At 43.0% G+C, this 434,786-nt stretch overlaps 11 protein-coding genes across 60 annotated transcripts; 5 read left to right on the plus strand and 6 right to left on the minus strand.

The window, feature by feature from the left end:
• Positions 1-10,409: 10,409 nt before the first annotated feature.
• SLC39A13 (solute carrier family 39 member 13) lies at positions 10,410-31,428 on the minus strand. 5 transcript variants are annotated; one of them, XM_055716371.1, is made up of 11 exons: positions 31,274-31,428; positions 26,111-26,220; positions 24,631-24,930; positions 24,077-24,190; positions 22,231-22,349; positions 20,795-20,947; positions 15,417-15,506; positions 14,998-15,048; positions 14,641-14,773; positions 14,409-14,508; positions 10,410-12,904 (listed from the first exon to the last, which is right to left on the minus strand). In XM_055716371.1, the coding sequence occupies exons 3-11, from the start codon at positions 24,896-24,898 to the stop codon at positions 12,829-12,831; spliced, it is 1,104 nt and encodes a 367-aa protein (XP_055572346.1). In that variant the 5' UTR covers positions 24,899-24,930; positions 26,111-26,220; positions 31,274-31,428; the 3' UTR covers positions 10,410-12,828. The 5 variants fall into 5 exon arrangements, with proteins under 5 accessions (XP_055572346.1, XP_055572344.1, XP_055572345.1 ...); XM_055716369.1 differs by lacking the exon at positions 26,111-26,220 and adding an exon at positions 29,732-29,912 and having other exon boundaries at positions 31,274-31,427; XM_055716370.1 differs by lacking the exon at positions 31,274-31,428 and adding an exon at positions 29,732-30,477.
• Positions 31,429-64,168: 32,740 nt separating this feature from the next.
• On the plus strand, positions 64,169-84,586 carry SPI1 (Spi-1 proto-oncogene). Of its 3 annotated transcripts, XM_055716970.1 has the most exons (7): positions 64,169-64,542; positions 65,543-65,670; positions 71,061-71,154; positions 78,292-78,479; positions 79,487-79,582; positions 82,872-83,028; positions 83,735-84,586. In XM_055716970.1, the coding sequence occupies exons 3-7, from the start codon at positions 71,073-71,075 to the stop codon at positions 84,049-84,051; spliced, it is 840 nt and encodes a 279-aa protein (XP_055572945.1). In that variant the 5' UTR covers positions 64,169-64,542; positions 65,543-65,670; positions 71,061-71,072; the 3' UTR covers positions 84,052-84,586. The 3 variants fall into 3 exon arrangements, with proteins under 3 accessions (XP_055572945.1, XP_027660586.1, XP_005438798.1); XM_027804785.2 differs by lacking the exon at positions 65,543-65,670 and having other exon boundaries at positions 64,172-64,542; XM_005438741.3 differs by lacking the exons at positions 65,543-65,670; positions 79,487-79,582 and having other exon boundaries at positions 64,182-64,542.
• A 10,948-nt stretch (positions 84,587-95,534) lies between these two features.
• On the plus strand, positions 95,535-159,950 carry MYBPC3 (myosin binding protein C3). The gene is made up of 34 exons (XM_055716971.1): positions 95,535-95,684; positions 104,756-105,022; positions 107,580-107,675; positions 107,941-108,027; positions 108,174-108,322; positions 109,295-109,412; positions 110,838-110,886; positions 112,152-112,196; positions 114,542-114,598; positions 119,518-119,541; positions 120,324-120,490; positions 121,276-121,408; positions 121,642-121,644; positions 122,091-122,215; positions 122,816-122,921; positions 126,889-127,055; positions 127,437-127,602; positions 128,513-128,619; positions 128,940-128,969; positions 129,126-129,262; positions 130,701-130,778; positions 132,042-132,201; positions 133,264-133,368; positions 136,900-137,088; positions 139,199-139,333; positions 140,508-140,675; positions 141,963-142,051; positions 147,106-147,301; positions 152,598-152,737; positions 153,469-153,628; positions 154,189-154,325; positions 156,828-157,014; positions 158,068-158,110; positions 158,626-159,950. The coding sequence occupies exons 1-33, from the start codon at positions 95,660-95,662 to the stop codon at positions 158,076-158,078; spliced, it is 3,813 nt and encodes a 1,270-aa protein (XP_055572946.1). The 5' UTR covers positions 95,535-95,659; the 3' UTR covers positions 158,079-158,110; positions 158,626-159,950.
• A 9,930-nt stretch (positions 159,951-169,880) lies between these two features.
• On the minus strand, positions 169,881-246,797 carry MADD (MAP kinase activating death domain). Of its 28 annotated transcripts, none has more exons than XM_055716946.1 (38): positions 246,768-246,797; positions 233,040-233,232; positions 229,627-230,241; positions 226,403-226,706; positions 225,923-226,054; positions 224,565-224,678; positions 223,676-223,756; positions 221,834-221,890; positions 220,900-221,078; positions 220,077-220,312; positions 219,549-219,705; positions 218,455-218,558; positions 217,380-217,573; positions 216,377-216,657; positions 215,570-215,709; positions 214,223-214,324; positions 213,327-213,365; positions 212,242-212,301; positions 211,681-211,783; positions 210,452-210,638; positions 210,127-210,277; positions 207,484-207,690; positions 202,503-202,556; positions 199,365-199,462; positions 198,957-199,040; positions 196,254-196,412; positions 194,435-194,543; positions 193,811-193,873; positions 193,295-193,415; positions 191,986-192,091; positions 189,413-189,523; positions 188,336-188,443; positions 188,088-188,252; positions 186,749-186,821; positions 184,993-185,099; positions 178,378-178,447; positions 173,409-173,455; positions 169,881-171,402 (listed from the first exon to the last, which is right to left on the minus strand). In XM_055716946.1, exons 2-38 carry the CDS (start codon positions 233,099-233,101, stop codon positions 171,295-171,297), a joined length of 5,088 nt encoding a protein of 1,695 aa, XP_055572921.1. In that variant the 5' UTR covers positions 233,102-233,232; positions 246,768-246,797; the 3' UTR covers positions 169,881-171,294. The 28 variants fall into 28 exon arrangements, with proteins under 28 accessions (XP_055572921.1, XP_055572918.1, XP_055572920.1 ...); XM_055716943.1 differs by having other exon boundaries at positions 216,377-216,708; XM_055716945.1 differs by having other exon boundaries at positions 218,455-218,561.
• A 2,401-nt stretch (positions 246,798-249,198) lies between these two features.
• On the minus strand, positions 249,199-281,093 carry NR1H3 (nuclear receptor subfamily 1 group H member 3). Of its 6 annotated transcripts, XM_055715374.1 has the most exons (10): positions 279,956-280,104; positions 263,391-263,578; positions 261,861-262,108; positions 258,821-259,087; positions 255,114-255,322; positions 254,670-254,849; positions 254,160-254,259; positions 252,496-252,609; positions 251,563-251,657; positions 249,199-251,146 (listed from the first exon to the last, which is right to left on the minus strand). In XM_055715374.1, exons 3-10 carry the CDS (start codon positions 261,976-261,978, stop codon positions 251,000-251,002), a joined length of 1,230 nt encoding a protein of 409 aa, XP_055571349.1. In that variant the 5' UTR covers positions 261,979-262,108; positions 263,391-263,578; positions 279,956-280,104; the 3' UTR covers positions 249,199-250,999. The 6 variants fall into 6 exon arrangements, with proteins under 6 accessions (XP_055571349.1, XP_055571350.1, XP_055571351.1 ...); XM_055715375.1 differs by lacking the exons at positions 263,391-263,578; positions 279,956-280,104 and adding an exon at positions 280,869-281,093; XM_055715376.1 differs by lacking the exons at positions 263,391-263,578; positions 279,956-280,104 and adding an exon at positions 280,258-280,378.
• Positions 280,414-289,907, plus strand: ACP2 (acid phosphatase 2, lysosomal). 2 transcript variants are annotated; one of them, XM_055715371.1, is made up of 11 exons: positions 280,414-280,546; positions 280,626-280,721; positions 280,794-280,880; positions 283,356-283,508; positions 283,861-283,959; positions 284,122-284,211; positions 286,506-286,638; positions 286,712-286,800; positions 287,393-287,499; positions 287,723-287,898; positions 287,981-289,907. In XM_055715371.1, exons 1-11 carry the CDS (start codon positions 280,436-280,438, stop codon positions 288,115-288,117), a joined length of 1,278 nt encoding a protein of 425 aa, XP_055571346.1. In that variant the 5' UTR covers positions 280,414-280,435; the 3' UTR covers positions 288,118-289,907. The 2 variants fall into 2 exon arrangements, with proteins under 2 accessions (XP_055571346.1, XP_055571345.1); XM_055715370.1 differs by having other exon boundaries at positions 288,064-289,907.
• A 347-nt stretch (positions 289,908-290,254) lies between these two features.
• DDB2 (damage specific DNA binding protein 2) lies at positions 290,255-339,201 on the minus strand. 6 transcript variants are annotated; one of them, XM_027804774.2, is made up of 11 exons: positions 338,941-339,201; positions 303,429-303,612; positions 300,475-300,605; positions 299,232-299,423; positions 296,396-296,562; positions 295,211-295,310; positions 293,673-293,850; positions 292,869-293,014; positions 292,433-292,597; positions 292,077-292,122; positions 290,255-291,442 (listed from the first exon to the last, which is right to left on the minus strand). In XM_027804774.2, exons 2-11 carry the CDS (start codon positions 303,598-303,600, stop codon positions 291,192-291,194), a joined length of 1,548 nt encoding a protein of 515 aa, XP_027660575.1. In that variant the 5' UTR covers positions 303,601-303,612; positions 338,941-339,201; the 3' UTR covers positions 290,255-291,191. The 6 variants fall into 6 exon arrangements, with proteins under 6 accessions (XP_027660575.1, XP_055571339.1, XP_027660574.1 ...); XM_055715364.1 differs by lacking the exon at positions 338,941-339,201 and adding an exon at positions 308,468-308,596; XM_027804773.2 differs by lacking the exon at positions 338,941-339,201 and adding an exon at positions 305,636-308,223.
• On the plus strand, positions 308,564-329,335 carry PACSIN3 (protein kinase C and casein kinase substrate in neurons 3). 5 transcript variants are annotated; one of them, XM_055715366.1, is made up of 12 exons: positions 308,564-308,706; positions 319,976-320,045; positions 321,522-321,622; positions 322,059-322,215; positions 323,002-323,237; positions 323,640-323,795; positions 324,328-324,503; positions 325,315-325,435; positions 325,894-326,030; positions 326,665-326,730; positions 327,241-327,401; positions 329,020-329,335. In XM_055715366.1, the coding sequence occupies exons 3-12, from the start codon at positions 321,569-321,571 to the stop codon at positions 329,133-329,135; spliced, it is 1,380 nt and encodes a 459-aa protein (XP_055571341.1). In that variant the 5' UTR covers positions 308,564-308,706; positions 319,976-320,045; positions 321,522-321,568; the 3' UTR covers positions 329,136-329,335. The 5 variants fall into 5 exon arrangements, with proteins under 5 accessions (XP_055571341.1, XP_055571344.1, XP_055571342.1 ...); XM_055715367.1 differs by lacking the exon at positions 308,564-308,706 and adding an exon at positions 308,859-308,941; XM_027804778.2 differs by lacking the exon at positions 308,564-308,706 and adding an exon at positions 309,627-309,994.
• LOC129736539 (basic proline-rich protein-like) lies at positions 308,720-311,545 on the minus strand. The gene is made up of 2 exons (XM_055717029.1): positions 311,536-311,545; positions 308,720-309,621 (listed from the first exon to the last, which is right to left on the minus strand). Exons 1-2 carry the CDS (start codon positions 311,543-311,545, stop codon positions 308,720-308,722), a joined length of 912 nt encoding a protein of 303 aa, XP_055573004.1.
• A 141-nt stretch (positions 339,202-339,342) lies between the features above and the next one.
• ARFGAP2 (ADP ribosylation factor GTPase activating protein 2) lies at positions 339,343-348,395 on the plus strand. Of its 2 annotated transcripts, XM_055715360.1 has the most exons (17): positions 339,343-339,491; positions 339,780-339,898; positions 340,625-340,697; positions 341,164-341,295; positions 341,409-341,489; positions 342,323-342,425; positions 343,074-343,130; positions 343,580-343,624; positions 344,737-344,789; positions 345,219-345,355; positions 345,647-345,778; positions 346,259-346,387; positions 346,467-346,595; positions 346,975-347,101; positions 347,219-347,309; positions 347,421-347,539; positions 347,970-348,395. In XM_055715360.1, exons 1-17 carry the CDS (start codon positions 339,420-339,422, stop codon positions 347,988-347,990), a joined length of 1,620 nt encoding a protein of 539 aa, XP_055571335.1. In that variant the 5' UTR covers positions 339,343-339,419; the 3' UTR covers positions 347,991-348,395. The 2 variants fall into 2 exon arrangements, with proteins under 2 accessions (XP_055571335.1, XP_055571336.1); XM_055715361.1 differs by lacking the exon at positions 343,580-343,624.
• Positions 348,396-349,236: 841 nt separating this feature from the next.
• On the minus strand, positions 349,237-434,452 carry CSTPP1 (centriolar satellite-associated tubulin polyglutamylase complex regulator 1). Its single transcript, XM_055715379.1, has 9 exons — positions 434,212-434,452; positions 423,740-423,842; positions 406,053-406,183; positions 365,004-365,088; positions 359,476-359,561; positions 356,779-356,974; positions 355,093-355,202; positions 351,278-351,341; positions 349,237-350,781 (listed from the first exon to the last, which is right to left on the minus strand). Exons 1-9 carry the CDS (start codon positions 434,255-434,257, stop codon positions 350,601-350,603), a joined length of 1,002 nt encoding a protein of 333 aa, XP_055571354.1. The 5' UTR covers positions 434,258-434,452; the 3' UTR covers positions 349,237-350,600.
• Positions 434,453-434,786: the final 334 nt, after the last annotated feature.

Raw genomic sequence — 434,786 nt, forward strand, 5'->3', positions numbered from 1 at the left:
GGGGGGCAGCGCCGGCACCCCGAGGGCCGGGGACCCCCCGCTCCCAGTTCGGGCCCTGCGGACGCGGCCAGCCACCCGGCACCGAGGCAAGGGCCGGCGCGGCGGAGCAGAACGGGGAGGGCCAGGCTGGGGCGGCGGGGCTGAAGGGCTGGGAGGGAACCTGGGGGCCTCGCGAAGCCCCCCGGGGCGGGGGGGGGGCTTTGGGGAAATGGAGGACCCTTGGGTTCACCTTGTGCAATTCCCAGACACCCGCTGCTTGCCAAGTCTGCATTCTCCCTCCCCTCCCTCCCGCTCCAGGCTTTCCCTCGAACCCAGCGCAGGCTGGGAACAGCAGAAAGGTCCCCAGTTCCGGGGACAATAAAGCCCCAGTTCCCCTCCCTCAGCCAGGGTAACGAAACCCCAGCCCCCCGGGGCCCGAAGGGCTGTGCCGGGTTAACCCTGTCCTGCCTCCTCCCTTCCCCGGTGGCAACCAACTCCCGGGTGAGGAGCATTCCCTCGCCGGCCGTGGTTTGGGGAGAGAGCTGCAAATTCGCAGGGGTCACGGGTCAGAGACCGAGATCAGGATCAGTCCCGAGGTCCGTAGCCTGGACCTCCTGAATTTTCAGGAAACATGGTTGCACTCTAAACCTGGCACCTGGGATGACTTGTCCCCTGCTTTTTGCTCTGTACTTCTTTTTGCTCAACTGCCCACTCCATCTTGCTCTCCTATCTGTTGCTCAGCTGGGAGCTAACCTTGTAAGACAAAAGGGAGAAATCTCTGCTGGCAAAAGGGAAGGAGGAAAAAAAAAAAAACCAACAGTGTGAAATGTGTGGCTCTCCTCAGGAAACTCACTGTGGAGGCTGGCACGCTCTTTTCATATCCACATTCAGAAGCTAAATAAATCCATGCATCCATGCCTGTCCCCCAGTCTTTGTTCAACCCAAAAGAGGATGGGGAACCAGTATCTGTGAATCCACACCTTCAGCTGGTGGTGCTGTGCAAGCTCCTGCAAAGCAGTGTGTGTCCTTGGAAGAAACTCGGTGGAAGTAATGCAGCAAGTTTTCCTGGGGGGAGGTGGTGGGTGCCTCTCCTTTCCCTAATCCCAGCACCCCTGCGGCTCCTGTTTTGTGCTGTACAGGAGGAGGCGGGAGAGGCTGCTCTGAGGGAGGACATGGTGAGAATGATAATGAGCCTGCTTAGACTTGGAGTTGAGATCATTGCAATGATGATGTCGGGAGCACAAGGTATTTCCTTTACAAGCAACCCATGATGCATTCTGAACAGGCCCTGGGATTCCTGTTGACATTACTTCTGCACATTGAAAGAAAACAAAAGTGAGGGCCGGCTGTGTTAATTGTGCTGTGTGATCACTTGAATCATGGTTGGGAAATCTCTAATGGTTCCAATAATCAAAAAGGCTTCAAAGGTGGCTTCTGAGCCCCCAGTTAGCAAACATGTTTCAATAAAGAACTAATAATGTATTCATACACACAGAGATATATAACAAATATATGCATGTATATAACTTTTCCTCAGCATTCGAAACAGTTTCCAGTTTACTGGCATCTTCCTTGTATATTACTAGGGAAAATAACATATAGACATATATTACTCAGTTGTGTTACCCTAACCCAAGCACTACTTGGTCTTTGTGGCATAACTATCAGCAGTTAACTGATGAGGTGGGTGTTGTGCCACAGACATCTGTCCACAGAGAACTTGCCTAAGATCACTAAACTCCAACAGGCCACTGAAAGGCCAGCAGCATTAAATTCCTGCTAACGTACACAGGAGGTCTATAGTCTAGGGGTGAAATCTTCAGGTAATTCATTACCAGAAACACATCCCAGTTCTTTCTGTCTAAAGAAGAAGAGTTTTCAGGTGGCCATATGAATCCTTTATTATTAAACTGACCTTAAAGATACATCTCATATTTGTTTGACTTACAGTAACATTAAGCTGATAATAATGACACAATACCATATTCCTGTTTCTTGTATCCTCTTAATGTTCCCACGTTCCCACAGTGTCTGTAAGCTTTACATAAACATTTGCTCTAGCTATATGGTTTAAAAACTTTGTGGCAGATCAATTGTGATCTGTCAGGTACATAAACACATGACATCATGTAATTGTTTTGCAATTCCTTACCACGTTACGATCATGGAAATCTTGCTCAATTATTTTGATGCCTCAGACCTGCAGTTTTATCTAGTGGGTCAATTTATTCCCAAAGTAACTCATTTAAAATCAATGGGGTTACTCCAGAGATGGATTTGGCACAACGAGTGCATCTTTCACTGACAGCACAGCTGTTGCATGGAAACATAATTATTATCTTATGCAAATAAAAGGCCTTTCACCCCTCAGTGATGTCGAATTCTCATGATAGGGAGAACTGGTGCCTTGAAGCTATAGTGTTTCAAGCTGTTACTCTGTCAACTTTTATAAGCTAAGTGGATTCAGTGATGTTTAATATTTAAATGAAAGAAAGACCACCAAGAAAAGAAACCTAAATATAGCATGATCAATCTATTTTACTACCTGCATAATAATTTTCAGGACTCAACTTTATATCAGTAGTTTATCAAACTGGTCTGCCTAAATTCTTCCTTTTCATTTAAGGCTCATTGTTCAGACTTCATGTCCTCAGAGCTGATGTTAGTTGAAAATCTGTGCCTTACAGGACTGGGCCTGTGACAGTCACAACACGGTAGACAAGAGACTTTCTATTACAAGCAATCTCACTGAAAGAAAAATTAAAATGCTAAGTGCCCTTTTACTGTTTATTAGGAATACGGTATGAGTGATTTAGAAGCTGTTCTGATGTAACTCAGAGAAAGCCCTATCAGAACAGATGCATAAGTAGCTTTTACACCTACTTAAATCCAGGGAGCAGGAATGAAAAATGCATTGATAGTAGATAGAAATCATCTTTAACTTGTATGTTCCATTTCTTGGATGCGTGGAAGAGATGAGATGTGGTTAGATGGAAATCCAGACAGCCTTTGTGTCATCACTTGGCAATATGATCGTTTCTGTATATAACTATTCAGTTTATGGTTAACTATATGGTTATTTGAAATCTGGTATTTCTGATTGTGAAGATTATTCTTCGTTCAGTTTATTGCCACAGGAGTGCTGTTACTTACACTCAGACCAAGAGAGCCAGAGAATAACCCCAGTGAAGTGCATCCTGCTCTTTATATGCCATTGACCTATCCTTTAGTAATATGAATTTGGATAGGATCCAGTGCAGAATCCTTTCATAACTTCTTTATTCTCTAGGAATCCTTCTGTCTAGGAGGATGTTTAAAGTCTTTTCTCTAGGATAACCTGAAGACCTTCTTTTCAGATGGTTTTCAGAAGCTTTAGTGTAGTTAGGAATCAAGAAATTAACTAAGCATCAGGCCTACTCTGTACTGTGCAAGGAAAAGGAACCTACCGTTTTCATTGCCTTCTACGGCATGTGGTTTCTTTACCACTTTTTAAGTCATAGCATGCAGTGCTGTGTCTTCATTCATTCAGGGATGAATCCACAGAATGTAAATTTACTTATTGTCAGAAATGGTTTCAATGAAATCAGTGAGTTTACCTGAGGCAACTACACCTCAGCAATAACCTTTGCCAGGATGGCATCTTCTCAGATCTGACCCGTTTGAGCTACCACAGCCTGTCTGCAGGGTCCTGTGGCCAGTGACGCTAAACAGAACACACTATGGATCCTGCCTCTCCTGTCCTAATGTGAGAGGACCCGCTTTAAGTATCCACCGCTTTAAATATCACTTTAAGACCCGCTTTAAGTATCCACCCTCTAAACACCAGAAGAGGAGAGGGAGTTACCTGGTTCACAGTTTGTAATCATCTTCTTCATCCTGAGTTCTTTCCTAGTAACCGTTCCTCATTAGCCAGGCTCTGTCTTTCAGGCACCTGTTGTATCAGCCCCTTTGTACAGCCAGCAAGGACTACAGTGGAGTAGTTACCTCACTTTTTTATTCTATCTGCAAAAGTACATGCATATTATTAGTGTAATAGTATATTGTAGCTGGGGGAGGGGGGTGTGTCAGCAAAAGACCTGCCATGTAAAAAAGTATTAACTCAAGCTGCACAGTATTGAGTCTCTGTCTGAACCCACTTACATCTGGTTCACATCAGTTTGATTTGACTTCAGTACAATTACTCCTGAATCATAGTCATGGGAGAATTACAATCTGACTCTCAGTTTTTCCAGGATGTCCCTGAAGAATTCTCATAAGATCAAAAGCTGATATCTGACAAAAATAGCAAGCGTGATTAATAAAAACAAGCCACCACATTCATTTTATAGCAGCACTGTTCTCTTCGCTCACATTTTTTTTTTAAGATTTCTTGCTAGATAGACACACGACGCTTTGCCTTAGCAGGTTGATATCTTTCCTCTATATTAAACAGGAAATTTGGGGGGTAGCTGTGGCGTTCGCACGGGTAGCGGAGGCAGGAGGCAGGGCCGGTGCCGAGGGGAGGCCGGGCTGCGCACCGCGTTCAGCACCCTGGGCAGCGTTCAGCACCCTGGAGAGGGGCCGGGACCCCGCCGGGTGGCGGGGACGGGGCGGCGGGGGAGCGCGGGGCTGAGCTCCCCGGGGTGCCAGGCCGGCCTGCCGGGCACTGCCGGGGCCGTGCAGCGAGAATGCAGGCTGCGGAAGCACGCAGCAGAAAAACAGCGCATAAGCTATCCAGAGAGGGAAAACGAGGGGCAGTGGATGCAAGGCAGTCAGCATCAGGGACCTGCTGACAGATGTATGGGCAGTCATGCTAGTGACAAGGTAAAGAGGGAACAGGAAAACCCCAAAGCCTGTGATACAAATGAAGGACTAGAGAATAGACAGTGTCACATCCCACCAAGAAGGCAGGAGGAATAACTCAGATTCACCAGTTCTCTTGGTTGGAATAGCGTGTACACAACATTTGAGGTCCATAGGCAAATAAAGTCAGGTAAATAGTTGGGCAGAAGAAATGCTTATCATTTGCCATGGCTATAAAGTTGCATTACTTACTAGAAAAAGGCAAGAGAAGAAGAGAAGGTGGGGGAGCGGTTTGTGGAGGGAGAGATCACCAGTCCTAAGTCCAGCATCAGGCCTACCAGCATGGGGTACTTCCCGTAGGAGCGCTCATCCACAAGTCCCTTCTTCCTTTATTCCTATCCCCAAAATGGCACTGGCCTTCCTCTTTTATTCTTACCCTCCAATGTGGACCACCTCGTACTTCAATCAGCCTCACTTGCCATGTAAATAAGCACACATGTGCCTTACAGGCGGCAGGGGGACAAGTCTGGTCTTGAACCGAGTTTGTGGTCGTGATCTCTCCCTGCATATTTACCTTTCCCCCAGCTGTCGCAAAGATCTGCTGATGCTCCTGGGGCCATTATTCACCCTTCGGCAGGCTGCTCCCTCTTACCAGTCTTTAGCTTCTCTTCAGGGTTATACAAAGTAAACGTTCACTTGATTTTATGAGTGTCTGAGATATTCCTCAAGTGTTTGAGACCTTACTTGGACAGGCTCAGAGGATCTCCACCCCCTATTCCCTAAACGAATTTCATCTCCTGCTGTTGCTCGCCCCCTTCTGAGCTTTCCTTGGTGTTGGAGTGTTTGTTTTTCCAGTTGATCTCCTACACCACCCCGTGGCTCAAACACTCCAAGATCGTCTTCGACTGTTGTGATCTGTACATAGCGGACAGAAGGAGAAAAGCAGGATAGAAGGAGAGTGATCACACATCCAACTATTGCAAGGCCTATCATAAGTGATAAAAATGCGCATAATATACTAAGGGCAATGTTTACAAGCCATTTTCCCCACCTGGTGAGTCTGAGAGATTCCAGCAGGGAGGTGGTAATCCATGACCTGGGGCCAAGTCCATCAAACCAATCTGCTGGCTGTGTTGCTTGGAACATTTCTCCGGTCTTATCAGTGACTTTGTCTTTGCATATGCTTCTTCTGCAGAGGTGAAGGCATTATGGATACAGCATTCCCCTTCTGTTAAATTTAACATTCCACATATCCCATGTTCTTTCAGCGGTAATGTACCTAAAGGTAATATATTTTGCAAAGTCATCTTAGACATCTGTTGAACCTGTCAATTAATTTCTCCAAAAGCATATCACATATACACCAATCTGCGTCCCAATGCATGTTATATTCATGTTCAAAATAACCACTTTCAGAGGGGGAATCCCACCACGGTACTATGGGACAAGGCACAGTATAAGGGTGATCAGAGGGCGGATCCTGTACCTGAAGCAGCTCGCGTGTCCCTTCCTCTGTCTGGCGGGCATGGCAGTAGGGGTCCAACTGTGCATATTGCTTTCTCACCATCTCTTGCTGTGCCACCCCCACAGGAGGAGATGTTCCAGCTAAACTTGAAGGGTCCTCTTAAAATGGTCATTTGTTGCTGTATGATTTTCTTCTCCCAAATCAAGTAATGTTTCCTGGCATCTTTAAAACTGCACAAGTGAAATCCTATGGGAAAAGTCGGGCCTCGTATGTTGCCACATATGTATACATGGTCCATGAATCGCAAAACCCCATATGACACGGAGTGAATTGGGTGGCTGTATTGGCCCTAAAGCCTGATACACCGCAGCCTCCAAAATTAGCAACTTCAAGGCTTCCTCATGAATGGGGGTCCAGTCCCAGGTGGCTCTTTTGTGTGTCAGATTACATAAAGCATGAGCTATGATGGAAAACTCTGGAATGTGTTTGTTCCAAAATACCAGCAGGCCTAGGGCATGTTGAAACTCCTTTTTATTTCCAGGCATTTTTACTTGTTCAAGGGCAGTTAAGGTCTCCAGGGGCATACATACTGTTCCTCCCCACCACGAAATGCCCAGGCAATGCCCCAGAAGAGGGAAGCTGTACCTTTTCTGCTTGGTCTTGGAGCTCTAAATTTTCCAAATGATCAATTATTTCAGTTTGGGTTTGTCCTACTACTGTGGCATCAGGGCCACCAATCAATATATCATCCATGTGTTGCTATACCTTCACCCCCTCAGCAGGGGAAACTCGGGTAAGCTCTTGTGCCAACACACAGTGAGAAAGGGTTGGAGAGTGGCGGTATCCCTGGGGGAGACTTGGAAAAGTAAATTGCACACCCTCCCGGGGAAAGGCAAAGCAATCTGTCTGCTCTCTGTAAAGGAACCATAAAAAAACATACCTTTTATGTCAAATGTTGCCAAAATCTGATGGGCTTGCTCCTGTGTGGTCACAACCAATTCAGCTATGTTAGGCACTGCAGCTGTCAAAGGGCTGTGCTGGCATTTAAGCATCGATAGTCAATCGTCAGTCGCCATTTTCCATTGGGTTTATGGACCAGCCACACTGGGGAGTTGTAAGGTGAATGAGTTGTGATAATTATCCCTTGTTCCCACAGCTCAGCTGTTACAGGAGTGACTGACTCCCTCTTGAGCCCCTAAGGGAAGAGGGCAGGTTTTGACATTTACAGCCTTTGAAGGGGGCAGCTCTGGTGCAGGTTGGAGCAGTCATACCAAGGTAGCCAGGTGGCCGAACACCCACCCTTTGCCCCCCGAGTCCACCCAAGCGCACCCTTTAAGCAAATCATGCCCCAGAATATTCATTGGCAACCAGTTTTCCATACAACAACCATATTCTCCAGGCAACCAGAGCTTAACATGAGCCGTCAGTTGGGGCCGGGAGTTGCCAAACACGTTCGTGACCCAAATTGGCTTTTTATCTGTGACTACTCCATTGTGATGAGCAACATCTGTTCGGTGCTGACATTTGAGTGCCCCTGTCAACTAAGAAAGTAACTGAGGCTTTAAGGGGGCCCAGAGGAAAGGCAGTAAGTAAATCCCCTTTAACACTTTCCGTGAGCCTCCTTAAGTGAACCCACTGGCCATCCCCAGCTCACTTACTGCGGACTGCACTACGCATTTCCCATTCTCAAGTCAATCAAATCCGCACACACACACACCCCGCCCCGAGCAGTAGGTGCCTTAGGAGTAATTTCCATCATATCAGATCAAGAGTCCACCCTCATGATTCACTCTCGCAGTGTGCCTTCCCCTGTCCCTCCACACACCGATTTTTCTAGGGCCACGTTAAGCATTCCATTTGTGAAATCTCAGAGATTTCCCTTCTCAATTCCTTCAGCCCACAATAACTTTCGCTTAGCCCCCAGAGCCCACTGGGGGTGGGGTGGTCAATCTTCCCGTTGCTCCACTCTCCGTACAGCAGTTTGTCATTTTATAGCCCCCACAATGAGACCCGCTCTCCTACCATAATTTATCAGCTCCTGAGATACCTCCCCACAAGTCATGGCCCCTCCTTGGTCCCACCTGCCACCCTTGGGGCTAGCACATCCCTTCAGCAGTCCTGAAGCTGTACCACGTACAGCCTCAGCAGATCAGGGGAGTCATTTTATCAGGGTTTGCATTTAACATTGAGGAAAGTTGTTGGGGAACTAGGCACCTGTTGTGCATCAGCTGGAGGCAGGCAGCCTTTCGTAAACTCCTGGTTAAATCATTTATACTGGGGGAGTTCAACATACACCAGGTCTCCTTTCCAAGAGGTCTAAGCCTCCTGCCCAATGCACAGCCCGCTGGGTTAGCGACCGTGGATCTCTTTGATCACGACTAGTTAAAAATACACCAGATCCCAAATACCATTGTGCTTCATCTTCTGAGAGCAGGACTTATCTCCACCTGTTAACAAAACTCTCCATACACATGCTGTCTCTGTCTCCTGAGCTAGCCTGCTCTCTCTCTCCTGAATCTGTGATAACTCACCCACCACCGAGCATGGTACTGTTCGGGTGCCAACTTGTGGAGCTGTCCCCACTTGGCCATTATCATAGTTTTGGTTTTAACTAGGCATCTCATTGTCACCTCTCTACCCCTGGAATAAAAAGATGCTCTACTATCCTCTAACTCTTTGGTTGGATATAGAGGTTTTAAGTCAGGCACTTGCTTTTTGGTTAGTTCTGCCAAACTCAAAAACCCCTGTTCATGACCCAGCTCCAAGTCAAAATCTGCTGGTAATCAGACACACCCCCACTCCCCCACACACACACACACTCATTTTCCTCCAATTCAAACCTTAAGATTTCCTCTTGGTCCAGCGCATCCGAAAGAGCCGCTGAGTGGTGTTACACTCCGCAGTTAGTTGGCTCTGCAGGGTTTCTATTTGTTCTTGCCAGGATTCGACAGTTTCATCATTTCATCAGGTGCCTCTCCTGAGCTGCCACTAGTGCTGCTCCCAGTAACAGCACACACCATGGCTATTCCTTTTCCTTATCACACCTTTTCTTCTCTTTCCTAACTTGTAATTCTTAAATGAGGCCAATTATCATGAGCCAGGTCATTCCCAGCCAGGAGATGCACGCATTATGCTCCTTCAGTTTTTCCCTAACGGTGGAGCAGCCAAGCACTGGCATTTCCCGGGCAGCCATGGCTCGCCACTGCTCAGATCTCTCCTGGCTCATCAATGAGATCGCTCCCTGGCTCTCCCTGCCTGCTTTCACGAGGTGGAGAGATGGTGCCCCTGCTACAGACCTTCCAACACAGGGGAATCCCATCCACCACGCCAACTTAAATGTCATGTCCCAGAAGGAAGGAGGAGTAAAAGAGGAGTGACTCAGATTCGCTGATTCTCCTGGTTGGAATAGGGTGTACACAACACTTGAGGTCCACAGGCAAACAAAGGCTTTTATTCCATAGTTAGGCTCATTGGTAAGCAACTGGGCAGCAAGCGCTTATCACTTGCGACGTGTATGAAGTTTTACACCTTGCATTACGAGAGAGAGAAAGAGAACACCAGTCCTAGGTCAGGCATCAGGCCTGCCAGCATGGGGTACTTCTCGTAGGAGCGCTCATCCACAAGTCCCTTCTTCCTTTATTCCTATCCCCAAAATGGCACTGGCCTTCCTCTTATTCTTATCCTCCAATGTGGACCACCTCGTACTTCAATCAGCCTCACTTGCCATGTAAATAAGCACACATGTGCCTTACAGGCGGCAGGGGGACAAGTCCTTCTGGTCTTGAACAGAGTTGGTGGTCACGATCTCTCCCTGCACATTTACCTTCCCCCCAGTTGTCACAGAGATCTGCTGATGCTGATGCTCCTGGGGCCATTACTCACCCTTCGGCAGGCTGCTCCCTCTTACCAGTCTTTAGCTCCTCTTCCAGGTCATACGAAGTAAATGTTCACTTGATCTTGTGAGTGTTTGAGATATTCCTCAAGTGTTTGAGACCTTACTTGGACAGGCTCAGAGGATCTCCACCCCCTATTCCCTAAACGAATTTCATCTGCTGTTGTTCGCCCCCTTCTGAGCTTTCCTTGGTGTCAAGGTTATTTTTCCAGCTGGTCCCCTACAGATGGCCTTGACATGAGAAGGGTATGGGTAAATGGGTGGGATACAGACTCTAGCTTGAAGGCAGAATGGGGGATAAATGAATGGAAGTGTTTAATGCACTACAGAAATATATTAATATTAAATCACACATGCACATACAGGAGTCGTTCAAGGAGTAGTATAAAATTGCACCACTTGAGTTGATCGAGGAAAACAGAGCCAAATAACATAGTTTTATGTATACACTTGTTGTTCTAACACTTTTTGTTTAACGCCTCCAGGTGTAAGAAATACACTTACAAAGTTTTGTACTTAGAACAAGCAGGGATCTTGGACAAGACTTCAGTTTATTTTCCCTGTTGCTGCATAGCCTATTTCCTTCTTAATCTGCAGGACTAGAACTAATTCAGCTACATGGAAGAATGCTTATCCTGTACTGTGACCTTACTCCCCGCAGCCACGACAGCAGACTGGGCAGGGGCCATACACACCGAGGATGTTAATGCTGCTCTCAGCAGCACTGTCTTACCACCCATTTTACTAAAAGCTTCCATCATTTCTTAGAATCAAGCATGCCTCTAACTGCAGCTGTTCCTTTCAGTGTTTTTCAATGCCATATATCATCTCAGCAGCCTGCTAAAGGTGGGGATTAACGCAGCTATAGAATAGTTACAGGAGGGAGGAGCAGCCTGCACGGACACCGTTCACTGTGACCAGCCCTCCTACGGCTCTCAGTCCTGCCGACTTCTTTTCTACTCTGAACAGCAGGGGAAGAAAGAAGCTTTACTGAGCATTGAAAAGGCTGGCTACAACTATTGCATTAATCATCACTTTCACAGTACTTAGAAGAGCTTTACTACTTTCTAAATTAGGTAACATATTTCTCACATGGCTCATGTAGTAAGAAGCTGTTCCTAAAATGTGAAAGCAGTGCTATTTAGTATGGAGCTGTGAAATAAGGAATGAGATGAGGCTTCCTATTCGGTTTCACTCCCAGCACTCTCCTGCATCTTCCCTCAGCTTTGCAGCCCAGGACATGCCACACACACAGATGTAGAACTTTTTACAACCAGTAGTTTAGCCATTGCTCAAACAGCTAACACACTGAAATGCCTGGGTCTCTGTGTCTGCACACCACCACACACCTGGATCTCTCAGGGAAAAATGACTTTGAAATAGGATGGTATTTCAAGCAAAATCAAATCAATAAATTATTATTCTGTTGCAGGAAAAGCGGAGGCTATGTTCTGACTGTAAATTAGGAATCATTAATATTAATTATAGGAACAGTGTGCCAGGCACTGTAATAACAATCAAGAAAACAGCTCATGACTGTACGTCTTAATATACTAGCACGGAAAAAACTATTCCTGCATTTCTGAAGATGAGCAGCCTAACAGTAGGTGCATCCCAGTTTGAGTTTCTACACAAATTGTACATGCACACATGTATAGTCATGAAAAAGAAATAAATACACAAACCCCTGAGTGGAACCTAGTGGATTTGGTAAAAAAGAAAGCAATGAAAAGCCTAGGTTCATCCTAGTATATAAGGTCACCTTCCATGACGACTACCATTCTCCATTTCATTAACTGTTTCATAGTATTTTCTGGGAGAAGATGTAGTGGAATTGCAACAGTTTAGATGCAACATGGCAAGAGACTGCAGTGTTATTCACACGTGGCGTACTCTCAGCGAAGTGAGAAGCTCACTGTGAAACAACCCATAGGCAGTGGCTTCTCAGTTAACAGATCTGCTACAGCCTACAGACCAACAGGTGAGATGCATTTCACTCTGCTACCCATGAAAAGAAATATGTCACCGTATATAATTACGGTAAGGTTCTGGAGTATATGTATTCTGGGAATATAACGGCAATAAAGGGGTTACGCGAGTTGGGAACTGTACTAAGAGAACATACCTTTCTGCTGAGGAACAGAAAAACGTAATGTACGTTAACTTCCTAAGGTAACGGTTGCAGGTTGTCTACAGGCAGCCTCCTTTATAAATTTACATTTTGAGAGCACACATTCTTTCAGCCTTTTACGGAGTAATTCAGGAATGCATCCCTACAGCTCTAAAACAGCTGCAGTTACTTCTGCATGTAGTACACAGAAAAGCCTTGAGATCTTCTGTTTGAAAGGAACAATATAAATCACTATATATTTTTTCATATATAGTTTTTCATTTTTTTACATCTTTACATTGTATTGATCTATAAAAGATCCCATTTAGTAGTTCTACTCTGCTTCCTTACTATACAAAACAATGCGACGCAGGTCATCTCTAGGTCCCAGAGACGTAACGTGGTTGTTGAACAGCCAGGGATAGGAGAGCCAGGGAATGAAGTCCTGCACACCCAGATCTCTTTCTCACCTGCTTCTCACACTAGCAGCCAGGTCTGCACGCACACACATAGGAAGTAACATTAGTGTTCCTTATTGCTTTGTAACAGCTTAGAATCACTGGGGAGGCTCTGGGAGGCATCCTGAGGTCTGCGCAGAGGTCACTCCGTTGTGAGCGAGAGTAGCACCATGACTGTAATGCCTGTGCACAGGAGCAGAATCTGCTGCAGGGAGTTCCTGGGAAAGAAACAGCAAAATTAGGAGGAGCCCCAGACCAATCCCAACAGGCAGCAGTGTAGAGGCTCACACATGGTTTGTTCTCTGCCCTTCCAAATCTACCACAAGGAGAACACAACAGCGGTATGAAGTCACTAACACAGCTAAGACGACTCCTTCCCAGCACCCCAAGCAAAGAAGTTGTCTATCATCTGGCATGTTATTTGTTTCCACTCAGCTGCAAGGCCCAACCTCAGGTTTCAAACTCAATGTAAAGCTGACTCAGTCACGCAGCTACCCCGGCGTCTCCTGTCCCTTCTCTCACCAGGGACCAGCACCTCTGCAGCACGTTCACAGATACTTTTGGGATCTCATCCAGCTAACAACTACAGTTACAAAAATAGAAGAAAAAAAAAACCCGCTTAATTTTGCTATTCTTTTAGCACCATCTCAGGTTTATGCTGGACTGAAGTAGCCACGTACCCAGCGCCTCTGCATACTTTGCCAGCACAAGAGGTGACCAACCCAAAAGCCAGCTCCCAACTGGTCACTAACATTTCTCCACCAGAAGTTCCTGCCTCTCAGATATAACTGTGGAGCTGGTTTTTGAGCGCTTAACCGTTACCATCAAAATGAACTAGGTGAGCCAAGGCTTCTTATTTAAACTATTGATGTCACTTGTCTCATTACAACTGAAATTGGAGGGAATGTTCAGGGGCAGCTCTGCCAGCCAGGTCTGAGAGGGCCTTTACTGTGGTACAGCTGGATTTGGACCTGCTACAGCCTTAATCAGGCTGCAAGAAACTAGAATAACACAGCTGAGGGGAGGCCAAATAGACCAGAATACATATACCAGTGTATACGATGACCGAGATGGGAGAGATGACTGAGGTGGGATGCAATAACAGACTATGAAATGCAGAATGATACAGAAAATAAAACTATTATTTTCTACTCAGACAGCAACACAGCAACAGTTAATCAAAATTAATAAGCAAGAGGCTAAAAAACAAATAGTAAGAAGCATCATTTCACACGGTGCAGTCAAACTATGCAAACTAGCTGCCAAAGGGAGATGGCAGAAGCCCAAGTAATGGACAGGGTCAACAAAAGATGAGAGAAGGATGTGAAGGAAGGTTCACGTGTAGTTATCAGACACACACAACCCTCACCCTGGTTCAGACAGCCCCTAGACCAGTAATGGCCCCTAGACCAGTATCCACCAGAAGCTGACAAGACAGCCTGGGGAGCGAGTCACCCCATGGGCCACGTTTCTGAGCAACCTGTTCCTGCTGGTCACGCCACACGCTGCGCCAGCCCAACCTCTGTGACTGACCCAGCTGAAGGTTCTTCTGTTTCACGGGGTCTTTCTCATCCCCCCAACGCAACAGCTAACGCAGCAGCCCACCTAGGTTCCAGCCTTGCCCACGGGATCTGGAAAGCTGGCACTCTCGTCCTTCCAGAACGGGCAGGGGGAAGGGCTCTATCCCTGCTCCCTGGCAGTAAGAATTGCTGCAGAACTTACCAAGGATTCTTTTCCTCCAGGAGATCAGGCACAACATTTACCAAGGCAATATACAGAAATCCTCCAGAAGTGAAAGGGAGGATCCAGGCTACTGTTTCCCCTGCACAAACACAAAAAGCTTTTCTTATTACCGAGACAAAGCCACGGGAGAGAACAGAGAAGGGAAAGAAGATATGCACACAAGAACAATAACCCCCTCCCCTATTCCGACGGGGGTCCCAGGAAGCCTTACCTGCTCCTTTTGGTGATTGAGCACATATTGCAAAGCAGGCTCCTAGAATCCCCCCCAGAGCTGTGGAAAGCTGCATCTTGGCCGCACTCCAGCGGTCAAAGCCAGCCCGAAGTAGGATTGCAAAGTCTCCAACCTAAGAAAACCAAGAGCTGACAGTTAATGAACATGAACGTTCCCAGTCACAAAGGCTTTCCATAACAAGACCAGTGCTTCAAGACTCTTTCTAGCTTTCCATGTTGTCAGACTCCCGGAGGGAGCAGCTTCTAAAGGGACAGGAAAATGTTAATCGGACCCAGCCCTCCTCTTAGCAGATGAAGCTGTAATCCCTCAGGATGGCAGGATACAAAGCCCTCTCACCTCATGTGGGATTTCGTGCAGGAGAATGGCCATTGTGGTTAGGAAACCAACCTGCAGTGGAAGAGAGAAGGCGATTAGGAACCAGTCCTCCAGCTCTGAGAGACAAGACTTCCATCAGCGTGTCAAGGCCCCTTTCTCCCAGTTAAAACTTGTTACTCAAGAGTTTAGAACTATTCAACAAAAGTGTAGATGAGCTAACCCTCCCCCTAACACTGTACAAATGATTAACATGTCCCAAGTTTGAAGAAGCTCTGAATCAGAGTCAGGAGAGGGTTGCCTTTGACTGTAGTCTCCATTTTCTCAGAAGCTTCCCAAGAACAGGAAGGAACTCCTCACATCTTTGGCTTTTTTTGCACGTGGCATCATCCTTAAGAGCAGGGCTCTCCATTTCAGTGCACAGCTGGTGACAGAAACCGTACCTTTCTGCTAACCAGGAAGCTGGCTGCTACTGCCAGGCCGTGCGTGAAGTTATCAATGGTGTTGGCCAGCAGATTGAGGTATCCGCTAATCTGCAAAGAGAAGGAAGAGCCCCTGATAAAGGAGGAGCTCTAACAAGATAAAAGAAAACACACAGCTTAGACACAGGTTACTAAGGAGTCACAACCAGATGGGAAAGGTCAGGACATGGCACTTCTGGTAAAGATCTTAAACTATGTCAGTGCTCAGCTACAAATTAAAATGTTCAGTTTTAGAGTAAAGTAAGTTTTAGGGTAGACACGTATTGCCCGAGGTTAGGATAATAGCCTTACCCAAGTGACAAAGAGCTCTAGAAACACAAAAAGAGAAAAGGAAAAAGAGGAAAGCCAAAATGCAAGAATATATCTGATTCTAAATCAAACCAATTTTAGGTAACACTGACTAATTTACACAGGTGACTGGCTTCAAACATGACCTGACCTTGTTTCCCAGCCATGTACTTCAATATCCAACTGTTAAATATCTCCTCTTCAAAAGCTGGCAAAAACAACGCAACAAAACAAATGTTGCTGAAATCGCTTTTTATAACTAAAAAAATCTTCAAGCATTGTACTAAAAGTGCTTGTGTGTTTGCTTTCCCTTAAAGAATAAAAAGAGAAGATAGTAACAACAGTCACCAAAAACCCACCCACTAGAAGGTTATACAGCACGCATACGCCTTTGCACATAAACACACTTCTTAAAATTATAAGCATAAAGCAGCTTCCTTCCTCACAAGTCCATCTCCACATAACACTTCCCTAATTATGCTAACCACGGTCATTTCCAGACAAATTCTAAGTATTTGACCAAAAGCAATTTATGAGGGTACCACTCCAGCTCTTTTGCTCACAGGTTTTTTGGTTTGGGTTTGTTGGGGTTTTTCCATCATATTTAACCAACTACTGCATGTGAGTCCTGAGATACTGCACTGCAGTGTAAATTATTATCAAACCAGGTGTTAGCCAATACATCAGGCTGTCTCTGAGTTGGCATACATTAACTCCAGATATTGGGCAGCATCCAGTGAGCGGAGAGGCTGTCTATAAAGTGTGAGGTATTAACCCTTCACTCACCATAGCATCAGATGCCAAAGTTCAGCTGGAAAAACACAAGCGCTGATGGGTTTCATGACCCCTTTTTGGTTTTCTGCTCTTCCCTGTTCCTATCAAACTCCACTTGGGGCATCTCTCCTTTCTTCCTGCCATCTGTAAGCCACAGCTCAGGTGGGGCTTTCTGTCAAGCCTCTCTCTCTCCTACTGCACAATTTCAGGACATCTTTATGGGCTCTAAACTTTCTAAATTGCATTAGTGATTAAAAACGAAAATAAAGAATTAAGCAAAGCCTAACTACAGATCATGTCTAAGTAATAATCTGGGTAACATGTCTACAATGAATGCAGAAGTTCCCTGCATGGTGCTGTAAGGGGAACACAAAGGGATGCGCACCGGCAGACCCACAAACGCAGCAGTTTTACTTCTCATTCCTCATCTTCAGCCAAATATGACTGTCTAAAATTTCTCCTTTTCATGTTGGGATTTTATGTGATTGTCTTTTCCCCACAGGCTAGTAATAATTATTCACTGAAGTTTTACACAAAAATGCTTTCCCATGCCACCATATAGGGAAAAAATAGACTTCATGATTAAAACATTAGGAGGGTTTTTTTTTTGTTGGTGGCTTGGGCAAAAGCTGTCACTGAAAGAAGGAAAACCTTGGAGTGCGCAGAAATAAATTGGGTTGGTTTGACAGTTATGAGCCTCTGACATTCACATTCTGTGAATTCCTAATAGGATGTTCTCATTGCTCATAAAGAGCACAGCCAGATGAAGTGTTTATGTTCATGCTTCAGAATTAATGTCACTGTGCAATGAAACATACTTCTACAAAGCAGCAAGGACCCCATGTGCCACAGGGGAAAATAAAAAAAAAAAGAATAAGCAAGGCAAAAGTACTCTACAATGTTTCTACTTGTTGAGGGAATAAAGGCTGCAATGCAGGAGAGAACCACGTTCAGGTGCAAAGGAAGCCTCCCACCTGCAGTTTTCAAGCTAGGACAAATTATTACAGCAGCAGCCAAAGAGTAAAGTTCTAATATATATGTACAAAGGACGACTGATTACAGCTTACTAATTAAGCCCTGAAGGGTGGCTTTGTTTATTGAAATAGTATCTTTTCCTTTTTGTTTTCTGGGAAAAAAAAAAAGGGGGTTACTGAGTGAACAGGGGAACCAAAGCAGACTGGCTCGCTATGGCTTTCTCTTTCTTTTGTGAGCACCTACTTCGCTTGCTTGCAGCGGTGCCGTTTCCCTGCACACCCCTTCCCCACCCGACAGCCCCCTCCCCAGCAGGCACAGCCCCCTCCCCAGCAGGCACGGGCAGCGAGACCACCCGCCGACCTGCCAGCCAGGCGGATGCCAAGCAGCATCTAAGTTCTGCCCGAGTTTTTCAACAAGGCATTAGTTTGCATTCCTCCTCCGCCACCATGCTGATTTTTATGGAACTTGCAGAAATGTGACTACCCTCAAGACGTCTACCCTCTCTTAACTCCAGTAAAATTAATTATGGGTTCAAAAATTACTGAAAATGAAGGATGAAGGGCAGAACAGGTGGACAGGCAAATGGAATGACTGCTTATGTTGCTGCTGAAGGAAACAGGCTAACAACACAGGAATATCTTGGTAGCTTTGGTAATTTCCCCCCTACCAGAAAGACTATAAAAATATGCTCGTAAGGTAGAAAGTTACAACTACACCCATTAACTCAGTAATTTCTATTTCATACATATTGACAACACCCTTACTACAAGACTGAACAGACGTGTTAGGATTTTAAAGCTAGAAGGGCTCTTCATGGTTGTCTAGACCTTCTACAGAATGCAACTGAAAGAATCTCCTTCCATTTCTGCACAAAGCCTACTGTTTCTTAACCTACAGTGCACTTTGTAGAGAGCAGCTTAAGCCACAGCTTAAAGCCCACAAGTGACGAAGACTCTGGTATGTCTAAGGCAAGTCGATCCACTGGCAAGTTACCCTCCGTTACAGAGTTGTCTTTGATTTCTACTCTGCTACCGTTTAGTACAGCTTTAACTATTCAGATTTGGTCACGCCTCTTGCCTGGCTATTTGTGTACTCTAAGTCACCCCTGATCCATCACATCTACAGAGCTAAAGACCAAAGAAAACCACTTCTTATGTACTGCAAACCTAAAATAATTCTTTCAGCTCTTTTCTGAGCCCTTTACAAATGATCAGTAGTATTTGGGGTATTGTGAATAACACTACTGGAAAGAGTCAGCCAGCCATGCCATTACTGCTATACAGAAAGAGGAACACCTGCCTCTTCTCTTACACACTATTTCCTACTCACCCACCCGCCTGCCTGCAGCATCGTGATGGAAGAATGTGTTCAAACAATTTCCTGCTGTGACTCTCATCCTTTTTCCAAGGCACTGACTTCCAAAAAACTGTCCCTATCTAGTACATATAATCTGCATTCTTTCTTCATCTATTCCTTATTAATTGCACTTATCAAAACATGTTAAAAATTCAGCTCTTTTGATCAAGTTACTCAGTTCAGCTGGTATCACTGACCTCATGTAGTCACGATGTGCCATTTAAGTAACATAGTAGTATCTGGAAGTGTGAAGATATACTGGTTTTATAAATAATCACTCAGAAAAATCATAAACCGCCAGTGAACAGAATTGAGGGGAGCTGCATTAACCCAGTCCTTGCTGATAACATAGAATACCTGATTTTTAAGACAGCTAATATTAGCAAAGCTGTTTTCATACAGTACTAGTTTTATCTGAATGTGGAGAAAGTTATGTTGTATATACATCTGTCAGTGTCGTTACCTTTACCAAACAATCATGACCAAATAAAAGGCAGGGAAAAAATGTCTGGATGATGAGAATTTATCTTCCTTAAGATCACATCAACTAGCACTAATTACATTATTATTTTCTACATTAGGATCAGACCCTGTGCAATGGCGTCCCCCATCAGCGTTACATTTCTAATTGAAATCAGTGGTAGACTAACCATTCCGTAAGTCCGCAGTTCATTGTATAAACCTTTCTGAAATAATGGCACAATGTTTCATAACCCAGTAATATTGGTTTCTTCACCACTATCACCTCTAGAAACATCACTGCAGCACCTTGCAGTTTGTGCAGTGTTCTGCACACATTACACGAGTGTGACGTACGAAAAATACCCAGTGACCTCAGCATATCTTTCACGTTGCGTGGTAAGAGCTATAAACTTACAGCCAAACAGATCTAAAACAGAAAGACTGAAGAGCCTCTGACTGACCACATAGCCACGTGTGGGCTAGTTCACGCAACCACACGTTCTGTTCATAGTTACTCTCCTACAATCTCGCACATTTCAAACTCAAATTACAGGTCCTCCTTCGCCAAAGTGGTCGTTTACTCTCTTGCTTGTAAAGTCCACCCAGACGAGGGTTTCCGCAGTGCAGAGACAAGAACACAAAACTGAAAGCAAAGCCAATTTAAAGGTTAGCCACTGCCCAGCGCCACAGCACTCCTTTCCCCTCCTCCACCTCCAGTCCTATGGGCTGGCTGATCTCCCTTACCCCAGCACTACAGGCTGCCTGCCTACACACCAAGCCGATTCAAGAAGTTAGGAGAGAAATGAACCTACGGGTGGAAAAAAAAAATTCTTTGCCTGTTTAGCTCCTTGAATAGGCTCACTGCAGGGTCAGATGAGGTCCAGTGCAAAGGAAGTGATGGGAAACACAGGTTTGGAGGCAGAAGTAGACAAGAAGCCCTTTCTGGCAGCAGATAAACTGCTCATTTGAGAAAAACCTAACTTCTAAGTTTTAGAGGGGACCGCTTCAACACTCAAAATACTTCCAAAAGGTGCCTTAAAAGGAAACGCACAGCTCACAGTTGGTACAAAGCAAGGAAACCCACAGCTCACACTTGGTACAAAACAGACACCAGAGAACAGAGAAATCACGGCACAACAATTTCAGCAAATGACAACATAATAACTGTAAGAGAAGTGTAACAAAATGTAAAAGTACTGTACTCTGGTCTCACAAGTCAGCCAAAACACACATCATCAGACTTAAGCCTTCACAATAGTGACTTTGCCTCTTTTGCATAAGCTGCAGTGCAGATTTTCTCCAAGTCTGCTGCGTCCTCCCTGCTGTGACCTGGGCAGACACTTTGACAGAGCAAGATTAAGCACAACTCACTCAGACACCGGGTTCCCCACTCAGGCACAGTTCTTTCCACAGACAACTCCTGACTGAATTTTAGATGTGTCCCGAAAACATAAGATGTGAAGGTCAGTTTGTGGGTCTCTTACCTTGATTCTGTTGTCTGTTGGACAAGAGTGGAGAGAAGAGCCATTACACTGAGTTGAATTTGTTCCTGCTTTTTGGGACTGGCCTGCCACCTTCCGCAGGGGATAGCCACTTCCATTGGGAATCTTTCCAGCTGGTGCTTTGGCATCACAGCCCTAAATTTGGGGAAAACAACTTGTTACTGCCTTTTTTGTCAGTGATGAATGAGCATGAATCATGGTCAGAAATCCAGTCCTCACCCTGAATCCTTTTGTCTTTACAAATCAGCAGCTTTGGTACACCAGTTTAATAACCAACTGCCAGAAACGAGACCAATTTCAGAGAGCATTCTGATATCTGCACTGTGAGGAACATGAACAAAGACTTCCCCAATCACCAAGAGAAGGAAAGTAGAAAGACAGAGGAGGAAATGGAGTCATGTGCCCTTGGCATGAGCCAGGTCCCACTGGAAAGACGTGGGACTGAGCCTGCCACTCCTGCTGGCAGCTGCTGCCCAGAGAAATACAACTCACCTGGGCAGGGGATGGGGGAACAAGGAGGCTTGCTCTCCCCAGTGCATCGGAATAACTAAGTCTAGAGAACTATTCAATAGCTGGGATTGTCAGCTTCCAAACAACAAAACGTTTATGTCTGACTTCATTCTCTCTGTAAATGAAAAGATTAAGTTCCTTTCAGACTTTAAAGTCTCACATTGAGTCGAAGTAACAGCTAATTGCTCTTAGGCAGTGCCTGAACTGCAGTTTCACCTCTCAAAAGCCATGGCACAGCAAGAACTGAAGGGTGTACAGGAGCTGCTGCCAGGAGCTGTGCAGATGTCCGAGGACCAGTTGCTCTCCTCTGCCTTGGGGAACCTACCTTCTGGTACCTGCCTGCATTGCCCCTTTGCAGCTGGGTGACTCCTCTGAACCAATGCTTACCATTCCCTGGCCAGCCATAAACCCCTTCGCAAAACCCCCACAAAGCTACCCAAAGACATGCCTGGTGCAGGTCGTACCCAGGAAGGGTGGGCAGTGAGGAACACCTTCCAGAGAAGGCTGCTCTTTGTCCTGGCTGAGGACTCAGAAGGGGAATGACTTATGACGGCTCAGCAGAACGTGCATCAGCAAGCTGCCATCCCTCCAAGCTTACCTGAGCAAAAGCCCCAGCTGCAGAGCGCTCCAGCGCCCAGTCCCCAGAAAAGGGGAGCTCTCTTCTACACATCAAGAACAAAAGCAGCTCAGAGGTGAGAAATCTCAGTTAACACCACAAACCCAAAGCCTGGAGATGAAACACCTTCTACAGCCGGTGTCAAAGAAGTGGCAAAAAGCTCCCAAAGGGCACTGACAAGCTACTCACAGCTCCAGGATCACTTGCTGAGCCTATCAGGTAGGGCAGATGAGGCATTTAGCACAGTGCTGCAAACACAACAGCACTCCCTCCCCTCTGGCTGCTAACTTACCACCCTGGGGCACTCCTCCTCTTTCTCCAGGAAGATCTTCTCTAGCACCAGGAAGGTCAGGAAACCAATGATCACCCAGAGGCCCAGAAGCTTCTGCTGCTGAAAGCTCTGCCCTTCTCCTAAGGGATGAAAGAATAATTGTCACGTCGCTATCAAGTGTTTCCCACATGTGAACCCACCCTGCTCCAGACAGTTTAACCAGCAGTTCCAAGAAAAAAAAAAAAAAAAAAAGGCAAGAAACGAGACAATGGGGAAACCTCCTACAAGGAATATGGAGCAAACACATCTCAAGGCAAATTAGTTTAACTCGCTCATTCTTGATCTAACTGATATCCTCATTTCAGGGTACTCACAGAGCGAGGGCCCCCACTGTTTTTGCTTCAGTAGTGCAATCCAGCATATTTCCTGACAATACTGGGATTTTCCCTGAGCTCCAGAGGCAAGCAAGAGATTACATCAACAAAAATCCTGCAGCTGCATCTACTGAGCAGCAAGCCCTGACATGAAATCTGCCATTAGCAGAGCTACAGACTCACCTTCCCCCTTCTGCCACACCTGGGCAAGTTATTAAGCCCACAGCTATAAACTTTCTTTTCAATTACAGCCAAGCTTGTGAGATAATCATCCATTCAGCCTGGCTGCAGAAATGAAGATTGCATTGCAGCAGCAGAACAGAATGACTCTAATGGGGCTTACGCGGGTCAAGGAAACCTTTACGCTCCAGGACAGCCTGGCAGAAGCAAACAAGCTAGAGCAAGAAGGCAAGTCAGTTGGGAACCACTGTAGAAAGGAGGGGGGGGGGGGGGGGGGGGGGGGGGGGCAGGGAAGGACAGCAGGTTTTGCTGGCAGTGCTAGAGTCGTGAGGAAGAAGAAAACCAAAGGCCCAGCAGATCTGAAATCCCAGGACATGGGTGCAAGGAAGCCTGGGAAACCCAGGGCATCCTTTTTGCTCCCTCACATTTTCAGCAGGGAAATGATTTCCTGGTTTCTCAACAGGTGGGATGCAGTAGCACTTGCCTCCTACGCTATCAGCTTGCTGAAGCAGAGAGATACATACAATCATTACAGATTTCAACAACCCTGGCTGTCAGAGGGGTGAGGGAGGTACCACAAACTCCATCCCGACTTTAGCTCACTGGCAAACACAGATTTCTCCCACCTGCATTTTCTTTTGCTCCCCATCCCCCTACCGCCACCTTGGTCACGGCTCTATGGACAATTTTCCATGACTTCTCCTCGAGCAAAGACTGAGAGGGCAAGACATTTGGCCTCCCACAAATCAATGTACCCAGCAGAAGGGCCCCAGTTAGTTCCAAGAAAGAGACTCAAGAGGTAACACTGTTATAGGGACAGATTCATAGACAAAATATGTCTGATGGGGCAGAACCCCCACCTGAGACGGTGCATACATCCATGTACCAGACCACAAACACATTCCTAACTTCCCACCAGGTTGAAGAAGCATTCCCTTTCCTTACAGAAAGGACAAAGGAAAATCAACAGAAATTTACAGGAGTCCAAGGCAAGACAGGAAAAGTTGATAGACAAAAAATCCACTGCAAGTTACTAAATGTAAAGAAACCATGGCCAACTCAGGAAGCCTCCAACCCCAAAATCTTTGGAGGACTGCAAGGAACAAAGATGAAGCATTACATGTGTTTTTATTGTTCTTACGTCCTTCCTTAGGCATTTGCTTTTACACATTCTTTGAAAGAGAATACCACCCTAGACCAGTTTTGGGGATGACCCAGCCTGGCTGGTCTTTTGTGTTTTCAAGACGGAACGGGCTCAAACCCTGTAGCAGCAGGGACAGCACAAACTGCTCCAGGCAGAGGGGCCTCCATACCTGTTGTTGCGCTGCATGTGTAGGCCCAGGCTTCGGGAAGCAGGTGCAGGAACACGTTCCCCAGCAGTCCACCAATTGCAAAACTCAGCAACTGCTTCAAACGGCGTGATCCAGCTTAAAAAAAAAAAAAAAAAAAAAAAACACAAAACCTGATCACAGCTCAGTTGGGAGCCAAAACATCTCCAGCTGAGATTTTGCACAGAGAGATCTGAACTGGAAGCATCTGCAAAGCAAGCTTTCAAAGGAGAGAGCACAAAACAAATAGCCAGAGTGCAAAATAAAGCCCTTGCACCACTTGGCTGGGACAGGCGAGTGTGGGAGGGTCCTAGACCAAGGAGGATGCTAAACAAACAACATCCTTTGTACACGCTCCATGCAGGGCTTGCATTTGTCCGAAGGCTCCCTACCACATCAGCAGGTACAGCCTAAAGCACCAGAAATGGACTGGTTTAGAGGCCGGTATTTCCATGACAAGGCACAGCTCATCCCTGTGCCGTTCAGTCACAACCCAGGACTTCTGGCCTCAGAAGGGCCAACGCGGGTAGCAGGCTTACCTTCTGATCGCAGAGCGGCTCCCGTCTCAAATGGGATCACCAGCAAGGGGAAGACCCCACTCAGCCCCACCATGAGCGAACCGATGAGGGAACAGACCCAGGCATCCAGCCGCTCGCTGCTGAAAAGGCTTCCCCAGGACTCGGGCTCCTTCTCGCACAGAGGACCAGAGCTAGCAGCGACATGACTCCTCGGGAGCTGCTGAGCCTCACAGGCCACGATCAGAAACAAGGAAAGCGTCCCATCAAGCAGAAGCTTTTGTTTTGTCATCGCTAAGTGGTCTCAGCCAGGCTGGCCAACCTCTGAAAAGAGCAGGGAGAGCGGTTCTGAGAGTGTGCCCAAGAGCCCCTCCCACCACCGCGGGGGAAGGGCTTTGGGGACACCATCCCCTCCCTCAGCACCACAGCACAGGTATGTACCCCTCTAAGGAACACCTGAAACTCTCTCTGATTTCAACAGAGCACTAAAGGACAGAGAGGCTGTTTAGCATCGAGTGTATGAAACTGCACGAGACATCTTGTGAAAGAGCCTGGCTTTCAGCATCTCCCCTCAGGTGGGCTGGACAAGGACTCCGAGCACCCTTGTCCTTGCCCTTCACTGTCCCGAGGCTTCAGAGAAAAGTACTGACCAGAGATGCTTCCCAGGTAAGTCTTCTCTTCACCATGGAACAGCATCCATGTCACAAATCAGGATGCTAGACAGGCAACCAAACCATGAAATCATGAGTGGTGTAAGGATGGTGAATAGGGTAGATTGTTCACCAGTTCTAATGACAGAAGTGCTAATACAGCCATCACATGAAGCCCGAGAGGGTCAGCTTCCAAACAAACTGACGTGACTCTTCATCAGCAGGTAACCTGTGTGGCTGTACTCCTCCGAAAACAATCGAAAATTTGATATGGATTCAACAAAAGACAGGACAAGTACTACAAGGACAAACCTACTGACTGTTCACGGTCAGACAGCTCCCATCAGACTCAGGAAACCCACTTATGGGAAAGGAGCTGGAGGCTGGAAGAAGTTGGAAAATATATATACTTGTCCTATTTTTATTTTTTCCTAGAAGGATACTGGGTTAGATGGTCTCTTAGTCAAAATCAGCACCACCGTTACTAAGAACTCTTCAGTCACAAGAAAACCAGAGAGAAGCAGATGTGTTAGAAGAGGAAAAGAAAGAATTACGCTCTCGTTGGCAAACAGGAAAGGAAAGCAAATGATGCAAAGGCTGAAGTAATCCAGAAGAAAAAGTGAAATACGACAAGCAAAATTAATTTGGAAATGGGAGGAAAGAGCGGGTTAGAAAAGAACGGCTTAAGAAATGTTCACAGAGCAGCTGTAGATTGAAAGGGAATAGCAGCATTCCCCTGAAAGCACATAAGAAACCAGTCAAAGTCATCTCTGAAGCGTTAGGGACCATCTTTGAAAATTTACAGGAATACGGGAAGGCCACAGAAGGCTGGAGAAGCATCATGCTTCACCTACCTTGATAAAAAGGAAAAAAAAAGGTGGCAGAAGACTTAAGAAGTTACAGACCAGTAACTTCAATCCTCTGAAAGACTCTTGATCAAGTTAAATGATCAGTTTGTAGTGACCTATAAGATAAGAAAGTGATAAAGATAGCAAAGCATTAAGTAACAGCCAGACAGAAAGGAGCCTGAAATTACCAAAACAAAATTCTGGGTGTCAGAACCAATCTAAGGGCTCACTGCAGCTGGAAAGGACGCTGCTGCCCCTTGTCCCCCACCCCCCCATGAAGCACCCCCTCCCCATGCTTAAACCTGACTCCATGACTGAGCCGGGTCAGAACAAACTAGCAGGGAAAACAATTTTTTTTTAAAGGTTTGGCCCTTTTCCAATTTCAGTCCCTGAACTAAATCACTGCAGGAGGAAGGCCCAGCTGCAGTGAGCAATCAACGAAAATTAAAGGACAGGATCCCATGGCTCCCATGAAGGAGAGCACAGTGACCATGGAGATCAGGAGCAGGGGGATGCAAGAAGGAACTGATGAAGACACTGGCTGGGCAAGCTGTGCAAGAACCACTAAAACTTTCTGTAGCAAGGTAACATTTGATCAAGTGTAAACTCTACTGACCTATACAAAACCCATCACTTTTTTTTTTTCCTAAAAAAAAAACAAAACAAAAAAAACCTTCAACATAGCAAGTTCAAACCAGCTCAGGATTTTGTGGCATCTTATTGCAGGATTTTGATCTGGCTGCAGGAACCCTTGACCTACCTATAGCATACTATCAAACCAATTTCAGTAAAGATCAGTATGAAACAGTATACTACAGGGTAAAAGAAAAAAAAAAAAAAAAAAAAGGCACATGGACATGACAAAACAGTAACTCCAATGTGCCACAAAAAAAAAAGTATACGTGCGTTACATTGATTCAGAAATTAATTCCAAGCCAGCAGGCTTCTGTCACTATAAAGTAAACAACTGACAGCCTGGGACGTATTAGTAGCTCCGTTGTAGGTGCGACACAGCAGCAGTGATTCTACTCCACTCCACACAGATGAGACTTCAGCCAACAGACCGCACCCAGCCAACATACTCTTCTTCATAAAACAGATGCAAAAATCAGAGACATGGCCGGGGAAAGAAACAGAGACAGTGTAGAAAGCATGACCTGGAAAAAACGACTGAAGGGCCTGGGTGTGTATCATAAAAAGATAACCCTAGAGGGAACAGAACAGTCTGCGTATGTTGAAAGTCACAAGAAAAGGGGAAAGTGCTGAACTCTTCTTCCACGCTGTAGCATCAGCTCAAACGGTAAACAAGATTCAGCCTGGATATGAAGAAACAAATTTACACGGTGCCAAAGCAGGGGCAGCAGCAAGGGACACTCATCTCTCACAGCACTCCACGCACCAGCTCAACTCAGGCACTGAGCTGATGCTCTGGAGAGCCAGTAACAAGCGCGAGGAGAGCCTGATGGGGCAGAGATGCTGCCCCCAGCCCAGCTCCACCAGGTGAACGTGCCTGCAACGCTGCCAGACCTCCTGGCTCCCCCCACAGCTATGCAAACAGCCACCCACAGCTATGGTACAACTGTGCCACAGAATCCCCCCAAATTTCTCCTTGAGAAGAAAAAACAAACCAAACCACAAAACCACAAAAAAGACAGGAAGCTCTTAAAGTGTCAGCTGTCCCCTAACTGACCAAATTCTTCTGTCCCAAGCACCCATGCAGGCTGAAGCCACCAGCCACACAGGCATCGGCACAGGTTGGTGACAGGACTCTTCAGGCAGGCGACACCAGCCGCAGCCCTCCCTCTGCTCGCTGGCTGCTGCACAACAACCTGCACTTACATAATTCCCTGCTTCAAAAAAGACGGGCACCCCTTCCAACCCTAGAGGGCCTGACGGACATCCTCTCCTGTTATGACAAAATTAGACCTAGAAAATGACTGAGAACAGCTTCTTCGCAAAGAACGGAGAGGGGAAAGAAAAAAAAAAAAAAAAAAAGGGATTTATACAACCACCACATGCCTATGAAGAGGCAACACAGTGAAATAAAACAAGGTCTTAAAAAAAAAATTAGTAAGGTTAGTAAGGATGAGTTTGGTACAATGCTCTGGGTGATGCTGTTTGTGTTGAGAAAGGCATGTACTCTGAATAATTAGAAAGGATAAGGTGGGTACCTGAAGGAGATAAGGAGAACATCAAGTCAGGAAATCACTGAACAAAGAAAATTAAAAGGTCTATTCCACCTAGATCCCACCTATTACGAATGGAATGATTGGGTGTCAAAATCAAATGAATATGCATGTGAAGATGGTGTAACCTCTCACAAAAACCGTATAAATCACCTAACTTTTCACTGAAAACTTGGGAGCTAGCTTGTCCGGTGCAAATCAGCTAGCTCCCCAGCGTCACACGAAAAATATACCTTTGCTGCTTAAAGACAAAATTCGTCTCCGAGCAGTTAACTCTGTGCCGGTTTGGCATCAACAGGCAGCAAAACGACTGCTCTCTGCAGCTCAGCAATGAGGGACGTGGCACAGACTGGCCTCTTCTGCCACACGGGCATCACAGCTTCTGAGAATCAGTCTGGAAAAGTAATCACTGCAACGGATCCAGCAGGTCCGTTTCTTCCATCTCGCCCTCCACGCTCACAGCCCACATCTGCCCTAAGGCGCCCCAGAAAGGGCCCTCAGAATAAAGTGACAGAAATCCAGGAGAAAGCCAGTAGCAGACAGGGCAAAGGGCATGTCCAGGGCTCTGAGAACAGGCTGCACACCCGGTTTCAAGTCCTTCCAGCAGCAAGAGACAGCCCAGGTTCCTCCAAAAAAGGCACACTGGTGGACAATAACTGGGCAGAAAAACAATTCCCCTAACACACCAGTGTCCGTCAGCTTTCGGTGGCCCACAGGTCTGTCTCTTCTTGTTAATCCCACCAGGGAAAGCCACTGCATTTCGTTACAGCAGTGCTGCCTGAACATTACTACCTTGTGGCTCAAGAACATCCCCATACCTCACGCAACCAATGCCTGATGCTCATAAAACATCTACGAGGAACTCAGTGCATCACGCAGGACACACCTGAACCGATCTTTGTGCCCAGCTAATCACCTAGAGCATATTCCCAGCATTTGCTGCCTCTTGACATATCACAACCACTTGCTCAAAGAAATGCCCTTTTAATCTCTACAGCCCCTTTGCTTCTCTGTCTCGTTAGTACATGCTCCTCATGAGACACTGAGTTTACTTAATGTTTCTAAAGTCTGCAAATTCAAACCAGCTGCTCCTAAGAGAAATATTGAAGGGGAAGAAGCAGTCAAGATGTAGTCCTAGGGAAAAGAAAAAAAAAAAAAAGTGCTCAAGAGAGAAAATAGTACCTTGCGACTACAGCTGCAGATGAGTCTTTACCTACCCCTAATTTTAGACACCAGCATCTGTTTTAGGAACCCTGGCAGAGAAGGTCTTGAGAAAGTCCTAGAGAAAGCTAGAGAAAGCACCGCCAGGTTTCTCAGAGAAGTCTGTGGTCACTACGAGGCAGAAGCATAACCAGATTTAGAGAGAGCTGTTTTTCCCAGGAAGGGTACATGACCTATTTAAGAACATGCATGAGAGAGGAACAGGCAGCGCATCATTTACTCATCAGTTCTGACGATGAGGACACTTTGGGACCACAGCTCCCGGCCATGCGGCACCGTCACCACTGGCAGCACCCTCCAGAGCCCCGCTGTCCCGCGCAGGTCAGGGAGCCGAGCATTCAGGAGACAGGTCTGCCGGTCTGCTCAGCTCCTTCTGCCACGGCCTCAGGACCCTTCCCAGGCTCAGGAAGAACAAACAAGTGAGAATTTGCCATTAAGCCCCCCCTGAGCAGGGGCAGGGGGAGGCTGCCCACCGACCAGAAGAGCTCCTGCCCTCCGCCGGGGGAGCCCCCAGGCTACCTCGCTGGGCGCCTCAGTAGCAGGCAGTGCCTGAGAAAACATGGACAAAACTTAAAATGCCAAGGCAAAAACGTATTGGAAAAGAAAAAAATAAAATATTGACACGACGAGGATTCCTGTAGCAACCCGCCTCCTCCCCTCCCAGACCACACAGCTTCATCCCCGTCGCAGCACAATTGCTCATTGCAATGACATTTCAGATGTTGTTGGGGGAAAAAGAAAAAAAAAAAAAAAGAAAAGGCTTTTAAAAAAAGTGTTCTCCCTGGAAGCCAGCTGCCTGGTCTTACAGTTGCAAAAGAGTACTGCATGGAATGGAAAAAAGTTATTTTCCAGAGAGGAAGCGTATTTCCAGCCAGAAAATTCTCCACGAGCCACCTCCCTCCATTAGCCCCGTGGCGAGCGCCGAGTTCCTGCGGGAAGCCCTGGCCCGGGCAGGGCACAGAAGGTCCCCGACACCCCCGGCCCCCTCCCCTGTCCCCCCGTGCCCCCCCTTCGGGCACGCGCTGCCCGGCGGGCCCCGACCCCGGCGCTCCCCGCTCCGCAGGGGGAGGGGCGGCTCCGCGCAGCGCGGGGGGGGGGGGGGGGGGGCGCAGCCCCCGGCGGAGCCCGGGCATCACCGGAGCTGCCGGGGGGGCGGTCACAGCCCTGACCCGCTGCACGCTGCCGCCGTTGGGCAGCCCGTGACCGCCCCCCCGTCCCAGCCGGGAGGGAGAGGCCGGTGTGCGGCGCGGGCAATGGCGCACCCCCCCCGGGCTACCAGCCCACTCGCCGCGGCAGCCCCCCCCAGCCCCCCCCGGCCCCCCCGGCCATTTTCCCATTGTTTCTGCCACCGCGGCGGCCGGCGGGACGGCCCGGGCAATGCTGAGCGAAGCAAACGCAGATCTGCGGAGCCGGGGGGCGAGGGGGTGACGACCCCCCTTCGCGCACCCCCCGGGCCGGTAGAGCCCCCGGGCCGGTTCCCGGGGGGGGACACAGGGAGCGGGGCAGCCCCCGCCGCCCAGACCCTCCCGCAGCACCGTCCCGCCGGCGGAACCGCTTCCGAAACTCTCGGTGCCGCGTCCCGCCGGGCCGGGCTCCCAGCCCCGGGCACGGCCCCCCGCTAACCGGGGCCGCGCCGCGGGCAGCCGGGACCCCGGCACCACCGGCCCGAACCCGCCCCGCGGCCGGCCCGAACCCGCCCCCCCGCTCCAGCGGCTCCCGAGCCGCGGCAGCCCAGCGACCCCCGCCCGCGGACCACCGTTACCGTGCCCCGGGCCGCCGCTGCCATCCAGCCGCCGCTCGGCGCGGGCCTGCCCCGCCCGCGGCCCCTCGGCTCCGCCTCCCCCGGCCGGCCACGTCGGTCCCGGCCTCCCCGGCACCAGCGTCGCCGCCCCGGCGGGGACCCGCCGCCGCACGCGCTTCCGGCCGCCGCCGCGGGGGGGGCGGGCACCGGCCCCGCTTCCTGCTGCCCCCCCCCAGCGCCGGGCCGCCCCCCGCCAGCACCGGCCCCGGCCCCGCTGCGGGCAGCCTCGGGGTGCTCGTCCCGCCCAGCGGACACAGGGCAGCGGGGGGCGTCTCAGGTGTCCCCCGCACCCGGGCAGCGGGGCGCAGGACGCGTGCGGTGGGACCGCTCTGCGACGTGCTCGCGGGGGTCTTTTTACTTTTTTTTTTTTTTTTTTTTTTTTAAACCCCTCTGCCTGATTGGACCATAAGTTTTTCGGGCTGCGGATGCGTAAAAACGAGCAGGGTGGAAACAAGTTTTTGAGCAGGATTCTGGAATGGTTGGAGCAGATGGCAGCGTGGCAGCCTCTGGCACTTGGCCTCCGCGTGTTTTTAAAAGATACCTTGACTTTTGCAGGTGCTTGCTGCCGCCTTATGGGTTCCTTCCAACCTGCGTGATGGTGCTTCGGAAGCCCAGAGCTCCGTGTCCTCACGGTGAGCTGTGAGGGCATCCACGCTAGCGCCACGGAGTCATTTAGGTTGGGAAAGACCTTTGAGATCACCAGGTCCAACCGTTAAATTCTTACGAATTTCTTCAGTGTTCTTACAGAGGTCTGCAGAAACTGCATATGCCTAAGCCGCTGGGTCAGCCAAGAACAAAGATTGACCTTTACAGGAGCCGAGCGGGCCGGGAGCTGTATGGTTTCCCATACAGACTCTCCACGCGTTCCCATGTACCTGCGAGTTCCATCTCTCACCATTTTGCCCGAGACACAGAATTTGTTTCTCACTCCAGTTTTCATAAGGAATCCCACTCCCCAAGGAGACAGCGCTGATGCTCTCGAGAGTCTGGCCCTGGCCTCGCTGCGTCACACCATCTTGCCCCGCAGCAGCAGTCAGGAATTAAGCCAGCCACGGGCCCGCACTGCTTTACCTGTCCTTTCTGCGTTCATCTAACAGGAACGCAACCCTGCGTTCAGCTGCAGGTGCACTTCAAGAAAAGTTGTATTTTTCTCACTTGCAAACAGAACGCTTATCTAGAAAGCTGAATTCTGAATTTTCAAAGAAAAAGTATTTTGTTCTCAAGTTGTACGGTTCTTGTGTTCCACAGACACCTTCCTATTGCCTGCCTGCCTATCCTCAGCCTTCCCAAGCCCTGCTCCAGTGGCACGGTCCCCTGTGCTGATGATCATATCTGTGATCATCACACTTAGACCAGGCACCTCTGCGGGTAAACCAAGCCACGCTGGGAATTTCGGACTGCTGCAATCCATAGTGGTATCGTGGTCACACAGAAATGAGTGGCAGTTTGCTTTTGACCTCAGGGATGCAGGATTTCACTCCAAGCCTTGCAGGTTTTATGACATCCTGCTGTAAGCCAGCACAGGAGGAATTCTGGATGAAATGTGCACTCGTGTCATCAGGTGGCAGCTGCTAATACACCGTGCACCGAAGGAAGCTTTTTCACAGTTCATGGCTGCGGAGTGAATTTTTCAGTGACAGTCTAGTCCAAAATCTTCTATTTTGTATAGCAAACATATATATGTGTTGCTATGTGTACATAGCAACTAGACAACTGGAGTGGGGATCTAGGATCTTCTCCTGCCTCCTGCCTCCCCCAAGCCACAGAGCCACTTCAACCTGATTTCTCTGAAAATGACTTTGAGTTTTCTGTATTCTTTACTGAATTGTTTCCTCAGCTGAGGAGAAAAAAAAAAAAAAGATCACTTTTAAAGGCAGACTTACAAAACCGGTCATTATATCTCCACTGCTCTTTGACTTGTATCTGATGTTCTTGCCCCTCTCAACATCTTTATTTGCGTGTCTCCAGTGCTTACCCTTGCTTACCATCTCTGTGATCTCATGTCTTTCTCGCCCGTGTGGGGCAATAATGGAACTTAAGCAACTTTCCAGAAAAAAAAAAGTAAATCCATTATAACTATTATAACTCGCTGGCACTGAGGGCAGAGGCGTGGGGTACACCCAGTGCCAGCCCCCAGAGGCTGGTGTGTTGTGCTTCCACAAGAGCCAAGCCATACCAGTGGAGCTTGGCACATCTTTTGGGAAAATAATTTGTTTACTGAAAAATTAAGTCACTCAAAAATATGAGTCAATCTGCAAGCAGATTTTGAAAGCACTACTTTTGAGGGTTTTATTGCTAGTATTTTTTAAAGTCCTGCTTTCTTGTCTGGGTCACCAGTCTGAACAAAGCGTTTGGAGCATCCAGGCTGGGAAAAAAAAAATGGAATAAACGTAAAAGGAAAAACGGAAAATCAGTTACTCTCTCACGCTAATTGGGTCTGGAGGCCTCTGGGGTCTGTACCGCAGCTGCCCGGGAGCGGCTCACGGCAGGCTGGGGGCAGCGGCGGCCCCGCTAAGGCTGCGTTTCCGCGGCGGGGCCGCACGGCGGCGCTAGCGGCCCGCAAAACGGCAGTCCCGGGCCCGCACCGACTGCCCCTTCCCGCCGGGGCTCCGGCGCTGCGGCTGTCGGGGGGGAACTGCGCATCCCACCGGCGGCAGGACAGGGCAGGGCAGGGCAGGAGGAGGGACCCGGCAGGTTAGATCTGATGCTCACAGCTGCTGGGCACAAGCAGTTAAACCCAAGGGCCATGGAATCGAGGAGTCACTCAGGTTGGCAAAGACCTGTAAGATCGTCGAGTCCCACCGTTACCCCAGCAGTGCCCAGCCCACCCCTGACCAGTGTCCCCAAGTGCCACATCTGCGTGAGTGGCCTTTGCACAATACCCAGACACTGCGGGAGCTACAGGACCTTACACCAGAGCCTGGTAATGGCTGGGCTTGCCGTCGCGGTTCAGCTCAGCGCGGTACCTGGGCTTGGGCTGTGCTCAGGGTCAGGGAATGCGGCTGGTACAGACGTACCACTGGAGACCTCTCCCACTGGGGACCTCTCCCCACGAAGATGAGGTGATGTGCTGACAAGACAGGAACACCCCAAGCCCAGGGATGGTGCTAAACCTTCTTCTAGTCACTCCAGCGCTGCGGGACACTCGCCTTTAGCTGTCACAACCTCAGTGGGGTCTAGGCCCTGGGTGTCCCATGAAAGCCTGGCAAGGGTCGGCTTTGGTTGAAGGAGGGGACCCTCCAGAGGAGTTTGGCTTCCTAGCCACCACGAGGGAGGGGTGTTCTTCCCTAGGAAAACGTATTGGCAGCTGAATTTCCACCATAAATCTTGCTAATAAAGGGATCAGAGTTGCCTAGTAAATTCATGCTTACTCACACCGAACAGTGCCCTCTGTCCCCAGGATGTTCTTAAACATATTTTTTCTTTTTGTACAGTCAGAAGCTCGCTTTTGAAAAAGGGCAGGACATGAATGGTGCCCTGAAAGTTCACTATCTGCAAAGAGAAGGGTACCAGAGCCTCAGCAAAATCTCTGGAGAGGGCATATAAAAACATCTCTGGAGAGCCCACGTGTAAGACAGACGCTAAGCATTGGCAGATGTGGCACAGGCAAGGAGAGAAACAGGGACAGACCATGCGTGTGGATAGGGCAGGAATTTAAAGAGATCTTCCCAATAAAGGTGGTCAGGCACTGCAAGAGATTTTCAAGGTTGCTGTGGTATCTCTTGGAGATTTTCAGAAGTTCAGCTGGCCTTGACCTTGAGCAACCTGATCTAACGGTGAAGCTCTGAGCAGGAGACCGGACTACGTGACCTCCAGAGGTCCCTTCCAACCTAACGTTTTCTGTGATCCTACAATTCAGGAAGGAAAAGTATCAAGGGGCAACAAGCAAATCAGAGGGAGAGAGCCCTCTAAGTCATGAAAGGAGCTGCCAGGCCCCAGCAGCAGGCAGTTTTGCCTGCTGTTTGGTGGGAGCCCAAGGCAGTAACACTGCTGCCTGGAAGTCCTGCTCTGACTCATCCCAGGACACATTTCTGCAAGGCACAGCAGAAAAGGAGAAGTGACTGCTGAGCCCTGAATGGGGGGGAGGGGAGCTGACCCCATGGAAGCTCAAAACAGGGAATTTTAGTCTTACTCATCATATTATTTTTATATTTGGTTTTTCAGATGTAAACCTCAGTGTTTCTGTCAGCATATTAACTCTGTGTGCACCACAAGTTTGTCCAGCAGCCCTGGTGACTCCCTTTCATGCTTACCTCCAAGCACAGATGCAAAACTTCCAGCTGGGACATCAGCCTGACCCGCTGCGCTTTACCAGTGTGACCAGTGCGTGTAAGGAATAAATGGACTGCCTGCTGAGTGCTATTTAATCTGGGCAGCTTTCAGTGTCAAGCTGGAGAAAGAAGAAAAAAGGACAGGCCTGGTCTGGGAAAGATATAGCCAAAGAGCAGGTTAGGGCAGATGAGTGAAACGTGGCAGATGAGCCACAGAGGATTTACAGAAGTTAGGACTGAGATTCATCCTGAAAAGGTGCTCTACTTAGTCTTAAGAAATGTAAGCAAGAAAAGGAAGGGAAATCTAGATGACCGTGAAAAAACAAATTGCGCTGGAAGGTCTAGCACAATCTAGACATCTAGCAGAAGGCCAGCATGAGTGTGTTCTTTGCTGAGGTTTCAGACTTAAACAATGAAGCCACATATTTTCCTTGCCAAGCTGGGTATCAGCGTGTGTTATGTGTTTGATACCCGATCTTTATCTAAATGTAGTTAATGCTGGGTTCTGACCATGAAAGAGGGTTTTCTTATGACCTTCAGTGCTCAGTACCCGATTTCTATAACCTAACACATCTTCTTTGTGTCTCCAGGGTACAGCCCAAACAATGGTTCCTGCCCTTCAGGTGACAGAGGACAGGCTGCGGTTCAGCATGGATGTTTCAGTATCGGGGCTGCAGGCATACAAACACACTATAACCAACATTCACACTTTCATTCTCTGCACAGAGTGAGATCTACATCCCTCCCTAGTGAGGTCCCTGTTCTGAACGCTACTGCCAAGACTTACATGCTCAGCTACTGTGAGTAGTGAGACCTGTGCTGTCACTCACCCTGAGTGCCACAAGCTCCAGACTGTACAGTGTTACATATCCTGTAAGTAGCCATCACATGGCAGAGTTGTAGGATTAGTGTTTGCACTCTAAGGTGTGGTGTGCAGAAAGGGTTAAATATCAGGCTGCTGTAATGCAGGGGTTTGTGGAGTGCAAATGTATCTCCAAAGCAGTAATACCTTGACTCAGAACAATGCCCACCTCCAGCCAGCAGAGAGAGAATTAAATCCTCCAAGCTTCTTGAATGCAGGAGGATCCATTATTAGTATTCACCACACAAATTCTAAGTCCAGGTATTACAGCCTAGTCCCATTTTCTCCTAATGAGGAGGCCACAACAGCGTAGACGTCAGTGGTTCACAGTCTCCTTCCAGACTCTTGAGGAATCTATGTGGTCTTCATTTGGGTAACATACAAAACTACTCAGTAGGTTGGTACAAACGGTTCTGTAAGATGATCTAGGACAACATCTGCAATGTTTCAATCTGCCATGCCGCATTATGGAATACGTTCTAAAAGACGGAAGAAAACTATGAGTTCAGGGGTTTTCCGTTTCTGTTTGTCTAAGGTGACAGAAGTTGTATAAAGCTGGCACTAAAAAAAATGCAATTGATAGCAAAGTTCATCTGAGGTACTTCAAAGTAGGTGGGGGAAGCCCTTTTTTTTCTGTCTTTTTAGTTGGCAAAGAATCCCAGGACTGGAGCAATAGTGGAAGCGTACAGACAACACTGAAACTCAGTGGCAGACATTATTATGGAGGAGGATTCAGAACAAGAATAGCAAAGAGAATTGCCACTGAAGCTCAACTTCACTGTTACCAGTAATCTGAGAAACCTGAAGTTTTGGTTAAACAGAACAATTCACACACAGCACCCAAGGTGAGCAATCCAGCACAAAGCAACCGTTTCCTGATGCTATGATCAGGGATGGAAAGGTGTGGGCAGAATTTAGCAGAGATGTCAAAGGAATGATGAGAAGAAGGAAACAAGCAGCCGGAGGGCAAGAAAGATTGTGTAAAGGCAAACTCAAAGTAAGTCTCAGGAGGAGAAAATTGGGATGCAGGCATCGTATCTCAAAGATGAGGTCTAGAAAACTGACCTTAGTGTAGTTGGATATGGACGGTATCAGATACAATAGTGACAGAGAAAAGATAGCTGAGAAAAGTTGTGAGATACAGTACTGCCAAATCCTTTTTTTCATCCACAACTTCACACTCCCTGCATACTGAGAGATCCTGCAGAACCTCAGTTACTCTTTCTTTCAGAAGTTTTTGATCAGGCAGCTTGAAAAATTTGAAAACATAAACCTGACAAAACTGAAAAATCTGAACACACAAAAAAAGAGACCCCCAAATTAATATTGCAAGGATCTAAAAATGTTTTAACCAACCATGACATTGTTAGGTTCATCCTGTACTTCTGAGCTTCACCATCACCAGTTTTGCACTGTCAGATATGAGACACGCTCTGAACAGTGCACAACACCGTTTTTTCCAGCGCTGGCATTTACTTACACTGAGCAAATGCATCTGCTGGTCAGCAACACCAGTGGCTCCACACAGTTCACAGATCCTGAGTTTGAAAGCTTATCTACCACCCTCATTTCTTGCTGTTGCCACAGACCTCTTCTCAGCAGTCTGGGGCTTTGCTCCCCTGAAGCTGGGCTTGTCCTGCACAGCTGCCCACCCCTGATAACACAGCTGAGGAGCCCAGGGGAAGTTGTACAAGATGCTTTTGTCGACACTCCTTCCCACACAGACCATCTCTCGTCTCCTTTGTTACTGTAAATTGACATCAGAGCTGCTGAATCATGATACGGGAGTCACAAAAGTGTTATTTATGCTGTAGAAACAAGGCCCCCTCCCTCCCGATGTTTCCTGCCTGTGTCAAAATGGAGTCACTGATTTTTGCCTTCGCTCCTCCTGCAGCGGCACTTCAGGTGAAGCAAGCTGAGTTCTCCTCATTCGGGCTAGGATAAAACACATGTACAGACACAACCAAGATTAGATTCTGGCCTGCTAAAAGACAGCCTTGCTGAGCAGATGCTGTCTGGACAGTTCACCATGAAAAGCCATTTGGAACCGGTTTCTAAGAGATTTGCCTAACAGGTCAGAGCCCCAAGGGAATTTTTCAGATGATACACTGCACATTTGAAAAGTTGGCCTCCCACACAGAGGGCTTATTTGCACTGCAAAAATATTTTGTTAGGGTGCTTAGTTACAACAGGCTTTATTCCTAAGCCTGTAGATGGAGCTGAACCAGGGTTTGCCTTTTCAGCACTGTAACTGGATTCCTAACAAACCAGAGCGCTGAGGGAAGAAAGTGGTGCGGTACCTGGAAAGGGATGCACGGGACAGAACGACTCAGAAATCATTAGATAACAGAAAGACACAAGAAGGACTCAGGGAAGAGAAGAAAGAGGCAGAGGGAGCCACGTTTGTAGTCAGGGAGACACTGATGCACAGAGACAAGAAGCTAGAGAGACATGAAATATTAAAAATATACAGGGAACGAGGGTAAGTTATGTCAAAGAGGAAGTCTGACAGACCTGGCAAAACACAAAGAAATGAAGAGTTTATTATCAAGACATCCAAAAAAACTTTATAATGATCAAAATTTTCCGTATATAAATTCATAATAATTTTAAATTTTTATGTGCAGATAAATGCTTTTCATAGCCCAGTGAAATTTAACTTTCATACTTTAAACTAATAGATAGACTTCGTATAGATTTGCTAAAGTAGGCAGGGGAAATCTCCAGACTTTGAACAAATTTATCAGGAAAAGATACCTATAGATCTCTTGCAGAAATTAAATTTAAAACTGTGACATCAGTTAGAAAAATCTGGAAAATTCACAAATGAAAAGAACTCACTTCATTCACAAATGAGAAGAAAGCTGTAATTTCTTTCACTGGAATACCGTTCCTCTGCGGTTTTCTTCCAAATTCTTACTTTACAACCAGCTAACAAACAGCCAAAGCTGTACTCAAAAAGAAAATATGGAAAAGCAATAAAGACTTCAGTTCTTCATTTACTGACAGTCTTCCCCACTATGACTCACCCTAAGATTATCAAAATACATAATAAATTCAAAATAACAAACTACTCGAAAATTATGAAATATGAGCTATGAAATACTGTAGCCCAGGCAAATCATTGATTTTCAACACATTACAAAATTGTTAGTGTTGCTATTATTATTGTAGCAGTTAAGTAACAACATTTGGATGAAATTATACATACGCAAGAAAAATCTTGTAACTTGACTTGAAATCAAATGCAACAAGTGAATGACAGAACCTATGCGAGAAATTATTGGAGAGAAAGGAGGATAAATTAAAATGACTAGTGGCTAGTGACTTACATTAACTGTGTGACTTAGGTCATGTGAAAATTTTCTTTTTTAACAACAAATGAAATAATCTCCCTTGCTCAGTTCAACTACCATTGCTTGGCTCATAGCACACTAAGACACAGTACAAAATTAAAAAGACATAGTCATTACTAAGTAGTTCTTTAAAAACAGACTTCAAAACTCTGCATAAACTTCCCTGTCATGTGCTTGATGTTTCTCACAGTTTCAAACATATTCATACCAATTCTACTGAGAAAACATCCTGCTGTACCACCATTAGATGAAGGCTGTTAGAACTGCCCTATCATGTCATAGGCTGTTGAACTATTCTCCCTTTGGAATTGCTAGTAAATGCTTAGTAAAGACAATGCCACTTCTGGCACCACATTTCCATTATATGTAGGGCAGATTCAAGACCTAGTGGGTGATTTATGCCTCGTAACTAATAAATGGTGAGTGACAGGAGGAGGAAATCCTTCCCTGTATGTCTTTTTCCCAGACCTGTAAGGATATTAAGCTTTGTAGCAGTTTCAGCTGACTTTGTGGTAGTAGCATTTAGTGCTCATATCACCTTTTATTTATGTGGTTTTTTCAATCAACAGATCTCAAAAACATTTTACTCCTCTTTAGACACCGTATTTTACTTCAAACAAGGCACCGAACATGTATTGCCCTGTGACTGACAGGGAAAGTAAAGGCATAGAGACTGCAAGTGGCCAGCTAAGGAGTCACGGAGCCAGAGAGTTAACCCAATATCCTAGATTACAAGCCAGACCCCAAACAGTGGATCATACTCTTGCTGTGTTAGAATTTGAAATTCCATTTTCTTTTATGAAATTTACCTTTCCACAAATGTAATTTGGAGGTCACAGGTAGTTAAAGTGCCATTTTTGCAAGTATTTGAGGATGGGAAGAGAACAAGTGTAGTAAGATGAGATTTCAAGAAAGAGTTTGTCAGGAAAAGAGCACGGGAATGTGGCTTTAATACAAAGGTAATGGCAAAGGAAAATTTTTGGTGCTTGGAGGGTGATATTATTGGAAGCAGCAGATTAGTCACCTTGCATGTTGGGGAGGAGTTATTTATAGCTCTTTGTTTTCCACATGGTTTGCTGTAGGACTTTGACAGAAAACACATGGTTTTCTATGTTTGGCAAGAAGGGGAAGATGATAAACTGGGCTTAAGAGCCAGACAAGACTTCAGAGCTCTTATTTTGCTAATGCAATTAGTAGCTTTCCAGCTGTGGGTCTTCAAAAAACTTCTGTTGAGTTTCTTCAGTAGTTTGTAATAGGATAAAACAAGGGGGTTTAATTTTGGATAGAATAATCTCAGATGCTGAATTGCCATGAAGTTTATGCAGTTACGTGTGAAACATTTACTTTGGTTTTTTTCCTCAGAATTAATTTGAAATTGGTTGGATTATCAGCAGGAAATCAGGATGACCCAAGTACAGACTCATCAAAAAACCTCCAAAATCTGAACTTGTGTTTATCAACCGTTTAATACTCTCCATTCCTCAGGGACTGAAGATAAGCAAATGGTCTGCAAAGCAAAACTACCATTTGAGGCTGGATGGGAGATGTGTATGTTGGACAAGAGGAATGTATAGTCTTGCCTGCTATTTATTTCCTCTTACATTTAAGAGTCACATCCATCACTCAACAAACTGGCTGTGAAATAGCTGTTTCTAGTCGTGGTATGCCTATGGTAGGGTGGGCTTTGTCAGGTACCTGGCTGAAGAACAACAAAGGAACAGTCATTATTTAGATAATACAGAGCAAAATGGTAGTTTGACAGGTCTTTCAAATACACAGGATAGGCCTATTTCTGCTGCAGGATGGACACAGGTTCAAATTAGAAAAGGTGGAGCAGAGACTGATATCTGAAGAGGCTTTTTCCCAGAGAGGTTATTTAAGCAGCACAAAATCTTAAAGTCACCCCCATCTGTCATGAAGAAGGAGCTGCTTTCTCAAAGTCTGCTAAAAGGGGGCTGGCCCTGCTAACAGGCGAGGAGATGGTCTCAATGCACTAATGGTTCTTTCCATCCAAATTTCCTGTGTGTGTCACAGCTGCTGGTCTGTGCAGCTGCCTCTGGTGGTTTTCTTTTTTGGTTTTTATGTGTGTGTGTGTTTTTTTTTTTTGCTTACCCCATCTCATGTTTATAAATGGCTTATCATTTAATGTTGCAGATCAGGGAGATGAAGAGTAAGAAACACTACTCTGATTTCTGCAACGTATTGATTGCAAAAACCCCAACAACCAAATATCTGTCCTGTTTGTTAGCAGTTAAGTAGTAAATACCAACACATTCTTACTCAGACTCTTGGGCTTTAGATGTTCCTTTTGGGTTGGAGTTTTTGGGGGTTTTGTTTTGGTTTTGTTGTTGTTGTTTTTCTCCAGGTACGTATGCTCAAGGATTTATCCCCTGCCAAAGGCTTTAGAAAGCCTGACTCCTTGTGAACTCCAGTAAGCACCACTCTTCTCCCTGTAGAGATGACTTACAGGAAATACATAAGAGAGTACAGTTTCCCTACTTATTCGGGGGGGTTCAACAAATTTCATATCAGATGCGAGGTGATGTGACCTTTTAGCGATGGAACCTTATGGGAGCTTCAACCAGCCTCTGGGTATAGTGAATATATCCCCCTGGGGCACGGCGGGGCACTGCTTTTAGTCATGGGTGCCTTCCGGCAGACTGAAGCAGGTGCTATCAGCCCCGATTCCTTCAGCTTTCTCTCATTTCATTCAGCAGCTGTCAGCCAAAATCACTTCTCGTCACCTAGAGGTGAAGGCAAATGCTTGAGACAAAAAGAAACGACTGATGAAAAGCCCATCCTGACTACTCCAAAGCTCACATGCCGTGGCAGGTAGTGGATTGGCACTGGTTCTGGAAGAGCATTGCTCTGTAATCGTTATTCCTCTTGCTGCCCACCCATCTTGTGTTCATCTCATCCTCTTTTTCCCTTTCCTTTCTTTGGGCAGATAGACCTCTGTTACTGAGTGTTACTTCAGTGTAAAATAACACTTGGTGCTTGTGGTGCGGGAAGGAAGCTGGCTGTGAGAGATAAAGGTTGAGGTTAAGAGCAGACCGACTGTTATGCTCCTGGGGCTTTGCTGCTCTTTGTATAACCTTGGTGTGGCTGAGTGATACAAATCAGCACTACCTTTTCTGATAAAATCCATCCACCAGAGGCAAACAGCAGCCATACCTCCACAGCTTTTTGTAGATAATTACAGCCCTGGCATTCCAAAGGGTCTGGATGGGTCAAAGGCTAGTTTTCCATTATATAAAGGAAAGAGGGCGACCAAGTTTTGTTGGGGCTCAGAAACTTGGGAAGGAAACTGAAGAAAAGAATATATCAGAGGACCTGCAAGAAACAAAAGTCTTCAGGGAAATTCCAAGATTGCCAAAGAAAAGAACAGTCACTGAGAATGTTTGTGCAAAACCACCATCTTCTTCTTCCTTCCCACAAGGACTACTGCAACTCACTTTGAAAGAGAAAGAAAGAATCAAGAGAGCAAGAAGCATTTCACCCAGTTGTCCCACTCTGCAAAGCCCCACTGCTTTACTTCACCCAAACCAGCAGGCAGGCAGAAATGCAAAATCATGCCATTTGTGACCTCCAGAAACAAAGCTCAATGTTTGCGTGGGTGGGGGAGAGATACATTCAAGCTTATCATCAACTGGAAAAAATGCAGAGCAGAAATGTTCTGGTTGTTTTAGCTCCCCCCTACCCCACCCCATGCAAGCCTTAATTATTTTTCTTCCCAGGAAATGCAAATCCTAAATGAAGCCCAGCTTCATTGCACATAATCATGGAGACCAAGATTGATGGTTTTGAAGGCTAGAGACTGAAACTAATGGTTCTGGAAGGCGCTGCACCAAAATAATTTTTTAACTCTTTAGTGTAAAACAATAATTAAGACAGAAAGCATTGAAAAACCAGAGATCTGAGCTGATCTCCACAAAGTAGTCCTTAACCTGTCTTAAACAGAATCATCTACCTGATCTTCTGAAGTTTTTTGCAGTAAAAGAGTTCTTACATTTTTGAGGGCTATAGAATAAGCAAGTATGGATTTACTAGGCAGGTCTATGGCAGCTGCAGTCTCTCCCTTTGCAATGTTCAGAGCAGAACAAACATAGTCCTTGGACAACCTTGTCCAACCATTTTGTCATCTGATTCAGACTCAAGCTGTCTGCTCCAAGGGAAGAAGTACTGTGAGCATCTGCATAACTGAAACCTGGGACGAGCATAATGTTAAATAAGGCTAAGCTGCTAAAAATTTTCACAAAGAAGGGGAACAAAAATCTGCTCTTTCTCTTAAGGTCAACTGTATTCTGAACATAGCTCTAGTTCTGTCACATAATCCTGGCATAAAGAAGTTACTTCCTCTAAGAAAATTTGGCAGAACCAGAATGGAATTGGCACACAGAGACCCTCTGTCCTTCAAAATATACAATTTACATGTTTTAGATACTGATTTTTATTAAAGCAAAGCTAAAGCATTTGCTTTAAGCAATAAAGCTAATGATGCTTTTTCCCTGAAGGTCTGATTACATCAAGAAAATCTGAAAGTATTTTTCTGCAGTGGTTTAGCTTCAGAAGTACTACTGATCCTATAAAATATTTCCTAGATCATATGCAGCTCTGAAGAGGATTAGCTTATTTATTGGTAAAATATCTAGTCATTTAAATGTTCCAACAACTGCAGTTGAAACCAAGAGAGCTCAGGACCTATGAAAATCAAATCTTAAGTGTGTAAGAGGAGAACAAACTGTTTCACTTTCACACTGCAGAAATCTGAATTTAAAGTGTAGAGTTTGAATTAAAATTATGCTTCAATTAATATAATAAAAAGTACATTCTGACCTAAGGTTGAATTGAGAAATTGATGAGCTAAAATATATGTTAGCCTCAAAGTGATGAAACTGTGTTTTGAGCTTTCAGCCTTCCTTTTATTTTTCTCTTCTTCCATTGCTCCAATTCTTTTTTGGTCTGTCAGTTTTGTCAGGTAATACAAACAACAAAGCAACAAAACAAGCAAATAAATCTGAACCATATTTCACAAAAATGAATTCTAAAGAGTTCCAGACTAGCAAAATTAGGTTACGAGGGGTTAAAAGAAGTTGTCAACTGCCGAAAATACAGTATAGATACAGAACAACCAGAGCGATTACCTTGCCAGTGAATTTAAGGGAACAAGTGAAGGCACAGAGTGAAGTGTGCAGAATAATTTTCAAATAAAAAAACCAAAACAGATGAAGTACGAAATGTGTGTTAGAGAATGCTACTGGAGAAATGATGCTTCCTCTTGCTCTCAGTGAAGGCCTATACAGCTACGCATTAATGGTCCTTACCTGAGGCCACCTATAACCTTGGTCACAACAGCTGACAGGAGAACCAGCGGAGCCAGCTCAGAGGCTGCCCAGTCAGAGTCATAGGCAGGGGGGATGCTAGCAGCTTAGAATTCTGAAAAAGTTCTCTCTGAAAAAATAGCAAGAAATAATTGATTGAAATATAATCAAACATAACTGACTTAGCCTCCTGTACGACAGATTTTGTTCTTCAAAACACTGATCTTGTCCACATTTTAAAGATTGTTTTCCATTTTCCACTCTGCACCCACATGATACAGTTTAATACAAGTTATACCTTTGTTCACAGTGTTTTTTCTAGCTTTAAGTGCAATTTTGTACCTACTTGACTTGCAAAGGGACATGTCAACTACAACCCATCAATGCTTTCTCCACTGAGAGGCACAGAAAAAGCCTTTCTGACTACAAGAATCTCTCAGCTTCCTAAGCACTTAGAAGTCACCAGTCCTGAACACTTTCTGAGTTCATTTGCATAAAATGCACCCCTTTCCTTCTATTTCTTGCCTCGCACATTAGATTATTTCCATACTGCATATTAGACCACTAATAAGGTACACATTTCAGAGAGCATGATCTAATAAGCACACAAAGTTAGAAAGGACTGAAACCTCTGGTTTCCCTGATCATCTACATTGGCTCTGTGTTTTAGTGCAATGAAAATTAATGATAATGTGTGATTTTTCCTCTCAGAACTTGAATTTTTATCTGCAGAAGTTAATACTACTCACTTTGGATAGCTCACAAGAGAAAAATCAGTCTCAATAAGTGTTAAGATAGAAACAGGTTGAGGTGAATCATCAGGTCTCTGGAAAAGATCTGGAAGCAAATTGTGAGTTGGAGTCAAAGTAGAGTAAAGTAAATGAGGAAGAACTGGTAGAATAGTTTGTTTCTGAATGTTTGGTTTCCAAGACAGATTTTTGCACTAGCAGGCATGATAAGGATCTCTTCCGTGCTCAGGACAGGCTGTTTTTCACATTTACATGGCCAGGAGATGGAGTCCGAGAAGTCCAATCTGAAGTACATGCACAGAATTCCCAAAGGTACAGAATTCAGTGCAGACCTCCAATGTAAGTGAGCTAGTGATTTTTTTGTGTGTGTGGATGCAGAGAGGTAAGACATATCTTGGAGTTTTAAGGATATGCTGATTTGTCAAAAAAAAAAAACCACCAAAAACCCCAAAAAAACAAAACTTCATTAAGCCCTCCATGGAAAATCTGTGACAAGCGTGTGAACTGGGACATTTTACTATAAACAAACAGGATCAGCCATATATTTTGCCTAGTTTGCCACCAAGAAAAAAAGATAAGTCTCACCAGAGAAACAACATGAACAGCACAGCATTATTCTGTCCAGTAAACTTCATGGTTTTATTAATGTTTTTAGAACTTTGAAAATAGTCAAGATACAGAATAACCAGCAGGAAGACAGAGATGTTAGATCAAAATGAAGAGAATATGAATGCCTTAATCTTGGAACTAGTCACGTTGCTAATATCTGTGCAGACTTGAAATGAAAATGTATTTAATGGCAGGAAAAAAACCACAGCTATGAGCTTTAGAAAAATTCCAAAGTGTGTGCTGTTAAGAGAGTTAACGTAATGAGGGGAGTTACAAGACAAACTGAAGTTGCCTGCTGAATGACTGTGCAAAACAGAAACAATCTGTATAGAATAAGTTATTTCAAAAGGAAGTATTATGAAGTTTTCACCTCAGATTAAGAGTTTTCAAAAGTAAGATGTGCTGAAAGTGTTATATACTCCATTCTAAAACAATCTGGATAACAGAAATCTGGACAGAAGACTCCCCATAGTAACAGTAGCAGCTAAAATATTCAATTTATTTTGGTAAAACTGCATTTCCACCCACCACAGAGTAAGATCAATTGAACTGTGACAGAGAAAGAAGCTTCTCAGGAGCTAGTCCTGAGAGACAAAGAAATAAAGCATTTATCCACTCTGCTGAATGAGTTATTTGTCTGTAATCCACATCCAGGCAAGATGGCTTAAAGATTCTATGTACAACTTTCCTGCTTTAGTAAAACTAAGACAAATTCCTAGGGGTATTTGTCTAATGTTCTGATGACATTGTTTTCAAGTCTACATTTAATCTCTGTGTAGGACTTTCAGCACTCTTGCAATATACCTCTTAATACTCTCCGTTTTCCAGTAACGCTGAAGACCGGATTTCAGGAATCCGACTGCTTTTCTCAGTTTGGCTGGATCTGTGGCAATGATTGACTTTTACTGGCTGAATCAGAAAAAGGAAAAGGGGGGGGGGGGGGGAGAAAAAAAAGGAAAGCTAGGGAATTTGTTTTCACTCTAAATAATGTTTACAGTTTTCTTATGAAAATGGGAATCCCCCCAGATTTAATTATGAGCTGAATGAACATTTGTTTGAAACCAAAATTATATACTTTTCCATTTCAATTTTTTTTTAATTTTGAAACAAGAAGAAATTTCCTGCTTTCAAAAGCTTCAACTGTTGACAAAACAATTCAGAATATTTACAAGAATTTACAAATTGTTTGGTTTCTAGGACCAGATTCACAAATCTGGATTTATTGCACAAATGAAACATCTAGCAGAAAAAATAATGCCTAGATCTAGTCTCAGTAGCTGAGATCATCTTCCTTTCCTGATCCTCTCTTGCCTTCTTATTATTGCGCTTCTTTTGCAGCAGCTTCTCTAATTCTCAAATCCTGCTTTTTTAATTTAAAAATCCCTTGTAAAATTTTGCTTGCCCAGCGTATAAACTTGCATTTTCCCCTCTTTGATTTTGCAGAACAAATTTTCAAGACGATTGTAGTATCCAAACACCACAAAAAGCCTTCTCAAATGCCAAATATTTGTGAGTGTTATATCTCTTTTGTCTTTTTTGCTTGTTGTGGAACATCCTGTTCCCTTTCAGCCATTCCTAACTCTACTCCATGCCCCACAGCATCCCCAACGAATGGTGTTTCCTACTTAGACCAGTTTATCGTGCTTCTCCTTTTATATGCAGAAGGCACCTCTGTTCTCTGGAATGTTATTGTACGGTCCATTCTCTGTAACCATGAGAGTGAGGAATACTTTTTACTGTTTAATAAGAAAAACATCCACATCACAAGATATACATATAAATCTCCACCCTAAGAACACCCATTTCTTCCATGTTGCCAAGGAAATGAGTGCACAGTTAATCACGGATGAACCAAACACAGCCCTCTCCACCTTCTCTATTTCTGTCTTTCAGTCTGTCAGCCCTGTAGACAAGAAGCTTCTTACTGCATTTCTGTACACATTTTGGGGATGAAACAAAACAATTTCGAAAAAGTCTTCACATTCTGGGGAAGAGCATCCTACTGTAGGGGATTTAAGTTGCAGTAACTGAGAAACAGAGGACACGTTGGTGACAGAGTTAGGCTATGGGCCTGAGAAACCGAAGCCAGGAATTGCACAGGCACCCAAAGGTCAGCAGATTTCTCATCTCTTTCTCTGTGTACCCTGCAGTGTTCTGTTAACATTTTGCAATAGGTTCAGCAGCAAAGTTTTTGGGGTGGGTGTAAGAACGCACCGCTTCCTGTGGTGGCCGTTGTGCTTCCTGTTTTCTCAAGGCTGATGGAGACGAGCTGGCGGGGCTGCTGATTTTGAAACAGGGGCAGCTGCATGATTGTCTTGTGAGAGCTCAGAATGAATCACCATCCCATCCTTACAGAAAAATCCCGAATCTTTCCAGAGTTGGAACGCTGGTGGCATTGGGCTACCTGCTCATGCATTGAAAAGAGAGTGGGGAATGCCCAGAACACCAAACGGTGAAAAATCAAGAGTCAGACCACAGCGGATCATGAGATTAGTTCAAAAATCATACAAGTTATGGAAAAGATTTTTTTCTGTTCAACTAATTTCCATTTTTTGAGATACACCCCATTCTCTGCAATAGCAGCAAGAAATATTTTCTTTTTTAATATGAAAAACACAAAGTATCACGACACTTTTAATAAAACCACAAGTCAGTAGCAGCAGATGGACACTGAACTACATTTACACAGATTTTGACCAATAAATATTCAAAAAATTGGGGAGTTCAAGGATACACTAAATATAGTTTGCTGTTAAAAGAAAGTAACTTTTTGGTAAAAGACAGGAAAGGAAGGGAAAAAAATTGACAGAAAACAACAGTCCACTGATGTAGGATAAAAGATGCAGAACAAACCTATCCTGTTAGAAGGTTATCCAGTTATTATTACTAAGACTTTCATATCAATATGACACAATCTCCATACTAGTTTTCAAATAACTACAATATAACCAGGATTACAGAAGATGCTTCCCTGAGCAGGACACTCTCAAAACTAAAATTAATATTTGAAGCACTTGCTTGCAAGAACCAAAAAAATATGCAAAAACTCCCCAAAACACCAAACCCACAAACAAAAAAGCAGTTAAATTAATACTGTACTTTGAGCTCCAGACTCACATTGGCCCTGATTGTCTAGAAATTTGAGGCTGACACCTGTTAGCTAACATATGCTAATAAATATGCTTGAGAAATCTTGCATAGATAAGGTATGCCTTACCATGCCCTAAGCTCACTCAAATATTAGGCTCCCCTCTATGCTTTAAGTTACCCATGCTTACGCTTTAAGTTAGTTTTTTGGCAAACTAACATCATTTTTTATAAACCTGTTTCAGTTCAGATCCAAGCTCCACAGCCTGCTCCTGATAGTTTCACGACTAAAGCCTTAATTCATTGCTGTTGTCTTCAGTGCCGTGCCCAAAAGCAGCCCAGGTCTATATTGTCAAAATAAGACCTACACAAAATGAAAAGGAGACAGCGAGAAAATAAAAGCCTAGAAAATCTCTTTTAAGGCTGAAAGGAGCCGAGGTAAAAGGAAGGACTGGTGAGACCCTCCTGGGGCGATATGTGTGGTCACTCCTGACATTTGGAGCCAGCCCAGAGAGGAACAGAGACTACTATTTAAACCAAATAGCTGTTACTCCTTATCTTACTGTAAGTCTCATGCCTCAAAGTGATCGGATGTTCAACCCAACTGATTGTCAAATATTTATATTGTGCTGGATGCATTTAACACATGCTTTTGCAGTCTATTACATGTATGCTAACACCTCTGCTTTTAACCATCTATTTGAACCACATGCTACATTGTCTAAAATACTCCCAAATATTTGCACATCATTTTCCTTTTCCTGGACCTTCACACCCTCCTACCCTTGTCTGGTCCCCCATAATCTTAGGCTTATATAAATACTTTTTTTTATATAAATATTCAATATGGATGAATGTTCCTTTGCTTTCTGAATTTTTGTCATGGGCCTGCCTTGAGTTTTCACAGAGAAGTGAATATGAAAGAGCTTGAGTTCCTCTCCCCACATTGCATTTGTTTCACTTTCTCCTCTTTTCACTCACTGATTTAACCTGAAGTTCTCTGAGTTAAGTGCAGGGTTCCTGAATTCTTCCTGAGGATGAAGACATTAGTGCTACTGGAGGATGCAAGAAATGAGGACACACCATTAGATATCTTCCTGATCTGGTTCACTGGTTCTACCTTGGAGCATCCATTTCTTTACTCACCTTCTTTTCTGAAAATCTCATTGGACCTGCTTGGCGGTCTCTACACAGGGTTTTGCATATAAAACACATATGGAATAAGAAAGGACACATCCCAGTTTCCCTACCATACCACTGGGCAAAACTCTTCTGAGAGTCAGAATAAGTGCATTATAAAATAACTAACTTATTTTTCCTTCATGGCTTTAAAAACAGAATTTACTTCAATCCCCATACATCCTTGATGGTCTCGCACGCAGCTCAGTTTGCAGCAATACAGCGCTAGCATGGTTCTTGCGGAGCAATTCCTTATAACCTCAGCTGAGGCATTCACAAACCAGAGCTGCAGTGTGGAGGTGCAGACAGGTCTTGGAACTTGAAAGGAAATGCAATGCTAAAAGATGTGGAGGGTGGTAAGAAAGACAAAATCTAGAGATAAGTCATGTGTGGATTTATTAGTGTCCATCAGTTTGGATGACACGATGAATGATAACCTTCCCCACTTTCCTAACTTTCCCAAAATGTGCAACGGTGTTTTCTGGAACCGAACTAACTCAGAGAATCAAGTCCCATCACTTTGCAGTTACTAATGTACAACAACAGCTCCAAAACATGTGCATGAGGAAGCAGGCCTTCACAGATCTGTGTGACAAGCCTTCCCAGTCCTTTGGAACCACACACCATGAGTGACAGAGCCCATCCTGACCAGAACGGCAAGCTGCTGTCTGGAAACTGGCTACCCAAGACTGCTACAAGTCCGTGGCTAACCGTCAACTGTCAGACTGCTAGGTGGGGGGGGGGTGGGGGGGGGGGTTGCAGTGTTGTTATGAAAGTTGTTTATCCACTGATTATCAGCAGCAAGAACGTACATGAAATAACAGAAAGAGCCTCTAAATTGTGTTATGGTAATAGATGATGCGCTGTGTCCATGGTTTGTGCTCCAGCAGATGCCTGTCAATAAGTTAACTCAAAAGAATCCTACTCCTCTCTTCTTCACGGTAAACAGAGACTAATCAACACCAACGTGGACAGCACTAGCAAAGTGTGGGATGTGGGGGTTCGAGGGAAATCATGCATACGCACTGTTGGGCAGGCTGGAACCTTACTCTTCCCATAGAGATAATCATCAGCGGAGTCCACTTGTCTGCAGCAGACTCTGCTTGTATGCAGCCCTGGCATTTCACATAACATTGGTGTTTCCACTTCAGATGGTCAAGTGGTTCAGGCATGAATACAAGCTTGAGCTTGTAGCTATCTGTCAGATAAATCTTGAGTCTGTTAGAAAGGAAAAGTTGCAGTGACAGAATTTCCCAGAATTTAACAAATTCATATCACTGCATAAAAGAACACATTTATGAGAAGTTGCAGGGGTGGGCTGGATGACAATTTAAAAAGTAGTTAGGAATTCAGGGCCCAATTCTAACTTACCAGGTAACCTCTTTTTTCTGCTCAGGACCAAGACCATGTGTGTATATCAAACCTACAACTTCTTTTTAATTTGGATAAAATTATACGGAATACAGAAGAAGAACAAGAGCTTCTGTTCTTATGTAAGAGGCCTGTAAAAACATACTACTACTTTTAAAAAGAAAAGTCCTTTTCTTCACCATGTTTTCACTTATGTTCTTCAGGCTCATTTCCCAATCAAACTGGGAGAACAAGCAGTATGGGCTCAATACTGTAATAAGAAACTAGCAAACAAAAAAAACCCAAAGCCTTTCTAGCCTAGGTGAAACCTCTTTGACTCCCTTCTGTGTACGAGCATAAGCATATGCTGGAGACAGATACAACCAAAGCCACAACAAAACATGAAAGAAGTAGCAAAGCTCAGCAACAAACTGCTCCGAGGTATGTTTTCTGATTGTTTTATGAACAGCTTTATATGTAATTTGAAGAAACTAGACCCAGGGGAAAAATGACTAAAGAAATACCTTGTGGAAATTCCTTGCATTTCCAGTCCAGTCAAACACAATTAACTTGCTCGCCTGAAATATATACACAAAATCTAGAGATAAGTCATGTACGGATTTACCAATATCCAAAGGAGGAGAGGCTCTGCTGTAAGAAAGAAAGAAAATTCTTCACCTGTGCAAGGCTGGTGAATGTAGATCATACTTGTGGTGCAAGTGTATGCGTGAAGGGCATTACAGCTTTTGTCCAAGAATTGGTAATGAAGACAATGTGTGCCTGTTATCCTTATACAACTGGAAGAAAAATACAGAAAAGTAGTACCTTGTCCTAGTAACCATATGTTCCACAACAAATCCCAACATCTCATTGGTAAGAGGCTTATAACAAATGTGAAGGAAGAAAGTGCACTGGGGATCCGTGCGCACAAAAATAGAAGAACCACAAACTGCAGAAGTACATAATCACTTTAAAACCACCAGAGATATTTCATTCTTATTGATTCCAAGTGGATTCCCTAATGACAACTTAGCAATTTCTGACTGCTAGGAAGACAACCACTGGAGTCCTCACTACAGAGATCCTGGAAGAGCTCTCCCACAAATCTAACATCTAATCTCTCAGTCAGGTCACAGAGTAACGTAATACAAATGCAATACATCTAAGACAGGCTGAGAAAACAGTTTTAGCCTCAGTGGAGTGTGCTAAAATGCTAAAAAAAAAGAGGAAGGTCCTGCTGGCTGAGAGCATTTGTGAGAAAATTGTCCTAAGATTGAGACAAATTCTCTGGGGGAGATTTTTTTTCAATGTGCGATAAACTGTCACAAAGCATGTCTGTCCTGAATAACGTATTCTTGTGCGGAGATCTTCAAAGTGCTGCCTGAAGGAGGTATATGACATGCAGAGGCACGGCGAGACCCGTGGCTCAGCTGAAGGTTCTTCTGTAGGAATAGCAGTTTGTCTGGAGGACCTTGAAGATGCTGCTGCACTCTGGCATGTGGATTATCCTCCCGTGGCCCACCAAACTAGTGTTATTCTGTGAAGAGAAGGCCCTCTTTGTCTAAGATGTGTGTTTAGCATTGTAACACCGGAATAAAGCTTAGGGAAAAATCCCTGAGAGATTGTAAACTCACTGACATTTAAGTTAGCAGCTATTCTAGTTACTCTTGTATGAGGCTTTACTGTGACAGGATCACCCTGTAAGGATGATCTGCCCAGAGAGCTTGTTTTTGGAAAACTTGCCTTTCCTGAAGTGATAGCAATGCTAAATAGCTTTTGATTAAAAGGCAGTAAATAAACAAACTATCACAGATTTGACAAAATTTGACTCAGCAGATCTTTGGGTTTCCAAAATTGAGGTTGTTCTCTATAGGAAAATAAACGTGAATCACACTTAAGAAGAATATAATGTCTTTGAAATTTACAAAGACGACAGGCTAACATATTCAGTTTCAAAAGTGAAGTCTTGATTGTTTCAAGGATGTTAAGACTTCACTTGAAAAAAACATTGAAAATTGTTTACACTTAATTTTGTTGAAACAGCATGATAATGACTTCCCGATTCGGGTTACTTTTTATATTTCAGGCAAGCGCCTGTCATCAGTGATGTTCCCAACACCAAGTCAGATGTAGTCCTTTGGGGTCAAGGTGAAAAATTAGCCCTTGTTTCTTTGAAAGCACACCTAGACCATTTGGTGATGTCTGACCATGAAGGTGTTGAGGATCTGTTCACTATTATTGTCTCAGGAATCATGGTTTTATGAGTAATTAAAATTGCTGCCTCCAGTTCTGATTTTTCTAAGAACTGATTGGATCAGAAGAATAAACAGAGAAATATTCAGGAAAATTTCCTTCCATGATAGCAGAAAGGCAGCTGGGAGTGATCCCAGGCTTGCGCACACTGCAAAAGACCTACATGTATTTGTTGGACGGGAAGGAAGCTACACAATGCCTCTCTCCAAGCCTACACACACTGGCCATAAAGAAAAGCCAGTCTCTTTTGACCTCACACAAAACAGGAATGGAAAGAAACGGGCAGTGTTCTCTGAAGAAGATTCTGAGGAGGAATACATATCCATTAGGCCATCCTTCCATCACCAAGAGGTACCTTGTGAAAGGAAGAAATTTTAGCATTGTCTGTCTTGAAGGTTTAATGTTAATGTTTCAGCAAGAAAAAAAAAAGAAAAAAAAAAAAAACCACAACCAAAAAGCACTGCAGATCTCACTATCAACTCATAGCTGTTTGCTAAATATAAAGGTCTCGCACCAGAGCTGAAAACACCTTGGTGTATACTGGTATCTCAGGCACTACAAGCAAATGTGCTAATATGTTTGGTGCCAAAAATGTGAAAAATAAAGGGAAAGAAATCAGTATTATAAAGTCTGGGTGCTTAAACAACCCTTTGCAACTACAATCAGCATTCTAGCTGCCGGGAAGTCATGGGATTCACGTGTTCTGATACTGCCTTTTGCCTCCCACTTACAGAGGAGCGTTGGCTAGTGTTGTGACCCATACTGCAACAATATCGGCTGATTGCAGATTAAACGTTTCCTCAGTCTAACTGCAGGGATCACGCCCAATTCTTCTAGGGCATGCCAATGGCAGCCCTCACCCTACAAGTAGCACAGCTACTAAACCAGATTATGACATCTTTGTGTGGTTTTTTTTTGATTCTTTGTTTTCTGATTCAGAGCAATGAACAGGCAGAAAGACTCTGCCAGGTCCTTCTTTCAGGGAGCTAATTATCCAGTGTAATGCAAAATGCAGTTAACCTGCAGGTCCCCTAAGGTCTTTCCCTCTCCGATATTTTCTTCTTCCTGAAGTCTTCTGACCAGCTCTGCAAAAAGTTAATCCCATCTCAACTAAAATACACAGAAGCAAAGCTGTGATCCCAGAGTGACACAAAAAGCAGACTCTAATGCAACTAATTTTAGTCATCTACCTTTCTCACATTATTCCTCTGCTTTCTGGGTTTGAGCTTTCCAGTTACACTCTGCATCTTCCAGATATGCAGTGTCTCTTCCATCGCCTGGCATAGCACTGCATGGTAAGACCCGAGATGTAACCTCACAGGAGGCTTGCCTTCTGGCTAGAGAACCTCCGATCAGCTAGACTTCCTTCCCAAAGTGAATGTGGTCAGTCTGTGCTCCAGTCCCCAACAGAGCTCTTCAAGGGCACCTTCCCATAGCCCTAACACCCAGCACAAGCTAATACAGTCAATAATGCCTTAGATGATTTCCTGCTACTGGTGGTTTAGGGACGAGAAGCAGTCTTCCACTCCTCATAGGACAAGAAGAATAATCAAGTGAAATCCACAGCCTGAAGTGGATGGGGACAACATCAGGAAACAAATTTCCCAAGAACAGCTCAGCATGTCGTGCAAAAGGAGGAGTAAAATGGTAAAAGCTGTTCTAGTAAATTTCTATTTACTGGCATACTATTGAGCAATAGTTTTAGCAATATGGTGCATATTCATACTTACATACACAGATTCTCACATGTGTGCACAAAAACATAAAGAAGTCCCTTAGAATTGGGGTGTGATTTGCAGGTGGTGTTCAGAAAGGGGTAAATATTGTGGGGTGCTCAGCTTGTGAGGGTACCACAGTTCTTCACAGCACCCTCAACAGCAACTTAGAGCCAAATCTATTTAAAAACAGTAAAGGCAGAGAAGTGAAGTTGCCTTTGGTTGTGCTGTTTTTCTCTTTCCCGTTGCAGCTTCCTCTTTCTCTTCACCAGCTCAGCACTGCTGGCAGCTTTTTATAAACCACGATTCCTACTGCTGTCAGCTTGTTTGGAAACTAAATGGTGAGCTCAGTCCAGCAGCTACTGCTGTGGGTTTGTGTTTAATTGCAGACCGGATTTGCTTTAAATTCTGTACCCACCACCATAATTTTCATTTCAAAACACTCGAAGAGCTCTGCATATTCAAAAATATTCAGTACAAAGCAGAATTTTACACTGAATGTATACAGTTATGTAGCATAAACTAAAAGTGGAAATGCATTCCCATAAATAAATAGTGAAGACCTTCTGCATAACGCATATGGGAGTGATGGCCTCTGGAAGGTTAAACTGTGGCAGGGCAGTCAGCAACACTGGGTTGTTCTAGGCTGACAGTAATCTGCACTGAACATGCATAGTGGTATCATGACCAGAACAATAGCTGTGAGACAAAAAGCAGTATTGAGAAGATCTTCATTTGTAAAGGAATCTTCTACAATGCTTCAGACACCTTTAACACCAGAGACAAGGTGGACAGCTGAGCAGAGTGCTGTCCAGAAAGATTATGATTACATGAATGATTGCAAATAAAACAGTTAAAAAGCTTCACATAGCCATAGCATCAAGGAGAGATTGCTAGGAAAGTAGGCAGAAGCAACAACGGGGAGGAGCAGGAGCGGGACTGAGGAAACACTTGGTTGGGATAGTGAGATAAACAGCACCAGCACCCCTGAAGCTTTTGTCCTCTGCCTGGTGCTCCACAGGAAAACTTTGCCATTGGTTTGGTGGAGAAACTAACTTGGGACAGACACTTTATACTTCTCACCATAGCAGAAAACCTACAGCCAGTAACGGACTGGGGGATGATAGCAAGATCTTGGCTGAAGGTAAATGGTACTCAGAAGAAAAGTTATACAAAGAAAATAAAATCAGAGTTTCTTCTAGGTTAAAAAATAGAAGTTCTTCTAAGTTAAAAAAACTTTTTTTACTTGCAGATGTTTAAAATGCTTTCATGTAGGTGCAAACAAACATGCAATTTATATGGTCAGTTTAAGGCCACTGATAACAGGGTTACTTTTTGATATTTTTCTTAGAACCCTCAGAAATACTCCATGGACTTGCACAAGCCTACAAACCATGAGTTGAGAAGTCACTAAATCACATCTGGGAAGTAAAGGTCTAAACATAGCATTTTTACTAGTTAAATTTAATTTCTGTATTGCTGATTTAAATGAAAAAAAACCAACATCAGTAATAGCATGCTGCAACTGTAAATGTTAAATTTAGTCACTCTTTAAAATACACAATCCAGTACTTGAATTAAATTTGAAGTAAATAGTTACGGCTTTGTACATAGGTGAGGTCTGTGACTGAAGAGACAAAAAACTTGAGTAAGGTCAGGGGCACTGAAGTGGGAATGAGGTGAATGCAGAAGAGTTGCAGCTCCATTTATCAGCAGGGCACATTTTATCAGCAGCTTTCCTCATATTTGCCCATGCTATACGTAACCACATGTAGTATTCCTAATAGAACTGTGAGTATCTCAGCCCTTTGTGTTATCAGTCACAATGAGTTGCAATGGTTACAAGACCCCCCTCAACAGACAAAGCCATTGGGAAAGTCTGTCCCCTTCTCAGCTGGCAGGAATCCTGCAATCTGGGGACAGAGTCAGCTGAGTTATAAATACTCAGCCGTGGCTCTGTTTTGGTGTCTACTCCTCTGTCTCCTACCATCTCCTACTCAGAAAAGAACCATTTCCCTTTTCTTAATGACCACTGAAATCATTTAGGGAATTTCCAGCACACGGTAGACAGATTCTGATTCACTTTAACCCCAGAAAATGTTTAACTCCTTCTGGGAATTATTGTGAATTGATCCAGCCCTACAGAGTAGGATACCCCAAGTTCCTCTTTCCCTTTTTCCCTTTCAGCCATATACCAGCACTTAGCATGCAAAGCACCCTGCTCCTCTGCACCCCTCTGTCACTGCAGTGAAATCTTCTTAGTCACAAGAGCTTAGGCTCTCCACACTGTTAATTGGGTCAGATCTGTGGAGGTCTCTTCTCCTAAAATGGGAAGATAATTTCATTCTTCTTATTTTCTGAGATACATACATACCTCTTAGCTTATTCTCCTGTAACACTCCTTAAAATGTTTCACTGCTACCACTAATACAACACAGCCAAAACAAAACCTTTCTGGTTTCCTTCCCTTCTACCTCCTTCTTTTAGCAAAGTTACTCTTCTGACTCTCACTGTCACTTGGGTGTTCTCTCTGACACTACGACAACCTACATGAGCAGGCTTTATCAAGGATGTGCAGCTTCCTCTTGCAAGGACACCTGTAAGATCAACTTTTTTTTCACTTTCATTGCCTAAACTTTCACCCACCAATGGCCTGAACCATAGCAGTCTCCTTCTCTTAGGCCCTCCTCGATTCCCTTTTCCCTGTCTTAAGTGCAAGAGCGGATCAAAATACTGTTCAAACGCTCCCTTTTGTATTTCTCCTCCACTGTATTCTCTCAATTATCGCAACAAAAACAGATTTTTAAGTCCTTTTAAGAGCCTTCACACAACTGGTCCTCCTTAGTCTTTGTTAAATGTATAGTATAACACACTAATGTAATTGTTTGATGTTGATGTAAAACTTCTGGCACAACAAGAAGAGTTAAATACAGTTCAGTACAGTCAAATATTGGACTGTAGGTACAGAAAATTGCTTGCTTGTATGAAAAAAAGACTGAAAAATTAGAAGACAAATAACCACAGCTGCGAGAACAACAGGAGGGAGGAAATAAAGTATCAACCCCTATCTTGTTAGCAGAACAACTTTACAAAACATACAGTGCCAAAATACAGAGCAAAATGACTGCAACCAAATGAAAAAATCAGCAACTCCTTCAACGGGCCTGCGGTCTTTACATGGCTGATGTAGCACTTGTGAAAGCAGTCAGCAGACTGTGCTTCTAAAAACCTGAACAGCTTAAGATGGAGCTTCTTACCTCTAGACAATTTTTTTCTACCAGATTAGTGAAAGATGTCAGCTTTTTACCAGACCCTGCAGATTTCAAGGCATCTGAAAAAACCTACAGGCAAGAAAGCAAAACTGAAGACTAAAGAATGTAACTGCATGTGAATTACATAGTAAAGATGACCTTTACAGTTACAAAAGAATGAAACATAATTATATCAAACACAATTTTTCTTATCAGTAATTACTTCTGCAAGAAAAATTTTTCTATAGATAATATACTACATCATACGTACCTGTCTGTCCTAGTCATACACACAAAGCTGGGACATGAGGCTTGCACGCATGCTTCACCTCTTCTACAGCCAAATGTCTGGCTGTGAGGATGTGTGAAAAGCACTCGAGGACTTTGGGCTTTTAGGACTTCAGTTCCTCTGTTAATGCAAAATTCCAGACACAAAGTCGGTGGCCAAGAACAGGAAGCACAGTTGTAAACCCATGGGCTACCTAAAGACCTGGTTATTTGTGAAGAGCGTTTTTCTCTTTAGAATTTTGAGAGATTACTAAGAGATATAATCCTAAAAAGACGCAAGTCTGGAAAGCATTGTTTACATTAGGAGAGCAAGACTTCTGCCTAGACACAGCTGCACTCTCAAGAAAAAACTGCTGCCTAAATATCCACATCAAACTCCATACAGCAGAACTATTTCTGAGACAACTTGACAGTGGTAACTACAGACCCAGAAAAAGAAATCCTCTGTAATGGTGGGTGTAGATCAGCAATTCAGTTCAGATCATAAGTGCACTTCTAAAATTAATCTCCTGATCCTCCCTGCTTACTGTACTTTAATTTGCACTAGATAGCAGTTTTAAGGCACATAAACTGGATTCTTTTCAAATTGAAGATGTGGCTCAGGACTCCAGCTACAAACGGGAATTCAGTCCATAGCATCAGATTAGAGCCAGTCTGAACTGACAGCCCACAAAAGAAATACCAGGTGGTTGTTGAACCTTCATCAGCAACAGCTTTTTCCTCCACATATATGCTCTTAGTGAGCCAGATCTCAGATGCACCTAAACCTCACAGTCCAGTTTTGGCTATTAAAGTATCTGATTTTGTGGGGGGAACCTCAGTTGGATTATAGGTTCAAGGCACAACTGTATGAAGGGATGTCAGACAACACTGCTTGCGTCTTACTGCTGCTACTGACTGTACGTAGTGTGTAGGCTGTACGTAGACTTCAAGAGTAGATGGTATTATAGCACTCTTCCATGTTAATTGCTTGAAATGATGCTAAAGTTTTGAGAGATTGGATGACTATAAATGAGCAGGAATGTGCAAATTGAAAATCTGTTGCTCGCAGAATTCAGATTATTAAAAACTGACACCAAATCTTACAGATATTTGAGCACACCTTAAAGCCAAAACAGATTTTTTTCCAAATACAGTAAATAAAAAAATGTAGCTGAGATGGAAACAGATCTTGAAGCCATATAAATTGTCAAAGGGAGATTTTCTTCTTTGCTGAATTCTGCTTTATGGACAGTTTTACTAATAAAATGGGAAATGAAGTGCTTTTCATTTCTGTAAGTGATTGCATATCATAATGGTTCGGAAAAAAATCCACGAGTCTTTCTGGATTAGTACTGACTCAAATTATTCCTCCTTCTCCTCCCAAAGAAAATTATTATCTTCATTCTGGTATGGATTTAGTCTAGCCTATGCTTGAAAATCTTTGCCAATTTAGTGCAGTTAGTTAAGACTGTAATATTTTAATGACATTTTTATGACACTTTTATTCCCACTGGCAATTTAATGACATTTTTATTCCCACTGGCAAAAGTCCTTGTTCAGATGCCATTACATAAAACTCAGGAACTCATGAAAACCGGACTGTCAAAAGCACTTTTTTGCCACTGAGAACTGCATCAACTGTAGGAGGGGATGCCCACGTAGTGAGAAAAAGACTTTCCTCAAATGTAGCTGTGGTAATAAACCTGTGGTTATCACAAGGGAACGTCAGTGAGCTCCTGTCACAGTGGAAGGGAGAGCACATATTTCAGTGGAGCACATTCAGAGTGTTAAGGATGCTAAGGTGAAGCACTACACAAGGAAAAGTGGTAACAAATTCTTCTCAGCCAGTAACCCGCAGCAGCCAGTTTCTGGCTCCTACTCTCCTGTTATGGAAAAATGCAACAAAGATATTTCAACTTGTATCTTCAACTCAGTAGCAGTAACAAAGAGTTAAATGCAGAAGATTGTGTTCTAGAGCTCCAGACCTCATAGGGTGTCTTAAGAGAAGTGGGCAGCCCCCCCCCCAGCCCATGTTGTCTGAATGGATATTTGGCGTTAAAGGATGGTGTACAAGACCCACAAGCCATACTACCACTAGATAGAACAAATTCAATGGAAAACATGGCTCTGGGAAAATATGGAACATACAAGGGAATTCCTTGCTTAGAGGTCTTGTCTTACTCTTACAAGAAAACTCAGTAGCAGAATCTATATGAACACCTGTTTCTGATAAAAAGACTTCAGGATGAGTGATGTCGTATGTGGTTTTAGTAGGGGGAAAAATTATCTTTCAAGCACCAAACAAGGTTTGAGGTAACGGGACCTCTCTGTGATGTGGCTGTGAATTGAAACCCTTTTGCTATGGTAGCTTGTGGTTAGAAGTAGCTTGAAGAATAAATGAGTAGAGGTAGGGGAAGAACTGTTTCAAAAAAATGCACCCAGTGAGGTGCTGCTTAGAGGGAAAATCTCTCAGATTAATATGAATGTTGAATGTTTTCAGAAATAATCTTTCAGAAACTTAATCTTTCAACTCAGCAGGTTTTTCTCTAGTCCTCACAATTCCTGTCATGGAGAAGGATCCCTACCCTACTTCAAAAGCCTTTCTGAAGGACAGATTACACTCTCTGAGTAGCAGTTCACATCCATAGGCCTCTGGAAACCAGTTCTGTAGTATTGTTCAGTAACTTCATCTGTTTTCTGCATGTAAGTACCATCTGACCGGGTACTGCACGGATCCGGGCCAGAAGCATCACCTCTATCAGGCCTTCCTTCGGGAGTGAGGGTTCTGTGATCACACAGGATAGAACACCAGTGATATGTAACAGCAAGAAGCTAACCAAAGTTGAATATTGTTACTAGTGGTAATCTAGCATTCCCTGAGCGCAGCGGCGGGTGCAAGACATCTGTCCTTATTAGGTCATTTCCTGTGCTAAGAGACAGGGCAGAAATATCCTCCAGCGTATGAAATACAGTTGCATTCCACTTTAATAGAAGCCTCTCTGTGTAAAGCACTACGTTTTGAAACCTTCCAGTAGCTGCTTAAGGTATCTTTCAGTGTACAATGAATCAGCGTACCTTCTTTGTTCTGAAGAGCCTTTTAAACAGATGCACTATTTGCACAACTACTTTTATTGCCTGCTATCCAATTACCCACCTTAAGATTTGTATATGCTATTGTTCACTCCCTTCTCCTCTGTTTGCACTGAATTTTATCATCAGGACCGTACTGCACTTCTCTCCTTTCCCCCCAGGTGGTTCTGATCACTTCCAGGCTGGTATGCAAGGGGAGACTCCAGAACCATCTTAGAGACAAAAGCAAACTGTTCAGCAGCTTGCTTATTTCTAGGTTAAAATCAAGAGTTCATGGGATGAATAAGAAGGAAATGCCTACATATCAACTGATGTTGGTGAAATTCAGTTTGGGGCTTCAAGAGTTAATCCCCCATCATGTTCTTGATTTTATCCCATTGCTAATATGGTATGCTTGTTGAGTTCCTTAGGGTGGGGAATGAGAGGAACTTGTAAGTGGGCTCTGGTTTTACCAGTGTACGAGGGAGGAAGCCTGTAGTGGCTGAAATTCCCCCTCACACATAGACCCAGGTGAGTGGTGAACAGGCTACTTTCAAAAGCAGAACCTGTGGCACATGGGCATAGATTGAAGGGGAACAGCCAGACAAAGAAACTTCACTTTTCCAAGACATTAGTAACTGACTGCAAAGCAAGAAGCATTTTGCAGAATGAAAACATTCTCCCCTTGCAGCAAAGCCCCATCCTCTATATGCTGCCCCATGGCCAACTCACCCCTTCCACTGCCAGAACTTCAGTATGAAGGGCATTTGTCCAGTCCAGCCAAATGCAAGCAAAACAATGGGATAAAGAGAAGGGAGAACGCAAAACATCTACAAGAAATTTTGGCATCTGACTGTTTAGATGCAACTCCACAAATCTTGCACTCTACTCACTGTTAAAAGGCAGTCAGGATCTGAGAGAAGTCAAGTCATTACATGGGACATGTAACCATTTCTCTTTTTCCAAACTTGCTTTCTCCTTGCAGGAGCTAGAAAATAAGAAATCATAAGAAACAAATATGAGGGCCAAGTGTCTTTCACTGAATCGTTTTGCTCTATTGCGAAGTTTATGAAGAAAGTCTCATAGGCTTAACTTCAGTGTTTTGTAGAAACCTAAGACTGTGTATTTGAAATACTTTTTTTTTCAAATTTTGAAATTTGAAGTACTTTTTTTTTTTTCCACATTTCTGCTAAGTATTGCCACTTAATTCCAACATACGACTATTGTTAAAACAAGTCTCTGCCACTGAACTGTCCACACAGTTATCAGGACTGCATCTTTATGAGAAATCATTAAACCAGAGAGCAGCAGCATCGTTATGGTTGATCTACAGTGGGAAACACATAGTCTTCCACCGAGCACTGCACCCATGTGCTTGTTTATTGGTAGAGGCCGGGGCTCTGGGGTGCTGGCTGCACAGCGAGCACCTGCCCATGGCAGATCTGGCTGGGGCAGGCTTCCTGTTGCAGCGCAGCAGCTCCCTGCCGACGAGATTTATGCAAACGGGCTAAAAGCTGTGATGTCACAGCGCACTAATAGACCAAGGGCTATCTCCCCTCTACAGACATTTGATAAAATCAGGAACTTCACACACGACTCGGGAAGAAGTTCACCTCAGAACCTGTTAGAACAAACTATGAAAACTTGTTAGGGTGCTTCGATCCTGAGATCCATCACTGCAAAGGGACTTCACGGAGTCCAAGGATCTCACTTTTCCCCCTTTTTTTTTAAATCTTTCTTGCACTTTTTTTTTTTTTTTTTTTGTTTCATGAGATTTTTTCAAGTCAGTTATTCTGGATGTTCAAAAACTGAATTAAGAAAAATTCACTGAGAAGTTGGCTGAATGTTGCAAGCTTGCAAAATGGAAGGATTTCCCCTCATTCCCCCTGTAAGTATATGGGATTTATATTCCTAATATGGATCATTTGGCTTAGCAGCGAAAGACAAAGTAAACCAGGTTTTATTACTTGAGAATATCTCTGTTTTGGTCTGTATTTGTAATGCCAGGAAGTTGGGCTTAGGTCAATATATAAAGCTAGTGACAACATTGCAATGAATGGGAAATTAACATTTCCTCCCTAAACTTGTATCTGATTTTGATCTCCATTTGTTTTCACAGATTAAATGTATGGTATTTCTGCACAGGGTGCGTATAGCAACTCCGTAAATTTTTTTCTTCAGTGCTGTCTTCATAATGTAAGGCCGAGTCTTTCTTCAGGTTGTAATTCTTAATAGTCTGGAGCCTCTGACACAGTTTATGTATTTAACTACCTACCAGTCTGAGAGAGAAGAGTTGCTGAATGCTGATTTTACATGCTGCAGATTTTAGGACTCTGTGCTTTTTGAAATGATGGCATTTTAGAATCTAACTTCAGCTTCTCTTGAACTGAATTCACTTGCTCTGAAAAAGCAATTGGCGAATGAGGGCGGAAACAACACAGCCTTTAATTTGGTCTTTCAGTGTTTTCTCTAAGATCAAACTTTTCTGTATTTCTATCCTTTCTTTAACTCTGAAGCATTGTTACACCGCTGTAATTTATCACACGGTGAGTTTGGAAATTATTCTTTATGAAGAATGTAATGTCACTAACCTGTTGTTCAGAAACAAACCTTAATGGGAAATATCTAAGTGGAATGAGTAAAAATGGGTAAATGAGGCCCTCACTAGATTTTTTTTTTGTTTGTAGAAGCTGAAGAGATGTCTGACAAGGTGTTTTCCTTGGCTTTTTATGTAGTAGTTGACTTACAGTAATTACTATATATGTTCAGAAAACAGAAGAAGACAATGCAGATCCAAGAGCCCTTGTAACAGAACTTGTATTAAGTTTTCTTTTTGTCTTGTCCCATCTAATGAAGCCTAAAGACATGTTTCCTTATGTTCCACCCAGAAAGATGGCCCCTTGAATTCCTTTCACGTTTGGTATCCATGTTGACTGAAAATGTATGTCTTCTTTTTGAGAGACCCTTTATGGTAGCAGTTCATCAGTATTGCTGAAAGCCTGCATCTACCCAAAGGGTGAGAAGATCCTAAAAACCTGTTTTCTTTTTCTTAAATACACTGAGTTGCCCAGTGGATGTACTGTAAATGCGTCAGGATAGAAATCTGAAAAGAAACTGAGAATATGAAAAAAGTAGACGGAGATTTCTCAATATGTTACTTATTGGGCTTAAAAAAAATTTAAAAGAAACCCAAACCTTGTCCTCAACTACCCCAGAAACCAGCATCTCCATTAAATAAAAATATACATTTTTAATTTTCTGTCTACTTATTCACTCATAGCCAACTTTTTTGGACCCTTTTGTTTTTCCAGTATTGAATTCCAGTGCATACACTGAATAAGTGGAGCGAAAAATCTAACACAGTCTGGCCCATATTCTGATTTGTGTTGCAGTTAATATTCTGACTGAACTCTATACAGATGAATGATACAATAGGCAGTGAGAATACAATTGTCTTACAGAAGCTTTTGACAGGGCAATTTGGTTTTTATTTTTGTCATTAAAATGTCCAATAATAAGTAATTTTGTGGTTTGTACTTTCAAAATTGTTTTAAGCGTACTTGCAGCACTGCCACTTGCAGCCCCACATGGCATTGTTACAAATGTCTGTGCCTCCTGGGACTTTTTCAGGGGGGTGACATTTTTCTGCACAGGGGTTTCTGTGCAGCAATACTTCCCTCGCCTGCTCCTCCCCTTTCAGTTGAGGGTGGGTCAGCAACTGCCTTCCTCTTGACTACACTAGGGAACGCTTACCCTTCACTTGGGCAACGCTGCTGAAATGGTTTAGGAGCATCGCATCTTTTTCTGAAGATGAGGAATTTTGTAGGGAAAAGTTCCGCACGCTGGGCCCCTGTCTTCCAGTGTACAACAGAATCTAGCTGTGCTATGGGCTGAGAAATAACGGAGTCGAACACCTTTGGCCCCAGTTCTGTGTGAATCCCTCAGCAGCCACCTGCAGAAATCCCAGCTTTGAATGGAAGTTTGGTTGTAGGACAGGGAGAATGCCCCACAGCAGCACTCCATTCCACATAACCCTGCTGCCAGCGTGGTCCAGCGAGGCTGGCCCAACGAGTGATCATGCTAATATTTTTACTCACCTTTTCTAAAATAGTTATAGTGTAATTTTTTTCCAAGGAAATACAGTCAATCTTAGCCTTAAAACTTGCCTCAGCAGCACACCATCGGAAATTGTGTGGAGTATTTCTGAATCACATGCCAGTGAAGAGTTATGTCAGGATAACAAAAAGAGATCTGCATTCAGCGAATTTACAATCACCTGAAATCATCTGACAAAGTCTTGGTGATTAACAAGAATTTTCAGATTGCTATTCAGTTGAGTCCCCTTAAGTCTCTTAACCCATGCCAACCAAGCTTCCTCCAGGTAGTTTTGTGGCTTTTCCCGTGATTTTCAGGGCAAACAAGGAAGATCCTTTGATCAAACTCTGTGACAGATAAAGTATTGTTTGTTGACCTCTTGCCTGAGGTTGGAATACGGTTCATACTGTATTCCATGGCACATATGAAAGGAGATACCAACTTCAGGTGACAGGTGTGAGTTTCTTACAAAGCTTTCTGTCACTATTTGACATGAAAACAATTGCTAGAAAAATAGCCATTGACACCAGTTAAATATTAATTGCAACATAAGCCATCCTTTGCTTTTTGTCAGGGGAAACAACAGTTCTGTGTCATGGAAGCGCTGTTAGTAAGATGATGAAATGGGTGTGTGGGTGGGGAGGTTCCAGAGGAGGATGGGACAAGTGGGTAAAGACTGGTACAAGAGGCAACAGCAGCACATGGTGAAAACTCTTCTCTCTAACTAGAGAAAAAGCTTTTAATAAAACTAAAAAAAAAAAAACCACCAGAGGGACTGAAAACAGGTTCTTCAATGAATGTAATGAATACAGGAAAATATCCCACCTTCCCATAGGATAATCAGAGAGAATCCATGCTGTACTGTCTCCTTTGACCACCATCTAACAAAGTTTATGATACATACGCTTTTAAATATTTAATATATGTCTTTGCATGTTAATTACCGTCCCCTTGAAGATCAGACACCAAGATGGAAAGTGGTACCAGTTCAAGTCCTTTGTGGGGATAGATTGGTCCAGGTTGCAGGAGCTAACGAGAACATACGCATACATATTTTTTCAAACGGATCACCAAGCAGAAAACAAATTCAAGGAAGAAAATTCCCACAATCCATAGTAAAGAGATTTTAAGTCCCAGACTTTCAAAACAGAGTATGCAAACCCACTATGATCTACGTAAAAGCAGGCTGGTTTATAGATATTGAGTATCTGCAACTCACTCTGCAGTCAGCCAGAACTGTAAATATTAAGGGAATCACTTTATTTAGAGTCTGTTTAACACACCTTCCTTTAGCTCTCGCCATTGAATACACATCTGACCTAGGAAAACTGGGTTTTGAACAGCAGAAATCATTCTCAGCTCTCAGACTGTGGGACACTATTGCCTGTTACAGTGTATTAGACTGAAATGGGGGAGTTTGGAAAATCTTCATCTTACAGAAGAAGAGACAACAAAGGAGGAGCACAATTAGGAAAAGTCAAATGTTCTCTCCCTTGCCTAAAATATGTGTTGTTTATCTACTTTTGGACTGACGCTTGGCCTTCCTGCCAAGCTATACTTCTGTAAAGATAGGAGTGATAGAGCTTTTGTTGTAGCAGTGGGAATTTTATACACAGCAAATGAAGCCTAGGTTGACAGGAGGCTGGTTTCTTTGGAAATTTGTTTACTTTTGGCTAAATATTTACTGGAGCTACAAATTCTGGTGCATTTAGATAAGAAAATTTTCAGATTTTCAGTCAGTTTCTAGTATTTTAGTTGAAAAGAAACAAAGATTTTTCTTTTAAACTATATACATTTATATGACTTTTTAAATTTCTGTTTCTGCCAACTAGTATGATGTGCATTTTCCATTTCAATGTTGAGGTCTCTCTTTTCACAGAATATAAGTGCTTTCCTTTGATTTATGACAAATTAATAATCCTGAAAAACTTCATACATCCTTCAAGTTGATATGATTTAACAGGAACCATGTATTTATGGAAAGGAAATGGGGGATGGGGTGAATTAATTTGCAAAGATAATGAAAAGTAGAAATTCCATTCATAACTTTATCCTGAAGAAAGCAAAACACAGTCTCATTACTTTTCCTTGTCAGAGATCAGACTGTAGCACAGGTCTAAGGAATGTGGCGGACTGAATGCATATATAACAGTCACAGTTAGAGAAAACACAAAGAAAATATGTAGAGGAAAACCAGAAGAATCAGAGACAATCCATGCTGTACTGTCCCCTTTAACCACCCCTCTGAAATCTGAAAAATACATCCCATTAAATCTCTGTGTAGATGAAGGGCAATTCTATTGGAATCGTATTGATTTGAAAAGGGAGACTGCACCTATGTCCTCTGGAGACCAGAAATAAGAGGAGTCCCTTCACTAGCATCCCTGCTATGGATACAATTAGATGATGATTTCCTCCTTAATCTTTCCCTTTGATTGTCTTTATGGTGAGTTATCATCTTCTTAAGATTTCCCCGAAACAATTATCCCCCCCCACAGATTACATTGGGAGCTGACAGCCAGCCAATGGGTTTGCTCCTGAGGCTTTGAATATTCCATGGATGTGATGCCCAATTAATGTGTGTTCTGGAAGTTACAGCATTTTAGGAAGTCTTACCAGTGCATTTTAATATGATACGCTAATACAGCATGCAGCTGCTACTAAGGATCTACTGAGGTCCAAAGTAATTTCTAAAAGGATTTTCTATTTTTTTGTGGTCTAACATCTTAAACCTCTGGGAATAAGTCTCTCTTTTTCTTGCCCTAATTTCTTCAATGTCATCATAGAAATCACATCCCTAGAAAAGGACAATCTTTAAATCTCCAGATTCCAACAGAATAAACGGAAGGAGTTAACTAGAAGAATTAAAGAGTAGAGGTAATGAGCAATGGCAACTCTGATGGAGTTTTCACCAGAAGTCTTTTCCTTTTGCCAGCTGCTTATCTACCACCTCCATCTGGATTTTAACGGGAGCTGCTACCTTAGGTGGCATGTTCTCCATTAGTCTGGAGGAGGAAGAAAAAGAGAAACTTGCCTGCATTTCTGGCACGCTGTCACCACAGTCTCAGCTTACAAAATGCTGGTGGTCCAAAAATGAGACAGATTTATGAAGGGAGATAAGGATTTGGGACATACAGCTGGGCATATGAACATATAAACATGAACATAAAAAATATGTCCACCATCTAAGTTATAATATTGTTTTAAATATTTGTCCTTTAAAGTTAGTTATGCTGAAGTCACTGAAAGAAGAATAATGTTTCTATTAGTACCTACTAGAAATAATTTCCTTTCAGAACAAAAAGCAAGAAGGTATTTGAGTTTTACATTGCTGTTGAGACTGTAAGAATTTTTTCAGATTGGGAGAAAATACTGTAACAAACTTAATCCAACAAAAGTTTAGCAAAGCCCTGCTCTAACTCTTCCTTCTGGAAAAAGACAAAACCAAACATTAAATGAAGCCACAGAATTGTGCACAGCTAATAAGAAACAGACCACCTTTACCAAAACAACAGAAGTTGTTAACAGTTGTTAAACAGTATTAACATTGGAGAACTAGGTGCGGGGAGGAAGACAAGTGGGAAAGTTACCCTATGTCACCCGTTTTAAGAAGATTGATAGGACTTTAATTCTACAGCTAAGCAACCAGTAGGTCACAACTCAGTATCTGCCCTACATTTGGATTTTTTAAGTCTTCTCTGTGCATATCTAACAGCCCTGCACAGCTAACTGAAGCCGCAAGCATTTACAGTCCATCCTGGACAAAAAAACAAGAAAGAAAATATTTTTATGCCTTCTGTCAACATCATTACCCTCCTACAAACTGTCACCATTTAGTGAGACCTCCTAGAAACACTCAGCATAACATGCTTAGGCAGGACAAATGTCTGCTTTGTCTTGTGTACAGGAGGAATAATACTAATAATAAATGTCTGTCACTACCAAGGAAAAGGTCTCCCTGCTGTGCCAGTGTGGTGGCATCTTGGCTTGGGCCTGATGCCCAAGACAGCTCTCTAAGTAGCATCTGCAGAAGGCTGGAGGGCAGGATATGAAGAACTTGTGTAATACCACAGGACAAGTTCTGCTATGCAGGATTGCTTTGTTGGTTTGTTGGGTTTTTGGGTTTTTTTGCAAGCTGGTGTTTGGTGTCCAGAATTTTATTCCTGCTGATTCAAAAAGAACTTGAAGCCTCCCCCTTCTTTCCCTAGGCAATACAAAATGTGTTGGCATCTCCCCTTCACTAACTATATGAATAATTTTGAAGGGATTTGTGTAAACTTACCTTTCTAAAATTTCCTGTCCTCTTTACAGCCCTCTGAAGATATGGTACCCTATGAGTCAGACCTCTACCGACAGCCCCATGACTACTACCAATATCTCAACAGTGATGGAGAGAGTCATGGTGGTAAGTTAAAAAATATCTCCTTGGAGCATAAAGTCCCATGGGATATCACAAGAAAGATTTAGGACATTAGGAAAAGAACAAACATGTTGTGATCTATAAGGTATAGGCACATACTTTCAAATCAGAAAGCAACAATATTTTATTCTGCTTAATGGCACCGTTCCAACCTAGCAACTGCCACAAAGTTTCTCTGAAAGAGTTTTAGAAAGCACTGAATGGTGCAAGTTGTTTCCAGGACATTCACTGCATTCCCAGGAAGAAGGGATCTCATGATCTCTACCCTCCATTATCCTCACTGTGGTTTTACTTTCCTCTGCAGATCAAAAGCGTTCTGCTTGTTCCAGAACTCTCTAAGGCCATGAATTTGCAATAGTGTATTTCTTTTCTTGTGTTCCCATCTCCAATTCCTGTTTGACTTAGGTCTAGATACTCTGCTTGTGCATTCATTTTAATTGTTTCTTTGGTATTTGGCCTTTTTCAACTCCATAGATTTCTCTCTCTTTTGCGTGCTGCCACACCTAGCTTTAACTTTCACTCTTCCTCCAGTACACCCAAGTACTTCCTCTCTCTAAATCTATGTAAAACTTCCTTGTAGCTGTTTGTAAGTAAACTTAGCTAAATATTAAAATACCATGTGATTATTTATTGCTTCAATTTATATACGTGAATTCAAAGCTTTGGTGTCTTTGTATTTTCACATCATCTGGGCACTGGACTCTAAATCAATACAGAGGGGAAAGTCTTGCTTCGTCAGCTTTGTCTGCTGTGCAATACAATGGTCCAGCAACACCACCCTGGAAATATCGGAGTCAATATTGACTCAGGAAGGAAAAGCACCGTTCTACTGTATCACTTGTGGCAGTCCCTTCAGATCCTGGAGTTTCCCTAAAAGACTCCCACTGATATAGCAACTAGACCATCACTGCTTAATTTAAGACATCTAACAACTTCACAGCAAAGCGCTGTTTTATCTGTGGCAACAGAATCTCCCTTAAGTGGCAGCAAGTTGCAGAGTAGGATTGATCTGAGCATTTAACTGAAAGAGTTTTCTATCTAAATTTGTTCTCTATGTTGCATTCAGGAAACACCTATGATATTCTTAATGCCTGGAGACAAAGAATTAATTCAGTTTTTATAAGCTATCTCATGGCATCTGTCAAGTCACATTAATCAAACCCAGCAAATTCCAGATGGAAATTCAGGGTTTTTACATTATAACCTGTACCTGTTTACACACCCATAAAATGAGGATAACATTTATTATCTCAAAAGGCAATTGTGACAAGCAATAACTATAAAAGATGCCACGTAGGAAAAAGCACTGGGAAATAGCTTTTCTGGCATTAAATCTAGGCTACCTCAAGCAAAAATATCCTTTATCTTTCATAATCTCATCATCCCATCTGGTTTACTGCCCATTTTTCTGTTGGGAGGCTGTTCCTCAGCTACACTGCTCAGATCATTAACCTGTTTTTACTCATCATAATGAACACAACAAAAACTCAAAAGTCACATGTGTGGGTTATGGCCTCAGTAGTACCTAAACACCCACTCTGAACAGAAATATGTCTCTTCCTAAACTTGTGCTGTGCTTGTCCTTAAGACCCTAAAAAACATGGCTTGATGTTTTCACTCCTTCATTTGGTTATGGAAGAGGCAACTTAATCCCAGCCTGCACATTTCAATCAACTATTTATGAAAGCACCTGTAAAGTAGTTGGTTGTGTCTAATAACTAATATGCCCTATGCTTTCCTGAATTGCTCACAGTCCAAAAGAGGAATGAACAACTAAAGAATACAAGGTGGAGTGAAAAAAACAAATTAACACATTTTGCTTCTTTCCTGTAAACATTGAAAAACCCAACTTTGGCTTTCATTTTAACAGGACAGAAGTAGTGGGTCTTGAGAAGATCTGTGCAGAAAGGGACGTCACAAACTACTTTTAGAAATATGTACTAAGTGTTCAGAACAACGTGGATAAAAGCATAATGATTGAAAAATGACAGGGATAAAGAATAAATAAGGTGCTGCAGTGATAGCAGCGAAGTGAAAGAGCTGAGAACATGATTAGATAGGAAAAAAGAAGAAATAAGTAGGACAGAATTGTAAGAGGGGAGTTCAGCTTGGGGTACTGGCAATACATAAAAAATATTTTTGCAGGTCTACTCAATACCACTATTGACCTCAGAGAGGGGGTATCTATTTACTGTATCTTTACCAGATAAAGTAAATAGATACAAGACAGAGTAATACTCTGACTTTGCTGATAAGGGACTGCTAAAGAAATAGAAGGTCTTGCTCAAGTGTCAGACTACCTCTCTCTCACTGCCAGCAAATTAATTTTGTGAAAGGTAGATGTCAATATCTTAATCTGTAGATCTGTGCTACATACATCACTGTCACTTTTCCAGAACATAATGCTGAAGGCAACAATGTTTACGCGAGTAGGCAGTGAAGTACACACACATGTGCCACTAATTCAATATGTAGGAGATAGTTGCCAATAAGTGAACACTAAATTTAACAAGCAAAAACACAACATAAAAGCATTCATATGTTCATCACAACATGCATTATTTGCATTTATTTTGTATACTGTAGTCTAACTATTTTGTAAATACTGTAATAAACACAGAGACACAGTTGTGCAGGACAGAAGCTATCTCAAGTGATCATGCATTAGTCCATCACTCTACCCTGCGCTTGTATGCTAGTAAGTCTGTAAATGTAACACAGCGTATTTTGTAACACTAACGCAACCTTAGTAATTACAAAATTCCACTGCAGCTTTGTCTCCTTATTACTAAACATCATTGGTTTAGTAAAAATCACTTTTTGTATGAAGCTAAATGCTCACCCTTGTTCACTTTGTTGCTAGCCTCATGGAACTTACTAGATTGCATTATTTTGGATTTTATTGTTATGCCACCTCCTGGAGCAATATGATCATTTAAGAATTTCAGCTTTGATTTTGTTAGGATTTTAGCCCACAGAGAAGTGGAGGGAAGTCCAAATGTGTGTACCTTAGTCTTAAAGGCTACATGGAAAACAGAAAGAACTCCAAACTTCATTAAAAAATTCCCTTGCTGCAAAGCTGTTCTCATGATTCACTGGGGACTGACTCAGAGATTTTCAAACATTTGGCATTATTAAACTCATGAAGTTTGTAAAGTGAGAGCTAATGAAGTCCTACTGTTGTTATAGGCAAGATTGCTGCACGGCCTATAAGCAGAGCATTTCACTCAACAGAGCGCAGTTCTGTAGGGAATCAAGACATTCATTTTCCAGTGTCCTTCGACATTTTACTCATTTCCTCTGTGGGTTTTTTCTTGCCTTGTTTTTTCGGATGAGCAAAACACAGTGGGAACATCTATGCTGTGCAATGTGGCGCTGCGTGAGAAACCCTCTCCTGGTCCAAAATGAGTTGGAAAATCCATGCAGCACAGAGCAGAAGCCCTCAGAGACACTAGCTCAGCCCTCACGAGCACAGCCACGTCACCACGCCGTCCCCGAGCAGGCAGAGCGCCGTGCTGACAGGGCTGTCATGTTTCCGGTTCAAGAGCTGGCTCATGCATTTCTGCATGATTTCTTGCACTGCATGATGCAGATTTAGCCTGCTATTCCACTTTATAATAAATACCTTAAGCCTATTTCATTTGCTAACCGCTGGTTCTAACATTATTCATCTATCAAAGGAGGAGCAAAGTAATTTACGTTGGTCAGAAGATGACTCAGAGTTTAGTTATGTTTTCCCACTGGCAGAGTAAGAATCTACCTCCATGGTGAAAATTAACACAATGCCTCTAGGTCCGCTATTGCTTCCCAACAGGCCAACATCCTCTCTGTCATGGGAGGGAGTTCAGAATTCATGATTGTCCTTCCTCTAACCTTTCACTCTATAGAAGACCAAAACAAACATGATCTCCATGTCTCTATAAGAGAGAATTTTTTTCACATCCTCTTTCACTTCACATGAAATTTCTCATAATGACTGCACTGTGTAGCTACAGCTTAGGTTTTAATGATATTTTCTTTTACCCAAAGAATAGACACTTTCCATTTCTAGAATTCTTCTCTCCTTTCTTTCCTCTCCCTTCCACCTCTATGTTTTTGAGAAACAAACAGATTTACTATGCATTACTGACATAACACTAACAAAGAAGTAAATAGCTGCTGCTAACTCTAATAACTGCAGACAGAGATATTTAGAATTTATTTATTTTATTTTGGTTTTTATGTGCAGCAACTTAGCCAGGATGGTTAACTGCAGAGGGACTTGTGGAGATGGAATTCAGAATTTCTCTAAACCAATATTGGTTTTTCTAAGCATCACTGTGAAATTATAGATAATTGAGAAAGAAATATGGACTTTTCCTCCTGTCACAACTTGAGTATTTGGACATAAGCTCGTGTTGAAATAATTTCTGACATAGATGTGTTTTGTATTTTATCAGTATTACATGGTCACTGTAAGTCCCTGAATGCTGTGCTATTAGTAGTATTCTGTTACAGTATTTCTACAACAGCACCTAATCCATAAAAAAAGGAATTCAGTAATGACTAGGCTAAATATTACATAACGATTAACACAAGTATGTATAAATAGTGGCCTACAGTTTAATTTCTTTCCCAAGGAAGGGTTTAAAAGAACAGTTCTGGAGGCAGCAGGAACCTTGTCACAGGCTCCAAAAAACTAAGAGGTATCTTGAAGTATAAAAACATGGCTGCCAATAAAAATATATTTAAGAAGAATCAAAAGTAGCTCTCAGAGCATGCACAAATACTCACGGCTGTGCATGTTGGAAACGTACTGTGTTCCGTCTTGACCACCAGTTAGTACCAGTGAGACATTCTACAGCTGAAGACCTGCCATTGACTACCTCAGAGACTTTTGCCTGGGCTTTGTCATCCTCACAGTTATGCATTGACCTCATTTGCTGTAGTAGATTGTCAAAGACAAGAGGTCTTTGAGACTGTACATTGCCACCTGACAGAGGACTTTCTCCACAAGGAGCAGAGCCAGATCGTTCTAAGGAACGAGAGTGCAGATTACTCCTGCAATGCATTCTCAACAGTTTATTATACGGGGCTGCCCGCGGTGCACAGGGCCTCAGTGGTTGGCTCTCTGTAGAGAAATCTACAGTAATTTAACCCAGAAAAGGCATGAGTTACTGTGGCTTAGTCTTCCAACTATACAAAAAAGTTTCATATTGAAAGTGCCCAAAGCCTCCTACCAGGACACAGCCTTCGGTGACCTGTGGATTCAAACCCACACACATGCTGCCGTTTCCTGGGTCGGAGCAGATGTGAATGTAAAAGTACCTGGGTACTCTGCACCCATAAAACCCGCTTTTTTAACCAGAGAAAACAAAATCTTTCTCTAGCACTACAACATGAAGAAGTGCTACTGTGCATTGTAGCTGTAACTCTCAGCTATAAAATCCATGCATAGCCCACAGAAAGCGCTATTACAACGAAGCAATGAAATTACAAAGTAATGCAGCAAGTGCTGGGTCCGTATTGCTGAGTTCCCTCTAAAAGCAGCCACGTTCAAAGTCACTATCCCGGATTTCAAATCCTCAGTGAGATTAGACCTCATTTTTAGAAATAAGTGGGGAAGGAGGAGGAGATAGAAGCTGAGAGAAGGAATGAAACTAGTATTTTAGTAAACATATTCACAGCACATTAGTATCCAGATAATGTCATACACAATAACATCATATTGCCGAACAAGACAATTACTTCTCTATAAATTCAGTGCAACTACACTGGGAACAGCATGTTCAGTTCTGTCCACCGCATTATCAGTGTCAACAGCTGGGGGGGGAGGTTGGAGAAGTGCACAAGTATGATTAGAGGGGTGAATATACTGATTTAAATTGAAAGACCAAGAGTTAAATACATGCAGCTGGGTTAAGTGATAATTAGGAGTAGAACTGCAAGGGTACATGATAGCAACCTGAGAACATGTGAAGGGTAGGACAGAAATGATTTATAATAATACAAGGGCAGAAAACTCAGAATAGTAAAGATATAATTTTAAACTGTTACACTGCATATCAGAAAGAAAATTTGACCATGCATAAAATGGTGCATGAAAAGTTAAACTATGGACAATTAGTTCCTATTTCAGTCAGAGCAGAGGATGTGATGTTGACTTTGATTTTTTAAGAAGAGTGCACACAAATATGTGCATAATTATGCATGTAGCTACCGTATGTAAGAGAGAAATGTAATTTGCAATACTTCATGTTTCCTCTAGTAGATTTTAAATTTTCAGCAGCAAATATGAAATTCTAAAAATTTTGGAGGCTTGTATTGAACTAAAAAACCAGAAATCTAAAACTGAGCATGATACGGAGTTTAATTGCAAAAGCAAATAAATCAAGAAACAGGATAGTGGTTATCTGAGTACTTTTTTATGATTTTGAAAAAAATCTGAATTGTCACAGAAATTTCAAATATACTAAAGAGATTAAAAAGGTAGAGAAAGAGTCTGCATCAGGATTTAGCCTCACTGTAAACAGTGTACACCAGACTGCCACAACAGTTTATCTTTTATTCTCTGGTATTGGTACTGAAAAATGTGTGACATGCCAACACATGTTTATCTAGCATGAAATATCTAGCAAAGTGCCACGACTTTTCTGCAGCATTCCTGCAATTTGTTAGCAGACTAAAATAAAGAGTGAAAATAACTGCAGAATAATCTGTAAATTTTCTCTGTCTCCTCTTTTCCATGCCATGAGGAAGAGCATAATAAGAGCATGACAATATGTAAACCAGTAGAATTTGTTGCCTCAGGAATGAAATTGTAAGATTGTTATGGTCTCTTCTTGAGAAAGGTGCCAGTGTTACTGCCTTTTGTGTTAAATTATCAGTGAAATCCGTCTCTCCATCTAAGACTATTCTCCTAATTAAAGTGGCCTAAGTATTACTTTCCAGCCACAGGCATTTATGAGATTAGGAAAAGAAACTTTACAGGGATCTATATAAATTGTCACCAGAGGCAGTCAGGTCAACAGGGATGGTGTGGAGAGGGCGGAAAGGACAGTGACAGGAGTAGGAACCAGTGAAGGACAGGTAAATGTCATGTTTCTTAATCTTGTAAAGACAAACTATTTTTATTTTCTTTAGATCATTACTGGGACTATCATCCACACCACATGCACAGTGAGTTTGAGACCTTTGGAGACAATCACTTCACGGAACTGCAGAGCGTACAGCCTCCCCAGCTGCAGCAGCTGTACAGGCACATGGAAATTGAACAAATGCATGTCTTGGACTCTGCAATCCCAACCACACACATCGGACTCAACCATCAGGTATGGTTACCACCCCTTACTCAGAATTTAGGATGATAGTTATGGTAAGGAAAATAATGCATCAGAGAATGCACACTCTTACGTGAAAAAGATTGCTGAAATGAATTACACAAGTTCCTACTGCACAAGCACTTGATTTAAAACTCTTCATTCTCAGGACAAATGTGGTTTAAGCATTCTTTTTATCTGGATAATGAGGAGACATGTTCCTCGAACTGTGCCTAAAAAGATAACTGCAGTGTGGAGGGTTTTGAAATCTCAAAATTTTGTTTAATTTGGAATGAGTCGAGTGTTTTGAAATTCTGCAGAGGAACTGTCTAGCAAGGGTATACACGACTACTGGGAAATATTCTGAGTCTCAAAGTAATCGGGAAATTTTAAATATTTCCAAGCAACCCTGACAATCTCACATAACCTGTACAAGAAACACTAACAAAGACACATCAGTGGTAACTTTACCACAATGAAGCAGGTTGAGGACAATCTGCTTGTCTTTTTACCTGAAAGTAAATAAGTCACAAGCCAAATCACGCTGTCTTGTCTCTGCTCAGATGTTGCATGAAGCCAGTAAAAAGAGACACTCCATTGTGCTGTAAAGACAGTCACCAAAGTGCCAGTGAATTCTCACTAAAGCAGAAATTAGAATCACGGAATGGTTCGGGTTGGAAGGGACCTTAAAGGTCACCTAGCTCCCACCCCCTGCCACGGGCAGGGACACCTCCCACCAGCCCAGGTTGCCCCCAGCCCGTCCAGCCTGGCCTGGGACACCGCCAGGGATGGGGCACCCACAGCTGCTCTGGGCAGCCTCTGCCAGTGCCTCGCCACCCTCACAGGGAAGAATTTCTTCCTAATGTCTAATCTAAACGTACCCTCTTTCAGTTTAAAACCATTCCCCTTTGTTCTGTCACTACATGCTCTTGTAAAAGTTCCCTCTCCAGCTTTCCTGTTGGCCTTTTTACGTACTGGAAGGCTGCTGTAAGGTCTCACCAGAGCCTTCTCTTCCCCAGGCTGAACAACCCCAACTCTCTCAGCCTGTCTGCATAGGAGAGGTGCTCCAGCCCCCTGACCATCTTTGTGGCCCTCCTCTGGACTCGCTCCAACAGGTCCATGTCCTTCTTATCTTGGGGGGCCCCAAATAAGGGGTTCCATCCTACTGCAAAGATACTAAGCAAAGGGGGTGTGGAGATCACTTTTAACTCTTGGTCTTACAAGGATATGACCAAAGTCATTGTTGGGAGCAGTAAGAAAGGTGGGTGGATCTTGTGCTAAGGAGTTTCCCAAGGCAGGCAAGCTACACACAGTGTGCTGAATACAAGATAGAGTAGGACTGAGGTCAGAGAAAAGTGTTTGCTGAATACAGTGCTAGATATAATGGTGCCATTGCTCAAGTTTTGTGAGAGAAACTGCATGCATGGAATTGTCGTTTTGGTCTTCTTTTTTGAAAGCAAACCAAAACTGTATACAAATACTGTATTAATCAAAAACAAAGAAGGAAAAAAATGGAGTGAATAAGTTAACATTGCCAACAGGAACCTGACTGACTACAAGCCATCAAACTTCTCACCTGCTACTCAGAAAAAAAGTGAGGAACAGAATACAAGATGTATCTATAAACAAAGAATTAAGAACAGAAAGTGACAAATATGAAAAATGTTCGTGGAAAAGCAGTCTGTGGGAAGGTTCAAGTAATTTCAATTGCTCACTGCAACTATTAATAGACAATGACTGACCGCTACCTCCAACCAGAGGCAAAGAATAAAGATTATCCCCTTTATGGATGTCTTTGGAAGCACCACCAAAAACCAAGAGAGCGTGCTTCTGCTTATCCCACTTCATTCTACTTAGTTATCATCTTTCATTTCAGGACAATAGGCAGAGAATTAATTTGGTTACAGCTTCTGATAAAGAGCACTGTGCTCTCTCCGCCCCACCCCGTACCAAGCTGCAGAAGACAGTAGCAGGCAGAATTCACCATTGCCCTCCTTTTCCTTACCAGCTGAGGATCTTTGGCTTTTTACTTTAACCTACAGTAGCTCATGCAAGCGGTACTTGGCATGCTCTGAGGTTCGGGCTCTGTGTGTCTCGGCCACAGTCCTAGGCAACACATACAATTTAAGGCATTTTCAAAGACACAGAAGCAGGAAGCAAGCTTTAATCCTCCACTGAATTTGCCAGTTACTAACCTCACCCACGCTTGTCATGCAATATCAGAGCTACAGTTTGCAAATGCAGAATATGCAAAGATATTTCTCTAATTTTCTATTGATATCACATTATTTTGTGGAATCAAGTTTGAGGGTCGAACTATTGTTGGACAAGATTTCTTTTGATACTTTTGTTAGCCTGCCAACAGGTGGTCTCACAAATAATAAATTAAGAAAAGACCAGTTATTCCAAAGGGAGAATGAAAGAAAGGGGTGGAAAGCTGTGAACAGCTTTAGAAAGAGGAAAATCACAAATGGATGGCATCGATCCTGAGCTAACACCAGAATATGGAAAGCAGCTAGCAGTTTCTTAAGCTTTCTCTCTCCAGAACTGTATTAGTAACCTGGGTCTTTCAAACCCAGCAGCAGGTCCTCTGCATAACATAAGTCTGTGAGTCTCTACGTATTAACTTCTGCTGAGTTTCAGGAGCAAAGTAAGTGTAAGCAAAACTACAGCAGACAGGGAAAGTGGGGACAGCGTGGGGGAAGCTTACTCAACCCCTCAGGTTGGCCTCTGCAACTCCTTTTGCTTGCGAGACACCATTCCCCTGCTCCTCCACAGCACCCTCCCGCCGGCCCCTCCAGTCCCAGAGGAGTGGTTTCCTTACTCCACACACACAGTCACAATGCACTCCAGGTTTCCAAAACCTTTTTCTCTGCAGGGGCACCAGTCCCTGTTCCCTTCCCCTGTAAGACATTGTCCTACCTCCTCATTCCCCTTCCCCCATGGCACTACTGTCTCTCCCTTCCTTCCTACCCCTGAGGCCGCAGCTTTCTTAACTGTAAAACACTGAAGGTGACTGTGGTGAGGCTGAAGTTTCGCTCTCAGGGATCCGGCAGGAAGCTTACACACACTCTTACTCAATCCTGGCCTTCCTGCCAGATCGGCTCCAGCCTATCTGCCAACTCACTAACCGCCAGCTGCTGCACCCCAAAACCAGCCCCGTGCACGCTCCTTATTGGGACATTTCAAGCTGGTGCAAACCTCGCCTGAGAAGCACCACTCATGGAGTGGGTGGTGTGACTCATGAAGGTAACACCCACTGCCTGCCCCAGCGCCTACGGTCCCCTGGGAAAGGGATCTGGCTCAGGATGCCCTTTCTTGGTAGAGGGAAGGAAGAGCAGTTCAAAAGCAGCTCACCTTCCAGGACTATCAACCTGGCCCATTTCACGAAAAACACATTCTATATGCTGCTGGGTTTGGGGGATGTTGGTTGCGTTTGTGGGTTTTTTTAAGGTAGGAATCGGGTTCATACTCCCTGCTCCTCAGACTGATCTGTTTCTCAATCTTAAATAAGCTGCAATAATTCATGGCAACTAGTCATGATCCCCAAGGAACCAGACTGCAACTGAGAATTCACAGAGCTAAGGTATATTCCACACTGCTCCTGATGAGACCTCTATATAAGGGCAAGAGAATTTAGCACAAAAATTGGCTTGCTAGTGTGCCGATGAGAAATCCCCATTAGTGGGGAATTTTCAGATAGCGACTTAGGAAAAGAGAATGTGAGCCGATATGACATATCCTTTACCTTAGGGCTGAGGCTATTCCCCTCCTCACGAGGGAAATTCAGGACAGGAAGCTGACAGATCCATGTAAGCCCATCTCCAGAGTCGGATGCAGTCCTCAGGGGTTCAGTGCTCTCAGAAGGTACTATGCCTGAGAAAGGAAGAGGACAACAGAGCCAAAGCCAGTCAAAGCAGCCATGCTAGGGCAGAACTGTTCAGCTCTTTCAAATTTAAAAGAGTAGTTCCAGAAGGCCTGTGCTAGAAAAATAGCTGTTCTCAAGAGCAGGTTTACATCGGGGATAGGCAAGAGGGATGAGAAACTCATTAGGAAGAATGCTAGCTTTGGGGAGGTATGGGGGGAAAGGGGCAATATCACTTGCATAGGATATAAGAGGTGGGAAAGTTTGGACTTTCACAACTTTAGTCCTCCTTCCCTCTTGTAAAGATGCATCTTTGTACATGTGTAAGCATTGACTGTTAGCTGGAAGTGTTTCTTAATTGCATAGTATTTATTATAAATGTCAACAACTAAATCTCTTAATATTACCCTGAACAATCTCATATCCCTCTTACTTTCTCCCCCTTTCCTCTGTAACTCTCTCCATGCCATTACCTTTTTTATCTCAATGCCCCACTCGCTATCACTACCACCTCCCTCTACTCCTCTTTTCTCCCAAAGGTGTCCTATTTGCCCCGGATGTGCCTACAGTACTCCTCTCCACCGCAGCCCAGTTCTGATGAGGAGGACATAGAGAGGCAGAGCCCCCCACTGGAGGTGTCAGATGGGGAAACTGATGGTGTGGACCCTGGGCCTGGAATTATGCATGGAGAAACAGGTGAGTGAAGACAGAGGGACTTTGTCAAGCTATGTGCTGAGCAGCTGTTAAATTACTATGATGATAATGAGTAAAACTGTACAACTGCTGTGCTAGTATTTTATCCCAACATCAAAGCTTCACTTTTCCTGATTCCTTGAGCTCTCCTGTTCTCCAAATCTTTTATGACCATAACTGTGTCTATATCCCAAATCTCATTTCTTCATGTACTCCCAGCTTCCTCCTTCTGCCCTGCCTATTCAGGCTTCCTGAATGGAAATGGGTTTTGCCATTTCTACTCCAATTTCCATTAACAGATGGGAAAACCAAGGCAAGAAGGCCAAGGAACTGATTTTTAAAAATATTTAGTTCTGTTTGCTCAGTACTCAAAAGTCAGGTTCTGTATCACCTGCCCAAATTAGCTTCAGATTGGTTTCAAATTAGCAATGTTTTTCATGTAGCTTCAAATTAGCAAATTAATTTCAAAACAAGAGGTTAGCCTTTGGAATTCCTTATTCTTGTTTTTTCTTCTTGGTACATCAATCCACTTTGTGTCCTCATAGTGTAACACTGTCTGTTGTTATAAATGTTGCAAACCGAACAAGTTACGTGACTGAAAAGCTAGCTATAAGATAAGTTATATGAATTATATACATTCTGCTGTTTCAGCAGAAACTACACACTAATACTAGTGCTCCACTGCCTTTCTTCTCTGACTCTCATGCAGGCAGCAAGAAAAAGATACGTCTGTATCAGTTCCTTCTGGACCTTCTTCGCAGTGGAGACATGAAGGACAGCATCTGGTGGGTGGACAAGGAAAAAGGTACTTTCCAGTTCTCCTCCAAACACAAAGAGGCACTGGCGCATCGCTGGGGCATCCAGAAGGGCAATCGCAAGAAAATGACCTACCAGAAGATGGCACGGGCTTTGAGAAACTATGGCAAGACAGGGGAAGTCAAGAAAGTCAAGAAGAAGCTGACCTACCAGTTTAGTGGAGAGGTGATGGGAAGAGGGGTCACTGATAGGAAGCATTATCCTCACTGAGGCTATGGGACCCTAAGCAAGAAAAATATTAAGACCTCCTGGCTGGATACCAGCAGAGGAGATGGACGCATCTTTCTCTTTGCTTCCTGTGCCCCTTCTCTGCCTTTAAACAGCCTTTACCGTCAGATGTTTCTGGTACGAATTCCCTTCTTCAGCATCTGAGAATCCTAAACGTGACAGAATTCTTTGCTTCCATCCTACAAGTTGGACAGAGTTGGGAAATTTAAACAATGTACAAATATATTAATGTCAGGAAAGATTTTTTTTTTTGATTGTATTGTAACTAAAGAATACAGCTGATGAAGTTTTGCCTTCAAAGGCGGTGCTGTGTCATTCACAGTGACACTGCATTAGCTTACAGCTTTCAAACTAGCATTAATACAGGCTCTGCCACAGCTCTCAAAGCTAGAGAGAAGTTTGCAGATCTTGGAATGATACTCATTCTTTTAAATAGTAATAACATGTACATATTTAATAAAATTTGAAATAATGAAGTTCTGGTGTTTGCATAATAAATGATTACTTCACAAACAAATCTGTTGTGCATTCAGTTAAGCAGATACAGCTCATGTGTGGTACCTGAACCAAAAGCAGACTGGGTTATAGGGCTTTATCCATCTGTCACTACTTCTTAATTTACCTAGAAACATCACCAACAGTGTCAAGCTAAGTAACAGAGATAAAAGGAGAGATACATTACTGTGAAAGAGACTACAGCACTGAACTCAGTTTTAAAATACATATATATATATATGCATCGCTACTTTTTCCTGTTCAAATGCAGCTTTGCCAGTTGAATAATTTCTATTAACTTATACCAAGAATGGCATTTATAGCTCTATCCGGTTTAGAACATAACAATTAACCATGTTCTTCTGTGGTTTCATTCATTTTCCTGCTCGTGTTCTTTCCTCTTGCTTGCCTACCTCCACAGTGCTGGAGATAACCTCTTGATTTTAGCTTATGAACCTTTCTGGGAAATAAGTTGTATTTAATCATGTGTTTTCAGGACTCTACTACAAAAGATTTTCAAGCTTTTAACTGTGAATTTTAGTCCCTACTGTAAAACAATTAATAGTAACTAATAACAACTGCATTACATAAATTACACTAAAAATGCAAAATAAAAGATAATTTTGCACCTGAGATATCACACTACAGTTACCCAGTACATCGAAACACAGAAAAGAAAACCAAAGTAACTGAGAAAGGATTCTATGAATATTAGCATTTTAACTTTAAAGTTTATTTAACATATCTCAACTGTGTTCCAGCTTTCAGAAATCAGGAAATACCATCACGACTGTTGCAAAATAGAGGAGGTAAAATGAAATAGGTCTAGAATGAAGAGAATGGTTTTCTTTAACAATATTAATATGTAGTAGAAGATGCCAAATAGGACAATTTGGGAGTCATAATTAAGTAACATAACTAACTAACTTGAAACTTTTCAGAACTTCAAGTGATGAGCTGCTTACAGACCTGAGTTCTAAACATTATATCTAAACATAGTCAGTTTTATATACATTATCAGTCTCACTGTGGAAGTGACAAGTCTGGTGACATCACAGGGCTACAGTGTCTCCTTCAAGCCAGAAAGAAGCGCCTGCTTAAAGAACATCACAGTATAGTTAGTACTTCCCAGTTCTTCTTCCCAGTTCAAGAAGACGATAAATACATCAATCAGTGCCAGAAATCAACTGAGAGTTAAAAGCGAGTGAGGGCTTCAGCACTTTCTCTATCCAAGACAAGAATAACAAATAGAAACTATCTATCAGTCTTATAAAAAAAATCTTGAAACCCAACTTTTAGTTACTATTCTTTGAGGATCATGTATATTCTCCTAGTCAATTTTTTTTTTTTTTTGTTCAGTTAGGGTTAGGATATGTCAAAGCCATAAAACAATTTAAGAAGATATTTTGTTTCTAAAATTGTACTGTAACAATTTACTTCCTATAGTACACAATGTAATACTCACTATAAACTCCGTCAGTATTCACATTGCAATTGTAGCATGGAAGGTGAAGACACTGAAGGTAGCTTTCAGAAGATTCAACACTCAACACTGACACAATGAAGGTTTCTTCCATGCTGAGATAGAAAATCTGGACTTTTCTGCTTGGTACTGATGATAACTCTCCACCACTGACTTGCTGCTAGAAAGAGATAAAACACATTTGCCCTCATCAGACTTGCAGACTTGATACTCAAGAAAACCAGAGGATTAACTCCTTTCTTAATAAAAATATCTTTGTTACAAACACAGCTTGAAAAGCAGAACTGATCATTCTCTGACAATATATAATTTGGAGGAGAAAGATCATTTCCTCTTGCAGGAAAACTATGACTGAAAAGAGCTACTGGTGAGCTAACTGTGGGGATGTTCAGGGTATCACAAAAAACATTTCAAGCTTGTCAAAAAGCCTGCTTAGATCTCAGAGACTTAGTTTCCCATTTTCCTAGCAAGTCTTGCATAGGAGACTGTTAGATGCCAGAGAAATAATACAAAATTAAACATTTAGAAACAACTAGAACCTTTAAATGAGTGATTTGAGCACTGTGTTTTATTATAAAATACTATTTCAGAGTGGCTACTTGTACTTGAATCGAAGGATTTTCATTTTACACTGGTTTTGGCCACAAGCAACATGGAAATGGAAAAGGAAGACTCTTAGGAAAAATATTTCTGGGGACACTATTATTTAACAATTAAATAGAACCTTATCTTTTAAGTTCTCTTTTTTAGGTTATTATCTTTTCTTACGGTGTATTACACATAAATGGTATGAAAACAGTCAGTTCCTTTCAACTATTGTGTGTCTCCCCACACAATAGATTTATATTCCAAAAACATTTTTTTAAATACTGTTGAATACAATTTAACAAGCAGGTTTAAAATTTTCTTTATCTCCAAAGTTGAAATCTCTTTCTCTTCCTCTTGTTAATGCTTTGAAATACTGTTTCTAAAAATATTCACTCCCCATCTGTTTCTGGTTAGGTTTTTCATTTGTGGCATAAAGAGTCTGAATAATGGTGTGGCAGCTGTGAAGGAGACCAAATGCTGATGCTCCTCCACCACAGCACCGGTTGCATTGCATCCAATCAAAGCGGTCAGGACAGGAGGCTGTCTAATCAAGCTGAATTATCGCCATTCAGTTGCACATGCAAGCAGAAGCTCTTTGGCAGTTTTAGAGAAAAGCACTAAAATGAATGTGACAAAATCACTGGCTCAGGAAAATTACAGAGAAGCGAGCATTCCATTTTCTATGAAAGTGGCCAAGTACTAGGCAGGCAGATGTGCTGGAAAAAGGTCGGTCAGGTCATTAGCTGGAGAGATGACCCAGGATTAGCACAAGTTTATTGGAACATTTTGCAGTCCACTGCTGCTACAGATCGTCAATCCGCTCTCAAAGCAAACATTCATACTACAGTTGGATACTCACCTCACCTATGACCTTTGCAGCTTGCTTTAAAAAAAACCAAAACACCTTTATTAGCTACTAACTAGTTCCTAATCAAATCTTGTGGAAAGATATTATTCAGAAAACTATTGCTGAGCTAAATCCAAAATACTGAACTTTCCACAATATTTTAGGCTCCCTCCAGCCGTAAATCGGAGATGTAGAAGGTAGCAAAATTGTACTGGCTGTACTGAGGGATAATGTGCTTATAATAATTTACAGAGATAGCATCTATTTTTCAGTTCCACTCAGTCAAAGAGAGTTTTAGACATTTTTTATATCTGAGCTGTTACTCACCTACATCAAACAGAACTGCAGTTAAAGGTGCTATCAGTCGGTTTTGCCTGACAGCCCACATTTATCAAATCCCTCAGACTTTCTGGAAAATACATACATACATACATATCCTAATGTATTTACTGCACTTTTTGTCTCCACCTTCATTAAATTTTCTTTCCATGGCCTCATTTCAAGATCCATACACTGCCAGAATCTTATAATCTGTATTTGTCTTCATTTTTTATTACGACAGGGCTTATGCTCTGTACTTTGCCAGGATTTTTGCTTCAGTAAACCCTCTGCCCCAGTTTACTTTTCCTGTTTGTATGCCTTAATCTCTTTTTCTTTCTTGCATTTCTTTCTAGTGTTTTTCTCCCTCATTCAAATCTCTGCACAAGCGTCACTTCATAATCATCAATTCAAACTATCATACAAACTTCCTAACAAGTACCTATATGACACGACAGTTCATTTACTCTGTTGCTCTAATTTTGCTTATACTCTAACTGCATATTTTAAATTCATAGCAAAGACTTTACCACTGATGACAATACAAGAAGTATTTTTTTCTTTGACAAAGCCCAGAATAGGATCTTCTCCATGGGAATCCCATTTTTGTGTATTTGAAACGTATGGATTACTGGTAGAAAAGACTATGATAGGACGCAGACTATTATTGGTACTCTATGGGTACCAATTCCAAGAATAAATTGCATTTATTTCTAATTTCTTTTGTGTGTTAACTTGCTGTCTCACCACCTTTCCTTGTTCTAAGCAATACTCAAAACAGTTTTACATACTTTCACATACCCATATACCTAACAGTAGAAATTTAAAGCTTGTAATACAGCTACTGTCATGAACCCACTAATCTCACATTACAGTCAATCAGACAGCTTTGCTCCTTGAAGCAACTGTAACATAGCTAAAACTTCACCAAGTTTCACCTTTCCTCTTTAACAAATTTGCATGTTGCAATTCAGTTGGCTTAGTTGAGCCTGTGGTAATAGGGAGGCCTGTACGTAACCCAAGTCATCAGAGTCCTTGTCCAAGAGCTGGGGAATGTGAACTTCTTCCAAAGAACATGAAAACAGCAGTAGGCTGCAGATACTCTTGCTCATATTCTCACTCCTAACTCATCTGTCTGCTTCAGCGCCATTTATTTCTCCCGCAAGACTTCACATCACCACACGGGATCACAGAGCAACTGGGGTAGGAAGATTGGAAGGGACCTTCGGAGGCCACCTCATCCAACCCCCTACTCAAAACAGGCCAATTAGATCAGGTTTCTCAGGGCAACTTTCTTTCCATTCTCTCTTTCTTTCCATTCTCTGCGCTCATACAGCCACATCCTCCTTCTTCATGCCTTCAGTTCCCCGCGGTGTTACTTTTTACTATTGGGAAGCCAAAGCAGTACGTGAGAATGAGCAGAGCAGTCTATGGACAGGAGGAGAATGAGGATGTGGTAGCGCAGATAAGGTTTAGCAGGAGGTGGTGTGGAGGAGAAGGAAGGGTGGGAGGAGGTGTTGAGGAGACCAAGGTTATGCAAAGGATTGGGGAAGCGGCTTTGTGGTAGGAAGGAATGCAGTTTCTGTGCTTTAAGGGCTCCCTCTGAGCTTTTGCTTTAACTCCTCAGCAGCAGAGCAGCAGTGCTTTTCATACGACAAGCGCTGTGACCACGGATGTCTTTGTGCAGAATGCTCTGGTGCCTCTGCCTTATGCAAAGTGAAGGATGTTGAGTGCTGAGCCAGGTGTTTGCATATACAAATCAGTTTGGGTTTCTTTTAGATTTCCTAATTTTCTGAGTTTTGAGTGTTAAAAACATAATTCTAGAAGTCTTCCTTAGACATTCCTTCTTCCACTTCTTCCCACCCACCAGCACTCTATATGTACTCTGTTCCTTTCTCAGCTAGTCACAGCTCTCCACTCTTTGTTCAGCTTTTCTCCATTTTTAGACCCAGCCACTAGACACCTACAGATTTATTAGAGCCCAGTTGCTTTATTCCCAATGTCAGGTTTCAACTTTTGCCCGGGTTCTTATTTCTTCCTCTCAGACCAACTTTTCTCACATGTGCCTCAAGTCAGCTTCTCTTTATGTGAATGGTTCTCAGTTCCAATATATTTTTTCAGCCATTTATAGTTTTCCCATCCCACATCCTCTTACAGTTTCAGTCTTATCACCTACTGACTCCTGGTTCTCTTCCCCTCCTCCCATTTGTACCCCAGCTCTCCATTCAATACTCTTTGAGGATCTATTTCTAACCCCTCCCACAACCTCTAGCCTCAGTTTTCTTCTCCCCATCCATACCCTTCAATCACATATTTTTATCTCCTCGTCCCACTCTACTTGGTGCATTCCCTTCTCTCTCTGAAGGTCCAGTTCTTTGCCTCCCCCCCGCCCCCCCAGCTCTGTCCTCTGTGTCCTATGTGCCTGAGGAAGATGCTTTGGAGTACAGGACATACATGCTGTTTGCTCTTAGTTCAAGTGTGCAGATACAGCCCAAGCCCCATTGTAGCCCAGAAATAAATACCGAGAAAATTCTACTGACCCCTACACTGGACCAAACTGACACAGTCAAAACTTCTTTAGAGGATAAAATCTAGAAAGTCCTCACTGAGCATATGTAGACTGCATTTTTTTCTATAAGCTAGAATATGGAGCAATTCAGGTTGGTTATCATGAAGCCAGTTAAAAGTACATCCCTGAAATAAAAGCGATTCACTGTCAAATGTCGAGAAAGATCTGAAATATAGGGTGTAAAGTGTAGGAATACAAGGAAAAGGTAGGAACACAAGAAAAGCTCAGATAAGCAGAGCCAGCGTTACACAGGTCTTGTAAGCCCTTGTAAACTCAAGTTCTGTCCGTGAGGCCAAGTGCCTTTGCCCTGTACAGCCCCGTGCTCTGTTTCAAAATGCACAAAGGGAACATTCTGCCTGCTTCCATGGGGTGCAGCACGTCGGTGAACGACCCTGCTGGACCCGTGCTCCACACTGAGCCAGCTCCGCCATCCCACCATTCACACCAGTAAACCTGCAGCCCCTGGAACCGAGTTAGCTATACTAATTTGCCCTCAGAAACTGCTGAATCACGGGGGGGGGGTGTGTGTGGGGGATATTTTCACAAAACAAAGCTGGTAGGCAGAGAGACAAATAAAGAGAGACAAGCAATCAGATGGCATGACAGAAACTAAAAGTAAAAAAGACCGAAGTATAAAAGCAATATATAGATTTTTTCCACCTGAATAGCTACATTTGGGCAAATTCGTAAGCATTTAAAAACACAGCCTTTTACCAGGAAGTTGGACAGTCTTATTAGAAGGAGGTTCTGCTACATTTCTCTATAAATAACAAATCCTCGGGTGTCTCTGCATAAGCCACACTGCAACAACCCAAAATCAGGGAGACACCTCACACGGCCTGTCACGACAGGCCACCCATGACTGTCATTTTTTAACTTGACTTTGACCTACATGATGAAAGCCACCGTCTGAAGCACAAAACAGTATTTTCAGACTTGCAAGATAATTCCTCTGACAAGGAAAGACAACCTTTTCTCTCTCATTCACTTTTTTAGGAAAGCTCCAGAGGCTTTTATTACATATTGCTTCACTATGCTTGTACATTCATTTCATTTGAATATAGGATGAAACTTCACACACTTTCTAAAAAATTTCTAGTGTTGCAGTGCACTGGTAAGTAGTTAGCACAATCCACTACACAGCTATTTTGGGCCAGTGTAGCCATCGCTATCATGTATTTCATTTGCATAGCAGTTTTGTTATTAAAAGTGGCTACATAAGTAAGTAAATAAATAAATATAATGTAGAAAATGCTAGAAAAAAGTTCACTATTACAACAACGCTGCCACCTGGTAACCAGAAGTGTAATAGCAGAAAAAATACTCATTTTGCTCTGCCTTGAACATGCTGACACTATTTTAAATAACATTTTAAAAGCACAAAAGCTGCAAAGTTACAACTGGAATAGGATCATTTCCCTGCATCAGATTAAATCGTTCTCGTGGCTCTGTTTCATTGTGGGGAAGAAATAATTCACACCCTCCCAGGTTAAACCTGATTCTGAATCCTGGAAAGTATCTATGGAGAATAACCAGCTAAGGGACTGACTCACCACAAGACTTGAATTAAAAATGCCTGATTTTGATCACTCAAGTAGTGAGAATTAAGTCCATGCTTAAAGTAACTTCATGTCCTCCATTAGCTTGCTGAATTAAAACCGTATCACTAGATGTTTATAAAAATAATCAAATCTACAATGAGAAAGATACAGAATAGATAAAATAAAATCCTGAGAAAAAAGATCCAAAGAAAACAAGATGTCAGGTGTTGTCGTAGGTGAAAATCCATTCATGAAAAGGAAAATACTACAAACACATTAAATAAAAAATGTTTATTTAAACAGATAAAAAATCCATATAAAGTTTGGGAAACATGAAATGCACAGGGAAGGGACTCCCAGGCACTTAGAAGAGTCCATAACTCTTCAAGTCTAAAATAGTTTCTAAGTGTCTGTGATAAACAAGCATGAGAGAGCGCAAAATGGAATAATCTTATTTACATGATCCCAGCAAGCATCATTGGGATGAACTCCTGCATGCTGTACTCCCAACGTTGCTAAAGAAATGCAGTGTATTGTCTAGCTTTCCTTTCTAATACACAGTGTGAATGCTTCATCATCTTATTAAATACTTTCAGCCACCTATTATCCGAGCATATCAGATTTTTTAGAGTAGCACAAATTTGTTTCAAATGCCCTAAGATATAGTGGCTCATAGACAGTTAATAGGATACTACCCTCAAAAAACATACCCTTAGAATTCAATCAAATGAATGACTGTATCTCCTTTGAATGGCAACACTGTTTAGAGCATCCCATAAATTTCCAGAGAAACATATGAATGTAATTATTCTGCAAGCCATGCAATGGCAGGATGAACTCCCTATTTGCCCTGGAGGAAGCAGAACCCCTCCATCACCATCAGAGGGATGGAAGTGACCTCTTACAGACATGTCACTGTCAGACATATGCCTGACAATTTTCAGACAAATACCTGACAATAAGAAAGCATCAAATAAAGGAAAATGGTTCTGTATGTAACATCAGGTTTAAAAGTGTTTTAAAGTAGACTTACACAGCTCTACTTTTTGTCCTAAAAAACTGGAGGTGTTGTCACAAAACTATAGAGAACAACCAACATTCAGACACTGAATGGCAATTTCCGTTCTCCCAGAACAAGAGGACATTCAAATTATATGAATGGAAATTTCAAAATCAATAATAGAATTCCTATTTTTTACAGTGTGTTATTTCAACAGTGGAATCACCACTATTGGAAAGTATTGAGTCCAAGGAGTTATTGTCATTTCAGAATGAAATGAGTATTTAGGTGAATCAATAAAACTGAGAGTTCCAAGAACTTAAAAGAAATGTTTAAGATGAACTTAAGCCAGTATCTATTAGCATTCAGTGTGAGTTCTGTGCTAGATATGCATTATCCCATATTTAATTATTCCAAGGTTCTCCAATTCTTGCTTTGAAGCTTCTCCTTCTGGACACTCGCAGAGAACAAATACAGGCTTGGAGTAGATGATAAATACTACATGCCTGCACTTTAAAAAGCCTGTATGTAAGTATATATATACAAATAGGTTTATTTCCACTTATACTATTTGAGTTAATGTTAATAAAGACCTATGGCACTAACTGTAAATAAAACTTTAGAGCTGAACAATCTTTTGAATCCAAATCTAACATAACATGTCAGTATACTATGTATTTTATCAAAACGAGAACCTCAGCATTTAGCATATAGGCTTTCAGTAAAAATAATTATTCTCTTATAGGTGAGGGAGAAAAGATAAAGTAGCAAAACTAAATTCTCTGGGCAAAATGATTCCTGAGCAAGATTAGTATATTCTGATGGCAAGTACAAGAAGTTCGTGTTTTAAATACCGTAGAAGTGACTTCTAGTCAGCTAATTTTCTTTCTTTTTTTTTTTTTTTTATTTCTTAATTCTTCTTATTTCAAGGGCAAATACTAGAGAGGCAACTAAGTTGAGAAGTTGCGTGGCTCTAATCACAGTCCACCTCTGGATAAAGAGCACAGATTTCTTTCTTCCTCTGGTAGCTTTGCCTCCTGTGGCCTCGGTGGTCTAAGGTGGCAGGGAGACAAGTCTTCCTGGAAGGGATCTGAATGCAGTTCCAATGCTGTGTCAGAGGCCAGCTCTGGAGAAAAGAGGGAGTTAATAGTAGCTCTCTAACAGGGAGAAATATTTAAAAAAGGAATAATGATCTTCACTAGTTGAGTGATAGATTTTTCATACCGTGGGACCCCAAGCCCTTCGAAAGGGTTCCAGCCAAAGCAAACAGCTGAGATTTCCTGCCTCCAGGGCAGGATCATAGGTCCAAAACATATCACACTAACTTGTGTCCCCCTTGGAAGACAGGCAATGGAAAATGTACGTAGGTCACATACTGCCCATCTTCCTCACTCATATGTAAAAAATTCCTTCAGGAGAAGGGAAGGAAGTGTTTGGCCCCAGATCAGGAGAGGTAGCAGCAGTCATTCTTGCAGGCTCACATCTGTCCTATCAGTCTACCCAGAGTCAGATGTGAAAGGCAGACACAAAGCACAGGAACTGATGGGCTGTGCACACTTGTCTGTTCTGAGCTCCCTGCCAAAGGCAGAAATCCTTCAGACTGAGGTTTTTACAGGCTAGTAAAACTGGAAAAACTGAAAACTATTTTTTTTTATTATTCTTTTTTTTCAATACCAGTGGTAGCTGAAATGTGTTAAATGCTTGGCCTACAGACTTTCTCTGATAAAGCTCAAAACTCAAAATGCGACAGGCAGAAGTAACAGGAATTGGATATACCACCCAGTCAATAAAAGGATGATTGTTCACAGTTACTATTTTGACATATGCTAAATGTATGAATAAATAAGAAGCAGTGACTGGAGCATGAAATTGTAATACCAGAATAATTTTCTACTGAGATTTCCCCCAGATCTTTTCTATATAATTAAACAAAATTTAAACTTCTAGAGGTATCAAATAGGTCCTTGGAACTATTTTTTAAATGGTACTTAAAAGGAAAAAAAAAAAAAAAAGACTTGCTAGTTTTCAAGAAATATATGCTGCAGACCAAGTGGGTGGATGGGGAGGGAGGAGTGAAACTATTCAATTAGTGTCATGCTTTCTGGTTGTGACTGCAAATGTCAGTAATGTGTAAATGTCTCTGAAAAAGAAAGTTCTTTCTTGACGGTTCACATTTAGTTCTACAAACACAGCCTTTGGTAGAAAAGTAAAAAAAAAGAAACAAGAAAAAAGACCTCTGCAGGGCTGTTCAGTTTTGACCTAATTAAAATAATAACAAAGACTGAAATAGGTAGCAAGAACGCAAGCAGATGCATAGAGTACAGAACCAGCATACGGGAGATGTGACTACTAGGTCTAGTTTGCTGAATGTGCTATAAACATAGCAGTGTAGGAATTCTTAATGCAACACATCTGTGAATCTGGAAAATGTACCGTATGCATGTGCAACATCAGATGGTGCTCTAGTTTGTACCAACAGATCAGCGGTAGCCAGTCTTGGGTGGTTTGAGCTCTCTGGCTCCTGGAACTTGGCTATATTTATCCCAGCTGATGTAGCCTGTCAAGTGTGCCCTGCTGTTGATAAGGTGCCGTAGTTGACAACAGTGGGGGATCAAGGGGGAGGAGCAGGATAGGGGCTTCCACCGAGTGTTTCTTTAGGGGGTCTCAAAAGCCCTGGAGTCTCATTCCTTTTTAATTTGCACCCGGCTTTCTAGACACAACTGGGAGCTTCATCAGAAACAAAGTGAAAATGCCAGAGCCTGTAAAGAAAACAGGTAAGGATGATAACTGACAGACAAAATTTAAGAACAGCTTGAAAGAGAAAAATGCGAGTAGCTTTTGTATGCTGGAGAAATGAGATGCCTCAGTGAAAAAAAAAAAAAAAAAGGGAAAAAATTGTATTTTATGAAGTTATAAGAGATGTTGAGTGATCTTGCATCTTGCAGAGAAATCAGTAAGTAATTTGGCAACCCTCAGCCACAGAATTTTCTGAAGAGACTTTGGATGATGAAAGAATAGAGGTGAAATGCATTTCATTCTCAGATTCTTTTAATTTCTTGTTTTCTTTCCCAGTCACCTTTAGGACTCTGAAAAAAGCTTGTAGTCTGTCTCTTGGGCAGTTAGGCAGTATAAACTTCGCCTGCTTTTGTTCTGGCTTTTTTCTCTGATAATTTTGAGGAAGTGTTATCAGCAATATTTGATGGTATTTGTTGTTATGAGATCTCCGAAAATTAATCAAATGGCACCTGGTTCAGAGCTTATTCTTTCTAGTTCTTCCAGCCAGTGACAGTAGAGGTCTAGGAAAAAAGAAGACACTGTACTATAAAGAACCTATGTGTATTTCTTTTCACTTAGGCTTCTCCATCATTTCCCCTCTAGCCAGAAGATAACTTGCCATTTTCAGAAAGCCAGGGCCACAGGGCCCAGTGCAAGTCCTGCCCCACTAGAAAAACATCAAAGATTTCAAACTGAGGAAAGTTCTAATTTAAAACTGAGAAATAAGGAATGACTCAGAGGCTGCCCACAGAAAAGAAGAGGAGGCCTAGGGTGGGGTGTAAGGTTCAGTGAATCTGTTTGTCTGAGAAAGAAGAGAGCCCGGGAAGCAGAGGCAGGGTGAGTTTAGCTTCAGGACACCTGTGTGTGGGTAGAGAAAGATGTCTCAGGAGCACTTTGTGTCTGCAGTTAAGTTTGGGAGAAAAGTTGTCAAAAGCTAAAGTTACGATTGTTTAAAAAGTGTGCACATAACCAATACCCAGGGCTGGAGAAAAGGGTACTAAATCCAGGATTCTTCACTTTTAGAGTTCTCAGTTCACTGATTCCAGAATCTGATACCCAGAATCACTACTACCTGGCTGTACCGTACAAGGTGCAGGCTTTTTTAATAACGTGCAGTATCCTGCTGTTGATACTTATTAATGTAGGCCTTTGTGCTTTGCAAAGAACTGAACAGACATTGGTCTCCTGTTAGGCTGGTTGATGGAAAAGTCTCCTGTGGTCACCAGAAGAAAAGAACAAGAACTTGTTAAAAACTGTCAATTTGGCCAAAATATTTGGAATTAACCACCACCAGAGGCAGACTACTAATGCAGCCCGTATCTCCCATTAAGAACTGCAAAGCACTAAAGCATGATTAACTCCCAGAAAGATTCTTTATGTTCCTTCTATATAACTCTGAAGCAACAGTGGTATCACCAATCCTTCAGTTTTATCACAACTATAACATCATTTCATGTTCTTAAAGCCGCAATTTCTGCAATCAGATAGTAGAATGGTATATCAAAAAGATGTATATACCAGACCTTCTGATTGTAGTGAAACTTTGAAAATATAAGCTGTAAACGTCCATCAATCACCCCAAAAATAAGACATTCATAATCATATTCTATATTTAAAGTCACTCAATTTTTTAGATTTACTGAAATGTCTAACTCTTCTGATTGACAATGCTAGCAAAAAGAAATATGACAGAGTAGGTGAAATTTGACAGCGTGATCACCTAGGCATTGTGCCTTTTGATTTCTAATGGTTTAACTGCCTTTACATTAACATTTTCAGTCTCTGTGGATGACAGGCAACTCTGTTTGTGAAGACGCCCACCTTTGCTAGGTAACAGTGAAGAGAAATTCTATTCCGGCTTCTTTCTCCAGAGTAACGTAACAGGTGTCCAGCATGACTAGTCTTACACAATCCTTGCAGACAAACCAGCCCAAACACTGTGATTATCACAGCAGGGGGAGGAAAAGCTCTTATTACCCACTCTGACGGAGACAGCGCAGTCACATGCCCCGTAACTTCTAGAGGGGATCTTCTCATTCTCCCCAGAGAGACGTTAATATATTTGGGTTTCTGTTTCATGTTGTTTATATAGTTCAAGCCATTTCAAGATGAGATAATGTTCAGCACAATCTCAGGAGGGCTGAATAATTATCTAGCTATTCATACTTGGACAAATCATGATTCCTGCCTTTCACAAACATTACCATTAAAACACTCAAGAACCCTTTATTATTTAGAGATCTTTAGCCTATATTACTGAAATTTGGGCATATGGTGTATAATAGGTAAAGGAATATGCTTCATGCCAGAGAATCATCAGAGATCTTCTGCTTATATCTGCTGTTTTAACAAACCTTTTAACATGTTTTTTTTAAAAAAAAAAGAACAGACACCAAAAAAAAACCAACCACCACAACAAACCACAAAAACTAAAACAGTGAAGTAGATTTCCCAAGCAACACTCTTGCACTCTAAGTTGTCCAACTAAAATACTTCAGGATAAGGCACAGCCTTATTTATTTAAAAGATACCAAGAGAACCGTCTTAGCTTTCCAGAAAATCTATTCACTCCCCAAGAGCAACAGGATTTAGAACATCTGTAGTAATTTAGTGTCAGAACAATCAAACATTGAAAAGCATCACTTTTTGCAGGCTTCTGTTGCAGAATCTTTATGTTGTTCTCCTTTGATTTAAATGTTTCATAGTTAATACTTGTTCGAAGGCTCACTTTTTGGAATGATTGGATCACATTTTTTGATGTAAAAATTCAGAAAGGTTAAAAAAACCCCAAGCATTTCCCTAACAATATTTTGTGACATTTTGAGGAAACAGCTGACCTTCTAAACACCAAATTTAGCAGATAAATGGGACTCAATGGGAAACATGTGCATTATTATATCTGGAAAAGAAGTCTGATACTACTTTCTCTGAAAATCAGTCAATTTTTACTCACTTATTTTATAGATTGAGTTTAAATTTTGCAGTTCAGGTTAGGAAATTTCACCAAGGGTTTATAAATAACCTGGCCTGTAAGTCCACAGAGGCTTTTGGTGTTAATATTAATAATCAATGTTGCATAATGAAGAGTAAACTGTAGAATTTTAGTCTGAATATAAGCTCATCGGTTTACATTTGCAAGCACCTAGCACTGTAAAGTACTGCTCCATGATAATGAACTTTTGCATTAAACTACAGTAATGCAAAAATAAATAATAATAAATCATATAGATATATCTTCCTCTTTTGTAAGTTAAGATTCAAAGAATTCAGAATAATCTGAACATTATTATCCCCATTTCACAGAAAGTATGATGAATGCATAGAGAGAGAGGTGACTCTGCTCAGTGAAACTATTTCTCGCCTGTTGCTCATGTTACAGGAATTTACAATCTCAGCTGCTGAAGTAGGCAAGGGAATGATAAGATTGAGTAGTTCAATAGCTTTTGGATCACGGAATGATTAAGCTTGTAATTGCAAGAAGCCACTTAGGTCCTGACCGAGGAATGCAGAGCATCTTTATATAGTTCCTCAGCAAGGAATTTAGAAGCTCTGTGACTGAAGTTGCTTATCCACAGTTTGGCTTTTAACTCCATGGAAGAGCAAATGGTATAAACAGAAAAGTAGATGCCAAGTGTAACTACTAAAGCAAAGATAAATTTTCAACATGAAGTCTTAACAAATTAAGGAATTCCAAAAGTTAATATTACTTTTGCAATATTAATTAAATACATTGGCCAGATATGTATTTTAATACCAAATACACAGAATATGCAGTAAGATAACTCAGCTTTGTGGGCAAAAAAACTGTGACTTTTTTTTTTTCTCATTATGCTCATCACAGATTTCTGCTGGAGTTTGTTGCATGTGCATTCAACCAGATACATTTGATTCTCCTGAAACATTTATATCTTTAACAGTTTTTATTTCAGAAAAGCAGAAATATAATTTGAAAGCCTTATCTAACACACATTCTTCTCAAGTACTTATCGCCCTCTCCTCCGTGTACATATCACAAATAATGAACGATGAAGAGCTGAAGTCAGAGGCACCACTCTGAAGAGCATGATGAAATGAAAATCAGGAGAATGGCTCTCCTCTGTCACTCTATCTAGTTAAAATCACTTTTGTGGAATCCACACTTCTTCCTCACTCTCATTTCACATCAAACATACTTCAAAATTCAGTGATTTGAGGAAAAGTTTTCCACCTAATGCTTGTGATTCTTAGCAAGCCAAATTATTTAAAGAATACGATTAGGAATTGAAATTATTCCAGTTATTTAAACATTATTTTAACATACATCTCACCTCCATTTTTTCTGGCAATAATCAAATTGGAATGTCTCTTTTAGCTTCTAATACTAACTTTTTTTTTTTAATTAGGGATACAATAGTACTTGGTAGCTGCTTACTAACAATTTGATGCTGTACAGAGACAAGAGAAAAACAGTCTCTGCCTCAAAACACTTACAAAATGAAAGCCCAGTAAACACATACATTGTTCAACAAAAGAAAAAAAGGAAATCATGATGATTAGTACAATAGATAGTGACCTGGGTATTAGTTTAGCCATTTTCTAGGTTTTTGTACAGGAGAGTGTGAAAAAGCTTTGAAGCAGAATAGCAAACTAGCTTGACAGTGGATGTGAGAAGGACATTGCTTCAAAGCAGGTCAGCAAGTGAGGGAGAAAGCAAGAAGGTGCTAGTATGAAGATTTAATAAATGGCAGCAGTAAGAAGGCAGAACACCAGTTTTATTACTTTATTTAGGTGAACAGTGAAGGAAATAATTTTTGGAACTTAAATTATTTCATTCTAGTTTAGTTTGGCTAAAAGCAAATACATTTTATATTTATTTAGCCTCCTGATTGAAAAAGTTATTAATAAATTATGATCAAAAGGCAATCTGATCATGGACCTCCAAATAGAGCTTTTTATTACTATTGAAGCTGTTAAGTCATGTAGCATGCACAACTGTACGGCTGATGTGTACATCTCCAGGTGTTATAAGACTTAAAGGATGGGTGCTGCCTGCAGCTTCAGGTAGCAGCAGTAATTAGCCACCAAGAAGTTTTTTCACAAGACTTATTGCAGACCATGTGCAGCCTGCTTCCTCTTCTGCCAGGGCTAGAAATTTGCTGGTTTACATTACTCGGATGTTTTATGAAGTTCTTTGCATTATGGAAGCTAGAAGTGATTAGGAAGGTCTGGGATATGAGAAGTGCTGAGAAATGGGTTAGTACACAGTGGCTCTAGCCTCGTTTTCTTTCATTAGCTCCATGTCTCTCTTACCTCCCCGTGTTAACAAAAGCAATTCCAATTCCAACCCCACAAAACACACACAGAGCACCTATCGCCCTCCTTCCCTTCAGTAACTCCTGTCATCATCAGCACTGGTAACTCATGTGCATCTCTGCCCTCTCTCCAGAATCACTATAGCACATTAGTACCAACGTCACCTTTCTCTCGCTTTGTGCAGGGTGGGTTAGAATCTGTTGGGAAGCAGAGAGTTAACAAAGTGAGTGGCAGAGGACATGGGCTACTTGGTCATCAGGTGCCCCAGCCCGATGGCTCCTAAGTGCATGTTCAACTGGAGTCTGGATAAACATGCGATAGTGCCTGAGATCTATCTGTCAGTGTCTGACAGGCACAAGAGCTGCAAGACATTCCACAGCATCACATGAGAGGTGGCACAGTCATCGTGTTTTCCACAGCCTGATGGTGGTGGTCGTATCCAAGCGTGTTTTGAGTATGGGATGGATATATGGAACTCAGAGGGGCGTATCTGGGTGGAAGCCAAGTTTGAAAGTGAGAGAGATTGCCAACTTGGGAATGTGTTTCTGATGAAAGCAAGCAAAAGCCTGATTCTCAGGACCGACAAGAAGTTTTGATTGGTGGCGTTTAGGAACATTCCTAATGAGGAAATAGCTAGATTAGATTGGTATAACCACACATGAAAAAAACATCTGCTGGTGAATTTGGATTTAAGTGGTACTTGAAGTAGCAGCCACAGAGAGGGAGACCAGGAATAGCTGATTACTCAATTATGTTTAAGCAGCCCATTTCTCCTCCAGAAGGAAAAATGATGGCATTCTCTTCACATGCTTGTTGAGCAATCTCTTCTGCAACAAAGTAATATCCTGTAAAATCTCCAGCCATACTTCACTACTTTTCTTTTGCAAACATGAGCCAAGAAAGATGGAAGGGAATACAGACTGATACAGAGACACTACTTTGGACACTGTCGCCCACTGACTCTGCTTCTCAAGTGCAGGAAAATGACCCATAAGAGTCTCCTTTACCTGTGAAAAAGTAGGTCCTCAACAACTGTTCTTGCAGGCCTTTATTCTAATGGGAGATTTTTGGCTTTTCCAATATTATGCTTTAGTGAAAGTACTCACAATCCTTTTCAGTTGGGTCTGAAATGAATCTTTTGGCAGGAAAGGGGGAGAGAGAGAGAGAGAGAGAGAGTAGGGGGAAAAAAAAAGACAAGGAGACTTACTTGTAAACTTCTACATACGTATCTAGATTTCCCAAAAGCCAGAAATATGTGGTCATGTAGATTACTCACTGTGCATGTAGTTCTGGCTAACAATCTGTTTTTGTTGAGTCATCTAAAGTAAATGTAAGAAACCTAATCACTTTGCAGGGTGTGCAGCAGATCGGAGTTACTTCCAAGTACGTATGTCTTGAAACCCTGCCATTTGTAGGCTGGAACCTTTACAGATCACATTGCTGTTAAGTAATTAATATATTTATAGATTTTTTTGTGCTTAAATAGGAGAGTGATGATGATAGCACTCAGAAACAAAAAAACATGCCTTTTTGCTGCTATATCTCTGGCATCACAGGGAAAGAAGCCAGCTAGTAGGTATTTCAGGAGTGGGTTCCAGAACTGGCCTAGCTCCCCACCGTGCAGTAGCCTGGCCACCTTTATGTCTTTTGAATTCTGTCCATCAAACCTGCTGCCTACAGTAACTCTTCTGCAATTATTCACAATACACTGCAACAAATCATACCCTGCTGCGTTATTTACTGAAGTGCAATACTGTATCAAAAGAAGTGCAACTGATAACAGGTATTTGAGTATTAACGCTGTAGTAGAGCACCCTATATTCTACACAGCACTATATTCTGTTTAAAAACAATTACCCCACTTACAGGACTGAGGTTAGAAAAAAATCAAATGAAAGCACACAGGGACATCCACTCCCAGAAGAAACTTAACGCACTTACATCTTAACATGGAAGAAAAGCAAGCAGAAGAGTACAACAGGAGCTTATTCCAGGCTGCTATAGGCTCAGTGCAAACCAAAACAGTTTTTTTCATCAAACACATAAAATGTGGGGAAAAAAGAAAAAAGAAAGAGAAAAATGTACTTCAGGTTTTTCATATAACAGAAGCAGGCAAAATACAACAGGTAATAAATTCTCAAGGTATTTGTAATTGATAATTTAATTTGTTTAAGCAGCTTTGAATCCTTTGCAAAACAATGCAAGAAACATGAACTGTGAGATGACTAAAGTCCAAAAGCCATCAGATGAAATCTTTGCAGATGTAACTCCACTGAGGTCAATTAATTTATTCAGTCTGAGGACATGCTACAGAAATAGAGATTTTGTGCAATGAACAGATGGTATTATTAGTCATATAACATTTATATTAGCTAAAGCACCTGTTTGAACATGAACATAAACTGTTTATTTTAAAATATTTCCATGCCATATTCCTTTCATTTTTATAAAGCAGAATCAAGAGTCTAAAGCTAATTATAACCACTGTTGTGGTATTTGGAGGAGTTCTTGTTGCTGCCCAGTAGGAAAGCCATAGACAATTTGCCACAGAGGTGACAGATGCAATTAAATGTGATGGAATTACTAATATTTTATAAAAGCTTGGTTATGCAGGGCTAAGTCAGTAAAAAGATGACATAATGATGCACAAAAGACATTCAGTGTATGAATCAATGTTAATTACTGGTATTTTTATACATTAACATAGCTTATTGCAATTAGCAAAAAGATAACAGATTTCATTAAGACCAAAACATGAGCATAAAATGAAAAACTTATTTCAAAATAAAGTTGAATAAATCTAAATAAATAAATCAGGACAAAGAAATTACTAAAATAAGTTACCTTATTAAATTCTAATCTTGAGAAAGTTTAGGATACTTATGGACTGAAATCATGATAAATTGCTTGCTTTCCAAATTCCTGTTTGTTGTGCTACTTTGATTACATATGAACCAAAACATAATTTGATTTATGCCTGTTCACCCCATATATTATTAATTTCATTAATTCTCTTTATAAGCATCATAAGTGCTCCTTGGCACACAGAGGAAATATTTTGATCCACTTTGTAATTAATTATAAAACTATTTGCTGTAGACTGCTACGTAGGCAAGTATTTTAACTTTTAATGCTGAATAAATATTTGAATGCAAACAACAACTCTTATTTTAGCTGGGATAAAATTACAAGGGCCATCATAGGAGAATGCATCTCTTTCCACTAAAGCCCTGATCAGTCAAAACAGAAGGTCTAAAGATGAACCACCCATTCATTGTGGTATATTAGGATGCAGGTTACTGCACAAACTGCACTTTTGTTGAAGGATCAGATCCTGATCCTATTTAACAACTGTATTAAGCAACTGTTATGACAGAATTAATATTTCTAAATAAAACTGCATGGCAAATTATTGTAGAGAGCTTGATATGTAAGCATACATATCGTGCCATCTTGTCATAAATCAAAACATTCACTTATGAAAAATCAGAGCTCATTACGGGGGGAAAGAAAGACGAAGATGGACAGTGAGATGAGTTTGCTAACCATTCCATTTTATTTCACGACAATATGGAGAAGATATGACACCTCAGTCAGAGATAAACTTTGTAAACTCAAAAGACAATTCCACAACTTCTCGGTGGAAAGTGTTGTAATTTATATCTTGCATGGGCAGATGGGACAGAAAGGAGACAGCTGTTGCAGCCACAACAGCTGACTACACCAGATATGCCGCAATTGCAAAACAGATTTTAGCGAGCCCTCTCTCTTTTTTTAGTTTCTGCATTTACCAAGAAGCCGAAGACAACAGAGGTGACAGCCGGAAGCACAGCTGTGTTTGAAGCAGAAACAGAAAAAGCTGGCATCAAGGTGAAGTGGCAGCGAGCTGGCACAGAAATTACTGAAAGTGAGAAATATGTCATCAAGGCAGAAGGAAACAAGCATTCACTGACGATCAATAACGTAGGAAAAGAAGATGATGTGATATATGCTGTAATAGCTGGAAGTTCCAAGGTCAAATTTGAACTCAAGGTCAAGGAACCAGGTACAGCGTTCCCTAAGCAATTGGCAGTTTATCAGTATTTGCAGCCCAACATACAACCTTCATGAAAGGCCCATGGAAATCAGCCTACCTTTAGCCCTGTAAAACCTCCCTACCAGCAATACATCCATTTTGCCCAATTATTTGAAGCTGCTCATTAATATTAAGCTGAGGAATACATTTCCTGTGGCTAAGGCACCAATTTCCAGATGTCAGAAATCCACACAGCAGAGATCACAGAGGAAATCCCAATGCATGACTTCAGAATTCTCTGTCAAGCTCTTCAGCTTAACTATTGAAGAGCAAAGCAAAGCCAGTTTTACCTAACCTGACCTAAACCAAGGGGCCTGCATCTTAGGCCTGGTATTTTAATTCTTTTAGATTATTTTATTTAAATACAAAATTGTTACAATTTGCAAAAAACATGCTGTAATGTTTTTAGGAACTCATAGGTTCCTTGAAATTGTCTCAAAATCACCTGCCAATAAAAATGCAGGTTTCAAGAGGGACTTAAATACAAAAAGTAACCTTTGTATTGTTACCTTGTGTTATTTGCATATCACCTATACTGCCTCCGTATGCATTAAAAGATCAGTTACATGGGAAATTGAAAAACTTCCCCAGGCCTTTCCTGGGAAAAATCTATAAAGACCCCAATTGTCTGGATTTTTCTCATGAAAAATGCCTGAAGATGCTGAGGATAGATGAAATCACTCATTTTTTGGAACATGTTGACCTTCCTGATCCCTTTTTTCCCCCCTCCAAAATGGTCCCCACTTACCTCTTCTGGTACTTTAATTTTCCCTATTTATTTTGGTGAAAAGCCTTAAACCCCAATTGTTTATCTTGCCTCCTCTCCTTTGCTACCACTTGTTTATTCTAGCAACATGCTGGTAGTGAGATCTTCTGGTCAGCTGAAAAGATACTGGTGAATATTTAACAGGGGACAAGACATCCTGTTCCAGATAAAAAGACAGTGTGTGACAGGTTATGAGGAAAGGAAAATCCTACAATTTAACAGCTGTCAGAGCATATGAAAGTATAATCCTGCTGACTATCTCATCCTGAAAGTAAACAGGTACATATTATACTAGTTATATCTTCCTCATTTTCTTTCAGGTTAGTTCCAGGTAGACCCTGCTACAGGCAGACAGTCTACAAATAACAGAGTTACTGAATTTGGAGGTGTAATCATCACCTAAAAGCAAGACACCTCTGACAAGCTCACATCAGGGATGGAGATATCATGATGGCAAAGGAGAGATAATTTTCCTTATACATTATATATTGGCCTTATATATATATATATATATATATATAGCCTCATAATAAGCCTCTTCTAAACAGCTACACAACCAAGTTGTGAGAGCATCTACACTGCATTAGGTAGAATAATGTTTAGTTCTTTCCAGTAAAAATTAAGTTGAAATTTATTTGGACAAGATCCAACGGGATACCTTCTAACAATAAAAGTGGTAGAATTTGATACTTAAGTATTAAAATAATATCAATTTTAAATCACACTGTTTTCTTTCAAGACACAAATACAGTTTAGGGAAAAAAGTATAAATTTTCTGAGAGCGGGGTTGGCTCATGTTCATATGTTTGCAGACACTGTCTTGCTTTTCAGACCTTACTAAGATGAGATTGTTAAAGAGTAACTGGATTACCCATTATTATTTTAACAAACAATAATATTTCTGGCTCTTCATTATCAAAGGAAAGGAAAATGGCCCCTAACATGCCCAGACAGAGCCCCCTCCCTTTGTGGCAGAGGAGCCACTCAAATTATTCATCACAAAGCACAACAGGGCCAGAAATCCCTGGTGTTAAAAACCGTGCAAAGAGCCAGGAAACTGCATGCAGGACTTGTGTGAGAGGTAGGCGAGACCCTTTGGAAGTGGCTCTACCACCTATGGAAAAAAAACCCCAACAAATCTTGCTGCAACTGATCTGTTTCAAGAAATTCTACCTCCCTCCATCTGTCCCAGTTGCTCACTCCTACTCCCTTTTCGTACATTTCTATCTTCTCTATTGTGCCAAATGCATTTGCCTGAATTTGTCTGTGAGGTCATTGTTTAACTGAGAGGCCATAAAATACCATGAGCCAGGGGAAGAAACGATAGACGGATTTTTTAAATACTTTCTCCATATCAATTACTGGCAGTGTCTAGAGCTTTACTCAAGCTGCACACAGCAGTAGCATTTGGAACATTACATTCCAACAGCAGTTAAACAAAATCTCATGAATAAGCAAATTGTTTACAAAAATAATAGCTGTGTCATTTTTTATTACCTTTCCTATTTAGACCACTGATGTTAACATCAAACAACAGTGTTATTCATCAGCTGACAACTTTTTACACATCAAGACTATACAATTTAAAAATCCAGCTTCAGTAGGCCCCTTCTGCTTCCAGCACATCCTCAAAGTGCTAGAAAATGACAGCTAATCCCTCTGCATGTCCTAACATATGTTAAAAGCTGTTCTTTTAAAAAATTTCTTCGGAAAGGAAGTAAAACATGACTTTCTCTAACCTTGGCTTACATTCATTTCCAGAAAAGAGTGAGACAGTCACTCCTGCTGAAGCTGCTCCAGCCCCAGCTGCCCCAGAGCCACCTGCTCCACCAGTAGAAAGCAGCCAAAACACAGAAGGTAATAGAGAATTAACACTCTTAACCAAGTCTGGTTCATTAACAGAAGGGAAGAACGGGAACATGGACTCCTTAGAGTCAGTGAGGTAGGGACGGGAGCTGAAAGCAGACCACTAGTGATAATGATAGACAATAAAGAAGAAGGAATCTCAGAGACTGAAGAAACACATTGAGATATTTTGAAATGACTTAACAAATTCACTACACAGGCTGTAACAGAAGCTGATGCAGAAAGTTCTAAGCAGTAATTCTGATGTTTATTTCAGTTGCACCTGCTGGGACTCACCCAGAAGAGCCTCTAGACCCTATTGGGCTCTTTGTGACACGACCCCAGGATGGAGAAGTTACTGTTGGTGAGTACAAAGTGTGAGTCAAGTGATGTTTGTAAACTGCACCTGTTGCTTAGACTATTTAGCTCTCAGTGTACAGGATGACAGCAGTGATATAACAGATAAATTAAACACTTCATAATCTTATTTTAACCTACTTCCCTTACAAGGTGGAAACATCACATTCACTGCCAAAGTGGCAGGTGAGAGCCTGCTGAAGAAACCATCAGTGAAGTGGTTCAAAGGAAAGTGGATGGACCTGGGAAGCAAAGTGGGGCAACACCTCCAGCTACATGACAATTATGATCGAAATAACAAGGTACAATAGGCAGAGTAAGGTTCTCCATCTTCTGGATACTAATCTTTAATCTGAGGAAAAGACAGGAATATTTCGATATTAAGGTACCCAAAGCTACACACAATGCTATACTTATGCATAGAGGTCTTGTTTTGACCATGCAGGCAAGAGACAAGCACTACATAGAGACTCTTGTACACATTATCTACAATGAAATGAGATTTTCTCATTCCTGTAGGACTAGGGGAGTAGTTTTTGCATCTACTGCAGAATTCCCTCCATCTTCCTCTCAAGTAATAGATACCTGTTATGTTTAAGAGAAAACAATAGATCAGACAAATCTTTGAGTATGGTCTATCCTGGGTTTAGTACATCAAGCATTCAGCTACTAGTGTTGGAATTTATTCTTGTCTTGCATTGTCTACACTACTTTAAATACCTGAGTAAGATCCAACTGTACCACAAATACATTTGAAAATAACATAAATCAGGAATACAAGATAGTCTGTACCATGACTTCTCAAGCCTGTGTGGTATGTGAAACACTACTACCCTCTCCTGGATGGAACAGAACAGACTTGCTCACATTAGCCACTCCTTTTGCTCAATTTTTAAATGTATCGTATACATTCTGGGTAGAGGCTGTATTTGTTTAATGAAAGCTCTGCCCTGGTTTCCAGTGTACATACAATTACTGTATATGATGACTGCACACACCAGTACACCAGCAGAGTTTGCTAATATAACGTCGTATCCTCTGGAAGACCTGTTCTGATAATACTCTTTAGCTGTCCCTACTGAATCGGGTGGCTCCATGCAATTTTTGTGACAGCAATGAGTTACACGCTCAGGAGGTTCTTAATTCTAAAAGGACACAGAGGCACATTTCATCCCCTGCCTATGCCTTTCCATGCCTTACTATGCTGTATTCTCTCTCTCCATTTCACTGTTCATTCCCTAACTTAGAAATTGTGTCGCTGGTGTCTGTTCTAGGTGTACACCTTTGAATTGGAAATCATCGAGGCAAATATGACTTTTGCAGGAGGGTACAGATGTGAGGTGTCTACCAAGGACAAGTTTGATAGTTCTAATTTCAACCTGACAGTCAATGGTAAGATGAATTCCTGCCAACTTGTTATTTTTTTCTTCCTGTATGTCTACCAACAATTCTTTCTGGTATAAGTGGCTACCAGACAAGCATAGATCTGAAGTGTAGACCTGGAGAGCTACAGGTACACTTACAGAGGCCCACAGATGAGGATTGGCCTGGGTTGGCAGAGGTACAGAGCATTAGAAGACTTGAACATCACTGAAGTCAGAACTGTGATGCTCTTAAAGAAAGCACACAGAAAGATGCAAATCAACTTTTCTCTGGCTTTATTCAGAGTTCAGATCCGTTCTTTCATGACATAAAATTTCACTAGAATCAAAGAGAGGTCCTTTCTTACTTTGGCAAAAGTTCAGACTAAAATTAGTACTAAAAATGGATACTTGAAAAGAAAAAAGGGGGGAAATGGAAAAATTTAGACACGTAACACTATTATCAATTCCTTTTTTCCTCGATAAAGTCATGCAGAAGCACCTTGTTATATAAAATTGCTTTAAGGTTAGATGACTTATATTACATAATACATGGTGTCACCCTCAACTGCTATACTGCAGATCTTATCAGCAATTTAAAAGGAAGTACATTTTAGCATCCATTTCCCCCTAGTGTGGAAGGGTTTAGGTAAAACAGCGTAAGCACAGATCACCTGAATTATCTGAACGTTTGGGCTGTTTCCTCTTTCAGCAGTTCTGTTGAAGGGACTGTAACATTAACTTGCACCCAGTGACTAATGAGACTAATATGCAAAGACAAAAGCTTACTCATGTTATTCAATTAGTAGTGTTCATTTTTGAAGTTTCCCTAGTTGGCTGTAGGACTTACAAGACTTTGGAGCTATGACTGTGAACAGTTTTTCTCCCAGTAGTAGCAGTATACCTATTTATACCAACAAAGCTTAGAACACAGTGACGTTCTCTCTGAGCATCATCGTTGATGGAGTTTCTGTACATCTCTACATATTTCCAGGAATTTACCTTTCATTCAGAGGATATATTGAGTTTCTGTACATCTCTACATATTTCCAGGAATTTACCTTTCATTCAGAGGATATATTACAATTTATTAGTAGTAATAATATTTAGTTGCTATCCAGTGGTTTTCTTAAGAGTGTGAAGCTAGTATTGAAACTAAAGCTTACCAGCAGGAGAACTGACAAACAAGAGAAGACTGTTCATCATGCTGCAGGTTATGAAGAAGCATGAGAAAGAATTAAGTTATACATGAAACACTGGATGTTGAAAGCTAAGTAGTGAAGACTGCATGTTTAAAGATGATGCTTCAATTTTGCAAGATGTAATTGATCACAATTTATAATGTAAGAACTTTAGGAAAAAAGTCTGCAAAGGAAAAGCTTTAGAAATAGCACTGTATTTTTGCGTTATTCTCACTTACTCTCCCATTCTTGTTTGTCACTTTTTGTCACATCAGAAGCACCAATAACTGGAGACTTAGATATTCGCACTGCCTTCCGACGCACGTGAGTATGTACAGTAGACACTTATGTAGATCAGATTATACTTCCATGTGGGATTCATTACTTTCCTAGACAAAACTAACTAAAAGCAAAGCTTTTGTAAAAACAAGCACAAAGATAGGGATGTCTACTAAGAAAATGTTCCTATTAAAATATTTCTATTAAAATACTGTGCAACTAGAAATCATCTAAGAGAGTTTAGACTGTACTAGCATAACAATCATGCTTGTCTTCAGTTATGCAATTGATAATGTGCATAATTCTACCAAGAACTTCAGAACTTTTTTTCTAAACTTGTAAAGAGCACTCTAGATGTAGACCAACAGAAAAGGAAAAGATTCTGTGTAGTGCCTAGTCTTGATTTGGTCTGGCTTAAAGAAATACATGTACCTTAATACAAACATTTGCTAAACAAAGTGGAGGTTGACGTGAGCTCTGTAAGCATCATATCACTGATAACATTAATACAACCATTTTGATTGTATTTGTTTTCATGTTGTATAGTTAATTGAATGAAGACAATGATACTGTGTCTGTGTAAAAACTCAGATATATGTAGGTCTCTAGATATTAAAGACTGCAAGGTATTGTGCACTGGTGTGGAAAAGGCTTTTTTCCCCCACATCTGTAATACTGTCTGAATTGATACACGACTTAATGGAATAATGTTCCCTTCTTTAGTAAAATTTGCAAAATCAGTTGTGGGTTTTTTTTAATTATTTAGGCATTATCAATGTGTTTTTTCACGGATGAATATTTCTTCTCCCTTTCTGTAACTCAGTTTCTGTTTTAGCGTTTATATATTTTTGCAAAGTTACCAGACCAAGAATATTCCAACATCTATTTCCCTAACATAGGACACGAATCATCTGTGGCAATTCCTTGAGTTTTTCCCTATAATGATAAGATGCTATTTTTATGGGGGGTGGGGGGTGAGGTGGTGTAACATTCTATCAGAAAGAACTAAAAAAGGCTTGCAGAATTTATCTACAGTGCAATCCATGGGTAGCAAAGCAGCCTCGCTGCGATGCCTATTATACAGTACACTCAGTGCATAGCTGCATTGTATTATTTCACTGTGGTGAAATTAAGCCTCAAGAATTTCTTTCCTTGCTAGCCCAATTAAAAGCATTCAGAACCACTTCAGCCTGAGTGCACTGTGAGCAGCTTCAGGCTGTTCAGCTTTTCAGTTTTGTCTGGAAGAATGGAGGCAGATTTTGAACTGAACTGTTTAAATCTGAAACTTTGTCTTTGATACCCTCACTCAGGAGCCTAGCAGGAGGGGGCAGACGGATGACTTCAGCCTTTCTCAGGTAGCCACTCTCTGTGTTCAGCAGACGAATTAATTTTTAACAATGAACTGTCTCTCTCTGCTTAGGAAAAGGAAAAAAAAAAAAGCCACGGAACTAGCTGCAGCTTAAATTTCCAATAAATCATGGTTTATAGTAGGTAGTATTTATATAAGATGAATGCATACAAGTAAATTAATGTAAGATGAGTATAAATAATGAGTAGTTTGATAGCTCTGTGAGAGGCAGATTCATCTACAGAAAATGCATGTTTGCTAAGTAGCATCTCACCACCGTTAGAAGAAAAAAAAGTAACTTATATGCATGTCTGCTCCCTCTGTTTTGTGGTTTGCTCTCTGATGAGCGCATCCTGACTAAAACTGCTATTGCTCACAGAAACGTACCAACACATTTGTACACGAAAATCTGTTGTATCCTGGCATATTCTTTATGCTAGTATCATTAAATTTCCCACCCTATCCCTTTTGGTCCCAGTGTCCTCTACCATAACAAAAATAGGAACTCTGAGATTAGACTTAACTCTATGCATGTTAAAGCAATTATTAGGGTCTTATTCTTCAGAAAAGCGAAACACTGATTGCTGGGCTTTCCTGAAAATCTGATTTAACTACCACCTGGGAAGCAATAAGGTGACTAATTATTCTCTCAACTGTATATTCTGATTTACTGAATCTTTGGTCACAAGAAGCCCATTTCAAATTTGGGATTACACCTGTGATTTTTATGTAGATTTTATGCCTGCAAACAGTAAAAGTCTTCTGAAAGTAGGGAACAAAGTGACCAAAAATACACTTTTCTGTTTGAGCGTTATACCCAGAAAATGATCCCTTTCACCAGTACAGTACTATTTTGAAAGTAATTACAGAAGTAAAACCAGTATTTTCTTAATAAGATCTCTTCTCACAACATATTCAAAATTACACTGATTTGAAATTGTTACTTATTCTCGCTAACCTTGCATTGTCAAGCAGCACAAGAAGTTTGGTACTCATTTCTCTTCTATTTTATGAACAGTACTGTTAGAATTCCCATCATTTACATGTTGAGGCTGTTTTCTTCCTTCTAAAAATATTTACTCCTGCAATATTGAGTTTTCCTGACATTATGGTTTACACTTCTACAGACAGACTGATTTTCTCTGAAGGAACTGTGCATTAACAGAAACAACATTATGGGCTACCACTAGCACGATCACTTTTCAGTACAACTGAGAAGAACAACTTCCATGTATAAAACAATAATTAAATATAAGGTGTTGTTGCTGGAAGAATCTGAATGCTGTGAGATAGCATCACATTATTCTTATCCTCAAGACAACAAGAGATGTCAAGGAGCAGCTGGACATTGATGATGAGAGACTGAATGAGATAAAGAAAATCCATTTTGACTTTCTAAATCCTGACAGAATGGGAGTTTTCCAGTGTAACTCCCAATACTTTTAGATCAAATCCCTGAAGCATTATTTTATTTTTTTTTTAGGAATTAAACCCAAAGAAGTGATTTTAGTGACTTTACAATAAGTTTTCACAGTAGGTCTGTACTTCAAATATTAAAAAGCACAGCTAAAACACATTTGATTCACAACACCAAAAATAACTGCATTCCATCTGAGTTCACCATATGTAACAGACAGATTTACACCTCAAAAAACTGCTTGTTGCTTCTCGTTCTCATCAATCAATTTATTCACAACATTGCTTGCCATGATATTTGTTGAACAACAGCACAATGAACCTCAGAATGAAAGTCAGGTCACAGAAATTCTCCTTTCACTCTCCCAAGCACCAATGATGTGACACCTTTTTCGTGTATATGAATTTCAGTACAATGAATTCTGGAGTCTGAAGAGCCCTAAGAAACAATTACAGCTGGGATTATACTAGGAAAAAAATGTGATTTTAGATTGCAAGAAGTCCCACAAAAAGGTTGGTTAAATACCGTTCCCCATGGCAAACAATATCCACATTCCAGAAACTACAGCTTTCCAAAAGCACTAATGATTCTAAAGGAAAGCTTCTGCTACATCTCTATGATAATGAATACATTCCAGATCAATATGACCACCAAATTAATACCTGTACAACTTCATCCATTGGTATTTTTCAATATCATTCATTGATATTTTTCAATAAAGAAAAAATACAAGTTTATTATATTTCTTAAACCTATATGAAGACCAATACAGACAAAGAGTCTAACTAAGTCACCTTCCACGCCAATGCAAATTCTGTCATACCAAACCCATCTACTACTCCCCTGCAAAAATATATCACCTACATAATGATATAGTCTCACAAGTTATTCCCATTTCCTTCCAAAACTAATTATCATTTTCTGTTACTATACAGTGCCGAGGGACATGAAGAAGGTGGAGAGTTTAATTTTAGTGCCCTGCTGAAAAAGAGGTGAGTAAAAATCCATAGACTGAGAAAGAAAGTAACCAGCTTCTGTTGAACAACTATGAAAACACTAAAATTCAAATAAGTGAAAGTTCCGTAAATTCAGAATCATTATAGTTTTCCTAAAGCAGCTGTAACTGGAAAAAGGATAATAGGTAATTATGGAAAATTCCCCAAATACTCAGTATTTGATGCATTTCTGCTAGGTTTATTCTGGAGAAAGAAAACAAAAATTGATATTTCCCAAGATAGAAATGGCAGGGACTAGGGTAAGCGCTGGTGGAAGCACGTCATTTTCATTAGAAACAACCTAAAACACAACAATTTACTTGTCTATAACACTGCCTTACTAAGAATTTACTGTCCTAAGTTTTTACAAGACAGCATCAGAGAGCTCGGAGGACTAGCCGTTATGTATTTTATAGCTGTTTATCTTATATATGAAAAGACATTCGATGTTGTGTAAATATATATAAAAAAATTTACTCTTCTGATTCTAATTCTTACTTCTTGCTTTTACTTTCACTTTTTTGGTGGAATTTCCTCTCCCATTCTTATCCTTCCTTGCCACATTTGTTTTCATAACCTGTTTACTTATCTTTTTCTCTTTTTACCACATTCTTAATCTGGATGTTTTGGATTCCACTGTTGCCAACAGAGAGTAAGATTTCTATTTAATTTTATTATAAATGCATGGGTCACTCTGAACACAAGGACCATTTGTTTTAAACTACTGCATGCATTGTTATCTTGCTTACATGTAGTGTGTGACAAAAATTAGGTAGTATGAAAGAAAATTATCAGCCACCAATTTCTGAGACAGAAATGCTTTTAAAAAATTAGAATTAAGGGCGGGCCATTTAATACAAATAAATGTATTCCTCCAAATGTCCTTTGGTTTTCACCACCACTTTTTTTTATAAGCAGTTTTAAATTGTCCTTGAATTTCCAGCTTTTCTCCATAACCTGCTGCTTTAAATTCCTATTGTCATAAAAATTAGAATCAGAAAAATAATTTGCATAATATGCTTGCTGGTGCCTATAAAATATGTGCTGAAGTTTTGTTCCATTCTCCTTAAACGTGTTAAGTGAATGTATTACTGAAGTCACTTACCCCATAAAATGTACAGGATTGTCTGTTACAAAACATTTCTTTTTATTCCACGTAAAGTTTCTATTGCTATTTATCATCCCATTACTCCAAGCATGCTTCTTGCTGTTCACTGCCCCTGGCCACTCTGTCTTTTCAGCTCCTGGAGTTACTATAAACATTTGACACTAGACTCTTGTTTCACAAACCTAAACTTACTCAGTTTAAGTTTTCACAATCAACTACTTGGATGAATGTTGTTGTGCACCTGTGTTCAGTCTCTGCTCAGGTATTGGTATCACTATTTACAAAAAATGTTTTGTCTTCACAAGGAGTACAGGATCATGTAGACATCTGAACTAACTTGTTACAGCAGGCAATAAAGCCACAGCAGCCCCACGTTTCACCCAGGTTAACTCACCCAAATTTCAGTGGAGCAAAGGTCACACAGGTATACAAAGCCCTGCTAAGCCACACGCAATGTATCCAGCTAGAAGTGGATTCTGGCTTTGCAGTAACCCTACAGCCAGAGCTCTCAAGGGGGGGGCAACTAGACAAGACAGAACATGCACCTAACAAACCTTCCATAGCTGGCATTGATAACAAAGTTTCTTGTTTCAAGTTGGAAAAAAAATAAGTGCCTCAGAAATTTTTTATAATTCCCAAGTAGGGAAAAGATGCTTTCTGAATAATGGCAGTAATCAAAATTCTACAGATTTGAGAGTAGTTGTACACAAGCTCTAATTTCTATAGCAAATATAAGGCAAAAAAAGAATTGATTTCTTTTTAAAATTTTCAAATAAGCAGAGGCCAACGTGAAAATCTTTGCGTAATTTCATACAGTGACTCCAGCTGGAATGAAGTGCTAAGTATTATGAGCCCCTCTTCTAGTGCCATTCCCTTCTGCTTTCATTATTAGTTTTGAGCAGTGATAGAACTCTAAAAGGTAGTAAAAATCTCCAGTATTTCCAGAAATGTTGTTTGTGGATTTAGCTATTCATTATTTGTTAGAGTAGAAATACAATTTGTTAAAAGAAGCTTACAATTTCACTGCATTTTATCAGTGGCTTTGACCTTTCTTGACTTACAAATCTCCATTTAGTGACTTAAAGCATACTGATAAATTCACTGCTCCTAGTTGTTTTTCACAGCCACTTTAGAAGTAATTTGTGGATCCTTCAGGCTTTGCACACCACAGGTTGAAGACCACTCCCACATTAACAAGAACTGATAGGCATAAAAGCTCACCATGGAATGAAATTATTCTTCATTAAAATAGAATAGAAAAAGGAACTCTTAAGAGCTATGCAGATTCAAAGAGAATTGAAGACTATTCTTTCACCACTTCTGCTTTGTCCCACCTAATTTACAAGCGCCTCTCAATCCAGAGGTAATGAACATTCCTGCTATAATAAAGAGAGCTTCATTTAATACTCTATCTCCTATCGCTGTAATTTAATTAACTGGTGTTGACATACAGATGTCATGGGCCAAGGAGAGGTCATTGGGAAGAGGAAGCAAACAGCTGTCACAGAACTATTAAATGGGACAGTGAGCAGAGACCTTGAAGGAGGTGACAGCTGACAGGGTCCAATCAGTTGACAGTAATGAGATAGGAAGAAACCATCTCTGGGATGTACAAAACTATTTTTAACCCCTCTACACATGTTTAAAACATATCAGCTGTGTATTCCATTTACAGCAGATTCACTAAGCTGCATCTTAATGCCCCCGAGTGCATAGTTAACCTATGAGGTGGTCACTCTGAATAAGGATCCCCAACATCAGGGAGAGTAACGTAGCGGTGGGAGAAACTGCAGGAGTCCAAGTGCTCTGTTACTTTTCGTACACTGCTCAGCTCTTGTTGGTAGTGTAAGAGTACAGCCTAACTGTGCAAACTCTGTGTCTTTATGGGATCAAAGAGAACGTTTTAACAAACATAAGATGGTGAAAAGGAGTACTGGGACGGGAAAACCTTTGCTCAGAGGCAGAGACATTTTTTTTCTTTTTCAGAACTCAATTAAACAATATACAAATTCCCTTTAGCTTTTAGTACCATTTTGCATGCAACTTACAAGCCTTCCCCTGTACTTAGAAAATGTTAGTATTTCCAAGGAAGAGACTATGCTCTTGCTTATGATCAAATTCCTTGTATTTCAGCTTGCATACACCAAAACAGCATTGCCAGATATAACAATGGGATGACACTGAGTAATGGAAAAGCTGAAGCAAAAAATTAAGGAAGTCTTCTCAACAGTGAGATATCCTAGACTGTGGAATTGCTTCCAAATTGGAAGATTTTTCTCATGATGTATTTAAAAATAACTCACACAAAATATATTTGAAAACTCCACGAATAAGCCTACCTGCAAATTTTCAGGTAAAGAGGTGCATACAGATAAGCATAAATAGGCAGATAGAGAGGGAGACCACCAATATTTACATAATACCTAAGGGAAAATAATAACATTTGAACCTGTTAAGACTTCCTTATTTCCTGGGATTTTTTATTTCCTTTCGAAATAGTTTGCTCCACAGAACTTTAATTGTACTAGTACAAAGAAATCTGCACATATTAAAAAGTCCTGGGTTTATGTACTTATATGTCTATTCCAATTTACATGTATTTAGAAATATTTTAAAGTTGTTCACTGGTATGACCAGGGCAACTAGCCCAAGAACTGTTTATATTAAAAAAGTTCAGTCTATTTGGCAAATCAGTTAAATGGTCCTGCCTTCTGCTAGGCAAAAATACAAACCATTTGTAGTTGCCTCAAACTAGAAGGTAGGTAGATAGAGGAATCCTAAAAAAAATTGTGGATGATGTTGATGTGCTGTTAAGACAGAGCAAATACACGGTAGGCTGCACTTACTGTAAGGAGTCCAAAATTCAGATACACCTATCCATTCGTAAGTGCTAGCGAGGGCTTAGAGCTTAGTGAATGCTAAACCACTCCAAAGAGATATTACATGCCATATTTCAGCTCAAACTCACTGCGCTGAACTCCTCTTCTCTTGCTTCCTTTCTGCTCAAGAGCTACAAGGGTGCTGGAAATTGCAAGCCTGGACTGAAGCACTTTAATAAACATAGGGCTCTCCTTACAAGCCAGACTTTTTGGGGCAAATAAGGAATACCAGAAAAGTTTGGTTATACCTGCTGACTAGACTGACTACAGTCATGCTTTTTAAGTAGCAATGTTTCCAACAGACTAATGGGACTGTTCTTTTACTGGGGGGGGGGGGTGGGGGGGGCAATGCAACCAATAATCTTCCACTTTTCTCCACATTACCTGCTGCATAACTTGTCTTCTTGCTGGGGTTTACTACTGAATATGGCTTCATTACAAGGGTGTGCTCTACTGCACTGGAATGTGCTTGGTCCTGGTGAGATCAGAAACCACAGCCACGGGAAGTTCCTTTTCCTAAAGAAAGTTTTAAGAAAATGTTACTTCTTTGGTCTCTTCTCTGTTTACCAAAATGCAAACCATGACAGGCAACAGTTCCATGATGACAGGGCAAAGCAGAGCTATTTGTTTCCCTGTAAGGCAATCAGCCATAATTAGGAATAAGCAGAAGCGCTTACACTTTTAAATTGCAGATTGGAACTGTACAAAGTGTGGGAGTGAGTTTGGTTTCAATAGAGAGCAGCATTTTTCTTAAGGCTGTTTCACAGTTTTTGCATGAGCGCCTTCATCTCCCCACTACTGAAGTGTTGTTCTGCTAGAGGTGAAGATGACATTCATGGGTCTTTTGTATTAACACGATGCCCTCTTTCTTGCCCATTGGGATGCTGCATGTTTTTCCGAACGGTTCTCTGCATCATTCTGGAGTACAGCAGCTTCTTGCGCTCGGTAAATCGGTAAGGTTACACCAATTTCTTTTTCTATTTATGATCTATTAAATAAAAAACATGATGACAGAAAAAGAATGTCTTACCCAAAACCAGACAACCGAATTTCTACTTGGTTTTGCTAAACCAAACATTAATTCTTCCATAAACACTAGCTTTGTGGTTAAAATATAAAATAAGTATTCCATCATAAATACTGTCATTTGCCACCACTCACCTGTCTATGTGTCTTTATGTTTTATAGATTACTATCACCTGTATATATATACACACATACATATGCCTATACCCTAACAATTGTCTTTGCAATATCTAATAAATATTTTAATAATCTGTTATTCATTCATTTTAGTGAAGAGAAAAACGTCCTGAGTAGAAAAGGATTTGTTTCTAATTAACGCAAACCAACTGCCTTGTTTCTAAGGCGTTCTCAGGATATCAGTCCAGTTCCTTGCTTTGCCACATGTTTTGTGTATGACCATGACAGGAAAATAAGTTTTCTTGTGTTTCCATTACTCATCGTTAAAGGGAAGTTAATATTTATTTGCTTTGGCTATTAGAAAGTAAACCCTTCAGGAGCACTTTTATTTTGATCGCTGTATAGATAAATATAAGTAACACTTATCAAAAGTTTTATTTCATTATTTTAGGTAATAATATAATAAAAACTAGACTGCTAAATTTTTTATTAAGAAATGGCTTCATCAAACTGATATGTAGCTTGTCAAGCCTATGGCTGTTCTTAAATCCTCTCAGTAGTGGCATTCAGGCACTCTGATCCCTTTCTGCAGAGGTGAAGCAAAATCTGAATCACAATCTGATGTTGATGTCTGGGAAATCCTGAGGAAAGCTCCTCCTTCTGAATATGAGAAAATTGCTTTTCAGTATGGTATCACAGATTTGCGTGGGATGCTGAAACGCCTCAAACGCATAAAAAAGGAAGAGAAAAAAAGTACAGGTTGGTAAGCTGTATTTATTCCAAACATACCTGTTCATATCTGCTTTGGAAGCCGTTTAAATATTAACAGCAGCCCAAAACAAGAGCATGAGAAATAGGAGTTTCCTATTACAGTCTGTAAATGTGAAATGTCGATTACCAAAGATTAAAGCTCTGCCTGAAGCTCTGAGCTACCTTGCTCTGAAACTCTGGATGTTCTGAACCAGCTCATTTTACTCATTTCTTCTGCTCTGCCCTTTATCTTTCCCTCAACATAAAGCACCACCACACCCCACTCCTCCCACCCCCAAAACTGGTCAGTATGGCAGGCATCAGTGAATGTGGAAAGAATTTCATTGGGATGATACATTTGGATTCTTGAGTCTTTTCTAGCCTTATGAAGTATTGATCACCTAATTTTAACTAATTTGTTTTAAAAGTCTGAAACAGAGAAGGCAAACCGACATTCACCACTACTGAGGTCAGTATCATTTTCTTACATGGGCAGATGTAGCTGTAACTATTTAGGATGTGTTGAAGTACATATTCAAATGTGATCTATAATATTCTACCTCACTTATTTTAGTTTATATCACCCACTTTCCATCCGATGTTAAGGAAAACCAGAACAGGATGAAGACCAGACAGAAATGGTAAAAATGCAAACAGGGATGCAGAAAGTGGGACAGGTCTAAAATGATGGTAAACAACAGGAAAGGGAATAAAGACTTGCTCTACTGGTAGAAAATGTTAAAAAAAAATACGTTAAGTATAAACTTTTTAAAAAAATTCATTCTTCATCATAGCATTTCTCAAGAAACTGGATCCAGCTTACCAAGTGGACAAAGGACAAAAGATTAAATTAATGGTTGAAGTTGCCAATCCAGATGCTGATGTGAAATGGCTGAAGAACGGACAGGAGATCCAAGTGAGCGGCAGGTAAACTAGAAATACAGGAAATCCAAAAAGGAACGAGCTACAGCTTAGACAAAGTGGAAAACCTAGGTTTTCTTAGAAAGAAAGGAATAAAATAGGGAGAAATAGGAGCTGAGAAAGAATCTACCTAGTTCTTTGGCTCTGGATCGTTTTGCTGTTCTCATGAATTTCTCTTTTTCTTCCCTCTGCTCTGTGTATCTACATGTGGAACTGGATGCTTACATCTACCTACTTAGCAAGTAAGTTCTCAGATTATATTCTGATCTTTATGCGTATATCCAGGGTTCAAAATTACTTTCTCATGATACGGGATATACTTCAGTGTAGCTTGTTTGTAAAACAAATTTTAAGTGATTTTACAGTGAGGCCATGACAAAGCATTTTTAATGGTAGTCAGGTTTGTTGTATGGCTACATGTTAGAAAAGCATCTAAAACCAGTCACAGGAGTTTGTACATCTCACACGTGTATCAAGATTTCACCCTAATTTCCTACGCTAGTTTTTCAAACACTACTGCTGCCCACCGCACTGGGTCAGGGATATATGGCTGGAGTCACAAAAAAAACCCTTGTCACTGAAGTCAGATAAAAAAAGTAGGAACCTTTTTCTCTGCCAGGCAGGGGAAGAGTGTGACTGGGTCCAAAAGAGTTGCTGCCTGATAATTACATTTATATTCTCTTTTCAGATATATTTTTGAGGCAGTTGGGAATAAGAGAATACTGACCATAAACCACTGCTCCCTGGCCGACGATGCAGCCTACGAATGTGTGGTGGGGGAGGAGAAGAGCTTCACAGAATTATTCGTAAAAGGTGAGCAATGAAGATCTCCCCTAGCATTTAGCTTTAAATTACTGTCATCTCTGCTCTCAGATTAGTTAATCTCATAGGAAAGGAAATTCTCAAACATATGAACAAATTCTGACTTTCAAGTACATCTTTTTTTTTTACAGTTAAATGAAGGAAAATTTTCCTATAGCTGCAGCTAAGAAAGCACAGGAAAACAGCACAGTGAGAACTACCGTTAATTCTCATTTAGAAAGTGATCTAAGTCTTCCCAATAATGGGGCTAGAAACTTTCAAAGTTTGATTCCACTCAAGATAAACATGTGCCTCAAACTCTACAAGCAGATCAAGTAGTACAGAGAACTAATGCCTCCAGTTTAGAATTTCAGAATAGATATGAGAACTGATTAATCCTGTGTTTCTATTCTGTCTCATGAAGCAAAACCCAAAAGGTCATTTGATAACATTGATAATGTGATGTGGCACAGTAAATGTTAGGATCCAACACAGAGAGCATCACTGTGTATTTGGCCAGGGGTTCTTCCTGTGGAGTGCAGAGCGGTGAAATATACCTCTGGTATTCGGTCTTTCAGAATGTTGTTTTAATGAAGGTCTCTTCATTTCCAGAGCCTCCGATCCTGATCACCCACCCACTGGAGGACCAGATGGTGATGGTTGGAGAGAGGGTGGAGTTTGAGTGTGAAGTGTCTGAGGAAGGAGCTACTGTGAAATGGTAAGGTAATAGAAAGGGGGGGGGGGGGGGGGGGGGGGAGGGGCAGGGAACCCACAACACAACAACATGAAAGCATCTCTCTTCACTGGACAATCTAAGACCATAGTTTGTGGACAAAAGCTGTGGAATAAAAAGGAAAGTGGCATTCTACGTAACTGTTTTCAGGAAAAGATTGATTCTCCTCCTATAAGTATAGATATTTTATAATGTCTCTAGAATCTCTTGTTCAGTGCTTACAGGATGCTACTGACTGTATTGAGCTGTTAAGTTTTCTGAACAGGTGACAGCAATATCTAACTATTGCCCAGACTAAACAGATCTGTATTGAGAGGAGTTTGCTGTACTTCTGGGCTTCTCAACTACAGTGAGGTGTGCATTTCTTTTTTTAAAGTGTTTTTTCTTAGGTAAAACGTAAGTGTCTCTTGAAACAGAGAGGGAAGGTCATTGACTTATTTTAACATATCTGTTGTGGCGATCCTGCAAAGTCAGTCATTATGCATACGCAGCGAGCAGGATTACGATGATAAACATTTAGACCATAGAGACCTTTTTGTTGGGCATTCCAGCTGAGCGGAAGCTGGAAGGTTCACGCTACCCGGGCAGGCACAGCAGGCAGTGCTCACATACCAGGTCTTACACACACTGTTCTCACTTCATTTCTCTACCAGATGAAATTCTCTTGTGCTTGTTAACAGCTTCAGGCACATGGTTATCAACTGTTCCCACAATGCCCATTACATTCCTGGAAAGTGCCAACCACTCATCTGCTCTCCCAAAGGAAGGAACTGAGAATTTAAATAGAGCCCAAGAGCTAGTTCAGCATATGCATTACACTGTTGAAGCCACATGTACAGACACACACATGCTATTGTTCAGGAACTGCTTACAGACGCCTGGTCACAAGAGATGGTGACAACCAGATCTGTCCCTCTCAGAGCACAGTGCAGCTGCCGCACTTTGATCCTATGCCTTTGAACAACTCCCATACATCTTGCAGAGCTGGTATATGTGGGATGAGCATTTGGTGTGACAAGGGCAAACCTGCAGCTGTCTCAGCCTGAAATGCAGCAAGTGGTCAGAGAAACTCTTCAAAACATAGCAACAGAAAACTGAGCAGTTAGACATTTACACCGTATTTTACTGCTTTTATCACGTGAGACTCAGTCAATGCTCTTTGGCAACAGAGGGAGTCTTTTGGACAATGGAGAGATGAGTCCAGAGAAAACATGAAACACAATATGGAGAAAGAAATCCAGTTTTATGGCTCATTAGGGAAATAATCAACAGTTTAAGGCAAGTAACAGGCACTAACAGGGCACCTGTTATAGCTCTTGTACCCTTTAAACCTGGCACATAAAATCACAAGCACATGAACAAAAGCCATTACGTGACTTGCACAAGACAGAAATAAGGCCTAGAGCCTCTTAGGCATGGCCATCAGACTAGGGCTTGCAGAAGGGTCTCTTCATAGTAATCAGGAAACAATGTTTGCCTGAACACCCAGAAAGGTCTTACGTTATTATTATGAAGTACTAGAGAATAGTTATTTCTGAACTTCAGATGGTCTTGGAAATAATGTAATTCTTGAAGACAAAGATTTAATAAAATACATAGTTTTGACCTGATATTTCCATCTCTGAATGCTGGATGTGTCATCTTATCAGCTCCTAATGAAAGCAAAGTATTGTAACATAATAACAACAATAAATCTATGTGTCCCCATTATCACATAGTGCCTACATCAGTGATATCTCAGAACACATTAACAAATTTATCCTTAGAACTGAAACAGGAAAGCATTTCCAGAGAAAAGAGGTGTTTCATGGCAAAGTTGAGAGCAGATATTTGATCTTGCAAATGTTCAGGACTGATAGAATAAACCATGGCTGACCTACATATTATTGCACTAGTTCTGCTTCAAGTGTGAGGCTGGACCAGATGACCTACAGTGGTCTTTAAACCAACACTTCTACGGTTCTATAAAATCCTCCACTTACATTTCATTATAAGTAGATTCCCCTACCTCATTGTCCTCGTTACCAAAGGAAGTGTCTGTAACATTACCTTCTATGAAATTTTTCACTTTTCACTGCAGCAGAGTATTATTTTAAGCCAAATGGTATCTGGCAGTTCTTTTTTGAGGTTTACAGTTTTATCATTCCACTATTTGTCAGTACCCCCCTCTGCAAACTTTCTACTCACATACAGCATTCAGCAATGTGCTAGTCAGTAAAACAAAGTGAAATGCACTATTCCCTTCCCAGGGATTTAAGACACTGGTCATTGCAAAAGTCCGTTTTCATTATTTAGACAAGATTTCAAGAAATCTCTCTCTTACCAATAGCTGAATATAACACTCAGATATCTTTCATGAGCCACATGGCAAAATAAATCACCAAAAAATAGATTTAAAAGTTCAACTTTAGAACACTAGCCACAGTGCACGTGCCTGGTTTTGCCACAGCAGCATGCTGCACTTCGGGATTACAGTCCATTCTCAGCAGCTCAGCAAATGTTCACACATTGCATTGTAGCACTTGTTCCAGAACTAATCTGCATGAATGAGAATATCAGCCTCAGGAGAGCATCTTGCACATGGCCTCAGACCCCTTGTCACTCAGCAAACAGAGGAAACATCATCCTGACATAACACTACGCACTGTGTTTCACATGGTTGTTACAGGCATCCTCTGTTTCCTCCCTTACTAGTAGTGTAGTTCTGTGGTCTGGTAGGGAGGCCTGTGTTTTTCTAAACCACTTGTTGATTCCAATATGCTGTGCTGTAAAGGACAGTTAGGGGGGATGCAGCTGCAGCAGGTACGTACATCTAAATCACAAGTTTTAAGATTCCTGTCTCTGCTGTGAAGTTTTGATCGTGTGACTCACTTCAGCAGACTAAGAGGCAAAAGGTTTTCTTGCATACATCTACCCAGAAATTTGAGCTATAGTATTTTAATTAGTCCCAAAGTGGCATTTCAGTTTGCTATCCTGTAAGATCATTTGTTATTGGTTACCAGTGGATATTCAGCTTAAGGGAAGTAATACAAGATAGAAAGAAAATTCTTACTTCGTTAAAAGCAGATCATCTTTTCTATTTCTTTTTCCACATAAGTAAATATCAAAGAGAAAACTTTTTTCATTTACAAACTGCAGCAGTATTCAAGTAACATAATATAAATATATTAAAATAATAATGAAAAAAATTATATCAAAGGAGTAAGTCAACGAAATTGCAACTTATTTTCTTATAGCTTGTTGAAGTTATTTAGGATAAGGATCAGGAAATCTTTAAAACATTTTATGTATTTTTGTGTGACCTTGACTGAACAGCATGAATCCTCTCTGCTCGTTTCCCTTTATGACAATTGAAAATTACAATAATTAAATTTCCTGCAAGGCTGAAAAGTGAAGCTTAATTTAGTAATGTCTTAAATGTACCACAGCATCTTTGAATGGAAAGGGTAACAAAATCCAAAATACATCTTCATTTAAATCCATCCTAAAATTTTCTTCTTTCACTGATGCCCACAAACCATGAATTTGTAACAATTATAATTCACATCAGGAAAATTAAGACTTTTAAGTCATTTCCCAGAAAGTCCCTTTTACTTTATGTCAGCTTTTAAGATAGTAAATTCCCTGCTGGTGAAGTGTGTCTTCATCCCTGTATCTTCTACAGAAAGGAATATATTTTCATGTTTACCTGTAGCATAGAAATAATAATAATAAAGTACTTCCTTGTGAGTGAACTCTCTTGAACCAGAGGTTCAAGCGAAGATTAACGGTCAAACTAGAAGCGTTCCAGGCGTGCTTCCAATAACGTTTGTGCAATGGTCTCTTTTGCTAACCTGAAATGCTACAAAGATTGGATTTATCTTGTGTCTTCCAATCTCTAGTAACATCGAGCTGAGTCTTACTCTCCTCTCCCAACCACAGAAAAATGACTCAACGCTATTTGGCATTGCAGGGAAAAGGACGGGATTGAGCTGACACGGGAAGAGACATTCAAATACCGATTCAAGAAAGATGGAAAGAAGCAATATCTGATTATTAATGAGACATCCAAGGAGGACAGTGGACACTACACGGTGAAGACCAATGGTGGGGTATCAGTCGCTGAACTAATCGTACAAGGTAGGCACAGGTAATATTACAGAACCAGAGAAGCTGAGAAATGAAAACAGGCCGAAGGTAACCTTCTCTAGGATAGGGCACAGGAGTAGCATAATCCCCATGCCAGGGGAAACAGCAACTTAATAAGGGGCATAAGGTTTGATAATAAAGGCCTCAAGAACTCAGACCTGCGTGCTGGATGTAATAGATACTCTGATAACAACAGGTGCTTAGCTATCAATCCTGTTAAAGCCCTGCACGCTGTGGATTTCCCTTCATATTTCACTCTTCCACAAACAGCTTGCTCAGCCCTAGCCCTTTCTATTCAGTAAATCCACACCATTTACTTACAGAGCTATTCCGATTTTTTGATGTGTGTATCGATTATTCTCACAATATCAGAGAAAAAGCTGGAAGTTTATCAGAGCATCGCAGACCTGACAGTGAAGGCACGCGACCAGGCAGTCTTCAAGTGTGAAGTTTCTGATGAAAACGTGAAAGGAATCTGGTTGAAAAATGGGAAGGAGGTGGTCCCAGATGAAAGGATAAAGATCTCTCATATCGGCAGGTAAATCTTGTTTCAGAAATCAGGTACAGTCTTGGGTACTGCATTACAATCCACAGGAACTAGTATCTCAGGGGATAGGAATATAAAATAAGACTTCATCCTGGCTCCAGCTAGAAGGAAAATAAGTTTAAAGCCTTCTCATATGCAATCGACATAGTCACAGACTTGCTTTGGTATGCATGCAGTCTTTCAGTGTTGGTACGTTTTGCATGTATGGCAGCAGAATGGCATATCAGCAGAATTCATTCTTTCCTTGGTATTCAATCTAGAAAACACCTTGTTGATAACTTTAAAATTAGAAGTAGTATTTAGACAGATTAAGATAGCACATATGCAGAAACCCCTTCACGAAAACGAGCGTTTATATTAACGCATACAGTTGTGCAATTCTGTGCTCAGGTTTCTTCGCAGTTTAACTACTACTGAAAATGGAGACCAAGGAAATTCAAAAGATACATAAACATTACATGTTAGGTAAAGCTGTCCTTGGTATTCCTTTTCTGTATTGTTTTGAATTTACAGTACTACAGGGATGGAGCATTAATTTTTAGCTTATTTTTCCAGAATTTATTGCAGTCACAATCTGATGAAATGAAACCAGTCAGCAGCGTTACAACTGCCCTTGTAAGGGGAAAGGACTGGACTAAAGCAGAGAAATTGCTTCCTCTGTTCACACTAGAGGATGCATTTACCTTGATAAGAAAAATCCATTCATATGCTGACATGGATTTGCTTCAATACTGAAAGTACAGCAGTCTACAGTCCTGGTGGTTGTTGACTTGATGGTAGGGCAAGGGGAGAAGAAACAGCAGTGTCTGTTAATATCCTATAGCCTGCATCTTGTCTTGTGAGATAGTACGGTTTCTCCTGGAGAGGTAAGGGAGTGGACTATATTTGTTCACGTTTCCAGAATCCATAAGCTAACTATTGAGGACGTAACACCAGATGACGAGGCTGATTATTCCTTCATCCCTCAGGGATTTGCTTACAACCTTTCAGCCAAGCTCCAGTTTTTGGGTAAGTTATCTTCAGAATAAGTCATGGGAATTCCAGAGATATAAAATTATGGCATTAATCATAGTCATACCAGGAAAAAGCACACAATCTCTTTCCTGATACTTCAACATAAGCAACATTGCTTTTCCCTGTTATGTTGTGTTATCATTATCACGTTGTTTTACAGAGCTTAGTTTCCAGTTTGAGTTAATCTGTTGATGTTTATGCCTTATGAGGTTTTAATGATGAACAGTTTTAACATTACTTTGTGGGTGTAGATGCTATGTAAATTCTGTTTTCTGATCTGTTTCTCCTATTCCTTCCCCCACTTTCTTCCCCAGAGGTCAAGATTGATTTTGTACCAAGAGAAGGTAAGAACAGTGGTCATTATTTATATGCAAGTAAACATGCTTTCAACAGCAAAGCAAGCAAAGTATTTTCATTTTTAATGTATGACTCTTCACCTTTTTTTCCATACAGAATACTCAAACTATATTTAAAACTTATTTTCTCTGCCTTTTCTATAGAACCTCCCAAAATCCACCTTGACTGTCTGGGCCAGTCCCCTGACACTATTGTCGTGGTGGCTGGGAACAAATTGAGACTGGATGTTCCCATATCAGGAGATCCAACACCCACTGTCATCTGGCAGAAAGTAAACAAGGTAATGCATAACCCAGCACAACAACTGAGGCAAGGAAGGCACAATTAATTTACAATTCTTAGTTAAAAGTATTTTCATCTTGCTTCTATTTTTCTTAAAATCCCCAGGAAAAAAAATATGTATCTGCAATGCAGCTGTTTGGGATTTAGCTCTTTTTGTGAGAGCCGTCCTGAACTGTTCTTTTCCTGAACCGTTCCAAAAGAAGGGGCTGAGTACATATGAGTAGACATTTGTATATGCAGACAGTAAGATACCATACACATTTATTCACTTCCTACCTCAGAGAAAAAGAAATAAGTGATGAGTCATCTCCATCACCTTCACCTGACAGGATGGACATGTTCTGGAGATGGCAGCTTCTTTTTTAATCTTTCTCAAGAATTCTACAGTCAGAAGAAAATATCTTCTTAGCAGACCACTGGGGTAAAACTATTTGGGATAGTGAAAATAGATAACACTTGGTATTTACCTTATCACGAAAAGAATTTAGAAGCTAGACACAAACTGTGAGCTTCCTTTCTGGCTATATCAGAACATCCCCACCCCCACCATCTGCAGGCTCATGAGCTATAACTAGCACAAAGCACAGAAATACTTTGCATAATATTGTACAGCATCATTACACTTCCCATAGGTGTGGATATAGACAATATACCATTGCAAATTAATTTCCCCAATCTCATTTCTTCGTAATCCTGTTGCATTCTTTGTTCAGGTTAGCATATTTAACAACAGTTAGGACTTTTTTTTCTGCAATGCAGAATTAGTATGGGAACAAAAAAGCCATTTGTCTCTTTTGGGAACCAAGAGAAATTGACTTTTCTCATACACAAGCTTCTCTGACAAAATTATATCAGTGGTGACGGGATATCAGACAACCTCTATACAGTGGTATTTCTGAGGTATGAGGTCTCTATGTGTTAAAGAAGCCAGTCTTGATTTGAAAGATGTATAACATATACTTACTAATGAAATCCTAAACAAACAGTAGCACAGCTTCAGAATATACTGTTTGATGTTACAGACCTGACTATATTTCTGCGTGCTAAAACATCTAAATCAACTTACTATCCCGTTGTTACAAAAAGAAGTAATCCTTATTTTCATAGTTAGACAAGATGAGTAACTAGTACCACATCCCGTTACAATTCTACTGCAGGAATGTCATGTATCTTTAAGCTGTAAATTTGGTTTTGCTGACTTATCCTCCCCTTAACTCACTGCAATCTGATACATCTGTTTCCTTTTCTGCTTTTTACATTTGCATAGTTTATTTCCTTTCCAGGTTAGCTTGCCGCCTCACTTTGCTCTTTGCTTTCATCACACCTCCATACTGAACCCCCTGCTTACAAACCTATGGACCGCTCTGTCTTACAGAAACAGCTTTACTGTTCTGCTCAGACTTCGCTTACTTTCTGGCATTTCTTTGCTTATCTAGAAAAGCAACCTTGTTCGAAGCAATGATGATTCCATGACTCCCTCAGAAAACAGCAGTGATACAAATACTGATAGTAAGGTAAGTTGCTTATGATTTATGCAGACACACAAATATGCATAGCATCTTCCAGATAAAAGGTCACATTCAGAACGAAATAAAATTGAAGTCAATAGATATTAAAACTGGTGGAGCAAATAGCACATCAGGCCCAGCATCCTGCCTCACAAAGGTAATTACCAAACACTTTGAATGGGCACAAGAGATCTGGTGAATAATTTTGGAGTAAGATGCTGATCAAGGAAATATTTTTAATCACTGCCACGTGGTAGATTGATTAAGAGGAATCAAAGCAGTTATTTGAAAACTCTTCTAAATGTACTTACAAATATTTATCTCTTTTTTTTCCTCCCCTCACTAACCTGTAAGCTTCAATAATAACTAGAGGGAAAAAAAACCTAGGGCAAAATCTTACAGGACACTGGAAAAGATGACAATGGATCAAGAGAGTGACTATATGCACAACACAGTGAAAGAGGATTTTCCACAAGTTTCTATTTTTTCCAGAAGTCTCCATTTTTTTCATAAATACTCTTTATTTTAATAGTCAAAAATACATTTATTACGCAGCAATAAACCTTTCTCAGGGATAGGGTTCTGCTGTATTCATCACTCTTCAGGCGCATATGCTTTCTAATAGTTCCTCTTCTAACTCTAAGATAAGCAGACACATGAAGGAAGAAATGTGTTATAAGTGTACAGCAAAGTTGTGTTCATTATGTTTAGACCTCAGCTCAGCGAAGAGTAAGAAGTAACCTATATGACACTGAGTGACAGAAATCACAGGGATGCCATTAAAAGTTACAAGAAACATGGTAATTATTTTAGAGGGAAATTGTTCAAGTCTATGCTATCTGATGCCAAATGTAGATACTGTTGATCAGGAAGGTTTGCTCAATCATTTAAATTTGCAAAACTTCTTGAATTTACATAGCACCCAACTGTTATCCATGAAACTCTTTACATCGGTACTAGCAGCTATCCCAAGCAGGAATTTGTGGAAGTACTGATTAATGTCATTGAAACATAACTGGGCATGTGTAACTAGCAATGAATCTTAACAAGCTACAGACTTTCAGAGCCAATTTCCCCAAATGTTTTTTATGTCAGCCACTTAGTCTATATTTTCTCTTCTGCATACAAGTAGAACTTGAAAAACCTTGTAACTTTTCAATAATTTTTATAATGTTCAATGACTTGAAGATTTTCACCAGCTTACACACTAGGCTCATCAGACTATCCCAGCAAAACTTACAGTGACTTTGTTACTTTCACCGCCCACAGCTTCTGTTTGAGTCTGAAGGCAGAGTTCGTGTGGAGATGCATGAAGATCACTGTGTTTTCATCATTGAAGGAGCAGAAAAGGAGGATGAGGGTGTATACAGAGTTATAGTTAAGAATCCAGTGGGAGAGGATAAGGCTGATATCACAGTCAAAGTTATCGGTAAGTGAAGGAAGGAAACAACCAGAGTATGAGAGCATCTTGAGTTCACTGAAACCCACCCTCCTCAGACTGAGGCAGCTTCTGATTTTCAGTTTAGAAAAACTGAAAAGGGTCATAAAGGCAGGAATACTAGCAATCACAAAGTTTAGCAGAAGGCAACTACCTGTGAAAAACACTTCTGTCAAGAGGTAAGAGAACAACTCCCAGCTGAAATCTATGTACTCCCTTATGTATTTCCAATTTCAAGTGATCCTATCATTTTATAAATGACATTCCATTCTGAGGTATATGATTCATGCTTGTCTGAGATAAAAAAAATTCTTGCCATTTTGTTGTGGTTTATGTTTTCAAGCAAAGATCACCTTATTCTATAAGCAGTAAATGGTTAATAGAATAGAGACATCATGATTCTGATATAAACAGATTGCCACTACAAATCACAGAACAGCAGGTGGAATATGATTTAGAGTTATTAATTTTTATAACATTTTTCATATTTAACTGTTTATACCCTGCCACACATGTGACAAAGGGTCAGCTTATAAGCAAACTCGGAAATAATAAAAGAAAGTTACTTTCAGCTACAGTATTAAAATTCAGAATTCACTGCTTAGGTGAATAATAAGTTTCTTTTCATCTTTTATAAATCCTAAATCAGGACATTTGCCACTAATATCTCCAAATAAAATATGAGACATGTCACCATTATATTCTATATAAAGTTAATTCTAGAGAAAATAGGAAACCCTGGAGCAAGCCTTTTCTTACAGAACAGTGTCACCTTGTTACCATACATTTTTTTGTGCAAAAAGCTGATTATTCAGCTCCCTTGTCCTTTCCAGACACGATCAATGGTGTTTAAAGGAAAACCAACCTAACACAGAAGCACCAAAGAGCAAGATTCACTTTAGAATAAGATAATACATCCTCAGTTGTACCCACTATTGCCGACAGAGCTGTATCAATATGATAAAGAAAAAGCATTAAAGAAACCTATTTAATTGACTTGTATACAGAAACTGAAACAGTAACAACTCTCATTCATTCTCACACTTTCTTCAGATGTTCCTGACCCTCCAGAAGCTCCCAAGATCAGCAACATTGGAGAAGATTACTGTACTGTGCAGTGGCAACCCCCCAAGTACGATGGTGGGCAACCAGTACTTGGTAAGAAGTACCAAAATACAGTCCCCAGCAACCTTGCCTGTATTTTTTTGTTGGTTCTTTACAACGGCACAGGATTCTCCGTTTACTCTAGGGAAGGCTGACCCTCCACAGCTAACACAGCAAACATTCCAACTAGGTTCTGGCCCTGCAATTTTAGGGAGAGGGTGCCCCCTACCAGCACAATCTGAATCAGACAAACGCTTCCAAAAAAAGCACAAGAAGGTGATACCAAAAATAGTTTATGCTAAACATTTTCATTCAAGACTGAAATTGTAGATCAACCTTTGGACCTACCTAGGGATACCAGCACAGATCTGTGGCCACCTCAGTCAGCAACTCCAGTCGTTTGCAACCTCAACCGCTTACACATTACATCTATTTTCTTTTAGAAAGCGACTTCATAATTCTGCTCCACATACAACCACACACCACTGCTCACAAAACACTTTTCAATCATTTTAATGACCTTAAAATCTGTAGTAAAAACCTAGAGGCCATAGTTACCATGCAATACAGGAAATAAGCAGAAGTAATCAAGAATATCTCTGATACCAATTTAAGTTCTCTGCAGAGCATGGTGGTTTCTAGATAAAACTCCCTAGGATCCTAGGAAAAAAGTCAAAATAATGTAGGGTCTTGGCCAATTTTAGGGAGAAATTTCTCTGGACTCCAAATCTAGCCATTCGTTTAATGAAGATCACCAGAATTTGAGTTTCTTTTCAAAGAAATACAATGAAAGCTATATGGGATGCCAGGGCTAGAAGTGTTCTAAAACTCTTTTAACCCCCTGCATAGTATCTGGAAGAGAGAAGTTTGTATTTGCTTTTGGATACTTGGGGTTTATTCACTTCCACAAGAATAAAGTAACCTCATTTACTTCAACAGAAGTTATCTGTGGAGGAATAAACAAGATACTACTGGGCCAGCCCTTTGTGGTTTCATCTGTTCTGGCAGGAAGCAAGCAAGTCAACAATTCAAACTTATGTGCAAAGATATGTACCAATAGCTGTCCCATCACCACAGCCCACCCACACACACCCCATTTACTAGGCAAAGCACATGATTTTGTTTTGTATAGTTTTCAGGACACATACTTTGAAAGTTCTTTATTTTGTTTTCACAGAATGACACTGTTAACGTTCCACTAACTCTTCGCACTACATGAGGAGGTTTCTTCAGTTAGCACAAGGACTGTACTACTAGTAGAGCTAGAACAAAACATCTGGAGGAAAAAAAGCCCAGATGCAGCACTATCCATTCAAACTTTTAAAAGCAAGTTAAAAAGGCAGGGGAAAGAGACATACGCATTCTTATGTCTTCATATTGTTACAGATGGCATTGTAGGCAGTCTGCTACAGTCTTTATTAGCTATATCCAATATAGAAAAGAAATTCACACTCCATCTTCACTGTTACACAAATGGGGTCTCATATACTTTTTGTATTACTAAAGCAGTATCTTTATCTATCATACATCTGTGCATTTGGGGAAATAATCTGCTTTACCAAATGTCACCAATAGTCCCAGTATGGTCTTTTTTTAAAAAATTCCAATTCTGATCTGCCACAATGAAGAAGCATCTCAGTTCTGACAGGAAACTATGGTTATCTAAAATTGCAGAAAACCAGAAACTGAGTTGCTGAAACCCCTCCCAGTCTCACAGACCCTGGTGGAGAAAAAAAAAAAAAAGAAAAAAAAAAAAAAAAGAGGAACATGTCAAAGGAACCATAGGTTCTTTGCTTACAGCATTAACCCTGCTTAAAAGCTACTGAAAACAAGCATGCCAGGAGTAACTTTATACATTAGAAGTAATGATACAACCTTTCAGCTCACCACCACTTGTTTCCCAAAACATTCTATAGACTCCCATACTCTTTTTGAAGTTCAGTGTAGGCAGGAAAGGCTGCTGATGCATGGTGTCTGTGCTATAGCATGTCAACAAACATGCCTGTCATGCTCCATCCCCCATTAGACACTGTGAATCAACTTCCCAGGTACACCAAAGGGACACCTGCAAGTTGATAGCCACGACCTTTGTGAGCAGCAGGGATTGAATCACCAGCACACACTGCTCGATTCATAAATCTTTACAATGTATTTGTTATAGACTTACATTATTGTAGCTGACCACTGTTACAGATTTATCCTCTGTAGACTATGGTAGAAACAGACATACATTACATAAAAATACACTGAATAGTGATTAACACATACCATGTATTTTCTGATTATTCACTCCCTAGTTCAAGATTAACAGCTTTGAGAACAAGTTCTGTTTAAAAGAAGTCTTTGAGAACAAGTTCTGTTTAAAAAAAGTCTTTGAGAACAAGTTCTGTTTAAAAAAAGTCTATATGCATCACATCCAGGCGTACTATCTGCAACACAGAAGCAGCAGAAATTTAACATAGCTAGATGGAAAGAAAGCATCGATAACTTGTAGCATGTCACTGGAAAATAATGTATACAAACATTTCCAATGGGATATACAGCCATTCTCCGTATTAAGGACCAAGAATCACAGATTCCACTCCCAGTTTTGGGAAATCAGAGTTTAAAAGATGAACTGATAACCCAGCCTGACTTAGTCATTCTGAAAAACAGCACAATAGTTTGGGAAAGGCTGTGGATATTGAGGGGGTGAGGGAGGTGCATTAAAGACCTGGATTCTGGGCTGGGCATACAGACTACATCTAAGCTATAATACAGATTTGTTCTGCAGTGCATCCAGCTCTCTTGGTTCTCTGTAATCATACAGAGCATCTGTATTCACTTTCCTTCCCAAGGGAATCTAAGCAAGAAAAACTGTGTGTGGCCAGGACTTGCTCCACTCCACCATGGGACTGAAGCAGAGGTGGGATCTTCGCTGTCTGGGAAGCACGCCACAATTCCACCACTTGGCAATAGACACAGAGATCTAACTTCAGTTCTTTAATAAATCATATATAAATAATAAAAAAGAAAAAAACCACACACACAAAAATAAGTGTTCTTCCAACTAATTTTTTTGCTTTGGGAATTATGCTGTTAGTGAAGATCAGTGAATTGCAGCAGAATATAAACTCTGTCTCATCTTACACATTTCAAGGCAATTTCTCTTTCACTGTGGAATTTCTGTGGAAATGCTCTGTCTTGTTTCTTTGCTGTTAGGAGTGAATGCTCCACCATTCTCACCAGAGAGGAATTACTATTTAAACCAGATCTGTTGTATCTATTTTGCATACATCTAAATGCCTTGATAGTAGCGTACAGCATGCAAAATGTGCTTAAAGCCTAATACCAGACATAGAAAATTCTAAATAACTTCTACTCTGAAAAGTATAATTGTTCAGGTAAGAACGTCAGATAGAAGGAAAGTAATGCAAAAGGAAACTGTAGGAAAATACCAAAGCTTCAAACAGTTCAGTTATACACAATAATTCTGAATCACATTTGGCTCTTTCATGCCATTGGGTGGAAAAAAATAGGTGATTTTATTTTTTCCTGTGATAATAATTTGCAGTTCTATTACATCATAAGAGCTATCCTTTTCAGGCTATATTTTGGAGAGAAAGAAGAAGAAGAGCTATCGATGGATGAGACTGAACTTTGACCTTTTAAAAGAGCTAACCTACGAAGCCAAGCGAATGATTGAAGGAGTAGTTTATGAGATGCGGGTTTATGCTGTGAATTCTATTGGTATGTCCCGGCCAAGTCCTGCATCACAACCCTTCATGCCAATTGGTAAGTTTTACCACACTCTATGTTATTTTAGGACAAAACCAAGACAGGACAATTTTTACCTCTTCTCTTCAACTGCCCTTATACCTAAAAAAGAATGTCTTAGGAAAGAGGCCATCAACAGACGGTCTCTATGTTCTACAACTGGCAACTCTATATTCTGTATTTATTCAACATTCTATAATTATTCTACAAGATGGCTACTCTCTATTTAATCAACCTTTTCCTTTGCAATCTTCCTCTTCTCTGTCTCTATTCCCCTTCCTGAGAAGCACAGAGGTTCCAGTTTCATGAAATTGCTGATGAATTTTTAGCTGTTATAATTAGAAGTGTGAGAGGCAAGCTGGATCTGGAAAGGAGGAGAGCTAATTGACAGAAATTTCCCTGTCCCTCTCAGCTTCTGCCATTCCCTTATGGGTGCAAATATCACAGTATCCCACCCAAGTACTCCCTTAATCCTGGCCCTCTCCACAGCTAAAAGGATAGCTGATTAAGAAAATATTTGAGGAATGATTTTCTATAAATAATCCTTCCCAACACAGCAGTGCAGTGTCTCCTGCAGTTCCTGAGCAAGGAGCAAGCTAAAGGAGTCCTCAGGAAGCCTGCCTGCTAAGAGCTTTAGGAAGAAGACCCAAAAAAATACAAACAGCTGGAGACTGAAATGACTAGAGTTGCTGAATCTACAAGTATCAGTGATGGGGGACAGTCTGCTGAAGGAAATAATATGAAAGCAGATGATGCAGTGAAGGGGTCAGAAGGAAAGGATGAACTGCAAGAAGGGTCTCTTAACTCTGGATTTCACACACACAACGGCTGGTCTGCAACAAAAGAGGACAAACAAAAGCCATCAAGCGGAGCTACTGAAAATAAAGGTCCACAGTTTTCATGGGATAGGCAGAGTTTTACTTGATTAAGGACAAAGTTCACACTTACTGCTTCAGAGAACAGGTTTGGGGTTTTGACTGTGTACTGTGTGGCTGTGTATGCTCCCAAATGCCTTCGCCTCCTGGGTGCTGTTCACAGTCCTTGCTGCCATTTCAATATGAAAATTTTTGACACAGCTACAGGAAGGAAACTGGGTGATATTTTTTTCATATTTTTTTTTTTATAACAACTTTGGGAACTAAGATCAATTTCCACCAGTTGCACAGTTTATAAACCTGTACTTAACTTACTTTATTAAATATTTCTAATACATAAAATCTGTTATGTGCATTCAAAAGATATTCAGCTTATAATGCATATACACAGAGTATGCCAAACATACATTTATTTAACATGATTGCCATGTATACTAACTTTTACATTCAGCACTCTAAGTGTTATCTTGAAAAAGTTACCATTGTTTGCTTTTTAGAATCTATGATTTCACAGTAGCATTTGTATCTGTTTGGAATTCTCCAGTAAGGGCTTTTCTTGATGGTTTTTTAATTAGTAGACAACAGTCATGCTTCAGAAGACCAAATTTAGCTAGTGTTCTTTCTGAACTATGGATTTCAAAAGAGCCATGACACGTTCTGAAAAGATATAAAATAGCTGTATCTAACTGAAACAAAAACTTTTCAGCCCCAAAATATTTTTCTCAGGCATGTCTCTATTGCAAATGTGCAAATCAGAACTAGTGTTTCTGTAAACACATAAACCTAACTTTTGGTCATTTTTCTGCACAGTTAGAGGGAAGTGAGTGAAATGAAATTTTGCCACCGATTAATTTGGTCCTCTGATACTGTACATTTTGTCTAATTACAATCAGGGTGTAAGAACAGCATAAAAATTTTACATATTTTTATTCCTAGACTTTTTTGCAGACTCCTACTGATAATTTCACTCCCTTCTACAACTCTTCTTTTTTCATTGGCTTTTACTTATAAGGGAGCATATGTAACTAGGAACTACTTTAACTTCCTATTCCCCTCCCCATTGTAAGAACCTTATACTGCACTTCTATTAAATGAAGTATTAGGCGTTACATTTTACAATCGAGCTTCAGCTAATTTTTATTAAAACAGACAGTGGTAGATAATTCAGCTGTTAATCACTTGTTCTATTGCCTTTGAATTCTCACAGTTATATTGCTATTTCTCAGAATTTACTTCTATGTATTTCCTTATAGCTCCTCCAAGTGAACCAACCCACTTTACAGTAGAAGATGTTTCTGACAGCACTGTTGCCTTGAAGTGGAGACCCCCTGAGCGTATTGGAGCTGGGGGATTAGATGGTTATATCGTGGAATACTGCAAAGATGGATGTAAGTAAGCATGAGGACTCAGCAGCAGCAAGTGAACGTTATCAAAATACTGTTTCAATAGCTCCACTGCAATATCTCAGTAAATTAACCATATCCAGTATCACTAAATTTGAACTCTAATCTATGACTAACAACCATCACCAGATTACTATGACGTGACTGTAAAACCACAAGTCACATCAACCATAACACAACCCTCACAATCATCATAAACTTTAGTGTAGAAAAATACTAGTGCTGTTCCACAGTCTCTACTATACTTTATAGAGCATTCACAAACCGCATATTTCTTAAAGCCAATAAAACAACATGACCGTAACAACATCAGTCAATCTTTCAAGTAACTTACCTTAGCTCATTTAGTACTTGTGGTCTGGGAAGAGTGTAACTGTACCATATCCACAACATTCAACTTACTGTGATGCTACAATATAACATTTGTGTCAAAAACCCAACAAATGTATCACTTCAGTCATGAAATCTTCTCTGACACTAAGTTCAATTGCCACATAACCTAAACTAGGGGGTTTACAGGGTATGATTTATCCAGAATTAGTTTATAGTCTTTAATGAGATATCATCACAGAATTACCAGAATCCCTATGTCATCATCATAGAGTAATGATGTTATCAGTCATACTTCCGTGTCATTAGAATAACTAAGGAAGCCCTAGAATTCTGTTCTACAGTCTCAATTAAGAAGTTAATAAATCCCAACAGTTGTGTGCTCTATTATTGTTTTCAGCATATGTGGCTCTCACCCATCTGTTTGGACACCCACAGGAGACACGCTTATTCCAAGAAAAATTAAATTAAGGCCTCACTTTCTTGCTAAAAATAGTTCCAAAATTCCCCCTACCCCCCACTAATGAAAATAAATTTAGAGAAGCCATGCAGCTCTAAGCTCCATAAAATGGGACATCAGAGGAACTACCCAAAGATGTCTCACTTGACCTTAGCTGTTTTGAATAACAAAGTGTACATATTCCTTAACTCCATGTGTAAACACACCTTCTAGATCCAGAGTTCTTTCTCCACGTTAGTTTATGCCCTTTTAAGTGTAGTATTGCATGTTAAATTCATTTTACCCTAACACAAATTTACTTTCAATTATAGAAAAGGCATCAGTTTGGAAAAAAAATATTATTACAATAAGCAAATCCTGTACTTGCAGCTACAGAATGGATTCCAGCTCTTCCTGGCCTAACTGAGCGCACATCTGCACTGATCAAAGACCTGGTGACAGGAGACAAACTTCACTTCCGTATAAAGGCTATAAACGTGGCTGGTGAAAGCGGGGCAGCAATCATCAAAGAGCCTGTTACCGTTCAAGAGATCCTGCGTGAGTATCTAGACTGAATAAATCTTACTTGTCTATTTCTTCTGGTCAAAATTTTGCTTTCTGAGTATAACACCCAACTTTGACTAGGTGCCTGATACATTCCGGTTCTAAGAACATTACTATACTGCCCGGGTCTTGCATTTCTAAAGCATAGCTCTTAAAACAAAATCCTACTTGTTACTTTCAAAATATGGGTATTTTACCTCTTGTAAATAGCACTGTCACCCTTTATGAGACACTTTTTTTAGTTTTAGCTCTGTGCTGGAAAAGCTGTTAAATTACAGCAAAATGACCGCAGTGGCTATGGCAAGAGATCACTTTAAATAAAAGCCAGTTATCTATACTTGATTATCCTAGGTTATTAATTAACATCCTGTGTATCACCTAACAGCAGTAGATTATAAGTCATTTGACTGGAGTCCAAAAGATCTTTAGCTGCTAACAGTGGATTCCTCAGCCTTGACTCACACAACACGTCTGCCAGCCTCTCACTGACAGTAAAATGACTGTGTAAATGAAACAAAGCTGTAATGTATCTCCAAACCAAATGGACATTAAGACAGATACTCCAACTGTATTGTTAAGAAATACTTTCTGTAAATGACTAGGAAAAGAATAAAGAACACATGGAGAACATAAAAAGCTTTCCAATGAGGTAAAGCAGGGACTAGATGAAAAAACATGCACTAAAGTCCTCATTTTGTTGGTGAAGAGTAAACTGCTACAATGAGACTCCACTCCTTCCACCTCATAGAAAGAATTATAATTGAATGATTGTAAAAAAAGTAAAGGAAATCCATTGATCAATCTGCTTTCAAAGTCCGTAAGTATCTCCAAATGGCAATTTACAAGGAGCTGCAGTAGCAACAGATTAATCAGTCTATAACCACTCTTTTACTCCAATACACTGTTGTCTCATCCTTTCTATAGAACTGATAAAGTTCTCCAAAGAAACAAAGTCCACACAGAAGGCTCACATCCAAGGGAAGTCACCCAGATCTGGCAGTTCAGATGCAACAGTTTCATAAATCCTGCTGTCATTGAAACCTGCTCAGTTGTAAATACGTAACTGAGATTTGCAACTAAATTTGTATCTAACAGTCAAATATATTTGAAATTACTTAGAGAATTAGTTACTCCCCACCTATATAAACAGTGTTTGCACAATTTTCTTATGCTTACAAGTATCCAAGCCTCTCCTCTTTGGTGTTTTGTCTTATTCGACCTATAAGTAATATTACAAATTATCTAAAACTTTCTATTTAATGTACTAATGCTTAACTGCAGAGCGTCCCAAAATCTGGTTGCCACGCCATCTCAGACAGACTCTGGTGAAGAAAGTAGGAGAGACAATCAATATTGTGATCCCTTTTCAGGTATGTATCAGTTTCTACTGTGTCACGGTTATTTGTCATTACTTACCTAGAGTAGTTTCCCCTTATGTGAGTTCCCATTCCTTCACTGCTTAAGTAGTATTACATAATGTGTAGCTGATGATTTAAAAAAAAAAAAAAAACACACAAAAAACACACCACGCTCAAACATTAAAGGAAGGAGGAAAAAAAATCGTCACTCTTTCAGTCACAATTTTATTTTTTTTTTTTTTTTTACAATCAAAGTTTCTTACATAAATCCTCCTTTTGGGGAAAAAGTACTGTAAGTAAACACAAGCCTGTTCTTACTTATTGACCACAGGATGCATCTTAAAGAAAGCAGTACACGTAAGCATAAAAACTCAACCAACTACTTTTCTGGAGCCAAGGTACATGATGTTACCAGGCAACTTCTTTGTCAGAAGTGGTATGTTCATTTCTAAAAGGCTGACTACAAAAAAGAGTTTGTACATAAACAATCAGCCCTATATACAGAATCTCTGCATATAGAAAGAATAGCTTGGGTATTACTGTATGTGAGCTCAAGGTGTAAAAACACACAGCATTCCAAGGATTATCAAAAGTGTATGCATGTAACTACACATGCTGCTATGGCATGTGCAAAACTGCTAAAATATACACACAGGCTGACCTAACCAGTTACCCCGTCTTTGCATTTTCTACAGCTGTGTAAGCAACTATAATGACCTTCTGTAAAACACCACATGTATTTTCTCAGATGCAAGACTATAATATTAATGCAGTGCAAGTATTAGTGTGTGAAAGGAAAAGGCTTTCTGAGTGAGACACAGGAAAAATTGTAAATTAAGATTCTGGTTCTGACAGAGATATCCTCAGTAATAATAAATATATCATTTAATCTAATCCTCATTCATAATTTGAATAAACTAAAATCTCTTTGCTGTCCAGGGTAGACACTTATGAAAATGTAATCACTTCTATTAGTGAAAAGCTTTGAAATTGTCATGTAAAAGATGGTGGAGATAGGCAAAACATTTTTTCAGCAAGGGAGACATATGCACACATGGCCTATATTCTTTTTTGGTTTGGGTAATACCAACGAGGGGATCTACATAAGAGCAAAACCTATGTAAAATACAATATACATGTCTTTTGCCCTGTGGTTACTGGGTTACATGAAAAGTTGGGTGGTTTTTTTTTTCACAAAGATGTATCTAACCAGTAAACAGTTGCAAACCAATACATGGAGGAACTGCCTTGAATTGCATGCTTGTACTGCTTGGACACCACATGCTTATTTTTTTCTTTCATGTTTCTTATCTCCAAAATTGCTAAAATGGCCCCTTCACTGAGGTCTAGCCACATGCAAAGTTCAAGATTTTACACCTGATATTTCTGAGTTCTGTAAGTCTTTAAAAACATTATGTAAACAGATACTTTTACTGCTTTTATGTCCGAGTTGAAGAAAGTTTGCAGAAAATTGACAAGCTGTCCCACAAGCAGAGGAACAGATAAAGTTAAAACATTTTATAGGTATGTGTCTTATGTCCCCTATATCACTATCTTCCCAGCATAATAACCCCCCTCTTTTGCTTAGAGCAGCCTCATGGTGATATTCCCAGAGATTTGCCTGTTCCTTGCCCTACTCCCCTCCGTAGTCCTAGCTGACATCTCCTCCGCTCCCCAGGCCAGGGAAAGTACATGTAGCAACTAATCCTGAGCTTCACTTATCCTGCCTGATCATTCAGCCGTTGCCAAACAAAAGAGATAAGGACCAAGTCTTCCCCGACTTTTCCTCAAGTAGAGGCACTAACTGAGGTTTTGGTATCTCACCCTGTCATTATTCATAAAACTGTACTAAGCTCATCTTAGAGATTTCCAGTACACTGCCAGATTTAGCCAAAATGAACTAACTGATTCAAAAGTTGAGCAGCTGACTGACAGTTGAAATCATGTGCTGGTATAAACTCTTGCATTCTAAGAGGTAAGGCTAATAAAAAAAAAAATCCACCAAACTTTAGCCTGAGAACAAAACCAGGGGATTTTAATTAAGAGGTATTTGAGTGAATTATGTTCATAATAGTGTTGAATTGCAGCTATAGCTGTAATTCTTAATACTGCAAAAGCTATTTGGAATGCACAAAACTGAGGATCTTTCAAAAAAAGCAAAGCAAAAAGAACATTTCACTTCACATTTTGAAAAGGTTTAAATCACTGACAATTTCTATCGAAGGAAATAATCTAAGTAGGTATGATTGCAATCTTCAAGTTACAAAAATGATATAAGAGAAAATACATAAATACTGGAATTATGTGAACCCTGAGCTAGGGAACACAAGCAGGTAGAATACTAACTAAACTAATTAAAGTGTCAGTCAATGTCTTACACTATTTACAGTTTCTGTGCAACCCTGCCAGTGACCTCTGTGGTGACTACTATATCATTTAACACTGAAATTCTATTAAATACCTTGTCAAGGTATCCTGGGCTAAATGCTATTTTCAAGCCTATTCAAATCTGTACATTAAAATGCACAGAAAAGAACAAGTACAACGTTACTACTAACTCCTTCTGTTAAGTGCACTAAGCAGGTGGGACATTCTGCCGAAAGGAAGGGAGTGAACACATTCTTGTTTTAAAATAAACTACATGGGCACATGATTGAAGGGATATTATGTGCTATTAGTGGATTAAATTCACATAATTACTAAGCAGTTTTCTTGCCCATCATATATGTGTGAACATCTAAAAGCACTTAAATCAGGTCTCCCCTGGCAGTAAACTCCCTGAAGTTTCTCTGATGTGTTATTTACACGTTGTCAGTCACTGTTCTCTCTCAGATTACCTATTACACATTGCAGAAATCCAATCCTCTGAGAGATGTATTAGGAACATGCTTTCTATCTGTTTATGCTTTTCACAGTCTATAAATATAAGTAGTATATGAAAACCAATCCTTGGAACACTTGCAATCTTCCACTGGCACTCATAACACCTCAAAAAAGGAGGTGCTGTGAGTGCACATATCTGATCAACCACACTAGCACAGCAGCAGCAAAGCTTGATTTACAGTCAAGATACTTCTTACGATAAAGATGATGTGAGAAACCATAGCATTCATTTTTGCCAAAATACTTAGAGCCAGATCCTCAATTCCCCTCATTCCTCAATCCATCAAGAACTATTAAATCTTGTAATCAGTCTGAAAACCTAGCCAAGTATTTGTCCTGACACATTATTAGAAATTTAAATAAGATTTCCATATAATTATACCATATTAAGTAGATTATTTTCAGTTTGAAAGCATTCCCCTAGCCAAAACTTTCAAGCAAAATCCTTCTATCATTTTGAAAGAGACACACTAGTGGAAAGTAAAATAGAGTGAATTCTTGTAAAGTTCACCAGTAATTAGACAGGATATAGAAAAAAAACCCAAAACAACCACACAACAACAAAACCCACATCCTTTTACTTGTTCAAGTATTCCTACTATACCTTCCAGCTGAAGAAGAGAAGCTATGTCTTCCTTTAACAGGTTTTTGTAAAGGTTCTATGAAATGAGACCAGAGTAAAGGTACATTAGAACTGAACAAAATAATCTTGCATCTAATATTTCAGAGCTACAGGCCTGAGGTGACTATACCCTTGGCAGAAAGCAGTAAGAAAATCAGTTACAAGATGGGGAAAACGGAAGATCCAAAAACATTGCTCATTCAGAGTTTATTGTTAGGCCCGATGTAAAATCAGTTACAATACATCTGACTATTCAGATGTCAGAGAAAAGAACAAGTACTAAAGAACAGTGATTTCTAGGTGTTTTAGAAGTCCTTTAAGCGTAATCTTGGCCTGACTCTTATAAAACAATTTTTTTTCTAATACCACAGAAAAATTATGCTGCACAGAGTTTCTGATCAAATACCAGAAAAAACCTGAAACAAAGGTGTAGCAAAGCACAAAGATTTTTTTTCTGCCTACCTTTAGGCACCTAACCCAGGAGTATCTTAATCTCCTGTAGCCTAAGGAAAAGATGCAGTCTTAAAGAGCTATTCCAGCCACCCAGTGAATCGAGGAGCCTTCCAGAGGTGCTCTCTCTGCTGTTTACTAGAGGCGCAGGGCAGTATGTGTCCTAATTTCACTGCCTTGGCTTCAGTTCCAGAGCAGCCTAAGCTGACCTGCCTGCTGGCTTGGATGATCTCAGTTTCCCTCCCCACCCATTTGAGCTACTCCTGGCATTCATCTAGCCCCGTGCTGCACCGTTTCACCACGTTAACTGGCAGAAACTTCCTTTTTAAAAAAAAACAACAAAACACCAAGTTATTTTCTGCTAGATTAACTATACAGTTAATAAATATGATATGATCTTTTCCTGTTTTCTTGGGATTCTTGGTTTGGAGTGAAACACTTTAAAAGAACTAAATATAATCTACCAGTTTTCCTGGAAATGGCCAAATGACAGTGATGTAAACCACAGATATCTTACTGATTCCACAACGTCATCTTCCATGGGTGTAGCAACACTGACTACTTAGGTTGACAGTCACCAAAAAAAATTTTACAATGCAGAAATAATTTTACAGTAAGATTCACATCCCAAGACTTCAAGATAAAAACAATTTTTCAGAAGCTCTTAGAAGTGTCCGGGGATAGAAAATCAAATGTTTTAAGAAAGGGAGAAGAGGGGAAAAAAGCTAATAAACTGCTCTAATATTAAAGGCTTGTGTTACTTAGCAATAATCAGAGCAAGCCAGATCCACTGATGGCTTCACAGATGCCTGGGAAAGAGTACAAGAGCAGCACAAGTATATTTTTTCTGGATTTGTTCTCAACATAAATTCAGTCTCTTTTCTAACTATAACTAAACAGCATCTTTAGGGCATGGTGCCACTAAACTACACAGATGGGAGCAAATATTTGTCTGCAAGAAAACACAAATTGCAAAGTATTTAAACTTTACTATCTCAACCCTGCCTATTAAAGTAGGCTTTCTAGATCACAAAGAAAAAAGCCCAGAAAAATGAAAAATTGAAATCTATTATAGCCTAAAAAAAAAAAATAATCCTTTTTTCCTCTTCAGGGTAAACCAAGACCCAAAATCATTTGGATGAAAGATGGTCAAACCCTAGACTCCAAAGATGTGGGAATTCGGAACAGCAACACAGACACAATCCTTTTCATCAGAAAGGCAGAGCTTCATCACTCAGGAGCATATGAAGTAATTCTTCAGATAGAAACCATGACTGATAAAGTTGCAATAACAATACAAATCATAGGTAAGAACCTGACAACATCAAAAGTAAGCATATCATACAAAATAAAATAGTGGCCATACTGAGGCAATCCAAAGATCCAGCTACCCTCCAGATCCCTTCTCTGACACTGGTTGGTAGCAGGTGACTAGAATAAAGCTCAGAGCAGGGCTACCATGTCACTTTGTCTTCCTGGCATATTATCCCAGCTTGAAATGATGTTTCCTAGAGACTTTTGTGAAGGGAGAGGGATTATCTCTGTGTCACACAGCTCTCGAGGGATTTTTCTTGCATGATTTATCCAGTCAGTCTTTTAATCCATGTCTAATTTCAGAATCAAAACATGCTTTCATAAGGAATTTTAGTTTAAGCGCATGTACAACTGCCTATTTGGGGTGGTGGGGTGAGGTGGTGGTGTTAAGTCTCTCTCCCGATAGTCTCATTTGATGTCTATAAAATTTTGTATCAGAAAAAACATGATTAATTATTCACCGTTTCCATACTATAGCCTTCAGTCACACTCTCCTCAGTTAACTTCCTCAAGTTTTAGGCTCTTGATTTATTTTCAAAAAAGATGCCATTCCATATCTTTGATCATCTTTTATCATCCTTCTTTTTACCACTTCAAGTGCGATAGAAAGAATTTAAAAGTTCTGGTGTTCTTGGGAATAGCCATATTGTCCTCAAGAAAGGAAATATGAATCCTGGAATGTATATACTCTTACTGGGTTTTTTCACCAGATGAGGACAGTGAGGATAAAATCATTCACTAATATACCATATTAGTGTTCCAAGAACTAGAAATGACAACCAGATACAGTCCTGTGAATTTGGAAAATTCACATTTAATGCCTTATTCTGTTAACAGCATCTAGTTAGCTTGAGGCTTGGTGGAAGCTTATTCTCTGCTATACAATTTCTATTCTCTTCTCTATTTTCTATATATAGTTATATATATTATTTATTTTCATTATATATTCTATAGCATATTATTATATATATAATTATATATTCTATAGCATATTATTATATATATAAAATTATATATTCTATTTTCATTTTAAAGAATGCATTGCCAAAGTTTCAACAACTTCACTTAGGATTTTGAGAGATATATTCAGAGATCTTGCCTACTCAGATAATTCATTTCAGCCAGAGCTCTTCTATTTCTCATTAGAGCTTTACATAACATTCTTGATAATTGTTTTTACTTCTCCTTCCCCACACTTTCACACTGTCATCCAAAATTTCCTCCAATGTATCAATACATTTTAGACTATGTATCTTGGAACAAAAAGAGTATATAAACATAACTTCAGAATTAAAGATATAATGCTGGCTGTATTCTGCCTAAAATTTTATAAAATGACGTTGGCAGAATAGGTATGCAGTGGTGCCAACAGCAAACAAGAAAGGCATAAAAAATTGGAGGAAGTATGTTTTAATAGGACCAGCTGCTTCTGCTAAAAATGGCTGCAGTTCTGCCACAGCAAAATAAGTAAACAGCAGCTAAACCAAAGTAACGCAAACAAACTCGGGTAAAGGGGAAGAGTGCACCCTAGACACCAAAACACCTTTCTATAACTGGTTAGTGACTCCAGATTCCAGCACATAGCTCTTACAGCACAATTCCAAGTATCTTCCACCCATTCTCTGGTACTGTAGAAAGGCATAAAAACACATACATATGCCATTGTCAAAGAGTTATTTTATATAGAAAATGAATGGCTGGAAAAAAGCAACTGATCTTATCACACAGATTACTACGTGTCAGAATTGGAGGACAGGCTGTGAGCTTTTTACCTCTTGGGCAGCTTGCACAACTGAAAGGGAATAAAAAAATTTCACTTCATTCCTGGCCAATAAGAGACAGGGCTTGTAAAATACAGAGATACTTCTGCAACCAAGGCATCTACTCAGATTCTCGATTCTGAAACTCTCATCAGAACTACCTCTTGTTAATTCTATCAACAGCACTTTTTGCTCTTCAGATCATATATTCTCTTGGTAGGAGAAATGTGGGTGATTCAGGCGCTCTTTCTATACTACTAGTAATGCTTTAGGTGCTTTAGAATGGCATGCTGAAAAGCCAAGTCAGGCTTTCAGAGAGATAATAAATCAGTCAGTGACCTTTTGAGGTGTCTGTTCACCAGCTAACTTCCTTTGGCAAATGTCTACTTGATGAAGGAGTAATGCTTGTAGCTTCAGCCCTTATTGGTTTTGGAGTAAGGCAAGAATGCAGATAGCCAAAAGCTCTGCTGCGACAACAAGGTCAGTTCTAAACAGGAGCAAACACTTCTATTACTGCCATCACCTTCCCATACAGCCAAAATAATTGCTGCGGTTTACTCAAGGCCTATGAAATACAGACTTTTACTACAGAAATACAGTATATTTCAAATACTTATAGAAAAGGCGTCAAATGATGAAAATATCTCCAATCTCTGAAAAATACAGTTCCCTCAGCTTTTCCCTCCTCTACATGAATCAATAAATCATACCTTCTCTTGACCAAAGCAAACCTCAGTTTTTTGGGTTTTGGTGTTTGCTTTTTTTTTTTTAAAGTGGAATTATATATCATTCTCATTATGTGTTATATTTGAAAAGGTAAGTTATCATTTCTTTTTGAAAGATGATTGGCACTATCTCTTCTCCCCATTCTATTGGATTCATTAGTATGCAAAAATCCTCAGACATGCTTGTGCTGAAGGTAGCAGAATATTTCCCCAGAACATAAATAGCCACTCCAACAGTGTCCTACATAGGAAAATAATTTGTTACAGGTGCATCACTAGGATTAATTCTCCCATCCTTTGTTCACCAGCTAGAGATGTACTGGTGAGTACTGAGAAAGGAATATTCTACAATTCTACAATGGAATTTTGAATAGATATTCTTGCATATTGCATTATCTCATCAAACCACAAAGATGAAAAATATAAAAATCCATTTAGCAAATTTATCCATCTCTACCTTTTCTAAGACTGTCCTTTGTAAAGCCTTACAAGTCTTGAGGCTTTCAGGACTCTTTTTCTTTATTCTATCTATACCACCATGGGTAGAAGTAATAATTTATTAAAAATGAAAAAGGGATTATTTAATACATCACTGAGTTCTTATCACATAGTAATCTAATAGCAGGTTAAGGCTTAAAGTCTTCTTCTGTTGTTAATGTAGTCATACTCTGAAATCGTTCCCCCCAAAATCATATCTGTATCTATGTACACATAGATAAGAATGCCTTACAGATATTACACACACACATTCTGAAGTCTAACTCTTCCAGTAATTACTGAATTAATGAATGACCTGCCATCCTGTTATTTTCAGTTTTCAAGGGAGGTTCGCAGATAATTGCTTTTAGGTAGTTAGGAGCAGTAAGGCACAGGCTTCAAAATTACCTGTCCAGTGAGGCCTCCCCAAAAAGTGTTCTTTTGCCTTCCGTTTCACCTAGGACTGTGGTTTTCTTCCATTTATCAATCTCTTCCTATAGGATTTAAACCAACTACCATCACCAGGATCTCCACAGTTTTTGACAAAACATTGTGTAGGGACCTGTTAAAACAAAACAAAAACCCAAAAATCCAACAAACCAACCCTGTTGTGTAGATATATCTGTAGGTAAAAACACAGGAAAAATACTTGTAAAACTAGACAGATACTGTGGAGGGTTATAACAGCAGGTAGACTTGAAAATAAATAATGAATTGCTAAATGTCACAATATCTGCCTACTATGAGATTATAATACACTTAATTCAGGGCTTGTAGAGCTTTGTCCACTGAAACTGTTGCAGTTTTCATATGTAGCATGCAAAATTCTTCTCTTCAAATCTATTCTGATTGATTGGCTTCTGTCTAACAAAGAGACGCACCTAGAATATATCTAGATTTTTGAAGTTGCAATTCAAGGTAACAACATATACATTTCCACATCTTCATAAGCAACGTTGTGCTTTTGGCATTACCATTCCCTATTTGAGAAACAGGGAAGAAAAAGAAAGGAGGCTTTACCTGAGGTTGGTAGCTGTTGAAAAACACAGAAGACTGCAGCTTTTTCTCTGAAATGTTAGTGTAAGAGAGGAAGGAAGAGAACAATAAATGGAATGAAAACAATGCATTCCATATTCCTTATTGAACTTCATGCAGTGTTCTAGTTGGTCCCAGCATTTTGCAATTTGAAGGACAAAAAAGGGTTAAAGATAGTTATAAAACAGTCTTTGATTCCCAAGTATGTCAGTGAAAAGAGAATTAAAGCGTGTTATGCTTTGACATCGAAAGTCACAGTTCCTCTAATAACAATCAAAGGCTGGTTTATTATTGGTTTACATATCCCTCTTTAAGGAAATACATGACAAACAACCTGTAGTTACATTCCTTTGTGCCTTGCTCATCTCAAACCTACATCTGTCAGATTATTACTATTTTCTTCATTTTTCCAGCTTAGCTCGAAACAGGAAGACAGTTTCCATTCAAATATCTGGAATGAACCCAAACTATCCTTCACTTAATCACAAGACCATCTACCCAGACCTAATTATCATCTCCCCAATAGGACCTGTAACTGTGAAAAACAGCCCAACATATTAGAAAGGGGAACTAGAATCTTCAAATTAAAACAGACAGGAATTATTACTTAATAAAGCCAATTTAAATGTTACATTTGATTAAAAATATGAATGAATGATCCTTAAAAGAAGGAAAATTATTATAATTTTATAACATATATTCTTCTACATATTTCCACATATCTTACAATGGACATAGACTTCTGTACCTCTTTGAGAGTTCACTCTTTTTCTAGTTTTTACAGAGAAATGTCACTGGTGGGCAAACTAACAAGGACTGAGGCAACAGGAAAAAAAGTGTCAGCCAGTTCCCAAATGGCTGGCCTCCCTTACCTGAATATATACCCAGTTGCCTTTGTTGTTTGTATTACTCTCAGCGTACCTAAATAGCTGAGAAATTGCACTGAGGTAACAAAGTAAAAACTGTAGTAAAAGAATTAATCACACACAGCCAAACACAAACTTCTTACTCCATTTTAAGTAAGAGTTTGTCTGGTTCCAGCATTACTAAGTCTACTGCGTCATCCATTTCTCTGTAGGTTTCAGGCCTCTCAGAGGAATATTAGGAGGGTATTTGAAAATTTCCCAACTTTCCTGTTTACAGTTTCAACTTCATATAAATGAAGTGTATTGCTACGGAACAATTATAGAAGGCTATCAAGTTCTATTTTTTCCCTGCATGGAAGGAAGTGACAAAGCTCTTAGATCTTCAACCAAAAGCTATGGGTTGTTTTTTTCATGTCTTCTCTGCAGACAAGCCTGGTCCTCCCCAGAACATAAAGCTTGTAGATGTTTGGGGATTTAATGCAGCGCTGGAGTGGACACCTCCACAAGATGATGGCAATGCACAGATCTTGGGCTACACAGTCCAGAAAGCTGACAAAAAGACAATGGTAAGAAATTGCACTGAGTCAGTGACTTTGTATGGAGTTTAACCTACTACTTGCTCTGGGAACAGAGACTTGAGAAAAACAGTTGAATACTTGATTCTCAGTTGTGTGTCCAAGACATCCTATGGCATATCAGAGGCAGCTAAACATCGAAGAACAGAATCTAAAAAGAACCAAAAGGCTAAGTATAGAACTGTGTAAAACGTCTGGTAGAAAATGTAGAGAGAGACACCTAGCCTGCCCCATCTCTGGTGGATGGATAGCTCTTCTCAGAAGGTGGAATTATTTTTCATAAATGCCAGGATAAACTGAAGGGGAGGGAGGAAGAGCTAAGACCTGAGGTCCAATGCTAAGCACACTAGGGTATACACTGGGGGAGGTATGTATGATAATCAAACTGGAAAATGTGCTCTCATGGAAGGCCCCATAAAGTAGTCATGTTCCAACGACACATCCTGGATCACGTTTCCCAGATATGAGTCGGGGCAGTGTAAAGAGTTTGAGTTTTTTCCTCCAAATGCAAGTATTCATCTATCATACCAGCCAGAAAACAAAAGTAAGAAAATGTATCAGTTGATCTCCACAGGAAGCAACATAATATTCATTTCACAGGCTACTGTTAAATACTTGTCTACCTGTCTTCTCCTTGTAGCAAGAAGGATCTCTCCATACCAAAACTAGCACCATGTCTGACCTCTCATAGCATCTTTCTAAACAGTATAGTCTTGTTACAGGAATGGTATACTGTTTTTGATCACTATCGTCGCACAAACTGTATAGTGTCAGACCTGATTATGGGAAATGAGTATTTTTTTCGAATCTTCAGTGAAAATTTGTGTGGATTGAGTGAAACTGCTGCAACCACCAAAAACCCTGCCTATATCCAAAAAACAGGTAACATATTCTTCAAAACAAAGATCACAAAAGCTGCTAAGTACCAGAAGTAATACACTGGCAAATGAAAAATACAGTATTACTAGATGCACCACTAGAGATATTTTCATTACTTAGTAACCAGCACTTGTATTTTAGTATCAAGAGCCCTTATCTAGGCAGATCTCCTTTACTAACACAAACACCTGTTCAAAAATATTTAGTCACAGTGTCTTCTTAAACTGTATTATTTTAAGAAAATAATACAGCTGGGTTTTATTCTTATATTCTGGGGTTAAAAGTTTAAGATGTCTGTGGCGAAGACTTCCCCTGCAGACACACGGCTTTCATATTTTTAACAGAAGCTGAAAACCCATGATTGCCAGGACCTTTTACATTATCTAAAGCATTAAATGAGAGATGTTTTAGACTGAAGTGAATGTGAAGATTTCTTATCTCATAAATGCCATAGTGTTGAAGCTTCTTTAAATCATACAGGCAAATTAAATAAGAAATAGATTGTATACAAGTCAACAGGATTGAAAACACAGTTCTTACTATTTTGTTTCTTTTAATTGCAGGCACCACTTACAAGCCACCTACTTACAAAGAACATGACTTCTCTGAGCCTCCTAAATTCACTCACCCTTTAGTAAACCGTTCCGTGATTGCAGGATACAACACCACACTCAGCTGTGCTGTAAGAGGAATCCCCAAGGTACAGATTACATCAACTGTCATTGATAGCACAATAAGCCAAGATACCACCTTAGAATTCATGCCAGTTCAGCGTGACTGGAGTGTAACACAACTTGATTTAAAAAAAAAGTAAGAGTCATCCAATAATCTCCCACTGCACTGATGCTTCACCAGAATGCATAGTGCAAGCATGTGCGTGGCTACACATAGAACCAGGTGGGCAACACAGTAAAGGAGATAGAGGAAAGGACAGTCATTGCTTATGGTAACACCATACCATTGAAAATGTACCATGTATCCATAAAATCTAGTCAATGAAGACGGTAAAAAACAAAAAAGTACCTTCCCACAATGTGTATTTTTTTCTCTTCAGCCTTTCAAGAGCAGCTAATATAATATACTGTTCCATCAACCTAAACAATACATAGAAACACCAGTTCTTCTATTACATCAACAATTTTGAGAGTCAAGAGTTATTTTGCAAAACTAACTAGAATAAGACTGCTGTCATGTGTGAAGTTTTGGGGCTTTTTATTTTTTTGAAATCTCACCGGAATATTTTCTCAGTTTAAATATATTTGTTGAAGTCTTGTCAAAAAGATGTACTTTTTTGTTAGTCAGGAACAAGCAGTAAAAACTGTTTCAGCTAGGAGCTAAATTTAGGTTTCTCAAAAAAGGGAAATAGGCTTTTTGTCTGCAGTGAAGGAATTTACCATATTATGACATAATCTTGTCATAATATTAAATTAGTACAATCACCGAAAAAATGCAGTACCTTTTTCCCTTGCCCTTATAGCTGCTTATTTCCAGCTCCTCTCCCTTCCTCCTACCTACACAAGGATCTAATAGCTACACAGCAAAACATGTAAGATAATTGCTCAAAGTTCAAATTAACTAAAAAAAAAAAAAAGTCTTAATGTAATCATTTGCTGCAATTCATTGGATGAAGGAGTGTTAAACACAACTCAAATATAAGAAGGAAGCATACCCATGCAAGGAGCTGCAAAAGAACATGAACATTATAGAATACCAGCAACTGTAGGCAAAATCCATCCCCCAGTAGCTTCCTCGGATTCATCAGGAAATGACAGTAACGATATTCCCTCTCGGTTAACCAACTTTTTCTGCATCTGTATCCACTTAATTTGGTTTCCATGGTTTTAAGAAGATTCTGTTAAGTACAGTAATCACAGGTTTTTAGGTCTGAGCATGCTTGCTCTTCCTTCCACATTAGCCTGAAGGATACAAATAGTCCTCATCCTTCAGTACATCTAATACTCTTAAAGCAACTTTTCCAGATACATTTGTGTACTTGCATTGCCCAAATTAACCTTAGCAAAAAGCTTCTGTACCTACTGCAGAGCTCTGCAACAGGTATTCTCTGTGAAAACAACCTTCTATTAACAGAGCTTTCCAATTCTGAATAACTGTAGATTATCAAGTAGACCTCAGATATGACCCGTATGGCACGAAAAAGTTACCACTTCTAGCAGAGCCAATATTTGTGCCCTGGTGGAAGTGTTGAAGTAAAAGACACACCCAGAAAGATAGAGGCCATAGGAAAAGAAGCAAAAAAAAGTTTGAGGCAGGAAAAAATCCAGCTAGTATCTTTAAAGAAAATTAAGCATGCTAACTGGGATGCACTGAATTGTCTATCACAGGTCAGAGACAAAAGCAATTCAGTAGATTTGAAAGCACTCTATAACTATAAAACAGTGCAGCAGTTTGGTGGTTTGTTTGGTTTTTTTTTTTTTTTTGGGGGGGGGGGGTGGTGGATGAAAAAATGGAAAACAACAACTCTGAAAGTAAAATAGATGAATACAAATCTTGGTCTCCTACTCTTTAAAGCTTATTTCTTCACTGTATGTACTAACAAGGCTGAAATAAACAAAACCAGTTGGCTTTCTATCAGATTTTTCATTTTCAAAATCTCATTTATAAAAATTAATGGCACATTTCAGGTACCAGAAACAAACAAAATGACTTGAATAAGTACAGAGCCAACTACTTTATTACTCAGCTGAAGCCAACAGGAACTTTATTTTGAAATTCCTGAAGGTGCTAAAGATATGCTGAATCCTTTCCCAGCCCAACACCAAGTTGGCCACCTAACATCTGTGGACATTTATGATACTTCTGCTCTAATAATCTGTGCATTTTAATCCCCCTTCTGTAAAAATAGTTGAAGGATTCAAATATATTTTAATAAGCACAATTAAATAACTCCTGAAGGAATGAATTTGCTACTGGTTCATAGGGTGGAGTTTTTTAAATTGTAGTAAAAAAGGGTACAGATCTATATTCTCTACATGCTATGAGAGCTAAATACTGAACATTTGAATTATTAGTTTCATGTGTTTGTACCAAATAAGATGTTCCTTGAAAAATTATTAACGCTGCTGTGCAATATGTAGCTCTCATAATGCACAAGCCTTTGATGGCTAAATTAAAGCTGCAAGATCAGCTGTAAGTCTTCCACTTTCTGCATTTTATTTTAAATTTCTTCCTTTGTGTTCTTCAGCCAAAGATATTCTGGTACAAAAACAAAATGGATCTCTCTGGGGATGCCAAATACCGCATGTTCAGCAAACAGGGCGTGTTGACCCTGGAGATCCGGAAACCCACTCCATTTGATGGTGGCTGTTATACCTGTAAAGCTGTTAACGAGTGCGGTGAAGCTGAAATAGAGTGCAGACTGGACGTCAGAGGTAATCTAATGAACCTTATGGATAACTAGTACTGCAATGAAGAAAGATTAACAGAGATCTTAAACATATATTTCTCTTTTATCTTACTCTGACTTCTCCTGTGATATAAGAAGTTTGGTAATTACGTACACCAGCAAGATGGTGTTTTTCATTCTGAACTGTTACAAAGTTAGGTTACTTGCTAGGTAATACAGGTCTGAAGGTGGACCTTATTATGCTTCTAACTTCTAGAGAAGCTACTTAGCACTGGAATGGAAGTCTACCTACCAACACTGCAGCGTGGATGATTTTATTAGCCTTTCTGCCATACTCTAACTGAAAGTTTTAAATTAAGTCATTAGCCACATGTAAAAGGTAACACATGCTACATCACAAACATCTTTCAAACACTGCTAATTTATTTTGTTTATCAAAAGAGCCAGGAAAAAGAAGTCACAATAAAAAATATTGACTAAATATTTTGGTAAAGTTCCTACTAATGTATCTATTTGCCAATACAAACATAAATAACACCACTTCAAGTGCTCTTCAAAAGCTGAACGAGCTGTGAAACTGATGCACGTAATGGGCATTGGCAGAGCTCAGCCTGCAGCGCAGCAAGCCTGAAGGCAGCTCTGTGCAGCAGTTCAGTGTTTTATTCTGCACTAAGTCAGGACTGCGTGCATATAGTGCACCTTGGAGTGCAGCCACAGGTATCCTCACGGGGTCTTGGCAGCAAGCAATTTCACTGCATTAGTACAACGATGAACCCAGACTAAGAACTCTGAGATGTTTAGCTAATTGATGCAGCAGCTTATTAAGACGTGCTACTTTCAGTTCAATGGCTAGCTCAAGTATTTCTGTTCAGTGCTATACTGTACAGCATAGATATGGCTCAAAGCTTAACATAATCATCCTCTAAAGCTTGTTTTCAGAACATTAAATCTCCTTGGAATCATCAGATAAAAGCAACTGCTATAAAGCTTCCATATTTCACCTTCAGCACCAAGCCTCAATTTAAAATTAGCAACCTTTAATGTCTGACAGATTTTTATATTTTTTTTAATTCTCCAGCACCTCAGTAATACTCTGCATCTCATTGCATCTGCAAGTCAAGGTACGAATCAAAATAATTCAGCTGGATAAAGAAGCAATGGCTGTTTGGTTAGATATAAAATTAAACAGTCATTAGAAATTCATTTTAGAGTCTTTATGGAATTTTTATAGTGTTGGCAGGGGGTGTGTATGCTTGTTTTGATTTCTGTTTATTTTTTCAATAATCATACTAAAATCACATTCCTGTAAGATAAATTATCTTGTTTATTTTAAAGGCAGGATTTCAGGCCTCAACCTTTAATATGTGCCAGTGTAAAAGTATGTAAGCATAACAGAATACTTTGTTGACTTTTTTCTTAACTCACTACAAGCACTCCCTCTAGACTTCTTTATTAATATAGAGCTAATTATTATCAATAATCTGTGTACATTGCTTTAACCAAACAAGCAGAGTTAAAGTTACAATGCATCTAAAAAGTTTAATACACATTTTAGACTTCAAAAAAATAAAATGCTATAATAAACAATCAAGTAATGTATTTGACAATAAATTCTTCTCCTCATTCTCTGTCTCAGCATTGGAATAGAATTTGAAAAGAAGAAAACTGAAGAAATTAATGAAGGATGTCTCAGCTACATTTATGAGTCCTGTTCACCTTAAAAGTCGTTTAATATACGTGTACTAGGAGGCGGCAGTATCTTGTGTCCTGCTTACTCCGCATATTTTCAGACAGTATTTCCTCTTTTCATACATCTGTTTTAGTTACATTGCCCCCATCTCCATGTGAAGAAATTCAGAGAAAAAGATAAAACTTTCTCCCATTACATGCATATGTCTAAAAAGCCCCAAGTATTAGTTACATGCAAACTCAGTCCACTTAGTAATGTCTGAACCTAACAAATTCCCCACTTCTACAGTTGACTCCATTCTCTCTTCTCAGAATTCTGACATTCTTTGTAAGAAGTAGCTCAGAATAATGAAACAGTAACAAATTACTTGTAATATTTAATCACCTTTCATTATACTTTCTTTGCACAATAGAAAGTAAGTTTTGTTCCTGCTGCTTTTACTGCCGGTGCTTGAAATTGCCACTTCTGTGCTCTTGAGCAGATCTTTGTAGAAACACATCTGAAACACACCATTTAGGCATCTCTGGCTAAATCCACTGTTCTGCTTTACATAGAAAATATTTCTTTGACAATTACTCACTACTGGTTTTCTAGCTTTTAAAAAGACACCAGCATAGAATTCCAGTTACTAGATGTTTCTGCCACCAATCATAGGCATCACACAGAGATAGTTTTGTATCATCACACAAAACAGTGAAAGACTTAGCAAGAAAGATTATTTGCACGTCAACAAAAGATTTGAAAACAAAAATTTGTGATAAGTGCAATAAACTTACTGTCATCAAGTATTACTGAAAGCTTTTGAATGTCTATGAATGGTATGTATGTATTTTTGCAGATAATTTTGTCTAATCAAATGACACAATAGCATTTTTGGCTACTCAGTAGTTTGAATAGAATTTTGGTTGGGGGTTTTTGGTTTTGGTTTTGGTTTGGTTTGGGGTTTTTTTGACCTGCAGTAGCTGTTAGTTTCTGACTGGAGAGTACTTTTTCACAATCACAGTACAAAAGAAGGTGGAAAGATCAAATTAATCCAGGAAACATTGCCTTTCAAAAGAACCAACACAAAGGAACTGAAGTAATACTGCTGCCCTGCCTCCAACATGCCAGTTGAGATGGGAAAGCACGTCTGACACAGTGTTAAGTTGTACTAAACAAGCAAATACGTCTTCATAATAAAAACACTGATGAAAAGGAGATGTGCATTTTGATTATTCTATTTTGGTATCAGAACAAAGAAGGGTACTCCTCTAAAAGCAAAGTCAGCTTATTCAAGGCTAACATTTGTCTGTTGTATGTTGTTATTACACAACAAATAATTAAAAAACAATGGAAAAAACCACAAACAAGTTTACATTCTTTTGTACTTCAGTGTTCTGAGCAACACTCTTATTTAAAAAATAATGCACATACACGACATAAAACTCAGGTTCTATATTATAAAGAATCTATGACCAGAAACCAGCGAACTGAGAGGATGATCCCAGCATCTGTAGGCCAACGCCTATGGAAAAGCAGACTGAATTGCAAAAGCTTAGATTACAAAGGACAGTTTACCCTATAGAATGAGGTGCTACACCAAACACATTCTATTATCAGAAAAGTGTTTCATGAGGAGATTAGAATTTGATGCTGTAATAGCATACAATACTGAAAGAATACAAAAAATACATCAAGAATTACTAGGGAAATGGCATTTTCTCCTCAATTCTTAGCTATTCCACACAAGTACAATGGTTTTGGGAAGAGCAGTGCTTGTATAAGCGAACATTTATTTCACCTCAGCTTTGAAAAGCAGTATACTGCAACCTGATGCTTTCACTAGATGTTAGTCCATTTTTTCAAGTATGAAATTCTACCATATATAGAAATATATAATAGATTTCCCGTGCTCACAAGTTTACTTTACTATTGTTTTGAAGTGCTCAAACTAACGACAATCAAAGAAATGCTTCCTCAGAAAAACTTGCTGAGAAGTAGGGTAGAGCCAAATAGTTAGAATTCAATTATATACAGTTAGAATCTAATTCTATACAGCCTTTTAAGATAATGCTGTGCTTCTACATGAAAAAAACCACAAACTAGTTTTAACTCCCAAAACCTAGAGACAAGGAGTGAATCAAATCCAGATCTGAATGGTTTCAAAAAAAGAAGCACACTCTATTTAGGTTTCTAGAAGTTATTCCTAAAAAATTCTGAAAATTCAAACTGCTAACCACTCCTTACACACTGAAGAGAGGAAAAGGGGCAAGGTGCACCTTCAAGATGTGAACTTTCTGTGATTAGCTCTAGAAGAGTCTTTAGAAAATGGTAGGTGTTTATTGATACCTTGCAAGCATATAGTATTGCCATTTATCTGTTCCATGGCTGATGTTGATCCTGAATTTATAGCTTACCAATTGCCCATTAATCCTATGTTGTTAATCCGATTAGAACTACATAAACCGAGCAGTTTCTCCCAAACCTAGCTGGCTAAGAACAACAAAGTATCTCACAATTTTTCCTCATCACACCTAGAAGACTAACTTACTTTGTAGGATCTCCTCTAATGCAAAAATCAGACTTACCTCTAAACGGCAAGTATTCTTGTAGTTAAGTACTGCTATAAAGAATTATGCAAGGTAAAATCAAGAGCAAAAGATTTATTAACATAGACCATAAAGTTTAAAAGTTCTTATATACTAGCATTTTCTTTCAGCATATTATATCCCTTTAACACTGACAGCAACTGCTTTCAAAAACAAGTCTTACTGAAGTCCTTTCAGCAGTTTTCCTGAGGCAAAAAACTGTTACTGCTCAAGTAAAAGTATACGTAACTTAGACAAACATAATCTCTTCAGGCCTGCTATTTCCATCCAGTTGGATATGAGATTGACTTTAACTTCTAACACCACCACAATTTCAATTTAAAACTTACCAATTCAAACTACTTGCTGCCAGTGCGGTGTACATACCTTTTCTTCAGGGAAATTACTGCTAAGTATATGCCAGGAATGGACATACTAAGATGCTTTGAAACAACATACGTAAGACTTAGCTGAAGCTCAGGGCTTTTGCCCAGCACTGTTTCAAAAAGTACAAAACCACAGCAGCATGCAGCACAGAACTTGTCAGGCTGGCCCAGGGCTTCACTGGAGCCGAGATGCCTGTTACAAGAAGCATCAGCTAATCCCCAAAAATAAGACAACAAAACTCAAACCGATGCTCCTGTTAGCTCAGCTCTGGGTGCTGCATTGCCTGCTAGCCAAATAAACCCCAGGGGACACTTCAGCCTAGGATAACATGCATTTCACACTGCAGCATCAATTCTTTCTTGTTTCACCCTGTGTATCAGCAGTGTTGTGTACATAAATAATGTTTACTCACTCCTGGCAATGGGAAGCTTCACTTTACACTCTATAAAAGCTACAAGACAGAAGCAAGCTGCCAAACGCAGGCAAGCCTTCCCTGGTTTCCTGCAGTTACTTGAGGCTGCCTTGGTGCTCAAATCCTGAGCATTACTCTAGAAGCACACAAAAAAAGTAAAATTAATCATTGGTTAACCAATACTCCATAAAATAATAGAAGAAAAAAATAGTATATGAAACTGAGGCAAAATTCAAAAGCAAAAGCATACTATAAAGAAAACTATCTTTTCCCTCAAGTGTAATTCTAAAATTGAGTAGACTTCTCGAAGATTAGCTCCTTCAAGCCTGTACCTTCCCTTCCTTACTAATCTGATTTTAAAGCATAACCCAAATATAAATTAAAAAACACAAAACTGAGTTTCTTTTCAGAGTACTCACAAGCAACTTCAAAGCAGCAGCGGGGATTGGGGCACGGGGCTTTTTGCCTTAAATACCAACACCTGAATTTTGGGTAGTGTCAGTTGCGGGATTTGAGGAGGGTAATTAAAATTCGCCTCCAGGACCGCAGGTGGGAGCTGATTTGGGCACCTCGGCACCCCCGCCGCGCCGGGCAGCGCCCGCATTCCCGGGGCCGCCCGGTTTGTCGCGGTTAGGGGCGCGCAGCTGTCCTGGCGCAGCCCCCGCGGGCCGCCATGGCGACGCCTCAGCGCGGCGTTTCCCGCCCGAGGCGGCCGTTGGGGCGTTCCCGCCGCTGCCTCCCTGAGGGGATACTGTCCGCGGCTGCGAAACCTGAAGAAAATCACTTCAGATTGTGCTGTGAGCATAGAGGATAAAGTAAAGCGTGCTGGGCTTCACCCTGTTCCTCTTCTAGTGTTAACTCAGCAGGTTTATACAGCAGCGGTCAGAGGCAGTGTGGGAATTAACTGATGGTCCCCCATGGAAATAGTTAATTTCTTCTTTTAACAAAGTGGATCAGCTGGAGCTAAACAAGGGAATATAGCCATGCTGAAGTCATGACACTGACTACGTTTGGTGGAGTTTGCCACGTTGCAGTGTATTTTGTGTTCTGCTACCATACATACACAACTATTAGTTTAAAACTAGCAGGCATATCCATAGTAGTATCTGCAGAATAATCATGCTCATTGTTTCTTTCCTGAGCATTAGATTTCTGGCTGGTTAATAAAAACGCGCGTGTGTAGTGTTTCATCCCCAAGCTGCTGTCAATCCAGGTGTGTGCTCTAGGACTAGAGCTATTCATGGAGAAAGGGTGCCAGTTACTAAATATATAACATCCTCAATGCAGTGGCTCCTCGTGTGACCAAGGAAGGGTAACCTGTGTAATAAGAAGCTATGTTTCCCTCAGTATGAGTATGTTGTTGTAACTTAGGTACTGATGCATTTTATTTAGATATTCAAGTGAGAATTACACCAATCAATGCTCATTGGTGTAACTGAAGGTGCCCTGGCATGTTGGGGTCTGCAGCGGGCCTGCAGACAAGTTAGTTGACCTCAAAGCCTTAGCCGTGTACCTTTAAGACAGCCACAGATTGTCAGGTATGTGAACAGGATGGGAAGAATCGGAACTTAGAACCGCAGCATACGGGCACCTACAGCAACAGCAAATAGCAAGAAGAAGAAGGACACAAACACCTATCAGGGTCTAACACCTGCACTGTCTAAGATATATAAATAGTTTGTATAAACAATAAAGGCCATTTTGTCCGAAGCCAGCCACGCAGACATAGTGTTTCTTTTAAGTCCGCCTCGACTTGCGTCACCACACTGGCATAGTTATGCTGATACAAATACTGTAAAATGAAAAAGTCCTACATTTTCACATGTTCACGTTTGCTAATAAATCACTGCTTGGCAGATCATTCTCATTTTAGGCAGAAGTTAAACACAAAGAAAATACTTGCGTTCACTAACATGTTTAGAAAAATCTCGCCTTCCTTAGTAGCTTGTAAAGTCTAAACGTTGTCCTTGATGGATTGTTTCGGTTTAGGATATCACTTTGGTCAACGCATGACCTGATTTTAGCACAAGCTGATGATCTGTGCCCCTGCTTTGCTGCTGAGGTTACAATACTTGTGATACAGTGGGGTGAAATGCAAATTAAATGGAGTGAGGTCAAATTGTTCCAACAGAATGTTTAATGTGATATAAAGTGCCTTACCTGTCATGAGCTTAGCTTCCTTTCCCTCTACAAGAGGGAAGTTACCTTTCAGGACTTTTTCAAATTTGTCTAAGTTTCTTATATAAGATTATACACAAAAATTAAATTCTACTTGTTGAAAATTACAGTAAGAGGTCAAGAAGTTCCCATGTATTATTGTAACAAAGCTTTCCAATGCACGGCAAGACAGATAGTAAAGATAACTTCAGCATTCCTCACTAGCAGGTTTCCTCCTTTCTAAGAAAGGGTTACTGTGTTAGCTATTCCAAGGGAGATCTATAGTTCCACAGGATGAATAAAATCCCAATAAAATACTAATTGATAGCATTTTTGCCTTAATTTAATCATACAATGGCTATTCAAATGAGGGCAGCAAGTGACAAGACATTGCTGGAAATCAGAGAAGCCATTTATGTTGCTTTTATCAGATTTTTTTTTGAAATTAAGTCCTGGTATGTGTTGAGGAGAGAACTTTGTCACTAACATATTGTCTTGGATTTAGAACTACAAGCCATTCCTGTCTCCTTACGAATGAATTTTGTAAGAACAGTCTGCTGAGATTAAAAATAGCCCCACTGATACCTTTCAAGTGCTTCCCAACCACAGAACTCTATTTTAGGGAAACAAAAGCTGTCAGTGAGATAGCCTTTACTTGTCTTTGGCCAGGGTCCCCACCACAGTCTGCATAAGCAACACTTCTTAAAACAGGTTGAACTGGTGAAAGTTTAAAAGAAACAGATAAGAACAGCTTCATTTAGGTCCTGATATGGAAAAAAATAGTCTAGCATCTACTTTCTGTGCCAGACAGAAATGTTGATAATAAGCAGCCCTAAAACCATAGGTAACTGTCATAGCTATGAACACATTTCAGTCATAATTCTGAATACCTTTACAAAAGGCAATCCAAAAAACTGACTAATCCAATATATATAAAATATCCATGGATTGAAAATGTGGAAATCAATATTAGGTGGAAAAAAGTGTTAAGTGTGCCCACTTTTTCAAGATGGATAATCATCTGAACTTTATTTTATATTCCTTATGGTTTATTTAGCAAACATAAAGAGTATCATACATAGTTTCCATTGTGCTCTTGAAAATATAAATTGTGGGACCCAAATACATGAACCCAGATTGTGGATGAATCTGGTGGTAATTTATGTGGTAGTTTAACCTTCAGTAAGGTTTGCATTTGCTTGGTATCTGTCATGATGCTAGTAATTAACCCAGTAATCCAGATCTATTCCAGGAAAGCATGACCATGAAAAGACTAATATAACTCTCAAATACGGTTTTGTTGTTTACTGCTGGTTTTCATATACCAAACCCAGAAAAAAAAAAAAGCCAAAAAAATCCAAGTTTTTCTTCTGCTTTGGAGGTCAGTTCATGTATATGTTGCCTTAAAAAAACCCAAGTATATAGATTTTGATCATGGGGAAGTCCTCAAAAATTTCTACCTGGAAATGGGATTTATTCTTCCTCACTGGTATAAGGGGGGAGGGGGGGCTAACAGTACTATGTATTTACAAAGCATGATATTTCCTCTTATGCTTTTTTATTTCCTACAGCACTGGAAAACTTTATCTATTTAAAAAGTGTTAGGTTACATGTCTGTTTTAGACAAAGTTATTTATTTGGAGTATCAGATTAAACAATTGAGCCATTTCTAACAAGAAGTGTAGGGAAGGGCTGCTGCTGGCAGCTATTGCAGGACAGCAGAACTAAGGCTGGAAATCTTTTCTGTTCTCTCTATAGCACTCTTCAGCACTCCATCAAAAATAATTATATTTAAATGCAAAGGGAGTAAGAGTGGAATGAGGCAGAGGGATGAAAGATGACCGAGAGCTTGCTAAGAACAAGAACTATGACTGGAATCTGGAAAGGAGCAGGGAGTGGCTGAGCAGGAGACCAGGGAAGAGCATAGGTCTGAACTGTTTGGGCAAAGAGGCTGGAAGATGATGATGGTCAGAGAGGTGAGAAGAATGGATGAAAAAACACCAAGAGAAACACATGGAGACATCTGATGAGAAATTGAGGTTCAGAACTGAGCCTGAGTGCCTGAAGAGAGTGTAGGCCAAGAAAATGTGAGCAGAAACCGTGAGAAATCCAAGCAGGGAGACAGGTAAAAAAAGAAGAAGAAAGCACTTTGATTCTCAGAGCACTGTGGATAGACTGGCACTCAGTGGAGTTGTTAAGAGAAACTGAAAAGGCAAAAAAGACTGGAAGGAATGGAAATACAGAACCAGAGTTTTTGTATACTTGAAGGAAGCAACTGTTTATAGAGTTTCACTGGTGTTTTTCCTGCCACTGTTTGTTCCTTTTTATGTATAGCTATTCTGGAGGAAGGGGATTTCTATTTCTATGTAGGTTCCTAAACCACGTTTATCACTATAGTAACTCTTGCAAATAGAAGCAGGACTGTTTGCCCGTGGCTGTTGTATATGTGATTCTTTGCTGGACTGATACTTTAAAATATAAATACTCAGTGCTAGAACTACTATGCTGCAAAAATTTCAGGATATTTTACACCCATAAAGAGAAAATTAACTTACAATTATACTAAGCACATATGAACAGAAAATTATATTACAATTTTGCAAACCTTCGTATAAATGTTGAACTGATTTTTAGCATATCTGAGCAGAGAATCTGCCTGAAAGAGGTCCTCTCTGAGGCTGGTTTGTACTCGACTGCACTCAAACTTCACTTGTCACCAACATCAAGCTCTTAAACCTTCAGATACAGTGCTGGAAAGAGGGCTCATATATCTGCTATTATTTAAAGCATCATCACATTACTGTTTTAGTGAAACAGCCACAATGGGAACGCCTGAAGGAATTCAAACCTGTTGCTCACACTGGACATCTCACAAGAGCATTACAGGGAAGGGCAGCGTACATGAAGCCATTGCTGCTGGCAGAGGCAAATACCACTCAGCTATTCGGAAATCTCTCACCCTTCTGAGAGGCAGACGCTTCTGGCTGAATTGCACCTTCTGGAAGAACAAGAGGCCGTTTGGCATTGCCTCTTGTGTGACAAGGTCCTTTGCACAAAGCTGCTGCTGCTTCTTGGTCTTAATTCCCACTTCCTCAGGAGATAGGAGATGCCTTTCACCAAAACTTGGCTGGTCTAAGAGCAGTGACTTGGAGTTCCTAAATACAACTGGCAACAAAGTTGAGCATAAGTAATTTTTCTCACAGAAGGAAGATCTTGCCTCAGAGGCAACACCTGACTTTCATCCATTTGGCAGTCAAGGGGAACTGGGATGTAAATACCGCTTTTTGTGAGAAGCTTAGCTTCTATTTTCTGTCTAGTTCTGAATTCAGTGGTAGCAGGAGCATAGGCCTGACAGAGGGGCAAGCAACTGGTTTGTTCCCATTCGAGGCAACTGCTTCCTTATTACAAATACCCTCAGCGGGAACCAAAAGCCTTCCTCTGGTATAAGCAGCATGATTCTAGAAACGTCTTTGATATCTTTGCAACATAAAGATTCCTAAGTTGTCTTAGAATCATAGCCATGTTTCCATCCACTTTGATCAATATGATATAACTTTAGTTTGAATCAAAATTATTCATGATATATCTTTACTAGCAATTCAGCTTCTGAATATCCAGCTGAACATTTTATCTTACAAACTTGGCTATCCTGAAGAGTCAGAGTAGGAGGGTAGGAATTATCTGAAGCTAGGAATCAGGGTGTAGGAAATTTTTACAGTGGTTTTCTTAAAGTAATGGACTTTTCCCTTCCACAGACATCTTGAAAGTTTTTCCCAGAGATATCTTTAATATATAATTACTTACTAAGTACCATTGTTGTGACACTCGCTGATATTAAAACCTTTAACCTTAAAAATGTGGGTCCACTCCTATTAGAAACTAACACCACATTCACGAACAAAGCAAGGGCATTTTTTCGGAACATCACAATGAAGACCTGCAATCTAAAAAACACAAATTAGTAACCTTGGTTCCATTTTGACAACTGCCAGGAGGACTAGGCACAAACCCCAGTGTTTGCAGAGAACATTTAATGGTCATTGTGAAAACCAGCTTCCACAAACAAGAAATTGTAGCAGAAAAAGAAACTTGTTGAGGCTAAGCAAGTATTTTAAGGCAAGTTCATGAATTTGTCACATTTGTGTAAATGCCTTAGAAGTATCACAAGTGTCAAAATAAAAAGGTTGTCATCTTGAATACTTAAAAACTAAGACACAGGCTCCTCCTAGTGGTAACACCGGAAGATTCTAAGAATCTTCTAGCACTATTTATTATTATCACTTATGGCCAGTTAGTCTTCCATTTGGTTCTGGAAGGTTTAGAAGCCTCTGAGTTCTAACTGCTGCTAAGGAATTCTTACCTAAAGATCAAAGTAAGTGGGATGTGAAAAAACACATGCAAATCACTGTAACGATATTTTTTTTTCCTCCTCGTTCAAGTTTATGTACCTCTCAGTGCTTAGGTGTGAAGTGAAGGTGGAAACTCTGCATTCCAAAAGATTTACACTTTTATACCAATTTTACATCTGACTTGTATACCACTTGGTATCCAGAGAACAGCGCTGTATTTAGCAGTGGAAACACCACATGGCATGCCTGCGTCTCAGATGAATACACTGCATTTCCACAGTTAGCAGAATACCTGTCAAGTCACCATCACTGAGTACAAAAAAGATTTTATATATTTGAAAAAGTCTTCCGTTTTGAAGCCAAGTCAGTTGCTCTCACTTAAAGAGCAAAAGCCCTGTGTCAGTCCACTTGCTGAGGTTCTTACTGATCCTTCCTTGCCACTGAACAGCAAGTGCTAGAACTATTTAGCCACACCTGTTCTTTAAAAAAATTTGTCAAAAGGGACAGAGGGCCATTTTTATTATCAGGCCCTTTAAGTCTTATTCTGGACTGAAGCTTCTCAGCAGTCTAAAGCATACAGCAGTTTTATGTAATTTATGATTTTAAGTCACAGAAAAAAAAAAACATTTTTAAAAACACAGCTTCTAAGGGGGGGAAAACGAGCTGTATATAGTATGTGATGCTGTGCAGATAATTATTTTAAACTCTGCTCTTCCCCTTAAAAGTTTAAGTTAATGGTTTGAATATGTTAGTAGGCCTGCTAGCCTAATTTAAATAGTAAAATTGCCCGCCTAAGCCCAGTATTGCAGTAAATGGAATATCTATTGTAGATCAAAGTGATTTCAGTCTTAACTGTACCTGTAATATAGTACTATCAAGACTACTACGATTGCTAAAAGCTCAGATACTGCTAGAAGAAAATTTAGTCTCCAAAGGCAAAAGAAAGAAAATAAATTAAATCCAAAACAGGCTGATTTCAGCGTCTGCCAATTTCAGTTTTGCCTTTATATTAGGAAAGGATGAAAACTCCTTTACATGTTGCTTCTACTTGTACCTGTGCAAAGAAAATTCAGTGTTTCAGATGTATCTGTTCTCCCTATTCATGCTTTTCAGACACTTGGGTTTTTTGAAGACAAATTACATGGAAGTTATGCTAGGAGAAAAAACCACAAACCAACTTTCAACTGCTTATGTGGAAAGCAGTGCAGTTTTTCCATTTATAGGCTTTTTTTCACTGTTTCATATATTTGTATGATGTATTTTGCATATAATTATATTAATTTCAGAACAAGTCGCATCAATAGAAAAGCACAGGAGGATGAAAACCAGTTGCTGGTTGAATGACATTTTATTTTCACATTCAGAGCGCTGTACAGTTTCTATAAATAGATGTGGTACTGTAATATTTACATAATTTCCTCCCCCATTACTAGTGTATTCCATTCAAAACGGTAGGTACCCTGACCAAGCCAAAACAGGGTTATTTCTGGGTGCATTTACTCAGAATTCTATGTCAAAACATACAATACATCAGTATGCATCAGAGCATTTTTTCCAGGTATTTTACATGTAACATTATTTTCTCTAGACAGTCTCTCCTTCCAGCATCCCAAGAGCTTTCCAGACAAGTGCAGTACAGTTCAAGAACAAAAACAGGATGCAAAAAACATTCATATCCAGCCTACTTAAAATAAGGAACGTGATGGATAGTTTTAAGTGTGGGAGTTTCATTGTATATTAACATGGTATTTGCAAGATTCCTTGATATACAGGTACAGATTGAGAAAAAGCAATAGCTTAAACAATTTAGAGACAGCATAATCCTTTGGGCTTCTGAACACGTTCTGCAGACTGCTATAGGAATACCTTGTGTAGAGTATAGTTAACAAACCCAAAAAGACATGGGTCTGCCCTGTGCTTCTGCCAATTATATTTCCAAAGTTTACATTTCCTTACGCATTTTCCAATGCCTGTAGTTAACCACTTTCAGCAGTGCTTATATGTATCTACAGCTGCGATATCTACAAATGTTACCTGAACTCCCATTTGAAAATCTACACAACCCATGAGGTGTCAGGGTTCTTCACAATACACTGCCTTCAGAGTTTCTCTCTCCACTTCTTTTCCCACTCGAGAAGCAGTCATCTCCACAGATGGTCCAATTTAACAGCCAAACTTCAATCGTCACATGATATTTTAAGACTACAGTAGCTAAATTGTTGATCTCTACCAAAAGGGTCTGAAGAACTACGTGACAAGAACTCCAAGTTGGTGGGTAAAAATGAACGAGACAGAAGGAAAACAAAACACTAGATTTGAACAACATGCAGGACCAGACTGCTTCCACTGTGCACATACCAGAGGATCTCAAAGCAGATGCCTGCAGTTGTAAAGTGATTAATCTGTAACAAGTACCACTAGAAACAAAAACCCAACTGAACTCAAGCTGTTAGTCATCTTAAGAAAAAAGGAATTCCAAAGGAATGGCCAGAGGAGGTCACAGCTGGACGCAGATGCTCAAAACTGTCTGATTAACACCTCATATAAAAACTCCATTAAGGATGAATTCAGGAGGAGACTGAGTAGCGAAGTCTTAGGATTTTCTATGGGGAAAGACTTGCAGGGTCATACATAAATAATCAAGTTCTCATAGAAGACAGCAAAGTCAGCTCCAGTAACTGCCGTAAAAATGGGAGTACTGCATGTGAACGTGCCAAAGGGTAGGTATTTCCCAATATCATGATCAACTGGAAACTGGTCGAGGTGGTTTGCTTTTGTTTTCTGCCTCTTTTCCACGAATGGCAGCCACATAAGAGAAGAGACACAGCACGGAGTAGCAGATCTCATGAGCCTGTAAGTATTTAGAAAAGACGACAATAAAATTCAGAGAATTTAGCGCTTTACAAAATCCACTGCACATTTCATATTTTGCTGCCTGTCTTCCTTCATGGGACAACTACTCTGGCTACAGACAAAATCAGGAAAAAGTGTCCCATACTACCTTCTAGCTGAGGTGGATATAGAAGAAAAACCTTATAACAAAAAAAACCTCCTCTGGGATAAAAATATTAGTTGCTTGATAGTACGATTCAAATAATTTTTAAGAACAGTATGCTAAGCTACAAAAATAGTAGCTGGCTTTAGAAAAAAAAATCCTACTTTTTTGCTTTTGGTCTGTTGTCTGAAGTTACAAGAAACTTTCTGGGAAGGGTTGAAGGAGCTAACTAAAAAGACTAAAACTAAACATCCAGTACTGTAACTTGACTCATAAGACAGTTGTGAATAAGGAAGAATCCCACCATCTTTTTATGCTCAAAAGTACCAGGACGGATAATCCTTGTAATTTTTAACCAATGCTAGGGAATCCACGGATAATACAGGGGTGTGGGGTTTTTTTGTTTTTAATTAAAAAACCCCACAACCCAACGTTGCATGTTACATGTGAAGAATACCAAACAACTTTGTCACTACCTTAAAGCAGAGGGTTCCACATAGCATTAGCAAGATTTACAGTTATTACTTTTAACTGACTAAGTGAGCTATTATTTAAAAGAAAATCCTCTTCTAGCATGTGGCTGGCAGCACAATTCAGTGAAGGTAAGAGACAAGTTTATATCCTAGTTCTAATACTGGCTGTTCTGGTGATCTTAAAAGTTCTTGTCCTGTAAATTGACATTTATAATCTCTATAAAGGTAATAAGCATAACAATGTGTTTTGCTGTATTATAGTACAAGCTAAAACACTTGTGTAAAATATAATTACTTTTCATTAAACTGGCTTTTCTTATTAAAAGACCATGGAATCACAGAACGGTTTGGGTTGGAAGGAAACCTTAAAGACCATCCAGTTCCCACCCCCGCCACAGGCAGGGACACCTCCCACCAGCCCAGGTTGCCCCCAGCCCCGTCCAGCCTGGCCTGGGACACTGCCAGGGATGGGGCACCCACAGCTGCTCTGGGCAACTGTGCCAGTGCCTCACCGCCCTCACAGGAAAGTATTTCTTCCTAATGTCTAATCTAAATCTCCTCTCTTAGTTTAAAACCATTCGCCCTTGTCCTATACAGCTGTGTGCTGCTTAAATTACATATATTCTAAGCATCTTGTTGCTAAAACATTTGTAGCTTCTTCAAGTAATTTTTCTCTCTCCTCTTGAAGGACTGTGAGTTTCCATGCCATTACCAAATGTACAGACCGCACTTCAGACATCAAATAACAGAAGACATTTCAGTTCTGATGATAATCATTCACTTCTGTTTCTTCCTCGTAAGTGCACACAAGGCCTGATAATTGAACTATTATGTGTAAAAGTGCTAAGTATCATTAAACTGCTGGTCTTCAAAAAATGTTATAAGAACTGAACACTAAACCACAGCAGTATCTCACCTATATGGCAGGAATCAGCATTTACACTGTTCTCTTGCATCTCACTGCTCACTTTCATGAGGAAATGGGAATTTTTCATAAACTCAGCAATAATTTTATTCTCAGGAACTAGTCTCCCTTTCCATCTGTTCTGTGGATTAAAGATTGTGTTCTGCACTGTCTTAAATGTAACAAGTCTGCTAGCTCTTCTTGTGCTAAAGTTCATGCCAAACCAGCTCTCTTGCATCTTTTATCTATCTTAACAAGAGACCATGCTTTCTATACTACCTGGGAGTTCCTCTAGTTGCATAGAAACAACAATCAGAACGTTTTGTTGTCTTCCCTTAAGGAAAACTATCATAAAAGAGCAGCTGGGGTTTCACTGCAGTATTAGCACTGCAAAGCCTGCAATCTCAATATAATTCTTTTTGCCACATGAAAATGTAAACATATATCCTCTAAAGAACTACCGGAAGGCATCACAGTTGACTCACCATTGGCGTCTTGTACTTGTGGCTCACCACTTCTTTAGTTTCAGGAACTAAAACCGGACGGGCAAGAGACAAAACAAAAAGTTCAAAAAACGAGAGGAAAAGGGGAAAGAAATAGCACAATGTTCCCATAGGAAAGGGAAGGGATGCACACAGACAGCAGGTGCAGGTACAGGGCACCTCACTATTCCTCACTACTAGATACTCCTCCTTCTCTTAATTTACATTACATATGTCCTGGAAGGTACTGGTAATGGCATAATAAATTACTCAGGTTGGCAAAAGTACTTTGCTGCCTCTGTTTGGAAAACCATAGTAGTTATTTGATGGTTCTTAAGAGATTCTGACTTTTCCTCATACTACTTATTCCTGCTAGACAGCAAAATTAATGACAAAATATGCCTCATGTCTACTATGATAAAACATAAATCAGTGATTCCATAGGAATTTGTCAGTATGAGATTCCCAACGGCTTTATCCTTTAGATGTTTGAATCCTTCTCTGCTGAGTAGCAGATCTCAAAAGAACTGTTGAGCAGTCTTGTAACTTAGTAAAATCCAGGGGGAAAAAATGAGCTGAGAGAGAAAATTTTCTAAGCTGGAAGACTGTTTCCCAGCTCTATTTCAAGTTTCTCAAGACATTCTTTCTCTTGTCTAGGATGTATGTGACGGTGTTTACTTAACGTACTGAAAGTGTTCATTCCTTTTGAACAAGTTGCCTCAAGGTAAAATATTTGTTTCAGTTACATGTATTCTTAAAATACCAGGGTTCTTGATTTCTAGGAGATTTTCTATACAAAGAGGATTAGGGCACTAATGAAAAATAAAATCTATTACCCAGAAAATTTCATCTTGCCCCCTTGTACTGCCTCAAACTAACAGAAAAGAAACAAGCATAATATAGCTAAAGAAAATGTGCCTTTTGTTTTCCTTGTGGAATACATTAAAAATGCAAGCTGTAACCATCCCATTGGTGTGCATTGCATCTGAACTGTGCCTTTGGCTCACACATGGTCTACAAATATTGTTGTGAACAGATACCATGGGAAATCACCAAAAGAGAACAAAGACCACACTAAGAACATGTAAGTGTCAAATTTAAAATATCAAGATCAGTGGAATACCAAGACCAGCTTTCAATACTTCCCTTTCCAGCACAGTTGAAATTTGCCATGGCATTTCTGTGTCACAACAAAAATAATTTAGAAGAAACAATACAGAAATTATGCAAAACCAAATCATACCAGGTTTATAAAGGAAGGGTAAATGTTTTATTACACATAGTACTTAGTGACAAGAAAAGAAAGAGAGGCTGATGAGTTCAGTATGAATAACTAGGAAAAGTCCACACCAAAACCTATCCATGCAAATGTCATTTTTTCAACTATGATATGGCACAGCTAAATGCTGGAGAGGGAGACGGGTCACACTCTAAGGGGCCAAAAGGAGGCAGTGCAGACTGGGTTTGAGAAAGTACTCTGAATATAAACCAGCGCCTACTAATTCTTGTATGTCATGGTATTGTCATTCTTGAAAAAAAACAACTAGTGAAAAGTACACAGTATGATTGTAAAAAGCAACGTGATATTTTTGTTTAATTTTTCAGTTCTCTCTTTTCTTGGAGTTGGCAGTTACATTAAAAACTAAGAAACTGGGGAAGCGCACACCCAGGCTGCACTGCCCTGTGATACCACTGACTAGAGCTGGGGAGATACGGAGGCGCACATCCAAGCTACCTTACCCGTTGGCACCAGATGTTCCAAATTAACTCCATGTCACCAGGGGATAAAGGTGGCAGTGAGGCTGGTGCACAGCCAAATAGGGAAGGATTTTTACAGCTGTGTAAGTCTCACTGCCCACTGGATAATACAACTGTTCATATACTCTTCAAAAAGCAGGAAGGGAAACCTGTAAGGACCTTGTGCCACGAGGGAAGGAGAGAATGGAAGCTGTCAAGTCCTGTATCATAACTGAGAATAGGAAGAGAGGGAACAGGAGAGCACCTAAGCAAGGTACTGCCTCCACACTTCACAGTAAATTGCCTTGACTTTAAGTGCTCCTTCACAGTCCTTCCAATGGGGAAAATTCTCCTGAGAGGACTGAGTTAGGAAAAGTAAAAAAGAGTGGGTTTGGATGTACACTCAGAGAAGTCAGATCACTACTGCTGCAGAATACAAAGAAAAAAGAAGAAAGAAAGAAAAAAACCCAAACCACCCACAAAAAAAGACCCAAGCCTCAAATTAAGAGATTAGCAGAAGCACTCTTCTAACATTAAAAGTTATTCCTGATGCTGTTGAACTAAGTGGATGAAGGGAGTAAATTATTAAGCACCATCCTGCAGCCTTTGGTCCTGTGAATGAAAATATGGCGCTAGCATTGAATGAGTTCAGGGGACATCACTTTACCTGCTGGAGAATGAAGGTTTTCATAGCAGCGGCGGTGAAGGGGCCACAAGAAAGTAAAGCACAAGTACGCAGCAGTAACTCAAATTCCAGAGGGAAGAGCCTTGGGTTTCCTCACTCACTTAAATCTCCACTTCCCTGTGGGCAACAATTCCTGAACTTCTGCTTGCAACCTGCTCTGAAATCACAGCTCCAACTTTCATGCTGCCATCTAAATCCAGCATTAACACAAACAGACCTTTAGTTTCCTGCTGCGGTACCACTAAACTCGGAGCACTCGTGCTTGCCAGTGTCAGATGAATGAATCTGGCACCGAGGTACCTCCCGTCGGAGCGGAGCACGCACGCCGACCACTCTGCCTTTTTAAGAGGAGACAGCACTGCAGTATACTCCTGTACTCCTACTGTGATGAACCTGATTGCAAGGGTCATGATGTGTAACACAGCTAAGTAACTGCATCCTTAAGAAGTCCACACAAGTTTTTGCTGAATGCTGTTAGTTCACCATTACCAAATTAACCTGTTAATTTCTCTTGAACAGAACAGACTGACGTATCTTCTCATCTTTATAACAACTAAAAAAGCAGCTGTGAGGTAGTCTCTCTGCACAAGAAGAAAGGTTAGGTCCCCCGCAACACCTTTCTTCCTTTTTTCTTTCTCTTAATTAGCTAGATGGACAAATTGTAAATCTCATTTGGTACATTTAAATTGGTTCTTGCCTGTGACCTCTATTTTGGGAGAAGAGTACTTTTAATTTAATTAGTTTAATTTCTCAGGTTTTGTTTGTAGTGCCCAAGTCCCAGTTTAGGTTTAATTACTTCTTTAAACTACCCTTTCCTAAGTTCCGTATCACAATTCTAGCTTTTGCAATAGGCCCTTGATTACAAAACTTTTTGTGAAAAAATTTTCTTTTTCTTACAGTTATTACAGTCATTATTTAGGGGCTAAATGCTGTATTACAGTCATAAATAGAGTCTGGCTGGAACTAAGCAAGTCGAACACTGTCTTTCTTCTTGTGCAATATAAACAAACTATTAAAAGAAATACTTTGAATTAAAACCTCTCAAAAATGATCCAAAATTAATTTCTGAGCCAAGTAATTTCTATTAAGTTAAAGATTTCAGAAGCTGAAGCCATTCTTTAAGCTAATTTTATGGCTTCTGAATGCTCATCTTTCTAAAACTCATCAATAATCTTTTACAGTTGTAAACAGTTTCTGTAAGCAGTAGAATGAATCATGCCTATCAGGGTGGAAACATGCTATCAAAGGAATATGCAACCATAGAGTGCAGACAACTTCTGAATATCTAACCTATTACAAATTTTTCAGGGTTTAAATACACTGATCGGACCATGTGAACCATGAACAACATTTTCAGAAAATGAGAAAAAATTGTTCACAAATTCAAATCCCAAATTTCTGGGAGATTATAAGCAGCAAACTGCAATACTCAGAAAGGCTTTATCATTAAAATACTTTGTAACTTTGTGTCACCCAAAGGAGATGACACGATATTATGGACAAAGACATTAATTTCAGCAAACTCATCTTAAATGTCTTTTATATTCTAAGAGAGAATCCGTCAGCACCAAAGAACAGTGAGAGTCTTGGTAAAGGGAGCTGCTGATTTAGGCTTTGATTAATGGCCCAAGTAGGGATGCTGATCTACTATGGAAAGAACGGTGTAAACTTTATCTTCTTTTAAAATGTTTCATAACTACACTTAAGTCCTAGACAATGTCTCACAGATGGGCAGAAGAATAAACCAATACGGGTTTGGGGACTATTTCAAGAGAAGTATGTGGATCACTCTTCTGGTGGAAGAATAAACCAATACAGGTTTGGGGACTATTTCAAGAGAAGTATGTGGATCACTCTTCTGGAGAGCTGCACCTGAAGTTACTCACTTTTTTCAGACACTAGTTAAGTACAGTGTGACTGACACTTAACACTGAATAGTAACTCATAACGTACCCCAAACCAGCCTGCAGGCAGATTGTATGTAACAGCAATAACTGACCAAAATACCACAAATTCTCTATTCTCCTTAACCTTTACTTCTCCACTCTTTACCAGCCACACTCTGAAACAAAACTACATAAAGTGCAACCTAAAAAAAAGGTCTTCTGCTCCATACAACAAAAAATGAAATTCCACATAGAGCAAAGAGGAAACTTTGCAATTAACAGTAATTCTTTGTAATGAAAGCACAGTTTGTTGAGAAAGATCAACTATAAGTCCTGCTTAAAAAAGTGGTTTCTCAGATTAAAAAGGAACGTACCAAAGAAAACTACACATACCCAAGTTTAACTGTTGGTTTGTTTGCTTCAGGAGACTCGGAACATCTTCTCTATTATCAGAAAGCACTTAAGCCACAAATCTCAGTATGATGAAAATTAACTTGTGAATTTTTATGTTAAGTCACCCATCTCTCACAGTTAGGCAACTCCTCACACACAATCTACACTTCTCTTCCATCTTTGAAACTGCAGTGCAACTCTGAATCTGAAGACTGGAAATTTGAGTTACTGCCGTGTGAGTACAGACCTAATATCAAAATAATGTAATTACCAAATTCCTCCAGGACAAAGACTCCTCGCACAGTATTGCACTTTTTAATGTGATTCAGCTCTATGAAAACCTACAAAAACAGGAGGAAAAGTAACATAAAATTAGTCAGGCTTGATTTTCTTTTTGTAAACTAAAAACCAAAATTAAACAAAAACATCATTACAGCAGGTACAACCTGAAGTGTTATAGCATACACTACCAGTTCATTTACAGTTTAATATATAAATAAAGGGTGAAATAAATATTCAAAAGACAAACTTGCCACAATGCTAGAAATCAACAAATAACTTAAAAGTGCTAAGAAGCGAAGACAGCAGAAGATGAAGTACCTTCCGCTCCTTGCAGGAGGAGAAAGCATGGAAGAGAAACGAAGGAGTTAGTAACTCTGACATATCCAACATTGCTACCCCTTCAGGCACTCAAATGAGTTATTGCAAAAAGAATACCAACACACCTGAAATACAACAGAAGAGGGGGACAAGAAAAAAGCTGGCTCCCAAATTTGGCACGATTTGTAGCCTCTGATCCATCCCAGTTAGTTTCTGCCCCTCCATGCATCCTCCTCCAGCACAGAGGGCAGGTAAGGGGCACTATACTTCCCACCCTGACAACAATCCTCCTAACCTATGCAGTAGTCAGATTTAATCCAATGAGGAAACACTTCCTTCTTCCTTCTCCCTCACAGCCTTGCTGTTTAAGGTTTTACTGCAGTTTATGACACATGATCTGCATACATACTCTAGGAACTGTCTCCTTTAACAGGCAGTACCAGTTTCCTGCTTTAAGCAGGATGGGAGAGTTTGGACCCTTCTCTGTTGCTTGCTCACTTCACATACGGCTGCTGCCAGGTGAGCAGTCACTTGGAAAACAAACCTGCTTTAAACTGAAGTTTTACATATGTGAACCCCAAAAGGCAAAACAGTTGAACCACAGGAGTAGGTTTTTCAGTCCAGAACCTTGATGCCAAGATTGCATGAATAAACAAGTTCTCCGAGCATGAGTTTGTTCAATTTCCAATTTATTTCAAGATACAAACCAATCCCTTCTTGTATGCACATCTCCAAAGGGGTCAGAGTCAGTACACAGACATAAGAAGCTGTAGAATAGAAAGTGCTATAAGGAATCAATTCTATACTCCAGTTTCTAATAAGCTTGCTTTTTCAAGGCAAGAAAAACACTGAGAGTAACATTGCCCTAACATTCAGAGTAAGTTTATGTCCAATAGCTTAGAGAGACCCTTGCAAGACTGTATTGCAATAGTCTGGATGGATACTTTCGGTGCCTGTACACTTACAACACCATGATCTCTGGAACTTTTTAAAAGAAATGTTACTAGAGAAACTGCATTGTCTTGGAAAGAAGGGAAAGGAAAACTCTGCAACCCTCCTGAATCCAATATTGGCAACACCCCTGTAACCAAGATTATATGCTACCCAGGAAAGGCAAAGTCAGTCAACACCGGAACTGTGGCTTTTTTAGGAACCAGGCTTATCTGTATCTGTAGAGATCATCAGTAAATGCACCGTATGTCTGAGAGGTCAGGCTGATTGTCAAGTCAAAGGGGTTTTATTATTATTTTTATTAGCAGAGAACTAACAAACAGACCCAGGATATTTTTTGCTCAGTATAAAAACCTAAACTTCCGCTTACTTGATCAGAAAATCTGAAGCTTGCTTTCTGCTTATATTCAAGCACTCAAGCAAAAGGAGACAATCCCATCTGTTTTGTTTGCCTGGTCTTTCCCATGTTCTAAATCAGTTTAGTTGGTCAAAAACACTGTATTTTTTGAGGAGCAGTTACAGAGTAAACAAGTCAATAACAGAACATTTTCTTTATTGCACTTAGTTTCCTTTTTCTATAATATTTTCTGTAGGAAGTTTTTGCTAGTAGTCTAACGTACAAAATTCAGAAACTCAATAGAAAGGCTCAGGCAAAACAAGGGTTGTTTTGTCTGGTAACAGTAAAGCTGCCCAAAGGACTTGAGTGCCCCAGGTGCGCATGATCTGAGCGTTAGAGAGTGCTGCATCGCCACAAGAGTCACGAGCAAGATGAGAATTTATCAGGTTTGTCACCATTACAGTAAGTTATCCATTTTCAGAAGACATGAATTGATGGGCAATTTCTTGCCATATTCTTTAAGGGACAGAGATGCTCTCCTCTCACTCAATCAGAAAACAAGCATAAAGGAAATAACAATTACTTACCCTGGGGAAACTGCGGTTCTTCAAGACAGAGCATTCAGTGTGGATCCTACTGTAGGTGGGCATGTGCCTGCTGCATTTTATTAAACTTCCATCTATTTTTGACACAGATGAATTCATAATAGGGACAGAGTGACTGAGTCCCAATATTGTAACATAATTTGTAGATGTAAACTCAGAATAATCTGCCAATGCCACAGGTACACTGGATTCCTCCCTATTCCAAAGGACTTCTCTGACCTGCTAGGCACAGATAGACTTGAACATTTTTTCTTCTTAAACTTTTGTGTGCTGCTGGCATGGTGAGACAATTTGTGAACACTAAAGACAACTATCATGTGTCAATAACAGGTTGGCCCACCACGCATCAGACATTTCCCGAGGAATTCACAAGACAGTATGAAAGTATACACACTGCAAATCAAGAGCCTTCAAAAAGTTTCAGGAAAGCAAGCACCATTCTAACACTGAAGCAGCATGTTCAGTCTTCTCAGGTAAAGACAGAATAGACTCCATTTATCTTCCCCCCTCTCCCACAACAACAAAAAAAAGGTGGAATCCCCTCTTCTTATGTTCTAAATTAATTATTCCTATGACATCCAACCAAGTAGAGCAACAGAAATCCCTTCTTTCAGTAAGATGCTGGGAAGAGGGCTGGGATCAGGGTCTATATATGGAGTAAGGAAAGGCAGATGAAGAGAAAGCTGTGCCTGGTGAGGTCCCGTAGGCATTTACTGGTTGGTATCCCTATCCAAACTCAACAGAAACAGAAAAAGCCATTTTCAACACAGAGAAATGGCTATAGGAGCCTGGTTTTAATCATGCTCATATACATATTCTGAACAACAGCTGCCCTAGAGAGCAATTCATACAATTTATACAAAAATTGGAAAGCACAATTCATCCAGAATAGCAGACCTCTTATTAACAAAGCAGACTGCTTGATGAGTGTTAGAGTAAGAATGCAAACATCCCTTAGCTCCACAGATTATGACATTGGAGGGGATTTGTTTTTGTATGGTGCAACTAGTAGGAGTACTTTATGTAGCTGCTACAGTTGTCCATTCTATACACATCCTCAAATGGCAGACCTCTGGTATCTGTTTAGACACTTTGTTTTGAGAGGGAAAACAAGGGTATGTCTTAGGTCCGCTAAACCATACTGAATGCCCTTGCCAGTTGGCAATGTAAACCTAACAGACAAAGAATTAAACATACTGAATAAATTAAGTGTATTTTCCAGAACTGTACTTATTTCAATATCTATCTTCAGTAATCCCAGAATCCCAGAGCAGCGCAGGCGGGCAGCGCCCCCCGAGCCCCCAGCCCCATCCCCCCCCCACAGGCTGCACCATGGCCCCGCAGAAGGAGCCTCCCCAGCCGCTCTGGGCAGCCCGGCCCAGCGCCCCGCCACCCGCCAGGGACACACGTTCTCCCTCCTGCTCAGAGGGAACCGGCCGTGTGGCGGTTTGTGCCCGGTGCCCCTCGTCCCGCCGCTGGGCACCGCTGGGAAGAGCCTGGCCCCGTCCCCTGGGCACCCGCCCTGGGATACCTGCAGCCATGGGTGACATCCCCTCTCGGCTGCTCCTCTCCAGGCTGAACAGCCCCCGCCCGCTCAGCCCTTCCTCCCCGGGGAGATGCTCCAGCCCCTCACCCCCTTCGCAGCCCCCGCCGGCCCCTCCCCAGCAGCTCCCTGTCCCTCTGGAACTGGGGAGCCCAGCACTGGGCCCAGCGCTCCAGATGCGCCTCCCCAGGGCAGAGCAGAGGGGGAGGACCCCCCCCTCCACCTGCTGGCCACGCGCCTCCTCATGCCCCCTGGGGTCCCAGTGGCCCCTTGGCCACCCGGGCACACGGCTGGCCCGTGGGCAACCGGCTGCCCCCCAGCACTGGCAGCCCCTCCCCCACAGAGCTGTCCCCCCCCAGGGCAGGGCCCGGCACTGGCCCCGGCACTGGCTGAGCTCCATGGGGTCCCCCTGCCCAGCCCCCCAGCCCCGGGGTCCCGCCGAACGGCAGCGCAGCCTCTGGGCTACCGGCTGCTCCCCCCATCCTGTACCACCCGCAGCCCTGCTGAGGGGTCTCTGCCCCCTCAACCACGGCGCTGATGGGTAAGGTGAACTGGACCAGACCCAGCACTGACCCGGGGATCACTGCTGGCTACTGGCCTCCAAGCAGACTCTGCCGCATTGCTCGCAGCCCTCTGAGCTCCTCCACCCAGGCAGTTCTCAACCCACCTCACTGTCCACTCAGCTAACCTGTCCTTCCCATGAGGATGTGACGGGAGACAGTGTCAAAAGCCTTGCTGAGGTCAAGGTAGACAACTTCCACTGCTCTTCCTTCATCTACCCAGCCAGTCACTCCATCACAGAAGGCTATCAGACCATGATTTCCTGGAATGGAAACTCAGCTGGCTACAGCCTCATTAGGTGATGAAGAGGAGGAATAATCTTTCAGGTGGGGGAGACAGCTGGCATACTTCCTGGTTCTGACCTGCACAGGCTGTCTTCCAGAAGAGATGCAGTAATTCTCATTACAGACAGCAAATTAGAACACCATTCTCTGAAGGAAAGCCGTGGTAAAGCTGATACTCCAGGAGTGCTGGTGACAGCACAGGACTCACTATCTGTGGTACGAAATTCAAATGGTAACGGCCCTGACAGTCTGTAACAATGATCAGTACTAGGCTTCTCTAAGGTTTCTTTCAGAATGTCATTCCAGTCTTTCAAGGGGCAGGGGGAAGCAGCTTTGAATTTAAGGCCAAGGGTAAGTTCTAGGATTTGGAAGTTTCCCTTTTGGACAGATGCATGTGTGCTCACTATGTGCTTGACACTGAATGCCTTTCTTTTGTGAAGATGCCTGTTACACTTCAGAAATCATCATGATGATGATGTGGCTGCCATCTTATGTATCTTTCCTCTCTGCAAATGCACATACGCCTGGCTGTTTAAGAAATAAAAGTAATCTCCATAGACTGTTCAAGAGATGAGCAGTTTGAGCTCAACATCATTTTCAGCTTTGGCAGAAGAAAAAGGAGAAGCAAACAGAACATCCCCTGTGGTGGGTCTTTACCTTAGGACAAAGAAATTTCTATTACATCCAGTCTCTAATGATATCAAACTGTTGCTTCAAGACCAGCATTTAATTTTCAAAGGCTTTAGACCTGCCAATTCCAGTAGCTATGAAAATTCATTCTGTACTACCAACGAGTTCCTCTTGCAGTTCTTCCTATTTCAGCATATCCAATAAAAAATTAAAATCTATAACTAAGTCAGGTAGACTGTTCCATCACAGAGTGGGTTTGAAATAATACAGCAGGTCAGCTGCAGTCCAAGTTCTACTGTAGCAATGCACAGGAAGAAAACTGAAGGAGGTTCCCAACTCCCCACTCCTTTTCCTGGCACATATGAACTCAAAGAGGCACATGGTGCTGCTGTGACCTTGGGAGAAGTATTAAAGATTCTGAGCTTGTGTGTTTGAGATGCACGTGCACTTCCAGTGGGATCTACACTGATGTATCCTCAAAGAAGAACAAAGCTTGTGTGGGGAGAAAAGTCTAGTCAGGAGGAAAGGAAAACACACTCCACTGAGGACTGACAGAAGCTTTTCTTTCTCTCTCTCACACACACACTCTCTCTCCCCTAAAAAGTGATTCTACTGTCTAGCGTAGCATGCATTTAATATCATATGCAAAACAAAAAAACACAAAGCAAAATAAAAACAAGGATCAAAGGAAGCAACAGAAACAACATCCAGAGAAAGGAAGAAATGACAATTCTAGTTGTGTTTCCTCTATACCCACAAGATCTGCTCTTTGGAAAGAAAAAAAGAATCAATAATTTTTTCTTATTTTTGTGAATTACAGCAAGAGCCACTTAGCCATTTTATTTTCATACTAAATTCTACAGGTGATTTCTCAAATTTTAAAGCGTGACAGATTAAAAACGATGCAGAAGGTTGCCCTCTGCACCTGCAATATTCAAACACTTTACCTTTACGGCTGACTGCTTATGCCATTTGATATGTTCACAGTGTCGGGCATTATGGCAGTTTGGATGACTACTGATCACTGGTTCTGTCCCTCAGTATCCTGGCTACCATCGTTTTGTGCTTACACAATTCAGACCACCAGAAACAAGAACTTGAAACCTGTATCAACAATTTTCTTCAGTTGATTACAGTTTTCCTGAGGATATTTTTTTTCAGTTTATTTTTACATACATACATATTTATATATATGTGTTTATATTTTTATATGTCTTTTCTTATAGATAGGTGTGTTTGAGTGAATATCCATATGCTTTTTACCCCCCTCAGGCTATCCCTTGTCCTTGTTGATACTCTGGGAAGAGGAAACACATATACAGGCGTGCTGCAAAAAGCTTCATGCTCACAGGCTTCTCATAGATTTCCCTCATACCTGACTGTGCATAAACTTCAGGTTAATTCCTTCCAGTGTGACCTGAAGAAGACCTCCTTCACCAGTTTTCATATCCTGCACAGGGAACTCACCACCCAACTCAGGGCCTGTGATATGTTAATGAAAAAAAATTCAAAGAAACAAACAAAAATATCCGGGGGGGGTGGGGGGTGGGGGGGGGAAGAAAAGAAATCCATCAGCCAAGTAATGATATGTGGAAGGGAAATATAAAACAATACAAACATAATTTCCATTTGATGTGTATAGCAAGATGACACTACTAAGAACAGTAGGGGCAGCTCAGCACAGCCCAGTCACTAATGACAGCCGCCTGAGAACCACTAGAGTTTTAAGTATTATAACAAATCTCAGCAATGAAAGTATCAACATGGTTAAAACAATGACAAGTTAATAGAGGGCATTAATAGATGACAATCTAGGCATTTTCATCTAGTTTCTTTTGCATCATTCAGTTTGGCTAGAAAATGTGAAAAATTATCTTTTGTGCAGAACAAATGAACTCTGTAGAATGGCTCTCAAACACATTTTCAATACTACATTATCGCCCAATTCTTAAAGTAGTTTTCAAAGGCACTTTTGCATCCCCTTCCCTCAGTGAATGTCCAGTCCTTCCTCCCTCCTCAAATTAAACTGGACTAATGGTAGGAGGAAGAAAATGGTAGCTTCTTCCAAGCCCCAGCAGCTAGCTGAGGGTTGAACACCTAGGACGCTAGATTTAAACACAAGTGATTTTCTCAGTCATGCTGGTGCCAGTTATGAGTATAAAATGCAGATCTCTTAGATCTGACATTAAGACACACCTAAAATAGGTCTGTACCTCTGAGCATGGCTCCCAGAGACCTAGCATCCACTTGAAAATAAAGGAATAGTTGCAACAAAAATCAAACGTGAAAACATGAAACCACAGTGATGTTACTCTGAACCTGCAAACAAACTCCAGCACAGGAGAAACAACCACCTCATGAAGGTATATAAAAGCCACCTTCACGTCTGTTACCCAGGTACAGCACCTGCTGCTCTCTGGGGACCTAGAAAAACGGAAAACTGCCTTCCCAAGAACTCAATCTCCTAAAACTGCAAATCCACTTTTCTGGCGGTTTTTGACTCAACAGGAAAAGGAAAAGGGTGTTTGCCAAGGAAAGTTTCACTGGTGTAATTACGCTATCCTGTCCCGGACGCCGATGCAAAGCTAAGAAGCAGGTGTACGCTGGAGAAGGTACACTGATACACGGGACACGGGGGGCATTAACTGCGCCTCTTGGCCTGCACCGGCGGTATCAGACTTGCCCATGAGGAAAGGTTTGTGCGTGGGAAGCCTGCGGAAAGCCGCAGATTCATCACTGTAGATTCACTAACAAACAAGCGTATTTATTAGCCTCCATTCTCCACACAAAGTAGTTCTGTGTCTCAGTCAGGACTATAAGGAGTAGCCAGCATGAAGGGAGAGTGAAGCTGAAGGTGCACAGTCTTTTCTAGTTATCATTTTACTGGCAGCTAGTCCTCCTTACATGTAACTCTCCTTTATACAGGTGTTTCCGTTTTGTTTGTATTTAGAGTGAGGTATATGGGGGCAAGCTAATGATAACACTAAGTCTGCTACGTACACACGGCTGTACAAAGCTACCCTAAGATTTCCAAGTAAAAGGAGATTACGTTAAAAGAAGTTATGAATATAAAAAAAAATTGCTGACTGCAGATTAAACAACAAACATATCCAACAAGCAAAATCTTGTACCTGGTTTAATGCTTTGCTGTCTTGCTGCTGCTCGCTCCATACTGTCTTTCACACAGTAGTATAATTCCCGACACTAACATATAAAAGAAGAAGAATGCAACGTTATTTTTCTAAATGACTAATGAAAAGAACAGCAAGATTCTAAGATTCTACAGAAAGAACAAGCCCCGTGTGGTGCATAAAGACAACAAGCCTACAGAAGTTCAACCACAGCTAATTACTAGATGGTATTCATATTTACTTTTCAAGTTGTCAGAGAAACTATTTCATACCATTTCATAGCAGAAGCTAGTGAAGAGTTCATGGCTTGGCACAAGCTCATGAGCAATCTAATCAAGTTTACTCACTTTCCTAGTGTAGAAAAAGCCTCAAAACAGTATCACAATCTCTCTCTTTCAGTTTCCAGCAGTCAATGTTACTGGTCATGCTCTGCTCCTACGTTCTATCTTTTTGTTGTTCCTATCAATTTCCTTATGCCGTATTTTTCTATTCATCTTCCTCCAACTCCCCTCTGTAGTATCAAATAATAGTTAAGCCATAATTCTCAGAGTAAAATGTAAGAAAATTTTCTATCCAAAGCCCAAGATACATGCCATTACTTTTCCAAGTAACTTCTGTAGCACACTGCTTTTGTCTTCCTTCCCTTTGTATTCACACCCACGTTACAAAGTCCTGGTCTACATAAAATGAATTTTTTGAAGCACAAATCTCATCCCTTTATACATCTCAAAGATGATAACCTTACAATATATTACTTGCATTTACAAACCTTTACCTTTTGTCTACTGGTCATTGTGTAGGAGTTACTGGAGTTTTCCTAGTAGGTTTAAGCTATTTCTTTATATTTGCTATTAATATTAGTGGAGAATGTAGGTATATGTGAAATAAAAGTCAAACACGGGCCCATGGAGAAAAGTTTTTATCAATTTTGTCAGTTTGGGTTTGGCATTAAAAAAATGACAATTAACTCAATTACTACGACATTGTTTTATTTAGCTTTTTCCCCATGAATCTACCACCATATTTTTTCTACCTTTATAAGCCTGCAAGCTCACTCAATATTTAGTAATACCAATGCTTTCCTTCTCACCAAAAAACCCAAGTAAAAGCTACACATGTAATTTCTTAAATTACATCCTGCTGTACTGCTGTCTTCAAGTAAGTGACAAGGCATAATGTCACTGTCAGGTGTCTGTGCTGTTAAACAGCCACTGCCATTCAGTAACCACTGCTGGAGAGAGGTGGCTATTTTTTGATGGAACATGGAATATCACACCAAGGGTTTGTTTGTTCTATGCAGTTTTCCCGCAGTATTGTGTGTATTCAACGTGCTGCGTACCTTCTTGGTGTAGAACTTGTTCAGTTGTGTCTCCTGACCATTCCTCCGCCAGAGGCACAGCACTTTTGTTTTGGGACAGTAAGTCATGTTGATGAGTTTCTCATACCACCACCGCTCATACACAGTTCCAATGTTGCTTCTCAGCACAATGCAATCATCACATACCTGGGGGTGCGAAATACTGCATAAGATTTCTAATATTATTTATCGAATGCTACTAACTGCATTAATATTATTCTTCGCTCTACCTCCATGAAAAATATGTCTCCTGTTGTGTCTGTCCCAGCATGTACTACAAAAGTCTGCTTCTTGATGTGGCGGCTGCCACTGGGTCTTACAGGGAGCTCCCGTCCATTCTAGGAAAAAAACCCATAATCATTAATGAACTTTGAAATCAGTTTCTCCTGACCTGTTGAAAAAAATGTCCATTAGGTGACACTAGAAGCATTTGCAACAAATAAAAGAAAAAAAATTTAACACAGCTGATCAGAGGCAATTTTAAACAAAGTCTTAAGCAAGACACTCTAGTAAGTTTAGTTTCAACATGTGTGACAAGTTTAGTTTCAACATGCGCGACTAGGAGAGCTACCACAGCGTACAACGTTGACGCTGGTACCACACTCAGTATGGGACAGCGAAGTGTCTGCGTTCTGGCAGCACTGCAGTAAAAACCTGGTCTGCTTTTTCCCAGTTAACTGTAAGGTAATTTTGTGTCCTTTCTGCGCATAAAACTAAGTTCCAAATGTAAAAATGCTTTGAAAAATTAGCTTTCAAAGGGCCTAACTTGCATCCCCCCTGGTGACGGCTGTGCCAAAAGCTGGCTAGTTTTATTAACTTAAGCGTTAGCCTATATTCTTAGTGAGCATTACAGGCTGCAAGGTTTATATTCTGCTTGGCAGCTGATAGAACTGGTTTTGTATAGAAACTTGCTGCAAGTCTTATAATGACCTAAACCTGATAAAATACTAAACACTTGTTACAGTTGTAGTAAGAATAAAGGTTCCCACCCACAAAGGCGATATTAAAAATCCAGCAGGGTTACTGGATTAAAAATACAGCAGGTTAACAGAGAACTGTGTTACTGAAGTGTCTTGTTTACACATATATGTATTACACTTCTAATTGATAACTGTATAATATGACAATATTATGAACAGGGTCATACAGTCACAGGCTTTATTCTATACATGTGAAGGCAGTATTTAATAATTCAATTTAATTATTTTTAAATTAGTGTTGCAGGGCATTTATAGAAGAATTTTCAGATAAGTATTTTCCTCCACTGTAGCTCCCACAGATACATCACTCATCACTGTTTTACTTACCAGATTAGCAAGTTTGTCTAGAATATCATTTATTTGCTGGCTGTGCACCAATCCAATATGTGATTTTCCCATTAGACGACGCACCTTTTTCCTGATATCATTCTTATTCACCTAGAAGGCAGATATAAAGACAGTTACTCTTCTCTATTCACAGGCAGCAGCTCCTATCTCCCAGCATCAACATCATCTTGGTTTCCGTTGCTCAGACAGCAAAACAACCGATCTCCAGCTCAGCCATTCTGGGGCCTCTTTAGCCCAGCACCAGCGGTACGAGCAGAAGTTGCACGTACACCACTTCTCCCAGCTACTGGGCAAGGGATACTGGGCACAACAGATTTCCTGCCTACTCTTGCACAAGAGCAGCAATTCCACTACCCTCCACTTCCAAATCCTGACATCAGAAGCCTCAGTTCTCCATGTTGACATGTATGTGATGAGTCTCATCTGCCAGCGTAGCTTCTCCACCTCTTCCTCTGCAAAGAGCTGACTTAGTCAGCTGTGGAGCCCTCAACACAAGAAATATTAACACAAAGGCATGGTATCTTTGAGAATTCTCACTCTTTCACAGTCCGTTTCCTGGTCACTGGGCCAGGGCTCTAACAAACATTTCCAGATAGTCCTCCAACAGCAGCAGGTTGCTCCTGAAGACAAGCTGCAGGGAAGATCAGAAGCAAAAACATTTCTGCCTCAGGTGCCATTTCAAAAGGCTATTATGAATTCCAGCCACTGACACTAAAGGCTTCAAGACAGCATGCTCACCCCTGGGCACTGACTCCAAGCTAGACTGGATATTCTTTTTAATTATACTGTGATTATGACCTTAATGCTGTGGAGCATACAAACCAAACTCAACCTTGCTTCCTTCCTTTGGCAAGAATTCTCTGCGCTTAAAGAAAAGCGTTGTATTTTTCAATAATAATTTAGGTAAAAACTACCAGGCTCTGCTATCCCAAAACAAGAAAATAAATTAAAATACCAAGATGTTGGGTTTAAAGCATTATGTTTCCCTTGTTAGTTCCAGGGAATTCACCTCTCCAGTAACACAAAACCTTCCAAATTTGCAGTTTCTACTAGAAGCTGTCCTAAGATGAGATATCTTGGTACAGTCTTTAGTCTCTTAAAGCCTTCACTCTAACTGCTTGAAAAAAATCCTACATACAAATAACACATAACAAATTCTAGATCCACCATCTTTCATCCCAAAACTGATAATCGGGGGGGGAAAAGTAACCACAATAACAACAAAAAATGCAACCCTTGACAACCCTTCTTTTGCTCAGTTCTTCATCCCATCCTCACTCCTGAGCATCTCTGAAGATGCACTGAAAGAAACAATACTTTCCATCACAACTCTCAGATTTCCTGTATTCCCTTCTCTTCTATAATCGATAGGCCAGAGTGATATAATTTTCAAAGGCATAATATCCTGCTCGCCACCTTATCCCTTTCCCCCAGGAAACTGCTCTCTTGGGGATCTGATTATTTTCACATCAAAAGACACTCTTACCCTCTGGGACTAACTCTATCAACATCTCTCAGGAGACAGCCTTTTGAAACCAGTATTATTTGCTCTCCTCTTTTGCATCCGTTGATGAAAGTAGCTGCACTGGTTATTATTAATTCTACTTTAAGTGTTGCAGCAATGCAAGACATAATGGCCAAATCCTCAGTCTTCTCCTGAAATAAACTAATTCCAAATATACTCAAATCCCATCTTAAAACTTACCTTCACATTCCATTTATGTCAGAAAAAATGAGCACCTTCATTCTCTCTCCCCATTCCCCTGACTCCCTCCAACCCATAAACAATTACTACTTCTTCCAGCTGTTGGGTATCACACATTTGTCATCTATGGGATTGTCTCTCACCTCCTCACTCAAACACTGGAAGTTATGGAACTAGCACCTGTGTACGGCTGTTCTCACTGTCAGGCTGTTTCACTGGACAGCACAGTGCATCAAAACTGTTACAGGTAAAACCATGCACCTAAGCTGGTTCTAACCATGACAAAAATTTTTAAAGACTGATTTTCCAGTGACTTTGAAGGAGGATTTGGACTATCTGAGAAATTATTCAGACTAGCAGATATTGCTGGTATCTACCTGCAGCATTAAGGTGCATACAGCCAGCCCACTGAATGAGATAGAAAGGGTTGCTCACTCGTAACAGCAGATTTCATGTAAAGGTATTGATAGGCATATTCACAATCTGCCCACATTTGGAATTTTCAGTTGTGAGGAAATCATATTAGAAGATGCTCTCTACTGAATTTACAACACATAGTCTTAAAAATAAGAATGTCCTCTAAAGTTACAAGCAGAAACAGTAAATTTCTGTTTTAAATGGCAATGTATATGCATGCCCAGGGCATAGAACTGTGTAAACTCGCACAATGTATCTCAAAGAATCTCCAGGTACTGAAGCAATTTTTTCATTAAGATTAGGAGATGTTTTATAACATTTTTTTATACTTCACTGTTCTGAGCGCTTTGAACAGAGATGTATGGTTTCAAGAAAACCCCACAAAATATACTGCTTAAATCTGAGCAGTGATCTATTAAAAAGAAGTCACCTTTATCATAAGCATGTAAGCAATCATATTATGCAGCAGCGTAGCCAACAAGCGGTCCTCATCATCCTCCAAACGCTTTCGATCATGTTCTCCCAAGGAAAGATACCTGCAAGAAGAGCTAGAACTGAAGCAGACTCACAGGCATACTTTGTCCAATTCATTACAGCACTGACAGAGGTCAGAGCACCATTTGTAAAGCATATGGCAGATAAAACCTCCAAAAACACTAAGCCCAATGGGCATTTTCCAGTGAAACACTGTGATCACTAATTAAACATGCCCATTAATTATTAACTAGTCGAAGTAAATAAGATCTGGGCACAGGAAAGTTCTCAGTGGATTGCTGGGCTTATGCATTTCCTCTTTTCTGCAGCTGCAGCTCCCCGCCAGCTGCCACTGCCAGCGGAGAAAGGCAGCACTCAGTGCCAGAGCTACCTGCCTTCAGAGCTTAAATGCAGCTCCAAGGCAGAAGTAAGCTGATGAAGGAAGTACACAGGCACTCTCTTCTTCAGTACAGTAGATAATTTGTGGAAAAAGAAACAGTTTTTAAAGTAGCACCCCACAAACTAGTTCTTCTTTTGGCTACCAGATCCCATGTCACATGATAGCACGCACGTAGGTGGTGGGCAGAGCAGAGAATGATCAGATGTTAATGGAGCTGACAGAGAATAAAGAAAAAAGCAAAAAGCAAGCAGGTAGTGAAGGTTGACATCTTAGAAGTAGTCTAGCTTTACACAACAACACAGGTGTTTCTAGAGAGTGGTTGCCTCATGGGTTTTTATTTGTTTCTTTTAACTACAAAGTGTAAAGCAAAAATACCTGTAAGTGACATTGCATTTTGAGAAGGCTCAAAATGCAGTTTCTGAGGACATTTAATTCTTTCACTTCACGTCAACACACTGATATCTTCCTTTATTCCAGAATATAATCATCTTTCCACAGAAATTGCTTGCTTTACTACTGATCTAGTCCATTCCATCTATTCATACTGTGATTAAGCTTACATAATCTGGAATCTGTATTTTTACATACATCAAACAAACTCTGGAAACATCTGGATACATAAATCATACAAACTCTGGAAACATCCCCTGTCCACAAGGCTTAAAGCAATGTATGCTGCACTGAAGACAGTATTTCGGTATCAGGAGATGCAGGCCAGCACAGAGGAACACTTTGGAATAGTCAGCTATAGCAACAAGGTTTACAAAGTGACAACAGCATGTTCAGCAGAGGTTTTTTTTATTCTTTTTTACTATTTCAGCCCCAAGTGAAACAATGAGGAAGGAGGTCTGGTAAAGAACTTTACCTGTCAATCATCTCCTGAGGTCCCTGGTCCATCCCCATTCCTTCTCGCTCTAGCATCACAGCATCCAAAAAAGCATCCTCCCAGAACTGCATCTGGTCCCACAAAGTCGAACGCTCTTTGCCTATGCAATGTATACAAAAATTGAGCATTTATTCCATTTACTCAAGCCAAATGCTTTGATTAATCCCTGTTCCTTCCCACTCCTTGAAAATGCCATAAGCCAACACACAATTCATCCATATATTAAAGAAAAAAAATAAACTGTTACTTTTAAACCACAAGCAGTATCAACAAAAACAACTGAGCAAAAGTGTAAAAGAGAAGACAAGACATAGCTCTCACACTAATTCACAGCATAATCTTTTCAAACACTTACACAAAAGTACCTCTCATCTCTATTCTTTAAGGAATATATCTTCTTCCACAGACTCTTAACACTGCCCAAGAGACATGAATATCTCACACAAACACAGATCATGGCAAACACACAGAGAAGTGGAAAGATAAGATTATTACTCATAGAGAAGGTTTCCATTGCAGCATCCTCTAACTGGTCCCAGACAGATCCTTTATCCCTACCTGCACCATTCCCAGCAGGTAGAAACGACAAATGGAAAGGATGAAAAACACAGGAAGAGAGAGCTCTTGATTAACAGCAAGTCCAGATGAAATACATTTCAAAAAAGCCAATATACTCCTAATTCAAGGACACACTCAAAGGCCATGAGTATACTGAGTTTAGTAGCACGCTACTCAATGACTTAAGCTGAAGGATCTTTTTTTCAGTATCAGCGATACATTTTAGCCTTCCATGCACAGCTAAGCTCCTTCTCTCCCTTTTCCAATGGTTTAAAGAACTCATATTCAAGAACGTCAAGAGACTTGGACAAACTACATTTTACGTAAACTATACCACTCACACCCCCTCTCTTCTTACTCTTATTTAACCCTCCCAGCAAATTTTTGGCTTTAGTCTGAATGACCTGATGCACCCTCCTATTCTACCAGTATGGACGACATGAAGTGGTTAACATAGTCTTTGGGAATGTAAAAATTCCCAGAGATGTCTGTTTGCCCCAGAGATGACTCCACCTGAACTTGAGTCTAAAAGATCCCCTCCCCGCAAAAAAAATAGTTTACCTAAAAGTCCTTCATAGAGATAGACACGTTGGTTCCCATCCTCTGGACCTCTCCCTGGAGTACTGCCTTTGCTGTCCTTCACACTCTGCTTCAGGTTGTGAGACTTCGCCTGAAAATAACACAAGAGGTGTCAGACAATTGCCTTCTGCGCCCTGCGGGGCTACTTCTTGCAGTCCACTGTTGTGCTTAACAGATGCAGATTGCAAGCTGTACCTCATAGAGCTTCTCCCACAGCTGCTCATAAAACAAATAAATTACTCTGTTCAAAGAGCAAGGTGATACACTTAGAAGCCCAGAGTCAAAGGAAAAACTAAGAGACAGATAGAGAAATCAAATCACAGAGGAAGCAAAATGCTTCCCTGAAGGAAAACAGGCAAAATGAAAAATGCAAATCCCAGATTAAAGGGAAGCACAGTTACACCTCTTCCGTCATCCTCCATGTTTCATGCTGATGCAGTTTGCCCAAATTCTAACAGTAAATCTTTCCCACTGTTTAGGAAATAGCTGAATAACAGTGTCATTGTACAGACTGTGAGGCACAGAGGAAGAAATACGCAGCCTTCTCAGGACTACACAGAAAATGAATGTTCACAAGCAGGATAAGATTACCTGAGCTCTATCACCCATTCAGATTTTACAGGTTTGTCTTTCATTTACCATTCATAAATGTATGACATTACACAAATGATTACATATCATCGGCTCTAAGAACTGTGTGCTGGGACTATCAGCCAGCAGGAACTGTTACAACAAAGCTGGCCCATCTATTTCTCTACCACCAGGCAAACTATGGCGCGATACTTGACATTTGTCGTACACCATGTACACCCATCGTCTTTGTTCTAGCTCTGTTGCAAGGGTTCTCAGATTTCCATTTAGTTTCATTAATTGAGTAGAAAACCACAAAACCCTAAAGTTTAAAAAAAAAATAGTCTAACTCTTTAGTAACTGAGAAGACACCCTCTTGCAGCTAAATAGGTGGACATGGTTACATCATTTTCATGCTTTCAGAAGAAATCTGCAATGGAGCACAATGATTTTGTTTGTTGCTTAAAATTAGAAGTCCTGTAAAGGCTTTTATGATCTTATAAGAATTATAAAATAATGCACAGTGAGACCAATCTTAAGACATTGCAAGTTGTTTTCATATTTGTCTGACAGCTTGATTTAGCCGAATTGAGTACACAATTATTTTCTTGGTAAGATGGACATTAGAGGCTACACCCAATAATCAAGGACTTTAAAAACCAAAATGAACAAGAAGTGCTCCCAGATCATTTGAATTTTGCTGCATACAGATCCCTCAACTAGAAAAATGTATTTTAAAATTATCATTACACTTCAAACAGAATTAATGTTTTAAAGAAACAGAACAGCTGTGAAACCTTCAGTGGGTCATCCCTTTCCTGTATCAAACAGCTGCTCCTAAGAGAGAGTCTGTTCCTCTTAGGAAGGGTAAACGACGCCCATCGATGTTGTTTTGGTCTGAGGGGCAACTAAATGCCCATTTGGTTGGGAGAAAAAATGAATGAGGGAATGAAACATTGTCAGAGCCTGTAACATGGTGTGAGATGTAAATCTACTGTTCTTAAAGAACCATATATTACACAGGAAATGAAGAAATGTACGTGGATCCATACAAAATTACAATATTAAAATATTAAAGAAGTCACTGCTGTATAACCCTTAGAACAGATTCAGAGATCATTTTCCATACATGCACACACATTGAAATGATTACTGTACAAGATTTAGTTTCAAAAAAAAAAAAAAAAAAAAGAAAAGAAAAATAAAAAAGGGAAGTCTGCAATGCCCTTACAAAGATAGAGCTAGTAGCAGAGTTTGTCTCAATTTCACTGTCTGACACAGTGCCTCTGGATCCTGCCAGATTGCCACCGTTCTCCACACTCGGGCCATCACCAGCGTTGCTACTCAAGTCACTGTCTGCTCCTAATGTCTCTCCGGAACTGTTACTAACCTGTGGAGAAAAACAGTTACCTTCAACAGACAAAGAGAGAAAAGTTGTAAAACGTTTCTTCTTAAGGCACAAAACAAGCATCAGTACAACTAAAGGCCACATTTGCCTTTTCCCCTTCAGTAACATTACCTTTTCACCGAATCCTACTCTGCAGGAAAAGATGAAGAGAGACTCAAAAAGCCCTTCCGCGAGACCACAGGCCTGTTCAATTTGAAAGGGATCTGTTAAGATCATCTACAGGTGAGCCCCCCTGCTCAAGCAGGGTCAGCTAGAGTACGTTGGTGAGGACCATGCCGAGCAAAGCAGAATCACCTCCCTCAACCTTCCTAATGCAGCCCAGAACAGCGCTGGCCTTTCTGCCCCAAGGGCTCACTGCTGCCTCACGGTCACCTTGTTGTCCAGCAGGATCCCAAGGTCCTTCCCAGCAAAGCTGCTTTCCAGCCAGTCACCCCCAGTGCGTATTGGTGGCTGGGGTTATTCTTCCCCAGATGCTGGACTTGGCGCTTTCCCCTTGTTGAACTTCATGGATTCCTCCCTGTCCTCCAGCCTGCTGAGGCCCCTCTGAACGCTGGCACAAGCACCTAGTGTGTCAGTCATCGCTCCCAGCTTTGTAACACCTGCAAACTTGCTCTGTACTGTCACCCAGGTCACCAGTGAAGCTGCAGAACAGCACTGGCCCCAGTACTGAGCCCAGGGGTACACCACTAGTGACTTGTCTCCAGCTGGACTTTGGGCCACTGACCACAAGCCTCTGAGCCCAGTCGCTGAGCCAGTTTTCAGCCCACCTCCCTGTCCACTTACCTAACCCATACTCTTGTCAGCTCACCATTGCTACAGTTGACAATTTTGACAGTGTCAAAAGCTTTGCAGAAGCTGAAGTAAACAACTGCTGCTCTCCCCTCATCCTCCACGCTAGCCACCTCACGGCAGAAGGCTACCCGGTTGGTTAAGCCAGCCTGCCCTTTGTACATCTACGGTGACCAGTTCCAACCACCTTCTTGTACTGCATGTGTTTGGAAACATTTTCCAGAAAGACTTTTTCCACGACCTTTCCCAAGGACTGAGGTGAGGCTAGGTGCCCAGATGTTTCTTGTTGTCCTCCATGAAAATAAGAGTGGTATTTGCTGTCTTCCAGTCTTCAGGAACCTCTTCTAATCACCATGACTGTTCAGAGACAATCGAGAGTGGCCTCGCAATGGCACCAGCCAGCTCTCTCAGTGCTTGTGGCTGCAGCCCCTCAGAAACCACAGATTTATGTATATCCAGTTTGTTGAAGCACTCCCTAGCCTGGTCATCCTCCACCAAGGCAAGCCTTTCTCATTGCAGACTTCTCCTCCGGTCTCAGGGGGCTGGGATTCCTGAAGGCTGGTTTTACTGGGAAAGACTAAAGGCAAAGAATGCCCCAAGTACCTCAGTCTTTTCCATCTCTCACCAGCTCCCCTGCCCCATTCAGCAGCAGGCCCACGTCTTCCCCAGTCCTTTCTCTTGCTGCTTATGTACTTGTAGAATCCTTTCCTGTTTCCAATCACATTCCATGCCAGATTCAGCTCCAGGTCCATATTGGCTTTCCTAACCCTATCCCTGCAGGATGAGATAGCAAATGTATACTCTCCTGGGTCACCTGCCCCTGCCTTCCACCTCTCGTATACTTCCTTTCCATTCCATGTCTGATTTCAGTTAGGAGCTCTTTGGCCATCCATACAGGCCTCCTGCTGCCTTTGCCTGGTTACCTACTTGTCAGGATGGACCTTTCCTGAGCTTGGAGAAGGACATACTTGGACATCAACAGCTCTTCTAGACTTCTCTTCTGTCTGGAGCAGTATCCCATAGAATACAATTTCTGCGTCCATTAGAGAAAGACAATCAGACTATTTTTCTTGTTACAGGCTGGGAAAAGATCATGGAAAGCCAGATATTCACAGGAATGCAGCAGTGTAGAGAGAAGAAAAACTAACAACAGCAGTAAGTAAAGTTCCTTGGGTTTTATCCCTGGAACATGCTATATCAGGTAACATGTGGTAGGGAGAAGACTCACTTTTTACTCAGTGCATTCCTGTAACCTTTTCCCTCTAGGCCCTATAGTTGATTGGAAAGCAAGCGGATGTATTTTGATATGATTCAAGTGCTTTAAGGTAATACATCAGAAAGTTTATTCTTGTTTTTAATGCATCAAACAATCTACCCGTTTTGTTCTCAGGTCACATTTTTAAACTTCTATCCTTTATAGATGGTTTATACCCAACTAAGGCATATTTATAAAATTATTGCAAACCACCAGTTCCATAAATACACCAATACATAGGAATACGTAACAGCAACAAGCACCATATATGAAGGATGCAATCTGCTAATGAAGCGCTGTGTACGTCCTGTCAGGCACACACGCTTGCCACCCACTCAGAGGCTCTGGAGAGAGCACTCGGACATAGGTTATGCATGTGTGACAGTATGCAGCTATACCACACAAAATGCAGGCATGAAATGCCCTCCCCCACTTCAGCAAGCAGCGGATCACGTGAAGATTGCACTTTGGGCATATCCTACCACTGTGCTAACTTCAGAATCCTGGCTGGTACTTCGGACCATAACCGCCGGTCCTCCAGTGGGAACAGAGTCGAAATCGCTCTTCTGCAATCAAAACATGAAAAGGACAGGAAGAAAAGTCACATTAGTTTTTATCATAGGGAGAGAACATCACTTCCCAATGCTTTGGGGTCTTGAATGACACGCCTTACACTTCCTTGGTTTATTTAGACAGCCAAATAGAAACTACTGCCTGCATGTCACAAAAGATCACAGGGTCTTACAATTGACAAGTTCACAACATTTGGTCCCTTACAGAATAAGCCTTTCAATAATGCTCAAACCCTAGAAATCTTCCCACAATCAAGTAGCGAATAGAAGAATCCTCTCTCTCACCACATAAATAAAGCAAGCATAGAAGCCACTGACCTGAGAACCTGAGGCCAAACTGAGGCCACTGTCTGCACTGATCTGGGATTTCTTCTCATCCGTTTCTCCCAAATCAAAGTGTTTCACACCTTCTGGCCCTGAACAAAGGAAGAAGTAAATCATTACTGCACCAAGAACAAACAGTATGGCAGAAAGCAGATGACAGACTTGAAAGCAGGAACAGTACCAAGAAAACAAATTTGCTTTCCCATTCCTTTGATTTTTATTTTTTTTTTTATTCCTTGGTACTGTAAACAACAAGGCCAGCAGGACACATCTACCATTCTTCAAACATTACTGTGAATTTCAAATACTCCAAAGGCATAGTCCAGGAATGACTATCACTAAACAGTAACTTTGTTAGCCATTCAAGAGAAAAAGGAGGACACACAACGGTCAAGTAGCTTCCAGTTACACTAACACATGCAGAGCAGTTGCCATTCAACTCCAGGAAGCCACTTCCTTTATTCTTGGCAAAATAAAGGACACCTACTTGAAGTCAGAATCCGTTTTTAAACTGCTGATTTGCTTAAAGTCTTGGACTGAGTTTGTTAGGTTGCCCGCAGCAACTATCTAGGCAAAAATCAGGCAACACATGACAAGAACATAAACAACAACTGGTGTTACACCAGTAAGAATTTCAAGAAGGAAGCTCGTATGATGCTGTACTTTACAACATTCCCCAATTACATGAACAAATGGCTCTCCAGAGTTGGCAATCACACAGGTCATTAGTGAGAGAGGGAATCAGCAAGCTTTAAATCATGCATTCATTAACTTGCCGACCCAAAAACAAAGAAAGGGAAAAAAAGGATAAAGAACTTTATGTTCAATTTCCCATGCAGCTCTAGAATCATATCATCTATTGTCCTCTGATGGGATGGCAGAAGGAAAAGAGAATGATGGCGAGTAGAGCCTGAAAAGAAACTTGGATAAGCACTGAACAAAGTAAATAACAAGGCAAGAAAAGAATGTCTTATAGACTGTACACACAAAGTCACTACTCTCAGAAAGGGCAAGAGACTGAATGCAACACTTCTGCCATATCCATATCTGCCAACTATTCAGTAACAGGAAGACATGATCAGCAGCTGGAATATTTGTATTCTATACCCATGACTACACCCAGTATCTCTAAGCAAACAATGCCACTATGCCTTAAAACCACTGATCACAACCACCTGGGAATTATGAACATGTTTGTATTATATGTAATATTAGAGAGGGTAAGACAGTGAAAAGGAAAGAAAAAGGGAAGGGAGGAGAGAGAGAGAGAGAAGGATAATATACAAAGATTTGTGGGAGTGAGTTTGAGATGGTATGTAAACTCATGAATAGCAAAGCCGTTAAGTGGGCTGTGCAGACCATACTAGCTTACTACTCAACCACCAATTCTCCATGTGAGACGTTTTACAGAAAGTGTTCTTCATTTATTATAGCATTCTGCCTCTGAATCCATATGCCTTAGTTACTGTAAATCAAATCATCCAAGATTCTAACAGAGATAGTATGAACAAATTTTATAGCAAAGAAAAAAAAAAACCTAAAAATAACCTTAGTAAGAATTTAGGACCTTATTTTCCACTGAAGTATACAGTGCTCACTTCTAGAGTCTACTTCCACTCATTCCAACAGCCACCATTTCTAGTTTTGAGGAATGATGCAGCAAAAAGTTTCGTATCTCATTGCTACAACAAGAATACTAAACCTCAGCTGTGTGTTTTAAGCAATTTGAGAGTTCCTTGTCCCAACACATAATTCAGATATATTTCTGGCAATTCCACTTTTAAAGCAAGTGAAACTGACTGAAGCGTTTCAGTTATTTGACAGCTGTGGGCAACAGCCATAACTGAGTTTAAGGAGCACAATAACCACAATCACATTGTTGTCACTATCAGTTTACAGGCCCTTGCAAACCTCTCCTTCTCTTCTTAATGGAGTTGTATGTCCGATACACATAGAACTCTAAAACGTCGATTTATGCCTCCCAGTGTAGGCACCTACCTGAAAGGCCCAGTTTGGGACAGGAGACGTGTGCACGTGCTGTGTGCCTGCCTCACACACTCCCACCTCAGCAGAAGGCAAGTCAGACCTTAAATGTAGGTGCCCCAATCTCTCTGAACCAACTCCAAATGCTCACTTGTACTTAACTGAAGTATTTAACTGAGGAGCCTAAAAATAATATTACTAACAGCAAATCCAGGCCTAGTCAGAATGTCAGGAATTATCACCCATTCATCTCAGCTATTCATCCTCCCCAATCTTCAGTCTGTAAAAGGGGCACCAGCTCTGCAAAGTAGAAACTACACTTACAGTTAGGAAGCACCTACTACATCACGGTTATTATAGACTAATTATTGTCCTTATGTCATATTTCCTTATTTACAACAGTGACAGCCAAAAGAGCAAAACCTGGTGCTACACCTGCAGATAATACATATTCCATATTTTATTCAATATCATATTTCAATAGGTGTTAAGAATTGTGTAGATTTAGACTACTATTTAGATTCTGCAAACAGCCTCAGACTATTTCACTCCTTTAATATGGGATATAAAAAACCAAAATGGGGTTAATTCCTTATTATGCGGCTATTCTCAAACAGCCATCACTAAATACAATTCTTCACATACACCTTCTCTCTCCCCCTCGAAGGTATTTCTTGTTGCAGACTGACTGCGGTCATAAACTGTTCATGGCTGATGCCAGGTAACACAATTTGCCATCCCACAGCTTGAAAGCACAGAGAATTCTTTGTTCAGTAACATCCAATCAATAGATTCATGTCAAAGACTTGTTAAGCAAAACTGGTCTTTAACTTTTAAGAAAGGAGACTGAATATCTTAAAATCCTTCCATACACATCTGATACGGTGAGGATGCAGAATATCTGCTTCCCCTTCTTTGAAGAAGGCAACATTCAGGGGAGGAAAAAAAAGAAAGAAAAAAAAAAAAAAAGAAGAGACATTTGGACACAATTTCCCCAGGGCAAACTGATCTGTTTGGTCTGCTCTATAATGCAGGCTTTTGTGGGTATAAAAACTGTGTGCCATAGATGCAAGCTCACCCTGCACCTGGGGAGTTGGCAGTTATGGGGAGGCTGGAGGAGTCAGTTTCTATGTTTTTTAATTTCCTTACTCGTTTTTTCCAAAGATTTTTGCTTTTTCACTTCCTGGTGCTTGTTCCACAATTCTACTCAAGATGCAGTGAAAGCAGGAGAGAAAGAGAAAGAGTCAGCGGCTGGTCAGACAGGTGAAAATGGGGACAAAAATCTGAAACAAAACCCCACCACTTCAGCTCAAAAAAAAAAAAAAAAAAAAAAAGAAAAACAAAACAAAAAACCCAAAAAAAAGGCAGAAACTTACAACAACTACTGAGTGAAGGGTCAATTAATGCCATTTTGCAAGAAATCAATGTTAGGAATCGAGCACTGCATCACCTCTCATTTACAGACTTCAAATGTTGGAGATGACTTCATACCGTGAACCAATTAAGCAAAACCAGCCATTATGAACACATATAATGCAATTAATCACCTTTCCTGAGAAAGGCCTTTAAGACTGTCACATATTTATTCCTCCAAAATGTAGGCACCACAGAAGCTCTAATCAACAGAAACATTTTAATGTCTCTAGTTTAAGTCAGTCATTGAAAGGAAAAGGCACAAAAACAGCAGCAGCAATTCCAAAAAAATTTAAACAGTAGGTTAACACAATATTTAACCAATATTGTATCTTTAAAAATATCACAAAATTTACAAATAAACCAAGTTATTTTTGACCTGACAGCATTCTCAATAAATGCTTGGCTCTGCCTATCAACCAGTCCCTACATGCAAAAAGCTGAACTCTGCATCCACTTGTTCCTATCAGGGTATAAAGAATGAAAAATAGGGAAGAACAAAACCAAGCAAGATATCAGTCATGCTTAATGCTAATTTCCAAAATTCAATTAGGTGACTATTCCAATCAAGGCAAGGAATGCCATAAGAGGATACAATGCAGAGAAAAGGAAAAAAAAGTCTGACATCTGCATGCACTCTTTTCATTTGAAGCTTAGCCCTGAGAAGAAACAGTGATGAGGCACTTGCACTTCTCCATCACTCACATTCCTCAACCCTCCGAAACGCAGCCATCTTTTCTGCTCAGAAACATCAGATCATTCCAGGTGCTGGCCTGCTGGCCAAGGGAGACGGTACAAGCTGACATGCTGAACTGACAGAATGCTGGACACTGTCCTCTCTCACTAGCACAGTTAAAGCTGGCAATGCTACAGAGGAAGATACTCTCAGAAAAGCAGCAAAGGGAAGGGAAAAGTACAACAATCTTTTATTGCTCTTCGAGGAAGCTTGCCAGGCAACTAAAGTCACTAGAAGCGTGTCAGAAAACCATCCCATCCCGCAAATGGCAGAAATCAGGGCAAGAAAGGCTCCAAAAAGTTCTCTTTCACAAAATGTCTCTTGAAAAAAAGAAAAATTAAAAAAGCATAGTATTATGATTGTGTAGGAAAGCTCCAAAGTATTATCATTAAACATTTTAGGAGCAAGGCAAATGTAGCAAGGGAGAAAAAGCTAGAAAGACAGCTGCTAGCCAACTGATTTCTATATCTGCTTCACGATTGATGGATGTTCCTTCAACTTTCATAAGTACACAGATGGATAGGATAAAATTGCTTATAGATCCAAACAGCATCCTATAGGCTTATCTAGCTGAGCACACACTGACACAGATAACATTCTCTTCAAGATGTACTGAGTTTGTTTGTTAAAGGGCTTTGAAAACATCTGGTCTCTTTAAGTGCCCAGTTTATATGGCTTCACTTTAAAAACCACCAGGCTGAAAGCTACAATACCTGCCATTAGATTACTTTCAGCTGACTTGCCTGTTAATTCTGGGTAGGGTATATCCCAGTGCACTAAAAACAGTCTAGATTTTACTCTCAACTATTTTGTCAAAGAAGAAAAGGAAAACCTCAGATAAACTCAAGGGGTATAAAATAGTGTGCTTATGGCTTTGTTACATGAGCCTGAACTAAACAGGACAGCAGGTCCAAAAAGGATCTGATGCAAAGTAGGTAGCACATTCTTTTCTGTTTCAAAAAACTGTCAAAATAAAGTGATCCACCAGCATTAAGCAATTATTTAAGAAGTAGTAATGGAAACTTCAGTAAGTACTGACACTTCATTGACAGTTACTGCAAGTATGCAATAAACTAAACTAATAACTAACGTAAAGAGGGAAACTATTAACTATCAACTTTAAAGCCACCGGTGTCCTAACAAAAAGGCCAACACTACAGGTGATGACCATGGACCCTGGAAGACAAGAACTCCAGAAGTAAGCAAATAATTGGTGACCTTTTAGGAAATGATATATCAGAAGCACCATCTTCACAATGAATTTCCAATCTAAACAATTAGGTATTAAAGCACAGCGAGGATCAGTCCTCAACTCATAAAAATCCACCACTCTTCTAAGAATTTTGAACACCAACAGCACTCCCTGTTACAAGTGAGCATCCTACATACTTCAGGAGGTACACAAGAAACCATAAACTTTCTGAAAAATGAACAACAAAAGGCTGTCAAGCAGGAACATATCCATCCTGAACTTCGGAAACCTGTGAACCTCCTGGCCGTTGCTCCTGTAGCACAAGAAGAATGCACACAACATTCAGCTAGCGTACTTCTAGATCTCAGAGATGCAGTTCAACAACCACAGCAACATACACTTCATGTTACAATTCTAGTCTGACTTCTCATTCTAGTATTTCCTCTTGTAACTAGGTCAAAAGGTTAGCAGCCCAATTTGTATTTTGCCCATACAATACCGACAGATTCATTGAGAGTTTTATTTACGTATCTGCCACCCAAGGCCGTAAGAACCTTCCCAACTTCACAGAATCAAGGAACTGATGAGTTTCAAAGGGACCTCTGGAGATCACCTAGTCAAAGCTCCCTGCTCAGAGCAAGGTCACCTGGAGCAGGCTGCCACAGGACCATGTCCAGTCAGGCGTTCACTGTCTCCACAGATGGAGAATTCACAACCTTTCCCAGCAACCTGTTCTAGTGTTGGATCATCTTCACATAATTTTTTTTTCTTATGTTTAAATGGAATTACTTACGAATACTTTGTTATTTCAGCAACACGTAGATGTTTATCTCCTTCCCATAAGAAGTTACTTTGAATGAGAAAGCCTGTGTTTCACTACAGAAGGAATTTCAGCCCAGCCATGACTAATGCTGGTCCCAGTATTGTCTTATACTGAAGCCTCCATAACAGAACATAAAGGAAGCATAACAGCCGAGTAACTTTTTATTACCTTCCAGCAACACAGAAAGAGAAATTCCCTTTACTTCAAGACCTCAAGAGTCAGATGAACATGGACACTACATTGTTTTTAGAGCAGTTTCTTCAAGTCTGACTTGCACACTAGCTCATGGTACTTGGTGACAGACAAAACCAGCTAGAAAAAAAAGGCTTCAGAAAAAGCACGTAAGTCTTTCAAACTCTGATCAGTTTTGGTGAAACCATATCCTTCTCCTGACTTAGTTCCATAGAAGAGAAATGGAAATCATTACAGCATCAGAACCACCAACAGGAATTTACCTGTTGCCCGTCCTTGAAGGCTGTGAATTGTTTAAGGTTAATATTCTGGCAACAGTAGTTAACATAACATATTAAGTATCACTTCTTTTGAAAAGCACTTCCATCGATGCTTCACAAACGTGGACTCTCTGATCTCCATGATTTCCATTTCCATGAGGCTTTCATTTCATCTGAGGGAAAGGAGCAGTCTCAGCAATCCAGTCAAAAGCTGTCTCTTCATTCTTCAAAAGAACGCTGTCCTAGCTTCTGTTTTATTCTTAGCAGTGTCAGAAGCACACTTTGCTTTTTGCGTTTTCTACAGAACAGAAATTAAGTACCCAGAGCAATCCAAACCGCTGAACTGAAATGCTAGAAATCTGCATCCTTCTTAACTCCCTGACAGATTTTCAAATAGAGTGCAAGGCTAGTTTCTGAGCAACTGCCTCCATAGGTTACCTCTTGACACAAGAAACCAAATCAAGTCAGAGGGGCTCAGTATCAGTTCTGAAGGACTCAGCACCACTCAGCCTGCAGCTGTGATGTGGGTGCAAGAATGAACATCTGCACTCCTGCCATGTAACTGCCCGATACACACATTCCCTTGCCTTACGCCACATACTGCAGGTACAGCCTCACAGCAGCACGCTGCTCTCAGAAGATTAATCTTTCATATGGTGATTCCATTAAAAAGTTATTTTAAACAGCCTGTAAGAAGCAATGCCTAAAATTTAACATGACATATTTTTGGAGTTACCAAAGAATCTCTCTCATATGCTGATGGTATTTTCCTGTTGTTTACAATCCACAGCAGGTTGGATCCAACCAAAACATTTTTTTTCTTTTTTTTTTTTTCCCTCCCCCAAAAATGTCTAAGGCTCTCTTCAGGTAACATAGTTTAAAGCCTACCTCTAACTTTTTCCCAGACATAGATAAAAGCTACACCAGCTAAGAAATTAGACTGGCAAAATTTCCAGTGACCAGCCTAGCAGATGCTGTTTAGAAGGACATGCATTCCATTTGCTGTTGCATAGAAGGAAGATCCATCAGTCCTGCTCCCTGAAACTGTAACACTACAACTAAAATCTTTCCGGCAGTTTTTATTCTTAACAATCAGCAGATCCTGGGTCCCACTTCTATCAGGATACAATCTAGACAACCCACAGGTAGTCAGCAATGACTACAAAACTTTTGTTTCATGTAGTCCCTCCCACAGTTGCCCTTTACAAGTCCTGCTGCCCCGTTTCCCCTTTGCCGTTTCCTGTTGCTTGAAAACATCAATCACAAAGCAAACAAAGCTGTCTGAAGTGTAATGAAATTCAGAAACAATCAAGATTAGAAAACTTCTGGGAGAAAACTGCCCTGGATAGTTCATCCAAGAGTAGAGTGAAAACACGTATGATTGTTCATTGTGATCTAAGGTGTAAATGAAGCATGTTACAGCAGCAATGTAGTGTGTTAAAATGGAGAGAATGCAAGTAGAACCTAAAGGCAAAATAGTCCCTCCTGCACTTCACATGCACCTCAATACACACCAATGGAAGCAATAAAATTTTCTTCCTTTAGACTCCTTGTGTCAAACTCCCTTGGCCCTTTGCCTGCAGGGCTCGGTGCCTTTGGCATTAGCTGAGGTACCGGCAGCTGCATCGCAGGTTTTGGCTCCACTCTTGGGGATGACGCAGGATCCTTGCCAACTGGAGTGACAGATCCATCCGTTGGACTTCGTTTTCTTTTTTCTGGTTCTTTAAAGAAAAAAACCAAAGTGTTGGGAAAAGAAAAAAAAAAAACATAAAGAAAAAGGAAATGAGAGCAGGAAAAGGAAGATCAGACAGATGGTCTCCCTAAGCCTGGCACTGAAACAGCTCAGTCCCACATTTGTTCCCACAGGTCACCATGACTTGCAGATAGACTGACTGATGCACTGGTGGAAACGGTAGAGGACAAAGCCAGAGTGCTGGTTTTGGGATACTCAAATTATCTCCTTCCTGTATATTTGAAACCTAGGAATCTTCTCTGACACAGTAACTGTAGTATCTCCCCTGCTGAGCTGTGCAAAGTTAAACAACTCTGCCTGAACTACTATGAATATCACTTCTAGAATACAAGCAAGCTCCCCTCGCAGTGCAAAGGTTACACTAAATGAAACTTCAGGTAGGAAAAAACCCTCAAAAAACTATCAGCTAAAGCTCTTCCATCATTCTCCAAGACTTCCCATAATCACACATCCCCCAAGGCAGTTTGGATTATTTCTCTGTATCAAACTCCACGGTTTGAATTACACCAGAACTTCCAGAATAGAATAATTAAAATCAGGTTTTCCACAAAGAACCTCCTGCAAACCTGCACAATCTGTTCCAATAGCTGATGAGGCTAATAGTCAAAATTTCATATCCTAACCTCTAAATTTGTTGTACCGCTGGACCTTGTGACACTTTTTCCAGTAGATTAAAGATTCTATCTTTAGCTTTTATGCTATCAGCAACACCTTTCCATTTAGACAATAATTGAAAACAATCAACACTTAACATTCAACAGACTCAATATCTCCATCTTTCAGAGCAAAAGTGTTTTCCCAGTTTCTTGCGGGCTTTTTCAGAAACCTCCTCGTTTTTTCAAGCTGCGACGAACAGAACAGGAAGCACTACCTCAGCTGCGGGTCTTGTTAGTGACATATCCAGAGACAGAACAGGAGCTGCATTCCAAACCGATATTCCCAGGTTTACACAGTGCCCCCCTCCCCAGTTTTTACAGACACAGTAAACAGTGGGACGTGCACACATAGCTGCCATTTTCAGAGACACTGCTTCCTAGGATACAGTTCCCAGTCCTGCTATTATTGCCAGCCGTCCTTGTTCCTGAACACAAGCCCTTTGTTTGGCCATATAAAAATAAATTAATCACAGCCATGCTTTCTTAAGATTCAGCTTCCTCTAGACAAATAACCCATATCTATCACATCCCATTCAAACAGTATGTATCATATGCAAACTGAAAATTTTTAGGATTACTAAATCAATACTATAGGTTAAAGAACATCAAGATAAGCACTAATTTCTATAAAACATTTCTAGAAATATCAACTCTTTGAAAACAGGTAAAACATACTAAACAGCTAAAATCTGGCTATAAACCAAGGTGTCATGCAATAATAAGAGAAGTCCTTTAAAGATGTATGAAGGCTTTAAAAGCATCTAACAAATTTCGTCTATTGTGACCACGATTAATTTACTGGGTAAACTCTACTTACCATCGAATTATGGTATCTGATTTTACATTAGCAAGCCTTGACTCTAAAGCCACTACACATCAGTCGCTCTATAATTTTGGTTAGTATCAGTGTCAGACTAAAAGGCTTGTGATTACCAGAATGAGCCTATTCCCCACGTTCAGGACTGTTGCACTAGCACAGCCTTCCTTACCCTCCTCAGCATTCTAACAAGTGGAAAGGAACGCCAGTAACCCCCAGGACAACTAAGCCAACTCATAATATCCCTGATGCAAGCCACCCAGAACACAACTGTAAAGTGTTTAGTAGATGTTACTCCTCTGCTACAACGAAATAAATAGCTTTTCATCATTTGAGCAGCTGAATCAGATACTAAGCAGAGAGGAAGCTTTTTGTCATCTTTTTGGTCTTTTTCCTTACACATGCATTTTCTTATTTTGCATTAAGAATCAGATTTTAAGAAAAAGATGAAAAATAAAGAGGTATTTTCAGACTGTCTTCTCCAAGAGTACTTAGTGATATAAGAATCGTTATGGAATGCAAGGTGGTTGGCGAGATATGTCTTGTATGGTTCCGCATTAGAAAAATCTCCCTGCCTGTTCAAGGATGTTTGGTATAATTTTCCACGACTGTAGTGAAGACAGTGTTAGCTGACGGTCCCCACTCTCAGAATTTCCACTTTATCTGTAAAAGTCCCAAGTTTTATATCTCGTTGCACAGTTTCCATTTTCAATCGAATATCAGTATGGCTGTTATTCTGCTCTGGTCCAGTTACACGTGTGCAGGAAATGGTTTCAAGCTTTGTAAGGTCTCACAACAATGGCACAGTTCTCACCTATTTTTGAAAGTGTCATGAAACTCCTGAAATATCAGAAGCCACAAAACATCAACCTTCACAATAAGGATCCTGTTTGGTTCACGAACACTGCATTCTCACAAACAGTTCTCTTACCTTTGTTGTAATAGTGCGTATGTGCTATCTCGAGCAGGCCAAAAACACTGGCCATGCCTCCCAGGCCAGCATTTGCATAAGACTGCTCCAGGCTCAACACTGTGCACTTCAGCAAGTCCAGCATGCCTTTATAAACCTTGCGGCTGATCTCCTGCAATGAAAATCCCGTTAGTGTCATGATTTCAGAAATGAGAAAGTAATTAAAGAACATACATTCCAAAACTGCTGTAACATCAGCTTTTAGGAGGCCATTTAGCAAAAACGTTCTACAAATTGAGCCTCAGCCGCCACAAGGTATGAGGACCCTGCCGGGTTCAACACTGACCACATCCTGAATGACATCTTGTCGAGCATCTTCTTCCGACTGGATTGTGCGATTCAGCTTGCTTAGTACAAAGACACGGAGCTGCTCACTCTCCAGCAGACGTCGGACTCTCTTCATGTTCAGCCAGCCAACACCTTGCCCATCGAGAACGTTGTGTACCACCTCCTTCAGGAACTGCTGGTTCTCACTGATGGATTTCAGAGGAAGCAGGCAAAAGTTAGCCCTCTGCTTCCCTTGGCTTGCATGGGAAGACACATATGGCCAGGACACACACAGAAACGCTTTTCCTACCAACGCAAAGGTTGCAAGGAAAGAAGTTCAAATCTAGCTATGCCTGCTACTAGCGTAACTGCACACAGCCCAAGCTCTGTTCTACAGGTGTAGTAGCAAATATTTTATTTTGTCCCTTATTTCCTATAATAACCCATAACCAGGTTTTCCTCTAGTCCCTCTAGCTACCACTCTACTCCTTGCCTTCACAGCCCTCCTCAGAATCCGTAGGAATCCTCTGTGCCACAACCTTCTCCCACAGCCACCTTGTCTGGCCTGAAGGTTTTCCCAAAAAGAGGAAGCACAGCGCTACGGTGAGCACTAGTGCAGCAGCCCTGGCACGTGTACTGCTTCAGCTTGTTTTGCCACAGGGGAGGGAATGGTAAAAGGGAGGGAACTCCTGTGGAGCCTGCTGCATTCCCCAGTCTGAACTGCAGTTACTGTTCTTCCTTGTCTCCCAACTCCAAAAGCTCAAAGTAAATGTCACTCTACCCATGACTGCTACATAAGAAAGGAGGAGAAAGCACAGGCACAGGTCAGGTAGTGTTTACCTGCACTTTCTCAAGGCTGAGAAAGGAGTTCCATGTGAATTCATGGAATCAAACTGCTTCATACGACCCAGCTGATCCCCTGCATGCTGTATCACAACTCCCCTGGCTAGACTACCTTGTTCAGAACAGACTGTTACAAAGAATGAATATTGAGTTAAAGTAGGGACCTAGAATTTTTTTGATCTCAGACAGAAAAAGGATACATTATGGAGCACAGAAAAATACGTACGTGTACAACTAACTGTAAAACCATCCATACCGAATCTTCTTGGACAATAATACGTGCAGGTTTAGCGCCACAGAAAAGTATTATTTAGTTTTCAACAGCTAGACTTCTGAGGAAACACTAGCCAAGTACGGGGCCACTCTAACCACACTTTATACTCCAAAAGAAATGAAAAATATTACCTGGAATTGCTAGTTCGTCCCTGAGGTGATGGAGATTCTCTCTTCACCGTTGGGCTGTGCTTAATCACTGAAGACTTTTGATCCACAAGGGCTCGCCTGTTTCCTAAATGGAGAGGAAACAGGATGAAAGGAAGGGGTGGGAGGAAAACAATCTGATCCCAGGACAGTAACAAGCAACGCTAAGGCTGGCTAACACACCTATTCAGATTACAGGTAACAGACTTCAAACAAAATGGAAACTCCAAAAAAGCAGCAGCGTATATCATATTCTAGCATCACACATCGGCAGAAAACAGTAATGGGAGTAATGCAGAGAGAAAAAGAGAAGATGGTAATGAGAGCAGGAGGTGAAAGGCAAGAAAAGTTCAGCTGCTCTGCATGCAGTTCCACAACAAGAACCATCTTCAAATTAGTCACTATATGTAAAAGCATAATGCATTGGGGGTGACTAGTATAGATCATGTGGTACTGGTTACCCAGTGAGAAAGGTAGCCCAAAGTCAGGCATAGGGAATGCTGGAAATTGTTATATCATGCACAGCTCATGCTGTAGGGAACCCACCTTCATTGCTTACTGGGCCAGCTTCAGTAATAATCTCCATTATAGTATTTAACCCAAATACTGGGACACAAAATATACAATTAGTAGTGTACTACAATATCTACACTCCCCACCATCAGCATCAAAAGAATCCAACTACCAGCTTCTTCCCAGCCCTCCCTCAAAACAAAACCCAAATGACGCTAGAGCAGGAAGGATGCTCGGAAGCCCAAGACAACAAGGGCCAGCATAATTAATCTTAGAGATAGTGCTTGACTTGAAATTTGGCACCGTGGAACCAATGTATCGCATCTTCAAGGACATTATTGCACACACTGTTATTTCAAGGGCACTATCAAAAACACCTGCATCACTGAGGAAAAAATATCAATGGATGTGCATGAAATAAAAATTAAAAAGGAAGATGGAAAGTGGTCAAACAGCAGCAATGAGATGGAGTCCCAGCATCATTTCCCATTACAGTTAGAAACACAAGATACCACACGCACTTGGTAAGAACAAGTTAATGCAGCGATTTTATACCTGTACAACAGAGACAAAAACATTTAAAAAACAGTGAAGTGCCCAGTGGGAATCCCAGTGAGCCAGCATGCACACATAAATGAACATGAATACACACACACACACTTGCACATGCACAAAAGAGACTGAGCTACTCCATGGAAACCCCATCCTTGTATCTGCGCAGTAACGTTAAAGGCCCTACAGGATTACAATAGTCAAGAACACCAAAGTGCAGAAGATGAGGCACAAAGCATGAACGTGGGATGGCAAACCCCATCACTGTTTTCTTCCAATGCATGGAATCGGTCATTAAGTTTACCCATGGAAATACCCCTGACATGAAGCATGTTTCTTATCCAGTACAACTGGACATGAGAACATAACCAACTGGTAAAAGGTTATTCAAAAACAGCTGTGCAGAGTCTCTGCTAGTGTTTTCACCCTACCAGTCCTGTTCCTCCTCACTTTACACACAGGGAATGATCACTCATCTCAAAAACAAAGTCCAAAGCAGAAACACAAAAAACAGCCTTTGGTCTTTGTTTCTACAAGGTCAAAGGTCAGCCAAACATCATACCAACCTTCATTCACATCCCTTCCCACTTCCAGATTAAAGTAATCTTTACCGATTAAAAAGATGAGGAGGAAAAAATAAATGAAAAAAAATCAGCATATTAGAGCAAAAGCAGTAACTTCTAATCAGCTAGAATAACTCAAAAGGTAAAATATAACCTTCCCCCAGTTCAGCAACTGAAAAGCTCTCAACACTAAAACACCGGCACGTGCTCTTTTGTCACTACGCCTGGTACAAGGACAACCAGGCTGTCTGACTCCCCACAGTAAAAGGGTCATTTCTCTAGTGCCATTCAGGCATGTTGTCTAATGAGACTGCAGGCAAACAGGAGATGTTCCAAAGAAAAGACTGTAGACATAAGTTAGGGATCGATTTTCACCTTGAATGAGCTGAAGCATGGTTATAACTTGCTTTTGATCAGAAAGTTTCTATTCAGTGAACTGAAAAGACTATAAACACTTTCAAAACCCACGTAAACTGCAGTGTCCACGGGAGGCTGGCATTATCGTCACTTACAAATGCAACATCATTGCTCTTACAGGTTACCTGAGGCTAATCATGAAGATAGCGGCAGTACAACAAAAGCAGGACCTACCTCTTGGTTCCCATTCTTTACACTAAGTACTTAAATACTTTAAAATAAACCAAAATGAAACACAAACCAAGACCAACATTCACAGTGTATCTGTTAACACAGGCTAGACCAGCCAGCCTCCCATCCCAACACAGCCCAGTTGTTGGGAAGAAGTCTGAGAAATACCAAGACAATTCACTCGAGAGACAGGTACTACCCAAACTACCAAAATGCATCGCCCACCAGGACTCCTGGTGGGGCTAAGTACCTCAGGCTGCCAGGTCACAAGAACTGTAAAGGCTGTAGAGAACAAAGGGAAAAATGGTTACCTTTCAGGCTGGGAAAGGGAGTACTCTTGTCTCTCCCAACTTTGGTTGGTAGGGCTAAGTTGGACAGACTGAAACTTGTGCTGTGGTTTCTGTACAGGCTGCCTGTGACGGAAGAAGATAACAATTAAACGCCTAATGCTCACTGCACACACCCAAACTCCCTAAAGTTCCTGTAATTCACCTTCTTATTCCAGAACCTTAATGATTAAAGCTCATTACCCAAAAGTCTCACAAGCATAACACTGTATCATATACACTGTAACCACACCTGTAATCAGATTATTCTAAATTGTACAAAAATGTAATTCTCAGCTTTTATGTTACAATCATCGCTGTTGCATCTTTTGAGACTTAAATGTAACAGCATCATCCACCTGTCTGCCTGCACTTACACAGGCAGCCTCGTCAGCTGTGTCTTCTAGTTTGATCCTCTTTTTTTCAGAAGCAAATGAATGGCAGAGGCCACATGAGAAAACAGAATGATGGAAGATGTCCAAAACATGTAATTCTGAAGTGGGGATTGTGCACTGTGCCTTGTAAAACACTGTAAATCTGCCACAGGAGTATGCTTTACAATAGAAGCTTTCCATTTATTAAGAGAAAATGAAAGTTCCTCCTAGTACAGACAGACCTTAAGCACACAATAATGCATCGTCATCTGGTTAAGCCTGCAGACAGCCTGAAAGCATCTCATGTAAACCAATGAGCTAACACTTCAAGATGTTAATTTAAAATGTCAGCGTACTATTTCAGTTTGCTTTGGTTCTTTTCTTGCAGCCTTATTTTAGTAACAATCTTTTTACCAGAAACATCCAATATACTTTCCCCACCGCTGCAAACTTCTTGCATTGCTCCCTGCTATAGGGCGAGACTCAACTGGACAACTTTCACTCATTAGAAAACTCTAGATTAGTTTTCCACACCTGTGGATTTTATTAGTAAAATATAATTGAAAGTAGATGAGCACAGTCAAGAAATCAAATTTAGCACCTAAACACACAACATGGTAGCATGGAAGGCATACTACTGGTAAGATTTGTTATCAACTTCATGAACTTGCATAATTTTTTTGCTTAAATCAGAAAGAATTTCTATTTGTGCCCTAAAGTGCCATATAACTCCAGGGCCTAACCACATAATCAAAGTCCTTCTTACGGAAAAATACATAAAATGGTAGTTATCAGCAGTGTAAGTTAAACAGGTCCTGTGGCTCCCAACATGACTTCTGGAGAGCCAGTAACAATTTGACAACCAAGTCATTCTCCTACTAGCCATCCCTCTATTCCATCTCTCTGTGAACTCTAATACAATAAATAAAACCAGCTGAATGAACACATTAGTACATACTTGCAAAAGACATGATGCCCCCAAAACCTTCACTGCTGTTGTTGGAGACAGTAGAGTTTGGGGAGCTGGCCCTGGAATCTGAATCTGCATCAGAATCATTGGCCAGTTTTAAACTGTTTGGACGGAGTAACTTCTGAGACCTTTAAAGAAATTAAGTACAACTGTTATTAGCCTTCCCTCTTTCCTCCCCAAATCAACACATTGTATGACTGTGGGAGATCGATGCTAGTCTCATTCTTCATCAGCTTTCACCACACTACCCTTACCTTGTGAGAAAGAGAAAAAAAGTAAAAGAAAAACCGAGAGAATTGAAGTATCTTTGCATTCAGGCTTTTATTACATTTTAGGGTGCGCTGAAAACTTGTCTGCAAAAGGGCATGGGTGGATTTGGGGATGAAAGGGTTCTGCTTTGAGAAGAGTAACAAGAAAACCCTATGTCATCCATCACTATAGCATCTTTCCTCCCAAAAGATAAAGCTTCACCAACAGAAAAAAAATAAAATTATATTAAAAAAAAAATCACTCAAAGGTTTCCAGAATTCAGTAGCTGATAAACTAGAATGTTTCTAGGAAGAACTGGTAATTCTGTTAGCTCCCACTGCTTACATAAAAGCAAGGAACTGAGGGAAATGAGCAAGTGCCTTTACTCAAACCAGAAGAGTTTACAGAATTTCAGTATTAAATGGAGTGACCAACAACACATTTCAGGTGCAAAAGGCGTTGGAACGAACGAGCGTTAAAACTACACGGAGCAGACGGAAACCCCAACAGTGCTGTACAGAAGGGCAGGAGACAAGGAGGACTCGCCTGCTTCCATTGAGATTCTGGTTAAATCTTGGGGTGTAGCTCTCTTCCTGCTCATCATCTTCATCTTCCGTAGGAAAACCATACTGTGGTTCAAAGTATGGATTGTCATACTCCCGCTTCCTCAGCACCCCTTCCGAGGAGCTCGTGCTGCCAGCTGCACCATCGCTCTCACCGCGATCCAAGCTTATCTTGGGAAAGCTTGGTTGCAGTGGCAAGGAAGGGAGGTGGTTTGAAAATCCAGCAACCAACTTCTCTTCAATTTCTGCTGTATCTGCTGACTCCTGTGGACCAGTCAAATCATTGATCTGTTCGCTAATTTGCGTTACATACAACTGAAGGGCAGGACAAAAACAATTATTTCAAACTGGGAAGTCTGCAGGGTCCTCGCTGTTTGTTACTGCCCCCCCCACCCCCACCCCACCCCCCATCCCCCCAATCCATGGCTTTAACCTAGGATTTTATACAGGCTGCAGTATTTGTGCATTGCTCTAGGGACTTACTCCCCTGTAAAACATATCTTACTAGTGAGTGTTAGCTCAGGATAACGGTTCTCCATTACCCTGTTTTGTGGTTACACAGGCAACTCCCTTTCTTCTTAAATGACCACAGATTAATGAGTTTCCCCACCCTACTCCCTGTTCCTATAATGCACTGAGTCTTTCCAGACTGTAAAAGCAATTCCTGCAGTCACAGCCTGGACTGCTGCTCTAAGTTAATGTTGCATTTTCCAATGCATGGGAGTTCTTACGTACAGAAATGCTCTATCGCAGCATAAAAGGGTAAGAGTAAACTCCACCTTGCTCAGAAAGTCCAAAAAGAGCATGCAATTTTGAAGGGAATGACCCCAGAGTCACATAGAGAGGTGAGCTGTGGGACCATTTAATCTGTGCATGGTTTCGCAGGCCTATTAGCTTTTGCCCTTCTCAGAAAGAACCACGTGCATTCTCCCATTCTTTATATCCTAATACGCTGATCTTGGGGCTGAACTCATCTCAGTACACACATGATTCACTCCATGGATGACAGTGCTGGGGCTGCTACTGGCTGTAGTACTGGAACTTGAACGAGGCTGGTTGTTTTCTTGGGAGTTTTCACTGTCCATGGCCTGTTCATCCAGATCCCCTGAATATTCTTGAAAATCATCAAACTCCACTTCACTAGCATCACCAAGGGCTGCGTGAGTCAGGGGGTCAACATCTGCGAACACATCATTTTGCATTAAAGAACACTGCCTTCCTCAGCCTTCTGCCCACCTAACTAAAGATCCCTTAGCAGATGAAGACTGCTCAGGAGAATAAACCTGCATAAAAATCTAGGTTGTAAAGGGCTTTCAGAGGTCACCTATTCCAACTCCCTGCTCAGAGCAGGGGTAACTTCAAAGTTAAAGCAGGTTGCTCAGGGCGTTGTCCCACTGACTTCTGAAAGTCTCCCAGGCTTGACATTCTACTGTGATGCTGGGAACCTGTTTGACTACACTAACCATGAAGATCTTTTCCTTATGACCAAGCAGATTTCCTTTTGTTGCACCTTATGATTATTACTCTTACCCTTGGGACACTGGAAATGTGTTGGCACTCCTAGATTTAGTTTACTGAAGAAAGTGAGAATTTCCCACTCTCACGAGAGAAGCCACTGCTGCAGCCTCCATATAAGCCACAGAGAATGCATTTTCCTGTCTCCACTAGGACAGAGTGACCCGTTAAAGTCCACATGAGATGTACGGGGGCAGGGGAAAGCTTGTACTCTGCCGCCCATATTGCACAGTATCTACTAGCAGCAGCTAGTTGTTTCCAGGTTGTTTCCAGATCTAGTGAGCCAGTTTTGTTCAGCAGCACCTATTTCTGTTCCTCCTCCTTCCAGTGTCCTTTATAAGCAGGAGAAATGTCTTTTTTCAGTCTACCCCTGGGTATTGAAGAAGGAGCACAGAATGCACTTTTACCTCAGAGCAAGACTACAATGGAACAATACTTTGCTCTGATTCAGGGAGACTTAGGGGAGGCATTTTTCCTACCGTGCGGATGAATGGGGAAGAGGAACCTGTGTGGACCTCACAAAAGTAAAGCTCAAAAGTTACTCACTTGGGGTATCGCCATTAATGTCACATTTCATCATCTCACTGACAAAGTCCCCGAGGGAGGAGTAGGAAGAACTCGAGTCATCATAGTCGACACTGTCACTGCCACTGCCACAACAGGTGAGAGAGAGAGATGAGTGGCAGCATAACAGCGTAACAGCAACAGCGGGGCCTGATGCTTCAAAGATGTGAATCAGCACTGTCTGCATGGGTCTTTCAAAAATCTCATGATTTTTGCCACAAATTTCTGGCAAGAGTCAGAAGCCAACTTCTGAAAGGTCAGAGCAAATGAAATAACTCTGTGGTACATGAAGAGACAATATGGGAAGACATTTAAAGGCTCTCAGCAAAATCAACGAGGTCAAGCGTAAGTGAGCAGGGAGTGGTATTAATTCTCAGTGTGTGAGTAGGGTGACTTCAAGGGAACTGGAAATCACAAGTAAAGGCATTCCCTTTTTATATTAACGATAAATTCCACTCACTCTGTCAGGACCACTGGTGCTGTGTAGAACATAGATGTGCAAGTCCAAGCCTGAAAGATCTCACAGGCTAGCAGACAATGAAGGACAATAAAACGAGATGCAAAACTGGGAAATATGGCCAAAACTACTACAACAAAAAAGTTTACTCTTATTTTACCGAACACACAAGGTCTCAGGCAGTGGGTAGTGCTAACAAGCTTCGCATAACTACATGCACACTGAGTAGAGATTTGAAGGAGTGGTAAGATAGGTGGGTGTACTTGTAGTACTGTAATAGAAACAACTAGAGAAAGAACAGCATGGAAGAGAAAAGCATTAGGGTGGGAGGAAACACCAAATGTCAAGTGGCATACAAATAGCAAAAGAAAACCAGAAAATACAAGTGGAGCATCACATTAAATGAAGGCTTGAGAAGACACTAGCAAGGGGTTAAGAAGCTGCTGTGATGACAAAGCAGTAAGACAACAATTCACTTGTGTGTCAGTATTCTGCCCAGACAGAAGAAATGATACAGCGGCCTAGCAGGCTACAGGGAAGGCTGCAAATGAGAACTAGGAGGAGAGGCCCAGCCATCTGAAGTGACCATCACATGCCTAGGGTCATGGTTCCCACTAACCTGTCATCAGTGGGATCAGAATCTGTTTCTTTCTCTGCTGGAACATTCAGCGCTTCAGCCAGCTGTGAATTACTGTCATAGACACGATAGTGGATGGGCTGCAGCTGGTGAGCATACCACTTTGGTTTGTCACCAATCAGTGCTGGGTCAAACATGTCTGCACAAAAAAAAAGAGAGAGTTAATTGATCTCGTTTATCATCAAAGGCTTCATTCACAGTGAGGCTATCTCCTACGAAGTCCTGCACAAAGAAAGGGACAATCTCTACTCTTAAAAAGCCTACAAGACTTCTCTGTAACCAAACAAGACAAGAGATAAAATTAACTGGAGGAGTGAGCTGCTAATAACAGGGCTAACTTGGAAGAAGCACATGAAGATATACATAAAAATGAAAAAATTGTTCCTTGAACTGGTTTTCCCACCCCAGCAGGAATAACATGGTGTAAAACAAAATCCTTCCCTAGAATCTCTTTGCTTTTTAAGTTCTGCCATGACATCCAAGTCCAGGAAAGGCAAGACCAAAACGTACTGTTATGAATTCTTTGGAAAGCATAGTTAGTAGGGTTGAGTGACCATTCTCCAAAGTACTCTACTGCCTGTGTCCTGGAAAGCTTATCTGCAAAAGGTGTTTGCTTCGGCCTAGAGGCAAGAAAAGAATTTGCCTGGAAGGCCACCACTGGTCGTGGGAAGAGACGAAGAGTGCGAGTATGCATCTGGAAACCTTGCAAAACATTGGGCGAGTTGAAGAATCTCACCATGGCAACCCTAAAAAGAAACAGAGGACAATGTATTAGATAAAAACACAGAACAAAACAGAGAGCCTTTGAAACATATGCAGTAGGCAGTGTTTCAAACCTCTGAAGAATGGTAACCCAGTATGAAAATCTAAGTCTTCTTAGAAAACAGTTATCTTGAAAAAAAAAGGAAAAACCCAAACAAACCCCAAACCCAAGAAATCACTTTGTTTTAATTCACCATCCCAACACTAAGACCCACTCAATGAGGGACATCGTTCTCATATCTGCTAGCTGAAGTGACAACTAAGTCTCCAGCTTTTTTTTTTTTTTAGTTCAAGGCTTGTGATTTAAGCTGAGGATACAATATCAGACTGACACCAGGTGAATATTCTATAGGAAAATACAAGAAACAAAACACCCCCTCAAGATATACAGTTATGTTCATGCTGTTAATAAATCTGAGATAAACACTGTAATTTCTGCTCTTTTTTTCCCCGTGATGTAAAGTGGAACCTGGAAGATGCTGCTTCCACCACAGGACCCCCAGAAGTGTCTGTGCTGCCTCCAAGCGCAACCTTTACAAAGACTCAACGCTACTCTCCTGTTCAGCCTCACCTGGTAGCCACATCCACAGAGTCCACGTCATTTCCATAGATCAGAGGGTTGAATTCTGTGGAGGGAGTAGACTGCAAATCATTCTGCGGTCTTCCCAGCAGCAGTGACACTTCCTGCCCCTCGTGGAACTTCTCTAGATTAAGAATGGGCTGAGTATTCAGACTCATGCTGGCCAGTGCCTAGTGAAGGACAATATTATGCACACATTCAGCAAGAAAAGTGATTCAAGGAAGAAGAGAGAGATAAGAGCTACCCTGCCCTCTAGGCAATTGCAACAATTGTGCATGCTCCATTAGTTCATCTTAAACCATCTCCTGTGCTGAGTCAACAAATACTTCCAGGCCCTCCTTTATGGGGATTGTCAAAGCAATCTCCTCAATGCTGAAACAGTCCTGGAGCCAGCCAAGGGGTAGCACAGAAGTTCTCTGCTAGGTCATTCATGACATGAAAACAGATAGTCCAAACTGGACCACTAGAAGTATGGCACTGTGTACAATTTATTGCAGAGGTATTCCCATGTGTAATCTGAATACATCTCAGGACCTAGAGGCCTTGAAACTTGCCTTGCAACTTGGCCATTCAACCAGTGAGTGTGGTATCCCAGGACAATGTGGAGACACCTTTACACAGCCACCTGCCTGCATCCATGAAAACCTCCACTTCCTATCTGAATGAGGTCTTCATCTCTCCATAAAGCTACCTCCTCTTCAACCCTTGTAACATCTTCAAGGATATGCACTGGAGCAGCACAGGTGGTACATCAGTCCTGGACACCCAGACCTAGCCTAAATCCTCCTCGCTTCTCCCACTTGCCCACTGAGTCTTCATCTTTTTATTTCAAAAGTAAATAAATATATAAAACAAAACAAAAACCAAAACTCCAAAGGAAAAGGGTAAAATGGAAAATTGAGGGGAAAAGAATAAAATAAAGAACCTTTTTGTCAGGAGTGAGCAGCTGTTTCTGAGTGATTGCAGTCATGCTAACCAGACACTGGAGGCAAGATGGAAGATCATATGATAACACCAGCAGCCCATCAGAGCCAAGACGAGCACATGACCACAGAGAAACAGATGGAAGGAAAAAAAAATAAATATCTATTACTACAAAATATCACAAATGAGAGGAAATAAAAGGGACCACAAAATAGGCACATCTTGGGAGACAGGTCTAACTGCCCCACCCCCAAACATTCACATCTGGCCACTCTGGAAAGTAGAAAGGCTGCTGGCCTTATTTTTGCAGCTAAGAATTTTCTACTGTAGTTTAAAAGCAGATATCCTGAATTTTATTCATTGTCACCAAGACCCAAAGGCACACTGAAGTGTTAATCTTAGTGAAGTGGGCCACAATTTAGTCTTCTCTACTTTGTACAGCAGCCAGTGGCACTCTTTCTCCTTTGCCAATGGTCAACTCTTCATGACAATGCCTACAGGAATACACAAAGATGTAATTCAAATTTGGGTGAACACTCTCAGAATTTTAAATATGTCTTCAAGGAAATTGCAATTTGTTCTTCTGATACCGAATTTTGCCCTAGTGAGTTTTGCTGAATAGTGCCTGAAATTGCAAGGGGGTGAGGCAGAAGTGGGGGGAAGGTGGATCTAACAAAACTCCAAGCAACACATCGCTTCCATCTGTGCTGACAGCAGGTACTGAGGTATCAAACAGGTTACACACCTTGCTCTCCTGGTCTACAAGGAGAGAGAAAGAGCAGAGCTCATCACATTAGTTACACACTTTACCTTTAGATACTGCATGCAGCGTGCATAAGGAAAACAGAAATAAAGAGATAAAACCTGCTTGACACGATCAGCCAGGATGACCCAAGCTGATTAATGGCTTAGCAGGACCTGAGAGGAGAGACTGAGACCTCACACACAGATCTGTGAATGGAGGGGAAACAGAGATGATCATAGCTTGATGGATCAAGTCAGTTTAAAGCCCACGTGGCAAATGTAAAGGAGGAATCTGCAACTTTCTATACCAACCAGAAACAGTTAGCCCCGAACAACAGTAAAAAACAGAAACCATCTGTTGTGTCCAGGAGCATTTCAAATTATCCCTCACCTGGGTAAGAAATTAACTGCAGTTATAAGCCTCAGTGACCACTCAGTTTTCCAAATTAACTCTCTCCGTTAATATAGAAAAGCAGCAACTGGATACCTAGCACTTAATATCTGTATGAACTGATACTGCTTTTCAAGCTCAAAATGCTGTTGCTTTCTAACATGGGGGTCGTTCTACCTGGCCAACTATATGGAAGAGGCACCTTAAACAGGTTGACAGAAAAGTCCTAGTCCTGTGCTTCCCCTACAAATGATGAAAGTGGAAGCAGTAGAGACAGAAAAAGATGAAACAGGTAACAAAAATGACAACAAAGTCCTCTGGAGAAACTACAGAGAGATCTGAAACAAGATGAAAGTCTCAGATTTAGCTTAGTCAGGAGAAGACAATGTTAGAAAGTCATACAGCTCAGCAACCTCAAAAGAAACCCCCACAACTTTGTTTAACCAGCCCTGTTGATTAGCCCACCTCCACATTCAGAGAAGTAGACCTCTCCATGAGTGACCAAGGGACACTTCTTTGAACAAGAGTATCTAGTAGTCCGAAACATTTCCACATCCATCTGATGTGCCAGGATACACACCTGCTTTTAACACATTTTGCTTTATATTTGCTGACTTGCGTTCTTGTCCAGTACAGCAGAAGAGCTGTGCAAGACTACATCTGCTAAGTTCTACTGAGCCCGAGTCCTTTCCCCAAAGTGCTTATTACCTGTTTCAGATGTTTTTTCAGCTCTGAAGCTTCTGGTTCTGGCAGTGCTGGCAAAGATTCTGCATTTGTAGGAACGATCACCTGGAATTAAGCACAGCAACAGACTACAATTTCCCCAGCTGTAGTCATTTTCAAAATAGAATCTCCACCACACCAGAGACTGAAGAATAAAAGCCATAAAGTATAATAATTAATTTAAAAAAACCCCACAATACAACCCCCACACACAGACACCTGCATCAACACTTTGATTTTCACTTCTTCATGGTTGTTATTGTTCACAATATCACAAACTATGGACTTATCATTTACCACACAAAAGAGAAGTTTGAGTGAACCCACGCTCATCCTTCGGAATTTCCATCAAGGAGAAGAAGATATACACATTTCCCTTGAATTAGCCCTGCCTATGCCGCAGCAGAAAGTGGGATACATAGTACCATCTGAATCATGACAAACCATGGTGCTGGAATGCTCTTAGCAGACTGGGTTTCTTAGGTTGGGCTATAAGAGACAGGGTCTCTCTGCAAGAGAGCACTGAAGCAGTAAGCCGGCCTGAATTCTACCTTTCCAAGCAAAACAATGAGCTCCTGCTGAGAGCCGACTACTGGCAAAAGCCAGGGTCCCAGCTGAAGTAACTCAACAGTTCATATTTCTGAGAAGAATACATTGCAGGCAACTCAAGAAGACAGCTTTATTATTTTTTTGAGGGTTTATCTTCTAATGATACAGTCACATGAATTAACTGAAAAACAATGCCTTGCCAGCAAAAGAAATGAGGACCTTGAGACACAGCTAGGAACGGAATCCTAAATTCTCAGCGGGTACACCGCTGAAAGCACACAGTTCCCTGGAAACAAAGCCGCAAGTCCTTATGGACACCACTTACCCTATTGGTATCCAGGTCAATCAGCCATACATCGTCAGGCATTTTAAAATCCAGTTTATAAAGGAAGAAACTTGCTGGAACACCAATGATATAAGGTGTAGGGGCTAGAAGCAACTGAGAGAAAGAGAGACTTCAGTAAGGACAAGATCTGCATTTGATATCACCACGTCCTTCCCAATTATTTATTTATTAACTACAGGATGTTTATAGCTGAGGAGACACCACACAAGGCACTGATAATTAATTAATTTCATACAATAGAAACATTTAGGGGGGAAAAAAAAAAAAAGGCAGAATAAAAGCTCCTACTCAGAGACCTTCAATTTTCATCTGGAAGACAATGAATTTCCACGTCCTGTGCCTTCCCCTACCCTGGGATGTAATTTATATGACTGCATGGCTCTTGGGAAAAAAAACTTAGCTAATCTAACAGCTTGCCACATCTGTCAATCTGTCATGGACCAAGCCTAACTAGAGATGCAGTGAGCACAGCTGAATACACCCTCAGCTCAAACTGAGTCTGTGCCATTGTAAATATGGCTCTACCCATGCAAAGGGCTTTACCCTTACCCTTGTAATGGTATTTTGGTTTCAAAACAACATCTCCAGGAAGCAGAAGGAATTGACACATTTTTTCAAATGTACATGGAAAACCTAAGGAAAAATTCAGGTTGTTTCTGATAAGGGAATCAGCAGAGGGAAAAGCTTACATCAATAAGGCATGTAGCAGCTTGAGACCAGTGGCTTTAATTTATTCTTTAAATCTAGAACAGTTGGTCACCTCCAAGGGTGCTATGAGAACAAACCTGCAGCATCAGTTGCAAGAGAGCACTGAAGCAGTAAGCTGGCCTGAATTCTACCTTTCCAAGCAAAACAATGAGCTCCTGCTGAGAGCCGACTACTGGCAAAAGCCAGGGTCCCAGCTGAAGTAACTCAACAGTTCATATTTCTGAGAAGAATACATTGCAGGCAACAGATCCCAACCCCTGAATCAAGAACCTGCAAGCATCCTTAAATATTACGCTGGACTCTCCCCAAAGACCTTAATACTCAGCTGGGGGGAGGGTGGGGGGTAAATACTCGTCATAATATTGTGGATCTATGGTCTTTCAGTCCATTGCTTGTGAACTACTGCTTAGAGTCATACTATTCACTAAGCATGCTTTGAAGATATCCTAAATAAGTGGTGCTACCTCTGATTTAAATAGTTATGGCGCACAAAGAACGTTCTTTGCAAGGCAGACTTTGCTACAATCCCTGCGAAAACAGTGGGGAAGGAAACAAGGGCTACTCCTATATAAGTTTCAGACATCACAGAAACAGCCTTTGTAAAAGAGCAATAAAGGAAAAATACGTACCTGTTCTGCAGAGGCCATGCAGGTGGGAAGCAGAGGGATCACTGGGAACATGTACTCTAACGGGTAGATCATAGCCACAAAGGCCATCACAGACATTGAGAGTGCATTATAATCTCGGGACTGCAATACAACCTGGAACCAAAGAAACTCACATTAGCACTGCAGCCCATTCACTTCTAATGCTCCCCCGCCTCCCAGGGACATGCAAAGCTCACAGCCAGAAGGCCTCTGATTCGATAGCTGTGAACTGGGTGACCCTCTATTAATCTGTCTGAAAACAAGCTTCAGGTGCTTTTTTGAGGGAGAGCAAAACTTTTCAAAACAACAATGTCAGAAAGAGCTATCCCTTGCCCCCCTGCAAACTGATTCCAGGCAGTGCAGGAGACAGCTGTTCTACACACCCAGCCTGTTCTACACACTCCATCTGAAGAGAAGAGCACTTCCTACATACCTACCAAAGATCACCTCCTCCCTTCTTACCTTGTGCTCCAGAAGGATGCAGGTCAGCACCTGCAGGCAGGCATCCACTCCCAACAACTCCAAAGGCAGATGTAAAGGGAAATCCACCAAGGTGAAGCGGGATGGATCAGGAAGAGCAAAGGTCAAAGCTGGCTGCAATTCATGTGGCAAGACTTCCACATCCACCCGCTTCTGACCAGCGACAGGCATTGGCGAGCGGAGCAACCGGTATATCCAGGCTTCAATCTCCCGCAAGTCATGTAGCAATGCACTAGACTTTTCTTCCACCAGGAGGGAGCCTGTGAAAATCCGCCACATTGTATCCCTGTACAGGGAGAACAAGATTAATACTCCAACAGCTTCACTTGACAGCCCTTCCACAAGGGTCTTCCAGGGAAAAGGCAGACCCACCGTGAATTAAAAGATGCAGCTAACAATCACTTGGTTACACAGATGAATGGAGGGTAGGGATTTAACTTGCTGGAACAACCACTGTGGGGAAGTATAAATCTTCCTGCGGCAGGAATTAACACAAGTATGCCACTGGCAGGAATCCTGGAGCAGCGCAGGCGGGCAGTGCCCCCTGAGCCCCCAGCCCCATCCCCCCCCGCAGGCTCTCCCCGCAGCTGCACCATGGCCCCGCAGAAGGAGCCTCCCCAGCCGCTCTGGGCAGCCCGGCCCAGCGCCCCGCCACCCGCCAGGGACACACGTTCTCCCTCCTGCTCAGAGGGAACCGGCCGTGTGGCGGTTTGTGCCCGGTGCCCCTCGTCCCGCCGCTGGGCACCGCTGGGAAGAGCCTGGCCCCGTCCCCTGGGCACCCGCCCTGGGATACCTGCAGCCATGGGTGACATCCCCTCTCAGCTGCTCCTCTCCAGGCTGAACAGCCCCCGCCCGCTCAGCCCTTCCTCCCCGGGGAGATGCTCCAGCCCCTCACCACCTTTTTAAATCAACACAAGTATGTCACTCCCGCCTAAGAATTCCTTCATTTATTTAAAGGGTTCAGTCAGGTCCAGACCTCTAAAGATCTCTCATCACCCTGGTGCCTGAAATGCAGCACACACAGAGGATACTCTCACATCTCACCCAGAATTGCGGCAGACTGACTGCAGGATGCTGCTTCCAGCAGTCCTACAAACATTTGCAAGAATAGGAACTAAACCCAAGACAAGAAAAATATGCCACACCAAGATCTCCCAGATGTTTTGGCATAATAAAATACTCTTCTTTTATCCTACCCTAAATTTCATTATGTCATTCTTAAGAGCTGAATAACCAATAGCAGAAGGGGATGCATTTCAGCTGACAATATGAATTTCTGAAAGCTGTCTAGAGAGCCTTAGCCCCTTAATGTTGTAGCACAGTGAAGGCTGCAAACGTGTTGTAGCCATTCAACAACAAACTTCAGCCTGATAAATATCTTCAGTTACTCCAACAGATCCCTTAGAATGGCATGGGTTCCCATTAGAGGCTCTACCTTACAGTTCAAAAAGGAAAAAGGACACACTGGAGGCTTCAGAAAGGAAGAAAAATTAGAGAAGTTTGGAGGGGTCAAAAGAAGGGCAATTTGAGATCATGCCGAGCAAGTGATACACCTCTCAGGAACTGCAATGCTTCTCATCCTCCACTCTTCCTTCAGCCACTTGTAATGCACAAGACATTAGGTTGTTAACAGGCATGCTCATCCTTCTGCAAGCTTTAAGAATTCAGTTTCACCTTTATTCTGCCACCACTTCAAAACCGTTCCACTTTTTCAGGTCACGACTTGCAAACCACATGGTAATTCAAACCCACGGAGACGTATGCTCAGTATTCCTTCTCCTGCCCTCCTCATCTGTCACTCAGCTCTGCTCTTTAAGAATTATGTCCAAAAAGAGCAAACTTTTCAAATACCACACACCCTTCAAACACTGGAATATTTTAGCACCTCTTTCCAAAATCAGATGAGCTCTCAGAGTTGAGGAAAATAATTAAATTTAGCTCTTTTTCTGCTTCAGTAATTATCAGACTAAACCAAGTGACAAAATAAGCTCCCTTAATACGCACTTCCATGGGGAGGGAAAAAAAAAAAAGAAGTTTTGTTATGACAGAATAATTTTTTTTCCCCAGCAGTCAGTGGATTCAGGTGATAAATCTGCTAACGCAAGAGAGTCAGTTATAAGCCCAGGAGACTCACCTAGAACTGTTCCAGGGCAGTAACCCAAGAAGTAGGCTACCGCTCTGTGAACAGGACAGATTTCTCCCCCCCCTTTTTTGCAAAAAATGCGAAGAGGTCATAAAGATAAAAATGATAGATGTCCTGTCATTTTTTGCTTTTGACAAGTTTAATTTGGAATGTACCAGGCTACTTAAATCACATTATGAGCCATCTCACAGCCCCATCCCTCTTACTATTGAGACAATCTCCTCCTCCAGAAATTCCTTTTATATTTTCTCTTTTCAGTTAGCATATTGGAAAGGAAAATATCCTGGAATGTAGGTGTCAGGCACAACAGCACAGATAAAAATCCATGACTGATACACATAAAGACACTGTTCCTTCTCTACCCTACAGTGCAACAGCTTTTGTTCCATACCCAACATTTTAATAGCAGATATGCAAGATTACTACGTCACATTAAAAATACACCAAGTTCCTGTTAATTTGCTGTTACCAACCCCCATTCCCATATGCTTCCTAGACAACTCCTTTGTTTTCTACCTCTCCTCCCTCTCCCCTTCAAATATTGTACTTTGATCTCTTTCAGCCATTCCTGATTCTCTAGTCTTTTCTCTCCCACGCTGAAGTTCAGACTGTTCCATAAGCTCATTAGGCACACTTTCCATTTGGGGCAAGAGGGAAATGGTGAAATTCTCTACGTTGCTTCTTGGCTGTTTCTAGTTTTCTAGAGAATCAGTCCTGACATACACTGCCATGGAGCTTATAGGCCAAAGCAGCAATAACAGCATCAGTGCTCAGCTTCAGAAAAGATGATGCTCAGTCAGTTGTTAGCAGGATAGTGCCTCCTTAGGCATATCAAAAATTAAAATCTTACCAGGTTACAGAATCAGACAGAGAAGTTTTAAGTCAATCATCACAAAACTTTCCTTTTCCCACTGTGATCCTGGGTTAAAACATCAAAAAGGTCAACCGCCAGTATCTGGCAGCTTCTGCAGCCACACCTGTAGCTACAATTTGCCATGCAGACAATTGCAGCCCTGGACACAAACAGCGGGAGGAAAAAGTTCTTTCTTCCCCTTCAACATACCTCTGCACCCCACGAGGAATCCCCAACTTCTTGCCCAACAATCTCTCACTACAGCAGTCCACAAGTCTCTTGAGGGTGTACAGACACTCACGAAAGGTGGAAAAGAAGGGATAATGACTAAGGATGCACAGAGAAGTCAGAGTGCTGTTCCGAGAGCGATGGCTGCCTTTGGCCAGGCGCTTACTGCGCGGTGATCGATTCACGTCTGGAGTAGACTCTGTACTTGGAGCCTGCAGGGAAGAACCACTCTCAGAACTCTCAGTACCCACTTCCTCTTGGGGTGCAGATGCGTCCCCAGATTTGGTGGATTTCTGTCCCTCCCGAGCTCGATGGCCCCCCGTGCCTTCTCCCTTCTCCTTGGGTACTCGCTTCTGGAAGGAACGGTAGAAGTTGACACAGATTCCATAGCGAATGACACCTGTATCCTTGTCTGTGAGCGTGAAGACAAAGGAAGTGTCATCACGGAAGCTCATGCGTTTTTGCCGCACGCTCAGGCATCCTTCTGGCTGGCAGAAGAACACAACATCAGGTGGTAGGGGAAAGTCCACGTGGTCTTCTAGAGGGTAACGTCGCAGCAGTTCAGGAGTCTGAGCAACACTATCACTACTTGGCTGCCTACAAAAAAAAGCAAACAAAACCCCCATAAATAGTTGACTAATCATAAAGCCATGGAATGGTTAGTATGCCCATAATCATCTTTGGTATCTCCCTGCTAACGTGTCAGGAGCCTGTGGGCGCAGCTTCATCTTTATTTCTTCTCTCCCCTACTGTGCAGGGAAAGCACAACTTCTCAGTCACTAGTCACAATGCTCCATCACTAGCACAAGGCCACAGCTGCAGAAAGGTTAAATAAAAAGGTCTATACCATCTTTATCAAGGCCCAATACAAAGCCTTTTCAAATTTGACCAAGGAAAGGCCTTTCAGAAGTATGTTGTTCCCGGAAGAACATATTATCATGTTTTCCTGACTTTGATTTCATTTGATGAATTCAACCACACAGGTTTCCGGGCAACACTTGGGTAAGAAATACTGTCCCTCTCCAAATATACAGTCAGATGAAACCTCCCTGGATTTCAGCCATCTATGAAAATTTAGTAAGAAAATCCAGTATCAATTCCTAACTGGAAAGACAAGAATTTACTAGGAAAGAACTCAGAAAAATAGTAGAATGATATGGACCTCATCCTGTAAAATTTTCAATAAAAAGTTCTAGCAACCATAGATATAGATACATATTCCTGGGTTTGATTTTCAAGTTGGATTTGAAGTGTAAGTTATTATAAAAGCCAGGCATTAATATGCAGACCTGCGTAACACTGGCTCACCAGCCTTTTTACTACAATCACTAATGGAACACAAAGACAGAAAGGTAATCCTGTTCATTCCTAATTTTCCACCAGAAGAACAGATTCTTTCCAGATATTAACTATTTCCCTACCACTATTTTTCTATTAAAGTTACTGCGTAAGTGCCAGACAAATAGTATGAGATCCATGTGGCGAAGGAAGAAAAGTATGTCCCCAGAACAACAGCTCTTTGGTTTGACCTCTTTGCTCTAAAGTCTGACCTCTCACCATTTTCTAACGTAATTAGCATTTAGTATCATGTTTACTTAATGGGATGTAGGAGACCTGGCTCCACCATCACTCTCCTATGGGATCTCCTACAAGACATTTTCTCGCCTTGATACTTTAGACTTGCTCATTTTGAAATAGAAATTACATTTGCTTTCCTCTTATCTGAGAGGTGAGAAAACCCAAACAAGTAGTAATAGAACGCTGGTAATTTACAAAAAGTGAGTTTACACTGATGTAAATAGCTCTGCTGACTAATTCTCCCAAACTAATATTTTATTAAAGAAAAAATAAAAATGCTTTAGTAATAAAGCATAAGTTGATCACAGAATTTATCCTGCCTGTACAGTTAAGTACTGAAATACTGTATGAAAAGAAAAAAGAAACCCTGAAAAGCTTTTACATACAGTGGACACAACTAATGCATCATATGCTGAAGAAGAAATGTCAAATAATGCTGGTACTGTTTAGAGAGTTTATTTGACAGTAAATGGTTAAAGGACAAAGTCGCCAACAAAGCACCAGTGGATACATCATCAGTTCATGCCTTTGCAGTAATATTAGCTACAGAGTCTGCTCAGACATATAGAAAATCTGCATCTAATAAAAGGGAATACTTCCAAAAGGCACTGCTATTTGCACATGGTAGATAACAAGATGTGATGGTAAAGGCCACGTGGAGCTTTAAGGACTTTGCAGTAGCTGATTACTTCAGTCAGCTCCATCTCTTATCACAGGCATTTTTGTTCAAGTGCCTAATGAGACAACACACCTCTGGGCATTAGCAATCCAGCTGCCGCTGTCCAGCAAAAACCAAGAGAACTGCAGGACTCCAGAAGTGATGCTAGCAAATTCCTCAGTGGGAACATCAGACACTATAAGCATTACTGGAGGAGGCAATTAACATTCCTTCCTCCTTTTCCTAGTCAGTGACACACATATGGAAAACTTCGTTATTTTTCTACATACAATAAGAACTAATTAAACTATTATTCTGTCCAGAATATACAATAAGAGAAATAATTATTACTTAGGATTATATGATTTCTTCCATTTAGCCTATTTAAATGCTGCACCCCAAAGTATTCCAAAAAGGAAGTGGGAGGTAAAGCAACAGGGTGATGCACATAAACCACTGATACTTAAAAATGAAAGTAAAATAGCCTTCAGAACACACGCATCAAATAGACTGGCAGAAAGTTGCTGCATAAACTTTGAATAAAGAAAAATAGCATTTACTGAGCACCTGTGTATTTGAACAAACAGCACACGTATCAACCGTACATTTCATATACACTTTAAGTAAATAAGCATAATGTTTTGTCCGCTGATTGTTAATAAGACTTTAAAAAAATAAAGCATTCGCGTCATTCCTATGAGGATAAATGAGTATTAGAAGGAGAAACAGCCAAGTAAGGCAAGTTCCAGATGATTTTTTTTAAACTAAATTTACAGACTACGCTTCAAAGGCTAGAAAAGTAACCCTAAACTAGAATTTTACTTGCATGTGGCTTTCAGTATTTTCGATTTCTGAATCCCTCTATCCTGATGCCAGCAGAAGCAAAGTTCAGATGCATAGGCTACCAGAGAGTCATATATAAAATCACTTTTCTTAGTCACCCTTTGCAGACCCTCAAAAAGCAGTCTGAAGACTGCAAATTAAAGAACTTTGGCTGCACAAGTATCTTTTAGAAGGTGCCCTGGCCCAAGTAGATGCTCCCATTATGCATTCCAGACAGCACCTGCTCAGCTCCAAGCAAGGGTTCATCGGTGGATGCCAGGCTATCCATCCCCACTCTACTGCCCAAACAAAAGCAGTGCTGAGACTCTTACATTACCTGGCTCCAATGATCACAAGATAGTCAAGTAACCGAGGGCAGGTTTTCTTTTTCTGCACCATTGTCCTTGACACCCCTCCCTATGTCATCTCAGTGAATTTCTGTTCATCGATCCAGTGGTCAGTTATCCAGCCAGCCGTGATCGACTGCCTTGGGGAACAGAATCTGCTTGGAATCGTCTGGCAAGTCCAACCTGCAATCAAGAAAAGCAAGAGTGTCAAAGGCATAATCAGGAATACCAAATACATATGAGCAACTTCATGACCTTAATTACATTCCCCAAAATCCTCAGTGTCCTGTGCAGTTACGGACATCTACCGATCTCTCTCTTCATGAGTATAAAACCACAATCACATGCCCACAAAAGCAGAGAGAGCTGAAAAACACACAACAAAGTACAAGAGGACCTCAAGAAAAACCAGACAAACAAAGCAGCATGTCACTGGCAAAGAGCTATTCATGAAATGGTTCGAGGCAAAAGTATTGTTCAGGAAAATCCCTGGGATTCCTCAGTGCTTGGGAAAGGAGATTTAATTGGCAATCTGTACAGTTAAACATGACTGACATAAAACATGCAATCTGAACTTCAGCTGTCTGATAAACAGACTGACTAAAAAAGGGATAATATCAAGAAAGTCTGATCTGATATAATGCACCTCACCCTCCCAAACCTGGATGTGGCCTAGAGCAAGAATGACCTCCACAATCCTCAACGACTGAGACGTCCAACACTTCTTCTGTGAAGATACAGAACCACAGTTCTACAGAACTGCAGTTTGCAATAGCAAAAGTGCTTCTGGTAAATCATACTGGTTTTTTCACTTACTTTATAGAATTTCATTTATCTTGTGTATCTGCACCATTTAATCTTGATATCCATGCCTCCCACAGCTACTTTCTCAGACCACTTTATAACAGAAAAATCCCCTTGGCACAATTGGTATTTTACTGCAGCATTACCATTTGTTAAAAACTATGCTTAATAGACATCCAGAATTCACTAAGCACTGTAAAATTGTTCCTTCCAATCTCACCGTTCACACTCCATTGAATTCATGACAGAGATTAAAAAAAAAAAAAAATCTTACAAAGTAACAAATTACAATGTTTCCTATCTACATTCAAAAACAACCTGAAAACAGAAATTTTCTGAAACAGTTCTTGGAAACTCTAAAATCAGAGATGCTCAAACTATATAAGTTGAGCACCCCAGTGCAAGCATTAATAAAGTTATTTTACATAAAAACATGTGAACTGATTCCCTTTTGGGGCATATTCAGAGTGAGGTTTGTATTCCAGTTCATATTTACATCCTATGGCTATCACAGAATTCAGACAACTATTATTACTGTACTGAAATCTTTCAGTTCTGCAGCATAAAGTTTATAAGTTTATCTGTTATATAAAATTATAACAGATTTATTAACAATGTGTAAATCTCACCAAATTTAGGTAATATTCTTGATGTTTCTCTCATTAGTTCACAACCAAAGGTCAGTTAAAGCCACTGTAACTGTCAGCATCTCACAGTTGCATTCCAAGTCTAGCAACATATTTGCTTTGTAACCAGCCCTTCGCATTCCAGGTACAGACTTGGGGAATTTTATTCATGAGCCCGCCAAATACCAGTAAAAACGCAAACACACACAAGAAGTATGTATATAATTTATCAAAAAAGGAAAATCATACTCATAAGTATTAATTATGGAATAATAAACTGAAAGGAACCTTAACGCTCACACCTACAAACCCCCACGTTTTATAAGACTTTGTGGCACGGTTTTAGCAGATCCTCAGTTACAGCCGTTGTAGGTTCCTACGTGACAGCACTATGAATCACCTTCTCTGAGCACCAATACTTCATAAAGTATCTTCTCTAAACAACAGAGAAAACACAGGCACAGGAAGCAAAGCTCCTGTCTCTTCATTTCTCTTCATTTTAATGATATTACTGAAAACATTGTAAAATCTGTCCTGCAACAGCTCTTGATCCAACATATTCTGCAAGTATTTCGGCATAGATGAACTTGAGAAGAACAAGATGAAGTTGGCATGATCAAGGGGATCTTTTTGCCTTCAGTTTGAAGAACTACTTTGTTTCCTTTCCAAACAGCTTTACCCAGAACTGTTTAAGGAACCCACTGTTCAGTTACAGATACGGGCATAAGAGTAAATTACCATGAGGTAACCTACGAGTTTGACTTTGAGGAACTTCCACTGCTCAATGGTAACCAAATATATGTTCTTCCTCTGTAACAGAGACTATCCTACTCCTCAGTGAAGACGTAGAAACTAAACTGCATTTACAACGGACTAAAAACACATGCAATAACTACAGAGTAACTGAGAGGCTACAAGACCACAACCTTAGCTTGCCTTTTAGTAACTTGTCCATATCCTGTGGTTTTGTCCTGTTCTCTAGCCTGGAGAACACCTCTTAGGACTGCAATGCTTAACACAGCTTCCCTACAGTTCTGCAAAGGAGCTAGCACGGTAGGCAATACAAACACTCCATCAAAACCATAAAATTTTCAAACGAGTATGTGAGCAGACCACCAGCACAAGGGAACACATGCAGCGCTTCCAATGTCCCTGGAATGGCTGCAGTTGCATCCTAGTGATGCCATAAATCAATAATTCTGTCAGGTTTTTTTTTTTAAAGAAAAGATCTGAGCGCTTCCAAAGATTCCCGATTTCTACTGCAGCACAAGTAGATCAGACTGCTGCAGATAATCTGCAGGGGCTTCTAGAGGCTTCTAGGGGCTCCTATGCTTGAATACTTATTTTTAACAAGGTCATAGTTACAGTGAGACCTAAGAGGACAAAGGCTTTCTTTTGGAAGATGAAGTTCTGTTGGACTGGAACAAGAGCTAGAAGAATTAGAACCAAGTTCAGGTTTTTTGCCTTCCCCTATTCATTCTCTTGCTCCTTCAAAGACCTAGTAATGCCTGATGACAGCAGTTCAAGAGCATTAGATCAGTATTTGCTGGAACTCACCTTCCTACTCCTGACTGGAATCAGACACCACAGCTGATGATCTGTATGAACCCACAGAAACAGGCGTTACAGTGCTGCCTTTCCCTCCCTATCTCCGAAAGCTTGCTCTCAGGCCAGCGTCATTCCCTGCTCTGTGCTGCTGGAAGCGTTCATGCAGTCGCATGGTGAACCACATTGTGGAATCGATACAGACCAAAACTAACACACTCCCTTCTCCTCCCTTGCCACTTTTGTTTTTACGAGATTACTTCTATGGCTTGGTTCACCAAGTGGCCACACAAATGCTTGTGCAGACACAAAGAAGAGATAGGAACAAGCAGCTAAGGGAATCTGGAAAGCCTGACTGAATATAATACAATCACAGAACTACAGATGACAGCTTCTTCTACAACAATAAAGAGGTAAAACAGTGTCTTTCTCAGAGGTTTGCTATCACGCTGCTTCCAGCTCCTAGATTTTACAGACTAAGTACATCAGAACAGAAAGATTGAAAAACCGAGAGACACTCCCATTTCTCCTCTTTCATGCTGGCATTTGGACCAGAACCAAGAGATTAATCTTGCCTCTGAGATGGTACAGGTTTTGACATCGATGGCCTCTCCTCTCTCTCAAGCTGCTTTAACTCTAGGTCACTATTTCTGAAAAGGTTTTCTGCAGTGTGCTTTCTCTTTGCAAAAATCCTGGAACCAGCCCTTTGAAGGCTGAATCCTCCAGCAGCGCCTGAGAAGAAACTTCCTGTAACTTCAACTCAAGAAAAGGAGAAAATTAAAGAAGCGAAGGGCACCACAGAAACATACTGTACAAACACATCACATGTCAGAGAACACCATCATTTCAATAAGCACTCATATGCATGGTGAACAGGTTGGTGAGAATTAACACCACCCACATACTGTAGCAGCTGTCAGCAATACTCACGAACTAGGAGAAATTGGCACAGTAGCCCAGACACAAAGACAAAGGCCAGAGCCAGCACTAACCCACGGCCTACCAGTACTCAAGATGAAAAAAAGTGGTCAAAACAACACTTCTATTACTGGTACTACTCTACATTTCAAAACCCCCAAAACACCCACAGTTTAGGTTGTAGCACAACTTCTTAGAGGACAATCTGCATGGTATTCTGCAATTTAAAGTCCTCCCAGAAAAAAGGCTATATAAACTCTCAAGAAAAGCACCACACCACAGAACTGATGTGTGAAAGAACTGCAGCATTTTTTTACCAGTTCAGAGCCATCTGTGTCAGACCGATACCCAGCATTAGTCCTGAGTGACAGGAATTGTGCAGCACGCCCATCTCATCTACCCCTTGGAGTCTTCAGCCTTTTTAAGTGTCTTTTCTGTCTAGACACAAAGCTAGAGGAACAAAGTAATTTAGTCAAAAAATAACTTGAACACAACAAACTGTTAACCCAACTTAGCTCACTTACAGTCGTTTTCCTCACACAGCAGCTTTCAGCTTTGACAGGCCAGCCTTACACTCAACTGCATGATAGTCAGCAGGTATTTAAATCACTGCTTGAAAAAATTACATGAAGACAATGAGATTATTTTCCAACAGCCGGATGTTAAGCCCTGCTTTTCTTGCAACTCTTCCATAGTTTCGAACGGTACCAGAAAGGCCTCTCCTTCCATTATCTCCAGCTTTTATCTGGTACAAGGATCATACTACACAGTTCACCGGTGCATGCATATCTTTAGCATATAAATCAGGGTCATACAATTCCATTTGCTAAGTGAAAAGCATACAGTGGGACATTAATTTCTAAAAGAAAAAAAAGAAAGTTGTGAAGGAGACAGCAAGAATTACAGGACAGAAGCCACAGGAATTCTGGTTCACTGAAATGTCACCTTGCAAAAGACCAGATTTCCTGCCATGTCCAAAAGGAACTAAATTTTCCGTTCTAAAATGTCCTTGGAACATTGTGAATTTCTATTTGTTCTCAACCAAGACAGCCTGTACTGTGTTCAGATCTATAGCCACTATGCCTGACCTCAGTGCGTTGGTTACTGTGAACTCAAGACCCATACCAATTGGACTCAACAAAGCTGAAACAAACACAAGTAGGGCCAGGAGTTTCAATGCTCCCTTGTTAGCTGATTTCTGTTTCCTCTTCTCACATTACACACCTTGAGTATTCTGAGAGAGACAGCTATCTGCTAAGCTAGAGAAATAGGTGCAAGTACCTCAGGACCAGCCAACCTCACCTGCGTGACCAGGAACCCCATGTAACTCACTGCAGAACTGGAATTACCACAGTTAGAAGCACAGTATGATCTGTTGGTAGCTTTGACCTGTTTTTAGACATTTTAATAACCTTTCTGGAATCTTTACCACTGAAATTTTGGTTACTAATTTTTCCAAGTCTATTTCAAGTGATTCCAGCCATTATCTCTGGTATAGCACATACTAATTTTGTTTGTACCAAGCTTTTAAAGAAGCTGACAAGCAGTCCCCATTTCACTTGAGCCATTTTGCACTTCCTCTGCTTTTATCAATATTAAACTTTGCTAGTAGTTTTAAACTTAAAAATACGCAACATTCTAGGAAGCCCATTATCCCTATTACCCAGATACTACAGTGGTTCTACTAATGCAAGAAACACAGATGAGTTGAGAACACCTCCCCTTCTCCAGAGTTTGACAGAACATGGAACGATTTCTGAAACCAGACCTGGACAGACTCGCTATTCTGGTGCAACTGCTTTGTGTTCTACCATCCACCTTGGCAAGGCAGCAGTGCATGCCAATGCTGTGACTCCTAAAAAAGATACTAGCACTCTGGCACAATTAAAAAAGAAGGGTGGCATTTTCAAAGCATTGCAAGCATGCCTAAAACAGACAATGGCATATTCATCTAGTATAGTTAGTCTGTAATATAGGTGTGGTTCTGCAAAATGCCTAGGGATAGTTCCAAGCATAAGAAATCACCCAGTAGAGAATCACCCAGGACTGCAGGCAGGTTCTAAAAGCATCCTCCCTGGAGCACATGCATCACTTGAGTTAGTAAGAGTTCCTTATGGATAAAACAGCAGATGCATCCCAACTGTTTCCACCTTCCATCTAGCCATAAAGCTTGAGGGGAAGGACAGAGTAAATCAGATTAAAGAAAATTACAAAAATGAATTGGAAAAACAGGTTTCGGTAATACAAAAAGACATCCTTGGAAGCCCTTCTGAAGAACAGTAACGATTTAAACATCTCTTCCTCTCCTACTACAAAATGATACTATCTCTTTGCCTTCTGAAAGCAGTACTGACACAGCCAAATAACTTTAAGCCTCCACATCAATTTTGCAGAGCAAAATGGAGGTAGCATGGACAGAGGTGCTGCCAAATAGACCTAACATGACCAGAATTAGTTTGCAAACAGAAGTATCACGCCACACAGACAGGAACCTTTCTGCAGCATCACAGAGCGGAGCTGGACTGATTCAGGCTCTTGGTTGCTATAGTGACAGATTTCCCCATCCTGTCATATTGCTGGTCCTTGAGCGCTGCCCCCTCCCTCCCTCCTGCTTCAGGCAAAGGCTTGGTGAAAGCAGCCTGCTGTACATGCAAGACCACGCAGTCACCACACATGCACATGCTGTGAAAACAGACCCACAGGTAATCTGATTCAGATCAATCTCCATAGCAACCCCATCTTTAGTCCCTAGATCTTAGCCTGGCGGGTCTATTTATAGAGCAGCCGCAGCGCTCCACCCTCTCCACTCCACCACCAGAGCTCCCAGCACTGCCCACACTACAAACAACCTTCACCCAGGCACAAGGACTGCCTGCAGCCAACGCTGAAACATACTCCTCCTGGCACCTGCGGGCCCCAAGCCAGATGACAGCATAGTATCTGCAACACACTGAACACCTCCCGGTTGGTGAGGTTTTCCATATCCATGAATACCACAAATATCAGAAGTCATTACTGCTCACAGAAAGCTGAGTACCAGCGGCAGCTGACAAAATCCACTTATCCAGGTACCTAGAGGACGCCTCCACAGACATCAACTGCAGCTGCTCCTTTAGTCTTGTGCAAAAAGGCTGTGCAAAGTGAGCCAAAACAAACGTGCAGTCCCAACAGGAACTGGCAGGCAGCAGCAAACGCAAAGGAGTGGTCCCAGCACAGCTGTACCCACCAGCAGATACTTCAAACCATGTGGCTAGGACATTCATCTACTAGTTGTTTGAAGAAAAAAAAAAAAAAAAGAATAACAAGAAAAAGAAAAATCAAGACCGAGGCCTTGAATGAGCCATGAGAGATAAGCATGTGAGAAAAAAACAGTATGCAAATAGTGTTATCCATTTTCCTCTACTACACTCTTGGGGAAAACTATCAATGATAAACTAATACAGGAGAATCACACACTTGTACAGTAGTTATTTGCTAACAGGAAGGAGATGACAGATTTTAGCCTCAGCCCCAGTTCATGTCACACACTTCAATTTAGGTTAAAGACCTTATTCTCCTCCCCTCCTTCACTGCCTGAACACCTCTGTTGCGATCCTCCCTGCAGCACCTCATAGCACAGGGCATGCAGAGCACCACTCACCATCTTCTCATAGAACATAAATTCTAGCATAAAAACCCGCTGTCAACACAGCCAGTCCTCCGGCTCTACGCCATTTGAATTTAAATTCATCTTTTATTTAAAAATAATCTCCAGAGATTTGCATGAGAACAGTAACACAGGAGCTCTGGCTCCCTGCGCTTCATTCTTTTCAAGTCTGCCCTTTTTTCCCCTCTCTCCTTGTGCAACGTCACCATCACAGAACACAAGAGCCTTCTCTTCTACCTCTACCTCATCAGCTTTTCAATGATCCTCACATCCCAGTAGCAGCCCCTTTGCAAGTGGGTGGGCAAACCAAAACCTACACAACACCCCCAAACTGAATTAGTGTCACCTTCTGCAACCTACAGCATCACATTCTTTCCCAAACCAGAACTGCTTTTGGCTCAAGCTTTGAGTTGAGAAACTTTCTCACTGCTTCTGAGTGCAGCCTAGACCCCAGCACCCGCAAGATGCTCCCATTGCCAGCCCTCTGCCCAGCTCCTGTTTGAGAAGTAGCTCCCATAACACAGGCACCAGCAGGCTTTTTTCCAAAAGCCAAACACTGCAAATGTACAGCCATAAAAAATTTACAAGAAAACAACAAAGCATGTGACATTTGAGAAGAACTGCTGGATGCAGCTGCAACTGCTAAATTATTCAGTGCTCTCCCCTGCCACAGCAAGCAGCTCTAGGCCAGGAGCTCAGGGAAGAGACGTGCGCAGGACAGCAGCAGGCAGAAAACACACACCGCAGGCAAACGGTGAGGACTGCGCCAAGGACTATTTGCTTATGCCTCTCCTATAGGTTTCAAGCCGTTCACCTTCTCATTTAACTCACAGAACCACCACCACCACCACACACAGGCATGTTCAACTCTCCTTCCTGGAGATGGGCCACGCAGGGACAAATGGCAGCTCGCTAGGACCCCAGCACTAAATCCCAGCCACCTATAGGGCAGGAAAGGGCAACACTCACAGCCAGTGTGGAAACACTGAAGTATTTTTATTTTTTTTGCTCGGGGTAATGAGAATCAGAAAATAAAGTACTTGAAATAATCACCATTTGGCTGCTGCTAGCACCACAGAACTGGTACTCAGAGCCTCACATGTTTTGCCTCAGCCTCTCCCCATGTATGACACCTGCCTTGTTCTTCTTCCCTCTACACGTCTTCCCCTTTTCTTTATCGACACTATGGAACGGCAGAAATTCCTACTCTCAAACCAACGTTACTATTGATTTTGGTGATAAATCCTAGTACCAGCTGGTCAAAACAGAAAGGAAATCAAAGAGAAAAGCCCATCTTCTCTCTGCTCAGGCTCCGGGATGCGAGAAGCCTGTGCTTGGCTGACCCACCCACACACAGACACCGGGAGAAGCCAGCTCAGAGCCAAGGGGAAGGAACCGCTACAAGCCACTGCTGGGCCAGCGACTGACGGAACAAGGGGTCCCAAGAGGACCTTCCAGACATTGGCAGTGACCGCGGCAAAGGAAGGAGGGAAAACAGAACACCTGCTGGGTATGTCTGAAGGCTAATGAAAGAAAGAAGGGAGAAACGAGGCAGCCTAGAGAACAGAACAAGCGTGCCCAGCTCGTAGCTCCAGCAGAGCACTGTTTAACCACTCTCAAGTGGAAACAAACACAGTCACAGCAGCAGAGCGGCTCAGTGTTTGTCAGTGAAGCAACTATGGCAAACACTGGTTTTGATTCTTAATCATCTTTATCTGATGAGACGCAAATGGGCAGAGGCAGAACTCCCCATCTCCTGCCACACAGGCCTCTCCAGAGCATGTACAACAAAGCCAGGCAAGAAGAGATCCAGGGAAGCTGGTGTCAAAGCTACAGGCAAGAAGACAATCAAATATTTGATACTGACAGTGGGAAATTCAGTCAGACTATAAAGGGAAGCAGGACACAACCATGGCGCCAGAACTCACAGATGTGACAAAAAGGAACAGATTAAGAAAAACAAGGCTGCTCTGCTCCTATGATAACACACAGTTCCTGGAGGTCATCAGATACGTTTACTGTTAATCTGCCCATCTTTGTCCCCTGTGTAAAAAACAAGGCTGATTTCCTGATTCTCCCAAATACCACTTAGAACAACTGTTTAGCAACTAGGTAGAAACACAAAAAGAAGAGATCTGACAAACATTACAGGATACATCAAAGGCAACACAATGACCAGCCCTTTTTTGAGGGCTGCTGCTGCTGTGAAATACTGAAGGCTGTTGAAGAAACAGAAAACCACAAAACTTTGTTCTTTGCTGCTACACTGATGCATTATTTCTCACAGGCACCTGGAAACTCAACAGCCTCTCATTTAACCACAGTGCCTAGGAACACAGCACGAGAACTGCCTCAGCATAGGTAATTCAGGCATACACAAGCTGCACCTCTTAAATCACTGCAAGGGTCCTGACAGTAGCAGTGACTACAAGTAAACACAACCTTCGCACAATGCAGTGATCCCTGGGCACCAAAAGGCACAACCCCCACCCCCCCCAACCTGGGATTTCGCCAGTACGAAATGATTTTAGAGCTCCTATAAGTCATTTCTTTAAAGTTTTGCTGGGTTTGGGGTTTCAGTTGAATATTCTAGTTCCAAGAGACAAGTCAGAAGCATGTTTCTCAGTCATCAACAGTAATTTTCATGTGGTCGTGACAGGTTTAAAGGCCTCCAGGGACAATGGACTTAATTGCTCTAAAATTATTCTCTAGCTCAGACAACAGAGCAAAGACCAGCTGAATTACACAGGCTCAGTTACAGAGCGCGAACAGTAGGTCATCGTAACAGTTCTTCATAGCTCTTGAGGAGCTCCTCTCCTCGAGAGCTGGAGAAGGGAAAGCAGAAAACCCTTCCATCATGAAAAGAAATATCAGAATCATTCCACACATTAACAGACTATCCCACTAAAAAAACATTGCCTTCTAATTGATGCTTCATGCCGCTCATTTTTATTTCACCAGGTGTCTTGTCAGGCCACCAACGTTGCTTTTCTTTCATGAAAATTTATACCTTGAGATAGATGGAGATCATTTGAACCAAGGAAGTGATATTAATCTTGCATATCAAACTCTTTCATTCTTGTTTCTAAATCCTTCCCTCACTGCTGCAAATCCCCAAGCAGTAGCTGCGCTGTGTGTTTCCTACTAGTGTGTTGAGTAACTACATCAAAGCCCTTCTGCTAAGAAGCTGCCTGGAAATTTAATGTAGTATATCTTAAACTCAGGCACACCAGGGCCAAGGACATTTGCAGGAATTAATCTGGGGTGTAATATACGCATTGCCTACCTCTTGTTCCTTCCTAATGGCAAGTAAGTGAAACATTCAACTCTGTACTTGGTTTTAAAAAGAAGTATCCATTTCCATCTTGTGAGCACGATGGCACTACCCACCTAGTTAAAAAACTACAGCATAAAACAACAGCCAAATCACTAAATTTTATATCATTTGTGATCCACTCTCATGCACTAGATCTAATTACAGTACTTTTAAAAAAAAAAAAAAAAAAGTAATTTATCTAACTGTATCTGGGAGGAAGTATCAGAGAAAATCTATTAGCTGAAGTGCTGTAAATTAAAAACTGTTGAGATTTATTCCCTTGGAACTCAGCAGTACTTGTGTCTTGCTAATTTAATACCAGAAATTTTCATAAATATTTTTTTTTCAACTGTCTCATTGCAAAAGATATTAAATAAACCAAACTGAACATCTTTCCAGAAGTAAGTCTGGTATATCCTATCTACACATAACGTGAGTATTAGATATGGCTTGAGGTGAGAGGGAAAAAGCTATAAATGATGAGCCCCTGTGCCACTCACCCCATGCCAGACAAAATCAAGGCCAACATTAATTTAATTTAGGAAGATGGTATGAACAAGTGTTTTAGTAAGATCTGAGATGCACTGATGCCTCTACCATTTCTATTGAACCATCAATTCCAGTACTCTAGAAACTAAAAAGCTACTTTGGCTATTTGGGCAAGGCTTAATGTTAAAAATCCCTGAAACATTGATTCCTCCATCTCCAAAATCCATCTGCAACAGACTGAAGATGGACTTCATTACATACACACCCTGTCCGCTTTCAAAGGCGTTACAGCATGGTATCAAGGTTGAAGGAGAGGTTTGTCCTCTAGAATATTTACTTCATGTTTTTCCATGAAAACTTTAAACTAGAGGACCTGTATTTTTGCCAGTTGGTTCACCACCATTCACAGCTTTGGTACATAAAACATACGTCATGAAAATATAACTTGGCCATATTATGCTTTTTGTATGGACAGCATTCTTCCAGCATGGCTATTACTTTCCTTTTTGCCCATCCAGTAAAACTGAACAGGTTTAAAAGTAGTAACGGTGTGGAAACTAATGCAGTAGGACACTGAAGCTTACAGCTTGAAAGCTGTTAATTTGGTAAAACCACAGAAGTCCAGACTTGCAATACAACTGCAGCACCACTGGACAGGCACGTACAAGATCTTCTAGTGCGGACAAGGCTGTATTATTTTAGAAGAAAGAAAAAAAAAAGGCAGCGTTCCAGAAAGTTGCTGATGATTTTACATTTTATTAAACACACAGCAAGATGCTTAATGCGTGTTTAATTAATTGCAGGGTACAACCAATTTGGTCCAAGAGCTATGCATTTTCTAAGAACACAACAGTAAAGCAAAAGAAGTATTTTATAGCTGGAATGATCAATCGGTTCAGTATTATATAACATGCTATGAGGGGACGGCCAGGTTAGAGCCTGCAAAAACTGCATTTTAGCTATGTCAGATGTCTGAGGTGCTCTCCCTGATGTGTCAGGATTGCAGATTTTCAGTAGTGCTGAAACCAGCAAGTACTCCCTGTGTCCGTCCAAAACAGTTTCCAAGGCTCAAGCTGAGTAAAGTCCAAAAATGGAGACACTTCCCAAATAACCTATATTTGGATGACGCCGGTTTCGTTACGTGACCCTCAGAACACCACAATACATCTTCCCTCCCCTTGCTTCTGTCTACCAGCAACATCCTTTCTGCAGATAAGCGATGCTGCAAAGAGCACAGCAAGGACACTTGAGAGCACACCAACAGAAATGCCGACCCAGAGTGGCACCGAATGTAGAGAAAATGGCTGGCTCGCCTAGGGACAGCACATTATTGCCAAATTCACAGTCCTACCCCATCTCCATGGGGCTGCAAATTTATCACATATGTTATCTTGGGTATGTCTGAAAACAGCGTGGTATACCAGGAAGTTCAGGGAGGGAAAGGAGAGAAGAAAGCCAGACAAGAAGTCAGTTTCCTCCAAGGCTTATCATTTCGCTAAACACTTCTTTATTGTGACTCCACACAAACAGTAATGAGGACGAAGCTTTCTTGCCCTCCTCTGCCTGAAAATAAAAGGGAACAACACAGCAAGGTGGTGACACCCATTCCTAAGGGTCCATTTATAGGTCACTTACTTAAGACACTGCCCAGCGTGAAGTGGATTTCCTATTCTATTGTCCTGGGGAGTAACAGGATCTGCTGTTTACGAACCAAGGAGTAACAGCACCTTTCCCACTCCCGCTGCCGCAGCAAGCCCGCACAAAGCTGCGCCCCCGGCTCCTCACGGGGGGCCGGGCCCGGCCCCCCCGGCCCTTCTCCCGGCTCCTGCCGGGGCAGCGGGCGGGACAGCGGGGGCAGGCACAGAGGGGCGCCGGGCGGACCCGCGCCCCCACCCCCGCCGGAGCCCCTTCCCCCGCCGCCGCCATTTCCAGCCCCGGCACCCCGCTGGAAACGCGCGCCCGACCCCCGGGGGTGCTGCCCGCCGCCGCTCCGCCGCCGGCCGGTGGCGGCAGAGCCCCGCGGCGACAGCAGGCACCCCGCCACGGAGCGCAGCTCGGCGGGCCGCCACCCCCCGTCCCCTCCTGCAGCGACCCTGCGGCCGGCAGCGAGCATCCCCCACGGAGGGCCCAGCCGGGCGGCTGCAGCAAGGCAGCGGGGGGAGCGGCGGGGCCCAGCCGCCCGCTGGCCGGTGCCGATCGCCTCAGGCGGCGCCGGCCGGGGACCGCGCTCCGCGCCCCGCTGCGCGACCCACGCGTCCCGGCGGTGGGGCGGGCGCCCCGCTTCTGACACGTGCGGCACGGGCAGGCCCCCTCCACCCCGCTGCCCCCGCCTACGGGCCGGCCCGCACGGGCACCCGGCCCCGCTCCCGCTCACCTGCCCCGCTACCGCCGCCGCCGCCGCCGCCTCAGCGCTCTGCGCCGCCCGGCCAGTTCCGCAACGAGCGCCAGGCGCGGAGCGCGCCACCGCCACCCGCGGGGAGGGAGGGGCGGAGCGAACCACTCGCACCCACGGCGGGGGGAGCCGCCTCACCAGCGGCGGGCGCCGCCGCTCCCCGCCCCGGGCCGGCGCTGAGAGGAGGGGGCGGGAAGCGCCCCCCGCCCCGGGGCTGCCGCGGCCGCAGGCTCTGCGACGGGCCGGGCCGCCGCCGCCATCCCGGTATCCGCCATCACAGCCAGCTGCTGGCGGGCGGCGCGGCGCGGGGCTGAAGGCAAGATGGCTGAGGGGAGAGCGGGCCGCGCGGCGCCCTGAGGGGAGCCTGGAGCATGGCGGCCGGGCGAAGCTGCCAGCGAGCTGCTGGCGAGCGGGGGGCGAGGGGCCGCGGCAAGGCCCGGCAGCGGGCAGCGAGGGAGCCGTGAGGAGACCTGGCAGCGGGGGTAGGGCCGGGCTCACACCCGCATCTGCTGGGCTGCTTGCTGGTTCGCTCCAGGTTTTGCGAGATTACCAGAGACTTGGGTTATTAAAAACTTGATACACGGCTTTTTCAATTCATTCCAAGCTCCTATCAAGCAGTACACCGCACAACCAAATCCATTCATTAACAAAACCGTTATTACTAAAACAAACCCCAAATGCAACCAAAACTACCGCAAGTATCCTGATGGTTTGGAAAAACAAACAAAAACTACACAAAACGGTGAAATACTTGATTCGATATTCCACATCTATACTTCACCTACTGCAGGGAAACAGGATTTCAGAAATACACCCATGGTGAAATACTTGATTCGATATTCCACATCTACACCTATTGCAGGGAAACGGGATTTCAGAAATACAACCATGGTGAAATACTTGATTCGGTATTCCACATCTACACCTATTGCAGGGAAACGGGATTTCAAAAATACACCCATCTTTCCTTCCTCCCCCTGTGGATCTGGATAGACGCTGAGCAAACAGCTGTTGCGTAAGGCTACGGCCATGAGGGAGTGCCTCCCCAGGCTGTGGTTCCAGCCTGCCGTGCTTTTTCCAGCGGCCAAGCTAGTGAAATTAATTTGAAGCACACAGAGTACAGAGACCTGGAGCGGCAGGACAGAGTCTCAAGCCCAGGTAGCGTTTTCCAAATATAAAAGTACAAAGGGCCGGTGACCTCAGAGAAGGTTCTTCCTCCACACCCGCTTCCTTCAGCTCCCTGGACTAACCTGGGAAGCTGCCGCTGGTGAAAGAAAAACCCTAATTCTGTACTGATTTGCACTTTAAAAAAAAAAAAAAAAAAAGAGAGAGAGAGAGAGAAAGAATGTGAATATGTAAACAAGGAGCTTATATTTGATTACATAATGAAAAGGGATGGAGAAGCCAAAGCCAGGGAAATCACCATTTTCACCACTGCCATCAACAGCAGCATCATGGGTTGTACCTTGCAAATCCCTCAAATTCACATGCAGTTTTTCTCTTCAAATTAATAAAAATTAGATGCAGCTCAAAAATGTCAAAAACTAAGCTAAAAATGAAGCTGCAGCTTCACTGCCACTGCCTCTTCTGACTATTGACAGCCTCATTCTTTAGCAAATCCTTGGAGTAGGGCCCAGCCACCCTCTAATCCACAGAGGGCTGGCTTGAGCTCTTGAGCTCTGCTCATTACTCCCTACCTCATACCCTGCTGCAGTCTCCTATAAGCCTATTCCTATTCCCTCTTCCTCTGGTTTAGTAATTTCCAATTTAAATTTTATACTCTGCAGTAATGCGGAGGCTTCAGCAGATAGCCTGTGGCATGGAGCCCTGCTGAATCCACAATTATTTTCCTTTCCCACTGTGGCAGGGGATCATCAAGGCTTCGGCAGCAGCTCATGCTGGACAGCTCTCTGCTTCCCCCTTCTCCCTTGGAGGTATTGTCTATGGACAGCTACTCCTGTTGCTTCTGCTATGCTCATCATTTCTCATGCGTTCAATCCAGGTATCAGCTACAATCCTGCTGAAACCCGACTGCCAGGGGCACACTGGACTCCTGTTTCGATTCTAGCAAGCCACAACATGCAGAAAATGGAGCAGAGCACATGGAATAAAAGGGTTAAATTCTGAATGTAGCTGTACAAATCACAATGAGTTTTGTATGGATAATTCATGGTCTTCATGACATGCGTTTAATCCACTTAACCTATTTGCCAGCTCTGGCACACAGCAAGGTACATAGCAAGCTAAAATCTCCTACTAGAGGCCAAAATAAACTGCCTGGGGTTGCACTGCTATTTTTCTTCCCCACCACTTCTCCCCAACCTACATACTCGCTTTCTTACTAGCTTTAAGCTTGTTACATCAAGGACTCATTCCACCCTCCTCCAGTCTAATGACAACACATCAGAGAATGTCAAAATCCCATATTAGGCTTTATTCTTTTATATAAACATTAACATTTCTCAAACAGATTAGTTAAAAATACAGATTTAAACAAGAATTTTTGCAATTGCAATGAGTTATAAAAAACAACAGATTATTTTACAGATTGTTACAAGTGCTTTACAAAGGTGCAGAGTGAAGGCCAGTGGCAGGGGACCAACCTCAAGTGCAAAATGGACACGATACCCTCACCACGGGCATAGCGCTCAGATACACAGCCAAAAATAACAAACAAACAAACAAACAAAAAAATCGAGCCATGTGAACCTAGGCTCTTGGGATGCTCACCGGGCAAGCAAACATAGACCCTTATGACAGAGAAGACTCATGAGACCAAGCCACCAGAATACTTAAGGTTACATCTCTGAGATCAGCCATAAGATGCTGCTTCTTGGAAAATAAGGAACATGTTTTGCAACAGTATATTTCTCTTCTGTCAGACAAGATATTGCTGTAAATCCTAGAATACTTACGGATGTGGATATATAAGAACTTGGGGCATAAATCCAGTGTGGACTTCACAGTGCCCAAAGTGAAGAAAGGATACAACACCCAAGGAAGTGTCCTTCTAAAGCAGTTGGTACTTCTCATACAAAAGGGACCTCCATATCCCATGACTGTCACTAAAACCTTGAGCAAGTACCTTGGAAAGACTTTGGCAAAAGGAAGAAGACGCAAGTGGATCTGGTTATACCCAGTATTCCTGCAGCCCATGATCTGAGAGTTGTGCAGCCCATAGCTTACGCAATGCCCACATATTTCACTGAATGCAGTGTGTCCTCTTCTTCTTGGCCGATACATCTTCACACCCACCTTGGAACACATACCACATCCCCCAGATTCTTGGAAGTTTTTAAGAGCCTTCCACCACACCTACCTTGCCTAGGTACCAGTCCCTCCCACCTATCTTTCCTCTATTCCACCCCTAAAGATAAAAATCTACGCCCTGATGTCTTTTGAACTAAAGTTTTCCAGCTGTTAGCAAATCAAAGGTAAAGTGAGCTGGCTGAGAACCACCATGAAATAAAACTGCCATGTGTTACATTAAAAAAAACCACTACTTAATGCCTGACATCTTTCTGATGTACAAATGTTCCCTACCCAGAGGGCCTCCCTGTTAGATGAAGGGCACTACACATTACAGGAATTGTTTTTCCAAAGGAGGGCCGGAAAGAAAGGGCAGCTCTAGAGATGAAGTCTCATAATAAAGAAATAACAGCTAACTTCTCTTGCAATCGTTGTAAAGGGCAGCACATATAAGAGATTTTAATTGCAGGAATCCCAGTGAAACCCCTAGAACATCCACATTGACTTCCCTGAGCTCCTCAGATCCAGGTACACTGGGGACCCTGCAGAAGCCTTTTGAGCTGGGTTACTCTCAGTAGAGTTTGGCAAGTTTCTGCAAATTCATTTTCATAATCAACAAGAGAGGAGAGGATCAACGAGCAAACCCTCAGGACATGCTTAGAGAAGAGAAAGACTCTGAATAAAGAGGTGTATGTGTGTGGGGGGAAGGTCTTCATTTCTACCGTTTTCAGATGTTTCATGTTACTCCTTTGGGGTATGGGCACTACACTGAAACCAACCCCCCCACCTGATCTACCCCAGCTGCCTCCTGCGCAGTCTCATGACAACACTGAAACCCCAGGCTCATCACTCCCTGCACTGCCTAGCCCAGAGTTCAGTGCTCTGGAGAGGGGAGGCTGGCTTCTCGTTAGCAAAGGCTGGGAGATGGCTTTATGTCGGTACGTCAGTGCCCTGGGAGCATGCAGTCACTCATGCACATCCCAGATTTCTGAAAGCAGGGGTGGGAGTTTCTTGTCCTGCAGCCGAAGGGCAAACACCTGTTCGGAGTGGACACTACTTAGTGTCCGAAGACTGACCAGCTTCATTAACATCCGTGGAAACATCAGGCGGTCCTGCAGAGTCAGACAGACAGACAGGTGGTTAATAAATTCACACTAAAATGTTGTTGAAAAAACAAACAAAACAAAATTACCACACCAGATGATGCATTGTAACAACAATCCTCACTTTCTCTAAACCTGGCATTCTCCAGGAAGCAACAGTGTGGAGGAACTCTAGTACTACACCATGTCCCAAAACTCCAGACTTTCCATGCTGGCTAAACTATGGAACATGATACAGGGCAGCAGGCTGTGACAGCTCACAAATCCTGCCTTTACGGCTACTACCAAACAGCCACAGAAGGGAAGAGCAGGACAGTACAGACACCAAGAGACCCGGTACAGACAGTACTGCAGGAACTGTGCCTGCATAAACACGTTAAAATCAATTTACATCATTGTTGGAGATGTTCTGGTCAGGCACTTACATTTGGTCTGTTGATGCAAATGTAAGAATGAAGGGCTTCCACATAGGTGTGCTGCAGCCTCTCCACCAGGGACTGGTCCTGCACATTCGGTCGGTCTGTCAAAAAGGCAGGTTAGAAGTAAGCGGATTGATGCAGGCAGCTTCACTAGACTCGACATCCCTGCCTAACCCCAGTCCCTCAGTAGGGTCTCTCCCTAAAACCTCATCTAGCATTCGTCCAGCACAGCTGGGAGAGCCATCTGTGACTGCAGCAACTATGCCAGTTTTCTGTAGCTGTTATTACTCGGTGATGTCTACTGCATGTGGGGAGTCTGATCCAACTCCTGTAGGGGTGGAAGGTTAGAGAGACCAAATAGCACTATGTAAGTGTGTGTGGTCTCACATTCCCGTCCCAGTGAAGATGAGAAGCTACCCATTCAGGAGGGAATGGGAAAGTCTCTCCAGCAGCTAAGCCAGTTAGAAAAATTTAAAAAAAAAAAATTTAAAAATTCATCTTTCAGGTCACAAGACAGAAAACAGAAGTAAAGACGAAAGATGGCTTCTTGGCAAAGCCTTGTCCTGGCCCAGAGTGGTACTGATCTCACATCCAGAGTAAGAGATCAAGCATCACTTAACCAGTAGATGTCACTCACGTTGCGTGACCAGAGGAGATACCAGAGACATGCCAAACCAGCAATTTCTAAGTGAGAAAGGATACATGTTGGCTGATTTTTCTATACACTTTTCCAGCAGTGGGGAATCAGATTTCCTCTGGAGGTGGCACTAGAAAATTCAGAATATAATGAATACCCTAAGGAGAAGTAGTAACATCCTCCCTTTATCACTAGACCCTATACAGCCTCTACTACTCCTCTTCAGCTTGTGACCTTCCTCAACTCTACTTTCTTTGCCCTCTGACTCACTGCTGCAGCTCTTCAGATCTCCCTGGATTTACCTGCAGAGAAAATGTTGATGGCGATTAAAAGTGCATATTCAGCATCGTTGAGTTGTAGCTCATTCATTCCCTTTGAGAACTCAAAGATGGGGTTAATGAACTCGAACTGCAGACCTGCAACAGAAGAGAACAAGGTGAGGCAATGGCAATTGTCTGCTCTCCCTCTCTCTTCCTCCCTCCCACAGAATAAGCTACCAGAAACCCACTGCAGTACGCCAGGGAGGGGGGAGGGCAGGCAGGCAGGACAAACTCCTTACGTTACGTTCCAAGTGCGGCTGAAACCTCCCTTTACGTCCCACCACTACAGGCGAGCACCAACAACAGTGGCTGAGGAGTCAGGCTCTAACTGTAAAGTGATGCTATTTGTAGGTTGTCTTAGAGCCTTCAATGCCCCACAGCACATTACTAGGCAACAGCTAAAGGAAGACGACATCAGCCAAGCCCATCAAAAACTCAGAAGCCCACAAACGCATCTGTACTTTCTGTTCTCATACCATCACCTCCTTCAAACCCAGCAGCCTTCTTGCTTTCAAAGGAAACTTTAAGCCCATGGTCCAGATTCACCTGCAGTCCATCTGAGCTGAAAATATGCAGTTCCAAGGAGTCTGAACTATGCCATTTCCTTCAGCTCAAAAAGCTGGGAGAGCTGAGGCAGAGCCTGACTTAGGTTTCCAATCCCTCTGATAAATGCAGTCAGGCAGAAATGCACCGATATTTATTGTCGTAACATACAAAGGCCACTGTCAAATCAGGTCTTTGTGCTATGTGCTATACAATCATGCTGAAAACTTTAGTCCCTTCACCCAAAACAGCATCCAAGTTTCTAACTTCCTACAGTACAACCACATCAGAGAAGGACAAACAAGATAAAGGGAATCTTCTGAGTGCCTCATTTTTGCCTTCTAATAATCTGAAGAAAAGGCTACCCAGGAAGAGCACCAAAGAGGAAAGTTTTTATAAAAGCCATCTCTAGTATAAATGGTTAAATAGCTACCCAAGGAATCAAAAAATGACATGAAGAAAAGCCAGTCTCATTTTCAGAAATGCTGAAGATACACACTTCTTGTTACTTCATCTGAAAATACAGACACTCATTGCTCCTGGAAAAACAGACTTCCAAAATCCCATCATCACAGGCTGTCATATACTAACTGATGACATATCTGAAGCACCCTGCAGGGATCTTCACTGCACAGGATAGACTTCGTATCAACCATAATCACACTAATGTTATCACTCAAAGCATGTATCCAGATTAGCAAGTGATATACTCGCAAAGGAGAGAAGCCTAGGGTTTGATTTGTTGTGAGCTGATACAGCTCTAAGACTGCACGTCCACATCAGATCTCTACCAGCAAGGAAGTTCACACCAGCTGCTAGCCCAAGAGTGCACTATTACAGCTAGATTTTCAGGTTGTTAGAGTTCTAATTTTCCAAAGCAAGTTCACACCTAAAAAAAAAACAAACATAAGAACTGAGCTACTATCACATGTTAAAAACAAAAAAAGTTTTGTGGGGCTGTTGGTCTGGTCCTGTTCTAAACCTCTCACCTGTGACCTCAGCTTTAAGGTCCCACATACTATTTCCAGCAGTCCACATTAAAAAGGAAAAGAGGAAAGAACACAAGACACGGGGAAGGAAGAAACATCAATCTAATGCACCACCTGCTTTGGCAAAATCATCCCGATTATAGCTCAGGTCCTTAAGAAATGTGATGCTCTCAATCTCTGGATTGTAGCGCCGAGATGTCTCCAACAGCATCACCTGAAACCAGAAACATATGTACTTGACTTGAAAAAAGGAAAGACCATTGTAACATTGATCATTCACTGAGTGTTAGAGCATCTCTGAAAACAAAAAACAAACAACAAACAAAACCCCTCCAAGCAGTTTCTCTCAGAATGCTTAAACATTCCAAGGTAAATTCTGCTGCATCCTGTGTGGTGCCTGCTTCTGGGAAGGGGGAAATACCTGCTTTCCCACTACCGAGGCTCTTGCCTCATTCTCCTCCATGGCCCTTTGCCAGCATAGCCTGGCACTGCAGTAATGGTCCCATAGCTGAGGTCCTTCAGCCTGCCGTCCCAAAAAAAACGGGATGAAACCAGTCCTCCAGGTGGGTACTCCAAATTCTTTCATCTCTGCCACTATGTACTGTGGTGAAGCCAAACTCTCACCTCTATGGTAGATGTCTTCAATAAAGCGATCTGATCTTCCCTGGTGAGCTCCAGGAAGCCAGGTAGTTGCTTGGCAAAGTCCACAATCTCTTGCACAGAGATAATTGCAAGTTCTGTGAAGTGAGCAAAACGCTGCTGCCTTGCTTCACGGTTATTAGGGTCAGGAACTTGGGGCCATGGCTGTGGGAATGGGAAGAGACAGCTTATATATATTTGAAAGATGGAGCCAGAGCAGAAAGATGAGAAGATGAAGTGAACAGAGAAAGAAGCATGAGACACATTGGAACATCATCCTTGGCTATTCTTTCTATTCTGCTATTGTACAGAACTTCAGCCCACAAATGCAATGCTAAAGTATCTCTGTTCTCCCAAATGATTTATCCACAACCCCGACTTCCCAAACTTCACTTTTTCTTAATTTGGGTACACTGGTAGAGTTTTTACCGTCACTTTGAGCCTGTCTGTGAATGAGCGTTGGTTGCACTGCTGTTGAGCGGCCACAAGCTTTTTTATCATGTTCAACTGTTCAGGCGTCAGTTTGTGGGAAGGGCTTGGTGGATTCGGAGGATTTGGACGCACCACAACTGTCCGAGCCTGATCATCTTCCTGCTTCTTCAGTTTCTTCAGTCGGATCTGCTCTTCAGACAGAACATCTAAAGCAGGAATAGCCAGAGATCAATCATGACATAGGAGCACACTGGAAACCACCCAAAACACAGGGCAGCATGCTGTGGATGGAGAGGCAGAGATCACAGCTGCCTGTATCTGGCATATCAGAGTGTACACAACAGACAGCAATACTTATCGTTTGTTTCTCTCTCTTTTCCCCACTTTAAGTTGTTCCATTGCCTTTCTTTTAATCATACTGTCAGGCAAAGTGCTCACAGAGGGCAGAAGCTCCCTTCATGATGCCCTGCAGATCTCAGAAAGACAACAGCGACTTTCCCATTGAACAATTCCCCAAAATGTCATGTTGTAACAGATTCCAACAGGTGCTCTCTTCACATGCCATGGTGTGTCCATTGTATTTTATATTATCCTGCCATTGTGTTTTTTTGCCGATATTGCTAAAGTAACAGCTTGCATCATTTCATCTTCCTCTTGACAGGTCAGAGAACTGGATGGAGTTCAAGAGCAAAAGGAAAATTTTCTACAGAGCCCATCTGCAGGAGACCGTAGAGCAGCAGCATACGGCAAGATGGATAATAAAAGCACAGCTCGGTATAAAACGTACTGAACACCACAAGTCCTTCAGGAGTAGGGCTAGAAGTTTCCTTCAGTCATGAAGTCAAAGGATGTACCATTTAGATGTAACATTGTAAGGAATAAAACAACTCAGAGGCACATGTAGTGAAAAATCTTATTGGGCCAACTGCTCATTAGCTAATTTAAATGCAAAAACCTGTTAACAGCGTGTAACTAAATTAACTGAAGAATTCCTTGATTCAGACATAGAGGAGATTTGTTCTCTTTTTAAGTCAAAGCTGCAAAAACTATCTGCAAGCTGCATCAACCAACCAACTAACCAAGGAAACTACCAGACATACCTGGATTCAAAATTATCTTCAAGAGAATCATCCTGCGAGTCAGTGATGAACGAACAAAAAGCAGAAAAGGGACTGACTGGAAAGAAACTCCAAATGTATCTTCAGGAACAAAGACGAAAAAAATCAAGTTTGATTTTTCAAACAAGATTTTTAAAGTGCTGAAAGATTCTTTGGCCATTTTTTAAGCACAGGTAGCAAGGAAACCTGGCTGCTACAGAGGAAGGCAGGCCCCAAAGCTGAACAAGTAGATGCTTGCAGTTCTTAAAAGAATCATGTTAAACATGAAGACAAGAAATGGAGAACTACTGTGAGAGAGCATTCTGAAATATAGAGTCCACGGGATTGAAGGAAAAGATGAAGAACACAGCACACTCAAACTAAGAGTAACCTTTATCCCCAACTTCCAACAGGGAGGATGTGCACACAGGTACACACACAAGCAAAAATTACAACTCTTAACAGCAAGGATGTTCAAATACAATTACCAAATTAAGGGGGAATGTGTAAGATTAGAGAATGCTAGTCACAGTGCTTAAAAAGGGAAGTAATTGATCCAAGGAATTACAGTCCCTCACCTTGGGACTCAGATGTACAAAGAACTCATAGCAGAGTAACAAGTTACCAGATATTACTGAATCTGGAAAACTGCCTATGTGCAAGCCTCTACACCATGCTAAATTCAAAGCAATCCAAGTTACTTGGTTTTCCATGAAGGAACTATTTAACCTCATGGTTCACACTGGCTTAAGAACAATAAACTGCCCATGAATAACTTCAGTCTGGGAATTAGAAGAATTTTTCTAACAATTAATAGAGGGAAGTTCTGGAATGACCTTCCAAGTGAAACAGCTAGAGAAAAAAAGCCCTCAATTTTTGTTAAGATTAACAAGACAAATTTGCAGTGGAGATGTCCTGGTTTCAGCTGGGATGGACTTACCTTCTTAGGAGCTAGTGCGGCACTGTGCTATGGCTTTGATGTGAGACTTTTCAGTTCCTCAGGCCTTGCTAGCAAAAAGGCTGGAGGGGCACAAGGAATGGGAGGGGACACAGCCAGCGCAGCTGACCCGAACTAGCCAAAGAGGTATTCCATACCATGGGACGCTGTGCCTGGTATATATACCCAGTGGGATGGCCAGGGCAGGCAGGTCATTGCTCGGGGACTGGCTGGGTATCAGTCAGTGCGCAGTGACCAGTTGCACTGTGCACCACGTGTTCCTTTCTTCCTTTCCCCCTGATGTTATTCTTTCCCTTCCCCTTTTCATTACAACTGTTACTGTCATCATTGTTATTACTGTTCTTTCATTCTTACTCTGTTTCAATTATTAAATTGTTCTTATCTCAACCCTGGAGTTTTACATTCCTTTCCAACTCTCCTCCCCATCCCTTGGGGTGAGGGGGGAGTGAGCGAGTGGCTGCGTGGTACTTAATTACCAGATGGGGTTAAACCACAACAGGAGATTACAGCATTGACAAGAACTGCCAAGCACTTGCTCATAACAACCCAAAAATTTCTTTTGGCCTGATTTTCCTGAGCTGTCTTCAACATAAGACAATGAGTAAATGCAGAAAAACAGTGATGCTCCCTGGTACCTGTCTGCAACAAAAGAGTAGCAAGGTGGACAGGCAGCCTTACTACATAGCTTTTCAAATACATCTGTTTTGTTCCTCCTGGAAGCAGGGGGAAATGGAGCAAAGACAGCATACATAATGCTGCTACAAACCAGTGTGAAAAAGATACTGATTATGTATGTTAGGTGTGCCATGTTTCATGTTGAGAAAAAATGAATAGCGTGTTTCCTTGGTGCAGCTCAGTGGGACTTTGTTTTTTGCAGAAGTATTTTCATAGAATGTTTCTGCAATACACCCTGTTCCTCTCCGAGTGCTGGATGTCAGAAAAGGAGATTCACACAGATTAAACATTAACTGAGCATCCGTTTGATTGATCTGGGCCAGCAAAGGGATGAAACCTGGATGCCTTGGCTGTGGAGGGCTGTTCCCAATGTGTGAGGAGGAACGTTGTTGAACACTCAGAAACAGCAGCCTTATGGCTTATGTAAGGGGAGGGGAAAAAGAAAAAAAAAAAATGTTTCACTACAGGGAACAATGAGATTGGGTCTGCACAAACACAGCAACACAGCTGCAGTACTGCGGTGCTGCCCTTGACCTCTGTCACAATCTCCCAATGTGAGGCAAAGGAAAAGTGCCCGTCGCTCTGCTGTTCAAGGAGCACGGTGCCCCACCTTGCAGTCCCGATCACAAGACAGACAGAAGCTCAAGTTTATCGATACAGTTGACGGCATACTGCGGAATGCATAACTCTTAGTTGTGAGTCTTTCCTCTTGTGTTATGTTCCACGAGCTCTTACACGGAATACAGCAGGGCTGGGGCTCACAGCAGACCAGTGGTGTTCCACTAACAGCCTCACCTCTCCACGTGATCCCCGCTAAACTCTCGGTGACTCCCACACACGTTCCAGCATGCAGCCTGCACAGCTCACGTGTGACCCCCAAGCACCCACATCCCCCCCACCCCCCTTACAGCCATCGGTCCCCAGCCTGCCCCCAGCACACCTCCTGTCCCACCAGCACCGTTTCCTGCACTCACACTGCTCCCGCATGCCCGCCTCCTGGCACTTGCGCAGCCGGCACTCCTGACACTTGCGGCGCATGTACATGTCCATCTCGCACTTGCCGCCGTTCTTGCAGACGTACTGTGCACCCTTGATGACGCTGCGGCGGAAGAAGCCCTTGCAGCCTTCACAGCTCAGCACGTTGTAGTGGAAGCCGGAGGCCTTGTCCCCACACACGCTGCACACTTCATTTCCCAGCATCTTAGGGGCTGGGCCCTTCTTCCGCTTCAGGGGGGGATTTTCTACCAAAACAAACAATACCAAGGGAAAAAAAAAATAAAAATAAACCCAACACATGAGGGAAGCATGGTGTTTACAGCTGACTGTCCCATTTCTTACAATAACCGATACCCTCACTCAAACCCTCTCTCCCAAACACACGGATATAAAGATCAAGTCTCCCATTTCACAGCTCCCCACCTTCTGGGCAAGCACATCTCCTGCAACAAACCAACTATTTACATAACCCAAACGGTTTCACCTCAACTATATAAGCAGACATGGCTTCACAGTTTTTCCCCTCTAAAATAGGGTGAAAGAGCTAAAACACTCAGGCCAGACGTTCTTCTGCACTTCCCATCAGCAAAGTGACAGTTATGTTACCAATGCGAGAAAGACCTGCAAAAACTTGAGCTGAAATGCAAGACTGCAGAAAGTTATTTTCTTCAGAATTCACCTTGTTCTCCTACCTCTATTCTCTGCCATACTCGTGCACAAGGATAAGGAAAAATGGTTCAGCAGTCAGTGGTGACAGAAAACCAATGCTGAAAACTGTGACCCTATAAAAAGCAAACTGAGTAGGTAATCCCTGTAACTGGAACACTTGGGGAAACTGTCAAGACATTAGACAGCAGCTTCATGGATTTAGGGGCAATAAGCAGGCAAGCAGCACGCTGCACAAGCCCTGTGAACCTCTGGAACCCCAAAGCCATCATTTCTTCAAGAGTGCTCCCTGCTCCTAAAACTGAAGCACTCTGACATTCATCTACTAAATCTTGTTTTTCCATCTGAAATACAGAGCCTTCTCTACTGCCTCACATTTCAGATGGTCTTGTGCAGTAGCTCCCAGTTCCTCCTGCGCCGTTCTAATAGATCTTAACCTTGTCACTGGCTGTACGTTCTGAAAACGTCTTTGCCCTACTCCCACGTGTCTCACCTCAAGCATTCCAGCCAACTGCTTGCCAATGTTATTTGTGTATTCCCTCCCTATTAGCCATCTCTCCATTCCATTTAATTCTAGCCAAGTCGATATCTGACATGTCCTTCTGCACAGCTCATAATGCAAGTATTTTTCTGTATGTCAGATATTACAGATTCTTCTATGGCAGCTGTTCATAAAGCTTACCAAACAGCATGTCTTGGTAAGTCTCCAGATTATGTTTAGATATGCCTGGAAAGCCTTTACACTGGAGTTAACTCATAGGGATTGGTTTGCAGGACAAGGCTGCTGCATTTCCTGATCAGCATCAGGGTTACAATGGCATGTCTCATTTTCGTACGTATGGTTCCAATATCTATCTCCACTCTCAGTTACGCTCACTATTCTGCTCTAGTTCCTAAAATGGTAAACAGTTTTTGGTCAGCCTCAGAAATTATTATTAGTGTTCTTCACTACATATTGGTTTTCACAGTCTTAAGTATCTTGGTGTTGATTTTCAGTCCCATTGACTTCACAGACATCTGGAGGTTACTCATTTTGGCCTACACTTGTCATTGCAGACTGGACAGCAGGAAAATGTCATCAGAAAGGTTAAGTCCCTTGTTCTACTGTGTTTCTCTTCACACAATCTATTACCATGAGGAAGTTATGTAATGCCTACAGTTATTTCAAATTACTCAGTCTTCCGTGGTATTATAAATTAACTGACATAATAACTTTGTGGAGGCCTCAGATGTTCCTGTTTCTGAGGCACAGCAGAGTAATCTGGTGACTTCCACAAGATGAATCTGTCCATCATGTGGATTTCTTAGCTGCCTTTAAGATGTTACATAAACATCTGATTACCATTCCTGTGACTGCTTTATTGAGACAAATAGGCTTATTATCTGATCTATGCAAATTATCTTCCATCTCTGAACACTAACCATTTTAGATATATTACTTATTATTGTCATTTTCTGTAGACAAAGATAACACAGAAATAGTTTGAGATGTTTCAAGCACGAATGCCATCTCCGCACCTTTAGCTCTCATTAAGGTCCCTCCTACTTTGGTAGATCCCCTATTTAATAATTTTTTCCCCCCATAAGGCCTTTATCAATTGTTTTCTTCTCCTGTCCTCAAATCTGTATTAAGAACTTTTATTGGGTAATACCTCTTCACCTTTCAACTACTCTCTTTGTTTCTACTCTACTGCTGAGTCCTCACTCTGTATTCAGATTACATCATCTTTTTGTATCAGGGATTGCCCATTGCCTCGCTGTTCAAATACATATATTTGTCATATTTTCATTAAATTGCTGATATTAGGCTGGACACCACCCGTGCTTTCCTTTTTTTTTTTTTTCCCCTGTTATCCATACAGAGATGTTAAACTACATCTTCTTACAGTTTGAAAGTGTAGAATTGTGTCCCAGCAGCAATTATAACTGCAAAATCTCAGTTCTATTTCCTGATACTCTTAACCTTAGAAATGAGTAGGGGAAACTTTTACTGTCTTTCCATTATCTGCAAGAACCTATTATTTCTTTGCATCACTAACCCTTGTTAGTGTTGTCACCTGTAGTAAAGCTTTATTGTTCAGCAGCATATGGTAAGACTAACAAAAATAAATTAATTTTACTGCCACAGACCTAGGCTCTAGAAAGTCAAATAAGCAAAATATTCAACACAATTGCCACCTATAAACCAAATCATCTTCAGCTATCAATAACCAATTCTATTCTTAGACATTCTCTCCGAGTGCCTCAAGCACAGCAGAACTCGCCCTAAAATTTTGCTAAGTATCAATTCTGCTTGTAGCTGAAAGAATGGATAGCCTTTAGCTTGCATGGATTTAGTAAGTTCTTCCATACCTGTATGCTCAGGGGGGTTCTCCGAGCCAGGGAAGAGCGAAAGCCCTTCCTCCTCCATCTCAAAGACACTTGCCACCCGCTTCCCATGATCCTGTGTGCTGAGTTGAGTGGGACCCATGGAGGCCACACAGGAAGGGCTCGCTATAATCTCATCGCTGCAGCATTGTTACTGCTGAGCAAGAGGCCACAGGCGTCTTTCTTCAAGGTCTTTAGTTTCCCTCTCCTACTGAAAGTCCAAAAGGAAGTACCTGGGGAATAAAAGAAAAACAACACAGATGCAAAAGAGGCAAGAGTTCAACTGCTGAGCCTATTAACTCCCCAAGTCTCTTACAAGCCGCATCACAAGCAAGTTTCAAGATTTTGTTTCCTTAGTTATTAAAAGAGACAATTAACTTTGTTTTATCGATATTTATGCTCCTGAAGCAGTATTTTAACAAACTGTGGTAAAAGGTACAAGATTAGTGCACCCAGGTGCAAAACTGTCTTTTTATTGCCAAAATATTTATCAAAGCAGGATAAGTCTTCATTACTGCTAAGACCACCAGGGGACTTCAGCCCTGACCTTTCCAAGTGTGTAAGAGGGAAATTCCAGACTTTACAACCAGCGGCCTTTGTTAAAGCTTCCAGTAACAAACAGCTCATAGCTGCCAGCTGCCCTGGATTTTGTGGCATGTACTGCAGAGCACACAGAAAACCGTAAAAGCCAATTTTGATACAATTATTTAGCAAAAACTAAAAAACATTGAATTTCTCTATAATATCGGTAGCCAAAGGACATGCCAAAGATCAAGGATGTATCGAAGATGAGGATGACAAATCCTCCCCTCATCTACAGCAAGAAACTGAAAGCCAGCACCACACCTATGGGAAATGACCATCACGTCACACTCTGAAAACAGATTCACCACCCAGCCTTTGGAGGATACCTTTCTGGAACCTGGAAACCATCCTGAAAAGTGTTTTTATTATACAGCCCTAGCTTCACTACAGAAACTGAACCTGGAAAGGGAATCCAACCACTTTTTCCAAAAAGCCCCACCTGCACAGAAAAGGGCCTTACTGGGTTGACTGCACAGACATAGTGAAACTGATGCAAACTGCTAATGTAAACACCCCTAATCTGATTGAACATGCATTTGATCAGTTGATCTTAACTCAGTGATTTACCAGTGCAAGCTAAAGGGATTAACTGATTTAAAAAGCAACTACGTTAAAGGCCTGTACCAGTTTAACTTGAGTGATTGAGTTCAGGACTGGAAGCCTGCCACTTGCTGAAAAACAGGAGGTGACAGAATGCTGTGCAGCAGCCCAGATACAACAGCATCAGGTAAGCAGGGGCATGGCTCATACACTGCAGTGCTGGCTGGGAAGAGGCAGAGGACCACAGACCCACGTCCCTTCTTCCTGCCTGGGTATTTGGATCAGACAGTGCAACTTTTCTTAGAACGCCAAAGGCAAAGATGAAAGCAGTTACTTCCATGAACCACCCTCCCTGTACTCTAAGACAGTCGAGTATAAAAGCAGCCATACCATCAAGCCAACTGAGTTTCTGCCACCTCCCATTACACTGTGCCAGATAGTAGATGCAGGTGTTACAAACCACAGAGCATGTTAATTCACATGACCTTTGTAAACACAGCTTCAGACTGTACAAGGAACGTAGAGCTCCCTCCCCTTTGCTGCACACAGCCACCGAACTGCTGGAGAAACAGCTGCATCTAGGACAAAAGCAGTGACAGCAAATATGAAACTCAAAGCCGTATAAAGCAAGAAGTCCTGCTGTGGGAGACTACAACCGAACCGATGTGATTTGCAACCAATTTGAAGAGACTCACAGTCCTCAATGGAACAACACTGTTATTACAATCAACTTTTTTTAAAAAAAAAATAAGTGTCCACAATGAATCCTGCAGCGACCAAAAACCTTGTGGAAAGGCACAGAGCATCCGATGGAGATAGGAAGTTCAGTGAAACAAACCCAAACCCGACTTGCATTCCTAGTCCCATACAAGCTTCTCACTGATGCTGGTACCAGATGTTTGCAGACATGTTTGGGCACAAAACAAGAAAGCCAAGCGTACTGCCTCTGTGCATCTCCACATTCCTTTAAACCACGCAAAAGACTCGCTCAAACATTAATTATTGTGTAGAATGAATCACCAGCAGCAGTACCGCAGTAAATTTTCAAAGGAAGAGTTTGATCCCCCAGCTGAGGGACTGAGTGACAGTGCTTGACCCCACTGCCTTCAGTTCAGCGACGCAGGCACAACCGCCATGTATTCTGGAAAGCAAAAGAGGAGGGTACAGCCTGATGGGATTACAAAACTGTATCATCTGCAGAACCATACTGACATTGCAAGAGCGAAACTTGCTGTCAGCAGGACATCTGGAGCCCAAAGAGGAGTTTCTGCCAGACTGCAGACTTCCTGGCAATGTCCGAGAAGTCTGCATCTATCAACAGGGAGGGGAGTATAAATCCATGTGCACATCCAGGGCACGGTGAGGGGTAAGGCCTATTGGCCACTGTCTTCATGCTGTGAAACCAGCCCACACATTCCTACTTGATGCACCAGCCCTCCCAAAACAGAATGGGCCAGACAGGAGAGGCCTCTCGCCCTCTCTGCTCCTAAGACACAGCATTTTTTAGTTTTGTGGATGCAGAAACAGTTGCAGTCTGTGCAAAACTGACCTAACTACAAACAGCAGCGCTCTGGTGCTAGGTAAAGAAACTTAAACTAGCATTTTCCCCACAGGCACACAAGTGAGAGGCTGTATGACTAAGCCAGGGAGTTAGTTTTCAGCAAAATACATGAGGATTGTTTTCAAATGACTAAAAATCTTGTCGAGTTTTGTACTAGTAATCATGTTATTAGAGGTTCACATCTTCCAATTTGCACCACTACTTCAACTAAAAATGTAAAAGGGTGATGCAAGCCATAACTGCAAGAAGGAACACTGTCTTCTTGACATGATCTGCTGTGCTGCCTCCCACTGTCTGTCTCAACTCTTGTCAGTTTTAGAAACCAGGACTGGCCAAGTGACAAAAGATGAAGCAATCGCTTCTCTCTAATGCAGTGTCTAGAACACAGGACCTTGATGAGCAGACATGCTCCAGTGAGGAAGCACATACAGATGAAAGGCTGAGGGAAACAACTTGCTGCCAGTCCTTGCCGCCCATGTCTCGAGTAAGACACTAAACACTTCTGAAGCATGTCGCCAACAGCTTCACCCTACTCTCTTTCTTCTCTCTCCCTTTCTTTTCTGAAACAACAGAACAACTCGGGTATTTGATGGTCTCAAGATCAATGCTCCTGCAACAGAGGGTACTGGTTAACAGAGACCAGAGATGGCAGCCCTGGCTCTTGTACCTCATGCTAAGTGCCAGAAACATTTATCGCTTCCTCCAGCAACAGTCTCATCTCATCCCATTCCTTCAGCAGAGTCCTCTTCCAAGCCCAGCTCAAGCATTTGCACACTCCCCTCGAAGTCTTTGATCTGACCTGTCACTGACACAAAGCTACAGAATATACTTAATTTCTGTCCCATGTTCATGAATGTGCTATGACTGCATAGCACATAAAGAAACCAAATGACCCAAATGCAGTTACTGGGACACTTCTGCTAAATAGGTCTACCCTCTCCCTGGTATTCCCTGTTTGGTGTTTTTTAATGATCAGGATCCAGACCAGATGCAAGCACAACTCCTGGGGAAACTGTATTGTGGAGCACAGGAATAATCAAAGGTATAGCACAATGAGCCCTTTACCTCCAGTACTGGATGTTCAGAGAAAACAGTAGCTCTTAAGTTTGTGCAAGTCTCTGAGATCTTTCAAAACAGGATTTACTGGTCAGAGTCCCAGTGCTGTCAATTACAAAATCCTATAGCATTCTGCCAAGGGAAAATATACGGTTGTTTCAGTTCTGTAATGAATCACAAGCATGCACTCTGCAGCACGTCAGCATCAGCAGAAGAGACCTGACATTTGTATGCATACGTTAACATGACTGTGGCCATGCATCACACATCTGTGCGTCAACAGGACTGTGCCTTTTGCATGGGCCTAACGGGCTGTTGATGAACCAAGAAGGGCTATCTTTCAGAAGGACCTAAAGCAGGGATATAATTTGGCATTTTGGCTTCTAAATGTGTTCTGACATGCAGCATAAGTGCCGGCACCCAATCTGAATCCACCTCTCAAAGCTGGGCTCACAACAGTGCATAAGGGCCTCCACTGAAATCTAAACACACAACTCTCACAGTGGTGATGCTACCTCAGGTATCAAAAGCTGGCTGCACATTGAAGTGGCTAACAAAAAAACCTGTCGGATTGAGATTTCATAGGACCTACAGCACCAGCACAGAACTAAGCCCCTTAAGATCCACCACTGTTCCAATCCTTTCAGAAGGAGTTACCAATATTTTGTGACCTAATGCTCTTTCCATACCATCTCTGGTGTAGCAGCCGGAGTATTTTCACAAACCTTCCTGAGGAACCTTGTAGCTGCCTCAGAGAAACAAGAGCTATTTCCAGCTCATGTCGGCTCATTCCTCTTCCCTCCGCATCACCACATGTCTCAAGAAACGCTGAGCAGCTAGTATGTCTGTAAGCAGGGCAAGAAGTACACATGTAACAGGTTTCATATTAGGAAAAAGTTGAAGGAGAAACTTATACCTTTCAGGGCAGAAAAAGAATCCTATGCAAAACTGTCACTTCAAAAATGAAGTGATATTACATGTGCAAACTGTTAAAACTCATGAGGGAAAATAATCAACTTCAGATTGTCAGTGGGAGGGTCAAACCATGAAAATGTGTGCAAAGCAGTGCAACAGGATAGCATAAAAAATTATTTTGAACAGAATGCTTACAAAGAATGGAAAGAATGGTTCTGTAACTCTCAGGGAATGGAGACTAGCTCTGTGGCCCCGCTGTAAATCCCTGTCTACAGAGAACTGCAGAGAACTTGAAATCGCATTACCCATTTCAATCTCTCAGAAGCATAAAGACAACCACAAAGTGGAAAGAGTTTGCAGGCCACTGTCAGTCCCAAGCTGCTAAAAAAACCCAAAAACTACAGCCTCCCAATTGCTTTCACTTGCTGTTGAGCTAAGTTTCAGCTATGAGCAGCTGCCCAAGCGTGCAGCACTGGCGTGTGAGCCTTGCAAGTTGTTGCTACCTCTGCCAACTACGCAAGAAAGTCCTACCCGTCACTCCTGCCTACACAGCCTGCTCCTCAGGGATGGGCAGCCGCATTCTGGTCTCTTGCCCCCAGGTTAAGGGTCTTATTCCCACCGTTACCTCTCTAGCTCTGAGTTTCAGAGGTCCCCATTCTCCTTTTATTTCAACTTTTTACTCCTGCTGCTGCCCAGTTCCTTTAGTACCCATGACTTCCCTGACTTCTGACACAGCCTTTGTCCACACATTTGTCTCTTGCTTTGAACCAGTGCATCCCTGAGCTCTCATTGTGAAGACTTCCTTTAGCTTTGGTCTCAACACACAGCCTGTGTCTCCTTCCGAGGTCAGGTATGGATGCCACGGAAGAGTTCAGAGAACAGCTGCAAAAGTGACTAACAACTGTACAGATTAAAAAGGTGTCACTTGCTTGAAAGATTACTGCAAAGAGAAGCAGGAAGATGTAATGATGGCATATAGCAGGATCAAAGGCGTTACTCTGAAAGATGGTAAGCCTGAAAGGAATAGAAAGAAATCAAGGAAGGGAAAGTTGGGCTTTTACAGAAAAACACTCTAAAGGTGTCCCCCTAATTTTCCTTCCAAAATTAGAGCTTCTGTTACAACTGAAATGCAAAGACGCCTGCAGACACTTCTGAATCTGAACCTAATACAACTTAAGATGCTCTTGACTCACAGAACATGCTCCTATAAACAAACAATGGCAGCAACAGAAGTTCCAAGCCAGTTCCACCCTTCCTCAGGTAAAAAGGAATATAGGGCTGAAACAAACAAACGAAGAAGTCTCTCTCTCTCCACTGAACAAGTTGGTTAGCAAAGTGAATTAGGATCATAAGGTGCAATGGTACTACCAAACGGAATACCGTCATTCAGGGCCAAGTCAGCCCAAAGTACTTTTGCTTTGCTCCACATAAAAAAACCCCACACGCACAAATAACCAAACTCACTCTTTGACTATGATCTTCAGAGCACAGGATTTGCACCTTTCCTGCGCAGCCTGTGGATCCCCCCATTCTGGGAACAGGGCTTCCCGAATTGTACATCAGATGAAGACAGAATACAGATTCCAGTCCCACCTACAGGCTCTGCAAAGGAACTCCTCACTCCCACAGCAACTGTTCTGCAAGAAGTCAGCTCTTCTGTTAACATGCCTCTTCCAGCAGGAGATGCTCCCTCCCCTCTCACCTGCCTCTCATTATTCCTTGCCTGTCAAAGTCTGGGGTTTTGGTTTTGCCCTCGCCTTCACCTCTTGGTTCCTGCCTGATCAAAAGAGTGCCATGTCAACAGAAAGAGCAACAGGAAAAGAGAGCATACATGTGACTGCTTTCTGGGTGGGTAAGATCCTGAAATGGGCTGTGCCTTTCTGTATCCTCCCCTCCCTCTCTCCCAAATGCCAGATGCTGTTGGTCCTGCAGCTGAAAGGAGGAGAAAGGAGACGAGGTTACTGGAGTTCATTCCCACTGCACACAGGGCTGCTCTCTCTCTTCCAGTTTGCATGGAGGTATCAGTCCCTCTGACAAAGGGAAAGAAAAAGAGGCAGAGAGAGAGAGAGGAAATGACAGTAAGAGAAGATAGACTTTCCCCTGTTTAATAAACTGGAAATGTGTAACAAGTGATATCAGGAGTGATGTGGCCACCTTACTGCCATGAAATTCCCTTAAAGGCCATTGACACAAGTTCCCTTGAACTCTGGAAAACAGCACAAGCCAGGTCCGGGGTAACAAAGCTCCAGTCCCTTCCACCCCTTCTAGACTTTCTGCTGTCACCTCAGCTTTCAAGCTTCTGGCTAACCTAAAGCATTAACCACCTCAGGAATGGCAAAAACTAGGGCACACACCAGGTTACAGCAGGGAAGATGTTACAGAAGCAGCATCTCTCCACCTCCCCTCCAAGCCGTCCCGGAAATGAAAAGTCATCCTTTCTCAGCTCTGTCTGCCAGATGAGCTGTGAAGCCAGTGTCTCAACACAGGGCGCAGACAGAGCACAGTCACTTTGGAGCAACACCAACTCCTGCAGCACCCACGGGGATGAACACAAGCAGAACTTGCCATTTGTAGCTGAACTGCAATAATCCCCCGTGCCTGGCTGCAAATCCAGCTCATCGACAGCTCAACACCACTATCAGCACCGACCTTCAGATGGCAGGAAGCACAACTGAGGCTTTGACAGGGGCTTGCAACAGGAAAAATCCCGTCTGTGCTTCTCCCAGGAGGATGAAACACACAAAGCAGAGCAGCTGCCCCCTCCTGCTAGCAGAGAGCAAAGGGCAGCTCCCTGGCACTCCTCGGGAAGAAGGGGAAGGGAGGGGATCCAGCCTGGAGCCTTGTCTACGGAACATGTTTGTAAGCATCAGCTATAATAGCAAAACGTCCCTATGGAAAAATCACTTTAAAACAACAAAAGCATTATTTTTCTAGTACCACTCACAATTTCCCCCAAGCAAATTAAAGCTATCCTACCAGTACATCTTTTTTTCCCTTGCAAATCCAAACATACCTATGCAAAGGTGGTTGTGGTTTGTATGTTTGTTTCTCTTTCTAGGACCCCGGTATTGACTAATGGCATAATTCTGCTGCACTTCTAATGACACCACCAGACACACACAAAAGAATAAAATCCAACGTGAAAAGTATTCAAGCAACCTAGAAAACTTCCTACTAAAAAATAAACTGCTCACTAGCAAGACCCTGCTTTGGAAAATTAAAGTTGAGATGTTTGCAGCTTGTTATTCCTGCTACTGACCAGCTCTTACACATCCTACGTGCAGTGACAGCTCATCACACCCTACCTGAAGGCTAAAAATGAGATCTGACCCCTCCACTTGGTTTCCTTATAAATGCCACTGCATGGCAGCACAGAAAACATGCCCACAGACTCTTATATCTTTCTGGATTCCTTCTGTAGCTTTACTCAGCCATCAATACCTTGCTCTACACAACTGTAGCGTCCAAAACATAACAGCCAGCTGTTCTTTCAAGCAGCAGTTTTAAGACCCAGAGCTTCCTTAGTCTCTTTTAAACCCTGTTCTCTAGGAAGACAGGAAATACACAGTGTCACCCAGATCAGAAGTAATGGCAATAACCAGCTACGTTCAAAAAGCTGTTGTTTTAAAATGGAGCTTCCATGGAAGTGGCAAGGGGGGGTGGAAAAAAGAACAGACAAAAGAGTTAGAGAAGCCTCTCTCTCCAGTCAGTGCGGACTTCCACAGGAGTACCACATGACAACAAAAAAACTCTCCCTTGGATCCTACATTCCTCCTCTATGACACTCAGTCCAGCAGATGCTGCAGCCCTGCTTCAGGGAACACAAGTCTGACTCATGAAGGGCTTAAGATGTCATCCCAATGCCATCTCCAATCTGAAGCAAGAGATCAGAGGAGAAAGAAACAGGGAGGGAAAAGAGAAGGGGAGGGGGGGGCAAGAATGAATACCCAAGATAATATCCTGATAGTGGAGATGGCAGGAAAAAGGGTTAAACATAGTCCATAAAGCAATGAGAACCAACTAGCTTATGCTTACAAAAGAGAACTGCAGGCCTTTTTATGCAAGTAGAAAATGATGATAAATAAACACGCAGCATACTCTTTACCTGACTGTTTACTTAAAAATAATTGCATCTCCACTAAACTATGCAGCAAGGGAATAACATTTCACAATCCATGTATTTTCTAGCCAAGCACCTTTATCAGCTGGCATCATGAAAGGGAAATATGCTCAGCTTCCCAGGCCATCTCAGCCCCCACCTCATCAGCATCAGTATCCTGAACTGCTGTTGACTTCTCTGAGCAGGAACATGGCCCAAACCACTGTCAACAGTGAACAACTACTAAAACAGATAAAAGCAGTAAGAAACACCTGCAATATTTCACCAGGAAGACAAGATGACAAAGGACACAAAGCTGTGGGATGTATCACAGCAGTCAGAAAAAAAAAAAAAACCAAACCCACAAACTTAAAAGCCCTCAACTCCCAGCCCTTGTCCAGACCACCTTCTCTTTCAGACTGGCCTTCTCCATCCTTCAGCAGCTACGAAATAAAAGAACATGAAGAAGAGGCAAAACAGGAAAGAACAGAATCAAAGGGAGGGCTGCTTATGGTACAACAGTTTGTTCATTTTTCCGATTTCCTCCTTTACTCCCACCCCAAGAGTACTTTCATCAGCATCCTGCATATCACCATAACTGATACAAGATTGTTTCTGGGAAACAGCCTTTTTATCATGTATCTATACAGCACTTTGTATCCAAGCACCATCCCACCTGAAAGCATCAATCAAAACAAATACTACTGCTCACAGGCAAAACAGAAACACAGTACTGGATTGCAAAACAGGCAGGAAACTCATTAAAATTCCCTTAAGGGCAGTAGGGGAAAAGTACCAATTCCCATTCACAGAAATATCATCCCTAGATGTAACACAGAGGTCAGGAAGAAATGACAGTACTACAGAAATACCCACATAAAGAACACATTGGAGGGGTGCTGGAACAGAGTTTTAAATTCAAAGTAAGCTTGACTGTTAGTCTGTTCCTGCTCACCCATTACGGGGGATATACTTCGGCAGGTTTTGCCAACACTGCCCTTAGAAGAACAGAAGAGAGGCAGGAGTTCCCACCCTGCGGCAGATGTGCATATCCAGACCTAGATGGGCCAGAAGATTGCAGTAGAGCAAGAAGAGAGATCAGAAGGGCTGTCAAGAAACATAGTGAAGACTGGCATAGGGGTGCAGGTCAGAATAAAGGACTATTAAAAGCTCTGTTGCAAAGTAAACTTGCCCTGCTTTTGACTTTACTGTTCTGGATCCTGGCCTGTACAGTCTATTTCTGCTTTGGTGGTCATTGCAACTAACTCCTTACAAGGTAACGGCAACAACAAAATAAGGAGGAGGGATTTGTTTGTTTGTTTGTTTTTATAAACCCACAGGGTAGAAAGCTAGGAGAGAAGGGTTAAAGCTCTGAAAATGAGAGAAAGAGGATCTGTGTGACAGGAAGGGAGCATGTGAGAGGGCATGTGACAGGCTGTGTAGCAGAATGTGTGTGTAGATCTCATTCCCTCCGAGGCTCTTGGCCAAATGTGGAGCTGAACTTTCTGCAGACTTTGTCCTGCCAAGTCATGTTCCCTTCTCACACTGCCTGACATCACCACAAATACTCAGCTGGAAAACAGTCTGGAGCCGGACAGAGTCCACCGCTCAAACACCGACCAGTGAAATGGCTGTGCTCACGGCACACCCACCAGATGGGAAACCAGAGCCACCGACTCTCCTCCCAGGTTATCTCCAGGAGGCCCCACCATCACCCATCCAGAAAGAGCCCTAACACGGCACAAAGAGATTGAGGGAGCTAACTGACAAGTGCTCTTCTGTTGCCCAAATAACGTTGCCTGGAACAGACTGAAAGTCTGCACAAAGGCTCTAATAGGAAAAAGCAAAATAACCTAACCATCAGATCAGACTTTGTCACAAGTGACACGCTGCAAGGAGCCCACTCCATCCCCAGCTCCAGTGCAACCCTGCCATGAGGAGAAGGAAACCATCACGCAGGACCCACGGACAAAGCAGGAGCCAGTGGTTCTGCAAAGACCAGCAGGGTCTGCCCGAAGCAAGCAAACCTTACACTGTCGGAGTGCTCCTGTTGCCCCGCTTCTCAGAAATGATTGAGAACCCGAGATCAGGGCTGGAAAAGGCGAGCACGTGCACGCACGTGTGGGAGCTGGCGATGGGGCTAAGCCAACAGGTGGCTGGATTTCTTATTTTGATCCTTGTATCAAGGGAGGAAGGGTGGGGATGGCTTGCCAATTCTGGGACACTGCTAAAGGCACCACCCAGAGCAAGTATCAGGGAGTAGCAGCTGGAGACGATACTGAAACAAGGGAGGACAAAGTCTGCAGTCTCTTCTTGTTTTTGCTTCAGCCTTCACCCCCAGCCTGCTGCTTAAGAGCGGCATGATAGAAAATGCCATTGAAGTACAGGTGATAGGGAGACAACTCACGTTTTCTTCAGGCAAAGGTTTCTGCTTTCTCCACTCCTGTTCTATTTTTAGAAAAACAAACAGCAACTTGGGAGCTTTCTGCAGACCAAGGGAAAATTTTTCTTCAGTCTCACATTGACCAGAAAATTAAGTCCCCTCTTCTCAGACATGCCTAGATAACAGAAGCTACATTATACAATCTATGCTTATAAGTAGTTTACATTTTAAAACACTCCTCACAACACAAGTTCCCTCTTCCTCGGCTAAAGAAGAGAGTCTGACACCTTCCTTAAAGGTCTAGCAGTGCAACCTTGCCTGTTCACATGCTGCGGGGACCTTAAATCATATCTGGGCTTCCTGCCCAGACCTGCAGATGCCGAAGAATCTGTCCTTCCTCACCAGTTCTAAACACAGAAGCCATCTTTTGAACTTCTTCCTGGCTCCTTTCACAGAAACTAGAATATTATTCCTCTCCAACAGACAACTGCCAAGGGTGGGAAGCAGTCCATCGGAAGACCAAAACCACAAAGTTTGTATTTGAAGGCAAGACGACAGCTTCTCCTCCTACCCTTGGAGCACGCAGCTGGGTGAGCTCCCCTGCCTCGGTGGCAGTGCTCATGCAAGCCAAAGCACGCTGGTGAGGAGGGCTGGCCACAGCACTGTCTGCATGCGCGCGTGTGCATGCATGTCAAGGCAAGCACCATAACAGCAAGTCGCAAAGGCTATTCCAGAGCACCTTCGCATACCCGCAAACATATGCACATGGGTTCCTGCTGGTAGGTGCGCAAGAATCCACTACATGTGCATTGCTGACAGCCTGTGTGAAATCCTCCAGGAAAATTCACTAGCATGGCATGCGGAGTCCTTTGGGGGCATTTCTGTACGTCTGACGCTGGCAACTGAGGTACACTACGGAGCTGTGGCAGAAGCCTACCTCTTTGCTCTTGTTTCATAAAGGGCCCTAGAAAGGCTATTTAAATTTCAAACATTTTTCCTTTAAATGGGTTTTACACACGCTTTTCAAGATTACACTCATTCAATTAATTTTGTAAGTTAATGACAATTTATGATAAGGCCCAAAACAATCATTTAAACAAACACACACCCCCTGTATCCAAGCAGCGCATGGTTGCTGAAGAATGCTTAAAGAGGATAATACCTAAACTTGAGAAAGTCACCAAGTCTGCAAAAGCAGAATCCACTGAAGTACCATACAAATCTTTCTTAAAAAGGCAGAAAGATTAGGGTTTTTTTCAATTCACTTACTAAATTAGCTGAGTTCACTCAAAGCTGGGGGAGGCAGCATAAAACTGGGGGGAGGTGTTTCTCTCCTCCAATCTCTGAATAAAAACAGGACAAGGGAGGATGAGTTATGCTCATTCTAAGATCTGGAAGGACACAATGACCAAAAACAACCAGTTCATTTTGCTAAGTACAGATAACACTACACTGTTAAAATACGCCAGTTTTAACAGCACACATGCCAGCATGTTTTCTCTTATGTATACAGCCTGTGATTATACTCTAATTATTAAAAAAAATATGTGTATTTGACCTTTTTATTCAAATGCAGTTTTGTACACGTCGCGAGGAAAGAAATTATCCACCTAGTAAATAAAAATGACCATTTTCTAAAGCAAAGACTTACTGTGATACAATAGCACAAATGGCTGCATATAGAAACATTGTATCGTCCTGTTTAGCAAGAATAATAGATGAGCCTAACCAATTAGAGTAAATCTTCCTCTTAAGAAAGCATCAAATGCAAAACAAAGTTTATATGAACTATTTAAATCACTGACTTTAATCATGATTTAAATCAGCAAGTGGGAAGCCTTGATTTAAATCAATTAACCTTGTTTGCTTCATAGTCACAGTAGAACCATCGAGCCAAGACTGCCCCTCTCCCTCGAGGGAGGGACGACACAACTTCCATGCCCAGTTAGTGTCAAGAAATTTTACAAGTACACTTGCCAGTACTTTTTTAAAACCTTAAGATAAACTACCCTTCCATGCCAGGAGACACCTACTCTCTTCTCAGTCATCTGCTTTAACAATCAGTCTGATACTCACCTAACAACTTTTATTTACATCTCACAGAGGTTTCTATGCATTCACAATACAACCTGACTCTGCAGCATGGCTTTTAAATTGCTTCAATCCTCACATCCCACGAGATAGCTCTCCTACTTCATCCTACAGGCACTAGTTTTGGTCTGTTCAAAACAAGAGTTAGATTTCTCATTCTCCACCGCCGTTCTCTTCATTTCTTCACCAACTTCCCACTAAATAAACACTTAGGTTTTTTTCCCCTCCCTTAAACATACTGGAACATCTGCAGTGCTCTGCTCTCCTTTGTGCACTTAGCCTTCACCCTCCCCAAACAAGACAGTTAAAAAAGCTTGACAATGTAAAATTCAAAGCAGTTTATGAAATTATACCGAAATTGAGTATATCATCTTAATATTTTCTTTTTGACACTCAATAAAGCAAGTAATTTTGCTTTACAGGAAATCTGGTTTAGAGATCTCCAGACCTAAAACTGCAACCTACGCTGACTCCAGGGGCGTCTCCTTTTTAGTGAGGACACAAGAAAGGAATTTGTCTATGCTCCAAAAAAATCAATAAAAGGTATTTTGTCCTGAGCAGGAAGTCACAGAACAAAAATGACACAGGACTGCTGAAGTAACCCATCATACCACTTCTAACAGAGAAATTTTTAAGATCTGCCAGAACACCGCCAGCCTCATGTAATTTAACAATATTATACACAACTCTCAAACCCAAACTGACTACAACACAGCTTCTAGCTGCTGTAAGTGCCATGAAAATGCCAAGTCAAATGTCGTACTTTTATATTAGCAGAAGTATGATCTAGTGACCAAGTTCAACCTGTTTGCAGCCTAAATGCAGACCTGCACCTGTCAGCAGGACACATTCCCCTGAATTCCCTTCTAAGATGAAGTTCCTTCCCACGAAGACAGTTTCAATAGCCAAGAGGATGGGATTCTGCCTTCCTAAATTATTAGGCTGTGAGGAAAACCAGGTAACACAATACATCCTACTGTAGACCAGCAGAACATTTTCCCACAATGAAACAAGGTATCTTTGCACAGAACCAGAAGGGTTTGGGTTGGAAGAGACCTTAAAGCTCACCTAGCTCCACCCCCCTGCCATGGACTGGGACACCCATGACAGGTTTTCACTTCAGTTCGGAAACACTGATTTTTCTCAAAGATTGTCAGGTCTGTAAATCTTATTACTTTGTGGGGGTGGGGTAGGGGGTGGAGAATGAAACACAGTCTGATAAGCTTTCCTATTCAACATGCAAAGACCCACACATCTGCAACAATGAGACTTTCACAGCAGCTGCTTCCAGAGCAGAAAGCAACATCATCCTTCAATGCATTCAAGACAAAGCACATTATATTCTATACTCTTCCCCGGGCAGATGGGAACACAACTTTGGAAAAACAGCAACAGTTAAAGACCTTAAATTCAAAACTTAACATTTTGAAAACAGTCAGTCTTGACAGCCATACAATCACGGACCAGATCTAATTACAAGAGACATGACTTTTGAGGTCTGAGACCATCACCACTAATCAAATATTTAACAGCAGCAAAAAATTTTTCCTTCCGTTTACTGCAGAATGAGCACACTGAGTTGTAACGACTAATCCTAGGGAAAGCATCTTTCTTGGGGGGGGGGGGGGGGGGCGGGGCAGGGGCGAAAGTCACAGCAATCAAATGCACTTTAACACACTGGAAACACAACTCTTCCTGCAGGTGTGAGATCAGGATAAGGCAACAAAATCACGCTCTGCACTTGTATGGCTGCATGCCTGCTCTGCGCACCCTCTGCCTGCCTCCTCACTGCCCAGCCAGCTGGTAAAGGAAACATGCTGACAAGGCGCAGAGCTGCGGCAGCAGTAACTGGAAACAACTATCAACGGTAATCCAAGGCACACAGCCAGGACACGCTAAATCTGTGATAAAGTTTCCTATTTCTTTTTTAGATTACGCAATTTATATATGTAGTCCCTACTATGGTACTTCTCCTTGCATCCCTTCACAATACAAGTAGCTGCAGGTTTCCTCCAACAGCTACAGAACTCCCAAGCAGCTCCGCAACAACCCATGTTCTGTCCTACTCGAGGCTGGTTTAGGTTTATTCCCCCCACCTTTTATTTTGCAGGAGCGGGAGGGAGGGAGGAGGTTGTTAATTATTTTCACCCTTGCTTTTCTCCTGCAAATGCTGGCCTTCCCATACGAAGAGGGACGCATGGGTGCATATGCATGTATGAGAAAGAAACAGCATTGAATTCAGCACTAGATTTCAAAAAGGTGATACACCAGGAAGCCAGTCAGCTTGCCCTCACAAGTCTTGCTGCAGCAGTGACCTGGTGACCGTGCCACAGATGCGATAGCAGAGAAGCACAGCAAGGCCAAACTCTATCTGTCCTGGCACAATGCATACCGCGTCCAATGCCCTCTTTCCACAGCCCAAAGGAAAGAAAGGCTGAGCTCAGCAACGCTTGGCTGACATTTTCAACCTGCATTTGCTTCCCTAACTAAATGATAAGATATTTTTTTCTATTTATACTTCGGCAGGGGGGTTAAGTCTTGATTAAGACCCACTTACTCCACAAACCAAGTCTGCCACTCAATAAATGAAGCAAAAAACAGCTTTTCTTCTGTCCTCAAGTACCTTGGAATGAACACCAGACCTATGAGGACTCTTCCCTACAAACATAACCTGCAGTCATAGCCAGAAACTGGCTGACACGCAATGAACCAAACAGTTAGTCAGAAACTCACGTGTTGGAGACTCCCTCAAAAAAGCCTTGCAGTGAAGGGCCCAGCTGTCCCTTCAGGAAAAAGACAACAGAGGGATGAAGTTTCAGGAGATAAAGTATTTCTCTTTCACCAGAGATCCAAGGTTTGCTTCCAGCCCATGACAAAATACCTGTCTCGGCAAATCTGCAGACCTTCACACAACAAGCATCAGTGAAATGGCACAACAAAGAGTCATCACCAAAGTTACCTTTAAACGGCCCCACGCACACTGACAGTTGCAGAGCCAGCTTTGCACCCTAGAAAGCTCACAAACTGGGTTGACAATATGCAAAGGTGCACGAGACAGAGAAACACAGAGCTGAGTGGAGGAGACGAGGGAAGAGGAAAGCCAACAAGTTACCACAAAGCAAGTAAGCAACTCCATGCTGCACCTGACAGCATCTCTGGAGACAGCAAACAGAAATCCGGTCATGGTAACAGCCACAAGTAACCGGTACCCCCTCCCTAAACGCCTGTGCAAACTTGCTGCATCCCGCCAGCCGCTGCTGCTGCCCCTTCCCCGCTCCCTTTAGCGGAGGGACTCCCTCCAACGCTGCGACTACGCAAGCCCCGCCAGCCCGAGCCGGCAGGCCCCTCACCGCGCCAGGCAGCGAGCCCCGGGCCGACCCCGGGGAACAGGCCGCCGCCGCCCCGCTTCCTTCCAGTGCCCTCCAGCCCGGAGACCCGCTGCGAGTCACGGCCACGCGGGGCGGCCGGGCAGCACGAGGCGGCGGCCGCCACCCCCACCGCCAGAACCGCGGAGGCCCGTTACCGGCGCGGCCCCGGTGCCCCGGCTGCCGGCAGGAGGGCCGGCCGGGCCCCGCGCTGCTCCCGGCGGAGCTGCCGTGATGTCACGCGTGGCGCAGCCCCACGTCACGTGCAGGCGCCGCCGGCCCCGCCCCCCGTGAGGCCGCGTGGGGGCTGGAGGCCGCTTGTCCCGTCCCCCACCACCACCCCCAGGTCATCGCAATTAAACCCTGCCTGCTAATGACGGGTCACCGGAACGGCGGCCCACGGGCGCGTTCAGCGCCTTGTCCCACGCTCGTCCCAGCCCGCAGCCTCCGCTCCGGGAGGCGCAAAACCGGCGGGAGGGCGACAGACCCGCAGGTCCCCGCAGCCACGACGCCCCGTCTCTGCCCGCACAGAACCTTTTCTTCCCGGCAAGAACCCCAAGCGGCACGGCGTCAGCAAAAAATAACACAACTTCGTGCGTTCCTAGAGACAAGAAATAGCGTTAATTGAAACGCGCTACGCATTCGAGCACGAGCAAATTAAACGCATTATTCCATCCTGCTGAACTTTGTGCATTACACCCAGCCTGCGCTGGCAATAACCCCTTGCCTCATAAATAATTCAGCGCTCTAAGACATTACACGCCTAGCTTGCTAAGGCCGCAAAGCTTCGAGCAAATAAACACATACAAACGAGACGGGGTTTGAGCCACTGGGCCTCACGACTCCAAGATTTCTTTGCGAACACCGGTGCCGTGTTTCCGTCCTTCCGTAAAAAAGAAAAGGAAAGCTGGGAAGCCCTGGAACTACCTGCCTCCAGCGCTCGCAGGTGGAGAGTAGCGCTACACAGCGCACAACTCGCCTGGCCACCCGTGAGTTTTCCCTCTAAATGGCACCTGCCGGATCCCCGGCCAAGGACCCAGCGGGGCGGCAGAGGCCGGGTTTCCCCACCGGTTGGCCGGCCCGCACAGCACGGAGACTGCCGCGGGGGCACAGAGCCGAGAGAGGGCCCGGAGCCGCGGGGGGAGCCGGAGCCGCGGGCAGCAGCGGCGGCAGCGGAGCCACCCTCAGGCTGGCTCAAGGGATGAGACGATTAAGGACCCGCGGCGGCAGCCCAGCCGCGCTGTGCGCGCCCGCACGTCCCCTGCTGCTGTCACGGAGCCGTCCGGCCTGGGAGGGATCCCCGAGCCCAAGCGTTACCCGTTACGGCTTTACCCGGGAGCCGCCGGGCGACGCGAGAACACCGCGAACCCCCCCCCTTCCCGAAAGCAGCAGCCGGCGCGGCCGAGGCAGGCACCGAGGGTACCGCTCCCTCGCCCGCCGAACGCAACGCGGCGGAGCCCCCCGCTCCCGCCCCCCGCCCAGCACCTGCGTGGCTGCGGCCCGCGGGCCGGCGTTACCCGCGGCAGGCCCGACCCGGCCGTGCGGCGGCTCCTCGGCGGGCCCGGCGCTCCCGCAGCAGGCCGGCGGGCTGAGCGGGCCGCCCCGCCGCCAGGCCCCGCCTCAGCCCGGCGGGAGGAGCCCCCCGTGGGCCCCGCCCCTTCCCCGCCCGGCCCCGCCGAGCTTTGCGGGGCCGCCCCGCGCCTGCCGGGCTGGCCGAGGGGCGCCCGGCCCGGCGGCGGGGACAGCATGCCGTGAAGCCCCCGGGGCCGCCCCGCCCCAGCCCTCACCGGCCCCCGCCGCCCGGGCCCAGCCGCGCAGGCGCACTGCTCGCGGGAAGCTGTGAGGCGGCTCCCCGCGCCCTGTTCCGCGGCGCTTCCGCTGTGCTGTGGTGAACTGTATCCGTGCGCGCCCCCGTCCGCTTCCTTCCGTTCCGCTCCGCTCCGCGGGGCCGTGAGGGGAGGCGTCATGGCGGCCTCTGCGGCGGGGTGCGGCTGGGGAGGCGCCGTCCTGCTCCTGCTGGCGCTCTGCCTCCAGCCGCCGCCCGCCCGGCCCCGTAGCCTCCGCTTCGTTACGCTGGTGAGGGGGAAGGGGGGCGGCGGGCGGCGGCCGGGCCGGGCCGGGCCGTGGGCCCGGTGTGACGCGGTGCCGCCCGCAGGTGTACCGGCACGGAGACCGCTCGCCCATCAAGGCCTACCCGCGGGACCCCTTCCAGGAGGCCGCCTGGCCCCAGGGCTTCGGGCAGCTCACGCAGGTGCGGCGGGGGCCGCGGCGGGCGGGGGCCGGCCGGGGCCGGGGCCGCCGGTAACGTGCCGTGCCGTTGCAGGTGGGGATGCGGCAGCAGTGGGAGCTGGGCCAGGCCCTGCGGCGGCGTTACCGTGGCTTCCTCAGCAGCACGTACCGGCGGCTGGAGGTCAGTGTCGGCGGGGAAGGGCGCTCCGTGCCGCCCGAGGGCCCGGGCGGGCAGCGCCGCGGGCGGCTTCTTTCGGAGGGGAAACGCCGGCGCCGCGCTTCGTCTCTGAAGTGTTTTTTGTTTCCCGGCCCGTTCCCACCGCAGGCTGCCGAGCTGGAGAAGACAGGCCGGGCGCGGGCTCGGTGGGGAGCCGGGCCGGGGCCGGGGGAACGGAGCGGCAGCGCCTCAGGGCGGCCCCGGCTGTCGGGGGGGATGGGGGGCGGGCAGCAGCCGCGCCGCAACAGCACCGCTGTGAGACTGGCAGCCGCCTGCTCAAGCCAAGGGAGCAAACCAGGGCTGCTGTGTTGTTCCTGATACTTGTTTCTTACTCGAGATTGTGAGATTTTTTTGTGTGTGTGATATCAGCTGACAAGAATGCAACCTGCGTTTGCCCAGCCCTCCCCAGTGCACATCAGGTACAATCCCATGGGATTCTGTCCATATACGCAGTACTGCCTAACCAGAAGTGAGCCTCTCACTTGTTTCCACCTGTAAAGTCTCAACAGCTTCAGTCCCCCAAAGCTATTAGTTTTCCTTTCTGTCTCTTGGATGTTGCTACACTTTATAATAGACCTTGTGAAACTGGCATGTTCCTTTTATTTAAAATTTACAGAGCCCTTGTGGAACCATGTGCTAAGCACAGGGGGAAATTTGAAAGATCAAAGAAAGTAAGGAAAATCTCCCCAAATACCCCTGCTGGTCGATCAAAGAGGTGTGAGTCAACCAGAACATGAGCAAGTGCTGTGAAGAGAGGCACGCACATGGTTCAGATGGACAGCGGGCAGTCAAGACCCCTTGTCTCACAACTGGCTCTGCATCGGTTCAGTTACTTTATCTGAGCTCACTTTGGGTGATTGATCAGATAGGGGAAACTGAGAATCCCCTTACAATTTTGTCTCTATTTCCCCCCTTTTTGGGCTCCCCAGTAAACACCCAGCTTGTCATAGTTCAGATTACATCCCTTCTTTGACATTTGCTTCGTCAACAAAATTTCCAGCGTCAGCTCAAACACAGATCCTTTAACCTTCCTCAGTAGTTCCTTTCCAAACATACTTTGCTCTTGTAATGCTTTTGCCAGCTGAAACTGTTTTCTTTCTCTTCCTTGGGAAGGGAAAAACAAACCAAAGCATATGCAAACAAAGGCTGTTCTGCTAACCAAGCCCAAACCCCTGCTCAAGTTGAGCAACCTCCCTTATAAGAAATGTTGCCTCTGGGTGACACCATGTAACCATCTGTCACCTGACTCAGCGACAAGCTGGAGCCCTGGCAAAAGGTGCTGAAGAAAGCATGTACACTTAGGGCTTAATTGGTTTTTACAACGCTTCTAGAATTAGATCCTTATCTTTTAAAATACTTCCTTTCTATTTCTTCAGAGTTTACCGAGGATGAAAGCAATCCTGTCCAGTGAGTACAGGGTCAGTTGTTTTCAAGCCACATTTAAGAGGTAAAAGTGGGTAGAAATTGTCAGAGAAAAGACTTTTTTTTTGCCCCCCCTCATGACTGCCAGGTTTTGAGATACACTTCACATGGGAGATGCCATACAGAGTGAGCATATGTATTTTTTCTTATGTTTCTCTCTACTCAGTTAACATAAAAAAAAAAAACCCAAAACAATCTTGACATTGTATTTCAGTCTTCTGGCTTTTTATTCTTGTTTCAGATTCAACATGCTGTTTCCTAGGACATTCTTTCATGACTCCCTATGTGTTCCTCTTGTTTTTTTCACTGGTTTCTCTCCAGTCTCCCCCTAACTGTTTTCAGTGCACAGGTACCAAAATTTTGCTATTTTGACCTTCTGAACTCATCTATTTTTCTCATTTCTCTTGTTTTCTGGCTCAGATCTATCTCTCTCTGAGCTCCAGAATGATAAGCCTTGGCCCATTAATCCCAAGAGCCCACAATGATCAAACAAACCCCAGCTCCCCCTTTTCTTCTCTCCTGTTGGTTAGATCACTCTTGTCTTCATTTCTTAGATGGAAAAACCGAGGCCTGGAGAAGCCACTTTTTCTCATGAGCACAGCAGGTCGTTCCTAGAACCGAGAACTGAATGCAGTAATTTTCCCCAGTCCTGCTCTGTAAATATAGCACATTTCCTATCTGTGCCCATCGTTAGATGCATCTCTGTCTTGCTCTTCTGTGACTCTTCCTCATATTCAGACTCCTTTCTCCCCGTAACCTCTGCCCAGTGCATCTGGCTATCCCACTGGTGCAGAACAGACCGCTCCGGTATCATGCACCAAATTGTCTTTGTGACCGTCCTTACAGTTTTGCCGAGGCCGACATCTACAGGTTCAGTCACTTCAACTCCGGTTATCCTGTTGTCCGTGAGCAGCTGCAGGGCGCTTGGCAATGTTCCTCAGTGAGTGTATCGTCCTGCGTCCAAGCGTCACCACTTATAGCAGCGTTACTAATGGTGTGCTGTCCCTCTCCTGGCAGATCTTCATCCGCAGCACAGACTATGATCGGACGCTGATGAGTGCGGAGGCCAATCTGGCAGGCCTGTATCCCCCAGAGGGACAACAGATCTTCAACCCTAACATCTCCTGGCAGCCTATCCCTGTGCACACGGTGCCCGAGTCAGCTGAAAGGGTAAGTTAGTCTCAGGGATATGTACTGACTACTCAAGTGGTGTATTCTGCTGACTTCTCCAAAAGTCTTTGCTTCGGTCTTGATTCACGTTGTCTTGCACTTCTTCTGGGACCTACCTTGTAGAGGTTGTTCTGAGAACAAGGCAAGAATTCAGAGGCCGTGTTCGCTCAACATGTTAGCCGCGACACCTCCGTGGACCACACACGATCTGGAGTATGTTAGAAGGCGGTACTTGAGGCTGTTTATAGATGCATCCTGCTAGTCAGGGTTTCACTACAGATGCGTGTGTTGACTGCAAATGCTGTACTTCAGTCTTCTCGGTGACCTAGCTGCTCTTGTTGTCTCTGCCCAGCTACTGAAGTTTCCTTTGACCCCCTGTCCGCGGTATGAACAGCTACAGAATGAAACACGGCACTCAGCAGAATACATAAATAAGACCAAAGAGAATTGGGTAAGTGACTGTTTGCATGAGATAAGGTGGTCTTAGGCTCGTAGTTAAAGTATTATCACTTCTGTATAATCAGAGCTCTGAGAAAAGGGCAGGAATGCCTGCACATGAGATACGGTATGAGATCAGAAAATTGAAGGCCTTTCTCTTTTCTCATACCTACAGCAATTCCTGCAGATGGTGGCAAATGAGACTGGGATCCGGGATGTCTCTCTGGAGTCTGTTTGGAGTGTGTATGACACGCTGTTCTGTGAAGTAAGTTTCGCCATCATCATACAGCCATGCGAATTAGGTCTTTAGGACTCACTGGATTTGGTAGAGAATTATTTTGCAAAATCCCATAAAACAACTTTTCACCATTCCCACCCAATGGTTAGAAGTAATGTTCTAATTTCAGAATAATAAGTTTCTACTCACTAGAGACATGTGCCCGGGGTTACCTGCTTTTGCAACCTATAACCTCCCACTTTGTAGCTTAGATATATATCGTGCCAGAGCCAGAAAAAGTCCCACCTGAATAATAAATACTTCTTTGGAAAGTCACTAGAAAATGACCGCAATCCGAAACCTTTAGTCTCTGTGAACAGGTCTGAGTTCAGTTAGGTAGAAACAAGATCTCTGGAAACCAAAGAAATGTTAACTTTATGATTTAAGTTGGGAGCATAAATTAGGACTAATCCTGGTTCTATCTCTACCTGTCTCTTGCTTTTAGATCAATTGCTTTTCTTTCTGTGCTTCTGTTAGTGCCATGTCTAAAAGAAAAGAATGGTCTTCTAGGTTAAGTAGGGTTCACCCATCTGGTTTTTGACCTATTATAAAGTCCTTTGCCAGAGAAAGACTGTAGAGACTGGTGTCACCCTTCTACTGCCTGGGTGGGGCACCAAACTCTATATGCGCGTGGAGTTCTGTTGAAAGCACATCTCCTGAAGGCTAAAACAAAATCCCAAATCAAGCTAGTTGTGCTGTGATAACGCTAGAGCAAAGGTCATGTATCCAGGAGACTTACAGTTGTTGCACACAGGTTTATTTGTATATAACGAAACAGCACAATGAAGGAAACTGGAGAGATCTTTCCTGTCACACTAGCTAATTGTGGAAGAAGCAGTAAACCCAGGTGTTTTGATGCTGTCTCATGCTAATTCTGTGGAGGCGCAAGACTGCTTAGCTTACTGGCAGTGGTATGCAAGGGTGGGGACTACTTTGGGGACAGAAAAGATAAATCTGCATGGAATTGCACGTTGCTATGTGAAGTAGCAGCTTGAGTTGCTGCAAGCTGAGAATATTCCAGTCCAGAGCTGCATTGCACTATGTAAATTTGCCCTTTGTATCACAAACCTGATCTCCCATCTTGTAACAATCACAGTGAAGCAACTTCTGTCAGCAACAAAAAATCTTTTGGTCAGAGAGATCAAGAATTTCAAATCTTCTTCATTTTCAAGAGTTGCTTGATGAGCTTGCAAATTGGGCATGGAAGGCCAGCTGACAAATCACTGTAACCCCAGAGAACTTGGAGAATAGCTTGCTGCCCCCAAATGGAAGCAGAATGTTCTGAGGAAGGGGAGTTTTACTTCAAAACTATACCATTAGGCTGATCAGACTCTTCAGCTGCTTTGGGCTTCCCCCTTTTTTTCTAACCCGTACAAACGGTGCCCTGAAGAGAAGGATTGTGTTTCTCACCCGAGCCACTAGATTCATTCTGCCATCTGGATGGAGGAGATAAAAAAAGTCCAAGAAACAGCTGAACTTACTAGCTGTTCTCTTTTTAAATTAATAAAAAACTAACTCAATGTCTTAAGTTGCTGGTGGGAGTTTCTCCAAACCACTCAGACAGAATGGGCCCTTAAGGATATTCAGCCTCATCTGCTGGCAGTTTAGTGGGATGTGGCCTAGAAAATTGCCCCGAGTAATGCCAGGGAACCACAACTGCTGTTTTTTCTGTCAGTGTAACTAGTCTTTTCTTGTAATGGGTTGGCTGCAAAGCAAATTCTTCTCTTGGTTCCCAGTTCTATGTATTCTGGGTTTGAGTACTGGGGCTTTGCCAGTGGTGCATCCCAGTGTTACATCTGCAGAGCGCTTGCTGACTTTCTCCAGTATCCTTCAGTGGCCCTCAGAGCCTCTGGGGAAACCATGCTGCAGGTACACCAGCAACCTTGAGCTGGTGCTTTCTCACTTACCTTTTTTTTCTTTTTTTTTTTTTTTTTTTCCACTGCATGCCATCTGCAGGGCAGAATCAGCCTCATGTAAACACCCTAAGATTACTGTTACTGGTGTTACGACATAGCCCTGCACTCCAGTTGTGCTTTCACAGAAATGTAGCTCCTAGATTTTAATCTTTATGCTTCATATGAAGTAGTTTCTGAAACAACATTACACCCCACATCATATATTCTTTGTATGCAGCACTGCAGCGTGAGGACAGAAGCATAAATAGGAAAGGGACATACTTAAACTAACATAAGAAATGAGTAGCAGTATGGGTAGGACTCCCATTCTCTGATGAACCTGCGATCCGTGCTACCTGCAGATGAGTATTCTGTTTCTCTTTCTAGCAAGCACACAAAATGGATTTGCCTGTATGGGCGACACCAGATGTCATGACTCAATTGAGGCAACTTAAAGACTTCGGTTTTGAATTTCTGTTTGGGATCCACAGTCGGGTAGAAAAAGCTCGTCTGCAAGGCGGTGAGTGCACCGGGGAGGGAGCTTCCTGCTGCTGTTTAGTTTTTGCCTCTTACCAGCTGTTCCCTTTCCTCAGGGGTCCTGCTGGGTCACATAAGGAAAAACCTAACAAAAGCAGCAAATGTTTCTGCCCACCAGAACCTGAAACTACTTGTGTATTCAGCGGTAAGTCAGAGCTTGGGGGCTACCTTTTACCCATCTCCTCTTCACAGGGGCTTGGTGGTAGTTCTTCCCCTTTCTGCCTTCTCTACAGCCCATGCAGGATCAAGACGTGCATCTTTGCCTCTGGCTGGGTGGGATGTGCAGTTTCTGGCATCGTTCCTCTGGGGCCCCTGAGGAAAATTCCCACCCTGCACTTTGTTCCCGTTAGCTGAGGCTTGTGAATGAGACTGGCAGACTTTGTATTTATTTGGTGGATGTGGGGGTGCTTATGGATGTGATGGTTCAGCAGTGTAGATGCGGAGTCATCCCCTCCTTCCCGGCAGCCTCCTGACTGGAAAGTCCAGCGTCTCTCCCACGTTCCTCCCTACATATCAATTCTTAAAGAACAATGCAGGATATATACGGCTGTGTTTCACTTCCTCCCCTTCTCTGGCACCCTCACAGATCACGGCGCTAGCTGTACAGTTCCTCTCCCTTCCTCCAGATGGGAGTCACAGAGGTGACATCCCCTCGGCACAGCCCTGTCTGTTATGGTCTGAGCTGCCCTGCCACATCCGTAAGGGTGACTGATTTGGTTTTTTTCCCTCTTTCTCAGCATGACACCACACTTGTGGCACTGCAGATGGCTCTAGATGTCTACAACAAGATTCAAGCACCATACGCCTCATGTCATTTATTTGAGCTGTACCAAGAGGATGATGGGTGAGGGCTGCAGTAAAGACATCTGCTGTGATTTCACCTCAAGGGTTAGACACCTAGGCTAGGCTCCACCCTAGGGGGATGCAATCTTGCTCCTAGTGGCAGACTCTTAGGAGGAAAACTACCACCAAAATAAAGGAAAGGGTGTGCACACTAAGTTTTTGGGAAGGGATGACTTCAGCTGGAGAAAAAACCAAACAAACATCTAGCTGTGGGTTTTTTTCAGTAACTTCTCCGTGGAGATGTTTTTCCGGAACGAGAGTGGGAAAGAACCTTTCCCACTGACAATCCCTGGCTGCCAGCATAAATGCCCACTGCAAAGGTTCTTGGAACTCACCGATCCTGTTGTTCCCCAGGACTGGGAGCAGGAATGCCAGGTGGCAGGCAGCATGCACGACACAGGTGAGCCCAGGCTGGAGCAGAGCACGGCAGACGGGGAAAGCTTGGTCGATACCCTGTTGACCACTTGTTTTCTTCCTTGCAGAACTGTTTGTGGGTCTGGCTGTGTGTGGATCCATTCTCCTTCTCCTTATAATCCTCCTCTTGACTATACTCTTTCGCATACAGTCTCAGCCCCCCGGTTACCGGCACGTTTCCAACGAGGGAGAAGAGCAGGCCTGAAAGTTGCTGCAACTCCTTCCCAGACAGTAGGAGGGAGCAGCCTCACCCCGGAGGATCACTGGGCACCTTCATTTACTGAGCGTTCTTCTCCTTTGGCCATTGCTTCCCAGAATGAAGCTGGACTTGATTTTTGAATGTTTTCTAAAGGTGACATCCCAGAGACAGAGACCTGAGCTCCTCTGATGGAAATGACACCGTAATTCTGAAGCCAGTACACTGCGTGGTGCCCCCAGTCCCCGTACAGCCTACCTAGTCTGGGATTCCCAACATGGCCAGTTGGAGCTGGTCAAGTTTTCCTCCTTTCAAGTGATTGTGAATGTTACCACTCACCATGACTGCGGCAGAGGGGCACGTGCCCCCCTCAGCTGCCACATCCACTGCAGTCAGGAGGTGCGTCTCTTCAGTGTCAGCGCGCTTCGAGTGCTTTTCTGTCAAGCCATTGGGTTGGTGATGGTAGGAAGGCTGGGCTTGGAGCAGAGGGTGCAGCTCGTCAACGATGCACCGAGACTCACCTGCTGTCCATGCAGAGGGAACTGCTGCAGATGGTGGCAGACAGTGGAAAGGGTTTCTTGAGGTCACTGCCAAGTAGTTGCTGCTGGCAACTGGTCTTTTTTTTTCCCCCCTCCTTACACTGTGGTTCAAGAGAGGACTGGCCTGGAATCGGGACAAGATTCAAAACCTGGCAGTAGGTTCTAGGACTCAGCTCAGCGTAGGTTACGTATGATCCGAAGAAGCTCAAAGAGCTTCATCAGAGAGATTAATTCCTGGGATCATAGCAAACCTGCACCCAATTTCTTGTGTAATGTTGGCTCTAGAAAGGAGTCCCCGTAGATAAGAAACCTTGGCCCTATCTGTAAAGATTCAGCCTTTGGATTTGACTTCCCCGCCTCTGAACCTCCAGTACCTATTACAGGGACTGTCGAGTGCTGCAGGCAGCCCACAGTTCAGCTGTGAGCCCAAGGAAGATGCTTTACTAGCAGAAGGTTTTTATGCTGTAATTAAAGAGATGTAGCAGAGCTCTTTACCTAAGACTAGATCAAATGCCAAGTTCTGTAGTTTTTCTTCCTATCTTCCCTACTGGACGGACGACAAACAAAAAACCATTAAGGGTTAGAGTCTGCAGGTGACTGTGGATCCCATTATTTGCCACGCTTTGGCTTTTTGTCCAAAGCGTGATCCTTTCTCCAGGCTGGCCCCTCTGTGCACGCTACAGCTGCTGCGGGGAACTTGATGCCAAGTGCTCACCACCTGCCTTGCAGCTTTTGGCAGAAAAGTAGACTGCAGCAGGCACCAGAAGCACAGGCTCTTCAGATGGTGATGCTGCACATTCACTTCCCACTTTTGCTTCCCTTTCTGTGCAGTTCCCTTCCCCTCTTGGCGGCAGAAGCCAGTCCTTAGGTTACAGACGTTTCCTTTTCTTCCCCTATGGAGTACCGTGGGGACTTTTCCCTACACCATAATCGGCATCTCCCAGCATGGGAACTCTAAAATAAGCAGAAGCAGCTTGCTGGTCTCAGCATCTTCCTCACCTTTTTGTCCTCTGGAGATACAATCTCAGTCTCCTGCACATCAAGACAGTCATAAAGAAAAAGCCACTGCCTGTGAGAACAGGCACAAGAAAGAGGTAATAGTGCATTTAAGAGGACCAGACCTGTAATTTTTAAAGGTAGCAGATTTTGCACACACAGGGAAAAGGTTTCTATGATGATTTAGACATTTTGACTGTGAATGACCTTCTGTAATTGTTCCAATACATTTCATTATTAAAATAAAATTCACACTGAACGCTACTCCTCTTCTTCTCCAAGAGTTCACAGGGCTCGCACCAGCATCCCCAGTGCTGGAAAACAGGCAGAGCTTACTGCAGTGTATCCCCTCACTGATTCCCTCCTGTACAATCCCACTTACAGCGGGGGGAGAATTGATAGAAGCTGGTTCTGACTGTAGCAGCCATGTGCAGATACAGCTTAAAATGCAACCCGCCAGCTTGGAAGGGTCCGTTGCAGACAGTACTACAACTGGTATTGCCACCGGTGCTGTGGGTCTCAGCCCTCCTGCAGAAAGCTCTACAACTTCTCCCCACACCCAAAAGCAGTGCAGCAGAATGCTCAAAGCAGCCACTCTGTATATCAAAGGATTTAGTTTAGTACAAAACTTTATTTAATATCAATACTGCGAAACTATAAAAGTGAACATGGAAAATCCGAGCAGGCCTGGAGCCTGTCCTATCCACCAACCTCTGGGACAGCAGCAAGGCCCCAGGCAGCCTTGTAAACAAACTAGAAAAAGCAAAACTTTTTAGTTTAACAGCAGTCTTGAGATTTGGCTCTGAGCAGGGGTGTTCGGAAGGAATTCCTCATTGCTGCTTTTTACAACACTTTTAGCCAACATTCTGAAGCTCGCAGGCATGGGTGAAAAAAATTACCTGACCAGTGACAAGAAAAAGCCTAGAGCTCTGAAAACAGAAACTAGAGGCAGGTTCCCAGCTCCATGCTGCCCTGGCACCCTGTGCAGCAGGTAAAGAGCTCCGACAGCATCATGTTCTTGGTGATCTAGTTAACAGGCCAAGCCTGCGGTCCTGACAGACACATGTTTTCCAAGAAGCTTGCATATGGGAGAGGCTGGTGTTCCCTAGGCTACCCAAGCTACCCATCGCCCCTGTGACATTCAACCTTTCCAGGACATTACCCTTGTCAGCAAAGCGTTTCTCAGCTCAGTGTGACTACAACGGGCTGGGGACCCTGTCGCGAGCTGCTCTGCAGCCAGCTACAGGAGACGGCAACCTCTGACAAGTGGTGACAAGCAGATGTGGCAGGCTGGAAGCAGTAACTTCAGCACGGTCTGCGAATATCTTTGAAGTTTTCCTAGTGCCTCAGAAAATGGGTGGTAACTCCACTTGGAGGAAGAACTGAGTACTGACACAACTCGCTAGAAGGGAAAGCAAAGAGAATCAGGGAAGGAATATCAGATCCAGGGAGGAAGGACAAAGAAGTCTAATGCCCTGCACGGCTTACACTGCCCATCGCCAACACTGAATTTGTACCCTGTGATCCAGAAAGGATAAAAAAGCTAAATCAGTTCTCTAGATCCTTCCCTTTTCGCTTCCTTCCCTGTGATTTAGAATTACTGCTTTTTGTTCTCGTCTCCTCCAGCTCCCAAGACAGTAAGTTAGCTTTGAGTTTGCTTGTCCCAGGGTTTGCTTGCCTCTGCCCTCCACGTCTGGACCAACTCCAGCTTCCAATCCCCTGTTCTGTCATGGCTTTCAAAAGATGTTCTTGCTTCTTGGCCACCATCTCCTTCCGGCTCCAGATCAGAATATTAAAGCCTAAGAGGAAAAATTAAACACGCTACATCAGAATGCATCAGAAACGCTACATCAAATACCTTAGGCTGTCACTTAAATGCCAGAAATTCAAAAGACTTTGTCTGTTCTAAGATACTTCCAAGGTACAGAGGATGCAAAGATAATTATTGCAGCCATGGAAATTTGACCTAATTAAGAAACATAATCAAGTAATTCATCTGTGACAGGTCTAAGACTTCTATCTAGAGCCATCTCCCTTAATCCTCTATAGCCTGCGAAAACTGAGTAATCTTGGCTCTGCAGCCTGGGAAATAAGATAAATTAACTGAAGGGAGAGGGTACGGCCTAGCAGGAGAAGGCTTCCACCCCACCCCCCCGTTGTTCTCCGCATGTGGAGAGCGGAGGCCTCGCTCCTCTGGGCTGGGTGCTCTCAGGGATGTTTCACAGGAGATGCCGAGCAAACTTTTCTAACTGCAACGGCGGAAGACTGAAAAGGTGGTCTCTCCTTTACAGATGTAGGAAATACAGAGGGCTACCAGCAAGCAGGATTTGGGAAACCCTCGCTAACAACTTGCTTTAGGCTGCAGAAACAAGCTTGCCCTTCTCTGGGACTGGAACACGGCTGTGCTCAGTGCCCTAGCTTGTCCTTACTTACCCATGCCAGAAGCCAGCGTGTCTCCCATAGGGTTAAATTTATTGAGCTGGAAATGGAAACACAATCAGTCTGTAAGAGCATCACTCCTTATATAACAGAGTCGTAAGAGCAACCACGGCTTATATAACGGCAACAAACTGCCTGGAAAACCCAACGCTCCCGAAAGACTACCACAGAAAACCCGCGGATGACCACGGACCGGCCTGCTCGAGCTAGCCGCTTTCCCAGCAGCCGTACCCCACGAGAGCCGGAGTGTCACACGTAACGCGGACGCTCCTATTGCTCCAGCCCCCAGCCCGTGCCCTGTGGCTGCGGTTCAGTACACGGGGCCCTTTCAGCTGCAGCGCTCAACTCACCGAGATGATACCAGAAGCATTTGGATCATGGAGCTGACAAACCATCTCCCCAGTGTTTCCATCGAATACATCAACGGTTCGTAGCTCGTTCACCGTGTACCCTGGGAACTTAGGGTCTGGGTAGCGACCTGCTACAATGAGGTCATAGCGAGGATGCCACGTAGCCTAGTCGTAAGAGCAGAGTGATGGTGAGTTAGGGCCAGAGCTCATACTGACACACACCAGACTACCGGCAGTATGAGCAACAGTTTGTACATCCCACCCACGGCTTGAGGAACGCGAGTATCCTCAGAACAGCGCCCCGCTGGGAGTTGCAGCAGTGTGAACATCTACCCACTGATGTAATACCCTGACCAGAAATGGGACCGTTTCTGATGTACAGCCAGCTGCAAGCACCCAGCGGGATAGTCCTCTCAGACTGCGCTGGCTAACTCACCTTAATAGGTGTGAGGTGCTGAAACTGCCGGTGGGGATGTGGGATCAGGTGCTGTGGCTTGGTCCAGTCTGAAGATGAGTAAACCCTGATTTCACTGTGCTGGTCTGTGCTCAGGAGCTTGGCACCGTCTGTTGGGCTGAAGTAAGCTGGGAGAGGGGGACAGTGAGGCAAACAACAGATCACAATGCTGCAACTGGCAGGAAACATAGAAGTCACATTTCCCTGATTGGAAACCCATGGCTATTTCTTTCACAGAGATGTGAATATGGCCATGTGTCCCAACAGACAAGACTTTCCCTGTCTCAAACAAACTCAAAGTTCTTGCGAACAGTAAGCTGAAACCTATGGTGCTGGGTTATGTAAGAAGAATCATTATTCTCATTTTAGAATCACAGAACGAGATGTTGCGAAGAAAGGAACTCGCTCGTTGAAATAGAAAGTGAGTGGAAAATTTGGAGACAGACACCTGCAGTTTGGACTTCTACTAACTCCTAAAACTGTACCCAAGAGACAGAGGTCTGAGTCCCACGCTCTGCTTTTGTCAAAGGAACTGCCCCAATAAATTCAGGTTTCTAATCTCAGCCACCACTGATGCTTCCACGCTCACCTCTCAAGACAAGGCCACAACTGCGCCGCAGCTGCCCCATCCACCCCCCTCCTCAGGCCACACGTTCTCAGTGCCTTCCTTGCCTTAACACCAGCTACCGCACAGCTTCGTCTGAGCAGAAGCTCACATTGCCACAGTGGCAAGAGCCGAGATGAGTGGACTCCGCAGAAATCCATGCAATTAAATCCTTAACTCACCTGCATTGACAGGTTTGTCATGAGGAAGCACATGAAGAAAATCCATTTTGTTTTTCATGTTTCTGAGGTCCCAAATTTTGACTGTCTGATCCACAGACGCTGTGGCCAACAACCACTCACATCGGGAGTTAAACTCCACATGAGTCACTTTCTTCTTGTGCAATTTCAGCTTCCAAATCTGCAGCAGAGGAAATGGAAAATCAAACAGAAAAAAAAAATCAAGGTCTGGAGTAAAGACATGGAATAATGATCTACTAGTGCAGAGTAAAGAGGTCTCACATTTACAGAGTAACAAAACTCCTAAAATGCACCAAGAGTTTATCCACTGGAAACAAAAAAGGAGAAGAATGACCTTGGGAACTAACTATTTAATTCTAGGAGAACTTTGATCCACCAATTTATTACAGCTATGAGAAAGGAAAACACAGTCCCTGGTTCACAGAAGAATTAGTGCCACTGTACGAAGAAAGACCACATCTGGGATACTTCATGCAGTGCCAGTCTTCCACGTGCAGAAAGATTAAAACAGAATGGAACAGGTACAGAAAATGCACTGCCAAGAGTAAAAAGGAAGGGCCTGCTTTGTGGGAGAAGACAAAAAAAGAGCTTGCTTTGTTTATCTTAGTAGAATAGGTGAGAGGAGATACAATTGGCTTCTGGAAATACATCAGTGAAGAAACGTGAGGGCAGGAGAAATATTTCAGTTAAGGACAACAAATAGATACCAACTCAGAATTTATATCCAAAGCTGGAAAATTATTTCTAATCAAAAAGGTGATGCTGGCCCATCCTTCCTACAATAATGGCTATTTCCCAAGTGCAGAAGAGACCGTCACATTCTTTTAGAAGAAAAAAACGGAAAGGAAGCAACTGACCTTGACTAAGCACCAGTCATTAGGGGCACTTCTGACTCTGCCCACTCACTTACGCAGCTGCCTCTGGCCGCAGCTCCCTGGGGGGCAGACTTATAGGCAGGAGAAATGGTCATTCTGGTGTGAGGGTGCAGCAGGCTCCGCAGAGCGGGGCGCACTCCAGCTGTGCTCCCACGGGTTTCCGCACTAGGCCAGACCCGGAGGCACAGCCTGCCTCGGCCTCTGCCTCTGCCTGCCCTCTCGTGTCTCACGGCAGCAGTGCAAGCTCCGTCCCAACACTGCTCGTTACTGCTGCGTACCTACTCCAAGGTCACGGAAGGGTATATACATCAAAGCAGTATCTCCCAAAGGATTCCCACCAGCGCACTAAATTTCTGGAATTGTGAAGGCTGGTGGCAGAGGGTGCTCACGTCTTCAGGTTACCCTGTAATTACTCTGGTCAGGAGCAAATACTCTTAAGGAAGGGGTCACACACAACAGCCTCCGTTTGGGGACTTTTACCATTACGCTCAACAGTGTGACAAACAGAATTGGAGGACTTCTCACCACCTAGACAATGGCTGCACCCATCTGCTGAGCTGCAGGGTACTTTCTCTCTCCAGTGGAGGAAAGCACACGAGTCACAAAGATTCCCGTAGAGGAGACGCTGCATGGAGCCATACAAACCTCTTCACCAGAAGTGCTGAGAAGGACCACGTTCCCCACGTTATCACCCGTCACCACCGCACGGCAGCTTGCGGAGACATCGACACTACAGTACCAGCAGCTAGAAGGAAAGGCACAAAATCAGGGCTGCCTTCCCAAGGCGGCCGAGCTCTGGGTCCCCTCTCCTCCCTGACACGGGAGACTGCACCAGATGGTCCCTGCGATCTCCTGCCTGATGGTGTGGGCCTCAGTATCAGGAAGGGGGATGGCTTATCAGCAATGCTTTCTGTCGGTGACTGAATACCAAGTAACTTTCTAGTTGTCTGTGAAGTGCTCGTTAGGAGGAGTGTGACACACTGGGACAGTGGAACATAATAGAGGCTAAAGAGCCACTTGGTGCCTGCACTGGACGCACCTTGGGAAAGATCAGAATGCCCTCGTGACATCGACAAATGTACTGAAACAGCTTTAAAATGACATTTTCCACAAAACACTGAAGCAGCAGTAAAAAAAAGACAAAAGCTTTAGACTGGAAACTTGCACATCAAACTGTCTTAACTTTATGCCCCAGGAAACAAAACTGAATAGAGACTTATCTGATAAAGACCTATGGCTTAACCCCAGCTCTGCCGGGAGGGGAACGGCAGCAAGAGTTAAAGCCAGGGTCTTTTGGGAACTTGTTGGGAAAGCATCACTTGCAATGATAAATTATTCTAGAATTCAAAGCGTGTTGAGCTTGAAGCCTCCAGACAGGCAGCAGGGTAAACTCGATAACCTGAAACTCAGATTGTGCAAAAATGTTTTGTGGCTTTCCTGGGCCTCCTGAGCTGCTGAAGACAAAACGGAAACTGACGACGATGTGGAGGAGGAAGTTATCCTGCTCTTCTCACCTCACACTTTATGAAGTGAAAAAATGTCAGTATCTGGACTTTAAGAGATGGCGTCACCAGAAAGCACCACCAGAAGATGCAGGCAGCACGCCCAGCTACTGTGAAAGCCCACGCACCCTGCGGCTGCCTAGCTTGTCACCCACCCTGCAGCACTAAGGTCAGGACCAGGAGCCTGTCCCCAAGCTCCCTCACAGGATCAATTCATACCACGAGTCTCCTATCGCTGGCAGAGATGAAGGTGTTAGAGAGCACAAGCAGCAGCACAGCATTAACACCAGCAAACAGGAGAATCACCCTTGCGGTGCTCCCTCCTCACCAAACATTGTGGTACTCATGGCCACAGTCCGGGGCACGGGAGATCACCTGCACCGCTCTGCCCTCAAGGTCCTGCAGGCTTAGGGTGCCATCCCCTGATGCCACATAGAGCTTCATTGCCTCATAAGGGCTGAACTTGATGTCTCCGAGAGAATCTCCTGGCCCTTTCTGGAATACACACAAAGCCAAGAGGCATCGAGGTTAGAGATTAATACAACACCCATCTCTGGGAACACGCTGCCGGTTTCCCTACGTGCAATGCTCTGCTTTCTGACAGGGCGCTTACGTAACAACTCTTTTTTCCTAATCTGTTTCCAAGCTGAGCACATACGTTCTGAGCCTGTAAATTCAACCCCACTACGGCCTGCAAAACTCATTTGCAGCACTGCTGCTCCTGCTAGGGGGTTAGGACTAATCTGCAGCAAACCACCTGGCTCAAACCAGGAGATCACAAGCAAAACCAGCACCGTTCCACGCAGAAACCACACAAAATCCCATGACAGCCCTGCACCAAGCTTTTCTCACAGAGACTTCATTCACCAGTTCCTTACAGGCTGCTTCCAGTGCTGTATCTGGTCTTTCTCAAGGTACCAGCAGGCAGGATGAGAGTGGTGCAAGGAGAAATCCTACTAGTAACCCAATGGCACAGGAATCTTATGTTCAGTGTTACGTTATATTGATGTTATGATTTTTTCTCCCAGTCTGTCTAGCGAGGAAATGTGGAAACCCTACACAAAGATGGAAAAGAAGGACGATAGCTGTGAGTCCCCAAACTCTTTGATACTCAAGTGCACTCCATCTGCTGCTCGCAGCAGGTATTACTGAATAAAGTCTCACTGTAAATACCAGATTTCAAGAAGCCAATGAAGATTAAAAAACGCCTGCCTGTCCTCACAGCAGGAGGAGGGTGGCATGCCCGTTAAAATCCAGGCTTCATTGCCGTGACAGGCATCCCGCTAGGATACGAGATCCTCATGTCCCCAGACCCAGCCTCTCCCCCCATCGCTCACCTGGCCAGTCACCCCAGCACTGCTTGGGTTCACCTTCTGCCCTATTACAAGGCTGCGGCTGGAACAGCCAATTTGGAAACCAACCATCAAAGCTGCCATCCAGAAAGAATCAGGTAAAGAGGAGACTAACCCAAATTCCCTTACTTACCTTTAAAGCACTGCACTGAAGTAACTAATTGAAGAGCTCAGGGTTCCTCACGAGTCCACAGAAAAAGCAACAGTCTGAGAGGGTGATTCTAAGCATAGGGCAAACAAAGTTGCCTCTAGAAATTCATCTCCTCTTTCCACTCATTACGGAAGGAGCCCAGACTCTTTAATTTTGATCTTTTAGATAAGCACCATAAGTTAGGTGGGACGAATTGGGGTGACCCTTATGACACACACTGCTTGAAGTCAGCGGTATTTGTGGCGAAGCACTGAGGGGACTACAAATTGTCCTGTAAAAACCATCTGACAATGAGCAGCACTGCTAACAGGTGAGGAAGTTAGAAGGTCCCCAGGGCACAAAGCTATGGGAGGTTTAGAATGGACAGCCGAGGAAATCTGCTGGTACCCCCACGCTCTCCCACGTACAGCAGGATGTAAGCAGCATCACAGTCCCTCCCCTTCATGAAGAAAAGCTCTCTCCTACCCACCACCCCTTTCCAGGGAAAATTAAAAAGGGAGAGTGAGCCTCCCTGGAATTCAGAGGATAAAGGACATATATGTGGAGAAGAGGAAGCCCAGCTCCCACAGATCAGAGACAAACATCTCTCTCTCTCTCTCCCTCTCTGTAGCGCCCCTGCCAGCAGGACACAGAGGCCCAAAGCATTGCTGTTATTTCTTACTCCCAGTTCTCGGTGCTGGTGAAGACCCGGACAGTATTGCCATTAAAATCCTGCAGGGTGGTAGTGCCGGCAACTGACGAAGTGTACAGCTGACTAGGGTTAAAAGGGTTAAACTTCATTCCTGTGATGGCCCCTCCAGCTCCCATCTACAAGGAAGGGGATGAACAAAAGAAAAATCCACTGAGTGACAGGGAAGGAGAAAAGTGTGTTCTGTAATAGCATTCACAGCTATGTCCTTAACAGCGACAGCGAAACACACCACAGCCCTTTAAGGCGGCAAAGACAACCATGTCTTCCCATGCCATGGCTGTCTAGACAGCTGCCCTCCTGCAGGACAAAACTACAGCTCCTCCAGTCCCCAGGCAACATGTTCCCTGGCTGGCTGGCACCACACTATTTACGAAAAGAAAAAGAGGACTCTGGAATTTCTGCAGGCTAGACCTCCTCCCAGTGCGTAACTATGTTCATTTAGAAAGGGAATAAAAGTTACAGGCTTTGAGCCCCTGTCAGAATGGGAATGGCTGAATACAGCAACAAGGGGGCATGCCAGCTATATAAACCACTCACTCTGCCTTAGTTTCTCACTTAGATAAAGAGACTTGGCTTCTCCCCACTCAAAGATGTTTCCTCACCCGACACAGAATAAAAGGTGAGCAGAGGAAGATCAAGACGTAAACCAAACAGGCCCTCTCTGCCTACTTGTTCCTGGCATCCCTTTAAGATAACTGTTTTCCCAGTTGCTGTGTTATTTTTCCCCTGAGCACACACCAAGTACTGCTTCATCATGAACTTAACATGCCTCAGTTCTCCCCAGCACTAGAACAGTCTGGGACTTGGGAACAAACGTGCTGTTGCATCTCAGCGCTGCCCCGCAGCCGGCTGCTCTGCAGCCCCAGACCCTTATGTGCTTCCCACAGCAGACCTCTGGTTTGATCTGCAGTATTTGGTGGTACTCCCATTTCCCCTCCCAGCCATTTCCACCTCCCTCCCAGAGGCTTACCCCTTTGATGAAGCAGGTTTTAGTAAGTACTTCGTAGTCCCAAAGGATGATGTCTCCACCTTTGGAGCCAACAGCTACAGTACTGGGATGCGTTGGATGCCATTCCAGGCATGTCACTCTCCTGTCAAAGGGACTTGCCGTTCGAAAGAGGCGGTATGAGGCAAGAGAGCGCAGAAAGGGCAGCTGCAGACACTGTTGAAAAGATAAAGAGAATTATGACTTTTGCAGGGATCCCCAGGATTCTCTGAATGAGGAGTGCCAACACCTTCTAACTGCCATCAGCGTTAGCACATTCACACAAAATGCTAAGTCTCTCTGTAGAACGAAGAGGATACGCTGTCCCCAAGGGAGACAGCCTGTGACCACATCAGCTGCAGCAGTCAGAAAGCAACAGAGACCTGAGAGAGAGCACACTTTAAATGATGTACGGGGGAGCTAAGCCTCGTGGGCTGAGCTGAGAAGGCAGGATAATTCACAAAGGAGAAGAACATGCCTCCACACCAGTAAAAGCACTTATGACTATGTCTTTACTGAGCATCCCAAAACATTACGTATCATCCAGAGATATACTATCATGGTTCTCCATCCAAAGTGCCTGCAGCTCAACTCTACAGCGGAAGGAGTGAACAGAACGCTTGAACCATGACATGACTGTATTGTTTTTCAGGTGAGGAACAGGCACTGCTTGGATGAGCTCGGTGATTTCTTTATCATTTGCATACTTAAAATAGATAAATCATCCGGAACATAAAGCCAGCCCAGGTGCTTCTCACCTATGGATGTTACAGAAAAAGTTAATTTTCAAACGAAAGAAGGAGCATGGCTCTGAAAAACAGGAAAACATTACGGACTTGATGGAGTATGTCTGTGAATAGGAAAAATCAACACTAAACCTGACATGATTAGCAAAGCAGGTACGATACAAAAATAGTAAGACAAAACAGTTGGATCAGTGTGCAAAAGTAGCACTGTGCAATAACTCAGCTGGTAGAGCGGGCCAGTTTGACTCAAGGAAGCACAGAATTAACAGAGGGTAAAATGTGGAGTGACAGGGCCAGGTCAATGGAAAGGGAAAGCCATCTCTGCTCTTGCCTCTGACAGGATTAAGAAACACAAGGCTTGGAGTCACAGACTGTGTATGGGAGCAACTTTAAGCCCCTGTGAAGTTTCCCTGTTTGCGGTGAAGATGTTTCTATGTAGGGAGCTGAGATAGCCAACAGGTCACGAAGGAGAAACTCCTCACCTGCCTGAGCTGTGCCCGAATGGAGCCTCCCAGCATGTTCTGGTAGACATAATGAACGATGCTGCATTGCCGCTCCAGCTGATGGAAAAGGGCTCTGCTGTTCCTCACCACGGACGCACCGCCACTCCAACCTGCCAGAAAGGAAGCGTAGAACTTACTGAGAGCCAACGCCTGCCACGCTCATTCACTGAACACCATGGGAAGACATCTGCATTTCCAGCTACATCCACTAAAAGCTTCAGCCACAAGATAAAAGTCTCTACATGGTTCTTACATGTCTGAGGTACGGCAGCCTCCGCAGTTAGGAAGATAGCCTCTTACAGATTTATGTATGCTTTCTCTTGTTAAACCTTCCTTCTCCTTGCCAAAGATTTATCAAAAAGACAAGAGGAGAGGAATAAAGCAACGCCATAGGTGGTGAATCTCTTGGACAGTATACAATTTGAGCAGTCCATACCCAAAACACAATGAAGCCATCCAAAGCCCCAGCAACTTGGAAGCACACCACGGGAGATGGTGAGCCCCTGAGTACAGCAAAGGGAAGGTCAGACATGTGACCAGCAGAAACATCAACACCTGAAAATTCCCCAAGCGTAGCAGCATGAGCTCCCACACGGTTCCTGAAATGCCTGCTTGTGAATCAGAATTTTCCATCTGCTTGTGTGCGGCCCATACAGCCTGCCCACAGCACTGCGAGTTTTGTTTTTGATAATAGACTTGCTGATGCCTCATCGCCTGAAAACCTTTCTGTTCAGAGTGATTTTTGCTGAGAGTACAGCATGCTTCCACACTTTGTTCATGTTCCAAATTTTCATCTTCAGGACCTTTATGTAAAAAACAGATCAAACTGGATCCGTGCAGTCCCGTGTCTGTGATCTAACTCTCCCCACAGAAATGGTCTGCAACACCCCAAGGGATCTAAATGTCACATGCATTACTCAAGAAACAAAAATGCTATCTTCATTTAAGGATATTTATAAAAAAACCCAAACAAACAGAAAACTGAAAACATAGGGATCATTCTCTACGATTAGAACCTAAACAAAGTATTTCTTTAATGCAACACTGGAGCTAGATATGCACAGGTGTGAACTAAACTTCTTTGTTCCCATGCCAACATAGCACCAGCACTTGTCACACCTATTGAAGTAAGTATAAAAGCCTTTATATTCTCATTCTTTTCTTTTCACAGAAGAATTAGCATCCACAGTTCCTTCTTCAGAGGCCACGGAAATGGAGGGTGTTTTTTTCCAAATTCCATTTTATTATGAAGGCTAATATATTAAGAAACAAACTTGAGAGGCTTTTTTAGAATCTGCTGGAAGAAACCCTTCAAAAAGGTGTTTCAATTGCAAGAAACTGAACCTGTTCCACACAGCTCAGGAGAAAAAATGTGGGTTTTTTCCAAAACACATAAAAATAAAAACTGGAACACAGAATGGAAAAGCTCAACTACAAAGGTCTTCATCTTTTTTAAAAAGGTTTAAGAGAAAAACATGATAGGCCTCATTTTTACAAAGTACGAGCCACATCCAATTCCTTCTGAATCTTACAGGAGCTGCAGATGCTTAGAAAATCTGAAAATCAGGCCATGAAATTACAAAACAAATGACATAACTAAATTAAATACAAAAGATGCTTTAACTATCCACAGTTACACACAGAACTCCTTTCAGAGTATTTTGCCTCCATGTCCACTGTTCGCACTGCCAATGGCTCCAAACTTGGTAGAATGTTTGAGTTCTACATTTGAGTACAAAATGGTAGAACTCCTGTATCTGTTGAAAAAGACTTGAGTAATTTCTGGATCCTTAAAGCCAAATCTACAGCAAGTGTGCAATATTTCCACACAAGGCAGTAGCTCTAGTCATCTCCTAAACAAACAACGTAATTAAAGGTTTTATCAGAGAAAAGGAGCTCAGGGGGGCCCTGGTCACTCCCTGCAGCTGCCTGACAGGGGCTGTGGGCAGGGGGGGTCGGTCTCTGCTCCCAGGGAACAAGCAACAGGGCAAGGGGACACGGCCTCCAGCTGCCCCAGGGGAGGTTCAGGTGGGGTACCGGGAACAATTCCGTCATGGACAGGGTGGTCAGGCACTGACAGGCTGCCCAGGGCCGCAGTGGCATCACCATCCCTGGAGGTGTTCAAAAACCGCGCAGCTGCGGCGCTTGGGGACACGGGTTAGGGGTGGGCTGGGCACGGCTGGGGTAATGGCTGGGCTCGATGGTCTTACAGGTCTTTTCCAACCTAAACAATTCTAGGACTCTACGAAAATAGTCCTTACTGTAGCTGAAGCCTACACAACTTTCTTGATAATGCAAAAGCATTAACATTCCCAGTATCTTGAAAATTTATCATCTCTCCCCATTATGCCAAAAATCTTTGAAAGATTTTTTGAAATTACATACTAAAGGAAAAAAATGCACAAGGAGAAGTGACTAGAGGAAATTCAGTCCCATCTAATCTGAAAATAGATACAGAAAGTATTCTTACTGAGGCAAAAGTTAGAATATGCACAGAATCAGGTGGAAATGCTGTAGGACACCAACCTTACGGCTATGAAACTGCACTAAGAATTGCATGGGAAAAACCCAATGTATTACCAAGACTGGTGCGTCCTACAATAAAGCGGACATATGGTAATTCAGGAATTCCCAAAACTTAACCACCCGCAAATGAGCTGCGACAGCACCTTCAGCTTCAGAAGCAAGCACACTTCTACCAGGGAGTATGGAGTCTCGGAAACGAAACACGCATGCGTGCGCGCACACACTAGACGGATAACTGGAGGATGTACTACCCCAATACTTCTCTGTGTATCGCTTCAATATATAACCCCATCTGAGCACTCATGCCTGAACACGCTTCTTGGCATTCACCCTCTTCAACTAGTCGATGCCTGTCATTTAGGGTAAATCTGGTTGGGAGAAACAGTAAGGATCTGAGGAAATGTTACCGATTTTCTCTGGGGGTTTGGATGTTTTTCTCACAAACAACCTCTTTGCTGGTGGCTCATTCCCTAGCTCCCCGTAGTCCGCTTTCCTCTTCCCAGCTGATTTTGCCTCTTCCGGCCAATGCTCATGTGCCCTCTCGTGCTTCTTGTCCTTTGGCGGGTTCACTGGAGCCATTCTGTCTGACCGCTGAAAGCAAACAAAGCAGGGAAGGTAAGACAGTCACACACACTTAACTGGAGGCCAGAGAGGAAAACTGGAACGAAACACATCCCAGCGGTCTTGGAAGCTGTGATGATACCTGTACCCTCTTTCATCAGCACGACACTAGCTTTCTGTTGTGCTCCGCTGGAGAAGGGAACAGGTTCAATAAATTCTTCTTTGTTCACATAAGGAAATGAACGTATACTGAAGCGTTACAGTATGTTTTGACAGATGTGCTTCTACCGAACTTTTAAGCTTGAAAACCCTCGGATCTGCACAAAGTACATCTGTGAAACCACATAATGCCCTGACTGTTCCTCCAGCGGCTCACACTGCGCTCTTCAGATGGGGCTCGGGAGAAGGTCAGAGCTCACGGCGCTGCCCGAGGCCGGCGCTCCCCGGCACCGGCTGGGGTTCCCGCACCGGCCGCCCCCCGCCCTGCTTCGGCCCAGCCAGGCCGCCAGGCCCCCGGGGAGAGGCGCCGGCCGCCCCGGCCTCCCGCCGCGGGCTGCTTCCCCCGTGCGGGAGCGGCTGTCCCGGGGCTCGCCCCGCCCGTGTCACACGGCCCGGCGGGCCGGGAGCCAGCCCCCCCGGCGGCGGCCACCCCCGCGGCCCGGCTCCCCGCGCCCGGCCGGGCAGGGCCGCCCCGCTCTCACCTGCGCCGCCGGCCTCCGCTCCCCCGGCGCGGCCGAGGTCGGCCCCGGCCCCTCCCCTGCGGTTTCATAACCGGGGCGGGAAGGGGGGGCAGCGGCTCCCGGCGCGGCCCCGCGGGACGGGCTCCCCCGCCGGCCATGCGGCACGGCACGGAACGCCGCGGCACGGCGGGGCTCAGCGGCGGGGGCGCGGCGGCGGGGCTCGGCCCGGGCCCCGGGCGCGCAAGGCCGCGGGCAGCGGAGGCGGCTCTCCGGGGCGGCTGCCCGGGCGGCACCTGCCCCAGCGGCGGGGAAGGGCCCGCGGCAGGCGCGCAGCGGCCGATGGCCACATCCTGCTCCAGGAGGCGCCTCCCGCCAGCAGGGGCGGCCGGTGCGGGAGCTCCGCTGAGAAACGCACGGGAAGGGCAGATACAACGGCCGCGGCGAGCGCAGCTCAGGCACTGCGACACCCGCGTGGGGAAGCGAAGGGGGAAGGAAGAGCCCAGCGCCATGGCGGGGGCACCGCCGCGGCCCCTCGCCTGCCGCGGGCCAGCCAGGGCAGCAGGGCCCGTGCTGCAGGCCTGCCGGTAACGGTGCAGAGTAATTAAGGGCCAGTCAGCCACGCAGCTGGCTGTGAACACAGGTCCTAAAACGTCTGTGCATTACCACTCCTTGAGTTACGGCGGTTTAGGGTCTGGGTGCCGGGGTTTTTTTGCACTAAACTATAGTTACCTACGCGTTTTCTCACGTATTAGGAAATGCACAGAAAAACTACTCAGGAAAACAACAAAGACACAAACTCTCTGCTTTTCTCCTGAACCATAACAACGCTGTATCAGCTGCTGCCATCCCCAGTACCAAAATGACATATACACAAAAAATGATAACCACCAACAGACAACAAAATCCGGTTTTGAACGTACACGTCAATCCAATTAGCAAATCTTAAAGTCACCAAGCACTTCTGTCATAAACAACATTCTTTTTAGAACTGTACCCATTAACAAAAAATAGCAAGAGGAATAATTCAATGTAGCCCTTCCCTCCGGAGCCTCGAAGGCTTGATCTCCAGGAAGAGAAACTACTACAGAAGAAGATCCTTCTTGACGGCTATCAACGTTTTCATCTACAGGTCTGCAGAAGTTAGCACCACTGGAGACACAATCTATGGAGTTCATCAGGAACCACCAACAAAACAGCAATTAAATTACATAAATCTTAATATCTTTTGGGTTTTATATGCTTTAAAAGGGGTACATTTCAAAAGTCGGAACTGAAAAAAGGGCCCCAGGTACCAGCGTTCTTACACTGAAAGACTTGATGTCAATGCCCTATGTATTAACCCCAAAGAAAACTGACGCTGCTGCCCAGCTTACCTCCAGCAAAGATGTGCGCTTGCTGTCCCTGCTCTGTTTGTCTCCCAGCAGTAACGTCCCCGTGCAGAGCACACACAGAGTAACCAACACGTTTCCCTCCTGGAGCTATCACGGTTAGCATTTTTTACAATGGAATGGAACAGAACGGAATGGAATAGAATATTTCAGTTGGAAGGGGCCTACAACAATCATCCGGTCCAACTGCCTGACCGCTCCAGGGCTGACCTGAAGTTAAAGCACGTTGTTAAGGGCATCGTGCAAATGCCTCTGAAACACCGACAGGCTTGGGGCAACAACCACCCCTCTGGGAAGCCTGTTGCAGTGTCTGACACGCTCTTGGTAAAGAAACATTTCCTAATGTCCAGTCTAAACCTCCCCCGGCACAGCTTTGATCCATGCCCACGTGCCCTGTCACTGGGTACCAGGGAGGAGAGGTTGGCACCTCCCTCTGCACTTCCCCTGCTCGGGAAGCTGTGGAGAGCAACGAGGTCACCCTCAGCCTCCTTTCTCCAAACTGGACAAGCCCATACTCAGGACTCATTCGGGGACCTTCACATCCTCCTTTAACTGTGGGGCCCAGAACTGCACACAGTACTCAAGGTGAGCCAGTGCCACTGCTAAATACAGCTCAAAATACAGTACACTAAGCACAGCACTTTTATCATTTGATGACACAGTTTGCTTTCTCTAGAGAATCACCAGATATTTTTGTAATTATTATTCACTAAGGACAAGAAGAGCAGATGGTACACAACTCACACACAGAAGAAATGCCACTGGCCCGCAGTGCCCAGCTCAGGGTCTGTACGCTGAGCTGTTCATACGGTACGCTGAGCACGCCAGAGAGACTAATTCGAAAACATATTCTTGTATGTATTTACAGTCTCGCACTCTTCAAACTACAGTATGCAGCAAAGTCAGAGGAGTATAATTACGCGTGGGCAGGATATTAGGCTTATTTTTATGATGCCTTTTGTCCGACATACAATTACATTGAGGCTCTGCCTTAGTTACGGGATGTGGTTTCTCTACCACAGAACAAAGCTGTCTTGCCACCAGGTCTGGTAAAGCTATACTGTGACAAAGAAGATCAGCTCCACGGTATTTGTAAATACCATTAGGTATCGTGCCTCCTTGTCACCAGGATTTTTGTCCAAACCACAAATATTTTCAGCTACTTTAGTTTGACTACTGATGCGAAGGGTACCATTACAGCAACTAGACTGGTGTGCATATGAAAACAAGCCCATATTGCCCTAAAAAGTAGGAAAAAAAGTATAATCCTAAAGAGATAAAAAAGAAAGAGTAAATATCATACTGTCTGACCTCCTTCTATCCTATGACCATTACTAAGCTGCCCTGCACCAGGAAAATGGAACAAAAGTACTGCTGATGTGATGACCTCACTTGCCCGAGCACCCCATTTTCCCTGAGCCGTTCCAGCTTGGGAGGAAAGGATTGCAGCAGCCGTGCTATATAGTACTCTCGCCCTGCCATCAGTATGGGGGCGGCCAGGTCCCAAACGGAAAGTGTCTTACCTTAGATGCTCAGCACGTGGGATATCAATATCAAAAACATAGCGCAAATGCTGCATATAGAATATTAATGTATGACAGATGTTTGCCTTTTCTGTGTTTCATTACTGTACATTATTTTGACAACAGAATTAAAATCTCAGAATTTAACTGAATGAGGGAGCATCTACGCCAAAGAGTTAGGCTTGGGTTTGTTTCAGTAAAATACAAAGTTGATGCTTATACTCTCAGCTATGATTAACTCTGAGGACAAGATAAGCATCTTGCATCACTTTTTGAAAGGATGCTCATGGTTGTGCCACACCCAGGTACTTGTCACGGGTGCCCACCTTCCAGGGACCCCATGCAGGTAAAGGTGAACAGAGCATTGGCCCCAAAACAAATTCAGTGGAACAGTTTCTAGCGTCTGCTTTCCAGCACAGCAATTCATTGTACCTGAAGGGCATTAGCAATTACTTTTTCAGCTCCTCTGAAAACCGGGGCAGAGACAGAAAACACCCCAGTACTGGTCTGGAGAAGCGGGAGCACAAATTTACAGCATGTGCTTTCTCCCTCCTGCAAGGCTCTCGGCCTTTCCTTTCCCCACTGATGGAACAACCCCCACGGCAGACCCACGGCTGGCCCTTGGAGCTGCGTCCCACGTCACTTGGAAGCAGCCATGAGGGGAGGGCCAGCCAGGGCCTCGTGCCGTGAGCCCTGCCCCAGCACCACCGGGATGGCAGCCGGGGCCTGGCGTACCGAGCGGGAAGCCTGGCAGGCCAAGCCTGGCACGGGGAGGCGCCGGTTTCACCGGAGACACTGAGGGCCGGATTATTCCACAAAGGTTTCCAGAGGAAGGGCAGAGGGCCCGAGCGGTTAGCGGGAGCAGGGAAGGAGAAGCAGGACGCCAGGGCGGACGAGGCGAACGGCGCTGCAGGCCCGGGAAAAGCGGCTCGCACAGGCCCCACGGCCAGGGCACGGCGCGGCTGGGGACGTGCCACCCCCTGCCCCGCACACCAGGCAGCCCCGGGGGGCACCGGCCGCTGCAGCCCCCCCAGCGACCGCCCCGACACCGGCTACAGCTCTACGCCCAACGCGGGCCGCAGCCCGGCGCCCAGGGTCGGCCGAGCGCCGCCCGGGCGGGCAGCCCCCCTCACAGGGCCGCCGCCCCCGCCCTTCCCGCCGCCCGCCTTGACGGGGCGCCCCCGGGGCCAGGGCAGCCCCAGCCCGCGCCCCGCCGCCCAGCTCGGGCCCTCCCCGCCGCGGGGGAACGGGCGGCGGGGCCGACGCTGCCCTCCCACCCCCGCCCCGGCCCCACCTGCCCGGACAGAGCCCGCTCAGCGGCGGCCGCCCGTTAATTGGATCAAGGGCCCGGCGGGGGGGCAGCCTCGCCGCTACCGGAGCGCCCCGGGCCGGACCCGCCCCGGCGGGAGCTGCTGGAGGCGGGGCGGCAGCCCCCGTGTCCCGCGGCTGAAATAGGGGCAGGGCCCGGCCGGCTCCCAGCCCAGGTGGCCGGTCGCTGCCGGTCGCGCCGAGCCGAGCCGCGCCGCCTGTGAGGTAAGCGGCGGGGTCAGCCCTGCCGGGCTGCGGCTCCCCGCTGCCGGACCTGTTCCCCGTGGGGCGCCGGGGGTCCCGGCGCGGAGCCCGGCTCGGGAGGCGCTGGCAGCTGCGAGGGAAAAGTTTCCTCATGGAAAGGGGGCGGGGGGGAGGCGGCGCCCGGCGGCCGCTGCCCGCGGGGTGGAGGGGAGCGGGAGGCGGCTGGGCTCGGCTGGGCGCGGCGCGGAGACCCCCGGTAGGGCGGCGGGGCCGGGAAGGGCGGGGGGGCCGCGGTCCCCGGCAGGTTGCTCGCGGGGGGGGCTGGGGCAAGCTCCCGAGAGAGCTGCGGTCCCTCGGCGTGCCTTACAGCCTTGACCTTCACCGAGCGGCCGGGAGCCGGCCCGCCGCTGGGGGCCGCGGGGGCAGCCCTCCCCCCGGGGCCAGCGCCTCCGCTCCGCGGCGGGGACAGGGGCCCCTTTGTGCCGGGGCCGCCTGGAGCCGCTTCCCGCTGAAACCGGAGCCGCGGGCGCTGGCAGCGCTGTGGCCCCGGGGGCAGCGCGGCTTCCCGGGGCGAGGAGCCGCGCTGGGGCCCTGGCTCGGGGGGCTGCACCCGCTTTGTGCCGGGGCGGGGGGCGTGCTGCCGGGCGCTGAGCCGGGCTCCCGACGGCTGGAGCGGAGAAACGGCAAAAGGGGACGAGCCGTGGCCTTGCTCGTCCTCGTCTTCCCTTCTGGTGGCCGGGAGCGGGGCCGACCGAGGCTGCCGCCCGCCGCCGTGTGGGCTGGCCCCGGTGGGCTGCTGGGTTCCGCGCCCCCCGGCCCGGGGCAGGGGCCGCTGGTGAACACGCAGCGCGTTAGCGGGCCCCGGCAGCCGGTCTGTCACTTGTGGCTGCGTGCGGGGGGGAGCCGCCGTCCCCGCAAAGCCATCGATAAGTGAAACTAGCGCGGCCCAAACGCCTTAACCAGTTTCCCCACTTTCTGTGCCAGCTCTGCGTTCTTTGCCTGCTTCGGTTCTTCAGGCTTGGCGTTTGGTGGCGAGGGGACGGCTCGCTGGCCAACTGGGGATGCCTGCTGCTGGCCCGAGGAAGCAGCCTGGCCTTTCTGCTGCCCAACTGCGGCTCCCGACCCCCTGAAACGGGAGACAAGCCTCTCTCCCCTCCAAATCAACCGCCGCTCTAATTTGCACACAGGAATTTCTTATACGAGGGTAATTGATTGCAGTATGGAACCCTAGCAGAGCCTCCCGCTCCACCCTGGAATTCAAATGTCACCAAGAAGTCACTAAGCTTTAGGATGACTCAAGTCGCTCTGGGTGCGTAATGGGAGCAGAATGCACCCTTGCCGCGTGTGGGCTAAAATGACAGGGTCCGGGTGTCCTTGCGCCAGGTGTGAGCTGGTCTCTGGGTGGGGACACGGTGGAGCTTCTCCCTGTGCCTTGCGTAACCGGGCACATTCCTTTGGGCAGGGATTCACCTTTCTGTGAAGCACACAATGCGCTTTGTGGGTGACGGAGCCTGTTCTGCTTTCACCGAGTTTTGTGTTATTAATGGTATTTCACTAGAAGTTCCCTAAAATATTTACTGGATTGTCCTTTGAGTTGCAGCTTGGAACAGGATGAATGCATGAGCTGGATCAGCTGCTTGCTGCCCTCCCTATTCTGTGCCTGCTGTATTGTATTGCTTTATTGGCTTTTTTCCTTTTTTTTTTTTTTCTTCTGACCTATGAGTTTGAGCATCTCTGGCTTGCCTACACTTGTTCAACTGAAGACTGTCTTCTCCTTTTTGGGCTGTAAAAAGCAATAATTTCAGTGTGTAAGCTATGTGTAGGCCTGAGAACAACTGCCCACCTGGAATGCTGTTATCAAACGTCAGTGAGTAAGGATTGTGTGTGACTGGGCTGTGTCAAAATGCTGCAGGTCCTTGGCAGACCGTGTGTAACTAAGTCACAAAAACCTGAAAATCTTAGGGACCCAAACTAATTTCTTCTTCACAGGACAAAGGCTGGTGCTTTTAGTCATTCTGGGTTATTATGGATTTTACAAGAGCTAGCCTGAATCTTCTGGGCTTTCCCTGGATGACCACGAGTTTCAAAAAAATTTAAGTACATAGACACACACACACATATATATATATATCTTCTTTAAATTCAGCGATACAGTCAGGTATATTTGTAACATGACTGTTGTTCTTAGGAGATGCAAAACTGGTGAGAACCACACCAGGGGCAACATGAGCTTCTGTCACAGCTCATATGGTATCACTGAGCACGGTGGATACGCTGTTCTTTATTCTGGTCATCTTGGGGGGTAGAGATTATTCAGTTGTTGTTTGAACTGTTTGGTCTGTGTTGTGGCTGGCATCCAGGAATTGAACTGGGACCTCAAAAGCTAAAAGTATCTGTCTGTAGCCTGAGTGGAAAAAGCGATGCTCTTGATCAGAAATCATTAATAAACTGCCTCTATTTTTGCTGTCAGTTGATCGGCGATGTGTGAATTTGGGCTGCTCTTGAGAGTTCAGGGGGAAATGCCTAAACAATAGGAGAGCTGTTTAAGCCCTTTGAGGGACTCTTATCTTCTTAAAACATATTTTCTGATCGGGCAAGCTATTTTGCTGCTAGTTACTTGGCATGGTGAGTGTAGAGGGTACTGTGTGACAGGGAACTGTGTCAGATTAGGGGAAAAAAAGCCTTAATATCTTAGTCTAAAGCTTTAGTGGTTGGGACAGAAAACAGTGACTACTGTATCAGGAAGCTTTCGTGAAGAATTTGGGATTTTGCTCTTTGAAGAGTAACAAAAGAACTTTGCATCCTCAGAGGATTTAAGAAGTTGTTCAAGAGGTAGCTTTTTGCCACTACCTTGTGGCATGATGACCCCTGTAATTTAACATCCAAATGCTCTTTGACTGTCTGGGCACAAGTTTTTCCAGAAGTGCAGAGTGCAATGTCAATGCAGAGAGCCCAGTGCATCCTCTGCTGTGATCATCTAGCCTTGTTTCGGTGACTGGTATGTTAGTTTCATGTTCCTTCAAGCTGGAATGTGGGCTGAAGCTGGGCGCTGCTATAAGGCAATATGTGTGACTGGCATCCTAATCATATATCAGCCTTCTGTGGTTTTCCTCGCTGTGAATGGTGCAATGGGAAGGAGCCTTTCAGACTTGTGATGGTCAGAATTTGTGTGTTAAATCTAGTGGCTGTCACTGGGCATTGTAGTTTGTTGAAGAGGCATGTGAGAGATCTCCATGGCACCGGGGGCCTGGATCCAGAGGCATTAGAGGCTTGTGGAGGATTTTGTGCTTTCTTAGTAGGTGACTATGGTAGGGCTCTGTTTATCGTGACCTGTCAGTAAGTTTTTCCAGGCTAGAGGAGTTAGAATTGCTGCAGGCAACCCACAACTAACAGTGTTGGCAATCCTTCAGCCTCCTCAGTCCCGTCCATGCTATGGGCTTGCCCACGCTATCTCCCTCCTGTTTGCAGGAAGATACTGTACCTTCCTCCTGGGCTGCTGGGGTCACGGTCAGTCTTCTCAGCTGCCTATAGACGATACCTGTTGACAATAACTTCCCTCCCTTTCCCAAATCCCTGCTGCTGAGCCAGACCTCTCTGGCTTCTGAGAGTGCTGAGCTGCACCAGCTGCAGCATTGCTGGGCAGAACTTGGAAGCAGGCATGCTGCCTGTCTCTGACAAGGGCAAGAAGCTTTCGTGGAGGATTGGGAGAAGATTCAACAGATTTCACTTTTTGAATGATTCTAGGTATTTATTTTTGCTTCTTGGTGTTCTCAGTCAGCTCCTCCTTGTACTAGGACTGCTGACCTGTGGAAGCCTGTGTGAAAGCTTGTTGACTCCAGCAGGCTTCTACCTCAATGCAAGCAAAAAAACAGGGTTATGAGCTGTGGGATAGAAGCTGCATCAGGAAGCCATTGGGGGGAAATAAAGCCCACTGGATTGCTCTATTTGTGCCTTCTGTTTTCAGAAAGCCTTCCAGGATTCTTTCCTCACAGGTCAGGCTGAGTCCTGAGGATCAGAAGCTGAGGTCGTTGCTTTGAGCAATGGGCCAAAAAAGCAACTGACATTCCAGTGATGCTGAAAAGTTGAAATCTGTCCTGTAATGTGTGCCCTTTGGGCTGACTGTCCCATTTGCTTGTGTTCTCATGGAATCTTCTGGATAACATCTGGGATATGAAGTAATTTATATTAATAGTCCTGTTTTTCAGCTTGAGATTCAAAAACTTATTTGAAGAAGCACTACTGATACCAAAGAGCAGATTCTGCGCAGATAGTGTGAAAGTAGATAAAAGTTGCTCCATGACATACAGGATAATGAACTTCAAGAAGAATGCATGAAGTATAAAATGCCGCGGTCCAGGCCAGTTCCTAATGGCTGCCCAACTTCAACCATGTTATCTGTGTGTACCTCTGGGAAGTCTGTCAGAAAGGCACGTGAGTGGCTTTAGCAGTGGAAAACCTACGAAGTGATTGAATCTGCCCAACTCTTCTTGAGGCAGGAGATGCTACGAAGGGAGTCTTAAGTTACTGAATGCTCTCTCAAGTCTATGGAGCAAACGATGCTTTCTTTTTAACATGCCAGGTCCCATAAAAGACATAAAAAAATACAGTACTTTGAATTCACTGGCCATATGATTGCCACACCCTTGGTCTGAATGACAAAAGACTTGCCAACTCTATCTCCCACTCCCCCTACCTCAGAAGACAGCTAATGGAAAAGGCAACAATTGGTAAAGTGAAGCCAGAAGTTGCAGAACTGCAGCTGGGTTGCAAAACCACAGGGGCTTCCAAATGGGAGGAAGGGCTCAAGAAGGCTGACTGGAGACATCTGACTACTGTGCAGTCTAGTGAAGCAAGAAACCACCAGAAGCTCAGTGTTAGAACAGAGCTAACGGGCTTGTGGCTCCTCTAAAGGTTGTTTGAGCCCATTGATTGCAGGTCTGCTTCATTAACACTTCTTAATGCATTCAAGTAAACTTGATCCCTGCTCTGGGGGTTGTAAGGTGATTCAATCACAGAAGGAGAATACTCCATTGACAGGGTCTTACAGGAGTTTGCTTCCCTCTGCCCCCAGCCACAGGAAACTCCCCCAGTCACCACCTTACACTATTTCTCTCTTCTCTCTTCTCTTTGCTCAGGGTTGGATGAGGCTGGGGGATTTTTGTTCTTGTTTGGATCACTGCTGTTCACATAAAGATCTGAACAAAAAAACCTTCCAACCAGGCTTTGAGTAAAGAAGTGGGTGGACAGGCTCAGCCTGCTGTTGTGATGAGTTACCTTCACGTTATAGGCAGTGGTGTTACAGTGCAGAAAAAACGTTAACAGGTGAAATATAGATTATATCCTGGAAAAACTGTCTGCAATTCAGTGCAGATTGAGACTACTGTGGAGAGGGGTATAATAGCTTTTGGCTGGAGCTTTAAACACCTGTTTATCAGTGATTTGGGAAGAAATAGTTTCCAGTTGTTTGGGATCCCTTCTGATTAAAAGGGAAGTGCTGATTGCATGTGTTTGCTGGCAAGCTTGGTGTTTGGTTGCAGAGAATGATGCAGCAGGGTAGACGGTACCCTGGGAAGTACCCAGTGTGGAAACAAGTGAAGAGGCTCAGTGAGTGGGACAGTAGAGATTACAGGTTCTCAACATGTGCAAGAGTTATAAACCTTGCCCTGAGAAAAGGGTGAGACAATGACTGTGAGGACTGGGAAGTGGGCATGCCTGACTACTGCGTGGAACGGGAGCTGTGCTGTTATTAGCTTACAGGGCTAAGAAGGGAGGGTACTATAGTGTTTTTTTCTGGTAGCTCAGATGTGTCTCCTTGTTAAGCTATCTACAGCTCCTGGTTGTAGCTGCCTGTTAAATACAAGACACAGCATACTTGTCAAGGTTATTCCAGTAACCATTTGGAACATACGAAGTGAACGTGACCTGTTGCCCTGTTAAGAGTATGGTACCCTATGATCCAGCACTGATTTCCTCTCTCCTTCAACCCAGTGGATATTGGAGATTATTAATAAATTTTTTTATAGTTTTTCCCTAGTTATTCTTCCTAACACAGACCTTAATAGCCCAATACATTCCTTCGTTAACACTGTCTCATACTGCTGTGTTAACCAGGGTAGATTTGTGTTCCCATAATACTACAGACCTCCTACATCATACTGGAAAAGAAAGCAAATTTTTTGCTTTTCTTGGTGAAACGATTTCTACTTGATAAAGCTATGTCAGTCAGGAATGTTAACCCTTAGATCAGCAGCAATGTGTTGGTAGAAGCCTGCCTTGTAGCCTTGGCCTCTGAGAACCTGTCAGGGAGCAGCTAATAAATGCGGAAACTATTTAATTCTGCATGGACATTTTGAAAACAGCTTGGGGTAGCACACAGGGGGATGCCCATCTTCAGTACGTTAGCTTGGTCTGAATGTGAAGATGACCGGTATAAAGAAGCTGTGGTCTGAAATAAGAGTAACAAAGCAGCATGTAGACTCAGGAGCGCAGCTCTTTAAGTGGAACAGGATCTTGTCTGCATTTTAGTACTTCGGTATAATCACGGAGAGCTTTGCTAGTGGGCAGCCGCATGATCTCCAGAGAATCGTTGTCTGTGAGATGGGCTTCTGTTACAGGCCTGCACGTAGCCCAAGTGACCTTTGTGTGTAGTCACTGTTCTGCCTGATGTCTCTGACCTCTCCCTGGCGGGAGAGATCAGCTGAAATCTTGCTCGAAACTGCATTAGGCAGCCCTGGCAGGCTTCAGTCCTTAGGGAGCGGCTGGGAAACACTGGCTTTTAGTCCCTGTCCCAGTCAGGTGACTCTACCGAGGGTGTGACCAGAGCTATAACTATCTCCAAAGGAAGTTTGGGAGGATCTTGTTACTCAGCATCCTCTCTAGCTGTAGTGAAGAACTGCCCTCCCTTCAGAAAGGTGAGTACACCTGTAAATATCAGTCCTCCTATATAACGTGCTCCAGGCGAGCACGTTACTGGGCATCGTTACAGCCACTGGTTCAGAGCTACTGGCTGTGCACCTCCAGAGATGCTGGGGCTGGAAAGGACACCTTGGCACATGCTCCATTTCATTCTCTCCATCAGGGACCTTCCTAGAGCTGCTATACCAACAGCAATCCAGTTCATTACACTGCTGGAGTCTTGTGGAACCTCCCAGCTCCAGCTCTCTAGTTTCACAACAAGTTAACAGGAATAAAAAAAAGGATTTTCATGTCTTTTTTTTTTTTTTTTTTTCCTGTAAGGAGAGGGAGACTGTCGTCCTTTTGTGTATTTGGATTGTTCAGATTAAAAATGTTTATTTGCAACCTACACCAGAAGTGCCCTGGAGTGAAAACCGCACCACTGCCTGCTATACAGAAAAGTGACTCTGGGACTCAGATTGGCCTCAGAAATCTCACATTGCTGCATTGTGGTGTAAGTTGTTGTCTTGAGGTGGAAATTAGGTAGTAGGAGCCCATTCCCGATTAAAACTCTGGCTTAGCTTGGCTTTAACACCTATATAGAAACTGGTCTAAAATAAAAACATCTCTATTCTATTACTAGATAAATATAGCTCAGCTTGTTCCTATATGTGTCTGCATCCCGTGTTTGCTGTTGCACTTGCGAAAGGGCAGAAGAGTTGGGCAGAAGCTGTTGCTGGGGGTGAACTCCTGCAGGGCTGCATGTACCAGTCCTTTCAGCATTCGTAGAGTTCAGAGGCTTGTTCTTGGCAAGCTTAGGAACACAGTTGCTCACAAGGAGTCTCAGGAGGCAGTCGAGCAATGCACAGAAGCGATGCCTTGGGCATTTGGAGGCTGGAAGTATTGGAGTGTGGTGTAGAGGGAAGAGGATCTCTGTGGTTTACCTGCCTTAGGGAAAGGTTTCTGAAGCGGAGAAGAGTGATTATTACTGTTCGGTCTAGAAGTTTTATTTGTGGGTCAGGGCCCTGTTGTACTCGTGTTGTGCAAACATGAAACAAAAAGATGTACCTTGCAGTGCATTGCCAGGTTCACACTTGTTTTGAAAGGGAAGGTTTTAGCCTGACACCTGGGTCTGAGGGCAGGGATCTGTGGTCTGGGATGTGTGACTGACTGGAGTAGGGGTGAGATTAACAACATGGTTAAAGGTGGAAGCAGCTCTGCTGTGACAAGCCCTCTGGCATTTCCCCAAGTGGAGCTTCGTACAAGTGAGGCAGTCGTGAGCCGTTCTACCTTTCTGCAGCTAAAGACCAAGAGACATATTTTTAATAACTTAATAGGGAGTTGGTAGCAGGTGTGGCCTAATAAACTAAGTTGTCATAAGTGAGAGCAGGTATTTGGGGGAAGGAAGGAAGGAAGGACCTTTTCTAACACTACTAGCAGAAAGGGTTGTACCCCTGCAGAAATCTCACTTATGTGGTTCAGTTTGTCTGCCTGATGTTGCTGGTTGTGGTGGTGCCTGTGATGCCCTCATCTGTAATCCTGCAAGGTGTGAAGTGAATGGACATGTAATCACTCTCTCCTTCCTCCTTCAGAGACCTTCTCTTGCAGGAGCTGCAGCAAGGTCTCAAGTAGCTCTTAACTGTGAGAGCTGGAAGTGGGAAGGCGGGGATGAACATTCCTTTGCCCTGCAAATATAATTTGCTAGATAGTCTCCTCTTAGCAGAGGTGGCAGTGGCATCTGAAGGAGTCTGTTCGGTGGTGCTGACCCACAAATAACTCTAGCTGACCCAGTATAACTCCAGCTATATTGCTCATACTCCACAGGCTCTGCCAGCCCTCCTGAATCACATGGTGGCTCCTGCTATATCAGCCTGCCCACAAGGTAGCCCTTGTCATCTCTGCTTTGCTGTACAACAGCCTCCAGGCTTTGGCATGTATAACTCGTATATATTTGTTCTTCCTGGCAAACTTGGGTTTTCCCTGGTCGTAAGCTCTTGGTGGCTCACAACACATGCCATGTTTCAGGAATAACTAGGCGTGAAGGGGTGGAGTGGCCATCTATTTGATCTTCAGGGCTCAGGGTGACAGCAGCAGCTGTTCTTCAGCCCCTGTGTGCAGTACCGAGTAGATTCCCTATGTCTGCATGCAGATCCAATTTGATCTGCTGACTGACATGGGCTCGTGCAGTATGTAAAGTCCAGAAAAAGCCTGGTCCTCCTTGTTCTTTGACCTTTTTGCTTCTACCAGGCTGGGTTTTTCTGGACTTCTATAAAGTCTGTACAACTGCTACGGAAATATGTACTTGACTGGCTGCTACTCGGGTCATGGAGATTAGCCTGTAGAAATGTTATACTACTTTATTGTATTCTCCCACCTAGCTACTATGTCGATGACTACAGTACAGCCTTAAGCTGTGGAACACTTTGCCACTTGGTATCATGGATACTGGAAACTCATGTGGGTTCAAAATCAGATTGGAGAAATTAGTAGAAGTGAAATTCTTTTGAGTGTTACTAAATTCATAGGTGCCACATCTAGCTCGGGAAGTTCCTGTCAACAAATGGTTAGAAGCTTGGAGAGCATGCAGGGAGGCATCGTGTATGCTCGCTCTGTTCTCCAAGCGAGGGAAGGTATCTGCTCTTGGCTGCTCTCTACAGAGGCTATGAGGCTACGGGAACCCTTAGTCTGATCCAGCACAGCTACTATTATGTTTCAGAGCCTGTTGATCTTGGTGATAGTAAAACTAGTTATTTGGGTTTGTAATTCCTCAGAAAATCGTAGGTATGGCTCAAATTCAAACGTGGGAACTGCAGGAAGAATGGATTCGAGGGTTTGGATTTTTTTTTTTGCTTGACTGTCCCCTCAAATGAACAAGCACGCTCTGACACACAACAGCTTTCCGCGTTTACCCCCAAATCCTAGCGCTGTGTAGCCAGCCCGAATTGGAAACCAGAGATGGAAGGCATGTTTGTGATTCACTGCTTCCTGATAAAGTGGGGATGGGAGTGTGGTGTGGAAAAAGTGACACAGCCTTCATCTGTCATATCTAATTGATCTATGTCTTCACTGGGAGAAAGAAAAAAAGGATCTGGGGCAGTTTTAAGTATACTTTTACATAACTTTTACGTTCATGAAGTTTTTTAATCTTGGCAATTTCAGGAATGTTTGGTCTGGTTTTACTGGGGAGGCACTAGGAAGTCTTAGAAGGTTTATGATGAGCTATATAAACTTTTATCCAGTGACCTGGATCATGCAAAAGTGTCCCAGTTCTTCTCCCCTCCCACCAAAGGTTACTAGTCTGTTTGTGGTAACCCAGTCCACTTCTCTTTCCTCCTATTTTCTTTCACTCCTCCTCCAAAACTGTCTTAATGTCTGGCTAAAAATTCTACTCCCAGGTTTTTCAGTTTCTTCTCTCGGCTGTATTAACTCCCAGTTGCCCTGACCTTCCAGCCTAAGCCGAGCGGACATTAGGGACTGAGAAGAAGGGTTTTTTGCTTGTCTGTTTTTAAAATACATAGACTTTTGAGATTGAAGTAAATCTCCAGGGAAGTGAATGTGAGGTAAACAAAAAATGCTTCTTTCTGCCCTTGTGTCCCTTAGCCTCTGCAGGCCTTTTACTTCCCTTTCCTCTGTGAAAAGTTGATGACAGTTACCTATACCACAATGGCAAAATAAGAATTATTTCTAAGAACGTGATGGGGACAGTGTACAGAACCAAGGGACAAACAGGCTCTGCTGGTAGCAAGCCACAGCCTGTCGGGCAGTACTAGGGGCTGTGCTACTAAAGGAGTGTAGGCTTCTAGCCCAGAATATGCATTCTTGTGGGTTATGGCTTTGTTTTTTACATGTAGGGTTATCAAGTCCTTAGTCTTGTGTATCAGTCTTCTTTATTAAAAAGGGACTGGAGGAAGCATATGTGTGTCCTTTCCTTTTTCTCCCAGAGCCAGCTATGTGTAAAGGTGCGTGCAGCGGTGCGTGGGGGTGGTGGGGTCTGCTAACCTGGCTGCTGTACGGTGAAGGGGGACCAGGCCCCATGTACGGTCCCTGGGGAGCGTGCTTATTTTAGGCCATTCTGGCCCGAGCTGTTCCCTTTGCTCAGCTGTTGTGATGCTACCTTTCCCGCACAGTGCTGTCATGCCGCCCCAATGTTTCTATTTAAACTCTCTCTGGGGCTAGATCTTGTGACACAAGGATTTGGCATCTCTCCTACGTGCTGGAATGTGGCATCTCAGGAGGCACAGTGGCTGCAGCTGCTATATCAGAGGGTACTCCTCCTAGTAGCTGGCAGAAGGGGGACACCCCTGGGATTGCAATGCATCAGAACAGACAGCATCCCTGCAAAGGAGCAGCAGTATCTAACTGTGTCCATCTCTGTCTCCTCCAATCTTTTTCACAGTTTGAAGAGCTCAGGACATACTTGCCAGCTGCCCACCGCTCCCCTGCGGCGTCTCACTTTCAGCTTTCAGGTATGTGGTTACCACGGACAGGAGTAGAGCTGTGTGCCCTGGAGGCACAGAAAATAGCTTTGCAGCCCGCTGACAAATGGTGGGGAGGGACAGGGACAGCCTGTGGCATGGGTGGGGGTATTCTTCAGGTTTCAAGGTTCATGCACCTGACAGCTTGCTTCAGTGATGGGAATTCAGCACACTCAGCCTTCTGTAGAAACCCAAGAGGAGCAGCATTAATGTGCTTCTGACACTCTGCACGGGATGTAACGTGACAAACGGAGCCGAAGTGTTTCCAGGGGAAATGCAGGGAATTCCTGCAGTCTGTGTTGGGGTGCTTCACGGTGTGGCTCATGCCACTGAGAAGGATTTGCAGGAGGTGGGAGATGTGGACTCTTGACCTGATCTTCCTCCTCTCTGCTGTGTGCTCTGTGGGCTGGCAGAATGAGCAGATACCTCTCTGGGGTGTGAGGGAAGCTTTTTATAACTAGGAATGTGCAAGAGGAGAAGTGGCAGCAAAGGACGTCTATGCTGTGTTAACCCAGGCTTGCCTTGAATGGAGCGGGTTTGTGTGCGAGCGACTGGGCTTGGGCCGTTCTCCATTACTCCGTCTCTGTCCTGCACAAAAGCAACCCTGAACCTCTCCCCCAGAAAATCATAGTCTTGCACCGCATCAGGAACAAACTGGCAGTGCAGATTAGCACGGGGGAATGAGACAACAGAGGACGAGAGGAACCTTTTACCTTCTGGCCTAGATTTTGAGCTTAATGCAGTGAGAGAGTTGAACATAATGAAAATGCCAGCTCTACAGGGATGTTTCTGGGGAAGCGGTGCTGCTGGGCATTTGGCATGTGTGCTGCAGTGCCATTTGGCTGAGTATGCCCCAGCATGTTTCTGTAGTTCTGCTCAAGCCCAGCTCAGCTGGTGGGCAGCTTATCAGGCTCCTCCCCATTCAAGACATGCCTGCCTGCTGACTGCTCAGCCTTGTTTTCTCCAGTCGGTGGTTGTAATCCCATAATCCTGAGTCATACTGGGAAGCTGGAGCCATCTCCATTGACAGAAGACTTATTTAAAGTCTTTCAGGGCAGACTTCAAATAGCTTTAGCTACCTCCAGTTTCTGTAGCTTTTGCTACCCTATTGAGGGCCTTGGTGAAGAAAGGAATGTCAGCAGAGATGTCTGGTGCTGCTGAAGGATGTTGGATTCTCTGTCATCTCTGGTATCTGTATTGCTGAGGTTTGGCAAGATTGTCCTCCTCAGCATGCCTTCCCTGTGTGCTACAGGCCTGCCAAGGAGGCTGGCTGTCCGCAGGGAGGGAGGAGGCATCTCAGGGCATCTCTGCTGGGTCTAGCCATCTGCCACTGGAGGTGCAGCGATGCCTGTACTTGCCTGCAGGGCAGTAAGTTGGGCTCCCCCAGCTCCAAGAGTCATGGAGAACTGTACTCTCTGCAAAGGCTCAGCCAGTGCTATGTTAGAAATGACTTTTCTCTCTTCTCAGCTTAACTGAAATCTGCAAAAATTCTCTGCTGCAAGAAAAAGGGGGTGATGTCATCAGAAGATGATGCTGGCGGGGAGGCTCCTGGGGGCAGTTTCTGGGAGGTAAGGAAGGGTAACTGGAGTCTGATGGAGGTACAAATGTCTTCTTACCTCCCACCAGTGGAATTAGGGGGTTGAGTTTTCCAGTTCTCTGGGTGGCATGTTGCTCTTGGAGTAGAAGGGAGGAACTCTGGGGAGGTTCAGTAACACACGGTGTGTTACTGCAGGGAGGAGGTGACCCTTTCTTCCACAGATGCTGTGGAATCAGAGTTCCTTGTTCAGCTGACGCTGATCTGAGCTGTGAGAGGCAAGCAAAGCATCTCGGCTTCTTCCCTCCACTGCTATGTCTTCCTGAGAGAGTGCCACAGAAGGGTCTGAGCCCAGCTGCTGGCTTTGGAAGGGCCTGTGCTCCCTCTGATGTGATGGTTGACCTGCTGCTGTCTGTTCTGAAGGAATACAAAATCCAGTACAGTATAAATGATGATGTGTGAAATTTCAGGCTGGAAACTACAGGCGGACGGTGAAACGTGTGGATGATGGGTACCGGCTCTGCAATGACTTAATCTCCTGCTTCCAGGAGCGAGCCAAGATAGAGAAGAACTATGCCCAGCAGCTGACAGAGTGGTCCCGTAAGTGGAGGACCAATGTGGAGAAAGGTAAAGTTGGCAGGTTGGACTGGGAGCAGGATGCAGTCATTGCACTCTTCTTTGAGTGCTATCTCTTACTGAGGTGATGCTGCTTCCTTGGGGACAGGTTTCCCTTCTCCAGGAAAGGGGTGACTTACTTGGGGGTGTCTCTTTTGTGTGTGTATGTCTGTTTCTGTAGCCAGTCCTCTGGTTCACTTGGAGAGGTGTTCTCTACATTGTTAGCCATTTGGTTAAAAAAAAAAAAAAGTCTATTTGTTTAGTTTGGCAAGTCCTTGGGCAGTCCAAGTCTTAAATTAAGCTGCAGATCTCCCCTTTTAAGGATGGCTTGGCTGCCTCTCCTCCTCCAGTCACAGATAACTACTAATGCTGTGATTTAGTGGCAGTGGGCTTGAACTGATAGCATCTCACAAAGTAGTGGGAAACAGTGGGACACCTGCCCCAGAGGATCTTCTGGTGAAGCAGAAGCTTAGCCTCAGTCATGAACTAGTGTTGCTGTCTGTCCTGAAGCTGAGGCCGGGTCTATGAAGAGAACTTCCTAGAGAAACTTTCTCCTAGCAGACACCATCTGGGACAGCTAAGGCTGCCCAGGAAGAAATGCCGGCCTCTGCCAGCTGTAACAGCCAGTCTGGATGCTGCCTGTGGGGACTGTATGGAGACCGGTCAGTGCTGGCTGACTTGTGTCACAGAGGAGAGTTAAGTGCCTCCATATGAACATATGTGTGTAGGAGGAAAAGAATTTGTGTTCCCTTCTGTGGGCAGGAGGTGTAAGAGCCCCTCTGGTGCTTGTTCCTGCAGGTCCACAGTATGGTACTCTGGAGAAGGCCTGGCACGCCTTCCTGACAGCTGCAGACAAACTGAGTGAAATTCATTTATGTGTCCGGAACCACCTGGCTGGTGAAGACTCAGATAAGATCAAGGCCTGGCAGAAGGAGGCCTACCACAAGCAGATGATTGGAGGCTTCAAGGAGACGAAGGAGGCAGAGGATGGGTTCCGCAAGGCCCAGAAACCTTGGGTGAAGAAGATGAAAGACGTGAGCGGTGTGAACGGGGAAGGGATAAGGGCAGCCCAGCTGGCTGCCCGAGAGCCACTGGCCAAACAAACTGGGTTTAGCCAGAGTAGCGGAGAATGCCAGAGAGGGAGGGATGTCTCGATGGTCCCTTGTTCTTGGTGGTTTTGTAGCTTCCTTCCCATGTGGGAAGCCTTTGGTAGCAGGCTCTGTATTCCTCCTGCATGGCAGGTGAGCACTGAAAGAGATCATTCGGAGGGACCTCTTCCCTTTGTAGCATGGTTTAGGAAACGCCGAATCGGCATTCTTGTTAGGCTGTGCCGAAACAATTGCTGCTGATTGCAACAAATGGTAACCTGCCCTTGCTGAGTAATGGAGGACCAACATGGTCAGGATCATGGCTTTCTCTGCATCTTTGTCCTACAGGTGGAGACCTCTAAGAAAAACTACCATGCAGCACGGAAGGAGGAGAAAACAGCCCATACAAGGGAGAACCATGCCAAGGCAGACTCCTCTGTCTCACAGGAACAGCTGCGCAAGTTGCAGGAGCGTGTAGAGAAGTGCACTCAAGAGGCCGAGAAGGTGAGTGTGTGTTGTATGGATGTGGGTCACAAGGATACTCGTCTTGAGGTTTGTAATGTCACTCAGTGAAATGGCTTCTGCTGAAGCCTGCGAGAAAGCGTGAGATCCCGTTGTCTGAGATTCAAGAGAGTGAGACTGACACTTCAGACTAAGTAAGGTGTCTCTGTCTTTGATGTTAGGCAAGATCTAAATAAACCAAAAAAATAAATAGGGCATTTGGTGTGGGGAGTGGGAGCTACAAAGCTGAAGACTTGGCCACCAAAAGTAGCTGGTTTGCCTGCTGACCAGTGAGTGAAAGTGCAGATGACCCTCCTATGGAAGAGGGTGGCGAGAGAGAACAAAGAACTTCCAAGAATATTAGGAGAGCAATGGACTGGGATATCAGCTGTGGGGTTTCTTCTTCTTTCTGTGGTGTATTTATTGAGCAGTGCAGGGGGAAAAAAAACAACTTGTCAGTCCCAAGCCAGAGCAGGGTGACTGTCATCATCAAGGCAACACATCTCACCACTGCTGTCCTCCTGGGTCGATACAGTGTAAGGATCAATATGAGAAGATGCTGGAAGAGCTGAACCGCTACAATCCCCGCTACATGGAGGACATGGAGCAAGTGTTTGAAGGCTGTCAGGAAGCAGAGCGCAAGCGGTTGTGCTTCTTTAAGGAGATGTTCCTGAACTTGCACCAGCATCTCAACCTTTCCACCAGTGAAAGGTACCAGCTCTGAGACAGAGGGAATTCCACCAACCTGGGATGCCCTGGGCTCTGGCGGGAGGTACCAGTTGCGGTGTCTGTGAAAGGGAGCTGCCTGCTTGCACCTGCCAGGTCTTGCTCCTTCCCCTTCCAGGTGTGTCTTAGAACAGTCCCTTTAGACTGACCAGTTCTGGGGTGTCTGGTGGTGGACAGTGCCAGGTTCCCCAGCGGGGATTCTTTCTGCCCCTGAACTCTTCTGCTACTGTCTAGTACTGTCCTGTGGATGTTTCTATTCCATGAAATGCCTCCATGTTGCTATATGTAATCCCAGTCTGAGGAGTGCAGCTCTGTTGCCTTCTAGTATCTATTACACTCATTCTGCCCTGAGTAAAGAGACCTTTTGAGAGATAACGATCACTGTAAGCCCACAAGCTGCCCTAAGTAGGAGTTACATGGGGGAAATAGGTGCAGGCAAAAGTCTTCTGTGCTCCTGTGCTTTTAAGGTGGAGGTAACTAATCTGCGACACCTCCCAGCCTGTGTGCAAGAATGTGCCAGGCTCCTTCAACGCTCACTTGATGAGCTGTGCTGAGAGCTGGCAGATGTTTGCCGCTGCCACACCAAACAAGCCTGTCCCGTTTGCCAAGCTAGCTCTTCTGTAGGGGTGGCTCTGTTTTCCTAGGGTCAAACAGATGCTGGTCTAGCATCCTTAATCCTGTGGGATTTCAGATGGTATGTAATTGTGCATGAGGTTACACTCCTCCTTCCTATTTGACTTTTGGGAAACTGCTGAGGGAGTTGGTTACTGGTGGTTCTGTCTGTTCCTGGTCGTAGCTTTCATGTGTTGTATCGAGATCTCTACCAAGTCATCATGGCTGCGGACAACCAGGAGGACCTGAAGTGGTGGCGCAACACTCATGGACCAGGCATGGCGATGAATTGGCCTCAGTTTGAGGTGATGTAGCATTCTAGAGTGTATTATTACTATTTCAGACATTTAGCTGCTTTACTGAAATCGGTGGATTGCTAGTCTTGTGTTGGAAGGACCTTGTCTTTGTTTGATAGGCCCAGGATGTTTGGCTCTTCTAAAACTTCTGTTGTGTTGCAAGCTCTCTGTGCCCAAAGGGACGTGTGCAACCCTGCCAAACAGCAAATACTCTAGCCATCCAGCTGCAAGGTCAAAGAACAGAAGGTGGTGCTCAGGGCCTTGGGACAAGTTCCTAACAGCTCCTCTTGTTGCACCTTGGGATTCAACAGGAGTGAGCCTGCTATGCCAGCAAGGCCATCTGGCTGACCAGCCCAGCCACAGCTGCAGTACGACCTGGTGTTCTGTCCTTCTGTATTGGTCAGAAAAGATGCACAGAGCTTTTGTATCGGAGTGGCTTGATGGTGTTAATGCTTTTCCCTGAACAGGAATGGTCCCTTGAAACGCAGCGGGCAATCACCAAGAAGGAGAAGAGTGGCAAAATGGCTGACGATGTCACGCTGACCAGCATCTTGCCTACACGAGATGGTGTTGTCTCTCAGACCCCTCTGCAGACAAGGCAAAAGTAAGGGCTGGAGTCTGGGGGACATCAGTCCTGATGCAAAGCACAGTCCTGCCTAGGGTCATGCATGAGTTGGATCGATGGCTGTGATCTCTCCCTTAACTTCCTGTCTCTTGCCCATGCCGCTCTGGAAGAGACAATGTAGAAAAAACAGGGTTTAGGGTAGCTGCTTGGTTTCGTTGGGTGGTGGGGTTTTTTTGTCTAACATGTACTGCCTCACAAGGTACCTTCCTTGTACAGATCTTTCCAGTGATGAGACTTGGCCCAGTCAGATGAACGCTGTGTGAGATTCTGGCATGCATTTCCCCAATTCTTCTTCCTCCCACACAGGGTGAGGAGAGTTGTTAGCTGTACTGCTTCCTAAATGGAGGCATCAGATTTTAATTTTTTTTCTTGGCATGGTGCTGAGTACTTTTTGATAAACCTGGGTATAGCCGCTTCCCTTGCCAGAAGGCAAGCTGGACAACAGGGAGAGCCTGAAGAGACTCATGTCCTACAGTTCCAGCAGCCTTCGTGCTTTTAACTGTGAACTGGCCTAAGTGAACTGGGCAGAAAAAAAGGGGGATCTAGAGATGTCTCAAGGCCACTACTGTGTTTCAGTCTATTGGATTCAGGGGCCCTATTTGCCAATCTACAGGTTTTCCTATCAAGAGGAGCAGAACAGCCTTTTCTATGACAGCCTGAAGGCACCCACCCATGTGAAGTTAGTATGGAATGTAGCCTTTTCAGGGGGTTTCAGGTTCCAGGTGCCTGTCCTCTGCTGCTCTTCCCCTCTGCTCTTTTTCCTGACTTGGAAAACAGCATTCTAGACATCTTTTTGGGATGGGAGACTGCTTTTCCTGTCTGTCTTATTCTTGGCTGGAATAACTCGGGAAACAGCTGGGCTCTCCAGTTAGGATTGGCCTTCCTTGTGTTAGAGGTTCTGCTAGAGTAGGATAAGGTCATGAAGAGTGTGCATGTGGGGAAATATTTTGAGAATGAGTTACCCTCCTGGCCCTCAGGGATGTAGTGCTGGGATACTTTTAACCAGATCTAGTATCTCCTGGGATCTCTCCTCCCTGTTGACCTTCGCTTGGCTGTTGGGCTTCTTGCACCTTGTTCTAGGGCACAGCAGTCTTAGCAGGGGAGTCAGGGTGGTGCATGATTCGGGCAGAGGTGGGTGAGATGAGTCTGCTAACAACTATCTTGTCCCCTCTCTCCTTCCACATAAAAGCGGAGGGAAGGAAGACATTTCAGAGTGGTCAGATGAGGACACTCCCAAGAAGTGCCTGGATGCCAATGGGCATGAGGAGGACATAAAGGTACCAGGTGTACGGGTACGAGCGCTGTATGATTACACAGGACAGGAGGCTGATGAGCTGAGCTTTAAAGCAGGTACAGAAGCACTAATCTCTCACTAACCTTTTGCTGTCCTCACTCGGGCTGACTGATTGAAACCCTCTTCAAGAACTGGATGTCCCCTTGAGAACTAATACATATTCTTCTTCCCCCGGCCTGACCCATCACCAGCTCCTCTGAGGGGGATGATACACTGGGAAGGCCATCCTGTTCTAGACTAAGGGACAGTGTGAGGTCACGTAAAAAGAGATGCCTTGGCCTTGGTCACAGGGAGAGCAGACCCCAAGTGATAAAACAGATCCTTTTTGCCTCCTCTTAAGGTATTTTATTCTGCATTGTATCTTGAGACTTTTATTAAATGCTTCTCCCTTGTGCCATTGGTACAATAATTATATAGGTGGTCTGGATTGTTCTTTGAAGTAACCAGAATATAGCTGTTTCAGGAGAAAGCTCAGCTCACTGTCATGCACCACTGAAGGCAGAGTTCAGCTGGCCAAAACCAGCTATGCGAACTGTTGCTCAAAATGGGCATGTTGAGAGTGGAGATCCTGGCTTGCAGCAGAGGACTGAGCGAGAGAATGCTAGAGCAAACAGACCCTTCCCCTTTCTCTTCCTTCAGTTAAATTTAGTTTGCACGTGCCACCTTCAACGTCAAGAGGACATCTGGATCTTGAGAGTGTCTCTTACTGTGCTCGTTATGAGTCTTACGTGGAATCTTTGTGCTGTACCTCTCCAGAATACACCTGTTTTAAAAGGGCACTGAAGTCCTTCAGAGCAGGGGCTTGTGCCTGAGGCCAATGTCTATGCTGTACTCTTACCATACTAGTAATTGTCCTAACACTAACTTGTTGCTTTAAAGTATCTTGCAATACGGGTGCTCTAGAACTTGACTCTTCGCTCTCTCTTTCCGCCCAGCAGATGTAACGAGGCATGACTGGTTAGCTTCAGTCATCCCCTTTTTGCATCCGCTCTGAGCAGCGTGCACTGGTAGGGCTTAAGCTTAACAGCAGATGACTTTCTGAGCCTCTGCCAGCGCGGGATGCGCCTACTGATGCAGTCAGACCTTCCTCTCTGGCAGACGTGTGACCTCCTACTGATGGAGAAGAGGACCTTTCTGCCCCTTCCCAAAGTAGAAGTGGAAAGGTTAAAAGCCTTTCCTGGTCATGGTCTTAGAAATGAGTTTATTCCATGCCTTGCTGGCCAAACCAGACACTCCATCATAGAATAGTCATTTTTGATCCTAACAGCCAGAGCTTATCAGCCTCTTACATTTCCTTCCCACCTGCTACAGAGGAGCTACTGAGAAAGAAACTTCTGAGATCCTTCTGATCTCTTAGACTTGTAAGCATGTTCCTCTGGGGGAAGGAAAGCAGGCAGAAATACAGGGCACAAAAATATGTCCGATGCTGAACAGTGGAAGTGAAGGTCTGCCTTTGAAGTTCCTTGGCCCAGGGGTGGTACCAAGCACAGCTATTGAAGAGGTCAGCAGCTCTGGCTCTGATTTAACTGTGCGGTATGAGACAGAGTGCCATAAGAGGAGAAAACTGGTGATCAGAGTAACTCATTGGGCTTTTTATCAGCTCCTCTGAGGTGGGGGAAAAATGCCGTGCTACTTTTCTCAAGGCTGCTTCCTAATAATTGGTTTTGCTTTTAGGTGAAGAATTAATGAAGATTAGTGAGGAAGATGAGCAGGGCTGGTGCAAGGGCCGACTCCTCACTGGCCAAGTTGGACTCTATCCTGCTAACTATGTTGAGAAGGTTGGATCATGATTGCTGCTGCCCTGCCAGTGTCTCACAGCTGTATCAGCATCTTCTGCAGAGGTTACTGGGTCACTGCTGGCCCCACTCCACCTCTGCAGTAAATCCAGCAACTTCTGGACTTTCAGGGCATGTATTCCATGTAACTAATGCTTCATTTTAAATGCCTAAACCTGTAGGGATTTTCTAATAAATAAACAAGGATGAGTAAAGACCTCTCTGCCTGTGAGCACTATAGGAGTGTAGGAGTGCAGAAGGGAACAGATCCTCTTGACTTGCACTCAGCGAAAGGAGATGTGACACATGCAACTCTTCAAAAACAGAGAAAGCAGACTTGCTTGGCCTCAATGCAGATGCGTCCATAGGGAGGTGGGGTCTGCCCTTCTCCCAGGCTTCCTGTTCAAGGAACTTAGATGTGCAGGGTAATAGGGAACTTAGAGCATTGCTTCCCCTTTTGGCTCAATCAAGCTGACTGGCAGGGAGCTATTTATTCTCCCACATCTTTCAGAAGTCTTCAGTATCCTTCACCTGCAGGCTTGTTGGCTCCCCTGGTACTTATACCAGCTGCCTTACCAGGTATAAGTGATGCAGTTTCAACAATCTGGACGTCCCATCCCATTGTCCTCAGATTTACTGGGACAACACCGGGAATGAATGATAGTATAGCTTGGGGACAGGAGGAGGCTTCTGTCTTGCATGATGTCGCTGTTCAGACTAACAAGTTGTGAACGCAGCTGTTGGGCAGCAGGTCTGAGGTGACTGAACGTTCCCTGAGCTAGAATGGGCCTTGACACACACTGAAGGCATTCCAGTGCAGTTGTGCATTTAGGGGTTCTAAGCAGTAGTATGTGTTGGGGTTTATAGTGCTTCTAGATTGTTCTGGCAATACCTTTCTTCATGAACACCCAGTGCACAGCAGAGACCCTCTTTTTCCTTCTTCTACGTTCTCTTGACTTAGGCATGCCAGAAGTGCCCTTCCCTGCTTTGCCAAAGACCCCTACACTGTGGTGAAGGGTAGCAGTGTGGAAGCTATCTGCTAGCTGGTGCAACATTAGTTATAGAGGGATAACTCTTCTTCTGGTGCTAAATTGCTGCAGGTGACCTTACACCCAGTTGTTAAGTGCCATTCAGCAGGGAGGACCTATAAAACCTCTTTTATCTGGCCTGTCTTTCTGCCCTTGAAAGCCTCTAGGGCTGCTGAGGCAAAGTGGGGTCCTGATCCCAGTACTGTGTGTTATCAAACACAAGGACTGATGGGACGTGTTCTGTACAGGATAAGCTCAAGGACTTGAGGGAACAAAAAAAGGGCAAGCTACCTTTTCTTTGAAAAACAAGCAGTAGTTTAAAAACAGTTTATTGAACTGCATCTGCTTGAAACTGTTGTTGAGATGCATTGTGAGTTTCTAGTAGTCTTCTGTAGTGAAATTCTTATTCTGGGTTAGCAGGTGAGGAACTTGGTTAAAAGACTTGGGAAACTCAGTCAAGCCTCCACCAAATACAGTGGGGTGAACCGCTTCAGAGCTGTTTGGAAAAGGGGTGACACAGATCAGGAAGCTGAAGTCATAGGTGAGCATTTGGGATTAAATGACCACAGAATGTTAATGGTGGCTTGTCAACCAAAATGGGTGTTTCACAAGTACAGATTGAAAAGGTGGGGATGGGCAGATTGAAACACTGTTAATTTAAGAGAAATTAAAGTATCACAAACATCTTGTTGCCTGCCTGCCAGACAGAGCAGAAATTAACCTATTACAGCATGCTGCATGCCTTGAAATGTAGTCTGCTGTGGACAAAGGGATCTGAGACTAGTGCCATTTAGTGCTTTTGTGAGACCACAGAAACGCATCAGCTGTTGAAAGGTCTTGCCTGAAGTGTCCCTACTGCTGTGCTTCATGCATGGGGGAGTAGAGTGTAAACCGAAAGAACAAGGCTAAAGCATTTTGTTCTGAATCTGTAATGTCATCAGTCAAGAAAAGAGAAAGTATTCCCAAAAGGCAATTAAAAGATCTAAGCAACAGACATTAAAAACACCTGGATTTAGCTATTAATTCACCTATTAGTATAGGTCCAATACTTGAAGAAGCCTCTAAGCTTATGCCATATAATTAGAGGTGTTGGTGTATAAGCACTTGGATTTATTTAAAGATCTAGTCTCTGCGTTACTAGGTCCCAGGTAAAGTACCATCGGTGTTGTACAGTAATTGCAAGTGTTACTCCTGCTGACCTGCAATCAAATGATTTGTTGCTGCTTTGTCCTAACACACATGAATGTGAAGAGCATGCCTGCCAGGCCTGTGAGGTCACAGCAACAGGCAGGGATAAAATGACCTGTGTTGTGCTATGGTGGATACTGGTTAGCCTGGATATTTTCAAACACTAATGCTAGCCTTTCATGGAAGGTCAAAAAATTCTAGAAGGGAGTTATGAAGGATAACGTGGAGGCTTGACTTCAGTTGCTCTTCTGAGTTGTAGTCAAGCTGTAATTAGGGATGGAGTTAGGTGTGGCCAGAACCTGCTATGAGGACAGCAATGTCCAGTAGACGGACCCTCTGGTTACGGTACAAACAACCTGAAATTCCACAGGACAAAGTCTGAACAGACTTGTTTGTCCTAGAAAAACATGACCACCTGATCATAATGGGCTGCTTGAAGGTTTCCAGAAATAGTGACATGCTGCAGCTTATGTGAACAAGTCCCCTAAAGGAATGTTTGCACATTAGAAATTCCTGCCAAAAGCTGAAGTAATGGACAGGAGACAACACACTGAGAATGAATAATCGCTTGGCTGGGCTGCACCTCATAAATTTTGGTGTGGCACTTAGTCCTGGCTACCCAGAACCAAATGGATTAGTAAAAGAGAGCCTGTGTAGTAAAGAACCAGCTGGAGGGGGGGAAAAAACCACCCAGGCACATGTAATGATCTTATATTAAACTAATAGCTCTGCCCGGAGACTTAGTTTTCCATAGAAGCAAATGAGGTTTTGTTAACCACAAAGGCTCTAGTTGAAACTTGTCATCTGTGCCATGCCAAAAGTTTTGTGTATGAACAGAGAAATGAACACATGAACTACTTGCTGTACCTGAATTCCAGAAGGCCAGCAAAGCCTATTCTTCCACCATGATTTCTGCAGAAACATACAGATGCATCTCTGTGCCTAATGGGCAACACAGTGAAAACCTTATCTAGTAATTTTTTTTTAATAAAGCCACTCCCTGTGGAAAGCTTGTACTTGTTGGCAGATAATTAATTTGGTTCTGATATCTTCCTGGAAAAGAGTTTTTGAAATACCACACAAAGTTTGGATTTCCTGTTGATCATGAATTTTCTAGGAAGGGGAAGTTAAAAGATTCTCTATGACAGATCACACCCATTTCCCCAAAGCAGCAGCTGAGCTTGCTCAACCCGTTAGTGATGTTTCTGCCCTGTAGGCAGAATCTGGGTTGCAGAGCCCACAGCACAGCTGTGCTCTGGGATGGCAGCTGAGAGTTGTGGTTAGCTTCTAACTCCTGGTGGAACTCCCACTGCCCTGCGTGGAGCCTGGGGCTGTTGGTGTTTCATTTACTTTCCATCCCGCTTCCCCATACCCTGTGTCCTTGCTGCGGCTGTTTCGCTTGGCACAAAGTGCTGAGGCAGGTGCAAGTAGATGGCAATCCTGCAGAGACCCCCTCTGAGCTGTTACAAACTGTCCTGCACTCCCTTTGCTCCTGGCCCTGTTTGCAGATCCAGCCCAAGGCCACCGCTGGCCTGAGCTCAGCTCTGCTATTTCAGGCAGGTTGTCCCTGACTGCAGTGCAGGCTGTGCACAAACTGGGGCTGCCTCAGTCGTGTTTTACAGCTGCTAGCGTTATACTTAAGGGCAGCAGGCTGCAAAATTCCCTTCTGCTCCTGTTGAAAGCTGGTGCTGGAGTTAAAATGGCCTTGAACACTCCACTTGGACTAGAAGGTGATTGTTTCTAAGGTAACTGCACAGAGGCTGGCTGCAGGCTGGTCATGGGGCTGAACCTGAGGCAAAGACAGTGCCACAAACTCCATCTCCACCCATGGAAATGTGGTTGGAAAATACCCTCTACAGGCTGGCGGGAAAGGTTGTGCAAAACAAGCAAGAATACCAAGGCTGCATGATATGAGGCAAAACATCTGCAGAGGGACCTTGCACAAAGAAAAGAAGAAAAAAAAAAAGAAGAGAAGAAACTGAAAAAGACTTGCAACCACATGTTGCGCTGCTGCCCAGGTCCAGGCGACAAGAAGCTGGAGAACTCCAGGCTGCGAGGGAGTGAGGCTGTCTACCAAGCGACCTAGGTTCTTAAAAGATCAGAGGATGAATACGCGAAGATAAACAAATCCTTGCTGGGGGGTGGGCAATGGGGTAGGTTCTGTAACTGGAAGAAACTGGCTGATTTTCTGTTGGAACACCTTGAGATTTTCCAAAATGAATTTCATCCCAAATCCCCTCAGCTGCTTTCAGCTCATTTCACTGGCCATGTCCTCCTGTTTTGCACCATGCAGTAACCCTACTTGCAGAGGTCGCTGGTTTGTCAGTCTCTCAACTTAAGGCAATCAGATCTGCAGCTTGAGAGTTCCTTTCTCCACAAGCAGTGCAGTGGGGTCTGCACTTCTTCCCCTACGGTGGGGCGGGGGGCATAGTCTCTCCTCTTCAGTCTGGCCGCTTTCACTGAGTCCAGCTGTTTACAGATCCTGTGGTCCCTTCCTCCCAGCGTTTCCTTTCTATCCTACCAGCTGGAGTCTTCTTCCAGGCCCAGAACTCTCCCCCTTGACTTCACTACCTCTTTCCTTCCTGAGTCTATTGTTCCTGCTCTCAGCAGGAGCCTGACACCAAAACACTGGCTGCCCCCAGCTGTGACCAAACTAGCCCTTTCTCTCAGTTTCTCCTCAGGGCCTCCCTGCAGGTGCCACACAGTTCCTAAGGAATGTTGCATCCACAACCCTATGGATGTTTGTCTCACCAGTGGCCCTGCAGCCCCGCAACACATTGTGGCCACCTGCAGAGCTGGAAGCCCCCTACCTACTTGCTCTCCACCCAAATCCCTCATAACCACCCGTCTGACAGCGGTGCTTGTGCTCTGTGGTAACTGTATGTTTTCAAAAGAGTGTCACAGTAAACCAACAGCTTTCTCACCTTGCCTTGCCTACCTGATCATTTTGTTAGCTCTGCCTGCCCTGTTCATTGTCGTCTGCTTTAGGCATGCTCCCTACGCTTGTTGTAGGGCTGCAGGCAACTAGTCCCTGTGCTAGAGGGATTCAGTTTAGAAAACTCGGGGGAGTGGAGTGATCTGCAGGGAAGAGAGATTACATGTCTGCTGGAAAATGTGGAAGGATCATGTCTGATAGGAGGACAGCCCTGCTGGGCTCTGACCTTGAGCAAGCTAGTGCCTGTGCTGCTATGGACTGCCCTTGAAGGAGGGTGAGATAGCTTGGGGCCTGCTCACTGCCCGCTCTCTCCACCTTGCTTCCCCTCCGATGGTGTGATGGGCATGACTTGAAGCTACACATCACTTGAGTGTCACCTGCCAAACAGGCTGCTCCCATCAGGGGCACCTGTGCCACCTCCAAACTGACCACTACAGCAAGATCTAAAACTCGTCCTCAGATTCAGGACACCCCTGGGCACATCTGCCAGCTCACCCCAGCTCTGGGGTGTCCCCAAAGCCTCCCAAGGCCTGAACACGTGCAAGGCCAGTCAGAGGTGATGCTACCAGACATGGGAAAATAAACATTTGATTATAATATTGGAAATGGAGTTACAAAAGAAACACCTGAAGACGTACCTGCATACACACACACACATGCTCACAGCATGCTCCTTCCCTGGCCCCGCACTCATTACCCTTTCCACCAAAGCCCAGCCGTTTTGCCTGGCAGCATCATCTGGCACAACTGAAAGGGACAGCCCTCTCCTCCCTTTCAAAACTTCCTAAGCCCTTCCCTTACTTGCTTTAGCAATCGCATGAGCAGGAGGTGGTCAGCTCAGCAATGCAATGACAATCACAGCTTGAGTAGGGCTTAGGGACATGACTCGGCCCATGGCCACCACTTGCCAGAGTGGGCACAAGGGACAGCATGTGCAGCCGGACTGGCCTTCCAGCTGCACCACAACCCCAAACTGGATCAAGCCAGCCATGACCGTGCTCCTCAGTATCTCTCCAGTTACCCATCCCTTGTGTTCCTTAATTTATGTATTCCTTCTACCTTTGCTGGCTTTTCTCCAAACCACAACATTTGTAAGACTGCCGTAAAATTGTGTAAGTTGTAAACCTGAACAAAATACTCACTCTACACATAGTGCATTAGCTCCTTATCTCAGATCTTGCTGGAAGCACTGCATAGAGTCTGTGACGTGACTGCCTGCCTCGGTGCTCAACTTTTTCCTAGGGAGGCAGCTACTAATTACACTCAGTGCAGCACACTGGCAGGCCGGTCACCCACGACGCTCAGCCGGCTGCTTCCCTTGCATCAATTGTAGTGAGGATATGGCCTTAATGGAACGCAGGGCAGCTTGCTGACCTGGCAGAAACCTGATCCAACCCGAGGAAAAGTTTTCTATATGATCCCTAAAACCACGGGAAATTGGGAGCACCTTCTTACAGGCTCCAGGAAGGGACATACCTGCTTGTCCCTTGTTCTACTGAGGAGGAGAATGCTTTCTATCTGTCCTTGCCTCCTCCTCTCCATCTGTGGCCACACTTGCTCTTTCTACTACTGAAAACAGCCAGGCTGTCGGAGCTCTCTCGCAGGATTACTGACTATCCCCAGGGGAAATCATGCAGATTAGTTAGTGTCTGTTAACTGCTTAGTAAGAAAGAAGAAAAAAAAAGTAACAAATTTGTGTTAGAAATAGCTCCTCTCCCCAGGGCATCATTGTAGATTCCCCGTACCCCACCACTCACACTGCAATGCATGGGGAACTGTATCTACCGATTATTTTGTGGGCAGTTTACTGAATTTGCCAGCTCACCTCCCAAATCTTCTCATTCAGCAAAAGGATGAGAGGCCAACGGGTCCAAGTAGGAGAGCAGGACTCAGCCACCTCATCTTTGTCCTGCACAGTTCTTTCACCCACGTTCTTTGCTGGGTAGTGAAAAGAGAGCAAGGACCTTTTTCCCTCCCCTGGGCCACTCTGCTTCTGGACAGACTCCCAGAGAAGTGCTTTCTCCTCCCTTTGGCTCAGACCTGCAAGCGCAGGGCAGGTTTTATCCCCATCGTAGCACTTCACTCCCAAGCCTCTCCCAGCTCTCTTTCACAGCAACCTTATGCCCTCAGACAACAAGTCTGTACAGAACAGACTTTCTGTACTAGAAATGTGTACCCATTGGTATGGCAGACTCCAAGAACAAGCCTGGTCACCATCCTTTGCTTTCCTTTGCTCTTTTGGATGACGCTAGGGACTACCTTTTACTGACAGAGGTGGGTAACAGCAAGGCGATCTCCTATTAGGAGGCTATGTCGGGCTCAGGGTCTGGTGTCACAGCAGTCAGGAGGAAAGAGGCAGATGTCAGATGTGTGGAGATGTATGTGGATGTATGTGGAGAGGGAAGCTGAGGGCCAAAGAGCAGGCTGCCAGCTTGGAGCTCAGAAATTCAGCACCAAGGCACATAAGATGCAAAAGAAACAGATGCAGGAAATGGCAAGAACAGTGCAGTGACAGCACGGGCTCGCAGGGAACAGTCAGCAGCAGGAGGTCTTTCCTGTACTGACAGAGGCAACAAAAAGAAGCTGACTATTTCTCGGACCAGCAGCATGCTCTTCCTGCTGCTTTTATGTAAAACTGATGGACAGAACAGCAGCCTTGCCAGGACTTGGAACAACCAGCATGGGCTGGAAGGCCTGCAAGGGACCCTGAGGTACCAAAGCTTGAGCAACCCTGCGGTAGCAAGCCTTCCCAAGCTGTAGCAAGGCACAGCACAGTGAACAAAAACCGTGCACCTTCCACAGAGGAAAGGAGCCTGAACTGTATTTCTCCATGTCTACTAGCACAGACAGGCAGGGAAAAAAGTGTGACAGTGACCTCCCAGCCTCCAAGGCTGCCTTCGCTCCTCCCAGGCACATGCCGTTTCCCTCTCACAAGCCCCAGCTGGGGTAACACCCAGCATGAACAGACCGTGTTCCTCCTAACCCCTGCGTGACATCTCCATTAGACAGACAAACACAGACCTAGTGAGAACAAAGCCAGCAGAGCAAGCAACTTGGCTTGAGACTGCTTGAGCCAACACAAACACCACCACTCCCGATGCACGCTCATTACCTGAACTTGCTCTTCTACATGACCAGATGCAGCTTACACTGCCTTTAACCTGACAGCATACACTCCCTCTCCTGTCCTTCTGTCTAGCTTCACCTGTCAGGGCCCTGAGTGCACGAAACAGGCCTTAATTTCCCTGAGCAGCCCCATGTGGGGCCTCTACCCACAACCCCTGCCCATGGCTGTGGAGGTGACTGTGCTTTCATTTAAGCTCAGCCCAGAGGTACCAGTCCTTGCCTGAGCTGAGTTGGAGGAGTAGTGGTCTCTGGCTGTGCCTTGCTGATCCTGACCTGTAGGCTGCCTTACCAGCCTGATCTCAGACTAGATTTGCCACTGCAGACATGCCTGGCAATCACCGGGCCTGATCCTGACCTGTGGATTGACTTCCCAGCTTGACAGCAGACTACCTCATTGCTATGAGCTTGGCCAGCTATCTCATTTCTTGTTCAAACTCGGCCACTACCCTGGGCCTGGCCAGCTCCCCTTGCTCAGGTACGGTGGGCATGGATGGGCCGTGGCTGAGGAGGGCCAGCCCAGGCCTGGTGGCATTGGGAATACCCCCCTTGAGCTTTCCTTCTCCTAGGGTGCAGCCAGCCCTTGCTGCACCCTGACATCAGCTCTCCTGGTATGACTGCCAGGACAGCTGCACCATGAATGGCATCAAGGGAACTCAGCTGGCTTAAAAATAGCGGTGAGGAAAACGCTATCGGTTACTTTTACCTGAACTGATTCCCCAGTATTGTTTGTGTAAGCCCAGAAATGGACATATAGGCATGATTAAGGTAGCAGCATAAGAGCAACAGACACCAGGGGCTAGTTAAGACACAACTGCTGCTAAGAAAGAGCCCTGGCAGGCTAAATCAGGCTTCGCCACCCAGTTCAGAGACTCCTCTCCGAGCAGCTCAAATCAGATGCGTCTGCCAGAAGCCTCTCATCTTACTGCAAGGCAAATGTGCCTCCCGTATCAGGTCTCGCTCTGATAACGTTGTTAAAGCTTTGCTGATTCTCAGAATGCAAGACTCCACATCCCTGCTAAACATTCTGCAAGGTCGTTTTGCCCAACAGCTCAGTTGTTCCTGATTGCATCCATATGTCCCAAGACTTTAGGGATCTTGCCAAGATCATGGGTCTTAGGTTCCCATTGCAATGAATTTCTGTGGAAATGAGTGAACGGAAAGCCTTTAAATTTGAACTGAAGTTAGACTTGTCCAGATATTAGTACATTTAACTACCTCTCTTAGTGACGAGCTGGTGCAACAGAGCAACCTGCTTCTGGAGGTGAGGAAATCTCCATCCGTTCCATCTCAGCCATACCGATTAGCTTTTCTTGTCGTTGCCCTTCTGAAACTCTCATTGCTCTGCACTCTCTTTATTTTTTTTCTAAAGCACGAAATGGGTTACATGCCGTTGACTTTTAGTTCAAAGCATCACATTTTTTCCTTTTTTTTTTTAATGTTATACCTGAATGACTTTCCAGTCCATTCCCTCCTGCTTCCAGGCAGGTAACAGAACACTTTGGGGCCCTGACACCGTCTTGGTCTGATGCAACAACTTCCCTACCTTGGTGACTGCCTCACGATGCCTTGATTACCGCAGAGGATCGGGCAGCGCTGCCTGAGAGGCCTCCAGCGGACTGAGTCACTCCCGAGCCAGGGCGCCGCGGCATGTGGCAGGCCGGGTGCCCTGAGGGGCAGGTGCCGCCTCCCGCACGCCTGGGCCCTGAGGGGGCCGGGGGTCGGCGGGCAGCGCCCCCCAAGACGGGGAGCCCCAGCGGCGGCCGGGGTGATGGCGGGGTGCTGAGGAGGGGCCCTGACCCCAAGCGCCCGCCTCTGGGCGCCGGGCCCGGGGGAGAAGGGGGGGCTCCCGGCCCCCCCTTGCCGGCGAGCGGCCCCGCTGTCATGGCGACGCGGCAGGCGGGGCGCGGGCGCGGCGGGGCCCGTCCCACCGCCCAGTATGGGCCCCGGCGGCACCCGTAGCGCGGGCCCAGCCCCGCGCCGCCCGGCACCCGTCGCCGCAGTGGCGTCTGGGAAGGAGAGATCATGGCGGCGGAGCCGAGCAAGACGGAGATCCAGACTCTCTTCAAGCGGCTCCGGGCAGCGCCGGCGAACAAGGTAGCGATGAGGCGCTGAGCAGCCGCCCGCTCTTCCGAGCCGGGCCGCTTCCCGGTGGGCTAGGGCCGGGCCTGGGCCCCGGCCCCAGGGGGCTGCGGGCCGCGCTGCGGCGGCGGGGCGGCCGGGGGAGGGGGGGCGGCCCGGGGAGAGGCGGCGGGGCGGCCGGGGAAGGGGGGCGGCCCGAGGAGAGGCGGCAGGGGCGGGGGGCGGCCCGGGGAGAGGCGGCGAGGAGCGGCGGGGCGGCAGAGCCGTTGCCTCAGCCCGGCCGTGCCTCTGCCTTCGCTTTAGTCGTGCTTCGACTGCGGCGCCAAGAACCCGAGCTGGGCCAGCATCACCTACGGCGTGTTCCTCTGCATCGACTGCTCCGGCGCGCACCGCTCGCTGGGCGTGCACCTCAGCTTCATCAGGTGCGGGGCGGGGGGCGCGGCGCAGCCACGGCCCCGCTTTGCGTGGGTCCGCCGGGGGGTTGGATCGCTGCCCGCCACGGGGGGCTGGTGCCGGCCTTGCGGGGGGCTGGCTGGGCCCCGGGGTCAGCGGCGAGAGGGAAGCCTCTCCTGTAACGCGGAGCAGGGCACAGAGAGCCACGCTATTTACTCTTTTCTGTATCAGTGGGGAAGGTGGTGCTGGGTTTTCAGCCTCTTTGTTTTCAGTACTGGCAGAAGTTAGCATTTTAAGTAACAGAACTGGGAACTCTGCTTATTCAGAGCAAAGCTGAGTAACTGGTGTGAGACGCGCTCTGTCACCTCGTTTTCCTTGGCTGTTTTCTCAGCTGCTTTGTCATGTGTTCTGGCCTAATCTGTGGGACGGGCTGCAGACGAGTCTCATGTTGTGGTGAGAGAACATGCAAAACGAAAGTTGCTGGCTGTGCTTTCCCAGCTCAGGCTCTGCCCTTTTAATATAACTGAGAGGTCCTGTAAATCTGGACACTGTTCTTTGGTGTGAAGCTGAAACTGTGTTTTTTCCCTCACTTTAAAAGTTCTTATGGGAAGCAAAGAAGTTACGAGCTGCTCTTTCCCCCTTTACCTCCTGTACTGTGGGATAGTAATGGCATATCTGACCATTCTAGCTCAGAGCTTGCTTTTGCACTTGGTATGCCTGTACGTTATTCATAGAAGTAATTGGTTCTCATGCAGGTCCACAGAGTTGGATTCGAACTGGAACTGGTTCCAGCTGAGGTGTATGCAAGTGGGCAGCAATGCCAATGCGGTGAGGAGCCTCTGTAGGCATTTTGCTTTCTTTCCCTCTTGCTAATCCACCCATTCTGTTTATTGTGGTTTTCCGGGTACCAGCCTCACCTGCAGTGTGTAATGAGGGGTGTTCGTGTGCTTTGAAGTCAGACTGTGACCTTTGAAAGCACTGTTTTCTGAAGTGTGGATCTGTCATTTTGTCATATCTCATTTGAGTGAGAGGCATTAAACAAAAGGAGTTACACTGATCAGTTTGAAAGCTTATGCTTAGTGTTGTGAGTCGGAAGCATCCTCTCCTGTGGAGAACAGGCCTCTGGGGCCTGGAGCTCCTTGGAAGAAAGCCAACCAATGGGTGGTTCATGCTGTATGCTCAGTATGGTCATCCTTGGTCTTTGGCAAGCTCCCTTTTTTCTGTTGTGTTTATGTCTAATGCTTGCTGGAGTATGATCTAGCAGTCAGGAGACAGGATATTCCTCTCTTTTCAGACTGCTTTCTTCCGCCAGCACGGCTGTACTACTACAGATGCCAACGCTAAATATAATAGTCGAGCTGCCCAGATGTACAGGGAGAAGATCCGGCAGCTGGCAAGTGCTGCCATGGCCAAGTATGGCACTGATGTAAGTCTGTCAGCTCTGTACTGTGTAGTGTCTCGGATGTGTAGTGCCGGATGCCGAGTCTTGTAGGATACCTTCTGCTTCTTTTTTCACCCCCCTCTCTCTTCTCTCTTCAGCTGCTTATAGATGGACTGAGTGGAGCCCCTGGGCACTCCCCTGACAAGAGTGATGCTGATTTCTTCATGGAGCACACACAGGTGAGAAGAACCATCTATACCAGTCAGCCTTAACAGCTCTCAAATAGCCAGCTGTTCAGCCAGAGCAGTCCCACTTAGTTTGGAAGGACTCCAAACTGTATACTTGTTCAGTAGTAACGTGGAAGAACTAAGATGAGTCATCAGCATGGGACATAATCACAGATCTAAACAAACCCTCCTGGGGTCTGTAATATCCACGTCCTTTGTTTTCAAGACCAACTTTATCTTCAAGGAATACTCAGAGCTCCCAGCTACTCCCTGGAAAACGCTTTGTGTGCTGCATTAATGCATAGTCTCTCCGCGCATTTAAAGCAAGAACTGGCTGTCACTTTGAACTTCTGGTTTAGTCAGCTTTTCAGTGCATGGATGCTGGTAAAGTGGATTTGGGCAACTGTACAACACTAGGCGGACTCTCCTATGTGAGTAGAGTAATGTGAGAATTGGCTGTATGGCAGTAAAGGCAGTGGAAGCCGAGATTATTTTTTTCCAGGGAAGCTCATTCACACTTTCTCCTAGATTTTAGCACATCTCTTTAAGCTGGGAAATCCTCCCAGTAGCCAGCTCTGATACTACTGTTCGAGTTACGCTGTTGTTTATCCTGGCCTTCCGTTCAGCTTAGCTTCTGGGGTTTTTTTTCTTTAATTTTTGTCCCTGCTAAGGGAATGTGGACTTGTCCATATGTTGCCTTACCTTCAGTGAAGGCATAGTCTGGAGTTTGGAACGTGTTTCCTTTGGCCTTAAAACTGAATACAGGTCACTAAACCTGAAGTAAGTTCAGGATTGTTCGTTTCATTCATCTTCTGCAAGTCACTGGAATGAGCATCTCCTTGCAGTCTTCCAGTACCTGGGATGTATCGGATGCCAGCCAGAATCCTGCACAGTCTTCCCCGGAGATGGAAAAAGCAGCAAAGTCATCAGAAGGCAGAGAAGTGTCAAGTGAGTTCTCTGCTGAATACCTTTTCCAAAAACCTAACTTCGTTTCCAGGAGAATATGCTCCTGTATCACAGCTGGAAGGGCTGAGATTTTTCTTTGGTTCAGGCTTGAAGGAGTGAAAGCTCTGTGCACTCTTACGATGTTTAGTTAAATTAGTGAAGACTTCTACAAATGCAGCTCTGTTTGGGATCAGGTCTCTGCTTTTCCTGAAATGCACACAAAACTATTTTGGTGATTAGCTGCTCCATTTCCCTGCTTCCAGACATAATTATTTGTCTGAACGCTCTTCTCAGTCCCTTGAATTTAGTGGGTCTGGAAATGATGTGTGAATATAGAGCAAAGAACTGTTTCTGGGGTGAATGACAAGGAAACCAAGAATCTGGGGTCACAGATGTAATTTGAAACAGCTTAGTGTATTCCCCTGCATGCTTGCTTTTAATGTGTTAAGAACACTGCAGAGGGAATAACTTGCTCTGTGGAGACATAAAGTTGTTGTACTTGGGGAATTGCATGTTTCAAACTGTAACTTGGCTTGTTTGGGGTGTGTGGGTGTGCAGAGGAGCTAGAAGAGAAATAGCGGAACTGAGCACACTGAAAAGAAAGGGGCTAAGAATCAGTCTGAATGTTCTCTTCTGGTTTTGTGCCCACAGATTCCAGCCAAGGCCCATCTATTGACTTGTTGAGCACATCTCCTAAAGCTCCTCTAGGTAAGACTCTTCCCCATCCCTCAGATCAGCCCCTGAATCCCAAACCCAAGCCACAGTTTACTGGAGGTTTGATCGAGTTCGAAGCTGTTGCCTTCCCAAAAGCTTGTTTTCATTTTTTGAACTTTGGACGAAATTTGGCATTTGCACACCTAGAACTTGGCTGATCAAGGCCACATGGCTGTGGTGTTTGGGTTTTGGAGGTTTGTTTTTTGGTGTGTCGTCATCTCCCCCTCTGAGCACCTTTGGAGGCAAATTAAATCCCTATTATTCTGGAAGCTAATTATATTTGATTCTCCCCTGCCGTTACTGTCCTGGTTGCACACAGAGCATCTAGCTGGAGCTTCTTTCCTCATTGAGTGTGCTCCTAGCCCCCAGTGGGTTTGTCCTGGGTGGAAAGCCTGTGTCCTCAAGCATCTGTTCATTCCCCATGTTTTGTGTCTCTTTCTCAGGCATGGCCATGTATCTATCTACACAAGGGCCCGCTCCTGCCAGAGGTAACTGGCTAACAGCTGGCCTGCGCTGGCTGCTTGTGACAGCTCTGCCTGCCCCCTCTGTGATTCCGCCTTTAACTCTTAACTTTAGCTTCCTGTGCTTGGAGGGAGAGAATGAGCCAAAGCTTACATGATCGTATTGGGATCTAAACCAGCTGTTCCAGATCTGGAAGGGGGTCTTACTGACATTTCTGTTAAGTGTTTCCTGGCAGTAATAAAAAAAGCCCCAAACAACCCCAAATCAAATGTTAGGAACAGTGAGCTGAAAACGGTCTTGTATAGTGTGAATGTTTTGATACCCCCTATTTCAAAAATTCATGGCGAGACTAGAAAAGATACAGAAACGGCTGTCAAGAATGATCTAAAGTATGGGTTGACAGATGTCATGTGTGTAAGGAGACACTTCTGTGGAAGAAAAGCCCAACAAGGGTGATAAAAGATTTTGGAACTACACGTTGGAAGCTGGGAAAATGTCCTGGGCAGTCCCTCTCTGTTTGCTTTGTTCTTACACTTTTCCCCAGGCATCAGCTGCTTGGCTGGACCTTGGCTGGTTTTACAAGTGTGGCATGCTTCATGCCGTCAGCGACAGGTTCCCGGCGCAAGGTGCTGGGGAACCTGTTGCTTTTACAGCTTGCTGCACTTCAGGTCCATTTTGTCGTTGGCCTGTTCACGTAAACATGACTGAAGGGGTTTTGCTGCTTTGTCTCTGAGGCATTGGTTGAGGCACTGACAATTGTATGGCTCTGAAGCTGCATTTTCTTGGATTTATGTTGGAATAAATCTAGTCTTTCTCTAGCTACCCTGTTCCCTACTGGGTAGGGTCACCAACTGCATGACACTTGGAGGAGCTATTCTAAGGTCTTAATTCACTTACAAGTTTCTCCAGCAATGGGTATGCTTCTCTAGGCCACCAGCCTGCAATTGTGGAGCTTCTAAGTGCATCTTTCTTGGCTGGGTGAAGTCACCTTACCCAGGCTTCTGATGTGAAGCTTCATGGTGTGTCCTGGACTCTATAAGCAGCTGGACTGTGGTGTATGTTTGTGTGGGTCACCGACTAATTTTGGCTTCATAAATTAATTTGCTTCTGCTTATTTGCTGCCTCCCTCCTCTTGCAGAACTTAAATCCTCCCTCATTGGAAAGAAGAAGCCAGGAGCTGCCAAGAAAGGGGTACGTCTGAGCTCTTGTTTTATGGAGAGGAGGTAGAGCATGTCTCATATTACTGCTGTCCTTTCCTTGGCCCTTGCTTTCTGCCCTTAAAGCTGCGTACTGAGAGATCCATTTGGGGAAGGGAGAGCTTTGATTATATCACTGCTTATTTTGAAAGACCGCTTATATGTTAATGGACAAAACCAACTGGGTTTTGGATCATTACTTGTTACGATATGAAGCATATGTGGCTGATCTCTTGGCACTGAGCGCTGGTGGGTTAACTCTTGGGTGTTCTTCCACACTCTGCTGCAAGCTGTATGGGGTCTGTAGGTTGTAACTACACAGGGAGACCAAAGGCCTGGTTGGTGCAGCAAGGAGTAGGGTTCTCGTTTTCTTCTCCGATGAACAATTTAAGCTGAAGAAATCGCCGTTTTTTGTTTTTTCAAGTTGGGTGCAAAAAAAGGTCTTGGAGCCCAGAAAGTGAGCAGCCAGAGCTTCAGTGAGATTGAGCGGCAAGCCCAGGTGGCAGAGCAGCTGAGGGAGCAGCAGGCAGTGGAGTCCAGGAAACAAGCTGAGGAGTCCATGTAAGTGCCTTGTTTGGGCCGAATGCCTTGCGTACTAAAGCAGAAATAATACTAGGTTAATGCTGTTAATGCTTACAGTAAAGAAATCACAGTTAGCCAAAAAAGAGTTGAACCCCGGTGAAGGTGAGATGGGAAGAAAAGCAGAAGCTTCTACGCAAGGATTTTTGGCAGAGCTGTTGTGGAAATGGGTATTTTGATGCATTGTCAGGGTTGCTCTCCCCCTTGCCACTCCACAGCACGAACTGGAGCGGAGGGTAATGAGCTGGTACCCACCGTAGCTCTTTCCTTTAGAGTCACCTCAATGCGACTGGCTTATCAGGAACTGCAGCTTGATCGGAAGAAGGAAGAAAAGAAACTTCAGAACCTTGAAGGGAAGAAGCGTGAACAAGCAGAGAGGCTGGGCATGGGCTTGGTGTCCAGAAGGTACTTGGCTGTGGATGGCATAGGACAGGTGCCTTGGAAGCACTGTGCTCTGGAAAAGTTTCCTGAAGGCAGTAGCTTGCTGCTCTTGTAAGAGATAAGGAGCTGCTTTAAAGTGCTCATATGCTGGACTATGTCTAAGAGTGCTTCAGCCCCCAGAAGGAATGGGGCGTTCTGATCAGAGATTCTAGTTCTCATTTCAACTTTTCCAAAGATGCATGTGGCCTGTCAGCGCGTAGCCCTAGAGCCGTGCTGCTTGGCAGCTGTCCCCCCTGCAGAATTCCCTTAAGGTAGAGCAGGACTGCTGAGGGAGTCAGGATAAGCTAGAAAAGCGGTGAAGGGGGCCGGCATCCCACAACTCTCCCTCGAGACTTGTGGCACCTGCCTTGCCTGTGAAGGCCAGGTTCAGTTTTGAGGCAGACTGGCTGTAGGGGCTGGGTGCTGTCGGAGCCATCGGCCCTGACTGCCTGTTTGTTGTGCTAGTTCTGTTTCACACTCAGTGATGTCCGAGATGCAAGTAATTGAGCAGGAGACACCACTGGCTGCAAAAGCTTCCCGCTCCCAACTGGACTTGTTTGAAGATGCTGGAAGCTTCACATCTGGACCCCCCAAGTAAGACGTAGCTTCAGCGTAAATTTGGCTTATTCCTGAATTTAATGTCGGGCCTAAATCACCTATTTTTGGTACCTAGGTATAAATATAATCCCTTCTCATTTGAAGATGCATTTGGCTCACGATGGGAAACGGACTCTTCCTGGGGTATGGACAAAGAGGAGGAACCCGAGGTGACCATTTCCAGTATTCGGCCAGTTTCGGAGAGGTAAAATGCCTGCCACTGCTACTGTACCTTCCGTGTGTGTAGGACAAACAAGTAGGTCGAGGAGCTGTGGGTAGAGATGCTGCTGTGTTATGACAGGAACCTTGTACTGCAGGAGGTAACTTGTGTGGACAAGCCCAAGAAAAAGGGTGTTGAGTGAAAGAGGCCTGGACACTTCTTTGCCTGTCGTGTCCCTAAGTTTGATACAGCCTTTATGGTCATTGAGTGCTGGCTGTCCCAAGGTGGGGAGAGGAGGACGCTGATGGTAGCTAGCATTTGAGGATTTGTTGCTTTCCTTTGATCAGATGGGGTCCAAGAGAGGAGTCTGTTTCTTTACTGTGTCGGTGAGCTTAAGCTGAGACGTCTCTTCTTGTTTCCTCAGACCCACCAGTAGGCGGGAGACAGAGGGCAGGACATCTATTGTGGAATCCAATGAAGCTCGGCAGAAGTTTGCAGGCGCTAAAGCCATCTCTTCAGATATGTTCTTTGGGCGGGAGGCAGATGCTGAGGTAGATGCATTCTGCGGTGCTTAGGCTGGTACAGCTCTGGCTTCATCTCCTTCTGTTTGCTCAGGTCCTGCTTTGTTCCTTTCCTTTATAACCTTTTTGTTTTGTTTTCTGGTGCAGTATGAAGCCAGATCCCGACTGCAGCAGCTCTCAGGCAGCAGTGCCATCAGCTCTGCAGACCTGTTTGGAGAAGCTGAGAATGTGCACTCAGGTTTGTTAGCACTTGGTGGGGTTGAGGAAGGAGGCAGCTTTGGAGGACCTAGAGTGGAGGGTGCTCTCTGGAGCCGGGGGACTCCGGGGTAACTCCTGCTGGTTCTCCTAGGTGGTGTGTCGATTGGAAATGTTCTGCCTGCAGCTGACATTGCACAGTTCAAGCAAGGAGTGAAATCAGTTGCTGGCAAGATGGCTGTCCTAGCCAATGGGGTGATGAACTCCCTCCAGGTGAGATTACTCTGTGGCATCTTCAGAAAGGCTATTGTCATGCTTGGGGGGGGCTTTCATCATACCCTGGCTTCCACTGGAATTACCATTGTCTTCTCAAATTACATTGAAAGTCGCAGGTAGAGACCTGTCTTTTGTAGCTGATGGCTATACTACAACAGCTGAGCAATTCTGGGTGGCCAGTGAATACTTGGCCAGCCTTGCTCTCCTGCTGGACAGGACACCTTGTTATGTCAGATATGTCTTTTCCCACAAATCCCAGGCAGAACTTAAAAAGTTTAAGGCCATTTTACTTCCTGCCTTTGCTTGGTGTCCTGTCTAAGTAACCTTGCACTGCATTCCAATCCCAAACACCCTGAGACCTTTTTATCTGTCTCTGGAGTTTGCGTGAAGTGTTGTAGCATGGTGTCTTGGTGTGTTTCCTCCCCAGGATCGTTATGGCTCATATTGATGACCCAGGGACTGCAACTCAAAGGGAAGCCAGCACGAGGCACTGATGCCACCTTTGCCTGGAGTAAACTCTGCAGGATTGTCTTAGTTTGTCTGGGGTGGGTGGGGAGGGGAGAAGGTAAGCAGAGGTGGTCAGGACATCGCTGTGCCCAGGATGCTTTCTGAATATCTCTGGATTCCACTCTATTAAAATTCAATGTGCCCTCATACCCACTGCTATCTACTAGCCAGTGGAGATAGGCCTTCTTCCAGGGTTAACCTCGCTGCTGTAAAAGGTATGACAGGAGCTCATGAGCTGCCCTCATCAGTGCTCCTGTCCTCTTTGGCCCACACCTTAGCCCACCAAGTGACAGAGGGAAGGGAAATGCTGTTTTTTCTGAACATCGTGTTACCTGGTTCCCACAGGCATGACTGATTTTTTTTTTGTTGTCGGTTTTTTTGGGGGTTTTTTTGTTCTGCTCAGTGCTCCCAATCCATGGTGCTGTGGAGGCCTCTGTATTTGCAGGGTCGGACTTTTGCCATGGGATAATCGTTTTTACTGTGTTGTAAACCAGCATATATTGATGCAGGAGAACAAAATCAAAGCAAAGATTATTTTTTTTAGCTTCTAATTACATCATCAGCAAAAAAGGCCCAGGTAAAGAAGTACTGGAATGGTATTTACAGGATCCCTGGTTATTTTGTTACCCAGCTTTGGACTGAGGTTTAAGTCCTTCGCTGTGAAGTGAACTGAGTTGCAGCAGTGAGTGAGGGCTGTCATTCTAGTCCTGTTCAACTTGGCTCTCTGCTCCTGGCTGTGAATTTAACAAGGGCATGTTTTTCTCTTCTTTGGACTGTGGTGTTGAGGATGGGGTAATAAGTGTGTAACCAGCCTTCTCCCACCTTATTAGGAAAAAGAGCTGGGGCTGTTTGGGCCTCTCCTGCCCTGTTGAGGCCGAGGGGCTGGGAGGGAAGGATTACTCTGCTGCTGTACGCAGATGTTTGGCTGCTGTGGTGGGGCAGGAGGGGGGTCACCGCATCTTTACCCCCAGTACCTCTGAGGGGAGCCTGTCCTGCCAGGCCAGCGGGCTAGCACGGTAGCAGCCCATTGCACCTGCACAGCCACCTGTCCTTGCCCGAGGGGAGGGGCTGGTGGGCCCCGGGGGGTACCACCGCCAGCCTGTGCTGCTCCTGCCCACCCGGGACTGTTCCCCCGGAGCCTGGTGGAGAGGGGGCTGGGCAGCCCAGCAGACCCCAGACGCAGCAGAGGCTGTAGACAGTGTGCTTTATTGTGAGGCTGTCGGTATTCACTGATGGTTGGGAGAGAAAGCACAGTTCACCAGCATGTTAATAAATAAAATAACTTACAATAAATAAATAACCCCTCCCACTCTCTCCACAGGTGAGGCTGTGGTACAGACTCAGCAGTAGTTAAGGGATTAGGCTTAAAATAGCTCCAGCATGTGTTGAATCCATTCAGCTTAGGGCCGCTCTGAGCTTTGGGTTATCAGCTCCTGACAGCCCACGCTGCCGCATTTTATGAGCAGGAGAAGCAAGGAGGCTCCCACACAAGCAAGAGAAACTAGACTTCCCCAGAAAATAATGGCTATGCAAGCTGAGGCACAGGAGCTGGGCTAGGCAAAGCATTCAGGGCTGTGGAGGCCAAACTGTTGAGTAAAGTTACACATTAACACAACAAGATGCTACTCCTTTTTGTAGTTGTAAGGGCTATGCTATGATGCTCTAACAATGCCAATATTTACAAAAAAATACCCGGGATTTGTTTGAGAACTGCTTCCTTCTCCCCTAGTGCTTCTGCCCCCCCAACCCCAGCAGATGCTGTATATGTCTGCAAGCCATGCCACCTGTGGCCAAGGAGTTAAAAGACTTCTTTATCCCTCCTCCAGCGCCTCTGAAGCTCAGTTTTCCAAGTGACCTTAAGATGCTGTTGGAGGTGGTAGGAGGCCTCACAGAAGGGAACTCGATACAGCAGAGGAGCCAGACAGCACCACGCAGTACTTGCTGCGGTCTGGCTTACTTGCTGCATTTGCTTTGGCAAGTCTTGGACACATGGAGAAGGAAGCAGAGACAGGTGGCATGGCAATACCTAAGCCCTTTTCTAGGAATTTCTCTAGCTTTGATCATACACAGGTGCAGCTTTACTAGGAATAATTACAACAGAGCAGGAGTGCAGAGCTGCTGCTGGCGATTTAACCACTCTATTGTCTAGGCCAAGTCTGAACACAGCTACACAACAAACCACTGGCAAGCGGCCTGCACTAACGCTGCCACAGCTCCAGCACAACCATGAGGGAGAGCCCTGGTGAGAGAATACCCGGCTATTTCCAAGTGGAGGCAGAGCTAGTGTCGCTGGTTGGTCTTGCCTGCCAGCAGAGGGTAACATAGCTCTGCGGCTGGAAATAGCTTCTGGGGAGGAGCTAGGAAAAAGGCAGAGTTCTTCCTGGGGAAGGGATGGGTGGACCTGGTAATGGGGACTGGCATGGCCACACGCACACTGGTGATGTGGGCAGAACCCACCCACCATCAGAGCAGATGTTCTGGGAGGAGGTGTCGTTCCTCCCGTGAGTTCTGGAGAAACCCAAGATGGGAATGGTGCCCACCCTTACAACCTTCAATTTTCAGAGGAGTCTGTCTCTTCATTTGAGCCTTCACTCTCAGCATCCATTTTTCGCCGGTGGTGTAGAGCTTTCCAGGGAGAATTAATCCTGGGTGAGTTACGGACAGGCAAATTGGCTGCATCCCCACTGGAGCTGGTGGGACCAGAGATGGAAATCCCTGAAACCCGAGCTACCCTGAAAGAGAAAAGACAAAGGTAGCCTAACTTGTCATCTCCAGCCATAGCAGTTTTGGAGTGACCCTGGGAGGAGGACTTATTCACAAATAGCACAGGGATGGAAAAACTTTCATGACACAGAGGGGGAACACCTTGCACTAGCACCTGCCAGACTCGTGTGAATCTTTCCTATTTAAACAGATTTTTGTTCTGAGCAGAGCCTGAGTCCTCCAGCACCCCCAGTTTTTATCATGCAAACAAAATTTCCCTGTTCATTAGAGACTACTGCTTCCCCTAGATCCTTCTTTGAGGTAGTTTTCCCCTCTGTTTCTGAAGCCTTTTTTAAGGATTTTGTTAGCTGCACCAAGGCACCCTGAAGAAAGAGGCCTTCTCAGGCTGCTTTGCTAGCTTCTCTTGTTTTATAGTAGAGCAAAGGAACAGGGACAGTACTAAAGTCTCCCTTAGCATGCTAACTTTAATCTCTTGCTTTACCTACTTTAGGCAACTCCACTTACAATTTCTCAAGTTCCTGATCCATGGCAGGGTCCAGAAACAAGTCTCCTTTATCTGGCAAAGCCCCTGGAAAAAAACAAGGGAAAGCATCAGAGCACAATTAGGCTATTCATTCTTAAGGAAAAGTGCTCAAGCCATAGCAGCATCCAGAATACGCCCTGCAAGACAGAGAAGACTCTTCCATATACCTAGTAAAGAAAGGGACACAGTGTTGAGGATCACGGACAGATAAAGAATGAAGATAGAACGTGTCCAGAGAAGGGCAACAAAGCTGGGGAAGGGTCTAGAGACCAAGTCCCGTGAGGAGTGGCTGAGGGAGCTGGGGGGGCTCAGCCTGGAGAAAAGGAGGCGCAGGGGGGGGGGGGGGGGGGGGGGAGCTGGTCACTCCCTACAGCTGCCTGACAGGGGCTGTGGGCAGGGGGGGTTGGTCTCTGCTCCCAGGGAACAAGCGACAGGACAAGGGGACACGGCCTCCAGCTGCCCCAGGGGAGGTTCAGGTGGGGTACCGGGAACAATTCCTTCATGGACAGGCTGCCCAGGGAGGTGGCTGAGTCCCCATCCCTGGAGGTATTTAAAAGACATGTAGATGTGCCACTCAAGGGCCTGGTTTAGTACTGGACTTGGCAGTGCTGGGTTGACTGTTGGGGTCTATCTTAAAAGTCTTTTCCAACGTAAATGATTCTACGATTGTATGATGACATGTTCTGTCCCCTTCATATATAGGCTGTAGCTGAGCTCAGACTAAACAGGAGGCACTCTCAGTAGCCTCACCTCTCAGAGAACTTGAAGAGCCCTAAGGATTGGCAGTTTCCATTGGCTATACAAAACCACTGAGTACTGATTGTCAGCAAGATGACTTTGGGCCTCTGCTAATTGCAGTCACCAGTCCCATATCCTATCAGAGCAATAGATACGTTGTTGTCTGTGCCACAGCCCGAAGCATGCACTGTATCACCCCGGGAGATGCGTACTTCTGTGACACCTGCCTTGTGGTGCACTGAGCCTGGGGATTAAAACACTCCACAGATGTAAGACTATTGCTTTCTTGCAATTCGGGAAAGTCAGGCCTGACTGGTGCACGTTTAGTCTACAGGAGTAAGCCTGGATGGACTGTGCTCTAGCTTTGCTTGCTGTCTGGGTGAGAGCATGAAGGGCTGGGCTGGTGATTCAGCACCTTCTCTCGGCGTAAGGTGGGCATGCTCCTTTTCACATTTGAAACCCCATTCAGGATGAAGGACATGGCGTAATCCAGAACTGGAACAGCTGGTTGATCGTCCTTGCCCTTCTCTGAAAGGACACTGGCAACTCAGGAAGAGCCCAGAAAGGAAGATGGGGCTCTTAGGAAAGCCTTCCTTTCTAATTCTGTAACAAACCCCACCTTGTACAGGGGTCGTGGGAGGGTGTGATCAGCCAGCAGAGAGATGACAGGAACAGCCTACCATCAGCCTTGATAGTGCCACTGCACACCGGGACAAAAACCCACTTGGTAATCTGTACCGACAGTGCAGTGAGGCATGCTCTTCTTTCTCAGGCCTGGGTGCTTCACTTGGTACCTTTGGGAAGGGGCTTTGTACTCCCTGTGGGGACACAAAACTGGTTACTGGCCCTGGCACCTTGCTCTTGAACAAGGGGCTGGAGAGCCACCTGCCTCACACAGGCGAGCTGGCAGCAGTCATCAAAAATGTAGCAATGAGTGCCTAAAACTCAGAACCAGTTTAAACCAGGACTGACTCCCCCACTTCTTCCCATTCTTATCTTCCCTTCCTGCAAACAAACACAAAAGCCTGGCACCTCAACACAAAGTGTCAGGAGGTCCAGTGAAATGCCTCAGCCTGCTCCTTTTCATGGGTTCAACTAAAAGAAAAAGCAGCTAAAGCTTAACTTGGTTTTGCACTTGCAGAATGCACCGCGAGGTCTCTAAGGCACAAGAATTACTTGGGAGAGTCAGTAAATAACACTTAAAGGGTTCACAAATCAACATTGACACTGGAGCTAGGCTGCGGATTCCAGTCTGCCTGACAAACTCACCAGCGCTGCCCCAGCCTGAACGAGCCGCTCTAATCCCTACACCGATCCTGCAGGGGGGCTGCTGGCTTTGTGAGACCAGAGGGAGGACCGGCATCCTGACCGAAAGCTCCTGTGCCTGAAACTGCCCTCGCTGAAGGGCTTTGGGGAGCTTGTGATCCCCTACAGACCAAAGACTAGTGAAATCACCCCTCTGGGGAGATAAGACACCAGGAGAAGAATCCTCCTTTCCTTGCCAAGATGCTAGCACCTGTCAGACTTGTGGCTGCTGCCCTCCTCCTCTCGAGAGAGGCCTCAGCAGGAGGCTGGCAGAGGGCCAGGGGACAGGCCCACATTAATGGAAAATGAACTTTGTAGATGGCACAATGGGAGCCGTGGGCAGGGTGGTGGTTGGGGTTTTTTTTCTGCTCATCTGTTTTATTTGCACTTGACTAGAAGTGGATTTTGTAGGGCAAAGGAAAAAAAGATTTTGCTTGCTGCAATCCAGGCATATTTTGCTTGCTGCAATCCAGGCATCACCTTCCCCAGTGAATACACTGCTGCTTAAGCCTGTTTGCAGAGGGGATTGCAGGGCTGTATTCACGCACCTTTGATATATAATCTCCGTGTTGCTGGGTAAGCGGCCCTGCCCCAGAGGAGCATTAGCAGCTTAAATGGTTTGCTGCAAGAAGGGGCTCAGCCAGGGAGGGGACACACTTACTCTCCTATGATGCACACCTGTGCAAAAGAACAAGCCCACAGGCAAGACACACCTTTTCACTGAGGTTTGTCTTTGTAACAGAGGGACTGGCAAATACTCAAGCCTAGTAGAGGGAGAGGATAACTACCCAAATCCAGAGAAAGCCTACCCTTACTGCCCAGATGATTTCCTGAGTGGAGATGAGTGAAGATGAGTGTTTGGGCCTCCACACATTTAAATGTACCTCCCAGATACAGCCTTGCCGAACACAGAAAGTGATTTCTCTTCCCCTTTGCAAGTGGAGGAAGAGCACAAGCAAGGCATATGGGAGCAATATGGAATTGTGAGTCTAAATTATGTATGGACTACATACTGTCCTTTGCCAATGCAACACTTCGCTTTCTTGCTCTAGGACAACACTGACCACCACAATATGGAAACAAGAAGTGAGAGTGAGCTTGGTAAATCCCTCTGGTTCCTGCAGCAGTGTGGCACAGAATTTTGTAGCAGTTTGTGTTTTATGATTTTCAGCAGGCCAGGGATTAATATACTAGCAAGATTGCACTGCCTTGATGGGAGATGGGGAAGAAGTGGGAAAGACTGGGCTTTGAGTCTTTGAGCCAAGGAGGCAGCAGAGGTTTGCCCATTAGGTCCTCCTCTTCTTGTAGACAAGAGCAGTCACCTAAAATCTGGAAGAATGAAGGGCTAAAGTATAGGATTGGACTTCAATTCAGTACTGTCGACAACAATCAGCCACCGTACTTGTCTCCTGTCCATCTCTGCCCAACCTTTATAGCAAAACATGTTAAAACAACAGTTCTGCTAAAATGATCAGCTATTGAAGAGGTAAAACATTCCTGGTTTTTTGTATCTAATTTTGTATCTAATTTTATCCTTGAAGGCATTTTGTATCTAATTTTATCCTTGAAGAAGCTTCACAGCTTCAAGCAGACAGTAAGGCACAGTGTTGTTGAATCCGTCAACACAAAGATGAAAAACTCTCCCTCAGTCTCTCCCTGACAGTGTAAAATCTGGGGCATAATTACAGAGGAGATTCCACAGAAATGGGGAATTACTGAATATCTAGAGCTGTACCACTCACAGCAGTCTTACCTAGGGCTCTATTGATCCCCTGATCCTTTGCAAGTGCCATAAGGAATCCATAGAAGGTCAGTCTCTGTGCACTACTCAACATTTCCTTCACAAGAGCAGATGGTGGACAGCTAGGAAAAGAGAGATAAAGAGGTCATCTTATCTTTTAAATTATCGACTTCCCCCCCCCCAAGATCAGCTCAAACTGAAGAAATAAGCCTTTTATTTGTACTAACTCTGTGAGGTTGCCCTGACTCAATTTAAAACAAGCCACCAGCCTTGTTGAGCATTACGTCTGCTCCCCATTTGCTACGCAAGATGTTTGAGCTGGGATACATCCCTAGGAGCAGTCTTACCTATCTCCATTCCAAGGATAAGGAGAAAGCCCTAGATTCTCTCAGAGGTGTGCACATCCTGACTCTCAGCATGTTCTTTCAAAAATCAATTGGGAAATCCTTTCTTTTAGAAGACAATGAACTTTCATGAGGGTTGGTATGTTATCACCCTTTTATCAGTGATAGTCATCCAAGGGGCAGGAAAACCTCTCCAATGATAGCCTAAATATGTCAGAAAACAATATCTAGGTGGGGACTAAACTGACATGTCTCCTTCTTCTACCTTAATCCCTGGCCCTGATTTCTAAGCAACAGCATCATAGTGATTCTTGCTCTTGCCTAATACTCCTTAAAGAATTTAATGCAAAATAAAACTGCCTCATGAAGAGGAAGTGTTCAACAGTCCATGGTGTAGTGGCACCTCGGGAGATCTGGGTGTGGGCTGACGATCTCTCAAGCAAAGGTGGTTACCAAAGCCTGGCTAAGTACTGGGCTACAGGATGAAAGGCTGGGAATGGCTCCCCTTCCCAGTGCTGTGCAGAGCCTGACCTACCAGACAGGCTCACAGTACCCTTCCCATCTGAAGCTCTCGGGGCATACAGGGAATGTAGAGCTTCTGTTATTTAGAAGAACAAAACAACCTAGCATCTCCATGCTTAGATATCTATAGTACTGGACAGCAGTTCAGCAGTAATTTCGTGGACCATGAATTTGGATTCAGGCGCCTAAAGCAGGAATCAGGTGGAATCTGTGTCCCGAGTCTTTTTGTGGATCTAACCCATAACCTTCTAGCAGGGCACGTGCTCGCTACCTGCAAGAAACGATGGAGAAAGTGTCTGTCAAAGCTATACAGTAAGGTCTGGTATTGCTCCATCCCCTGCTGAGCTAAGGCTAGTCTCGTGCCTGGGATCTGTAACTGGAGACAACAGCCCCATCGCAGGCTCGGGTACAGACTAGCCGTGTGTTCTTCGCTAGGTACTAAGCCTTCAAACTCCATCCACCCCAGTGGGCCTTTCCTGTGCTTCAGCACCCAAGAACACAACTGCACTTATCTCCTCTAGTTAACTCATGATGATAGATGGACCTTTCCTTGATGAAAAGTGTCAACACAGAAGTGAGAAGGAAAGCAGAGACCCAAATCAGTCCATTACTTCAAGAATCAGCTCAAATCCCATGTTTCTTAGGTTCACAAAATTGTTTCTATCCTTCAGTTAAAGCGGTTGGGCTATGATCTCTCCCTTCATGCTTCTTCAATGAGATCTATTTGGAAGTTACAGCTTGTTTAAAGTCCTGTATTTCTTCACAGCTCCAACCTTACAAAGGGTCTCCAGAAACACAGACTTCAAATCTGTGTTTAGGACTCTGTTCGTACCTGTATTTTGATCTGTCACACAAGGACTCTAGGCACTGGTAGAAGAGAGATGCCTCTACCCCATCAAGTGGGCTGCAGTCATTTGGGGGTTGGCGCTGCCGATGTTGCCCGGAGGATGATGTTGGCACAATCACAGTATTTGGATTCTTACCAGCCAGCAGATCTTGATAAATGGCAGCCACACTTTCCAGAAACTCTGAAAAAACCAGGAAGTGACTTAAAACTCTGGGCTATAACCAGCAAAGCATCCTCCTGACCTATCAGACCTGGGATTAAACTGTCATTCCCTGCTTTGTGTCGTACGTAAGCACCAAAAGGAAATAAGCACAACACTACAGCATCCTGCATATTCAGATCATATGTTAAGCAGGCACAAATGGCCATTTCCATAAAACTTGCTGGCTTCTTTCATGTCAGAACGATCCTGAGAGGCCGCTCACTCTGTTGAACAAGGTTCTTCTCAAGGAAACAGAGGCTAGCTAGCACATGGGTAAAATAGCGGTGTGTGAAAGCTGATGTCAAACGAAAAACTAGTTTGCAAAGTCTAAAAAGTTTTCCTTCTCCATCTCTTGCTACTGATTTAAGAATTCATCCAAGTTGGGCACAAACTCTATGGAACTGCAACAGGAGGAAAGAGAGCTAGTTAGTTAGGGCTCCCTGCTGTATCCCAGCTTGTGTCTGTGCTGCTCCAAAGTAAATATCACACGGGATCTAGAGGAAGGGCCAGGGCAGGTCAGGGCGAGAGTTGGCGGAAAGCCTCTCCCCAGGCTCCTCATACTAACCACTGTTTACTGCAAGAGTCTAATTTTAAACAAGTTTGTTTATGGATGTGGTCAGTAGTTTACAAATCTAGATTCCATTTGGAGTGGTTTGCACGTGTGTGGGTTGGTGGGAGAGCGTAGGGCAGGCTGCGTGTGTGCGTTGTGCCTGGGTGAACAGGACAGGGGTGGGATGTTTGAGTGTGTGTACACAAGGGCGGGCTTGTGAGGGCTCCAGTGGCATTGAATTCCTGAGTGAATGGAAGTGTAACTCCGTGCATGAGGCGGGTGGAGAGGAAAGGCAAGATGTCAGCGGGCCCTGAGGCTGTGCTGGGGTTATGCAGCTCAGTGGAAATATTTGTTATAGCACAGAAAAACTTTCCAAACACATTTTCTGTCCCTGGCTAAAGACATTACAAGCCTGGTTCTGCCCAGCCCCAAATGGACTGTTTTTCTTCGATGAATTGTCATGGATAATGTGATATGCACAGGGGTGTTACAGGGGAAGTACATACAGAGAAGTACCGAGAAAAAGAGATTTTTGTATTAGGGAGAGCAGCTGACTCTTAACTGCCAGAAAGATGGGAACTGACAGGTTGGATCAGATCAGCAGGCCACCCAAGACTACTCTCTGACCACAGATGCTGCTCCACAACTTCCAGCCAGTTTCCCCCCGTAGCCAGACCGGTCCTCTTTTGCCTGGTCGAGGCAGTTCGAGCTGCGCCCATCAGAGGGAGCTATTTAAGTGCGAGTGGGCAGAAATCCAGGCGCTTACCTTGCCTTTACAAAGTGCTGCGGCTGGGAGATGGGAGGTGGCACCCCAGCAGCCCCCCCTGCTTGGGAGCACATCTAGCTTTGATAAAAGAGATGCTTCTCTCTTTTTGCTCACTTAAGAAATTCCCTGAAGGAAATTCCCTTTCCTCAACCAAATTTTAGGGGGCCTAGGACAAACAGGCCAATGTATTTTTAAAGCAGTCTCCCTTGCACAGAACAAGCTCCTGAATACTCATCCAAGTTCCTCCCTCTCGTCCCCTGAACCTTGATTTAAAAAAAAAATAGCGGGTTTTTACAGATGTGTACGTGTGGGTGAGCACAGGTAAATATACACACACAAACTAATATTATTTGATTTATACTTCTGTCAAGAATTTTAAAAGAAGTACCCCATCTAGTTAAAACTCAAACTGGGGGAGAGGGGTAGAATATGATAAATGAACAAAAATATGGAGAAGGTAGATGGGGATTAACTGTTCATTTTCCCTTCCAACTTGGGGCTCTCAAATCAAACAAGAGAGGTGGTTCTCCAGGGGACAGCGGGCAGACCTGTGCAACTCCTTGCCAAATGGTGTCGTGGGGGTTACAAGTTCATGTGATTTCAAGGGGAGGCCAGAGAAGTTCTTGGGAGAGGAGTCCACTGGGGGTTAGGAAATTACACCCAGTTCGGAAACTCCCTGAGCTGAAACCAGCTCACAGTTGGGAGAGTATTAGGGGGAAGAATTGTATCCATTTGTCCAGTTCCTTTTCCTTCCAAGGTACCAGCTGGTGGGCTTTTCTTATCCTGTCTCCAGCAGGGACCAATACTTTGGAGGCAGAAATGCTGTATTAAGGGGAAGAATAAAAATGTTCCTTGTAGAAGTTAATTGTTAGGTGCTAATATACTCTAGATAAAGCTGGAAATCTATGTCTCAAGACTAAGACAAATACATGCATAAGCCATAACAGTTACAGGTATCTTGTTATTCTCAAAGATATGGAACATCCTTACGAAGCCTCCTAATCTCTTGGCATCAGTGATGCCTCACACCAGTGGATTTCATTATCTATAAATTTTCTGTGAGAAACCATATCCTTACAAGTTTCAAACAAGTGCAGAGATTGGGAAGCTGTACAGTTGTAATGCTATGCTAGTGGGTGAAGTCAGCAGCTGCCCAGCATTTACCTGAGTAGTAGAACTGGATCTGGAAAGCAAAGAGGAAATCGGAAAAAGACATCAGGCAATCCATAGCATCGTCCATCAGCACAATCCTGCGATAAGATGAGAGAAACAGTTTAGCAACTACAAAAGAACTAAAGTCTGTAACCAGGAACCCCAGATCTAGAGAAAGTACAGCTAGGGAGCTACGTGCACCTGAGGATTGCTAGTGCCTTGGCCCAGTATGAGAGGTTAGGAGAGAGAAATGGAACACCCGCTGCTGCATGGATATGGCCACCCTAATATCAAATGAAGGCAGCTTAAGAACCTGCAGCGAGGACAGGATCCCGAATGTCCATGCTATCACATACTTCAGCTACAGTGTGAACAGAGTAGTGTGACATGGACGTCAAGCATTCAAAGCGTAATGGACACGATGGAACGAACACTTGCATAAAAACTGCACGGCTGGTTCACACAGCTATACAAAGAATAACTGCTATAGACAAGACAGTTAAACAAGTATTAAACTGGTGTAAGTGGAATGAGACTGATGCTGTTCCTCTCCATCCTAGAGTTCATCAAACTATATTTTCAGATTTGTAAGGATAACAACAGTTAATTCTCAATCTATATGCAAACTCCACCTGACTATGTAGGCAATAACATTGCACCAACAACCAGCTTTCTAATTACACACTGTGAACTGCCTATCCTCCCTTCCTGATGAATGAATCGGTCTCTTTTCTTATCTATCAGGTTTATCATTTGACTATCAGGTCAAATTTCACAGAAACTGAAGAATTCTTGGGCCAGGGACAATATCTTCTTTCTCTCTGCTAAGCCCCAGGTGCATGCAGGGAGCTACGTGCATCCCTATTGTGAAGCATACTTCATGAATATGGAAAGTTATCGATCGAGGCCATAAAGATGAAGTATGAGTGATGGCAAAGTCCAACTCCTTTCAGGACAAAATTCTGGATTTCAGAAGTAAGTTTGGGCAAAGACATAAAAATAAATATAAAAACAATGCTGTGGTCACTGCTACTACATAAGGATGAAAAGGTCAGTCTCTGAAGTGGGGAAAATCAAACTGGTGCTGATCAATGACAGCTCAGACTGGAAAACAGAAGGAAACACTCCACTGTGATGGGAAAAAAACAAAGTATTTGAATGATGCTAAAGAAAGGTAGCTGGTGCTTCTTTTCAGCTGTGTGTAGGTCTAGTGATCCTATACAGTCAGTATCTGGCATATCATGTCATATGAGAAAGATAACCAGTTCATTATAGCCAAAGTACAGGTCATCTAGTAGGACCCTTTTGAAAATGGAGCCAACTACAATCCACAGACCAACTCCTGCAGCATCAATGGTCTAAACACACCGCTGGGGAAACACTCTTCCGTGTCACGTAAAAGACTCCAGGCAGCTGTGTGGGAGGCTGACCTAGAAGAGTTACAGGATCTTGCAAGACTTCCCTGCCACTCAGACCAGTTCTGTTCACTGTGGCAAAATCAAACATGTAGAGCAGCTTGAATTAATTATCTCAAAGAAGAAAGACTGAGGCTAAGAGGGTCCCCAGGAGAAAAGCCAGTATTTAAAACAAAACCCTTTGAAGATGTCAAAGTGCTTCTGATTTATTTATTATGTTCCAGAAGCCTCCTCCTCCTCCTTCTGTCTAAAGAAGCAGTAGCTTCAGTTCTTAATTCTCACTAATAAGCATGTTACTGAGATCGTCAGTGGCCACATCAAGGAAATGGCTTTGAAGCTGGCAGACAGAACATCCTCATCTCTCAGGCAATACTGCTCAGCCACTGGTGTTTCCAACCACTGTTTAAACTCTGGAAACACGATGGGCCACATCGCTGATGAGCTGCACTCCCTCCTTTGAAATGACGGTCTGTCTCCCAGATACCCTCAAAGCATAAGCTCTGAAGCTTTTTCCAGTGCATTTCTCCATCCTGGAGATGCAGGAGAACAGTGGAGAGGTTTTTTACGTATCTGTTAGGCAGAAAGACAATATTACATCACCTTTGTGACAATCAACTCATTTCACTTGTTAAGTCTAAAGCCACGGTCAATGGCTGTGCCCTGCAGCACCAAGTCCCAGTTTCTTACTCAGAGAGCATGAGGAAGCAGGCAGAGGTTCTGAGAATTTGCTGGACATTTCTTGCTGTAAAGACAGTGAGGAGCCTCTAGGGAAGACTGTATGGCACATATGTGACAGAGGAGTGTCTAAATAGAAGCAGGTGCACTCTGGTGCTGGGTTACTGACTCCACTTGGCCCAGGAGTCTACACTCCGGAAATATTGAGAAGTCTTTAAATCCAATACTATCATTTATGAGGAGATTGACTGCAGCTGGCTATTCCCCCACATAGCCAGCTGACCGAGCAGTCAGGGAAGCTGGGAGAGCATCATATGCAACATATCGGCACCTCTTCCCTGAAATATCCGGCAAGGAGAAAATCCTAGCCAGGGACTGTAACCCAGACAGCAGGATCACAATTGAGGACAAAATCTGAAAGTCTGAACTTGAACTCAGAACAGTTGATCGGGTAGCTGATATTTCAAGGAGTTCTATATTAGTTCTTTCTTGTCTAAATTAGACTTCAAACCTCAGGGGCACAGATATATTTACGAAGTTAGTTGTCGGCACTCGATGATTAATGAAAATCAAGGAGAAACTTTGGAAAGGACTGAAGAAAGATGCCTACACTTGAGGTGAAGGGTGTAGTGGTCTTTCAGGGTCCAAGTAGGTTTGGCAGGCAGGAAAGCCTTGCTACTGTGCCAATGGGGAAACTTTACAATCTACCGATTGCAGTTAAAATCTCAGAAACCCAGACTAAACAGGATGTCCCCAGGACAAACTCTAGACCAGGCAAGCTGAAAGGGCTTTTACTGTTCTCTGCTACCATTAAAGGCTAACCGACACAATCTGTCTTAAGGCCAGGCTGGCTCAAATGAGTCTTCAGGGACTTGGTTTGTTTACTGGTATATGGAGGCAAAAATAAGCAGAATGTACAAAAAGGGTAAGATCTGCACTGTCAGGCAATCTTTTTAACAACTGGGGTACAGACTTGGAAGCCCCATTTCCATTAGCACTGATCAGTGCAACATGAGGTCCTATACCACGTAAAACAGCATAGGAGCTGTGAACTACTCCGCTCTCGCTACTCAAACGCAGGCAGCAAATTCCTTGTGTTTCTATCACAAGAGAAAAGTCAGTGCTCAGGCACAGATCTTGAAATCTTGGCATCAAACCAGAAAATTCCCGTAATTTTCTGTCCTTCTGCAATTTCAAGATTCAGAAAGCCAAAAGGTGTCTCTGAAGATCAAAGGTAGAGCAAAATCTTCAATCTGCTAATGGCTATAACCCTTTGAAGAAAAAAACACCCAAGAAACCTCAAAGCCTGGTTCTTTTTTGGGGATGACTTCTGCATTTGTGTAGCACCAGTAACAGAAAAATGGAGCACTCTGGTATCTTACAAATAAAACCTATATTGTCGTAGCCTCTGCTCTTCTGCTCTGACATTTCCCGATCTTACTCCCAGTGTTTGTTATCAGTGCATAGCAACAGCTCCTGGATGAGTGGAGTACACCATGCTGCGAGATCATCTCAGTCATGCAGCACTGAGACTGCAACTGCTCTCTTCCCAAGAGCACCAATAATTACACAGGTCCTGGCTGTATCAGTGATTGCTGTGGCTGCTCCTGCCGCTACTTCAATTCCTTTCCCAAGCAAATTAGTAACAAAACCGCTGGGGGTGTGCAGACTGTAGGAGGAACAATGTCAGTAAGTTTGCATGTAACATTCATCCTTTTTGCAAGGACTCGGTCAACTGGTGCTGGAAGACAGCCTGCAGAGTTCACCTTTCTAACTGGCAGAGACCAAGGAGGACAATGGGAAGTGTAGACCAGAAAAAGGACAAGAGAGTGAGCAACAACTGGAAGGAAAAAGATGGTTTAGCAATATGACAAGTTTTAATTAAAATTGTTCAACTAGATTAGCTTGCAACAGAATAATAGCAACGTGCAAGGAAATCTCTAGCCAGCCAAAAGTAGGAGTGAGGTCATCCCCACCTGAGCCTGGGTGCCTCTGACAGAGATCTCATTTCTCTCCAACACCTGCTCCCAAAGCTGGCTTGTCTGTCTCTACAGCGCACACACACACTACAGTGCAGCAGGCCCCTGAATGGGGCCTCTAGTTTACAACAGCCTTGTGGATTAAATTCCTTGACACAAACATCATAACATGTGTAGATACGCTGAAGTCTCCTTTCATGCACCATCACAAATTCCTGCTCAGCTCAGCTGGAGCCCTATGAAATACACACCAGTGCACGGGACTGGTGCTGGTGTACCTCCATGAAAGGAAGCAGCAATATATCCCTGCTACAGGGTTAGCATTCTTTTGTAGTCTGGCACTGGAGGCCAAGCAACTGTACTCTGCAGAGCCCCAAAGGCCCAGTGATGAGCTAGAGGGAAAAGTGGTGCTCGACTTTTAGTTTTACTTGACCCAACACGGTTTTAACTGCAGTTCAATTCAGATAGCAGCACACAGAAGCCAGGAAAGAATTCAGAGAATCAGCCAAGTGGAAGCACTAGTAGATGTAGAACACTTCTTTTTTTCATTTTCCTTTTTTAATATAATTTTCACGGGACTCTGATGCTAAAGAAAGATAACAGAATGACAAATAGAAAATGAACACCTTTCCAATATTTAGGCCATGAGCAACACAGGCAGCAGCTAATCCTGACGATGTGCCTGGACCCTGTTTCCAAATGTCGTATCTGAGTCCGTGAATAAAGTTAAATTTCCATGCCCCCTCTGCTGAGATGGCTAGGAACAAGAGCATTTAATCAGTAAACTTGCTGTGATTATATGTGGGGGGTGTGTGTGTGTGAGCACTCCTACTGAGATCTGAACTGACCCCCCACCCCAACAGATGCATATACCTTATTACATTTTCACTATCAGATAGTTAATAATCAACTGCCTGGGCTGGACTGGAACCAGCAAGCACTAACAGTAAAAAACTCCGTATCACACTATCAGTGCCCTGAGCCATCTATCTGCTTTAAGCCCTGTCTAGATTAAAATAAAATTTCAAACAGATTAGCTACCATGTTTGCAGCTAACGTACTTTAAAACACTGGCAATCCTTCAGAGGTTAGTAGCTTTTAAACGTGACCAACCATAGGAAGCTGGGTTGAGAGGTAACACCTTTTAAAGATGGTAAAGAGTATTTGAAATGGAGTTCAAAATCACGTCAGTTAAAAACACATTGGCTAACACTCTTCTATATGCAACTCACCTTCTGAACACAGAGCCAGCAGCAACCTTCTGCACTGATATTTCAGTCTCTGTATACCTTAAATATACACTCTCATTGCTAGAAAAACACCCTGTTCTTAACCTTAAAACATGGTATGTCTTTTCATCAAAAGCTTAAAAGGTGAAGGTCCCTGTCCATACTTTTACCCACAGATGTAGTTCCTAAGCCCCTGCGCATAGGACTCATCTTGCCTTAAAAAAGAGAGAATGAGGACCCACCTTGCTGCTTTCTGAGTGAGTTCCATTGGGAAGTCGGGGCAGAGCAGCTGCAGCAAGCAGTGGTATTCCTGTGCTGTCAGCAAATCTGCAGGGAAAGAGAGGTGAGAACATCATAATTCTTTTTACAGGCTGTTCCCTCCCCTTGCTTCCTTTCCAGGAAAAAAAGCCTCATGTTCCCTTCGACTCTCAATTTGAGTAGACTGGGTGCTAATGACAATTTAACTGCTCCCTAGGCCCTCAGAGCTGGGCTCTTCAGATGGAGTTTCCAGCAAAGACAATCAGAAAGAGGCCTGATAAAGGGGAAATTCCACTGAAGAGGCTCCTGCAGAGAAACTGTTAACAGGTAGTGATTCCGTGTGAAAACAAGGTAACCAAAACAGGGCAGTTTCAAGTAAGAACAGAGTTTGGTTTGACTTGAATATAACCATGTGGAAGAAGGAATCATTTCAAAGTTGCTTAAATTTGCTGAAATTCACTGGCATGGTGACATTCTCCACAATACGCCTGAAAACCATCCGCAGAACATCTGGCAGCTGTAACAAAGGCAAACAAGGTTTTTGGGTTGTGTATGGAAGGCTACACAGTATAAACCACAGATGTTATTACTTCGGCATTTGGTAAGGCAGCTGGATGGTCTCTTTTGGAATAATGTGTACAAATCTGGTCACTGTATTATAGGAAGCACAGAACGAAGATCCAAAAACCACAAAAACCCCAATCAAATGATTCATGTTTTAGAGAACAGCTTTGCAAAAGACTGGTCAAGAAAGGCTTCTGTGGTTCAGCAGAAAGAGTCTAAAAGAGGTGACTCTTAGGGAAGCTTATAGGACCCCAAGGGAATGGAAACATAGTGATGTCAAAAAGCCCTACATGATTGTATGTTCACAATCCAAAAGGCTGTGGACTGGAGTTAAGGAGAGGACTAGCTGAACAGCAGCAATTTTGCAGTACTTCTATATACAGAAGAATGCAAAGTATGGAAGATAGAGCCAGGGGTGGAAGTAGAGCCAAGCAGTAGGCAGGGAGGGGATCCAAAGGGCACAGGCACTGGGGCTGAGGTGGCATGAGTTCTTTTGCTACAGACACATCTTAGCCTTCCTTAGGATCACATCTAACCAGCCTTGTCCCAGATGATAGTTACAACTTCTTTAAAGAACTCCTCCTCAAAGCCTGGCAGTTCAATAAAAGCAAGAGAAAGGGAAAATGCTACACCTTTGTCAGATGTTTCAAGAGGTAGGTATGCAGTATCAAAGGGACATTTCACTGCAACACCCAACCCAGTTAAATTAGTATTTTCAATGCTGACTAAAGAAATATTGCAGGAAGACTGTCACCAAAATCAAGTTATAGACTTTTCCTTTACCTACATTATTAGCCAGGGAAGCAGAAGAAAGAGAGGAGAGCGCTACTGTGTTTCTCTTCAGTTCAGGAAACCCTATAGCTGAAAAACACTGTTGTCAGGCATCCATTATAGACACTCTCTAGAGTCCTATATTTTGCACTGCTCTTGGGAGGACATTCCACCTAATGAAGCACCTTAGGTTTAGGGTCATGTTATGAAAAGGTGATTTTGCTCTGTCTGGAAAAGCCAACTCTGCCATCAGAAATCTGCTCTAATGCAAGGAAGGCCCAGCCTGTGCCGAACTACAATAGCATTGCGGAGATTTGTGCAACCTATCCTACTGTAGGGATAAACACATCGGAATCTCGCTTCTTCCAAAGCTGGAATGCTGAGCTGAATTCAATTTCTGTGGCTGCACTGAAATTACAAATGTCTGGGAGAATATGGAGGGCACTGTAAATTTTCTGTACTGTCATTTCTTACTAAAACATAAATCAGAGACTGCTCTCTATTGCAGATACTACCTTGGTCCTTCAGCAAGCGTATATATGAGATTGGGTATGGTGTGTTATGATGGTATCCAGTGGAATGGTGGGGTCTTCTACAATATTAGCTCATCAGTTCCTGGAATGTCATCAAGGAAGGTATCACCAAGTTTCATGTATAACTGCAAAAATGTATTACTGAAAAAGTCCCAGGAAAATGCGTATTTTTAACTGAATCTCCAGCTCACTATTTCTCTTTCATGATACTACATAGAAGAGAGAAAATTTTCTTCTCTGTTATTTTGTTAGATCCACAGTCATTTATAACAAGAGGTTTTGGTCCTAAGTTCTTAAGAAAACTATCAAATAGTGTAGGGTATAGGCAAATTTCATAAAATCAACTTCAACAGGCTCAGCATAGGAAGCAGGTTACAGGAAAACAGAGAAACTGGGCATAAAAAGGCTCTTGAAAGAGACACTTTCTCGTAATTGAAGCATGGACCTCTTACAACTACTCCTCAAAGCTTTCTAAATCTAGCTTTGAATAATGCTGGGCATTAAACTTCCGATCTTTGTCTAAAAAGTCTACATGTTGGTCTGAAGGAGTCACACCATTTGGAAGCTTTATGCAATACTCAATTTACATTTTTTGTTTGCTTAAATTCAAGTTTCTGTTTATGCATCCTTACACCTCTTGCTCGCCATTATCTTTTCCTTTCACTTGTTAAGAGATCATTAGAATAACCCTTTCTTCATACAGTATCTTACTGAATCTATTTAGCTGATAATTATATTTATTTAAAGATAAATCTGTTTATCTTGCCCTCTGCATCCCTCCCTACCTAGCTCAGTCATATCTGTTGCTCTGCTTTGATCTCCTTCAGATTTTCCAAGTGTGGTGCCCAGCAGTGTACAAAGCATCCGTCATGCATTCAGAACAGACAAGGCTCTAGGAGGATAGTCTGCCCACTTTCACCAGCGAAGCCCCTTTTCATTAATTCTGAATTTTTTCTCCCCCTGAAGGTGAGGGAGTTTAAGGTTTTTTTGAAGGGTGAGGTTTCCTGAGAAAGCTGCACTTTGTTCGCAGTCCCTGTCAGGTTGCTGGACAAAAGCAGCTTGAAATGGTGACTGGGCTCTGCGCAACATTAGTTTTGAGGCATAAATAGAGATCTCTCACTTGCTGGAAATAACATACTTTTAAAACTGATAATAGTTTACACTGTCTTTTTCTCCTCCCTCTTCACACCAAGTCACAGCATCATCCTTACGCCTCCACCACAAAACAAAACAACACAGGGCACAAGCAGAAGTCTGCTCAAAAAGACTTTGGGAAAGGGTGGCAGAGATCCACTGCAACCAGCGCAGCAGAGGGTGAAGTTCATTGTCAATAAAAGTGGAATTAATTACAGTTGCAGCCTTTGAGCACATGGTCTGTTTAGATGGGAACTAAACACAAAGCTGAAGCAGGGAAGTTCCTTCTCTAAAGAAGCCCTTTGCTTCTGTGCCTGGAGAAATGGCACCAAAGGAGTCACTGATGTACGCAGGCAGCCTCTTTTAGGCTGTAACACAACTCAGCCTGTAGACACCCCAGGCGCCTGACCAATAAATCATTTCAATTTCTCAGACTACAGATGAGTACCTATTACACAGGAAGGGGGATCACCACAGACCTTAGGAGGTATCTGCAGTTTGCTGCGATGACTGTTTTCCTATTCCCTACGGCAAGGTCAGTGAAGACCATGCAGAAAATTACATTTGCCCATGCACCATATTGTCTGCCAAGAGCCGCTTGGAATAAACAAGGGCAGTTTTGGTGCATGACCACATTGCTCCTTCCTGTCTCCAGGCCACAGCTGAGTAAATAGTGTTCAATGCTGCATGATGAAGAAAGAAAGAAAAGAAGGAAGGTACCAGTCAGAATGAGTGAAAACTGGAATCCACAACTGCTACTTTGGTTGCTACCACAAATTACTGTATCTCAAGTTCCACTAACAAATGAAGCAAATCACGGAGAGTTTAAATCTGACCCCACAGCACAGGGCAGTGAGCTATGCACGCTCCACCATGCTCTTGCTGTGGAACAAACTTGGTCATACCACGTGCCTAAGGATGGAGAGAGATTGCAATCTGCATGTTAACTGTGTTCATTTACAGCTGAACACAACACTCTGCTCTTGTACTTCGAAGCAGCCAATAACAAATTCCAAAGTGATTCTAAAACAGCAGTACACTAAGAAGGAGCTGGGAGGCTTAATAGAATAAGTACAAAAGTAAGTAGAAATAAGTACAGAAAAGTGGCATGGCTAGAGTTGCACAGAGCAGCTCATTCACCATTCACCCATAAATTTTTACTATACTGTTCTTCAAACTCCTGTCCAGCCTGCACTGCTGCTGCTGCTGCCATGCCACTAGCAAAATCCTGACTCTTCCCTACAGATCTCGCTGTCTCGAGTAGTTTATTTTCAGTGCCTGAGGCAGACTCTTACTCACGTTTCAGAGACATAGTGGAGAAGGAAGTTTGTCCATGCGGTACAGTCTTAGAAAACAAACACCACTTTCTGGATAAAAATGGCCTACCTTCAAGAAACACAAAGGCAAGTGCTTCCTATTTCCCTGACTTTTAAAACGTGTATTGTTTTTACCAGCTTTGTTTCTGTTTGGTACGTGGCTGACAGATAGCACCTGACCCAAAGTGATGCAAACTCCAGGAACGCTAAGTGATGCCTTTATGTTATTGTCAGTGTAGTGAGGTGAAGACACACCTGAGCTATCTTTAAACTAGTTATCTTTCATACCGACAGCAGCCTAGCCACAGAAGCCTGGAGCTCAGTGAAGGTGTAAAATCTACTCAGGAGGCCAATAAATATTTAGGACTTAGCCTGAATTGTAGACATTGCTGCTGTATCTAGGCTGCTTTTGGCACAAGAAGTAGCTATCTACAATGCTGTCACAACACTGAGACAGCTATAAATATGCCCAAAGCAGTAGGAGAATATTTACTGCAGATGGTGTATGAAATCTGCCCCAAAAAGTCACATTAGTAGCTTCCCAGAAACACAAGGATTGCTTTGATGAATATACATCAGAGTTCCCTCTTCCCATCACCATTTATGTAGAACCACTATCCAAGCAGGCTGGAGCCCTGGGCAATGTAGCCTTCCCCTTTGGATTATGGTAGGACACACACTTTCCACAGGTTGCTTTTCTACCGCAGTCATGAAGTCATTCAAGAGCCATAAAGTCATAAAGCTGTAAATCAGTCTCCTGGAAATATAACAGAGAACAGCCTAAGAAATAATACTTTTTAAGTGTTGGGAAAGTCTTTCCTGGCCTTTAGTTTTTTGAGGTTTCTGGTATAAGTAAGTATCACATCCTTAGGATTCTCTATATCTGTGCCAGCTTGTGATCTTGTAGAAAAGAACAAAACCAAACCAAAGCCCCTAAAAATCAAAGTCTATATGTTCTTGTGCTGTCTGTAGGAGCTTCGATTTTACAAAAAACTGAATATAAACATGAGTATTGGTAACACTGCAACCTCACAACTCGCACCTGGCTAATAGTCTATGTCCTGCACATGCCTTGTTCACAAGATACCTAGAGCCCAACTTCTTCCATCTACCTAGCGCTAATAACAAACAGAAAACCAAGAATTCTAGGAAAATTAATGCATGCATAGGACCTAAACAGTGATACACAGCTGTGTAAAAAATGCACGTCTTACTCATAACGCTTTCTGCTAAGAAAAATTAAAATAATAATTCTTACTTTTCAATTAATCTTTTATAGAATTTTGCATTGAGATTCTATGACCTATCATTAAAAAGATCTGTTCCTGGTACTTGAGAGAATCATTGTTTAAATAAGAATTTGAAAAAAAATAAAAACATTCAAGGGCTGTTTCTTTGACTAAATTGCTTTTGCAACTGACAAGAAGAGATATAAGATAAACAGAAACAAGAGCCAGAATGTGCATTTGTCTAATTTTTAAAATGGATTTTCCTTATTTTTCAAACAAACAAAAACCAAAACAGCAGGTCACATAATTACCGCCACAAATTTGAGAAGGAAGGTTAAATAAAGGTAAACTAAGCAATAAGGAATAAACACTCGCACACTTTCCCCTGAAGTTGTATAAGCATGTTCACGTAAGATGTGTACAGCAGGACTCATTCTGCTCTTGAAGTGCACATAGAGCTCCCACGGTCGTTAGAAAACAGTCCTAAGAATGGAGGGAAATCAAAAGAAAACTGAGACACACCACTTGTTACTTTTAAGTGACAGGAAAATGCACTAGAAGCCAAAGATTTCGGCCAGGTTACCTGAAAACCAACTTCATTTTTTAAAGGAAGATTTTCTAATGAACAGCTTAAAGAGCGTAATGGTCAAATCTGTTTCATGGCTCAAGATAAGAATCTGTGCTTTACATGGAGTCTTGGACATAAGTGGCTTTAAAAGACTATGTGGCTTTGTACCAACGGCTGGCTCTATCCCATTAGATACTAACAAAAAAATGATTTTTTTTCTTAGTTTTAGTAAGTGGATGTTTTACCTCTGCCTTCCTGACGGTGAAATTCAACCAGCAGCTAAGCCAATCTAAAACTTTACTCCTGCTGAAAGGGGCAGGTCTCACTCCTCGCTCTCCCTTCTTTCCTGTCCCCTCACTTGCTGCTGGCCGCATGGTTCTGAACCACCCCTTGTCCCAGCTCTGGCACTCATAGGCCCCTGCTGAGAAAATTCAACTTTTTCCCTGGGCTAGCGAATTGCACTCACTCTTAGAAATACCTGATGAAGCTCAGGCAAAGCAAGCTGTGGAAGAGCACAGCCGGGTGTAGGGAAGAGAGAAGGTGGAGAAGGAGAGCTGAACCTCCCCTCCTCAGCAGGGATAAACTGTTAAATAGGTTCAGGTAATTCCCTGCTTAAGATGTTTTAATTCTTAAAGTCCAGGATGTATGCAAGGCATTGTCATAGGATTAATGATCCTACTAATTAAAAGCAGGTTCAGCTTTACTGCGTGTACTTGCACCACACCTGCTAAGACAGTTTGTGAACACTCTATTATTAGACACACTTTTTTTAAGACAAAACTTTTTTAAAAAGTTTTTTTAAGACAGAACTTTTGGCATCCTTACTATCTCCAAGCAGGCAGAGAGTTCAGGTTATCCACAAACCCCATCTACTCTTTCCACTGATACAATTTAGGTCCTCCCAGAAGGGATCCCCAGGCATCCTCAGGAAAGGACCCCAGAAGACCTCGTGGCTGACATGAGACAGCAAGAGCAGATGGGGTAACTGAAGAACGCACAGAGCTGCCAGTTTGGCTCGGGAGGGCGGGGGGGTGGGTGTCTTCCAGGAGCGTACCTGCAGCACTGGCAGCACCCTGGATTGCCTCTCTGGACCTATGAGAGTACTAGCAAAATCCTGCCAGATGTAAGGGCGCTGCTGCAGGCACCCAGTTCTTCACAAACAAGATTTTTTTACGCTCTACAAAAGGAGCACGGCTGCAAACAGCAGAGTTAGGTGACTCCTGTTGACAACAGGTAAAAAGACCCAGCTTATAATATGAAAAAGAGTGTCAGAGAGACAGTGAGATTTGCCTGGAACAACCTGTGTCAGACTCAGGACAAATACAGCGGAGAGCTAAGCAGACTGACCTAGAGAGATTTGTTGCGTGAGTGCTGCCGGAGAGAGCGGTTCGAGGGGATTAGCACTGCGGTGAGGTCGAAAGCCGGTTTTGAGGCACTTGGGTAAGAAGGAAAAGATTCAGCTGTAGCTGATGTGAAGAATGAAGAAGAGAGAATCTGGACAGTTCAAATGAACTTTAAAGTGGGCCTAATATGGGCGAGCTTCCAGTAGCACCGTATTTTGAATGAGCTACAGGGGTTTTTTAAAGAGTAAAATCCTTTAGGTGGTGATTGTTTTTCTGCTCTTTGATCTTGAGTCCTTTTATCAATAAACCACTTCCCAGATTAACACAAACAAAAAAATGAATTTATACAGAACTGCTCCAATTCTATCTCCAAAATCCAGAATCTTGCTGTTCATACAAACTCTAATCATCCTCTAGTCCCTTTCAGATTCCCCATAATTACCCTTCAGCATCAAACATTTCATGTGGCAGCATTACTTCAGCTTTGAGTGAAATGTTACTCGGGGGAGGACGAGCTGTGCCAAAGGTACAGTCCAAGGCTATCATCTGGCGTGCTTATGTGGCTAGCATGGCACATCCACAAACTGAAAAATTTGAACTTTCATTAGAAACATAAAAAAAGTTCTCAGCTCTCATGGTTGTAAAGAAAATATTCCAATAGCGGAAGAGTTTAACTGACGCAGCGTGGTATTCCTGAATCCACAGACAGCCTGAAACATTACTCAAGTTTGGACTTTCCACCTACTCTGGGAACCTGAACACTACGCCTAATGCAACACTGAAGACATTGTTAACTCTTCAGTTTCTTGCTTTAACTGTAGGATGGGACTTTGAATGAAGTTGGAGCTTAAAGAATTCAGAGTTCCCAAAGTGCAAGAACAGCAAACACTAAGAAAGGAGAAGCTGCCACAACTTCTGTCAATATTTCCAGAAGTAGAAAAAAGAAAACAGAAGATGACAAACAAAAGAGACTGGTTCAAGTTTTCCAGTACATTATTGACTACAGCAATCAAATAGTGGCTTAAACTACTGGCTTAAACTTTATTTACTACATGGACACCTCATTTTCTCCAAGCTGCTTTCTTTAACATTTGCAAAGATAATTCTGTGCATATTCAGAAGCATATACAATCCTAAAACTATGCTCCGCTCATTGAGTATGATCCAAAAGGACATTTAGCCTTCTCCAAAGGACATAGGCTTGAAGCAAACAAAGAGGCTAGTTTTGTGGACTACAATATGAAAATGTATGACTTCCCCTCATGTTTCAGAGGCATTAAAAAGCCAAGTAAGAAATGTTAAGAATGTCCTAACATCTGAAGTTAAGTGTGATTATAAATATGCTGTATATTCTTGGGTGACTGTAAGCCTGTGGAACAGCAGAGATCACCCCTGGTAAACCTTGGTCTGTAGGTAGCTACATGAGAAATGACATCAGATAACAAAAGGCACTTTAATTTACCAAATACAGGCATAGCAAAACCAAACCAAACCAACACAAGGCTGACTCTTAAGACAGATAAACTAGAAAACTAGAAGTAAGGTACAGTTTTAGAGTGGGAGTAATTTATAACTGAAATGCTGTGATGTTTGACATTCATTGTATATGTCAACCATGAAACCGTGTTTTCCTTTCACTGTAATGTCAATAAAGATGTAACTAGCAGATCTTCCAAGCAATAGGTGAACTAATAGGTTTAGACTGCTTCTATCTTGTTCAACAATTGATTTTTCCCCACTTTGAGGAGTTCGCAGTCAGTCATTGAGAAAATAATCAATCCAATGCCAGAGCTAATTGGTCTTGTAAACAATAAGGAGCAAACATTCCTGTTGGAGTTCTGGCCATCTGGGGGGCAGACTGCTCAACCACTTGAAACGGGACCCACAGCAATCTCAAGAGTGAAGTACAGGAATGCCAGCAACACTTCACTGGAGGGGACCATCAGCATTTCCCCAAGCTCTCAAACAGCAGCAGCAACCTTTAGACAAGATGTGGATCAGCCTCTATTCAAGAAAACAAGTTGTCATTAAGCTTAAGATCTTCAAAACAACTGAAGAATTCATAGCTACACATCACGAGATGGGCAGAGTAAATGGGCAGGTGGTACACAGCTGCATCTCATGCAACACAGGACCTTACAGATATGTACGAGGTCTAGTGACAGTAAGGGGACTGTGGCCAGGGAGAGGCACGCAGTCTTCAGGTACTGTTAGGTCTTTCCTTTCTGTTTTGGGAGCCCCAGGAAATACAGTTAACTGGCAGACAGCTCATCTGTGTCACACACGCAGGGTCAGGGAGCAGAAGCAAGCTATGACATTGGCTCAAAAAGAGAAGGAGGTAGAGGTTAAGAAGGACATACAATGAACTATGGAAATGCTGCAGATTGCTGTAGCAATCAAAGATCAAAGATCTCCTTGCCGTCCAGTTTCTTCCTTGCCCAACCTTTCCAAGAAACACCAATGAAAGGTTCCAGTAGAATCATGTATTTTCAAATACCTTGAATCTCCCAGGTGCTTCAGACTTCAACTTGGCATGTAAAAGCATGAAGTGCAATGATCAACAATTTTCTCAGAACCACGAATGAAACAAATGTTTTGGACTCTCCTCTTTCAATGGGTGGTTTGGAAAAGGTTTTCAAGGAACAGTGCTGGTGCTACAAACACCTCATGGAATAGAGACAAAACATTTCAACATAATCTAGATCACAATTAAGGATGGCCTTGTGTGTCTCCCCCTGCTCCACACAGACTCTTCAATAATCCACTGCAAAGTTTTGAACTGTTAACTGCACCTTCACCAACAGCTGTCATCACAGCAGGCACTCTGATGCTGCTTCTCTGAAACTTGTCCACCATGAGCCCAATCATGAAAGAGACAAGTTCAGTCTTGCGAAGAACGGAGAATCCCACATGCCACCAAGAGCAACTCCAATATGCAATTACGCAAAGCAGTCAACTCACTGTGGTTGAAACTCCAGAAGCTGGTTGGGATCCACAAAGCAGTGAATGGTCTAGCACATCTTTCTCTGTGCACTTGTGTTCATCTGGAACAATTTGACTACCTGACTTAAACATGAATCTTCTAAGAACTGAAAGCCATTCATAGTCTTGGCCATTCTTGGACTTTACTGCACGGCAGATTTATACATATGTTTATATACAGGCTACATAGTATAATCCCAAGCACCCAGACTGCTGGCTAGTTTTCTCTGATTTTCTTCTACAAATTATAATGCTGAGAAAAACAGTCCAAAAAAGAAAGGATGTTGCTCTTAGGAGCCTCTGAGTCAACAGTTAAAGCCTCTATTCATAAAAGTATGTATTGCAGTATCTGGACCCATGCTTGGGCAGTGTGGTTCAGTTATGTAAAATGCTCTCAAACACACTGATACTGAGACTCTTTAATGAGTGTAAAAACTTAGGAAGAAAACGAACCTCAAACCAATAAGAAAACTGGCTGGAGGAAGGTAATCTGGTTAATTACAAGACTGAAGAAGTCATCATTAGTTATTTAGAAGGAAATGCAGTGGAGCATGTAAGCTCCACAGAGAATGTTTGGAGCCCATTACAATATCAATGAGCTAGATTAATGATTATAAATGACCACCACTACAGAACTGGTCTGAATGCAGAACAGCATGAATGCACTAACAGAAATCTGAAACAAGGCACCCTACTACCCCTTTTAAGGGTATGCTTTTGGCTAAGGTTCTGTAATGTCTCTTGATTTTAACTCCTACAATACCCTAGTGAGCTGTGTGTCCTAAAAAACGTAATGATTTTTAAAAAGATTGGGAAGAAGAGAGAGAAGGAAATAAGTTAGTTTTCTCTATTTCACATAAAGAATTACACATTTTATAAGAATATAACCCAGATATTAATTTCTAAAATATGAAAAAAAGCCTTTTTTTTTTTTCTACATTCCTTCAGCTTCAGCCCTGCAAGTCCTAAACTCTTCAGATGACCATTAATCCTGAAAGTTTCTCATTGACATCGTGCATCTTTGTCAAAGTTTAACTTAAATGTCACGTATTTTACAATAATACACTTCCATGGACCATCTACCACCAACCACAAAGTTAAGAGCATTTTGCTGGAGGGAAATTCAAGTAAATGCCCTAAATCTTCCAGCATTATGCCCCAACATGGGTAGTATGCATATATTATGGTAACCAAGGAAGTGTAAAAAACTAGACAAAAGAGCAACTCCTGTTGCAGAAACAAAAAGGACACTTCCTTGTTGCTGCTGCACAGGGCTTTCTAGAGGGGGAAAAAAAATCCATCTACTGGAGGACAAATGTAGAGATGAATCCATACTGTAATCCTGGCTTGTAGAAACTGAAAATAAATAGAGTTCAGCTGTTTAATCTTTTTTCAGCCTCATAACGAGGTCATGCTCTCCAGGATCTTTGCAAGGGTCTTTATGGCAAAAGCAATAAAAAGGAATATCTCTTAACTGATTAGTGGTGGGATGATAGCTTGGTAGAGTGAGCAAATCATTCTGACCAAATATGACACATGAGTGATTTCTCCTAAAGGAAGCATGATCCGTATTTTGCGGAAGCTCCTGGATGGATTGCAGCTGTGTTGTAGGCTACTGAGAAGCCAATGCAATCAAGAAACAAAACACAACCTCTGAAAGACATAGGACTATCCTTCTTTGGAATAAAAGATGGCAGGAGTCCTAAAACCCCAAATACCATTACTGCCGACTAACCCATTTAATGACAACGCTGAGATGGGCCATCCAGAGTGAATAACACTGTATTAACCTCTACCAGCAGCTGGGGCCTCAGCTACATTGTTCTAACACAACTGTATGCTTTGTGGTTTCACTTACATTTTTTTGTCTCCTATGCAACAATATCCTGACTGTTCAGCAAAAAAAACCCATCATGGAAACGCAAGTATGATAAACCCTCAGAGTGGGAGTCAAGATGAAAGCTGCTCTTTAAGCATCTCCAGCTATTGAAGGCTTACAAAACACATGTTCCTTTTATTTGCTGCAACATTTGCCCTTCTTTTCCCATTCGATGTTGAGACTTATGGAGCAAGTCTGAAAATCAGATGGTGCAAATCATACAGCAATATAGCTTTAAGAAGTACTTAAATGTAACGTATTTCAGCATATGTTCTTGACTCAAAGGAAATGTGCTGGATCTTTCAACGCAGAGCTTAAAAGCTGAGGTCCTATTTGCTCCATGCAATTATAATACTGCTACCCTGTTGGGAAAAAAATTGCTTCCTGGTGTTTCTGGCAAAAGAACTGTATCTAAACTCATTATATCAGATGTAGCTGCATTTTAGTAGTACTCCAGGCAAAGTGGATGGTAAAAAAGGGATGCTATATAAATGTATTAATTCATATTCCTCTCACTTTCATGCCACGTTTAAAGGTAACATCCATCCTTCCAGTTGTCTTTCACATGAGTTATCTCCTGTCTGGATCTGTTTCAGGCTTTGCTGTTCCAAGTCCCCACCTACATGCAGTACTACAGCTCTGAAACTAGTAGTGCTAGATCATAAGAGATTCGAGATTAAATAAAAAAAAATTAACATATAGGGGATCCCAAAGGAAAGCAGAAAATATTCCATCTTCAAAAAAAGCTCCGAGATGTTCAGCAGACAAATACAAATTACAAGAAACAGCTTCTCAGTTATTATAGAAATAAAGTGACTCTCTGGACCTGAAAACCTGGGTCCACATGCCAAAACAAGATTTTACTTACCAGCTCCTTGAATTGGAAACTCTGACAGGAATAACAGGGGTTTTGAGGATCCATGCTGGTGGGCAACAAACCATGCTGAAGTTCAAGGTTTCTAAATTATCTCCACTAAATGGGGTATGTTTGGAAAGCCACTTTACATGACATGTTTATCAAGGGAAAAAACAAATCTTCTCACTATTTACTTTTGCTCTTTCCTTTTGGGAGGATGTTTTCTAGGGTTTGGTAAGGAAAAGATGAGAGCTGCAAAGGGAAATAGACTGAGCGTCTTTATGTGTGCATCTCATTTTCACTTGCAGCTTTGTATACACAGCTGTGACCAGAACAGACTTTTGCTGAATGAAGGACACACAGTTCTGCACCCACTGCCACAGTACAAGGAAGATCATCATTACTCGCTTTGCAGTTAACATTTGAAACAACAAATCAGTGAATTATTTGGGAATTTAATGAGCTTTTTTTCTGATCTTGCTTTTTTGAACTGCTGTATCACTCAAAGACTTTACACAAATAGTGTAGATTTGAAAGCTCTCCAGCGCTAAACAGATCAGATTCTAGTTTCAACGCCTGAGTAAAAATGTTAACTATTCTCGATATTAAAAAGAAGCACCAAAAATACTTTCTGTTATACCTATTAGGAAAAAAAAGAAAATAATACAACTACTAGAATTCCCTTGTATAGCAGGAATATGTGGAGATACAGGAGTGGAGTTTGTGGCTACAATAATGTGCCTTCAGATACGACACAGGAATAGGGTCAGAACAGTTTTGACTAGATAACTTACGATCTGTAAACCAAGTATAATTTATTATTCATCTTTCCAGTATTTTAATTTTTGTAAGTGTGAATACTTCTGGTCGGCAACATGAAAAGGATTAATATTTAGTGATAATATCAGCAAATGGCCACATCTGACTCAATAATGTCCAAAAGGTATAAGGAAAAAAAAATATCAGTGAATGAAGGGGTAAAATTTAAGCAGGTGAAATAGTATCTAGAATTATTAAGCAGAAACATAAAAAATACTTATAATTTTCTGCAAAAAGTGTCAATGTTCAGTGGAGTCACAGATTTGTCACTCATCAAAGCACTAGCTGCACATAGGAAGTCTGGGATTCAATCACAATTCCTCCCCTGCTTGGGAATATAGGAGAAGAATACAGTGCTGTAATTATTCATGTTTGAGGCACTTTATAGCAGGTTAAAAGTTGATACATAACATTATAAATGGAGATCTATAATCCTTTTACAAACTTGGCTATCATGGCCTGCATAGGAATAGAAAACACGGCATAAATGAACCATCCAGAAAACTGAATAGTTACAAAAAGACCAGACAAAGACTACACTATCCCTGAAAATCTTGGACAGCAGTAACAAGACATGAGTACGTTTGCATGTTTCAGGCAGAAACGATACCACTGCTCTCCTATGCAGAGACTGAGAACAAACCAAAAAATAAAACCTGGAAAAACCAAAGCACCAGCACACTCATTTCCCCAAGAGGTGTTAAGATCCACTGGAGAAAGAGGATGGTTACTTGTCAAGGAAAGCTCAGTGATCTGTGATACAGAGGCAAACTAGCACAGAGGAGTGAAATATGGAAGTGGCTGGAGGAACTCCGCATGATCCTCAGGTGGAAGATGACAGTATGTCTTATAAACAAGCCTACAGAAAAGGTTTTCTTTAAACCCTTTCCTCCAGGGAGACTGAGAACCTAGCCCTGGTAACTCAGAGAGGATGGAAGTGCAGGAACTAGGTTTCAGACAGACCAACAAGAGGGTTCTAATTCAGACAAAGGGACTGCAAAATCAGGAACCCAGCATGCAATGAGAAAAATCATAATTATTCCATCCTGCATCAGGTCTGAGACTGAAGAAGAATAATATTTACTATTACACAAGGCAAGTTCAGCAGTCTGCCCAGTTTGGTAACTGTGGCACTGCTTACTCCCCACTGTACACCTGGAGATGCTGGTGTGTGGCACACAACAGAGGTCTTCCCATTTCTTAAGATGATGAATTGCAGTGCTGAGTGTGCAATTTTGCCTTTCTTGTCCTGAAGCTGAAGTAGAACCTATAAGGTAAAACAACTTACTTCCTCTTATTTACATAAGACAGGCACAATCTTGTCCTCTTCTCTTAAATTACACCCTCCAGACTTTTCACTTTCCAAGCAGAAAGCCTTGGGTCAAGAGAGACTCTTCTGTCACAGAATGCCAAGGGAATTAGAGTACCTAATGTAATAATCAAGACCCAGAGATATGCTATTGCCCATTCAGTACAGAACATCCACAGGACAGTCATGCACTTAGTCACTACCCAACACTAGCTAGATCCTTCAGTTATGGGTCCGGTCTCAAAATAATGTTGAGTATTTTCCTCATTAATCTGGCTGGGTAGATTATCGCTGAAAGCCTAATTGTGCATTATTACTAACTGAATGGATGAGAAACAAATGAACAGAATCCCCAATTAAGAGATCTGAGAGCACTGTGAAACAGACAGTCACTAGTGTTCTAAACAAAACCTCTTTTTATTAAACTGGTTAATATTTAAATCTTTAAAATATAAGGACATATATGTTTCTGTTTCTAGGGTTTTCCTTGCCTGTTCCAAGACAGATCATCCTGTGAAACTGGAGCCCAACATCAGCTGTACAGAAGGAAGGTGTTTAAGCGACAGTACATGATACTGCATTTAACAGTGTTCCTGTGCCAGTTTGCATAATGAGTGGGGGATGAAAAGCAGTCATTTTTCTTCATGTACAGCTCAGTGAGGACAGTTCCAAGCCTGCCACACAAAACTTCTTTAATAATGCAATCCAGTGCCTTTGATTTGAGGAACACGCAAAAGAATAAACAACCTATTAATCTAAATTTTCTCGTTTGCCTGAAAGTACAAAGTGGCAATGAACAAACCTCTTGGCTACATTAAGTGTACTGAAATGCAAAACTGCTTCTTTTCTCACCCTACAGTTACTCAGGAAAAAGGAGGGGGAAGAACAGGGAAGGGAGAGAACAGGCAAGGGAAGCAGAAATGGTTTTAATATAAATAGTTCAGTCAAAAAACATGGGGCACAATGAATTCTGAAAAAGGCTTTCAAGTATGGCCACACAAAGGTACTTTAATACAAGTGGATGCGCTCAGAAGATGAGTGCAAGAGATAGCATTACCTAGTAAAGAGCAAGGATCCTCAGGCTAACCTGCTCTCAGTTGAGCTGGTACTGTCAAGGCGAAGGAACCGCTGGTAGTAGCTTGATGAATGTTTTCAGTGGTTTTGTTTGTTTTGGGAAGCTTCAATACAAAATACAGGCGAACACCTTGATGAATGTTAGTCTCCTGACTGTCTGCAGTGGTGTGCTTTGCTCTGTTATTCTAATGTACTTGCAGCCAGCAGAGGTGCTTTCATTATCCTTCCACAAATTTTTACATCTGAAACAATTATCCTAGAAGCACTGTCAGTCTGACTCAGACTGAGTCTGCTGTGCCCGAGCACCACGCTAGAAAGTTTTGGCAAACGTTCTTGGTTCCCCTGCAGCCTTTTTCACAGCTTGAGAAGGGCAGAGAGATAGTAAAGTTGCTTGTCAAAGCAGCTTCACTACATCTATGGTTTGAGTAAAACAGGTAGAGTTTCAGTCAAACATGCATAGCAAATTCTAATGTACATCAGAAAGTTAGGAAAAAGAAAAAAAGCTGCTTCATTGGCTAAGCGGGCTTTTGCAAAAAGTGGAAAAAGTATTCTGACAACTTTGGGATAAGCATAAGAACCATAAACTGAGAAAAGGGTGGGACCTATACCCCAGAGGAATTAATATCTGTGGGTTAGGCATCCACAATACTTTTTGTATTGAAAGTTCAGGAAGAAGCTCAAAATACCTGCAACCACAGTATTTTCAGTAAAATGTTATTTGAGCCAATATGCTAGTCATCTTTCTGCTTTGGCTCCCACTCTTCAGCACGCAGTTAAAGCCAGACAAGACAATTTTAGCAAGCTGTTGATAGCTTACACTTACGGCTGTAACCAAGAGATCTGAAGTTATATATAAATTGTTTTCTAAGGATGAGAAGTTTTATGGTGCTAAGACCAAGTGTGGCCTGCTAGGCCCTTTATATCACCACCAAGCAAAGTTGTAATACAAACCTAGATTTTATGCTGGGTCATCTACCGAGAAGGGCAATCCTATTCTCCTCCCTACCTCTCATTCCCATCTTCACGCCAGCACAGCTGCCTGTACAGCCCCACTGTGAATGGGACAAGAAACTGATTAAACTGAAAAGTAACTTCATTTTTCCAGGTAATTTTTTGTTTGGGTCAGCTCTGTGCTGTCTTCATTACACAGCTAACTGCACCCCACAAAGAAAGGGAAGAAAACTAGGAGCAGCGAGGAAGCCAAGGACTACTCCTTCCCTCAGCAGTACCAACCCAGAAGTCCTTATCTAGCTTAAGGCTCCACTGCCTTCCTTGGGAAGAAGCAGTTTCCTTGCAAGCCACCTTGTAGAACAGCTAGCCACAGGACTTCCAGTAAAGCTCTCTTTTTTTTTTTCTCCTGTGTCTGAAAGCAACGCGTCACCTTCCTCAGAATGTAATCCACAAAATGTCCCTAACTCCACAGCAAACAGGGCAGTGACAGGCAGTATCTCACAATTGATAGCACTTGAATTAGAAAAATCAAATGAAATCCATAATATTCCTGTTTTGTGGGTTTTTTTAAATAATAAAGTCAACACTAGTGAAAAAGCAGGAAACTAATCTCTTGGAGAGTAAGTTTAACTATCTCCTGCATCATGCAATTCTAAATCATTAAGGAAATTGCTTATGGTTATTAAAGCTAGAGAATTAAAAGGATAAATCATTCTGAATTTATCTACTGAAGAATCTCTTACAAGAGTAAAATCTTGAGCTAAACTTAGTGAGCAAGTGCCAGGTGCCTCCAATTATATCCTCCAGTAGCCACCATACGAAGAATTTTAGGGTCATCTTAATTAAGGACAAATGAATCTTTAACCAGTCACTTTAGTACTTAGCAATGGTGTACAATCCTCTGTTTTGTAACATTCAGAGGCTGCATTTTAAATGCTTTTATTAAATAAGATAGGAACATCCCTTGCTCTGGGCAAGAGAGTCATTAGATGCAGCTAGTTCCACCCTGTCTCTCTTACGCGTTTGTATTTGACTTGGAAAGGTGCATCTCCTTCAAAAATAACATGCCTGCCTTAAGGTTTTCCAACCAAGTCAATTTTCTTTCCTAGTAATGGGAGTACCTACCCTTTTGAAGTTTTTTTTGGTGGTTCAGGGGGGGGGTTTGGTGGTTTTTTTTAAGAATTACTCATGATTATCAAGTGGTTGAAAGTGTAATCATTAATTTTACAATTACCAGAGTAGACTTCTCTGCAGCAAGCAGGTTAATAGCTGAAGAGTTCAAAATCCTGAAAATCCACCCACACTTGGACCGACGTGCCAACATAAGGCATATTTTGCCTTTGCTGTCAGTTTCTATTGGTATTTAGAAGATTTGCTATTCAACTTCACGAACAGCAAACAGCACTACAACAAACCACTCCAACTTGAATAAACAGAAAGACCTGCTTTGAGATCTTCACAGTTTAAAAATCTATTTTTCCATGCAATAGAATAAGATAATGATGAGCAGAGATCAACCAACTTATAGATAATAACCCTTCTAGAGACTTTACAGTACTGCCCAAGCACTGAAATTCTCATCTTATGTTACAATTTCCTGTTTCAAACCAAATTTTTCCTTGTTTACACCTTCAGATGTTTTGGAAGTCATGCAAAAAGATATACCAAGGCTTTGTTCAAGCTGTTGCCTAATTTCATGCACAAGTTATAAAATCAACAAAGAAGAACTACCTGCTATGGAATTTGCTTGGTACATGGGATAGGAAGGTAACTAGTATTAATTAACTTTTTCAGTAGTGTAAGATTTTGTTTATCTCAAAAAAACCCAAGGAAAAGCTATTTAAAAACATGACAGTAGTACAACATTATATTTGTATGGCTAAGCATTGTAAATATCATAAAATGGTAAAATTAGGAACATACAGAAAACTTTATCTACCTCAAGTCTGTGTAAGTTATATCATCATTTCCTCCATTATGCAAATATGGTTCTTAAGCATTACACTATTAGAGCATTTTCCCTAGTTTCTTAGTAACATCTATCATTCTTGCATACTTCATACAACTTGCATTGTCACAGTGGTGCCAAACATCTTTATGGATAAGATCCTTGTGTTATACTTTATTGGATATCACATACTTTCCTTTCCAAAAGGCATGCAGCCTACCCAGGATGAAATTCAGGTAATAGGAGAGAATATGTTCTCTGCCAAACACTAACAATATTTTAACTACCTTGCTGATATATTTCAACTGGAAGATTCAAGTAAAACTCATCTAGTACTAGCACAGATATCTTTCATAGACTTGTAAGCAGTATAAAAATAAATAACACAATGTAATCGAAGAGTCTGCTGGCAGCAGCGAATAATAGTGAGAAGCTAGGAATTTGCAGAAAACTTGAAAGAGAAACAAAATGAAACAGGTAAAAAAAAGTCAGGGGACAAAAATACAAAGATAATCATATGCATATCAGGAGAAAACTGTAGAAATGATAGTCTTCTTGACATTTTGCTTCATAGGAGGAAAAAATAAAGTAGCATTCAGGAAAAGCATGTGCTGCATTTAATATAATACATATCATCCTTCTTTTTCTGCATAATCCAAAACATTTTCCATTTCAGTGATAATTTAGGAATATGTCAGTTAGTGGAGTGGTACTTAACATATTAAAAAATTAAAAGCAGATGTTTGTAATCTCTGTCAATTTTCAAAAGGATTGGCTGACAAGCTCTCAGCACTGCTGAGAATTGATTTTCAAAGTCTGGAACACCTGGGAAATTTTACAGGAGTAGGATAAAAGCAGAAGTCGCATTAGCACTTAAAAATTCTAAGATCAGGGAATTACTCTGACTGAAGTGGCTATCTGAGAGAAGCACACAGTATACCAATGAGTGCAAGGATGGGGTCAAAATAAGGCCTAAAGTGCTGCCATCGGTTGAGATAACCTAGGCATCTGTACCATGGCCAGCCTGCTAGTACTCCCAAATATAATACGCAACCAGGAAATATTTGACTTCATCAATTAATTACTAATAGCAACGAACAACAACAACAAAAATTCTTGGTGTATTAACGAATCTTTTCAAATTCTAAATTTTTTTCAAAGTCTAAATGTAAAAGAGCATCAAATAACAGCCTTTGAGAGATACTACACTTTCTACTGAACAGTGCTGGGATTAAATATATGAATTGTTCAAACCAACCACCACACGCATTAACATGATAACCATTATGTCTCAAAATAAAGATGAGGAATCACTACTTAGAGGGTGTATTTCTCCTGGGATCCCCAAGAATACCCCCTTAGTTCCACATTCTGAAGCAATTTTTCAATTAATGACCTAGAAAAGAACAAGAATTATTGATAACATTTGTGAGCCATAAAGAACAGAGGAAACAGTAAAAATTTAAAAGGAATGAGTAGTAACATAGTTGACATAGCTGGCTCCCACCTAGCTTAGAGTATCCTCATACATGAAACACTGTATCTAGAAACAAAGAATGCACGGGGCTCCACCTGGTAAACAGTTAAGACAAGTGGAGAGGAAGGCGACCACAAATGCTCAGAATAACGTAATCAGGAGAGTATTACGGTCCTCAGATGAGTAAACACAACAATATCAAGAGAGAGGCTGAGTTACCAGCCTCTGACCAATCTGAAATACCCACAACTCAGGAATGATGGCGTGAATCGAAAAGGAGTCAGAAGGGCTACAAGAATGATCACCTGTTTACAAAACATGCCTCACCGAGAGAGGCTCAACGCGATCATTTACTTGGCTTATCAAAAAGAAGGATAAGAAATTCCCTTCAACATATGATTCAAATACTTTAAATAACACAATTTTCATAAACTTAATTTTTTTTTTTTTTTATGTGAAGATAAACGCATTGTTAAAGATCACCACAAGTTGAGATGGTAGCGTGTTCAGAATTCTCATTTTACTAGCCCCTAATGATACTTTTCAGTTCAAACCCAAGTAAGTCTTAGTAAATTCTGACCTCCGACAAACCAAAAGTTACCCAGCAAACAACCTTCCCCCCCCCGTCAGGACAGTTTCTTTCCCACCTGGCCCTTCCACCATCACAAGTTTTCTCAGCAGCGGCGGCAGCAGCAGCACACGAGCGTGCCGTGCCCAAGGGCCACCCTACCGCCCGCCTGCAGAAGCGCCACACACCAGCCGGGCCTCCCGCCCGTGTCCCAAAGCAGGGTGAGCACACCGGGAAGGTGTCGCGGAGCGGGCTATTCCCGGCAGCCCTCCTTCCCATGACAGCTGGGCACCTCATGGGGAGGGCTGCAGGCCAGCCTAATTGCTCTGGCAGCACCGACAGCTGACTGCTTCCTCCTGCTATTTTTCCCAGGGGCCCTTCGGCCCCTTCAGGCTCACATGACTTAACCAAACCTGAATGCCCTTCTGGAAGATATGCAAATTATTTTTCAGTCGGACAAAAGTGTTTTGGCTCAATACTGGGGTTACTAAGTGAAGTTTAATGATGTGCTATACAGGTCAGACTACACGGCCTGATGGTACTTTCTGGCTATAAACTCAACAGGCGTGTTACTCTCTAAAGGAGGTTTTAAAACAAAATATTAGTATATTCATTATAACACCTAATTAGACTGGGCCAAGTATCAATACAGAGCAATGTGACCTGTCTTTTAAGGCCAGGTTTATCAACACTGTGATTTTTGCACTTATAAAGTGCTAGGCCGTTTGAGTTGGGCCACGGCTGTGGAGTACCACACTCCGCATCCCGCCCCTCGCGTGACCTCGCGCTGGCACCTTGCCCCATGCTATGCCGGCAGAAAACCAACTCAAGCGGCAGAACTACGGAACGGTTTTCTGCCAGTTTAGCATGCCGAGACAGAGCAGCACGAGATCGGACAAGTGCTGGAGCTGCCGCAAGGATGTGAGAAGGCAGTATCTCACTAGCCAGCAATTAGATCAGGTTCTGCTGACATGGTAGTGCAGCTTTAACTAAAGGCATTAAGAAAGTCTCCTATGCGTTCAATACAGAGAAGTCAACAGCTTCAGTTTCCAATTCATCCTAGGCATATGGCCAGAAAAGGTCTCTTTTCCTCTCCAGCTCTTACCACAAGAAACTGTACCACTAGGATTATCCTTCTCTTAAATACTGAGCTGAAGCTTTTTCCACCACAAAGTAGGAAAAACCAACTGTACATATGAACTTCATAGCCCCGTGAAGCACAGTACTCTAGTTTTAAAGCCATTTTAAAACTGATTGTAAAGAAAGACAAATTATGTTGCTTTCAAGGTAACACAAGTACAACTGCTAGAAGAACAGGTTTCAACTTACAGTCTTCCAGCTTGCCCTGGGCAACCCATTCACACCTTGTGGTGGAACATACAGTCTTGCATATTCCCTTTATTTACATTAAAGATACAATGTGAGATCGTAAAATGCATTACAGGCAACAGTGCTTCACTGAATATCGGACAACTACAGGACACACATGTACTTTCTTGGTGCTCTTCACCTGGTAAGGTCAACTAAAAAAACCCAAAGACACTAGAGGTAATGCTAAGTTAAAGATAGTATCAGTTGTTCTAGTTACAATAACACTCCTAGGACGAAGTGGCAAACATTTCACTGGGTGCAGGGATCACTTCTTTCTAAACAATAATAGTATCTCTACCTTATCCAGCCAGCTGCATGTCCTTTTATACATTTCTAGAATTAATACTACACAGAACTCAACATAATTTGTTGTTTATTTACAGCCACTCTTCTCACATCCTAATGAGTGACACCAGCTCTTCAGGGGGAGAATTTGCTTTTCTTGCCAATGCACCCTTGGCAGACTCTGCCCTTGAAACAGAAGATTTCAGGGAGGGACTGAAGCCAACAAGAAGGAATGCAAGGGAGGATAGCATGATATGAGAAGAATGCCTGCAATTTTACAGGGAGAAGACCCAGCTGCCAGTTATTCAGATACTTGAACTCACACACAGAAACTAAGCTGTTCCATCAACAAAGGTACATGCTCAGATACTCAACTGCCAAAAAATGCCAAGGAACAGGTTATCTCTGTGCTCTAACCTGCTCCTGTACTTATAATTGAAGATGGCTGCATTAAGAAATAATGCAATATACCACGCTTCCACATCGCCTCACCACCCCCCCCCCAAAACCCCAACAAGAAAAATATCTCTACTGCAACACCCTTGTCTGCATGCTAGAGAAAGCCTACACAGATAATGTAGTTACTGGGCAGCTTCTTCAGACTCAACTGTGATGCAGGTAAAACATTCTGGGATTGAGACTTTGCTTTTCAACAAGTAAAAACTTAAAATTCTTCAGAATTTGAAACGCCTTCAAAACCAGTGAAGTCATTTGCCTCCCTTTTGTTGTCTTCCAAGCTCCTATCGATCCATAATGGCACTTTTGGCCTTTTCCAAATCACTTGACACTACTTGGAAGCAAAGGCACTGCATGCTGTAGTTTTATCAGAATTCATTTATTCAGTGCATCCAAAGCTTGCAATAAAGTGCATACACAACTGAGTTAAAAAGCAATTGAACTATCATGATGTTTTAGTGATCCCTAGACTTCTTTTGGCACTCAAGCATGCAAGTCACATGCTAAAACTCTAAAAGAAAAGAACAAAAGGATTTCTTGTACAAGTAACATCCAGACCAGGCTAAAACTGGAGAACACAGTATCCTGCCAGGATCTCACCTGTATGCTAGCAGGACTGGAAAAGAAAGAATACTTTTGTTTGCAAGCAAACAAACTCTGCAACAGCTTTCAAAGATATTAACTCTAGTGGAATCTGAAGTAGTTCAGTTAAAGCATAAACTGAATTCTGTGAAAATTCACCCAATTAATTTCCATCTCGTCCCATTCATCCATTTGGGTCTGATCCACTGGCATGATTTCAGAGAAGAATATGTATGTGCTGTTCATCTTCTGGTGGTTTTAGGAGAAGGGGGGAAGAAAAAAAGAGAAGGGAAAAAAAAAAAAAAAAAGGTTGTTTGTAATGATAGCCTACCCAAAATCCAGCTCAGCTTGGATTAAACACCACGCAAGAGTTCTTCCCCTCCCCTAATTTATTGATTTTCATTTCAGCATTATAAATAAGTCAACAGCATTTACTGTCACTTATGCCCAAACTTCCTCACTTCCTGCTACATTCATTGTGTAATTTTATGTCAGACATCCATCAAAAGCTACTTAACTTAGTCTGGTAGGCGAAGGGGAGCTTTAAACCAGAATTAGTTTTCATTTATAACTACCATGGCAAGGAGAGGTAGAGTATGTTGGTTAAAAGTAATTGAATAAATTTTTTTCAAGTTTTCTATTAGAATCACATTTGTATTTTGTGGCCTGCTTCTATATTAAAGTAGAGACATCGGGACTAGAGGCAAGTCCTGATTTTTCATACAAATATTTTTGTTTGAAATTTTTTGTTTAAAACAATGTAGTGAAAAATTGCAAATGATCATGTTTATAGTTCTAAGAATCAGCTGAAACATACACATAGCATTCAGTAGAACAAAAGCATGTGTATTTCATCAGATAGGTTTCAATTTGTACACTGAAGATTGAATACCAGTATCTATTTCCTTGGTAGCAAACTTAACAATTTCTCACCTCCACCTCATCTGGCACAGTTCACTGCTCTTTCAGTTTGCCAAACCAGCTGTTTGAGTAGCTGTGTCATATACCTGATTACCAAAGTGATCTGAGTTAAAAATAAGCTTTAAAACAATTCATTACAGAGGCAGTGAAATGATAGAAGAACACTGTACTAAGCATGTATCTGGACAATCCATTGGTTAGCAAAGGGAAAATAAATACTTGTGCAGAAAAATCAGCAGCCTGCACACTGCTCCAGTTGCATTCAAGTCTCAAGAAGTTCTGTGTTGCACTTCCAATTACAGAAGATGGGAGCCAGTCTCAGAGTCTAAATCTAAGGTATTTTCTGTGAGACGTTGTCACTTACAATTATTTCAGTGTTGCTGTTTTGCTTATTTAGCTTTGTTTCGCCTCAAAATCATCACAGAAGGCAACTATAATGTTAATTTTTCTTTACAGCTCAAGGATAATATTAGTCTGTCATATCTGCATTTACCTTGAAACCATTTCAACTTCAAAGTTACCCAAACAAGGTTCCTGAAGAGTAGAAAAGTCACTCCTGGATACCTCCGTAACTTAAAAACTCGGGATTTTGAAGAAAATTCTCTTGACGCATTCTTTAAATCATCTCTTCTGCAGACATACAAGCTATTTCATCTTGGATTTATTTATTTTTGCTTGTATTTCCTCAAAAAGCTACCTAGCCTGAGAATAAGATTTTAGAATAACTTCTGTCCATAACTTGAACAATAATGTTCCACACAGACTAGGCTGTAAGGAGTATGTTTGATGACCCAAAGTTAACTCCCTGATGATTCAGGCTCCTCCAGAGTCAATTACAACTACACTCTGGTTTCATATTGATCACTGTTGTGTAACTTTAGGCATTATGTAAATTCCTTTTGCTATGTTGCCTGCAAATGCCCTTGCAAGTCAAATAATTTTCTAATTATTTACATACATAGAGAATTAACTTACTAGCAAACAAATATCCAGTGTTTTGAGGCTGCTTAAAATATTAGATTAATTTAACACTTACCTAAGCCTCTTCTCAAAATACCTTACAGCCATTCCTTGGGAGTGACTGAATACATAGATTGGGTTGGAAGGGACCTTGAAGACCACCTAGCTCCCACCCCCCCGCCACGGGCAGGGACACCTCCCACCAGCCCAGGTTGCCCCCAGCCCCGTCCAGCCTGGCCTGGGACACTGCCAGGGATGGGGCACCCACAGCTGCTCTGGGCAACTGTGCCAGTGCCTCGCCGCCCTCACAGGGAAGAATTTCTTCCTGATAGCTAATGAAAATCTATCCTCTTTCATTTTAAAGCCATCCCCCCCTTGTCCTATCACTCCATGCCCTTGTAAAAAGCCCCTCTCCACCTTTCCTGTCGGCCCCTTTAGGTACTGGGAGCTGCTGTAAGGTCTCCCCAGAGCCGTCTCTTCCCCAGGCTGGATAACCCCAGCTCTCCCAGCCTGTGGTCACAGACTATCCTTTGTGGCCCTCCTCTGGACTCACTCCAACAGGTCTGCGTCCTTCTGCTGGGAGCCCCAGAGCTGAACGCAGTACTGCAGGTGGGGCCTCGCAAGAGTGGAGCCGAGGGGGAGAATCGCCTCCCTCAGCCCAATGACTGCGCTTCTTCTGATGCAGCCCAGGATACGGGTGGCTTTCTGGGCTGCAGGTGCATGCTGCCAGGCCACGTTGAGCCTCTCATCTACCAACACCCCCAAGTCCTTCTCCTCAGGGCTGCTCTCAATCCATTCTCCACCCAGCCTGTATTCGTGCTTGGGATTGCCCTGACCCACGTGCAAGACCTTGCACTTGGCCTTGCTGGACTCCACGAGGTTTGCACGGGTCCACCTCTCAAACCTGTCAGTGTCCCTCTGGATGGCATCCCTTCCCTTCAGCATGTTGAACACACCACAGAGCTTCGTATGGTCAGCAAACTTGCTAAGGGAGCACTCAATCCCACTGTTCATGCCAACAAAGATGTTAAGCAGCACCAGTGCCAATAATGACCCCTGAGGAGCACCACTTGTCATATACTAAGGTCTGAGGTCTAACACTGAAGTCTGTGCCCTGCAGAGTTGTCACAAGTGAGTAAAAAGCAAAACTCCTCTCCACCTATATCCATGTTACGTAAAAAAATCCTCAAAAATTAAAATCATCAACTTGATTCTACAATGTCACTTTCATAACCTGAGGTTTTAGGTTTTTAATAAGTTCATCTTGTACCAATCAGAAATAGAATTATACAAATATCCACAAATTAAGTATCAGATGTATTTGACCAACACCTAATTTTTAATTAAACATTTGGCAAATACTCAAAGAGAGTAAGGAAAGTGTCGAAGCAAAGTAACAAATTTTAACTGTCTGGCTGAAAAAAAATAAATCAATGGTCCAACTCACCCTCTGCTGAGATTATGCTAGGTCTGAAAGACTTCCTGATGATCGCATACATTGCGCGTGACAACCTCCCGCAACCAAACCACAACAAATGGAGCCGCGCCTTTCATACTTCCTCACGGCAGGTTTGGTTAGTTTTCACATTAATAGATATAGCTCTTGAAATCCAGTTCTAACTATCATAAAATCTTTTCTTCCTTCCTCCAGAAGTGATTTTAATATCATCCAAAGAACTATTAAAAGGAGAAAAATTCCCATAGGAAAAAACTTCTGAGTCTAAATTGGGGAACAGGAGGAGTGGGAGGTGGGAAGAAGAAAAGGAAGACTGATATTAAAGGGTTTTTTTTATATTAAAGTTTTTTAATTTCAAATGCTTTTACTGTTTTACACACTCTTTTCTGTGTATTTAAAGAAGAGTTAAATTATTTTAATGGAAAGAAGCTGCAAGGAAGTTTACATGCATCTGTCTAAAATTAACTGCTTACCACTAATAAAGAAGTGAGAGCTCATTAAGGCCTTGGTTCCATCAAATTTGATCTATACTGATACCTACGTAGTCTCAAGTTTTACCTATCCAGCCAAAACCTATACATCCAAGGACCACTTAATTTAATCCAACAGGTGGAAATCCAGGTTATAAATAGAAAAACAAAGGTACATTGAGATTAAGTGATTTGCTCCAAGTCCCACATTAACAAGATTAGGATTCAGGAGTTGCCAGTTTGAATTTCTTTGCTTGTCTCACATTTACTCCAGCAGATGAAATACAACCAAGAGAGCACAGAAGGGAGAAAAATGCCACTTGCCATCAACAAAAAAATGTCAGATTTCTATTCAGCGTTGGCTATTTGCCTATGGATTCACTCTACATACACCTAAAGCATGCCTCTTACCTGAAATAATATTTTGAGTACCAAAGAATTAATGCAGTTTATTTTAAATCAGTCTAAGACATTATAAAACAAAGCTCCACACTTTGCATGTGCATGTGAGGGTATGTAAAGGGATGGTGCAGATACATTCTTCTAAAAGACAAAGCTAAAAGAAATAATGAACAAAGTTTTCAGTAGCTGTATTACATCTTAAAAAACCTGCTTTCCTTATTAACCATGTTTAATTGCTACATCTGTATATTGAGTTTGAATGGCAAGGGGGGCCGTGGGGGGCCACTACAGAAGTGGCTTCTGTGAGAAGCTGCCAGAAGCTTCCCCTGTGTCCGATGGAGCCAATGCCAGATGGCTCCAAGACAGACCCACCGCTGGCCAAGCCCAAGCCCATCAGCGATGGTGGCAGTGCCTGTGGTATAGAGTATTTAAGAAGGAAGGGGAAAATCAATTAAAAAAACCAACAAAAAACCCAACACAAAAACCCAACCACACAACTGCAGCCCGAGCAAGGAGTGAGAAAGTGTGAGAGCAACAGCTCTGCAGACACCCAGGTCAGTAGAGGAGGAGGAGGAGGAGGAGGAGGAGGAGGAGGAGGTGCTCCAGGCACCGGAGCAGAGATTCTCCTGCAGCCCGTGATGAAGACCATGGTGAGGCAGGCTGTCCCCCTCAGCCCATGGAGGTCCATGGTGGAGCAGATCTCCACCTGCAGCCTGGGGAGGGTCCCACGCTGGAGCAAGGGGGTGCACCCAAAGGAGGCTGTGACCCTAGCCTATTTTGCCCGTGAGGGTAATTGGTGAGTGATCTCTCCCCATTCTTATCTCGACCCCTGAGCCTTTTGTTGTATTTTCTCTCCCCCATCCAGCTGAGGAGGAGGAGTGACAGAGCAGCTTTGGTGGGCATCTCGTGTCCAGCCAGAGGCAATTCACCACAATTGCTAAACTGGCAGTGTGTACTTTCTGAGAAACAGATACATAGTATTTCACTGGATTATTTTTTTCCTTTAAAATTAGTTCTGCAGGATGTCTTAGCTAGGATTCAAAGGAAATACTTAATTACAAGTTTTATTTCAGTGACTATTGATTTGTTTCTTAACTCCTCTAGTCTAATAAGATTTAATATACTACTCACTCTCACTTGCTTTGTTTATGGGATACTTTAGATACAAAAGTTATGGAAGATTTATAAAGGAAGAAAATCATCATGGATTCAAAAACTTCCCTAAAAGGTTTATTCATGAGCATTATGGAATAGTGAGTGCCAAACTAAAATGAAATAACACAGCATCATTAGGAAGACATATTTTCCTAAGGGTTTAACCTATTGATCTGAACTTTGAAATGCAGAGTGGAAGGGTAACGTTTGTGTTGCCTAACATCAGGCACCAAACTTAGGTCCTAAATGAAAAGGCTGCTCTACCTAAACTCCTAACATAATCAATAGAGAAAAAGATTGCCAGAGAGTGACTTTTGGCCAGGATCCCACCTGAACTGTTCAAAACTGCACTATGGATCAGGCATTATCTGTTGGCTACCAAAGAAGCCTGTGAAAAACAGATTTCTAGTTTGGGCATCACACTTGTATACTCATAGGAGAAGATATGATGGACACAAGCTGCCACAAGGGACAAGCTCTAGCAGGTATTCTTCAGCTTTGGCTTTAGCTACACGAGTGCACATACTCAACTTCCCTGTGCAGCAGCCCATGAGAGCAAATGCCAAAATCCCACTTTGCTGGGTTTCAGATCCAGAGCTTGGCTTTTAAGCCTGTGTTTCCAGATAAACAGCGAGAAGTAACAGAGCCAGATCAAGTTCCAGGTTTCGGTGTTTCACTGTTTTAAGAAAAGTACTCAGAAGATGGTCCTTCACAGAACAGACGTGTTTAGGAAATCTTTCACTAGACATTATGTGCAACTCACCTAGCAGACTGGACCTATGGGGAACGAACAGCACGCTTTTTTATAAGGTGGTCCCTTGAAGAAAAACATGCTTGAACAAGACTCTACTAGTTAGTACTTTGAAGCTATGGAAAAACAACAAAAGCCTGCAACCTCTATACAAAAGGGAAATATTCTGAATTTACAATGAGGGAAGATGAATAAAGAAGACACTCCAGCATATAAAGTAGTTTCTATTTTGAGCTCCTTCAAACGGGAAAATCTCTTGCCAATTTTACTTTAGAAGCAAGCAGCTTCTGCACGCTGAGATTGGCTTTCCAAGTGATACAGTTACCAGCTAAATACCAGAACGCTTAGGAGCCTAGGTACTTTCAGAGAGTATACATTACTAATGCACACACATTGCCTTCCGCTCCTGAAGAGAGAAGGATTGTTGTGAAAGTGACACTGAGCATGTGGTTCTACAACAGAGATAATGAACTTGATGACACATGTTAACTAATCTGACCTTCTATCTTGCTCTAAAGACTTTGGCTAGAGAAGTAAGTAGGGAAGGGCATTATAACGTCACGCTTGAAAACAGCTAAAAAACCACTGTACATCATCCCATGTAGGACACGCACAGTGATCTACTATTCTGAGTAAGGCAATGATTATTCTCAAAATTTCTTAAAAGAAAAAAGATGACAGATTCTTACAAACAATTTGTCTAAATGATACTGCCTTATACTAGCATGTGTTTTCCTACTTGTCTCAGGGTAAAAGAAGGCTTATCTGTAAGAAAAATACAATTTTAGCATATAAAATTGAATTCATAATATCAAAAAGCCACACATCTTGGTTTTGCCTCTATGTGAACTTCAGCTAGTCAATTCATTTCTCTGTCTCACTTCCTGGAACAGTACAGTGAAAATAGTATTGCCAAGGTACTTGGGAAGCTTCATTCCTTAACATCTGTAAAATACCTGGAGATCCTCAGACAGCAGGTACAGAAAAGCATCATCATTAATCAGCATTCTGAAACTGAGACATCACATTTGAGGTTCTGTCCATCACAGAAGAAAGCCATGAAACACTTCTCAGCACCTTAAAGGACAATTATGCCTGCTCGTCATTTCAAGGGTTTGATAAAAGACGTTTCCAATCAGAGTAGACAGAAAAAATAATTTTTTTTTCAGGAATAAGCTGCAATATTAACTGGTCAGTATCCTAATGGTATTGACTAGCACCCGCATTGTGTTGTAACTTGGCATAGCACAGCCATCCCTCTGCCACTGCTGGCAGAAATGAAGAAATACCTATTAGCAGCATGGGGAGTAGGCATGAGAGAAAGAGGAAATAAAGAAACAGCTTTGTTTCTGACGTAAGATAGTGATGCAGAAACAGCTTGAAGTCCTTTCAGACAATGTGTAAGTTATTCTGGAAATTATGTAAGTGAAATTTGACTGGAAGGTAGGTAAGAACTTTGAACATACAATAACTTAACTCCAGCAGGAGTAAAGAGCAAAGTAGTAATAGATAACCAGATACCTGGGCTAGAAGGGAACCAGTATTTGAGAAACAGATAATAAGAACAGACAGATAAACACAGGATGATAGTATAATGATAGAAAATAATAAAAAAATAGGCAGGTAAAGAGCAGACTAGAGGTAGGGATGAATATAGTTCAGAATGAAAGTTTGTCCTATGGCGCAAAAGAACGAAAGGGGAAGGGTTGAAATTCCATTCAGGACAATACTGCCTTTCCGAACATCTCTCCTCCCTCTATGAAAACAAACACTAGTAAGACTTTGGAACGTGACATACTTGCACTTTCCAACAGACAAAAAACCCAAAACATTCCTTCTTAAATGTTTGGTTTCATTTAGGTTTACTATGCACTCCTGTGTACTCTTCAGCCCCTCTTGATTCTATTGCTTCTATTAAGCAACACCAGGTTCACCAGGTTACTCCTTTACAACTTCTACTGGGGAATCTATACCAGTTTACTAAATCAGCTGACGTCAATTTTGACTGCACCTAGGACTAAAGCTTAATGTAGGAAAACGTCAGAGAAGACAAGATTTGACAAGTATCTCTGTGAGCACTATAACTAGTAAAGCTTTTATCCTACAGATTTGTGGGTTTTGGGTAACTGACACTGAAGTCTAGGAAGGTGTAAACTTCTATGGAAGTTTTTCCTATGCCTGAAGTATTTCTAAGGTCTTTGTCTTTATACCTGAAAACCATTTCATTAAGCTTTCAGGAATTTATCTACCCGGCAAAAAGCAGGACCACAACCCTGAGTTTTAGGAGAGCAGACTGCAATGTATTCAGAGATCTGCTTTGAAGATTCCCATGGGATATGGCTCCAGAGGGAAAAAGGGGATGAGAAGAGCTCATTGATATTCAAGTATCTCCTCCTCCAAGCTGAAGAAAGGTCCATTGTGCCAATGGAGGTGATGAGATGCATGTTTAGTAAGAGCAGGGAATGCAAATCACTCTCAGCTCAGCTAATAAAGGAAGGTATCAGTCTGTACCTCACCCGAATTACGTCCCTGCAACAAATTCAAAATGGATCAAGCTTAATTTATAAATATTGCCTACTACATTTCATAACTCATTTGCAGATTACAGGTTTTCCATAGTACTACTTTATTCCCATTTCACAAAGTAGTAGTGGTATATCAAAGTAGTAATCATGCATGCAGATCACTTCATGCTGATACTCATCTAAGGTTCTTGAAAGGCACGTAGCAGAGCATAAACCAACAATTCTTTTAATCATATACAACACCTTTATTCATGATCATACTGATTTAAACCAGATTTACCGACATTTCTGGACGTAAGGCAACTTTAAAGTGATGCAAGAACTACACATAAGCACAGCTGTACTGTTTATCTAAACTAATTCAACACCACACCTTTAGTCAAACATAGACATACTGAATGACAGCAAGGCCTCAGAACGAAGCACAGAGTAGGGAATTCCTGAGTGATTATGAGTTTGTAGGTACCAATTATCTTGCTCAACAAGACAAGGTTTGCTGGAAGAGTTCAGTAACATAGTTACAGAAACAGAATTCAGTTCACATCAGTCCTTTTAACACCATAAGGAAAAATCAGTTCCTCACATGAAATAAATGGCACTCCCAAGCTTATTTTACAAGATTAACTGACTTTAAAGTTTTTGTGAGTATAACTAATATATGAAGGGGAAGAACAGAGGGTGAAAGACAGTAGTTGTGCAAATACACAATCAACCAACAGGCAAAAAGCTTCTAGATACAGGTCAGGCCTGCATGACCCAATAGGGGAGACAGACTCTAGAGTGAGGAGCACGGTATATAAATCAGGCAAGTTAACTTAGGAAAGCTAGGAAATGAATTTGTGATAACGGAAACTACGAATAACGAGACCACCAGAGAGAAAACCTACAAGATGCAGCTGGGACAACAGAGACACAATTACTACTGGTTCAGAGATTTTCTGTGCAGCTGGACAACCATACTTCAAGATAGATATTAAAAAAGGTAGTTATCTCTTCACTTATGGCTTCTCTAGCACCTAGGCTACTTAGAAGAAGTAATCGCATGTATGTAAAGGAGGGTCCTTACTCTTCTGTTCACAGTGAACCAGAACACACATGCTCTTTGTAGTGCTCTTTGTCAGACTGCATCGTACACTGCTCACAGTAGCTCAACCGAGATGCAAGAGTTTATTTATTCTGCAGCAAGGAGCTAAGTGGACACACCATAACAATACTCCCCATGTGTTAGCTGACCTGCTGAGACAGATTAGCTAGTCTCAGGCTGCTGTAAAAGAAATACAGCTCTGCAGCTTCCAGGACCCAAGCTAGTATCTTGAGATAGTGCTGAGTTGTACCATATGGAAATACCAACCCTGAGCTTATACTGTCTATACAAACATTGCATTACACAGCACAGACATACTCTTGAAGCCAACAGCATGGGGAGTGGTATGTTTTATGGTTCACTGACAAGGGATGAAGATAATTCTTTCCTCAGTCCAGGCACTTTCACATCTTTGGGTAGGTTAAACTCCAACAGTGGGTTGAAAGTGGTCATGGGCTCTTATTTTCTTACAGCCTCTTTACAGAAAGTCACAGTATAAGGAATTAAAAGAACACAAGATTCTAATCTCGTTTCTCTACCTCCTTCTCTCCCTTTCAATATCTCTGCTGCCAAAGAGCAGACCAGAAACACAAAACATGCTAGCTAATAAAGCTAATGCTTCATAGACCTTCTACTGGATGATCGCCTATGCATATGCAGTGCACAGATCTCTCAAGACTTGTCAGAAGTGAGACAAGAGATAGACTTAAGTGGAAACACGGAGCATTCAGAATCCCAGCCCAGATCACACAATTTATAACTAGTTTAATTCCAGGGAACTTCCCCACAATCTGGAATACTAACTCTTCAGTCCCACATTGGAACCTAAAAAAGTCTTAATTGAAAAAATCCATTTCTGTTGGTTTGAATAAGAATGCTGTCATAGGGGTGGGAAACTTGCCAAAAGACTGCAAAGCAAATGGTAATAATAATTACCAGTTGAATTTTGGATAATTGCTTAGCAGAATGCAAAAGTAATCACTGTACGTAAGCTCATCTGAATGCTTCACTCAACTGGGACAAAAAGCAAAGAACATATTAATTCAATTTGCCAATGACACAACTGGTGAAAAACTGTCAAAAGATACAAAATAGCCAGTTGAAAAAACATTTGGAAATTAAGATGAGCTGTTGCAGGTACAGAGATATAGTCGAAAGGAAATGTAATACTGAGGGGGAAACCCAAAACCTGGTTAGATAAAGACAACTTCCAGTATACTACTATTAATTTCACAAACCGCATGGACAGAATGGTATGAGCTGAGTGCAGGGAGAGGCTAGATGAAGACTTCATCACTGACCCCATGCTACTACGTCTAAGCTGCAGTAATCATTTGCATTTAGATCTACGTAATGTAAATGTTTTAACTTACAATACTTGTAGATATACCTCACCGTGTCTAAAATTTAATCCTCCAGTTATTTTTCCTCATCTTCAGAAATCCTGATATTCCAGTCATCAGTGGTTCCAGGCAGAGCTACGCTGATAAATCATAAATAGCAACAGGTATAATTGTGGGGCAAAGGAACCACGAAGTGAATAAAGGCTGGAGATCAATCATTTCAACCAAGGCTATTTCACTGCAGGATAAGCTTCCAGAGAACACTACATTAAAACCCACAGCTTAATTATCTTTAGGACATACTATGAGACCTTACTGATTCATAAAAACTCTCCTACAATAACATGGTATAGAGATCTGATTTGATTTTAATAACAGAAGGGAAAGGGCAGAAGATTCTGACATTTGCTGTGATCATCGCTCTATTGCTTTATGCATCACACCAAACAGATTGGCTAAGCTATAAATGGAGACGAGTGTAACAGCTTACAAGGGAGGGAATAAAAAAAAAAAAAAAAAAAAAGAGAGGGAGGAATTTAATATAAAGAGTTACATGTGGAAGCATTAGAATGACACTAGTGAAGGAAGGGGTTTTGGAACCTCAAGAAAGTAATCTTGTCAGCAAAATGCATTAAAATAGCATCTTTCAATAAAGAGCTGTGGTAACAGTGGTCCTTCTAGTTCTTCTCAATCTCCAGGTTACATGACTCATATGCATAGGACATTTCTTTAATTCTTATAAGGAATTTAGCCTTCCCGGCAAACTCAAGAAGAACTAGTCAGAGAGACACACCGCTCTTCTTACTCTGTGACTCATTCCATGTGTGTGTGGCTATGGTAAGCCTCCCTTCTGCAAGCTCCAGAGGTGGTCAGGCTTCTAATTTCCTAATTCAAGTACGCAGAAGCAAAGAGGCAGCCATTACCCCATGTGATGGATGTGAAAGAAACAAGGCAAGTTTATAAGATTTTATTTCAATAAGAGCAGTAACAGTACTTTTTGTCTGAAGGGGAGGTACAAGTCTGCAAAAAGGATCCTCAACGAATAAAGTCCAACATACTTTCTGCAGCAGTTCTGTGCCACGTGCGTCTAAATAAAGTAACAATCACCCCAGAGTGGAAGGAAAAGATCCTGTATCTGGTGTTGAACAATTCCAGGGCTACATCTAAGGTATCAAACAGCAGCTATTTTTGCTGGAAGCAATTTTAAATTGCCAGGGGGGTAAGGGGGTGTGGAGAGAGAGAAAAAAAAAAAAAAAAAAAAAAAAAAAAAAAAAGAGAGAGAAAAGCTGTTGAAAAGCACCAGCAAAAGCTGGCGCTCTAGAAAAAAGTGCCAATGGTCCTGACTGAGCTTTCTGTTCACTTCTCAATACATCAGGCCTGGAACAAGTTTCTCAGTGCAAAATTTCTCTAATTGGCTGGAAAGCATTTAAGGAAAAATCTTTTTAATTAAAAACAGAGAACCAACAAGACATGAAAGCCATGGGGGTTGGGAGAGGCATATGTTGACCTTATGAAGCTTCACAGCAGAACTCTGCAGGGGCTGTTTAAACTGAGAAAGCACAGTTTTAATTAAAGAGTCCTGAGGAACAGACAATTCAAAAGAGCAGGTCAGCTAGATTCCAAGAGGTCAATTTAAGCATAAGCAGAGGGGAAACAAGACTTCTGGTCATTTTGCTTTCCTCTGCAGGGAAATCTGTTGCTAACTGAGCATTATGTTCTGTGCTTCTCAACACAAAAGCTAGCTGTCTTCTAACCACCTCTATGGGTGTTGCATATCATTGGTAAGTGTTTAAGGGAGGGAAGAAATTTTGTGAAGTCCACCCCAGTTTCTTGACACTGGATCACATTCTAAAATAAGCTAATTTTTTTTTCCCCAGTGCATGGAATCCCAGATATGCTTATGCATACTTGAAAACAGAACTCTGCATCTTGCTATAGTTTCTAAGCCCAGTGGGAAATCCTGTAAAGAAACAGATCGAGAATATCATCAAACAGAAATCTTTTTAAAAAAAAACCAAACAACAAACTTTTTATTTACTTTTTGAAGCGTATTATGTAACTACCACGTTTAGTAAAGCTAGTAAATTTTCCTTGCTATTTAGACAAAAAGAAAAATAAATCTAGTCTCCAAACAAAAGGAGTTATGAAGGGCAATGTAACTAGAACCCACCAAGTAGCAGGGCTAACAGAAAAATGTAACATAAAAGCTGCTGCATCCCTCCAAGAAGAACTACTTTCCAGTAATTCAAAAAGAGAAGAAATTAAGTAGAAAAGTAACATCTACATTAATTTCCCAAGAGAAACAATAATATTAGTGCACTTCAATTAGTGTATACATGGTTCTGCACATACACGGATTGTTACATCTAAGTATTGTTCCTGTTGAGATAGATTTCTTTCCTTGTTGGCCCTTTGAGAGCTCATGGCTAGATGCATCTGCTTGGGTGAACAAGGTACATATTCCAAGTCAAGGCATGTTATTTCAAGACCGATAGACAAAGCAGTAAATTTCCCTGCATTGACGAGCCAGATTAAGAAATCAATTCACTCATTTGTGAGATATTGTCTACTTTTCTGAAAACCCAATTAAACACTAAGAAGTGGAAAGGTGGAGGTTTTGTTTTCTTGGGTTTTTTTAAGTTTGTATAAGCTTGGAAATTGCATTGTCAGATTTTTATTTTATTCTTTATATCTTTAATTTTATTCTCCCTTACTCCCCCCTCCAGCCAGGGTGCAAGCTTTGATGCAAGTTCTCATTTATTATGTTGGCCTATAGCCTCGCAGGGTTGGCATTTATGCAGTTTATCAGGGACACCCTCCACAGATGGACAAAACTAAGAAAAAGCCACCACTCACTCCTAAAACAGACATTCAAATGTGGAATTGAGGTTAAAATCACTGAAAGGGGAAAATAGCAGTAATCACTTTTATAGCAAAGGAATAAATTAAAACAAGAACATTCTGGGAGACGTGAAAGTTAGTGAACGTAATACTTTCGACAAAGGAAGAAAAAAGATGCCTTCATCGCTCTTCACATACATAAATCAATGAAAATACTGAAGCACAGGGCAATTCCTCCCCAGAAACAAACCCAGGAGGGAAAACTGGGACAGAACAGAATCTTGCTGTAGAAAACCAAGGGTGTATTTTCATCCTTTTCTGCACACAGAATTCTATTGAAATGAAAAGGATGTTCAATGAGTAACTCTCCGTACACCTAACACAGATGCAGAAAGACATCAGTTCAGGTCTCAAAAGCAATACACCAATGTTAATTCAAGCTACACTGCTTCTGATTTCCCATGTTCTGTTGCATAGTATAGGATAACCTTAAGCAGAATTTCTTACCTGGACTCCATAACTTACCTACCTCCTTGTGGTGGGTTGACCCTGGCTGGATGCCTGGTGCCCACCAAGCCCCTCTATCACTCCCCCTCCTCAACTGGGCAAGGGAGTGAAAATACAATGAAAGTTTCACGGGTCAAGACAGGGAGACCACTCAGCAAAAAAAAAAAAAACCTGTCACGGGCAAAACAGACTCAGCTTGGAGGAAATTAGTTTAATTTATTGCCAACCAAATCAGAGTAGGATAATTAGAAATAAAGTCTGGGTCTCTCCCACAGGGTGCAGTCCTTCAGGAACAGACTGCCCCAGTGTGGGCCCCCCCCGGAGTCACAAGCCCTGCCAGCAAACCTGCCCCAGCCGGGGCTCCTCTCCCCACAGGGCCACAGGTCCTGTCAGGAGCTGCTCCAGCACAGGCTGTCCACAGGGTCACAGCCTCCTTCGGGTGCATCTACCTGCTCCAGCGTGGAACCCTCCCCAGGCTGCAGGTGGAGATCTGCTCCACCATGGACCTCCATGGGCTGAGGGGGACAGCCTGCCTCACCATGGTCTTCATCACAGGCTGCAGGAGAATCTCTGCTCTGGTGCCTGGAGCACCTCCTCCTCTACTGACCTGGGTGTCTGCAGAGCTGTTGCTCTCACACTTTCTCACTCCTTGCTCGGGCTGCAGTTAGGTTTTGGGTTTTTAAATTTATTTTCCCCTCCTTCTTAAATACTCTATACCACAGGCACTGCCACCATCACTGGTGGGCTTGGGCTTGGCCAGTGGTCAGTCCGTCTTGGAGCCGTCTGGCATTGGCTCCATCAGACACAGGGGAAGCTTCTGGCAGCTTCTCACAGAAGCCACTACTGCACCACCCCCCACTGCTACCAAAACCTTGCCATACAGGTAAACATGTCATATTTACTCAGATTAAAAAGTGCAGCCACTGGACTTTATAGTAAGAAAAATGTATGTTGAACTCTTTTAAGGCCACAACCAAAGCATAGTAACATCCACCTGAGCTTTTGTTCCTGTGAAGGGGAAGGGGGAGCAAAGTACCTTGGTGATTACATTTTCTTCCACCACCTTTTCCATACTCTATAAGACTGCTAAAAGTAGAAGAGAAAGGAGATACTATGTAGCTAAAACTTTTTGGTTCTTTCCAACAAATCCAGGTTCCCATTATCTGGCTGAGTTCAGATGCTAGATAGATGAAGCCTGATGAAAACTTGCATTGAACATACAGCAGTGGGTACTTTCTGTCAGATGGCTTCTCAATTTGTCAACACGAGGTTTACCACTGGCAGCTGCAGTTCTTGTGGATGACTTCTTCACTATCATCTCTAACTCTTCTACAGAAATGTGTTCTGGGAGTCTACGCTTTATATTTCCTGACTATGACCTCAAATCAGGTATGTCCTCACCGCACACTGGTTAGACTAGTTCCATACAATTTATCTGAAATCTTAAAAATATTATCCCTGAACTAACGTATATTATTTAGAACATAAGAAAGTACTTATCACTGGGAAGAAGGCATAGCAGACAGCATAGTCAGTCACTTCAGTAGCTAATTACAGATTTTGCCATGTTTAACTACAATTGACTAGTTTCCAAGGATCTAAATGGTGTATGTCAAAAAAGCCAAGCTATTTATTCACAGTCTTGCAAACTTTGTTCATCATGAGCAGAAGTGTGACAAAGTTTAGCCAGAAGGTGAGGTTTTATCTGTATTTAAGAAATGGTTCTAGTCTTCCCCATGACAAGAAGTGACGCTGAATAGCCTGAAACTAGTGAGGCTTATAGCAAAAACAACCCACCAAAATTCATATTTGTACAGCAACATTCAGTGTATTTTCTTAAAATACTAAATTAAAACCTGAAACAAAACATAATTTTAGTTGCATGTAGTTACATGAGTTTATTTTGAACTCTGGCCAGTTCTATAATACCTAATATACTGAGTGTGGTATAAGAATAGCTAGACAAGATAGTACAGTGCTGAGTAGTTATTTTGGCATTGGAGCTTTTTCCTTGCGGGTAGGGTTGGAGAAAAGGTCACACAGTTGTCAGTGGTCCCCCTTTCACAGCCATCAGGGATCCTGCAACATCATCTAGAAGACATGCCAGGACTAGCTGTGGCAGAACTCTGGTGGCAGCATTCACCACCCTACAGCCCGACACTGCTATATACTCTGCCTCCTGCAGGGCTCCTAGTCGAAGCACTCTGTACCCCAAACGCCTGATAATCTCAGCACCTGCTTCCCTCATGCTCCACACCCTATATTCTAACCATCGGGTCTGCTCCCATCCACCAACCCCAGCATGTTTTTTTCTTCTACCCGTCCCCATGCACAGGCCCACAAATGTCCTAGCTCTGATCTGTTGTTGCTTGACATGCTGTTCTGTAATGGAAGTAGCACTGGCAACAAGGTGCTCCTAGGCTACTTTATGCTGCAAGCATTTTTTAAACTCACCATCGCAGTTGCCTGTGGCAATCTCCCTATTAACAATGTTAGAGCATTAGAACACAGCGTGAAGTGTCAGTATTTGTACTGCGTTAATAACCTAGCTAATGATTTTAATGTCAAGGTAACAGGACAGCAGCTGATGCTGGAACACTTGCCTCCATTTTTCCCCACGGTTCGGAAACACCTCCAGAAGGTCCGAAGAAAAGATGCCCTGTTATGAGGGGTAGCTTGAACAAAGCTGAACTCACGGAACAAGATGTGTGTTCCTTGACGCACGCTGTTGAAACTGTGGAGATAAAGTCAAAACAAGAGAACGTTAGAAAGCTGAACTGATGTGAATGTTCTGGGGCCAGCTAGAACAGTGGCAAGAAAACCACTGGCAGTTACATTTTGTGAAACCAAATCTCCAAAGCTTATACCCATCTGTTCTCTAGAGAGACTGTTTGCAAAAACCACACACTGGAACTTAATTATAGGAATTAGAGGTTTGTGAAAGTAAAATTCATTCTAAATAATCCCAGCAAGGGGTGTCCAAGAGCCACTTATTTGAAACCAATCCACTGGAAAATGGCTGGCCACGAGTAACTGTTGTTTATATGACCAGAAGATGCCCTTTCTTTTAGTAGTATTTGAACTTCACTCCTATTCTCATCACAGTTTTCTGTGAAGCCACACTAAAAAAACCAACCAAAAAACCCAAACCCAAGCAAACCTCTATTTCACTTCTAAATTACTGAAACTTGATTGTATTGGATGTATAAAATTACTTCAGTTGCCATGAAAAGCAGATTGACACTTCACTAAATGACACTCTGCACTACTGCATTTTGAAAAAGAGTAGCTGGTTGTTACAGTGGATAGTCAATTTGATACTCACATTCTTCTATTTTAGTACAAATTTCTCTTATTTGAGTTGTAAGCATTTTAAGTTAACTTATTGTAGTAACTATCTGTCTTAAAAAGGTTTCTCTGAAGTGCAAGAAACTCTCCTTTGGGCATGGAAAAGCTCAACATACAAGAACAATAGAAATGCAAATACAAACATTATATACCAAAAGGTATAATGATGGGTTGCCTTAAAGATAGATTTTGTGCATTTCATTCTCCATCATGCAAGTGGGACAAAGCTTTCAAACACTCCAGAGAGATCATTAAAAACATTCACTTGGGACAGCAGCTTAACTCTCCCACATAGGAGAGAATTAATGAAAAGATCCAAGTTTACTTTCATCACAGCAGAACCTCTCCATAGGTAGCACCTCCACAACAGACAAAATCCAGTGGTCACTGTGAACCCTCTCAGTTTGCATTTTTAAATCATCTCTTTAAATATAAATACTTTAAATCACTTTATCCTTCATAGTACAGAAAAGGGTCTCACACTTGAAAGCAGATTATACCAGACAGTTCAGCAAAATTAAAAAGTCTCATAACAACTGGGGAGTGTGTGGAGAGAAGCCAATTCCGTTTTTCCCAAAAAGAAACACAATTTCTGTTTTTTAATATCCTGGTTCTCAAAGTCATGCAAGTAAACGGAATTTTTCTTCACGTGTTGAAAGTTAGGTGCAGAACACTGTTGCTAGCCCTCCTACCCAGAAGGAAATGCAACTCAAAAGAAGCACAAATCACCTTATGATTAAGAAACACTCATGACTTGAATCCTGGAATTAAGAATACACTTTCTGTAAACATCATGGGCAAATATATTATTTCATACTTATGAAACCTTATTCATGCACCAGTGCTGTAAAAACCAGAGAAAAGCATAACCATTGTCCCAAGAGATTAAAATGAATAAATCATGTGCCTGATCAAAATGTGCCAAAATTACAGGAAAGGGCTCCAGTGACTACCATTTTAGGTGAAGCATTCGTTACAAATTGCTGTAATTCACTGCTTTAAAGCGAACGAGTTGAGAGTCAGGGAAACTTGCATAAAGTCCCACAAGACACCCATGACAAACCTGGAAAAGGGATTTCAGATCTTCTCATCCCAAACCACAGCCTGTAAGACTTTTTTCATTTCTGATTTGCATTGTTTTGCTGATGATTTGACAGGCTGGTGGAGAAAAGAGGGATATGAATGAAAAAGAAGAAACTTGGTGTAACAGGAGAAGGCAGCTTTCAGAAAGATGACACACGTAAGGAAGAGAAAGAATACAAAAGCACAATGATATAATTAGATGCACCAAATTATATTGCGCAGAACAACTACAGCACGCACAACTTCTGGAAGCAGATCTGGCACACCTGCAATGGAAAGGTCCAGACATGAAGCTAACATACTATTAATTCACAGCAGACAGCCCTACTAGATTACTCCTTAGTTCTAGTATGTGAAAACTCAAGTCACTTGCATTTTCAGCATAGGATGGCTCTAAACCTAGCAGGCAGAAGGGTATGATATCATTTGTTGTTGCTTACTCCATTAAAAGAGTGGGTGGATATGTTGGAACATCAGCACACCTGGATGCGCTGACAGCCAAGTGCCGCCAGCTAGTTGAGTAAAAGAGGTACAATATTTCTTTCATTCCTCATTTCTTGCAATAAGATTTTGTTTAACTATACAATGGAAAGATTTTTTCCCCAAAAGCTCAAGTCTGCAAGCACGGGAGTCAGAATTTATCCCAGTTAAGGTGCTGCATTTCAGAGACCCTACTTTACTTTACTCCTTTTTGTAATTGTAGAAGTTCAGCCCAAAGCAGCCAAACCATGATGGAGCTATCCAACAAGCCGCCCAATTACAATCAACAGATCTATTCTCAGGCAGGGTCAAAATCACTACAAGAGATGGGAATGCTATATATTTTTAACAAACTATATATTTTGGAATTGCTTTACCATGGGTAGATGGGCCATACAAACATAACTTGGCCACCTTTTCCTTAAAAATTGCCTAGAGGTGAAGTTCCCGTTAATGTGGCAAGTCATAATGGCTTGCAGGTAAACCTTTCTGCAAGAAAATGAAATTGTGACAACCCAAAGCTGTTGCAGGTATTCCAGCAGCTTGTAGGGAATAAGATCAATGCCCTACCTATGATTTTTATATACACATGAACAGATATCTCTTCCTGTTTCTTTTGAATGCAAAAATGAAACAAGCTGCAGACTCAGAGAAATGGCTTAAGCAAGATATCAAAAGCAAAGCAACAAACTCGGCTCATTCTCAGCAACTTTAGCAGCTGCTGAGACTCTTCCCTTAGGATTGCTCAGTCTTCCCTCTATCTGCCCTCCTCTCAATGAACAATTCGTACCCTTAACAAAGTTAGGTGGCCAGAGCTTACCTGCATATTTGCAGGAGAAAGACTTATGAACAAACCAGGGTATCTCAACAAGGTATTAGTTTGTCTTCATTCATTTAGAAATGAGTTTGTGAACCCAGAAGCATAGAAAATCATTTTTAACTTCTCTGGTTAACGTCTCCTTTCTCCTTTTTAGTCATTTAGTGCAGCCATCTGCAAGAGATTCCTTCAAGAAGAAAGCTTTCAACAGCTCTGCAAGCCTCCAGGTCTTCTATTGCAAACCTAATGGTTGCCCTGACCTTCTACATTGCCAGTAAATAAAGCAGGCAAATTAGAACATTAAGAAAAGTTACTAATGACACTGTTTTATTTGTCTTTCTGAAACTGACACTAGAAACAGAACTGAATGTTCATTAGTTAACACCAGTTCACTGCAAACACTCACACTTCACACAAGAATAGTTACACAACTGGATACTCCATTAACAAAACAGCTTTTCCCATTCACTTGTGAGAATATTCTGGAGAAAAACGAGAGAAAAATAAAGCAAGGTTCTCCTTCGATGGGAATATCTAAAAAACTTTTGCAGTAGGGACTTCCAAAATGCTTACTTTTTCACTCCTTTCCCTTACATGCCCCAGAACAGCTAAACCACAGAACGGAGTCTCTTCCAACGCCACTGCCGAGAAAACTGTCTTGCAGCACACCCAGTCTATGCTTGTGGGATGGCATATGCATGTGAGAGGAAGAAAAAAGTTTTGGAAGGAGACTGTGATAAAACAGCCCCAGCTCTCAGAAATGGCTGTGCTGGGAACTCTAGCACTCAGGTGCTGCTTCTCTGAACAGAGCTGCTTTCACTAAGGCTTTGTCTTTTGTGTAATTACATTTTGGCAACTTGCCAGAGTTCAGAAACTTTCAAGCACTCTTTTCAAACCTTTGCACTTCTAAATAGATTGTGGAAGTCCCAGGATGCTATGGTAACATCCCAATTGAAACCCACTACAGCAGTTAGCCTCTGCCTGCTGAACTCAGGCAAAGCCAAATATGCACAATGCAGTGAGAGCCCCAAGTCCCCAAGAAGGACAGAAGAGCCTGCCAGGGCCCTGCTGTCCCCCTAGCAGGTGCCACCTTTGGTTACCATGCAAAGAGCTGAATGAGTTCACAGGACCCTTCCTCTACTACACAGAAAACAGGGAACAAGGACTGTTATTCCTTAACTTACAGCATTACCATTTGCATTTTCCATCGAGAGCAAGATGGATGAAGAAAATCACTTTGAAGGGTTATGCTGCTTCTCCAGTGTGAACAATTCACACACACACACAACTTTTCTTCCCAGTTACACAGGTGTCTAAGTCATTAAAACAGAATTGAGTGTCTTAAGCAAAAATAAGGTAGCCTCAAATGCAAAAGAGCCTATGTCTAGTCTGACTGAAACGTCTGTAGAGATAGTGCAGAGGACCTGATGTCAACATTATGGGTATCTCAGGGCTGTTTTTTCTTGAAACACACTCTGGACTAGCTCTAGTCTGGTCCCATGGGCTGAATGCTCATTTGCAGTTGGAACACATCTTCTAGTTTAGTTCCATCTGAAAGGAACCCAGGTCACAAGCTCCAAGACTGCTTCATGGTGTGAACCAAAGCACAGTAAGCAGGGATAATCAGGAGTATTAGGATTAGAGACTATGGTACAATGGGCAACAAAGAACTAGCTCTAGGAATAGAAAATACAGAAATTCAAAAGGCTTTAAAACCCAGTCAATTTCTGTTGTTAAATAACTCATCCACACACAAAGCATCCCCAAGTGACCAATCACACTTACCCCAAGGCTATGCTCTGAAACAGAAAAGTGAAGTTTACCTTGCCTGGAATGAGTCTTGAGAGGGATCACTTAAAACTGTAGACACCAGTTTTACTGCTGTGATGAATAAATTACTGCTGCATGAGTGTAGTTTAATTTAAGATCATTCTATTCCTCACCTATCGGCTTAAATATACTACACTACTTGCAATACTCAGACCAATCATTGGGATTGTTTCTTTAGCTATCCCCTTGGAAGGTAGCATAGGAGCATTAGCATTCCTCAATTCAAAGATGTTGTGCCAACTGCTTTTTAAAATTCCACAGATATTAGAATTTGGGACAATGAAGTCAGCCTCAAGGAAATCACCATCTTCCTCTAATGAAATTAGCAGTGCTTTTTAGGCACTTCCTCTGAAATGTGTTAGCAATGTTAAGATGAAACAGATGCTGAAAGTTATTCCTGATGACTGGCTCTAAGAAAAAAATCTTTTTTTAACAACCAGGCAGGTAGGAAATCATTAACACTCAACATTTTGGCGAGACTGGGTGATGTAACACTGCAAACACTGAGACTGGATTTTTTGAGATCCTTTTTGTCTCACCCACTCAAGTTTATTTCAGCTGAAAGGTGCGGAAAGAGGGAAAGGAGTGACACAAATTTTAATGATCTGTTTTCAGGCTTCTTGGTATAGGCTCAGGAATCTCTGTATTCGTGACAATTAATACAGGTGGTACAGAGATTATCCCACGTACTGTTTGAAAGGAAATGAACAACACCACCTGTGACACAGCTGAGAGTAGGCAGAGAACAAGCTTTCTTATGTTGCTTTGTAGCAAATCAAACCCTCTGAGACCAGTCTACAGATTCTGGAGAAGGAAAGGATTAAAGGCGTTGCTGTGCTTGCCCTTTATCACCCAGAATCCCTTTATCTATTTTTTTTTTTTTTTTTTTAGAGTCCCCCTCCCTTAATTTTTCCTGTGCTAGGTCAGTAATTCAACACCTTGAAGCCTTCAAATGAAAAGCTAAAATGACCTTAGTGCGTTGAATTATTAGCTCAGGATTAAAAAAAATAAAAGGCAAATGGTGGGGGCAGAGAATCTCTAAAAACAGAGGCCTTTTGATCAGAGCAGCATCCTGCAGTTTGCTGTAACTCAAGCTGGCCATTCTTATATAGTAGGAATTAAGGACTCCCCCTGCCAGGCAGGGCCCTATTAAAACACAATAGCTGTTTGAAAAGAGTAAGCAAGCTGATATGGATATAATAGACCACATATTGGGGCCCCTTTCTACTCTGAAATAAAGCTGCTTTTTAGAGTTATGAGCTGGGAAACCTAGTATTCAGGAAGATGGGAAAGAGCATACAATGGGAGATGGTAAATAGCCCTGCAGAAGCCTTCCAAGGTGCTTAAGGGAAAAGTAAAGAAGCCTTCAGAGATAAGCATCAATCACCCAGGACTAGCTCTTTCAGTCTGATCAGGTGCTATTTCAGACCACATAGTGTTTCAGTCAGTCTGGAAAAGTCTTGCTGATACAAACAGAGATTTAGCTTTTACAGCAAAAAACACAGCAAGTTGCACACCACAGAGACAGCTGTGTGAATACCATTGTAACTAGTTTTATGGAGATCATTGCAAGTTGCTACCCAGCTTCCCTCAAAAACCCTTGCCCTTTCCCCCATAAACCTAAAATAAATAAATAATAACCCAATCCAGAATTGTAATTACAGAAAGAAAGCTGCTAATTCTCCAGCTAATGTATTTAGTATTTTTTCCAAACAGGTCCAACTAGACATTTTGGGGCAAGAAGGAAATTCCTTATTGAACTGCTCTATAACCTTCTATATGCTGAAGGTATGGGAGATTCAGGTCCTCAAAAAGCTTTATTATCATACAGCCATGATTTCCATTCTTTGGCTACCTTTATTAACCAACAGATGTATTTTTGCCCTCCCTGTCACGCTGTGGAATTAATTCACCAGCTGCAAGATGCTACAGAAACCATGTAGTAAACCTGTGGCAAGGGACAAAAGATGACACAAAGGAGAGGAACACTATTAAAAATAAAAACAACACATGGTAGTGTTCAGATTTCCTGTGGCCTAACAACTCTGGAAGTAGCTATAGAACTAACATCAGCTGGAGATGGATTCCGATATCAAAGTGTCAATGACCACTGAAGGAAGAGTGGGAATCTGAAAATTATTCAAGACCTGCACCCATCTTGTACTGCTGAGACCAAAGCATAATGCCGAGGGAAGGCAAACTGGCTTCTCAGAGAGTTGAGGCAAAAGTATAAGCATCAGTAAAGGCCTGCTTGCTCCATTCTGCATGTAGTCTCCTGTATCTCTTATTGTAAGACAGTTCCATGTTTTATAAATTAGACTTAATTATATTAGAAGGTAGCAGCACAACCATGTTTCGACTGTGATGATCCAGGAACTACTGAAATGTAACGTAATGATTGTTCCGAAGAGATTCAATACTGCTGCCATACACGCAGCTCCCATATTTACTTTTTTCAGTCTTGGTGAGACTGGAGAACTTCAGAAAAAGAAAAAAAAAATTCAACTAATACTCTCTCACCTATTCAGTTGCCTTGGCAAGAACTGTTAACACATCAAAGACTGAACAGCTTCCAATACTTCCATCATGGCAACAAATGAACCTTGCCAAAATTCCTTAATATAGATGAAGCATCATCATTTGACATTAATGCTAACTCTGCATTTAGAGATTGCTTAGTTAAACCACTTTGTGCTCACGACAACTGCTTGGCTATGGTGTTGACCAGCTACAGTTTGTCTAAATCATTTGAAGATACTCAACAGGATTAATTTTGCAGAACATGAGGTTACTGAAAGTCTCTAAGGCTAATATATTCTGGAAGTAGAATAAAGTCTCAGGTGTTCTAAAAACATTCAGATTCCTAGAAACTAGAATATTTTTTTTTTAAGAAAAGATAAACCAAGTTTTAAAAATGCATTTTTCAGGCAAGCTACACGACTTTCAGAGGAGGATGCAGAGACAGTTAAGGGATTTTATCCTGTAAAGGATAAGGAATCCTATTATGGGATCTTATCACATCCCATTGCTGCAGGCATTTGCTGATTTTTACAGCTTGACATATCCCATTTAGGAGAAATTTTATATTTGTTGGCCTTGTCCACAATGGAACACATGTATTTGTAGCACGGCAACTAGAAATGCTCCTCAAGATTTTCTGTGACACCACAACATTTTACAGCCTAAGAATGAATACAAAAGTCCTTCCAATACCATAAAACAAAAAAAGAAAACCTGCCCACCTCAATTCTGATCCATCCTTTCTTAAAGATCTTTCTGGGAAAAACAGTGTGTTCCTCAAACTTAAAACTACTTTATTCCAATTTAATAAAAAGCCTTAGAAGACAGACGGAAGCAAAGAACTCCTATATACATATAGTATGCTAGACTCACACAAAAATGTTTCATTAAAACCAGAACTAAACCATATGAGTTAGTAATACAGAGAAAGGTACAGTTATTGATGAAGTTATCATGTATTCAGCAGTGGTTCTCTTACAGCTTGAGACATCAAAAACTTTATTGGAGGAAACAGTGTTTAAAAAAAATACTAACAGAAAATGATAAAATTATGCCTTGTAATTCTTAAAAATAAAAAAATCAACCCATATACTAAGGGAAAACACCCCAATGTGTAGCAAACTTCCTATGTTATTATGTTGTTCCAAAGCTGCTATTCACTAGCGCATTTCTACTGAACTTCAGGTGACAATTTCACATTACTAAACCAGTTTTCCTCAAAAAATTTAGAGAAGCTGCAGGAAATCCAATCCTTACAGCATGTGACCAAGGATGAAAAGAGATTACTGCTTTATATAAGCACTGTGGATTGTATGCAAAGGACCATAAATAGTCCCACTACAATTGTTGTGGATGTGTCACTATTTATCTTTCTCATTTTTTCCTATACATCCCTACACAATGACTCAGCAAGCACAGCTGAGTGGTTTTCCAGAATGATGGAGAACAATGCTTGTCAAAGAGTGATATCAGCACTGAATATCTATTTTGCATCATGGTGAGCTCTACTACAGACCTTTCCTTAGTGGCAGACTGACAACATAAGATTGCCACAGCTCACTAATTCTGACTGGACGACCCTTTCACTTCTGCAAGAACAGGGATAAGGCAGGAACTACCCAATACCACAGATATTAAAAACAGGTAGACTGATGGAGAAAATAAAATTAAATGAAAGACCTTCTGGCATCCCAAAAAGGATATCATGAGCACTGTAAAATACCCAACTGACGAAATGAATCATGGCAAAATAACTACAAGCAGCACATATACAGGAGGCTTCTTAAAGAATTTTCTTAGGAACAGCAATGACTTGCCTATCTATTCTGTTGCACTACCAAATGCAGACAGTGGGATGGACAGTGGAGTAGGAAAACTGTATTACAAATACACATAACCAAGCAAAACTACTTCTCTATTACTGTAGGACAAGGCCTCAAGGACAAGAGTCCAAGTACTGTTAGCCTGATGAATAGAGACGTGTTAGAACTTGTAGGGCACAAGCCTTGGGAACAAAGGAACAAGCTATACCGCAGACTCTTGAGCCGTTGCGGTTGAGATGACAACCAGACGGTCAAAGAGGAACAAGCAGCCAGATAAGGGAAAGGATAGTGCTGATGAGGAACTTTGCTAATCATGAAAGTCACGTGAAGAAACCCCCTAATCTTAGAACAGAAATTGTTGCTATGATAAGGTAAACTAATCAGTTCCTATTGTTTAAACGGTGTGTGTTAAATGTCAACCAATCAGTGTGGTTCACGCTTAAGATTTAACCAATCAGTGTGTAATATGTAGAAGGTAGAAATGTATATAAATGTAAGAGAATCACTAATAAACTGACATCTTGCTTGCATCAAGCTGCGTTCCGTCTCTTCATTCACTACATATTACCTTCTAGTCAAGACCAGAGAGATCAATTTTCAGCAAAACCTAGGATTTTGTCCTTTTCCCAATCTCTCTCTCTCTCTCTCTCAATTATCCAGACTTGTTTCAAGAATAAATTTACACATCTGAAGTGTCACAAAAGCCTGATTTTAACTCCCAGATGGGATTATGTATACATCTCCAAATTTGTACTAGCAACATTAACAACTATGATGAAAGGCAATAAAAAAAAATTGGAAGCATAAACAGAATTATGCTAGAGTTATGAACTAAAACTAGACAGAAGATCAAACATTCTACTCTAGCCCAGAGGAAAAGCAGTGGAGTCAAATACATACAGTCCTAATGCTTGTACCATTTGCCAGGTTTCTGGACTTGGGCTTTTGGAAAATTTCTAACATCTATTTATCAGTTATATTAGCTATCAACACTGCCTATCTGCAAATAGCTTTAACCACCATTAAAGGAAGTTCAACTTCATAGCAAATACGTTGCATTTCAACATTCAAGGCTGTATGTAAGAAGGAATGCAAATATACCCGACTATGTAAGGTCTCTGTAAGGTAGTCAGTCCACTTCTGCCGCAACTATTCTGACAAAGACCACAAATAAATATCTAATTTCCATGACATAAAGGAATGGGAAAGAAGCAGGCAGACTGCCCTGCTATACCAGTGAATATATACTAGAGGCATCATAATCTGACTATGCTGCACGTGAAAGTCGTGATTGCCTCTCTTCAAGAGCACAGTGCAGCTCAAGTCTGCGTATGAATGAGCGAAAGCTTATCTACAGATAACTACCCTGTGCTGACAAGATGTTGATATCAAGTGCTAACACTCATGTGCTATAGCAAGTTCTCTAGATTTTTCTGTCACCGAAATGCTATTACAGTTTCCTGAGTGGAGTATATTATCACATACAGCACCAATGCTAAACATTGTCTTTCATCTTCAATTCTATGTTACCCCTCTGGCCACAAGCCTTCCGAGACCGTCCTGCTTACCAAAAAGCTTCTTTACCTTTTCCCCCCACCCCATACTTCTTTACGAGGGTTTGGACTCACCTGAGAATCCACTCACCTGTAAGATTCTCAAGTATGTATGACCAAAACACTACATTTTCTAATATATTGGCAACACGTACAAACTACAGTGGGAATCAGTGTGTTATTCCCATTAATATATGCATTTTATTCCAGCTGTTTACTCAACAGCAGTCATCCCAATCAGCATATTTGTCAGGCTAGGACTTGTTGCAATGTTTGTTACGAAGAAACAGCTCTGGGAAAATCAGGAATTCATAGATCCTGCCTGTCAGATGGAGATGCCAATGCTGTTTCTGCTGTCAAGCAATTCTATAATAACAACATAACGCTTCAGGTGTCAGATCTACAGGTTCTGGACAAAATTAACATAATTTTAATTACAAATAAACTGAATTTTCCACAACCCCTGAATCTTCTATAGCTCTCATACAAAACACAAACTCCGTGTGCAGTAGACAAGGGATACTGAAATCCCATTTCCAATATGCGTTGAAGAAACTTAGATTACAAGGAAGAGACTTTGCCATTTGGACCTCTACAGAGGTAAGACTGGAAGGCAACAAATGGACTTTAACAGAAAGGCTTTGTGTCCATTAGCAACACTCTAAGTGAAGAAATATGCAACTATTATAGATTCGCCAAAAAGATTTATCAACAAATTCAGTCCTGCAAATCGATGTACTCTATGGAGAGTGACTTAGAAAATCTCTCTCTCATAGCAACTTATTCACATTAGCTGCAAAATCTGCTCCTCAGAGCTTCTGGCACGAGTGCTGTGTCTGAGTGCATATATTCATTTTCTTTCCACTGATAACTGAAGAGCAAAGCAGAGGCAGACAGCACTCTTATGCAGTGCCCTAGGGATCAAGGAATCCCAAGTAAAAGCCTGTCAGGAACCATCAAGCACATTATCCCAGATGAGATTTTCAGCCCAAAGGGCTGCTTCACAGCTCAGCCACTGACAGCAGCAGCTTCATACTGATCACATGGCTCAGTGCAGCCTTGCATTGAGTGTGATAGTTTTGTCTTTGAGTCTCCAGAGTAGAAAACATGCCGGAATCCTGACAGTATTTGAGGATTAAATACTATTTTTACAATTGCTTGTAAGATTTTATCAGAGAGAATATCAACATTTTATGTAAGAACCAGAAAGTGCTGTTACTTCCCAGAGGCTACTGATTTGCTCAAACCCCCACAGAACTAACACTACAAAAACCAACAACCAACATCCCTCCCCTGAAGTCTTACTGAGAAATCCTAATGAATGGCTCCATCTCTTAGAAAGGGAATCTGGCACAACCTGTCAAAGCCCTAAGGACCTTCTCACTACTATTTTTTCTGTTTATACTACAATTGTACAAAGCACAGAGATGACATTCTACAATGCTAGATGCTGTAAAGCACATGCAGTACAATATCACTTCTGTCTTGAAAAGCTTATGCTTTCCTTGTGAACAAGACAGAACAAGTTACTGTAAAAAAAGGAAAGATGCAGAGCAGATGACAGCAAGATGACGACTATGATAAGGCTTACGTACATAGATGCAAAAAAAGAAAAAAATTGATGGCTCTAAGCTAATTCTGAGAATCTCTCCTCTTTATAAACAGATAATTCAGCTTATTTCCAGTTGCCAATTAAGGTTGTCTTCAGTGAGTGGCTTATTTCTCACGGGCATCCCATCTGTCCTGTTTCTGGCCCTTCCCCCCTGCCACCTGCCCCCAAGGGTACTGAGATTATTTTAAAGAGGAGGACATTGTTTATTCTACAGATTTATTTAGGTAATGTTGTACAGCAGTACAGGACTGAACAAGCCAGAAGTTTTTCTGACACTGAAGCCTGTGTCACTGCTATTGCCAGAGAGCACCAAGAGAGCAGTATCATATTTGTCCCTAAGGAATGAGTTGAACAAATTGTTCCAGCCAATCCAGACAGCAAGAGAAAATGAGATACTTTCATTGCTAGAAGTTGATACTTCTCACCATGATAACATCTTCCTATACAAGGATCTCAAACTATATAGCACTGGCGGTCCCGTTAGTCTGAACAAGGCAAATGTTCCTTTGTGTAAAGCAGGGCTCTACAGACCTGACATTTTGAATTGCCAGGCACACAACAGATCTAAAAGCAGTAGTATGCAACCCCCAACCCCCCAAACACACACAGCACAGACACCTTCTCAGATAAATGTTATCAAACTGCCACAGAAGATCCAGTGGGGACACTTCAAATCAGAGCCAGCAGAAACATCCCTCACAGAAAAAAGGAGATCTCAGACATCAGTTTGCAGAGCCCCATGGAAGTAGTGCTGCTTGTGAAAGCTAAAAGCAAGATGTCTTTCTCAATCATGCTCCAGCTGGCAGGTGGTCAGGGAGACATCTCACCAGAAACAGAAGAAAACAAAAAGCGTTTTGGGAGACAAAAACATGCCTTTTCCTGTGTCTCCAGTTCACTTGTGTTTGGTTTATCAAACAAACCATAAAAGTGATAAGAAGAGTTTCCTGTCTGAGGTAAGTTATCACTGGTTAATATTTCCGAGCTTTCCAAAGAGTCTGGAACAGATTAGCACATCTACCTGCAAGCTGGGGAAAAAAAAGTTTTAAGCAAAGGGTTAGCCCAGAAGAAAAGCAAAAATTACTAGTAGGAAGTCTCTTGGTCAAAATTTTTTGTTGCTGCTTCTTCTAGCTGAAGTGAAAAAAATACACACAGACTCCCTTTAAGATCCCAGAAAATATTATAAAGTGGGATGCTATGCACATTCCCACTGCATGATCAAATGCATTAGCATGGGGGCCCTGGTTTTCTTCAGCACTGGAAAGATCAAGAAAACAGGATGATAAATATTGTATAGGAGGAACATGTCCCTTTAAGATATGTTGGCACAGAAGTTAGGCTGGAAGAAGTAAAGCAGCATTAGTGTGTAATTACACAGAGGGCTTTCAAGAGTCTGCATTTCATGGAGATTCAAAAGCAAAGCAGAGATTCCTTGAGTTCGTAATGAACCAGTAGCATTTCAGGGTATCAATGAAATCAAGACCAGTCCTTAGAGAGGCATAAATTTTATTCGTTTAACTAAAAGATGTGGATTAATTGGCAGAAGGGTGATCGATCCCTATTCCTCTAAGAGTCAGGAGTGATTCAGATGAGGGGAGCCTCAAGGTATGCCCAAGATTGAAAGCAGATGTCCATATGACTAGGACAAATGAACAATGGAATAAAGTGGGAGAAAAAATATCCCTGAAGCCTAAAAAATATTCTGGAAAGAGAACTGCAGAGATGAAGGTCAGCCCTCTACAATCAGCAATTCTGGTGCTAGGCTGTGGGTAGCAGTGGAATACATTCCCCATTTCATTTACTAGAAACTACTAGAAACACTCACTGCCTGCAAAACACTGCTTGATCCATACAGAGGACATAATGACATCATTTTCAGCTCTGAAATTTCATGCAGATAAGCTAAATCCCAACAAAATTTTCTTAATTACCCATAAAAATAGTTGTTGTAACCGGCACAAAGATTTGAAGTGACTCATGGTGAGGTGGGGCATTGCAATGCACGATGGAAAGGCCATGACTGCTGCAAGAGGAGTCCATGGAACACCACTCTGTGGAAAAGTGTGCTCTCTGAGATGAGTTTGGAGAATACCTGACACCCATCCTTGACACACTAACTTACTTCATTATTTCTCAAAAGTTACAGAAGTTTGTTTGGTTTTTTTTAAGTATATATGGGATAAAATACTAAGTCACTTGCTTGGACCTACCTGCTAGCTTTCTAAACCCTGGGCTTGGTCTCTTAATTTTAAGTGAGCATAAATAAGGGAAGTGCAGCGTGAAAAACTGGACACACTAATATCAAGTCCCTTCATCTCAAATCATTGCAGCATACTTCAAAATATGCACAGGCCAATCCTCTCACTTAGAATAACCTGGAACAAGGAAAACAGTGGGAGAGTGCACACAAGCCTTCTGGAATCTCACAAGTTACCTTTCAGTCCAAAGATACCAAGATTAAAGATAAAAATCAGGATCGAGCTTATTTGCTTGCCAGAGCAATGCAGCCTTCAAAGCACAGCCTAAACAAATGTTGACAGTTGCATGGATGCACAGGAGTCTAACGGGCAGTAAGGGCTCACCACTAAGCCCTGGGAGCCAGAATGTTTGACACTTCCTTAATAGGAAACTTTGTATTCTGAGTCTACCTACAGCCATACTGGCTGTCACTTATTCTCCACTTTAAACAAAGAATCCCACATTTCAAACCTTAAGAGTTTCTCAGCTCTCAAAATGACTAAGCCTGTTTGTGCTTTGGTACAGGGACACAGTTTGATGTACTAAACTTCAGACATACTATGAAAGAAAAAGAAAAGAAACAAAAAAGGAGAATGACTAGTTCTGTATTACAGAAAAAAAATGAACACGCAGCCTTTTCCTGTCTATCAAGAAATCAGAAGCTCCACAGAACACTCAGTGTGAACAAAAAGTCATTGTAGAAATTCACATCTTTCTTTGGAAATAAATGGGAAAAACATGATCTCCAGCACCTGAGTCAGAGGGTTGTGCTCTATGGAGGCAGTTTTGTTTGTCATAAAGATCTTGAATTATTATTTATTCTTTCAAAGGTAGAAGAGGAATAGGAAGTGAAAAGATGGTTATCGTGTCATGACGAAGAAATACTGTAGAGAAGCAATGTGAGCAGTTTCAAAAACTGTGGAAGACCTCTTACTCACCATTTAATTTTTTCAGTATACACGATCAGAAGTTCACAAAAAGCCCTAACGTGTCAGCCTGAAGGTAGGTGCAAACCAAATCCAATCTGGATGACGATTTCAGCTGGGTGTTTCAAAGCCACATTGCCTTCAACTTTGGTAAAGAAATCCTGTTGGTGGGTGGAGGTCATTGTAGTCATGCTCTTTATCTTTCTTAAGCTCTTGTTTACTGACTATTTGTTCAGCTGACTAATGTCAGTATTACTTTCTGTGGAAACTCCTGTATATCAGATACAAGTATCGTGACTCCCAATCACATCAAGTGCACAGATTGTACCTTCATTTGTCCCCAGCACCTACTCTCAGTGATTATTTCTCCACAACCCTCACTTAACAGTGACCACTGCAATTTGCTCAGAACATGGAAGTATACTGTTCATTGACTTGTATACTAAGCATTTTTTAAATTTTGGTAGTCTAAAAAGAGGCAATGCATTTTGAGAGTTTAAGCTACTCTATAAACAACAACAAAAAATATAAATCTCCTTATAAAATCCACATAGTACCAAGTATTATTTGCTTCTAAAATAGATTTGAGGTCTTTTAAAGTCATTACTCATTCTGGTTACACTAAGCTACAGAGAAAGGTTAGCAATAACACTAAGCTGCCCTGATAAGCTGTTTGATTCTTCTAATAAAATTGCCATTATACTGTTTTACATGGGTCTTCCTGATTTTGCAACATGCATGATTCACGCCAAGTGAAAGTTGGAAGTGCTTTGTTGAGAGCAAAAGAAATAACGTACAACCAAGAAACCGTGTTTTCTTGTTACAATGCCATCTACCTAGAAGATCCATTATATAAAACAGATGTAGCAAGATGGCCTGTGTCTTACCTCCTCTGCCAAGATGGTCAAAACCACACCAGTCTTGAACCGCTTGTTACCCTAGCTCAAAAACAGAAAACCCCAGACAAAAGATTAAAATTTCCCCTCAGACTTGCTGCAGTATTTCTTTTACTTATTTACCAGTGAGAATCTCTGTTGTTCAAAAGTGGAAAATTTGCATGGGGCAAGAAAATATAATGCGAGTTGTCCAAGCAAACTAGCAAGTTAGACCTCATTTGGAAGTCAGATGGACACTGGTGTGAAAAAAAAAAAAAGCAAAACCCCACCAAAAAAAACTCCCCAAAATGCAACCAAAAAACCCTGAAACTGTGGTCAAGTAAGATAGACAGCAGACAGACAGCTACTCCTATACTTTGAGATCCTCTTCCACTACTGTAGTAGAGATGGTTGTGAAATACCCTGCACATTAATTTGCCTCAGGAAAAGGTACCAGGGAAGGAAGCAAGCAAGAAAATATTTTCAAATGGGCATCAAAAACCAGAAACATATAACCACTGCAAGCACAGGCATTACCAACAAATCCTTAATGAAGCTGCCTGGAAGAATTTTAGACATGGTGCACGACATCAAGTTGGCAAAACATACAGCAATTGGCTGAGTCAACATCAACAACACTGAGGACCAGCACACAGCTTTTGCCCCCCCCCCCCCCAAATCTTTCCAAACTACTAGGAAGAGATTATCTGTGCTGATTATTATGTTCGTTATTTAAGGACTTACACAGGTTGTAAGGAAGACGCACTCTATTAAAGCATTCAACAAGACAACAATCACACAAGGAGACAAAACAGTTCAAATTCACATTCAGAAAAAGGAAGAATGAGTGCTGCTGAAACCAGGTACTGAAAGTGCTGTTTTTGATACTAACAGACCTGATAGAGACAAGCAGGGTTTGGCTTTCTATATGCTGTCTTCTACACGCTTTTAAAAGCTCTGCTCCCCAAAGTGACTGCTTCACATGAATGTCTGTAATAGAAGAGGTACTGAACTGTACGAAACCCATGCACGTTTCCGAAACATGCTCAGGCAGCCCTTGGCTAACCCAGTGAAATCCAGCATTCACAACATAATCAGCATGTGTCCAGCTCCATTCTCCATGTACCCAGCCTGTTTCCAAAAGCTCCCCTCAGGCTAGCCCTATTGGCAGCGTCCTGATGTACTTACTATTCAGTGAAGAACCTGGCAATGCCATACTGACTAATATCTTCTCTGTTCTCCAGCAGCTGGCTCACTGCATCCTCCATGTACGTGAGGACATGTCTTTGAGCTGCAAATAAAAGACAGTAAGAGACAGAAATTAGAATACAAGGGGCCTGCAAAGTCCAGAGCCAGACCAGCCTAGTTGTGTGCCTTACACAACAAGCCAACAAGTACTTGCTCCCTCAGAGAGTAAAGGTTCCATTCTCCCAGATATGGATAGTAAAATTCCTGACCTAAATCCTGCTTTCTTTCCTGGCTACAAAGAGTTAATTGCTAACAGGGCTGACCCTTTTTTAAAATCCTCTGAGATTTTGGAAGTGAAGGAAAGGAGAAGGAGTTGTGAGACTGCCTCGCTGGAAAATGCTTACCCAAGAGGAGTTCCTGATCCCTGTTCTGAGTCACAGCCATCTTTCCTATACAGATTGTCAATGCCCATATTGACAGGACTGTTGCAGAGCTTTAGGTGTTCCCTGCCCTTTCCTCCTTACCAAAGCCAAGTAACTCTAAGTTTGTTCTGTAAAGTTTTTTCCCCTAAAGGTGCAAATAAAAGTACATCTGTTTCCAAACAAGCACTGGTGAATGTTCTTGGAGTGGCAGGTGGGGAACATGTCTCAATGCCAAGGAAGATTTATAATGCTCAACAGTCAAGTCTCAAATAACTGGCTAAACCAAACATAAGGAAATTTCAGAGGTGGTGGATCTGCCAGTACCCAGCCACAGAACGCCACTCACTTATAAGACTTCTGAGTAAAGACAGTTTGCTACAACACAAACCATTTTGCTGCTTCTACAGGGGGCAGACTCTGTACTAATCAAGCGTTTTGCCAAGGAGGAAGCAGTACAGATTTGCCACTGAGCCCCTTTGATGTTTTTGGCTAAAAACCAAGCTGGAGCAACAAAGAGCCGAGTCTGGGGTGATGCGCCAGCTACCAAGCAGTAGACTTTCCAAACCTACGAGTTCAACAATCAGAAGACAAGTCACAACGAACCCAGGAAAATCATTCCTAACCTGGAAAGCACACAAACCCTGTTCCCAAAGCACACACCTCCATCCTAAACACGTATGCTACTGCACCTTTGCAAGTAGTGTCGTGTCCTAAAAAGAGCAAGAGAAAACCCTTAGGGGATATAGGAAAGGCAAGGGCTGTTCTTGCTCCTTGCCAATCTGCTCCAGACTTGGCAGCATCATCCCCTCACCAGCAACTGGCCAACCTCAGACCCACATCAATATTCTTCAAACCATTTTAATTTGCACTTAATATCCTGGTAAGCATCAAGCCTGCGCCACTTGATGCACAGCATGGAAGTCCCTTTCATCTTAGTGTGGGGCAGGTGGACTTCAAGAGAGGCCCGGAAATTATTATTCCCAGTGGATACAGTGATTAAAAGTATGTATGAACATTGATTGCTATCAGGGGATTTCTCTGCCTAGAACACTTTTCAGGACAATGGTAAAATTGGTTAAGCACACCCTGGAAAATACCTTGCAGCTGATAGCAAAATGGTGAGCCAAAGGTTCAAAGATATTATCTGGCACTAAAAGATACAGGGCGTAGCTTTATTTAATTATTTTAATGCAAAGGAATAAATTTAATTTATGTGAGTGATTAAAGAAAAATAGCTCTGCGCACCTGTGTCCCCTGAGGGAGGAATGAGTCGTGCAGCTCAGTCACAGGCTCAAGATAACAGCAACTAGGTAACTTTATTTCAGCCCATCCTTCCTCCCTCTTCATTATGCAGCCCATCTTGCACTCAGAAACTGTCTTCCCAGGCCCCTCTCAAACTGTCAGTGGTACCAGATCAAGCCAGGAAATGTACTAGCAGACAGGCTTCCACTCATCCCAGCCAGCAATAAACTTCTGGTCAGCTGCAAAACCATTCTCCAATCTTCGTGGGAAGGCATACAGTCCCTTCATAGAACAGCCCCATCAATGAAATATATTTTTGTTACTTTACTTCTTTAGAGTCATTAACCTCTCCCCTAAAAGCCTATGGGAATAGACAGGCATGGTCCCACAGTGCTACACAGACCAATGTGACTGACCTCTGTAACAAACACCTTTAAGTCTGCTCCTGGAGAATAAATTAACTTTCAACCCAGAATTTCAGAAATTTCTGTCACACTTAAAAATGCACACAAATGTATACAGGTCACTGTTGAATAAAGTTGCTGATAAAAGACTATTTCTGTTAAACTTTTTGTTGCATGGCCTGACAAAGAACCTCTCTCCCTATTTCCCAGGACATAAGCAGAGGTGTAGGGGAGGGAAGAAATTGGTGAGCAGAGAAGGTGAAAGAAAACAGCATTTCCTTGAGAAGTCTCTCTCTTCGGCTGCTGTGCTGTTTTCCAGGTAGCCCAGTTCACACTGCCAAACCAAATTCCAGCTCTGGCTTCCTGTTCGCTGGCTGCCCAGTTCCACGGAACGGTGCAAGTAGTATCTTTTATAACCCAACCAACTCTACCCTAAGCAGAAAAGTCACAGAATAAAATCTAATTTGCAGGCAAGTTCTAGCAGGCCAGAGAGGCAAAATAAAGTGCCAGGAGTCTGGTTATAGCAAAATAGTAGTTCCATAATTTATACAAGTGGTACTTTCCATAACAAACACTGGAACCATAATGGAATATTAACTATTTATGCAAACAGTTAAAAATCTGTGGGGTCCTGTGCAAAGTAAATGAGGTGATTCACACATTTTAATAGTTTTTGAAAATTCAAGCCGATGATGGTGTATTGGTATGCATGTTGCTCATACTTTTGAGGCCCACTTTGTAACAAGGCAGCAAGTCCAAATCAGAATGTAAAGCCCAAATACTCACACAACTGTGCTATTACAGCTTGCTGTCTCATTTTCTTCCCGATAGTATTCCAGTATATTGCACCTTCCACAAAGGAGGTATTACAACAGGTTATTACCCTCAGCGCTTATTTATTTATGGCTTATTGCAACAAAGGCTCTCCTCCCTACTCATACAAAACTTTCCAATGCAACCCACACTTGCTAAACTCTTCCCTGGAATCCCACGCAACTACCCCAAACAGTAAGGGTGCCTGCCATATTCACTTGGTAGGTGCTACTCTTTGCTGTCAAATTTAAGAACAGGCAGCTTTCACAGAAGGATCCAACAGAATAAATTCACAGAAGAGTCTTCAGGTAGCCCATGACCTGATGTTAAGTAGATACCTTTGCACAGAATATCTTAATTCTTATCACTAAACCACTAGCAGCAATTTTACACTTATAACTTCAGTCCAATCACTAGCAATACATACAGTACAGCTCCTCCAAAGTTGGTTACTGTAGCACTTAGGAGAATGGCCTCTGATGGTATTACCACCACATTCACATGCTCACACCCCACCATCACTCATATGTCCAATGTTTAAAGTGAATTTTGGAATTAATGCACTTTTGGCTCAGAACCAAATTCAGGGCTGAGCAGAGGCTGTTCAATTCAAGCGTGGCCAGACCAAGTCATATAAATCTCCTCCAGCTTACAAGCAAAAGACAAAACAAGGATTACATCCACCATCAATTCACAATCTCTATGGACTTCACAACAACAGACTAGACAATCACAACTAATTCCATTTAGACATAACTGCACCAAATCAATTTGCATGTGTTTTTAAAGTAGTAAAAGCAGACCTTTTACAAGCCACCAAATGACTTGTTTCAATCTTCTTATGAGAACAAACAACCTGTTAATTCACAGGCTTGATGACAAATATTGTAAAAACAAGCACTGATACTTAAAAAATCTTGAAGGAAAAGGAAAATCTAACACAAACAATACCACTGCATGAAACAGAATATATACAGTGAGATTCTCAAAGCCAGAAATTCAGGAGGAAGGAAGGACATACACATCACTTGTAGGTTATGACATTGCATACATGTAATATTTATTATTATCAGTAGGGCTCAAGAACGGAGAGGACTAAGACCTTGGAAGTGCCACAGTACTGTTTGTGTCAGTTACGCAATACCTACTTCAGCACATACTGGCAACACAATCACATTAACCATACTGGTTTTGCACATGTTTCCTAGTTTTACAACTTAGATGCATCTCCTTAATGCTACATTGGTAAGAAGCTTCTCTTCCAACAAGTTTGCCTTTTCTAAAGGCAAAGAAGAAAAACTGAAGATCAGTATACCAGCACACTTACCAAGAAGTGATGCTGCCTGTTATACTTGAAAGAAATAGCAAACATGGGACAGCCAGGAGGTATAATAAAAATAGCAGCAGATGCCACAGAAGAAAAATAAAGTGCGCCAAACGACCTTAAGAAAGAGTACGATTGGAATAAATTGGTATCAGATAGTAAAACACATATCACATACATTGTTTAAATAAGCAGCAGAACAGAGCCCTACAGCAGAGGTAAGGCTTTATTTATCAAATTATTATCAAATCAGCTAGATACATTATTGCTCAACTCTTCATGAGATGATGCCTTCTGGAATGTGAGCTGTCTACCAAAACAATTTGTACCACATACACATAAGAGGGTTTTTCTTTTTTATGGCTGGTTCATTCCTGGCATAACTGAATACATTGAAAAACCAGGAGTGGGAATTCCTGGACAGTAAGACCATTTGCCACCTCCTCAACTGAAGGGCTGAAAATACACACTATTTGATGCAATTAACGTTATGATTCATTTCAGTTATCAGAAGTTCAAGAGTATAACAAGCTTTAATGTATTTGTAATATTTCTGGCATTATTTTTTTTTTTAATTTCTGAGAGCATATTAAAGTAACAGGTAAATACTCTGTCAGAAGTTATTCTGAACTGGAGCCTAAGGACACTACTGTATTACGCACATTGGAAAGGCACATCTACAGTAACACAGAATCAATTTCATGCAATTATTACCCAAACAGTAATGAAGCAAGAGGGAATTAGTAAGGATACAAACTGCAAGAATAAAATCATGTCAACTCTGGAAGTTTTTCCAGCATTAATGGTCTTTCAGGATGCTCTTTTTAAACTTTTCCAATATCATTAGGGATTTAACCTCTTCAGATATCACTAAGGAATGGCCTGAGCAAGAGAAGTATGTAAACAAAACAATCAACCTAAAAGCTAAATCACTGTACAGCTGTAGCTCCTTCCAGCTTTGCACAGCTTCACAGTGTAATTTCCTATTAACCCTCAAAAAAATTGTGTGGTTTTTTTTTTTTAAGGAAGTACAAGTAGACCCTGTCATACCAGAGATAACACTACAATGTCTGACATGCGCTGTTTACTCACGAACACATGCTAAGTGGTCACACATCATAACTACACCTTATTTCATATGTTCACAGTTTCAAAACCACTTTCAACAAAAAAAAAAAAGTAAGTATAAACTGAAACATTTCTTAAATCTTGACCATAATTGAAAATTTGTTTCAAACAATTAATGAGCATATTAGTCACAAACCACAACATTGTACTCTTTCAGTTTGCACTCATGAGGCTGCACACAGACCGACTTAATTGTCCAAGTCCTTCCAGCAGACCATCTCCTGCAAGATGCTGTACAGCTGCTAGAAATCACCACCTCGCCAAGGAAAAATTCTTGGACTATCCTTTAAAAAAAAAATAATAATTACTTAAATCTGAATTTATGCAGTGTATTGTTAACACTGTGGAAGTAATTGCCATCCCAGCTTGTTAGAAAGCATTAAGTACCCTAATAGCTCCCTACCTATTGATACTCAAATGCAGAAGGACTGTGTACTCTCCAATACTGGAATTATACCTACATCAGGATCAGATTTCACCTGTTACCTTTCAAGCTAAGATGGAAGTCCTAGCGCAACAGCAGGATTGGGGATGAAACCTCCATCTTTTGGAGAAAGTACTAGAGTGAGTCTAAGAAGATTCAAACTTGACTTAACATTTCTACAGGCAAACTCACGCATCAATGGGGAAGTCGTTCGTCTTCTACATTATACTTCTGCTATCTGGACAACTGAACAATAAATAAATAAATGGTTTTTCTTATAAAGGCATTCTCTTCTCTTTTTTAGACCATAAGCTCTTTCGGACACAGTGCCTCACAGAAGCTCATCAAGTATCTGGACTAAGAGAAGACTCAGTGTCAGCTGAGATGCCTGGATAACAACATGACCTATACATTGATTATGCTCTTAAAGAAAACAATTGCACTTGGACTTTCCAACTTAATATTTCTTAAGACCATTCAGACAAAGAGTAAACCCCAGTGTGGTGAAAATTCATTAAATTAATTACTGCTTATGAAAAAGCCTTTGCCTTTAATTAGGGATCACTTAACCTGGACAGTGAGCTCAGGAAGCTCAAGTACAACTTCAATGAGCAGGTGGTGCTTGTCCTGAGCCCCTCAAACAAGCAAGATAAGAGCAGGAACAGCCAGACAATCAATATTGTGTGCAGCTGTGTCATGACATTAACTCCACCATGCTCGGGCATCTGGCCAACATCCCTGGCATGTGTGAACCTTACGAATCATGTGATACTGCATGCCTGCACTAAGCCAAAATGCAAAGGTTTACATACGCTAGGTGTGTAAACTATTTTTGTTTTGCACTGAGTATAAAGGTGGCAAGCTCCAGGACTGGGGTCAGAAGCCTCACCTACAGGTGGACACACCACGTAGGAATTTTCCCAGTTACCAAAGGATTCCAGGAAGCCAGCTGCAACAGAGCTTCCCAGACGAAGGGTGGGCTTGTATGATGTTAAGGTGGTAATTGGTGATATATCCTTTTCTTAGACTCCGTAATGATTTGATGCTTTCCTCCTATTGCTTTTTTATCATATTGTGCATAACAACTAATACTGTTTCCTTTTATCATAGTGCATGCTATTTTTCCTTTATTATAGTGTAATATAATAAACTGCATTTATTCTTATATGTGATTTGGAATTCATTTTTGCTTGGTATCCAGTCAATCAGCAAAACACCTAGGTATCTGCAAAGTGTCTACTGAAGTTCTCTGCTGGGAGCTACTCAGTTTTGTAAAAGCACCAATACCATGGAATTCTTTCTAATCATGAAGCCCAAGACCTCTTAGGAGAAAGGAGGCAACACAGCCATGTTTCTGGCACCTAACAGCCCCATGCTTTACTGATAAGATACTTCCCTAAGAGAGTATTTCTGTTCTTACATGTCTTATATTGGCAAAGGAAGAAAAGAAAGAACATCCTGGAGCTGGAGAGTAGAGGGAAGGAGAATACAGAGAAAAATAAAATTCAGAAAAATGTGTAGTAATCTGTGGCTTTTTCTCCCTAGCAGGAAAGGCAGGGAGGGAATACAGTTTGAAACTTCAGAAGACAGCTGCATGAGCAGAACAATACACTAAGTGCTCCATTGCCTGCTATAAATAACTGAGCAATCACCAGTTATTAAACCATAATGAGGAAGGCATGGAAAAGTATCTCAAATAGGCCTCATTTTGCCTACTCTAGTTTAAGTCTCATCCATCATACGAGAAACACATTTTCATCACTATCCCCAAACACTAAATGTTGTTTATTCAGTGGAAATACTGTTTAAAATGTCCTACTAGTTACAACATCTTCATGGTAGCCTTTCTGCCAACTCAACAGACCTCATCTCCTTTCCTATTCACTATCGGTCATCTCTGTTCTTCTACTTACTGTCTCACAGTCATTGCAGCATGAGACACATTGCCCTGATTTTTATTTTCCAGGAACTCTGGTGTACCAAAACTTTGCAATTATTTTTCATCTTAAGTGAATGCTTAATTCTCTTCATGTTTACTTCTATTCTAACTCACAAATGTTTTTATTTCCCTCTTTGCATCCAAATTGGATGTGGGAGAATCATCTCAAATAGGATTTTTTTTCCTATTTTCCTGAAAAAAAATACGCAGCAAGTAGCATGTAATGTTATTTGGGCCACTCATTTTATTCATTGGCCTGTCTGTGATATTGAAAAAAGAAAAGAGGAAAAAAGTTAGGTGAAGCTTGCCCATTCCAGGTCAGGAAAGGTAGTGCCACCTGATCTGGGAGACTCACAGAATACCTTAAGTGGCAGCCTATGGAAACGCAACTTCACAAAGAAATGACAGGAAATGAAATTTACCACAATTGTTTATAACCCCACATCACACAACTGTATTAACAAGACTTCGAGGCATGCAATAGAACAAATCCAAAGAATGGCGATTTCAGAATGCCAGGTCAATGTAGAAAACATAAATCAAGTTACGAAAATGCTGGGGAGGTGTGTTTACTTTGGGAGGCAGAGGAGACTGCTGAGGTTTTGTTTGTTTTTTTAACCACCTTCCTACTGCTAATACACAATTCCTTCAGTAGGATCTTCAGCTGTCTGGCAAGATACAAAGTTGCACAAAGACAAACATTGTTATTGGTAACATTTACTAATGTTAATAACATGAACATTATATAAATAACAATACCATCAGGTAGCAGAAACTTTTCCCCCTCTAATAAACAACAGATACTGCAAACCAAACAGAAAAACATAGTAAGTGATCAACAGAACAGGCTCTTATACAAGTTATTGCTCAACCTCACATGCTCATGGGTCTTTTCCTGACCCCAATGTCAGAATAATTTAGACTGTTTTGTAAAACAAAAAAAGGGAAAAGTAGATCAGCATGCGGAACAGAGATAAAAGGAGGCTCAGTTTAAGTAGGCTAATAAAGCTGCTCACACCTAACAATCCTGCACATCTCTTAGAAGTCTCATTTCTCAACTTCAGATGTGAAACAGAAAACTGGTTTATTCCTACACTTTAAGAACTTTTAGTCTGCTTCCTAGATTGTTTTGAGCAATTCAATCCTTACTGACAAGTTTCACACTAGTAAAAGTTAAGTGCCTATTTCATTAAAAACAATTAAATGAACCTAAAACCAAGTTGGCTCATTAAAAAAAGGAAATTCTGCAAGTTTCAGCCTACAGCAACTATAGAAAAGTTATGAGTCTCTCTATAAACGTTGCGGTTGAACATGCTGATGTAGTGCGATTTGAGTAGCACAAACCCAAAGGGTGTAACTACATGGCACAAGCCATACTGTTCTCAAGTACCTGAACTAGCTTCAGAAGTGACATTGGCAACAAGAACTTCAGCAAAGTGATTCTCCCGAGAATCACCCCAAACAGAGCACTAAAACTCTTTATTTCTGCTTTGAGTTTCCTTAACACAGGATAGCATTGCAGTTATGTACGTATACATGACGTACCCAAAGAGCAGCCTAGCAGCAAGTGCACGGATTCTACTCTAAGACAAGTTAGATCACTCTTTTGCTTAAATATTTAATCTCTCTTTAGTGCTATGATGTGCTGTGAAAGACAGTTGGATGCCCACTCTTTGACACTATTGCTAGGCTAAACAAACTCAGCTCTTTCAGTCTCCTCCCTGCAAAGCAGGTTTTCCATTTACTGGAAGCCAGCAGTGTTTCTCCAGCCTTGCTCCATTTTGACTTATCAGAGACAGCAATATTATGATGGAACAAGCAGCGCAAACCAATCCATGCCATTTCTGACCTTCCCTTGTACAAGAAAGCCACAGTAAATTATGTATACCTTTATAATAGTTACTACCAAACAGCCTCTTGGGCCTAGAAAGTAATGGCTGAAGAGTTTCACTTAAAAAATATTGTCTTGAACACATTCCAAATGCTTACTACTTGTAATTCATCTCCTCATTAGCAATTAAATGAAGTCATATTGAATTTATTCCATCCTAATTATTTTTATTTGACACATTAACATTGAATCACTTTGCTCCTTAGTTTCCTGGAATATCAAGCAATAACACAAACTGTTAGAGCAGGCTTAAAAGGATGCAGTCGCCAAGACAGCGGCTGCTTCATAAATTATTTCCATTTTATGCAGGAAACATTACTTCAGAAGAAAAGCCGACATTCAAAACCATCTCCTAACAAAAGAACGAACACTCATTTCCAATGTTGGAATATGAGCATAAAATACAGTTGCTCACATAGACCTGCGAGCAAAACAGATTGATAATGTGCTAAGTGAGGTTCCAGCCTGCCAGGGAGCAGGTGCCCGTTGTTTGTTCCTACCCACACCGTGCAGACGAGGCGGGGAGCAGGCCGCAGCTCCCCCCCTCCGGCCGCTGCTCACCCCCCTCAGGCCTCCGCTGCCTTCACGGGGACCACCGGAGGGGAGCTCCCTGCGCCCCAGCGGGCCCCGCAGCCCCCCCACCTCAGGGGAGCACCCGGAGAAACAGCTCCCTACACACCGGGCTGCAGCCCCCCCTCCCCAGGCGACAAGGCACACGCGGAGTCGCTCCGACCCAGCCGGGGGGCACGCCGCGGGCCTCAAGCCGCTGGCCCCCGGGAAAGCTGGGCCAGGCCGCGGCCACCCCCGGCCCCGCCGAGCCCTCCCCACGGCGGGCCGCAGCACACCCGGCGGGCGGGACCCTCGGGGCGCCGTCCCGCTCCTCACCCAGGTACTCAGGCCCCGGCAGCGAGAGCCGCTCGGGGCTCAGCATCCTCCTGCCGCTGCTCCTCCCCAGCTTCCGGCCGTTTCCAAGGCGCCCGACGCTCCCAGCGCTCAGGGCCCGGCGCCGCTCGGCCGCTCGGCCCGGCTGGGAACACGCCCCCGCGCCGCCAGCGTTCCGCGCCCAAAAGCGCCCGGGCACGCGCGGCTGCCTAGCCCCCGCCTCGGCCCTCGCCTCAGCCCCGGCCCCCGCGTAAGCCCAGCCGCTCCGCACAGGTCAGGGGTGCGGGCCAGGCCGGGAGTTGCCTGGTGGGAAGGGTCCCTGGAGGATGGCGGTGACATGGCGGCCTGCCCCTGAGGAAAGGGGCTGCAGGCAACATGGCAGCCTGGCTGGGAGAAAGGGGTGGTGGGCGATGCCCAGGGCAGCGTGCTTCAGGGCTGAGGGGCGCCTCAGCGGGGCAAGGGTGAGCAAAGCTGAAGAGCCAAATGGCAGAAGGAGATTTGTGTGTAAAGGCATTCTGGTTAGATTTAGGTGGGAAATCAGGAGGTGCCCAATGCCAAGGGCTGTTGGGCCTACAGCT

Source organism: Falco cherrug, chromosome 7 (genome assembly GCF_023634085.1).
Source record: "Falco cherrug isolate bFalChe1 chromosome 7, bFalChe1.pri, whole genome shotgun sequence".
Classification (NCBI taxonomy): domain Eukaryota; kingdom Metazoa; phylum Chordata; class Aves; order Falconiformes; family Falconidae; genus Falco; species Falco cherrug.

What these genes read in the sequence shown, in the direction of transcription:
- ARFGAP2 (XM_055715360.1), top strand. Translation starts at nt 339,420, where the DNA reads ATGGCGGCGGAGCCGAGCAAGACGGAGATCCAGACTCTCTTCAAGCGG. An exon ending in TGGGCAGCAATGCCAATGCG is followed by an intron (nt 340,698 to 341,163) that starts GTGAGGAGCCTC and finishes CTCTCTTTTCAG; the next exon opens with ACTGCTTTCTTCCGCCAGCA. An exon ending in ATTCGGCCAGTTTCGGAGAG is followed by an intron (nt 346,596 to 346,974) that starts GTAAAATGCCTG and finishes TTGTTTCCTCAG; the next exon opens with ACCCACCAGTAGGCGGGAGA.
- ACP2 (XM_055715370.1), top strand. Translation starts at nt 280,436, where the DNA reads ATGGCGGCCTCTGCGGCGGGGTGCGGCTGGGGAGGCGCCGTCCTGCTC. An exon ending in GCCTCCGCTTCGTTACGCTG is followed by an intron (nt 280,547 to 280,625) that starts GTGAGGGGGAAG and finishes TGCCGCCCGCAG; the next exon opens with GTGTACCGGCACGGAGACCG. An exon ending in ATGACACGCTGTTCTGTGAA is followed by an intron (nt 284,212 to 286,505) that starts GTAAGTTTCGCC and finishes TTCTCTTTCTAG; the next exon opens with CAAGCACACAAAATGGATTT.
- MYBPC3 (XM_055716971.1), top strand. Translation starts at nt 95,660, where the DNA reads ATGCCAGAGCCTGTAAAGAAAACAG. An exon ending in GGAAGAGAAAAAAAGTACAG is followed by an intron (nt 120,491 to 121,275) that starts GTTGGTAAGCTG and finishes TCTTCATCATAG; the next exon opens with CATTTCTCAAGAAACTGGAT. An exon ending in CTGTAAGAGGAATCCCCAAG is followed by an intron (nt 154,326 to 156,827) that starts GTACAGATTACA and finishes TGTGTTCTTCAG; the next exon opens with CCAAAGATATTCTGGTACAA.
- MADD (XM_055716942.1), bottom strand. Translation starts at nt 233,101, where the DNA reads ATGGTGCAGAAAAAGAAAACCTGCCCTCGGTTACTTGACTATCTTGTG. An exon ending in TCCCTTTCCCAGCCTGAAAG is followed by an intron (nt 213,366 to 214,222) that starts GTAACCATTTTT and finishes TAATCGGTAAAG; the next exon opens with ATTACTTTAATCTGGAAGTG. An exon ending in CTGCTACTAGCTCTATCTTT is followed by an intron (nt 194,544 to 196,253) that starts GTAAGGGCATTG and finishes TGTTATTTTCAG; the next exon opens with GCGAAGTCTCACAACCTGAA.
- CSTPP1 (XM_055715379.1), bottom strand. Translation starts at nt 434,257, where the DNA reads ATGCTGAGCCCCGAGCGGCTCTCGCTGCCGGGGCCTGAGTACCTGG. An exon ending in GCCGGGGCCTGAGTACCTGG is followed by an intron (nt 423,843 to 434,211) that starts GTGAGGAGCGGG and finishes TTTTATTTGCAG; the next exon opens with CTCAAAGACATGTCCTCACG. An exon ending in CTCACTCAGAAAGCAGCAAG is followed by an intron (nt 359,562 to 365,003) that starts GTGGGTCCTCAT and finishes ATCTTATCGCAG; the next exon opens with GATTGTGCTGATGGACGATG.
- NR1H3 (XM_055715375.1), bottom strand. Translation starts at nt 261,978, where the DNA reads ATGGGTCCCACTCAACTCAGCACACAGGATCATGGGAAGCGGGTGGCA. An exon ending in CAGACAGGCTCAAAGTGACG is followed by an intron (nt 254,850 to 255,113) that starts GTAAAAACTCTA and finishes CCATTCCCACAG; the next exon opens with CCATGGCCCCAAGTTCCTGA. An exon ending in TGAAGACATCTACCATAGAG is followed by an intron (nt 254,260 to 254,669) that starts GTGAGAGTTTGG and finishes TTCTGGTTTCAG; the next exon opens with GTGATGCTGTTGGAGACATC.
- SLC39A13 (XM_055716368.1), bottom strand. Translation starts at nt 24,898, where the DNA reads ATGACAAAACAAAAGCTTCTGCTTGATGGGACGCTTTCCTTGTTTCTG. An exon ending in CACATGCAGCGCAACAACAG is followed by an intron (nt 22,350 to 24,076) that starts GTATGGAGGCCC and finishes TTCATCCCTTAG; the next exon opens with GAGAAGGGCAGAGCTTTCAG. An exon ending in AGGAGGAGTGCCCCAGGGTG is followed by an intron (nt 20,948 to 22,230) that starts GTAAGTTAGCAG and finishes CCCCAAATTTAG; the next exon opens with GGCTGTGATGCCAAAGCACC.
- DDB2 (XM_027804774.2), bottom strand. Translation starts at nt 303,600, where the DNA reads ATGGCTCCAGTGAACCCGCCAAAGGACAAGAAGCACGAGAGGGCACAT. An exon ending in TCAGCACTTCTGGTGAAGAG is followed by an intron (nt 293,851 to 295,210) that starts GTTTGTATGGCT and finishes CCTCTGCTGCAG; the next exon opens with ATTTGGAAGCTGAAATTGCA. An exon ending in CACGCTGGCTTCTGGCATGG is followed by an intron (nt 291,443 to 292,076) that starts GTAAGTAAGGAC and finishes TTTTCCTCTTAG; the next exon opens with GCTTTAATATTCTGATCTGG.
- PACSIN3 (XM_055715366.1), top strand. Translation starts at nt 321,569, where the DNA reads ATGTCATCAGAAGATGATGCTGGCGGGGAGGCTCCTGGGGGCAGTTTC. An exon ending in TGAATTGGCCTCAGTTTGAG is followed by an intron (nt 325,436 to 325,893) that starts GTGATGTAGCAT and finishes TTCCCTGAACAG; the next exon opens with GAATGGTCCCTTGAAACGCA. An exon ending in AAGGCACCCACCCATGTGAA is followed by an intron (nt 326,731 to 327,240) that starts GTTAGTATGGAA and finishes TCCACATAAAAG; the next exon opens with CGGAGGGAAGGAAGACATTT.
- SPI1 (XM_027804785.2), top strand. Translation starts at nt 64,498, where the DNA reads ATGTTGCAAGCTTGCAAAATGGAAGGATTTCCCCTCATTCCCCCT. An exon ending in TGATGGAGAGAGTCATGGTG is followed by an intron (nt 71,155 to 78,291) that starts GTAAGTTAAAAA and finishes TATTTTCTTTAG; the next exon opens with ATCATTACTGGGACTATCAT. An exon ending in CTCTGGACTCGCTCCAACAG is followed by an intron (nt 79,583 to 82,871) that starts GTCCATGTCCTT and finishes TTTCTCCCAAAG; the next exon opens with GTGTCCTATTTGCCCCGGAT.